General features: G+C 38.3%; 8 protein-coding genes and 3 long non-coding RNA genes across 23 annotated transcripts in view; 4 read left to right on the top strand and 7 right to left on the bottom strand.

Annotated features, from left to right (window-relative positions):
* Positions 1–75,401: 75,401 nt before the first annotated feature.
* On the top strand, positions 75,402–100,049 carry LOC113438517 (uncharacterized). 3 transcript variants are annotated; one of them, XR_015742211.1, is made up of 4 exons: positions 75,402–75,661; positions 88,632–88,778; positions 97,742–97,940; positions 98,539–100,049. It is a non-coding gene; the product is annotated as an uncharacterized LOC113438517 (long non-coding RNA). The 3 variants fall into 3 exon arrangements; XR_015742212.1 differs by lacking the exons at positions 75,402–75,661; positions 88,632–88,778 and adding an exon at positions 96,886–97,055; XR_015742213.1 differs by lacking the exons at positions 75,402–75,661; positions 88,632–88,778 and having other exon boundaries at positions 97,517–97,940; positions 98,542–100,049.
* A 36,658-nt stretch (positions 100,050–136,707) lies between these two features.
* LOC148127321 (uncharacterized) lies at positions 136,708–167,226 on the top strand. The gene is made up of 8 exons (XM_087926861.1): positions 136,708–136,768; positions 156,240–156,399; positions 158,679–158,768; positions 163,021–163,100; positions 163,770–163,878; positions 165,953–166,048; positions 166,410–166,520; positions 166,843–167,226. The coding sequence occupies exons 2-8, from the start codon at positions 156,268–156,270 to the stop codon at positions 166,903–166,905; spliced, it is 681 nt and encodes a 226-aa protein (XP_087782987.1). The 5' UTR covers positions 136,708–136,768; positions 156,240–156,267; the 3' UTR covers positions 166,906–167,226.
* Positions 148,250–150,601, bottom strand: GADD45G (growth arrest and DNA damage inducible gamma). Its single transcript, XM_026703938.2, has 4 exons — positions 150,279–150,601; positions 149,944–150,081; positions 149,536–149,749; positions 148,250–148,989 (listed from the first exon to the last, which is right to left on the bottom strand). Exons 1-4 carry the CDS (start codon positions 150,329–150,331, stop codon positions 148,879–148,881), a joined length of 516 nt encoding a protein of 171 aa, XP_026559723.1. The 5' UTR covers positions 150,332–150,601; the 3' UTR covers positions 148,250–148,878.
* A 19,978-nt stretch (positions 167,227–187,204) lies between the features above and the next one.
* LOC148127320 (uncharacterized) lies at positions 187,205–213,895 on the bottom strand. Its single transcript, XR_015742209.1, has 3 exons — positions 213,797–213,895; positions 189,464–189,562; positions 187,205–187,430 (listed from the first exon to the last, which is right to left on the bottom strand). It is a non-coding gene; the product is annotated as an uncharacterized LOC148127320 (long non-coding RNA).
* Positions 213,773–319,866, top strand: SEMA4D (semaphorin 4D). 10 transcript variants are annotated; one of them, XM_087926854.1, is made up of 17 exons: positions 234,529–234,545; positions 237,138–237,213; positions 255,895–255,927; positions 293,890–294,268; positions 296,862–297,007; positions 297,675–297,737; positions 300,227–300,325; positions 302,784–302,877; positions 303,513–303,626; positions 304,304–304,455; positions 306,996–307,171; positions 307,262–307,418; positions 308,861–309,083; positions 310,553–310,668; positions 313,263–313,435; positions 315,951–315,994; positions 317,532–319,866. In XM_087926854.1, exons 4-17 carry the CDS (start codon positions 294,121–294,123, stop codon positions 318,443–318,445), a joined length of 2,619 nt encoding a protein of 872 aa, XP_087782980.1. In that variant the 5' UTR covers positions 234,529–234,545; positions 237,138–237,213; positions 255,895–255,927; positions 293,890–294,120; the 3' UTR covers positions 318,446–319,866. The 10 variants fall into 10 exon arrangements, with proteins under 10 accessions (XP_087782981.1, XP_087782984.1, XP_087782985.1 ...); XM_087926858.1 differs by lacking the exons at positions 234,529–234,545; positions 237,138–237,213 and adding an exon at positions 213,842–213,894; XM_026703935.2 differs by lacking the exons at positions 234,529–234,545; positions 237,138–237,213 and adding an exon at positions 214,458–214,748.
* A 6,753-nt stretch (positions 319,867–326,619) lies between these two features.
* LOC148127319 (uncharacterized) lies at positions 326,620–386,592 on the bottom strand. The gene is made up of 2 exons (XR_015742210.1): positions 386,448–386,592; positions 326,620–328,824 (listed from the first exon to the last, which is right to left on the bottom strand). It is a non-coding gene; the product is annotated as an uncharacterized LOC148127319 (long non-coding RNA).
* On the bottom strand, positions 334,300–361,898 carry SECISBP2 (SECIS binding protein 2). The gene is made up of 18 exons (XM_026703933.2): positions 361,756–361,898; positions 358,606–358,751; positions 357,546–357,789; positions 355,855–356,023; positions 355,161–355,393; positions 353,934–353,997; positions 353,028–353,185; positions 352,392–352,541; positions 350,641–350,742; positions 349,233–349,370; positions 348,946–349,084; positions 346,954–347,123; positions 345,576–345,714; positions 343,953–344,112; positions 340,482–340,702; positions 340,139–340,293; positions 338,267–338,465; positions 334,300–335,107 (listed from the first exon to the last, which is right to left on the bottom strand). Exons 1-18 carry the CDS (start codon positions 361,783–361,785, stop codon positions 334,998–335,000), a joined length of 2,727 nt encoding a protein of 908 aa, XP_026559718.2. The 5' UTR covers positions 361,786–361,898; the 3' UTR covers positions 334,300–334,997.
* CKS2 (CDC28 protein kinase regulatory subunit 2) lies at positions 364,274–366,239 on the bottom strand. Its single transcript, XM_026703972.2, has 3 exons — positions 366,055–366,239; positions 365,192–365,319; positions 364,274–364,692 (listed from the first exon to the last, which is right to left on the bottom strand). The coding sequence occupies exons 1-3, from the start codon at positions 366,111–366,113 to the stop codon at positions 364,640–364,642; spliced, it is 240 nt and encodes a 79-aa protein (XP_026559757.1). The 5' UTR covers positions 366,114–366,239; the 3' UTR covers positions 364,274–364,639.
* A 6,912-nt stretch (positions 386,593–393,504) lies between the features above and the next one.
* On the top strand, positions 393,505–429,691 carry SHC3 (SHC adaptor protein 3). The gene is made up of 12 exons (XM_026703932.2): positions 393,505–394,293; positions 405,914–405,984; positions 410,759–410,822; positions 413,902–414,021; positions 415,022–415,075; positions 415,629–415,680; positions 416,961–417,087; positions 420,390–420,522; positions 421,884–421,980; positions 423,567–423,764; positions 425,933–426,228; positions 428,772–429,691. The coding sequence occupies exons 1-12, from the start codon at positions 393,775–393,777 to the stop codon at positions 428,898–428,900; spliced, it is 1,860 nt and encodes a 619-aa protein (XP_026559717.1). The 5' UTR covers positions 393,505–393,774; the 3' UTR covers positions 428,901–429,691.
* A 5,568-nt stretch (positions 429,692–435,259) lies between these two features.
* Positions 435,260–447,709, bottom strand: S1PR3 (sphingosine-1-phosphate receptor 3). 2 transcript variants are annotated; one of them, XM_087926850.1, is made up of 3 exons: positions 447,083–447,709; positions 442,367–442,578; positions 435,260–437,445 (listed from the first exon to the last, which is right to left on the bottom strand). In XM_087926850.1, exon 3 carries the CDS (start codon positions 437,285–437,287, stop codon positions 436,154–436,156), a length of 1,134 nt encoding a protein of 377 aa, XP_087782976.1. In that variant the 5' UTR covers positions 437,288–437,445; positions 442,367–442,578; positions 447,083–447,709; the 3' UTR covers positions 435,260–436,153. The 2 variants fall into 2 exon arrangements, with proteins under 2 accessions (XP_087782976.1, XP_026559716.1); XM_026703931.2 differs by lacking the exon at positions 442,367–442,578.
* Positions 447,710–572,185: 124,476 nt separating this feature from the next.
* NXNL2 (nucleoredoxin like 2) overlaps positions 572,186–576,716 on the bottom strand; it is a 10,972-nt gene continuing 6,441 nt past the window's right edge. The window contains exon 2 of the mRNA XM_087926848.1: positions 572,186–572,803. Within this exon, the coding sequence (XP_087782974.1) occupies positions 572,635–572,803 (169 nt within the window). The 3' untranslated portion in view covers positions 572,186–572,634. The remainder of the gene's footprint in view (positions 572,804–576,716) is intronic.

Genomic DNA, 576,716 nt, shown 5'->3' with positions numbered 1-576,716 from the left:
CTTTCTGCTTCCATGGCAACTACAGAACCATGCATAGTAGGTCAGCTTTCCACATTTTGGCCCATTTTGAGTTCCAGTATATCTTAAGCTGGAATTCCTAGAATTGGGCACAGAATTCTGGGTGTTGGAGTACCATCAATTTGGACAGAACCAAGTTGGAAAAGCCTGCAGTGGGGTTTTCTTTTAGATCGCACATACCTAGCATCCATCAGTCACTGACGCTCTGATAAGGATCAGGAGACAAGGCCCACATTGGGTCTCTTAATGGCATCTGGGGCCATATTTGAAAAAAGAAGGTTGAGCTAGGACAAGATGTAGGCAGATCTGGCCCAGAAACTTTATTTATTTTAAATTACTGAAGTACTATCATGCTCCTGGTGGAGACTGACTGAGGGAGAGGAGGAACAGCCAACAGGAGTGGAAGTGTGGCTCTGGAAGTTGTGGAGGAGGCTGGAGAAGGGCAGAGGCCGCCTGAGCATTCAGAAGAGGACCCAGGCCCATCCCCTATCCATCTTAGGGCACGCAGGGAGGAGATGATAAGGGAGAGATGTGGTCTCCTCGGGAGGAGAGGGCCTTGATCCTCTTCATGGGCTGCAGGTGTGACAACTGAATAAGAGTTTGGACCTGCATACTGGCAAATGCTGGAAACAAATTGTGTAAATATCTCTAGTTTATAGTTCCTCTCTGAGTTTGGTGTCCTTCCCAGTGTGTGTTATCTGTGGACATCCTTCAGCCCTTATCTTGCCTGGTTTGTGTTGCTTTTTCCCTTCTTCGTGTAACTGTGTGGGAGTTTTTTTCTCTTCCGTCAAAAATATTCAGACTTTGAAAGCAAACTGAAGGAATAAAAGGGTCTTCACCTGTTTTCTGTGACTGTGTTTGTTTTGTATCCCACCCTGGGTCATCACAAGTACAATTAAAATTATTATCCCCTAGTGTATTTAATACTGGGCTTTCCTTTTCTAGCATGTTAAACAACATTAGTATAGGAGCAATTTTAGGAAGGTCTCTAGATACCTGTACACCAATGGATTTGAAGACTGGTAAATAGTTCTTAACCACTAATAGTAGCATATCTAATCCAAAATCAATACAGGGGACCAGTTAGGCATTTCCAAATGCAGCTTTGGAGGTGACAATGTCACCAAAGTTTTACTCAAACCATTTGAACAACTCCCTCATGTAAGTTTTCTCTATTCTGAAGAATCCCATACTGCTTATGCTCCTAAAAACAAATTACAGATCTATAGGAGAGAAAGGAAGATATTTTAAACTGGAAGTCATATCAAGGGTACCAATCTGTCTCTCGATTGCATTCATTCAAGCTATCAAATTTAGATCATCAATTCAATCATTAACAGATATGCTAGCAAATAGCTAGCAAACTCTTCCTAGAAACATATTTTTAGCAGAGTTTTTTTCTATTCCATCTCTGGGGACAGTTGTTATTGAAACACAATGTTTCTAAAAGTGCAGGTAAGAACCTTTTAGTAAGATAAATACACCTCCAGGATTCACTTAACTGTTGATTCTATAAACATATTGATGTAGGGTTTTTTTTTTAGCAATAATACGGACCTGGTTTGCCAGGGCTTCCCTCTGGAATGTTTTCTTGATTTCCCAGTTCAGGCAATACCTTGGCATTTCTAATTCAATATGAATTCGAATCAGAGCCAACCAGCTTACGAGTTTTATTTTGTTAAATCAGCTACAAGAAGCTATCCTGGTAATGGGTGAATTTACAAGATTCAGTTTAGATCGGGTTGGATAGATATACTTTTTTGACATTCACACCCCCCCACACACACACACAGATACCTCTGGAGCAAATTGCACAAAACTAAATCCAAAATCATCAAATACAGCATGAGTTTGTTGTGGCATTCATGCTTTGCCGGCAGAAGGATACCATATTCAGTCCATTTAGTCTTCCAGTGGAGCTGAGAAAATATAAAGTGGGGTGTACAACCCCATCTCAATTTTTCATCTCAATTCCCCCATCCCAATAAATTAGGGGTGTGGCTTTTTAAATACACCTGAAAGCTGTCAAGGGTTACACATTTTAATTTGAGAAATAGGGAAAATATTGTTATGTTATTTATTTTAATAGTTAGTGCTATATCCTGCTTTTCCTCCAGCACCCAAGATTCTTTCTCCTCCCATTTTTCTCAGAATAATTGTGTTTAGGGTAAGTTGGGCCAAAGTAATTCTATAAGTTTTGATGGCAGAGGAAAAGTTGATCTGGGTCCTTCTTGCTCTGGTCTTCAGTATTACATCCTACTGAATACATGGCAAATTGTAAGATTCACTGCATTTAATTTCACTGTTGCTGAAATGAAATAAAGATTAGCTTTTGGCCTGGCCTTGTCTTAGTTCTTCACAAGTTGCACATCTGGGTGTAGTTAGAACTGATTGCAATAGGCTACCTTAATCAAGTCTTGTAAAATGCCTGATTTTTGTTTCCTAGTAAGAAAATATTGGCTTTATCCTTTATTCATTCCTGGGTAGGATATTCAAAAATACATTGACATCCCGGCCAATGCTTTTTGTTATCCATTTAATGTAAGTAAAGGATAAGGATGTCATATAGAGAATATAAACATACATTTCATATCAGCCAGATCATAGTGGATGGAGTAGGGGGAAAAAGTATAAGCAAATCCATGAAATCCACATTACTCTCATTTGGGCCAGAGAAAATCTGATTAATAAATGTCAACCAGAACAGCATTAGTTCATATTAATTCTGTTGATAGCTAAAAAAGAATATAAAACAGTTGGGGGAAATTCTTTCCTAGCAAATAATGAGAATAATCTGCTCATTTCAATATTTTCTGGAAAGTGCACACAAACAGACAGATCCTAAATGAATATTCCTAGAATGAGTGGGGAAATCCTTTTAAATATCTCTCTAGATGACGAATGCTTCTTCAGAGCATAGCAACTGATAGTGCTATAGAGATGCAAAAATTTAGGCAATCCTTCTGTTTCAAAGGTGGCAGAAATCTAAAAAAATTAAAGATAAGGTGACAGTTGCAATTAGAAAGGCATTAATTGGCATTAATTTAAAAAAAAAACTATCTTTAATTGAACTGCTACTGAGAAGATTCTGAAATTCATGGCCTGTATTTCCTTCATGTGTGATACCAAACAGAGGCTGGTAAACTATAACTTACAGAATTATTTACTTACCTACTTACTTACAAGTTCCTTGGCTAGGGACATACATGGAACTCTCTCTGAACTCCAAGGCAAACCTTGGTCATTGGTTTAAGCATTAGTGATCATATTCAAAGATGCAGATATGTCTGGGGTAATAAGGGGATGAACTGAAGCAGTGATAATTTGGGATGGTCTCCTGAAGGTGGGCAGGCACCATTGTGTAATATCAGTACTAGTGGTGTCAGATCTGAAATGTAAGAGTCTGGACAGTTACTAGGTGGGAGCAAAGAATTAAAACATTTGCTATCTGTCTGCAAGTATCAAGTACTTGTGCACTAGACAGCATGCACTAAGATGTCCGCGGCATTTTTGCTTGTCATTCTGAACCCTACTTTAAGACAAATGCATTGATTCTCCCATTGCAGCAAACCACAAGGTTTAGAAATTAAAGGTCTGACTGGAATCTGCTGTGCCTGTTGGCCTGAAGGTAGCTCCCATCCATTTTTATACTTACACCACTATCCTCAAGAAACAACCAAAGGGGCTTGATACAAAAGACTTACTCTTGGAATTAAAGGATTCTGAATTTACAAAAAGGATACAGATCTTCAATTCTAAAGTATAGAGGCGCTTACTTAAGAGCCACAATTTTGCAGTGGGTGAAGGGGATATAGCCATTTGCTTCACATGTACAGGTTTGGGTATTTACATTGCTCTTGTTGCAGAAATGAGGTTGAGTGGTTTAAAGCCATTAAGAATTACCATTTTTGTCTATATTGTGTCTCAAAACTATGGGAAATCAGGACACTGATTTTTAACATCCTCAGGTGCACCTCCAATGGGCAAAGAAAGGTGAGTTGGGGATTGCACACAGTCTTGCAGACATAGTCTCTGTCCATTTGGCCACCTCTGGTTTCATGCAAGAAGCTGGAGGGAAGTTATCTTGTTCTTTTTAAAGAATTTCAGATCTGAAATCTTCTCCAATGTATTACTAATCCTTTGGGGCTCTTCCAGGAGGCGCAGCTGTGTCATCTGCCACCTGTGATGTAGAATGGTAAAACCTCAATCAAATCTTTATGAATTTATTAAACATGGGCAGATTAGTGGGTCTCTGATATTTGTGCCAAATATTAAATGGATGAATGACAGAAGGTATCAATTAGTAAGTAAAAGTCTTAGAATCATGCAGTTAGAAGGGACCATAAAAGTCATTTAGTTCAAATCCTTGCTAGATGCAGAACCCATTATAACATCTCTGGCAGATAGCCATGCAAACTGTTTGAAATCCTCTAGTGAAGGACCTGGTTTATTCATCATTTTGGAAGCCTTCTTCTGAACATTTCCAATTTGTTACTGTTCTTTTTGAACTGTGATGCCCAGGCCAAAATGAGGCCTGACCTCTCTGACTGGATTTTATGTTTCTATTCATATAAGACAGCTATTGCCTGTTTAACAGCTGCATCAGACTATTGGCTCATGTTAACTCAGGTGTCAGCCTTGGAAGCCATATTAGCACCAGAAGCTTCCACGCTGCCACGTTCCAGTGCCTGGGAACTTGGGGGGGTTCATAGAGTATATGTAGTTAGACATAATAGCATTTTTCTTCTCAGTCAAGGTCATGTCATCCTGCACCTGGTTGGGGAGTGGTTAGAGGATTGTCTCCAGTTGGGGCAGATGGTGATTGGGCCATGTGATGGACTGATGGGGGGGGGGGATGGGTCTTTGACTTTGGATTACTGAGGGAAAACCCGGAACTCTCACATTTGGATTTTCCCAGATGTGCCAGTATGACAACTCTAATAAAATGGAACTTTGAGAAAATTCCTGTCTCAATGTTTTGGTGCTGGTGTTTGTTTTTCTAGAATGCTGAACCCATCAATCATTTCAGCAGAAAGCATTGTGCAACCATTTGACTACTTCTGAAAAAAAAAACCCACCTGCTCTTGAATTTCATCTGCTTAAGTCTCAGGCTATGAAGGACCCTGAGATCTCAGGGCATGATTAGAAACATATGGAAAGAAATGGCACATCAGATAATGCCATTTCAAACTGTTGAGGTTTTATAGGTTACCATCTGAACCCCAAACCATCCAGGAGCCATTAAATTGGATTAAAATGAGTATAAGGCATTCCAATCACTAATCCAGCTACCGCTTCAAGGGCTACTTCATGTCAAGTACATTACAAAGATACAGAGGGGAGAAGGTCATGATAGATCACCAATATTGCTTGCTTTCTATCCATTGAGGGATATAATTGGCTCATTAGCCTAAGTTGGTAAAAAGTAGTCTGTGCTACAGAGAAACATCAGAGGAAGATAAGAGAGTCCTTGTTATTTTAGTGATAGAGGAAGTCAAAGGCTACTTCCAACCTCATAGTTGATCCTTCAGGGAGAGAACAGCTCAATGCAGAGGGAGGACACTATTTAATACAGAACAGCTAATCAGACGCACCCATGAATAATACTTGTAACTTCTCTGGATGGATGTTCAGTTAATTGATCGTCATCTAGCTCACTATGTCCAGACATAGATTAAGTATTTCGGTTGCTTAGACTGACTTTAATGCAAATAAGAAGTACTCTTGCATATCATCAGCAGATGACTGCCACAGCCCTTTAAGCATCATTTCTGGGGAAAGTGACAAAACGGGCAAAGAGGGGTCACAATGTTGTGATCTAAGTGCTGCCCCTTCCTGTACAAAAGGATTTCCCAGTAGACAAATTAGTTCACACAGAGGACCTATTAAAAACTGATCCACAAACAGAACAATGGAACACAGCTGTCTGTCACCTCTACAGCCCAAGCCATTCAAATCCATTAGTAAGCTAAAGTTCACCCTGGACAACGTCACTGCACTTTCTTAGGCACTGGCTGACAAGCCCATACTTACATATACACCCAACCTGAAGCAAATTCTTACAAAGGGAATGCTTATGCTGGTATAAGAACCTGAAAGAAAAAATATCCTTCTGGGTTCAGTTCCAAGTAGGGAAAAAGACACTGGAAACATGGAGGCTGTTTGGAAAGATGTTTTAATGGTGGACAGGACCGCATGGCTTAAGTGAAAAGGACAATCACATGCTTTAAAATGTTGTGTTGAAGGGAAAAAAGAAGGGGCAAGATGCTGAGAAACCCTTAGCTGTATACTCTCTGTTGGGCCCCACCTTAGTATCCTGTTCCTGAAAAAGAAATGTATCCCATTGGCTGTCAGACTCCCAGGGGCGGGGTCTTAGCTAACTTTGTAGGCTTTGTCTGGACCACATGGCTTTACCTGAGTGCTGGCTGATGCAATCTTCCCAGGCCAAGTGGTGAGATGAGTGGTGAGACCTTTGTTATGTAGAATATTCTGACCCAGGCCTTAATGGCCCACCCATTAGCAAAGGTGGAGTGGGCTTCTGGCTCTCTGAGTTTCTTCTTCCCTTTTAGGGGAAATATTTTGCCTTTTTAATATTTCCTAGGATATTTCATTTTTCTAGAAGAGGGGTGGGTGCTAACTTCCTACAAACCAGACCTTTTAACAAACCCAAATGTCTACTTTGCCCTCGTAGCAACAGCAAAAATTCCAACAAATGTCAGGCAAACTTCTCACCCAAGCTTAGAAGGATCTTCACATGTTCTTTCTGTATTGTGATATATGCTATTATCTACAGTGCTAGCAATTGTCCCTCTGGATTCTATGTAAGAGAAACAGGCCTTGAACAAAATAGTCAGTGGATGGGCAAGTCCAACATCAGGACTGTGGACAAAGTAATATGACAGCATTTTAACTTCTCAGGATACCCCATTAAGACCTCAAAGCAGTTGTTTTGGAACAAAGAAACTCTAACATCACAAAATGAGATCGCTGAACTCATATCCATTCAGAAGTTTCAATATTTCAGAAGGTCTCAGCAAACACAATGGGTTTTTAATGCATGATAATTGCTAACTAAGTCAGTACTTTAAATCTATCTCACATGTAACCTGAATTTGCCTAGTCACCCTGTCTTCTCCCCACCCTTTTCCCCCTCTGCCTGGCCCCAATTTAAATCCTATATCAGCTTAGTTACTCCATATATCTGATAAAATGAGCATTGGTTTGCAAAAAGATAGGTTGAAAAAATGCTATCAGACTTCTAATTTTTACTAAATATTTTATTTCACTGAGTTAATAAAAAAATATTCTGTTTTGTTTCAAAAGTAGAAAATCCATCTTGAATCATAAATATAAAAGTTTGTTTAACTAAATCTCATGGCTGCATATTTGTTTATTAATAGTAATTATTGTAGCTGTGCAGAACAGAGAATAGAAATCAAATTATACTTTACTGGCAGTGAGTACCACTTATAACATCCATTTCAAACCTTGTTTTTCACACAAGCTTCACGGAGTAACCTAGTGACACACCAGATGCCACTGTCTCCTCTCAGCCCTGCTTTGGTCAAAGCCAAGAAATTATCTCTCTAACCTACCCAAAAGGTAACTGCAAGGTTTCCTGGTTTGAGATGATTTGTGCCTAGATCATATGGAACATATATCACTGTCTTCAAGGGTGAGATTAGCTCCTGGTCCTCCATATTCAATGTCTGAGTGAGATTACTCACTGCCTCATGAAAAATGAGTCCTCACAACTAGTAAAAATATTCTACTTCTCTTAATCTGTATCTTCTGAACAGACATGAGGATTGTTTTTTTCAAATAATTTGCAATGATTTTTTTCCTCTTAGTTTAACAATATATCATTAGCCCAGGGTTTTGACTTCTAATCTCTTTGATTTACTACAATTACTTACTTGTCATATTGCTGTAGAATATAAAGAACTATATCCAAGCATAATTTCCTTCCTGTGAAAATGAGAATCTTCACTCTTTGGGGTCCGTCCGTCCACCCCACCCCACCCCCCAAAAATATAATTAGTAAATCTCACTTTACTTTCCACTGATTGTAATCAACAGTGTCATCACTGCTAGGTTTGCCAAAGGGCAAGGAGATTCTTAATATTCTGTACTAGCAAACTCATCTCTTTCTACAGAATGATGGAGTCTCTAGTAGTATTGTGTGTTCTTGGTTGACTTTTCAAATGTTGCAACAGAAAGAATATCAACTAAACCAGGAATATATTAAACTTTTAGCAGCCGAAGCCCCAAGGGACAGACTGATGACTCAAAGCGAACTATGTCAACATAGTTGTGTCCAAAGTTTCATCTCTCTTTTTTTCCCCTCCAGGTTTTGGGAAAGACTTCTGGAGCCTGTCTTTATATTTAAAACTGTGTTGAGACTGTTTTAATTTGTGTTAAGTCTTTGGTCCTCAATAATTGAAAAACAAATGTGGTTCCTGCTTGGGAAAAAAAACCTATTTAATTTGCATTATATTCTTAAATATAATTCACTTTTCCTGAACTCAAATAAAGTAATAAAATGAAATCATAGCAGCTAAATTCATGGACAATTGCTTGTATCATTTACTATTTAGCTTACATACTAACTTTCATCTCTTTTCCTCATATTAGATTTTATCTCTGAGCTGGCATGTTATTGTTCTTTAGATATATTTACCTGTAGTTTTCATTAACACTCATGTACTTTTGGCCAAACTTAAATCTTGATGCACTCTAACTTCCTTGAACATATATTTGTATCTGGTGGGTTGGGTTTTTTGTTGTTGTTAGTTTGGTGATATTTTTCCCTATTGCCTCTTTGTTCTTGTCCAACTATTCTTTTTAGTTTTTTTTATAGAGTTCCAAATTGCTGCTTTCTTTGGATATACTGTAAATAAAAAAGCCAGAGTGCATATAGTCAATGTATTATTTTAAAAATGTACAGTGTGCCTTGTAACCATGGCTTATAATACTGTATTTCTTAATATCAAACCCCAGGATCTTTTGCTGCTGGCCATACTGACCTGGGTCCTTGATAGTTCACTATTATCTGGGTGGGGGCACAGATTTCCTGTCCTGAAAATTACAATCCAAGAACCAACCTGATTCCACACAATTTCACAAGGCCCATTTCCAAACAGTGCATATATGAAATGATTTCTAATCACAAAGATAAAATGCAGTAGGGTTATTCTCCAACACCAATAATATGCTGGTTTTTAAAAAAATCACATCAAGTCTATCTAGCCCTTCTCTTTTCCTTAGTTTGTCAGTTTCAAACTGCAGAAAGTACTGGTTATATCAGCTAAAGAGGATCACCTTTCAGTAAGAACACCTTAGACTTGCAGAATTATCTTGATTTATTTTACATCATACGGTTGTTGTTTTTTAATAAACAGAATAAAAATAAACTAAGGCATTCAATGGAGTAATCATACTCATTCTCCCGTCTGTTGACTTCCTGCTCTTTCCATTATGTCGCTGCATTAAAAAATTAATGTGTAACTCAAATCAAATATAGAATATTTAAAAGAGATATATTTACAGGGCCATGAACTCCTAAGCTGTACCACAAGGAGATATAAAATATGTCAGGCACTGAAGACAAGAGGAGCACAAGCAATTGCATTTATATGGCACGTGAACAGTTACAAAAACAGAATTGAACGCACCTTGGAACTCAGATATTTGTTCCTTCCTCAAAAAACTGTCTACAAGTTGGAATTATATGGTGACATAAAGAAGAGAGAAGAATGAATCCAAATGTGGCATTTTGCATTTTTTTTTTAAAAAAAGAATGACAAATGTGATGTCATGCCTACTTATAAGCTCAAAATATTTTCAGCAATACAAAAATTATTATTATTAGCGAATGGCATTGTAGCTAGGAAACTACAATGCTACAGTTTTGTAGAGTACTGGTTTGGCTGCCAAAGTCCTAGTTCTGTCATGGTACATGCTCGCACAATTGTGCCACAGGAGGGTGAGCTAGTTTCGCACCAGAAAGAAAAACAATGCAGTGTCATCCAAAGACCCTCCCTCCACCGAAGTCACCTCGCAAATGGGTATTGCAACCAGGAAAATTCAGAGCCGAAAGGAATCTGACTGTCTGAACCGAGCACCAACTCATCTTCCCATCAAAGAGGTACCTATTTATCTATTCACATAGACATGCTTTTGAACCACTAGGTGAACAGAAGCTGAGGAAGTTGACAAGAGCTCACCCTGCCATGCAGTACTACGACTCAAACCACTGAAGCAGAGACCATCTGCAGCATCACTAAGCCCTTGAGCCACCACATCTCTCAGCCATAAAACTAATGAAGATAGTAAAGTTATACAAATCAGCATTGACTGAATTCAGATAGATTTGAAAAAGCAAGCTGATTCAATCTGTACTTGTAATCAGACTGGAAAATTGATTCAAATTGAACTTTTAAATCATTTGCCGAATCAACTGGACCCAAACATTCCAATTAATTTGGAAAAACTGCCAAAACTCTGAATTGGGTATGAATTCATTTGGAGGCATCCAATGTAATGCTTCAAAACTTCAAAGATTCACAGAACCCTAGAAGTTAACTCACATAATTAACCTGGCTACTTAAACCTCAACATAACATAGAAGCCACATTTCCCAGTCAAGGTTTAGTCCCAGCATAAACATATAAAAATACTGTTTTAAATATGACTTGCAAGCCAATAATTCGGCTTTTAGTGTATTTTACAAAGGGTAGGCCTTTGCCTGAGAATTTTAGCTAGGAAAACAATGCTTGCATCCCCCAAGCAATTTTTTAAGGGTTTCAGGAATCTTTCTGACCACAACTGTCAAAAACTGATGGTAAACTTCCCATAATTTTGCAATAGGACCCCCCTCAAAAACTGTGGCCCTATATGGCATATCAAAGTTTAGTAACAAAAAAGCCCCCTATATTTCTACTAGAAACTCACCCTCCCTATATGTACATTGCAGTTCCATCTACTCTAAGACCCCTAATTGTCCCCCAAAATGTGAATGTAATCTCAGCTACCAAAAGACACCTATCCATACATTTGAAGGATGCCTAAGATAGCATCCATAAACTGGTAGCACTGATGCAGACTTTACAGATCAATCTTTCCCCTGATGGGAAACGTAATATATTTTCATTTAAAATCTAAATAACAGTAACTATTTGCAAATTGTATTTATATAATGTGTTGTGCAAATATGTATCTATTTTTACATTGGGGGGGTCATTTAGGTGTTGCTTCTTTTTGGTGATGTATAAATGGCCCCTCCAGTTGAGGTGAAGCTATACTCTGTAACTTATATAATTAAATACAAATATTTTGGTTTTGTCCTCTTTCCCACATTTTCTGTTTTGCACATGCTTTTCCAACAGTATATCACCCATAAAGTTACATAAGGAGGGTCAAGTTCACTTTTTGTAAATTAAAACTTGTAAAAAATTTAGGACAATACAAATGTTGAACCATCCATGGAAGCAAAGAAAACAGGAAAAACAACTAAAGCAATAACAGAACTGATGCCTAGCTAGAAACTGGGAGATTATGAGTTCTAGTCCCACCTTAAACCTGAAAGCTGACTGGGTGACTGGACCAATCACTCTCTCATAGCCTAACTCACTCACAGGGTTATTGTTGTGAGGAAAATAGAAGGAGGAAGGAGATACGTTCACGGCCTTGAATTTTTTATTAAAAAATAATAAAGGTGTGATCATAAATAAATAAATAACATAGCCTTGTTCTTATGACTTTAATGTGCATAAGTCTTTTCTCCTGATTACAATGCTGCAGAATTCAAAAACTCAATTCCAACATCCCAAACTTCTTTTTTGTAGTAAACCTGATTTTATGCAGACTTGAGCCCCATTACAAATTCTCTTGAACAAAGTCATCATGGGTTGTTGTTTTTCTTAAAGCAGATTCATAAAGGATTGGCAGAGCACTGTTAGAAACCAAAGGTAACTATTCTGATATGCTTTGATTAATTTGCTTTCCACATGATTGTCAAGACACACTTGCAGGCAAAGCATTGTTGCTAAATGTGTTTCGTTGCCAATGCTTTAGGTCAGTGTTCCTCAAACCACCAGATGGGGTGGTGCAGCCTCCTCACTTTCACCAGCCAAAGCCTCCTTCTCACTTCAGCCTGCTACATCCTTGAATTCGTTGCCAGTCAGATGACAAGACCAGAGCCACTCCCCACATCAGCCCTGCTTCCCTACAGTCAGGCTTAGTCAGCAGTCAGATGCTTCTGCTGCCAGAGTTTCTGCCTACTTTCATTGCCCCAAAGCTGGTTAGATCCAGACACTTTGGCAGCTCAGCTCATACCTTCCCACATTCCCTGCCAGGCAGTTGGGCAGAGGCTGCTCACTGTCTCGGCTCCTGCCCCCCTCCATTCTCTGGTAGTAGCTGAACTGCCAAGATCAATCAATAGTCAAAATTGGGCATAAAAAAATCTCACACAGAGGGAAACAACTTGAAATCAGATTTGTCTGTTGTCATAACAAGAGATGGATGGAAGCTAAGCCTCTGATTTGAAAGAAAGAACTGTTGGCATAATTGGGAGGGGAGAGATAATAAACATATGAACTTTGATTTTACTCTAAATAGCATTCATTCTTGATACATAGCAATTGCAGGAATTCCTTTGTCGTAACTTCTTAGTTCTACTACAAAAATGTACTGTTCAGAAGTTCCTTGCTTCTTATGTGTCCATTGTTTCAAGCCCAGCCTGCTTGTTGGGGTGGGGAAACTAATTCATTGAGAAGCACAAGGGATAATATGAAGAACAACAGGAGTACTAAAATTCAGAAAATTGACCATAATGAACATGTCTTGAATGCAGTTACTGACTGTGGGTCCAAAAAGGCTCTGCTAAACAGACCTCTGATTTTTCACAAGCTATGTCAACATTAAAGTGCAAAAATGAATTTCAGCAATATATAGCTAAGGATTGCATTTGTTTTATTTAGGCTCAAAAATCACACACACACACACACACACACACACTCATCCTTAGTATTCTGGGTATCTGTTGAACAATTTGTCTTCTGTAATTGTATTAAGAGTAATTGTGATTATGACATGGATTACATAAGATAAACCAAGTGGTAGAAAGAAATTAGTTTTATCATTATTAACTACAAAAGAAAATTTTTAAAGGGCTGTTAAAATGGAGGGAATGCAGAGATGTATGAAAATCCATCTATAACATTGCCCTATTAAAATAGTTTCATTCTTAAGGTGGTAGCATTTATTCACTGCTCACATTTTCCAAAAGTAGTCCACGATTGCAGAAAGCTTGAGGAACACTCCCCATGTAATTCTGATATATAGCAATTGAAATGAGCCAAACTTGCCTTTCTTGAAAGCCAGAACTAATATTTCTAGATGACTTACTAACAGGGGCATTTCTATTTGCATTAACTAAGTGTGCTTAATCATGGCCTCTAAATATCACTGGCTTCCATCTACAATCAACAAAACAGAGGTACACAGTATTCTTTCAGGGAAGTGCCAGCTGGACAATTACATTGCTGATGTCAAGGTGACAAAGAAGTCCAGTTAGGACTTCACATACCAAAATGAGACAAGATGTACATATGTCATGAAGGCATCTTGTTTTTCACCATGTATAGTCACCGTCATTCAAATACTTCATTTTCTTTTCTTCAACCACAACTTTGTTGCTCAACCTGTTCTATATGAAATAGGGCCTCCCATCTACATCTTCTAAGGAATAATGCCTCCAATCTAGAATATAGATCTACACAAACTGGGAATCCTCATTTTTCATTGATAAACTGCCAGTGAGGTGTGCTATCGGTTTTAACTATAGGTTCCTCACCAATGCCCTCATAAATTTAATTGGGGATCGTTCATCATTTCAGTTCCTGCTTGTGTTTCTGAGATAGTTCCAATGCGAACCATTCCAAAAAGGAGGCAAACCACATTTACTTCTACTCCAAAGAGGAGAGAACTAGTCCTGCCATCTTTCTTTGATCTTCTTTGAATCAGCTGCCATCTTTCCATTGGGGTCCTTTAGATATACCATTCTGAGGTCGGAAATGGAACCTCCTTCTGATTTCAGAGAATTTTCTTATTTTTCCAATGTCTTTTCCCATCTTCAGTGTCTTTACAGGTGGCACATAATGCCTCTTTTTCTAATTGCTCTAATTGCTCTCTAATACTCTTTGATAACTTTTTTTCTGAGACTTTTGCCGTTTTTTAAAAATTTGATTTCTCTTCTCTTCTGGGCAATTTTCCACTATTTTTTCCGACATCCAGTTTGCTTTCTTCTCTTTTCACATTCATCATTGATGACTTCTTTATATTCATCCTATCATTCTTTTGATTCTCTATCAGTGAGGTTTAGGACTATGAAGAATTTCCATATACCCTGAAAATAATGGATATAGTTAAAAATCATATTGTGAAAATGGACTGGTTTTCTTTTTCTTCCTTAACTTAAATGGGAGCTTCCACATCAGCACTTTGATCTGTTAAATAGCCAGCACCTGGCAAAAAACAAGTGAGGGAATGATTTTAAAAACTACAGCAAGTAGATGAATTTGTTTATCTTTGTAAAATCTACAGTAAAGATGGAGAAGAGGGTTGAGGTGTGCAAATCCCAGTGGCAAGTTAGTGGGTAATGTGTGGTCTATAGCAGTGGTCGCCAACCAGTGGGCGGCCAGGGACCACTGTTGGTCCATGAGAAAATTTTGGTGGTCCGCAGATAAATGTCACCCCCAAACTACCCCGCAAAGCAATTAATCCAAGCTGTGCAGGAACACAAGGCTGCACTGCTCACATGGCCCATGGGAACACAAGGCTTGTGTTACTTGCATTGCAAACAACATGAGGTAGTGAGGGGAGGGGAGAAAGGGGGGAGGGGGGAACTTGACCCACTTGACCCACATGCCTCGCCTGGCCATTGGGCTGTTTCTTTCTGCTTCTTTCTTCTTATGCTTTTGGCTGCACACAAAGAAAGCAGCAAAAGTCTTTCTTTCTCTCCCCCAAACTCCACCAGAAATGAGTCTTTAGGACCCTGCAAGACAGCCTGCTCCAAGAGGCTGTGCCGGCGCGATAAGTCTCACAAAGACTCATTTCTGATGGAGTTTGGGGAAGAGAAAGAAAGACTTCTGCTGCTTCTGCTGCTTCTGCTGCTTTCCTTACATGAAGCCAAAAGTCTCCCCCGAGAATGGAGCTGGAGACAGTATCCTGCAATCCCAAATAAAGAACGATCGATCGGTAGGAAAACAGGATGGGGAATTTTCCTGCAGACTTTTGGGGGGATTTTCCCAGGATCTCTGGTCCATGGGATTTAAAATTATGAGTTTGGTGACCCCTGATCTATAGGGGGAATGAATATTTAAGCATGAAAATGGCTGTGGAAATCTATGCATTCATGGATATATGGAATGAAAAACATACTCTACTGAATACAATGAGAGTTGATTTTTAAAGAGGATAAGGATAAAAAGATAAGTAAGGGACACGGTGGATCAGTGGCTAAGACACTGAGCTTGTCGATCAGAAAGGTCAGCAATTCGATGGTTCGAATCCCTAGCACCACGTAACAGAGTGAGTGCCCGTTACTTATCCCAGCTTCTGCCAACCTAGCAGTTAGAAAGCATGTAAAAATGCAAGTAGAAAAATAGGGATCACTTTGGTGGAAGGTAACAGAGTTCCATGCACCATTTAGTCATGCCAACCCCATGACCACGGAGATGTCTCTGGACAGCGCTGGCTCTTTGGCTTTGTAACGGAGATGAGCACCGTCCCCTAGAGCTGGAAATGACTAGCACATATGTGAGAGGGGAACCTTTACCGTTAAGGCTAAAAAGAAGAAATTCAGAGAGTAATGAATGAGTTTTGAACTGATTGAATACAAAATTCAAGTACAAACAAAAATACAAACAAAACACTTCAAGTTGATTTGGTTATAGAGAAAGAATGGATGACAAAGAATTACAAAACAAATATATACTCTATGGCCAAAGGGGGTGAGAGGAATTTCCTAGTTGGATGGATTTGATGAGATACTCAAAGAGAGAAGTGAGAAATATAAAGAGCAAAAGGCAATGTCTGAAGCGTTATAAGACTGCAGTATTTATTTATTTTAAAGTTCTATATGATCTGCTATCTGAAGCAATTCTAGGTGGCTTACAATAACCAAAGAAACAATAAATAAACAATCATAAAACAAAAAAACAACAACTTTGCTGTAATTTTCCCCCTTGGAATGCTCCATAGAAGACTCCTTTACCCACCTTCCATGTCTTCCAGTCATAGAGTAGATGCAAGAGATAAAGATATGGAGAAGCAGAGTAAATAGTCTTAGTAATTAGTAAATAGTTGGTAACTTAGATTTTGCTCTTTGTTGCTTTATCCATATCTTTAATGTCTTGGGCTTACCATATCTTACTCTTTTTCTATGCTTTTCATAATGGAGAAACCAATAACATTTGCAACAAGACCCTGAAATTTTTTCTTCTGTATTCAAAATTTGAAATGCAAGGGAAATAGATGATGCAAATATAATTCTTTATTGGCCAAATGTGATTGGACACACAAGGAATTTGTCTTGGTGCAAATGCTCTCAGTGCACATAAAAGAAAAGATACATTTGTCAAGAGTCAAGAATCATCAGGTACAACACTTAATAATAGTCATAGGGTACAATAAGCAATCAAATCATACTAGGAATCAGTCAATATAAATCGTAAGGATATAAGCAACAAAGTTACAGTCATACAGTCCAGTGGTGGTGTTCTACTGGTTTGGCCCAGTTCTGGCGAGCCAGTAGTAGTGATGAGCAGCAGAGACCAAATTGGTTCTCTCCAATGCTCTCCTGTTGGGCTCACCAGCCTGACCTGGCTCCCATACTCAGCTTTACCCACTGAATTTGAAGCGTAGCTGCTTTGCGCAACATAGAATAGTGCCATGCGGCAGCTGCTGTAGTGACCAGGATCGTGTAGGCTTGAAGGAGGTGAGTTAGAATGCCTCTGCACCTGCGCAAATGCCTCTGTGCCTGCGCAAAGTACATGTTTGGCACACGCATGCATGCAAAGTGTGTGCACATGTGCAAAGCGCACTCACCAAACCATGCCCATTGAACCAGTGGCAAAAATATTTGAACCCCACCATTGATACAGTCACAAGTGGGACGGTATGGGTGATAAGGAGTGATGAGAAGATTAATAGTAATAGTAGTGCACACTTTGTAAATACACTGTTCAAAAAAATAAAGGGAACACTTAAACAACACAATGTAACTCCAAGTCAATCACACTTCTCTGAAATCAAACTGTCCATTTAGGTAGCAACACTGATTGACAATCAATTTCACATGCTGTTGTGCAAATGGAATAGACAACAGGAGGAAAGCATAGGCAGTTAGGAAGACATCCCCAATAAAGGAGTGGTTCTACAGATGGTGACCACAGACCACTTCTCAGTTCCTATGCTTTCTGGCTGATGGTTTGGTCACTTTTGAATGCTGACAGTGCTTTCACTCTAGTAGTAGCATGAGACGGAGTCTACAACCCACACAAGTGGCTCAGGTCGTGCAGCTCATCCAGGATGGCACATCAGTGCGAGATGTGGCAAGAAGATTTGCTGTGTCTGCCAGCGTAGTGTCCACAACATGGAGGCGCTACCAGGAGACAGGCCAGTACATCAGGAGATGTGGGGGAGGCCATAGGAGGGCAACAACCCAGCACCAGGACCACTACCTCCGCCTTTGTGCAAGGAGGGACAGGAGGAGCACTGCCAGAGCCCTGCAAAATGACCTCCAGTGGGCCACAAATGTGCATGTGGCTGCTCAAACGGTCAGTAACAGACCCCATGAGGGTGGTATGAAGGCCCAACGTCCATAGGTGGGGGTTGTGCTTATAGCCCAACACTGTACAGGACGTTTGGTATTTGCCAGAGAACACCAAGATTGGCATATTCGCCACTGGTGCCCTTTGCTCTTCACAGATGAAAACAGGTTCACACTGAGCACATGTGACAGACATGACAAGGTCTGGAGATGCCGTGGAGAACGTTCTGTTGCCTGCAACATCTTCCAGCATGACCAGTTTGGCAGTGGGTCAGTAATGGTGTGGGGTGGCATTTCTTTAGGGGGCTGCACAGCCCTCCATGTGCTCGCCAGAGATAGCCTGACTGCCATTAGGTACCGAGATGAGATCCTCAGACCCCTTGTGAGACCATATGCTGGTGCAGTTGGCCCTGGGTTCCTCCTAATGCAAGACAATACTTGACCTCATGTGGCTGGAGTGTGTCAGTAGTTCCTGCAAGACGAAGGCATTGATGCTATAGACTGGCCCACCCGTTCCCCAGACCTGAATCCAATTGAGCACATCTGGGACATCATATCTCGCTCCATCCGCCAATGCCACGTTGCACCACAGACTGTACAGGAGTTGGGGGATGCTTTAGTCCAGGTGTGGGAGATCCCTCAGGAGACCATCTGCCACCTCATCAGGAGCATGCCCAGGCATTGTAGGGAGGTCATACAGGCATGTGGAGGTCACACACACTACTGAGCCTCATTTTGACTTGTTTTAAGGACATTACATCAAAGTTAGATCAGCCTGTAGTGTTTTTTTCCACTTTAATTTTGAGTGTAACTCCAAATCCAGACCTCCATGAGTTGCTAAATTTGATTTCTATTGATAACTTTTGTGTGATTTTGTTGTCAGCACATTCAACTATGTAATGAACAAAGTATTTAAGAAGAATATTTCATTCATTCAGATCTAGGATGTCTTATTTTTGTGTTCCCTTTATTTTTTTGAGCAGTGTAGTTGAACAGTGTTGAGGGAATTATTTGTGTAGCAGAGTGATGGCTTTCGGGTACAAACTGTTCTTGTGTCTAGTTGTTCTGGTGTGCAGTGCTCTATAGCGTCGTTTTGAGGGAAGGAGTTGAAACTGTTTATGTCTGGGATGTGAGGGGTCTGTAAATATTTTCACAGCACTCTTTTTGACTCGTGCAGCATACAGGTCTTGTGCAGTATACAGTATAAATAAAAAGTGATGTGCATTTTATGAGAAGCGCATATACAAATAATAATAATAATAATAAGCTTTGCATATGATGTTGCTTTTCTTGTGCTAAGTTTTACTAGCCATAGCATCCCATTCTCTGAACATATCTTCTGCCTGGATATTATTCTTGATTAAGTCTGGCATTAGAATGATAAATTAGTTTCCAGAAATTAAAAACAGTATTTTCCCTGAGCATTCAAGCCTTAATTAGCTAATTGGTTCTGTTTTAGATAATGAGCTGTCTTATAAAGAATAAATAGGTAAAGGTCTGGCTACACATACAGCCCCTTTGCTCCTTCTTTTGCTATGAATGGTGCTTACATTTCAGCATGTAATAACTAATTGCTTCTTATTATGTCTAAATCAGGAATATATGACTAATGACTGAAGTGTTTACAATCAAAACAAAAAAAATAACTAGAGTAAGACGGATCCATGTAACTGTTCACTCTGGCAATTCACATACCTATCTTTTACTAAATATTTGAAATAAAATTCACCAGATCAGAAAAGCACTGGGTGATGGTTGCATACACTTTATAAAAAAATATACGGAGCAATTGGGGAATTGAGCAGTGGGTGACTTCTTTCTTTCTGTGACTTTAAAAAATCTGATAACTAATAATGCCAGTCTTTGCCTCTCTCTCCCATGTAGCCATCTCATAAATCTAAACAAGAAAGCAAGTGCAATTCCTTCCCTCTTTTTCAAAGAAGGATGAATGACTACTACTCTCAGGAAAAATACCCATAATTGCTTCAAGCAGCATTTGTGCAGATTTTTTTTTAAAAAAAGAATGATAATTGATCTAGACATGATTAGAAGCTGCCAGTTGAACTATGGCTCATGAAAGGGAAATAACATTCCCCACCACCACCAGCAAAGCATGAGAAAAAAGGATGATGGAAATGCATTATCGTGACAATGAATGCCTTATTCTCATGAGATGCAACTAGTGAGGTATTAGGCTGCTCAGAGAATAAGCGTAATGCAGTTTTGTCATTTCAGCATGCCCTGGAACCACACCTCCTACACCATCTGTCAACAGGAATCTCGTTAGAGAATTCAGTATCTACAATGCTTAGCATTGTGTCATATTGCCCAACAGGTTCTTATTTTTTTTCCCTGTTCTGCCCACACTCTCTGAACACGATGTGATCTACTTTTTATGTAACAAGAAAATGGCTCAGACCAACACTTAGCTAAGGTAGCCTCCCCTTCCTCTTATGTTCAAAAGAGATGCCTGATAGAAGCTCATAAAGATGCTATGAGGGTATTCATAGCTAATCTACTTTCTGCATTCCTGGAAGCATGAATGCTGCTGTCATGATTTATCATCAGAGAGGGGCAGGGGTTTTTGCAGGTGTGCGTGTATATATGTCAAAAATTCAAGATGGCAGCCACAATCATGTGATCAAGGCCCAACTGTGTCACTGGTCTCAAAACACATTCTCACGGTCACATGATTAAAATTGGGATGACATGCATTTATGACGGTTGCAGTGTCCCAGATCATGTGATCCTGCAACCTTCTGACAAACAAAGTCAATGGGGAAGCCAGATTCACTTAACAACTGTGGCAAGAAAAGTCATAAAATGGGGCAAAGCAGCTATCTTGCTTAGCAATGGAATGTTTGGGCTCAATTGTGCTTGTAAATGGAGGACTACTTACGGTATATTCCTGTTGCAGTGTAACCCCCTTGGCTTACCACCATTCATTTAACAACTGTTTCAAATTACAACAGCACTGAATAAAATGATTTATAACCAGTCCTCATGTGTACAGCCCTCACAGCATCTGCACAGTCATGTGATCAAAATTCTGGAGCTTGGCCTGGCATATTTTTACAATGATTAGAGTGTCCTGGAGTCGTGTGATCACCTTTTGCAACCTTCTCAGTCAGCTTCTGACAAGCAAAGGCAATGGGGAAATCTGGAGTCACTTAATGACTTTGTGATTCACTTAACAACTACAATGACAGGCTTAATAACCGTGGCAAAAAATGATTGTAAAATCAGGTGTGACTCATTTAGCAACTGCCTTGCTTAGCAGTGGAAATTCTGGATCAATTGTGGTCATATTTCAAGGACTTCCTTTATTTGAAACATTGTCATTCAATGTGCCATATCAAAGAATCCTGTTCCATAGAGGAAGAGGGAGGGAGGGAGGAAGTATGGGGTGGGAAGACAAAGAGTTAGATGAGAGATGGAGAATCAGAGAACTTTTCCCACAAGTGATACTAAAAGGTGAAGACAATAGCAGCAATAACAAAAGTCATTAAAATTTTGAAACATCAGGAGAAGCACGTAGTGAGGAGCAACAGAAGTTGGACATAGGATTTATGAGGGGGGAGTAAGAGGTAATCCAGTACCAGCCATAACCAATTACCCCAGTACAGCCTAAGAGACATCGAATCATGTAAAATTAACTATATTTAGCCTATTACGATTTAAATTCAGGAAATTAAATCATGTGACCATCTTTCCCATCAAAGGAAAAACCAGATTAAGAGACATGAAATTATCATCTGGCCAGCACTTGCCCAACAATGTTAAATTTTGTCTTCTACTACTAAATCAGTTATGTAACTTGGTGCTTGGACATGAAATATTGAATCTGAGAATATGTGCTTGTAAATATGTATGGATGCATGGAATGAACCTGCTTTAAGGAGACCTAAAAACAGAATATGGACAGACGCAATTCTAGTAAACCAACCATTTTGCAAGGTGAGATCTCTTCAGATTTTAAAACAATTGTGTTTATTTATTCAGCCATCTCAGTCACTTCCTGACGTCACATCTTTATTTAAGCTTTCTTCTTCTTCTGATATGGAACAGGAAAAGGAACACGCCTGAACCAATCCTGTACTCTCATTTTTTTCATTGGCTTTAATTTTGTTATTAATAGAATGATTTCACAAGCTATTTATATAAAAGCAAAATCGTAACACTGAACAGCTTGGTTTGTTTTAGCTCTGAAAAAAAACCAATTAAAGTACTTTCTCTGCTAATTTTGGATCCTCTTTAAACTACACATTTTTTTAGAAAAAGTAACTCTCTCCAATAACTTTTCCTTCCATTTTATATGAAGCAAATGCTCTATATTCAGCCTACATTGTATACATTTTAAAACAAATCTCTGAATGTAAGCTATTATTCTATAAATAATTTTACTATCAGTATAAATACTACTTCAGATTATTTTTTTAATGAGACATAGCAAAGCAAACAAACACTAACACAATGAGCTTCTAAGAGAATTATTTTTAGGAACTATTCTAATTGATACATATATGCATGTGTGTATGCAAACTTTCTATCACTCACTTCAAGTCATTAGAAGGAAACTCTTTCCAGCAAGTTTTTAAGGTGAGGAAATATAGATAGCAAACAAGGATAAAGAATAACGAAAAGGCTGGGTTATAGAAAACAATCTCTTCTTTCACCTTTCAATAATAACACCATCATGGGGGGAGAGGGAGTGAAAGTAACATATGGGTGACTTAGCCAGTCATGATGATAGCAAAATGTTTTTCACTTAACTTCACTCCCATCCTCACGAATACATGATATATCTCTAAACAAAATTTCTGAGCTGGCTTGAAATCAGTCCCAGGTGTATATGATATTGCCTGATTTTGTTCTTAATTGGCTCTGCTGCCACTACTGTTTATCCAAAATTGGAACAAAGTTAGTGTTTATAATGCTGACTTTCTGAATAACTTTTGGACAGTCTATTTTTTTCCCATTCCAACTCCTGCAGCAAAGGCAACCTATCCCCATCTTCCAGAGATTTAGCATCCTGCTGTTTAGAAGGTGTCTCACCCTTCTTCCTTACCTTCTTCAGCAACATGCAATCATGGTTAGCATTGTTAAGAAAAAACGTCTGGTGCAAAGATGCCAACTTGTGATGTCTTTTCTGCATCATAGCTCACCATGGCTGATAAACTGAATGGAAGAACTGAAGTTCTGAAGTTTTGTATATCTCCATGTCAGCAAACAACCAGTTTGTTTGTTTATTTTTAGTGTATGGCCAAATGCATAGAACAAATGCATAGAACGTGAACTAAAAACATAGATGTGGTTGGGTGTGTGTGCGTGTATTGTATGGTAAGCATGTATTTTCTTTCCATTTTGAATAGGGTGAAGATCAGGATCAGATTTTTGATTTTGGTTCCTATGGTGTGGTATGTAATTCAGTAACAATTAAACCATACCCTTTGTATTCCACTCTTTACATAAACTTTGGGAACTGGGGAATGAAAATGATGACAGTATGAAAATGTGAGAAGATGGGAGGAAAAACAAATATCTCATAGGACAAATTTGGATGGAAACATTTGTCCTGACAAACTTGCTGCATTCTATGACCTATTCAATTCTTATTCATCTTGATATTAGATCTTCCCATTCCTGTTTGTACTTTTTTTGAGACATTATTTATCCATGCTTTCATTAAAGACTCTCTAGATCAGGGGTATCAAAAAATGTACTACCAGTTCTGTGGGTGTGGCTTGGTGGGCGTGGCAGGGAAAGGATACTATAAAATCTCCAGTCAGAGGTGGTATTTGCTGGTTCTCTAAACTACTCAAAATTTCTACTACCGGTTCTCCAGAACTGGTCAGAACCTGCTGAATACCACCTCAAACTGAAGGCCCATGGGCCAGATTCAGCCCACTGGTTGCTTAGATCTGGCCTGCAGGACCGCCCTGGAAATAGTGAAGGACCAGCCCACGGTGCCTCTGCCAACAAAAATGGAGCTCAGGAAGACCATGTGCAGCCCTCCCAGGCTCCATTTTCAGCCACAACCGTTCCCAGAGCTCGGAGTACTGCGCACGTGCCCACTGCCCAAGCTGTTTTTGCTGCAGGCTGAAAACGGAGCTCAGGAGCCTGTAGAGCTTGGGGGCACCACAGGCATCCACAACATGAGTGATGTCAAGCTGGCCATGCCCACCTTGGCCACGCTCCCAAAATTGGGGCCAAAAGTATGTCATGGGGGGGTGGGTTCAAAAATCAAGCTGGCAGCCATAATCATGTGATCACATGCAAAAAAGGGTGGTCCTTCAATCACATGATTGTGACATCATATTGATCTTTTTTCACCACATACCTGTGGATTCTCTGGGTTTGAACACTGCTAGTTTTCTATTGCGCTTGTTCTTTTCCTTACTGCATGACGAGTACAGAAACCAAGTCTTGTTAATGCTTTCTGGCTGTAAAGTGCCACTGGCAAATCATTTTTGGAAAATAAGTAGAATAATCCTGTGCTGCTGGATCTGCCAGCAGGGAGATTTGGCTATGTTAGTGGCTGACTAGATCCAGCCTGTCAAACTGGCAGCCCACAGGCCAGATGCGTCACACGTAGGCCATGCTTACCCCAACTCCCCAAAGCAAAAAACATCACGATATGTCATGATAAGTCATGTGATGTGATCGAGTTTGATACCCATGGACTTGATTAAGTAAAATCTGAGAACAGAGCCACAAAGGTTTTTTTTTTTTTTGGGGGGGGGGGGAATCCCTCAGCATCATTTAATATATGGAATGCATCCTGAATCAAGAACATTTGGGCTGACATCTTTTTATTCTAAATATGGAATCAACCCAATATTTGCTAACTTTCCAATTCTCTTGAAAATAGGCAACTGTATCCACTGTCCATATGCCAGACATCAGTTTACAGCAGCTGCTAGGAAAGGGTTTAATCTCCTACAAAAGCTTTACACTTCAGAGCATCAGAATATATGAAGGCGTAGGCCTGAAAGATGTCACAAAATATTATAAAAGATGTCAGGCCAAGTGGGATATTGGATGTCTCAGAAAAGGAGTCGGGTTTCCCAGCAGCCTTAAAGAAAGATTACACTTTGCCTGATGCTCCTCCGAGCCCAGAGGTTTATTGGCAACAAAGGTGATATTTGAAATATGAGCCATTTCCAGTGTTTTTCTTTCAAGTAGCAGCAAAACCACTCTCCTTCCAGAGATGATCTGTGTGCAATAAATCATGCCTTATATTTAAAACAAATCAATTATGTCTGTGGGAATAGAGCTCTTAACCGAAAGAACACACACTTAGCAATGGCCCATTTGGTCTGACTAACTTATCACATTTCTCCACCTGTTTCAATGCTACGAACACCATGAAAAGCATTTTGTTGTTGGATCTCTGGTGTTGAAATTAAAAGAGAAAGGATTCCCCACATCTAAGCTTATATTCTAGTCATCTGTTTTGCCCCCCATTGGAGCCTGAATCTGTGGAGGAGGATGAGTAGGAGCTGGGGCCGACAGAGGTCGAGGGGGCGGCCTCATTGGCTTTGGAGGAATATGGGGAGGAGCAGGATGAGGCAGCCCTGGACTCCTCTGGCTTGGGACGGCTTGCCAGCAGGCAGGAACAGGGACAGGATGACCGAGAGAGGGCAGGCAGCAGAAATGAGGAGCGACGGAGCTCAGGCGATGAGCAAGGACCGTTCCCTCCTGATCCCCAAACATGGAGTGGAGGCGGGAACAGAGCAGGCCAACTCGATGACTCGAGAAGTGAGTGTCCCGCCCCTCTTCACAAGGCACACCTGGGGACTGAGACTTAAGGAGACACTATGGGGAGGTGGGGTGTTTGTAGGGAATAAATGCTGAATTTGTGGGATTTTGTGTGCCGTTGCTGATGTCTGGTGTTTGTAGGACTGCTTGCTTCTTCATTGCTTTGTGGACTCATTTCCTTGTTCCCTTGCCCCGCTGGACTTCTTGCCTTGAAGTTGTTGGACTAACAGCATCTTGCTGGACTACTTGCAGCCAGGGACTGTCTCTGTGCGTGTGAGAGAGAGTGTTTTGCTCTGGAACTTGCATATCCTGGGACCATTTGGGGGAAAGTTGGAGCATTAAAGAGGAGTTTGAACTCTCAGCTGGCTGTATGGCCTTCATACCTTGTCCCGTGCCATCACAGGTCATCCTTGACTTGCAACCACAATTGGGACCACAATTTCCAATGCTAAGCAAGACAGTTGTTAAATAAGATGTGTCCACTTTCATGACTTATTTTACCATGATTGTTAAGTAAATCACTAGAGTTACGTGAATCAGGTGGTTATTCAGTGAATCCAGCTTTCTCCATTGACCTTACTTGTCAGATGTCAGCTGGGATTGCAATGACCCTGGGATGCTAAAACCATTATAAATATATGCCATTTGCCAAGCGCCTAAATTCTGATCACAAGAGATGGTGCAATGGTCATATGTTCAAGGTCTGCTCATAAATCGTTTTTAGCACTGGTATAACTTTGAAACATTGTTAAACAATTGGTTGTAAGTTGAGGACTGCCTTTATTTCTTTTAACACAGTGAGGTTATAAAGAAATGCATTTCCTAATACCACAAATCTCTCTGCAGATTTCCTCTTAATGTTCAATAAAATATACCAATATGTATTCCTCTCTTCAGACTCTTCTCCAACCTTTACCCAAGAGTCCTTGATTATGTTTCTCCTTTGTTGTTGCTTCATGTTATCAACTTTTCTGAGTGATAGGATAATCTGGACTAATTCTATAGGGAATTAATTCCTTTAGGGAATAGAGAAGTGGACATAACTGATGATCTGTAATGTTCCTTTCCAAAAAGAAGAAGAAGAAGAGGAGGAGCCAGTGAAACTCCCCTCCTCCCACAAAAAAGAATGAAGTTCCCAGTGGAAAAAAATATTCCTTTGAATGTTGGCAACCCAAGCAGAAATACAAGTGCTGTATGATTTTAGTTATTTAAATTACCGTATTTCCCCATGTATAAGCCACCCCTTTTTTCCAAAATTTTCAAGCCCAAAAAGTAGGGGGGTGGCATATACAAAGCAGGTACACTTTTTATACGTGAAAAATGCATAAAATAATAAAGTAGGAATAAACTGGTTTTCCAGCAGTATGCTATACTTTTTTGTAAAAATTGTACGTGATGATACGATTACGAGTGCGAGTACGCGATAGAAATGCATACGCTAGGCATCGGCCTGAATGCTTCGTTCCTACTCTCGTTCCGATGCGTAGATTGCTAGCATCGCCCGCACCGCTTTCGGCGTCATGACCGAAGTTGTAGATCTAGACGTCGAATTTTGTTTCTTTGTAAATTTTCTTTCTTCATAACTTGTTTCTCTAATAAAATATTTTTTTCAAAACTTCACAGTCCAAAAATTGGGGGGGTGGCTTATACAAAGGGGGTGCTTATACATGGGGAAATACGGTATTCATGTCAGATTTACATTGCTACCTGCCAAAAATAGAAAGTCCATGTTCACACATGCTGATGGGATCAAGTTAGTAAGCTTATTTAGATATACAGTGTTACAGAACATTGCATAAGTGAAATTTCTATCACATTCTAAAAATCCTTTTTAAACAGCTTTAAGTAAGCATTTCGAGTGAATTTTCTCTCTCATTCACTCGATACCAGGGCTGTCAAACTCCCGGCCCACAGGCCAGATGCATCACATGCTGGCCACGCTCACACCTGGTTTAGCAAAGGGGGAAAAAGTCCCGATACGTTACGTGATGCTGCTATGACAACATGAGTTTAACACCCCTGCTCTATACATTAAAAAAAAAAAAACAAGATTGTTCACTTTCTGTTGAAAAGAGACAAATAAAGACCTTAAGTCCAAAAAAAAAGCCATGCCCTAAATTATTATAGACTTCATTTTAACTTTTAACTTTCTCCTTGAACGAAAACATGGGAGAAATGAAGAAAATATAATATACAAATGATATTGAGTATAATAAACGGGTGGGCTTCAAATTGTTTAGCAAGGGGCTCTCTGCCCTAATGACTGCCTGGGTGGGCGTGGCTGGGTGGGTGTGGCTAGGTGGTCATGTGATTGGGTGGAATTCCCTTTTCTCTCTCTCATTTCTCTCCTCCCGCCTTGTGCAGCGGGAGGCGAGGGCTGCCCTGAGTGCAAATGTGGCATGAAGGCAAGTACAGGGCCGTTTCGCTCCTGCACTAAGGCTCCAGTGACTGGGGCAGGGCCAGCCAGGAGTGGGATTTGGGGGCTCACTGAGCCCTGCAGTGTCTTAGCTAGGGATCACCCAAGCCCCTGCAAGCCCCGAGCATCCAACCCCTGATAATAAACTACTGACATTTTAAGTGCTAAGGTTTTTATTTTAAATCTGTTTAACTCAGATTCTTCATTTCCTACCCACTTAATCAAAAAAATATGAGCTAAAGATGTGAACATAACATAACTGAGCCATGGTGGTGCAGTGGTTGGAATGCAGTATTGCAGGCTGGCTCTGCCCACAGCCAGGAGTTCAATTCTGACTAGCTCAAAGTTGACTCAGTCTTCCAGTCTTCTGTGGACCCAGATTGTTGGGGACAATATATTGACATTTGAAAACCTCTCAGAAAGTGCTGTAAAGCACTATGAAGGGGTGTATAGATGTAATTAATATGTCTTTTGATCCCCTTAAGGAAGTGAAACACACTATTTGTGCGGTTAACAGTCAGTTTGATACTGCCTAACTTCTTTCATAAATTAAAATAGAAATGATCTGAATTATAGTGAAACATTATCAACTGTTACAGCCTTTTTCACTGCAATCGAGATTTATTTGGCTTGAAAGTGCTCACTTCTCACATGTCTCTGCTACAACTACAATCCAATTTATATACATTATATATAGTTTTTGCCAAAATAATATTGGATAGAGGTGTGAAAATTTTTCCTATTCCTATTTTCATTTCTGTTAGTTTTACAACTATCACTCCTGAATTCCCATGAAAATCCAATATATTGCTAATCATTTAAATCAAAATAATTAGAAAACACAATCTACAGTATGTATATTATATATGTGTGTATCTTATCTGTGTACATACATCCACACACAATGAAATACACAAATAAAAGGGGAAAGCTTTGTATAAAATTTGAATATGATTGTTAATTTAGATATAATTACAACATCAACAATTATAACAGTAATGACTTTCTTGCCTCAAGCTCAACTTATAAGGATTATTTAGATATGTCATTTCCTTGTCAATAATATGGAAATAGCTTGCTGTTGCCTTCTTCAGGAATGCTTTTCTGAATGTGGTCCAGCCTCAAAACCTTGGTATCTTGCAATGGTTCCCTACCCAACACCTAAACAATTGGACTGTCTTATGGTTGTGGTTGTTGTTTTGTTTGTTTAATTTCTAGCATCCACCAAGATCAATAATGTATACAATATATCTCAACACAGTAGAGAAAATTGACAATGTGAACTTATACATTTGCTTATGCTCATGTCCAGGTGGGAAGTCTTGAAGGTGAGCAATTTATTACATGCGAATTAATTATGACTGCTCTTCAGATGGTTCACATCTTGTAACAGAGGGCAACATCTTCCCTGGACCTTCAATAGCGGACTCTACTCAATAAAAGGAGAACTCGTGGTGCTAGGTCTCCTTGAACTGCCAAAGGCATTTATTACTGAAAAATGACATACAGGTACAGCTGTCTTAACCTTTGTCCCAAATAGAGAAGATCAGTGATAAGCAGAGTTCCTCCTACTTGCATGACTACCTGAGGTTCAAATGAGTTCTTGGAGAAGATTAAACTTTGATAGTTTCCCAGAGGAAATCTCTTACTGTGTTAATTAGTTATTTCTCAAACTGCCACAGATTTAATTAGAACAAAGAGAGGAATAATAAACCTCAGAGATAATAAGCATCAGATAGATGAGGCTGCAGAAGACATTATTGCAGGTGACTTTTCATGATCAAAAACCATTAGCAAAGAAGGTGGCAAGACAAGCAAAGGAATAATTTAGAGTCTTTTTTTAGATCCATTCAATGCATCTTGTGTTGAAAATATACCATATTTCATCCCTTGCCATGTTTACCTTGCAGAAGTCTTCCTTTTCTGATAATTTTTATCAGAGCATTCCTAGGCAAACAAATATTCCTCAATGTACCAGCAGGTGATCCACAATCTATTTGCTTTTCTCATGTGATTAGCACAAGAAAAATACAAATACACATGGCCACACACCTGATTAACATGAAGAAATATGCTCCCAAAATCTTCCCAAATAAGCAATTATATCTCTGCATCTTTTCAAACTAAATATTTGCACTGCTGCCTGAGTCAAACACCAAAGTCTATACAATTACATAACAGCCACTAATTGAATTACATGTTCAAGTTATAATACAAAATTTTGAACATAACGAACCAAGGAGGAATATAATTTGCTCTCCTATACAGACAGTGCTGATATAACAATGTCATGTGCCACTGGGGAGTTCTATGATGTCATATATGATGTAACTAGAATTATATCAGTATCATGAGATTAACATCTGACTGTACTCTTAACCTCAGGGTTAACCTAGAGAGAGGGAATATTAACAGCTCAAAAAGACTGAGAGTTAATTCAGTGCCTATATTCAACATACTGTATATAAAATATATAAATCTATATCTAATAAATAAATAAGGTCACGGCTGGAAACTTCTTTTCTGTAATCCAGTGCAAATGTTTCCTTATGGCTCATGCAATTTCTTAATTTTGAAGTAACAAAATCTGGGTATTTAGGATTGCTATTGAGACAGTACCATATTGGGAGATAATGTGCTAAATCTCCAATGCCAGGTGTCACTTTAATGCTTGCTTGTGCTTCGCTGCTATATGGGGACAGTGTGCCATGAACTCTGGGGAGGGTGCATAGGAGGGGGATGCTTGGGGGAAAGTGAAACTGCTCTTTCTCCCTGAGACACTGCTTCAAGATCACCCAGCTAGGAGAAGAATGCAGCTGCATATCAACCTATGCTTGAAGTAACCATTCTGAAAACATCTTGCCTGAGCCTGATTGGTCATGGGGGAGTCAGCGATGGGAGGCAATTAAGGGAATGAAGGGAACTTAGGGATTTGGGCACACAATTCTCAGTTCTGGCTATGCATTACTGCAATACACTTGACTTCTAATAAAATTATACCTTTCTCAATAAATGGAGCCAAGGATCATTTCTATTTAGAGGTTTAAGATCTGACATCTGAATGCACATAGTCATGATTGACTTTAAGGGAAAAGGTTTCCTCTGCTAACCAGTACTTTTTTTAAAATAATAGATGCATAGGGAAAATAGTTTTTTCAGCAAAACAAGGCTATGAAGGCTTAACACTTCCCTCCCAATGTTCAACAATCTTGATGAAAATTACTCCCCATGCCTGTTTATGGCTTCTGATGTCCTCTATCATGTCATGTGTCATTTTGACCTTTCCAATCCATTTCCCATGTGTTTACCAATATAAACCACTGCATTCATTCGTCTATCTCCTTTTCATTCCCAGTAAACAAATAATTCAAGATACAAACAAGTATCACCAGCAAAACTGTCAGAGAAAGAGAGGAAAAAAAATAGACAGCAACAATGAAGGGATTAAGTCATATCCTGTTTTCCATTAAGTACCTGCCTACCAAAATAACAAGCTTCATTCAGCCACTCATAAATCACAACTGGAATAGTAGGTTCCAGTGCCTGATTTACTAAAGCTTTGTAATGCCATACTGCTTGTGAATTAGATGGTGTCAATAACATTGCTTATAGTGCAGGCCTCAAAGTGCATGAGGCAATTTCAAGATGGCTTTCATTTTCCATGATGCAAAATGCTGATCCAGAATTGAACCACTACAAAGCAATTCCAGTTGCTGTCAATTTCAGATTCTTCCTCAAAGGTTTTCAGCATTCACTGGAGTCTTCCTCTTGCCAATCTGTTGAAATGGCAAGAAAGGAACCATGCCTGCCAATTGCCTTAAAATTATCCTAGAAGCATAATCATTTAGCCAACTTCACTACTCAGCCAGGTTTGTGGATTTCCCCAAGGTGGAAAGTTCTGATTGAACAGTGATATTAACCCACAGTGTGTTCAGGACATTCAGATCAGATCACTCCGTTTTGGTCTAATCATCTAGTCCAGCATCTTCAGTAGAATTTTGAAAATTCCATATTTTATAATATGAGGTAATCAAGTTTCAGAGATATAACTAAGGGATATTATCCAGGGGTGGGATTCAGCAGGTTCTGACCAGTTCTCCTAAACCGGTAGTGGAATTTTGAGTAGTTTGTAGAACTGGCTGGCCCCACCCCCATCTATTCGCTGCCTCCCAAATCCCAACTGATGGCTGGGTCTTCTTTTGTTGCACTACACAGGAGAACAGAGCTGGAAAGCAGGTTAGTGGGATAGGGAGAGAATGAGGATTTTGCAGTATCCTTCCCCAGGAGTGCCATGGGGATGAAGATTTTGCAGTATCTTTTCTCTGGAGTAGGTTGGGAATGGGGATTTTGCAGTATCCTTCCCCTAGGAGTGCCATGGGAATGGAGATTTTGCCTAGGAGTGGGGAGGGAATGGGGATTTTGCAGTATCTTTCCCCTGCCATGCCCACCAAGCCATACCCTTGAAGTCACGCTCACAAAACCGGTAGTAAAAAAAATTTAAATCCCACCACTGATATTATCACCAGGAATGGTGGTATTTTCGAAAGAACATGGCCCTTTCTCTCTGGTTAATAAAACTACAACGTTTTCAGCAGATAGTCTACAAGGCCCCAAGCAATTTAAGATCAGATAGTTTAAGAAACCAGTTCCTTTTACACACTTCCTTCTATCTTACCTTTACTTTCAAGAGGGAAGTCCTGCTGAATATACCAAATCTGGCTGAGATTTACTCAGCTGTGATGAGGAGAAAACAGATATTCTCTCCCCTGAGAACCACTTTGTAGAATAAGCTTCCAGGGGAGTGCTTGAAACAGCCTTACCCTCATTTTATCAGCTGCCCTAAATATTATTCATATACAGTATTCCTTGAGTTATGTCCACAATGGAGCCCACATTTTCTGTTGCTAAGCAAGACATTTAATTGAATTTTGCCCCATTTTACAACTTTTCTGGCCACAGTTGTTAAGTGAACCACTGCAGTTGTTAAGTTAGTAACAAGATTGTTAAATGAATCTGGCTTCCCCATTGACTTCTCTTGTCTAAAGGTCGCAAAAGTTGATCACATGATCCTGGGACACTGCAGCTGTCATGAGTCAATTTCCAAGCATCTGAATTGGATCACCTGACCATAGGGACACTGCACCACTCAGAAACAAAAACAATCATACACCACTTTTTTCAGTGCCATTGTAACTTTGCATGGTCTCTAAATGAATTGTTTGTAAATCAAAGATTACCTGTTTTATTGAAATGGTGGGTTTTATTGTTTTTACCATTTTATTGTATTTATTACAATGATTAGAGAGCCACTTTAGCATAGTGGTTAAGTTATCAAGCTGGGAAGCTGGAGAATGAAAGTTCTAGTCCCGCCTTGGTACAAGGCCAACTGGGTGACCTTGATCCAATCATTCTCTCTTGGTGCAAGGAGACAGGCAAAGATAAAACAGTTAGAAAAAGCATTGCCAAGTAAATTGCAGGGAGTTAACAGGTGGCTGACTAGAAGACACTGACTAGAAGACACAAAAAAGATTTTTAATTGTGGGCTTCACCATTTTACTGTTTTTATCACAACTGTACTGCACAGCACTTTGACATATTTAATGAACAGTGATTTAATAGCTTAGAAATATATTGTTAGTAATGCAAAGCCTCAGATGATAAAAAGAATTTTAAAAATACCGTTTCTCTGAAAATAAGACCTATCCTGAAAATAAGCCCTAGAATGTTTTACATGTACACCTAATATAAGCCCTACTCCCCAAAATAAGCCCTGCTTAAGAAACTGTGCCACCACCTGCCTGCCCATTCCATCTAGTTGCTCATGATGCCACAGCCACAAGGTGACCCGGGAGGCTGGAGCTGCCCCATGCTCCCCACATCGGCTTACCTCAGGGCCCCTGTAGCCAGGTCATCCATACACTGACACTGGCTTCATGATCATGTTCAGCAGGAGCCCGTGTGGCTGTTGGCCCACTTCTCCTGCTTGCTCACAACCAAAATGGAGCAGGAGGCCGAGTGGTGTGTTGGTGCCACGGCCATGAGGCACTCCCCCATCTTGCCTCAAGGCCATGGCACTGGCATGTCACTCAGCCTCCTGCTCCATTGAGACCGTGAGCAAGCAAAAAAATGGACCTGCAGTCACGTAGGATCCTGCTGGATGGGGTTGTTGGAGTCACTGCCATGAGGCAAAGCAAATGTGCAAGCATGAGTGGCCTGACTGCGGGGGCCCTGATGCAGGGGCAGAGGTCAGTTTCACACACCCCTGCTTCATGGCGGCAGCACTGGCACACCACATGACCTCCTGCCCCACTGTGAATAAGCAGAAGAAGTGGGCCTCCCTTACCTGGAAAAAATAAGACACCCCTAAAAATTAAGCCCTAGTGCTTATTTTGGGGCCCAAAAGAAAATAAGACCCAGTCTTATTTTCAAGAAAAACATGGGTATTTTGATGAAACCAGAACTTTTCTTATTGGGACTTATGGATAGCCAATTAGAAAAGACTCAGGTTGGCTTTGTACCCATTAATTGGAATGAATTTATTATATACCCAAAGATGGAAAAAATACTGAAACACCCACTATCTAGGTAAAGGTAAAAATGATGGAATATGCAGAAATGGCAAAATTGACCAATTTGGGTACAGATAAAATAATAAGTACTTTTATAAAAGACTAACCCTTTATGGCCTTTTTGTGGAAATTTTTAAAAAAATGAGTTGTTGGTTTTTGAGTTCGCTGATTAAAAAGAGTTGGATACAAAAAGAAAGGAATTGTGTAATATAAACGTAAAAGGGGAGTGGGAGGAAAGACAATTAGTTTATTTGTAGCTGCCACAAAGAAGATCGGAAGTGGTTTCTTTAAATATCGCTTACTTTCAGCTTTTTTTCCTCTGCACTTTTTCTTTTCTCTTTTTAAAATTTCTTTTTTAATTTATTTATTTCATGTTTATCTTTATTTATGCAACACACACACACAACCACACAGAGCACTGATCCCAGAACTGGCACTGTACCTCTATGTTTCCACCATGATACTGGTTTTTACTGCTGGTTCAGCTGGTGCTACAGACTCCATAACAATTTATGTGGTATTTCCTCTGGAATTATGAAGAAGACAATTTCCAATTGATTAGAACCTCATCCATCCAATCGATCCTCTGTGTTACCAGGCTGAATGTCCTCCCTGCTGTCAAGGTATGACAGCTTCTTCTCCCAGGTCTCCTTTGCCACTTCCTTCATTCAATCATCTCACTGAGAAAGTAAATGGAGCAAGGACATAGCGGGAAGGGAGGCAAGGCCTTGGTGAAAATGCATCCTCCAGCCAACTGGTCTTTCCATGTGACATCTTCTTCATCCTTCTTAGCCCCAGAAGCATCGATGAGGCAAAATTAAATTGCCACAGAAGGTATTAGATAAAAAGCTAGTACCTGAATAGAAGTTTCCTAAAGCCTTGTTCGAAATTAAACAGTTTAATGTATCCCATTTGCCTTTCCAGATTATATCCTGCAACAAGATGTCAAAAATATCAAATATCTGCTGTAGATCAGGGGTCTCCAACTCCCTGTCGCGCTCCATATTCAACTACACCCACCAGTGATATTAATCGTGGATGGGTCCCACCAGCGATGAAGTGGATGCAGAATGGGGATTCCCTATGACACTGCCTCGCACTATTACCTGGGAGTGGGAGGCTGAATGGGAATTCCCACATGACGTGGCTGCGGCGCTCTGCTGTATAAGGCTTCAGTGAGGGGAGGGGGATGTATACATTGGGTGTTACGGGTATTCAGAAACGTAGAGGGGATCGGTGATAGGGAGGGTGCAGAGCGTTCAAGGCTATGGCATGGGATTACAGCCTAAGTAACTAATTAGCCATATTAGTTATGGCTAATTAAACACTCCCGATCTGTGGACTGGCATGGGTCCACAACATGCCAGAAACTGGGCCGTGCAAACAAGTAAAGTCCCATCTATGGAATGCGGGTAGCACACAAAACTATGCTCCCTCCGATCTGTGGAAAAACCTCTCTCCACAGAAGCGGTCCCTGGGTGCCCAAAAGGTTGGGGGCTGCTGCTTGTTTCTTGTTTTAGACAAGCTACAGCCAAAAACTAAATCTCAGAAACCATATTAATATTGTACGCCTAATCTGGAAACTCTCAAAATAGGTGGGCAGCAATCCTCAGAATTCCCTAACCGACATGCCATTGTTGCAGGAGCCCACAGATTTGGAGGATATTAATAGCAAAAAGGCTTTAGAAAAGGCTGCTGCTTTGCAGTACCTGCTGTTGCCTCTTTCGCCATTATAGCGCGTTTGTTTTTGCTAAGGTGATTTACCGACTTTGCAGCCAACTAGGTGACAATAACCCTGAAGTGTGTCAGTGTGACCCACTCTTTGTTTGTTTGTTTATTAAGTAGTTTAGGGATGGTGTCCATCAATTTCAAATTAATTCGGTGCGATTAGTTAATCTCCCGCTCTGCTTAGATTGTTTCCAGCACTCCAGAGTTATGAATTAGAAATAATATTTGCAGTCTCTGTGTGTGTGTGTGCCTGTGTTTGTGTGTGTGTTTCACACCTCCCTCTCCTGTTGAGCTTTTTTAGTTCTTTGGCACCAGATGGGAAACTGAAACAGGGGCTCAGAAGCATTTTTTGAGGCCTGTACCTAGACATATTGCAGGTATCATCTTGCCTGCTGTTTCAAGCCTTCTTTCTCACTTCCTCTTTTCTCAGCACCTCAAAGGGGCCTGTTTTATGTTTCACAAGTTCACTCTGACAGAGCAGGTTAAAGTTCCCCGAAGCTTTCCTTCATCATATTTTCATTTCTCAGATTTCTTCTCAATCAATGACTTGCTCTCTTCCTTTCCTCCTTCCTACACCACCCTGAAGAGTGAGTTTCCTAGTTAAGCCTTTTCACTTTCTGTCTTACTAAACACACTGTACCCTTAAAACAGCAACCTGATGCCACATACCATATTGGCTAATTACTGGCCACATCAAGACAGCAACAGGAGTTCCTGGACTCATGCTGAGACTTTTACAGCATGGAAGCAGGGAAGGTTTTAATTTGCCTCCTATCTAACATGACCTTCTTCCTCAGTAGAATCAATATTAGAAGGAAGTCACTGTTCACACTGTGGAAAAATGCATCATTCATCCTCGGAGTAAAAGCAAGGTCTAAAGCCCATTCTGTACATTTCAGTTGGACACAAAATAAATGACCTGTTTAGTTTTCCAATTTTTGGGGTAAGCAGAAACAAACTATTCTTCTTTGTGTAGAAAATAATATGGGCAATAGTCTGTGTTTCTGGCTTCAGTTTCATAGGTTCATTAAATATCTGTTGACAGGATAATCAAGATCACAAATTTAGAATGCCAAACAGTTATTCTAATTATTATTATTATTCAGCTTACCCAAAAATAAAATTTTACACCACCCAAGATTACAGGAGGCTGCCAAAGAATGTCAATCCATTTATCTATCTAGCCTGGTGTTATTGACTCTTCCTAAAAAGGACTGAATACAACTTCAAAAAGAAATTGATTATCTTTCCACATGCAGACCAGATGTTCTGTCAATGAGCCATGAACCACTATGCAGTCAACTTTCAAAAATTTGTTTTACGTATTTTACTTGTACAATCTTTGTATCTTTAGTACTCCCAAGCACCCTTATTGTGGGTTACAACCTTCTAGAACAAAATATTGTTTTACTCTATAATATCTGTTTGAATAGCAGCTACTACTCCAACTGCATTTTTAACATATGTTCATTCTCATTTAATTCTAGAAAAATAGCACCTAATCCAATTTGGACACCACAAAGGAAGGAGGAGGAAGGGACTCACAGATGATTGGCCAGTTATAGATAAGTGTATATTTCTAAACTTAAAAATAAATTAATCGTAATTAAGATAAATTTAAATTGTATACATTCTTAAACATTCAACATCCATTTCATAACTCTCCAGGTATTAAGGAGAGATGGATAGCATTATAATATCTTTTAAAAGTGCTCCCTAAATTGTATCAGCATGTTAAGTGTGCTACTAGAGGAGCAAACATATTGGACAAAGTACAGTATATACCAACATTGAACATGGCTATAAGGTTATACAATTACCACATTTGGGACAATCAGACCATATGTCACTGCTTTTAGCACCAGCTTACATCCCTCTTAGGAGACGGGCTCTGCCTATAATAAAGACAGTGAAATCTTGGCCAGAAGATGCTTCCCAACAACTTCAGGATTGTTTTGAGAACACAAATTGGGACATCTTTTACCACCCAGACCTAGAGGTGCACACTGCAACTGTTCTGTGCTATATCAAACACTGCACAGATACCATCACTGTGGATAAACATATTAGGATCTATCCCAATCAGAAACCCCAGATGACCAAGGAAGTCCAGTGCCTCTTGCATGACAGAACCAAGGCCTTTAGGTCCGGTGATGGGGCAAGATACAGTGTTGCCAGAGCTAATCTGAAGAAAGGTATTCGGAAGGCCAAGACTGATTATAAGAGGAAGATTGAGGATAATTTTTATAGCAATAACATGAGGCAGGTGTGGCAAGGGGTTCAACAAATTACAAACCATCAACCGACCAATGTCATCCCTGCTGAGGGGGATGCTTCATTGGCAGAGGAACGGAATCATTTCTTTGCTTGCTTTGAAGTGGAGACATCACAGACAGATAAAACACAACTACCAGCCAATTGTAGCCCCCACCTCATTGTGGAGGAACAGGGGGTGAGGAGCATTCTGAGGGCTGTGAACCCTAGAAAGGTTCCCGGTCTGACAGTATCTCTGGCCATGTGCTTAAAGACTGTGCTGATCAGTTGGCTGGAGTCTTTACCAGGATCTTGAATCGGTCTTTATCCCAGTCCACTATTCCATCTTGTTTGAAGGCTTCCACCATTGTTCCGCTGCCAAAGAAGTTCCCTATCAATAACGTCAAGGATTACAGACCAGGGGCACTCACTCCTATCATCATAAAGTGCTTTGAGAAATTGGTCTGCTGGCACATCATTTCTGGTCTTCTGAATACATTTGATAAACACCAGTTTGCATACAGAAAAAAATAGATCTACAGAGGATGCTATAAGCCATCACTCTTCACACTGCTCTGACTCATCTAGAACAGCGGGAGGGCTATGTGAGGATGCGTTTTGTGGATTTGAGTTCTGCATTTAACACAATTCTTCCACATAGACTAGTGTCTAAACTTCTGGACCTTGGGCTTTTTAATTCAATCTGCCTTTGGATTATGGATTTCCTGTTTGGCCGCTTACAGAGGGTCAGATTAGGTAATCATACCTCTTCAGCCCTTATTCTTAACACTGGTACACCACAGGGTTGTGTGTTGAGTCCCTTACTCTATACTCTTTATGTGCATGACTGCATTCCCACTCATGTTAGTAATACTATTGCTAAATTTGCAGATGATAGAACAGTGGTGGGACTTATCTCCAGGGAGGATGAGTCTGCCTACCGAGATGAGGTGGACCGGTGTGGAGACAACAACTTGGTCCTCAACACCAATAAGACCAAGGAGCTTATAGTGGATTATAGAAGGACAGATCGGACATCCAGCCCTTGCTTATCAATGGAGACTGAGTGGAGCAAGTGGCCAGTTTTAAGTTTCTAGGTGTTACCCTAAAAGAGGACCTGACCTGGGGTGCCCACATTGCAGCCCTGGTCAAAAGGGCCCAGCAGAGATAATACTACCTGAGGCTTCTCAGAAAACAACAACTGAATGAGAAACTGCTGGTGACCTTCTACCACTGCACCATAGAGAGCATTTTAACATATTGCCCCTCTGTATGGTTTGCCAATTTCACAGTGGCAGATAGGAAAGCACTCCAGAGAGTTAATGTCATTGCCCAGAAGATCATTGGTTGCCCTCACCCCTCTTTGGAAGAGCTTTATAGCTCCTGCTGCCTTAAGAAAGTTCAAAACATTCTCAAAGATCCATCTCATCCTGGGAACTCTTTTTTTGAACTATTACCATCTGGCAGATGGTACAGAATAATAAAAACAAGGACAAATAGGCTGAAAAACAGCTTCTATCCCAGGGCAGTAGCTCTTTTGAATTCTGCTGTATAGTGCAGTGTTGGTGGTGTCGGGGGTTTCCGGTTCAATGTGTCAAGGGTGAAGGATGTGTATTTGTGTTTATTTTATTTCCCCCCCCCCCAAATTTTATTGGTTTTTAAAAACAAACATAAACAAACAAAACATAAAAACATCAAGCTATCTTCCATAGGTGTACATACAGCGTGCCGGTTGGTTTACAAATTGTTTTGTGCTTCCATTTCATAGTCTTCAATTACATTACATATAATCTCATATTGTCAATCAAAAATTAAATACCTTAGTATCATTATTAATCAATCATTTGACTATACTTTTATTCATTCATGTTTTACACAATAACCATAATTTACTTAGATCTTATAACAGTTCATATTACCATCCCAAATCTATCCTAAAATCATTTTGTAGATATAATAAGAAAGAAGTACATCTTTGTATATTTATTATTTTCTAAAAGTCTACGCATTTCATTACTGTATTTTATTGTCTAACCATTAATAGAAAAAAATTCCAAATTTTATAAAATTGTTTATCCTCTTGTTCTCTAATTTCAAATGTCAATCTACTCATTTCAGCACATTCCAATATTTTCTTAATGATTTCCACCTGTGATGGTATTTTCTCATTTTTCCAGTTTTTAGCAAATACAATCCTAGCCGCTGTTAATACATTTACAATCAGGTATTTCAAGTCTTTACTATATATTTCAGGTAAAATTCCCAATAAAAATATATCTGGTTTCAAGTCTATATGGTTTTTTGTCATTTTTTCCAACCACATGTGGATTTTAGTCCAGTATTTTTTAGCATCCACACAAGTCCACCACATATGGTAATATGAGCCAGGTGTCTGATGACATTTCCAACATTTTTCAGATTTATTCTTGAAAATTCTTGCTATTCTTGTCGGGGATAAGTGCCACCTGTAAAACATCTTATACAAGTTTTCTTTATATGCTGTTGACATTGTCATTTTATAATTTTGAGACCACAATTTTTGCCATTTCTCTAAATCAATCCTATATCCAAAATTCTTCCCCCAAGCAATCATAGTTTCTTTAACTTGTTCTTCTTCTAGTTTAATTTCTAATAAATATCCATACAATTTTTAATCACCTTTTCATCAGTACCTGTCAAAATCTTATCTAAGTCAGTCAGTTTATCATAGAAACCTTCTGTTTTAGAATCTTTATCATACCTTGAATGTATTTGCGCATATGAAAACCAATTCATCTTTATACCTTGTTCCTCTAGTTTTTGCATAGATTTAAGTTCACCCTTTTCATTCAATATTTCACCATATCTAACTGTTTGTTCCTTTTTGTATATTATAGGATACAAAAATGCTTCAATAGTCGATAACCAGACTGGAATTTTCAAATAACATTGTCTTTTAATCTTCTCCCAGTTTAACCACAGAGACTCCCATATATAATGTCTTCTAAAATACCCCTGTGTTTTAGTTCCCTTGTACCATAAAAGAGCATGCCACCCCAACAACAAATCATGTCCTTCTAATGTCAACAATCTAGTATTTCTTAGTGTTATCCATTCCTTAACCCACATCAGATTTGTAGCTTGGTAGTACAACTCCCAATTAGGCAAACCAAATCCTCCTCTAATTCTAGCATCTTGCAAAAGTTTTAACTTTATTCTCGCTTTCTTACCTTGCCATATATATTTTAACACAATTTTATTTAAATCTTCAAAGTAGTCTTTTCCAAGCCTAATTGGAATTGTTTGAAACAAATATAAAATTCTGGGTAATATATTCATCTTGATTGTTGAAATTCTCCCTATTAGTGACAGTTGTAAGTTTTCCCATTTCACCAAATCTAGCGCTATCTGCTGTTTAAGTTTAATATAATTATTCTCTTTTAATGTACTACATCTTGCTGTCAAATATATCCCCAAGTACTTGATCTTATTCGTGACTTGAATTTTCAATAGGTCTGCCAGTTCTTCCTTTTGTCTTAATAGCATATTCTTTGTCAAGATCTTTGTCTTATCTTTATTTATTTTCAAACCAGCCACCTTTCCATATGTCTCTATCTTTTCTATCAATTTTGATGCTGTTTCTAAAGGGTCTTCTAAAATGAAAACCAGATCATCCACAAATGCTTGCAGCTTAAATTCTTCCTTTTTGATTTTCATTCCTTTTATATTGTTTTCATCTCTAATATTTCTGTTTAACACTTCCAAAGTTAACACAAGCAACAAAGGTGATAGTGGGCACCCTTGTCTTGTTCTTTTTCTTATATTAATAGGGTCTGTCAGCTCTCTCTCTATCATTACCTTTGCCGTTTGCTTATAGTATATAGCTTCTATTGCTTGGATAAATTTTCTAGCAAAACCCATCTGTTCCAACAGTAATAACATGAATCGCCAATTCACATGATCAAATGCCTTCTGTGCATCTAGAAATATCAAAGCGATTTGTTTTTCAGGCTGTGCCTCTTAGTATTCCAAGGTGTCCAAAATTACTCTCATATTGTCTTTAATTTGTCTCTTTGGCAGAAATCCATTTTGATCAGGATGGATAAAATTATTTAAATATTTTTAAGTCTTTCTGCCAATATTGAAGCAAAGATTTTATAATCTACATTTAGTAGAGAAATGGGTCTATAGTTCTTAATTTGTAATGGGTCGGCCTCCTCTTTTGGAATAAGTGTAATATAGGCTTCTGACCATGATTTAGGTATCTTCTTCTTTAACATAACTTCATTCATAACTTCTAGCAATGGAAGATTCAACGATTCTTGTAATGTTTTATAAAATTCTGCTGGAAGTCCATCTGGGCCTGGTGCCTTTCCATTATTTTGCTTCTTGAATGCTTCAGTTAACTCCATCATCGTTATATTGCTTTCTAACATTTTTTCAGTCTCTTTAGGTATCTGAGGTAAATTAGCATTCTGTAAGTACTGCTTAACTCTTTCCTCATCAATATTCTCTTGCATATATAATTTCCCATAAAAGTCTCGAATGATTTCCTTCTTCTCTTTGCTACCATGGCAAACTTGGCCTTGGTCATCTATTAATTGCAATATTTTCCTTGATTCTTTCTCCTTTCTCAATTTGTATGCTAACCATCTACCTGATTTGTTTGCGTCTTCAAAGTAGTTCTGTTTAGCACCTCTAATTTTCTGTGCTAATTCTTCTTTTTCTATTTGACCCATTTCTGTTTAATTATATCAATTTTTAGCTTGATGTCATTTTTCTGTGGCATTTTCTGTAGCTCTTTTTCAAGTCTTTTATGCTCATCCTCTAGGGCCTTAGAGGCTAGCCTTTTCATAGTAATCCTTTTCCTTGTATAGTCTATTATCAAGCCTCTAACATATGCCTTCATTGTATCCCATACATTCTGAACTGATGTATCTTCTTTTTTGTTCTCTCTAAAGAAAAAAGCCAATTCTTTCTCCATCCACTGTGTGCAGTCTTTTTCCTTTAAAATAGTATTATTTAACTTCCATCTAGATCTTCTTTTTTGTCCTTTCCATTTAATTGTCATTGGATTGTGGTCTGCCCAAGTACTTGTTTCAATATTTATTTCTTGAATGTTAGATATTAATTCTGTTGACATCCATATCATATCTATTCTGGACCATGATAAGTGTCTATTTGAATAGAAGGTGTATTGTTTAGTTTTAGCATTTCTTTCTCTCCATGTATCTTTTAAGTTTATTTCATCTACCATTTAAAAAAAAGATTTAGGGAGAGTCTTTCTGTTTTGCTTTATTGTTTTTTGTGCTGTATAGTCCAATTTATTGTCTACAATTCCATTAAAATCTCCCATCATAACTATATTAGCATAGTCCAGTTCAATTATTTTCATATGTAATTTTTTGTAGAATTCTTCTTGTTTGTCATTCAGAGCATAAATTGCAATCAGGAATGTTTTCATATTATTGTCCATTATTTCCACCATTAGTATTCTTCCGTCATCAATGATATAGATCAATTTTGCTGGGGTGGTCTCTTTAATATATAAAACCACTCCTCTTTTCTTACATTGGGTCAAGGAAGTAAATATTTTCCCTAATTTTGGCTGTACCAAAAATTGATCATATTGTTTTTTAATATGTACTTCTTGTAGACAAATTATGTCAAATTTTAATTTCTCTAATTTATGAAAGGTTTTCCTTCTTTTAACGGCTGAGTTAAGTCCACTTATATTAATTGTAATCATTTTTTTCTCTTCCATGGTTATATTTTATATTTAGGTTTAACAGCTCTCGTAGATCTTAGTTCACATTGTTCTTTGGCACTTTTCCACCGACTGCGCCTTCTTCTTTTGCAGTCGCCATTTGACAGTCCTCTTGGAATTCAATTAGTGAGATCTCTTTTCCTTCCTCTTCCTCTTTCCTTCCAAAAAATTCTGTATAAAATAATTCCGCTTTCTCAATTGAGTCAATTCTATGTCTCTGTTCTTGCCATGTGAACATTAAACTTTCTGGAATCAGCCATCTATAATTCACCTCTTTTTAAAGTAGCATTTTAGTCAGGAATCGGTATTCTCCTCTCATGTCTCTCACTCTTCTGGGTATTTGTTTCAAGACCACAATCTCCTTGTCTTTGTATTTCAATGTTTTCTCTTTTGCCACTTGCAATATTTGCATTTTAATGGCTTTCTTTGTAAATCTAATGTGAACTTCTCTTGGTAAGCTATTTCTCATCGCATATCTTGTGAAAACTCGATAAACCTCATCTATTCCATCCATCATCTTCTCTTGAGTTATTTCCAAAGCTTCAGCCAGTATTTCTATCATTATCTCAGCTAAGTTTTGTCCTTTTTCTTCCTCTACATTTTGGAATCTAAGATAGAATTCTGATCTATCCATCTCCCATCTCAACATACCACTTTTATCTTGTTCAACCACCATTAATCTATTATCAATATCTCCAATCTTCTTGTCTCTTTGTTTATCTTCTTCTTCAATCTTTTGGAATCTCTCATCATACTTCAACATCATTTGTTGGATGTTCTCCACTTTTTCATCGGTTTTCCCTGTTCTTTGTTCAATATTCTCTATTCTTTGTTCAATGTTCTCTCTTCTTTGTTCGATGTTCTCTATTCTCTTTTCAATATTCTCTGATCTTGCTTGAATATTTTGAATTCCTTGCATAATCATCTGAAGAGTCACTTTTTCTTGTTCTTTTTCTTGCTTTAACATTGTCTGTATTGAACGTTGTCCTCCAGATGGTGGAGATGAAGAAGTAGAAGTTGAAGAACCAGGAGCTGTAAATTTCCTACTCATTTTAAGCAATTCATTATCTTCAGGTTCTTCTAAACCTTAATCCAATTGTGAAGTAACCAATTATAGTTCAAAATAAAAATAGTAGAAAAAAGAAGCCCAATAATAATAATAATAATAAAGGGAGGACATTTCTTCAGGTTCTTGTATACCTTAATCCAATCAATAGTTAGATAAAGAAAAAGACTTAAGAAAAAAAGAAAAAAGAAAAAAAAGGAAAAGGAAAAATTCTTGAGGTTCTTCAACACCTTAATCCAATTGAAAGGTCTCAAATAGAAAAAAGTGCGTAAGAATAAACCAGAAAGGTAGATGAAAAAATAAAAATACCAGGAAAGAAAAAAAAAGGCTTTTAAGGCTTTCCCTTTAAAATAAAAAGCAAACATAGAGATTGGACTTCCAAAAAAACAAAAAACAAAGACAAGCTCCAATGAAGCCAAAAACCCAAATAGTTATTACAAAAAAAAAGATTAAAAAATACAATAAAGCTGGTGAGGAGGGATAGCACAACTTAGGAAAAGTAAAAAGGGCACACTGCACTTTGTTTAATTATCCAAGGCTCTTATTATAACTCTCTTCTCCAAAAACTTATCACCTTTTTTCCCCCTATGTTTCAACACCAGACTCCAGCTGTTGATAGAAACCCAGAAGAGCACCTGCAATAATACTCTCCCATGCTCTTCCCTCTATCTTATCAAATAGCAATGTCCTTGAAAAAGAGTCTCAGTTCTTTCTTTCTCAGCTTTGTCTGGTCACAGGGAAATAGAATATTTCAAGCCTCTAGTTGGCAGTGTTACAAAGTTTCTTTGCTCTCACTTTCCCCCTTCTTTTCCAAGCAGGATATAATAAGAATTAATAAAAAAAGAAAAAGATATTTTTTAAAAAATGAAATAACTAAAGGGAGCATCTAGCCTAAAATATTACAAAATCAAAAAGAAGAAAAAAATAGATATAAACGAAAAAACCAGTCCAGTTTCAAAATACAAGATCATATATAGAAGATCCAGCAATGAGAAAAACAAAAACAAAACATTGCTTTGACATTCCTGTTTAAAATCACTGCTTAATCACTTCTGTCAAAACTTTTACAGATTCTTTCTTTTCCTTAGGGTGTCCTTTCAGATCTTAGAATAAAAAAAAAAGTTCTCACCAAACCGGCACACTCTTTCTTTCTGCTCTCTTCCATTTCAGAGTTGTCCCAACTTCAGCAGCTTTAATGGCTGCCTCTTTGCCGCTGGCAAGAAGAGCTTCTCCTCGATCTACCAGGGACTTTGCGGTATCCCTGGGATCGACAGGATGCGCTCTTCACTTTCACCGTCTCTTCGGGACGGCTTAGATCCGATAGAACCGTCCAGGAGCAAAGATATTGGCAGCGATCTCAGACCTCCAAGATCGCATGCCGTATCGTCGTGATGCCAGCTCCGCCCTCCCGTGTTTGCGTTTATTTTCATGGTCATGGTCAAGATATGCACTGAAGATGGTGTTTGATTTCGTTGTACGAGGTGCAACGACAATAAAGTAAACTAAAAAGGTTGATTTGTACTGAATGACTTAGCAAAAGTTATCATCCAGTTTGAACAGTAGCCAGTGATACTATACTGGGTTCTATAGCAGTCTCAACTCTGATGGGGGTTTATGGGTAGATGGATGTTTTAAGCAGAAAGAGGTTTATCTTATGGGATCGTAACATGGACAGTTGCCTTTAGTCTTAGAAATAATTATAAGAAAAAGCGTTTATGTTCCTGCTGCCATATTATGGTTTGGGAAGAAAGAGCAGAAAAGGGCATAATTTCAGTAACAATGATATATAACTAGAGGGTCTTTTGCACAATAGAGGTTTATGGTCTTATCTAGCCATTAATGTAGGGTATAAATCTGTATTCAATAGTGACATATTGACACAGACATATTGCAAGGACAGTGCTCTAAATTAATTCTGTGAGGAGAAATATCCACAGGCAGGTTAAAAGGGCGAAGATTGTACACCAAGACTGCACTATCAAAGGCTTCTCCTGATGTACAGGTGCTTCAGTTGCACAATCAAGGCATTATCTTAACTTTTTTGACATCTATTCCTCTCCCATCCATGGATGTCTGATTATGGAAATGGCAAAAATGTTGTGGAATTCTGCGACTTAATAGAATTGTCTGGCTTCAGGCGGACTTGAAACATACACAAGATGAACCACCATGACCAAACTTGAAATCAGTCCTAGTGAAGTGAAGAATGGTCTGCTTTAGCGGGTAGATAAGACAAAAACGCGGGTGGGGGGGAGAGGTATCTTTCTTATGGGGACAGATATGCATAAGAAATTGGAATGATAATATCTCATATAATATTAATAACAAATATAAGTAAAGATTACAATTATTGTTGATATGTATGAATAGATGATAGAAAATATAAGATATTGTATGTCTATGTAAAAGTTGAAAATCTAATTATGATTTGTACTGGTGGAAAACAATAAAAATCATATATTAAAAAAAAGAAAGAAATTGGAATGATATTTGAGAAGTAGAAGGAGAAATGAAAAACTGAATGCATTTTTAGTGTAGAGTAAAAGTAGGCTGCTAAGCTCCATATCAGACAGATCATAAAATCTCAAGCCTCCATGAATTTTACCCCATATACATGACTGTGTATAGATAGTCCTCGACTTACAACACTTTGTTTAGTGACCATTTGAAGTTACAATGACACTGAAAAAAGTGAGTAATGACCATTTTTCACACTTACAATCATTGTAGCATCCTCATGATCACATGACCAAAATTCAGCTGCTTGGCAACTCACTCATGCTTATGATGGGTCGCAATGTCCCCGGGCCATGTGCCCCCCTTTTGTGACCTTCTGACAAGCAAAGTCAATGGGGAAGCCAGATTTCCTTAACCACCATGTCACTAACTTGATGACTGCAGTGATGACTGAACAACTGTGGCAAGAAAGGTTGTAAAATGGGGCAAAATTCACTCAACCCATGTCTCACTTAACAACAGAAATTTTGGGCTCAATTGTGATTGTTAGTCAAGGACCTCCTGTATAGAGCAAAACTTTGCAGGCACATTACATGGCTATGTTAGTTGCTTTCCTACAGTCAAGAATGAAGCCATAGACCGGGGTCCCCAAACTTGGCAATGGGAGAAGCATTCCAGAAACTGTAAATCACAGAAGAAAAAGTTTGTCTTGGGTGACTGTCTGGCAGCAGTGGGTTACTCAAAACAGCCTCTTCTAATTATCTAAATCAGAGGTCTCCAACTTTAGCAACTTAAAGACTTGTGGATTTCAACTCCCAGAATTCTGAAAGTTGAAGTCCGCAAGTCTTAAAGTTGCCAAGTTTGGAGACCTCTGCCATAGACTCTGAGAAGATCTGCCTAGTATAGTTCACAGCAGTCAAACCCTATGGGTCTGTCCTCTAGCACTTAATACTAAGCCTTTTCCTCCTGACATTGTAAGTCAACAAATGTCTAGCCATCATGGTCTTGAGGTTTGAAGGCACCTGCTCAGTGATAATAGATTTGTTCTGCCACCCTGCCTTACCTGCCAATAAAGGAGAATATTTGTAGCTCAGGGTTGAAATGAGAAGTCCTTGGTATCCTCCAAACTTGTTTTCTTGCAAGAAAACAACCAAGTTCAGAGAGCACCAAGGACCCTTTATTCCTCACCTGCTTCATTTTTCCCCCCACTGGGCTTACAATTTGCTCCTTAGACAAATTGCAACCACTTTCACCCTGATCCCACTCATTTTAAAGTATGTCCCCCAGCATGCCTTAACAATGCAGTGTGCTCCTTGAGTCCTTGCCAATTACTGACCACTGATTTTCAGTTCAGTGTTTGATCCCTGTTCAGCTAAGTAATTTAATATTCTGGTTTTATTAGTCATAATACCAAAGGTTGTTCTATATAAAAGGTGGGAATTTAGATGCCTGGAGAGACATGCACTCAAGAGTTTAAAATCTTTGCCAATTCTCATGGATTTTATTCACAAGTCCTTTAAAAAGAAAAACTACGGCATATTCCTCAATGTGGATTTTTTTTTTATTGTAGATGCAAAGGCAAAACAACTGGTTCAGTAGGTGTCCCCAAAGTGTGTTTAAAAGCTTAATCCCCTATTGCTGAAGTCTTAAAGCAGGGGTGTCCAACCTTGGCAACTTTAAGACTTGTGGACTTCAACTCCCAGAATTCCTCAGCCAGCTGGCTGAGGAATTCTGGGAGTTGAAGTCCACAAGTCTTAAAGTTGTCAAGGTTGGACACCCCTGTCTTAAAGCCTTAATTTCTCTACTTCACATGGTATGAGCAATGGCATCAGCCAAAAGGGAGGAAGAAAAAAAAAAGCAGGGGATTTCCTGCTTTTTTTTCATGTAAATAACTATTTCCTGATTCAGAGCTTCTGTGAATGAACTGGGGTAAGCTGTAGCAAAAGGAAAAAAAAACCCACTAACAGCTGTTTGACAGTTTACTGCCTATTCAGAGCAAATGAAATCAATGGCACCTGGGAAGCTGCCAATTGCTTATTAAAACAGAGCCAAAAAAATTTCAGCCTATTACAAAATCAAAGAACTGGGTAAAGGTAGGGAGGTGGAGAAAGACATGTAATACCATTAAATGTGATGTATCCATTTCTTTAGTGAAATAAGGTTCAGAAATGTCCATCAAAATCAAGACAGATATTCTCTAATTGTCTTAATTTAGTTAATGATAAGTAACAATAATATATTATCATTTATAAGAACCATGGTGGTTAGAATGCAGTACTACAGGCTACTTCTGCTGATCACCAGCTGCCAGCAGCTTGGTAGTTCAGGTCTCACCAGCTCAAGGTTGACTCAGCCTTCCATTCTTCTGAGGTTGGTAAAATGAGGGCACAGATTGTTGGGGGCAATAGGCTGACTCTATAAACCACTTAAAGAGGGCTGTAAAGCACTGTGAAGTGATATATACTGTAAGTCTAAGTGCTAAGTGCTATTTATTTGTATAAGACTTTGAGAATTGCAGAAATTGTCTTTCTGATCTACCTTTTTAAAACAGATCCTCCTTGGGTGACTTTGCAATCAACTAATGGAATAGCTTGTCTTCAAAGTTGTACGTGCTCTATCATTTAGGTTTTCAAGAAGAGACTGGACAACCATTTGTCTGAAATGGTATAATAGGGTCTTCTGCTAGAACAGGGGGTTGGCTAGAAGACCTCCAGGGTCCCTTCCAATTTTATTATTCTGTGACTTCTGTGATTTCTACTTCCAAACATAGCTGTGGAAATGAAGGAAGATTCTCACGTAAGCCATCATGAACTCATGAGAAAAGGTATGATAAAAATGACAAATTATAGCCCGTCAGATTATGTTAGAATTCTCTCTGTCCTAATAAGCACAACTGAATATAGTAAATGTTTAATATAGGTATAAATTCTGTATCTCTCTTCAGTCAATCTGTGGTAAGCAAATGGAATGGTCTTGAGGGAATGTGAGGAAAATCTGTTACCAAAAGAATAGTCAGATAAGAGAAACTTGACACTGAGGCAGAACTATAATTTGAGAAAATGTTTTTAGGTAAGATCGCACAAAGTAATTCTCATAAAGATAAAGAGAAATGGGGGAAAGCAGATTCAGACTTGCAAGATCCTGTTACTATATCTCTATAATAAAGGTAATATTGGCATTCATGATTTTAATTTCCTACTTTGAAGGGCTGACACAGTCCCTGTTTAGGAGGAAGAAGAGGAGGAGAAAGAAAAGGTGCTGTTGGTAAAGAGATTGAAACTTTAAAAGATAAAGCAAAGTTTGAATTTTATCAAAATGCCTTTAAGATGCAATTCTGACCATGTGTTCTCTTTGGTAGGTGTGTGCCTCATCTCTGCCAATTTTATGGCAGTATTTCACCATTTTTTTTAATATTCCCACATATTTTTCCAAGCATCCATTTTCTGTTCCACTAAATTTCTGAATTTGATTTCTGCCATCTTGATTTCTGGTACAAGCTCTATGCAAAACCCTAACAGATGTACTTTTGTCATAAATTAATCTTCAATTCAATATGAATGAAAATATTTATAATGTTTAGTAGAAAACAAATGAAATTAAACCTTTAAAGTTGTTGATTGATAGATTGATGATTGATTGATTATAACCTATCCTTCCAACACAAAATGATTGCCATTTTCTCCTTTCACAGCAGACACTTTTTCAATGGAAATACTTATAAACAAAATTCATTCGGAGACTGAAATCTGTTTTCTGGATTTGATTAAATTGAATCAATGATGTGTTTTGTCACATCCAAAAGAACCGACTCAGAAGCATGGTATGATATCTGGAAACAAACAAGAAAAGAAAACTTCAAATGAAAATAAAAACTAAACATACTGAAGAAGGAAATGGAAATGCAAGTATTATTTAGTACTGATTCACTTGGAATTGCATTTTTAAAAACATGCTTGATTTTTTAAAAAAAACTAACTTAAAGTTGAGTATAGAGCCTCCCGGTTTCATTGACACATGAATATGGTTTCCTTGGCAGCAGTAAAGAAGTGGTTGGCCACTGCTTTTATGTTTCAATTATAGATTTATTTTTATCTATGCATCCTATTGTTGATTATTTTGATCAGTATGTTTGGCAGAGAGCAAGGACACAGTTAAATAACTAAATAGGCAGAGAAGATCTTAGCAGTTGTTCATGACAGCATCTTACATGCTGTAAATATTCTAATATAAAGCTATAGGTAATCATTTTTTTCTTGACCATAATAAAGAATAACCTCTTCCTTAACAAAAAAATGATGATGATAGATCATTCATAGTTTTTTTTAGTTTACTTGCTCCAGTCAAGTCTTCTTCAGTTACTTTCAAGAGATCTCCATATCAATCTCAGTTCCTCTTCACAATCATATGGATATTTGATAACAATAAAGTCATTTACTACTGACCTCTTCCAGATATTTTTAATCTTCAGGTATTAGCTTGACCTTGTGTTTCTGTTGCAGCATAATTTCTGCAAAAGTCTTTCGCTTGTCCATTTAAAATCCTGCAAGAAGATTTGGGGGTGCTTGAAAAGTAACAAGAATACCAATGAATCTGTTTTTTTAATAGTATTTATCCCCTAAAATGTTAGTGCTGCCAAATCATTTGTATATTTTGTCTTCTGCAGACTGTTTATGCTGTTTTTCCAAAGTCAAATTTCACATTTTCTCTCCTTTAAAAAAAAGTCTCTCTACTTATCTCTGTATTAAAAAAAACAAACCCAGGTTGTTTTGTTACATTCATTCTTTAAATGAGAAAAAGCAAAACAGTTTCTCCTATTTAAACATTCCTTCCTTATTCCCAGTGATTTAAAATTAATTGCATTTATTTTCCACAAAGGATGTATAATACTTGGAAACTATCAGGACTTCAGCCCTGTATTTTAGTTTTAATTGTGACCAATTTTCAGTAATATGCTATTTGCCCTCACTACTGAGTTTCACAGAATTCTAAACTACCTCATTAAATGTGGTACAAAGAAACTGTTTTCTCTGAAATGCCTAGTTGATAAATGTATTGGAGGTTAAAAGGACAGTGTCACTGATTGCTTATATGCTGTATAATTAGAATAGGCAAAATAGTGCCATTTTCTGTAGCATTGTTACTCTGTCATCTAGACTTTCCACAACAACAAGCACTTCCAGTTGATAGTCTCCTAGTGACAGTAATCAAAAAGATGTGCCACTATTTTGGCTTTTCCTCTTTCTGATATTTTTCCTGTAATAAAAATGGATGGAGGAAATGAAAGGAAGAAACCGAGAGGTTCACACAGAGGGCAATATCACATGGACCATTTATAAAATTAGACAAAGGGTGATTGCGCAATAAAAAGCTTCTTCTGAAATTCTAGACCTTCCACTTGGGTACTATTTGTTATAATGATGGAAATAAAACATTCACTGTATTGTCAGCCAAACTTTATTTAGGCTTACTCAAACATTAACCTCAATGACTTCCTTATAGTACATGCAAGCACTATAACTTGGATTTAATTGGACAGTGATTAAAAATATAAATAAACAAAAATAAAATCAACGCAGTGTGTCATAGTGGTTAGAATATTGAAATAAGATTAGAGATCCAATTTCAGATCCGAACCTGTCTCAAAGGCTTTGATCTCACACAGAGATCAAAGCCTTTAAAATCTCTCCAACCATCTCCTTCATACAAAAAATCAGGACTCAAATCTTTGAGCCTACCCATCCATATCTAAGGGGACATACAAGAGGTTGCATGTGGCATGCACATTTTTCACTTCAAACATGTGACAGTAGGTTTTCCAAAACAGGACAGGAAATGTTGAGTTGCTTTTTTTATACAGAAGCAGAAAGGACTGCATGTCTATCTATCCTTTTTATTTTGGTGCAAATTACCCGGTGTTCCCCCCGTCGTGCAAAGCAAAATGACGTGGGTCTTGTGCTCTCAGGTATGCATGAAACACACTCACACCTTTCCGAATGTTGATAGGATTAATCAAACTGATCAGCAGCCAACTACAGTCTCTTATGAAAGGCAATATGTAAGATGTTCTAGTAAAAACCCTTCTATGAGTCATCATTTCAATTAGGCTAACAATATTTTTTTTAAAGAAAGGAAGAAGAGAAAAGACAAGTCCCTGTGTGGCAGATTTAGAATAAACCCTAGACAATGGCTTCATTACAGTAGAACTAATGATGTTGACAATGTTGCTAATTAGTGAAGAGAACTGAAAATGCTTCTGATAAGCTTGTATAATAACAAGGCTACATCACTCTATCCAACACAGCACAGGACACTAGACTCAGCTTTATGTAACATTCTTAAGCCTGTCTATCACATGTCCAGTCACTATCTCCAAGCCTAGTGTTTCCTTCAAGCTGTTAGAAAATATTGTGCGTGCATTTTTCCCTCCGTCTTTCATAGCCTAACACTGAGCAGCAATTGATTAAAATTCAGTGCTAATTTAGCTCTCCGAGGTGGTTGTAACATTAATCTTAACAACAATATCTTTTTATTTTCTAATAGTGTTTGTTGATTCCTGAATGCTATTCCTTTTGTGTCTCCTGCACTGACAATTTCCAGGAATCTGTCACTAAAGCCTTAATTGAATTCTGTTTGTGGGATGGTGGTTTTTTTTTTACAAAATGTCTCCAACTGAGTCATTTGAACTTCTTGTGATAACCTACTTATTAAAATCTATTGTGAAGATGTGTTGAAGGACGGAAAAAGGATCAGGAAGCATTCAAAGCTATTATTTATAAAGCAGGCTTAATAACATGAGGAAATGTAATATATAGTAAAGAAGCATAGAGCAGGTCATGTTTACATGCAAAATGAGTTTTAAATAGCTATACCAAGGGTGCCTACTACACTAGCTATTAATATCTGAATCAGTTTTATCCCTTTTGCCTGAGCAGTGGATAAGGTTCTTGGATCTATTCACATGATTATTTACAGGGGTGGGATTCACATTTTTAACAACCGGTTCTGTGGGCATGGCTTAGGTGGTGCGCATGGCTTGGCGGTCATGTGCCTGGGTGGACATGGCTTGGTGGTCATGTTACTGGCTGGGTGTGGCCAACTCAATATCACTCACATTGAGGCACCATCTCCTCGCCTGGCCTCTCATGACTGTGGGGATGCTGCAACAGTCGTAAGTGTGAAAATGGTCATAAGTCACTTTTTTCAGTGCCATTGTAACTTTGAATGGTCACTCCACACGAGCAAAATACCAGCAAAGAAAGGAAAAAAAACTCCAGAGACGTTCCTGACACAGGAAGTCTAGTCCTGCCAAGAATGTAATAAGGGTTAACAGAGAGGCAGTTTCTATAAGCAACACCAGAATGTTTCCTTCCTGCCTTCCTTACAGGATTAGGCCAGTAATTTCTTCTAACAACCAGTTCTCCGAACTGCTTAGAATGTTAACAACTGGTTCAAGAGAATAAGTGCAAACTGGTAGAATCCCACCCCTGATTATTTACCTATCAGATTGCTTTCCAGTGTGGGCATGGAAAATATCATGCAGCGTAGCAAACCACTGACAGAATTGCCTACACCTGTGTAGTTCACCCTGTACTCTTGGGTCATCAACAAGGCATTATTTGCTGCTTGTGTCAGACACATTGATTACATCAATGACCAATTCAGCTTTCTCCGTGGCAGGATCTACATTATAGAATAAACTGGCACTGGAGCTGAAGCAAGCCATCCTTTACTATAGTTAAGGAGGAGGCTCAAAATTTTATGTTTACTGACTTGCCGATACACCATTTCCTCCTCCTCCATCCTTAGAATTTTCCAAATAAAATAAAATATTGTTTTATTTACAGAATTAATAAGACACATTCCTTAAAATACTTTTTAAAACTTGTGTTTTGTTTGTTGAATATTTGTTGAATAGGTCATAGAATGTTTCTCACAGAATCCAAAGATTATAGAATTAAGTCTAAGTATACAAGAAATTTGAGTTTAAATTTAATACCTAATTACCCTTTTAAAAAATCTAAAATGCAATTGGATTTTAGTAGTTGGCTGCATTTCCTTTTGAGACTTTTCACAAAAAGTAAAATATTTAGACTTGAATATATTATGAGCCAATTAATTGCTTAAATTATCAGGATAGTAAAACACAGTGACATGATAGATGAGACCCGAGCCTGCAAATAAGAAAATAAATAAAATCTTTATTCTGAATGACACAATTGTAGATACTTGAAAAATCATTAGTCTGTAACAGAATGAACTTGCCATGGTTTTAAATATACTTAAAAATAATAATATTTCTGTTTGTTATATAAACATCAAATAAGAAGTATTAAGAAGATGAAGGATTTTTTTTTTTTTGAATGCCCCTACTAAGTTTCGGAAGAGAACTGCAAATGAATTAACTATAAACTGCTTAGATAAGGCTGTAAAAGCACTGTGACGCAGTTTATAAGTCGATGTGCTTTGGCTATTGCTAACTGCTAGGGGTATTAAAGGATATTTTATTGTGTGCAAACTAAACTTTGCTTCACTTAGAAAAGGGGCAGACAGTACTTTCCCTAGAAGGTGGGATTTTTTTTTTAAAGGAAAAACTCAGGGCTGTAATGTCACAGTGGTATCATAGAGCTGCCAGGTCTAAAATTATGGAATGATTTTACATGAAATTGGGAATCAGGTTTAAAAGGCAGGAGTTTGTCAAAGTATTACCAACAACAAAACATGGCAAAAATAGCACTTAATATGAATGGTTTTGTTGTTAAACAAATTTATTCATTATATATTCCACGTATCAGTTTCCAAAAGCAGTCAAGTGGCTTATAGCAATAAAAAAAATGCAAAACCAAGACAGTAAGTTCATATTATAATCATGATGGAATCATGATAATTAAATTTGATTAACATTTAAAGTTTGGTGAGTTAAATATTTTCCTAAGTACTGGGAGAAAAGAAGGGGTGAAGGGCAATGGGAAAAGCATTTCAGAAACTGTAAATCACAGAAGAAAAAGTTTATCTTGGGTGGCAGATGACTGAATGGCAGCAGGGGGGATACTCAAAATAGCCTCTTCTAATTATCTAAATCAGAGGTCTCCAACCTTCGCAACTTTAAGACTTGTGGAGTTGAAGTCCACAAATCTTAAAGTTGCCAAGGTTGGACAGTCCTGATCTAAATTACTTGCAAATTCATAATGAGAGATTTAGTTTTGTAAGCTTTAAAGGCAAGTACCAATTGTGGGTGATAATAGTCAGATAATCATATAGTTAGCTCTTTCATCCAGGAAAGAGTTTTGACTAATACAGATATTTTATCAGCAACAGACTGGCATTAAAAAGCAGGACTTTCCAGGTTGGAAGACCTCTTTCAGTGTCCCTGTCACTTTCAGTTTTCTGCCATATGATCTAGAGATGTTCTAACACCTAAAAAGCTTCATCAAAGTCTTAATAATAAATGTTAATAGCTTTGTAATAAACAACTGTATTAGAAAGTTAGTGATTCATACAGCTCTACCTGAAGTTCATAGATTTTAATCCTGATACACATAAATCAATATATTGAGATTATCTGTCATTGTCACAGTAATCAAAATTCCAAAATGATACACAGGATATACTTTTCCATTACTAGGGTAATTTATGCCCCTTTTACTCATGTTGATATTACAGGGACAGTTTTTATGACTGTCAGAGTCAAAAGAACGTGCTCATTTTCCAGAGGGTGTCCACACTCATTTCCAAGAACTACACTTTTTAAATTCCACCAGTAATTATAACAAGAGCATTGTCACTGTCATTTTCATTTATAAAACTTCCAGCATAACAGAAATTGCTCAAAATTGTCTATCAAATATAGTCTTTTGCTTACCTTATTGTGTCAGTATTGCCCAAATGATTTTTAAAAGTCCATTCTTGTGCAGATTTAATTGAACATGAATGTCACTGAATTCTGAGCAAGGGTGCAGAGAATTGTAAATTTTCAGTAGCAATAATAATCACCTGAGTAGCTCTAACACCTAACATCTTTCTATGCCATCGAAAGTCCAGGTCTTCTTCAGGAATTTGCCATGTTTTTGACATTATTCAGGTGCATGGACATTTCACAATGTTTCAAAGTTCCCAGAGAGATCTTCTGCTGCACACAAACATACACACAACACAGAAATATATGTACATTAGGACTGTTAGCAAGTTTTTTTCTCCTGGGTTACATGTGTTGCCTCTGCTCACAGAATGCCCCACATCTTCAAGTTATGCTACATATAAATATACACACATTTGTAATTTTCAAAGGGCCCTGAAAAATAAGAAAAAACTTGTCCTATTAGAGCAGGGGTGTCAAACGCACATTGTCACATCATCATGACTTGACGTATCCAGGGATGCGATTCAACTGGTGTAATAACCGGTTCAGTGAGCAGGCACCCAGAACATTTGCTACTGACCTTCTCCAGCAATCTCTCTGTGTTAAACAACTGACGCGCGGCAATCTACTGTATCGCACGAATCAGCTGAGCTTGAAAACCAGGATATAAATCACAGACTAGACCCGGGGTGGGTGGGTGAGCCCAACAGCTGATCCTCGAAGCTACCGGTTCACCCAAACTGGGCCAAACCAGTAGAATTCCACACCTGGACATACCGCAATTTTTTTTCCCTTCGCTAAACCAGGGGTAGGAGTCGCCAGCATGTGATGCAATCAGCCCACAGGCCACGAGTTTCATAGCCCTATTTTAGAGTATGCAGGACTCTATTATTCTCAGTCTAATTTATCTTTTTGATATCAGGGTTGTATGATAATCTCATTTTGATAGAAAAACAATGCTTTGGAGCATTTCCTATTGTAAGCATTTTCTTAAATCAAAAATTTCCTAGGTATCCTGCAGCAGCTGTGTGAGCTCAGATGCAGCTTCAGTTGCTCACAAGTGACAAATCATTATTTCTTCTTTAACTCTGAACAGAGTTCAGATATATTTAATATTAACACAAAGCCAATATTGATTAGCTGCATGTCATCACAAGGAAACATATTCAGAATACAGGCAATCCTTCAATTTTTTTCATCTTACAATTTGGGTTTGTGATACCATGTAATATTCAGTTCTGGATTTGGAGACTGAAAATGTCAACACATTATCTAAATTATCAAATGTCCACTGCCACTATCACATGAAACCTATTTAAATATTGAGCATTAAAGCTGCAGGTCAGGAAAATGATTTGCAAATGTTTGGATCTCACCTTATCCTCCCTTTCTCTCTAAAAATATTAGAGTGAAAATGTTTTTTAAATTATACTTTTATTATTTACACAACAATGTGAAGTCATGTCTGCCAGTTTTTTAGCAGATGTTGGCCTTCACACATATCAAGTTCTTCCCAAGAAACTAGGATGTCAAGATGAAATGATACTTTTTGACCTTAATACTTTATGAACTTCTCCAACTGTTTGTTTGCTGTTCTATAATCTCCTGGTATTATCACATCATTTATCCACGTTTTCATCTTTTCAACCACACTTAAATATGGTGTGTAATCAGTGGTGGGATTTAAAAAATTTTCTACCAGTTCTGTGGGCGTGGCTTGATTGGCTGGCAGGGGAAGGATACTGTAAAATCTCCAGTCAGAAGTGGTATTGGTCCGTTCTCCAAACTACTCAAAATTTCTGCTATCAGCTCTTCAGAACTGGTCAGAACCTCCTGAATACCACCTCTGTGTATAATGGCCCAAACCTTTATCAGTTTGTATTAAGAACTACACAATATCTTAACCTGCTCATTTTCAACTACTTTTTCAGCTATATGTTCTCACCATTTTTTACATACTGGCACATGAAAAAATTTAAGGAAGTTCCAGTGAATCATTTTGGTGGTTATGTTATGTTGTTTATAATTAGTTTGTGCAATCTTCTTGCACGAGTTGAGTATATGATTTATTTCTTCTTTTGCCTCTTTGCACAATGTGCACTTTGAATCATTTGACCATTTTTAACTCTGGCCTTGATTGCATTCTTCAAATAGCTTCTCTTGAGCAACCAAAATCAAGCCTTCAGTTTCTTTTTTAAATGTTCCAGTTGTACGCTAATGCCAGGTTTTAGCTTCATCCCCTTTCTTCAATCTTTTGTAGAAATTCACCATCATTTTCCTTGCCAGCATTCTGTTTTTATTTTTATTACATTGTTTTGATAGTCATGTTTTGTTTCCTGTACACTAATTTACAATTTTTAACTTGCATAATGCTTGTTCTTGGCTGTCTTGCACATATCAGTAATGCTATAGGAATGTAATATATAGTGAATAATCATGAGCTTTCTTACTTTTGATCCAAACTGTCCAGTTCAGCTTGTGTCCAGTTAATCATTCTAGCAATTATTTTATCACAGATACAGCCTGAGTATTGATGGTTTTAATGCTATTTCCACCATTCGGTTTTGTTTTATTTATTTATTTTTTCAGAATTGCCATTTATACTTCGATAGAATCACACTCTGCCTGGATGGAAATAGTTGATTTTGCTTAAATTGGATGGTGTATGTCTCATAGCATTGATTTTTTTTGCAATTGCTGTTATTTATTGCTTTATGATTTCCAAAACTTCTTCAGCTTTTCCAGTGCTAAGCCAATTTTTTTTTTAAATTAGGCTTCTCTTGATCCTTACATTCTTCAAGTTTTGCCGCTTCATTTTCTTTAAATTACTCACCTGTGGTTTTAATTTCTTTATCTTGGCTTCCAGTCTGATCTTCCACTTTGGGATTAAAAATGATCTTGCTTTTGACTTTCTAATTTCAATATCCAGCTCTTTTGTAATCACCATTACTGTACTGTAGGCAAGTTAATTTAAAAAAAAAATGTCCAGCAGTGTACCATTTGTTTTTCCAATCATTGAAGCATTTTGTTTCATACACACATGTATGTTAGAACACTCTGATTTGCATGTAATTTATACAAATTGCTCCACATGCAGTTTTTGTTTCTCTTGAAAATATATTCCAAGGCTGTATAAACAGACTACATAAGCAGGGGGATAGAATCAAGATCATGTAAAGTGTTAAGATAACTTTATAATGCCTTCATAAGGCCACACTTGGAATGTTGCATGCAGTTTTGGCCACCACGATGTAAAAAACAACAACGCTGTGACTCTAGAAAGAGTGCAGAGAAGAGCAACAGAGATGATTAGGAGGCTAAAACATATAAAGAACTGTTGCTGGAATTGGGTATGTTTAGTTTAATGAAAAGGACTAATGGGTGACATGGTAGCAGTGCTCCAATATCTCAGTGGTTGCCACAAAGAAGGAGTGAAGCTATTCTCCAAAGCACCTGAAAGCAGGACAAGAAGCAATGGATAGAAACTAATCAAGAATAGAAGCAACTTAGAACTATGGGGAAATTTCCTGACAGAACAATTAATCAGTGGAATGGCTTGCCTCCAGAAGTTGTGTGTGCTCTATTACTGGAAATTTTTAAGAAGAGATTGGACAACCATTTGTCTGAAATGGTATAGTTTCCTGACTAAGCACGGGGTTGGACTAGAAAACCTCCAAGGTCCTTTCCAAGTCTTGTTATTCTATATTCTATTTTCATAAATACCCCCCCCCCCATTGCCATGTGTTCATACCATGTGCCTACACCAGAAGTATCTCTCCCACTTATTTTGAAGCAATAAAACTGCATGTGTGTGCTTTGTTTACAATGGACAATATGAGAAAACAAAAGAAGCAAAACATCCCCGAAAACCAATAGATGTGTATAAGATGTTTTTAAATATAAACAAGGCTAGATTAAATTTGCCCACAGGATTTTCAGTCAAGGACATCAACATGTTTCATCATGTTGTTGTTACCAGGCCAAACATACATTTTAATCAGAGGTTTCACCCACTGTTGTACTTGAAGTAAAGTGTGATTCACTGTGAGTAAGAGTGATACAATCAGGCCATTTTGTAAGGGCAATAAACATTTAACCTATGTATTTCAGTCTTCTTCCTTACATTTTGATGATAAGGAACCAGGTCTGTTTTTGTAAACATTCGAACGTAAGGCTCAGCAGCACAGATTTCATACCAGATATTCATAAAGGACCAAAGAGAGAGAGAGAGAGAATGTTAACCCAGACCATCTGAACTGAGTTTATGGTTGCATCTGCAAGTACATATTGCCCTTAGGCAGCTGCATTTCAGTCATGCTTCATTTCTTTTTTCAGTGCAGTGAAATTATTTTTAAAAAAATCTGGTTACAGACCAAGCTATTTCTAGTGGTGTGTAAAAGCCCCAAATTCCACCATATTTCCCCCTTGAAGAGTGAATCCAAGTAGCCGACTTGATTTGGTTGTCTCTGGGTGGGTGCCAGAATGCCATTTAAGGCTGCCAGATTATGCAGCTAAAGGCTGCTGGACAGGAATGTTGAAAAAATGCCTTTTCCACAAATTAGTTGGAAAAAGCAAGTGTTCTCAATCTCACTGGCATTCTTCTAATATTTGAACACTTTCCAGCATCTATTTTGCCTAGCAGCTGCTTTCCATTCTGGGCATTGTTCGTGTGTCTCCCAGCAGCTCCCTGACCAAACTCAACATCCAGGAAAGCCCTGGCCTATTTTTCCCTTATAAGTAAGCATGATGCCAAGCTTCCTGTTTGAGATCTGCATTTAGAGATCACAGAATAGTATCGCTCTGGATGTGAAGGAGACACGCCTGTTTTTGCAATTCAACTGCTTGTAATAAAACTGCTTAGGGGAAGGGAAAAAAAAAAAGCACAGTTGCTAAATATAGCAACTTAAAAGTGTATAAAGCAGAGCCAAAGCAGTGTCAGCAGGCAATGATGCAATCTGCATGATGCAACTTCGTGTAGTCACATTCCAGGCTTTAAATAACCTTATTGTATAGCCCTGCAGTGTGCGATTCTGTTTGGCAAGCATACCCCCCCACGGCAGCTTTCCGTGAATGATGAATGCAAATCAATATTACTACTTCATCTATTCCTTTGAAATACTGTGCATGTTTTCAGTTTAGCTTTGTCTCTGCAGGAGACAATACAATTTAAGGGTCCCCAACCCCCAGGCCACACAAATAAGCCAAGCTCCATTCACGGGATGCAGGCAGCATGCAAAACCATACCCACTCTGAGCCGCGGAAAAACCTTTCTCCATGGAACCAATCCCTGGTGCCCAAAAGGTTGGGGGCCACTAATATATTCTATTCTTCTATAGTACAAGAAGCAATGGGTGGAGACTAATCAAGGAGAGAACCAATCTAAAATTAAGGAGAATTTTCCTGACAATTATGACAATTAATCAGTGGAGCAACTTATCTCCAGAGGTTCTGGGTGCTCCAGCACTAGAAGTTTTTAAGAAGAGATTGGACAACATTTGGTCTGAAATGGTATGGAGTTCCTGCTTGAACAGGGGGTTGGACTAGAAGACCTTCAAGGTCCCTTCTATTATTCTGTTATTACTGATAGTCCTCAACTTACAACAGTTTATTTAGCGATCATTCAAAGTTACAATGACACTGAAAAATGTGACTTATGATCATTTTTCACAGTTAACACCAAAATCCCCAGAAGAGCAAGCTCTGAAAAGCTGGAAGAATGCTACAGAGGGAGATGGGGCGGCCTGCAACCCGAGATTAGATCAGTCTTCCTTTTCCTGCAATGCATTGAGCCAGACGTTTCCTTTCTGCAAATACACCTGTCTCTAATGAAGCAGCGTGTTAGCAGTGCCACCCTTCATACTTGGGAGATATAGATAGATGGAGAGAGAGATAGAGATAAATAGATAAGAGATATAGATATAGACAGACAGACAGAGATAAATAGATAAGAGATATAGATATAGACAGATAGAGAGAGACAGAGGTAGAGAGATAGAGATAAATAGATAGATAAGAGATATAGATAGATTCTATCTATCTATCTATCTATCTATCTATCTATCTATCTATCTATCTATCTATCTATGGTATTCAGCTTTGTTCGGGTATTTTCCCACGTCAATATAGCTGTGCTTTTAAAGTTGTAGCAACGTTTCGGCAGAATTTCATCTGCCATCATCAGGCTTCTATATTGTGTTCGTCTGTCACAGCACAACTATAATGACGTGGGAAAATACCTGAACAAAGCTGAATACTATACATGTAAGTACCCACAAAAACTTAAGAATATGTGTGTGTGTGTGTGTGTGTGTGTGTGTGTGTGTGTGTGTATAGATCTTTGGTTGTTCGGGTTTTCTCCCGCGTAAGATTCAAAGTATCTAGGCAACGTTTCGATGAAGTCTCATTCATCATCTTCAGGCTTCTGTCTTCGGCTCTGTGCTTCTCAGAGTGATGTGAGCTTGCAGCTGCTTCTTCCTTTTAACTGCTAGTGGGGGTGTGACTTGATTGGGTGGGGGCTTGGCTGTGTTCTGATTGGGTGTGTGTGTGTGTTCTCATTGGTAGGGGGTTTGGCTGTGTTGTGATTGGTTGGGGGGTTGGCCGTGTTCTGATTGCCTGGAGGCGTGTTCTGTTCAGGTGGGGGCTTGGTTGTGCTCAAGTTAGTCTTAGTTGCTGGGGGATTTGAGCTGGTGAGCTGTGATCCTGCTGTTTGGCTTCGAGTTCGTGGTCGTGCTGCTCAGAAAACATATATATATATATTCTTAAGTTTTCGCGGGTACTTACATGTATGGCATTCAGCTTTGTTCGGGTATTTTCCCACGTCATTGTAGTTGTGCTTTTAAAGTTGTAGCAACGTTTCGGCAGAATCTCATCTGCTTCAGAAGCCTGATGATGGCAGATGAGATTCTGCTGAAACGTTGCTACAACTTTAAAAGCACAACTACAATGACATGGGGAGAAAACCCGAATAACAAAGATCCATATATATATATATATATATGTATATATATGTATATATATATATATATATATATATATATATATATATATATATATATATATATATATATTCTACATACATACATATATTCTATCTATTTATCTCTATCTCCCTATCTATATATATCTTTCTCTTGCCTCACCCAGCCCCACTCCACCCCACCCCTTCTCTCCAAAACCAGGCTTTAATCCAAGCAAGGATTAAAGGACCTATCAAAATTAAGAAGCACATTTCTTCTGTGGGCCAGTTCATCAAATGAGATTTTTACTGCCTGATGACAGCAGCAGTGACACTGCATGGAAAGAGGTCAGAGGGCCAAAGGGAAAGGAAAGCAGATGCTTCCTTCCAGTGCACAAAGGTTTTCAGGGAACCCCCAGGGACATCCCCCACATCTGGCATTACTTCCAGTGACCAATCTTTCAAAAAACAGTTAATCTCCCCTCAGGTTCTGGCTTCATACCTTAAGAGGGAATCAGAGAAACTGGAACAAGGCCACACATGCAAAGTTGGGAAACTATCCAAGCTCAGTCTCACTTTGCTTCCTCTTTTGCCCAGACTTGTTTTAAACCTTAAATCTGTGGCAAAGTGGGGAACAAATTTTAGGCTGACTTTTGACAGCAGAGAAAGGGAAACAAAATTCAAAGAAACTTTTGATAGCACACACACACACACACACTCACACACACGCACCCTTTGTGTGGAAAAAGTAGAGAGCAAAGCACCAGCAAGTTTTAACAGATGGCTAAATATATATACCTAGCCATCTGTCAAAAACTATCAGCCGACCACAAATGTTATTGATTATCAGTTATGCATGTAGGAGATGTCACACTGACCTTATTTTATCACTAGCGAATTGTGATATCAGAAAATCTGGACAAGCCCTGGATAACATTCTTAGCCAGATATCCAGGAATCTATGCAAACATTTCTAGATCACAAAATTATGGCTCTAACCTAAAATTAGGTAGTGTCCCCCAAATGCTAAGAATCTACTTTGTTAATTAAAAAATAAATAAATTATGGCCCACTATTTCAGGGGTCTCCAACCTTGGCCACTTTAAGATTTGTGGACTTCAACTCCCAGAGTTCCAGCTGAGGAAAGCTGGCTGAGGAACTCTGGGAGTTGAAGTCCTGCTCTATTCTACAGAAGCAAATCAGAATGTGACTGAAATAATTAGCATATAAAACAGGTATAATCACTCTGGTTCCTTTTTTAATGATTTTCTTATTACATACAGACATACACATACACACACTTCCACTGTGTTAATTCATTTAATATATCTTTTTAAAGAAAAAAACAAAGCAATATAAATGAAAAGAAGTCACATTGCCTGCGTTTTTGACAGATTTACATTAAATTAGATTAGATTAGATTAGATTATACTAGATTAGAATTCTTTATGAGCCAGGTGAGATTGGACACACAAGGAATTTGTCTTGGTGCAAATGCTCTCAGTATAAGATGGCTAAGATTCTGTGCAGTTCAGAGAACGCCCGAATCCCACTCTTGGTTGGCTCCACCCCCTACCCCTCCCCTCCCAGGAGTCCCCACGTGGACTATTTTGGATGCAGGTAAGTGCAGGGCGCACGTGGAGGCTAGGAGAGGGTGAAAAACAGGCCTCCCAGAAGTTTGGGAAGGCTCAAACTGGGCACGTTTCCAGCTTCCAGAGAGCCTACAGAGCCTGGAGAGGGCAAAAATGCCCCCACCCCACCGCTGTGGTGCAGGAGGCCGACTAGACCACAGCCATCATGGCCACCCAGCAACCAGGCAGAGAATTCTTTGCTAAAAATTTTGAAGCTCACCCCTGCATATGCCCCTACAACCTTATCAAAAAGTGCAAAAGTGAAATGCTCATGTTGGTTTTAATGTAGAAATGAATGTTTAGAAATTAGTATAATTTAAACTGAAATGGGACAATGTTCAACATAACAAGGAAAACCCTAAGCAGGGATTTTAGTACACATTTACTCATTTGCTACCAATGAGTAATTTCAACTGGAATGTAGATAGACTGTGCCTCCTGCATTTGGAGAGGTTCCTGAAAAATTGCTGCATGCTTTACAAGAACATAACATCTTCCTTCCACTCATTAAAACAGTCTTTCTTTTGTCCTGCTATCACACAAGCCTAGAAAAACATGTGATTGTTTAGGGAGTCAGTTCAAAGTTAATATAGCTTTTTAATTTTATTTATTTATTCAGTATATATGGCCACCTATATACATACATAACTCTGACTGGCTAACAATAATTAGATACAAGATTTAAAACCTTCTAAACAAACCAATAAATGACATAAACAGCAGCTGAAACAAAAGACCAATTAATACAATCAGATCTTCAAAAATCCAATGAAAGGCCAGAAGGATCAGAACAAGTCTAATATACAAGGTGATGTTTCAGAGAGTGAGTGCCACAACAGACAATGTTTTCTATCTGGCTCCTGCCACATGATACTCCATAAGTATCTGAAATATGTCCTTCGTATTGGATATGACAGGAAAGATACTACAACTGGGTAAAGACATTCCTGCAAGTAACTGAGCCCCACGTTACTTTGAATGGAACCTGGAAGCAAACTTCCAGAGCTGAGATATCACATGCACCAAATAAGCACAAATAACAGCCCAAACGGCAGCATTTTGCATTGGCTGAAGCTTCTGAATGCTCTTCAAAAGTAGCCCCATTTAGAGTGCATTGCACTAGTCCAATCTGTAGCTACCTGGTCCAGAAAAGGGCATAACTGACACACAACACATAGGCATGCCTACGTATTTTTTATGCAGGAGCCGTGAGTCAAGAAAGATCTCAAAATTGCACATAGATTTCACCTGGGATAATACAAACTCATCCAGAACTAAAGATGGAAAAACCCCAGAACTAGAAGGTCTTAAAATTCAGAGCTACTCAGTCTTGCTAGTCAGTCTCTGTTGTTCCCCATTATAATGGTATATGGGAATTTCCTTGTATGTCGAAGAGTAACAGTCACGAAGTAGATAACAGTCAAATGGCTGAGTCTGCAACAGGAATGTGGGTATGGCAAACCTCTCAGATAGGGGGAAAGATGTACCGTATATTTTGCTCCATAAGACACACTTTTTTGTCTCCCAAAAGTGGGTGGAAATGCCTGTGCATCTTATGGAGCGAATACTTTCAAAGCCCCACCCACCTGCCGGCCCCCACCCATCGGTCATTTTTAGCCTCTGCATGCCCTCTGTTTGGCCTCCATGGAGGATGCCTGTCGCTGCTGCTGTCTATTGCCACCATTCGCCACTGTCTTTCGCTGCCGCCATTCGCCACCACCGCCTATCAGCAGTTGGATTGGCCTCCTGGAATACCACCAATCAGCTGTTCCAAGTGGCTCAACCCTGTGACTGCTGATGCCCATTGTTGCCAAACGGCAGCAGCGGCAATAGGCGGCAGCGGCAACAGGAGGTGGCAATCCCCACCGCTTGAAATAGAAGAGGAAGGAGCACAACACTGAAAAGGAAAGATAATAATTTTATTATGCCAACTATCATTGGATTCCAAATTACAGAGGAAAGTGGAACATTGTTGCAGTAAAAGATTTGTCTAGATCAGGGCTATCAAACTCATGGTCCGTGGGCCAGACGCGTCACTGGCTGGCCACACCCATGCCCGGTTTAGCAAAGGGGGAAAAAGTTGTGATATGTCACGTGACAACACGAGTTTGACACCCCTGATCTAGATCAATGCTACTCAACTTGGCAACTTTAAGATAAGTGAACTTCAAGAAGTATGGCTGGTTGGGGAATTCTGGGAATTGAAGTCCACTTATCTTACAGTTGCCAAGATTGAGACACATTGATGTAAAAAATTAGATTCCCAATATAAACAGGATAATTACTTGTTAATTGGATAGGCTATATGTTGATTGGCTTGTCACTTCCTAAAAAGCCCTATCTTTTCTAGGAGTTGGCCATGCAGAGTGATAAAAAGTGGATTCCCAATTAAGTAATTAACTTGGAAGAGCTTACAGCAATTGTTAGCTTATCATGGAGAGGTTTTTAGCTAACAGCACTGGAAAGAATATATTACTAAGCCTTGCATCAAATCAGTTCAAAGACAGAGAAGAAATTCTGCCTTGAGTTGATTACAAATGGAAAAAGATGTTCGTGGGAGAATCTTTGCCTTGATTCAGTCAAGGACAGAAAAATACCAGTGGAAATTTTTTCCTTTGGGACCAGTCTTTTTAGTCTGGTTAGGCAAGGAATGAAATGGGAAAAAGAATGGTTTGTGGAAATTTTTATTACCCTTTGCAACCAAAATCTCTAAATAATTTGTACTTGGATTAATATGTGGATCTGAACACCCTCATGGCTCAATAGGTGACTTTCTCAAAAGTTTGTATTGACAATTTTCAGGTTGAACAACTGTGAATAAATCTTTCTTAAGAAAAAAGGTACACAATATGTATAGTTCAGAATGCATAGGAATGTGTGTGCATTTTAAAAGGGCAGAGAGAGGAGGACAACTCCTGAAAAGAAATACCATTTGCCCTCACCGAAACCAAGAAAAGATTAACTCTACTTGCTTATAAGCACTGTCATGATTCAACTTATGCTGCCTGAGTCAGGCCACATAACAATTATGGGTGTGTGTGTGTAAGATATTCCCATTATCTACAAGCTTTCCATTATGGGAGAATCTCTTTTCTGTGCCCTTCGGGAGAAACTCCAACTAGCCTCTGACATCTCCGGTGGGGAAAAAAAACAGAAACCTGGGAGAGGGGTGTTATCTCATGACACTGCTTTACCCTGACCTCTAGGTCACCGTGAAATGTAGCTTGTAAATATGACCCAAGAGAAATATTATTTTCAGAAGAAAGCAAGCACCGGCTTGGAATTTCCAAAGGGAAGACAAATGACTAGATATGAAAGTAGCCTTTAATTATGTTTTTCCAACCAAACCAGGTTCCCTTTTCTTGAAGTTTTCTTTCTTTTTCTAAAAACAGCTTATTGAAAAAGATCCTAGTTTTCTTTTTATCATGGATGGTGGGGGGGGGGGGGAGTTAAAAGTGAAGCCCTACATTTTTGAAACCACCTGTGAGTTCACAAAAAAAACCTCAAACTTTGAAGAAACGCACACAGTGGTACTTAACCAAAAGAGTCAGACTATTTCCTGAATTACTTCAAGAATAAGTTCCCTTCAGTTTTGGGGAGATTACTCAACAGAATTGGCAGCTATGCAAATAAACCTTCACAAAGTTTGATGATTTAAAGAAAACTTAAAGAGGGTGTTTGCTTTCAAGAGAAAAAAGTTCAATGTGACGCTAAAGCGTAAAATTGCAGGATGTTTTTTATTTATAAAGCTTACTTCTGCATCTACTGCTTGGTCAAAGTAAAGATTTGAATTTGGATCTATTACAATTTTGTGGCAGGGCAAGGATGGGTATTTTGTTGCATCTTAACCTCTAAACATATTCAAAGCTGAAGGGTTGCAGAAATTGAGCAGTCTGGTCAATCTCTCTCTTTATCATTCCACAATTCATTTGCATTTATTTGGTAAATGCAAGTCTATGATTTAAGGACATTAATTGTTCCATTTAAAAGTTAAACGCTGGTATCTACTTGCCTGCTGACCTGAGTGTTTGTCTTGGCATAATGTAAGCATTTTAAACCAAAATCTTGCAGTTTCTAGATGGAAGCTGGACTTTTTTTTATTTTGAGCCCATTGCAATTGGTAGGTGGTCTTCAAAACTATGTAGACCATTACAGTAGTCCAACCTAAAAAAGATAAGACATTAGCAATTGTTCCTAGGTCCTCCTGCTCCAGGTAGGATTACAAACTGGAACACCAGCCAAAGCTGGTGAGGGCTACCAAGTCACAGCCTCCACTGCCTTTCTAGCAGTAGCTATGAACATAGAATGACCTGAGTCACAGACTTGTTCCTTTATGGGAAGTCTTACCAATTCAGAATAAAAACTGGAGCCAAACGAGAGCCAGAAAGTCTCTCTCCAAATAATACTTCCTATTTTCAGCTTTTTCTTTCCAATCCTTCACAGCAACCAAGCCCAATGTCAGGACTTCCATAGTATCTCCAGCCCAACCCAGGGTGGCTGTGTATAGCTAAGTATGATTAACTTGTCGATACCTAACCCAAACCAGGTCTCTTCAGGTTTTTTAAAATTGATATTAAAAAGCAGGAGAGGGAGAAACGAGCTATGTAGAATGACACAAAAATGCAAAACACTCCTTCTCCTCTACCTTTCAACTGGAACTATCCACTTACCAGTAGGAAGGAATAGAATGGGCCAGGCACAATGCCTCCAATTTCCAGCCCTTACAATAGTACAGAAGGATATCACAGATGATTCAGATGGTACTGGACTTAGCTTAAAGATCTAACAGGATTAGGAAAGTCAAATTACCCTCATCTAGGTCCTGTAAAGGCCTTCAACCAATGGAACTAGCGCTGTTCTATGTCCATGAACACTCACTAGAAGGAATTCAGATAATTCAGTTCATCTAAAGCCCTTTGCAGGTAAAGTCCCATCACTTCTCAACCATCTTCCTTAAAAAAGGGAAGATTGGATACTAGACAATAGTACAGGTAGACCTTGATTTACAACAGTTCATGTAGTGACTGTTTACAGTTACAACGGCACTGAAAAAAACAATTTATGCTTGTTTTTCACACTTGCCACCATTGCATCATCCCCATGGTCACATGATTGTTTGCCAAGTGGGGGTTCATATTTATAACCGTTGCAGGATCCCCAGGTCATGTGATCACCTTCTGCAGCCTTCTGACAAGCAAAGTCAATGGGGAATCCATATTCACTTCACAACCATGTCACTAACTTTAAAAAATGCAAGGACTCACTGAACAACTGTGGCAAGAAAAGTCATAAAATGGGGCAAACTCACTTAGCAACATAAAATTTGGGCTCCATTGTGGTTGTAATTCAAGGACTACCTGTAATCTACACTGGCAGTATCCAAAGAAGCCTTCTTTAAGAGGGAATACAAAATTGTGTCTTTCAAGGAAGCTGACATCACTACCTCTCCCAATGAGAAACGGACAACCTCCCTCATCACTGGCTTCCTACAGCCAGCCAAGAGGTTGCACATACATCTACTGTACCTCCAGCAACCCAGACACAGAAATCAAACCCAGACAGATCTCCAAGGTATGGCTGACTCTTCATCTACAAAGAGCCATGGTTGTTGCTTTGTGTCACTGTCTGCTGTGGGAACTCCCAAAACCGTCCTCTTCTCTGGAACTGCTGTGACAGGTTGCTTTTCTCTCCCACTTTGCTTGCCTGGAAAAATCTGTGCAAAATATCAAAATCAAATAAAAAATGAGGGGGGAAAATAAAAATATTCCTCCTGCCATGGTTTCACATCTCAGAGAACCAGGAATTCAAACCTTCAGGTTGACCCATTAAGTAGTTCTACAGCCAGCTGGTTTAGCTACTTGGTTGTTTTCAAGATGAGCAGCCCTTTTTCTCTGCCCTTCTCATTTTCCATTGTGCAACCACACAGCTATCCCACAATGCATTCATTGCAGACTATGCCTATTTAATTTGCCCCATGAGCTTATGATAACAATTAGATGGCACATAAAGTTTCAGATCAAAACAACTGGCTATAACCAGCAAGTAACCCCCACCAAATGAAACCCACCATTAAATCAGAAAGTGGAGAGGGAAGTTTGAACTATATAGTGCAAATGTTTATGTTATGATTTGTTATTTTTGAATAATAATTATCATTGCAGGTGGCCAAGGACTATAAGTTCAATATGCATGATGTAATGGAATATTCTTAAATAGTCTACTTTCTACAGAATGATGATATAAGAAAATGATATAGCTTACAATCTGAAATATACTAATTTACCAGAGCTAAGATTTAAAAAGAATCTGTCCAACAGCATCCTTTTCAATAAAATTGATTTTAAATTGTGGAGCTTCTTTGTACTTTGCATATAATTTCTTTCATCACATTTTTAATATATCAGCAAGCATAAGGACTAGAATGATTTCTTTCTCTGGAAAAAAAAATGATGAAAATCACAGAATGCCTTGGGAGCCACATAAACTTTAAAGTCTGTGCATAATCAGTCCTTAAAATAAAATGCCAGTGCTTAAACAAAACTGCTTAGCAATGTGTTAAAAATCTAAAATTAAATTTTCAGTTTACAAAGCATTTGTTCATGTATCACTTATTTCTGCTGGATATCAGCAAGCTACAGTTTGTCTTGTACATTGTTACTCATTCTGGCATACCTTGGTACTAGATCCTGAGAGTCAATATGGACAGACATTTCTAGGATTTGATGTGTGACATGTGATGAGATTTGAAATATTAAAATGTCTAGTGCTATTTCCTTTTCTTCTACACCAGGAGTGTCAAACTTGATTTCATTGAGGGCTACATCAGGGTTGTGTTTGACCTTGGGGGAGGGGAAGGTGGGCGGTGCCAGAGTGGCCATGGCCAGCTCAACATCACTAGTGTTGGGGGGCACCTGGGGTGGCCCAAGCACTATGCCAGCAAAAACGGGCTCCCAAGCTCCGTTTTTGGCTGCGCTGGCCTCCTGCAACCCTCTGCCCCAAAAACAGAACTCAGGAAGGCTGTTGCAGCCCACTTGAGCTCCATTTTCACTGGCAGAGGCACCGCGGGCCAGTCCTTTGCTGTTTCCAGGGTGGCCCTACAGGCCAGATCTAAGCACCCCACAGGCCGGATCTTGCCTGCAGGCCTTGAGTTTGACAACCCCTGTTCTATACCAATATTTCCCAACCTTGGCAACTTTAAGACCTGTGGACTTCAACTCCCAGAGCATCTAAAGAAGGTGATGGAGATTCTGCCAGTCTTCCATATATATCTGGAAGATGTATTAATATATGTATTGAAATTTTTAGTTACTGCTGCTAAAAATCAAAAAGATTCAAAAAAATTCAAAAAGAAAAGGAAGAAGGCCACCACCGCTCCTGAGAAGAAATGAATGGAGGAGGCATGTCACTTCTAAGCCATCCTAGGAATCTCACTCTGAAGTCTAAAACTAAATTAAAAGCATCTGTATCTACATTTTTATGTACATGTACACACAAGGTAATATTATTCCACCACATTAGTAAATAAAGAAGTTAGATCCATTCACACTTTCATGTATTCCTACAGTATAGGATTTCATACTCTCTGACAAAATGCCGCTACTTTTTGTTACATGCATTATTTTTTTGTATTAGAAATGTACACAAAATGTACAAGGATGTGCTTATTAGGTTCCTGAAATGCAAAATATTAATTTGGTATTCATTAAAATACTACCAAAATGCACTACATCTAGGGAAATAGTTTGAAAAGATATGGACATTAGGCAAAACTCCAAACAAAATGCAGACCTTATGAAAAGTGCATTAAAAATCATTTAAATTTTAGCACCAACTTTACAAAAAAATACAACAGACACTTTCTTAACAAATCAATACATTTGGACAAAATAAATTCTGGACTGGAAAAACAAGAAATTAAGGTCACAGACAGGACTTTCCAGATTAGATCATGCCTACATGGGCTCCAGATCACTTCTATTTCCAATTCAAGGGGGTGGCTTCAACCCATAGAACCCTTCTTGGTTTGGAACTTTAATATCTATATAAAAGTTCTTTCCTATGCATTCCTACTTATCTTAAGTTCATACCTGGAAGACCTGTCCTGAATGCCTTCTCAAGCTAAAATGAGGTGAGTGGCTACCCAGGAGCAGGTGAATGCCAAATATCCATCTCTATTATCCTTTTCCACATCTTTAGTCTTTTAGACTTCTTAATTACAGCGATCTTTGTTCAGCAACCACAATTGGGACTAGCAATTTAGTTTTTAAGTGAAGCAGTCACTAAGTGAAACTGTGACTGTACTTATAATCTTACTTCAGCTTTCCTTTGCTTTACAGACCTGTGAAGGTCATAAAATTACTTTTTTATCACCACCTTAACTGTGAATGATCACTAAACAAAGCAATCACTATTCAAGGATGTCTTCCCTTGCTGGGAGACTTTTATGATGTTCATGCCTTTTTATTCTATTTTGTTTTGTATGTTTCATTGTTTGCATTGTTTTGTCCATTTTAGGTTGAATTCATGCTTCTGAATCCTTTAGTGAATTTCTTTCATTCTTACTGTTACACTCCTGTACTCTTATGATTTAAATTTTTAAAGTTCTGTATAGTTTAATTCCCCAGCAGTTATCTCCAATAACTTTAAATGCTTTGTCTGCAATTACTTTTAATAGAAAATGGACTTCAAAACTGATAGGAATAAATGTATTTCTCTTTATCCCTTTCTTGTTCAACTAATTTATGCCGAAACAGAAGGTATGTGCTGAAATAGAGCAACTGCTAAAAATAAAATCATAAAGGACTCAATATTAACCAATGGTAAGGTCATCAGGAAATGTTTCCTCTTAATTAAAAAATGGCCAACTGCCATGCTGAATCTTGGAAAAAGCCACAGGAACCTCAGGGCTACTTAAAAGAAGAGAAACTGCTGAAGAAAAAAGAAAAAAAAAGGGAGAGGATGTGGTTTGTAATTTTGGTGGGGGGATGGAGACAAGAAAGCAGGCAGCTCATTTGTGGGGTGGGGGCAAGGCATGTTCTTCAAAGACTTTTGGCATCTATAATATATATTTAAAGTGGGTTGCAAGCACAGCAGTTTGTTATTACTGGAAGTTACTGCTTATCCTGAAGTTACTTTTGCAATGTTTTATTTTCTTCCCAATTTTTTTTTTTTTTTTGCAACCCACTTAAACTACCTCCTTTCATCTTCTTTGCCTGCCTTCCAAAATTCTGCTTCTTAAAGGACATTTTCTGTCTCTCTTTGCTGTTCTTCGTTTCAGGTACTCCACTTGAAAAGCACATCCTGCACGGAAAGTGGCATGAAGGCTAAGTATCGGAAGTGCACCTGGAAATGTAGGTCACCCAGTGGGAAAAAGTAAGTTGTCCTTCACTTTAATCAAGAATTTTATCAGTTGTCCCTCTCACCAGATACTCAGTGACAGATGCAGTTTTAAGTAGGGAAATGGGGCCGCATGTTAAAAATAACATGTTGAAATACAATGGCAGTACGCAGCTGCTTAAATATTTAGCTAGTGAGAGATAGCACGAGCATGTTCCAAATGTTTGGAAGTCTTCAGAAGGAGGGTGGCATTTGCAGCAGCAGCAGCAGCAAGGCTGGATATCTTTAATGCTTTCTTGGGAAGCATTGCTGTTCTCTGATTAAGAAGAAAACCACCAGACCATTTTTCAAAGCCCAGAGTTGCTCTTGAATCAGCTGCATTGCAAGCACTGTCATCATAGCTGTATTCCAGGAAATCTGAGGGTTTTTTTTTTTCTGAAACCAGATTGACAAGGCCTTGGAAGCCTGTAATTATGCTGCAATCCTGTGCTAAGAAGCAAACAAGAGCATAGCTGCAGGTTTCTAGGAAGGGTTGGAGTTTTCTGGCAATTTATGACAAAGTTAGTTTCATCAGGTTGGAGGCTCCTCACTTTGCCTTCAGTGTCCATGCACTGCACTAGTCAAAGTAAAAGGGAAGCTGTGATGATGATGTCCTCCAGGTAACTGATGAATAAACAGAAGTGGCTCCTTCTTGCTGTCTGCCAAAATTCAGACACCCAGAATGCACTGCACTGCCCAGGCATGGCTTTTTGGAAGAGGTAACTGCTACCCTTCAGCAATCTCAATACACGGGAACTGTAGAGGGCTAAATGGAAAAGCTGTAAACAAGTTTTCCTTTTCTTTTTTTTTTACACTAGTAAAAAACTTGTCCGTGTTTCTTTTGGGACAACCTTTACAATGTTATTACTGTTCCACCACAAGGCAGAAGGTACAATTAAAATAAGCAAGATGTCCACTACTATAGAAAGCTAGACCCCATTCCGATGTCTTCTTGGGTTCCAATCAACACAGTATCATTTAAGGTTAAAATAAGAGTGTCCAGACTTGGCAACTTTAAGTCCTGTGGACTTCAACTCCCAGAATTCCCCAGCCAGCCATGCTCAGTAGAAACTTGAGAATATGCTGACAGCAAATTGAAATGCCTGCTGTAAAAGGGAGGGCTTGCTCATAAAGCCATGGGAGCAGGGATGGGATTCTACCAGTTCTATCCGGTTCTATAGAACCACTTGTTAACTTTCTAAGCAGTTTGGAGAACTGGTAGTTAGAAGCAAGCTCAGTTTGTTTTTTTTCACCTTTATTACATTCTTGGCAGTATGCCTAGACTTACTGTCTTCAGAGCTTTTTGGGCTTGGCTTTCTTAAAGGGGAAGGGTTTTTTTAAGATTTTTACACTGCTGTTGGGAGGAAATACTTCCCTGGACAATCAGCACCTTGAAGAAATACTTGAATAAGGAAGCAAAGCTTTTAGTGACAGGGAACCAAGATGAGTGACATTCAGCAAGGCTTCTTGGCTAGCTAGGAAGATTGACATTCAAGAGTTGGCTGACTGATAGTTATCACTGCATTTTAACTATTTTCATTCCTCCAGGTACTCTGGCTTGCAAGTATTTTTAATCTAATGACTGGTATTTAGGGCAGCTTTTTGCAAGCAAAGTAGCTTTTCGTATTTTTGTACAGGTAATTCTTGACTTACAACAGTTCATTTAGTGACCATTCAAAGTTACAATGGCACTGAAAAAAGTGACTTATGACCACTTTTCACACTTATGACCGTTGCAGCATCCCCACTGTCATGAGAGGCCAGGCGAGGAGAAGCTGCCCTTGACATGAGTGATGTTGAGTTGGCCATGCCCACCGAGTCACATGACCACCAAGCCACACCCACCAACTAAGCCACACCCACAGAATTGGTTGTTAAAAAAACTAAATCCACCCCTGCATAGGAGATCTATGTAAGTACAAAATATTGAAACCTATACACATGTTTCCTATTATCATTGTTTATCTTTCTTCTTGTTAGGTGAGCATATTCCCAAACAAGGCACTAGTCTATAGCCACTTGTCATCTTTATTTTTAAGAAAGCTTTTAGAATCCAGGGTCAATCCTGAAAATGTAGAAGAGGCCACAGGCTGGAAATTAGTTCTATGACATGCTAGTTTCTCTGCTTTTTAAAATAAATTGTTTCTTAATGCAGAACATCATAATGAACAGTTTGATGAAAAGAGTCCAGGAACGCAGTATTATTCCTAGACAGCCCCTTTGGAGCTCTTGAATGGTTTGCTTTCTATGTAAGATATTCTGCTATGTGCACTTTCTGCAAAGCTGCCTAAGTTTCCTTGACTTGATGTTGCACCAAATGCAGCATGCATGGCACATACCCAAAATGAACTGAGCTTTTGGGTTGGGAAAACAAATTTCAGAATTTTTAAGGGAGTAAAACAGATGGCTGATACTTTTTGAAGACATAAGGTAGCCATCTTGTTCCTTAATTGCCATCCCCAAATGCAAAAAGAGGCTCAAATATATGACCTCATCCATTTTAGACAACCTCTGGAGGCCACAGAAAGGATAACAGGATGCTTTTCTTGCACCCATAAGTTTAAAGGGTACAAAGCAACATGGGTATGGAAATGGATGATTGTCCCAATTGACAGCTGAAGATTCTTGATGAATCTAGTATCTACTTGAGCTTTTATGGTGATAGGATTGTACATTTGCTTTAAGAGTGCACTGATTCAGCATCAGCTGAACATTTGGGGAAAAGGAATGGCCCAGAAATGTTTTCAGAACATACCAAAGTAGAAAATATTGTGCTTCTTTTCAGTACTGAAGAAATCCTGCTGGAAAAAGGCCTTGGCTGGAACATTCCATTCTTGAAAACTGTACCATGTAGGGACTGCATGCCTGGGTAGCTGATCAACAAAACATCTCCTCTCTGTATCTAACAGCTTCCTGTGCAACGTCATATGCCTTCTGTCACATAGCAGGTTACCGTGACAATGAGTGAATATGAAATAGGCACTGACAGGGCAAGAAAACTCAGTTGTTAATCGCTCCTGCACATAATAGGTTTCCAAATGCGCTGAGAAATTTAATTCCCCTAATTGCCAGTTAATGAGGAGAGATCACACACAGGAGGTGCACACACAGATACACTCACATAAGAAAAACACATTCAAAATGAGACCTGAATAAAATCTGTACATCTCTTTTTTCCTAAATGTTGTAATTCTGCATTTCCTCTTTTTTCTTTTTTCTTTCATGAACTCGGCTCTGGGACTGCCATTGCTGTCCAAAAGAGATGACATAATCCACGTTACAAATATATGTAAAAGGTAAAGGTTTCCCTTGCACATACGTGCTAGTCATTTCCGGCTCTAGGGGGCGGTGCTCATCTCCATTACAAAGCCAAAGAACCAGCGCTGTCCGAAGATATCTCTGTGGTCATGTGGCCGGCATGACTAAATGCCGAAGGTGCACGGAACGCTGTTACCTTCCCACCAAAGTGGTCCCTATTTTTCTACTTGCATTTTTTTTTACATGCTTTCGAACTGCTCAGTTGGCAGAAGCTGGGACAAGAAACGGGAGCTCACTCGGTTACGCGGTGCTAGGGATTTGAACTGCCGACCTTTGTGATCGACAAGCTCAGCATCTTAGTCACTGAGCCACCATGTCCCTCTACAAATATATTAGAATTCAGTGGAAGCATTAATTGATCGTCCCTTAGAATTCAGCAAAGGCATTAATTGATCGTCCCTTTGTCGTATAACCAAGAATTAAACCTCCTGCTCCAAGCTGGAATTCTCCCAACCAAAAGAAACCAGTCAAGGGGCATTCTTTGCCCCCACTCATGACAGATCTGATGTGGGGGGCTGGAAGCAAATTTCTCCTGCACCCTCGCACCTTTGGAACAGATTACCCTTGAAAACAAAAATGGCCTGTCCCTACCCCACTTCTAGAAAATGATTTAAAATGGCATCTTCTGCAGGGACTGAACAGTAACAGCGAGTGCTGGCTGATGAAGGTTGACCCCAGGTATGGAATGTAGGACACCAGGTGAGTGTTATTATAATTGGAATTTTGTTTGTGGTGTTTTCATTTAATTACAGTATGGGAAATCTTGGGAACTGCTTAGAGTTGGGAAGTCGAAGCAGTATCTAAGACCAGGCAATAAACCAAGCAACAAACAAGGGACATGAAAGGAAATCTGATAGTGACTCACAATTTATGAAAACAGGGACTGTTGGGTGTGATGATCATCCAAAGCACCATCCAGGTGAACTCTTATTTCCAGTAGCAATGAATCATTGCTCCACTTCTCCTGGAATGTTTGGAAGTTAGACAACACCCTAAACCTCGGTCATGTCCTCAACTTCACATAATGAACTACCTGAAGCTGTTAATTTATGGTTATTTTTCTCCCGTCAAAAACCATTAAATACAGTATATGGAAACACCAATCTGTTGTCCACAGCCTGATATAATTGACAGTTCTCACATGCTGTAATTGATAAATACTCAAGCTAAATTGTCCATGCTTACATCTCTGTAGTGTAGATTAAGATTTTAAGAAAACTTCCTCCCGCTGTTGTGGCATGGAGCCTATGGTGGCCCAGTGGTTAGAATGCACTGGTCACTGCCAGTTTGATCCCAGCTCAAGGTTGATTCAGCCTTCCATCCTTCTAAGCAGCAGTGGGATCCTACCTGTTCCACTACCAGTTTGATGATCGCATGCACATGCAAATGCACCAAATGCACTCGTGCAACTTTCCCCACACCAGCTGAGGCCTACAGCGCCAGTCAGCTGAGAGGATAAAGAAGAGATAAGCACAGGGGCGGATGGAAGGGCCAATCCTGTGCTTTTCTCTTCTTTCTTCTCTCAGCTAATGGTTGAAGGCTTTTTTCCTCCTCTCAGCTGATTGTGAGAGGCTTTTTTTAACTACTGGTTCGACTGAACCAGTCCAAACCAGTAGCATACCACCACTGCTTCTGAGGTTGGTAAAATAAGGACCCAGATTGTTGGGGGCAATATAGCAATAACAATAGCATTTAGACTTATATACTGCTTTATAGTGCTTTACAGCCCTCTAAAAGCGGTTTACAGAGTCAGCATATTGCCCCCAACAATTTGGGTCCTCATTTTACCCACCTCAAAAGGATGGAAGGTTGAGTCAACCTGGAGCCTGGTGGGATTTGATCTGCCAAATTGCAGTAGGAGTAGCTTGCAGTACTGTACTCTAACCACTGCACCACCAAGGTTCCCTCAATATGCTGACTCTCTAAATGGCTTAGAGAGGGCTGTAAACCACTATAAGTGCTAGTGCTGTATTTAACAAGCTGATCAGTAGAGCAACTCTTTCTACTGACATTCCAATTTTTGGTAATGACATCATTAAAATATGGAGGTGAGATGAGTGAACAGGAAATAAACACAGATTTGGACATCAAAAGTCACCAAGGAATACAGAGTTTGAATTTCAACAAAAAAGAAACACAGAGGAATGCTTTAGTTAGAATTGGCTGAAGTGAAGCACTTTTACGACATTAAACATGCTTTGGGGGAAATCAGTTTCCGGATTCTACTTTAGGATTCTACTTCCAAAATATTTAATTGACAGGTAACAGATGTTAGAAAGAAACAATACATCATCTCCCAGGAAACTGAATAATATCAAGGTAAAGATGCTTCTAAATTCCTCAGTGCTCATAAAAGTGGCAAAAAGATATTATAAATATAATCTGATCTCATCTAATAGTTCTTGGAAATATTCTCCCTTTGAGCCACTGAAGAGAGGCACACAGGAATAGGCTGGACGGCAAATACCTTCTTTTACTTAATACAGACCAAGGAGAATATTAAGTTGTTGGTTGCTCCATGTGGAAACTCCACCCTGGAGTTACTGTTGCTGTGTTTTTTCCTGTAGAGGACTTCCTGTAGCTATTGTGTATGAATTTCAAACCACCTGCTGAAGGACAGGGGCCAATGCTAGAATAAAAAGTGAACAACACTCTGCGGTTTTCAAAGCCATACAACATTAAAATTAAGATTCTTCCAAATGTTCCTCAATGAAAGAACAATTTTGATTGATTGATTGATTGATTTTGTGCCAACTACTTGGTGTCAACACTTAGCATCCACATAGATAGTAATCTGCCCCTAATCTTCAGGTGAAAGGATGATACATTCCTTTCACCTGAAGGTTTTCTTTGAATCAATATTCTTTATGAGGTTAGCCTAATATTATTTTGAATACATCAGATTTTTGATCAGGGGTGTCAAACTCATGGCCCATGGGCTGGATGTGTCATGTGCTACCCTCGCCCCCGCCCAGTTTAGTGAAGAGAAAGTCCCAATGCATCATGTGATGCCACCATGATGCCACGAGTTTGACACCCTTGTTTTAGATCACGATTGTTTGAGGAATAACAGACTTGGAAGAGATCTTGAAGGTCTTCTAGTCCAACCCCCTGCTGAGGCAGGAAGACCTTTACCATTTCAGACAGATGGTTGTCCAATCTCTTTTTAAAAACTTCCAGTTTTGGAGCACGCACAATATATGAAGGCACTGGCTAATTATTCAAACTGTCAGGAAATTTCTCCTTAGTTCTAGGTTGCTTCTCTCCTTGATTAATTTCCATTCAGAGGTCAACGCCACTTTAAGACTGAAAAATTGAAATATTATTACAGTTATTATTGCTATTATGTATAATCCAGACATGGGTAAATAAATAGGAAAAGGGTTTTCTCCTGCAAAGGACTTATAATATGTTCACCGTAGGTTTTTTTTAAAAAGGAGAGAAAATCTATAACTGACCAGGAAGCTACAAATAGATAAGCAAATTTTGCTCATCTGTAAGACTGAACTGGCTTTTTTCTGGCTCATTTACTAAACCATGTTGTTCAATCCATGATTTGGTAAAAAGCATGGCTGCAGCCACTGCAGAAATGTTTTCAATAGCAAACTCTTAAAAAAAAACTGTAATTGAATTAATTTTTCCTGGTCCTGTCAAAATGTAAATTTCCTTTTTTTTTCCTGCATAAATCTGAATGTCAAAACTCGTATCTCCAGTGAAAAAGTCAGAGCTCAAATAATCTCATCTTGGCTTGGTTCTTAAATGCTTGGGCACAATTTCTAGTATTTACCTACTTGTACAGCTTTAATTTCTCCTGTACCCTTTTTCTCCTTGTACTTAAATAAATGCCAAGAAGTTGAAGGAAGTCCAAAGTACAGTTGTTGGACTTCAAGACCAAGAAATATAGTATCTGCACATTCCAGTCACTGGCATTGCTATAATTAGATGACATGACAGAAACCTATGGCAGAGTTGCCTAAAAAAAAAACTGAATAAGGCAATTTCATATTTAAATGTAAGATTATATTTGTAGCTCAAGATTGAACTTTGGATCCTTGGTGCTCTCTGAACTTGGTGACTTTCTTGCAGACATTTCATTACCAAACTAGGTAACATTATTAGTGCTAGAAGGGAATAGGATTTGCTCTGATTTTTATATATTAAGGGCTTGCCCTGTCAATGCTGGGGGCGTGATCTTGGTGATTCACTAGGGGAGCCACCAAGATATTCCCATAATATTGACAGGGTTTAGTATATAAAAATAAAAGCAAAGCCTTTGCCTTCTTTCTCTGAGGCCCACACTCAAGCTTTTCAAGGGCCACGTGCTTCATTACTTGGTATGCAATAAGAGAAGGGTAATCTGTGATTTATTTTTTCTGTTATTCATGGAAAAAGGTTTGGCTTCCACCCTGAGTCCATGTGTTGTCTTTAGACAAAGCATTCTAAGAGCAACACATTTAGGCTTAGAATGTTTTCCTCATTTATGATAAGATTAAATTATGTGCTCAACTATTCATTTGAACTTCTATCTGCACCACATTGACTGAAATAATAATTTCATAAAGAAAGAGCTCTGACTAAGCCTGCAATAGATTCACCTCTTGTGTTTGAATCCAGCATGGCAAAATGTGGAGCTGTTTGTTTTTCCTCAGACACAGAGGAAGCGTTTGCTATAAATCCCAAGATTTATCAATCCTATGCCAACACTTTATTTAGTTCAGAATACTTCAATAGGTTGTGGTAATGTACTATTTGTGGAAAATGTGATGAAGCCTTTGGCATTAATTTGCTCAGCAGTATGTTTGTTAGAGTGTCTGGCCAGCCACTGGAGTCTTTAAATGCAATTAGCTGAGGTGCCAGTCCTAAGTAAACTATTGGCTAAAGAGAAGTTTATAACCCATGGAGTCCAGACTGTGTGTCCCCGCCCCTCCCTAACCTTGGATGCAACCCCCAGAATGCCTTCAAACATTGCTATGAATATGAAAGCTGCAGTTATGTGCTGCAGCAGACAATAAATAACAGTTTCTTCTTGGTGGCTGTCTGACTGAGGTTTCTTCTTGGTGGCTGTCTGAATTCTTTCCCTCTGTTCTGGCTAGACCACTCCATTCTTCCATTTGTGCAATGACAGCACTGAAATTGCCGCATTCCAGTAGCAGCTGGCTTGAGCAGCAGAAAGAAGCATGAAGTGGAGCAGCTATGTTGCCTCCCTGCCCTACCCTCCCAATGCAGTGAGTGGGGTTGGGTAGACAGTCCAATGCAACAGCCAGGACTGTATCAACGCAGCACTTTGTTTTCAAACTGAAAAATACTGTAGAAACCAACTATATAGAGATGCACAACAGTTAATGGAGACAAACTATTTTGCCCTGTTTTCTAAGTAACTAATTATATTTTTACGTACTTCCCACTCTTGTATACACACAGCCACAACACACTAAGCCATGGTGTTTTAATCCTGGTTTATTGTACAAGCCAACATCAAACCGAGTATTTCTTAAAGATGAGCAAAGTAACCACAAAAATCTGGGAGAAGACAGCAAACTGGGACAGAGGCCTGGATTGGACTGTAGAAATGGAGATCAATTTGCGTTGCAAAGTTGAAATGAATGCTTAAATTCAGTTGGAATAATTGCTCATACCTTAGACTGTTGGCTTTTGATCATCATACACAATGGTGGGATTCAAATTTTTTCACCACTGTTTCTGTGGGCGTGGCTTGGTGGGTGTGGCCAGGGAAGGATACTGTAAAATCTCCAGTCAGAGGTGGTATTTGCCGGTTCTCCGAAGTACTCAAAATTTCCACTACCGATTCTCCAGAACTGGTCAGAACCTGCTGAATACCACCTCTGATCATACATCATATTTTTAATACAATAGTCTGTTGATTGTGGATTTTGTGTGATGATTTTATTTAATAAGATCTTCACCTCCTAATTTCAGACTAGCCGAGTTGAAATCATATTGTGATATTCATTTCATTCAGCAAATATGTAGTCTTTTAAGAGCTTGACAGCCAGTTTTTCCAGTACTCAAATTCTGCATGTTGATGGGACGTTGTGTAACAGTTTCTGCTTGTTTCTTTGCTATTTGGAAAGCTAGTGCTATTCTTTGTATGTTTGTTTCCCTTTTTGATTTTGTTAGATTGTGGCAGCTAAAGAACGTTATGACTTAGATGTACAATACTTTTATGACTTGGAGTTCTCTTCTATGCACAAAAAGTTCTTGGGTCAATTGATTAGCAGGATGACATCTTTTTCAACTTTTTTTTTAAAGCTTTTCAAAACTGACATAAAAGTGGACCATAATTTTGCATTTCACTCTGGCAGTATGTAAAGTATTGCTAGCCTGTTAAGATTTTAATTAGATATTAACATTATCTTTTCTATAAATATTTGCTGGGGCACATAAATCACCAGCTAATCTAGAAGAACTGTTATTTCGTAAAAAAAATACTTTTGATTCCAATAAAATTGTTAATGTCCTGGTAAGACAGTCTTATTGTTTAGAATTACAAACAATGAAACTGTTCCCTTTGACCTGGCAATGGCAACAACCTAGAAAATCAAAACAAAGGAACTATGAGCCAAAACTAAAATAAATAAATAAATCAGGAAATAAGAAGAAACCAGGACTGGAAAACAAACTAGGATTCAGGATCAAACACACTGTTTCAAGGTATACTGGCTCTTAGATACAACTTAACAAGACTTATTGGGGGCGGGAAATCCAATGTGGGTCAGCAAAACAAAACAGATATATAAAGCTGGATCACCACATTGGCCAACAGTGATCAATAAGTATGTATGGAAGGTCTCAGGCAAGATGACTGGTGTGTGTGTGTGTGTGTGTGTGTGTGTGTGTGTGTGTGTGTGAGAGAGAGAGAGAGAGAGAGAGAATTAATATCCGTTGAATCATGTAGTTTGAAAGAACTGTAGAATTGCTTGGAGTTTCATCAGCAGTCTTTTCTAACTATTTCATAGAAGTTAATTGTGTTTGGCCCATTATTCATTTCATCTACTGCAACAGATATACAACAGTAGCATGTCCAACTACTTCTTTCTCACTGGTATGTTACAGCAAGAACAGAATATGTGTGTGATTGTGCACAAAGGACACTGTGCTTGCGCAAGTCAGGATCTTCTAATTTAACCTTTTGATGTACAAAATGTATAAAAGAAAAGAAATTATAATTATATAAGCAAGAATAGTACAATACTGCACATTTATTACCTTGTTTTTTCTAAAACAGCCTTCGCCAAGTTTTCAGATGTGGTGGACTCTTCAAATCACCCCAATTAATGAAGATATCGAACCCTTCCTTAAAACAATATTTGTTATAATCATGGACTGCTCAAAACTGCTCTTCAATAAATTTCATCCATCTTAAAAAAATAGTTGTAGCAAGGAATTGAAGACTTTTGTTACTGAGGACAATGGGTCATTTCCATTTAACAAGCTCAGATCGCTATTAATAATGTGGCTAAGAGGGCAAGTTTACTTTCACATTCCTCACATTAATGTAATTGCTGAAAGTGTGAAATCAGTGGGTTTAAGCTGACATGGTGAGTGCATGAATGCTTTGCTTTTATGTCTACTATGGCTGAAGAACCTCATTAAGTTCCGCGTGAAAGTTCTAAAAAGATGTGAAAGTGACATTATGCCTATTATAGGGACTCCTTGACTCATGACTGCAGTTGAGCCAAAATTTCTATTGCTTAGCGAAAAACTTAAGTGAATTTCCCCCCATTTTCCAACCTTTCTTGCCACAGATGTTAAGTGAATCACTGCAGTTGTTAAGTTAGTTATACCATTAAGTGAATCTGGCTTCCCTATTGAATTTGCTTGTCAGAAGGTTGCAAAAGATGACCCCAGGATATTGCAACCATCATAAATATAAGTCAATTGCCAACCGGCTGAATTTGGATCACATGATGATGGGGATGCTATAACAGTTGTTAAGTGCGAAAAAACAATCACAAGTCACCTTTTTCAGTGCTGTAACTTTGAAAGGTCACTATACAGACTGTTGTAAGTCAAGGTCTACCTGTACTAGCAACATTAAGGTAAAGATAAAGGTTCCCTGCACGCATACATGCTAGTTGTTTCCAGCTCTAGGGGGCGGTGCTCATCTCCATTACAAAGCCGAAGAGCAAGCGCTGTCCAAAGATGTCTCCGTGGTCATGTGGCCAGCATGACTAAATGTGGAAGGTGCACAGAACGCTGTTACCTTCCCACCAAAGTGGTCCCTATTTTTCTATTTGCATTTTTACATGCTTTCAAACTGCTAGGTTGGCAGAAGCTGGGACAAGTAATGGGAGCTCACCCCATTACGTGGTGCTAGGGATTTGAACCACCGAACTGCCAACCTTTCTGATTGACAAGCTCAGTGCCTTAGCCACTGAGCCATGGAGTCCCCTTACTAGCAACATTATACAATAGGAAAGCCATTATCTTTATGTATCTGCTTTAAAAGGTGAGAAAGATAAGAAAATCATAGGGAGATTTTTGGCTCAGGTGGTGTGTTTTGTTTTGTTTTTGGGAAAAAAAAAGGTTCTTGCTGTGAAAATTAGCAACACAGCTCATCTGAAGAACCAGTAGATCTTGTTTAGACTTGATGTTGAAAGCATTCTTCATTACAGTATATCCCTTGCTATAACAAGTAATGCCAGTGTTACTATTTTGAGCAGACTTTCCCAAGGTATATTTTAGTACTGTAATTTCCAAAGCGCTTCATCAGTATGGTCTTTAGTTAGACCCTGGTCTGAAAGCTTGATTTTAAAATTTGCATTTGAAATCTTATTCTTTGGTCAACCAGTGGGAATGGTTGATATGGACAAGTACAAAGCAGCCTTTTCAGCTGTTGCTTAGTGTTTGAAATAAGCAAATCCACCTATTTGCCTACGTGGCCCAGGCGTGGGAGCTGGCAAAAAAAAGTATTAACACAGGAAGCTATATTTGATTTGCAGCAATCAATTTGTTACATATGTTGTTAGTCAACTAATTTGTGTGGGGATTTTCCTAATGACAAAAGTGCAAGGGAAGCAGTGTGTGACAGCTTGGTATTATTTATGACATAATTTTCCAGGGCCATTTTCTTTGCTGTTATTAGTTTTGAGTGATGTTGTTTCATTAGTAATGTTTTATGTATTGTATTTTCTTTTGTTAATTAATTTAGCACAATAACATTCGTTTTAGAAAGAAGCAATTTCAGAAGGAAATTCCCATTTGCACGTTAATTTTAGAATATTGTTAAATACATTCTGCAGCTAACATTATTTCAGCAAGGATGCATTGAATTTTAAGGACTGTCGTTGTGGTTTTCTTGTGCAATTGCTTTTAAAAGCCTGGTTTGTACTTACCCATATCACTACTGAAATATATTTAAGGGTTCGTAATAAACATTTTAGCCTATGAACAGTAGTACTGTATTTAACATTTATTCAACAACTAAGCATGGCACAGAAGTTATACATGGCTTTATAAATCTAATTAGGAACTTCAAAGAATGAATGTTATTTTCCTTTAAGAAATTACTTGAGGTACTAAGGTAATCAGATGGGTCAGAATATTCTATAGTACTTGAAGAGCGAAGCAGAGACTGCAGGTTTTCTCATGCCTTTCGTAAGCAGAATGTGAGTTTTGATCCTAACAGGTTGTGAAGGGCTACAGGAAGAAGAGAAAAAGCTGAATCTGCATCGTTTTCTACAGCCTTTGGAATATTTTGGGACATGTACATCTTGCATCTCCAGCTGGTATTCAACGTGAGAACAAAACCCTTCTGCATGTTGGACCAAGGAAAGTAAGTCTATGAGTTGCTTCTGAGAAAATGTGACTTAGAAAAACAACCATATGTGCTATGCATTCAAAGCACTGTACTCCCACAGAATGGTTTCTCTGTAGCATGGTTTCATTATTCTCAGGCAACGAATGTTATTCTACAAGGCATTAATACATTAATAGCTACCTGTTATGCAGTAGTTTAAATATCTGATGTATAACAAAGATACAGTCCTTAGATACAGTCTTCCTGTATTTAAAGAACATGCAAACTGTTGCCCCATGCACAAACCAGAGATAACAGAATGCTGGCTGATTCTTCGAGGAGGTTCAAGTTGCACTGATAGATAAACCCTTCATTATAGGAACCATAAGGACATATTGTAAGGGAAGTGGAAAAGAGTATGTGTGTCCTGTTCTCTACATCAGGGGTTGCCAACCTTTTGGACCTGAGGGACCACCAAACTCATAATTTTAAATCCCGCAGACCAGAGACCCTGGGTAAATCCCCAAAAAAGTCTGGAGGAAAATTCCCCACCTCGTTTTCTTACCAACCGATCTTTCTTTATTTGAGATTGCAGGATACCATCTCCAGCTGCATTCTCGGGGTGGGGGGGAGAGACTTTTGGCTTCATGCAAGGAAAGCAGCAGAAATCTTTCTTCCTCTCCCCCAAACTCCGCCAGAATGGCGCAGCGTCTTGGAGCAGACTGCCTTGCAGGGTCCCAAAGGCTCATTTCTGGCAGAGTTTGGGGGAGAGAAAGAAAGACTTTTGCTGCTTTGCTTGCATGCAGCCAAAAGCAGCAGAAGAAAGCAGCAGCCTGGTGGCCAGGCAAGGCATGTAGTATGAGTGGGGCAAGTCCCCCCCCCCGCCCTTCCCCCCTCCCCTACCTCGTGTTGTTCACAATGCAAGCGACACAAGCCTTGTGTTCCCCCGGGCCATGTGGGCAGCGCAGCCTTGTGTTCCTGCACAGCCTGAATTAATTGCTTTGGGGGGTGCTTTGGGGGTAACATTTCTCTGTGGACCACCAAAATTTTCTCACAGACCACCTGTGGTCCCCGGCCCACTGGTTGGCAACCATTGCTGTACACAAATGCCGTATGGTAGGCTTGTCGTGTTTGTTCTGGCAGTCATTGGCAAGAGGTCAGTGGAACTCATTTGTTCTAAATCGAAACTATCCAACTAGTGCTATGTAGGGTTTTGACTCTGCCCTCACTGTGGACAGTGCCTTATAGAAAGCCTCTTCCTAAATGCAAAGGCATTAGGAGGGAAGATTAATATATGGCATGGGAGAAGCTGAGGGTCAAGATACCTGCTTGATTCTATGCCCCACTCTATTTATCAGAAATACCCGAATAAAGTCTTTCCTGGCTTATCATTGATCACTTCAATGGAATATGCAATGAGGGGTTTCCACACCTCCCGATCCCTGGAGCCAACTCAATCTAGGGTGCGATGCTCTCCATCATGTCCACCAAAGTTGCAGCTGCCATTTGCGTCATGAAAAATGGTAAAGCGACTAGATGAGATGACATCCCAGCTGAAATCTAGAAGATGGAACTTTAGGCTCAACCTGTTGTGAGTCAACAAAAGCTTGTGTTCATGCAATTGCTTGTCATATCAAAGATGATACAGGCTACATTTACTATACAATTTCCTGTCTGTGAATTTAGCATTTTATTGGGGGGGGAGGCATTCCAGACAATGATGAAATCTATCTGTAAGTCTCCTTCCTTTTATTTCTGTATGCTTTTTTTCAGTTTAGGAGAGGATGACAGATAACCTGCCTAATATCTAATAATTGGAAGCTCTAAAAGCTATCTGTCTGGAAGAAAGCATGCTACAAAGAAATGAATCAAAATAATGTTGTGGATTACAGCCACTGAAGGGAGGAGGGAGGGAGAGAATTACATTCAGCAAGTCCTATTTCCAAATACAGAAGAACTGAGGGTGCTTATGGACTTGTTTGTGAAGGCACTTTGCACATGGTCAGAGGGATTTACTTTTTCAGTATAATACCATCCAAGATTAACATCGGGAAGAGGATTCTGGATTCAGGCAGAGCAAGTCTAGCGAACTCCCAGCCATCCTCTTTTGTGGCCTAGCAAGAAGGATTCGTGTAGCTTTTGTTACCAGCTGCTGTTCTTTGAAGAAGCACCTGCTGAATCCTTCTCCAAGAATACAGAGGCATTCTGTGGTACCCCAAAGCCCCATTGAAGCCTTTGGCTTCTGGGTTGTCTTTGGGGTGGCAAGGCCTGCATTGTTTGGTTCTCTGAGTTGTGCCTCTCAAGGGACTAGGCACAGGGGGTCAAGTGGATTCAGACAGCTGGCAGTCACCTGCTCCCCCAGCAAGGAAGGTGGCGAGAGCAAGAACTCCACACACCACACACACCCCCAATGTTAGCATCAGACAGCTGTGAATTTTGTGCACGGCAGAGATAACATCACAGCTTTAACCAACTGTCAATCAGTTATGGTTGCAACTAGGTTTCTGTCAATTGCTCAGCCCCCTGATAGAAGATTGTTGGCAGGGTAAAGATAAAGCTCCTTTAAATCAAACTTCATTTCTGCTAACTTCAAAGAAGTGCATGCTCAATTTTCTTGGCACAGTAAGGATGTGGTTAGCCATTGTCTTTGGGGATGTTCTTTCAACTTTCCAGTCTAAGATTCCCAGCTACCCTTTGCTCCCTCCCTCCCCTCTCCTCCTCCCTCTCCCAATCTTCTAGCCAAGCAACAATCGGGCTGGTTAACTTCTGAGGGTTCCTTGCACAAACGCCCAGGCAATCATGAAAACACGGGCTCTCACCTACATTCCACAGGCTGTGATTTTTTTTCTACGTTCACTTATAGTCTTTTTCTGTGGGGGAGTGAAGACAACAGAAGATCTCCACATGATGAAGTGGGAGAAATGGGGGTGAGGAAGCTGATTCAGTTCACTCCTTCAGATTTAGGGACACGAATCTGTTCTAGAACATGTGGGCGACTGAGAATTCCGTTTCTCGAATTGTGCAGTTTAATTATCCTTATTTGGCAAAGAATGTTTTAGCTGAAGGATAAGCTATGACACAGCAAATTAGAATTACAAACAAGATGCATTTTCTTTCTTTGTTTGGTTTAGCATCATATGTAAAAGAGAATGACAAACATGGAGGGCAGCTGAAGATAAACTGTCCGAGGTTTATGCAATGGCTTGTTCTGGGACCGTGCATAATACAGACTCACAGGCATGACGGAGGGGAGGAGGCGAAGGAGGCACAATGGCCATTGTAACACAAACTCCACCCCTTACATATTTGTGTGAATTGTTGTCACGCAAGTAGAAAAGGGCAGAGCTTCCACTGTGATGTCACAATGCATGTTTCATCATTTTTGGCACACACTTTTTAGAACAGAGGCCCTTGTGAAGAAAATGTCTGTGCAACCAATGTTGCAAGTGTGAATTAGTTGATTAGAGCTCCACTTTCATGTATTAGCCAAAAGAAATCCATCATTCATTTAACAATATATATTTTCTCAGCAGGCACTTTGTGAACATCATAGCCTTTCTTCAAAGTGGTCTATATGCCCAGAGGCTTCCAAAGTGCAGTTTTAAGGCTAGACCAGCAATTTTTACCTTAGCAGATTTAAGGTAGCTGGGGAATTCTGGGAATTGAAGTCCACACATCTTAAAGCTGCTAAGGTTGAGAAATTTTGGACTAGACACTTAATACCAATGCGCTGCTGACTATAATCCTTATTTATAAATGGTTGAACATTGTGTTGAAGTGTATATTACAGACTTTATTAAGTCAGAAGCCTAGTTGTAGCCTTTTTTTAAAAAATATGAGGAAAATTACACAGGTGCTCAGGGTCACTCACCCAGGCACGCCCACACAGACAGCTGTTTCAGCTTAAGTATTTAGTATATATTTTTGTGGTACAGATAGTCCTCAACTTACAACTATTTTGTTTAGAAGCAGTTTGAGGTTATGACAGCATTAAAGAAAGGGATTTACAACCTGTCTTCACATTTAGAATGGGTGCAGCATTCCCAGGTCACATGATCAAAATTTGGCTGGGTGTATTTATGACAGCTGCAATATCCCAGGGTCACATGATCTCCATGTGTAGTCCAAATTATGATCACAAGTTGAAGATTACCTGTAAGCATGTGATGACTAAAGCAATAATACAATAATACTCTCTCTGTAGCACCTACCATTGTGAATTATCTGTTTTATTTACACTCAATTTTTTTTGTTCAGGAGCCCAAGATACATACAAATGCTCCTTCTATTTTTCCCTGGCTGAAAGTTACCTGGTGAGTGCCAGTGAGTGAGGATGGTCTAGATTAAAACTTGGGTCTTCCTACTCCTTGTTCCACCATAACACCATATGCTATATTTATTTATGTCTATATATTTTATGCTGCTTTGGTCAAAATGACTGGATAACTGAGTCTTTTAACACAGCTAAACATCCACAAAACAACAATAAAGGATAAAAGTTCATAATTAGTAATATTTCAACAAAATCCGCTTGTGTGGAATCGCTAGGTCTTCCTTGAAAGTTTTGAGGGAAGGAGCTGATCTCAACCTCAGGAAGGGGAAACGTCCCTGAGGAAGGCAACCCCACAGGATATGCTCATTCCCACAAGGTCTCCTGTTGTACTACATGCAGCTGGGGATGCTTAACATGCATTCTCTGTATTGGGTGAGCAGATCTTAGCAGGAAAAGGATGCTTCTAGTTTTAAACCATCTATGTTTGATTGCAACCAGGTCAATCGTGGGCTCTTTTTGGCATCACGGTGCCCAAGGGATCAGCCATTTAGGTCAGGCAGGACCAGTTTGCTGACAATCACCTGCTCTCTCAGCAAGAGAACCAAGAGGCAGACTGAAACAATGAGATCTTCACACGCAGGAGTTGATGCTGTTGGTAGGCTATTGGTATTGCTATTGCCTTTGGACTGCAAGAGGAGAATTGCACAATTTGAATATGTTTGGGATGGGATACTTGTGTCTTCCTCCCCTGTTGTCAGGGTCCCTCTGCCCTTAATTACCAGTGTAGATTTTGGTGTATTTAAAGCAGTAGTACAGAAATGGTAGCTACCACCAAATATTTATATGGAAAGATAATCTAGAATTATACTTGTGCACAGCAATGGCCTGTTAACTTCTTGTCTATTATTACTGGCAATGGTAGAACCAATAACACAATTTCGCCATTATGATTTCCAAACTCACATTCTAGCCTTCTCTTCACTGCCCATATGAAATATAAATACAGTTGTTTGAGCAGTGTTTCTCAATCTTAGAAATTTTAAAATGAGCAGATGTCAAATCCCAGAATTCCCCAAGCAGCCATGCTGGCTGGGGAATTCCAAGAATTGCTCCACCCATCTTAAAGTTGCTAAGATTGGGAAACACCGCTTTAGAGCATTGGCCAAGGATTTCATGTGACATTACACGAGATTACCTGCTGCATCACAGAATCACATCTGGGAGGGAAAGCAAAGCCCTTCCGGTCCTGTCTTTTTAGGGTAACCAAATTGTTCTTAAGCTCAGTACATATCAACTCTATCTGTACTATCTGTGCTCTACATAGACTGCAGAAAAGTCTGTGCAGACTTAATGGCTGCAAATTACTGAAGCTGAGTAAGGCAAGCTGATAGACTTCAAGTGAAGAGCTCTTCTGTCTCTGAACAATTTCCCTTGACCCAAAAGTGCTTTTTTCAAGAGGCAACCGGGCTTTCTGGTTTTTCTTTGAAGGTGTTTCGCTTCTCATCCAAGAAGCTTCTTCAGCTCTGAAAAAGCATCTTTGGGACAATCATGACCTGAATGACTGAAAATCTCCATAGACAATTTGCCTTGTACTTGATAGTGGGAGTAATAATGCTCTACCCTGGTACAAACCATTTATGTTAGCTCATTGTTTTAGTGTTATAGATGGGAGGAGGATGGGAGAAATGGTTAGCATTGTTCCCCTACTTTGTACAGGTAGTCTTCGATTTACAAGGGTTTGTCTAATGACTATTCAAAGTTACGACACTTTAAAAAAGTGACATGATTGTTTTTCACACTTAAAACCAACATCCCCATGGTCACATGATCAAAATTCAGATGCTTGGCAACTGACTGATACTTATGATGGTTGCAGTGTCCCAGTCAATGGGGAAGCCGGATTTGCATATCATCTATGTTGCTAACTGAACAACTGAAGAGATTCACTTAAGCAAGAAAGATTGTAGACTCACTTCACAACTGTTTTGCTTAGCAACAGAAATTGCGGGCTCAATTGTGATCAGAAATCGAGGGCTACCTGCATCTTGCTTAATCTTTCAAGGCAACTGCAGAGGTCATGTAGGGTTACTGGTTTGTTGATGAATCTCAAATCAAGTCTCAGGCATATATTAAAGAATTGTACTCCACACCTTTTTAATTAAAAAAAAGAAAAAGACTGGACTTCTCAGACTGTATCTCTCCATCCCCACAAATAACGACCCAAGAAATAATACCTTGTTCTTGGACTTTTCTTTTTCCACATTTTTTTTCTCTCACAGCTGAAGTTTGAACTATCCTGGTGGCAAATGTGAAGTACCATTTAATAGCATAACAGCTTGGGGCCATAAAATTTATGTTCTACAAACAGGAGGAAAGGAAGTTGCTTTATTAACTTTTTCATATCCACATTAAGGAACCTACACAATTGTGTTTTTGTTCATTTGGAACAACTGTTTCAAATGCTTGCCATCCTTTGAGCTTTTCCAATAAACCTTCTCATATTTGGCTATAGTTTTCAGAACCATTTGATCTGCTGAACAAATTATCTCAGGGTTGTTCTGTACTTAATCATTTATGATTTTGCAGTTAGAAGACAAGCAGGAATATATAGGAATTAGTCTAGCACACCAGATGCTACCTAAATCAACATTTCTTGAATTGGTATATTTCAGAAGGTCTTACACTACAACTCCCATCTTTTCCTAGCCAGCACAGCCATGCTTCCTGAAAGGGATGCTAGCTATAGTTCAACATATCGAAACAATAGCAGATCTGGGACAAGCTCATGTATATTACATATTGTTTTTTTCTGCACTCAGTATCTCCATTTCTTCAGATGGCTCTGACCATAGGCAAAATTTATGCCAAGGTTAAAATAACCTGACATTTTCATCCTGCCTTCTAGAAGTCAGAGGCAGTGTGTTTTGAAAGATCTTGAAAACATGTTTGTACTGTAGTCTAATATCTTATCACAAGTCAAAACACACATTATCCCAGCTGCAGTACTCAATTATTTCTTTGCCATTAACTTATTATTGCAACCAGAACTCATATATAATTTCACAAGTCCTGAATGGATTTTAACTGAACTTGTCTACCTCATGCAATAATAATAAGAGCAACTGTGTTCTTTAGTTATTTCTGTAAATCGGTGTTTCCTTACCTCAGCAATTTTAAGATGTGGAGACTTCAACTCCCAGAGTTCCCCTGCCAAAGGGTTGAAGGTATTTGGAATTCACGTTACCATCAACATCTAAAAGTTGCTAAGGTTGAAAAACACAGTTTTAAATGATTATCTGCCTAAACGATTAGGCACTTTTATAAAGGACATACAAATAAAATGGCCTGACAGTTTTGATTTAAAAAATAAATAAAGGATAATGGATTCAAATAAGGGATTCATTGTGGAAAAAAGTGGTTGGACAGAGGACAGATGGAGCCAGTTACAAGTGGAAACTGTGTTGCCCTCCCCCACCAAGGTCTATAAAACAGGTTACATAAATGTTTCACCTAGAAGGACTCCAAGAATAAAGAAATAAACAAGATAGGCCCAGATACACCTTTTCTGATTCCAATATTTATTGATGTCAAGTTTAAGCTTTCAAGATTCAGAAATCTACCAATAATAAATGTTATTGCCATGTGTGTATACTATATCCCTTGATGTCCAAGTACCCGTGGACACATTTCAATTTAGAAAGGAGGCTCACTCCCCCTTGTGTGGTCTGCTGTGGCACACACTTTTCTGCTTCTTTGGGCTTTGCACTTAGCCATTCCTCCTCCTCTTCCTCCTCCTCCTCCCTCCCCCTCTTGTCTCTGCCTAGAAGGTGCAATCTGGAAAGACTGCTGGAAGCTCTCTTCGCTTCAGCTGCCAACAATGGCACCATTGCAAAGCGTGGCCTCTCTGCCTCTTTGCTCCGACGGGCCTCTTGTGTTCCTGAAAGGAGACTCAAATTTCTGGTGCAGGAGCAGCTGTTGCGGGAGCTGAAGCGCTCTTTTCAAAGACCTTCCCTCCTCCCCCTGCCTGTCTTTTGTCTTTGGTAAAGCGTGCTCCCCACTTTGACCTCATGGCGAGTGCAAAATCCAGCTCCTTTGTCAGCCGCTGCAGACAAGTTCCACCCTAAATCAAGCCTTGTCTTGGCCCCCAGAAGCAAGCACGTGCCCAGAGCCCCCTAATCTTTTAATTTCACCCCAGGAAAAAAAAAAGCAGCTGTTCCTGAGCCACCCGGGGCACAGCTGTCAGCTGCAGGCTTGTGGCCTCCTTAAGCGGTGAACAAGCGGGGAGGGGGAGAGGGGGCAAATAGAAAGATATACACGGCTGTAAATTTTCAACAGTTGGCAGCACGAGCTCCCAAAGGCCAGTTTTTGGCCAGCCACAGTCAACATTTTCAGGCACTTTCAAGCTTCAGCTTTGTTTGGTAGGGAACAAAAAGTTCATCTTGAAAGGGCAGGGCACCCTGTCTGGCTGTATTATAACTTTGCCACACCGAAATGATCAACTGTGAAATTACAGGGTATAGAGGAAAACAAGAAGCTAGTTCTTAAGGTGTGCTCCCTTAGGCCTACTGCCCAATCTTTAGATAACGCAAGCGGGAGTAGCAGAGTATGCAGTCAATATGTAAAGAGGAGAAGAGCAATATCAGTGATCTGCACTCTTTGCTTGTCTGAGTAACAAAAACAAAAGCCCAGTTCTGCATATTAAGTAGTTTGTCTTTCTTATTTGCAGACGTCGGGATCCTTGAGCATGATTCATTTCCTGCACAGAAAGCATTTCTGCAGCTGAAAAAAGGTCAGTGCTCCTGTATAAGTTGTCAAACCTGAAAACTGCATAGATTAAAAAAAATAATACCTGTGCAGCTATTCCATGTGACTTTCCACTCTTACGATTTCCACACCTTTTCCACAGCAGAATGACTACAACAAACGTAAGTAGACAAAGGCCAAAAGTGATAAAGCAAATTCAGGAACTCACTTTTTGAGAATCTTTCATTCACATGATTATCAGGCACCTATAAGAGTACAATATGAGAAGCACCCTCTACATGCTCTTAAAAATTGTTCACATATGTTATGAAACTGCATATAAAATTTCTGCTTTTGCAAAACTGAAAGCTGCAGGGGGTGGGGGCTGCGCTGTTTTACAGCAGTACACGATATGCATGCAAGTGAAACCTAAACAATTTAAGTAACTGAAAATTACCGTCAACAAGAATGAAAATCCTAAAGATTCAGATTAGGTTTCAACTGTACTTTGCTTAGATATAAGAAGAATAAAATTCAGCAGCGGCAGCCTTGCAGGTAGGAAAATAGAGCAGGTCAACTTAAATGTGCAGTTTTGCCCTCTTTTTTTGTATGCTGTCTTTTTTTTCCTGAAGCCTGTCTCGTCTGAATTCTGGGTTGGCAGCAACAAGACAGCAGCTGCATAAAGATCAAAGGAGGCTCCCCTGAGCATTTGAGACAATTCGGGTTTTGGGGTGGAGAAAGCATGTAAAAACCAACTGCATTTGCTTTTTTGTTTTTCAGCAGAGTTGAAATGTGTGCCGAAAAATCTATGGAGAAAACATCCACTACCGATTAAGCAAAATCTTGAGTAATACGAAGCCTGAGGAAATTGAGAATGACAATGCCATCTGATAACATGTCTCCTGGATAAACTAAACAGCCAAAGAAGAATCCTTTTCATGAATACTTCTGGGGAATCATGTTTATTTCAAGATAAGCACCGAAGAACCGGTATTAAATCACTGCTTATAATGATCGGCCTTTATTAGCATATTGAACATGCAGTCTAGCTCTGCTTTTTTAGGCACATGCCTGTTTTTGCTCAGCTCCTCTCACCTGGCTTGCAATTTACAGAACTTTAAGGAAACACTATACTAAGTGCAACATATGGCCAATGGTACACCTGCCCTCTACTTAGCACCTGCTGAATAGCTCTGCGGGAGTCGGGCTTCTGCCTACAGCTTTGAGGGCCAAGGGGCAAAAGCATTCCAGCTCATTTGCATGCCGGACTGAAGCCACGTGCCTGGACTTTGGACACGGCTAACTCAGCAGCCTGGCAGGGCTTTCTGTACTATTAGCAAATCTGAGGAGAATGACAGCCTTTTCTGTAAAAACCATCCACATACAGACAACTATATAGAGATCAAAGACATACAGTACACAGCAATTCTATTGAAATGGGAGTCAGGAACCAAAAATGCCATTTAAATTAGCTGGTTTGAGCGTTGTTATCTCATTAAAAGCATTTGTGTATCGGTCATACAGCTGACCATACAAAGAAAGCAGACATTGTCATGAGATTCAACAATGCAGAAAATAATGCAGAGAATAAGAAGATCTTCTTCACAGCCATAGCAAGTTGTGATCAAAGTAAGCACAATTAATTCAAGTAAAACTTGGTTAAAACAGTAATTCTAGTCATCTTTAGAAATAAGTCTGACTTAATTATATAGGTTATATAAGTCAATTCTTGAAATAAAAAAAAATCTTTTCCATTCAAAGAAGCCCCCAAATTTGAAGCTAATGAAAAACTCTGAAATCTTCAGTTATGACAAATTCTGCCTTTTTTTCCTCTTCACATGGTAACACAAACTCTACACACAAGCAACAAAACAAAGATCTAAGGAATCTTAAAGAGTCCATCTATTCAGTGGGATATTGAAATAACACTTAATATCTACAAAGATCTGGATATCCATTAGCAAATAATTCTAAATCATTTAACTTCATTAAAATAGATATATTGGAAGATAAAATAGACCACCAGCTCTGATCAATCATACTTATATTCTGTCACTACTGTGCCCATTTACTCATATGTACCTGGAAGTAAACCCCAATGAAATCAATGGACTATTTTTGGATAAACTTGATACAAAGGTCAAAATTTGCCTCAATAAAAATCATCTCAAAGCTAAAACAATAAACTACTTAAGCTAACAAATAGTAATAAAATATGTATATTTCTCATCTGAAAATTTACATTTAATGAATTTAGAAATTAAGCAATAAAGTCATTCTATCCATGGTAATTGAAACCTATGCATTATTTCGGCAAATTGCTTGCTTTTAATCTATCTAGTGTAGCTTTACACAAAAAATTGTCTGTATTTACTTTTATGCATATTTGATCCAGTGGCAGCACATAGATGAAGATAATTGGATGCAGAATTAAAATAATCAACACCTCTTGCTGTTTTAATATACAACATAGAGTAAATATGTCCTATAATATATGATCTAAGTCAGCATTTTTCAAACTTGGCAACTTTAAGTATGCTGGTTGGAGAATTCTGGGAGCTGAAACCCAAACATCTTAAATTGCCAGGTATGAAAACCATTGCCTAAATGGTATTTTTCCTTTTGCAAACAAACAAAAAATCAGTACGTCCAAACAGTGTATCAGGAATAAGACATAGAGATAATGGGCTTGACACTTTGGCAAGTACCGGAACACATATGTATGATGAAACTGAGATCATATAACTAGAGCTAGGTGAATAACAAGTGTTTGCAAGACTCAAAAACTTGTTTCAAGGGGGAGCTACTAAGGAAAATATACTTGTTAATGTAACAAGTAATGAATTCACCCAGAAGAGCAGCTGCATCCACAGGCTTTTGTTGCCTTTTCAGATTGGCAAATGCAATGTTTCAGCCATGCTCCTCAAGTTCTTTACCTATCAGGTAACATGTACAACAACACAACAGAGAGAGAGAAAAGGAATGAAGCTTATATAATAATATTACAGCACTGCCAGCAATATCCATCCCCAGATATTGCGTGTGTGTACACACACACACACACAATGTATATGTATTTATATATATGTTCTAATACTGCACAGAAATTTTCAAAAGGTTCTCTACCTTAATTCTTTATTTGACTCAACATTTTTGTATTAGTATTGACCCAAGGGGGAAACATTCACCAATGTTTCTTCTTCTAAAGCCTCACCATTAGGCAGAGTGGGAGATTTACTTCAGATGTCACGTGATGGGTAAAATGGAGGCTGTTGTTTATCCAAGGCACCTATCTTGTATTTGGGCTACTATTTTCAGGGTGCAAAAATCCAAATGACTGATGGATTGGTTGCTATCTATTGGATGTCGAAATGTGGTATCCTATCACGTGGCCTCTCACCTCCTTTTGCTGCCCTATCACCCATAGGCCCAAGTAAGATTTAATTAGCAGACCAGCTGTCTTCTACCCATCTTGCTTTGGACAATAAAATCACTTGTATTGATTCTGACCACTAAAGCAAAGTAAGCATATTTCCTTGTTCTTGTAACTTTGCTTCTCCCACTTCCTCCAAACTGACTGTACATATACCAGTTTGGGGCTTACTTGCAACTTATGGTCAGAGAGCATTTCTCTTTTTGTGTATTTTGAGTGACTCTGGAGGCAGAAGAAAGGAACCACAAACTCAGGTGGTTTCTCTGATGCACAACTGGTCAGGTTGAAACAGAACTCCCTTAAGCGTGACTTCTCACTCCCCGCTGTCATAGTTCCCCCCACCCTTTCTCTTGTTCATTGGTCTGGAATTGAGCTATCAGCACACGCTCTCAGGCTTCAGTCTAGCCTTAAACTGCTGTAACCTAGCCCCATCTGTCACCCTATCTGGGCCATCTTTGCACAAGGCTTGGAAAAAAAAAAAGCTATGCCAGATAGGCCTTGTGGCAACTTGGGCCTACAGATGGCAGGTGGTGGGGGGGTGTGAGTGGGTGGGGAGAAGAGCTTTGGATGGAATGTTGGGACAGGAGGAGGCCCACCTGGGACTTGAAGGCCCAACTCACTGCAGCAGCTGATGGCTAGAGAATGCTGCTGTGCTGCTGAACATCATCTTCCTGCAGGCAGCAGACATTTCTGGCAGCCTCTTCCCATTTGCATCATTCATTTAGAGAAGCCCCTTTAAATTCAAAGGGGGATTAGGCTCTTTTTCTCCCCACCCCCAACGTGGCCTCCAGATAACTCCAAAGACAACTGGGAGACCCGCTGTAAGGCCATTAGCAAAGAACAATGAGAAACTGAAAGGGTAAATCTGAGTGAATAGAAGAATGAAAGTTGGCTTGTGCCAGAGACCTTGTCTTATCACATTATGTGCGGCAGCAGATGGGAGTGTGGCCTGGTTGCCAAGCAGAATTCTAGAGTCGTAGAGCATTCATGTCTAATATTCTGAAAAAAGTACTCTAATAATAAACGACCCAAGTCTTGTACGTTTTTAACTCAGTGAGAGCTGCCATAAAAACACTGTGTTTGATACAATTGATTGATACATATTTCTATAAGGCAAAACAAAATGTGGATTTTATTGTTTATTTTGTGTGTCCTTTTTCCTAGAGAGTTCAGTCAAGCAAAAACAGAGGGTTGTTTCATTTTAACCTACTGTTTGCAATGTAATGCATTGTGCACGCACACACACAAATACATCTTAACATATTTCTTGAAACACAAAAGGAAAGCAATGGTACAGGCCCTGCATTCTGAAATAACCTTTGTTTCAGAAATTCTCATTTTGAAATAAATGTCTATTCAGATAACTTCTTTAAAGAAAAATGCAACAACGATTTTTCAACGTACATTGGACATCTGCTATCTTTATCCAGTGCTATGCCATAGTCCATAAGGCTAAACTCTAAAGGGCTTTCAATTAATTTTTTTTCAAGACTCATTATATAGACAGCCAGAATAGCGAACACAGCAAGCCAGTATGCTCACATTACATCAGGAGTGATGAATAAGAGACAGAGGTGGCCTCACCATGCAGCTGAACTGGACTGCTATGGACTGCTATGCCCCATATTTCTCAACCTAAGGAAAAAATCCACAACCAGAACATCTCCCAAATCATTAAAAGACCAGATGTCCACAGCATGCCTTGAAACTCTGTTCTACATCCACCAAACAACTTAAGATGTGTCAGGAAAAATATCACCACCCACAATGAAGGGAAACAATGAACTCACCATGATAGGAACATATTCCCATTAGAACCTTCCACCAATGTTATACCAAACAACAATACCAAAGCATTTTCTATCAATCTTGTGGCAAGCAGGACTCTTGCAGTTGCCAATCTTCAGGCATTCCACTGTTTCAGGCCCAACACCTAAAGACAGAGGAGCATTCAGGGGAAGTCAAACCATTAGTTTGAAAAATGTTATAGGCTTCTGTACAAATAAAAATGTTATATGCAGCCCTTTAGGACAGGCTAGATATGAAAAGCATATACCTCTATTAGATCGAAGTTCAAAAACTACCAAGGTGGAGGGGAAACATATTTTGCAGAGCAGCAAAGAGGATAGGACTATTGCAGGATGAAGAATAGAAGAGTATCAACAAGGAGAGCTGCAGGAGTTTCTTTGCTCAAAGACTTTGCATATTTTATTTTTGCTTGTAATCGAGGTGGGATTGAAACAGTGTTACTATCGGTTTGGCGACTACATTTTGCTGCACGCGCATGTAAAAAAAAATAAACCAGCTGTGTCGTCCAAACAGCTGAAAAGCGCTGCGCCTGGGTGCACAGCGTTTGAAAAGCCTATTTTTTCCTACTTTTTCAACCTCAGCTGTGCCGCACACAGCTGTTGTAGTTGAAAAAGCAGGAAATAAAGGACAGGTAAGAGCCCAGGCGGGCAGGTGGGCCAAACAGCAGCAAACACAGAACCGGTTCGGTATCTGCTGCTTTTCCGAGCAACCAGTTCTTTAGAACCAGGTGGAACCAGTAGCATCCCACCCTTGCTTTTAATGTTTAGATTTAGGCTCCATCTTTCCTCTAGGAGTTCAAACAAGCTTACGTGGAGATCCTATACCTTCACAACAACCCTTTGAGGCAAGATGACTTAGAGAGATTAAGCCAAAGTTTCTGACAGACAGCTTTATCAAGGTGTTTTTCATGCGTTCATTGTTTATGAACTATTTATATCCTTTCTTAGGTAAGCCTTACCTTCTCAAAAGTAAACATACTTTTTAAAAATGAACAAGGCTTATCACAAAGGATGAATACCTCTAGCAGTGCAGTCGATTTGCAAAGAAAGCTGAAGGAGTAATTTAGGGAGCTGAAGTTGTTGTCATCTGAACAGCACCTTACACTCTTTTCCTTGGCAAATTAGCAGTAATAGCTAGCCAGTTGGATTGGCAGGCATCCAGTGCCATTCAATCCAAGCTCTTTTCGAGAATCCAGGAAGTGTGCTCCCAGTTATGATAATCCCCAGCTACACTCAGCAAGAGAAGCCTATTCAAAATAAAAACAAAAAAACAGGCCACCTGTTAAAACTACCATCCTCCCTTCTTTTTCCCCCTCCTCCTATCAAGTAAATTCAGATTTCCTGGAAAGGCTTGACTTGCCAATGAATTAGCAACAGCCAGGGCGTAAATAAACTCTCCAAATGGGCTTTTTTTTTTTAAAAAAAAAAAAACAACTTCCTGCCCTTGAGTTTCTGAATCAGTGACATGAAAGTGTTACTCTGAAACCTAATTTTGGGAAATTGATATAGAACATACCAAACTGCAACTGCATTTCAAATATTGGAGTAAGTATTCCAATAATGGAATGAAGATGTCAAGTTGTAAACACATGGGTGGTTGTTTTCTTTGTCACGTGTCAGTTGGAAGGCTTTGGAAAAGTGGCTGGAGAGATAGCTGGAGAGATAGAGATGTGCTTGTCTGAGTTCACATTTTAATCCACTGGAGGAGCACTTTTATGGTATTTCTTTGCAGCTAGATTTATATAAGATATTATATTGGCAACGCCATGATAGGATCATTCAGTCTCCAATCCCTGTGCACAGAGTCGCAGAATGTAAGGATTGGAAAGGATCTTGGATATCAGATAGTACAATCCCAGGCATAGTACAGGAATCCATTCTAACAAAGATCCAGCAAAAAGAGGACACCTCTTTCTTTTAGTCCTCATTTCCTCCTCCTAGCAGGTTTAAAAAGCAAATATGCAGCTTTTTGAGTATCTCTTCCTGAGCAGCTTTTCCCTATGGCCCAGCGCTTCCCTAATAAGCGCTAATCACAAGTTAACAAGCTCAACTCTGTGAACATAATTAGTTGATTAGTACCCTTCAGCCAGCTTGCCTGCTGCCTGAAATTGACCAGACCGTAATCAGTTACATCCTGAACGCTTCTGTCTCTTTAACAGGTTCTAGCACATTCCTGAAATTGAAAAACCAGTCTTTCCGATGCTGGAAAAAGTAATTTCATACGCATGTAAACTTAAGTACAGGGTTTTTGTTTTGTTTTGCAGTTTTCACTGTAATTTTTGGTCATGAATGCCAAGAAAGGTAAATGGTTAGTGTGTCCTCCTTTCCCCGTTTGTCCTCCTTTCCCCGTTTGTCCTCCTTTCCAATTGCACAAGTCCTCCTCTGCCTTTTCAGATGTCTAGTAACCTTATTCCTACAACATAATGCCAGCAGAGCAGTTTTCTGGCACATGCACTGCGGAAAGTTTTGAAGCATGTTTGCTGGGTTTTCCACTGAATCCCCGTTTGAAAGCAGATTTTAGAAGGGAGGCTGAAACCCTTCAGTGGGGTCAAATTGAACCAGTTGACTGCAAAGCAATTTGCAACTTTGTTAAGCACGTTGTGATATTTGCTGGCTTTTACTGCTGTTTCTGGGGTTGTAACAGAGACTATATAAGGTTGCTTCGCAACTGCATTTCAACTATGGAAAATGTTGTAGAGATGGTTTCTCTAACACTGATATGGATCAACAGCAATAGCACTTAAGACTTATATGCCTCTTCACAGTGCTCTCCCTAAGCGGTTTACAGTCAGCATATACACCCCCCCCCCAACAATCTGGGTCTTCATTTTCCAACCTGGGTGGGAAGGATGGAAGGCCGAATCAACCTTGAGCCGGTGAGGAGTGAGGCCAATGAGTCCTATTGCTTTCATCTCTTTTTAGAAATAGCCTTGGTCAGGATACACACTTGTCTATTTTATCTATTTATTTAGAAAATTTATATAGCTGCCTACTCGCTCACAGCAACTCTAGGCAGCTTACAAACAAAACACAGTATGGGGGGGGGAATAACCCTCTCACCCCCACCCATACCAACAATCCAGCCAATATACGTTTATAAGACAAATCCAATTAGTCCGGAATGAGGACACAAAAACCAGTAGAAAGGCTGCTCTAGGGACACTGATGCCTCTTGACCAGCACCCAACAAAAAAGCACCTTGCATGTAAGTTGAGCTTCCACTGCCTCTACTCCTCCCAATGTGCACAAATTCCAAGTTTCTCTCTACACTACTGTTTCTCACACACTTGGCAATTTTAAGATGTGTGAATTTCAACTCCCAGAATTCCCCAGCCACACTGGTCTACCTAGACTGCTGGTGCGTCTGCCGCAGACTTCCTGGAAGGGGGCCAAGGAGGTCCTGGATTGTAGGTTGGCAACGGAGCCCCCAGAGACCCTGGCAGCTTCACTAGTGCTGGCCACTCTCCTTCCGAGCCTTTCCTGAGGCTCTGGCCTACTAGAGCAGCAGCAGCAGCAAGGAGGAACAGGCCATATGCCCCTGCTTTGTGTGTCCTCAATTGTCACAACCTAGGGAGTGGGTAGACTTGGCACCTGAGCTCTCTTACCATTGGGGAGGCCCATTTTGCTTTGCAGCTGGAGAGCTCAGTTTTATGCTCTGAATCAACCCAGTCGGATTAGTCTGAATGTAGTCAACGAGCACGTGTTGTTCTATAAAAAGAGGGCCCTGCAACTGATGTGACAGCTGCAGAACTTCACAGGCAACTTTTATCTTACATAGTGAAAGTGGGGGAAATCACAGATTTGACTCCTCCCAAAGTTCAACTTTTTTTCCCCATTTGATTCTGAGCCAGAATTTTATTCTCCATTGGAATAAAAGCACCTTCCCTCACGCTAATGGAAAGAAATTGCTTTATTTGTTTTTCCAAATGACAGGTTATGTTCTGTAAAATTCTGGTGGCTGGGACCGGAATTCTTTACACTTACTTTAGTTATCAAATAACAGGCCAAAAGGATAGGAGTAAATATCTTGCCTTTCACTATAATATTATCTCTCTGCCAGAGTGCAACTTCCTACGCAGCAATGAAATTCTAAGTAAAGAAATCAGATGACTGTTAAATATCATGGGAAAACCAATGAAATTTATTTAGTTCAGAACACTTGGGCCTCTAGGGAAAGAACAAAGCAAAGGATTCATATACTACAGAAAACATCAATTACGTTTCTTTGCTACTCACAACAATGGAATACTTTCAGAAACAACCACCTAAATAAATTCTAAAATGCTTCAATGATGTAAAAAAACAAGTTCTCATATCAGATGTAGCTTGGAACTTTGGACTAAATTAAATGGATTTGAGGTGGGTTTTGTAGGCAGTATAAATACATGGATGTTAAACAATCATGCTCACTGTTTTGTATTTAGGCAGAGCAGGAGCAGATTAGTATTTGGAAGTTCATAAACACTGTATTCATTTCCTAGAAGTTAGCAACTAACTTCCTAGAGAGAAGCACCATGTGCAATCAGAAAGACTGCCCAAATCCGATACGGTTTCAAGAAGACACCCATCTGGTATGTTCCCAAACAAGATCACATGAGCATTCATGCACTCACTTTTGCCTTCTTTTAATAAGACACATGTTTTTCTAATAAGTAGCATGGAAAACATATTAAAAATGCAATTTCAAGGCTAAATAATTACATTTCAAAGCAAAATAATTACATTTTCAAAAATGTATGCAAAACAAAAACATTCTACCAAAGCCAGGGATGTCAAACTCGCATCATGTCACATGACATACAGTGACTTTTTTTCCTTTGCTAAACCAGGGTGGGTGTGGCCAGCACGTGACACATATGGCCCCATGGGCTGTGAGTTTGACAACCCCGACCTATGACCTGGGTAATTTAACTGATGTCAGCAGTGTACCCTGACGCTGACTTGAACACATGAAGAGGAAATAAGCATCATACACTACTTCCTAGGTAATATGTTATATGTATAATGTATTGCTTGGCCAAGGTGATCTCTGGAAGGTGATCATTGGCTGCATTCTTAAGAACAACCTGTATATTAGACGGCAACCCCAGAGGGCCTAAAAGTTGGGAAAGCCTGCTCCAGAGTAATTGCTTTTCTTTACCCATCTGACAAATAAGCCCCACTCAGCAGGAAAATGTTCACTTAAGAAAACAGGTATGGGAGTGCATATGTATTAGGATGGCTGGTATTAAGGTGAGAGAGCTCCTGCAGTAACTTGCATTTGCTGCAAGTCCCACTTCAATACACCTAGGTATGGAAAAGAAAATGCTGTGTGCTTGGCTAAACAGGTGCCAAAGAATCCTTCTCTGCATGCCATGTGTCCTTACCTTGCAGTAGAATTTAGTGTAGAAATGAGAGCTGAACAACACAGGAGTTTTCTCCACGTGCCAGAGCCTGATAACTGTTGTGAAGCAGCGAAGTGTAGCAAGCATTTGGGGGATTAGGTGCAAAGTTCCTATTTACAAATAACTCTAAGACACGAGGTAATCATACCCCTTACATAATGTCAACATCAGGTAAACAACCCCGGAGCACTAGCCCGGCAAATCGTTACCGAAAGAAAAACACGATTTCAGTTACTTAAGTCCCAGCCAGCCTCACATCCTTGCAAGCTTCTGGGTCTGTTGTTTGAACAGCGTGTATATGATTATTGAGCGGCATTCAGTGTAACAATCGCCGCTGCCGTCCAAACTATGGGAGTTGCACGCAAGCAAGAGAGAGCCAGTCCTGTTAGCAATTACGGAAGGCCGTTTGAAAGCCCGGTTGTTGCAAAACAGGCCTTAGCTTCAAAGACGCCGATGAAAGCTGAGAGCGTCGCAAACCTTGTTGCTCGCGCTGTTCTCTCGAAACCAGGGCTGTTTTCCCAGGAATTCACATAGCAAGGATGGGCATAGTGGAAGTTTTAAAATGTTCCGGCTGCAGCTTATTTTTACTCTGGCTGTTTTTTTACCTTTTCATTCTCTGCGTGGTCTGTTGAGACAAGAGAGGAAAGTTCGGAGGAACAAAAATAAACGAGAGAGATCCCCTTTCTCTCTTTCTTCTAAGATACATTTTTGTTTACTTCTCCGTTTGTACCGAGGGAGAAAAAAACACAGCTGAAGCAACCTTCGGTGTCATGACATTTCTCTGGAGAGTTCCCTGACTTAGATTTCTCTACAATACCGCCTACCGCATTCTGCAAAATTTGGATGCAAGTTTGTTGGAGGAGTGAGGGGATTGGCAAAGGTGCAAAGAAGAGATCTCTTGAAGATTTGCCAAAAAAAAAAAAAGTAGCATTACTTGTTGAAATGCAAGAGCTTTGCTTTGCTTGGAAGTCCTTTCCAAATTAGTTGGGATCTTTAATAAGGGTAAAAATGATTTCCAGAACTTATCCCTGGGTAACAAACAGCGAATGCCATGTGATCAAATTATTGTAATGACAGTAGCCAACGACTTGCATTTGATCAAATGTCATAACAGGATGTTCTGCCAAAAGGCAACAGCAACTGTCATGTGTGTGTTGTGTTCTGACAGAGGAAAAAGTTGGGAAGGAAATAAATAACATAATACCAGGTTTAAGGTTAAATAAAAGGAGGTGAGAAGAATGAAAGATATCGAGGATTGTTAAAATATTTTTAGATCCAAGAGGGAAGCAAAACTGCTGGAAACTGAAGGACATCTGTAAGTGAACATGCACAAATTATATTCTGAAATTTAGTGAATAAAACAGTTTGAGTCTGCAACATTGCCAATCCATTCTGCTTGGATTCCCAATTTTATCTTTTTTTTCCCTCTAGTCTTTCGATTTCTTTGACTTCCTGCAAATACTAAAAAAGAGGTGGGCTCTTATCATCCAACAATATTACTTGTTTATTACTTTGGGATAGTCTGTTAAAAACCATAATGAGATTTTTGCACTGGCTCTGAGAATTCCCCTTCCCCTTTTATTTGAGACCAACTCTTAGAACACCAAGCAAACGTCACTGGGATCAGCACTGATAGAATTGACTAATCTTGACATAAATTGTGAGCTCTGCAAGAAATCAAGCATTCTTCCCCAAAGTTAATGTTTTATAAGTTTTACAATGGAACAGCTGCTCTGCTAATACTACAGCCAGGAAAGAATTAGCATTTAAATCTACACAGTCATACTTTTACTGCATGAGTCAGCTGAAATTATTATTGCTAGCTTTTGCTTATGTTACAAACTAGGACTAGGCTTATTTAAAGGCAGAAGACATTATTACAAAGCTGTATATCCAAGTTATTTTGGGAGTTTTTGAATTGTAAGGGTTGTAAAGAACAGGCAAATATTTTCTTTACCATAAATCTAGATGCTTTTATTTGTTTTATCTCATGACCATAAGCAAGGAAATATGTTAGACACTTATATTTCATAAGTGGAAAACAGGAATAAGTTGTAACTCCTCTTCCATCAGAAGCCACCTGTTGCATATTTAATCTCAATGGGCTAGAGTACTGATATTACTGAACAATGAGGACCAGTTCATATCGAATAAGTGAAAATACTTAAGTGGTCTGGAGGAGCTCTGATGGTGCATGGTTAGAATGAAGTAATGCAGGCTAACTGCCCACAACCAAGGCTGACTGGCACAAGGTTGACTCAGCCTTCCATTCTTCTGAGATGGGTAAAATGAAGGCCCAGATTGTTGGGGGCACTATGCTGATTCTGCAAACTGTTCAGAGAGTGTTGTAAAGCACTATGGAGCAGTATATAAGTAAACCAGGGGTGTCAAATTTGTGTTGCGTGACGTATTGAGACTTTTTTCCCCTTCGCTAAACCGGGTGGGGTCAGCATATGATGCATCCGGCCTGTGGCCCATGAATTGGGGATCCCTGGTCTAAATGCTATAAGGAACATGCCACTGGTTCATAGATTCCTTCAGCCACATGATCACTTCTCCCTTTAAATACTCTAAATATTTTCCTTTCTGCTCTTTTGAGCAAATACTAATATGCTACTATTTTCCACTCTACTAAAACCACAGATTGCATCAAGATGAGAACAGGAACCTACAGCAGAAATTTTCTCAAGCAGCTGCTTTGCATTGCCTGCCTATTTCAATAATCCTTACTTACCAGATTGCCCTTGTAGGAATTGCTTCATCTCTTGCCTGTGATCCCTGTAGTGTATTTACATAAAAAATAATGGGTAAATTTGCTCATTGAAAATTAAGTGTCTAGCCCTTCAGATTTGAATTATTGTTCTGTGTTGCATTCATTTGATTTTTCCTGTTGCTGAATGTCCTTCAGAGGAAAAAGTTCCTCAGCCCTAACTGAAACCATAATATGCCTTCAAACAAGAAACAGAGATTTACTGTGAAATACTAATTTCAGTCAAGGCAATAGATATATGCTGGAGGGTTCCAAATAGACCAGGGGTTCCCAAAGTAGATGGCACTGCCCCCTGGAGGGCGGTGGGATGCCTTAGGGGGCAGTAAGAGGCAAGGGGGCCGGCAGGGGGGGTGCTAAGACATGGCAGGGGGGCGTTTGAGGTGCTGGCCCCGCAGGCTCACTGACTGCCGGCCACGCAGCCCATTGACTGTTTCATCGCTTCGTAGCCGGCGCCTCGAATGCGGAACCTGCACGCGGTGAGCCTTGCCAAGCCTGGTGGGGAGAGGTGGGAGGTGGTGGAAAGAGGATGCCTTAGCTTGCAGGCTGCCCTTTCCAGTGGAAGTGGCAGAGGCACGCCAGAAGGCCCGAAAGCAAAACCCTCCCAAGGCGCGCAGTGGAAGGGGTGGGTGGTCCAGCATTAGGGCCCCCTTCCCCGGAGAACAAGGGAGTGCACAGCGCCCACCCAGCCTCCGCCTCTCCAGCCAGCCGGGCTTGTGCGCAGGATGCGGGTGGGTGCAGCTGCGGCTCTCCAAGGCGCGTGGCTCAGTTCGGTTCCGCTCTACGTGGCCATCCCGGACCTAGAACCTAGCCTCTCTCTGCAGCCCAGTTCTTCCGACTGAGCCCTGCGTGCCCTTCCTTCCTTCCATCCTTCCTTCCTTCCTTTCCAAGAGATCGTTCCCTCCGCCTCCGCTGGTCTGGGCTGCTTCCTCACACCTTCCTCCTCCTGGGCAGAACATAAAGATGGCCGGAATGCTTCACTGAAGTTGGGAGTCTCTGAGCATGTACAGAGTACCTCCCCTTGCTTGGCCCAATGGAAGTGGACCTTGGGCTGAAGCAAAGAGGATGAGGTCGGCTGCATCGCTGCCCAGGGAGGTTGCCATTGCAAAATTGGATGCCAAAGAAGGGGCAGAGGGGCAGCTGCATTAAGGAGCAGGAAGATCTTAGCCATGGTTTATTCATTGACTAAGCCGGAATCAAACAGCATGCTAAACTCAAAACCAGAATGGCTGAGTTGATATATTCAGCCCGTGTTTCTCAACTTTGGCAACTTGTGTGGACTTCAATTCCCACTCTGGCTTTGCTCTACTTTCTCAAAGTGCCACCGCTGTCACATTCTTTCTGTCTGTCCGTCCGTCCGTCCATCCATCCATCCAAAAGTTCTGCCTGTCTGTCTGTCTGCCTTTCTGTCTACCTACCTACCTACCTACCTACCTACCTACCTATCTATATACCAATATAGATCTATCTATCCATCTATCCATTCATCCATCCAAAATGTCTGTCTGTCTGCCTGCCTTCCTGTCTTTCTGTCTACCTACCTACCTACCAATATAGATCTACCTACCTACCTATCTACCAATCTACTTACTTACCTACCTGCCTATCCATACATTCATCCAAAAGGTCTGTCTGCCTGCCTATCTACCTATCTATCTAGCAATCTACCTACCTACCTACCTACCTGTCTCTCTGTGTCTGTCTGTCTCTCTCTCCATCCATCCATCTATCCATGTTCGAAGTGCCAGCCCCACAGGCACATTGGGAAAGTAGAGCAAAGCCAGTCTGGGACGGAGGGAGGGAGAGAGAGAGACCTGATGTATCTGATTGAAATGAGGCCTAGTTTAGACTGAGGCCCTTTTCCACATTGAAACATCTTTGGTTTCTATTAAAGGTTTTGTGGACAAAACATGATCAAGACTATCAGGAAGCTCTCACATTTTGTTGAGGCTTTAAACAGGATCCATCGGACCAGATCTCCACCCTAAAAATTACTTTTCCCCAATGTACTACAGTGCCAATTCTGAAGAAGGCAAAACCAAAATGTACTGGTAAATTACAAGGAGAACACAAACACACACACACTCCTTTCTAACCCTGCTGGAGCAGGTGATTGGTCTAGAATAGATATCTCATCTTTCTCCTCCCTCCCTCCCTCCTTTATTTCTATTTCTTTCTGTCCCTTCCTTCCATCCCCCCTCTTTTTTGTCCCTTTTTCTTTCTTTCCCTTTTCTCTTTCTTTTCTTCCTTCTCTCTCTGTCTCTCTCTCTTCTTTCTCTCTCTTTCCCTCTCTCAGGCTCACCCCATTGACTTGACTTGCTTGGGCAGGTCCCTCCAATGCAGTGGGCTCAATGGGGTGGACCTGTGGGGCTGGCACCGAGAACGCAGCAGTGTCGGCATGTTTGAAAAGTAGAGCAAAGCCAGAGGTCGGTAATTTTTGCTGCAAAGAATCACAAAAGCTTCTGGGTTGTGCACAAGAAGGGACACACATGTCGATGCAATTCAGCAACATAAAATAATGAGATACAAATAAAACAAATCAAGAATCGGCAAAGCATCTCTGATTAGATTTTATTCACTGCTAGAATCTGATCAGAGATGCTTTGCCGATTCTAGTGCAATGACCTGCTCCAGCAGGCTTAGAAGGGAATGTGTGTGTATGTGTGTGCATGGCTGTCAAAACTCCAAAAATGGGTCAAGTATCTCTGGGGAGGCCAGTCATACATTAGAACACTTGCTAAACAACTGGCCATTAAGTGAGGACCACTTGTATTTGGTTTGCCAGTCACCTGGCCGTGCCCACCCAGTCACATGACCACCAAATCACACCTACCCCATCATGTGACCAGCAAGCCATGCCCAGCCAGCAAGCCATGCCAGCCAGCCACATGACCAGCAAGCCACACCCTCAAATTAGGCCACACTCACAAAAATTTGAATCCCACCCCTGGGTGGGGGGCACCGAGGATGAGTTTGTAGCACCAAGGGGGCAGTGGACTGAAAAAGTTTGGGAACCACTGAAATAGACCATATATTTGGAACCATGACTATCCATAACATTCACTGAGTCATGCAGAGCAATTCCAGAATAAGAATCTTGTATGGAAACACCTAGAATTACATTTGATTTCAAAGGAAGAAATTTCTCAAGAAGAAGAGGTAAGGAGTAAGGAAACTGACAGATAAAGAGAATAAAAGAGCCCTGGAAGACTTGTCATTATTCAAAACTACTCAGTAATAGGAGCTTAGAATGTATAATGTACCACAGATAATGCAAAATAAAATCAAGATATAAGGAAAATGATGAAAACAAAATGATTTTAAGACTTAATGGCTTTGGTGATTAGAAAGAATAGGTTATAAAAAGAAGGGAATTATGTAATTTTATAAAGAGAGCTTTGATTAGAATTGAATGTATAGCTGCCAAGAGCGAGATCAGAAGCCGTTTCTTTAGACAGCATTTCGCCTTGTGTTTTTGGCTCTTTTGTTTTCTTTCTTTCTTCTATCTCCTTTTTTCCGTGCTATTGTTTGCATCTTTTGTTTTTTTTCTTATTTACTATATCCTTTTTCTTCAAATGTACTTATATATGTAAAATCTTTTTAATGAAAAACTATTTTAAGAATGAAAAGTATTGAGATTCTGAATGTTCAAATTCTTTTTGGCAACAGTTTGTTCAAATGTGGAACTGTGGGCCTCCATGAGGGAGACAATACAGAGCAAATTATCTTGCATTACAACATCATTGCCTAAATGAAGGGAATGTGTAATTCTATAAAGGCTTCTAGACATGATGGTTTGCTCTGGGATAGCAATTGCTGGGATAACCCACTAGAAAGAGATACTCTTGTATTTTTATAGCAACCTCTTGTTCACCACTGGGGCAAGTAAGATGCTCCACTAGATAACCATTTGGACTTAGCTATAATAGCTATTCTTATGTTCATTTGTGTTTCTCCCTCACTACATAATCCATTATCTATTCAGTTTAGAAATGCAGTGTTCCAGTTCTCATTGGTTTTTTTCTCCCAATTTTATTATGAAATGCATATTTCTGACCAATAAAGGTAGTGTGAAGATACCTTTAATTCAGTGTTGAATTCCAAATACCAAACCTCCTTCGAACTCTTCTTTAGTTCCATTTCCTACCAGCGTTTTGCAACCAGCAATAAATACTGTTTCAGTCATTCATTATTTTCTTGGGCAAATACAGGTGATGATTGCATGTTGCCTTCTGTGCTGCTGTTACACTGCAATATGAATGAATGTGTTTCGCCACTACAATGTGCCACTACAACTGTTCCAGGCTACACCCTTCCTCATGGAGCCGCTATAGGCAGAGCAGATCCCCTCTGCAGGAGCATGTATATTTACGCAATGGGACATAATACCGTCCTTGGATATAAGTAACATTTTGTCAGCAACATTTTCATTCTGTTACCAGTAATACATCCAGCTGGCATTCTGCTAGGTATCCACGGCCGTTTATTCGGCAAAACTAGTATCATGGTTAACCATGATACCAAATTCCACCATCCACAGTCTGATAAATGTGTCTGGCAGCTTGAAGCCTATTTTAAAAGCACTTGGCTCGTTTCTTTTCAGGCCTTGAAATTTTTATATTTTTATAATAAATAATAAACAATCTTCTCCCAGTTGCGTTAATCATAGACTCCTTCAGCAGTTTTATCAAAATAAAAGGGAATGTTTCAATGGATTTTATGAAAAAAAAATCTGACATCGATAAAGCCCCTATTCTGCTTCAAACTGATCCTCTGGAACAAGTCCAAGTACATGCAGTTGTGAGGCTGCTGGCAGGACAAGCCCATGTGTGCAGAATATCTTTTTCAAAGTCACTGTACTAACTACTTGTAGATTTCTGAGCCTGATTCAAAATGCTGGCCATTACCTTTCAAGATTTGCATGGAACAGCGCCAGGATACCTAAAGTAGTACTTTGGATCAGAATATTCATTCTGAACAATTAAGGGAAGGCCTTGCAAAGTAGATTGGGTCTGAAAATCACACCAGGCTTTCTTGCCAGTAGTTCCCACTTTGCAGAATTTTCTCCCCACAAAGCTATAAGCAGCTCTAACCCTCCTTGCATTGCAAAACCAAATGAAAAGAGTCCTATTTCATTGTGCATTTGCCCCAAAGTGAATGCAAACATCATAATAGAATATTAAGCTTTATCAGAATATTGTTACTTTTGTAAATGTTCATCTATGCTGTTTGCATATTTGGGAAGAATATCCCAAAAAAGAAATTAATACATGTTGAATAAAAAACAGTTCCATGCTCAGCGAGATTATTAATCAGGTGAAATACTCCAGGACTAATGCAATGTCACATTATGTTGATGTAGGTTTGTGTAAAAAGCAAAACATGTGTTTGCTCCGAAATGTAATTTCGTGGGAATTTTCTCAATGTTAAAATGAGTACAACCACTAAGTCTCATTAGAAAAAAAAACAGCTCCCTCCCCCCCGACACACAATTTTTTTTTTGAAGAAGGCAATAAGGATACCTATTTAAACTATTTTATTTATTTTATTTATTTATTTTTATTTGTCAATTGCTGAGAAGATAATAGGTATAAGTAAAAACATAGTTCTGAATACATGGATACATATAAGAAAAATAAAGAAAAAATATAAAAGAAACAATAAGACAGGAGCGGTAGGCACGTTGGTGCGCTTATCCATGCCCCCTCTTAGGAAAGGGGTGAGGTCAATAGTAGACTGTCTAAGGTTAAACTTTTTGGGGTTTGGGGAAAAAACCACAGAGTCAGGTAGAGTATTCCAGACATTGACCACTCTGTTGCTGAAGTTGTATTTCCTGCAATCAAGTTTGGTGTGATTAACCTTGAGTTTGTATCTATTGTTTACTCTTGTGTTGTTATGGTTAAAGCTGAAGTATTCATTGACTGGTAGGACATTGCAATGCATGATTTTATATACTATACTTCGATCGGACCAAAGGCGGCGTAGTTCTAGGTTTTCTAGGCCTAGAATTTCTGGTGGCATAAGGTATTCTGCAATGAGTAGAGAACTCTTCTTGTGAAATATTTCTGGACTTTCTCAACTGTGCTAATATCAGATACGTAATGTGGGTTCCAGACTGATGAGCTTTATCTGAATATTGGTCTAGCAAATGTTTTTGATGCTCTAGTTATTAGTGTTATATTACCAGAGAAAAAGCTACGTAAGATTAGGTTAACAACCCTTAATGCCTTTTTGGCTATGTAGTTACAGTGGGCTCTAGCACTTAGGTCATTTGAGATGAGTACTCCAAGATCCTTGACAGAGTTTGGATCATCAACAAGGTCTTGACTATTCAGCCTGTATTTTATTTTCGGGGGGGCGGGTGTTGCCAATATGTAGGACAGAGCATTTATTTGTTGAGATTTGAAGTTGCCATTTGCTTGACCATTCTGATACATAGTCAAGGTCTTTTTGAAGGGTAGCAGTATTGTCTGTGGTGTTGAATAGCTTTACATCATCATTTGATGGGGGTGCAGGGAGAGTTTTGTAGCATGTAAGCCCTGAGCTCCAATTTACTTTCTTTGCCTTGGAAGAATTAGCTGTTGACTCTTCCTGTAACTTATCAGACTCTTTTATGAAGTCAGCAAGTCCAGTACAGAATGTATACCTTCCTTTGCCTCATCAGCATGCCACTCCTGCTCAGCAGGCTTGTATCAAATATTACGTTGGGGGGGTGTGTGTGTGGAGAAAAAGCTGCATGCCAAGTGCTTGCCTTGTTTGGAGCCTGTCTTCCCAGCAGAATTGGAGGCAGTCACTCAGGAGCAAAGAGCATATCTTGCATTAAGTTGCACAATTCAGTGGAAAGTCAACAAAATTCACTAAAGAACTGCCTGTACTTTGGCTAGCCACAATTCCATGGTGCTATCAGTCATAGGGTCTCTTGTCCCAAGGTCCCTGGCAAACAGAATCTGCGGGATGAAGCGATAAAAGCATTCATGATGCTGTTCTAACTCAATACGTTGCTTCCCATAACTATATTTCTCCAAACGAGTGGACGGGGCAATGCAAATGCTCTGTGCAGGGGGAGAGTTAGCTGCCTTTGCCTTGATCACAGCTGCTGCTGATAAACGAACACAGAACTCATTTTCCAATTCTGGATCTTTAAGAAGGCCAACTGGCACCATCCCAGCAATAGTCTGCGCAAGCAGTGGGGGAAAACAGAGTTAGCAGAAGTTTTTTTAAAAAAGTATTTAGGGGAAAAAAATAATAGGAAGAATAGCTGAAGGAGACTCAGAGTTCTAATTGGGAGTGATTTAAACTTACTGAAACAAAGAATTGCATTGGCATATCCCTTGCTTTCACCGCAGTCTTAAAACTGTCACTAACTTTTACCATACTAATAATCGTATTTATTATATACACATATACACACAAAGTATGCAACCTTTCCTCAAATAGTTCCAAGCTTTGACAGGGGTCTTTCTTTTTATGCAATTTGTGGATAACTAGGCTATAATTTTGACAACTGATTTGAGATAAATTTATACAGGGAAGCAGATTTCTAGTGTTGGAATAGATTAATTCTGTGCACATACAAATCTTGATATTACTTACAGTAAGTTGCCTATTCAGATGCCTATCCTTTTCCATATCTAATCAGAATTCTATAACAACCACTTTGGTATACAGCTGGATCTGTTGCACACTGTTGGTTTCGCACTAATATTTGCTAGAGTATTAAAATCCAGCTGAATACACCAGAGAATGCTAGTGACTGCATAACATATAACATTGTTCCTGAAGTAATTTTCCCACACTATTTGAAAATTACATGAGTTACTTGTTTATATTTTCAAACAAAATAATGGAGCTTATTAGAATTCCAAAACCCAATGTCTCAGAATCAAACTGTTAAGTTTTATGTTTTTACACAATCTACAAAAGGAGCAGTTATATTTGATGTCAAATATATTTTATTGTTTAACTCAGGGGTCTTCAAACTTGACGCTTTAAGACTTGTGGACTTCAACTCCCAGAATTTCTTCTCCAGTCATGTTAGCTCAGGAATTCTGGGAGTTGAAGTCCACAAGTCTTAAACTTGCCAAGTTTGAAGACCCTTGGTTTAACTGCTATGAGAAGGTAAAATCTCATCTCAGCACCCAAGTACAAAGGAGATAATGGGAATTATAAGACAATTAATTTCACTATGTTCTAATATGAACTCCTTTGACCCAGAGGATTGGGTAACTTTATAATTGACATTAACATCTAAAAGCTAATCGCCAATTGCTATGCCTCTGTAATAATTTGAGAAATGGATCATTATATTTCCAAGGTTTGCAATACCTTTTCCATGAAACTCTGAGTGTCCCTTGGTGCTGAAGACATGTGTTAACTGTCCTATTTGCAAAACTGTTCATGAGGTCCCAATAATTTCTCAACTAGTCATGAAATATTTGAAGAGTTCATAAGCAGGGAAGCTTCTGATCAATCTAAATGCTTCATGCAGTTCATGATTTTGGTTTGCTTACTACTGGCAAGGTGGCCTGATCAAATGGATCTGGGTAGATTTGCAGGACTCACCAAGCCAACTGCATTGGCTCAAGATATTTGCTGTCCATGCCACCTACATAGACTAGACCCTGGAGTGGTAATTGAATCCGGTAATTAAATGCTGCAGTACCAGGTTGAGCAAGGGTTCATCTCAGCAGTAAAAGACAGAATGTGTAGCACCCAGAGTTCTGACCCAACCAACATTTGACACAGCATTTGGTTGTCCCTAATTTTACTTAATGTTAGGGAAGGTTGTCATTCATATCTGGTACACAGTGTTCATCAGCACTATAGACCAGGCATGTCTGACCCACAGGGTGCATGTGACCCTGGACAACTAGTAATGAGGCCTCTCAAGATTGCAAATTGTTAAGATTATTATGTGATTTTATATACATAAACTACTGTATATATTTTATCAGTGACCCAAGACAATTCCTCTTCACTCAGTGTGGCCCTGGCAAGCCAAAAGGTTGGACATCCATGATTTTGACAGTAGGTCTAAATTAGATAATTTGAAAACTTGGGCATGTAGGAGAAGGAGCTACCACAAAATATTGTAGCGTAGAATCCTTCTGTTCAATCATCCATGTCCTGCTTCAGGATGTGCTATTCTATCTGCCTCCTCCCTTTTTTCTTTCTTTCTTAAGAATGATTCTGCATTCTAGAGCACTAAACAAACCTAGATTGAATTGTGTTATTTGCAGAGTTTTCTTAAGGTTTTTTTTCCCCTCGGATTTGTTTGCTGTATTTCTTTGCATGATGGTTAATTACGCTTGCCTGTGTGCCAGCAGTGTGTTTTGACTACAGAAAGCTGCTTGCGTGCACACAACACCTCTGAATATTTGCTATGGGAGGAATTATGCTTACCAAATATCCCAGTTCTAATAATATATTTGTGCACATCAGACCATGTAGCTGGAGCAATATGATTCATGCAATTTCCGTGAAGCTACAGTAGATATAATCTGTTCTTTATTTACATAAAAAAGTTGTAGACAGGTGCAGTAGCAATTACAATGCCACAACTGGTGTATTAGAACCAAAACCCAAATGCATCCAGTTCTGTCTTGAAACCAAGAGAACTTATTTTCTCCTGCATCAAGAAAGACAACCTGATGCTATAGTATTGTAATGCCGCAAACAAGCAGTATTACAGACGACCCTGGCACTATTTGAAATCATCCCTGAGAACAGTTGCAAACATACAAATAGAAAACTTGTTTTACACATCCTTCAGAATCATTTTTCTTCTCAGTCTAAAATCAGGTTACATTGGCTACTCTGTTATGGTTTGGAAGTACAGTACTACCTATTCATATGAAACCACAGAATGATTTTGCTGCTGGTTCCTAGGTAATTGGAAAAACAAAACAGAAATAGTGTGAGCTGCTTCTCCTCCACAATGGGGAATCTGAATCTCATAAAAGAGGGGGGGGGGGAGGAAAGAAATCCCATGCCTACATTTTTAATGAAGTCTCCAAGTTAACTATGACAAATATTGACCCACAGCTATATCCCAAAGCGCACATTTATAGCTGCGGGACAACGTACATTGTATTGGGTAAGCATACAAAAGAGTAAATATGGGCTGACATGACTGTTGGCTTCCCTCTGAGGGAAGTTTCCTGCTTAGGGAAGGCAGCCTGAGCTAAAATAACAAGTATGAGGAGAAGAGATTGGCCAATGTCCACAAGACCAGTTTTATTTCGCCTTTTGTTCCAAGAACTCTACCTGATGGCTAACTGATGATGAGAATAGCAAAACACTAGAAAAGGTGTTTTGCATCCTGTACACAACTGCCCAGTCCCTTATAATAGAGAGAAGGGAAGAAAACAAATCTGAGAGAAAGAACTGTTATTTTTTCCTCAGGAACAGCACATTTCCATCCTTGCCTTTGCTGCCATTATAAGATGATGGTGACTTTCTGTCTTTCTCTTGGACTAATTATATCAAATAAGACTTTACTCCTGCTGTTTTAAAACCAAAACAAGACTTGGCTTATTTTTGTTACAGTAAGCACAGCCTTAGGGAATGTGCATTTGACAAGGATCTCTTTTCTCTCAACTTCAAGCACATTCTTGCATAGACCAGACTTAACAGTGTTTTGGTCAGTCAAGTTTTTCCATCAATACAAGAATAAAGTAATCAACTAGCTACATCTGACACACAAACCTATTGTATGTAATGATTAAAAATTCCCGAGAGCAGGCCACAGAAACCCAGCAGTAAACCATCATCTCCCAAAGTCATGACTTCCTGTTTCTTTTACATACATAAAATAGTTTTAAAGCCCAATATACAAATCTTATTTGTCTTCATGATCATGTTCTGGCATCCTTCTCCTTCTTTTAAAAAATTAATTCCTCAGCCACCACAAACTTTCCACCTCTTAAACTGATGGATGTGTTTATTTGGTAGCTTGTATGTAAAGTTGTTTCAGTATGGAAAATGCAGGAATACAAAAAGTCCAAGGAAAAATACAGAACATATTTACCAGTTTAAGAAAGAGTAGCTACAGAAAGCCATAAGATACTCCAAAGGCAGTTTGTGTAGGGATTATATAGGCCAGCTCTACTAATCGGCTTTTACTTCAGGTAGTTGTTTTTAGGTGCAATGAAAATATTTTAGGTCCAATCACTGTATTTTACTATCAGGAAAACATTGTATTTGTGAAATTTTCTGCTGGAAAATAATTTGACCTGCATATCTGAAATAACTTTACTCTGGAGATCCCATTTAGCAGTGAGGGTTCTCCAAGGATAACATCAAGTCCAGAAAGGTTTGTTAAAGGTTTGTTTGTTGTGCACAAAATTGATAAAGCAAATTCTCTGTGCCGCAGAGATCAGGGGGACTTGGAAATTGGACAAAAAATATGTGTGTAACTGTATTACATTACAGACTGCAACATCTCCAGGTTATGGGTTTTATTATAATAGATATCTATCTATTGAATAGTGGTTGTGAAATATTAAGGAAGTGATAAAGTTCCCATCTCATGCTTGTTTACTACTCAGTTCTCTGACTCATTGTGGGTGTTGTTCTTATAGACTACAATATAAGAATGAATACTCATTTTTAAGGCAACTGCCTCAAATTAAGTCTCCTTTAGAACAGATTACTACTTTTCTATACTCTGTGTAATGAAATGAAGCAGTAAAGCCTTCCCCGATATTTTGTCATACTTTATTTGTACATGCCAAAGGATGGCTAAACTTCTATGTATAATAAAAAGTTGACAATCCAAATATTCATCTTCCTCTTTGTTGATTTGCCGTTTCATGATTTCTGCAGAAATCTAGCAAGATAAAAGTTTTTCCAAAGAGTTTGTTTGGCTGAATTGCTGCTATTTCCCAAACTCCAAGCCAACTTTCATACTTTAACACTCTTCTTTAGAACTAACTCTGTTCTTGTTAAATATTATGTCATTTTCTTAAGTATGTACATTTTCATTCATTTTTCCCTCTTTTTACTTCCCTTCTCCAACTCTCCTCATATCAGATTTTAGGGCAAGGCCATATCCTTTTATACTTTATAATATGCTATATTCATACTAAGGAAATTATATTAAGCATCTGCACTCACATTGTCAAAATTAGCATGCTTCAAAAGAAAGCCAGATTTAAATATCTAAGGTCATATTTGACATGATGGAGACTTAAATCAGGGCTACCTTTAAATCCACTCCTCTTCTGTAGGGTATAAAGAGTCAAGTGAAATTAAGCCCAGCCGTGTTGACTTTATGCTAGAAAAGTCAGGACTTTCTAATCCAAGACCCCAAATGTGCATGCCTAAAGAAGATACTACATCTCCATGGCCATCTGTGACCTCTAGTGTTCCAGGAAACTTCAACCCTATAACCAATGTCTCATGGCCACCCTACCTTCCTACCTTTTTGCCTTTGAATTCATTACATTGATAGGTGATGGGAAAAGTCAGCAAGAATGTGTCTGAAGGAAGGCTTTCCCAGGGATCTAGCCACAGCTGGGGAGGTTCATAAAAGAAAATGGTAAAACTTCACTCTTTAGTCATAGGGTTCTTGTGGTCATTAAATGGGGTTATGAAAACATAAAAAGAGGCAAATGCACCAAGTCTTATGGAGAGGAAAACAATGATTGCTCCTATGAAGCTGCTGTCTTCTGATTAAAGGAAGCCAATGGTTTGTTTTAAATAACATATGTTGCAAATTTGGCTCTTTATCTTGTTCATGAATTGAACTTGCTGTCTACAAAGAGCTTTTACCTTTGTAGCAAAGCATTATTTTGTTCAATAGACTCATGAATGAACAAAACATGAGCTTAAAGATGGGGCTGGGATGTATTCACTCCAGCTGCTTGTTATTTTCTGCTGTAATTGTTGACACAGGCCATAAGCTCTGACAGTCATTTTAGCTCTTCCATTGCTTATTAGCTTTTAAACAAGAGAATTCAAAATAAATGCCAAAAATAATGGCAGTGTGTCAGGTGTGAACAACCAGATGGTCATTAAAGAGCCCACAGAAGTAAGATTTTTTTGGAAGGCTTTAAAAACTTTTTAGGGAAACACAAAAGTGTCCAAATACTGTCTATATTTTCATTACATTGCAGCACTGATTTCACTGAAGGGCCTCAATAACATAACACATATTTAGCTAATGTAAGAGTAAGTCCCCAAAAACTCTATGAGATTTTCCTTAAGAGCCATAGGATCCTGTTCTTCTCTGAAACAGAAATAAACAAGGTAAATGTTCTGTTCGTGACCTTACATGGTTGTACATCTCAATGACACTATGATCTATGCTGTTTAGAATTTATACTCTCATAAGAGACCCACAATGGTTTGGTTGTAGATAAGAGATTAGACTAGATACAATCATTGAAAAAAGAAATGATAATCCTCCAAGTCTTCGCCAAGAATTCTAAATGACATTTGAAACTAAGAGATGACATTATATTAAAAGATGATCTTCCCAGGTTTCCAATAAGTTATTGGAGAAGAGCAGAGAATCAGTATACATAACACTACTGTGTGTGATATGGCAAGATTATAGAAAGACAGACATCCGGTGCTGGTATGCCAAGAAACAAAAAGAGAACTTAGTACTGCAAAGATAGGTATACAACTAATACACAGAATGCCAGACTAGTGAACCAAGGAAAATATGAAATTTTATCAGAATAAAAATGTCAAAACTGAATATTGATATTTTGGGAATCAGTAAACTGGAATAGGTTATTTTATACCAGAAGAACATGGGGAAAGGTAAAGAAAATATATTAAAAAATAAAGAAATCATCATTATTAACAAATGAGTGTTAAAAGCTATGTTCCAGTACAAGACAAAAATTATTCATCTGAATCCAAAATGAGCCAATCAGAATTATAGTTCTACAAGTGTGTTGTCCATAACAGATGAAGAAGTTGGACATTAGAACAACTAGCAATATTTTGTCATCAGAACTTCAAAACTGGACATCATACTAATTATAGGAATTTTAAAGTTGGAAATCAAATAATAGCTGGTATAGCTGGAAATGATACCTAATAGCCGTGGTGTACAAAATAGAACAGGAGCCAGACTAATCAAGTTCTGTCAAGATGATTTAGTGTTTATAGTAAATATTTTCTTCCAACAGCCAAAAGAACAACTATGGACAACACCAAAATCTCTACAGGCAAAGATGGATAAGATGCATTCAATCAATAAAAACAAGAACTAGTGTTCTGTTTGCTTTAGACCACTTTTTTTTTCTTTTTGCAGAGCTGCAACCCAAACTAAAAGAAATAAAATAAAATCACCAGGCCACCATGATCTGACCTCACATTCCAAAAGTTTATGCAGTAAAAGTAAAGAATAACTTTAATGGATCAGATGTGACAAATAGAATGCCTGAAGAACTCTGGACGGAAATTCATGACATCATTAGGAGGAAGAACAAAAATATTCTGAAATGTAAAAGAGCATTATTATTTAAGAAAATTGCATAAATTGATCTTTTATATAAAGATGAGCATGAGGAAAGGTAAAAAAATCAAAAATTTTCAGCAATAGGAAGATTTAGAGAAAAACTGGTATAAGCTCCCAAATGTATACAATTTGGTCACTAAATTAGAGCCAGAGAGCCTGAAAATATTAAAAGTCACAAATGCCTGGGAAAACAACATATCAACTATTAAACCATCTATACTGTAACGAAAGAGGATTTCACAATTACCCTATCCTAGGTCCGGGAGAAGAATAGAGTTTTAACAGTGCATCTCTAAATGTCTATGCAGATTCTCTATCATCCAAGTCATGGTTGTCCCAAATATGTTTTTTCCAAGAGAGAAATAGACTATCTTGGGGTTTTTTTTTCTTTGTAGACATTTTATATTTCATCTAAGAAGCTTCTTCAGTTTTCAGAACTAAACAAAATTGAAGAAGCTTCTAAGATGAGATGAAAAATGTTTTCAAAGGAAAAAATAAAGTCCAGTTTTCTTCTGGAGAAAGCACCTTTGAGACAAGTTTTTAACAGTTTCAAAATTTTATAAGGATAGGCGTTATCTAAATTTCTGGGGAAACAGGGAAGGTGCTGCAATTGCTAGCAGATCTGTTTATAACCTTACAAGAGGAACAGTGAAATCACTGCCTTCAATTTGTTAGCAGTATAGAAAATGCAGCAGTGGCCAAGGGGCTGGAAAAGGTCAGTTTATACTCCACTACCAAAAAAGGATAGTCTAAAGAATGCTTAAAATACTGGACACTTACCCTTATCTGACATGCTAGTAAGATAACACTCAAAATTTTGCAATCCAGACTTCAGCAATGCATGGAATGAGAACTGCCAGATGTACAAACTGGATTCAGAAGTAGCAGGGACAACAGAGATCACACTGCTAGTATCTGAGGAGTAATGGAGTAGGCCAGGAGCTCCAAAATATACCCTTTTTGCCGTATTAGTTATGCAAATATTTGTGACTAGGTATCACATGGAGAGCCCTCCAAAACGATGAGTACACTAGGCCAGCACATCTGCCTATTAAAATATTTGCAGGATGGCTGAAAAGTAACAGACTGGAATAAGGAGCAATTAACTTGCACTAAATTGGAAGAGTATTTCTTTCTTTGGAAAATTTATATGGCTGCCCACTCCCTCTCAGTGACTCTGGACAGTTTACAAAAAAAATTTAAAACCCAACATAGAACAATAAAAATAACTTTGGACCCGTCCCTAGGAATAGCAATCAAACAAGCCACTGGATAGTTTCCATCAAAATTGGGCCATGGTTATATGCTATCACCTTAGTTATTTGTTTTGAGTATATAATGAGAACTTTATTTTATAGATTTATATCCCACTTTTGTTGAACAGCTCATGGTAGTATGTGTAAAGTTTCTCCCTCCCATTTTTCTCCACAATAACAGCTCTCTAAGGTGGGTTGGACTGAGTGAGTGTGACCATAATACCTTAACATTATACCAAACTGACAGAAGATAAGATAGCTAGATGTTATCATTAAAGAAAGAAGCATGAGCTGATAAGAACTCCAAGAAGGAGTTAGTGGCAGAGAATCCTGGCAAAATGATGTCTATCAGATCATGAACTCTCCAAAGCAACTGGCTGACTAAAAAACAAAAGCCCCATCTAGATCAAATCAAAGATATATTTAGGCTCTTCACATTTTTTTCTGAGCTTCTGTACCATATTTTAACATACACCTCTCTCCTCTGCTCCAATAAAGCCACGATGATGGAATCAGTTCAGTTCAGATGCTTGGGACCCTAGCACTTGAATGTAATGTTTTGTTTTAAGGCAAGTATTCAAGAAAAGGGAAGAGATATAACAAGGGAGCCAATGGAAGAGAATATTTGTTGCTCAGGGTTGGAAGGGAGGAAGTTAGAAATTGTCTCAAGGACACACGTGTTATACAATCAGCATGTCATATGTAAGTTATACATTAAGAAGCACTATTATAATTCAAAATAATGTAACATCATTCCCCCCTCCCCACCTGAAATTGTTTGAAGTTCCATTTGTTTCCCTCACTCCTCATTTTGGCCACTGTTTTTAAATTTCACTGTTCAAGCCTGCATATTAAAATGAACAGTGGTTCAAATATCATCCACTCTTTGCCAACTCCTTGTCTTTAACAAAAGCAATGTTAAGGTCATCTTGTTCCATTAGGCAGCAGCTAGAGAGTTTGTGTTTGCAGGAACTTCATATGCTGCCAACTTAAACAACCTTTGTGTCTCTACAAGAAACCCAAGAAAGTCTATAATTTTATACAAATACTAGGAAATGTTATGTTCAAGAACTCCACTGTCATATAACCCCTACAGAGAAAAGACAGTTAAAGAGATTGAAGTCTTGACCATGATGATGGCCAGTAAGAGTGTGCATATTTTGAAATATATTTTGAAGAGGTGTTTCAGATCTCATTCCTGCATGTGCATAGCACATTACTATTTATTAATATAGTCTACTTTTGTCAGGGATCCACATGAATGTGAAAAAGGTGCAGCTGCTTCAAAGTATTCTATTAGCTTGAATGATTAAACTTCTTAAAGCACAGGTACCTTTCAGGTACAGAGATGCATGCAAAAAATAGTGGAAAGTTTTGTGGAAAGCAAAGAAGCATAATTTAGCACTTCACTTCAAGAACTTCTCAAAGTCTGTGGAGATTCTCAGTCATCCAGATCATGGTTGTTCCAAAGGTGCTTTTTTTTCATGAAGCATTTGGACTTTCTTGGACTTTCAAATCCTTCCATTCCCTACCATCCAGTCAGAACTGAAGAAGCTTTTTGGATGAGAAGCGAAACGTCTTCAAAAGAAAAAACAAAGTCCAGTTGCCTCCTAAAGAAGAAGAAAAAAAAGTGCCCTTGGGACTTCAAGAACTTTTTCCAAATTATTTCTGAAGTAAATACAGCCCTAGTATAAGGGTCTTCAAACTTGGCAAGTTTAAGACTTGTGGACTTCAACTCCCAGAATCCCTGAGCTAACATGACTGGAGGAGGAATTCTGGGAGTTGAAGTCCACAAGTCTTAAAGCGGTCAAGTTTGAAGACCCCTGCCCTAGTGAATAGGATAGTTTCATGCGATGAATGATTAATTCTCCCACAGAAGAATTGAAAGAATATACTCAAGTGTTGGCAGTTTCTAATGAGGACTTAAAAGACTACTATCAAAAGTATTTAGACTACTGATCCAGTGAAACCACACAGAAACCAAGATATCAGATGAGTGTATAGGAGCAACCTATAATCTACAACTCAGTTGGAAACTGGTTGATTTCAGCATCAGATAATGGTGATTGTGAGTGATGAGACAATGCTGTTACATGGGGAATTAAGGCTGCTTTTCCAATTTCTAAAAAGGGCATCAGATGTTTAAGGCCTGGAGCTCCTCAGTAAAGCCTGTCATTCAGAGCAGTGCAATGCCAATCTATCTGAGGATTCCAGTTTGGAAAAAAGCCACCTGAAAAGATGAGTCCTACTGTAGTCAAATATTATGGGCTATGATCTCTGTATGAGTGCAACATTTCTGTATTGAATTTCAGAGAATATCATTGTCCAAATCATTGAATGAACCAATCCACTACAGCGATGGTGAAAGACTGGAGAGGAAAAAATGTGATGTAAATTTAAAATCAGGCTAGTTTGATTTCAAACTCCAAAAAATCCAACTGAGCCATTATAATCAAAAGCAGTTCCCTATTCATGTCCATTTCAATGCTTATCACATGCATAGTAGCCTGAGCACAGAATACATACTTGTGAATATTATCAAAATGATGTTTGTAAGATGGGACATATATACACAGTATTTTAAAATCATCTTGTGCTATATGATTTTGGAGATGTTAGTCACAGAAAAGGCAGAACCATATCTGTCCTTGTAGCAGCTGAAAATACAGAAATGGGAAGCTTTGGGGAATTAATTGAAATTCATATTATCTGGATCTAGGCTGTGAAAACTCAGGTAATACCAGATGGCCACAACAGGAGTATTTTGCATCTATTTGCTGCCAAAAAGTGGTTTTCTAGGTCTTTCTATTCCAGATGTTGTAGCTCAACAATATCTTCTTTCACTGAATAGCTATTAAATAGTGCCTTCTTTACAACGCAGTTATTGAATCTTTCTAGTGATATATGTTGCCCTTCAGTAATGAGGAAAGAAAAAAATAAAGCAGTTATGCTTCGGTGGCCTGGCCTAAACCCAGAAAATAAACCCTAGTGAAATAGCACTAGGCCCATAGTTTTAACCCAAATGCCTCATGTCATGGAAGGACCACAGAAATGACACCTTTCCTATTTGCCCTTATAAGCCATTAACTAAGTGATTTCATTTTCCTAAAGAATTCCCCACAGTAGATTCACTTGAGAATAATTTAAAAATATCAGTTATATGGGTTTGACTAGCAAATCTTTTTGAGGATGTGGTAGAATCTGAAGTGTGAGCAATGCAAAGTTTTTCAGAGTTTAAATTGGGTTCATGTTTTCAATATTCCAGAGGAATTATATTGCATGTGACTCTGTGACAGTTTTAACATCAACGTTATTTATGTTGTGTGATAGAGCAATAGCACTTAGATTTATATACTGTTTCACAATGCTTTACAGCCCTCTCTAAGCAGTTTACAGAGTCAACATATTGCCCCCCAAAATCTGGGTCCTCATTTTACAGACCTTGGAAGGATGGAAGGCTGAGTCAAGCTTGAGCTGGTGAGACCTGAACTGCCAAACTGCTGGCAGACGGTGATCAGCAGAAGTAGCCTGCAGTACTGCATTCTAACCACTGTGCCACCAATATAGATCAGATATAGAGTATGTTTTGTAATATAATTCATTTATATGTGCAGGGCTCAAGAACAAGCCCTAAAATGGATGTTACAATTGATGGTTTTAATCACGGAAATGAAGAAGGGATCCCTCAGCAGTCAAGCAATACAGATCATCCTCTGTGTGTATAAATGGGCCTTGGTAAACTAGAAGCCATGTTTTATTTCCCAGCACACCATTGAAAGTACCCTATAATTGATCTAGAAAACCAAAGCCATATCAGTCATTTCTCGTTTGCTTTTTGTTTGAAAGGGCTGAGGAAATCAGAAAAGTGTCTCTTGTTTGTTTCTGTCACTTATAGCCCCCTCCCCAATCTTTCACAATCTATCAATAAATTGTGTGCTGCAATTCTATGACTTACAGTAAATGGGAATTTAGGTAATCAAACAAAATTGGACTTGGAAAAGGTATGAATAGGACTAGGTGTCATGGTACAATCATGAACATATTTACCAGGTCTGGATGAATTCAGTAAATTTTGCTACAAAAAATATTCAAAAGAAAAGCAATGAAAATTTGGACTAAGTAATAGAGTTTGTAGCAGAAACATTCTTCTGCAAGCACATTTTGCAACAATTTAAATACATTAATATTTTCAGCTCTTAATTGCTTTCAAAGAACTTTATTCACTATAGTAATAGTATCTATCCTATAGGGAATACTAAGTAGATACATCATTAATGTATTGTATACTATATATCAAAATTCCTTTAAATTTAATACAGCTCCGACATAGAAATTTTGAATATAGACTTTCACAAAATATAAATCTCTGATAGATAGATAGATAGATAGATAGATAGATAGATAGATGAGCAAGATATCATGAAATAACTTAAGATAACCCCTGATTTCCTGAAGTAAAGAAAGCCTCTCATAAAAACTCATTTTAGCCAGCTTCTCTGCCTCGCCTGGCAATTTATGATAAGGTAGCAGCAATATTTTTAAACCAGCCTTTCAAAACAATTCTGAATAGTCAGCTTTTCCGTGGGAATCCAGATTCGTCCTTCCACATTGCTGAAGCTCCCACACAAGCCAAGTCCTAACGTTAGAGCCTCTGCTCACTTGTTGCACATTGGAATGAGAAAGGCATTGGGGCTATGAAGATGGAAATGAATATGGCTTGCTTTCATACTTCACAGCATACCAACTTCAGGCCTCCCTTTCTGAACGCTGCCAACTGGTTAGAGGTGTCCATGAAAGGCTCTGGGAATAGAAATAACTGAGATTTATTATGGTTTGAATTTATGAACTAGGTGCTGATCAGCTAAAGTAACTTCCCAATGTTGACAAGGAAGCTTTCACAAAACCTTGAGTCAGCCTAATCACTCTTTTCAATATGGAAGAAAAAAGAAAAAGAATATTTAAACAGATATGATAACTATCACAAGGGGGGAGTGAATGTATAAAAAAAGAAAAACAAGGAGGTCTTGAGGATGTCATCATTTCCCTCCTCTCTTGTCCCCCCCCTTTTTTTTTGCAGGGATCAACACAACACCTTTAAAACCGATTCAGTTTTGATCACATTTTGAATATATGCATGTATTTGACTGCATATAGCACATACCTGCCCAGTTTACAGTGACAGTGATAAACAATATTCCCAAATTCATTTGTTTTCAAAGTTGCCTCTTCTATATCTGTGTGTACACATGCCATTTCTAGGAATTGATGTACACATAATTGTTGTAGCATGCAAACTTCTGTGAAGATTATTTGTATCAAAGATTAAGTACATCATTATTTATTGCTTAAGGAGGAGCAGGATCAAAGTATCCTATCCTGTGAAGAAGTCATTCCTCCCACTTATTCATTCATGCTCTAACACAGCTCTGACCAAAGAGTATATTCAGACACCTGCAAGGCCAACTCTCTCTTATGACTCAATGTTATGTTTCAAAGGGAGTGAACCACATGGAGAATACATGAGCAGGTCATTCCACGTGTTGATTAGTCTGTGTCCTTTGCAATTTCTGACCTACCTTTAATGCTGCCTGGCAAACTGCTTTTGAAATCCATTTCTTAGTGACTTGGTTAGATAACTGTATGTTCTGTTTCATTTCAAAGTAAGTTATCATGTTTGAATTTCTTTGTATTTCATTCATTTAATAATCTTCCATAAATATAGTAGGATGGACTAGAACACTCTAGGTAGCAGCAAAAAGATCCAGGCAATTCTACTTCTGCATCCATCTAGCGGCCATCCTGATTTTTGCAACCCTTGCTCTAGAGTTGAGATAGTTGGATTGTTGATGACACACATTTACCTGACCTTTGGATAATTAAAGAAAATTCAAAATAAAGGATCTATTATATAGAAGGCATAAGCTTCCTGATATAAAAGATAAAGGTAAAGTTTTGCCCTGTCCAGTCATGTCTGACTCTAGAGCAGGGGTCTGCAACCTTAAACACTCAAAGAGCCATTTGGACCTGTTTTCCACAGAAAAGAAAACACCAGGAGCCAATAATTTAACAATCTGTGTGACTGACTGGGCATGGCCAACTTGACGTCACTCACTTCCATTCAGTCACCTCCTGCTCTGGAATATGGAGCGACTCTCCATCCCCTGCCATCAGCCTTACCTTCTCAGGCCAGGCAAGGAGTGACAAGGAGGGGAGGGGAGGGGAGGGGTGGGGCCAGCCAGTGGTGGGATCAGCCAACAGGGAGCTGCAGCAAGGAGCCAACCTGAGGCTCTGGAGCTCATGTGGCTCCAGAGCCTCAGGTTGCAGACCCCTGCTCTTGAGGATGGTGCTCATCTCCATTTCTTAGCCAAGGGAGCCAACATAGTCCAAGGACATTTCTGTGGTCATCTGGCCAGCATAACTATATGCCATGATGCATGGAACACTGTTATCTTCACACCAAAGTACCTATCTATCTACTCACATTTGCATGCTTTTGAACTGCTAGGTTGGCAGAATACATATAAACAATCAAGGTTGATGGGCTTCATAAGGTTGATAACAACACTTCTTCCAAATAAGCAGATGCCTATCCTATCTTTTCAAGCTAAGGTACAGGTCTCATCTATAATGTCCACTTATAACAATTTGATAAACAATTGAAACAACCTTTGACTGATCTTGTTCAATGTGGAATCCATCCAACAAGTGAGGCTTTTCTAAGGGATTTAGATCCTACAGTGTGTTGTTTAGAGCAGACCTGGAGAAGATCATTTTCAGGCACTTCCCCCTCACCAAGAGCTATTATCCCCCCACAAAAGAATAGCTTCATCCCTATTACTTTTTGAAGGACTGTAAATCTCTGCCCCTTCTGTTTGGCTCTGGGGAATGAATAGGGCATGTGATTTAGTCATTCCCAAAGCTGAGAAGAGGAATCCAAGTGCATTGATGGCTGGTGTTTGTTTTTATGAAGGATGTTGCTGCTGATGGTTATTATGATGTTTCTTTTTTTATATTTTAATTTTAATTACTGGAAGCTGGAATTGTGATCAGGCTTATGAATTAAAGCTGCTTAAAACTGAAGAAAGGGGAGGAAACTCAAACATCCATAGTGTGAAGCACTGAAAACAATTCCCTTCCCACAGACCTGCCATGGATACTTAATATTACATAGGTGACAATATGTAATTTAATCAACTGTTCTCTGTTTCTAAGAAAGAAGGGTGAAATATACATTGAGAAATGGAAACTGATAGATCAAACAGCTCTCTTGTCATGAAATTAATCTGTTCAGTGCTAGACTTATCTAGAACAAATCAGGTGTGAACTCATTGACCTTTCTAGGTATAGCACAATGTATTTCTTTTATTTCTCAATATCAAACTTGCACTTTAGTCAAGGATTAGCAAAACCTCCATTCAGACTCCTTCCCCTTTGCCCTAAATATCTCACTGTATAAATAAAGCCAGAGTAACATTTCCAAGCAAGACCTTAAAATTCCTTCATTTCCTGCAAATTGGAAAGTTTACACTGTGACTGTCTAAGTGGATGAACCACAAAATGACCCAAAAAGAAATCAAATAGTTTTTGCAATGAAAATGTTGTACATTATTACCAGCTTCCAAAATAAAGATTCATACAGTAAAAAATGAATACTGTAGTGTGCAAAATTAGTTTCAGAAAGAATGAAAAATCCTTTTACCAGACCTATACCTTACTATATAGGACATAAGTCACAATACCCCTAGAGTCTACCCTCTGAAGTTGTGTTTGTTATTCCAGAAGAAACATGTGATGATGACAAATGTTACAAGTGTTCATACTATCCGGTAAAGTGATAGGACCTTGAATAACCTTCAATGCTATCATGGGAAGGAAACTTGACATTGTGGTTGGCTACCAGCTGCTCTCTATTGAAATACCTAGTAGAGGGCTTCTTCAAAAGATTTGTTTACAAACACTAAATTGAAGAGTATCTAGCAAAATTCTTCCTGGTACAATTTCCATTTCACAGCAAAATCAAATGATGAAGATCATTTTCCCACCTAGTATTTCCATACAAAAGGTTCAGATGTTGGTGAGCCAACTTCCATTTTTCATTTTCAAACCATAGAACTACTACAAACTACTACAAAATCTCCAATGGTTACTGGGTTAGAGCAATAGCAGTAGCACTTAGACTTATATACCGCTTCACAGTGCTTTTAGAGCCCTCTCTAAGCAGTTTATAGAGTCAGCATATTTCCCCCAACAATCTGTGTCCTCGTTTTACCGACCTTGGAAGGATGCAAGACTGAGTCAACCTTGAGCCAGTGAGAATCAAACCACCAGCATGCAGCAGAATTAGCCTATGGTACTGCATTCTAACCACTGCACCAATTGTCTTAAGTATGTATGATGGTACCAATAAAGGAGAATATTTGTAGCTCCAGGTTGAAATTAGGGGTCCTTGGTGCTCTTTGAGCTTGGTTATGTTCTTGCAGACATTTCATTATCCAATTTAGGTAACATTATCACAGCTGGAATGAATGGGATGTGTTCTTAGATTATATTCTAGTGACTTGCTAGCTCAGTGTTGGTGAGAGTGATCTGGAAGTTCTTTGATTGGACTGTTTACTGTTGGTTTCTTTGGCAGTTCCCTGATCAGTGTATTGTTTACTTCCTGATTGGTAGTCTGATGTTAATATTGGAGTTAATCTATGCTCATCTGGGTGTTGATTGCTGGTGGGGCGATCTTTTGTTTCCTTTTTGGCTTTTTGATTGTCTCTTTTGCATAGTATGTAAATATTGTTTATGTCTATGTGTCTATTAATGGCTCATTTGCATGGTGGTAACTGTCCTCAGGTTGGGCTTACAAAGAGAATCCAAAAAAATTAATTTATTAACCTATTTCTCCAATTGTTCGTTATATTTCATGTTATTGTTATGTCTTTCTGTTGTGCTATTCATTGTAAAACATGCTTTCTATTAAATTTCTACAAAGAAGAGTGCTGTAATAATGGTGTAGGCTGGGTGCAAATTAATGAATGATGAGTTGTAAACAACTATGTCAATGAAAGTACTGTACAGCATATGTACATAATAATGGTTGTGTCTTTGTTAAACTTAAATGAAAGCTTTGAACATTTTATATGGAGAGTTCTAGCAAAGGAAATTGAAAACATCTTCCTCAAAACATTATGTCTAATATGTGCAGACCTGTGCAGCTGCTATTATACCAACAGTTTATCCTTAGTATTCTAATCCTGGTGTCCTCTTAGTATGTTGGAATAACAGGTCTTTTTTTTTTTTCCAAATCACATATTTGAAATAAACAAAACTTTTTCTAAATGCTCACAAGTAAACATTCACTTTTATTCTTGGGTCCAATGACCCAACTTCTTTATCTGTCTGGTCTCATTCTCAGTTATTCATGGAGCTCAACAGAATATCTTTTTTCCCCACATCGCATCTTTCAGAATGTTGCACAATTTATCCCAAACTCAAATCTAGTTATTCTATTATCAGCATTCATACAACAACATCGTGCAGTCATCACCTGCCTATGGATTTCTATTTTCATAACACTGTAAATTCATATATTTGGACATATAGGCTTTAGGCTTTTTGTTTATAATCAAATCTAAAACATTACTTTCCTGAATATTTTCATGACATCCAGAGCAGGCCGTTTTCATTTTAATGAATTATATTCTTCTCCTTGCTCTTAGTTTCACAAATATGCAATATGTTTTATTTTCATTTCGCTTCCTAATTCATCTGTTTATCACATGTACCTCATACACTTCATGTTCCTCTTCCATATAATCCTTCCTTTTAGGCAGAGGTTGTCCTTACAATCACAATTGGGACCAAAATTTCCATTTGTAAGCAAGGCTGTTGTGAAGTAAGTTGTGCCCAATTTTATTTATTTTTTTGCTATGATTGTTAAGTGAATCACTACAGATGTTAAGCAAACCATGCAGTCATTAAGTGACTCTGGCTTCTACTGATTTTACTGGAAAGGTCACAGATGGGGAATCACATAATCCTGGGACATTGCAATACCTGCCAGTTGCCCAAGCACTGAATTTTATTCATGTGATTGTGAGGATGCTACAACAGTTGTAGTGTAAGGACTGGTAATAAATCACTGTTTTCAGAGCCATTGTAACTTCAAATGGTCATCACTAAATGAATGGTTGTTAAGTCAAGGACTACCTTTACAGAATCGGTCTTTTTCTGATATATAATAGGATTTATACTCCAATAGGAACGCAGGATCAGGCCAAAAAGCCTTAAAGTATATGTACTGAATATTTTTCTTAGGCCATATTAAAAGATAATAATTCAGCAGAAGTATTCACAGAGGCCTTGGAGGCTCCAACAAAGATTTGGGAAGGGGGGAAACATGGTGGAGGCCCCAGAATATCATATTATAATCCCTTAGTTTAAGATCACAGTGAAATGTGAATTGTCCTTTTGTAGTTTTGCAATCCAAGATCTTATGGAACAATTTCCGATAAAAATCAGATGATTGTAATCAATGTATCTTTATAGCTGAAGATGTGGAGTTTGGGTGATTATCATAATGCTGGTATAATTGAGAGTTGTCACAAAAATCATATTTCCTAGTCAGGGAGAAGCTTTGTAGAGGAGCCACGTGACTGAAAGTAGCCATAGATTACATATGTTCTTTGGATATTCCTGAAAAGGTATTTGTTCCGCTGTATGCAAGAGAAAAGAGGTAAGTGTTGTCCTCCCAGATACAAGAATAGTGTAGCAAAATGGTTAAAAGATAGGGGATTTTTTTCAATGCCAACAGTTTCATGGTCAACAGAAACTCAATTATAGCTAGCATCTCTCTTTCATTATATGAAGTGCGTGTCCTTATCCATCAATAAGACAAGTCTGATGATGATAATCAGTGGTGGGATTCAAATTCTTTTACTACTGGTTCTGTGGGCATGGCTTGGTGGGTGTGGCAGGAGAAGGATACTGTAAAATCTCCAGTCAGAGGTAGTATCTGCCAATTCTCTGAACTACTCAAAATTTCTGCTACCGGTTCTCCAGAACTGGTCAGAACCTGCTAAATACCACCTCTGCTCCCCACCCCACTAACCTGCTTTCCAACTCCGTTCTCCTGTGCAGGACAACAAAAGAAGACCCACCCAATCAGCTGGGACTCAGGAGGCAGAGAATAAATGGGGCGGGGCCAATAAGAGCTGGTATTTGCTGGTTTTCCAAACTACTCAAAATTTCTGCTACTGGTTCTCCAGAACTGGTCAGAACCTGCTGAATACCACCTTTGATGATAATGTTATAGATCCAATTGTGTCCAACTCTTGGTGATTCTATGGACAAAGTCTCTCCATATTTTCTAATCTTGCACTATTTCTTTGTGTTTTTCTATGCTCTGGCTGGTGTCAGCTTTTATGGTGTCCAGCCACCATGTGGTTTGAGGGCCTGGTTTCCTTTTACTGTTAACTTTTCCAAATATAATTTGTTTCTCCAGTGAATTCCCCTGCATGACATGGTCAAAATAAGTGAGATGCAATTTTGTGATTTTAAGACAAGTCCTACATAGTTAATATAAGGCAGGAATGTGAAGAGCCATGTTTAAACCTACTGGGCAATTTTGACCAATGACTTATTTCCTGCCTGTATATATTTATAATTGGAATATACAGTAGGATAGTAGGAAAAATAATGCCTGCTGCTTTGAGTTTTTAATAGCAAAGATAAGATATAAATTTAATAGAAACTCCTGCCCCAAAGCCTGGAGAACTGTGGCTGGTCAGTGTAAAAATACTCTGCTACTTGAATCAGTGACTTGATCTTCTCCCTAAGGCAATTAAGGCAATTGCCCATGGTTTGAACTGTCTGCATCCTCTCTAGGCTTCCTGGCCTTTCTATAACAACACAGTGAGCCAAATCTAATCATGCAGCGGCTTTTCATTCTCCGGAGCAGGGAAAGGTTCACTTGTAGAATTTCAGCCAGATAACCACGGTTAAAGGCACAGGACTTTGATTAGAAGAAAGTTGCAACTGTATGACTCAGCAAGAGGTTTTTGGTCTTTGGAATGAGGAGGGATAACCCCGGTGATTGCTAATGCTGAATTCCACGACTTTCAGAAACCAAGTTGCAATAATTATAGTAGTAAGAGTAGATAGGTATCAAATATTCTTGGAGTTGTTTGCATTTTTCTCTATGAGGTTTGATATATTTGTACACTTGGAAAAATCAAAGTTGGGTATCAAATGCTCCCTGAACAAACAGATCCGTTGGCAGCTCTTGCTTGGAAGGAAGTTGCTTCTGACAGGCAAAATAGGCCACATAACTGCTCAGAGAAAGAGAAACTAAGAAATGTTAGAGAAGAAGAAATGTTAGTTTCTCTATTACTTGCTCCAGGAGTTGCCGAGAAGGGCAGGGAAAGCTTTCTCGGTGATTTATGTAAGTGTGCTTGGTAATCTGAATCTGTGGCTGCAGCCTGTTTATTTCTTTGAAAACAAGGTGGCTATGGTGGGTAAAATGTTAGGGGAATCAAGGGACTTTTTCTCAGCTAAAATAAGAGGCTGGGTTTTTTTCTGCTTTCTCTGCTATCATTTTCTCCTGGGCTCATGAAGATTTCAAAGAACTGATTTCTAAAGTATATATTCATCACTAAGAAAACACACATATCACTTGAGCTAAATTAAAATACTCATTTTTAAGGGTTAAAATTATACAGAGATGGAATTGAGGTGACCACTGGATGCAGCAAAACAATCTGTGTTATGAGTAATTCAGAAGTAAAGTACAATATTGGGGAGAAATAACCAGGTTTATTGCCATTTGTTGAGCACCTGTTGATTTACAAGAAAGAAGAACCCGAAGGATGGAAAAACAAAAGTCTTACAGAGGACCACAAGGTGGGAAATTCTAGAGATCTATTTGCTAGTCAGTTTGGAGACAGGTAGTGAACTGGGGGTAAAATACTACTGTATTGTTAGGCAAAGCAGCCCTTTTGGGAGGGGCAGCAGAGCTGGGAAAGTCTCTTGTTAAGGAGAATGGAATGTTGAGATCATCAGGTGACTGAGAATGGAACGTTCGCGCTTCTCACCTGATTACTATGCAATTCTTTTATTAGGGCTGCCCTTGGCCTCTCTGTTGGAGTTAATGAGCAAGGCTTTTGGGTTTTTTTTTCCCTCCCATATAGATCAGATTGCACACAGCTTTGTCTGAAGGCAGATAGGATCAATTAGGGTCTGGTAGGATTAGTCAAAGAAGAACTGTGTTTGGTTCTGATTATTTCCCCAAAAACATGGAGGAAAAAGAATATAGGCTCCACTTTGTTAGATTTATTTTCTCTACCACGTCTAGAGATTCTTTGCTGCATTTGGAGGCCATCTGGATCTTTGGATGTCAAATCCAGGACCCCTAAGCTATTTGTTTTCATCACAAGCTACTTGGGTTAATGTAATCAAAGTGAAAAGCTATTGCTTTTGCAAACAGTGGTTTCTACACGGGAACAGAAATCATAATTGTCCAAAGCTACAGCATCATGTGAATTTAAATAACATACATAGCATATTTGGCAATTATTTTTCCTATGCGATTTGATGGTTTTAAAGAGATCTAGCAGAGATGAAGCTAGAAGAAGAAAGGATTTATGGTATTTATATGGCTGCATATGGTCCGTAATAAGTTTAAAGTTTTATGGGACTCTTGAAAAACATCCTTAGGATGGAATGTTTGCAGTCAGCAGGTAGAGAATCCAGTGCTGGGTTTCTGATGTGAAATGTTAATCAGAGATGCAGTATTTACATAACACACTAAATATTTTCAGTAATGAATCATCAATGAGTGAGATCATGATGGAAGAGGTAATGTGATGTCTCCAGATGTTTTGAATTTCAGTCCTGATAAGTTAGAGTTGCTATATCTGAACTACAAAAATCTGCATGACCATCAAACGGCCGAGACAAAAATTACAAAATTCTAACACTTTTCTGCCATATAGTGATTGTCCAGATTTTGGTGGCCCAGATGTGGTAGGTCTACATTATCCTCATCAAAAAAACTAACGGAAAGGAATGGGTGTACTTTGTACACCAAACCAGAGAAGACAAGTGCACACCTTGTACAGCCATACATTTCAGTTTGGCTGATTGTGTTGGGCCTCCATCGTATCCATCTGAATAGACATAAAAGGGGGATGGAGAGAGAATCATGCCCACTGCCCTGAGTTTCTTGGAGAAATCAATGATATGCGGGGGCGGGGAAGCAGAGATGAGTCCTTAGAGTGTATACCTCTCAATGACATGTATATATTTATGAATTAGCCTTAAGGGTACAGCTATGTTTGGTGGTGCAGTGGTTAGAGTACAGTACTTCAGGCTACTTCTTGCTAACTGTCAGCTGCCTGCAATTTGGTAGTTCAAATCCCACCAGGCTCAAGGCTAACTCAGCCTTCCATCCTTCCAAGGTGGGTAAAATGAGGACCCAAAATTGTTGGGGACAATATGCTGATTCTGTAAATTGCTTAGAGAGGGCTGTAAAGCACTATGAAGCGGTATATAAGTCTAATTGCTATTTCTATTATCCATACCTTGCTTAAAACATTGCATGGTTTAATCCTTTGACTTTAGCATGAAGAATGGTGATTAGTTATTCTGAAAAGTATCATCTGTATTTTGGCTGAAAAAAATAACTGGCCAACCAGTTTTCTATCATGGTTTTCTTCTAGTGGATTTCCAGATTTTTGCAGCCCAACTATGGTATGTTTACTTTACTTTCTAACATGCTTCCGTAGTATAATAACTTAATGTAAACCATGCACTTGTAGATACTTGATTTGAGCTTGCTATTAATTATCTGAATTAACACATCCATTCACTGCGATTCAAAGCCAGGAAAAGAAAACAAGGCAATCTTCTCATCTGGAGTTTCCTGTTTTATTCCTTATCAGTTAAAGGCAGCCTCTGCTATGTCAGTGTTTCTCGGATGTCATAGTCCACAGTTCCAAGTTTTAGTGGCATTTACTAGGGAGGATGGGAGCTTTAGTCCAACACTTCTGGAGGGCAGCAACTGGTTTAAGGAAAGCTGATTTAGGGACTAGTTACAAAATATAATATCCATTGTGCAGATTTATGCTATTCTAATAGGGGGTGAATAAGGAGTGATGACCAGTTTCTGATCATTTGTATTGTCCTTATGAATTTATTTCATTTTTAAAAAATCTGTATGCTGAATTTCAAAGCTAATTATTATAGGGCATAATCACTTGATAAAATTTATAGTAAGATGCTTCAAATATATAAGAAACTGAAATAATTGAAGTACAAAAGATTAAAGTGATGAAACAAGAAAAGCAGTACCCAAGTAATTTAAAGATTTATAAATAATGCAGTGAACATCTTTATTAATTGATTAAAATATCTGGAGATGGGATGAAACTTGACTTTGGATACCACATTAGATAGCCCCTTAAAAAAATCTAATGGAACCAATTAAAGTTAAATAACAAAACACTCTCTTGCATGACGTGTTTGTTCCCTTTTGGGGTAGAATAAGGAATCAGATGCTTCATTGGACTTATGAAAAAATAAAAAAAATCATGACACATAGAAGATGACCGTATTAGATAGGTAGTGAATTATTTAAAGTCAGTAGAGCTCCCTCCCTTCCCTCTACCAACTTCTCCTCCCTATCTCTTTTCAGGAGGCAAAATCGTCATCTCTTCTGCGGTCAGATTTGATACAACTGACCAAGAGAAGCTTCACATTTGATTCTTAAGGACAGTGGTATGCACAGAGCTAAATAAATGAACCAATTCACTAGTATGGAATGCCTCTAAAGCCTTTGTCCAAGAGACAAAGTCTGCATGCCATTGTGATCAGCGGATTTAGAGTTGGACTTTGCTTACTGGCTGGGGAACTCTGGAAGTTGAAGTCCACACATCTTAATTAAAGTTGCCAAGGTTGAAAACATTGGTCTGCTGCTTCTAACATTACTCTCTGCCTTAGCTTTGGTTTCAGGGAGATAAATAACAGAAAATAATATATCCAGAAGGTAGGGATAAGTTGCTATTGCACAATCCTTTTGTGTTTTTCTCAGTATGTCGTTGGCTTTATTTATTTCATGGTAATGTACTGTATATCCACATATGCGTAAACGCACACAGAGCCCAAACATCACTGTTTTCCTTCAGTTAATGTTCCATCTGTAAAATCAGATTTCCTGACATACTTGATTACACTTTGAAGGATAAAATAAAATATTGTGCAAGCATACCAGAGATCCGTTCTTACTGGTTGTTACCTGCCCTACAATATGCAGGGGTTCCATGAGCTTAGTTTATGTAAGTCTTTGTATTAATGGATGTTTGCAATGGGTCCATGTAATAAGCTGAGAAGGTAGATGCTATCCTTCCCATCTCATTTCTGATCATACAGGTCAAAAGACACACTTCTATTCAGTGATATGAATCAAGACACCGTGTAATTTGATAGCACTTCTGCTGCTGACATTTATTGAGGATGATATTGATACTGGTGGTATTGAGAACCCTGATCACTCTTGCCTACTCCTTTTATTGGATTAGGCACAGGCTTGAGAGCACATGTGGGGAAAAACATTATCCTGATAATCAAATCACAGCTGCTCTACAACACACACTTTGGAATCAATCATGGAAGTCATGGGCATGCAGCATTTCACGTATGCATCCCCACATGCCAACATGTCATTGGATAAAATGCATTTATAGGCATGTACTACATGTTCTATTGGTGCAATTTGCTTACATAAAGAGGCAAGTAGATTGTGTAAATACATCCACACAGTTTCTAATATGATATTCTACATGTCAAGGTGTCAGCCAGAGATCTGATTCCATATCCCACCATGTGTAGATCTAGAAGCCTACAACATAATAGCATTATCAGCAGGACTGGAAAAGTTATATCTGAAAGCTAAATATAATTTCACCAGCCCACCTAGTTATGTTGCCATTACACACACTTTGTTTCCATATAATAGCAATAGCTATAGCACTTGGATTTATATACCGCTTCACAGACCTTTACAGCACTCTCTAAGTGGTTTTACAGAGTCAGCATATTGCCTCCAATGATCTGGTTCCTCATTTTACTGACCTTGGAAAGATGGAAGCTTGAATCAACCTTGAGCCTGGTGAGACTCGAACTACCAAACTGATGGCAGCCAGCAGGCAGAAGTTGTCTGCAGTACTGCATTTTAACCACTGCCCCACCACGGCTCTTAATAATAGCATCTCCCAATCTGCTGCCACATGTGGGTAACTGGAAGAATGTTACTGAAAATATGAGAGTATAGTATATAGTATTCTGCAAGACACATTGTTGCTGCCATTATTTCTATATAGCCTCTTCCCAGTCTCTAATACACCATAGAGCAAATAGTGAAGCATACAATGCTCATCCATTCTAATGGGGTGCCCCACACACTGCACCTGGTCTCTGATAATCAGAGACTCAATGCTGCTGGATTTTGCATAATCCAAGATTTCTATGTTGAAGAGACAGTCTTGCCAACAAATGCCAAGGATGGAGCACGGGACACACATGAAATTTCTCCAGTGTAATGTGTCATTGATACAGAATCCAAGACTTGTGTCTATATAGAAGGGAAGAGATCATCATAACATTGTAGACTTTCAGCTTTGTGGCGATACAAATGTTGTGTTAATTGAGTCCTCTAATATGCAGTTGTCCCAGAGCCTGACTGACCTTGCTGATCTTGGAGTCCATTTATTTGTCCAAAGACCAATTGTTCAAGAATTTGAAGTAATGCATATGACAGCTGGATGTCATCAGCAATTATTTTTGCTTCTATGAGGTTGATATTTGGCATGTGCTGGTAAAGTAGTTCAGTCTTGTTCAGGTTGTTAGACTGAAGAGCATAACAGCATCTTAGAATTTGTTCAGTATCAATTGTACAACACTGTCTTGTACAGCAGGAGTGCACAGTCATCAACAAAGGAAGTTTTTTTGAATGACCTTATGAAGGTACTTCGTGCATTAAAGCAGCTCAGATTAAAGAAACAGCCACCAACAGAAACCTGACATATAGTTCCTTCTTCAGCCCTTGGACAGCATGTCACAACCTGCAAGGAAGAACAGATTGAACAGGACTGGGGCTAGCACACAAGCCTGCTTCATCGCATTAGAAATGGCAGATGCAGCTAATATATTTGTGAAAATTGATTCAGCTATTCAAATTTGTGAAAATTGATTCAGCTATTCAGTGGTGGAATAACAGAACAGGTCCTGTTATTCCATCACTGAATAGCTGAATCAATTTTCACAATTTTCCTTGGGCATCCATAGTCTCAGGATGGCCCAGAGTGTTTCCTTGTCTAGTGTCAAAAGCTTTCATTGGGCCAGTAAAGACAAAGTAAAGAGATTTGTTCTGCTCAATGCACTTTCCCTGGACTTCCACCTTTTTGTTGCATTTTTTGTTACTGTTATATTTATAGTAAAAACAGGAACGAAGGACCAAACCATTGTAGTCATTGTTGAAGTCCAGTTATGTGTTAATTTCAGCCAGTACAGCCAAGTGTTAGGGATGATGGGTTTCAGCAATAACTAAGGAAATGGGTTGTTGAGTTCACATGTAGATAAGAAAGCCTGTATATTTACTACTTTTGCTTTAAGGGTTTGGGGACACCTCCAATGCAAAATGTGTATGAGGTCCAATGAAGCTTATCAAACTGCCTGGGTTTTCTGTTGAATAGATAGATGTGTTCTAGGATTAGTGTGCTAGTACATTTTGGAGTGACTTATCAAGAAAAACAACCACAGCTTTGATCTTCCATTCACCAACCTATTCTATAGTACATCTTGTCACGTGGTTGAAACAGTGTCACCTGAGGGCAGCATGTTCATTGAATGTTGTTTTGCTTTCCTGCATAGTAAAATGAAGAATAACTTTGCTCTTGACAAGTATAACTAGTGTACACAACAAATTGTCTCTCCAGTTGTAACACAATATGCCTGCTTTGTTCTAAGGTCTTCTTTCCATCTTATCAGCTCAACAGTTTATTAAGTTATTTAAGGCCACTGCTTTTGACTGATGCTCTACATTAAGTTATTCCAGGATAGTGTTTTGTTTTTCCCTAGTTTTTGGGTACAGACCACATGAAGACAAATGTACAAACTAGCAGAATCCTGTAAAGTCCCTGAAAAAACATATTTATCAACCTAAAAGTAACTGAGGTCTCCTATGCAATCTTCTGCCTAAGGCATGGTCAAAGAGTTACTTCAGCAAATTCATCCAGTTGAATATTTAGTTGTAGCCATTTGTGAAAAGGCTTTAGAATAGTTTTGAACTTCACCACAACTGGTAGTACAAGAAAGAAATGATTCAGAATCTCTGTATTTAAATTTATTGGTTCCTATATAGGAAATATGATTCACTAATTGTAGCACAGATTCAGCTTGACTATCAAGAACTAATGGAATTTCACTTCACTAAGTCTTTTACTGATATAAATTATCCATTTGATCTTGCATGCTGCAGAATTCAGGTGACCAAAGTTTACATTATAATAGGGAACCAGTCTGGCAAGAGAGTTGAGACACCAGGCTAGGAACTGGGAGACCATGAGTTTCTAATTCCACCTTAACCACAAAGCCACAAAGTGACCTTGGGCCAGTCACTCTCTCTCAGCCCTAGGAAAGCAGCAGTGGCAAACTGCTTCTGAAAGAAGCGAAAAAGTTTTTTGCCCCAAAAAACTGCGGGGATTAGTCCAGATAGTCACTATGAGTCAAGTCACTTGATGGCACCAGGTGACACTCACACACAGAATCATAACTACATATGAAGGGGATAACAGTAAACTATTGGTGTGTATATTGTTTACATGGTGCAGTGCCCTTTCCTTATGTCAGCTGCAACACCAATTAAAAGGTTTTTCATAGTTAGTGAAAGCATATACCAAATGGCACCATAGGGAATGTGATATATACAAGCATGCCAGAAATAGTTTTAAATGCCAGGGCTGCAAATGATTTTTCTCCCCAAGATGCAAACAGCTATTCAGGTCCAAATGTAAGGATAAATAATACCAGGCACTGGTGAGATAGCTTCACAGTGCTCATTTCCTGAAGTGAAATGAAGAAATGAAAAAGAAAATGACATTCATTCTCAAAAGGCACCTAACGATGCTGTTCTCTTTTGAGTTCTACTACACAATATTTAAGATGTGGCTGATCTTCTATTGATTAAAAAACAGTGAAAAGGTGTGTTTATTGCTTCATTAAAATTGGCATATAGTAGTATCGAATCCAAACCACAATGCTAAGGCAAATAAACCATCTTTGAAGAATCAAACGTCCAGTTGATTATCAATTTTGTCTTTTAAAAATGTTCTTCCAGCAACTGAGAAACTGAAGTGATTCTCTTGTTGCAGCAAATGGCAGATGGACAAATGAGCAAAGGCAGCTTTAAAACAGTTGCAAGTTTTTGGCACTCCATCTGCATATTTCCAGTGCAATTCTATCCAATGCTTCAAGCCTAAGTCTGCTTGTATCTATCGAAAATCAACTGTGCAGGATAAAATGTGTTTGAAGAGAAAGATGGGTATGAAACATTTCTCCAATGCTTTTATCTTTGAATGAACAGTGCTCATGTCAATGTCAGGCATCTGATACTACAAAACCATTTTTGTAATGTTTTATTCCTTCAGTGTTTTGAATGTTCAGCTGGCTAGTAACATGTGCTGTGCCCTCAAGTGCACAACAAAGGCGACCTACATAAGCAGGACTCATTAAACATGTAGCTCTTTCGTCTTGCAAGCTGTTGTGAGAAGCAGCTGTTGCAATGTGTGGTGGGTGAAAGGTCAAGTCACTTCAGTGGAAGGCATTTCCTTTGTTCAGCCACTCACTGCCTAAATCTTTCCAGCCAATGAAACAAAACTGTGCTGCTCCAAACCTTAAAATTTTAACTGGTATACAAGGTATTGTGTTCACTTACAGAAATCCCATTCATTTTTAATCATAACTAAATTTATTTCAGGGATTTATTTATGGTTATTTCCATAGTATATACTAAGGGATACATTTGAACCAGTGTTCTGGAGCTACACACTGTAGGTAAAAAATGCACTCTTATTTTAAAAAGTAACAAGTTTACAGCTCAAGACTGTATCAGACAATTGTGCCTCGATCCCAAATACTGGAGTACCTCCTGTTACACCTTTTGAAGATTTCCTATATATATTATATAGGAATTTCCTATATATATATAGGAATATGTCAATGTACATATGTCAATAAATAACATCCCCATCTGCTTCATTTAAACTTTGATTGCAACTCCACTTCCCCACCATCCCTCATAAGCAAGACCATCACTACATAGAGGTTAATCTTCAAAATTTATTACAAAATATATAACATCTTCGACAGCAATATCAATTTAAATTAAAAATTATTGCAAAATTGATCTTCAATGCAGAATATATAGTCCAAAAGCCTCCTGACAGATCAGTCTTCATTGAACTTTTTATATCAATACAATGGTGCCAGTGTGTACTATGCTTATCAGAGTCTTTTGGGGACTTTTAAGTACCCCATCAATCATTCTGGATTTAGTGTCCATATATTGTTCACATGCCACCTGTATCCAGTTTTCCAACTTTCTCCCCTATTTTGCTACCACAAACATTTTATCTCACTTGGAAATCAGCAAGTTTTTCTTTTCTTCTGCTCCTTAAGAACATGAGATACTTTTTCAGCTCCAGACGTGCCAGCTTCCTTACCACTGCAGTTTAGTGGGGACTTCCTGTTGGCATAATAAGCCATCCCGTCCCTCTTTTCGCTTCTCCACAAGATCCCACCGTGTGCTGACTGAGCGACTTAATCCAAGCTGTTGACTAGGCTGATCCTCAGAATCAGCCACTTTGTTGGGTTGCCCAGATGTGTTTAACTCCAGGATGAGGGAATGCAACAAAAGGTGTGAACCTCTTCTATGCATTGGATGGTCAGCCTCTATCACTCAGGAAGGGCAATATTGGGCACCCAGTCGTTCACATTTCGACTCTCCTCACAAAACAAGTTCAACTTGTCCAAGGCTGGATCTTTCCAAGCATCCTCATTGGGATTCTACAATAAAAAAATAAATACAGAAGTTATTAGTGAAAGCTGTCAAACTGGAAACTATTTAGTATTTTTATATAAAAATGTTTTCCTTACTTGTAATAATAAAAGAAACTACAATATCCCAAATATCAGTTGTAATGCTTTTGTATGGAAACCAATGTACTTTTAAAATCACTCAGTATTTGCATGCTATTTCAGGGCTGTCAATTTACAAAATTGGTTCCCTTGACAATAATCTACCTGCTAGAAACCCTTCAGTTATGGCTCTGGAGATATATATATCCAAAAGGCTCAAAAAGTTGCTCCGGCAGTCACTATTCTGCCTGAGAAGTATGACTAGCTAATGCCTCAGAAGCAACTCCCAGGGTAGAGGGAGGAAGAGAGAAGTAGGGGAAATCCCACACACTACCTAATCTCTGCATAAAGGTCAAGTATTAAAAAGTCACAAACATACGGGGAAATTTTGCAAGCTAGACTAGAGACCAGCCCCCTCTCTAAGCAGATACCATTAAAAAGCAAAACAAAAAACAAAAAAAATAACCCACTTACCGTAATGAGAATGCAATGCAGATCTCGGGGCTCCCCAGCTTCCTCTCCGGCACCCACGATGGCAGCCAGTTTCTGGGTGTCGTTTATTCTCACAATGTCAATGTCGTTTTCACAGCAGAAAGCCTGGATGAGGGTGAAGTGGATCTGGAGGGCAATGTCTCCCTCGTCTTCCTCATCTGCAGCCAGCACGCAGAAAGCCACTGTATCTGGATCACTGCAGAAAAATGAGGGGAAAAGCAGATTAGCAGGGGATATTTTCCAACCACGGAGGGGGGGGGGAGTTGTGGTAGTGGAAGGAGGTTACAAGCCCAAAGACCAAGCTGGCCAGTTTAAAGGCCGGCTCGTTGTTGGGGCTGTCAACGACGGGCGCCCAGCCAACACACCGCGCAGATCGAGCAGGATACTCACACATTCATCAGCTTGGCCGATTCATAGACGCCGGCGGTAAGGCAGCCGCGGCGCTGGGAAGCGACGAGCAGCTCCTGGAGAGCTTTGCCGGCGCTCTGCATCCTGGTTCCGCTTGCGCTAGCGCTGCTAGTGGTGCTACTGCAAAGAGAAGCGGGGAGAACGACCGGTCAGTGTCGGGAAAGAAGGAGCCGGAGCTACAACGGCTCAGCCTCGCCACTCTAAGGCGGCTTCGCGCGTGATTCCTCCCCGCCTCCCGCGATCCAAGAGTGCCTCGTTCTCGTCTTTTCCCCGGGAGCTCAGAAGCTTCATCAGAAGTAATTCCGACGGATAGTTACCTGTCGCTCGTTTCAGGCATCGCTTCCTGGCTGTGAATTTCCTCCAGAGTCATAATGGTCCAAAAGACAAGGGGAAAAATAAAATAAAATATCCACACAAGGGCTGGCTCCGCAGTTCGAAGGGAAATTAAAATAATAATAATCTTCCGGAAAGCCGTTCGACAAGAGAAGAAAAAAAAACCACCCCCAAAGCCGAAACCGTATCAGGTAATCCTTCTCCTCTCAAGTCCCAATCGCGTCTGACTGCCGAGGAGCCGCGCTCGCCCTTTATATAAGGGCTGCGGAGCTACCGTGCCGGCAGCTGCCGGAATCTCGCCTCTTCTGATTGGCTGAGCTTAGCGTGTATTGTTATGTTAAGCCGACAGTCGGGTAAACCCGGCTCGTGCCGGGAGGCCACGTGGGAGAAGGGGGGGCCTTGTGGCGGGAGGTGGGGGTGGGCAGAGAGCGGGTAAGTGGCATGGAAGGGGCCCGGGGGATTTCAATACCTCGAATCCGCCACAGCTGCTTTTGTTATGATGTTACTGGGCAGACTGCGGCCGACATAGTTTCATCTTTGAAGCGGGCGGAGGGACGAGCGGATGACTCAAAGAAAGGAGCTGGTCTTAGATGGGCAACTTGGGGCATAAGTTCCGCCAGCCGCGCTAACAACGCGCTGCGAGTTTTCCTTCAGGGTATTTCTTTCTTGTTAAGGAACAAGTTCCCTTTGCAAAGGGCCTCTTCCACCCTGTACCCAAATCAAGTAATTTTGCTCTGTTGTCAAACCCAAGCTAAATGAACGAGGCGTGGGCACTCCGTCGGGGGAGGGTCCCCACCTCTGCATCTGTCCCAGGGCTCAGGTTTCTAATGGCTAGGATCTTAAAACGCCGCGGGGCTTTTCTGTGTGTGTGTGTGTGCAGAAGCAATCCGACATAGGTTTTTTGCTACAAGTGGAGACTGAACGCAGCCGGGGGTGGGGAGTAGGGGCAACAAAGGGGAAGTTCCTGCAAAGTTCACCAGAATGAGAGTGGATCCAGTCCGGCATGCCTAATGAGCTGCTGCTGTGAGCAGATTGTGGAAGGCACACGCTGCTCGTTTGCATTTCTATGGAGACCTCACACAATAGCGGAGGTCTGGCGTGTGGCAGTTTGCAGGGCAGACAATTGAGGCTTTCTCCTCATAGCTGCACTGTCCACCTGCCACTGGCTGAAGATTTGCTTTGGGCTGAAGGGAGAGAAGGCCGAGGGAGGGAGGGAACAATTGCATTACTCTCTTGGGTCGGCCAATCTGCTCCTGATGAATGTCTCCACTTGCGTGCACACACACACACATTTCCAAAGTGCAATTGAATTTGGAGGCCTTTGGAGCACGCGATCTGTCTCCTTCTCAAAATGCTCGGTTATTTGGCCTTTGTCTTTGCCCCAGCCATGCTTTCATCAGCCTTTGTCTTTGCCCCTAGGCCACGCATTCAGCAGACATTGCAGGACATCGTTTAAGCACACTTGGCCTGTAGCCCTCTCCGCTTGACTGGGCCAGTCTGATAAAGTGGATAGCAAAAAGGGCTACACCTGTTCTCAAAAAGGTGGACTCCCAAGTTCGTCTTTGGAAGTGTTGGGGACCATGATTTATTTACAGAATTCATTGTAATAAGGTATATCAGCTAGGAAGATGGGAGGCATATCTTGGACGAAGAAAATGTTGACTCAGGAATTCTGGGAGTTGAAGTCCACAGGTTGCCCACCCCTGTCTTGAACAGTGAGGTTATCAGTGGATAGTATACTATGCAGGATGGCTAAATATTCCAATATTAGTGAATGGATGACTGGGGAACAAAGGTGCAAGTTTTATACTGTCCTGGCCGGCTTGTATAATTTCCTCTGAAGTAATGGATTGATTGCTGGTCAGGCTGGAAGAGCAGTCTTTGCAATTAATAAGAGAGAGAGGGACCATCCAATTGTTTCTTTATTCAGCAATTTTAGGTTAACAGCGCTACCTGCTGGATGATTGATGCACATCTTTCAGATGGTAATAATTGACTAAAACTCACATTTCTAAGAAAAAAAATGCAGGCTTTTTTTCCTGCTTACAGCAGATTAAAAAGCCCGTGTTAACTCTTTTTGCAAATTCTCCCTACACTCTGGGTTTTTCTTTGTTCTGGCACATGAAAGCAGCTGTTTCTATGTATCCGCTCCTTTGAAAGGAGAACCCTTTCTATGTCAAATAGAATTGTGCCACCTTGTGGTTATAACAAGTCATGGCTTCCAGAAAAAAAATCTGGATGCAATTTAGCTTACAAAATCATAACCAAGTTCTGTTGAAAATAGGCTCCCAAGAGTATAGCAATTACATAGTTACAGTAAGGTAAGTAATGTCACAAGTTAATATAGTCAATTTATGTAGTTGTCTGGTCCTAGCCAGCACTCTTTCCAAAAGGAGAGTCAGGTGGAAACTCCCAATCAGAGCAATTATACTAAAGACCACACAGACATTTAGCAGCAAAAGATGGGGGAGAGAGAGAGAGAGAGAGAGAAGCATGCTGGTCTCCCACCTCCACAGATAAAGTGTCAAAGTGAATTTAATAACCATGTGAGAAACCTAGAGATCCAAATGTTCCAGAATGATAACATGGCTTTTAGAGCATAAATATTTAAAGAAGCAATCCAAATTGCCAGTAATAATCAGCATGCCTTTATCAATACTAATTAGTATGGGGGAGAAAACCCTGACAACAGGGTGATTTTCAATTAATTGACATGCGGATTAAGTCATGGATTTGTGCTTGTTTCAGAGAAAGGATCTTTGGATGATTAACTCATTCTCTCATATCAAGGATACTCTTCTAGAAATGGACAACTTTTGGTTGTGGGTAATTTAGTCATTACAAATTATCTTTTTGAGTCAAGATGAGAATTTTGAGTATTTAGTTGTAAAAGAGAGCATAGATACTTTCTATAACAGAAGCTTGAGAAAAATTGAAATAGTAAAATACAGTGAATACTAGACACAGATTTTAAAGAAAGAAAAAGATTTAGAATGCTATTATATTTATATCAAAGAAGGTATACAATTTATTATAGTAGCAAACATTGCAAGATAGAATCACAGTAGATTGCAGTAACTAGCTACACATGTACCTTGGGTCTAGAAATATACCTGATCACATGCAAATTTAAGAAAAAGAAGCCAGAAAGGCTCACAAAAAGGAAATTATTGAAATATTGATTTTTACACATATCCTCATGGCTTCAGAATGTTTATGCTCAGACTGCAGGCTCTTCTGAAATACAGTTCCTCATCAAGCCTCTCTTAATAATCATGGAAAAAGAGGACCTGTCCTTTAATGCAATTTGAGGAATTCTGGGAATTACAAGCTTAGGTTTGGCTTAACCTTTGGATTGATTGACATAATCAATCTGAAATTGTTAGATCGATTTGTTTGTTTTGTTAAAATAACATAGTTACTCATGTTAAACAAATACAGGCAATACACAATACCATTCTGTCATAATGAAATTGCATAGCATATCCAGTGGCCACAAATTAAAACAACAAATCCAGATCACCTCTAAGTATCTTGTAAACTGGGTTCAGATTGGAAGATGGAAAAGTTGGTTTTCTGGAAAAGCAATTAAAGTACGTAACTAAGATTAATAGCACAACATGTGATATTACACAAAGCTCAGCCATTTGTCCAGCTGGAGAGAATTTTATGTTTGGCTCATTCATCTAAGAAAGAAGTGCTGCATCTGATTTCTTCCACCCACAACAGTCAAACAGTAAGGATAGCACTTTAAAAGGAGTTAGAGGTAGGTTGAACAGCTGGGAGGTTGTTCAGAGACCGTATGCTTTGCTTGACCTAAAACAAATGACATAAAAGGAGGGTTTCAAAGGTCACCAAATGACTTTTTCCTCAGTCGGCATTTTTCTGGCTATAAAAGGGCCATTAGCAAACAGTTTTAGAGCACTGAAAAGGAAATAATACATTCAACATGGACATATATCTTCCCTTTCTGTTGAATATAATACACCTACCAGCATCTGGGTTAAAAACAAAGGGAATGCTGGTTTTCTTTAATAGAACCTCAACTGGAAAAAAAATGAAGCATTCAGTTCACATTTCTTTCTGAGTTCATTAATCAGTGGATATGCCTTTTTCATAGAATCAGAAAACAGAAGACCGCCTTTAGGCCATCAGATCCAATTTCTTACTCAGTGCACCTTTCCAACCTAAAACATATACAATAGATGCATGCTTGAATGTATCCAAAGAGGGGGTGCTTAATAAATAAATAAATGTAATTATTAATAAGTAATATAATTATTCAGAGAAAATCATCCTGATATTAGAATTACAGCAAAGCCTAATTTCTAATTCTGTTCAAACTTAAATTTTCAAATTGTAATAAAATATCTTAAAACAGACAACCACACTGGACACTTGATTCCAATGTTGAATTTGGTTACTGTTAATGTTCCAATTGAACTGGAGTCTGCCTTTCTGTAATTTAAACCAATTATTCCAAGAAATGTTGACCTTCTACATAACAAACTTTCAGATACTTTATAAGAACTTGATGAGCCTCCTCTCAGTCTTGTCTTCTCAAGGCGAAACTGCCTTAATTTCTTCATAGGACATAGTTTTCGGGCATCTGATCATCTTCTGGGCCCTTCTTTGAACATGTTTTAGTTTACCCAACTCATTATAAAAGTGTGATGTACAGTTTTTGCCACCCTACTTGAAGTCAGTTCTGCCCAATGCAAAAAAAAATGGAGTATCATAATATGGATTAGACACTAGTCATTAGAGCATAGAAAAGAGGGAGACATAACAAAAAGTGATCATACCAGAGGTGGTATTCAGCAGGTTCTGGAGAACCGGTAGTGGAAATTTTGAGTAGTTCAGAGAACTGGCAAATACAACCTCTGACTGGCCCCACCCATATCTATTCTCTGCCTGATCGGCTGAGTCTTATTTTGTTGTCCTGCATAGGAGAACAGAGCTGGAAAACAAGTTGGTGGGGTGGGGTGGGAATGGAGATTTTATGGTATCCTTCCTCTGCCACGGCCATCAAGCCATGCTCCCCAAACCATGCAATGTCCACCAAGCCATGCCTACAGCATCAGTAGTAAAAAAAAAAATTGAATCCCACCACTCATACACACCCTGAACATGTTTTTTTTTAAAAAAGAAAAGCTTGGGGCTAAACAGGATAAATGATTAAAGTTGTATCATCTTGGTAAGGCTATTGTGACCTGTTTTCTGCTGTGTCACCATTATGAGAAGGTCTCCATTGTGAAATCATCTTCTGGCATATCCAAGGCCAGAGTGGCCCTTTGATAGTCTTCTGGGCCAGTTGGATCTGTGAGCTTTTGAATGACTTCTTTTTAATATGTTGTTACATATTCATCATTGCTGATTAGCTAGGATGCTTGAATTTATGTATGTATGTATGCATTTTTTATTTATTAATTTTCTTCATAACGGCAGTTATTTATTTCCTTGATTTATCACATTACCTTTTTACAGCTATTTGTTCATCATGTTATAAGTATTATTATTAGGTCTGTTTGTTGATTGGTTGGTTTGGAAAGACAAGACAGTGAAAGATACATAAAATGTGAGTACAATTTTTTTTTTATGGCTTCTATATTCCAGAGCAGTGTGGAAAAGGAGATAATAGCAATAACAGTCATAGAGAGCCTGAAATGTCTGTTCAAATACATTTTTCCCCAGTAGCTGCTTCCTTTGACAGCCCCCAGTTAATAAGGAGTTTTTCTCTCTGTGGAGATACACCCCAATACAATTAGAGATAGTGACATACCCACAATCTCAAATCCTGAGGAAGCATTTGCAAAAAAGCCACTGGGATCTTCCCATTGTACTTGAGGTATTGAATTACAAATGAATTGCTGTCATGTACAGTAGATGAAAGTGCATTAACAGAAGTTAATCAAGTTGCTCATCCCCTTCCCTTGTTTTTCTAGGATAGAAGTGTGGTCCTTCTTTCGTAAAATGACATCAAAGGTTTCCCCACTTCGGAAAGAAGGAAAAAATAATCAAGAAAAACTCATCAGCCAACAGGACAATGGGGGAGAAATTCCACCAGCATATTCCCCTGATATCCAGATAAATAATGGAGAAAAGGTATATTTTAAAAAAACTCTGACAATGGGTGGCTGTTCTGGGGAATGGAAAAGTTAACAGCACACATGTCATGAAATTATTGCACAAGGGATGCAAGTTATATAATATGCATCCCTTCTAGACTGACATAATTTACATAATTCACAACAGGTGTCTGATATGGCTCAGGTAGCATCACTTCTGTACATTTGTATCTCTACCCATAGTATAGTAGAAGTAACAATAGGGCTGGGGGGGGGGGGGAATATTAGCTACTTGGCTACTAGCCAAGTGTCAACCTATGCCTACCTACAGCTGCAGCAGGTCAGATTTTGGGCAGCTATTCTCCTTAGCCAAGTAGAGGGATCAACTGCCTCTTGCGAAGCAGATTTCTGATTTTCTGGTAATAACAGCAGCAGAAAGGGAAAAGTCTGCATTGGTTCTGCAACAGGAAGTGGGAAAGCTTGCTTCCTTCTTCCTTCCGGTAAACTGGTTAATTCAGGTTGGGTGAGATTTTTGCAGTTATTTGCTGCTAAACTGTCGACACTAATACAACAAAGGGAATGTCGTGTGGTCAGTGAAATTTGGCATTAGTCATTTGAGGTGATTGAGTTCTTGCCAAACAGCAGCATTGAAATGTGGATTCCCCATTTGGCATTTTTCAATTGATTTTAGATGATGATTAGTGGCTGAATTAGCTAGATTTTATATTCTGTTGACTATCAGGTCAGAGTTCTACATCAGTGGGGATTGCCATCTTGGGTTTTGAATTGTCTGCACTGTCTGTGTATTTACCAGTTGTAACTCTTGTGCTCTCTTTGATGTATAATTATATAAGAGATAAAATTTTGAAGTTTGGGGGAAAATGATTTGAGCCATGCTAGCCATTCTTCCATTCCTCTTGCCGTATTCCAGGGTGTCTTCATTTTTTCCCACTAGGTCAAGAGTGTCAAACTGGCGGCCTGTGGGCTGGTTGCACCACACACAGGTCATACCCACCCCAGCTCCGCAAAGGGGAAAACATCATGTGACACCGCAAGTTTGACACCTGTGCACTAGATCATGTATATTCCCAATATCATTCTTAATATTGAATTTAAAGTATTTTGTAATACCATGTTTCTCCAACAACATGCTCCCCCACCAATAGGAAGGCTCAGCATTGTTTTATAGGCATGATGTGAAATTAAGCCCCGCCCTCAAAATTTGGGCCTATTTAAAGCATGCGAAATGGGAGGGAAGGGTGGTGGGAACTTGCTGTTATAAGTGTCCTGCAGGCAGCCATGCCTTGCCACCAGCGGCTTCTATCGGCCGTTAGGAGCGGCCTGCGGGCAGACTCACCTCGCCACCAGCCGCTCCTAACAGCCGATAATGGCAGACCATGGACAGCTCCCTATCTCCACCAAGTGCCTTTATTGCAGACCCAGGTATGGTGCTGTCTGCAGGCCAGGTCAGTGGGTGGGCGGTGGCAGCATGAATGTCGGCCTCAGTGACAGCGGGGCACTTTGCATTGCAGGACCTTTGTCAGCCGCCATTGCTTCCTCTGCTGCCGTCGCTTTGCCTTCTGCCCTAGGCGAGGGTGCGCGTGGGGGGAAAATTAAGTCACCCCCCAAAAAAGGGCTAGGCCGTTTTTTCAGGGGTCAAAAAAAAAATAAGGCTCAGCCTTATTTTATGAGAAACATGGTAGGTAATTAAATACACCTGTGAAGTTATATGTGGCAAAATGTCAAAAGCACATGGTGGACTTATTCATTAATTTTGCTCAATTCTCTACCACCCAAACAAGGAATTCTGTGTTTCAAATCTTAAATCAGATAGCTCCAACAGAATAAGACTTATATACCGCTTCACGGTGCTTTTCAGCCCCCTCTAAACGGTTTACAGAGTCAGCATATGGACCCCAACAATCCTCATTTTACCAACCTCAAAAGAATGGAAGTCTGAGTCAACCTTGAGCCGGTGAGAATTGAACTGCCGAACTGCTGGCAGCTGGCAGTCATCAGAATTAGCGAGCAATACTGTATTCTAACCATTGCACCACCACAGTTCAGGAAGGAAGTACTTAAAACATTGTCTTGGAGTATTTTTAGACCAAAATGCAAACTCATGTTGTTCTCCACTTTCCAAAGCAATGCGTATAAGCAATTTCTCTGTGACTTGGATTGTGCTGAAAGAGATTTTACCATAGCAGAAAGCAAAAATTTGCATCAACTTCAACCCAATATAGTCAATAATTATAGAAAGCATACTTTGGTCTTTTTAAACTTTCTGACTAACATTCTAACTTTTGTAACTTTCAGGGCATTGATATATTTATCAACTTTTTGAATGCCATGAATACTGTCTATGGCCCATTGGCAGAAAAAGGAAAAATAGTAGAAACAATTGTGGTGAGTCTATACTTCTGTATCATTTGAAAACCAATAGTATCAGAGCAATGATTGTATCAGTCATATAATGGTAGCCCTCAGGGTACAGTACAACTTGGGATCAGTAGCCAAGTGCTGTGGTCATAAAGCACAATGTCAGATAACTTCCAGTTGCCATTGTTAAGCAAATCACTGCAGGTTGGTAAGCAAGGACATCATGTTGTTGCCATTTGCAACTTCCTACCAGCTTCCCCACTGGCTTTGCTTATAGAAAGTCAGTAAAGAATGTCACAAATGGTGATCTTGTGGTCATGGGATGTGACCGACATACTGCTACCCTTCAAAAAGACCTTGACTATGTATCAGAATGGTCAAACAAATGGCAACTTCAAATCTCAACAAATAAATGCTTTGTCTTACATATTGGCAAAAAAAATCAGAAAATAACATACAGGCGGAATAGTCAAGACTGTGTTGGTGATCCAAACTCTGTCAAGGACCTTGGAATACTGATCTCTAATGATCTAAGTGCTAGAGCCCACTGTAATTACATAGCCAAAAAGGCATTAAGAGTTGTTAACCTAATCCTTCATAGCTTTTTCTCTGGTAATATCACACTACCAACTAGAGCATACAAAACATTTGCAAGACCAATACTTGAATACAGCTCATCAGCCTGGAACCCGCATTACGTATCTGATATTAACACAGTTGAGAAAGTCCAGAAATATTTCACAAGAAGAGTTCTCCACTCCTCTACTCATTGCAGAGTACCTTATGCCACCAGACTTGAAATTCTAGACCTAGAATACCTAGAACTACGCTGTCTTCGGTCTGATCTAAGTATAGTATATAAAATTATACATTGCAATTTCCTACCTGTCAATGAATACTTCAGCTTCAACCATAACAATACAAGAGCACACAATAGATACAAACTCAAGATAAACCACACCAAACTTGATTGCAGGAAATATGACTTCAGCAACAGAGCAGTCAGTGTCTAGAATACTCTACCTGACTCTGTGGTTTCTTCCCCAAACCCCAAAAACTTTAACCTTAGACTGTCTACTATTGACTTCACCCCTTTCCTAAAAGGTCTGTAGGGGGCGTGCATAAGTGCACTAACATGCCTATTGTCCCTGTCCTATTGCTTCTTTTTATTTTTCTTATATGTATCCATTTCATTCATTTCATTCATGTATTCATAACTATGTTTATACTTATACCTGTTACCTTATAATCGCTTTGACAAAATAAATAAAAATAAATAAATAAATAAATAAACGGCACAAAGAAATGCTGTGCAGCTGAGTTGGGGCAACAGCGCACATGCCTACAGAGAGGGCTCTGCGTGCCACCTCTGGCACATGTGCCACAGGTTCTCCAACACTGAAATAGAGCTTAATTGGTCAAATAGACATATAGTTGAAGTAGACATGTTTTTAAACAGGTAATATTTTCTGGACTTTTTCTGACTAGGAGTGAATGACAAAGTTCTAAGATTGTCTTTATAGTTTTTTTCTTCTTTTATAAAAAAATTATTTGGGTTTTCACAAAGCATAATAGAAGTAAAATTTCTTTTTTTGAGAATAGCATGGTCCTGGGTTATCACTTCTCCATACTGTCACAAATTCAATTTCATGTTCATCTTTGTGTTCTATTCCATATCTTATTTTAACATTTTCCCAATAATTTTTCCCTTCCCTTAGTTTTCTCAATCTTACTTTTAGTTATCTCATTCCTTTCTAAACTCAATTATATATCTTTTTCTAAGTTTCAATACCTTTTTAGCCATCATATTTATACTTTAGTCTGTCCTGTTTCAATTTCATATTTTATTTTCTCATTAAAAAAAAAATTCCCCTATAATTACTAATTGGAGTATGACACCTTTGTATCTTTTAATTTTTATCCATTCAACTCTTATTTAAACTTCACTTTATGCCTTTACAATTATAACATTCAATATAACACATAACTTCCAGTCGAATTCTGCTTGGTACATTCTTAAAATATGCACTAAGTTCTTAAAGAGAATATATATATATAACAATAATAAATAAAATATTTATTCTATTCCAATTCAGCTCTATCATTAACGTTAGATAATCTTTGACGTCTTTAACATTCCTTTTCAATAGGATATCATACTTCTAGGAACACTTATAATATTTCCATAATTTTTTCATGTTTCTTTCATATTCCTCTTCACTTAAGTTTTTATAACACATTTATAATAATTAAAATGTTCCCTTCCTTTCCTAATTTCATTCTCTCATTCTCTTTATTTCATTTATTTATTAAACATTCCATTACATTACAATGAGTATTTTATCTATCATTTAATCACACTTGTTTCATATTTTCAAAGTTCATTTCTATTTCTCATATAACAATACTATCTTATGTACCCTTGCAGAATCCCCCTTTCAATTAAGTTTTCACCCATTATCTCTGTGTCTTGTACGTTTTCCCTGTTTCTCTATGTCCTGGTTCTGTCCTTTATAATTTCTTTTCCTTTCCCTCTTCTCCCTCTTCTTCTCCCTTCCCTTTTTGACGTCTTCTCTCTCTAATTCTGATTCTCTCTTCTGTAATCCTCTCTTCTGTTTCTTCCTAATGTTATAATTATAATGTTATAATCAAATGATTCTTTTGGGGGGCTGTTTTTTCAGATCTTAAATTTTTCACTCTCTTTCCCCCATTTCCTTTCTTTTCCCCACATAGAAATACTTGGTCATTGAAGATGGCTTCTTCTTTGTCCCGCCCTTCTTGTTCTACAGGCATTTCTTGTTGCTTTTCATAGTTCAGGATCTCCATTTCTAAAAATTGAAATACAAAGCCAAAAGAACCTATTCCTTCTTGTGCATCTTCTTTCTGTTTTTTAAGTTCCATTCTCAATTCTTCCAAGGGTGATACCATTTTAAAAACTTTTAAACAACCACCTGATTAATTTTAGGCCTTTAGATCCAATAGCCAAAAATTCAAAAATCACCAAGTAATCCAAATAATCCAAAGCTGTTTCTTCTTGCTTCTTTTTTCCACTTTCTCTTCCTGGGGTTCTCTTATCTTGTTACAAAGTTTCAGTTAAAATGCATCTTTTAGGAATCTTGTTAAAATTTCACTGTTAATTCCTTTCACTTCCAGGTGGTCTCCTCCCTTTTTCCAGATCCCACCCTTCTGCTTTTTTCCTTCTTTTAAAAGTTTTTGAGAATCCAGAAATCTTTATTATCCCTTTGACATTTTATTTTCAGCTTAAATATCTGTTACTGTCAAAGTGGATTTTTGCCAATTTCTTGCTTAAATCTCTTAGTTGTCAATATAGAAGAAAAGAAAAGAAAAAAACCCAAATCCTTTCCCTTCCCTCTCTCATTTGTAGCTTCAAAGTCTTCTTTGGGAACAATGTTGTTCTTTATAATTCAAATTCCGGGGTATCTTGTATTGTTGTTTTTCCAATTCAACCCGGTCAGCCAAAAACTTTCTCTTCTTATCTTCCTCCTGCACATTCTTTTCCGGTTGAGTTCTTCTTTGAGGTGGCCGTTTTTTGACCACCTCTGCAACTGCCTTTGGGAAAGGGTGTAATGGCCAGCTGGGGAGGAGAGATGCGGCTCTCTTCGACCCTGCTGGCAGTCTCCCCCCTCTTCACCACCTCTACGGGGTGGCTTAGCCCCAAAACCAGCTGGCTTGGGGCGCTCCAGTGGCAAGCACAGATTGAAACTGCGCACAATCGCAGATTTCAGTCTGTTGCCAAAGAAGCTCAAACCGGATCTTCAGATTGTCTTTATAGTTAAGAAATGAGTTATGGAGGGAAACAGAGCATCTCGATTTTTAAGGTACAGTAATGTTACCAAATTTGTTTGTATTTATAGTGATAAGAGGGGAGTAACTTTATTTTTTCTTTTTCTATGCTTTTCTATTTTTTCTCTCTTTTTTTCTTTTCTATTTTTTCATTCTATTTTTAAGTTTGTATTACTTTGTATTCTTTATTTGTAATCATTAATAAAATGGTGTTTTTTTTAAAGGGAAAGAGGATTGGGCCATTAATTTTTGCTTCTACTGGTATGAAAACAGATTTTGGTGCAGATGATTTTTTACGAGGGGAAAAAAATCTGAAAATCTTTTCCCAAAGAAAAGAGCATCTAGAGTAGACTCTTTAGCTGTAGTATTTTCTGTTTTGGAAATGCTGGACTATCCTCAAGAAGTTGTAGGAACATGGGCCAATGCCTTTAATAGGCACAGAATTAATTTTCTGTTTTCTATTATTTTGTTCTAGAAAACCTTGGAGGAACACTATAACCACCCTCTTGCTCTTTTTCTTCTGATAAATTGTATGAATGCAGTTGCTAACTTGAGGTGGGTTTTATCTTCAACAGTCCTGTAAAGAATATTGAAGTGGTGTAGTTTAAGATTAGAAATAGTTCTCTGGATGACTGAGGTAAAGCTTTGCTTTTCAGGAAAACAAACAGAAGGGAAAAAGGAAAAAAACCTAAATCAATTAGGTTGTCGTACCACATTATCCATAAATCCTGGCAATTCAACAATTATTGCAATAAATTGAATATTGTTGGTTCTTCCAAAGGATTTAAAGATAAATTCTGGATCCTCAAACTTACTGTTTTACAAAAATCTATTTTTTAAAAAAACATGCCTCAAGCAACTTTACCTCCGCCTCACAACAAAATGAACCAAGTCTGTTCATTTGTTCATATAAATATTTCTATTCCGTTTTCTATGATGTACACACAGAAAATTGCATATATTGCAAAAATGTAATAAAGAAAATATTAGAATATGATACTGCATATCTACATGTAAACAGAATAATGTTGATTTCAACAGAGCTGCTCCCTCACAAGAAGGAATGTGAACTGTCTAGGACCATAGCGGATTCATGAGCAGATAATTAGGCTTTTGGCAGCATCAGGAGTACAGAGTCTCTCCTAATAGCAGACTTTCTATATGTGTATAGTTACAAGCTCTGGTCAGCATCTTGTTAACTCAGAATCTCACACCTCCTGCCAGCAAAATCCAGCCACCCATAACCCCAGACCTGGAAACACGGTTGCTGAATATTGTTTTGAGACGTCTCATTGGAAATGGACCTGAACGGCAACTAGAAATCTGTGATAAGGTAAATTTCTATTAAAATTGAATATATTAGAATGTGTATCTATCAGATATATATACATATACATACATACATGCATACAATTGATTGATTGATTGATATTGCCGCCTATTCATCCATGGTGACTCAGGGTGGCTTACACAATGTAAAACCATATTTAAAACAAAAAATAAAAAACAATAAAAACTATAAAAACAACAAAAAACAATAAAAAGAATCAAATAAATTAATAAACTACAATAAAACAAAATCTGGAAAAAATAAAAAAGTAAAAAAATCACTCCCCAACTCCCACCCTCAGCCCTGACAACAGCAGATCACACTAGCCATTTGATGGGCTCCATCCCACTCTGGATTCCCCAAGCCCGCTGGCAAAACCATGTCTTCAGTACCTTCTGAAAGAGTGCTGGAGTGGGGGCTATTCTAATCTCTGGGGGAATGATATTTCAGAGAGAGGGAGCCACCCCAGAGAAGGCCCTTCTTCTGGGTCCCACCAGGTGAATCTCCCTCAGGGATGGGACCCACAACTGCCTCCCCACTCTAATGGGTCGGGTAGATGTGACCAGCAAGAGACGTTCCCTCAGATAACCCGGTCCCAAGCCATGAAGGGCTTTAAATGTGACAACCAGCACCTTGAATTGCACCCGGAAGCAAACTGGCAACCAATGCAACTCCTGCAGGAGAGGTGACACATGTGCATACTGGGGTTTGCACAAAACCATGTGGGCCGCTGTCTTTTGCACCAACTGGAGCTTCCGGATGCTCTTCAAGGGCAGCCCCATGTAGAACGTGTTGCAATAAACAAGACAGGAGGTGACTAGGGCATGAGTAGGGACCATTGGTCCAGGAAAGGGCGTAGCTGGTACACAACCTGTAGTTGCGCAAAGTCCCTCCTGGCCATGATCACCACCTGCTAGGGAAAACCCCTAGATTACGCACAGGGTCTGTTTGGGGTAGTGCTACCCTATCCAAGATCAAAGGTGGCAATTCTCTCTGAGCCAACAAACCCCAGGCCCAGAGCTACTCAATCTTGCAAGGGTTTAATTTCAACCTGTTGTTCCCCACCCAGCCCCTAACAGCCTCCAGGCACTGCAAGAGGGAGGACACAGCAACACTTAACTCACCACAGGCCGAGACATAAAGCTGAGTATCATCAGCATATTGGTGATACCTCAGTCCATGGTGACAGATGATCTCACCCAGTGGCTTCATATAAATGTTGAACAGGAGTGGAAAGAATACAAAGCCCTGAGGAACCCCGTAAAGCATTGGGTGAGGGCTCCTCCTATCAACACTGACTGAGAGCAGCCACAGAGGAAAGAAGTGAACCAAGACAGCACAAGGCCTCCCAATCCCATCCCCTGAAGCCACCCCAGGAGAATCCCATAGGCAATGGTATCAAAAGCCGCCAAGAGGTCAAGTAGAGCAAGGATGGATGCACTACCCCCATCCCACTCCCACCAGAGATCATCCAAACGTGCGACCAATGCCGTTTCTGTCCCAAATCCAGGCCTGAATCCTGACTGGTAGGGGTTGAGATAATCCGTTCCATCCAGAAACCTCTGGAGCTGCTGCACGACCACCTTCTCAACAACCTTCCCCCAAAGGGAAGATATGATACATCTGATTAAAAATGCAAATTTTTTATTTAATAATCTTGAACTAGGAGGGAATTTTGCATCTTTCAGGTAAAGGGAAGAAGCCAACATACATATTCCATTATTGTTACCACATGATTCTTACTGTATAAATCTTTTTCCAAAATAGGATTTCATTTCATGAGGCAAAACAATATAGTTTTTTATAGGATATTCCTGAGAACCTGTTTAGCACAGTGCTTTAAGATAGTATTCTGGGAGACCATGAGTTCTAATCCTGCTTTAGGCATAAAGCCACCTGGATAACTTTGGGCCAGTCACTCTCATTTCAATCCCAGAAAAAAAGGCAACTTGTCTAAGCAATCACCAGAAGTCATGACTAACTCAAAGGAACAACCACCACCCACATAATTCAGATGTACTATTTCTGGAGAGCAAGACTATAATTCAGCAATGATTTGCTCTCTGTTTTCTTGCAGACTTTATATAGACAAGCTTCCATGGCTTTTGCAGCAATGCTTAAGGGCTTGTTAGCCGAGGCACCAACAATAGAGCATCTCCATAACATCCTGGGGGTAAGTGTTTAAAAAAAAGATGAGGGTGAATAATAGTGTGTAAATTGATAGGGGAAAGGTAGAACCAACCAGATTCCTAGCCTCACTTCAGCTTTTTGTGCTGTAGGAACAGAACAGAACAGAACAGAACAGAAGAACAAAGTTGAAAGGGACCTTGGAGGTCTTTTAATCTAACCCCCTGCTGAGGCAGGAAACCTATGAGAGACCAGGCTTGGCATGTGTAATTAAAACTTGGCTGGGCAATGATGGAGGGGTGCCTCTTTCAGAAATTTGCCTGACAGGATTTCATGTGGCAGCTACCCCTGGAAAGACATTTATGTGATTAAATTATTCTGAAATATTTTTTTTCCTCCTTCCACAGCATTTCACAAAGTACATAACATCTAGCAATCGTCTAGAAAAAGTCCAGGCTATTAAGGCCACCAATTATCTATTCATGGAAGCTTATCACAACCTTGGTCTTCATTATGATGTAAGTACTTCATCTTTGTACATGAACGTGAAGATCTAGGATGGGAAACAATTATAGAGATGAGTTCAAAACATCATTGCTTCCACTTTAATCTATGAAATCTACAGCAATGGAGAGCACTCCTAGAGATAGCTTTACAGGCTTTGATGTTTGCCACTTGGAGAAGGCAAATGAAATTAGTATTTCTCCAGTCAAACCTTACAGTAATTAGCAGACCAAAAAAGGAATAGGAAAATGAATTATTATTGGATAGAAAGTAAGAAGTGTTCAAAGGATAGTTGAACATTTCTAATTCTTCAATATTTTCTCTTCATTCTTCCAGGCTTATGAAATGAGACAATATTTGGGAAAAATCTGGCACTGTCCGAACAAACAAAAACAATGAGAAATTTTTTTTCTCTTTATCTATCTGTGCTCCCTCCCTCCCTCTCTCTCTCTCTCTCTTTCATGTGTGCACATTCTTTTTGTTTTCTCTTTCTTAATTTCTTTGTTCCTACCTCCCATCTTTCTCTTGGTTTTCATATCACAGAGGACTCACCTCTAATCCATTTTTCTTAGCTGAAATGAGATAATTATATACTTTAATATCAAATTACAGTTTGGTGTCTTATAGAGGGTTCCTCTGCTACCCACCAGGCTTTCTGTCTTAAGAACTTTTTTTTTAAAAAAAGTTGATTGATTCTAAGTAAATTGTATTTGTACATGCATGAATTTAGGATTATTTTTTTTATTTTTACTTTCTGTGATCACCATAGCGGGAATGCCTACAATATACTTTCCAAATGCCACATATCCCCACAGTCCTAAAAGGAGTTAGGAACCATTGCTACAAAGTTCTACTGCCTGGTCTACATTAGGGATCAGGGATGTCCATAGGAAGTGATGGAAAAAGTCAAGATGATGGCTGTGCACATAAAAACCTGATAAAGCTTTGATTGCATTGTCACAGCTGCTATGTTGACTTTTTTGACCACATCTTGCAGACACCTTGCAAAGTCTTCTTTGGTATATCTGAGTTCAATATAAAGCAGTATTTTTTCAAGTGCAATTGCAACTTAATGGGTAGATAACAATAAAAAGAAACGAATAACAATACCTTTTTTTCATGGCTGGTTTGGATTTGGATTTGATACACACAGTTCTGATCATTTCTTCATATGGGGAGAGGTGGAAGAGAAAACTATAATCATCAATTTTTATACTATACATTATACAGGTAGTTCTTGACTTAGCACATTTCATTTAGTGACCGTTCATATTTACAACTGAAAAAAGTGACATGACCATTTTTCCCCAGGTCACATGTTCAAAATCCAATGCTTGGCAAATAGTTCATATTTTTGATGGTTGCAGTGTCCTGGGTCATGTGATCACCTGTTGTGACCTTCTCACAAGCAAAATCAATGGGCATTCCAGAGTCCTTTAACAACCAGGTTACTAACTTATAATAATAATATTTTATTTGCAGTCACAGACCAAAACACAAGTACAACAAAAGAAGAACATGGGAAAATTAATCATGAAGAATTGGTCACCAAAAACTTGACTAAGGGGAATTTCAGTGTTCTCCTCTGATGGTTACAGCTCTTAAAAAAAAATTGGAAACCAAAGAAGTGATATATGAAGAGTCATCCCGTAGACAATATAAGAACAAATTACTAACATTGGGTCTAGAAGGGTCTGTTTCAAGGAGAGACAGTAACTTAGATCTGCCTGCATTATACATAGGGCAATATAAAAGGACATGCTCCACAGTTTCAACCTCAGCTCTGTAACAGGGGCATAGCCGCTCGTTGATCGGGAACCTCTTAAATCGCCCATCCAGTAGTGCTGTGGGCAGAACATTAAAGCGAGCTAGGGAGAAAGCTCTTGGTTAGAGTGTAAAAATAGGAAGCCATCCTCAGTCCGTAATTATTAAATTGGCTGAAGATCAGAGGGGAGCACATTTTGTTAGCTCTGGCTCGTAGATTTTGCAAGTCAATGTCCACAAGCCATTGGACTACCCTAAATTGGGCATCCTTAAGGCCATAATATCCCAGGGCATCCCCCGTAAAGCCTAGCAGGTATAATTTCTTCATCAGCACCCTCTCCCAACGAGAAATATGAGAGTCAGCAAATGCCAGGGAGAGGTAGCTACCAGGAACTGCCAGAAAGAGCACCCAAAACCACCATTTAAAGTTGTTAACCCATGCCATACATTTGACTGATCGAGTGCCCAGTTCCAGGTACATTGGAGAAAAACCAACACAAGGAGGAAGACCCAAAAGTTCTCTAAAAAAGACAGCCTGGGTTCTTTCAATACAATCCTTGAAGTCCTGTATCCATATGGGAATTCCGTAAAGAGTTTGAGCCAAAGTTTCGGCTTTGTAAATATGCAGAGCAGAAGGAATAAACTGGCCTCCTTGGGTATAAAAAAATCTTAAAATCTGCTGGTGACTACAGGAGGCCGAGTTCAGCACCTGGGTTCGATGTCTAGTCCAAGCACCGGTGTTCTGAAATTGAATACCTAAATACTTAAAAATGGAAAACCTGCTTAACAGCATTACCGTTGATAGCCCAGTTATACAATTTCCGGACTCTAGAGAACATCAATACTTTGGATTTGTCGTAATTAATAGACAAGTGGTTCTCAGCACAGTAGGACCCAAATGCAGAAAGTAATCTTTTCAGACCTGGCCTTGACAATGAAAGGAGGGCCGCATTGTCATCATAAAGGAGAAGCGGGATCTTCGTAGATGACAACTTTGGGGCATGGGACTCAATACGTCCAATGTGAAAGGCCAAGTCAGATAAGAATAAATTAAACAAAGGAGGAGCCAGAACACACCCCTGCCTTACTCTGTTCTTAATCGGGATAGGATTTGAAAGTTCTCTCTGCAGACCGCACCTGACCTGACTAGAGGTCTGGTTGTACAAGGATCTAATTAGGAACAGAAGATGTCTATCGATAGAGCTTTTGAGCAGTTTTGACCACAGCAGTCCCCTAGGGACTGAGTCAAACGCTGACTTTAGGTCGATAAAAGCAGTAAAAAGTTTCCTACCTGGTATGCTAGTATATTTATCGACCAGGTGCACTAAGACAAAGCAGTGGTCCAGTGTGGCACATCCCGCTTTAAACCCAGTCTGTTCAGCACTAATAATATTGGACTCCTCAACCCAGGTAAGGAACGTTGCTGAACGTTGGAGATATTTAGCATAAAATTTCCCAATGATGGAGAGCAGGCTTATGGGGTGATAGTCAGCTGGATTGTTCCTATTTCCTCATTTAAAAACTGGAACAATAATTGCTAAGCTCCAGGAGGTAGGGATCCTTGCCAGAGGTATTGATATGTGTGAAGAGTCTTGCTAAGAGAGGAATCCACCACTCACGATTGGATTTTAGCAGATCAGGGGGTATAGCATCAGGGCCAGGGGCTTTGCCTGACTTGAGTTCAGAGATAAGCTCTGTAATCTCAGCATGAGTCATGGGTTGCCAGTCAGGAACTGCAGGAGGCAGCTGTGGCCCAAGCACGGTTGAACTTGTTGACACCTGGAAAATTGCCAAGAAATGGTTTTCCCAATCTCTGTTGGAAATACAGCAGAGAGGGAGTTCTTGATGACCCGGCAAGGAGCTAGCAACAATTTGCCAAAATAATCGAGTGTTTTTCTGCTGGATGGAGAGGAGAAGTAGATTCCACTTCTCTCTCTCTTTAGCTTTCTTTTTCTTAGCAATTAGTCCTTCATACTCCCGCTTCAAGCGATAGTAGTCCTCTGGTGGGCATTTATCCCCTTGATTACGATAGAGCAGGTAAACCCGATTAATCTGGTTCCTGAGCATCAGACACACTTTGTCAAAGCAAGAATTACTTCTTGAATGATATGGACCTCTCGGCCTACAGACGGCTTCTAGCTCCCTTTGAACACTATTAATTAGTGATTCAAGGGCCGAGATTGTCCCTGGGCCACTACTTGGTAGGGCCTGATTGTATAGGCTGAGACACTCCGGAGATGATAAAAAGGAGTGGAACTTTCTTTCAGTATTAGAAGACCATTTGATCCTCCTTGTATACGAGTCCACATAGGGATCTAATATCTGGGGCCCCCTAGGAAGATGTATTTGAGGAAACCCCAATGATTGTAACCAGGGGGTAGTGGTCGCTCTCATAAGGCAATCCACATAAAAAGCACGGACTGCCTTTCTAAGAAGCTGGGATACCAGCACAAAATCAATAACACTACTTCCACATGAAGAACTAAAAGTAAACTCATCAGCCAAATCACCTAGGGTACTCCCATTAAGAATTATCTTATTGTGTTGGGCTGCTAAAAGGGCTAACTGAATGCCAGAAAAATTTGTTAATTCATCCTTAGAATATCTGGCTGAAATCAGGTGTCCTATGGCCTGGAGGGTTTCTTGGGAGTAGAGTGCCTCAATCGATGGGGGAACTTGGACTCCCAATCGGGTATTAAAGTCGCCCCTATAAGGATGTACAGTGCTGGGAATTTAGTTTCCATACAAGTAATATAATTCTCCAGCACTCCCCATTGAACCTTAGTATCAGCTTGCCTCATCGTCGGGGGAAGATAAACTTTGAACACTAACAGTTTGCTGCGTCCTCTCTTAATTAGGAGCGCTATAGCTAAAAAGCCACAGGGGGGCAGCTCCACTGTCTCCACTTTCAAAGCAGTAGAGACCAAGCAAGCTAGACCACCCTTAGACCTTCCTGTCATAGATTGTCTGGTGGCGGCCAAGGAAATGACCGTAAACCCTGTAAGGGATACCTTATCGCATGCCCAGGTCTCCTGAAGCAGGACCACATCAAATGAGTGAATATAGTTGGTGAATTCTGTGGTACCACACTTTCTTCCCCAACCTACTGTGTTCCACGAAAGGCACTTAAGTGTGCAGGGTTTTTTTTTTGCCAGATTTAATAGTTATTCTGTGTGATTAATTTTTCCCAGAGAGCCCTTTAGATCCAAAAACATATACCTGTTTTTAAGTGGCAGGGTCATCCTCTTAGGAGGCAAAGGCAGGGAAGGAGGGAGCGGAGGGTAGCCTTGTTCATGGGGCTGTAGGGCTCTAAGTGCACTCCAGTTTGTACTTGTGGCATTAATTGGTTGCTTAGCTGGCAAGTATTCAGCAGCATCAACAGACAGAGTTTGAAGTAGCCCTGGATCTTCACATTTACGAAGTAGACATTCTGGAGAGATCACCAAGGGAGCTTCCGTTGGTAAATCAGTATAGACTCCCTGGAGTCCAAGGGAATCCTTATCAGGTAGTGAAAGATTCCAGAGCTTGGATTTAACTGCATCCAGACACTTTATGATTTGGGCCCTTTCTGGTTGTGGAAGTGCACAAAAGGACTCGAAGAGCTGTGTCTCCTCCTGGTTCCAGAAATTGTCTTGACATAAGTCAGTCTCATAAATAGATGGAATCCCAGAGGCACTGACCTGGGGCTTATTTACTAAGGAACCATGAGTGCCCTGGGCTGGTGTCGCTTCCTTTGGGGCCATTTCTTCCCAGCTGATCAAGGCAAGGCAAGCTTCCTGGGAAGATGTTACTCACTGCAGGGGGTTGATTTGACCAGTTGTAGGAGGAACAGTCAAGCTACCATCTGAGAGAATGCCAACTGGAGGTTTTGCGGGAATAGGTGTATAATTAGTACGTGATGTAATATCCGAGATGGCATTCAAGGTTGGCACATTAATATGTGCTGCTGAGGATCTTTTGGGGGCAATAAATCTCCTGCCAATCACCAATTGTCGATTACTCAAGAATGGCTTAATTGACATATCTTTGAAGACTCTTCTTGGCAGAATTCCGAGGGATCTTAACAGGGATCGTCTTCTGAAAAATAGTTTTGGGGTGTTAAGAGTTGTCAAAACTGAGTAGCACCCTAGTACAGTGTTCAGGAGAAGGTAAAAGTTCAACCTTCTTCAAATCATCAGCTTTTAGCCCCAATAACTGTAATATATGGCCCCTTGCCAGCTGTGTTGAACCCCAGTGAGGTAAGTTTCCATTAATGGGATTAATGATGAGGGCCACCTGTTTTGACTGTAAGACCAGGTGACTGAGTCAAAAGATGTAAAGTTTGAACTATTGGTAGGATTACTTTGGCCAGTGCTTTTGCCGAGGCTTGGCAGAGAGAACCCTGCCGCCGCATCAGGCTGCCGAGCAGTCAGCCCAGGGCACCCATTGATAGTCCAGGAAACTAAGTAGTTTAAAGTACTTATTATTTTATCAAGCTGGAGCTGAATGCTCCCTGTAGTTTCTGCAACCAAGAAACATTACTGAGCCAAAAGTTCTGTAAGGGTGGGCTCATTTAAGGATTGGTTAGGGGCCATAGTTTTAGATAAGCTTTTGTTCTCAACTCGGGAGGCAACGCCCTCAACCGTCGGAAGATCACGACAACCGGCAGCAGCCAGACAAAAGGGATCAGGAACTTTCAAACTGAGAGGCTGAGTTAAAACAAAGTCCTCAATCTTGGATTGCTTCAGAGAAGGTCGAGGAACCAGGTCAGTGAGAGATCTGCTCCTTTTCTTTGTCTTCATTATATTAAGTAGCACAATAAAGGAGGAGCTGTGTAATATAGCATAGAGTCTAGTCACTGAAACAAGTCCTTAATCCAGAGGAAAAGAAGAAACGAGTCCTAATGCAAACAGTGGCAGAGCTCCTCACAAGTATTCCAGGGATCCTGCCCTCCCGACAGAGCAGGGGACATGAGTAAATAAAAATGATAAAACAATAAAAATAGTGGATAGAAATAGAATAAATTAGATAAGAGAAATCACATCAAAGCTAGGCATTGCTAGACTTTCAGCTGAAGGAGTAAGATGTGTAGAACAACAACAACAAAGAAGAAGCAGCAAGGCCCTTCTATAGCTGAGGCCCAGCTCGGCCTTTTTTTTATAAATTCAGCTAAACCATAGCTGAACTATAACTAAAAGTGGATTAGTAATCACATTGCAAAAATTTCAAAAATATAAAGGGTTTACAATAAATAAAAATTTGAAGACTAAGATATGATAGAAAAATAGCCTTAAAAGCAGGTAATAATTAGAATAGGCTAATTTAATCTTAGTTAAGCAGAGAGCCTACTTGCCTGTTGCTCTCCAGGGAAACTTCCTTCCAGGTGGTGCCTCTTGAATTGTGCATGTAAGAATCTCTTTCCTTTTCTCTCCTGAAAATTTTTTAAATGTGGTCGAAGAAGGTTCTTCGCAGTTTGTTTGCAGTGGCCACTTGATATCTGTGTTGGTTGGTTTGAAGAAACGGTTGCTTGAACTACAGCCAGGGATGAATCAGCAAAGGAAGATACTTTATCATAAAAGTCCCCCATTCCCTCTTAAATAACATTCTTCAATTTCCTCTTCGTTTAGCCGTGTTAGATTTTAATTCCCATTATTGTCCATTCCAAAGATCACGCTGGTTGGGAATTCCAGAAAATGAAGTCCAAAACATCTAAAGTACCAACTGAGGATGGTTGCCCTAGAGCAGGGGTCTCCATCCTTGACAACTTTAAGACTTGTGGATTTCAATGCGCAGAATTTTTCAGCCAGCAAAACTGGATGGGAGTTGAAGTCCACAACTCTTAAAGTTGCCAAGGTTGAAGACCTCTGCCCTAGAGCATGTAAGAGAACTAGTCTGTTCCAGTTTTCCCTGTGTCCTACAGAAATCAGCTCTGTAACTCAAATATGTCAAGATCTGACCTGGCTATATAAGCTATTATCGATTCCCTAATCTATTGAACCTTAATTTAATTACATATAGAGTATGCTTCTGCAAAAAAAAAAAAAAAAGTTTCCAGTTGCTAGGAGACATGCTAGGGAGAAAGAAAAATGAATTTTCTCAGGTTGAAAATATAAATACTATATTTTGCCATTAGATGGCAGAAGAGGCATATTCTTTCTTAATCCCAAAGCCTCAGGAATACAAGGACAATGGGTCTTAACAGCCTGAAAGGAAGCCCTTTTAAATAAACCTTTAATATCTTTTTCCTCTTTCCTAAAATGTTAAACAAACACCCAACGTTTAAATGTAGAACAGCCAGATTCACTTTGGCCACATTCTTAGAAATGCTTTGGTTTTATTTTTATGTTTATTCAGTCTATAAAGCTATAAGTGAAACATTCTGTCTTATTCTAACATAGAAATCACCACATTTGCACTAAGTATTTCACTGATATCTAGCACAATCTTATCCAATTTTGTGTACTGATATATTATTGCGTATGTATCTCACTTTTCATGTAGGAGCTCAAGACGATAAACTTGACAATTTCATCCCATGTTAGTCTAATAATAAGAACCCTATTGTCATGCCTCTGTCAGAGTCTGAATCTGAGGAGGAAGACGAACAGCTGACAGGGAGCAGGAGAGAGGCTCAGTTGGCTGTGGAAGAAACTGGGAAAGGGCAAAGTCAGGCTGGGCATAACAGGGAAGAGGTAGAACAAGGGAGAGGGTATTCAGAGGAAGACCAAGGCCCATCCCCTTTTCATCCTAGGGTACACAGGGAAGAACGGAAAAGAGAGTAACGTGGGTTGTGTTGCTTACGAGGGAGGAAAGGGCCCTGATTCCCTTCACAAGGCACACCTAGGAAGGGAGTTTAAAGGAGAGGTAGTTTCAGAGGGGTATTTGTCGGAAACAAACATTAAGTTTATCTCATGTTGGCTGCTGTTATGTGAGCTCCTGGCATCCTCCGTACTGGTTTGATTTACTGCAATGTTACTTCAATTCTGGAATTCGTTATCTTGCCCTGACAGATTTATTACCTTATCTTGTTTTGCTGAATTCATAGTTTAAGGCTCTCTGTTTATAACATTTTGGACTGGAATATCTGTAGTCAAAGGCTGTTGCAGGTTCTTGGGAGAGTTTTTCTCCAGACTGGAAGGTAACCAGAACATTGTGGGCAAAGTTGGGGCTAATAAAGAGACCCCGACTTATTATTCTGGCTGTGTTGCCTTTGTGCCACGCCCCAGGTCATCACACCTATGAAGTGGTTGGGTTGTAAGATAAGTCTGTAAACTCCTTAGTTAAATTGAACCTGAAGCTGGGTTTCCTAATCTTCTTGATGTGTGGTGTAAACATGACTATGTAAACATTGGAAATAGAATAAGTAGTTGGAAATGGCTAACCTCAGTACCTTAAACATGGCGCCAAGAGCTTAAATTGGCTCTTACTCTTAACAAAACACTTCAGTGAGAGAAAAAATGAAGATCCAGAATAAAGTGTAATATAAATTTCTGTTCTAAGGTCACCATTGGAGCTCCTGATCTGACAGAAGTAAGCTAACCAAAAAGTCAGTTCACAGTGCTGACTGAGTTGCACACAAGGAAAACCTTTTTTTAAAAATTGTGGTTCTACAAATGCTTCATAGAGCACAGTTTCTTACAAATAAACATATACAAGGTTGTACCCATATGCCTTAAAACATTGTTGTATTAAATGAATCAAGTATTTAAACTTTCCCCTGCCTATTAAAGCTTTATTATCCAAATTCATTATCCAAATGTTGAAGTCACAGATCTGTTCCAAACTTCTGAATGTAGGGACAATTAAATGGTTATGGCTCCCATCTGGAGACTGCCAAAGATGCAACACAGCATTTGCAATCTGCTTACTATGTAGATCAAACACACTGGTGATAAGGTTCCTGAAGTCTACTGAACCTTGTGTGACATCTTGTCAACTAAATAAAAAGTTATGAGTAAAATCACTGTTAAGAGACTTCCATTTTAAAGGCTTAATGATGGATGGATTTTGAGTCAACAGCTGCAATAACAGCTGTAAGTACTGGTAGGAGGCTGTCTTGGCATAAATATGTAAGTTATCTGTCTAAAACTAAAAAACAAAGAAAACACTTTAATATATTGATTCCATAGAAAGATGGGACATACATTTTGTGCTTTCATTTAGAACACTGCATTCATCAAAACATTATTCAAGAATATTAAATTTCTCTACACCGCATGTAAACTAAGACTTTGATGTCATAGAGATAGGCCAAAAAATGAAATTTTATGCATTGTAAATAATTATTTAGCTATCCAAATGATGTTAATCTGATAAACTCCTTCTAGTGAAAAATGGTTTCTTTTCTTTTTTCTTTGTATCATTTGGAATTTTTCTGGCACATTTCCAACAAGGCTAATTAGATTCAGAGTAGATTTAGACTGCATTAAAGGCTCTTCTCAAATTTGCTGGGAAGAAAAAAACATGCAAATGTGTGCCTCATTTTTGAAATTATATATTCCATCTGTTCCATAAATTCCATTTTTATATTACTTATCCATAGTATTACCTTAATCTATATCATTTTTCTATGCCCATTGGCCTCTGGATTGGTAGAGTACATTTCTCATGAAATATAATAATGTATGGAAGATTCTAAGTTGGGAAAACCTGCTTTAAAGACTAGATCTGAAAATTTCTTGTTTGTGAAATTTAATAAAAGCTTTTATAAAATCAAGCTTGATTCTTGGTGACTATGCACAAGTTCAATTATATACTTGCCAACAATATGGAACAATTTTTCTGCTGCCTATTTCCATTTTTCTTTAAAAAAAAATCTCCATAAATCATATAGGAGAAATAAAAATAGAAATCATCTCATATTCTACACTAGATATTTGTCCAGATCAGTTGCCCTATATTTACTTTAAAATAATATTTCTCAATTTTGGCAAGTTTAAGAAATATGAACTTCAACACCAGGAATTCCCTATCTGCACATCTTAAAGTTACCAAGATTAGGAAACATTACTTTAAAGTAAGACAAGATACAATATACAATTAACTGTGTCTTGACAATAACATGTTAAGGCAGAGCTTCTTGTATCCCTTTAGTGGTTGGTTGGATTTCTTCAGCCCACATCTGGTAGCCCTAACCATGGTGAAGATGGCATTTTGCACAAACTGCTACCACTCAGGAATTATTTCCTTGCTATTGGCCTGCTCTCAGATATTGGTGCAAACAAATCGTGGGAATCTTAACACAGAGTCCCTCCACTTGAAGGCTGCAATAATAAAATACTCAACACAGTCATTTTTATCTTGCAGCCTTTCTGAGTCCCTCTTTGAGGGAGATGCGTGGTTCAGAAATGTGATTGATAGAAAACAAACAAACAAACCTGAAACTGATGGAGGTTTCATATCTACTGCATATATCTAATTGGCTAGGTCTGAACAATGGAGAATGAAAGCTGGAATACAACAGGGCTTCCCAAGTGGAAGTATGGAGTTTCCCGTTACTTTTATCCTCTCTACCCTGATGCGGAGTCATGCATGCAAATGTAAACACACACACAATGCTTGCTCCTTCCTTCCTTCCTTCCTTCCTTCCTTCCTTCCTTCCTTCTCCCCACCCTCAAATTATGTAATTTTCAGATAGTTTTATGAATATTGCCCAGGACATTTGAATACTATTAGACCAGATTTAAAATATGGGCATCTTTCAAGGGCTTTGGAGTGGGGGAGGGCAAGACAGAATAGTGTATAAAAGAGGTGTCGTTTCAACTACAAACTCCATATGCCATTAGGCAGATTTTGTTGATTTTCCCCATAGATGGCCCTGGAACCTTCACCCCCTTCCAAGCTGTTGCCTTAAAATGAGATTGCCTCTTTCAAGGAAACAAAATATAAATTATTTGTAATGAATAGCTCAGTTCAGACCAAATTGTTGTCTAATAAGCATCAATAAACAAGGGCGCCAGATGAAATCAGTAACAGAGCTTGGCTACACTTGCTCTAATGTATGCTAAACAAATATAACCATAGCATATGTGCACTCTCAATAATCAGATGACTAGCAGATAGGAATGGCTGCTCTAAGAGATCATTGACTTCTGAGACTGTATGCAGATAATTTGTGTAGGCTACAACTTCAAATCGTGTGACAGCTGAACAAGTACATTGAAGAAACTGGAGCAAGAATGAACTTGCTTGAAGTAGACACACAATTTATTTGATGCAGCAAACTATTATCATTCCAAGTCAGCTGCATATGAAGTTATATCATTAAAATCATTTCCTACCTCACCCTTGGGCCATTCAACCCTTCACAGCTAGATGATATACAATTAAAGAATGTATTGCCTGCAGCGCAGCCACACCTTGGTTCAGTCAACTAAAGATTAGTATGTCAACTTGGGGCCCCTGTGCGTATTTTGAAATTTGCTACCCCTGTAAAATTGTACACACACACCCAAATTTATATTTGGATAGACGTTTACTCAGGGATAAATCACCAACCAGCTAGGCTTTTAAATAAAACGAACAAATACATAGAAAATGGCACTTCTTGGTTGACAGCAGGAAAAGTATTGGATAGGTTAGCTCACCTGATGTACTCAGTATGCCCATAATATGAAAAGTTTGATTAACTTTCAATTAACCAGTGGCTATGGCTTATCTCTGGAAGTTATGAGTGCTCCAACACTGGAGGTTTTTAAGAAGAGGTTGGACAACCATTTGTCTCAAATTGTATAAAGTTTCCTGCTCTATGTGAAACAGAATCTTTGCATAACATGAGGATACAATTCTATCAGTGCAGTAGCTATGAGTGGGTCATTATTCTGCATCCTACTTTTCTCTATATCTACTCTAGTTGTTTATATCAACCTATAAGTATGAGCCACGCCTCAGAAAAACCAGAAAGGCTAGGTAACTATTTCATGGAGGCATCCCTGCATATATTTTTTCTTCACACCCACATTTATTTTTTCCCCTTATTGCACTATTCTTGTGTGTGAAGTAAGATGATGGTGTTGCTGAACATCATCAGCTGATGTCTTCTGTCAAACACCCCATTGGTGTGATTGGAGTATGATTTTGACATCTGACTACACCTGCTGAGGTGTAGTTGCTATCTGCTATCTCACTTGCTATCTGTTATTTGATTACCTCCTCAAGCCCAATGGATAGCTGATTGCTGGGTTAAGGAATGCTGCCTAGTAAGGCTTTCCCATTTTACTCTACAGTTTCCCTAGCCTGACAGCTAGTTGTGTAGAGAGCTTGTTTTGAGGACGCACTTAGCACTTTTTTGGGATAGACCGCCAAACCTATAGTCAAAACAACTCCATCCAGGTCATCGGAACTGCCAGGTAAAGCAGGATAACATCCTTTCTTTGCCCTCCACATCTTTCAAATCAGCTACTCGGTGACCTTGTTTTGAGTGTGGATTTAGCCCTCCCAAAACACATTGTTGATTTGGAGTACTGAGACATGGATAGCAGGAGAGCCCAATTTGAAAAAGCAATTTCCTCTAGCTCCCCAAATTTTAACTTCCCCAAATTGGGCAATTACACACCTGTAATGCTGCCTCCAGTTTTCGTCACCACATTACAAAAAAGATGTTGAAACTTTGGAAAAAGTGAAAACAAGAGCAACTAAGATGATTAAAGGCCTGGAGACTAAAACATATAAAGAACGATTGCAGGGTTTGGCTAGTCTAGAGAAAAGAAGGATTGGGGGGACATGATAACAATATTCCAGTGTTTGAGAGGCTGCCACAAAGAGGCGGGGTTCAACTTGTTTTCCAAAGCACCAGAGGGCAGGGCATGAGAGGAACAACCTGGAATTAAGGAGAAACTTCCTAAAAGTGAGGACAATTAACCAGAGGAGCAGCTTGCCATCAGAAGTTGTGAGTGCTCCATCGCTGGAGGTTTTTCAGAAGAGACTGTACAGTCACTTGTCTGAAATGGTATAGAATCTCCTGCCTTGAGCAAGGGGTTGGACTAGAAGATCTCCAAGGTCCCTTCCAGCTCTATTCTGATTGATTGATTGAAATCAGAAGAGTCCTGGAGGGTATTGCTAAGGGCTGAAAGGAGGAGGACTACGCATGCACCAGTTAAACATAGCTGGTAAGTGATAACTACAATGCTGATCCTGCCCTCGAAGAAATCCAGTTTGACACCGCTATGTAGTAGTTCAAGGCATCAGACTAGAAACTGGGAGACCATAAATTCTAGTCCTGCCTTAAGCATAAAACCAGCTGGGTGAGCTTGGGTCAGTCACGCTCTTTCAGCCCTAGGAGAGGCATTGATAAACCACTCATGGTATGATTTTTTTCATACCAAGAAAACTCCAGGGGTTTGTCTAGGCATCCACCAGATGTCAAAAACTAACTAAAAGGCAATACTAATAGCAACTTTTTTTCACTCTTATGATGTTTTCACTAATCTTCTTAAGCATACTGAAGTCAAGAAGGTTAGAAGTGAAAGATGTTCAAGTCCAAGCTCAGCAGAGGAAACACCATCAAGGCAATTAATACCTGGGTAAGTGTAACACCTATTCTATACACAGTTGGAATAGTGAACTGGACTCAAGCAGAACTAAAAGCCCTGGTAGGAAGACCAGAATAAATAATGACAATGAATCATACCTTTCATCCATCCAGTGTTGTTGACAGACTTCATTTACCAAAGAGCATAGGTGAGTGTGGAATGCTGCAAGTAGAGCAGATAATTGAAGAAGGGGCATTTGAAGAATATCCAAAGGATAGTGAAGAAGATGCACTGAAGCTAGGATACCAATGGTGGTATTCTACCGGTTCGGCCCGGTTCTGCAGAGCCGGTAGCAGCGATAAGCAGCGGAGACTGAACCAGTTCTCTCCCACTGCTCTGCTGTTGGGCCCACCCTCCTGCCCGGGCTCCCATACTCAACTTTATCCTCTAAATTTGAAGCGCAGCTGCTTTGTGTGGCACAGAAGAGTGCTGCGTGGCAGCTGCTAAAGCAGCCAGGATCATGCAGGCTTTCAGGAGGTGAGTTAGAACATCTCTGACCCTGCACAAACGCCTCTGCGCCTGCGCAAAGTGCACATTTGTCACATGCGCATACACAAAGTGTGTGCATGCACGCAAAGCACGCCCACCAAGCCACACCCACTGAACCAGTAGTAAAAACATTTGAATCCCACCACTATAGTATACTATGAAGTTTAGTGAATATTAGCAAACCAAACTGGTCTACAAGAAAGACCATATGAAGACTAGAAAAGAGACATGACAAGGCAAAGTATCACATGGCCGGTACACAGACACACAGAGACCTTTTTTGCACTAGTGCTGAAGAAGAGATCACTAGAAATTGAGCTCTACTTGAAGGAAATTTTACCTTTTAAGAAGTGTTTTCATTGCCATTTTTATTTAGGCTAACAATGTTACTTTCTGGACTTAACTGTAAGCCTCTACAAACTTAAAGAAAAACACAATTAAATTCCTTCTCTACATCTATGATCAGCGTGGATAAACCTAGAAGCTTTTTGAGCTCCTGTCAAGAAAAAGTATAGCTTGTACAGCCATAGGGAGCCTTGCCCGTTTTTTCTATAGGTTAGCTAGCTGATCAACCTGACAAGCAGGAAATATTTTTCAAATGTTATCCTGCCATTAATAGGAGCAAACTGATCAATCCAGTCTCCGCCAAACAGTTGATCAAACTTTCACTTAATTGGTGAGGACCATAGCACTGGTTTTCCACAGCTGGAAGGAAGAGAACCCTGTGGGAGAGGAATAAAGTGGGTATACAGGAATATAAAAAAAAAGTGTGCATGGACAATGAGTAACCTCATCCTTGTAATTTGCAATTTGTTCAAAAGATTACGATCCATGCTACAAGGTGATATACTGCACATTAAATCCTAATTCACTCAATGCAGACACTATCAACCCTTATACTATACATTACTGTGTGAGTTCTCTTTTTTACTTAAAGGCTCATCCATAAAGCAGATGGGAGACATACTGATGCAGTCACCAAATAATCCAATTCCTCTGCAGCTTTTAACCTCTAGGTCTTCTCATTTCAAATGCCTATCCTTAGAATCCATTTCCCCCCCCTTCATTTTTGTTTTTCTTCCCACAAAGTTAAAGACTGTGTTTTGGGCAGCATAATACCTATAGAGGTTTTCCTTGAAACTAAGAACAACTTTTTATATTACAGAGTACGGGATGCTTTAGTTATTTTAGCAAAACCGCATGGTTAAGGACGGCGTGGAGAATTGCTTGTTTGTTTTTCTAACAATTCTTGTTTTGTTTTCCATTTTAATGCTGGATGAAAGAAAATTTTCATTTTACATCACATTAAGCTGTAACTAAAAGATCGGGTCTTGGATAGTAGAAGGACAGTTTAAATTGACTCGCAGAGATTTCCATTAGAAAAAGATGGGTCTTGTTGCAATTAAGCTAATCGAATCAGAGAAACACAAGTAGACTCTTAGGTCATCTTGTCTACCCTGAGGGGTTTGTGCATCAAGGTTTTTTTTTTGCTTCCACCAACCTAATTTCAAGCATTCTGATCTGCTAATACTTACTGTTCTTTGATTAATGTCCACTGGAGTGAATAATTTATGCTCCGTTGTATATATATTTTTTCAAACAACGAGGCCTAAAAACCTCTTCCCTTCACCGAATTGCAAACCAAGCAAAATTATCAGCAACCCATGTAACCTCCCCGATTCTCTCCCTCCCCGATATTGTTCTGCTAGGAACCTGAAGGCAGCTCCCTCTCAGGGGAATAGCAAAGTGGTTATTGGAGACCAAACGACAGCCTTGAATTGACTTGTGTTACAGCATCAGTTGTTTAATATTGCAGGGTATCTTCTAGCATATATTTTTGCCCTTGCACAGGTTATAATCATGTTAGCAAAGGCAACTACTCGCTGCTGAGACACTCCCTTTCCTGCCTCTAATCTGTACCCAATGACATCTGGTGAAATCCACAGAGGCCGAGCTAACAATCTCATTTCCGTGCATACCATGGCAAGGAGAAGGGATTATGTTGGCATTCCCTTGGAGGTGTGGACCTGCTGCATTAATTGTTAACACACACACACACACAGACAGACTCTGTATCAGTTAAGGAAGAGAGGAAATCAGTTATTTGGGCACTGGTGCATCGGATAAGATTGTCAACTGTCCAAAGCAGCTTCTCTGCCTTTACAGTACTGAAAGAATCTGAAGAAAAAAATCAGAAGGAGTCTGGTATCATCTCTTCTGACTAATACATTTTATTACAAGGCATAATCTTTTGTAAATAAACGTTCACTGTAGATGATATTATCATAGCAGTAGAGGAAAAATAAAAATTATCTTCCGCTAGTGGCTGAATCGAGGCAACGTGTCTGGCTGATATGTGGTTGGCTTGTTTGCGATCCAGAGTGTGATGTGATATGAGCCAAGCCAAATAGTTATTTCAATAAACCACAGTTAACATGTCATGTAAACACAGCTATTAGAAGGAGTTTTTGTTTAAAAATGATAATTTTAGGCAGTTTTTTTCTAGCCAGGGGATCTCTGAATATGTTGGTCTACAATTCCCATTATATACATATTCCAATTGTGTATGTATATAAATATGCTATATTAAACAACTCCCTTTTTATGACCCTGTAATCCCTAAATTCAGAGTAGGGTCGGGACAACTGGATGGAACTGAGCATTTACTGACTGGATGTCCTTCCTGATGCCACATGGAGTTCACAGCAGATATTTTTTCTTTGTGCCTTAGGATAAAAAAATCAGCCTCTACCTAGGATTGAACTCTCACCCTTCCAAGTGGAAAGCGAATATCTTCACCATTAGGCCACCACACTGCTATAAATATGCATCTATATCTATATAACATATGTGTATGTGTATATACACACAAATACACAGGCACACATACTTGATTGCACATATCTACTTGGAGATATGAATGAATTTGATCTAAAAGTATGTAGTAGATACTCAATAGTTATTTTTATATTAATGACCAAGGCTTAAAATTATGGACCAAGTATTACATATTTCAATTGATACAATTCCAAATGAATAGAGAGAGAGATCCATGAGATCATGTCTTACCTATAGCAAAATAAATAAATTGTAAAGAATCTTTGTGAAATTGCTCAAATTAAATGAACAAACATCAGAAGCAAGCACTGACTTCTATATTGCTTTTGAGTGAGAAGAGGCTTCCTGCCATTTTCTTTGAAGATAAAACACTTCTGAAACTTAGCCTGCTGAGGAAATCAACAGCTATATGTCAACTACTTTTTTTAAACTTCTCTTTAAGATTCCATATTGTGTATACCCCATCCCAATTAAGGGGAAAATATTTTAAAAGATAGGGCAGGCTTCATGTTCCTCATTTGAATGCAAGTTTTGAAGTTCCACCACAACTCTTTAGAGGTTTCAAAAACCAGAATCTGAAAGCAAAAAGAAGGCCATTCTCTGGTAAGTTTTACTGCAGTCATATCCTTTATGCCTGAATACATGATACCTTCTACTAGCAAATTCATCAACTTAAAAAATGCCATCTCAGGGTGATTTTGAACTGCAGAAAGGGGAGTGCAACTAATCTTAGTTAATCTCAAAATGTAAACTGGGTTGGAAGTTATTAGTATTTTATGAGGCACCATCAGGAAATGCCAAGCTAGACTGGAAAGGTTTTTTTTTAAATCCTGACAACAATGGCAAATTACTTTTATATTTTTTTGCCATGAATGTGACCGGTTGCTAAAATATTAAACAGAACAAATACATCTTCCTCTTTTTGTGGATTTTCTGTTTGCTCTGTTTGTGTGTGTGTGTGTGTATGTGCACACGTGTGCACATGCTATAAATGGTGATCAAATGAATTCTTTCCTGCTCTTGCACCATCTGCTTACATATTTTTTTCAAAGTTGCTTCCATCAAAATGAAAAAAAAAACCCTATTCCCTGCCCCAGGAGTTGTACCTCGGGAAAGAACTGTAACCATGTCATCAGGCAAAACCAAAGAAGCCTTCTTCTAGTTTAGAATGGACTTGGGGGTTCAGACCATTGCCTTTTGATAAAGAAGCAGTCCAAACTGTTGATTAGCTAGGGATATGGAAGAGTAAGAAATCTCTTTGGCCTGACAAGTAAACAATCAGTTGAACTAACATGCAGGTGCCCAGTCTTGTTCACATAGCGGTGACATGAATAGAATAGAATAGAATAGAATAGAATAGAATAGAATAGAAATTTTATTGGCCAAGTGTGATTGGACACACAAGGAATTTGTCTTGGTATAAATACTCTCAGTATACATAAAGAAAAGGTACGTTCATTAAGAATCAAGAATCATAATGTACAAACTTATAGTCATAGGGTACAATCAACAATCAAATCATACTAAGAAACAGTCAAGTGGGAGGGGATGGGTGATAAGGAGTGATGAGAAGATTAACAGTAATAGTAGTGTACACTTTGTAAATAGTGTTGAGGGAATTATTGAACAGTGTTGAGGGAATTATTTCTTTAGCAGAGTGATGGCTTTCGGGGAAAAACTGTTCTTGTGTCTAGTTGTTCTGGTGTGTAGTGCTCTACAGCATCGTTTTGAGGGAAGGAGTTGAAACAGTTCATGTCCGGGATGTGAGGGGTCTGTAAATATTTTCACAGCCCTCTTTTTGACTCGTGCAGTATACAGGTCCTCAATTGAAGGCAGGTGGGTAGTAATTGTTTTTTCTGCAGTCCTAATTATCCTCTGAAGTCTGTGTCTGTCCTGTTGGGTTGAAGAACCAAACTAGACAGTTATAGAGATGCAGATGGTACTTAATAATTCCTCTGTAGAACTGTATCAGCAGCTCCTTGGACAGTTTGAGCTTTCTGAGTTGGTGCAGAAAGAACATTCTTTGTTGTGCTTTTTGATGAGGAACAAAACAGTGAGGTATGAGATAGCATAAGAAATCATGTGCCCCCCCTAGAAATGTTCTAACTAAACCAAAGCAAGGTAAACCTATTCAGGGTTCTTGATATTTATTTTCTTGTCCAGTGACTTCAATACAAGATACAAGCCAGGAACATCAGGACTAGGCAAGAAAAAAACAATCACTAAGGGTTTCTGGCTAGGTTCTGTGCTGTTCAAAGGGATGACTTTAATTGACAGATGTCTATTTCCTTAGGCAATAAAGTAATTATTGTCGACTTTTTTTCCTTAGGTAGGTGTGAATGAGCCAGGAAGTGGCAACTTTCTGCCAGTCAACTTTGTGTATTTGTTGCAAAGAAATGTTGGCAGAAATGAATTGAGAGAGCAGGCAATAGAATAGCTTCTCCGGGCAATTCAAAAGAGGTTTTAAACATAGCTGGCCAGCTAGGGTTCAGTTTCCTCACAGCAAGATTAAATTAAAACAAAATGTATTAGAGAACACCCACCAAGGGACTGATGGATAGAACCTGGCTCTTCACTCCTGCTGTAAATAACCTCATATTCAGAAAGATCTACAGAAGGTTTTTTTTAAAAAAATCAATAATACCTGTGTATGTGAGCATGATTATGCCTGCCAAATTATATGGAAGCTAGGGAAGTTAATACTGTGGGAATGGGATACAAAAGATATTTGTTGAATAAAATAAAGCCGACAGATATATCAAGAATAAATGGGTAATGAATGAATGTGTATTGAATAGAAAAGTGACCAGTAAAAAATAAGTACCCTAGGGTAGTTAGTCATATAGAGGGAATGAATGAGGAAAACAAGTATATGGAAAAAAAAAATAAGAAAGGAAAATCTGGGAATATTGTGGTTAGAGGGAGATGTGATCCTCCGAAAAGAAAGCTGAGGAGTTAATGAAAGAGAATGAAAAGTCAAGGATGACTTGCAAAGATAGAAAAATATGGAGAGGTATACAGAATGGTTGGGGTAAACCAGCTTTAGCTGTATTTCTTACCCTTTTATATCTCATGCTATAATTAATTTGGCTGCCAGGTTGGGATTTCCTCTTTGTCCCACTTTTGTTTTTACAGAAGCCCAATAGGGTTGTGATTATTCTTTACAATGCTCCATGCCAAACCTATGAGTAGTGTCTAAACTTAGGAGAAATTAGACTACATGAATGGTACACAAACCTCTTTCCTGAAATCCAAGGCACAAGGTGGTTCTTTCCAGCAAGGGCAGGGTTGCAATCTATCTATCATTTGTTTTTAAAGTTGCAGCTAGAAGAAAGTAACACACCAGTCTTAAATCAAATCACATTTGCATTCACAATACCCAACATTAAGAAGCACAAAATATGTTTATGGATAAATTATATTTTCCTTCCATCATTTCATGCACATAAGCCCAGTATGTAATTCTGCCCCTTCACTTCTAGTCTCCGCAGCTGCTTCATTTTGCATGAATAGCACTGGATTTACTTTTAGTTTCATTTCCTCAACTGTACTATAGTATTATAATAGATATAAATGTGCTGATATATTTCTTATTATATGTAAGCTGTTTATGAGGCATATCTTGGTATTTGAGAATAGCATTATACACTCAATTCTAAAAATATGTTCTCGGGTGCAAACCTAGCACCTATCTCCAACTCTTTAAAGCTTCTATGTCATTTCCAAGGCTGACACAGGAGCTGCAGGGGCAACTGCACAATGGTAAGAAAATGTGGCATCTTTAAAGATTTGCAGACAGGTATTATATATATACTCTAAAGTTTTCTTTGGCCTTAATTATCCATCTGTACATCTATCCATCTATCTACCCATAGTAATTCATATCTTCCAATCCAGAACATGGTTAACATTAAAACCAGTGATGGGATTCAAATTTTTTTACTACGGGTTCTGTGGGTGTGGCTTGGTGGATGTGGCAGGAGAAGTATAGTGTAAAATCTCCAGTCAGAGGTAGTATTTGCCAGTTCTCTGAACTACTGAAAATTTCTGCTACCGGTTCTCCAGAACTGGTCAGAACCTGCTAAATACCGCCTCTGATTAAAACCAAAAAACCCAAAAAATGTTGGATCATACTGAAGCTTTATATAGATTAGCAAGCAATTTGTCACAAAGGCCAGCACCATGCTCTATAGGCAGGTTATTTTCTCCAGGAACCATTTTCAGAGCTGAATTACCTTTGTGCACTTAGCTATGAAAACCCATGGTTCTTGTTATACAATTTCCATTAAATCATCTAATCCTGTTAAAACTAGCTAAGCTTGTGGACACGTTCATGACACGTCGTAATGAATCCTACAAATTGCCAGTGAACTTAATTGGGTAATTCCAATCTTCTAGTATTGCACTCTGATGATTTTACATAAGATCTTATGCAAGAAAGACTTCCTATTTGTTAACTGAGAAACCTATACAGAGAAATTTTTTTATTAGCATGAGCAGATCTGTCTGGTTGCTATTGAAATGAATAGCAACCATTAGTGTATGCATTAGAGTGCCTGAATCTATATAGATATTCTAGATTGTAGAACAAGAAATATGATAAATTATTCTACAGAAACACATAGCTGCATAAACTAATAAATTGGGATTATCATTTTTCATTATGAAGCTAACGGAGCTACACTCCAAAATGCAAATTAAAAACCACAGGGGAAAAAATGTACTTCCTGTTTTTAAACATGATATATGTTGGAAGCAACATACCCAAAACATTCTCCCTTCTTCCTCCATCAGAATCATTAAAACCGATTAAAATAACTTTGTTATCACATAATTTTAAAGCAATACATGGAAAAAAAGAGTGCATTTCCAAAACATTGTTTCTCAAGCTTTCTGCCTACATATACGTTTAGAAAATGTAAACACCGCTGAAGCCTACCCTACCTCTGCACATCTTTGACTAAAGAACATAGAAATACTTTTTTGGGGGGCAAATAAGATAGTGATAATGGTTGAATGTGTATATCCTTTCCCAACCCACTGATTTTTAAAGGTCTGTTTAAATCAAATCATGTTTGAAATATTCACTCCAAATTTACTTAAATTATTTTATCTACCTCATACTATAGAAACTACTATAAGCGCCAACTTGCTGGAATTTTTTAGTGAAAAGGAGCTACACAGGCAAGTGGATGTCCAGTCCAATAAACTTCCATTTTAATATATTCATTATATTTGAACTGCTTATACAAGGTCGTAGTTCCACTTAGGAAATTATATATGGATTCACGGTTAATAACTGCAATTGAAACCTGTTAGCTATTATCAGTTTTCTGAATTTTAATACTTAGTCTTACTTGTAATGTATTTCAGAGATCAGCTGACACTGGTAGTGATTGCTAGGAGGCTGGGTTGGGTTGCCAGGTGACCAATCTTCTCAATATCATTCTTGGAGCCTGTCATTTTTAAATCCATTTTCAAATCAGTTTCAATCATGTCAGATAATACTTGTTCCCCTTCCATAATGTTTTTAAATACATTCTTTCTACAGATGCAGACATTCTTAACATTAACTTCTGGGTCTGATGTTCAAAAATACCTTTCAATGTGTCCAGTGTTAACACATTTTGCTTCATTCTGTATTAGTAAGTTGAATTGGAATGTCCTCCTTTCATTGTAATTTTTAGTTCCTCTCGTTTCTTTTAGCGTCCAGTTTTAAAATCGTATTTTTTTAAATAATTCAAATAAAAGCATTTTCTTACCTGCAGGATTGTTTTATAATGAATTCCAAAATCCTATTTCGAATTTATCTGGATCCTTAATCTATGTGTAATATTCAAAAATCAAAGTTTTAATTACCCTTTTGCTGTTTATCACAGGGAAAAAAGGTGAGTCTTGTATTTAAAACTGGAAACTTGCTGATCCAAAGGTTTCTAATAGCTGAAAACCAGTTAACAAGCAATTCCCAGAAGTGATTAGTAAAAAAGATATGCTAACCAGCATCCTTTCAAAGGGACCGACCACAGTTTGAGCAAGATGGCTGTCTTATCCTCTGCCAGAGCAGAGGTGGAATTCAACCACTGTACATTTTTGAGAGGGGGGTGGGAAAACCCCAAGAAGTACTGGTCTACTCAGAAAAAGGCCATTGTACCAGTCAATCCAGAAAGGAATAGCTGGGCTTAGATAAAATCAGAACATTCTGGGATCAAACCCTTTGCTGGGGTCTGTTCATTTGCTGAAACAATATCTGAGGTAACGTGAAGTCAGATGCTGTTCAGTTAAATGGATAACTGAAAGTTCCAGCAGAAGTCAATTTATTGACTTAACTGTCTCATCCTCTGACTCTTCCTTTAGACATAGAACACTTTTATCTTGTGGCTGGAGCCATTTATTTGTTTGTTTCCTAGCTATTTCCATCATCATCATCATCATCATCATCATCATCATCATCATCATCATCATCATCATCACCTCCCCTTCTTTGAAGTAAACAGCAGATCTGGCTCTTCAAACTGTGTGGATATCAACACCATTGTTTTAAAATGAAAACTTGGAGATATGTACAGAAGATAAAATCTGTACTCACTCCTTGCTTATCTAGATCAGCTCTGGAGCAACAGACCTTCAAGTGGCCCCAGCTGCCAACTGAGGCAGGTACCAGCAGATCTATCTGTTAAGTAATCAGCCTCTCTGCAACACAGTCTTGCTAATGAAAAGACAAGAACTGTTTGTAGAGATCATTTACTGTGGAAACACATACAAACCAAGTAGTTTCACATATCAGTTTGATAGCCAGCCAACCACCTGCTTATAAATCTCCCACTCTGTACCCAGAAATGGTGATATCTCCTGACAATGTAAAAAGAAACACACCCTTTTCAAAACCAGCAGTGTTTGTTTGCAGTAATTCATAAAGTTTAACTGTGTTAAACTCTGTTTGCTGTTATGTATCTTTCATTTCCACTTTGGTCTTTCTGCATACAGTGGTCAGAATTTCAATGGATAGAAAAAGATCCACAGATTAAAATTAGAATGTGGAGGGGGACTTTTTTTGGAAATGAAAAGAATCTTGCAATAATGAAGACAAGGAAACCAGAAGATCAAGTTGATTTTTGCTTCATTTAATTTAAAGGAGTTGAATCTGAATGTTGGTATCTGGGCCCAGTCCAGAGTAATATACATAGATTACTGGAGTTCTAATATAATTCCCCTCCTCACTTCTAATCATTGTCATCATTTTAAGCATTGTCTATCCACTGCAAGAAGGCCTCTTCTGCATATTCATATATGGAGGACATAGAAAGCTATATGAAACAGGCATAATGTTATATGGTGATCCTGTCAAAATCCTGTAATAATAATTTTCTATCAAGTCTGTCCAAACACAGGAGAATGGGAGAATTTATTAACTTATTGTTTGCTTTTATCATACCACTGATTTTTTGACTTCCCTTGATTTTTCTCGAGCATCCATTTCTTTTCCAGTGAATGTTGTCTTTATATCACGTGTCACAAATATTCTAGCTTCATTATTATTGCTTCTAATGAATAGTCCGGTTTGACTTCATCCAGTATTGAATGATTTGTTGTTCTTTTGATATAACGTATTTTCATTCATTTTCTCCAGCACCACAAAATAAAAATAATAATCACATTTTCTTCATTCAGCTTTTTGATCATGTAATTTCCAAAGCCAAATGTCACAATTTGAAAACCATGGCCTTGATATTACCGTGTAATATTTTTGCACTTTGATATTTTGTCTAGTTTTGTCACAGCTTTTTCCTAAGCGGCAAAAGTCTTTATGTCGGTTGACTTTTGAATCTAGGAAGACAATAACTGTTATTCTCTGCATATTTGCATTGGGTTGCCTGCCTGTTGACATAATCTTAGTTGAAACTATAATTTTGGAACAGGAAATTCATGATCTGTGCTGCACTGCAGACATCATCATTTCTTGCTTTTATTGAGTGAATACAGTTTTCTCCATTTTGTACTGGGGGGAAATGAAGTCAGTGAGATTCCAGTGTTGTTTATTAGACTAGACTAGCACTGATGGCGTTACCTAGTTTGAGTGCTGAAACATCTGCAACAAAACAACCAAGCTCAGAGAGGACCAAGGACCCCTCTTGTCCCAAGTAAAGTTGTCTTTTGCAGTTGACTGATTTTGTTAATGTGGATGGTATTCAAGTGGTGCCCCAGATGTTTTAGAGGGGTCTATTATTATTGGTACTATCTTTGCTAGGTGTTCTATTTCTATTTACAAGTCTTTGTATTTTGTTATTTTTCTCCAGTTCTTTCTCTTCCATACTGCTGTTTCAAGATGCTGCCACTTCCACTATCCCACTTTGTTTTCTTTCTTATTCATAAATTGTTAAGTCCAGGGTGTTATATGGCAGGTGTTGTCTGTTTGAATTCTAAAGTCCCAGAGCACTTTAGCTTCTCTATTTTTATTATTTTGTCTATTTAGTGGTCCCACCAGTTCTTCTTGCTAGCAGGCAAATGGTGTTTCTTGAAGATATTTCAGTGAACTATTGTTGTTACTTTGTCATGCTGTTGTTTATAGTCAGTCTTTATGATCTTCTCACAGCAACTAACTAAATAATCCACCATTTCCTGAGCTTCTTTGCAGAGATGGCATTTGCTGCCTATTGCCGTTTTCTCAATTCTGGCTTTCTATGCATTCCTTCTTATAGCTTGATCTTGGGCAGCCAAAATTAGGCCCTTTCTCTCTTTAGTTTTCCTGCTGTTAGCCATTGCCAGATCTTATGGTTATATGCTTGGCCTGCTAGCTTTTTTTAAAATGTCCTGGCCCTATAATACTTTGCCTTGCTATGTCTATTTTCTAGTCTTCATTTAGTTTTTCTTGTAAGCCAGTTTTGGCCTGCCAGTACTCATGATATATTAGCTTCAGTACATCTTCTTCACTGTCCTTTAGGTATTCTCCCAGTATCCTTTTTTCTTCTTCAACAGTATACTTAGTATACTTGCAATATTCCATGATCACTTATTTTCCTTAATAAGTGGAGTCTGTCAACACAGCTGTGTGGATGAAGGGCATGATTCATTGTCTTTATTTTTCTGATCTTCCTATCCAGGCTTTTTAGTTCTCGAGTCCAGCCCACTATTCCAGCTGTGTATCTAATGACTGGGATTTCCTAGATGTTAATTGCCTGGACAGTATTTCCTCCACTGTGTTTGGCCTTTAAGATCTTCATTCTCATTATATATTCACTTTTAACCTTCTTGATTTCAGTGTGTTTGATGTTGTCAGCTTGAAGGATGCCAGGATATTCATAGTGATCTTCTTCATCCAGGCCTTGATGTTATTTTCATAGGGCATCTTGATTCCACCAGTTTTCACTATTTCCCTCCTTTTGATGATGAGGGTGGCACTTTTATTCAGTCTAAACTCCACTGTAATATCTTGGCTGTATATAGGGCAGTGTTGAGTAGCAATTCTTTTTCAGGTGGTATTTTTCCATATAATTTCAGGTCATCCTGATTAAGAGGTGGGATAGCTTGGCAGATGTTTTGATGTTTGATAGCCATAATTATTCAATATTGTTGACAAAGGAATGACAAACAATAATTGTGCAATGATAAACAATAATGGCGATAAGTTAGTCTCCTTGAAAGACTTCTCATGATATTGACCTCTTTCAGTCTATCACCATTGACTGGCAACTTTGTCTTCCATTATGCCACTGATCTTTGAATTCTTTTTTTGAAGTTTCTACCGACTTCTGTTATTTCTAGATAATAGATTATTCAATCATGTGGCAGTGAATAAAATGCTTTTTTTAATCAATTCAGGGTACATTCAGGATGGTCTTGCTTCTCTTGTAGTTTTCCAAAATCATCTTATCAAATTAGGAGATGATCTTCTATTCCTCTGCTGTTTGGCATCCTTTGTTCTCAGGTGGAAAGAGCTGTTTTTTAACTAGATGCTATTGAATTCCATCAGCTACTCTGCCAGTTAGTAATTTGAAAGTCATAGGTAAGATGGAAATAGGTCTCTAATTGGTTGCTATTGCCATGTTTATTGTATCTTTCATTTCATTACCAATCATCAATGTATACCTCCTTGCAGAATGTTGTTAAACTGCTTGGAAATAAGTGAGTGCAGACCAGTCATATACTGTATTTCAACCAAACGCTATGCAGTTCATCTTCATTTGGTGCTGACCAATCCTGGATCTTCCTTGCCCTTTTCTCCACCATTTCGTTTGTTATTATAAGTTTTTCAGTGTCTTTATTCTTACCCACCTCATTTATTCAAGCTGCATTGTAGTTGTATTGTATTCCTTTGAGTTGTCCCAATTGCAACAAGAAACTGTGTGTTTCTTTTGTGATAGGTGTTGATTTATTAACACTGCAGTTTCTTCATTGATGGATTGATAGAAATTTTTCTTGAAGATTCTACCTAGTGTGTAATTCAAGTTTTATATTTTGGCTATAGCTATTATTTGCTGCTTTATTATTTGCAGTGCTTCCTTAATCTTCCTTGTTTCTAGTTTGATATTTATCAGGTATTATTTGGTTGTCTTGTTCTTTAGCTTATTTTCTTTCATGTGTTCTAGCTTGCTTGCATCTGATCTTCACATACTGATCTTATTTTCCAGCCTGATCTTCCATTTTGGTTGTATACTGTTTGTCTGATTTTTTTCTTATTTAGTATAATAACTTTTCATAGTTACCTAGATTTTAAAACATCTATCAAAGTTGCTTCTGCTCCTTGCAGGTTTGTACCATAGTACGCAAGAGAATGTAAAATTGTTCTCAACATCATTTATTTTTCAACTGCTATCTTTTAAGACATGTTGTTTGCAATTTTTACATGCTAAGCAACTCTTCCAGTCAAATAGGAAAGCCCAATTTTTAAACAAAAGCAGAATATACATTCTTCTTTGTGCAAGTTTATAAGATAACAGCCCAATAAAAGATGTTATCATTTTCCCATTTCAACACTGAATGTTTATAACAGAATGTTGAAACAGTTTAATCCTACCACAAACCTCACCCTCCTCCCTCACTACTATTTCAACATTTGGCATTTGGATCTTGCAACTTCAGTAGGATCTCCTCCACATGTATGTGCAGATTCTGCATAACAGAGACTGTGGTTTCTCCTTTATCTTTCATAAGAATTCCAAAAGCCACTAATCAAAATCAAAATAGATGTGGGGTGAGGCAGATTGTCTCTTCAAAAATTAATCAATCTTCCAAGAGATTCCCAGTCCCCCCGCCCCCCAGCCCCAATAGTAGCAATTCCATTGACCTCTCTTCCTCTAGCACTCCTAATAATTCTCAGGAACTTATCCATTGCTTTTTTGTTTGCTGGTCTTCTTGTTCCTGTCAAGAGTGTTTCAATCTCTTCAAAATCCAACATTCATAAGTAGCAGATCACTATTTTCAGAATCAATATAATCAAAAAAGTTGGGCAAATCAAGTGTTGCTTCTTTCTCACATTCCAAGCTAAATTGGCAATAAAAGGCAGTATTTAACATTTGAATTAGGGAAGGTATATCTTAGGGGGCCAGTAGAAGATGAGGAAGTCACTGACCTTACAGTGCCACTGTCATCCTCATCAATTATATTGTTTATTATAGTAAGGTTTATTCCAGAAGAGGAAAAATTATATTAAAATGCAAAAATTAAAGGCACTTTAGGCTTACTGAGGTAATGTCATGAGGGATGTCCCTTAAAAGCACTTTAGTCAGGTGCTTTTATTCTGTGGGACATGAGGATAAACCCTAAATGGCTGCATACGAGGGTGCTTGTTTGACAGTGCTGAAAAGATTTTTTTGTGTTTGAACATCATTTATTTTCAGAGGGTAGCAAAATATGGGAGGAAGTCCTTTCAAATTTGTATTTTAGATGTGAAGAACCCTAAGTTTATGAGAAAAGCAATTCACATATGGATAGTCTTATCAAATACATAAGTTGTCTGTGCATGTGTTTCTTAAGAGACCTGCAACTTTTAATTTCTGTATTTTGTTAAATCACTAGGAATTAGCAATACTTCACTGATTCTAATACAAATGAATATTAGAAAACAAATGTCACCTGTTAGGCTTTAGCTGGGATCTGTCTTCATGTTGAGTAAGACCATTAATCTGTGTCCTAAAGTCTAGAACGTTAGCAAACCAGGTCCTGGCATTCTGCTACATAAAATAGGTGGATATGTTTCCTGGCTCAATTTTAAGTGCTGGTAACAAAGTCCCATATAGTATAGTTTCAGACTATGTTAGGCCCCCACCTTGACACAATTGAATCTCCCTATCTGGGAACAACATTTCAAGAAAGCCTGGTAACAGTTCCTACTCTATCTAAAGCAGAGGTGGGGAATTATGGCCCTTTATGACTTGTTTGCTTCAATTCTCACGATTCCTGAGCCAGCCCTGCTGGCTTAGGAATTCTGGGAGTTGAAGTCCACAAGTCATAAAAGAGCCCCTGATCTAAGGTTTCAAGGATATATATGAGACAACAGGACTTGTACGTGGTGGCCCTTATACTGTCACATTTCTTCCTGCTGAGATTTATAAAGTCCCTTCCTTCTTGATGTTTAGAAGATAATTGAATACAGTTTATTTCATCTAGTTAAAAGTTATTTGTGTCGATCTGAAAGGTGATTTATTATTATTCATATATAATTTTATATTAAGGATTTATTAGATATTTTAATTATAATAACAATTAATACAAGCTAAATTCTTTATTCTTTATAAAAAATACTTATTTATAAATTGATTTATTATTATTGATTTATTTAACATGTTTTAAAATGTTCACAAGTTGCAACCTACTCTTTTGATTTTTGAGGCTATAAAACAAATAAATATTTCTTTTCTTGATTGTCTTTTCTCAAGGCAAAGCATATCCTGATGACCCAGTTTCTCCTATATACCTTATGTTTCAGAGTATTGCAGCCTAAATTAAGTGCCAGAAAAGTAAACACAGATGGCTGAGGCTTCATTTAACTTCTTTATAAACATATAAAGTAAATTTTACAATACCAGTTGTAGATTTCTCCAACATGAAGCAAACTCAAACAGAAGCAGACATGTTACAGGTTCAGATCAGAACAGCAACTCAGGAGCTCAGAAACAGACATCAGTTTCATTTTAGTTCAGCAGGCAAGCAAGCAAGTTAGTTTCATTTTCAATAGACAGACTCAGAGCTTAACATAGCTGCAGAGCTTAGCCTAGACTACTTCTAGTTTCAGTTTCCAAACAGTCCTCATTGACTGACTTAGTTGTTTTGCCTATTCATTGGCTGACCTTGTTACCATGCTTTATTCCAGTTCATGAATATACTGTGATACCTTAGCTGTCTTTTTTGCTTTTTATCTTCTTTATCTTTCTTTGACCTGTTCCAGTTTGTATGAATCCTCATTAACATGGCCAGACTAGACACATCCCCAGTGATAGTTTCTAAGCAGTCTAAAGCACTGAGCATTGCCAATGTTCTGATGCATATCTGATGTGTGGTATGAGACTGTATCTAATATATCTGACTCATGCTAAATACAATTACAACTTTCAAAATAAATTTTGGCAAATTTTAGCACCTAATAAATGTTAAATACTATACTAAAGACCTTAAGATGAGCTCATTAACATATTAATTCTCTTATTTATTGGACACCTCTGTGAATGCTTGAGAAGAATTGGATGTCAAGCTTTTTATGATACAGATATGTTTTGAGGGAAGTTTATCACTTAGGACTTGGTCCTTTTTTACCGCTGTTCTGTTTTGTTCTGATATTCAAACTATTGCTAATATAATTTTGTCAATCAAAAACAAGACTTTAAAAGGTTAATGTGTTATTAAACTATCAGGATGTTGGGATGTTAGATTTGGAATTTATTAGTCTGACCTTCGATCCAAGAAGATAGTTTTGTTTTGTTAAAAAGTGACTATTACTGTACTTCAGACTTAAAATTTTGGATTGAGGATATGTGTTTATTTTCACTCTTTGAAACTGGCTTTTTGCTAATGAAAAAGGTCACTGTGATTCCATGTGGCAAGATTTAATTTGTTGTTAAAACTGAGTTGCACTGTAAATCTATTGCGGTAAATGTAGGTTGGCTCTATTTTTCTTCTTATTTGTTTGTATTTGTTTTTTTCCATTTTAGTAGTATGCGTATTATAGTTACATAATGTAAGAATTTTAAAAAATCTCTCTCACTTCCTCTTGCTTCCCAGCTATCCTGTTCTTCAGTTTATTAGTTTTATTTATTGCTTAAATATCAGGCATGATTAGCTCCCCAAATGGCTTAAAATTAGCAAATGTACATTACATGTAGACAGGTAAATTGTGAAAAGAGTTATTTCTAGAGCAAATCTTGGGGTGACAAGAGTCCAAAAGCAGGAAATACAGGTAAACTGGGTGACGATGGTCAGAATAATTAAACCTCCCTCCACATCTTACTTAACTCAGTGTATGCAAATAAAATGTTTTATATTAAGCAATGAAATGCAAAATGTTTGTTAAATAAAATACTTATATACCCTGTTTAACATTGCCAATCTTTTATCCAAGAGGCCTCCTATGAATTTGATGTTTGGATGCAGCCCCACTTTCTCAGCTATAACTTTGCTTTTTGCTGCAAGGAATCAAACATACATTGAGCATTTAGCAATGTTAACCATGTTCCTGCAGAAATACACGTAGAACAAAATAGAATTCTTTATTGGCCAAGTGTGATTGGACATACAAGGAATTTATCTCCAGTGCATAAGCTCTCAGTGTACATGCAAGCAACAAGTGATAAATCATGATCATGAACATAAAATACAAACATAAATCATAAGATACACTACTCAGTGATAGTCAGAGGATACGAAATAAAGCAATCAGCACAAATCATAGGATACAAACAACAAGTTATAGTCATAAGATGCTACAGGAATAGGTAATAGGAAAGATGAGGAGGATAATAGTAATACAGCTATATTGTGTGATTTGACATCTGGGGCAGGGGTGTCAAACTTGATTTTATTGAGGGCCGCATTAGGGTTGTGTTTGACCTTGAAGGTCCAGGGTGGGCATGGCCAGCTCAACACCACTCATGTTGGGGGTGCCTGTGGAGACCCGTACACTCTGCCAGCAAAAATGGGCTCCCAAGCTCCCTTTTCATGGGCAATGCCCTCCTGCAACCCTCTGCCAGTGAAAACAGAGCTCAAGAGGGCCACTCGCAGTCCTCACAACCTCTATTTTCGCTGGTAGAGGCACTACAGACCAGTCCTTTGCTGTTTCCAGGACACCCCCTTGGGCTAGATCTAAGTATCCCACAGGCTGAATCTGGCTCCCAGGCCTTCAGTTTGACAATCCTGTCCTAGGGCAGGATTGGTGTGGGAATACATTGTTTAGTTAGTGACTTTGTAATGCAGGTTGGGACAAAAACTGATGAGGCTTCATAAAAAAGGAAGCAGTATTGTTTCCATTATACAACATATAGCCAGTCCCAGTAAGCTACATACTTATTTTTTTTAAAAAAGGAGCAAACTAGTTGGCCTCTTTCTGTGATGCCGAACCTATGGCACACATGCCACAGGTGGCACGCAAAGCCATTTGTGCGGGCACGCAAGCCCCAGCCAAACTTACCTGCACTGCACATGTGTGTACCTCCCAGCTGATTTTTTGTAGCCTTGGGAGGCTGAAAAATGAGCCTTCTGGAAATACCAGAAGTGCTGAAACGGGCCCATTTTCAGCCTCCCAAGGCTCCAGAGGCTTCCCTCAAGCCTCCGGGAGGGTGGAAACAGCCTCCCCTGGGCTCCAGAGGCCCACGGGAGGCTGAAAATGGGCACTTCCGGTATTTCTGGAAGCCCCATTTTTCGGTCTCCCAAGGCTGCAGAGACTTCCCTCGAGTCCCTAGGAGGGCAAAAATGGCCTCAAACGGCCCAAAAATCAGCTGGGAGGCAAACACGTGTAGTGCAGGGATGTGGATGGGGCGGGGATGTTGCGTGTGCATGCGCAGGGGGGCACATTGCATTGTGGGTGCCGGCACGTACGCATGCTTTCAGCACACCACAACCAAAAGGTTTGCCATCACTGGCCTATTTAATATCTTTTATGTGGAGTAAGTATGATGAAGTGGGGCAGCATTCACCCATCACCTTTGCTTTAGACATAAAATTAATCTTTTCTGGGCAAGTTTACTGTAGCAGACTAACAGTAAGGAAATGCTTTCATATAAACTATCCACTGAACGTCAGTATCCAGGCAATATACTATATATACATAAGTTGTAATTCTTGAGATATAGGTTAAGGGCTAAGAAAAAAAAATAGAAGATGTAAAAGATCACGAACAGGTTTTATATCTGCTTTTTTATGATACTGGCACTGCCATTGTGAAAATTAATTTGTACCATTTGAAAACAGAAAGAAAACAACAAATAATAGAGATAGAAATGGGGGTTGTCTTTGTAGTTGGGTTTTCTTCAACAAGTGCTTACCAAATGAAAAGACTTACTGGCAACTAGCACATTGGCTGCGTGTTACTTGCTACATACTATACTACTGGGTTAAGTATAACGCATTTACAGTATTATTCATAAAGCTGTCCCCCAAATGGATCAACTATACAATTATTTTAAAATTCTTGATTAAATTGTGATTGCTATTAGATATTCAATTGTATTCTTGTTGTTTTTATTCAATTCTATTTATTTTGTTGGGTTCCCCTCCCCCTTCCACCCAGCTTTCCCTGCCCTTTAACACAGCACAAGAATGCCTGAGGGATAGGTTGGCTCTGTCACTGAATGCAAACAACCCAGTTATCTTTTCTGGAGTCTTTCTTTGTTTCATACAGATACCCTGTTCAGCTATGGAATTCTGGCAAAAGAAAAAGAAAACTACTAAAAATAAAATAAAATAAAATAAAAAACCCAAGTGGAGCCCACATGGCTTGAGTTGGATAGACCATAAATTACCTCCTACAATATACGTAAGAACCTTCACGTTTCTGCCAGTCCAATTTTGCTAAAACTGCACTTGTACAGCTATGGATTGCAGATAAATAAAAGCATGCTTATGTAGGTAACAATATATTGCCAGTTTAGCTAATTACAAAATGCTAACCAGGGTCAGACCTGGTTAGTAGTAAGATGAAAAACAACCAAGAAATCCTAAAGCTATAGGCTAGTTTAGAACAGTGGGGTAGGAGAACCACCAAGAAAAGGTCAAAGCACCCATACAACACATACACAAACAAAAAACATTATTTGTTGTCAAGAAATCTTATATAGATAAGTCCCTGGAGTTAGAAGCTGCTGAGCTTCATTTAAACAAATAAACAAACGAAGGTTGTTTTGTATAATACTCAAAAACAAATATTGATTGGTTGGTTATATGTACATGATTCAGCAAGTTTCAGTCAAAATCCTCTCCAGGGGATAGTTCTTGGTATGTCATGGTTCAGTAAAGCTGCTGGAGTAGTTTACACAGATATGTTTATTTCCCAGGAAGCATTCATTTGCTTCAGGTTTAGCTTAATGCTTATGCAAAGAGGAAAAAAATATTTAGCTATTTCCACTGTACAAAGAAAAGAATGCAGATTTTAAGTGCAGTTCTCCAGTTTTACTCTTTAATCTCCTGAGAAAAAAAATCCTAATAAAATTTTCCTTACTTTATTTAGTTAAGCAGGGGAATCTATCTTTCAAACAACATTCATATTTTGCTAAATACAAATCTACCAGGAAAAAATGTCTGAAATAGTTTCAAAACAATATGCACTTTCCTTATTGACTAATGAAAAGTGCCCATCGTCAATTACTTCACTCATTAGTAGTCAATAATTATTTAAAAGCTTCATTTGCATAATTTCTACTTTAAATTATTAAAATTGTAAGCACTTCTTAGAAATTGTAGCATATAAATTTTATCAATGGTTGAAAGCGAAAATAAAAGTAAATAGAACACTATAGAGAGAAGTAAAAGCTTGAATAAATTTTCTTCGAAATCCACAGAATTGAGATCTAGATAATCCAACTCCTATAGCTCCAGTTATAGGTTAAGCCTAGTTGTGACCACTGATGGTTCCTTAAAAGGCACTGAAGGAAGTAAATGTTGTTTGTGCAATTGAATGAGTAAAATTTAAATGGCTACCCGTAAGTTCTGAAGAGTTTTTCCAGTCTTTTCCAGTTTATTTTTTATGCATGGGAGATTCACTCTACATTTTATGCCACAATAAAATGTTCTTTTATGTTTTGTAATAGCTCTTCATCAAAGGACTGATCTCTATCTTTCTGAGTCTATTTTATGAGTCTGTGGCAGTCAGAATTCTGTTCCCAGAAGATTTGTTTGTTCAAGACAAGTCCCCCAGAAATAAATAAATAAATAAGACCTCAGCAAACTATCATGTAGCATTTCATTTAATTGATGCTGGAGAGGTAATGAGATAGTGCACTACTGTTTGTTCTTTCAAATAAGAAACTCAGTAAACGCCAGTGGGTGGAAAGTAAAGTCTTTTTGCCTGACAATAATAATAACAAACCTCTTCCCATCTCCAGAAAAACTTCTGTAACTCCATACTGAATGGAACAATGACCTGGTTTTGCTTGGGCAAAAGGGATTCAATTAATAGGGCAGCATGTTATATCAGGTCCTTGCATGCCTCTCAACGGAGGACAAAGATCACAGGGACTGAAATCCTGCCAGCATAACAAAGGCAGGTTAAAGGAGAGGGAACAGATGAAAAGGAAGGCTTCATTTCCTTTTTATTCACTGGGCTATTCGTTTTATATATATTAGCAGTTTGTTTGTTATAGGAGTGTAATATTACATTTATCAGTTTTATTCAATTTCCTCATCACCTTTATACAAACCTGCATTACTGTACTCAATTTTAATATTTTGAGCAGATTATGCTTCACTGAAAGTATGATTTCAGTTATTATTTATTTGTATTTGGCTGAACCCAAATAGACTCACAGATTTTTGAGACAACTGACAAAAACACCCATATTTAAAAAGTTCATAGTCAACATACTTTTCTTTTATAGATAATATTTGTATGTATTTTAATATGTTAATTTTCAATAAAGGTTTCTTTTTCCAAAAAATAAAAAAATAAAAAGTTGAAAAAGTAGCTAACTAATATAATTATGACTGACAACTAATGAAAATTAACAACAGTACAATGGAAAGTTATGACAATGATAAATAAAACAGATAATCACAGATTCCAATAAAATATCAATAATTAAATCAATGTAATTCAAAGGGAAATAAAATAAATAAATTGAATCATTAATTATGGCAATTAATTGGAGACAAATTGCAACGCTTATTCAAGTTTGGAATAATGGGATTTGTGGCTCAATGCATTTGAAAACAGTAAGTCAGGGAGGGTTGCTTAATATCACTGGGTAAAAGAGGCAATCTTGTTTTTCTATTCACTGGGATATGAATAAATCAAGCTCGCAAGTGTCACTTAGAACTTCATTTACTGGTTTTCTTGATAGGGAATGACAAGTGTGGAAATTTGCACTTGTTAGAAATTCACATACTAAACTTTTTCATCTGATGTGATTCCACAGATATTTTGTTGCTCGTTTTAAACAGCAGATTGCTTTTTTTGCTAGGAAAGTCCTATTGTCTGTGTATCAAAATCCCAGCCAATGGAGCATCTGTTTTTCCTTGTTGTAAGCAGTTAAATATGTTGCAAATGAGATCCTTGCAATGAATTGTCCTTCCTCCACTACCATTTTCGGCATTTGCACAGCTAAAATGTTTGTCATTTTGGCAAGTCTTTTTTATTTGAAAGTCTACCATTACTAAAGCCTATGGGAATAATAGCTTCTACTCAGTGTGGGAGGACTTTTTATATATGTACATTCAGACTTTGTAAATTACTTTAATTCAGGTTTTCATTATTAATATCTGTTGCATCTAATGTGCAGAAACGAAGTATTTAATTAAAGTATTTTGATTTGCCTTGGGATATAAGGCTCCTCTGAAGCTTTAAGAATAGGAGATATGTTCCAACTGAACCAAACTTTGAGACACTTATTCATACCTATTTATTATAATGCATATAGCTTATAATGGCATTTAATTATATTTTTTAGATTTTAGATGTTAGTTGGTTAGTTAACCAAACTAACATTAAAACCCTAGCTTTGCAAGATTCAGCAGAAAAACGATGATTATGGCCTCTACCTGACTTGTCTGGTCAGTCATGAATCTTTTGAAATGTCTGTGGTTACTTTAAAGTATTAGTTAGGAGTCAGCTCCATGTCACACATCATATTATTAATGATCTTATCGCTACTCATTCTGCAGAGGATGGCTGAATCATAGAGCTAAAGGACCAGAGATGCATCTTTGGATTAGACAAGCTAGAACTTAGCTCCCTTTCTTTTATGACACATCTCTTAGTATTATGAAGAGACAAAATACTAAATTTTGTCAGCTTTTTCAACAGCTTTCAGCTATTTTGCTGAACTGGGTACTTAATGGTGATATTGTTTTGCAGTTCAAATACCTTTTGTAAATTTTTATTCTTGCTCTAAAAATGCAATATACATAGGGCAAGTGACATTAAATTTTGCAGCTGAAGCAAATTAACACATTTTTTATTGCAAGATGATTACAAGAGGCATCTAGGAATTCCGCTGGAACTTAATAAATCTATTTCTGTTTCCTTATTAGGAAAAATAGAGATTGTCACAGTAAATGGCTATTAGCCTCCATTCAATTTGGTCGGGAAATGTAGGTCTGTTTTTGCGCCTCTCAAATTCAATCATTAGAATGTTTCCTCTACTTGGGGTAGGGAGATGAATAGTCAAAATGGCAGACATTACTTATATGACTGAACCTCACCTGCTTTATCCATCATATGCACAGTGTAAAAAGATAGAGATTTGGTGAAAATTATAGATTCTTCAATCTAGTTTAAAAGGCATACATCTGATTGGTTTTGGCTATCTGAGCTCTTTCAAACAACAAAACATAATTACCATGTCTGCATGTTCATGAGAACAAGCATTCTACATACAGTAGATCTGTCCTTGAAAACTACTCAGAATTTATAGCTGATCGGGAATGTGGCACTCCAGGGCAATTTGCTTCTGGACGTAATTCAAGGTGCTAGATATTATTTTTAAAGCCCTTCACAATGTAGAGCCTAACTACTCAAAGAACCACATTTCGTAACAAATTTTGCCTGCCTGGTTAAGTTCCAACAGAATGGATGTGCACTGGGTGCCATCTATGAAACAAATATTATCTAGTAGAATTTTGTAAGTGTGCTTTTTCTAACACAGCATGCTTGAATGGTATCTCCAGAGATCTGTATGGGTCCCTGTTTGAAGATGTTCTGGAAGGCTTGAAAACCTGGTTATTTTCGTAAGCCTTGTGGTAGGGTAATGGAGAGCCCCTGTAACGTTTTGTATGGTTCTGTTTTTTTATGGCTCTTCTTTTGGGAGGAAAGCACACATCTCTCCGTTCTTGCTTCTTTATAGTATAAAGTAACCAAAGATAATGGGAGTTGGGTGTTTTTAAATCTATATGAATGAATGAATAAATGAAGAACTTCTTGGTAAACTGTTACATACCCTTTCAGTTCAACAAAACAGCGTGGAAAATTTGTCAACAAGCTAGTACTCACTTGATATATTCTTTTGAGCTGGTCAGTGAACTGAGTTCTAGTTCCATGCCTTCAACTTACGTAGGGCCCATGCCAGAAAATTTAGGGGAAAGTTGCATAGCATGGCTTCTAGAATTCTTTTAAGTCCTTTGCAGAGAGGTCTGTATATCCTTGATATGCCTCTATGGGTGTGTTTATTTTTGCTTCATGTTACAATTGCGTGGGGTTTGATTACATGTGCTCTGAGAAATAGGCTGCAAACAGTTTAGTCTGGGTGATGTGATTACAGGAAATAGGAGAAATGAGGCTTAGAATGGAGCATTAGACAACATTCAGAATTGTTACCCAATTGTCTTTTCCAAAAGATGCATTGATGATTTTTTTTTTTTAGTTTTTCAATAAATATTCAGAAGATGACAAAAGAAAAATTAGAATTCAAATATACAGATTCAAGCAATATCTACCCCATGTTGGAACCCAGTTCTGTCAGCTTCTTCCAACATAACCAATCTTGTCTGGCTCCATTCTGGTTTGAAAAATTATTTTGATGAGTCTCTGAAGGCTCTCAGAATCTGGATGGAACAAAACATGCTCAACCCTTTCAAGACTGTGTTGTCTTTTGTCAATAAACATTGAGACAATCCATTAACAATGATCCTGGATGGAGTTGTGCTTTACTTGAAGTAGGTCTGTTCTACAACTTGGTAGCTCTTTGGGACTAAAGCTGTTGCTTAATCCATAGGTAGAAATGATTGGCCAGGAGAGTTTCATTTGGTGCACCAGTTGACCAGGATGCCTTGCCAACTGTAATTCATGCCTTGGTCATCAGGTGATTGGAGTATTCTGTTGCACACAGGTGGGTGAGACAGTCTTTGAAGACCCTTTGGTAGCTTCAATTAAAGCAGAATGCAGTGGCCAGACTGCTGGTGGAACAGTCTTGTCGTTGCAAGATTTCTGTTCTGCCTTCCTAAAGTATTAGCTTCTGGGCCCAATTCAAAATCCTAGTTATTATTTATAAAGCTTTTTTAAGCATAGCACCAGATTATATAAGGCCCTGTCTTGCCAAAGTTTAGAGGATCAATGTAGTATGGTCATCTCATGAATCGTGCTTGGAGTGCCTCCTTTTTAGAGATTCATGGGACCTGGGTGAGGTAGGCCTTCTTGGTGGTGGCCCCATGGGAGATGCTTCTCTCAGAAGCTCAAGCATTATCCTTTCTTTTTATATTTAGGAAGACTTTCTAATCTTTGAACTCCAGTTGATTGGCTATGGACATGCATCTGAAATTTGTCCGCAATGTGTAGTATGTCACATTAATGTATATAATTATATGCTGCCCACAGCAATATGATTGCATGAGTTAAGAAAATAGGCAAATAATCACATTAAATTCATTAAAGTAATTTAAATAGAGGGGTGGCATGGGATAGAGAGTTTCAAACCTATTTACATAATTTCCTTCTGATGTTCACTTGACCTGGAAACAATATTTTTAATATCCACCATGTTCTTCACAAACTAAGAGGAAAGGCCACTAGTGTCCTCCGTCTTTTATGTTGCATGAAAATAAGTGTTTCTGAATGTTTTTCATTGCTTGGGGGAAAATGTCATATAGTTTGCTTGAAAGCAGTTCAAGGAAAAGAAATCATTAAGAAGTATAATGATAAGGACTAAGGATCCTTAGAAGCTGCCCACTCACTGTGCTGGCAAATCTCCATTGCCTTTCAGACCTGTGGCTCATAATGTCAGCATTTCCTTACAAGAAGCCCAGAGTGGGAACTGGGATGAGGCAAGAATGCCTCACACTTACCTTCTCACCCCTGAAAGCACAAACTGCCCCTTGAAGGCCAGGAAACAAGCTTTACCATTTCTATAGTAACACTTGCCAGGCTGTCAAGATACTTCTCCATTCAACTATAAAACAGCTTGACACAAGAATACCACACAATTGCAAAGGCCAGTGAGGATGCTATGCAAATGGCTAAAACTGCCTTGTCATCTGGAAAGCCCTTTCTTTGAAATGAAAAGTATTTCAAGACTATACTTAATTGCATTGTCATTGCATTTACTTAGTTCCATAATGTGGACTTTCATCAAAGATAATTTAAAATGCTCAACCTTGAGAAATTGATGGCAGAACTGTAGCTGACTCTGCACAATCGCATTCACATCAAACCATCCCTGAATTTGCCTTTAGCTTCTTCGTATTGTTTTATCCGCTCCCTGTAATTCTGAGGTCCGGTTTGTTTGTTTAAATGGAACAAGTTACTAGACATCATTATTGTTTGCCTTACTCAGGAAATGAGATGCTCTGGGAAAGTTTCCAGCTATTGACTGAGGCGTTCCACTCTTTCCAATACTGTATTCCTTCCCTTTGTCTCCATTCCCTAACCTTGCTTCTTCTTCACACTATTTGGCAATTAATATTGATAAAACAAACACTACTTTGGATGGAATTTCTGTCACCAAAGTTGTTTTCACAACTGCTAATGCTGACACCATTAGCACCACATGGCCAATCTAGTACTACAGTAAGAATTCCTGGAAAAGTATCAGGATATGAAGAATATTGTTATCACCCTTATAGAAATTCAAGCGCCTTTGGAATACACATGTGACATGAAAGGGATTATACAGAGAAAACAAGAAAACTCAAAATTATCCAAGATACATAGAAAAGGGGCAGAAAATGTTCTCCTTTTCCTTCATAATTCTGTTTCCAAGCAAGACTTTTAATATCAAATTGCCTTACTTTGTTCAAACCATTTTACAGGGAATCCAGATAATATCTCCCACATACAAGTCTCTTATGTTTTCCTACTTCTTTTTCCATCCTTTTTGCTTACCACAGAGGGAGTGGGGGGGAGGGGAAGGCATTGCTACACAATGTTGTTTGATTGGTAGCATTAGGAATGCTGCTCTTGAAAGGGTCAATAAAATTGACTGGCAGATTCAGGATAGATAAAAGAAAGCCATTATTTGGACAGTGCTTCAGCCAAAAGACACAGTGATTGCAACTCATTTAGATGCCTTTAGGAGAGGATTAGTATAGCTTTGGAGGATAGCTCTATTAAGGGAAATTTATGTCACATGAAACCTCCTAATTTGAAAAAAAATCATTTGCTGAAGAAAAGCAAAGAACTTTCTGTTTTCATGCCACGTTTGTGACTTTCACAGAGGTATCTAATTGGCCACTCTGGGAAGCTGGGTATTGGTTTGATCCAGTAAGGCTATCATCTTTTTTTTTAATCAACCTAGTGGTTATCTAATTAGAATATTTTCCCCTTCCTGTGGTGAATTGTGGCCTTCAGGCACAGAAGAAAAAGGTGGGGGCAGGTCTAAAACATGTATAATTTGCTTCTACTTTAATTGGAAATTCACTTTATTAGATTGGTCTACTTGTTTGAATTTAATGGAAGTGGAGCTTGGTCGGTTTTCCAATTTTTCACCTGGACACATTGGTAGATATGAGTTTAACCTCAAGTGTGCATCAGATTCTATACATAAACTGCTAATAGTCTCTGCCAAAAAAATCAGTGTAATACAAAGTATTGGCCTGTAATGCAAACTTTCTCTAAGCAGAGGCACCTGTAAGATCAAAAACTCATCAAAACAATGAAAACAGTATTGCACCATCATGATGAAACACATACAAGAGGGCTGGAACTCACATCACAAAAGTGTACCAGTACTCTTCGACTTATGACCATTTATTTAATGAACATTTGAAGTTACGAGTATTGAAAAAAATGTACATTGTTAAATACACTACTAACTTTTATTGGCATGTATTTACAATAGTTGCAGTGATCCAAGCTCATGTAACCTCAATTTCCAAATTTCCCAACCAGCTTCTGATAAGCAAAGTCAATGGAAGTGGATTTGCTTAATGATTGTGTGATTTCCTTCACAATTGCAATAAAAAAGCTTGTAAAATTGGCCACAATTCACTAAACAACCACATTGCTTAGTGACAGAAATTCTAATCTCAAATGTGGTTTTGAAAGCCAAGGACTATATGTAATGATCATTTGCCCCCCCTTGTCTACTCCTGCCCCTGAAAACACGTCTGCCTATCAGTGACCAAATAGAAAGGAGAGAAAAGGAAAATATGGCATCTTGATCATTCTTACACTTATATCTATGCTTTAGTCATCTCTGAGGATTAGCTAACTTTATTCTGTGGAAGCTAGTAAATGGTCAGTGATGAAAGTCAAATAATCATTCAGTAACTAATATGCAAAATTTCCAACAAGCAGCAGGATGGTATCATAATTTAATTATTTTGTGAAGACAAAAAAGCAGACCTAACAAACACAGGCATTTCCCCATGTCTGTGGGAAAAGGGAAGTAAAAAAGAGATTGAAAGCCAGAATTAGTAGTATGAGAAAACCCATGAGCAAATTGACAAGAGATACTAAATATGACTCAATGGTACTACGATAAAAGTATTGCCCAGTGAAATAAAGCAAAACTTGATAATTCACAATTTGCTTGTTTAGTACTTATCAGGGTTGACTGGTCTACAGAGCGGTCACCAACCAGTGGGCCATGGCCCACTGGTGGTCTGCCAGATAATTTTGGTGGTCTGCAGAGAAATGTCACCCCAGAGCAATCCCCAAAGCAATTAATCCAGGCTGTGCAGGAACACAAGGGCCTACTTACTCCTTACCTGGCAAACTTGCCTGCTAAGTTGCTATTTTTTTTTTCCTGACCATCAGCTGTTCTGCTGTACCGGGAGATTTAGATTAGCTAGAAAGCAGGAAATTGTTGGATTTCTTGAGCAGAGCTGAACCTTTCTTAGGATTGAAGCAGTGCAGACTCAGCTAGCCGATGGCAGAAACACAGATCTCTAAGTGAATCTGTAATTCGGTGAGCAACTCAATCTGCCTGCCTGCTTTGCATGATTGTGGGTAAAAGTTGCTCTTTTTTAATAAAAAAATCAATATTTACATACCTGATGTGTTGTGAGTTAATTTTATGAGTTTGCTTGCAAGCAAATTTTATATGGTAGGCTCAGGTAGCCGATCTCACAGATCTCTCAATGAATCTGTGATTCTGTGAGCAACTCAATCTGCCTGCCTGCTTTGCCTGCTTTGGGGTAAAAGTTGCTCTTTTTTTATAAAAATTTCAATATTTACATACATAGTGTGTTGTGAGTTAATTTTGTGAGTTTGCCTGCAAGCAAATTTTATTTGACAGACTCAGTTAGCCAACTGCAGAAAGATCAATCTCTGAATGAATCAATATTTAATATTTAATTGTATTTAATAAATTCAATATTTATATTTACATACAAGCCATGCCCAGCCAGTCACATGACCACCAAGCCACACCCACAAATTACACCATGCCCACAGAACTGGTTAAGAAATTTGAATCCCACTTCTGTCTCTGTGTATGCGTGTGCGTGTATGTGTAAGAAAGAGAGAGGGAGAGAGGCTAGATCAGATCTCTCTCTCTCTCTCTCTCTCCCACCAACGTCAGCAAGCCACTGTCAGTCAAAATTCATATTAGTGGTCCCTGGGATTTAAAATTATGAGTTTGGTGTCCCTGAGGTTCAAAAAGTTGGCAACCCCTGGTCTACAGCATGTTCTGTTTTATTTTTGTTTGCAAATGGCCATGTTGGAAGTTATAACAGCCACAAAAAGCCTTTGGTGATCCAATCAGATAAGTTGGGGCATAAAGACCCCGAAGGCTAAAGATTTTTCCTCCCCATTTTTAAAATAAAGTCTCTGCGAATCAGATGGAATAAGAAATAAAAGTAGAACAGCAAAGAGTAGCTCTACTTTGCAGCAAATGCAAAGTGACACTGTGGTTAGAACTTCCACCTAACCTCAAAATGACCGTGCTTCTATGTTGGGATGATACAGTAAGCAAAACCACAAAATAGCATGATGTGCCTTATGAATATGATCTGTGTCTGGGTCAAGCTGTAGTTAACCATCAAGCTCATTAGATAATTGGGCAACTCATCTTCTTGTCCTAATCTTGCTCAAAGAGAGCGTTTAGGAATAAAACATCTTAACTATTTTGAAAGGAAAACACAATATACAAATGATAACTCTTAACATTTAAAAGGCCAGCACTATACTGTATGTTGTTTTTAAGAACTGAATTATGTTGAATACTATGAGTCATCCACACCATATATTGTTATCTTTTTTCCAGCTCTATTTCTTTTAAGAGTTGTATATTGAGCTGCTGTGATTTTAAGAAAAAAAATCAAAGAGTGGATTTAGTTAGTACTTAAATAAAAAGTAACATTAGACTTGAAAAAAGTGACAATGATGAAACACTTCTATATTGTTGCCAAGGTGATGCATACATTTGGATAAACTTGACTTTTTCTGCAGTTTTAACAATGGGAATCTTCTATGTTCATCAAGGCAGATGATTTTTCTACCAAATCAGACTACTGGCACATCTGTTCCATTATTGGAGAACCCCTGGTCCTCCAAAATTTGCTGAACTGTAATATCTTATATCCTCCACTGCTAATTTACTCCACTGAAGAGTCTACTAGGCATTTGGTGACATCCTGGAAGGCAAAAATTCCCTCTTCAGAATAGTTCTGAATCTTTCCTGCCTATGTTTGACTGTCATTGGCTCTTCTGGGTTTAAGACAAACCTCTTTCATAAGGTAAGGAGATCAGAATAGGAAATGCAAAACATGTGCTCTACCATTTAGCTTACCAATTCACAGCAAGGATGTAAAGATATAGCAATTGTATTTTCTGGCCATCATGCAGTTTAAAGGCACAGAAATGTGATTGGGGGGGGGAAGCATAATTGACATCCTTAACATATCACAACTACTATGTCAGATTCAGTGGAACTTTGTGTTGGTTTCAAAAGCAAACTTATACTTTAAAAGTATTCTTCAGAAAAAGTTTAAGATACAGAAAAGTCTGCTTCACAAACATCTGAAAAAATATAAGGTTGCATCATATTATGTTAATAAAACAACTGGAATTCTGTAATACCAGATTTGATGTTGATACCTGTTATGTAAAAGTATGTTTTTCACCATAAAACAAAACTTTACTTGCCTGCGTAGGGCTTTTTTAGGCAGCTTTGCAACTAATACAGCAACTGTTAATTTTTATAAAAATTGCTAGTCAGCAGGTCACCAAAATTGGTTTTTATTTTCTCTGTTTTTCCAGCTATAGGGCAAAGGTCTGTTCTGAAGGAACAACCTCCTGAACCCACCAGGTATTACAGATATTCCTCAACTTACCATAATTGAGCCTAACGTTTCTGTTGCTAAGTGAGACATTTGTTAAACTGAGTTTTGCTCCATTTTATGGGTTTTCTTGCCATGGTTGTTAAAGCGAATCACTACAGTTAGTAAGTTAGTAAGACAGTTGTTAAATTAATCTGATTTCCCCATTGACTTTACTTGTCAGGCGGTTGCAAAAGATGATTTCATTCCAGGACACTGCAACCAAGCATCCGAATTTTGATCACATGACCACAGGGACCAAACCACTGCAATGGTTGTTAAATGTGAAAAACGGTCATTCACTTTTTTCAGTGCTGCTGTAACTTTCAAAATTTTGTAAGCCGAGGAGTACCTGTATTGTGGTTTATATTATTAGCAAGGATAAGCCGAGATTCTCCCACATCTCAGTGGGATAGGTGTGTAACTAGCAACTAAAAGTACTGGAATAAAAGATTGTGTGAGCAGTCTTAATAGACGGCCAGTTGAGTCTAGCTTGCCAAGAAACCGGCAGTTTAAGGAGCAGGTGTTTCTTTTTTAATATTTTTCTCTGGTTTCTGGGAAATGAACTCCCTGAACTTTCTTTTGGGGAGGGGAGAGAAGATGGCCACATTATGGGCAAACGGTAATTCAAAATGAGCACCTCCTAGGCAAAGTGTAAATATATAACGGCAGGAACAATTCGGATGATTATGGTTGCTTGGCTTAGCATATAAACGCTCTAAAAAAAACAAGGGCGCTTTCCCCGCCTTTTTAATAAACTTTTAAGCCCTGTGTACTAATAGGAAGAGAATAGGAAATGATATTCCCCCGCCCCCACGAGGAACGGATCATTCGGGAGTGATTCTTGATCCTTGTTTGCAACATACCTACGTTGTGCAATACCTTCGCCTGTCTGCACTCAGTTCCCAGAAAAACCACCAGCGAGACGGTAACAATAGCACGTGAATCGAAGCCTCGGTGTCTTGTAAGCTGTGGAGGCTGTTGCAATCTCGTTGGGGCGGGAGGGAGGGCTGCTTCGTCCGTGGACCTCTCCTATGGTCTTCCCGGTACGACCCCACCCCCCCAATCGACTTTCGCTCATGTGATCTCGAAGATCGGTTGTTGGTTTGTTAATTGTTCTTTGATTATTATGATTATGATCCTGATCGAAACTGAATGAACGGAATGGGAAAGGAAGGGGGAAAAAAATCCCAGCCTAAATAAATCCAGTCTTATTCCCCCGGTGATTCTCCTCGCCTCAACCCCTGCTTTTTATATCTCCGCCCCCCACCGCTACTCAAGGCATATTCCCCCCCTCCCCTCCCTGGGCTTCTCTCCCCGAAGCGGATCGCTGGAGGGCAGAGAAGCTTCTGTGGGCCGCCCGCTGTTGCATTGGCTCGCTCGGCCTTCTCCTCCTCCCTCGCTGGAGCCGCCACCGCCACCGCCGCCATATCTGCGGGGCAACCCAAACTTGTTACACACTGGCACCAACTCCTCCTTTCTCGGTGCGGCCGGGCTCTTTTTTTTATTCCCCATCAATTGACGTGCTGGCGGCCAGGCCCGGTTGAACGGTTCCTGCAACCGGGATAGGGTGGGGGGGAAGCGTTCTTCACAAAAGCCGCGACTAAGTAAGTTGGAGGGCAGTGTAGCAGGTAAGCTCCTCTCCGACATATCCCGTGCGTACCGCTGACCGCAGTCGTCGTCTTTCAAGCCTGCTGCAGCGGGGCGCGGGGGCGGGAAAGGGAGGAGGAGAAAAGAGGCGGCGAGGAGCAGCGCTCCGGCTTTGCAAGCCCCTTCAGCCGCTGGAGGATCTCGTGAGCGGCGAGGGTTTTTGCTCAGGTTCGTATTTGCACAAGGCTGTAGCTCAGGGATCTTGGAGGGGTGGGGAGACGATATTTTTGAAAGACCGGAGCGACGTAGGCATTTGAAGCGAGCTGGTGGAGAGTAATCGGTGTGCGGTCGCTTGTAGCTACGGGAGAGGCGGGGTGTCTGCATTGGAAATGTATCCCCCGCCAGGCGTGGAATAAACAGTAGATCCTTGGCTTAGAAAAAAGCGGGACGATTCGGACCCGAGAACGCGGAAGATGGCAGGTTTTACATGGTCGGGGGGAAAAGGTCTTTGGAAAATGGTAGTGGATTCCCCCAAATCTAGTTTGCAGGGAGTGGCGGTCGTTTGGCAGTGGCGGGCGAGTATAAAGGAAATGTGGAGTTGCAGTGGCTGGCCGCCCTAGTTTTCTGCTATGGAGAATGGTTCGTAGACTGTGATATTTGAAACACATCCCTTACCTTCCACATGCGGCTCGCCTTACAATGAATACCAAAACCTTTCCATTGCTTAATGGATTAGGTTTGGAGGAAGAAAAAACAACAACCAAGAGTGCAGTGCTGCATTCGTGCGTGAGGGTGGGGGAGTTCCCACTCCGGGAGGTGGTGGCTTTAATTGCTTGGGGGGGAGTCAGCATTTTGTATTCAGTTTACTTCACTCTTTTTCCATTGGATGCTTGTCTGCCCAGAAATATTAGATGACGAGACCTTTGGCTACAAGGGCACGTTTTCTTTCTTAGCAATCGGTGTTCATAACATTCACCTGCCTACTATAACCTCCACCCCCCTCTACTCCCCCCGCTCTTTTTAATAGTCTGAATGTGCAATCCCCTTTGTGTCTAAGGTTCAGTAGAAGAGGTGGATTTCCACTGTTGCTCTGTCATGATTTACTGAGGCGGCTCAACCTTACACTGTTCCTGAACATTTCAAAGACCTTTTCTGCTGCCCCAGTGACGCTTTCATAAGTAGAAGGCTGAAAGGAAAGGGCCCTTTGTAAAGATGGAGATAACATTGGTTTTGGGGTGGGATAGAGACATATACAGAAGAAAACAATGTGAAATCATGTTATGCTAGCTTTATGTTTTAATTTGAGTTACACCAGACTGTTAACCTTACATTTCTTGTGCTGTTATTTCTTACCTTTTGGTTTATGGGCTCAAGAGCAAAATGCTGATTCTAAACAGGGGTGGGGGAAACATCTGGTCCTCCAGATGTTTGCTGAACTAGAAGCTCCAGCAGCTGTGGCTGGCATGACCAATGTGAAGGATGCTGAAAGGTGCAGTTCAGCAATTTCTGGAGAACCCAATTCCCACTGCTGGGTTAAAAGAGTGATAGCTTCAAACTTCACTAGATTTATTGGTTTTCTTAGTGGTAGTAATAATTATATATTTTGACTAGTCTGTGGATAGATTTTTTTAAAAAAGAGTGCCTAGCTATTATTTCAAAATGCTGCTTTATTAAAGAGAGTAAAAAGAACCTTCCCTGACCTGGGACTTTGGTACATTTTGTCCAGTGGGAGTAGGTATTATTTGGAGTTGTAATAATATCCTCAGGAAGCTGGGATGGATAAAGCAAAGAGCGCCTTCTCAGCCTGTGTTTCTTCAGGTCATGAATAGAATGTTTTGGAATTTGCTATTTCAAACGGAGGAGGAGATGTGGAGTGGGGCTGAGCTGCACCTGTTGTCCACATGCATCTATCCTCCAGTGAGTTCTTGCTTTATTGACAGAAAAACCCTGTAATGCGTGAGCCTATTTTTACCCATTCCTCATAGCCTGAAAGAACTTTGTTAATCCTCATGCCAAACTGCATTCTACCAGTATGTTATTTTTTATTAGCATTAATTTAAGTTAAGTTTAATTTTACTATTATTTTAAAAATATGATCTCTTGGTGTGGTTGGATTTTGAACCAAACTCTCTGCAGTGATCCTGACATCAAGGCGTGGAAGACATGATATCAGATGCCATGATTGTTCTAAATGTACTTTGTTTACTGATTTTTATACATTAAGCTTGAGTGAGTTTCTATGGCTATGGCTCTCCCTGAACCTCAGCCTCCCTGATTCTAAGTAACACCTTAGACATTGTACCACCTTGTTGGGTTCTGATGGACTCCAAAGTGGATGTTAAAGGCTTTGTGTATAGCTGTCCCTTACGTGGGTATGATTTGACAATGCTGTGTAACTCCCATATGGAGGTTTTGCATCTTGGCAATAAGTATGTATAACTTTTATACCACAAGGAGTGAATACTGTTCAGGATTAAAAGACTTTGTCAAGTGGGTGGTGCTATAGTGTAAATCAGTGGCCCCCAACCTTTTTTGTGCCACGGCCCGGTACCGGCATCACAAAATGATCCGCGGCCTGGTACCGGCATCAGCACACATGACAAGGCAAGGCGAGCCGAGCGACCGGCCAGCCAGCCGTCCCCCGCTTCTCCCCGCCACCTTCAACTCCTCCTTTGTACCTTTGTCAATGGGCTTCGCTTCGGGATGGCTTCGGGGCAGTCACTCGGCTTGCCTTGGGTGCTGAAAGAATCCTCGCGCCTTAGTTTTGTTTGAAGCTGCCCCCCTCCTTCAGTGAAACTAAGACACGAGGATTCCTTCAGGACCCAAACGCCGCTTTCCAACTGGAAAAGCTCACCCAGAAGCACTTTCTCGTCAAACAAGATGGCGGCGCCCAGCAAACCGGCGGCCCGGTAGGAAATGTTCCATGGACCGGTACCGGTCCACGGCCCGGTGGTTGGGGACCCCTGGTGTAAATAATCTTGTGGCCTTGTGGAAGAGATCTTTTTTTAGCATTGTGCATAAAATTTGGTCTTAAGTATGCACATTGGTCAGAAAATGAATTTCTTTAAAAATTACCATCATATTTTTGAACAGTTGCTAAACGAGGTAGCTGCCAAACGAATTGCTGGTCATTGTAAAGCTGGAAGCAAAGATTACTATTTTCATGTCTTAATTTTTCCCCAGATAAAATATGAACATATCACTGCCTATCCATTAGATAGTATGCTATGTGGGATTATGATGGTTCAAAAATTTATTACATGACAAGAATAAATCAGGCTTGGAGTTAATGTAACAAACTGTGAAGGGGGCTACAAATGGAGCAAATACGATATTTAAGGTTGAATAAAAGGGAATAAGATATAAAAGGAATTCCTTGCTTTGAATGGCCTTAAGCTTACCCCCGCTCTGTTTCAGTGAAATTATAGTCTAGTGGCCTTCAACATTTCCAAATGTAACAGTAATGTCTTATTCTAATTAGTCCCATAATGATCTCCAGGTTTTGCCTTTTTTGCTTTTTCTCTTTCAAAGGTTTGAGAAACCTCTGCATGTTGCATGGAGGTTTGGAAAACCTTTGAGATATTGAGTAGGGGCTACATGCACATGTTTACATAAATTCATGTCCACTAAAATTTATAGTAATAAGATATTAAAAAAGACAAGGAATCTGTCCTTGTATTAAAAAAAATAAATGTTTCTGGTACATCACTTTTGTTGAAAAAAAATTTTAAACAAAAATTTTGTGGTTCCCCCTTTCACATCATTGAGGAGGGGATCTAACTTGCTAGACAGTGGTATTAAAATAGGAACACAGAAGTTACTAGACTGAAAGTTTTATTTTAGCTCTTGGAGCTGGCAAAACCGATAGGAAGAGCTTTGTGCAACCCCTACTACTAACTGCATGCATTCATTTTTGAATGAAATGTTTTTTCTCTCTCTCAGTGATGTCCCTTGCTGCTTATGGAACAATGAACCAGTTTATAGACAAGGCTAGTAGACTTCAGTCTATTGGTTGAAGACAAATGTAGAATTATTTTTTAAAAAATCCTGCCTTTTGTTAATTTTATAAATAACTCAAGGCAGCAAACATAGCTATAATAATCCTTCTTCTTATTTTCCCCATAACACCCTGTGAGGCTGACAGAGACTGACTGGACCAAAGTCACCGAGTTGGCTTTCATGCCTAAAATAGGATTCAGACTCAGAATCTCCTATTTTTTAGTATGATGCCTTAACCACTAGATCAAATAGATAAATGTATGAAGTAGCTTTCCCTATCCTAGAGTCTTCAGTATATATTACTCTGTAATATCTATCTCCTCCATCTGGTAGAAAGTAATTTGTGCAGAACATTTTTTTCAAAGATGTTTTCTTGAGCTTTCACACAAAGCAAGTTATATTGACTTGGCTTTATTCCTTTCTTTAACTACAGAAAACATACCAGAAATTATTTTCTAGATTAAAGCATAAAATGGCTTGGGATCTCCAAGCCTGGAAGGCAGATCACTTCAGGATGTTCAATGAAATAATTTGCTCTTAGCAGTTTGCTTACTCATATTTACTGGAGAATCTAGTTCAATTCAGTACTTCGGATCCTTCCACCAGTCTTCAGCTACATGGTACATGCTAGACATACAGACTTAAAATGTCCTGAGGGCACCTGGTTGGGAGAGACTTCTGTAATGTCTTGACTCCTGTTGTTCTATAAGGCAACTCAGCTTGATAGATCTTGTAGATCTTTCTGGTTAGGTAATTCAGTTTCAGGCCACTGAAGAAATTATAAATAGGTACATGCAGTTCTACAGTGTAGCTTCCTCAATGTTTTCATACCTCAGTTTCCCAGTTTGTTCTGATACCTTTTTGTATGTGGTTTTTTTTTGGGGGGGGTGGGAGTTTTTTCTTTCTTTAACAGACTGAAAGACCCAACACATAATTCAAAATTATATCTAATAATGCTTAATTTTAGTGGAACCAAATTTGTCATGAGCTGCTCTTACAAAGACACAGTCTGTTATCTCTCTTAGTTATCTTGAGTTTTAGTTAAGCTATTCTAAATTGGTCATGTGGGAATATTTTATTTACATTTTCATCACATTTCATCTCCAGTTTTATTGTTATGTTTTTAATTATTGTTTTTAGTTTTAATAATGTGATGTGAGACATCCATTGCCTTTTGAATAGGATAGAGTAAAAATGGCATAAGATATAAAGTGCAGAATAAGTATGTTGGAGTAAAGCTGTGTTCTTACTAAAAAGGAAATTTTCCTATTTTGATTAAAATTCTGCCTCTGCTCTAAATTTTTTCTCTGCTGCTATCTTGTTTTTCCAATCATTGAGTGTGGGAGCTTAATCATGTGAGAATGGCTAGCATACTATACAATTAATTTGGATGCTGCAGAGGTGATCCATATAAGTGTCTTCACATATTTTTCTAGATAAGAATAACTTTCCACAGTAGGAAACACAAACATTATACTATATTCCATGACATTTAACAAGTGAAAATTTCTTTCTGATCAAGAAATAACAATTAGTTGGATTCTAAAAGGGACAATTCGTCCATTATTAAATCAGAAAGAATGTCTCATGCCCTGATAACACTTCATGAAAAACAAAAGATGTTGCAATAGTGTACCAAAATTTCTGTCGCTGTTTTCCCAGAACATTGTATTCCACTTTATCAGTTCTCTGTGCTTTTGAGAAATAAACTTTGACACAGCAGTTTAAGAGAAAGACTATTCCACCCACCACCATGTTTAAAATAGTACCATATTCATAGGTAAATAATAAAACATTAAATCATGTTATCTAATTTTGCTGAGAAGAAATATATAAATGCAGTAAGTACAATGTTCCCTTTTTAAGTATGGTCCCATTTCTAAAGTGTTATATTTATTCTCTGTCTTCATTGTGTATCTTAGTTGAATATAGGCATTTTGCACAATTTACCTGTTACACGTCAGTAATTAATAGCTTGTAACTTTTAAAAGTTGAATAGTTAAAAGATTTTTATATGCAACTTTATTCCCGCTGACTATGTAGGTGATTCATGCAAAAATATTTCTTAGCTAATAAATTAAAAATAAGATTATTTCATTAAATCCAACAACACATTAACATTTAAACCAATGCTAAGCAATGAGTCATAAAACGTGAATGAATGCATAATTTAGTGACAGCAATCCTTGCCATTGTTACCTGAATCCCACAGTTGTTATGTAAGGCAGCTTCCTGAGGGCTTCCTACATCCATGTCAGTGGGGAAGCTTGCAGGAAGTTGCAAGTCCCAAATCGCTCACAGACAGGATGACAGGCAAGTAAGTCCCAGGTGAGTGTGAGGGAGGTGAAGGTGCAGCAGACGGTACATATTGCTGTTGAAACTTGAGTGTAGAAGGACTGGGAGAGAGCGAGCAAGTGTTGGGACTTACCCTAGTGACTCGCAACATTTCCTGCTGATTTTCTCATTAATTATCTGGGGAAATGATAGGGAAGGTCACAATTAATGATCACAAGATCCTGTAACTATCATAAGTACAAACTGATTGGTAAGCTCCCAGATCGCAATCATGTGACTGCAGGGATGCTGAGACAGCCATAACTAGTCTGAGGACTAGTTGTAACCACTATTTGTTCAACACTGTCACAATTTCAAATAGTCACTGAACAAATGGTCATAAGTCAAGGACTACCTGTAAAGACTTTATAGTCAAAACCAGTGCTTTGAAATCTTGGAAACCATACAACCTCCACAGTTTAGATGTTATAATGTTGAAACAGTTGTTGCCTATCATCATGTGGGTTGCTGTTTTCTGCAGCAATTGAAATATCCAAGTAGTCCTTAAAGGTAGCTGCAAGGAAAATAAATTGCAGTAAATCAGTCTCAGGGTGGTAAGGGCATGAGTGGTTGTCCCCAAAGGTTCCCATTCTATACCTGTACATTTGATTTTTCTTGTCTAAATGTAAAACATTAGTTCCTTCACCATTGAATTTCATTTTGTTAAATAGGACCCAGGGTTCAAGACTGTTGAGATCCTTCTAGATTTTGAGCCTATCTTGTGGAGTGTTGGCTATTCCTGCCAGCTTAGGTCATCTGAAAGTTTGATGAGTTCCCCTAGTATTCCATCATCTAAATCACTCTGTCTTACTAAATTCAATTGCAGTCAATTTTTCTCATCTAGTCATTAACTACCTCCAGGCACCGTGTAAAATTGTTCACTGAATTTTCTGTCTGGCTTAGGATGGAAACATAAAACTGGTAATATGTAAGTAGTCCTCATTTAGAGGCTACAATTACAACCAACAACCCATTCAGCAAAGCGGTCACTAAGTGAAACTAACTAACTTTCCTTTGTTTTGCAGACCTGTGAAAACTATTAATATAAGTATTGGCTATACACTTTTTTATTATTGTGGTAACTGTGAATAAGTAACTAAAAAGGTAATCACTACATTAGGACTACCTGTATACTGATCATACTTCAAGGAAATAAACTCCCCAAGCAGTTTCTTGCAGACATTCAAGAACAGGAGAAGAAAACTGAAGCTTGTGGTAGCCCATACAGGAGGGGGCAAGGATTCTATAGCTCTCTTCTCATTATCATTACCTGAAACCAACCAGTCAGTGGTGTTAGGACCAGTAGGTAGACAAGATCAGAAAAGGTAAAATTACTTTATTGATCTTGGCTACCATAACATAATCTTGAAAACCTGATTGTGCAATATCTTTGACCCTTTCTTACCCTCTAGTGCAGGGGTTGCCAACCTTTTGGATCTCAGGGACCACCAAACTCATAATTTTAAATCTCACGAACCACTAATATGAATTTTGATTGACGAAGGCTTGCTGACGTTGATGGGAAAGTCGGTCCCATATTCCAGAGCTGCAAGAGTCACAGGACTGGCCCTTTGGTCATCCCAGAGCAGCTGCTCCACCCAGGTGCACCGGCCTGCCATGGACTGGAGGAGCTGCTCCGGGATGACCAAAGGGCCAGTCCTGTGACTACTGCAGTTCTGGAATATGGGAGCGACTTTCCTACCAACGTCAGCAAGCCACCGCGGGGCAGATTTCCCTCCCCCGCTGTTGATTTTACCTTCCAGTTCCAGCTCTCATTGCTCTACTCAAGGTAAGGTTTGCACTCGGCTGAAATGTGGGAGCCAGCGGGTAGGCGGGCCATGTGGGCGGTGCAGTTTTTTCCCAGTAGTCTGAGTTAATTGCTTTGGGGGGGTGTTTGGGGGGGAACATTACTCTGCGGACCACCAAAATTTTCTCACAGACCACCAGTGGTCCCCGGCCTACTGGTTGGCGACCACTGCTCTAGTTCAGTGGTCCTCAGCACCTGGGCAATGACTTACTACCAGGCTACAGCCTATTCCAAACCAGGATTTGAAAATGGTGGGTGAGCGTGTGCAGCTCCATTTGTGTGAGCGGTGGGTGCATGTGTTTGCTGCTTGTGCAAATTATTGGTTAAGCAACTTTTGAATGTTGTCATTTTTCTGGACTTTAAAAATAGTGTTTCAGCCCTAATTGTTACCTAATTAACAATTCTTGCATATTTTCATCAAGGCCATCTTCTTTATATTCCACAGCTAGGAGTAAAACCATTGAATGATGGTGCCTCCAACACTGTTCTCAGATAATCTAGGATTCCATAATAGACAATCTTGAGAAATCCAAGAAGCATGGTCTCCCGGTATCCAGGTCTTGGTAGAGATCATCTATATACCAGAATCTAAAACTATATTAAAAGCTAATCTATATAACTTCTTTCATACAGGGTTCTTTCCATTTTCATCTCTGCTATCTTCTCCAAAACAAAGAAAACTAGAATTTGATCTTCAGAGTTACACCACTTCCTCTTTCAAGGCAAGAAGCACAACCCCCTCTGTCTATAAACTATTTACCACTTCTCTATTCCAATTGCACCCTCTTAATCAGCAGAACAAGGTCAGATAACAGATCTAATTTGCAGGTGGCTTTTGAGTACCAAAACCTGTCTACTTCCTGATTTCAGAAGATCAGAAGAAGTCCAGCTTCCTGGCAAAATTTGATCTAATTACCTCAGTTCCTGTTCATATTGGTAGTCACTGAAGCCTGCATTTTTAGGCTGTACAGCTTAGCACTTTTATGAACAAACATCTAATATACAAACTTTGAAAATTGTCTAATTAAAAAGTGAAAATTTCCCTCACACTGAGAGCCTCTGGCAATTTCATGCACATGTTTATGCAGTTTTCTGGAGGTAACAATATGCAATGCTTTGTTTGGCTGCCTTGTAAGATGTTTTTTGACTTCTCCGCTTAGCCTAAATTCTGGTAGTCAGTCTCCTATCAGAATCCTAAATGGGCCTCATCCTGCTTATATTTTGAACCCAGATGTCTACCCATTTTGCGAGGCCAGAATTCATTGTGTAGTAGCAGAAAATGTTATTTGATATGCCTGCAGTTATCAAGCAACTGATTTCAACTACATGTATAATTGCACAGGTTGTCCTGCCCCCCCAGTATATTGTTCCCTTCTTCCCCCTCAGTATTTATACTTTTAGTTGCTAAATTGTCAGGATTTCTCTTTCTTATTGTCCAGAGTTTATATTGTAAAATAAACAATTGGTAATGTGTAAATATGCTGTTTGCACATCACATCTCAATTTTGCAGACCTGTTAATATATGACTTGTTAATAACAGAGACCCTTAATTTTGGCTGGTTATAGCATGAAACACATTTGTAAGAAATTATCCTCTGGAACATAGTTGAATTTATTTGTGGTAAATATGCTTGAATGTATACTTAAAAGCATTGAATATCAAGAATTGTGACTTGAATGCAGTATTGCAGGCCAGTTCTGACTGCCGACTGCTAGCATTTCGAGTCTCACTGGCTCAAGATTACTCAGCCTTCCATCCTTCTGAGGTCGGTAAAATGAGGACCCAGATTGTTGGGGGCAATATGCTGACTTTGTAAACAGCTTAGAGAGGGCTGTAAAGCACTGTGAAGCAGTATATAAGTCTAAATGCTATTGCTATTTTGTTGAAGACTGATACAGAGTAAGAATGATTAGCATAAGCATGTGTTATGTTCTAAAGAGATAGCTATAGTTTCTGCATTTTGCAATATGTTTACTGATTTAATGAAACTGGCACCCCACCTATTTTCTAAGTCAGGGTTTTCAAGTCTTAGAGGCCCCAAAACATTTTCATAAAAATATGTCGCCTTAACTCCTCTGACCAACAGATTTTGGAGATTTTGAATGTCAGTTGTCAACCCCTTCTGTTGTACTTTAGGAAAAAAAAAACCCATGGGCATCCCTGGAGCAGTCTCCATGTGGAAGTGGATGGCTGATGGAGTGTGGGTCCCTGCCCCCCACTTATTGCCTTGTGAAGACTTTAACATTTGTGACTAAAGAGTAAAAAATTTCAAACATACTCATCTCTTCTTGTCTCAACACTGCTTTTCAGTGGCATCCATAGCAATTGTTCTAAGAGGCTAAAGGGAAAAACCCTGCCCTCTCTACAAGAGGCTAAAAAAAGAGGGTCCTCCCCTTTACTTCTGTGGAACTAATTCTAGAGGATGTAGTTTGAGAAATAAAAATTCTAGGACATTATTTGATGGTATATATGCTTGTTACAGTTAAGTGCATCTAGCTCAATGGAGAAAAGTGCGGAAAATCCAATCCAAATTTGGTTTGAGGAAAATGTAAAGTTGAAACGTTCTTACTCTTAAATTTGAGCACTTTTGCTTTTATCCAATAATAATAAACAATATAAACTGTATGTTTCTAAAGTACATACAGGAGATAAACACTAATGTTATGTAATCTTGTATGTAATTTAGAAATTATTTTCCTTGGGTGTGGAACAAATGAGTGTTTCAGTTTGATTAATTGTATAGGCCACATAGATGATAAATATATTTTGAAAAGCTATGGGAACTTTATTTCCTGATGAAATACTGGGAGTGTTTTATTGTGTCTGGTGAGTATATGAGCTTATGTGAAAGAGTTATGGATAGTCCTCATTTAGTAACTGCAATTGGGACTGGCAACTCTGTTGATAAATGACTTACTTGTAAAGTGAAATATCACATGACTGCACTTGACATACAACATCAGTTTGACTGAAGCAAATAACTTGTAATTTCGGAGTTCCTGCCAGCTTTCCTCCCCTAACCCCCCGCTTGTCAAAAGCTGGGTGTGAAGGATGCAAGTGGCAATCATTTGACTATAGAGTACTGTACTGCCATAAATGCATTCTGGTGGTCAAGTGCCCAAATCATAATCACATGACCACTGGGAAACTGACAGCTGCATTTTTGATTCCAGTTTCAAGGCTCCTTTTTCACAGCATAACTTTCATCACTAAACAAGGACTATGTACTGGAATAATGCACATGAATATGCTAGGAATTGAAAGATCTCTGACTGATTTCTGCTTGTACTCTTTTGTATCTAGGTGTCTGCAATATATCCTGAACTAGTTTGGACTAACTGAATTTTTAGGAATATTTAATACTAGCTCAATACCCCTGCGTTCGCTACGAATCTATGTGGTTGGGCTTAGTTTTGGGGCAGGAAAATAAGGGGAAAAAAATTCTGCCTCTGCCCTACCAGCATCCATCTGTATTCATCTGGCTAACATCCTGTCAGTGTGTGAGAGAGTTGAGGGCTGTTTGGAAAGTGAAACAGTACTGTGTGAGCAAGAAGGAAACAGCAAGGAGCCTGAGCGTGGCTTAGCTCAACTGTTCTGTACTAAAGTTGTTTGCTGCTGTGAAACTAAAACTCCTCTCCTGCTTGTGTTTTGCATTTGGAACAGATTTCTTTTCAGGTGGGACGGGGAGTAGAACTCCTTAGCATCAGAGTGTGTTAATAATAATATACGAAATACTGATGCTCTGATGGTCATTTTGAAAAATTCTTTCTTAGTGAGCACTTAGAAGCCAAGAGGAACATATTTGCCAAATTTCAAGCTTGTAGGCTTTACGGTTCTGGAGATTTTGTGATGATATGTGAGTGGTATTTCGCTTTTATACATATAGATTTGTGCAAAAAGATGGACAGAAAAAAATTTGAATGACAAAAATTAAAACACTTTTTTATTTATTTTAAATAATTAAATTTGCATTGTTGAATTTTCCTGCGGTGAGTTGCCTGCAGCCAGTTGGCCATGGTGAGTTGACTGCGGCAAGTTGTTCTATTCATCTTGTCGTGGTGATGGTTAAGTTTTATTTATCAGACAGTTATATAATAGATAACAATACAAGGCAGCGATAGCATCTTAATATATAATAACCCTTTCATCTTTTTTTTTACCCTGTTTCCCTTTTTCCTTAGTGCTGTTCACCTGCAGCTGATCTGGTTTCATGGGTGTGATGTCTGCCATTACCAAATCCATATCTTAATTGATGTCATTTAGTTGGGACTTAGGAAAGGTTCTATGATAAGATTAGAGAAAGCTGTTGGGAACAAAAGAATGATCAGATACAGTACTGTATTATGTAGCAATGACGGTTTGATTGAAAATAGGAAATGGAGTGCCAAATCAATAAAGAAAAAATATTTGAATCCCAAGAAAGTAAAAAGCTTCAGAAAGAAGATAAAAACAATTCCCTTTTTATTGGATTATGCTAAATTTGAAGTAGTTACAAGCATGTAACAGCTTACATCCTGTTTATTTTTTCTATTATTTTTATTTTCTATTTGAATTCTAAAATCCTGAACACTTTTGCTTTTTCTTTTGCTGTCACTTTGTCTATTTTGTGGTCCCCCCATGTCTTTCTTTCAGGCAGTTTGGTATTTCTTGCAGATGTTCCAGTGCATTGTTGTTGCTGCTTCATCATGCTGTTGTCTGTAGTCAGCCTGTGCGATCTTGCAGCAGATAACTAGGTGGTCCACTATCCCTTCAGTTTCTTATTATTATCATCCATTAAACTTACTTTTAAATCACCTAATGATTCTTACCTGTCTCAGAGGCTGACATCCTGCTTCTCTCTCTTACTGTTTTGTTTTTTATTTTTGTATTTAGTGTTTTTGCTGCAGGGAGGGGAATATGCATGGAGTGTGCTTTTGGATGTGAGTGATTTGCATGATAGAATGCTCGATATATGCAGGTGGGGGCCCATTCATCTTGTAAATGTGGTACCTTATTTTCCAGGCAATTAATTTTAATTAGTAGTTATTAAAATGATTATTCAGTTAGTATAATTTTTCATCCTTACCCTGGCTTCTGGCAGAGGTGTATGCATAGGTATATAAATACACATGCATAAACATTACCCCACATAAATACATGTAAATATTGAGTGGAGAGCAGAGGGAATCTTTGATATTCATTTCAACTAGGAATGGCAACTTGAGGGGAAAACTGGCCATTGCACATGTCTTACATCTGTATTCATATTTCTTCTTTCTGTTGTTTCTGAGGTCTTAATTCAGGATCAAACAGTGCTTCATCAAGGCAAATGTGTTACCTAGAGTGGGGGGGCGGGGTGTTTACAAGGAATTTATTTTTATTTGCATAGAAATCTTTCTAAGAAAAGCTGACACATCCCTAAATCTTTCATAGAAAATATAGGGGTAAAAAGAATGGAAAACTTCAAAAATGTAGTTCTGGGGATAAGGAATTATCTGGAGCGCAGTTTGAATTTCAGTTTACATTGGAAAATATTCTGACAAATTCTCACACATAGGTTTAACTCAAGCACCTGAAAATATTCATTTAAAATTGTCAAATTTGTCCAATGCAAAATTAGCAGTTCATATCCATTCCTTATTATCAATGAATGAGCATGTTTAGTGGTTCTTGATTTGGTTTTTGTTTGATTTTTTGGAGAAAGGAATTATTGGATTTTTTTTTCCTGAAAAAAATTCATACTGAATAACTTTTCCATTGATTTTTTTTAACTCCACAGTGTAAAATTGAAGTAGGGAGAGGCCTTATCCAATTTGTTCCATAATACAGCAATTCAGGAATAACAACAGGTGTCCATTTTTCATGTACTGATTCTGCAAGTGGAATTTATGTTTTAGCTACATGGGAGTGCTTTTCATAAAGAAAGTTCATTTTGATGTTTGAAGTATTGAAGCATGCAATCATCTTCAGGGCCTTTTCCAATTTCTTTTTAAATCATTGTCTGATATTTCAAGTCCAACTGGTAAAAAGCTTATGCAGTTACAGAGCTTTAGTGTTATTTGGATAAGTATATTTAATGCTTTGGTACCATGTGAGACTATTTTTTAAAAGCTTTAAAAGTAAGTGGGCTTAAGGGGGAGCACCTTGTGTAGGTAGATGTGTGCAATCAAATCTCTTGGATTTGACAGCAACACAGTTATTTGGGGGAAGGTTTTCTGATAGCTGTTACTCTACCACTTCCTGTGGGACTGAAAATGACAGGTGAGGACAGGAATTAACGGGTTTTGGTGTCCTCTGTTGGAAAGATTGTATTTCTTTCTGTCAGAAAGAGTATGGGTATGAGTAGCTTCAGTAATTTGCTAGATTATGTTCAAGCGTATGCTCAAGTTTGTGTGCATATATTTTCAGGGCAGATAATGTGTTTTGAAATCACTTCCACAGAAACTTTGGTTTGGGACCCAGTTGTGCCACAAAGACAGGGGCACTTCCCATTTGGTGATGTGGGTTATTGATGTACAGTAATGGTTAGAATTATTATTGTAATAATTGGAATGAACCTTTCTGGTGTTCAGGTTCTCTCACAGCTCTTTTTGTCCTGGCAAAAAGAGTGATTTATGGTTCTTCAGGAATTACAAGGAATATCCAGAACTTCTGTTCAAAATGTTTGTAAATATCACAAAGACTAAAGTGATTAAGACAGTTGAAAAATTTGGCATCTTAATTATTGTAACAGCTTTTTAAGATTTATTTGCTCTATGTTATAAAAATGAACGTTCTTCTGAATTATGGGACTGGAAGAGATCTCAGAAGTCTTCTAGTACAACCCCTTCCTCAAGGCAGAAGCCAGTCAAGTGGTTGTCCATTCTATTCTTGAAAACCTTCAGTTATGTAGATATAGTTAGTTTTAGAGGCCTCACTATTGTTAGCTAATATAACCTGGGAAGGTTTACATGCTGGCCATGACGTTGAGAACACATGAGAAAACCGAAGACTGGTGATTTCTGAGCTGTGATTTGCAAACAATTTCTAACTGGCTCAGTTCTCAGAATACTCTATACCAGGGGTTGGTGACCTCAGGGACCACCAAAGTCATAACTTTAAATCCCGGGGACCACTAATATGAATTTTGCCTGACAGTGGCTTGCTGATGTTGGTGGGAGAGAGAGATATCTGATCTAACCCCCCCCCTCTCTCTCTCTCACACACACACACACAAATACACAAAGGCGGGGTGGGAGCAACTTTTACCCAAAATCAGGGAAAGCAGGCAGGCAGATTGAGGTGCTCACAGAATCACAGATTCACTTAGAGATCTGTGTTTCTGCCATTGGCTATCTGAGTCTGCAACTGAATAATAGAACCTTCAGTCCTAAGGGAGGTTCGGCTCTTTTTAAAATCTAAAGATTAGCTAGAAAGCAAGAAATCCAACAATTTCCTGCTTTCTAGCTAATCTAATCTCCTGGCATAGCACAACTGATAGTCCGGGGTGGTGGGGTGGTGGTGGAAGGAATAGCAATTTAGCAGGAAAGTTTGCCAGGTAAGGAATAAGTGGGTGGGGATGGTTCCCGTGGGCCATGTGAGCAGCACAGCCTTGTGTTCCCGCACAGCCTGGATTAATTGCTTTGGGGGGTGCTCTGGGAGTGACATTTCTCTGCAGCCCATCAAAATTTTCTCGCAGACCACCAGTGGGCTGCAGCCCACCAGGTGGCGACCACTGCTCTAAACCAGTATTTCTCCATTTTTCCCCACAATATTTCTCAACAGTACTGGTTGGAGAATTCTGAGAGTTGAAGTCCACATCTCTTAATTGTTAAGAGTGAGAAATGAGTCTAAACCATAAACTATAGAAATTTATAGTATGATTTAGGAAGGAACAGTGACTAATTTGCTGCAGAAATTCAAATAGAGAAACTAAAAAAAAAAAACAATTAGGAGACACAGATGCTTTTTAAAGTAATAGCCATAGTTTGAACTTAGCAAGTTTGTATACAGTACAATACCTTCAGAATTATAGAATCAGACATAGCAGACTGCCTTTGAAACTGCAAGGTCAAATGTTGGAAGACAAAGCTTTAGGTGATGAGAATTTTGTAACATTTATTGACCTCAAAGCTTACTTGTATGTGTCATCAGATAATACATGTTGTGTTAAGTACTCCTTTGAGACTTTGTCACCCTTAGCTTATGCCAAAACTTTTTACAGGATTTGTGGGGAGGAGGTAGCTTTCAAATCGCAGTGCTTTCTATTCTTTTAAACATTAACTTTTATTTCCATCACTTTGTCTGCATGGTTTTGCCTACTTCCTTTCTGGCAAGCAGTTTGCAGTAGAATGCTGATTGTATCAGTGCTTGCTGAAAAATATTAGAATATGAGACAAATTATTAATATAGATCTTTATTTTGTACAAAATACTTTTGTTGAATATAATATTTATTTATTTTATTTATTTATTCTGTTAAGCATGCATTTGATAATATTTATAAGTATAAATATGATTATTAATACATGAAATAGATACAAATAAAAGTGAACATTAAGACAGAGATGGTAGGCACGTTGGTGCGCTTATGCATGCCCCTTACAGACCTCTTAGGAATGGGGTGAGGTCAACAGTAGATAGTCTGAGGTAAAGGGTTTGGGGTTAGTGGAAGAAACCACAGAGTCAGGTAGAGTATTCCAGGCATTGACCACTCTGTTGCTGACGTCATATTTCCTGCAATTGAGTTTTGTGCAGTTTACCCTGAGTTTGTATTTATTGTGTGCTTGTGTATTGTTGAGGTTGAAGCTGAAGTAGTCATTGACAGGTAAGACATTGTAATGGATAATTTTATGTTCTACGCTTAGGTCAGATCAAAGGCGATGTAGTTCTAAGTTATCTAATCCTAAAATTTCAAGTCTGTGGAGGCATAGGGTAGTCTGTTGTGAGTAGAAGAGTGGAGGACTCTTCTTGTGAAATATTTCACAAGAAAAATGGGGTTGGCCTTAGTACATCTGAGTTAATAAATGATCCAGGTGTCCCAAAGATGCTTTTTCAAGAGGCAACTGGACTTTCTTGTTTTTCTTTGAAGATGTTTCGCTTCTCATCCAAAAAGCTTCAGCTGAAGAATGTTCTTGGATGAGAAGCGAAATGTCTTCAAGGAAAAATAAGAAAGTCCAGTTGCCTCTTGAAAAAGCACATTTGGGACAACTATGACCTGGATGACTGAGAATCACCAAAGACAGATGATTCAGATATTTCATTGGGAACTTTATGTATAAGTTCATATGTATTTTTACATCACTTTATCAAGACAAACATGTCACATCAAGAATCCAGTGGTGTTTACAAAGACATCTCAATTTTTTTTCTTTTTTCTTTTTCTTGCCTATTCTTTTCTTTCCCTATATTGCTATACATAAATCACAGACTTGTCTGCTGTTGATTCATGTGTTCCACATTGTAATTTGCTGATTTGAGGTTATTGTGTTGAATTCCATTGCTATCATTGTAGTATTACTGTTAGTTCGTAATAACCCATCATGAAATTGAAGCAATTGTTCTGGGGTCAAAACCAGTACATCTGTAAATTTTAAACCTCCCAGATCCTATTTCAGTGATGGCTTGCTTTACTGTTTTGAGAAGAGGAGAAAACTAGCTGGGTTAGATCTAGATTTTCTGTTTTAGTCTTAAGATTTTAAAACATTAGTAAGTTGACGAAAACAAAGAAAACCTCACTTTTTACAACTCTGTAGTCCCTAAAACATTTAAATTAATGTTGATTTTTCAGGGCAAATGAATTATCATTTTTATTAGTTTAAATCCTTAAAGGAGCTTGGGTGATTGATAGATAGTTCCAACTTTTCCTTCTAATTACTCCATTAGTTAGACTAAGCTAAAAATGTGTCTCAGTTCCAGCATTGTCTATTCAATGAGAGCTGAAACTTTATCTTCCTGTGCTCTTCTCTCATGTACCCATGTTAATAATCTGTGTCAAGCAGAGATGAGTGATACCTTCTTCCTCGCATTGCATTGGCTTAGAAGGGAAACCTTAATTGCAAAAATATGAGATGATCACAAGTTCAATCCCTGAGATTTCCTGTCACAAAGATCTACATCAGAGTGGGCTTGATGGACAGATTTAAGGCATTTTTTGAAATAGCATCATAAGCAGTCAGAATTTATGGGTTTGTTATTATATACGTATTTCTTAGTTCTATATCTACTTTAGAACTAAAGTAGATATTTCTTACTTTATTTGTGTTTGAAAGGAAACTCATTTTTAAAACAGGATGACAGCTTTTTCTGTTTGGTTGCCAAATTAATGATTAATTGCTCTTGGTCACTTTTTTTTGGTGTATTTTTGCCTTGATTGAAACTTAATTTATACAAAATTCCTACGAATTCATCTTCACTTTTGGAGTAAAAAGTATGCTTTATATTTTAATAATCACTGTTCTGATGGTGTTTATACTTGTACAGCTAACTATTCAAGGAATACTTAGAAGTAGAATGTTTATTGTATCAAATCATTATCACAAATTTATTCTATTTATTTAATTTACATTTAAGAATCATTCATGCCCTTTCCAAAGAGACTGGGCAGAGTACAATAAAACATTAAAAACATAAAAACAGTATATAGTTTGAAAGATCCAAGGAATGTTAAAAATTAATCAAAAGGCAGGGGAAGGTCTTTCAGGGCACTGACCAGCCCCATGGCTGCATGCTACATTGCACACTTCAAGAAAGTCCGCAGAGCCATCTTTTTACACCTTTAAATAAGACGAAGAGAATGGGGGCCCACTTCATTAATAGTTGAACAAAAACCATTGAAGACATCTTGGAGGATTAGATAGGACTGATATCTTCCTGCTCATGTCAATCTCTTAACAATTCCTGGCTGTATTTCCTTGTAAATTTTCCGGTGAGGTAGGTTCATGTGTCCTCGGTGATAGTGTCTATTTCTGTGGTGGTATTCTACTGGTTTGGCCTGGTTCTGCTGTACTGGTAGCGCCGAAGATTGGTGGAGACCAAACCGGTTCCCTCTGAGGAGCTGCTGGAGCTGCTGTTGGGCCCACTGACTCGCCTAGGCTTCCATATTGACCTTTATTCCCTGCTTTGAAGCACAGCTGCTTTGTGCGGCATAGCAGATTCCCACGCGTCAGCTGCTGAAGCGACGGGAGAGTGCAGGATTGCAGGAGGTGAGTTGGAAAGCCTGTGCCTGTGCAAAGTGTGTGTTTGGCACACGTGTGTGCATAGTGTGCGCACACACCAAGCACACCCACCAAGCCACAACCACCAAACTGGTGGTAAACTATTTTTTCTAATGTTGCTTTAAACTCTCAATTTAAACTCAACAATAAAAAAATATCAGTTTTAATTAAAAAATATTGATAGAATGAATGGATACACAATGCATTACAGTAACTGCCTTGTTTAGCAGCTATTTCAGTTATGATAGTGATGACAAAGTAACTTTATGACCAATCTTTGCATTTATCACCTTTTCTGGTCGTAAACCCAAGGAAAACTGAAGTAAGATCTTAAGGACATTCGCTTAGCAATTACATTGTTTAATCACTGAATTGCTGGTCCCAATTGTGGTCACTAAGTAGGACTCCACAGGCTGGGTTCATGTATTTACGACATGTTTTGTAGGAAGTTTCATCATGATGAGTGAAAACAAATGTCTCATGTGAAAATGTGAAATCTTGTTTATCAAGAAGACTTGATTGCCTAATATTTGACACCGGTCCTACTACTTTGAAATGATTCCACTGGAAGATTGACACAAGAGTTTAAGATGTTGAATTGTTTTCCATAAAGCTGTGCAACCTTACTAATAGAATTGATTTATTTATTTGATTTCTATAGCTGCCCATCTCAACAAGTGACACCGCATTATAAAATGTAAAAACAAAAGGTAAGGCAAATGTATGTTTAATAATAGTGAGCACATCCACTATTTTTTTTTTGTAAAATAAATGTACATACAGTATATTAGGGTTACCAGTTCTAGACTACAAATATTTATAAATGACCTCTAGATTGTGTCATAGAGTTTGAAAGTCCATATCTTTCCTGCCATTTTGCCATCAACCAGGCTGATTTTTGGAGTCTGGGAATATGATAATCGACATTTATTCAATTTCTAGATGGAAAATGAAATATTTTGGAGCCAGTATGCTTGTGAAGAGAAAAAAAAATGATTCTAATTGCTCCTTTTCTGGCAAGCGATTAGAGCGACACTGACTACTTCCAGTGGGAATCTTAAAGAATTCATTTGGAGCCAGAGAGATAATTATGATATACAGTTTAAGACAGGAGACAGTAAGATCCAATTACATTTTTGTTTCCATTCTTACCCAAGTACACAAAAAGTGAGCTGCTTAATGGGTAATTCCCTATGCAAGATTTAGATAACAATCCAACATATGCTTATTATGTATATTAAATTTATGTAAATTTATGTATATTAAATTTAAAGAGACTTAACAGACTCTTATTTAATAGGCTTGAGCTCAGCCAGTTAAGTCAATGATTTCAATGATAGATCGTTAGAACAAATGTCATTAGAATTCAGTGAGGCTTTTAAAAATAATAAATGTACTTTGGAATATTAGCAAAATTCGATAACGCGCAGGGATTGCTTTGTTAACTTTAACTTACTAATGTAATATAAAATGTGATAACGTGATATCCGCCCATTATAATTTGAACAGTGTTGCCAAGGCTGGTACAGTCACAATGAATGTTTGACCTTTCCTTTCAATATTGGATTTGTTTTGCTTTAAAGTAAAGAAAGTAGTATTGATGTCAAGTGCTGTTGGACTGCAATGGATTTAAAATTTAAAATAGTCTTTAGAATCTTGTCATTCTCAGGAGTTTTCTCAGGATCTTTCCACTCGATAGCAAATCTCAATTGCCTGGACTCAAGTAAAGTCTTTATCTTCAAATAGTCCAAACAAAAACATGAAACTGTACAGTTTCTTGTGTATGAGATTTTGAAAGCATTGGTATTTGCATAATTCCGCTTGAGTAGAAAGATTACAAGGAACCAGGCTAAGAAGCATGCTAATAAAGGTTATTATTAAATTGCATTCGGGTTCATAGTTGTCCCAGTGTGAATTCTTTTCAAACATTTGATTTGCATTCATGAATTAAATATTTTTGTGCATTTAAGCTGCCTGCGAAACAGCTTTTAAAAAATAAAATTATAATTAAGTTACCAAGAAATGCATTTCATTTAATACAGTGGCTTTACTGAAGATTGCATTTGGGTGGGGGTGGGGGGAGATGAGGGAGAATGTTATATACCAAAAATATTACTACAAAACCGGGTAGGATGAGCCTATTGATATTTGTCTTTTCAGAGTGAATTAAAATCTGTTCTTTATACACAGATTTTTCAGTAAGGCAAAGCATGTTAATATGATTTAGGCTTAGTATTAAGCTTGGGATCAGAGAAGACTTAAATTTTTTTAATTCCTTTCTATATTGACCACCATTTAGAATGAAAAAGTAACATTAACTATACTAATTTGATTCAGAAAGTATAGTTAAGATTAGATGAATGTCTACATTGTCCTAAGTCAGGGGTATCAAACTCCCGCGGTCATGGCAATGTCACATGAAGTATCGGGACTTCCCCACTTCACTAAACTGGGTATGGGCGTGGCCAGCGCGTAATGCATCCTGCCCGTGGGCTGGGAGTTTGAGAGCCCTGTCCTAAACTATCGTTTGTTTTACTCAAGTCTTGTAAATCATGATACTTCAGTAGCCTGGTTTATACATTGTACAAAGCCATTCATTGGACAGATAATGGCTTTACACGTGTAATACAATGCTTAGCATCTGGATTAAGCCAAATCCAGACTATGTTAGCATGGCCTTCATTAATTTTTTTTTTCCCCAACCCCACCAAAACCGGTCCTCACCCCTTTTGGGGGGGAAATTGTAATTGTATGTAAGAAAGCAGAGCAGTTGTTTATGGCCATTTCTCTTAAGAAGCCACAAACTGCTGACTAGAAGATTGTAGATTGTATATAGATTGTTTATGCCATCTAGAGAATTCACCACCATGATGGTTTTGATCACATAAAGATAGTTGCAGATACTTTTTCATAAGATCAGGATTTTACAAATGAAAATTTAAACATTTAAAAAGTTTTCAGGGTTCAATTCAGATAAATAGGATGGAGAGAAAGGTTGATAGTTCTCTCCCTTTTTTCCTCATTAAAGCAAAATTGCTTGTGTTGCCATTTTGGCTTTAAAGGCCAAAATGTCTTGATAAAGTACGTCTGCCTGAAGTATTTCTGTAAATTAATATTTCTTCATGCAGAAACTGTGGTAATACTTAGTAACAAAAATAATTCTTGTCTATTTTTAAAAGTGTTAAATTTAGGATATCTTGGTTTAAATGCGTGCCACACAGGTATGTCTCTAGTAATAGGGCTTAGCATACTTAACTACCCAGGTTGGAACTGTTATATTCATTCTCTCCTTTTCTCCTTAGGAAAAAAGAAAATCTTCAATATGCTTAAAAAACTATTCAGACATTTGCATAATTACATTTCTGGAAACGCTTGAAGGTACATATACAGGATATAAAATTGAGAATAAATAAATATTAAACTATATAAATAGTTTTAATATTTACTGTTTATTACAAAGTTCTTAAAAGTTGGCATCCAGCACATCATAAAGTTGCTGATTCCTCTTCTATTTCTCTTTTTTAACTTTCTTTTTTATTGATTAATACTGTAGCGTATGCCAGGCAGAACTTTCCTTGAATATGTGTATGTAGTGATATATTCCTTTTTGTCGATTTCTGAAACATGGATTTTGAAAAGAAGGTAAAATCAGTCAAATCCTTTGTTCCTTGGTCTAGTACAGGAGATAAAGAGACTTTAAAATATCCAAAATATCTTGCAAGTATTTAAAATTGTTTTGGAGTAAACTTTCTCCTGAAGTTCATGGTACCTGCATTATGGAACATTCCCTCCCCTCTGAGTTTAGCTCCATTGCCTTGATCTGGCTTTGTCACCAGCCCTGGGGATCCCATGAGTTCTGTGAAATCTTAGAGTAGTTTTATCACTGTGGCTGATAACTACTCTCTCCTGTGCCATAGGGTTTTTTTTTTAATGTTAAATTTTACAGTGACTGTTTTTGTGTATTTATTATTTTAGTATATTGTTGTACACTATCTAGAGCAGAGGTATTAAATTCAAGGGCCAGGGCCAGATGTGGCCCGCAGGGTGCTTAGATCTGGCCCAAGGGGCTACCCTGGAAGCAGTGAAGGACTGGCCCACAGTGCCTCTGCCAGTGAAAATGGAGCTCAGGAACTCATTTTTGCTGGCAGAGCTCTCAGGCCACCACAGGCGCCCCTGACACGAGTGATGTCAAGCTGGCCATGCCCACCTTGGCCCCCCAGAGGTCAAACACAACCCTGATGTGGCCCTTAATGAAATCAAGTTTGACACCCCTGATCTAGAGTCATTTTGTAAAATGGGTGGCTATATAAATCAGATGTATGGAGAGATAATTTTATCTTGCAGCAACAGAATTCTGCTTTCAATATTGTTAGTAACCAGGTGAGAAATCTGAAATATTGTGAGTTTTCAAGTTGTGTATCTCCTTCCCCCCCCCTCCCTCTCTCTCCCCCCCCTCTCTCCCTCCCTCCCCCCTCTGTGTAATGTGATTAATTTGTTGGAAGGAGATAAAGGAAATAACTTAATGACATTCTGATATTAACAGCCTCACGCTTGTTGTTTTCCTTAGCTGGAGGAGTGATAACTTCAAATTGCCATGGAAATCAATTGGAGCCATCCTTTAAATAACTCAGGGCTAGTGAATCATCAGCACACGTCCATTGTCACATACAGCATTATTAAAAAGGCATTTCATCAATAAATAAACTCAAGATTTATTTAAAAACTGAGTAATGATATACCATATATACTCGAGTATAAGCTGAGTTTTTCAGCACATTTTTTGTGCTGAACCCCCCCGGCTTATACTCGAGTCAGATTCCCTCTGAAAAAAAAATGGTGTGGAGCTCCGGAGCTGGGCAGCCGCTTCCGTGTTTCCTTTGCAACTTGTAAGCATGGGGGTAATCGGAAGCAGAAAAGTTCTTGCATGAGGAGGTATTGTTTTTTCTTTATTTAACTGTTTTTTTTGGGGGGGGAGGCCCACCATCATGTGAGAATGCTCATACATGAAATCTATCCGCCTGAAAATAAGTGTGTGTGTGATTTTAACAGAGGGAAGACATAGGGAGAAGGCAAAAGCGATGGAAGATCCTTCAGGGGAAACTGAGGGGGAGATTCACCCTTGGTCCAGATGAGCCCCCTTCCCCGCCCTTAAGGAAGCAGAGGCAGCCAGCAAGGGCAGGCAAGCCCAGCTTCGCGGACTCCGTCCATCCTCGCTCCCACCCACCCACCCAAAGCCACAAAGTCCCCCAATCGCGCAGCCCAGAATCGCCCTCCCCTCAGCGGGCAGCAACGACGCCCGGTGTTTCCTGAAACAAGAAGCTCTGCCGTGCAATGAAAGCGCCCTGCTCTAGGCTCAGAAAACAACACGAGCTGAGGTAACTTCGTTTCCTCAGCCCTAGCTGCTTTCAGTCTGCTCAGGGGGAGGAGGTGGTGGTGGCAGCAGTTCGTGATCTCAGAAAACAACGCGAGCCGAGGTGGCTTCGTTTCCTCAGCCCTAGCTGCTTTCAGTCCGCTCGGGAGGAGGGGAGGAGGTGGTGGCAGCGGCTCGCGTTGTTTTCTGAGATCGCGAGCCTAGAGCCAGAAAACAACCAGCGAGCCGTTTCTTGTTTCAGGAAACACTGGGCGTCGTTGCTGCCCCCTGAGGGGAGGGCGATTCTGGGCTGCGCGATTGGGGGGCTTTGGGTGGGTGGGTGGGAGCGAGGACAGAGTCCGCGCGGCGGGCTTGCCTGCCCTTGCTGGTTGCCTCTGCTTCCGTAGGGGTGGGGAAGGGGCTCATCTGGACCAGGGTGAGTCTCCCCTCAGTTTCCTCTGAAGGATCTTCCATCGCTCTTGCCTTCTCCCTATGTCTTCCCTCTGTTAAAATCCCCCCACACACACACACTTATTTTCAGGCGGATAGATTTCGTGTCTGAGCATTCTCACATGACGGTGGGTCTTCCCCACCCCAAAACAGTTAAATAAAGAAAAAACAATATATCCTCATGGGAGAACTTTTCTGCTTCCGATTACCCCCATGCTTACAAGTTGCAAAGGAAACACGGAAGCAGGGAAGCGGCTGCCCAGCTCCGGAGCTCCACACCATTTTTTTTTTCAGAAGGGAATCTCACTTGAGTATAAGCCGAGGGGGTTTTTTTCAGCACAAAAAATGTGCTGAAAAACTCGTTTTTTTGTGGCAAAATTAGGTGCCTCGGCTTATATTCGGGTCGACTTATACTCGAGTACATACGGTATTAATTTAAATTTAATTAATTAATTTAAAATAAAGAGATTTTTTTAAAAAACTCGGTATATTACATAATTACTTCTTCACAGTAAAATGTTAAATATCATTACTATAGTCTGTAATCCTGTCAATCCCACAGAATAAAAATGTGTGAAAAAGGAATCAAGGGAGAAATAGTGACTGGTTTTCTGAAGTTGGACATTATAAGCCAGGGCTGTCAAACTCCTGACCCGTGGGCTCAATGCGTCACATGCTGGCCATCACCATGCGTGGTTTAGGAAAGGAAAAAAGTTCCAATACATCACATGACGCTGCAAGTTTGACACCCTTGCTATAAGCAATTTTATAAGAGTTTGTTCATTTGAAAAATGATAAATATTTTATCCTGAAAGTGCCTATGTACTTGTTGATTTTATGTTTTTATTATTTTAATTTATATATCATGGAGTAGTAATAAGATGCTTATCTTTACTAAATCTATACTGCGTTGCTTAACTACCGTGTTTCTCATATAATAAGGCCAGGTCTTTTTTTTTTTTTTTTTTGAGCCCCGAAAAAATGGCTAGGCCATCTTTTCAGGGGTGACTTAATTCCCCCCCCTTGCATCTTTGGGTGGGCGGGCGGTGACGGCTTGGATATTGACCTCTGCGTTGGTGGGGCACTTTGTATCGGGGTCAATGCAGGCAGCACCATATCCGGGTGTGCAACAAAAGTACTTCCTAACGCCTAAGGCCCCCCACCATTCCCCCCCATTTCGCATGTTTTAATATAGGCCTTAATTTGGGGGGAGGGGCTTAATTTCATTTCATGCCTATAAAACATGCTGGGACTTCCTATTGGGGGAGGGCGTATTGTTGGAGAAACAGGGTATTTCCATAGTAAAGTGGTTTCAGATAGTTCATGGACCAAATACTATTTTAACAAACCGTAATAATAATAATGGATATTGGATAACCCTGTCCTAGAGGAAGAGCTGACTAGGTTTCAATATGTCAGATGTATATTTCCGTATATTCATATTGCTATTCCTATATTGCTATTCCATGCTTTGCTTTTAAGAGCCTTATTGTTACTAAAGTATTGAATTCAAAAATGTGGTAAGGTGAAGAGTTCTCCTGTCTTCAAAGTGTTAATGATGCTACTTCTTTTTTGAGGGCTTCAGAGTCAGTCCTTGGTTATTTGTTGATACACATTCATCTTATTTTTTTCATCAAAAACATTTAAAAAAACATTGACCAGGCCAGACTGAATATTTTTCATCATCTAATTTTCACCCCCATGTTTTCAGTAGTGAGGTAAGCAATCTAATGCCCTGTTAATTTTGCTGATTGCATTTCTTCCAGGATATCTTTCTGCCTGCCATTTAGACAGGCTGGGGTTGAGACCCATTGAAACTGGAGGCAGTTAACTAATCTGAATTACAATATAGCAAAATCTAGGGTTGAGAGGATCAGCATCAGACAAAACAGTATTATTCAAATAAGAATCTTCTGTGCTGAAATTTAGCAAAATGCACCATTGGAGGAAAGAAAAAAAATGCCTTAAGTTCAAAAGGGCTGCTGGCTTTTGTTTTGGCTTTTGTTCAAAAGCTTTACAATTTAACATTACAAGAGGGCATGAGTAGCAGGAAATGCCATTATCCCTAGAAGTTAAGTAGCTGTCTGTCCTTTGTCATGTTGCTTAGTCATACAATATTACCTGGCAAGAAGGTGAAGACATAAATTTACCCCAGAGGACTGTTGCAACAAAATATTTCATGTGGTAACTTGAAAGCTTACAAATTGCAAACTACAGTTTATACAGTAATGAATTAGTCAGTCTTTGACTCTTTCTTCTTTTTGATTGAAAAAGTTGATAGCCTGAGGTGTGGTAATGCTTGTAGGCATGCAGATATCATGACTCAGCCATAAAAAGTCTTAATATCCTACCGTGCAAATAATTTAAATATTCTGTCTTTTCTGTTGACCATTTATCTTTCTGCCTAAAAGGAATGGGTATGGTTGGAAAACAATGCAGGCTTCAGTGTGTACTAAAAATGTTTATAAACCATTTAAACTGAATTGCAGATTTGTGCTATAGTGTTGTTTATAGGTATGAGAAATATGTCTTGTTACCGTTATGATTACGTTAAAGGAATAGATAGGTATCAGGGCTAAGAGGTTGGATTAATCTGCCTACAAGCAATGTATGCATCCACATTCACCCATCCTTGTACAAAGAAATTTATACATCATAATTTGAGACAAATATTAAATTGATATCAATATTTTAAATGTATATACTGCCTGACTCCCAGTGATTGTGGGTAGTTTATAAATTGTTAAAAACATTTTAAAACAAGTAACAATACAAACACGCACACACTCCAACTCCATAAAGCAAATGCTAATACATAAGTGCATTTCTATCTTGTTCATTTGCAACAGAATAGTGCCATGCTTTTCAAATAGAGTGCTTTCTAGAATTAAAAAAACAAAACAAATTATGTTTGAGATGGTAATTACAATAGAGGTAGAATTCCAGATTCCAACTATATTTGGAGTGATCTGCATTTGTTTTAGGTGTTGTGACATGTGAGAATAAGGTAACAACCATTCTTGGGTAGTCTAGTCCAATTTCCTATTTGACAGGTTGTCTGAGCAAGAAAAGTCCATGTGAACCTGCCCATAGCTCACATATGCGTGTTTACAATTTCCCAGTTTAAATAATAAACAGCAATTTAAAGGTATTAGAAACTAAGAAAAAGAAGTTAAACACCAAATCAAATTAAGTTAACCATCATTCACTTAACTGGAGTTAGGGATGGTACATCAGAACAGGCAATTTTAAATCAGTAAAATTATACAAAAGAAATATATTAGCTACAGAAGCATCCCTATTATATACCTGATAGGAGCTGGAGAGAAGTGCAGGACTCTGGAATCACATTTTCATGCAGAAACCAGCTGCTGTTTGTTTTTCCCCAATAGCAACTGTCATTCCAATCTGCTCTGCTTCTGTCCTGTTGGGTATGGTAAGACATTTAAAACTGATAATTGACCTTGTTTTACTATTCCTCCCTTCCCATTTTGGGTTATGCCTTTTAGACTCTTTAACGATAAGGTAGGAACTGTCTTACTAATTATGGGCTACATTTATACATTAGGGAGTACAAGACATCTTCTGCTTGAAACCTTAAAGAGACAAGGATGACCTGTGGTTAGGAGAACTGCTTTGGAAGCTGCTCAAGAAGTGAGCGCAACTGCAGACACCAACACACAGAATCCCATTGTAGCAGCCTGCTTTACCTCAAAATGTAGAAAATCCTTCTGTGGAAATTATTGGTTTGTTTCAACTCTCCTTTTTCACAGGTGTATTGAAGGTATTTTCTAGCTTATTGGGTTAAATGGCAGCGTTGTGATTATTTTTCAATTTCCTCATTAGAATTGTGCTTGTATATATGTATAAATGAAAACCAGTTTGCTGCTTAAGACATTAGTCTGGAAACTGGGAGACCGTATGTTTTAGTCCCTCCTTGGAAACAAAACTAGCTGGGGTGACCTTGGGCCACACAGGCTCATGCACACTCTCAGCCCCAAAAAGCAGCTAATGGCAAATCGGTTCGTAAAAACTTTTCTAAGAAAACTACGGGGGAAATCTCCAGGAGTCAACAGTGGCTCAAAGGCACACCCCCGTTCAAATAGTATGAAAAAAGAAAGTTCACCAAGGAGGACAATTACTATTTTCAACATGCAAATGATTTAGACAGTTTGTCCATTGGGTATTTTAGACAAAGTACTCTTTATTCTTTCCACTGTGTTTATGTTGCTTCAGCCTACATTGAGTAATGTTCACATAGAGGATTGAGAAAATATACCCATTCCTTTTAATAAATGTCATACATTGCTAAAATTGTGCCATTCTGGAGGCCAACTCAACAGAATGACAATACAAGTAGTATTTCATAGAACATTTAATGCCTTGGATCTTGTTCTGGCATGCTGTGCTTTACAACTCCATCTGCTCCTGTTGAAACCATATGATAGCTTAACAATTCTTGCTATGGGAGAATCATTTTGCTTAGCTTTCTAGGTTTGGAAAGTGCCATTTGCCAAAATAGATTGTCTGTCTTAGCATTGAGGCCTGCAATTGAAGCCATCTTTTCAGTCTTCGTGTGGGGCAACTTAAGGGAAGTGATTGATGAATATTCCTGGCTTTGTTTCCCTTCCCACTAGGTATTGCCTGTCAGTTAATATATTTATTTACAAGTAAATGATTTTAATGTAAAATCTAGACATATTTATGATCACACTTATGCAGTTAATGAGAGTTGCTTTGGTATACTTGTTAGATGTCAGATTGGATACACTGTGTCAAGACATCTGCCATAGAAATGCACTGATTTTTTTTAACTTTCTCCCAGTCAACCAATTTTGCAACAAGTATCATAATAGGGGTAAAATGAAAGGTAAACTGCCTTGACATTTCAAAGAAACAATGAGAGATTGATATAACAAATTAATTAAATAAGCTCAAGCCTAATTAGGAGATTCTATAATTTGCTATTCGGTTTGTGATTTGGGGTAACTTAGCATTGACTTATTTCATGTTTTAACATGAAAGCACTTTGCTTTGGGGATCAGTAATAGTATCTGGAGATCTATCTATTTTCATTGACTGATTTGGTTTTAAAGCGCAACCATCTCAATCTTGCTAGGGATAAAATAAAACTACAAAAAAAAAAGACTTGAGTTCTCCCAGTGTCCCTGTGGTGGAAACGTTTGGAAATTTGCTTTGAGTTGTTATTTTTAATACTAAGCATGACTTGCTCTGCAGTAACACCTTAAATACAGTTAACAGAAATAAGCCAGTTTCAAACAATGGGTTATTTCAATTAATAGATAGAATGTTGAACATATAGTATGACACTATTGTGCAAGTAATGTCATGACATCTAATGCAAGTATATCAATTGCATCATCTGATGATATCATTACACATTTGCTTATGCCCATAGATGACCAGGAATCAGGCAGTCTATTTTTGCAAGACCAAGGATTACCTTTTGGTAGGGTTTACAAACAGAAGGGAATTAGTTAATTGTTAGGCCTATAATATTTAACTGGGTTTGTGATGTAAATGGGATATGCTAAATAGCAAATCCTGACCCTGTCCTGCTGTGCCTAGATTTTTGTTTTTTAATGTAATGACTGCTCTATAGGTCAAATAATTAAAACTCTTAGACGATACATAGCCTTTGTTTTGAATAATACTGCATGTAAGAAAGCAGACCCCCTAGTTCCATTGCCAGCCATTTCCTCACTGGCTTTAAAATATTTAAGCATTGAGATATGAGTTTCATTTCAGTAAATTTGTTCTGGATTGTAATCCTGTGATCCTTGTGTTATAAAGAAAACTTGACTTTTGGAAATATTCTTTTCCAAATAAAAAACTGAGCCTCCTATTATTTTTCATTAACAAATATAGACTAATGAATAATATGACTACTAATTAGTACATTATTATGGACACTTTTTCAGGGGTAAGATAAATAGACACGCCTCTGTTCGCAAACTATTAATAAGCTGCAGAACTAAAACATTTACTTTCTCATTTATTGTTAAAAAATAAATGTGTCCTAATGAAAAAAAGTATCAGGTACTCAGCACAATGAATCTTAAGTGATGAACCTCAAGAAACATTTCCATTCTAAAGCATTTCCTTTCATAGGGACTTCATTAAATACTTTGGATATTTCAATTAAGTAAAAAGCATTGAAAGGGAAATTTTATCCATTTTCATTCTAAGTTTCACAAAGAAATTCAGTTGCTCAGTTCAAATTGTATGTGGATAGATAGACAGACAGACAGACAGGACATGCTACTGTTATCAGAGAGTAGCAGGGAAGAATACATTTCTCTTAGCATTGGCCTTCTCTTCTTGGAAATAATACTGAAATAAATCATTTCCCCACATTACTTCTCAATTGTAGTCCGGAACAGCTGCTTCCAACCTTTTGAGCAATAGGGACTCGTTCCATGGAGAGAGGTTTTTCCGTGAACTGGAGGGGTCATGGGCTTGCATGCCGCCTGTATCCCATGTATGGGGCTTCACTTGTTTGTGTGGCCTGGTTTCTGGCATGCGGATTGGTGCCGCTTCACATACTGGAGGTTGGGGACCCCTGGTCCAGAAGATTAAGACCTATCTTGAAAAAGTATATAACCCTGAGCAAATGGGTTGCAGGAACCCTGGGCAAGCAAATATCAAATTTTAAAAGCAGACAGACAGGATGTTTTAAAACTAAGTGTTCCCTTAGTTAGCATTGTGGATTGTTTCTACTTATTTTCAAATATAGTCTTTTTTTTTTTAAAAAAAGTTGTTTTAGCTTGAGCAATCTTGAGTTTTTCTCATTTGTACATACCTAAGTTACTCAGCAGTATAAATTTTTTCACAGATTATATCTTTGTAAACATCTGTATTAGTTTGAGTAGTAAATTCTTTTCCTGCATGACTCATACTTAGTTTTTCTAACAACTAGTCTAAGCTATCACCTGGAATTGATGCAGACTTCCTGACACAGATGAGAAATTGTTATTTGGAGAAGATTCCAACTAACACATTGGATCAGTAGAGGCATGCAACTTTGTTGAATAAGAAGTGAAGGTTGCAGTTCCAACCATTCATGGTTTCTCTAGCTGCCATGACTAACTAGTAAATTTGCCACTTACAGAGAAGGGAAGGGTGAGGAAAATGCCTTGGGAACTGGTGGTAAAAAGATGTCCCAGAAAATAAAAGAGAAGCAAGAAAAAGTTTGACATGGGGTGGTCCCAAAAGCTCTTCTATTGTAGAACATTGCTTAAGGCATTGTTCAAGTCAACTTCCAAGTTGTGTGGGGTGTCTCAAAGCTTGCTCTATCTGCCATTTGGAATTTTGAAAATTCCCATTAGCCTGGGAAAGATTGGTTTCCGTTACTTTTCCATTCTGATGCTTTTGTGAAGATATCAAAAGTCACATTGAGTAGAACAAAACTCATTTCTTTTTGTCTTCTTTCTTACTAGGATATTTCTATTGAAATGAGAGTCTGTTTGTGAATTGTAAGCCTCCCTTGGGCATGAATATTGTATTGTAGAATAAGAACTGTGTTATTGATGTGCGGTGGAAATTTTTGGTTATGATGCATGGCAGTTAGGGTTTTTCTCCCCTCTTGGTACAAATAGCTCAGGAAGAAAAATATTGCTAGTTGTTTATAGGAGGGGTTCTTGAACTTTTTGCCATCTTTCGTGTAATCTTAATGTTCACATCTCTCCTAAAAATCTAAAAAACAAAAATAAATAATGAAAATAATAGAATGAATTTTTGGGAAATGTGGACTTACAACAAAGTACAATTAAAAAGGTTCTTCACACATCCCATAGACTCTATATACATCTTCCCAAGGAAATATACCTGTTTGTATCTGGCCTTTATTATTTTTAGAAATAATTCAAGGCAGCAAATCTGTCCAACACATCTTCCTCCTCCTATTTTCCCCACAACAACAACCCTGTGAGTTGGGTTTGGTTGAATTAACTGGGTCCAAAATCACTCAGCTTGCTTTAATGGCTAAAGCAGGAGTTGACGTCAATATCTTCAGTGCCTTAACCACTACACGTTTGGGAAAGCCTGGTAATGAGTTGCCTAATGGGCCTAATTTAATATATCAACAATCCTTACAAAGCTTAATAGTATTTCAAAATTTCCTGAGAAGAAAATATCATTTAGATTTAAAGAATTTTGGGACATGTACATAAATGTTTTGCTATTTGGGTAATTTAAAAAATAAATGGGTGGTTTCAGAATAAAATGGATTTCTGAATACATGATATCGGATAAATATCTGAGGGTTAAACGTATTGCATTGCAGTACAAATGGCCCTGTGCAACAGCAGGTTTTCCTTATTTTGTGGTGAGAGGCTGTTGTGGACATGATGAGGCTTGACTCTGCTAAGAAACACTTAAGTGGAAAAAAAAAAGAATGCATTTGGGCTAAACTATGTGACGATGCAACATTTTCAGCTTTTGAAGTGTTCTGACCTGTGAACAAAAGAAGGTCTAAAAGATGAATGGTGTTTCAACTTGCAGAAAACAGACTGTCAGTTTAAAGTGTTCAAACTTGCAGTTGTGTGACAGCTGATCAGAGACTGATAATTTCCATTTGATTCAGTTCCAAATGGATTGGAAGGGCAAAGCTACTCTGAATCTTTTCTACTAACATTTGGAAAGTCGGAAAAAGTGTATTGCTTATTAAATCAATTAAGCTTTCCAGCTTCAGCAGGAACATTTCTAAAGCAATCACAAATAGCAACAAAGCCAAGAAATTAAATAGGCTTGCTTTTTTATTTTTTGTTCTAGGAATGCTGTAACTTAAAAAGTTTATTTTTTAACAGTGTAAAGATAAGATCTGAATCACTGGCTTCATTATTTTGTTACTAGTTTAATTTTATAAATGATTTATTTTGGATATTAAGTCATCTTTCTCTAACCTGTTGCCCTTCAGATGCATTGGGTATTGTAATTCTGGAATTTCTACTTAGCATGGGAAATTCTTGTAAATGAGTCCCAGTAACTCTGCCAGGTTTACAGATACTAGCAGGAAGAGCTGGTATTCCCGCTTTTTCTTAATAATGGTACCTTCTAGTACTGTTAGTAGAATGAATACTAGCACTCACGTATGGCGTGAGAAGCTGTTGTTAGTATTACCTGAAATTAATTTAAAACCAGGGGTATATGTGGAATGGAAAGTACATTCTCCCCCATGCTGCTGCGAGAGCCCAGGATGGGTATGACTCCTCCTGATGACATCATCAAACTGGGTCCGTCTAGTATAAAAGTAGCAGCCTGTGGGAGAAACCCCCCAGCTTTGACTCAGCTTCTTTCGATAACTATAAGCTGGATAACTATAAACTATCAACTATAAGCTGATAGCAGCAAAAGCTATCTTCATCATTGGCATAGCTCCCGGGAACTGGTGCAGCTATGCTTTCAGGAGAGTTGGGCTCCACTCTCCTGCAGCACTGAGGATGCGACATTTTCTTCAACTGAGGCAGACTGTAAGTAGGGAGTAACCCTTGATCCTCCCCCACAGTCTTCCCTCAGCTATTTCGGCCACCACGATCGTAAAGATTGCATCGGGGATAACAGTGCCACTCAGCTGATCGTAAATGTTCACTTTATTGCCGATTTCGCCGTTCGGGGGTGTTTATAGCTTAAGGAGTGATTTAACCCCTGCGTAGCCTGTAGCTCTTGTGAGCAGCCAATTTGGAGACTTCTTCAACCGCACGTGGCAAGTGGCCATTTTGAAAGCTTCTTCTAAAGAAAGTAGCGAGCGGCCCATTTTAGGTGGCATCATCCCCCAAAGGCCAGTTACTACTATTCATAAGTTCCTATTCAGGCTACTGCATAGCCAACACATAGTGAGGATTGCTTCCAGCACCTTTGTGTCTGTTTATGCATATTATGGATCAAGACAAGGCCTACACAGAGCCTTCAGGCCTGATCTCTCAAGGCCCCCAAGCTGGCAAAAGAAAGAGAAGGAGACAACGCTCCCAGTCTGTTCAAAGGGAGGTGGCGGCCAAGATTAGGGCCAAAGCTTTGGGCCCTAAGAAAACATCCCAGGCCGAATTAAACACAGAGAAACGAAGGCAAGCAGCCTTAGAAAGGCAGTTCAACAAAACTATTGAGCAAATGAGGGGTCAACTACAACAGACTTCCCAACCAGCCAATCCTCTAGTTGTTCAGCCAGCTACTTCTAGGGAGAGGGAAGATACCTCAGCTCCTCTTAGCCACCTCCAATCCTGGTCCCCAGAGCGACCTGAAATCCAACTAGGACCTCAAGACTTGAGCAGGTCAGGTCCCAACTTTGCCCAGACTCGTTGGAATCTTTCTTTTTCATCTATCCCATCTGTGGCCCAAAGCAGCTCTCGATCAAGACCAGAGCCACTTTTACTCCAACAGCAGCAGGCCTTTGGCCCCTGGATCCTCCATTGAGTGGCAGATCTTCTGACATCAATGAAGTAGTCTCCTTAGCCATCAGACAGGGTCTGGCAGAAGGGCTTCAACATATCTTCAGGCCTTCAGACAGACCTCAGTCTTCCTTCCCGGCTTTTCCTCTAGCGCAGATTCCCCAAAGGGGACTACCTTGCTGTGGAGAACAAAGGACCCATCTTACCTATGTGAAAGGAGTGGACCTCACTCAGGGAGAGTATGAGGAATTATCTGAGCGCAGCCCCTTCCCTGATTCTGATCTGGAAGAAGGAGAAATCTGGGACCCCAACCTCTCGGAGGAAGATCTGAAGCCTGATCAGCCTCCTTCGGCTTCTGTATTCAAATCCGCTTTATGCAAACCTCTCCTATACAAGGCACTGGTAACAGTCCAGTTGTCAGCAGAGGAAATTGTCCCCAAGTCTCGTGGTACAATTGGGGCATGGGGATTCCCTCTTCTCCAAACCCATTGTTCATTCGGAGGTCCTTCCTTCCCCCATCATCTTTCTTGACTTAGTCAAGGAACAATTTGCCTTCCCCACTGCAGGCTCCCGCGCATCGTCCCAAGATAGGTGGTTCTACAATGTGGGTCGTTCCTTAGCTACGGCTCTGGCAGTTCCCCTAGTAGACGCCCCATTTGTGGCCGCCTCCTCAAGCACTCCAACTGAGCCTGAGGACATACTAAAGGCAGAGGACAAACACTCCAAACAAACACTGAAGCTTAACAATCAAGCCTCAGCTTGGACCATCCGGGCCTCGACTGCTGCATCATTTTTTACAAGGTCTTCCATCTGCTGGCTACGCCACTTCAAGGCCTTATACCAGACTGTAGGTCGCATCAAGACCTCAATAAGATCATAGCAGCAGCAGAGTTCTCGGTGAACGCCACCCTCAATGTTTCCAAGTTCTCTTCCAGGGCCATGGCGTCATCAGTGGCAGCTAGGAGACTGCTATGGCTACGAAATTGGCAAGTGGAGCCTCGACGAAAGTGGAAACTAGCTTCTGCCCCATGTTCCAGTGAGAAGCTGTTTGGAGATGCCCTTGACCCATTTGTTGTTGAAACAAAAGACAAAAGGAAAGTCCTTTCATCAACAGGAAAGAGGGCAGACTTCCGCCCTACCCCATACTGGCCTCCCCCATTCAGCCCCGAAAACGCTTCTTGCTCTAAAGTAGCGCTCTAAGATGTTAGAAGGGCTCTTAGAAGTTATATCAAACACACTTCAACGTTTAGGAAGACAGAGGCTATGTTTGTATCCTTTTCTCCTTCCCACTGGGGGAACAAGGCCTCTCCTGCTTAAGCAGGTGGATCAGGGTTTGCATTGCACAGGCCTACAAAGCCAAAGCTCTGCCAGTACCACACAGCTTGACAGCACACTCCACTAGAAGTGCTGCAACTTCGGCTGCCTGGGCCACCCAGGCACCCTTAGAGGAGATTTGCAGAGCGGCTACATGGACATCCCCATCTCCATTCATCAGACAATACCATCTGGATTCCCACACCTCCATAAGCGCGGCTTTTGGCAGACGGGCTCTTCAGCGAGTGGTGCCTACTTCGGAGTGAGAGACTGGACAAGGACCCCCCAAGGACATGAAGGCTTTGGTATGTCCCATCCTGGGCTCTTGCAGCAGCATGGAGGAGAATGGGCGTTGGTAAATTTCCTGAGAATGCCCTTTCTATCTATGCTGCTAGAGAGCCCAGCCCCTCCCTTGTTGCGTCCAGATTGTGGTGAGGTATGTTGTGGTTCACGATTCTGTTTTGGCTTTCAGAGACACTAAAGTCTGTCAAGTATCTTCGCCAAAGCTGGGGGGTTTCTGCCACAGGTTGCTACTTTTATACTAGATGGACCCAGCTTGATGATGTTATCAGGAGGAGTCATACCCATCCTGGGCTCTTTGGCAGCATAGATAGAAAGGGCGTTCTCAGGTAAATTTACCAATGCCCATTTTGTTTCCAATGTGGAACAAACTACAGGTAGTCCTCAGCTTATAACAGTTCATTTAGTGACTGTTCAAAGTTACAACAACACTGAAAAAGTGACTTATGACCATTTTTCACATTTATGACTGTTGCAGCATCCCCATAGTTATGCAATCAAAATTTGGATGCTTGGCAACTGGTTCATATTTATTTGTGATGGGTTTCAATGTCCCCGGGTCATGTGACCCCCTTCTGTGACCTTCTGAGAAGCAAAGTCAATGGGGAAGCCAAATTCACTTTACAGGCAGGTTATTAACTTAACAACTGCAATGATTCACTTAACTATGGCAAGAAAGGACATAAAATGGGGCAAAACGCACTTAACAAACGTCTCACTTAGCGGCATAAATTTTGGGCTTGATTGTGGTTGTAAGTTGAGGACTACCTGTATTATGTTTGAGAAATTCTGCCAAACACAGTAGCCACCATGTTCAGCAGAATTGTATCATAGAATGCTTTGTTCTGGGTTCCAGATGAAGCAATAGTTCACCAGAGAAACAGACTAAAGCAGGTGTGTAGGACACTGTCTCTCTAACCATCTCTCCTCGGCAGCTCCTCTCCTCAGCAGCTCCCCGTAAGCCAATGTTTTCAGTGCCTTCCTTAGCTCCCTCCCTTCAGCTACTTACAGTGTGATAAAAAGGTTACCCGGGAAGCCTCTGGTTGCAGCTCCTTCAAATAACTGGATCTCTTTCTCCAACCACTTGTCCACCCTTTGTGGCTTCAGTGTGATTCCAGGAGAACATACATTTGCACAGGAGTTGCACTCACCAAAGCACCTTTGCCCTCAGATGCAAAGCACAGTGTTGCTTATAGTGCCATAACAATCTCTCCCTTGGCAAGCTTTCTATTGAAGCATTCACGAAATTCTTTTAACGTTATAGTGAACCAGAAGGCCAAACAATTGCCTACTTTTCATGTAACAAATATTATTTACCCTGTTACTGAGGGTCATTGAGATATACTTCTTTTTGGCTGTCAGAGAAAATATAATCCTAACTCACACAACATTTTCACTTACTGTACAGTTGATAAGAATTAATCAACATTCCTCCTTGGAGTTGTTTTTAACAGGGTGTCTTTGTGCATGAGTGCTGCCAAACTGTCAAAGGGGAATGGGGAAAATTGCCTGAACTATATGAAAGTAAGTGGACCAATCCTCTACCATTTCTAGCCTCCAAAGAAAGAACAGTTCATTGTCCTTTTTTTTTGAACCCTGTACAACCAGAGACAGTCTAAATAATAGCATTTCTGAACATCATTCTTCTATAAATGCTGTGTGCTTCATTTATACATACAGAGAATTAGCCCCTTAATCAATGCATCACATGTCCAGTTTGAGATGTTTCTTAGGGCTCATATTGATTTGCACTGTAAAATGGCAAAGAAGGCAATTGTTGAAAGGATTAATAGTTCTTTATTATAGAAGAACAGAGAAGGATTATTTGTTGAGCAGTTTATCAGCCAAGAAGCAGTGACAGGATTTTCTAGTTTTTCCTACAAACTATAAGTGAAAGGGCTAGTTTTTAGATGAATTACTATATAGAATATTATCTTAGACATTTTTTAAAAATTCCTTATAATGTGAAACAATTTATATGCCTTTAAACATAAATGACAAAGTTTTTCAAAGCTGGCAAAATTCTGAAACTTCAGAAAAATTACTCTGCTTTGGTTTTAGGTTAATTATAAGTTGCCATCATTTCAGATAAACCATAATAAACAGAAAAGCAGAGTGCTGTCGAAGTCGGTGTACAGATGGTAAGGGAGGTGATATTTTTGTTCTTTCTTTAGTTCAGATGTCAACAGAACATTTAAAGGTTTTCCTTTGCTTGAAGGTCAGCACTCCCACCATAGGTTACTTTTTTTAAAAAAATTGAATGGGTCAAATTATATTACTTTGTTCTTACGTAAATAACCTTACATTACTGAATTTAATTTTGATGAACTATGGTATTTTTTTGGAAGGATCATGAAACATGCTTTTTATGAGAGCTACAGTATGAAGGGAATCTGAAAAAGGCTTATCTTTGGATAGGACATATATTTAATTTCTCACAATAAGTTTATCTGTAGAATTCAAGTATCTTAGCATCTTCAGGTAAAGCAATGTAGTTTTGACCTTGTGCTGTATTTGTGGAAGGGAAGAGATAAATCTTTCGTTCTGATGCAGTGCCCAGTGTGTGCTTGACCAAGGAGGGAAGAGAAAAACAAAGAAGTATAAATACTATACAGTACTACACATTACAGCACTAACACAAATGTATGGAAGATCAGTGGTTTTTGTGTAACGGCCTACATTGTGAATTGGGACATCAAAAGTGCCAAATTGACAGGCTGAACTGGAAGGGATCTGTCACACTGTCTTCAGATTTCAGACACAAAAAACTGAGCAGCAACTACCACAGGCAAGGGTATTGTGTCTCAGCCTGTCAAGATAGTAGCAAACACTCCAGAGACCTTTGACTTAAATTTATTTCAGAAGACGTTATATTTTACTGCCATACTTCGCAGTGGGTAGAAGACATAAAACCAAGAATCAACAGATAAGGATGTTTGTGGTATAAACTGCAATGGTTGAAAGTTCCTGTGTCTTGTAAGATTTATTAGTTCACATAGTGGGAAACTGATTCAGCTTCTGATTACCATCGGCTATATGAAATCATAATTCTGAAATGGGAGGTTTAATAAATCCAACTCTTTTCATACATTGCTTCCTAGACAGTTCCTTCTCTTTCTTTTTTTAAAAAAGCAGTTCTTTGCAACAAGGATAGGCAATTAATTATCCCAAGGGGCCACATGAGAAAATGGGACTGTTGTGGAGGGCCGAACCAATAGACTGAATTGAATTTAACTCAGTATTAATTTTATCGCCTTACAAAGAACAGTAAATTATACGGTTTTGATTAGTTGCTATTGGTTAGAATATATGTCACATCTTATTTATATTTGATTTCTGATTTCCAGTTGACCTCATGAGGGCCAGACAGGGACAGCAAAAGAGCTGGATGTGGCCTGGGAGACCGTAAAGGTCTGCTTTAGAGAAATCTATCTATATAAAAAAGACTGGCTGTATGTACCTATGTACGTATGTACATATGTATGTATGTATGTTCCAGCATAACTGGAACGTCCCCAGCAATGTCAGCCAAACTTGGTATACAGATGACTTTCTCTCTGGAAAAAAAATAATGTGGAGGTTAAGTCGCCCCAACACCCCTCAGGTGTATGTGTGTGTGTGTTCCAGAGTAACTCTGAAATGGAAAGGAATGAAGTATATCTATAGTGTCAAATCACAGTACTTTTCACAGTGATAGTGTGCATTTTGGATTCAAGTTCTGTTAAGTAACAGCCTGTTGTGCCTTAAAATGGCTTCCAGTGTACAAAAAAGTGGAATTGCCATGGTAATGGCTTCACAGTACTCCGGGGGGGGGGGCTCAGGTAAGGGGGGAGTGGTTGTTTAAAAAAAGTTTATAATTTGTATATTCTACTATTACTTTGATTTAACACCACAGATCTAATTCATTCCCTTTTCTGTCTAATATTGGGATATAAATAAATATCCCGGCAATGCCAGGTTATCAGCTAGTAGAGGAACAAATCTATTGTACAGTATAGATGTAGATGAAAGTCATAAGTGATATATTATTAGAGGTCTTTGTTGCGTGATTGCAGTTTTTAGTAATGCTATAAGAACAAGATCCTTAATAATGCTATAAGAAAAATGTACTTAGCATTCCAAATTTTTCCTGGGCATAAAGATATCTTGAGACCAATCTATTTGAAAAGGCGTTTTCACTGGAATAGCATTTACTAACAAGACATTCTTTCTCTTTCTTTTCCTCTGAACCTATGTGGGAAGATTTCTTCAGCAGCTACAAGGCTTTTGTTGTCAGTAAGTTGCATTTTTTGTCTGTCTATGTCTGTGACTCCCTCCTTCCCTCTTTCAGAACCTATAGGAATAAAGTATATTGCTTATGTCCTCTTCCTTCCATGGAGAGGGAAGGGCAATTATGATTCCGAAACACAAATGTGATGAGAGAGCAGAAAATGTCAAAAGAAACTAATGTAACAGAAGATGGTTGGATAAATTCAATTTCTATTCTTTATTTGATATGTTTGAGAACAAAGGAAAATACCAGTTTATAAAAAGGCTGTTTTCAGTTAAATTGGAGAAACATAAAGCTTTTAAAATGGCAATAAATTTTATTGAGGCTTGTTACCACATATAGTTAAATAGCTTTAATTAACAAAATGAATATCCTTAGGCTGTTCAAACAACCTGATCTTTAGAATTTTTGTTACCTTTGTCCTTCAATGTTCTATATCTCTTCTTTCTGTTTTTGAAAAAGAAAAAAAAACTATTTTAATACCCTTCTTCAACCAATAAACACTACCATTGCTGTTTTTCCCCCAGGATAAAAATCTGAGACTGCAATATATTTAGATGGAATGTAATTATAGATTATAAATTTAAATTATTTTCGCACATAAAGCTTTAAATTCAATTTTCCAGACCATTCTCCAACCAGTGTGACTTCACAACAACCAAAAAGTCTTGCGTGTTGTTAGTCATGTGGTGTTCTGCATAGGCTGTAACCTAAGTGTATGAATTTAGTACTAAGAGCAAGATAAATATCTGTTTTTCCTCAATTCTATTACATGGATTCCCTGTAAATTGTTGTTATTTATCTCACATCTTACTCAACCATAATGCAGTTAGTTTTATTTTTAGTTTGGCATGATGGGTAAATAAGCAATGGTTTGAACTAGAGGAATAAGCACAATTTTGTTGTCTTTGTGATTGCAGCTTTGGTTTAGTGTGATGTGTGAATGGGGAACATAATTTGTAATTTGCTTGATATTCCTATTTGTTTCATGTCATATTCAAATATGATATCATTCTTAAGATACAAATGTTAAAAAAAATACCAAAAGTGGCCAGCAAACCGCACATAAATTGCAAACTATATAAATGTTTTGTTTTTGCAGTGTTTATATACCTTCAACATTCTATGGTTAATTACTTTTGATTGTAATTCTATGTTTATTGTTTTCAGAAATGTTTATGTTTTACCATTTTATACTTTGTAATGTTGAAGGCACCCAAGGTTGCCATAAGCAGGATGGGCAGCAAATAAATTAGATGGATAGATGGAAGGAAGGAAGAAAGGCTGGGTGGATGGAGTGGGGGAGGGGAGGAGAGAGTGTGTGTTATACTTTAGATCCTTTTTAAGCAATTTTCCTTGTTTAAGCAAACTTTTAGTAGCAAATAATCCTTTGATCATTCCACCCTTTCTGAGAAGAAAGATTAATCAAATTGCTAAAATATAGCTTGGAAAAAAACTTACGCTGTGGAAAAATATCTTTTATCCCAGCCACCTTCCAATTTGGAGGATGCTGGCTGAGAATCTTGGGAGATGGTTCTGACATACCTGGATCGGCCTCAAGTTGGAAAAGAACCTCTATAAATTCTTGAATCAGCCAATGAGATGATTTGCCAGTGACAGCTTCATAGAACTAGAATGAGATGAGAAATGTGAGCCTTTTATTTTTGGCAACACTAGTGGCTTTAGATTTTGGGGGGCAAACAGTCCACATAGTTTTGCATTAACACAATACTGGCTGTACATTTTCTTACTATAACTACCTATAACATGTTAAATGCAATACAATATGATACTAAAATGTAATGAATTAGTTTTTAGTGATAAACTTAGTTAATAAACATGCACTTTGTGAAATCTTTCAGAAAGTGTGTGTGCTATAAAGTGATATTTGGGGATAAAGTTTAAAAAGCAAAGATCTGCTTTTTAAAATGATGAATTTGCAGTTTGTGCCTGCTTTCTAGATACCATTTGACCCAGGCATTGCATTAAAGTCTGTTACTGTGGGAGTCTGTACTTAATTAGAATCAATAAAATGGCCGATATGAGCTGAAAAAAATGTCCTTGTATTTGAAGGGTATACTATGATCAGTTTATTACAAAATGACCCTTCATCATCTAAGTTGGCTGGCCAGACTTTAATAGCTGTCATCCTTTTATAGTGCTGAGAATTGAACAGATTTAAAATACTTCAAAAAGTATTCACTTTTTAATCCCTGATGTTGCTCATTTGGTGTTTGACACACAGCTCCTTTCCCAAATTGATTTAATCTACACTGCTCAAAAAAAATAAAGGGAACACTTAAACAACACAATCTAACTCCAAGTCAATCACACTTCTGTGAAATCAAACTGTCCACTTAGGTAGCAACACTGATTGGCAATCAATTTCACATGCTGTTGTGCAAATGGAATAGACAACAGGTGGAAAGCATAGGCAGTTAGCAAGACATCCCCAATAAAGGAGTGGTTCTGCAGGTGGTGACCACAGACCAGTTCTCAGTTCCTATGCTTTCTGGCTGATGGTTTGGTCACTTTTGAATGCTGGCGGTGCTTTCACTCTAGTGGTAGCATGAGACGGAGTCTACAACCTACACAAGTGGCTCAGGTAGTGCAGCTCATCCAGGATGGCACATCAGTGTGAGCTGTGGCAAGAAGGTTTGCTGTGTCTTTCAGCGTAGTGTCCAGAGCACGGAGGTGCTACCAGGAGACAGGCCAGTACATCAGGAGACGTGGAGGAGGCCGTAGGAGGGCAACAACCCAGCATCAGGACCGCTACCTTCGCCTTTGTGCAAGGAGGGACAGGAGGAGCACTGCCAGAACCCTGCAAAAGGACCTCCAGTGGGCCACAAATGTGCATGTGGCTGCTCAAATGGTCAGAAACAGACTCCATGAGGGTGGTATGAGGGCCCGACGTCCACAGGTGGGGGTTGTGCTTACAGCCCAACATCGTGCAGGACGTTTGGCATTTGCCAGAGAACACCAAGATTGGCAAATTCACCACTGGTGCCCTGTGCTCTTCACAGATGAAAGCAGCTCCACACTGAGCACGTGACAGATGTGACAGGGTCTGGAGACACCGTGGAGAACGTTCCGCTGCCTGCAACGTCCTCCAGCATAACCGGTTTGGCAGAGGGTCAGTAATGGTGTGGGTTGGCCTTTTCTTAGGGGGCCGCACAGCACTCCATGTGCTCACCAGAGGTAGCCTGACTGCCATTAGGTACTGAGATGAGATCCTCAGACCTCTTGTGGGACCATATGCTGGTGTGGTTGGCCCTGGGTTCCTCCTAATGCAAGACAATGCTAGACCTCATGTGGCTGGAGTGTGTCAGCAGTTCCTGCAAGATGAAGGCATTGATGCTATGGACTGGCCCGCCCATTCCCCAGACCTGAATCCAATTGAGCACATTTGGGACATCATGTCTCGCTCCATCCACCAACGTCACATTGCACCATAGACTGTCCAGGAGTTGGGGAATGCTTTAGTCCAGGTGTAGGAGGAGATCCCTCAGGAGACCATCCGCCACCTCATCACAAGCATGGCCAGGCATTGTAGGGAGGTCATACAGGCACGTGGAGGCCACACACACTACTGAGCCTCATTTTGACTTGTTTTAAGGACATTACATCAAAATTGGAATCAGCCTGCAGTGCTTTTTTCCACTTTAATTTTGAGTGTAACTACAAATCCAGACCTCCATGAGTTGCTAAATTTGATTTCCATTGATAATTTTTATGTGATTTTGTTGTCAGCACATTCAGCTATGTAATAAACGAAGTCTTAATAACTAAGATGTCTTATTTTTGTGTTCCCTTTATTTTTTTGAGCAGTGTATAATTGTTGAATTCTTGAATAAATACATTATCTAGAGCAGGGGTATCAAACTTGCAGCTGGTGGGCTGATGCATCACGCGCTGGCCATGCCCATGCCCAATTTAGCGAAGGGGGGGAAAGTTGCGATATGTCACGTGACGACAACATGATGACACGAGTTTGACACCCCTGAGGTAAGAGCAATTCCATGATGTCAGGATTGTTGCAGTAATTTAATGAACTTACTTTTACTTGGAGACAGCCTATATGGCAGCATAATTTTAATGGCAGGTTATTACGTTTTAAGTATTTTTCTTTGTAATTTGGAGATGCAACTGCTGCTTATAATTGGACTTTATTGTACTATGTGGAGAAATACATAATATACAAATTGCTTTGTAGAAAATAAATTTGCACGGTAAAATTTCCTGTATTTATCCAGACCTTGGACAACCTCCTTGCAGGTACAGGTAATCCTTATTTAGTGACTCAGTTGGAACCAGCAACTCATTTGTGAAATAAAGTGGTTATTAAGTGAAAAATCATTGGAGAGGAAGGGACTACAAGAGAGTAAGCAGATACACTCTAATATACAGTTTTAGCAAAATGCTAGTACTGGCTTTTTTTTTAAAAAAAATAAGCTATTTGGGAGGCAAAGAAGCTTTAGTTAAAAACTGACTAGGGTTTCATCAATTACAGGCAGCTGCTGCAAGCTGGCTAATTAAAATCACAGCTGAGTCTGTTACCTTGCCATTAGCATTTTTTAAGGTAAGACCATGCTGTAGGAGAAGAGTAGCTCAGGAAATGATAGCTTGATTATACATCTCTGCTCTGCTAGGAGGGAAGGAAAAATGGGTCAGGAACAAAATGTGTACTAACTTACTGCATTGGTGAAGAAAGATGAATGAGAGATGCATTGCAAAGATCAGAAGTGCAGATGTCAATCACAAAGTTACTTTTTCCATCACTGTCATAACTGTAAACAGTTGCAGCCCAAGGCAGTCTCTAAACAAGGACTATCTGTATAGTCAATATTTTATAATTAGAATTAAGTCGCCCCTGGTTTTATTTCACATTTTACCATTAACAAACAGGTAAAAATGCCAGTTTTTTCAGACCACTTTCTCAAAATTGAGTATTGCCCCTACTTTCTGGAATAACTGCGGAAAGGGGCAATCTTTCAAAACTCATTTGAAAGCCTAAGAAGCAAATTCTTTCCTTTCCCCCCAAATGAATGTTAAAGGTGGTTGTAGAGTAGAGCTGAAGAAAGGGACAGTTTGCCACCACCGTCCATTGATTTTCCAGGGGCATTAGAAGATCCAACAGCCTCATGTCATCTTTTAGAAGGAACAATGTGGCTTCCAGAAGAATTTGGGCTGGATGATTTATTGAACTGAGCTACAGTTTATTCACACATGTCTTAATTTCTCACTCTTGCATCTGTAAGTCTTACTGGCATTAACTCAGGGGTGTCAAACTCATAACATCAAGTTTTCGTCACATGACATATTACAACTATTTCCCCTTTGCTAAAATGGGGTGGACGTGATGCATCTGGCCCACAGGCTGTGAGACTGACACCCTTGCATTAGCTGAAAAGTAAAAATAAAGTTGTTTTCAGCCTGGTCATTTAATCTAACACCTCCTTCTAAATTTAACGATCTCCTATAGCTTCTAATGTTGGAAATAGTCAGGAAACAAAATATAGAATTGAATGCAAAGGCCATTTCTCAACACAAAAGAGATCTGGAACTGCGTCAAGTAATATTCCAGCCCTTCTGGTTTCATAATGCTTAATCTTCTTCTGCTTCTTTTCAATTATCAGGTGTGTTGATTTCATTTTTAAAGAAAAGTCCTCATTAATAAATGAATAAATCTTTTCGTTTATATGTTGTATTAAAACAGTTATTGTTGAATAAGTTACAGTAGATTGGATTCAAATACTGTATTTATTAGCATGTAAATTGTGGTTGACATACAATAGTTAGATTCTAAACCAAAGCTAAACAACTAAATGGCTTAGCATAATGCGAATCCCATCTGTGTGTATTAATATGAAGATTCACTTTCTTAGAAAAAATAAGCAATGTTTTAACTCATGTAAAATTCCATGTTGTTTCTGGCATCCTTCTAAAGAATCTAGCACAAGTTTAGGCAAAAGAGATTCAGAGATAGGGAAGGTAGTAATATTCATACTCTAAATATCTGAAAGAAGATGCCTTCTTTTCTTTGTAACAACTCTGGTTAATTAGGATTCCCATGATCAAGTGATTATGAGTCTTGCTGGTTCAACGCTAACTTTCAAGTTGTTTCAGAGTTCTAGGTTCTATATAAGTAGTCCTTGACTTCTGACCACAATTGAGCTAACATTTCTCTTGTTCAGCAAGACATTTAAGGGAGTTTTGCTCCATTTTATGACTTTGTTTGCCATAGTTGTTAAGTGGAGCACCATAGTTGTTAAATTAGTAACATTGGTTGCTAAGTGAATCTAGCTCGATCTTACTTGTCAGAAGGTCACAAAAGGTGATCACAGGACCCCAGGACGTTGCAACTGTCAATACATTCCAGTTGCCATGCACCTGAATTTTAATTATGTGACAATGGGACGCTGCATCGTAAGTATGAAAAGTCATGTCATTTTTTTCAGTGTTGTTATAACTTGGAATGATCACTAAATCGAATGGTTGTTAGTTGAGGAATATCTAAATGGAAACATGTTTTGTGCATATGCTATCACCTTTCTACTTTGAATCCCCATTATGAATCAGAGAAATAGTATATGACAAAGGAACTGGAAATATTTCAGTGCAAAGTTTAGACAACAGTATCTGTCTGGTATGCAGTTTAAACATAGAGCTTTGCCAGTGTATGCAGATGATTTTGTTCAGTAAGCTTAGCAGGGTCTGTACTTTTCATTTTTAAAATCAGCGTCAAGTCCTAGTAACAAATGTCCTTCCCATCTTACAAAAGACATACCAGAAATCATGAAAATCAGATAATCTTCAGTGTAGGTGCATAATAATTTATAATCTATTTATCCTAATGCTCGGAGTGAGATGCTGAGGTTTGAAGTGATGCAGCCCAAAATTAAAAATTCTCCCTCTGTAGTAAAGACTAAAGCATTAGCAAAGCCCATTCCTGCAAAGAATGAATGTTAATTATAAGAAATATTACACTGTATACAAAGTATGCAATGCCCGATAGCCTTCTGGAAGGAATGTTTTCATCACTCCAGAAACAATAACGCAAACATTTCTTAGCATGCCCCAAAGGTGAACTTGTAATTTAATGGTTAAAAAAAAGGTCCAAGTGAGTGTATGTATGTGTGTGCCCACTCACTTGGTGCAGGAAACTAAATGAAGCTTGTCTTTTAAAATGATTTAAACATGTGCCTAATAAATGATAATCAACAAAATGACCCTGAGGATGAAAGGTTTCCTAGCAACAAGTGTTAGGATAAATTGAAGTCTGAATTTAGCTGGTTTTTGTTTTGCTTGGTTGGATTAGTGTCATAGCCCAGTTTGTGTGGGAAGCAGACTTGCTCACAGTTAGAGAGAAATATTGCTTCTTAAGCACCCACCTTACCCCTTTTTAAATGGCATCTTATTGATTGCCAATTAGGTTGGTGAATTCCAATAAATTTGTACAGTATAGAAGAGAAAATTTGTATATGATAATTTATTTATGGTAGTGTACAAATTCTGTCCTGGGGCTCCCTTAAGTAATTATTTGATATTGAGGAAAACAGCATTTTCAATCTGCTTGGAAAACATGTTTTGGCAAGGAAATACGTTTTTGAAAGATGGATTCCTAAATTTTAAATTGTTGGGATTCGTGTAGCAATCTGAAGTTAGTGAGATTAGTCAAACTATTTTGAGGGCATTGTTTTTGTCTTTCCAAACATGAAATGGTTAAATGTAATTTGTAAACAAAAAACAAGCAAATCCACCAGTTTTTCGTTCTGATTTTGAAGAGGATCTTGTCCTTGTAGGATAGGTTTGCTTTTCCCGTTTTCATTCCCAGATGCAGTAATCTCTGTAACGAGATTTCCAGAAGTGTGTCTGGGGGTGTTCTTGATAGCCTGCCTCAATATTATTTATGTATTATATTATACTGTACTGTAATAATATTTGTTCGCGGTTATAACCTGCCTGTGTTTTACATCCCTTCTTCTGTCTTTCCTGCAAAAAAACTGGGCAACGATTTGTATTAGAATCTCTCTAATGTCATTAATAAATTTAATTACATGCATTTCATCTGATGCCCAAGGCTAATTAGTTATACAGTTCCCAACACAATTTCCATTGCCAGTGCTTGCCTTTAAAGCTATTTGTTCAACTTGAGGCCAGTTACTCAACGGAAAGTCTGCTTTCGTATCAACCTTTTTGAGTGTTGGATCGTCACCAGAACCCCTCCTCAGGAGTGTAGTAGGTCTCTTCCAGTGGTGCCCTCGCTTCCTATTTTTTAGATTTCTTGCTCCAGCTCATTTGATGCTTGCTTTGCTGTTTTTCAGTGCCAGGCCAAGACCTTATTTTCCTTGATGTTCAAAGCTTAAAGGCCAAGATAAAATAATGAAGTTTCCAATCTATGCCAAAAATATGTAGCATGCCCTTTAGATTTGACTCTGTGCCAAAGTTTATAGAGGAAAGAGGAATCTGAATCATTTCCTATGAAAAAGATTGTAATATTTGGGAATTTTTTACTTGAAGGTGAATGGTAAGACAATGACGATGGGGAGAAGATAACCAGGGGTGGAATCTATCTCATAAACTAGAAGCCAGGGGGAATCCAGTCAAGGTAAATTATGGGGTATTCATTGCAAATGAAAGACAGCATTTTTTCACACCTTATATAGTTAAGCAATGTAATAAAGAAATGAATGACACACATTCATAGAAGATAAAGCTGTCTGGTTACTCATCATGATGACGATATGCTATTTCTCATATCAGAAGCAATCTGTCTTTCTTTCTCTGATAGTTGTTGGGATTCCCCAAAAAGTGTGTGAATGTGTTCCTGTGCACTTCTGGTAAACATCTGATTGATCATGAGGGAAATAGTGTAAGAATGAGCAATATTGAACAAATCCATTGTCTCTTCTATATATCAACACACGCACACCCAGAAGATTGCTATCATGTTTTGCGTCAAACATATTCTGATCCTTTAACTGTTCTTCATAGGGCTTCATTTCCAGACCTTAACTAGCCAATCTCTTTAACTTGTTCTAGTTTGTCACTTCCTTTTTTAAATTATCATACGGAGAACTGGACACAATATTCAAAATGGAGTCTGAACAGAGTAGTTTAGAAAGTAGCAGTTTGATCTCATGATTTAACTTTATGCTCCTGTTAGTGCTGCCCAACATAGCCCTTGATTTTAGAGCAACTGCAGTGTATCACTGATCAACATGGATATTCAGATGCTTTCCCCATATATAAGTGCCAAGTCAAGTTTTCCCCTTTCCTATCCTTGTACTGTATATTTTTCTTACTTGAGTGCAAAACTTTACATTTCTTGTTAAATTACATCTTGCTTATTTCACTCTACTGCTCAAGCTTCACTACATCTTTCTGAATATTCTGTTTCATATAATGTTAGCCACTGCTCGCAATTTTGTATTCTCTGCAAACTTCATAGGTACACCAATCTCAACAATTTTACTGACCTCAGAAGGATGGAAGGCTAAATCAACCTTGAGCTGGTCAGGATCGAACTCCTGGAGTGAGCAGTGAGTTAGCATACAGTATTGCATTCTAACCACTGCGCCATCATGGCTCATATACTGCTATTATCTCATCCATATCCACATTTTAACGGTAGTATCACATGGTATTAAATGAAAAAGGCTTTGTTGCAGACCAATATACAGTAGTCTGTATTGTACGCTGAACTGTTAAGCTAACCCAGTCAAAGGTGAAGATAGGGTTAGCCTGGCCTTTATGGCCGACTTATTCTAGTTCCTGTTAATTATTGCAGGCCAATCCAAGTTCATCCACAGAAATGATACTTGATAATCTATACAAAAAATGTGCTTGGTTGAGAGATCAAGCTAATGGACTTATTCCCTGGATCCATTTTTTTGAAAATCAGTTCAAGAAGAAGCAATATCTAGTTTTGTATGGGTGGATTTTGTACTAATATTAGATGAAGGAGGGGGAGTAAATTGGCAGATGTTAGCTAATATTGTAATATATTCATCATTTACATACCATCAAACTCTAGATTGTGTATAAATCAGATATATGAAGAAGAGGGGTGGAGAAAAATAAAGTGATGTGTGCATCTGTACGCAGCACAAGAATTCTATGCTTTAAATATTTCAAATTCCATAACTTAAATGGCCCGATAACAAACTACACTTAAAGGGTAATATTTTTCAGTTTCTAAATCCTTTCCATGATTACGTAATCCAGAATGGTGGTTTAGTAAGTTGGAATCTTTCCAAAGATTTTACAAGCTTTCTGGGTTTGCTGCTAGACTGAAATTTGCAAAAGCATGGGAACTGCCAAGGACTTTCCAGGTGTGAGAACATCTGTGGCAGGCACTTTTTAGTACAATGGGTAACAAGATGTACAACACTATTTTAACTGAAACAAAATAGAGAACTCAATTAATGGTATAAAATGGCAAAATGTTATTAAGTGGGAAGGTTGGAGTGATTGATATGCTTGAACAAGAATAATCAAGTTATTATGGTACATTCTTTCCAGGGCTTGTTCTCAGGAAAAATTAACACAATGCAATAGACTATACACCTTGAAATGTGAGGCCATAGTAGTAAATTAATCTGTGAATTGTTTGCTTTTGTACATTCACGTGGAATACAAAAATATATATGGTACAGAAGAATAGACTTGGTATTTGCCCCTACTGGTAGATCCTTCAATCCAGACTATCAATATTCTTCTGTGGTAATCCCTAATTTTATTTTACATTTTGTTTGACACGTTGGCTTACACGTGAAACTCTAATTTACGACATGATGGTCACTGTTCTAACTGAGACCATGAATCCCTTTTTAAGATGTGCTCCTTTTTCATAGTTAATCATCAGCTTGCAATAATGCCGCCTCACTGTTATTCACTATTGCTGAGCAGTGGTGGAGGAGAGGTCATTTTGTGCTTGGCAGAACTTGAACGTAATGCCACTGAGAAAGTTCAGCAGACAGAGGTTCTATTACTATAATTGTCACATAGTCATGTTCTCCCATAACTTGATACCAAATCCAAAGTGCATATTATGAAAGATCTGCACCTGGATTTCTGAATGGGAAATGGGATGGAATGGCATAAAAATGCAGTACGTTTCTTATACACCTTTATTAACATAAAGTTCAAAATGACCTGTATTTAATCCTTGTAAAATGGATTTTAAAAGCCAATAGTTCTTTCTGAAGTATTATGATTAATATCACTGCTTACTTTGAATAGGTAACATTAATTCATGAAGGAATATTGATCCTATGAATAGGTAGCTTGTACAGCTATAAAATATTCTAGATTGTTGTATAGGCTGTCCTGTGCTCAACTACCTCCTTTTTATATTCTGGAGAATAACTTGTTATTTTTATACTACACGATTCTTCATCTGAAACTTCTCATAACTAAACCCCAGTATTTTCTAAGGATGGAACAACATCAGAAAAAATTAAGCTAGTGTATCCTGACTGCTTACTTGGTCTTTCAATACCAATAAATTGTTCCTAAATGCATTTTTTTTTTTTTGCAACTCAGTGGTGAGAAAGACCAAGATTGTGTTTGATATGCTTGCATGTAGGCATCCAAAGGCCTGAAATATTAGATGAACAGTCAAAAAGGACAAAAGTTTCTCACTTACAGTTCAAGGCTGTCTCAGAGAACAACAACACTTTGCTTCTTGGGTTAAGAGAGCAATAATCCAAATGGGTGAAGTAAAAGAGTTTCACATCAACAAAATGTTTTATTATTTCTTCCTTGACAATAAATACCAGCAAAAGCCACACTTGCACATTTATACACTTGCACTATTATTGTTTAATAAGCTGAGTACTATATGGCAAATATGGAATAAAAATTGGACGGATGGGAAGGAATAGATAATTCAGGAGTTATTGTATCTCAGTCTACTAGTAAAGGTGTATTAGGATGATAGTAAATGAAAATGTGGAGGTTTGTTCTCTTCCATCTGATCTTTTTTTACACGTTCGCTCTTAGAGACGTGTTTAAAAGTTTGTGAACTCTTGACCATTGAGAATTCAATCCTAGGTTGTGGCAGATGTTTCTTTCCTAGGGTGCAAAAAAATATCTTTGAATTCCATGTACGCACCAGGAAGGGTATCCAGCCAGTAACTGCTTAGCTCCACCCAGTCACCGTGACTTTACCTCATATCAAGGGACTACAGGATTGTAAAAAGAAATACTTAAATATGATCTAAAACATGATCTCTTCTCCATATATCTCTTTTCCATTTATTTATTGATGAAAATAATCCAAAGCTGCCTATTTGTTGTGGCAAAAGTATGTGAACCTATAGATTATTAGTTCCTTTGAAGGGGAAGTTAGGTCAGATGTTATAATCAGTGGCGTGATAAGTGTAAGTGTGAGAAGTCCTAAAGAGGATTTATTGTTGATGCTCACCAAATTGGAAAAGGCTACAAAACTACTTCCAAAGTGTTTCGATGCCACCAATTCACTGTCAGGCAGATCATGTACAAATGAAACAATTCAACACTGTTGTTACACTACCTAGAAGTAGTCAACCAACCAAAGAGCAAGGGATATAATATTCTGGGAAGTCTCAACCCCAGGGTAACATCTGCAGAATTTAAAGCCTCTCTTGCAATGCCAGCCTTTATGAGATCACCATTAGAAGAACACTGAACAACAATGATGTACATGGCAGGATTGCAAAGAGAATGCTACCACTCTCCAAAAAGAACATTGCTGCCTGTCTATAGTTTATGAAAGACCATGTTGATAAGGCAGAAGGCTATTGGAAGAAAGTTTTATGGATGGATGAGACCAAAATAAAACATTCGGGTTTGAATGAAAATCATTGTTTAGTTTAGTGAAAAGCAAAGAACTGCATTCCAGCATAAGAACTTTATCCCATCTATAACATGGTGGCAATATCATTATTTGGGCCTGCTTTGCTGCCTCTGTACAGCTTGCTATCATTGTTGGAACTATGAATTCTGAATTGTACCAGCAGTTCTACAGGGAAATAGGGTAAAATCAGGGTATCTTATCTGTGAACTGAAGCTTAAGAGACAGTGGGTTATACAGTGAGTGAACACTCCAAAACAGAAGTTATGTGACCAAAGAAGGGTTAAAGAAGAAGAAAATTAACGCTTTGGAAAATCAAAGTCCTGACCTTCATCCTAGAGCAGCAGTCCCTAACCTTTCTGGCTTTGCAGACCAATAAGGGGAGAGGAGATGGTTCCATGTGAGTGGTCGGCAGGCACACAAGCGCACACAACTCCATTTACACAAATGATGAGTGCACATGCCCGCCTCTTGTGGAAATGGAGCTTCAAACACAAGTGCCCACTGCTCATGCAAATGAAGCTTCACACACAAATGCCTGCCACTTGTGCAAGTAGAGCGGTGCTTACACGCTCGCTCACCAGGCCTGGTAGTCGGCCGTTGCCTGGGGTTTGGGGACCCCTGTCCTAGATAATGTTGTGGAAGGGCCTGAAACAAGCAATTCGTGCAAAGTAGCTCACCAGCATCTTCAGACTGAAGTAGAATTCTAAGACAGAATGGGATAAAATTTCCTTAAGCTGATATGGAAAACTAATCAAAAGTGTTATCAGAAGCATTGAATTGCAGTTATTACTACTCAAAGGGGGCACACCAGTTAACAAAAAGCAAAGGTTCACATACTGGTTGCTACACAGAAATGAGTAGCCTTGGCTAATTATTCTCAATAAATCAGTGAACAAGTACAATGTTTTTGGCACTTTGGTTACATTGGATCCTCTTTATCCAGTTTTAGGACTTGTGTGAAGAACATAATATTTTAGGTCATATTTATGTAAAAATATTGAAAATTCAAAAAGAATTTACAGACTTTTAAGTATCACTATGTAAATTTTCTTGCTTGGCTGCTCTCTCAGATACTGAACTTTTTCCAGAACTTTTAATTTGGCAGTGATTTCAAATTCAAAAGCAGTGCAGTGAGTAGGATTTAGCTCTTGGGTGTATGCCTGTGCTGTTCCAGTGAAGAGGCATCAACAGGAAGCGAAGTATGCGAGAGAGAGAGAGCTATAAATGCTTTAATTGTCACTTGGAATTGAATTTACTTGGATGTTTTTAGACTTGCTGAACATTGCATAGTAAAGGTGTAATAATTCCTGCCTTTATAATAAACCTTTTTGTTTTAATTCTTATAATGGAGCTTGAGAAAATAAAGTTTCTTTTGAAGACCGTAATTATGCTATTCCATTTAAGTCGTTCCAGGCTTTCAGTCATTCATATTCAAATGGATTTTCCTTTGAATCCTTGTGGGTATGTAGTTGCCAAAATAATTAGCAGTTTATTTTTCTTCATGAGTAATAATATGCACAGCTCTTACAGTATGTGTCTGTGTATGTGTGCAAGAAATTACCAGTAACAGCAATTACTATTTGATAATTTGGTCTTCAACATTCATTGCTCCTGATCAACAGTATCAAAAGATATTGTGATGTTAGTTTCATGTATTGCGTAGCTGTATAGTAGCCATGTCCATCATAGGGATTGACCACCATTATGAGGCCACCCTTAAATTCCCAGAGAGTATGCCTCATTTGCTTGAAAATTGTGGGAATTGCAGTCCAGATTTATGTACAGCAGCAAGTTAAAAACAAATTCATTGTTTTTTGTAAACAGTGCAGAATAGGACAAGAGAGCATAAAAAAATTCCTACAACTTTTGTTTAGTTATTACATATACTTACAGATAAGCCCATTTGTGGATAATCTGACAGCCAATTCTTTAATAAGAATACTATGTAAACATGCCGCAAATAAGTCAACCTTCTAGATTTTTGTACGTTTTAATTTTCACATTTGGTTTATCCAAACCCACGAATTATACATTTTTCATATATGGGTATTTTTAAACAGTACAGGTAGTCCTTGGCTTACAACAGTCAAAGTTCATTTAATGTCTGTTCGAAGTTACAATGGCATTGAAAAAAGTGACTCATGACCATTTTTCCACTTACGATTATTGCAGCATCTCCATGGTCACATTATCAAAATTCAGATGCTTGGCAACTATTACATAGTAGTGTCCCAGGGTCATGCAATCTCCTTTTGTGACCTTCTTTTTTGTACGTTTTATAAACCATTCCTAATTACTTAAATATATACAGGGCTGTGCAAATGATTTGAAAGAGGTGCTTCACAAAGGATGTTCATGCAAACAAAGTACCTTTCTTGGAAGTGTTAAAGCAGTCAGATCCTTTGATCAGAATGGGACAGCTCTCTGCAGCAAACTTGCCACAGTCAACTCACTGTGGGATGATTCAACAATTCAATTATTTAAAATGATTTTTAAAATATTTTAATTTTTGTCATTTACATTTTATTTTGTCCCTCTTTTGGCATCCTTTCTTTAATTATTCTGTTTGACTATTTTGTCAATATTTGTTTGACTATTTTGTAACTCTTGTCCTTCAGTGAGTTGTCCCATGACCATGGTAAATTGTCCTGCGGCAAGTTGGCCACGGCAAGTTGACTGCAGCAAGTTCCCTATAGACCAAGGCTGTCAAATTCACGGCCTGCGGGCTGGATGCGTCACACGCTGGCCACACCCATACCATTTAGCGAAGGGAGAAAAATCATGATATGACACCACAAGTTTGACACCTCTGCTGTAGAACCTCCTTTAGGAGGCTTAGCTGTCTGCTTTGAATGGAAAGCTCATTGTGCTGAGGTCTGGTAAATTGGGATTTCATTGTATAACAGTGTCAGTAAAATTTAATTTAGATATGATTTTATTTTCTAAACTGATGCCTTTTTGATATATTAGGTTAACCAGCAGAATTTCCTATCCCACCCTATATGGTTGCTATTCAAAAAGCACTTCTTTGTTTTGTGCAGGATTCATGTTGTGTAGGACTACATACCCTTGAAGGAACAGACATGTGCAAACACAAAATAGCATAAGCATAGTGTAATCTGCCACTGCGGTTAATTATGACAAAAATAACTGGTTTTTCTATCTTAAGTTTTTTCCCCTTGAAGCCTCTTAAAAATCAATTGTATTCAATGCATTTAAATAGCTTTCTCCTTCCATCTAGTATAAACTCCCCTGAAAGGCTTACTTGACATATCTTTATTGTCTTTTTGGCAGTAGGCAGACATTTTTACCCTCTTAAGCCTCTTAATTATGATCATAATCATAAATGGACATACCATTAATTTTATTTCTATTATCAACTGCTTTAGAGCTTTAATTGCTTTAAATTAGTCTTTTTCATGAAGATAGTGCATTTTACAGTTCACATTTTTAGTTAATGTATCCATAGCTTCTTAAGATAATTTCATATTTTGAGTGGATAAACGTAATTAAAAATAATGATGAACAAGATAAAAATACATAGCCTGTTCATGCAAAAAATGAGTTACCTCTGCAGTTTTCTTAATTAATAAGTACTTAAAACAGAACTTGAAAATTTGTGCAGTTCCCAACTAAATATTCATGCAAGTATACACAACTTCTGGGCAAGTACCTCTTGATTTAAGAGCATATCTGTTGCATTTGGAAAGTTTGCAGGCCTGAGGATGAGCAGCATTTAATATCTAATGCTATGTCAAGAGTATACATTTGTGTGCAATATATTTTTAGAAATTTCCATCTGTAAAGCTGTGTTCCATGAGTGGAGTCATTTTGCTGTTTAGGATGCTTTATCCTGTACAGATAGTCCTCAATTTAATGACAATTTGAAGTTATGATGGCACTGAAAAAGATAACTTACGACTGGTCCTCACATTTATAACCATCACAGCATACTTGTGGTCAAGTAATCAAAAGTCAGGCAATCAGTATATATTTACGATGGTTGTAGCAGCCCACGACTATTTGTAACCTTCCCAGCTTCTGACATTTTTTGTTTGTTTGTATAACTCAAGGCAGCAAACATATCCAGCATACTTTTATCCTCCTATTTTCCCCACAACAACAATTCTGTGAGAGGAGTTGGGCTGAGAGAAAGTGATTGGCCCAACGTCACCCAACTGGCATTTATGGTTAAGGCAAGGCTTGAACTCATGATCTCTTGCTTTCTAGCCTGATAGTGCGTTAACCACTAGGCCAAACTGGCTTTCTTTGACCTGTGAAGTTAATGAGGGGGATCTAAATTTGCTTAAACGATTACACAATTTGCTTAATGGCCATGGTGATTCGCTTGATGATTATAAAATTGGATGTGATTCATTTATCAACCACATCACGTAGTGATGGAAGTTCTGATCTCAATTACAGTCATAGTTATAGACTATTTGTATTAGGAAATTATCAGGAAATAAAGTCTCAGTAATTCTGCATTGCCAAATAATAAGGTAGCTTTGAAGCTTTCTCTGTATTTTACATTCTGGATGCAATAAATTTGTATCCATTTGTCCTAAATACAGAAATGAATGAAAATAAACAATTTTTATTTTAATTTGCTTCAATTTGCCCATTTTGCTTTCTTTGCTTATTGAGGATATAATGATACCTAAAGTGTTACCTTTATCATTATCTCTCCTATGAAGAATAGCAGTGGCAATGCAAGTCAGTAATCATATTTAATTATTCATTTGAAGCTAAGTTTTCAAATGTTAAAGCTATACCAAAGAGCAATAGAAGAGATGCAAATTAGTTGTACTTCTGTTTTCAGGAAAAAAAAAAGTAAGGTTGTATGGCTGAATAATCACAAATCATACCAGGGAAGAAATAAGTTTGTGAATGATTTCTACATTGAATATATAGTAAGAAATGCTTGTTTCATGTTATATAACAGGGTTGTCAAACTCACGGCTCGTGGGCCAGATGCACCATGTGCTGGTCAAGCCCACGCCCGGTTTAGCAAAGGGGAAAAAAGTTCTGATACGTCATGTGACCATGACGACGTGAGTTTGACACCCCTGTTATATAACGTGTATATTAGCTATAGAGAAGAATACTGTAAGGCTTTTCATCCCTTCAGTGCAAACATACAGGTATTTCAAATCTATGATAATAGGAACTAACAAATGATAATTATCTTATTACTATAGAGGGCTAGAATGTGATTTTGTGCAAGGTATTTATTTCATTTCACAATGAAAGAATTTCCACATTTAGTTCATGTTAATTAACTCTTGCCTTTTTTCTTTGTTCACATTTTGTTAATGCAGCAATTTGGTCAATATAGAAAGAAAAAAGAAAAAAAATATCATGATCTGGAAAAATAAAGACATATGCAAACACACCCAAAGACATCTCCAAATTGTGTTCATTAATTGAAAGTGAAACATCTTCTCTTACTTTTGAACTTAACAACTATATCCAAAATTATAGATTGTAAGATGAATTAGAACAAAATCTCGTAGAAAGTACATTGATCTGAAACACAATAGCTTTCTTGAATTTAATCATTTCCTATAGAGTCATACTAAAATTCAGTTCTACAGCAGCTGTTTCATGCCATTTATGATCAATCTTTTCACAAATTACTGCAATCTGATATTGTTGTAGATATTCAAGAGACCTTAAAATACTTAAAGGTGCAATTATTTAAAAAGGTCTATTACCTTTGTAATAGCCATAAAAATGCTTTGATTAAAAAAAAAAAAAAGAACCACCCTTGGATGTGGAACATTAACTGCAGACAGAATTGCAAATTAAACAGCTACTAACTTGAAAGTGGTGAACAATGACTGCTTTTACTTCACTCTTAAAATGGGCTTTGCTAGTTAGCTCATCATAGTGGCTACTGATGTTTTAGCTTTGCTTGGCTTCTAGAATTAAAGGCATAGCAGAATATGCACAGAGTTAACTGGGAAATTGTCCTGTGCAATCAAAATTGATATTAAAATGAACTTTATTCTCGGTGCATTTCATTTATGAAAAAATTTCTTCCTTTGTCTGTTCAATAAATATATATGTATATATGCTGCACACTAAACTTGTGGGCAAGAATCTGTTCCGGGGTGTTAAACTGGCAGCCCGCAGCACAGATGCATCATGTGCTGGTGACATCCATGGCTGGTTTAGCGAAGGGGGGGAAAGTTGCAATACGTCACATGATGATGCCATGACGATGCACATTTGACACCCCTGATCTATTGAGTCCTGCGAACTATAATTAGAGATTAAAGGTAATCTCTTTGCAATAAGACTATTAAAGCTTCATGGATGTGTGTACAAAGAAAGAAGATATGAAATAACAAAATTTATGTGATTTTGTAAGTGCCATCCAAGATTTTTTGATATGGCACCCAGTGTGCTGATAATGATTGAGACCGTGGCTGGTTTGTAGCACACCATCTCTTCTATAAATGTAGAAGGAAAGGTTCTGGCCCATTAGGTTGTTGGTCCACACTTTACAGCAGTTTCTCAAACTAGACCCATAGTCATAGTATTCTTGGGCTGATATGTTGATGAGTTTGATTACATTTTCCTTCCAATCTCCATTTTTTTTGGAAATAATTTTTATTAAAGATTTTAATTGAAATAGTAAAAACCTAATACAAACTAAACTTAAAGAAAAAAGAACAGTAAGAAAGAATAAAAAGTTCATCAGAAAAACATAGAAGAAAAAGAATTATGTAAAATAAAAATATATAAAGCGGTATCTTCCAATCTCCATTACGTATAGACAAATTTAGTAACTTTTGCTGATAAATTTACAGATATCTCTTCATACTATATTCTATGTCTTAACTTATCTATAAACAAATCTATAAAACATCAACTTTTCAATCTAAAATTTCATCTAAAAGTCCGTAGAGTTGCCAGAACTTTGCAAATATGCCTTATTTTAACTTAGATTAAATAACTCACTTATTTTTCTTTGTATTACTAGCAGTGTAATCTTTAATTTATTGTAGGAATTTGTTTCTCTTTGATTTTTTTTTAATCTCATCACACAGACTTCTTCAAGGGTTTATAACAATCCTCTTTTGTGTAGGTCCAATCAGAAAACATTTTCAAGATTATTCTCTTTGTCATTTGCAATTCCGCTTTAGTTTTTAAAATTTCAGCCGTTTTCTTTTATAAACCCTATAATACATCATTTTCCAAATTATTCTCTTGGCCTGTCATTTGTAATTCCACTTTCAGAACTTTCTCAGCCTTGTCAGATATTTTTGGTCTAATCTGTCATTTACTCGTTGACATCTTTTTGAGATAATATATTCATTAAATATATTCATTGAATCAAACATTATTGCTGACACTGTTGATATTGTAGCTACTAATTTATTGCTCCATTGCTCAAAGATCTCATTTAATATTTCCACTGTTACCATGTGTTATAATGTATCAATTTGTAAATCCAAACTGACACCAAAACTTGTATAAGCTTGTATTTTTTTCCTTATAATCTTTATTCCCCCTATTATGTCCAGTTTCTAAAATCATAAAATTGCTTATCTTTGTTAACAACCAAGATAGCCAAAAATAATTTTGACTCCCACAAGAAGCTATTTACTTTTTATAGTTAGTTCCAAAATATTATAATAAAAGTAGGTATTCTAAATTTAACTAAGAATTTCATACATGTAAGCCAATGACAGTTGAGACAGATGGTTAGATAGGAACTAGTGTAATAAGGATATTTTTGCCAACTGATCATTTTGGCATGCAGAGACAACGCTGAAGAAGCAAACTGACTTTGGCCAGTGAAAGTGGGGAAATTTTAGCAGACCATCTGGTAGACTTCCGAGCTCAGTTTCAGAATCCCTCTAGGAATCACTGTCCTAGAGGGATTGTTCAAGTCAGTGTTGAAAAATGCCCTTGAGGAAGGTCATTAGACACTGGATAATTTTAATCTGTGGATTTCAGTTACTCGTTTTTCTGGAAAGAAACCCACTCTCTGTATCTTTGTGCAGTTTGTTCAGATGTAAACGTTTCAGGTTATGTAGCAAATGTACAGAAGGTAGGACACTAAGGAATAGTTTCCCTTCCTAGTCTAAACAGCATTTTAGTTTTTCCTTATCGTTTTCTTGTGGGTTCTTTCATTAACACTGGATTAAAGTAAGTAAGTGTGGGTTCCCCAAGAATTTCAATTCATTGGGACAGAAAGATGGCTAATTAGTGGAAACTAATTGGCTATGGCTGTGCTGACAAATTCCAGAGACAGACCATTTCCAGTACCAGAGAATAGAAATTCACCAAAAATCTTGTTTTGCTTCCCAGTGTGATGCTTATGGCAGAAATGCTCTGCATGTTTTGTCAGGGAGAAAACAACTGACATAATTTTGACAAATAAGGAACACTTCGTTTCACTGAATCTGGCCTCTTCCAAAACTGGACTTTTACATGATATATATTAAATGGGATTATCATATGCAAGTTTCATGGCAGAGTAGGTAGGCCTCCATATATTGGGAACTAACTCATGTTAGCTTCTGACATGAGTTAGAAGGAGGATATAATGGAGGTAATTCTGCTTGATGAATTTTCCTTTATTACTGAGGATTCATTTTCAAGATAGCTTCTCAAATTTAGAAAGCAAGAAGTTTTGCAACCCTAGAGTACTCAACTTTTCAAATAGATAGTGGCAAACCAGTTTTTCTTTCATTGCATATCCTTTCATCTCTAATTTATCCATCTATCTCTATAATTTATCGTGTAGCATTTGGGATTTGAAAGCAAGGCCTTTGTGTCAGGAGGATAGAGCTTCCAGGGTTGTTCGAACTTTGGAATTTCTCACTTCATTGTTAAAGCACTGCAATAAAAGACACCTTCGCCCCCCCAAACCAAAACACACAATGAATAGTAAAACAATGCCTGCTTTCTATCAAGGAAAGTGACTAGGAGATTTGTTTAGTTCTGAACTGAAATGCTAACACTTTTTTCTCATAGTTTACTAAGAGCAAAATAATAATTTTATTAAGAAAAATAAAATGTAAAACAATGCACTCTTATTTTTATTTTAATAATAGCACCAAAGATTTCTGGGCTATAATGTTATAGTTCATTTAGTATGCTATACAGAAAATATATCCTGCCCACCTAGCAGTTCGAAACATGCAAATGCAAGTAGATTAATAGGTACCACTTTGGTGGGAAGGTGACAGCGTTCCAAGTGCCTTTGGCATATTTGTCAGGTAGCTGTGCTGGCCACCTGACCATGGAAATTGTCTTTGGACAATGCTGGCTCCCTTGGCCTAAAAAATGGAAATAACTGTCATGCTCTAAAGTCAGGCACAACTAACAGGGAATCCTTCACCTTTTACATAAAACATACTTAAAAGTAATTGATTCATGAGGGAGAAACTGACAGGTTTCTCCAAATGGTAACTAACTTTCTTTCTTTCTTTCTTTCTTTCTTTCTTTCTTTCTTTCTTTCTTTCTTTCTTTCTTTCTTTCTTTCTTTCATTCATTCTTTCCCCTCCCTCCCTTCTGCATTTTAGTCTGTAAATGCATTTTGTCACTTTTAATGTCCAAGTGGTACAATATCTGAAGTAATAAGTGTTTTTGATGGGATATTAGAATATCTAACTAATTTTAGATATTTTAATATAAAATCCCTTGCATCCTTCAATAGTAGTGCATTAAACCTGGATAAAATAATCATAACATTATGTTTTTATATAATAATCTTTGCCCAATAAAAATAAACTAACTCAGCTTCATTCAGAATTGAAAAATTTGCGAGGGTGATTTGCTACTAGCTCACTAATACATAGAATAGTTTCTAACAAGTTTCTTTATCCATAATTTTTTGCTCGTTAATTTTCTTTCTTTACCTTCCTGATGTTATTTCTGCCTTTTCTTTATCTATTATAAAATAATTTTTAAAAGGCAATTACATATGGCTGCATGTTGATGTTAATGTACAATATTAAAAGATAGACAAACAATTCTTAACAACTTAGCTGTTTTAGACTACTGCTGCTGTAAGCATTTTCCTGGCATCTGGGCATTCTACAAAGATCAATCCACATAAATTATCAAGTAGCTTTCTGATAACCCCTTCCCTGTTTTTAAAAATAGCTTTATGTGCTACTCCAATTTAGCATGGAAAACTATAAAAACAACTGTAGTTTTGTCCTTAATCATTTTTAAATAGGAAATCTTGGGGGAAAATTAGGGTGAGGAAAAGGAATGATGTCGTTTTTCAAAATGAACATGGATTTTTGGTTATTTAAACTATAATAATGCAATATAATACAATATTTTTCAGGCATCTCTGAAAGCAGACATAGTATCCTTTCTATTTCTTTATGTTTGGCTTTATTTTGGCTTTTACTTATTTTCTTCCTATGGCACCACTGATTAAAGTAAAGCCTGGCTTTGAAGAGATTGCTCTAACAATAAAAGTGGAAATTGTGCAACTTTGCTAAAATCAGACCATTTGTGAGTTTTAAACAAACCCATTAGTTACAATTTGTCTGGATCTTCCAAGGAGCCAGAGGTCTCATCATATATTTGTATATGCATACATCCAGTCTCCAGGCTGTTTTGCCTTTTATTTATTATGTGGCCAAGGTTTGGGAACCCTGATTGACAGATTTGCATGCACCTTGGCCCGCAAGCTGAGAATATCAGAAATAAGGCAGAAAAAAGGGACAAGTTTCCCAAACAAATCAGCAGTAATTTCTTCTGACTGTTGAAAAATACAGCTTCTCTTTCTGCCATTAGAAATCATTCCACTGAAAATAACATGAAAACTTGTCTGCCTGTATGTATTGAACTTATGGTTTTGACAACCATATAATTAAACAATTACCATTCTGGAATTGTATTTGGGGAAATGGCTTTTGGTATTCACTTGTCTGAAAAGACTGTCATTCGTGCATGGGAATGAAGGATGACAAGTATTTCATGGCAACTAATGTCTGGCAGATAGCTAACTTTAAGCCCTTTAGCTGATTTTGACAGGCAAAAACACTGAAGGCCTTGTGGCCAAACATTCAACAGTGTAAAAGCCATTGCATTTTCTTTTCTACACAACCTCTACTCTTCTAGCAGCATGTAAGAATCCTGCTGCCTGAGGAATCCTTGTTAAAACATTCTGTTAACTCTTAGGAAGGCAAAAGATTTAAGGCTTTGTTTTCATGAATGTCTACTTTTGAATTCAAACTGCCACTCTCCTACCATCCCCATTCCCCCAGCCTGCCTCTCAATCTCTGCTGGATGATCCCACAGTATTTGATGGAGTATAGATTTCAGAGTCTACCCCTTTAAAGCCCAGCAATAAAATGCATCCTTTTAAAAGTATTCAGATAGTCTAGAGTATTGGGATAGAGTATCCCTTTTTCTATTGGAGGCATGCACTACAGGGTAGGCAGATTTTTCTAAAAGAAAATGGCAAGTGTTGGGAATGGGGAACAAGGGTTTTTTCTCAATCACCCCAACTGAAATCAGTTCTGTTTTCTAAATTATAAATAAATACAAATCAAAGTGGGGTAAGCTTCCATGCATTGCAAATGGTGACTAAGTGTCCCTGAGAGGCAGGAATAATATATTTTGCATAGGAATGCTTTCTTCTTACATAAAAAAATCTGTGTCTGAGCTGAAGCAGTTCGGCCTGTAGATGAAAGATTTTTTTTTAATGTATTTGTAGGATTTATATAGGTTTATATGAGAGGGTGTGCCTCCATATACACAGTACTTGCTTATAGAGAAGCTTCAGCCATTCAATATGTCAGTCAGCTAGCTGAAGCGGTCCAGTCCATATATGAGAACTAAGCATATATAAATTTAATAAGTAAACAAATGCATATATATATATATATATATATATATATATATATATATATATATATGAAGAAAAATAATGTTACTTTTGAAACATGCATTCTTGATCTAGTCTGTCCATTTTAGAATTGTACTGTATTATAATAGGAAACCTGTCAACATTTCAAAAATGATATTCTACTATCAACCATTTATGAAGGGAAGAATAGATTTATATGGAATTAAGTCAAGCACCAGAGAAATCAGGAGATTCAGGCAGTTCAAATGAGTATAAAGAATAATTGCAAGCTTAAACTCTCTACAAGAATCTAAATTACTGATTGTCAAGGGAAATTAGTGGGAGTTAAGAAAGGAGCTAGTTTTAGATATTTGTGGGTATGTAAGGACTCATTATTGACCACACCTTTAACCCCCTCCCTCAGGCCCAGCCTGGTCATCCAACAAATTCAACATCTGATATCCTTCAGAATGACCAGCAATTGTATTAAAGTAAGAAAAAAAAAATCAAAATTTTACATTTTAAACATTTACACCTGATGTATTTTATAAGCTTTGTTTAGGTAGTATGCATAGCTAGATTTTTTTTTTAAAAAATCGTATACGTAGAAAGTTCTTTACTTGCAACTACAACTGGGACTGGAATCTCAGTCATTGTGCAAAGCAGTCATTAAGATGTTAATGACCATTTTGCTTAATGACTACATTTCTGATTGTCAGTAAGCAATCTCATGAATCATTAAGTGGATAGAATCAGAGATATGGAGTGCGGGGGTGCCTCAGGGAGTGTGGCTATAGAGCCCACCGGCATGCAGAAATCTGCTATGGCCCAGAAGGCTTTGGGCAGTTATAGGACCCTCTAACAAGCACAGGTTGCACCACTTCTGCATGTTTTCTGTAGCTGCTGACAGGCACGCCCTACCTATTGCAAGGTGCAGTCTTACCAAGGCTGTCTCGTACCATTCTACATGTGGGCACCATTCATGTGATCATTCAGAGGGATCCTTCTTCAAATTGGGCAATTTGGTGAAGGAGCCTTCTGAACAATTGCAAGGATGATGCCTACTTGCAGAATGGCATTAAGCAGCCTCAGGAAAGCCACACCTCGCAATAGCTGCCAACAGCTGCAAAAAAAAAAAAAACCTTCAGAGGTTGTGAGGTAATTTGTGCATACAGGTAGGTCCTGTAACTGGCCAAGGCCTTTCAGGCCTGAAGGGGCTGGCAGCAGGTCTGAGCTTCCCAGGTGTGGTGAACTGGGTGGGCGGCTAAGATTGTGGAGAGAGGAGTAAATGAGATAATTTCAGTGCCCATACAGCTATATTATCAGCAGACTGCCAAACACTTGAATTTTTATCACATAACCACTGGAGCACTTCAACAGCCATAACATTGGGCACAAATAAATCCCTTCATTCATCTTGTTGTAGTTTTGAACGGTCACTGAACAAATAATTGTAAGTCAAGGACTACTTGTATTTACTTAGCACTTTTTAAACAGTAGCTTTTAATAGTATGATGTATTGTCTCCTACAATATTTCACACAAAGCAAGTATGTTTTGTTTTGCACTTAAAACATAAAACATTCAGTATGCTGCTACTTAACTGGAAACACTGCAAAATACTCCCATTTTCACAAAAGATCCTTTCAACAAAATTACTACCATGTGTTTAAGCTATGAAGGAAGCATTCCAAAGTTTTAACTGTTGCAGTCTTAAACTTTTTCTTTCATAGTCAAGTTTAGAGGTGCAAAGCCCATTATTTTGGCTTTCTGTCCTAGATCACTTTAGCAGCACTTGATATGCATACTTGAAAAAAGGTACTCCACACCCAAGGGCCACATTAAACAAGCTCTTGGCTGGGAGAAAATCTATCAAACAGATTTTACTAAGCATCATCAGTTGGCAGATTGCTCACCAATTATAGTGTATGGCTATGTTGCAGATATGCAGCTGCTTTGCAAACAAAGGATATGCTTGCTATAGTGAACTGTTGTTCGCTGGTTGACAACCTACAAATCTTATATATTTGCAGCAGTTCAAATAAGAGGTTTGTTTCTTAACGCTACTTGTGTCCAATATTGGCTGTACATGTGGAGAAGACAACAAGAAGATCTCCTTCCTTTAAGTTTGCCTGGATCAAGAGTGCTTATGAGGAGTGTGTCCCTTGCAAGCCCTTAGGGAGACTGCAATATAGGACATGGTCTCTATTGGCAAGCTTACTGTTTCCATCAAGGAAATGTGTTATCTGTTACCTCTGCTTGTTGGAGGCCCATTGTTTGAGACTGTACTTTTTAAGATACTTTTAAAGACACTTTTATCCATAAGAAATTAGAACTTCGTTACAAAGATACTCTTACAAGTTGATGCATAATGGGTGAATATTCTTTTATGCCCATGTTATTGTTCCCTTCATCTTTCCAGTTATTAACTCTGATAGGCATTTGAACTCAGAGATATCAAAAACCATTGCTGATAGCCTTATTTGTTCCCAAACTTTCCAGAACCATTTCTTCTGTGCTAAAGAGGTAGTAATCTAATAGAGCTAGACATTTCCATTTTCAATTATATGTTTGTCTGCACACTTGGTTTGTGCTAGCCTGGAGTAGATGCAAACACTTCCAATTTATGGTTATTTTGATCACTCCAATATATTTGAAATATTTTGTGATTTCATTCAAGTTTTATGTTCCTATATGTATACCTGTGGATATAGGATGGTAATCCAGATGTGTAATAAAATATAACCAACATCTTAAAAAATAATTTTGTTTTGGAGGGATTTATGGAGACTTCAAAAAGGGTAGATCTTTTGCAGTAGATAACACTGCTTAACTATAGCAGCTGTTTCCTTGGGTGACACATACTAATTTATCCCAAAACACAAAGATTATTAGTTCTGCCATTAAACTACTCCACAATAAAAATAAATAAATAGAGAGTAAACAGATTCTATATCCATCTGCCTGCCTTCCAATTATAGGCAGCACAAAATTATATAGCAACACAGATCTGTCATACAATTGAGAAGAGAGTTGGATTTCATTCTAAGTGTTTCTCTGTTATTTTAATGTCTTTGCTTGTTGCATGCAAAACTTTGGGTAATACTTATTCTTTGTTCTGGCCTCATTTCTCTCTCTTTTTTTAAATTTTATTTTCCAGCATCGGCAGGCTTAATCGCACGTATGATTTCTTTTAAGTTTCTCAAACTTCTGAATATGTGGAACTTTAGAGGACAGAGGGGTCTAGCAGGTGTTTACCACAGTCCCCCACATAATTAGTCTGACTTGGTTTATCCACCTCAACCCAAGGTTTCAGTGCTATTGAATTAGCTAGTCTTTCTCACATGAAAGTTTTAGTGTTCAGGGATTTCTACTGAATATTCTTTTTGAGCAGAGAAGACTCGTAGAGCTTTTTATAAAGTTCGGTATACACAAACTAAGACAGAGTTTACATTGAAGAGGTAAAAAACACTTAATTTTGGAATGATTTTGGGGTCAAAATTATCTTCAAAATGGGACAGGAAATGGAAACTCACACAGTAATCATTATTTTATTCACCAGAAATTATGAATTTCTCTGGTGTTAAAAAAGCAGAAACCAAGAGAGGGATAGTATCCACATTTTCTGAACATTTATTTAGTGATCACTATCTTAGAAAGTTTGATGTTCCCTGCTTTATATATTATGTTATGCATTTATTTAATGCCAGCAGTATTTTTTAAAAGTAATATAAATCTATGAAAAGTTACCAAAAACAGTTTCAAGATATATTCTTTTAAATCTTTATCCAGAAATTTGTGTTACCACATGAGGAAACATTTGTCATGTGAAATCAGATGAATTTAATTTTAATTTCTCAAAATTTGTGTCAAATTAATTTGGCTTTTTGACTGCCATCTGCAATTACATCAGTTTATAGCCAGTGACCCCATTTCTGGAAAAATGTTCACTTTACATAACTATTTAGAAGGCCTAATAAAAATCCATGTGTAGAATAATACATATCTGAAATAAATGTTGATGGCACAGATAGTTTTTCTTGTGAATGTCAGGCTGGAGCCTCTTAAGTGCAACCTTCTTCTGCTTGATTTTGTTAACCTCATCCTCATGAATGTTTACAGATAACAGATAATCAGAGTTGGAAGGGACCTTGTAGGTCATCTAGTCCAACCCCCCACTGCCCAAGCGGGAGACCCTACACCATTTCTGACAAATGGCTGTCCAATCTCTTCTTGAAAGTCTCAAGTGATGGCGCTCCCACAACTTCGGAGGGCAACGTGTTCCATTGGTTGATTGTTCTCACTGTCAGAAAGTTTCTCCTTGTTTCCAGGTTAAATCTTTCCTTGTTCAGTTTCCATCCATTATTCCTTGTCTGGCCTATAGATGCTTTAAAAAATAGCTTGACCCCTTCCGCCCTGTGGCAGCCCCTCAAATATTGGAAGACTACTATCATGTCTCCCCTGGTCCTTCTCTTTACCAGTTCCTGCAACCGTTCATTGTATGTTTTAGCCTCCAGTTCCCTAATCATCCTGGTTGCTCTTCTCTTTACTTTTTCTAGAGTCTCAACATCTTTTTTATAACGTGCTGTCTAAAACTGGATGCAGTACTCTAGGTGTGGTCTTACTAAGGCTTTATAGAGTGGTATTAGTACTTCCCTTGATCTTGATTATATCCCTCTGTTAATACAACTTAGGATTGCATTAGCTTTTTTGGCTGCTGCTGCACATTGCTGGCTCATATTTAGCTGGTTGTCCACTAAGACTCCAAGATCCCTCTCACAGCTACTGCTATTGAGAAAACTCCCATTTCTGAGGAGGGTATTGCAGCTGAATAATGTAGTCCTAAATTTCTTTATTAATTTCCCCCAGCTTAGTAGGGCTTACTTGTTATAGGAATGCACAGGATGCCACTCAGATGGTTAAGTAAACCTTTTGGAGGCACACATGTGCATGCGCACAACTACTGTCCTCAAAATGGAAAATGAAGAGGGGGCCAGATTCATCACACTCTGTGCTGCTAAGCAAGTTAGAACTGTTTGAAGGCAGAAAGATAGTCTGGTTTTGTATATTGCATGTGGCAAAAGAAAGAAACCAGCTGCCTTATGTGTGGACCACAGCTGTGGTTGATGACAAGAACGCATGATATACAGCCTATGAGAAGGGAAGTAGTGTTGAGAAAAGGAGGTGGATGCCGAATGTGCATCTGAGATCAGTGTAATTGTGGTTTGCATCTCCACAGAATTAAATTTAAATATATAATACAAATTCCACTATGGTTTCTCAGTTTTATTAATTTTTACTTTTTATTCATGCATTGCGGATTATTCTTTCATTATATTTACTTTTTAACTATTTAAAATTGTAAATAATATTGAAATGGCAATGTGTCTGGCTTCTTCCTTTCTTTTATTCTTATCAGCAGTACCAAATGGGCTGCTGAAAACCAAGATACAGGCAGTTACATAGATGATCCTGCACAAAAGGTGCTGGGTTTTTGACCTTCCTCGCCAGCTTTAGTCAACTCTGAACAGGATCCATACCCAACATGGTGTCTGCCAGGACTCATTGTTTAAGTTGGGTCTTGTCTCTTGTTCCTCAGTGTGACAGTGGTGCTCATCGACAAAATATCTATCACATTGTTTCTGAATGTTCATCAACAGCTTGCACTGGCCCAATGTTTGATTTTTTTTTTTCAACACAGACCATCCTGTCCTTAATATTTGAACCACTATAAGTTCATGTATTTGCCATATGCTAAATAAATAAACCTCCCATAAAATGGGCGTTGGTCTTACCTGACACGCCATTTCTAGTCGAGCTGCGAGGATCATCCAGAGAGTGGGAGGTGCTCCAGTCTGCGTCTGTGTAGGCTGAGCTTAATTACTGAGGAACGCTCCACCCTCAGTCACGTGGTCCCTTGTAGCGTTCCCCAGTTTATGCGAAGTCGAGAGAGGAGGAAAGTCGTCTAACTTTCATCTAACTAGACTTAAGGCATTGGCTGAAACAAGGTTCCCCCAGATGGAAAAAAATAAAAAAGGGTGGGGCTGGATGATCCTCGCAGCTCGACTAGAAATGGCGTGTCAGGTAAGACCAACGCCCATTCTCCCTCAAGCTGCTTGGATCATCCAGAGAGTGGGACATACCAAAGCTTGGCTGTCCTACGGGAGGGAATCCGTCTGGGGTGGAAGCTCCCCTGGGTCCTCGATGACCTGCTGGAGGACTCGTCTACCAAACGAGGCCTCCGCTGACGCAAAGATGTCAATCTTATAGTGCCTAATGAAAGGGGAGGGGGAAGCCCAGGTGGCGGCCCGACAAATGTCTGAGATTGGAGCCTGGGTAGCCCAGGCCGCAGAGATGGCCGCACTTCTGGTGGAATGCGCCGTAACCCCGCTGGGAACTGGCAAAGCCTGAGACGAATAAGCCTTGGCGATGGTGGCTCTGATCCATCGCCTGATGGTAGAAGGGGACACCTTGTGGCCTAAGGACTTGGGCTGGAAGGAGAGAAATAAGGACTCGGACCTTCTAAAGGGTTGCGTGCGGTTAATGTATATGCGGAGGGCCCGCCTCACATCTAGGGTGTGCCATCGTTTCTCCCTTTCCCGCGAAGGATTGGCACAAAAGTTCGGGAGTGTAAGCTCCTGAGCCCTGTGGAAGGCTGAATTGACCTTGGGCAAGAAGGTCGGGTCGGGGCGTAGGACCACCCGATCGGAATGGAAGATACAAAGGTCCTTTCTCACCGAAAGGGCAGCAATCTCCGAAATTCGGCGAGCCGAGGTAATTGCCACCAGGAATACTACCTTAAAGGTCAAAGTTTGGAGAGAGGATTCTCTAATAGGCTCGAAAGGAGGTTTACTTAGGGCCACCAGGACCTTGTTAAGGTCCCAAGTGGGGTACTGGTGCACGACAGGGGGACGGAGGTTAGTAGCTCCCCTTAGGAAGGCCCTGATACGGGGATGGTGAGAGAGGGGACCCAGATTGTCGCCGGAGACGACGGTCGAGAGGGCCGCTACCTGGCGTCTCAGGGTATTAGGTGAGAGACCTTTTTTGAGCCCATCCTGGAGAAAATTCAAAATCTGGGCCACCGAAGGCGAGAGCGGGTTGACCATGGAGGCATGGCACCACCTGCAGAAGCTGACCCAGGTAGCATTGTATATCCGATTGGTTGAAGGCTGTCTGGCGGCCAGGATCGTGTTAATGACCTGGTCAGATAAATTCTCCTTCCTCAACTTTTCCCGCTCAACCTCCACACGGTTAGTTGGAGCCATTGGGGGTCCGGATGTTGAATGGGCCCCTGAGACAGGGAGATCCTGTCCGGAGGGATTCTCCACGGGGGAGACACCGAAAGGTTGCGGAGATCCGCAAACCATGGCCACCTGGGCCAATAGGGAGCCACTAAAATCAGATCTGCCTTCTCCTGGATCAGTTTCTGAATGACTCTGGGAAGTAAAGCTAACGGGGGGAAGGCGTACAGGAGTCCCGGGGGCCACAGACAGCGAAGTGCGTCGTGATTCTCGGCCCCGGGGGAAGGGAATCTGGAGAAGAACCAAGGGAGCTGGGTGTTGAGGGGGGATGCAAAGAGATCCACTGATGGGAGACCGAAGATCATGGTCGCCTCCCTGAAAAGGGATGGGTGGATGCGCCACTCGGACTGGTCCACGGTGGCCCTGCTTAACCAGTCCGCTCGGGTGTTTGAGGTCCCCGAAATGTGTTCTGCTTTGATCGAGAGGAGGTGATGCTCTGCCCAACGGCAGAGTCTTTCGGCCTCTCTCATCAACTGGATAGACTGGGTCCCGCCCTGCCTGTTGACATGGGCCTTGGCGGTAACATTGTCCGTGAGAATAAGGATGTGCCGCCCGCGTACCTGAGGCAGGAAATGGCGCAGGGCCAGGTGGATGGCGTGGAGCTCCAGCCAGTTTATGCTGCAGGCCCGCTCTGCTTGGGACCATTTGCCCTGCGTTGTAAGGGACTGGATGTGAGCGCCCCAGCCGCTCAGGCTGGCGTCTGTGGTGATGACAAGACGCTGGGGATCTTTGAAGAGATGACCCCTGTTGATGGCAGGGTTGGTCCACCAGAGGAGAGATGAGAGGACCTTTGGAGGTACCTTGATGGAGGATTTTGAGTTGCTTCTGCCGGACCTTTGAAATGGGAGCAGGAGCCACTACAGGAACCTAGTATGAAGACGGGCCCAAGGAATAATAGAGATGCATGAAACCATTTTTCCCAGTAATTTAGACAATTCTAATAGAGAAGCCCTCTTTGATCATCAAATAACCTGAATTGAATTTTGAATACTCTGAAGCCTTTCTGGGGAAAGGAACACTTTTTCCTGCACTGTGTCAATGATGGCCCCCAAGTGGGCAATTCGGGTAGAAGGGACCAGTTGGCTCTTTTTTTGGTTGACCAGAAAACCATGGGCTTGGAGAGCGGAGAGGGTAGTCTTGGTGTCCAGCTCTTCTTGGGATTGGGAATGGGACAGGATGAGGATATCATCCAGATAGCAGTGGAGCCGGACCGGGTAGTCCCTTAAGCGAGCCGCCAGGGCCGCGAGGATCTTAGTGAAAACTCTGGGAGCGGAAGCTAACCCAAAGGGAAGGGCCACATACTGGAAATGATGGTGATTGTAACAGAATCTAAGGAATTTGGAGTGGGAAGGCCGAATTGGGATGTGGAGGTATGCCTCAGAGAGGTCTATAGAAGAGAGCCAATCTCCTTGCCTGGTGCCCTGCAAAATGGATTGAAGGGTGTGCATTTTGAATTTGCGGAGGGTTAGGAAGCGGTTGAGTCGTTTGAGGTCCAGGATAGCCCTCCATCCCCCCGAGGACTTGGGGACCACGAAGAGGTGGGAATAGAAACCCTGGCCTCGCTGAGAGGGAGGAACTGGCTGGATGGCCTGGATGGAGAGTAAGTGTTGGATGGCAGAATCCATCAATATACGTTTGGAGGGATCCCTAGAGGGAGGAGATGACATGAAGAACTCGGGAGGTTGAGAGTTGAACTCCAGAGCAAGCCCAAACCTAATGGAGTCCCTGACCCATTTGTTGGAAGTGGTAGAATCCCACAGGTCGGCGAAATGTCTCAGTCGACCACCAATGGGGGGAAAGAGACAGGATCTATTTGGAGCGCCGGAAGGGTCTCCCCCCGGAACCCCTGAAGGGACGCTTAAATCCTCCGCCCCTCCTATTTCGATCGCTCGAGTCAGAACGATCCTGGGGATATGATGCTCTATACGAGGGAGGCCTCGGGTATCTGGGGGGGAAGGGGGACTGGTAGAAGGACCGGGAGGACCCTCTTCGAAAGGGCTGAGGGGTTCGGGAGTCAGGCCTCCGAAAAAGAGGAGGAAGGAATTTCTTCTTTCCCCTAGTTTCGGCCAAGAGGGGGTCCAGGGCCGGCCCTAAAAGCTTCTCCCCCTTAATGGGGGCGGAGGCCAGCTTGACCTTGTTCTTCACGTCCGCCTGCCATGGTTTGAGCCAGAGCAGGCGGCGGGCAGTGACCTGAGACGCTAACGCCCGGGAGGAGAATTTAACCGAATGGTACGTGGCGTTAGCTGAGAACTCTGCAGCCGCTGTGATTTTGGCTATGTCCTGAAGCGCCCGTATGTTGGATGGAGGGATGTGTGACTTCAGTTGACGGAGCCACCGGATAGAGGATCTGGTAAAGAAGGAGGCTGCGGTGGCCGATCTAATTGCCCAGGCGTTGGCTAGATGAGCCCGACGCAAGGCCAACTCAGACCTCCTATCCTCGGGTTTGAGGGCCTCCAGGGGGTCACTCAGGAGGAGGAAGAGGCAAGACCAACAATGGGCTCGTCCACCTCCGGGGTATTGAGGAGGGAGCAGAAACTCGGTTCGAGGTTAAACAACCTCTTATCCTGTGTGGATGGGGCCGGAGGAGCCCCCAGTTGGTTAGAAACCAGATCGTGGAAAATGGGAGGGGCGGGAATCACATCCTCTGCCACCACGGGCTGCTTGAACATTGCGTCCTCCGGTTCCTCCCCAGAGGAGAGGGGGGCAGGGGGGAGTTGAGTGGCCAGGCCCGAGGTGTTCTTGGCCTTGAACAAGATGGACTTGAACATGTGGGGCTTGAATAACCCCACAAAGGAAGGCTGATCGGGGGTAAGGCCCTCGTCCTCCGACAGCTCTGCTTCCATCAGGTCTAAATCCGAAAAAGTTTCCCCATGGAAGGTGGATCCCCATTCAAGGTCCTCCTCCTCCTCCCTGTATTGGTCTAAAATTTCCATTCCCTCCTCCGGTTCCCTTTCTGGAAGAGGGCTGGCCCCCCGGGAGGGTACCTGACCAGGAGCCGGGTCCAGGGTGGGCATGGACCTAGTTGGCACCGGCTCTTGTGCGGGAGCCGTCTGAGGAAGGCTTGGTCCGGCCATCTGCTGCATGCCTTGAGCTATCCCCTGTCGAATAGCCTGCTCCATCCAAGTTCTCATGTACTCAGGCATCTCGATCGTGGGTAGGTCCTCCTGTCTTAGGCCAGCGGCCGTGGGAGTGAAGGTTGCTTCAGGCATCCGGCTGGTTGCTGGTCCAGGGGCGTGAGACTCCTGGGATGAGCTGTGCCTGGAGAGAGGGGAACAAACTGGAGGGGGGGGGTGCCTGGAAGTAGAAGGGGCGGCTGGGGGTGTTGGTTGAGTCACCCTAGAGCGCCTATCGAACTCCCTCTCTAGTGCCTTATGACCCCTTTGAGAGGCCTTAGAAGCCTCCTGGGAGGTTTCTTTAGCCTGTCTGCACACATGATGGGACTTAGATTTTGCCTTCAAAGAATGGCGGGAGTTAGGGTTATCATCTGCCATGGTGAAACAACAGAAGTATCAATATGAATATATATAGAAATATATATATGTGTACAGGCGGTTGGCACGCCTAGGATACGACCTGGGTAAGGCCGGGTATCCAGAAACTGGTCCGCGCCCCCTTTTGGAATTTGCAATGAATAATCTGAAAAATATGACCAAAAGAGGAAAAAAAAATTTAAACTGCCACAGATATAGACTTTTAATGAAGAAAATATATCCACTGGGATAAGGATCCAGGAAAAACACACTGCAGGGGCAGTGATGGGAGGCTAAGTCTCTCTAAGCAAATCTGAGAGAGAATAAATGTCAATTGGATGAGATTGGATCACCAATGTAAAGAAATATGAAGATATTCTGTATTAGGGTGACTGAATAACAACCTGGCAGTTGGTAGAAAGAAGAAGCCAATTAGCCAAATCAATGCCAGCAATACAAGGCCTCAGGCAGCTTGCCCCCCCTCAGGGAGGGAGTGGCTGCACTACTTCCCCGCCCTGAGTTCTGCTGCGGAAGCCAACACTTTTACACCAACAAATAATAAAATAAAGTACTGTTTTTTTCCCTTTTGAGGGGAGAGGGAGATAGAGAGAGCGGCCCTACTAGGCCTGGGAGCCTAAGGCTAGGGCCAGCAGATCGTCGCAGCAATAGGAGGCCTGCAAAATGGCGCCCGGCCACGAGGCGGCGCCCAAAATGGCGGCCGCCTGGAAATCGAAAGCAAAAACGAAGCGGGCGGCTCAGGGCGGATGAGGGAAAACCAGTAATAAAAGGCTCCGGACCTCTAGAAAGGTACAAGGACGGCAAGGCAGGAACGGAAAGAAAATAAACGGCAGAGAGGGGGGGGTTAGCGCTGAGCGCTGCTAAGCCGCCCGCTCAGCCCCCTGGGGGTGAAAACACACACCCCTGAGTCTCAAGACACCCACAGATGCGCAGAGGCTAAGGAAATAATAAACTGAAATCAAACCTGTAATTGAAATATCCTGCTTGAATCAGCCAAAGAGTGGGAAGCACAATCAAAACACACAGCCTAACTCTGCGAAGGCTGAGCATAAAACTGGGGAACGCTACAAGGGACCACGTGACACAGGGTGGAGCGTTCCTCAGTCATTAAGCTCAGCCTACACAGACGCAGACTGGAGCACCTCCCACTCTCTGGATGATCCGAGCAGCTCGAGGGAGAAACAGTCATTGTTTTTACCTCACCTAATCCCAGACTTCCCAGTAATATGATGAAGTTGGAATCTTAATATTACAGGCCTTTGACTCACAGTAGTCACAAAAGTAGCCCTTAATGTGCATGTAGCACACTCAGATTTAATTTTAACTTGTATCCCCAACATGAAGCCCAGTGATGATAATTTGTCCACCAGTATGTTTCCTGGTGCTCACCACATTTTCTAATCTTGCATACAGGTCATCCTCAATTTACAACAACCATTGGGACCAATAATGTTGCTAAACAAGCTGGTTGTCAAGTGATTCGACCCAATTTTACAATATTTTTTTTGGCATGGCTGTTAAAACAAATGGCTGCAGTTGTCAATTGAATCATGAGGTCATTGAATGAATCTGGCTTCCCCCTTTGACTTTGCTTATCAGAAGCTGACTGGGAAGGTCATAAATGTTGATCACCTAACTCCAGGATGCTGCAACTTTCATAAATACATACAGGTTGCCAAGTGCCAGAATTTTGAGCACGCGACCATGGGATGCTACAACAGGTGCAGGTGCAAGGACCAGTTGTAAGTCACTTTTTTCAGTGCCATTGTAATTTCAAACAGTCGCTAAACAAATAGTTGTTAGTTGAGGACTTCTTGTACTATTTTTTTTAGGAATGGAAACTTTCATGTTGTGACACCAATTACCTGCTTCAGGAATAATGTGTATTTCCCACAATATCCTGGATCAGAGAAGTGACATTACATTAAATATTGGGGTCCTTGAAAACCTGTACATTTTTAATGGATATTGTGTAACTGGTTACAGTCATAAACCTCTGTGGTGGTCATTTTGTGAGAATGTCTATAATGTGACCATGTTGTGGGCAGATTTTGAAACTTTTAGTAGTTTAGAAACCATTACATGATACAATCGTTTTGTGAGAATGTCTATAATGTGACCATGTTGTGGACAGATTTTGAAACTTTTAGTAGTTTAGAAACCATTACATGATACATTTGTGCATCATGTATCATTCAGAGAAATACCTCAAGCTTCCTGTATCTCAAACATCTGTGAGTTCACTGTATATGATTTATTCTATTTTAGTATTTTGAAAAAAAGATTAAACCACATCTTTTTCCTCTGTGCAAATGTGTCGCTAAATATATTGAACTTCTATCCATAAATAAATTACAAGACCACATGGAAAATATTACTGTCAATTTCCTCCTATTTTTAAAAATAAACTAGTCTTCTGCTATACTACAAAGAACGGAGTAGTTTGGAAATCATTTGTGAAAACCTTTGCACACTTCATTCCTTCCTTTTCTTTTCTTTCTGCAGTTTTATATTCCAGTCCAACTAATCAGAAGCATGTGCTTAAGAAGCAGAAGAGTTGCTGAGACTCTCTTTGGAAGCTTCTTCTGTTCACCATTGTGGCAAATATATGTTTGTTGGAAGAAGTGATCCAATAATAGACATTTGCAAACACCTGGCAAGAAATCAACAGCATATTTAATTGGATTTCTATATTTGCACAAGCTGTTTAAGTTAAAAGGCATTTTTTCCTGCCAAATGAACATTTTGCTGCTGCACTTACCCATCTACAATTATAAAACAAAAATCTTTGTCATGGCTCTTGCTCTATATGGGATTATGAGTTTGTATCTTGGAATGTCAGTGGCATTAGGTCCAATGCCCCGAATCTCCTGGGAACATAAAGGTAAGAAATAGTTTCAGGTTATGATAATGATACATGCATTTAATGTATTCTAATTACGTTGCTTGTCTGCCTTTACAATTTATGGAAATAAAAATGCTAGGTAAATCTTACTTGCAAGTACTGTGTAATACATTGAATGGGTGATATTAAACTGTTGTAATATGACAGTTACATAAATAAGTGGGAATTTAATTTAGATCATTTGTGTACCTTATTTAATCCTCTTTTCTTTGTAATAAGACACAGTACTGGAAATAATGTTCATTTAGGAAAGAATAAAAACTTGGCTGGGCAAGTAGCTTAGTGACTAGCGTTTTACTCCTAAACTCACTACATGGAGCTTATTTTCATATAACTGTTTTTGCAAAAGAGAGAAGTGGTGTATTGTAGAAGCAAGCAGATATAAAGCATAGATGAGTTCCCATAATGTAACAGCAAGAGTTAAATGCAAATAATTTCCATGTAATAATACCTGGAATTTTATTCTTTTTCCCTTGCCAGAAATACAGTATGGATATGACTAATCTATTGGTTAAGGAGAAATTGTCAAGTGATAAGTTATTTTAACTGATAAACATAACCCAATTGATAGATATCCATTTGAGGGATGATGATAGTCCAATCCATTATCTGGTTCATAAGGAAATGGTTCATTATTAAGTTTTCCACCTCAAGGGTTGGCTTCATAAGCCATTCTAAAGGAAAAGAAAAACCAGAACTTGTAGATTATTCAACACACTGCAGTTTTCGAGGGAATTAAATAGACTACAAACCCAAAGAGTGACACATTTTGTACATTAAGTCCATTGGCAAACAGTTGTTCTTAAATAGCTGCTATTCAAAAGATCTTGTAAGCTAAAGGGTTCTGTAACCTAGTCCTCAGCTGATGTTCTTACTAATTTAATTGCTTATTCAGTGTTTCTTCAAGGAAAGGTGCCCCCAAAATTTGTAGTCCCTCAGAGACTACACTTTGCTCTTTCTTTAAATACACTGTACTGGATGGCCTCATTAAGCTCCATAGCTGTCAGCACCGTGTTTGTGATGCCCATTTGTACTTATCTGCCCCTCTCAGTATGTCTATATCTTGAAATCCTTATGCAGGTTTTATTTCTTTGACATTAATTACATCCAAGATAGCATTTCTTACACTGTCTGCAACTATCCCTTATGGTTTGGACTAACATATCCTTAAATCTATATGTTGGGTCAGTTTTTTGTATAGCTCTTTCAAATTGCTTATCCTTGCTTTCAAATCAAATTGATAAATACCTTTCTTTTTTAAAAATGCAGCTAGTTTGAACAAACCAAGGTTTCTTTAGTTATTTTCAACCATACTTTCATTCATTGTGGAAAGGAGGAATTAAAAGTGCTGAAACAAGGCAGTATTGTATTTATATATCCATAGAACTTGGCACAAAACCAAAATAAAATCAATGGGAATGCAAGTTCCATTCAGAAGTTTCTAACAAGACTTGGAACTGTGACAGTGTATAGAAAGCAACATTATATGCTGCCATTTTATCTTTGCCTTTGGTTATTCCTCAGCGTTTTCTGAGGCAACCTTGAAAGGCAATTCATTGTTACTTAAGACTTATCATTTCCCCTATTCTTTCAGAATACAATTCATATTGCTATTCAGGAACATAATGAAACAACAAAATATAGAGTTTCAACAATAGGACAGATAATTAAAGTTCTTCATTCTTCAAACTATTTGTAAAGTTTTAATAAAAGGGTAAGAAAATTGGTTAAAACAAACTAAGCCGGAATAAATATTTGTATCCATCTCCCCAACAAAAACCAGACTCCTTTAAAAGAATAGCTGTACCATCTAAAATAAATTAGACTTTATTTGTTTAGGTTAATTTTCCAAATAATTTAGGTGGCCCTTTTTACTCCATTGGGATTTTATTCCAGCATTTAAAATGCTTATCATAAACCTGTGAATAACAAGTCCTTGAAAAAAAAAAGGTTAAGTGAAGGGTTGTTCTCTACTTATTGTAAAGTGACAAAAACTAATCTAAAAAAATGAATATATGAAATCTTTTATTGCAGGTCACAAGATTTGGTCTCTTTTAAATGAGGACCATTCAATGAAATCTAATTCTCTTTATATTTTCTCTTTGACTTGTGAAGAATAAGTATGGTCAGAGAACCAAATATTTATAATTGTTATATGTTACACTTTAAAGAAACAATTACTGCTTTGTCCTAGTAGCATTCTAAAGTCCATCTCAAATGACTTTGACCTTTAAATTAATCGTAATATACATGCTAATATTTGTACTCTGGTATTTCTGGTTAATTCTTTAGTATCGGATCCTCATTTTCCTCATGCTTGCTTTTCAGTAAGAGCCTCAATCTCAAACATCAGGTTTCTTTATAAAACTTTGAGCTACAAATTTATTTTTACAAAGTTATTTTTGCCTGTTAGCTTTCCCTAAATCCTAGTTAGTAGATTGTGCTGTTTTAATGTTAACATTGAGTGACTCAAAATGAACAATCTTAACAAATCCTTGTTTTGATTAATGTTTGCCTTAAGATTGCTACATTTTGAATTAACATTTGCTCTGAAATCATTGTTTATTAACAGAAGTTCATCTGGTACATTTTCAAGAGCCAGAAATATCTAACTACTCAACCTTGTTACTAGATGAAGACAGAGATATTTTATATGTGGGGGCTAGAGAAGTTATATTTGCCTTGAATTCATTCAACATTGTAGAAAAAAAGGAAGAGGTAGGTATGCAGTTTTATGGTTCTCAGATTTTTCTGCCCATGACCAATGATGCAGTCATATGTATGCTTACTCAGAAATAAGACTCATTGAATTTAGTAGCATTTGCTTCCTAGTATCGTTTTAGAGCGATATTAAGTTTTCTGTGGTTATAAAGATGTTCTCAGTGGAAACACACTGCTGGTGAAATTCTGGTAGCATAATAATTCTGGCATAGATGTATGAAAAGCTTAAAAACTCAAGCTAGATGCTTTTATTGGGTGGAATTTGTCAGCTATTTTCCAGCTGCTAAGTCTTTGATTCACAGTAGCCTTTTATATTATTACTTTCCTGCTGCTTATATTGCCCATTCACTGGAGGAAATGTCTCCAAGCATGGAGAAGAACGTTTTAGGTTTCAGGGCATAATGAGTCACTGCAGAAATTCATTCAGTATAGATTAGAATATATAATGTGTAATAATTTTGCCTTTTGTTGGTGTTGCTTAAGCTCAGTTGGTATTGATGTAGCTCCAGAATAGCAAGTATAGGTGTCAGGAGTGTACCTTTTTAGTCTTGAATTTTCATTTATGTTTGACTTGGAATGCTGTCTATTTTCTGGCTTCAGTGTTAATTGCTGTGAGCAGTAGCACCGGGAAAGCCTTTTGATTGGTTCTTCTGTTTTCCTCTAGGTGTTTTGGAAGGTAACAGAAGACAAGAAAACAAAATGTGCAGAAAAGGGCAAATCAAAACAAGTGAGTAAATGTTGTTGTTTGTCACATATCCATTTGACTTTGAAGAAAGCTAAGAAATCATTTGATTTTAGGTGGCCCTTTAATCAAAATTGCAATAGAGTGAGTTTTCCATGGTAAGTCATATTGCTAAAGGTGCCATATTTGTGTATATACAAATATGTGTATATACATATGACAGTAGTTGGTTTTTTTAAACCACAAAGCACTGCTAAGAATGCATACTCCTGTGCGTTTTTTAAATGTGGTAGAAGCAGTATCCAACTAGGACAGCCACTCTCTAAACCAGCTACTGCTTCTGTTTGTTGTCTTTACCTTCCAGTATGTTTACAGGCTTGGCTTTGTGTTGCAACACTTTGGAAACACTAGTGTTGAAGGATTGGGTAACCTATTGGAAAAAAACCAGGTATTTGCATCAGTTAACATCAGTTTTGGATTAACAGCACAAATGTGGAATCCATCATTTGATATCTCTCCTTTCTTCCTTCACTTGAAATGCTCCCAGCTCCATGCTGTGAGGCTGTGGTTCTTTTTGAGAGTATCTGGAAAAGTTGTTGAATATCAATGTTAATTTATTAAATTTTCATTATCATTCAAAAGATTTTTAAAGATGGAAAGTAGCCAACTGAATTATGAATTTTTGAAGCATCCTGTCATAGTTGGAAATGATACTTAGATCACTAAATGATACTTGGCAGCTCACTAAAAAAAATACAATGAAACTGTATAAATAAAACAATAGGTTTCTTCCTATACTTAAACATGTGGTGAAATCAGTAGTGCATACTTACACATCAACAGGTATGCAATATATAGACATGCAATATACTCAGGTATGCAATATATAGACATGCAATGTACTCAAGCTATGAGAATTATTAAAGAGTTTTAGCTATAGACAGCAAACAGAGATTAGCTGTGTTTCATCCCACTTTAGAGCTCATACAGCATACCCCAGATGGGAATTTGTCAAATATGTAGTTTTTTCTGCGCAATGAAGAACCTTATTTAGGAGTAAACGTGATGTCTTACCTTTCACAGTCCTCAGTGGGAGATCTACTAAATGTTTAAAAAAATTGCTTTCAATTGAGACTGCAGCATCTACTACATCTACTTGTTTTAAACCTACTCATACAACAACTATTTGAAGTTATGATGGCACTTAACAAGGAATGCTTACAACAGATCCTCATAGCTGTGGTTGTCACAGTGTCCCTGCAGTTAGGTGGTCATGATTTAAGCGATTTGCAGATACACTGTTGTAGCAGCTTGCAGTCATGTGATCTCCATTTGTGATCTTCACTGCTAGCTTATAAAGTCAATGGGGGAAGCCAGCAGGAAGCCACAAATGGCAATCATATAACCACAGCATGCTGCAGCCTCACAGGATTTACCTAATGATGGCAACTGGAGCTGCCAGAACTATCATTATAAGTTGTGATATCATATCTTAGGACTGCATTGCTTAGTGCCCAAGTTCCTGACCCCAGTTATCATTGCCAAGCAAGGGCTACCTGAATTCTAATGCCCCTACTACAAGGGCAATCAACATATTGTCAGTTCCCTGATGAAATGAAAATTTCTCACCACCTCCCTTTTGTAAGTTAAAAGCTGTATATTACTAGATCCTCCCATGGTAGATAGCATATCGGCTAGAATAATTGACAGGATAAGTGCCAAGAAATCAAAAATCATGTATATGAGTTCCACTGCACAGATACGAAAAATTACACTCGAATCACAGTGACTTGAGGAGGTAGAAATGTTTACTGATTTGAGTAGTGTATAGTACATTTCCTAATTTTATATGGTAGCAAACAAGATAGGCAGATTGATAACTAATAGGAATGGACATCGACTAATATATTGAAGGATGTTTTAAAACTACTATATTCTATTGGCTATTATTTTAACCCATGGTTAACCCTTTAAAATTTATATTTAATATTGGCTGTTGCCCCAGTTATTAATGAAACAAATTTTCTACCTTTTTATTGTATTTTTACAGTCTTTATGAAATCCTAATACTATATTTAAAAAAAAAATAGGAGGACATTGTTTATTGGTTACAGGCTCAGTGTTCTAGCATCTTAATAACTAAACTTCCTATCAGCAATTTGTTACTAATGCAGTATTTTAGCTCTTTTATTTTTCATATAGCATAATCTGTATTCTCTTTCATCCCAAATAGCTCTCAGAGCCACAGAATAATAGCAAAAAAAGCATTTGTGCATTTAGACTTTACAGTCTAAAAAGTCAGTGCACAGAAGAAAAGGTGAATAGCAAGGGGGGGAAAAGGGGCAACAGAGTTACTAATCCTTTTAGTAACCAGCTGTAATAGCATCAGGATGGTTGAGATGAAATTTACCTGTGCACAAGTTAAAGCCATTTGTGTTACCAATTTGAAAGTTTTTTTTTTCAAAAAGTAGTGAGATTTTGATTGATTGTTTTTGTTTTCTCTCCTGTCAATTTTTTTTTATTTTGTTTTACAGACAGAGTGCCTTAACTATGTTCGTGTCTTACAATATTTGAATGATACTTTGCTCTATGTGTGTGGAACAAATGCATTTCAGCCTATCTGTGATCATCTGGTAAGCGTGAGAATAAAGTTTATTTAGGGACAACTGGAAAATTATGTTCAGTAATGTAAAGAACAAAACTCCATGTTGCATGATTGGAGTTCAGTTAAAATTTCTTAGAGAATATGATATAAAGAGAGTATGATATAAAGACTTGTCCTAATTTTTGAATGTTGTTTTTATAGTAGACCATATAGAAACATCCTGCATGTCTGATACTCCTTTTGTTTCTTTATCTAAACACTTCTTGACTCTCCATTTCTCTGGTCCTTGTCAACTCCTGACTCGATCATTATTTTTCAATTGTGAATCCTTCAGAATGACATCCTTCCTTTTAACAAAAACACACATTTCTGCCTCCCATACATCTTATTCTATATTCTCCTTTATTTGGATCTTGTTTTGTCCTCAAGGACAAAATTCTTGTGAACTTACTTCCTTTAATATCACTTCAAAAACTATAGCAAAATTGTAAAGCCGTGTAGTTCCCATTTCTAAATTACACTGCTGCAGTTTTGTTGCTTTAATGGGTTTTTATATTATTAGAAGCACTCTTTAAGAGTCCGAATCATGTATTAACATTCTGTCTTTTTTTAGTTCCACTCTTTTGTCTCTTAATTTTTATCATAATTTAATCCATCAATCTCCAAGAGTTAGAATACTAATTTTTTAGTATATTAAAAATTGAATTTGCATATCTCTTTTTCTACCATACATGTAGTCAAACTCAGTATGCTTCACATTTAATCCAGGTCTCTAAACATTTTCTTACTTTATCTAAATTGAGAAAATGATATTACCTTCAGAACAAACCAGGATGTCAAAATAGTTATAAATGGTATTGATTTCAAACTGCTAACCAGCTTTCTGATTTGGATGGCAACAAAGTTACAGTAATAAAAGTCTTCCTACATATTTAGGCAAAAAAGTTTTGCATATTTCTACCTGAGACGTGAATGAATATAATCAATAATTTCCATGGCACATCAACTTTATTTCTGTTGCATACCCCAGAATGCCCCATCACTCTTTCCTGAATCTTTGCTCACATACTCTCTTGTCACAATTTTGTTCTAACTGCAACCTTTCTCTTTCCTTCATTTGGCTTCTAAATGGGGACGCAACCCTTCTTTGTTTATTGCAGACAATCATAGTCTAACACATTGTGAAAACAGGGCAGACACAAGCATTCTCAAATAGAGGTGATCCTCTGTTTGATCACCATCCCCAAATAGAGGGAAACTGTTTACAGCAAATACTGTCCAGAACCAGTGGAATTTATCTATAGTCTTATGGATCCAGAATTCCAGAAAACCTTTAACAGAGAATAGGCAGTTTGCAGCAGCAGTCCCTTTCTATGACAACTTGCTGCAGACAACTTGCCATGGCCAACTCGCTATGGAACAACTCACTGCAGGACAAGAATTGCACTAATATCAAAGAAATAGTGAAATAGAATCATTTAAAAAAAGGGTGCCAAAGGAGTGACAAATGAAATGTGAATGACAAAAATTAAAATAATTTAAAAATTATTTTAAATAATTAAATTGAATTGTTGAATTGTCCCACAGCGAGTTGTCCGGTGGTGAGTTGGCCATGGCAAGTTGTCCCATGGCAAATTGGCTGTGGTGAGTTGGCCATGGCTAGCTGTTTCATTAAAATAATTATAGGTAATCTGAAATTTTAAAAATGGCATATTTAAGATATCAAAAGCTGATTTTCTTAATACATTTAAGTTCATTTCTTTTATGTTGAGATGCTGGCATGGAGAAAGACCCATATTATTTTAGCATCTAAGGTATCTCATTTGTTATTTAAATTAGGCCTTGGGATATTTACCAGGTGATAATGGACTGAAGTCTGGAATGAGTTGAAACTGTTATGAATATTTCAACAGATGATTTCAAAAGTGATTGTATGAGTTTGGTTTATATATTATTTCCAATTCCATTGACGTTTTATTTATTTTGTTTTTGCTATTTGCCAAATTGAGTTGCCTTTATCAGGAATAAAAACATCTGAATAAATTGAATAATCATGACAGCATCCTTTTGCCAGTATCTGATCCAAAAATGAAACATTATAGCTCTGTATGTGTCTATGTGCATTCCATTTGCAAATTCCAACCTTCCCCTCCCTTTCCCCACTATATCTTTTTTTCTTATCATGGAAATGGAATAGAAACACGGTCCAGTGTGGTATAGAAGCTCAGGTATTGGATTAGGATCGTACTCTCGAGCATGGAAACTCATCAGTAATTCTGAACCAATCATCTTCTCTCAACCAAATCTTCTCTCACAAGATTGTTAGAGAGAAAAGTAGAAGGAGGAAGTACTAATTATACTATTTCAAAAGAATGCTCTTTTAATTGGTAGAACTGAGAAATATTCCATATGTTCACAACTGTAAGGTAGAATGTAGCTACTTAAATTTCAAATAGAAAATTAAAAAAGATTAAATTGTTTTGTAGAATCTGGCAACATTCAAGCTTATGGGGAGAAATGAAGATGGTAAAGGAAGATGCCCATTTGATCCTGCACAAAGTTATACATCAGTCATGGTTGGTAAGTATATAATTTCAACAATGTTATTCTTTAAACAAAATCAAGAAAATACACACGTTTGTTTATCAATAGTAAAGTTTCTTTTGAGCTATTTTTTAGAACATAATTTTTTTTATTTAAAAAAGGTAATTTGGCTTAAGTAGTTCTTACTAAATTTTGTTTTCCTCATAATTTTTTAAAATCTCTCTCTCTTCTGCTTTTACACCAAATAATTCAACCAATCAATGCAAAGTTTATATAGGAATAGAAAAGAGATACGTTAGAAATAAATATGTAATTGAATAATAATTGCATTAAACAACTATACAGAATTGTAACTACTTACATTTAAAAGATTGCAGTTTTATTTTCCCTTTTGTTATTTTTTCCCACTTTAAAAAAAAACACTTTTCTTTAACAATACATGTATTCTTTATCTTTTGTGTGTTTCTCCCATTTCTCTGTCATTATTTTAAAAGCAATACAGAGTAATTTTTTAAAAAATAGAGAAATTGTATATAGAGATTTGACAGGTAGGAAGAAAGCAGTTTAAGCTTTGTACAATTTTAGTTGGGATGGGAAAGCAAAATTGCATGTGATGTAATGTTTCATGGGAAATAAATTTATTTTTATTCTGTTTTGTTATTGTTCTACAGATGGGGATCTTTACTCTGCAACATCTTACAATTTCTTAGGAAGTGAACCTATTATTTCTAGGAACTCACTGCAAAATCCACTAAGGACGGAATATGCAATTCCTTGGCTTAATGGTAAGGAAATTTAGGCGGGGTTTGATCCTAGATAAATTTTAAAAATGACCCTGAATTAATAAAAAAAACTACACTAAAATGTTCTTCAACAAACTCAAGTTTTATCTGATGTAGATTTTTTTCCTATTTTTTTCTAAACAAAACACACACACACACACCAGTGTTTCTTTCAAACCCACAGCTGCATAAAATAACCTTTTTTCCCCTGAATTTTCCATCTATGTTTGAAAGAGATGCCAAAATTCCAAGTACTGATTTCAGTATTTAGATGCTGGTTTTGATTTAGCCAATTTGGTTTTGATTCTGAATGACCTGGATCCTTTTCAACCAGCAAGCAGCAAGGAAAGTAATCTACTCAACTTGTTATTTACAAACTGTTTCTGCCCCATAGAATATTTCATTGCTATTTTATCAAAACATGTTTTGAGAGCTGTGTATATGTCTGACACTTATTTTGAGAAACAAGGAATTTAGATTGGAATCACTCATTCAATCGTGCATGTAAATCTTGATCTCTGAGTTTAATCCATGAAAAAGAATTTGAGGTGTCTCAAAGCTTTCCTGTTAGGTTTGTGAAACATGGAAATAAAAAGTATCCAATGAACCATTACAGAAAAGGGGGCCACAGGAGAATAATTAAAATGGTAGTCAATTTTGTTTATATTTTCTTTATATAGAACCAAATTTTATTTTTGCTGATGTGATAAGAGCTGATCCAGAAAGCCCTGATGAAGATGATGACAAAGTGTACTTCTTTTTCACTGAAGTGTCAGTGGAATATGAATTCCTTAACAAACTGATGATTCCAAGGATAGCTAGAGTTTGTAAGGTGGGTCATAGTGAAAACATTTTCTATTTCTTTCTGGGATGGAGGAAGGAATCAGTGGAAACAAGAATTTGTTTTGTCACTCCAGACATGCCTTTTCTTTGCAGCCTATCCCCAAGGGCAACAGCGTTAGTCTGTTTGTCCTTTTTGCTTAAGAGCCAAGCTTGCCATTCTTTAAATTAGACCTGCTGTGTTTCTTACAGAGCACTATAACATTAAACTGGACTGTTTGTAGACAGCCATAATTTCCATGGCTTGCCAAATGTTGCTAACTCCTGGCAGTCCTAGCCAGCATAGCCTATAGTGAAGTATTTCAAAAGCTGTGTTTGTCAGCATCTTGAAGGCCATAACATACATCCAATAAAGTTTCCATGGGAAGAAAACATTAAAAGAATTCCAAATTACTTTCAGCAATTAATAATTGGTACATTTTTTTGCTGAAAGAATAGGATTGCTCACTAGAATTGCTAAATATCTGTGAAAATTGAGGGGCAGAGAAGATCTAAGGCTTGGTATGGTATCCTGAAAAACCAAGGGCTTTTATGATACTATCACACATTTCTCTCCTCACATATATTGTATGCTTATCAGTCACTGTCAGCCTGAAGGAATTGGGAAATAGTGAATACTTGGCCATCAAGGTATCAAACTTGTTTGACTGGAATGTGTCCTTCTGTGCCAAGAGAAAACTACTGATAACCAATATGCTTCTGCCATTCTTTATGTGAGTGCAGTAAAAAAAAGTTCCTTTTATTGGGGACCTATTCACCATGAAACAATGTGATTCCACCCCCCAAGAACATTTAATGCTCTTGTCACCTTGTACTTTTATTGTGTGTGGAAGGGTGCAGAAGTTTGTAAAATATTAGGCTCTGCATTTAATTTGCAACATGTAATTAAGCAATTCAAGCTGATTGAAGCCTGCAAGATTTGTGAAATCCCAGCAATTTTACCAAATACGCTTTTGGTGTGGCAATAATGGTTCTCTGCCCACTGACAGCTTGTCATTACTTTGAAGTGGCAGCACAACTAATATATGATCTGGATCCCCATTATTTTACATGGAATTCTATGGGAGGGGGTAGGGAAATATGAAGCTAGAAACTGGGAGACTGTGAATTCTAGCTCTGCCTTAGGCATGAAAGCTGGCTGGGTGATCTTTTGCCAGTTGTTCTTTCTCAGCCCTAGGAAGCAGGTAATAGCAAAATACTTTCGAAATCTTGGCAAGAAAACTTCAGGGACTAGTTGAGGCAGTCAGCAGGAGTCAACAATAAATTGAAGGCACACACATACATGCACAAAATATGCATATCCTTTTGTATTGCTGATGATGGTACTTAGGGAAATATGTCTACTTTTTTTTTTTTTTTTAAAGTATGGTCGTAGCAAAGGCTGGAGACCAGGGATATTTTAAAGTATAGTGCTTTCAGTGTTCCACATTTCTCCTTTGGAACCTCTAGCTTAAAATTCATTATTTGGAGGTTTCCTGTTACTTCACAGCAGTGGTGGTATTCAAATATTTTTGCCACCGGTTTGGTGGGTGTGGCTTGGTGGGCACGCTTTGCACGCGTGCACGCACTGTGTGCATGTGCATGTGTGTGTGCACATGCACGCCAAACGGACACTTTGCGCAGGCACAGAGGCATTCTAACTTGCCTCCTGCAAGCCTGCACGATCCCAGTCGCTTCAGCAGCTGCTGCATAGCACTATTCTGTGCCGGGCAAAATTCAGCAGATAAAAGTGAGTATGGGAGCCCAGGCAGGTGGGCCCAACAGCAGAGCAGTGGAGAGAACCAATTCGATCTCCGCTGCTCATCGCTCCTACTGGCTCTCCAGAACCAGGCCGAAGCAGTCAAATACCACCACTGCTTCACAGTGCAGGAGCACAATTCTTCCTGTGTCACAAAGATAGAGGGAAACAAACATTTTCAACTGCTCCCCAGTTTGATATCAGTTTAGTTGCACAGGGAGAAGACACAATTCTTCCTAATGCCAAAGTTGTTTGAGGTGTGAGAAAAGGCTGCATTTATCACAGCAGCTCTCGAGCCATTAACATTATAGAGACCCTGAGTGGCCTTTATTAATATATAACGATGTGAAAGTAGAGACTGCGTACAGGGCCTTATTCATTTATTTGAAAAGTTTTGTTGTGATGGTGGTGTGTGTATACAATATGTTCTGAAGTCAAAACATTTCAATTCTGAAATCTCCCTTTCTGACTATTAATATCATATAGAAACTTTGGCGAAGACATGCTCTAGAATTATTTCAACCTCCAGACAAGATCTTTAGACTTCCATATTGTAGCTAAAGTGTCCATGTTGTGATCAGAACATTTCTAGTTAAGTTTGGATGTGGATATTTAAAGGTTGGAACTTTTCCTCAGTGTTTGGCACTTTTTAAATAAGTGCTTAAAATGTGAAAGTGGTTTGGAGAATTTCAAATTTTTATATGTACTAATGCTTTAACAGTATAAAACTGTTCTTTTTTTAAAAAAAATATTGATCTTGGACAATGAAAATGCATTTTTTTTTCCCTTTCAAGGGGGACCAAGGAGGACATCGAACTTTACAAAAAAAATGGACTACCTACCTCAAGGCTCGGTTGTTTTGTTCAGTCCCAGAGAAAAATTTATTTTTCAACATTGTCAACGATATTTTTATCCTAAAGACTTCAAATTTAAAAGAACCAGTGATTTATGGAGTTTTTACTCCTCAGTTGTAAGTAATAGCTTTTTGTTTTAGAGGCCCATTTGTTACCACAGGAGTGTAAAAAGTTGAATAAATTTCCTTCCTTTTTTTTTTTTTAAGGAATAATGTGGGCCTCTCAGCAGTGTGTGCCTACAATATTTCTACAGTGGAAGATGTTTTTGCCAAAGGAAAGTACATGCAAAGCACCACAGTTGAACAGTCCCATACAAAATGGTTGCGATACAATGGAGAGATTCCTAAGCCACGGCCTGGAGCAGTAAGTTCTGGATAACCTATAAACTGGTTTCTGGTCCCTTACCTTGATTTCTAAAAAGCAATTGTAAAGACAGTTTTATTCAATATTAGATGCACTTATGATGGCGATAGTGATAATCCCAAACACTAGTAGCACCAGTCTGAGTAAGTGAGTTGTTTCTTACACCTTTTGACAAGGTAGATAAAATCAATTGGACTGCTGCAAGTTTCATCTTTATTTAAACAGCAAGAATAGCATCATTGTTAAATGCTAAATTGAAGACCACAGGGGAGGATTTTAAGAGAACCACAGTCTTGGTCTTAACACTGGAATCTTATTGACAGTTCTAAACATCTATTAGGTTAGTTTTAAGTGATAAGGATACCATTTGCCCCTTTGGGGAAAATTAAGGAGTACTGATAAAGAAGAATATTTGTAGCTCAAGGTTGAAATGAAAGTTCCTTTGGTGCTCCTTGAGCTTGGTTGTTTTCAAACTATTACTAATGATGTAACCTATTTGGGTAATGAATTCTCTATAAGAAAACAGCCAAGCTCAAGAGAGCACCAAGAACACCTCAATTTAGCTAGTTTAAGATGATTATAATGTATATTTTAGGTTTGTTTATTTAATGTTAATAATACCTATATATGGAAAATAATTTTGATGAGAAAACTGAGGAAGAAAAATGCTTATCTATTTGATTTGCTTAGAACACATATATAACAGCCCAGTTCAGATGCTGTAACTCCAATGTGGCATATATTACAAAAGAAAACAGTGGTCATTAAAAGCATGATAGATTCCATTTTTATTGTTGATCATAACTTATAAGAGCCCTGGTGGCACAGTGGTTAGGATGCAGTATTGTAAGCAAAGCCTGTCCACAGTCTGGAGTTTGATCCTGCTGGGCTTAAGGTTGCCTCAGCCTTTTATCCTTCTGAGGTCGGTAAAATGACTTTTCCAGTTTGGAAAAGACTTTAGTTTTACCTCTTGAAAAAACACAGAAATTACTTAATACAGCTAGATAATGTATGTAATAGAGATCCTATTTTAAAGCCTACACAGATAGTCCTTGAAGTACCACCACAGTGGAGTCCAAAATTTATGTTGTTAAGTGAATTTTTCCCATTTTAGGACTTTTTATTTGCCACAGTTGTTAAGTGAAACTGGTTTCCCCGTTGACTTTGCTTGTCAGAAGGTCGCAAAAGGGGATCACAAGAACTTGGGACACAGCAATGGTCATAAATACGAACCAGTTGCCAAGCATCTGAATTTTGATCTTGGAGATGCTGCAAAGGTTGTAACTGTGAAAAATAGTCATAGGTTAATTTTTTTCAATGTCATTGTAAGTTTGAACGGTCACTAAAGGAACTATTGTAAATCAAGAACTACCGGAATCATTCCTTTTTAAGTGTTCATTAATCATATTATGTGTCTATTTTGTTTATTTTTCATGGAACAGTGTATAAACAAGGAGGCCAAAGCAGAAAATTTCAAGAGTACTCTCAACTTACCTGACAAAACCTTACAGTTTGTCAAAGACCATCCTTTGATGGATGATTCTGTGACCCCGATAGGAGACAGACCCAGATTAATCAAGCGTGATGTGAAGTATACCCAGATTGTGGTGGATCAAGTCCGTGCATTGAATGGCACGTTATATGATGTCATGTTTATCGGGACAGGTAAGTTTTCCATGAGTTTCAAAAAGTGGTTTTTCAGTGAAGTTGAATAGGCCAATCCAGTGTTGTGAATTTCAGTGTACTGAAAGTGGGAGAAAAGTGGGCTCAGGATTAATTAAAAGTGCTTCCTTGCATAGTCCTCTTATGACTTATGACTAGTTGTTTCATGACCATTAAAAGTCTCTATGGATTTTTAAAAAACCTACTTAAAACTCAGTCCTTGAAATTACAATTGCGCTCTTGGTCATGTGGCCACATTTCCGGTGCCTGGCAATCAGCTTAATTTTTTGACTGATTTCAGTATTCCATATCAGTGTGACCACAATCACTTTTTTGTGTATCACTTTTTTTTGCCATTTTTCAGTAGAAAATAGCAAAAGCTGCCCATTGGATGTGTTGGATTCAATTAATAAACATACGGTTCTCTTAATGACCATGTCACTCACTTAATGACCATGATTACTCCTTGTAAAAATGGTTGTAAAATCAAATTCTCTCAGGTGGTGCCTTGACTTTTATGACCACAACATAGAAGACTTAAATTCCAAAGTCAATGACTACCTGTGTGCATCTTCAGAAATTGTCCTTCGTGTCTTTAAGACCTTAACTGAAATTCAGCAATTAAGTTAGAAGAGAGATCTTTTCAGTCTGGAAATTATTACTAAATGTCCTGGTTATGTCAATGTCAACTTTCTATCACTGGATAAAGTTTCATCTTTGTCTGAATGTTTCTGGGAAATGCATTAGCTGCTGATACTACAGGTAGTCCTTAACTTACAACAATTTGTTTAATGACCAAAGTTACAACAGTACAAAATAAATATAAAGTATAAAAAGTGATGACTGTTTTTCATTTATTACCACTGTATCATCCCCATGGTCACGTGATCAAAATGTAGATGGTTGGCAACTCATATTTATGATGGTTGCAGTGTCCCACAGGGTCACTTTTGCAATCTTCTGACAAAGTCAATGTTGAACCCAGATTTATTTAACAACCATGTTACTAACTTAACAACTGCAGTGATTTATTTAGCAGTTATGGTAAGAAAAGTCGTAAAATGGGACAAAAGTCACTTAAGAAATGTATCACTTAGCAACAGAAATTTTGGACTCAATTATGGTCATAAGTCAAGGACTACCTGCATATTGTTGCATGTTTATTTTGTAGAGGTGGGGTATATATAATTTATTCTACTTTTCAAGAGATACATATATAAATCACTGAAGTTAATATAAAATTAAAATCAACAGAATGGAGATAAAAGATGAAGCAAAAATGGGATCAGAGGTAAAACTGCTGAAGTAGGCAGTTATATAGCAAAAAGCAATGTATAAAATACTGAAAAAGCAGAGAAAACTGAAAGGTTTCGAAATATCTTGTGAAGAAGAATCCCTTAGACTCCCAGGTATGGTCAATGTGTGTTTATTTTTACATGGCCGCCGAAAAGATTTGCCTTCTGTCATTTCAGATCAAGGTGCTCTTCACAAAGCAATCAGCTATGAAAATGGAATGCACATTATGGAGGAAATTCAGCTCTTCCCAAATTTTGATTCTATTCAGACTCTTTTGCTTTCTTCCAAAAAGGTAGGGCTGAGTGAGGTCACGGAAAAAAGAGGCCTGGGGGAACCAAAGCTTGCAATATGTAAAGAGGCAGGGGAGGGCGGAGAATCAGCTGCTGAATTCAGAGATGATGGCTGTGAACTCGATTGTCTGTTAGGCTGCAAAACAGATGCAGCTCCCTAGGTGGTGGGTAGATCTGAGTCTGTCCCAAGACTCAAAAACTCATATAGACTTTCTTGGTATGCTCACTTTCAGTCTGGAAGCATCTAGTTGTAATCTAGTTTTACTCATGCAGCCTTTGGAGACTCGTTTAGTGACCAAAGTTGCGTGTTGTGGTTTCAACCGGTTTTGATGTTCCATTCCATCCCAGCACACTCAGGATTATGTAGTACTTGGCAACTGGCTCCCGCTATGATGCTTGCAGCATCGTATAATTATGTGATCACAATATGTGATCTTCCCTGCCATCTTCCCACCAGAAAAGTCAATGGGGAAGCTGACAGGGAAGGTCACAAACTGCTTGGGTTAATCTTCCTCACACCTTCCTCAGCCCCTCTATGTGCTGGTGCTGCGCATCACCAGCCACCCGCACACCTTTATGTACCTTCCTTGAGCATTGCTGCACCCATACCACACCTCCCCAGCCACTCTTGCACTTTCTCCCACCCAATAGCACCTGCTACCCTTGTGCCTCACCTACTCCTATCACTCACACATCCTCTCTCATGTGGCAGTAGCTGTGCTGGCACCACGCCTCCTCTACTACTTCCTCACCTTTTTCCACCCAGCAACAGCCACATAATCTACCTGCCAACCTATTTGTAATCCACCTGGGACTTGCAGTGCAGTTACATGTGTCATGTTTTACAACTGCATCCCTTCCCAATTGCAGTCCTAAGTTAAGGACTACTATATAGCTTTCTGATTTGAGACTATAGGCAGGAAGGAATGTGATCATTTAGAGAGAAGTCTATATTTGCACGAAGAATGAAAAGTCTTAAGACAGTGTTGGCTGACCTTTTTTGGCTCCTGTGCCAAAAATTTTGTGCGTGCTTGCACATTTGCGCTCACATGCCAGCACCCAGAAGGCAATGCGTGCCCCGCCACGCCTCCTACACATGCACACGCAATCCCCACCCACACACCTCCGCCGCCCCCTTACCTGCACTGTGCCTCACAGCTGTTTTCCAGCCAGTTTGAGGCCTTTTTTGGCCCCCCAGTGACTTGAGGAAGGCTTCTGCAGGCTTTTCAGGCTGAAAACTAGCCCTGTTTTTCATCACTTCCGGTATTTTCGGAAAAACAGGAAGTGATGAAACGGGCATTGTTTTCGGCCTGTAGAAGTCTGCAGAAGCCTGCCTTAAGCCTTTGGGAGGCCGAAAAAGGCCTCAAACCAACCGAAAATCGTCTGTGAGGCATACACATGCTCAGTGAGGTAAGTTTGCCTGCAGATCATGTGCCGGCACAATTGGCTCTACGTGCCACCTGCCATAGGTTTGCCATCACGGATCTAAGATATCTTAATTTATTCTCTTGGCTAATAGCCTGGAGAACTAGTGTCGAGAGTACAGATATACTGGGCTAGATGGACAAATACCAAAAAATCTGGCATCATTCAGCTTTCTGTGACCGAGTTCACACTCAGTACTGAGCCACAATTTATTTATCATACTTGGTCGAATAAACCATTGTTAGCATCTTGAAATTCAGTGGCAAATTTCAACAACATGAATGTTACCTATTTTGTTTCTCAAAATTACTGCTAGAAATGAGAACAGACAGACCCTCCCATTTCTCTGCTCACCCACAAATCTTCCCAAAACATTTTGAAATCAAACCACCTTAACATGTCAATTTTGCTACTGAATTTAAACTGTACATTGATTGAGAGATGGGCTTAAGAGTGAGATTGTGTTGGCTACCTGGCACCTAAAAATAATTGGCTTCCATCTGTGACCACCATGTCACCAAAGGCATCGTACGTGCATTCAGAGCAAAAGATTATCCATCCCTGTCATAATTTTTGACTTACAAACCACTATGATTGACGTTACACAACAATCCAAGCCATAAATAAGCAAACCACATTGATGCCATTGTTTATCTACCTCCTGCTTTTTAAACCAAGCTGTGCATATCTTAAAATAATGATAAGCTACTTTAGTTATCTCTTTTAAAAAGATAAGGGCTGGGAGATTATATTAACATCGCAATCATCTCTTTAATGGAGAAAAGAACATTGCAACATCAACAGCTGTAAGAATATATAGTTGTCTTAATACTCTGTCCATAAGACACCATAGATGTTCGATGTTTCTGTTACTTCTCCCTTGCACAGTAAACCACCCCCTCACACACACAAAATTTATTAAGTGAAAGTCCTTGGAATTGATACAAATTGAAAATCTGAAGTTGTGTTAGGCAATTTAGTCCCCTAGCAGCCCAATATTGTTAGTTTTGACAATGGTTGCATAACTTGGTTTACACAGGCTGATAGTTGACAACAGTGCAATTTTCTTTTAAGAAATACTGTAGCTCAATCTTTTACGAAGCTTCCTCCTTCCTTGAGGTGGGAAAGGAAATACGCCCTCTTCTACCAATTGCCTTTGTATTTTCTGCAGGGAAAGCAATACCTCTATGCAGGATCCAATACAGGAGTAGTCCAGTCACCTGTTGCATTTTGTGAGAAGTATAGTACTTGTGTGGACTGTGTCCTGGCAAGAGATCCATACTGTGGATGGAATCCCCATAAATCCCTGTGCAGTGATATCTTCAAAGAAAGTGAGAATAACAGGTAAAAGTACCGAGATCTATCTACATTATATATTACAGATCAAATGTGTTTATGTGGATCAACTAATCAAATGTCATTCAGTGAGCAATTCTAAGCATGCATATTGCACAAAATACAACATCTTGAAAGTCCTGTACTATTTTTATTCTTTTGAAACTATTTCTTTTTTTTTTAATAAGGTTTTATTTGGGTTTTCACACATACAAAATACAAGTAAAACATCTTTTTTGAAAATAGCATGGTCCCGGGTTGAACCTCTTCATACAGACACAAAACTCAATTTCATGCTCTTTTTTGTATTCTATTCCATATCTTATACTATTTTACATTTTCTATATAGTTTTTCCCCTCTTTTAATTTTCTCAATTTTATTTTGATTATCTCATCTCAATTCAAATCATTATATTTATACTTTTGTCTGTTCTGTTTCAATTTCATATTATCTTTTCTCATTAAACAAAGTTTTCTCCTGTAGTTACTAATTGGAGTATGACATCTTTATATCTTTTAATTACATCCATTCTACTCTTATTTAAACTTCAGTATATACCTTAAGTTTATGATCTTCAATATAATACATAATACATAACTTCCAATCGAACTCTGCTTGGTACATTCTTATAATACGCACTATATTCTTTAAAAAAAAAGATTGTAAATATATGTAATTATAAACCCTCATTCCATTCCAATTCAGTTCTATCATTAATAATCATTAAAGTCTTAACATCTTTAACACTTCTTTTCAATTAAATATCATACTTCCTTAAAAATACATATAATCTCCATAATTAATTTTTCCCTTATTTCTCTTCACATATGTTTGAAACTATTTCTTGTTCTAATTCCTTCTGCCTCCTCTGGAAAAAGAACGTTAAGCATGTAGATAGTGAAATCTGAAAAATAGTTAAGATGGGATGAAAGAGAAAAGATCTCTGAAAAACTTTGTTTATAACACTTTAGAAAAGAAAAAACTCACAACTTTCCAGTGAACAATGGGATCAGAACATTAATAAATAGTTCTGTGTATGTTTGCTTAGAACTAGGCCCAGCTGACTTCAATGAATCTTACTCATAATTTTTATTTTAAACATAAACTTGTTTGTAGAAGTAGAGAAAATAACATGAATTGAAGATTCATAGGGATGTTGTAATTTTCATAAAATATATGCAACTTAACCGAATTTAATTTTAAGCCAAACTCTTTAAAATATAATGCAGAATATATAAGATGCAAAGTAAAAATTATCTTGAATATTTTGCTTTGTGAAACCAGGTCATGATTAGTTTAGCTTGGGTATGTCTATCCCACAGCCCACAGGTCGCAGGCAGTTCTGGAAAGGACCCACAAAATAACTAAAAATAATAAAGTTATTTATAGAAACTTATATAAAGTTATACATTAACTATATTACATATGTTGTATGTGGCCCAAGACAATGTTTTAGAATTGTATCTAAATTCTAATATACGATTAAATTAAGCTGTATTTCATGGAACTAAGCCAGCTTCGTGACCATGCTTTTGAATAAGATTAATCAGATTTTGCCAGAGTTGGATGATATGGCAAACTGTCATAATTGAAAAATACATCCTTTAATTGTATCAGAGAGGAAGGGGAAAAGTGAGAAAAAAGAAATTAGGGTTGTTTCTATCTAAATACTGTAATTAATTATTTTGTCATCCCAGTTTTGGCTGTTGTGTTCTGGACCTTTCACATATTTATTTTCATGCATAAGCAAGTTAGGCTATAAGAGAACAAGTTGCATGAATCAGAACACACCTCTTAGATCAATCTCCAACTTTTCAACTATAGACCACACTAACCTGCCTTACTATTCTTTCCAAACCAGCTGGAACTTTAATCTTTATTTGCATTTCATAGAAGTACTGCAAGGCATATTATCTACATAATTATTATTTATGATATTTTTAGGAGTTAAAAACAGTTTCTTTAAATTGAGATCACCCATTTGTGCCTAGTATAAATGGAGAATAAGGAAGTTAAGAAAATGGCAAGTATCAGCCATTTTGTCTACCTTGGACACTCAGTTCATGTTTTGCCTTAGCCACTTGTTCCTTTCTCCTCCCCAAAATGGGATTTGTTTTTGTTTACAATGGATTGTTCTGATTTGCAGAGAATTATCATTTCAAACCCTTCAGATTGACATATCAAAGGATTGGACACAGAAACATACTCACTTTGGCTTCAAATGTTATAACTTTTCCTGTTTGCTTTTCTGTACTTAATGTCACACTCTGGTACATAAAGACTCTCTCATGTTTTGGAAGTTCTCGCCTTTCTGTGAAGGTGTACTAGGACAGCTGTTCATCAAAAATCAGCATAACCTTCTGCAAACATGCTTCTCCCCTACACCAATATTTATTTGAATATTATTAGCTATAATTAGTGGTGAATTCGTGTAACTTTAAAAAGTTCTCATGATTTTGCAGGTAGAGTTATATATACAGGACATGACAATTTATTGTATCTCACACCATATATTGTTTCTAGGGATTGGATTCAGAATATAAGTGGAGATGCCTCTTCTTGTTCAGGTAAGCTTTGGTTTTCATAAATGATTGAACAGTAACACAGAATAAATGTTTGGCTTGTTTGTTTGTTTATTTCTACAGGCAGTATTTCCTGTTTGCATACAATATATAGTTATCACATTGCTTATATTTTTAACATGCTCTATATTTTATTCTGTAACTACCCTTAAAAATCTTGAAGAAATGGGACTGTGATCATCTCTGGATTCATAACCAAGTCCATCATGGAACTGCTCAATCGCATAAAACCAGGAATAGCCCACACATGAAATCATGGGGTCTTATAAAAGGAAACTCTGAGAAACACCAAACAATAGCCTCACACAAAGGCTTTGTATGAGTCTGCCTGCTACATATGGATCACTTAGTAGACTATTTTTAATCTAGCATGACTTTGGTGTTCTTATTTAGTTACCCTAAATTATAAGCTCTTTGTAGGTTTTTTTTAATAGATTCTTGTTCCTCATCCACCGAAAAAGAGTTTCCAAACAAAACAAAAAAATTACTGGAAAGATCTTGCCTTCCAAAACAAATTTTATATGTCCAGGGATGATTATTACTGTTATATGGTACTGTTCTAGCTCTAATCTATTTTCAAATTCTGGTCAAACCTCCAAATAGTTTTTTTGCAATGCAGCCTTTTTCCAACTCCGGTGCATGCATACGTCTGTTTTGTGGTCAAAGTTGATAAAAGTAACATATCTGACGTTTAAAACAACGGACATTCCTTAATTAGGCTGTGCTCTGAACATTGAAACTGTCTATCCAGTGATGCTGTGCTGGTTAGATTGCAAATTAACTAACCTATCAAAGGTACCAAGAATCGTAAGAGTTGTTTTAAAAGCATTTACTGCTTTAAATTAAACTACAGGTTGTTCTATACAAGAGAATTTAAACACAAGGTTCCTTTTCAAAGATTATAATTCTTTTATATAGTTTATTTTTCCAAGTTTGTGTTGCATTTGTTGTTGTATTTGTTCTTTGTTTTTAGGTTACGCCTGTGTGTGCCATATTTGTTACTGTGAAATGATCATTATACAACTTAAGTTTGTTAGACATTATTCCTCTGATCTGTTATGATCATCATACATTTTTCCCTGTGCCTCCTACAAATATAAGAGCAGAGAAGTTCTACACGTATTTGTTTAGCTGAACCTGGGTATAATTTATAGTATAAGTTGTATCTTGTCTCACACTAATAACGGCCATATCCATTGTGAAGTCTTCTGACAGAGGCATTCATCAACAGAATAAACAGTGATTTTTTTCAGTGATACCATATCACCCTGCAGGCCTTGTGCCATTTTCCAAACTAGTCCATGAATGCCTAGCATTTGAAGGGCCCTATTCCATTGTAATAACCTGATTGATGCTTCCTGTCAACAGAAGGATTCCAGTTGGATACTGCCATAGGTATGGTGCGATAAGCTACCTGCACTGACATTATGAGCATTTGATGTTCCAACATGGCTGAATTGGTCTCCCCTTCTCTTCAAAAAGTAATTTCTGACGTGGTTTCACATTTATTTTGCTATTTCAGATAAAGTCAGAGAGCATTCTCTGCAGCACACTTTGGGGCATGGGAGCACTGCAGAGTTAAAATGTTCAAAGAAATCCAACCTGGCCCAGGTGGTTTGGAAATTCAAGGATGATGTGCTAAAGGTGGAAAGCCCTAAGTATCGTCTTCTGGAGAAAGCATTGCTCATCTTCAATTTGTCTGAGGGAGACAGTGGTGTTTATCAGTGCCTGTCAGAGGAAAAAGTGAAGAATCAAAAGTTTTCACAAGTGTTGGCTAAGCATGTTTTGGAACTGAAAAAAATCCAGCATACTACTCTGAGCCCAAAGCAGCCTATTCCACAAACAGAAGGTAACAGAGAGGCATCCAAAATGGCTTCTTTTCCTACTGAAGGGTTACCTGTTCACATTCCAACAGTTGTACCAGTCACAACAACCAGGATAGAAACAAATCCTCTTGTCCCAATGCTGATGAGCACTGCCTCCAGTCTTGAACGCTCCAAGTCGCTCCCTGAGGTCCCTGAAAAGACCATGTTTCTAAAATCAAATGATAGTTCCCTTTTGATGTTTCTCTTTTTGTTCTTTTTTGTGCTGTTCTCGAGCCTGTTTGTCTACAATTGTTACAAAGGATATTTACCAGACCAATGTCTGAAGTTCCGCTCTGCTATGCTACTTGGGAAGAAGAAGCCCAAGGCGGATTTTTCTGATTGTGAGCAAAGTGTGAAAGAGACCTTGGTGGAGCCAGGCAGTCTTATGACCCAAAGTGGAGAACATCCAAAGCCAGCACATGACACAGGCTATGAAACCGAAGCAGACTATGGAAATGGCCACATTCAGCATGATGAGGACCATTCGCAATCTTTCAAAGATGTCAAGGACAAACCTTTTGATGTTAAGTGTGAACTGAAATTTGCTGACTCAGATGCTGAGGCTGATTAAAAGCAACAGGCCCCAGTTTTTCTGATGAAAGTTTGATTATTCTAATTCTTTAATACATTGCATTTTAAATGTGATAACTAGGCCACAGAGGGCTATCTATATGTCATCAGTTCTGTATGTGATACTTTGTCATTTCACAACTGGATTGAACAAAGAACCATCTGCTGTGTTCTAAAAACCATTTTGTTCCACATTTATTTTTCTAATGTGATGGTTGAATTTTTATTTTAAATGGCCAGTTGTAAATTTCAAACTTATTTTCCCCTTGAGGTTGATTTAACATTTGCACATACTACTTTATTTCCTGTTTTCATAGAAAGTAAAATTAACTCTTTTTGCAGATCCATGCCAAAAAGGATTTCAGTAGCTACAGCTTGCATATATTTAACTGCTGTTAAAAATCTAATTTCAGTTTAATTCCAAATTGGAAATAATATTTAGTTTATCAGATTGGTAAATTATAGGCTTTTTGTCCAGTTTTGGACATTTCTTTGCATCTAGTGATTTATAATGCTTAATGTACTGCCGTCATCATATTTTGTCTGTTAACTATAGCTGATGAAAGAAACATTTAAGTTTTCCCAAACAATTTATGTACCTTTTGTAGAATATGCTGTATATCGGGACAGGTCTGGATAGATTCGCATAAGGTTCTCAGGGATACGTTTTGGTTAAATGATTTTGTTTTATTATTTTTAGAGATGCTATGGTAATCACTATAAGTGCTCAATTTTGGATTATGGGGAAATGTAGCTTAGAAAAGAGATTTTAAAAAGTGTTAGACACTGCCACATTAACTACATTCTGGGATTTTTTTAAGTGGACGATGTCAACTACACACATTCTTGAGAGCCTTGTGTGTTTACAGTGAAGAATTTAACAAACATTTGATGGATGTCTCTGAAGAGGTGATAGAGAATACTTATTTTTCAACCTTTTTTACAGTTGGAAAGTAATCAGATTACACCACCCATAGCCAACTTTGCCAAAAGTTTTCACACTTTTGTCACATCATCCATCAGCATTTGAAAAAGCAAGTGAAGAAACAAAACAGACAAACCAAAACTGCCCAAAAACTGTTTTATCTCTTCATGGATTAAAATACATTAAATGTGGTTCACAGTGGCACTATTTGTACGTAAAATTATTTTGTGATGTACAGTTTTACTACTTGTCTTTTGCTGTCTCTGTGTGTCTCCCTTATGTTACAAGAAACAGGGAGGTTAGGAATAGCAAGAAATCTCCTTGCTCAATAGGCAAATTTGCCCCCAAACTTTTGTTTTTGTTAACTCCCCAAGCTCTCTTAGATGGTATTGCTGTGAATAGTTTTATATTTTGTATGATTCATTTTGCTTTTATTTTTCTATCTTAACTATTGTATATGTGAAAAGGTTATGGAATAAATATTGAAATTAATGGCATTCCATCTTTATTATTGAGCCTTAGATTGATTTTATGACAATAACATCTACAAAGGTTTGGTTTCTTGTTGGGTGGACACAGAATGGAGCGAAGACAGGAAACTCATGACTTTCCTTTGCATTTCTGCTTTCTGTTTTTTCCTCTTTTTCTTTCCTATGCACATTATTTCCTTGGCATGTGAAGTGTTTCTTGCAGACTTTTTTCCTTAGTGCCCTTTTCTTCTTCTTTTTCCTTTTCTGTCCTCTTCTGCCACAGCTTCTGCTTCTGTAGCTTTTCCTTCTCCTGGTACTTCTTTGTCCTGTGTTGGAAGTGATTTCCCTTCACCCATCTGCCCCCAGCCTGAAGTTTGGTCTATCACAGATCATGCTCCAGTTACACTGCTACCACCAATTCTTAACTGACCAGATCCTGCACGTTAATGCTCATAGCACCTTCCTCCTCTTTTGTCAAGCCATAGGTAAGTCAGAAGATCCTTCCAGTGCCACTTCCTGGTTTTCAATTTAATCACCAAAGTTTATACTTTTGTAGGGTGCCATCTTAAGCCTCCAGTGAGTGAGGAAGAAGTTGGGGCATTAATTATTTCAAACTATGCCAGTGGTTCTTAAGATGTGGTTCGTGGATCCCTGGGGGTGGGGTGGGGGGCACAGTGTCACAGGAGGTCCACAAAGGCTTGAATAAATGTTATGATTTAAATCTTGAGTTAAATCTTAACAATCCATGGCCACAAAGGGTATTTAAAGGGGGTCCCTCGGCAAGAAAAGATTGAGAACCATTGAGCTATCCGATTTATGTCCAACAGGTGAGTGAATATACTCAGCACTTGATTTTAAGCTTCCCTAAACAGATATATGTAACTAGAGATATTATAAAAACATTTCCCTAACCAGAATGTGTTCTATAGTCTTGAGTTCTTGGTTATGTTTTGTTCTTGTCTCTTCCGTACATTTACACACATGCACACATACTTGGAGGTACAGAAGTGATTCTTAGCACTATTTTAATAACACGCTCATACTATATCTGAATTAAAAATACTTATTATATTTGATAGCTTTTGGTGAGGTGTTAATCCTACATTTTATAATGAGATAAATCACACATCTTCAGAATAGGAATAGAGCTTTTATTAGTGGGTTTAGGATTTCATAGAAGTATAAAATCTAAGGGTGGACCCTGGTTATCATTGCTTTCCAATATAGGCAGCTTCCAGATATATGTAGAGTTCAACTCTCAAGAATTCTCAAAAATAGCCATACCAGTTGGGGAAATCGGATCTAGGGAAGCTCAACCCTCCACTCTGCAAGAATCCACTACTATGGTATCCCCAACATAAACTATTCACTATTCTCTTATGCAAAGGCAGGATCTACTAAGGATCTCCCACATACTCCATTGTGAAGGGAATTAACAACTGCAGTGTTTTCACTTAATAATTATGGCAAGAAAGGTAATAAAATGGGGCAAAACTTAACAGCTATCTCACTTAGGTCTGAGATTTGGACTCGGTTGTTTGCTTTTTCTTCAAATGCTTCATACAATCGGATATTTTTTTAATTTGTGCTCCAAGACACCCAGATCTCTTTCATATGTGCATCAACTGGCCTGTATAATCTCCTAGAATCCTATTCTTATGCCTTTGATTGTTCCTGTAGTAATGAAGGGCTTTTCACTTAACATTTTAATGTTTTCTGCTCATTGTTGCAGCTTGACAAAGTTCTGAATTTTTATGCTGAGGTAGGAGTTGTCAAACAGCAAGAGGCCCCAAATCCCCAGGAGATCTCCAGCAACTTTAGATGGAAGCTCACATAATTTCTTAAAGCTGATGAGACTTGCACAGCAAAACTCCAAATGAAGGATAGGAGATAATTAAATCTGTGGGCAAAGCCACCTGTCTAAAGCATCCATAATTACAGCATTTATTTACTTTTATTCATGATTCAGATTGCACAAATTCACTTATCACATCAGGAAATTCAAGGTGTTTATCATAGCTTCTTTTTTTTCCAGAAGTGATGATTATTATCAGGTAGCAATACTATCTTTGAAACTTTTTCTATATTTAAATTTTTCTTTGCTAAACATTAAATTATTCCTTACACACCACCTATTCTCTCTCCTCTCTGATCATTTACCTTTGTTAATACTTTATTGACTCATTGTTTTGTAAATTAGCATTTAGTCTTACTTTTCTTATCTTTCAACCTCCCCCTCTCTTTTCTCAGAGTAATTTGTTCTGCTTTTTCCACCTAGCTTAAACCATTTGTGTTGCCAGTCATCCTAATGTCTAGAAGATCATTATCTATATTTTCTACCTTGACAATCTCTAGCACCTAGCTCCAAAAATAACTTGGTTGTTTTCCCCTGCAATTACCAAGATGCTTTCAGAACCAATTCCTGTTTACTTGCCTTACCCATAATGCTGCTTCTTTCCTTAGTCTGTTCTGCCCCTTTTTGAATAAGTCACACCCTACTATTCTTGTGTCCTATTCCTGATTTTCATTTCACCAGGTTTACATAATACCTACTAAATCATGTTCATCTTCCTCATTGGGAGTTCTAGTTCTTCATGTTCCACACATTCACATTAATTTATGGCAGGTGTATCCTAACCACTACTTAATATCATCTGTTTGGTTAATTCTGAACACAGCCACAACCTTACTTACCAGAGGGTGTAAACACTTGGAACCACATTAGGGTAAGTTCTCCCCCTGCCCCCCATTTTTTTTTTTTCAATTCTCAATTTGTACAGCTTATATGTTATATTAAAGGTGGGGAAAATTCTGAAGTGATTCATCATCTTCATCTGATTTTTTTTTTACATCTCAAAAACCTGGCATCTTAATAGGAATGCATAAACTTTTAAACCCACTGTAGTCCTGCATTTTTTGCTTCCACTTCCAGAAAGTGTTTCTCAATCTTCTGCTTATCACTTCAACCCTTACTTGGCTTTGCATATTTTGCAGAAAGATTTTATCTACATTTTTTATAATCATTAGGTATCCCAAATCAGAACATTTTGACATGCTTCTACTGGATGTGTGCTGGTTTGCATGAAGTGATTATTCTTAAGTGTCATCATGAATTGTTTTGAGTGCCATCATGGATGTGTGATTTATTTCACAAAGAATTATTACACATAAGTCAAAATAGCAGAATCTTGGTTCTTGGAAGCTCTCTCGAATGCATAGTATTAAATAGCATAGATTGGCACATCAATACTTCTGTAGGACTTTAGAATGAATAACTGTCATGTAAACTAAATACATTTTTAAAAAGTATTTAATTTCTCATATTGTGCACAAAAAGAGCAATTAGTTTTCAGAGCTTTATTTTAGACCTAGAACTGAAGCTAGGAGTTAAACTAGTCTGTAATTTCCAGCATCTTCCACTGCAAAGAGGCCTCAAATTGATCTGCCTTGAATTTTTAAAGTGAAGCACTGAATTCTTACTTTCCTTCCATCCCTATTTCTACAAATGCTTCTAGATTCTTGGGACCCAAAACACTTCATTCTGCAGTTTTATTACTAACCCTTTAAGTAAGGAACGGATCTCAGTACTGCTTTTGCATGAGATATTGAGGCTAGAGGAACTAGTGGATAGTGAAGAGCGACATGTCTAATGCTTAGGAGTAAGGATAGGAGGAGGTTCAAACATGAAAGGATGAAGCACAGATGGATAAAAGGGATTAGAAAAGGTTTGAGGAGAGCCCAGGGGGGAGGAGGAGGTGCTGTGTATCCGTGTGTGTGTGTGTGTTTGAGAGAAAGACTGACTGACAGAAAAGAAGCACCAGTGCTTGAGTGCAAGAAAAAAGGGTATTCCAGGGACATTGAGGAATGGAACTGTGGTTCAAAAATATCTCTGTTTTTAAGCTTAATTTCCACTTTTTTCTTGTATTTAAGTTCTTGTTCTTTTAACTTCACCAATTTGGTATTTGAGGATAAAAGCGAGCCTTGCATTGTTCTGGGAATGAGCATTTCCACTTCTTAATTTGCGACCGAGCCAATGGTAGTTTTTCAATATTTCAAACATATCAATTGGCTCAAAATGGGTACAGTCCCATTCAAAATCATGGTGTCAAATTAACGACTGCAAATTGGGAATCATAGGTAGATTTGATTCCCCAAAAATAAAATGATTGTAGCTCATTAAAAAAAATCTGGGATGGTGGAATTGTAAGGATTGCTAAATACTTCTTGGTTATCTCTCAGGTTAATGCTGGGTGTAAAGCCTCCTGCTATGATTAATTTTCAGATGATGTTTTATTGTATGACATGACATACCATAGTCATGAGATGTGCTGAATCAGAGATTGCTGTGTTTTTTTTTTCCTATCTGCTGTCTATTTTTTAGGGAGTTTCTAAGGCTGAGATACTTTCCTATACTGTTCTCTAGAGATTTTTTTTTCTATTTCTTTGAAATAAATACTTGAAACTAATTTGCTACCAGATCTCTTGTGTAATAGGCAGATTGAAGGTAATACAAAATACGGTAAGTTAATTTTCTTTCCGCTATGTTTTATCTACTGAAAACTGAAGCATGTTGGGGAAACCCAAAATAGTGAAATAATTACTGGAATGTTAGTTTAATTGAAGTAGTGTCTTGAAGGAAATAGCTAAATCTATTTGACTATTTTAATATTCAACCATATTCTGGGTGAGGCCCGTTCCATATGTGAGGCCCAGGGCAGTTTTTTTTAATCACAATTTTTCCTAAAGAGGACCCAACTTGTCTCGCTCCTCCTTTTTCTTCTACTCCTGGGCATAATTTTTAAGTACTGTCTTCTGAACCAATTAAGCAGTTACAATTCCTGAATCATGCAGTTTGTATCTTGGGGAGTAATAGGAAGAGAACCCTCAGTTGGGGTTCAAGAATTGCTGGGCAGAGTCAAAAATGCCAAGATGGTGGCCATAATGGCATAATCAAAGCTCCGCTTGTTGTTCTTTTTTTAATGTGTATCGTATCACACATAAAAACAGTTGGAACCATCATAGCCACCATCTTACCTTTTTCTATAATCCCTGCGGACATCCCTGAAGAATTGCTGGCCCGCTTCCCATGTGCCCAGAGTAGAAATTAGAAGAAGACACAGTAAATGGTCCTTTTGTTGAAAAGAGCTTTCAAATTTCAAAGGGTTACAGCTTTTTTGTTTCTCTCAGTGGTTCAGCTCACAGCATCCTGAGAGTCCCACTCTTGAGGGAAATGTACAGTTCAAAAATATGAAAAATAAATAAATGAAAATGTTAGTGGATTCCTTCAGATGCAATTTTCATTTCTCACTTTAAATGTTATGGTGAAGCATATCTTTTAGATTCCCTTTTTCATGGTGTCTCTCTTGGAGCCGTTTTAGTCTGAGAATGCTGATTTTAAAAAAATCCTTTTGGTTTTCTTACAATCTACTTGGGGATATGGTGCTCCTAAGCATATTTTCTAGAAAGTGCTGTTTGCTATATCTGCATTGCTAATGTGTGATATATATAATAATGAGAAATTAAGGCTCAAATATTGTCCCAATGAAAAATCCTTGGCTAGTCTTCATTAAATTTTTACTCATGCTACATTTCCATGTTGGAATGAGGATTCTTCCATCAGGTCATTGAATTTATACACAAATAGTGACTAAGCAGCCAGGCATAATCATTTAATCTCTTTTTTTTGACATTTTACCTTATGGTTCTGCCTTGATTCTACTCCTCTCATGTTGATTTCCATCCTCAATAATCTTGTTTTTGTCACCCTCAGCGAGACCTTATCCAATTGAAACTAGGTTAATTCCAGCTATATCTTCTGTTGTAAATTGAATTAACAGCCCCGCATCTCAATAATTTTAGTTTTGAGAATATTCACTATCATAACACTTTTTCCTGAGCAAGTTTTGAACTTTATAATAATTAGTACACCATCCTTTCAAATTATGTTCTTAGGTGAATGGTACTTTAAAGTGTGCTTCTAAACCTGTAATTTAATTACAAGTTCTTTCATCATTTCAGACCAATACAGAAATTTAGTGTTCAGTTTGTAATGGAAAGTACATTATTTTCTCCATAAGCAGCTTTGCAAAGTGTCACTTATATTAATAGCTCATCATCAGTAATGGGAACAAGAACTAGAAGAACGTAACCTTTGAACTGAAACTTTTGTGTTGAAACCTATGAAGAAAATGGCAGATCACATTTTGGTTTATTCAACAATAACCCTTATTCTCGTGCAAATATAGACCTGCAGCCTAAATGTGAGGTGCTAGCTAGCTCTGCATTATGATATGGAGTGCTACTTAAATCATATCCACTGGAATTCCTCTGGTGTGAAAAGCTGTAGTTGGCTCAGACGTGCAATGCTGAGCCCTAGTAGACTTTTATATACAATCAGCTTTGTATTTAAATTCAGCACTGATTTAATGCATAAATGTGTCTGTTTTATATTGAAACTGTATGCCTCCATATTCTGCAAATTTATTACCTTCAGATCGAGAGCCTTTTCCCCCTTCTGTTTTCTATTTCATGCAGCATATGTACCTGCAAAGGAAATGTGGGATACATATGCCAGTAAACATTAGAAGAAATATGCTGATAAGCTTTCCTTTTGCTGGGAGTTATTGAGCAGTATCTGGATAGTTTGTACGCATTCCAGGCATATAATTCCAGATCTCACTTTAATATTTTAAATTGACATGTGATTCCTGCATTTGATAACCATTAATATTTTTTTAATTCTACAAGCATAGCTGAAACGTGAAGAAAAATGAAAGTAAGTACATTGATTTTCCTTTAATGAAACATATAAGTATTCAAGGCCCTTCAAATGGTTTCAGTTTAATGGTTCATTGCAAATCATTTCTACTAATGCCATTCAGCCAAGGTTGAATTATATCTTACAAACACAAATTCAAACACTGTACCAACTTCTATATCAACTGCTTGGGAGCCCAGTTAATTTGCCAAAACATTTACTGTAGATAGAAAAGTAAATGCAAAACATTTTAGGAATTTAAAATCTAGCCAGTATGGCTTGGCAATCCAGTTATACTCAAATATTGTGCACTAATATTTCTTCTGCATTTTGTCAAATTTTACAATTAAAAAATTCATGTTGCTCTTTTCTTTTTTTAACATACTATTTGCCATTGGTGTTTTAGGAACATGGGAAGTTGCAGTCTAATATATCTGGAATACATTAAATTGCAGTAGGGATAATTAATGGTTGCAAGTGTCAGTACAAAATATTTTTTAGGTATGAATCGTGCTCACACTCTTTTTAATCATTGTTGTGAGGGATGTATTTATGCAATCAAAAATTAGGTATTTATAGGCCCTTTATCTACAGTAAAAAGAAAATTCCACTCCTCTGTGACCTGAAATGAAGGACTATTGCTGCCACTGAGAAAATAGAAGTTGGTTTGTGCTGAAACAAGGGAAAATCCTGTTTTGGTGACCCTGAAACCTTCATGGGAAAATGAGGAAAGCTGCCTGATTAGCATGGCTTCAGTCACACCCCCAGGTGCTGCTTGGGAGGCTACCAGAAGAGTGTCAGCTGCAGAAGTTATCTGCAGACCTGACCAGAAGACATTTGTTTCTTTGGGGTAGCCTGTTTGAGAAAGCAGTTGTAGGAATGAAATGTTTTTAAATGGCTCCCAAGGGCACTGATTGATAATTTGCAAAAATAACTTGAGATTGTGATGTTTGGAATCACAATGCAATTTTTGCATCCCACATGAATTCCTTTCATCATTTCTCAAAAGCTTAGATGAAAACCTCTCCCAAAATGCTGGAAAATAGGAAATGATTTCAACCTGATGCCACAATTATAATGTTTGTATTTTACCTATACATATTCAAACCTCTGCTTAAAGCATTATTTCAGTGCCTTTGATCACAAATTTTGAGATCAATTTAATATGATATAAATTGGAAGGGACTCATTATCCAATATAAGTATGTTTTGGAGCAAGCATTTGTAATTTTCCTATGAACAAGGGTCAAACTGATTTTTTTAAAATAGTATATCAGGGATCATATTTATTATCAAAACAGGTCTGGTCTCAAAACAAAAAAAAAACCTAACTCAAAGACAAAATTAAATATAGTAAAAGGATGACTTGCTAGCACTTTTTGGAGAAGTTGTGAGGATCCAATCTGTCATTTCTAGCTTCGGGCTTTGCGTTCATTCTACTACATCTTTGGTATATCTTTCTCCTTGTACATTTGGAGAAAAACTAGATTGAAAGTGTGTTTGCTTGTACATCCAGGCTTGTACACCCATGCAGGATATACATATACATACATTATCTCAATGGAGGTGTTGATTGTCAGGGGAAGCACCATCGCATGATGGCTTTTGGATGGTGGCTTCTGTCAATTTATGGAGCAATTGGTTTCTAGGGGGAAAATATTTTCCAGTTCAGCTAGTAAAATAGGTTTGGGCCTAACCTAACCTTTCAAACCTGTTTTGAAGAAATTTAGGCATTTAGGCAAGAAAAACAAAATGTACAGGTATAGTATACGTGGTACCTTGCTCAATAGTGGTGACTGTGAGAGGGATCTTGGAATCACTTAAATATGAGCCAGCAATGTGCTGCAGCTGCAAAAAAAGCCAACACAGTTCTAGGCTGCATAAACAGAGGGATAGAATCAAGTTCACATGAATTGTTAATACCACTTTATAACGCTTTGGTAAGGCCACACTTGGAAAACTGCATCCAGTTTTGGTCACCACAAGGTAAAAAAGGATGTTGAGATTCTAGAAAGAGTGCAGAGAAGAGCAACAAAAATGATTAGAGGCCTGGAAGCTAAAACATAAAAATAATGGCAGGGGTGGGATTCAATTTAACAACCGGTTCTGTGGGCGTGGTGGGTGTGGCTTGCTGGTCATGTGACTGGGTAGACGTGGCTTGGTGGTCATGTTATGGGCTGGGTGTGGCCAACTCAATATCACTCACATCGAGGCACGCATCTCCTCACCTGGCCTCTCATGACTGTGGGTATGCTGCAACAGTCGTAAGTGTGAAAAATGGTCCTAAGTCACTTTTTTTCAGTGCCACTGTAACTTTGAATGTTCACTCCACACAAGCAAAGTACCAGCAAAGGAGGGGAATAAAACTCCAGAGAAGTTTCTGAGACAGGAAGTCTAGTCCTGCCAAGAATGTATTAAGGGTTAATGAAAAAGCAGTTTCTGTAAGCAACACCAGAATGTTTCCTTCCTGCCTTCCTTATAGGATTAGGCCAGTACTTTCTTTTAACCGGTTCTCCAAATTGCTTAGAATGTTAACCGGTTCTAGCGAAAAGGTGTGAACTGGTAGAATGCCACCCCTGACTAATGGTTGCTGGAACGGGATATGTCTAGTTTTACAAAAAGGACTAGGGGAATATGATAGCAGTGTTCCGATATCTCAGAGACTGCCACAAAGAAGAGGCAGTCAAGCTATTCTCCAAAGCACCTGAGGGTAGAACAAGCAGCAATGGGTGGAAACTAATCAAAGAGAGAAGCAACTTAGAACTAAAGAGAAATTTTCTGACAGAACAATTAATCAGTGGAGCAACTTGCCTCCAGAAGTTGTAAATGCTCCAACACTGGAAGTTTTTAAGAGGAGACTGGACAACCATTTATTCTGAAATGGTATAGGGTTTCCTGCCTGAGCAGGGGGTTGGACTAGAAGTCCTCCAAGGTCCCTTCCAACTCTGTTATTCTATTCTAAATCTAGAAGATAATGAATGCAGAAGGGTGAAGGTGGGCAAGGGCATTTCCATTAGACATTCAGTTAATCATCAAAATATATGGGAAATATTGTTTCTTTTACCCATTTTTCTCTAGACTTTGATGGGAAGATCTCAGGATTTCTAGAAGATGCAAAAATATATTATTAGATTTGTAATGTCTTTTGAGTTTGCACTTGTCCTATTTGTATGACTGACCACTTTTCCACAGGATCCAGAGGTGCACATTTTGTATGGAAAAAAATGGGCAAAAAATGGTGAACTGTGTGAATGAGCAAACCCACGTGCTGTCCAATGGGTGAGTGCATCTCTTAAGCTGGGTGAAAGATGCCATAGCACAGGATTCAAAATACACACTCACCTGCTGATCTCAGAATCTGGGAGCAAAGCTTCTACCTCTTCCATCACTGTAGAAGGTAACAGGTCTCTGATGGGCAGTGACTTTTTTCAGATTTCAAGATGTCACAAAGAGCTCTAAAACCAAAGAGCCCTGAAGCAGAAAGTTTGTTAGCTGGAGACGTGTTATTGGTGAGCATGAGAAACTTGGAAAATTGGAAAAACACATTGGTAGGTGTTACATTCGGGGCAGGTGGATTTTCATTTTGCTTAGATGAAGGGCATTGTTTTTCCAGGGTGCCTAGAAGAAATTGGTAGAATTGTCTTTGTGCAGAACTGTTGTTAGCATTTTGGCCACAAAACAGAAACTCTTCAAGTCACAAAGTACTTTACAATATTATTTGGGAAGTCTTGGGTTAGTCAGTTACCATTTCTAAATTAATATTAGTTGATTTGAAACCCGGCAAATCAACCTGTAACTTTTCTCAGTTGCCACATTGGCAATTGCTACAAATATTTTTCCACATCCAGATGATCTTTCTTGTACTTTCATGATTCACCCTTAGGCACTCCACTATATTCACATTGCCAAAAGCTGCAAATGCACTGAAGAAACCCGGTATTGTTAGCTCACTTTCACCATAAAATCCTTATTCCAGAATGGTCCCAGAGCCAATTCAAAGACCAGCAGTCTAATATGACTGTAGTAGTTCAAAGTGCACTTTTATGAATTGCAGACTTGCCAGTTTATTGAGAAGTTGCTGGGTTGGTCCGTGACTGTAATAAAGACTGAATTGAAATTGAGAAGTTGAGGTGAGCGTGCAAACTCTTAAATCCTTGCAGAAAGTAAGATTTAGGATTAGCAAGCTCAGGGACAAGGTATTATATTTATTACTGCACACTGACTTACTAGAATTAAAAGGATTTTTCTGGTTCAAAGTGGCACAATGTGAAAGTATAAAAGTTGTTGAAAAAGAAAGGATACTCTAACATCGAACTAGCTCAGGTGTGACCTGTGCGCCAATCATTCTAGAGCAGAAGACAGCAGTGAAACTAGCCTGTTGCTTTACCAGCTGATGTGAACAGCGCATATTGAAGTGCTGCCATCGGGTACTCTGTAAATATCCCCATGCCAAGAAAAAGAAAAAGGATGTTACAAGATGTGCATGGCTGCATTACCTGATATTTAACGAATCCCATGACTGATGACTTGGGTCCCTGCCTATTCAAAAGAACAATTCCAGCTGGACTAACTATAAAGTACATGGAATCTCACTGCACTATATATTTATTAAGTCAGTATAATTCAGGCAAGGTAGATTCTTTCTCTTTAGTTTGGTTACTCGGCTGCGGGACCCTTTGAGGAAAATGGATTATGGCCGCAAATAACTTCTGAAAAATTCAACTATTTCTTCAAATGGATTCTTGTTGTCACAATGTTATCATTCTAAAGCACAGGTGTCAAACTCGCGTCGTCACATGACATATCAGGACTTTTTTTTCCCCCTTCACTAAACCCTGCCAGGGCCAGCATGTGATGCGTCCGCCCCACAGGCCAGGAGTTTGACACCCCTGTTCTAAAGCCTAAAAATGGATGATCTGCTGAATCAGGTAATTTTTTTAAAAAAACAGTTTTTTTTAAAACAGTTAAATATATATTTTGAGAAAGTAAATGAAAGCTCTAAACTGCTACAACTACACTATACCTAAAGGTGAAAAAGAAGTATTAGCTAAAACTGCACACTGTCTCGCTCAGAGCTAAGTTATGCTGATTTGCCTGCAAAACACTTTGCTTCAGTTTACAAACTTTACTTGGAAACCTGGTAGAAGAGTTGCTGAAACATATTGTGCGATCAGTCTTCTATGGATGTGTGAATACAACCATGTATTAAATCAAGTCATCCACTCAAGTCAAACAAGATGGAATCTGCTTCCCTGGGTTTTAAATTTCTGTTAGCAGAATTCACAGAATTTTTGCAGAATATTCAGAAATTCATAGTTTTGCTGCAACGTAAATTACATTTCCCATTATCAGTAATCTTATCAAATCATTGAGGCACACTTGCTAGTCACATGCTGGACCCTTAGATGAAAGGTTTTCCTGTTCTCCCATTCCATTTTTAAAACTACATATTTCAATATATAGAGAATCCAATGAAAGGTCACAACTTGTTCGTATAGAATAGAAAACCACCTTAAATAATTCTGGGCCAGAAATAACTTTCATTTGCTAGGAAATGTAGAAAGTGTTGCTGATTAGAAAGATATTACAAATAATCAGAGTCTGAGTTATCTTATGCTATCTCCAGCGTTATAACACACAGCAGTGATTTTTAAGATATTTTATTATAGATTGAAGTAGCTTAAGACTACCTCCAATTCTCTTTTTCTTCATCCACCAGAACATCTTCCAACCACAATTGTTCAAAATTAGTGATACAATTTCAAGCACATTAAAACATAAAACTGTTACTAAAATCCTAACTTTTTAAGAAAGATTGTTTTCAAAATTTAATGAACAATGAAAAAAAATCCCACTGTTCTTAAAAAAAATTAAGTTTGTTCCTTGGCAAAAGGCAACTTGCCCCAATACCCTAGCATTGAGAATAAAGAAGTAAGATTCTTATTGTATCAGTTTTTGTTGAACCAAGCACTTACATATCTGCATTTTATGAGGGTAAAGGCACAGGAAGACATAAAAACTTTGACAAAATTCCCTTAACAGTACTCATTGAATGAAATCACTAATAAAGGAGCAAATAGCATTTGGAAATCATAACACTAGGAAATACACCTAAGTTAGTAAATTGCAAGTGTGATTGGAATGTTATGAAAATTACAATGAAAATTTCCATGCTTTTTAAAAGGCACACAAAGAAGTACATAAGAAAAGCAGCATTTTCTCTGTGAAACTGCCTAGTAATAGCATCAATAAAATACCTGATGTTATTTTAGTGCAAACGTTTTTGCAATATAGGAGACATACTGCTCTCTCTCTCTCCTCTCTCTCTGTATATATATACATATACATATACATATACCTGCACACACACACACACACACACACACATATATATATATATATATATGTATATATATATATATATATATATATATATATATATATATATATATATATATATATATATATATATATATATATATATATAAAATACACACACACACACACACACAGAGAGTAGTTGTACAATTATTCAGTTGTCTTGAGACACAGAAATGTTGGAAAGCTTATCATAAAATGGTCCAAAATGGAATAATCATCCATATCACTCCGGTAAAAATAAGAATGGCTAAGCGTTCTGAGCAGAGGTGTCAAACTCCCACACAACAGTTGGTTCTTTTGGCTGAAACAAGATCTCCGGATCCATTGGAGAGAAAAAAGTTGTGCTGATAGATCAGGCTAACCTCTCTCCAGCTTCTACGTTTATTTGGGTTCTGGAAAGTTAATACAAAGGACTGGATTTTTTTTTGTTTTACATCCTAGGACAGGAGTTTCCAACTCCCAGGCTGCAGCCCACTGCCGGGCCCTGGCCTGTTTGGAACCGGGCCTTGCAAGTGGTGAGTGAGCATGTATATGTGTGCAAACCTCCCCTTGTGCTCGCACATATGACGCTGAGTGCGCTTGCACCTGGTCACCTACCAGTCACAGGGAACTCCCCTCTCTCCCTCCCATTGCCAAATCGCCAAGCCAGAAAGTTTGGGGACTGCTGTCCTAGGACACAAAGACCCTTCACAATTTTACTCTGCTGGGCTAAACTGCACCATTAGCATAGGTATATGAGCAAAACCGCAGAAAAGAATGCTTAGTAAACTCAGCCATTTCACATTGCCTGCTTCTTGTTTTGTGCAGCTGCCACTTTCTGCACCATAGAATCCTGCTAGCTTTCTAAAGATAGCAATTAACAGAGAAATTACTTTGTATGCAAAATGCAAGCTATTTTATGGTGAACATTTTCTGTTATTTATGATTATAATCTACCACCAAACTTCCTTTTACGTCTCTGTAATCCCTTAATTTGGGATAGAGTTGGGCCAATGGAGCCGAGCATTTTACTGGTTGGATCCCCTTCCTAACACCACTTAAAAGTTTACAGCAGGTTTTCTTTGCGCCTAGGAAATATCTGACGCTACCTATGATTGGGAGGTGAGCATCTTTACCACTAGGCCACCATGCCATACATGACTATAATCTGCCCCCAATATTTAGTAAACTGCTGGAGATTTTAGTTGACAGCTGAGAGGATCCCATTCAGGTTATTTGCAACAAATATATCTGTCAGTTCCAGGGCTGTACAGAGCCCCTCTAAAGTTAATATCAAGCTGTAGAATGGGACAGAATAGGAAAATACAGTACCAATAAATTAATGATTATTTTCTATGTATTTAATAATTCCACTTTGTTTCTACCATCTTTTAATTACACACCCATGACCTACACCAAATGGCTCCATCACAAAATAAACCAGCTGACAGTATTGCATTTTTGTTTTTCTAATTTGCCTATGTCTAATCATTATATATTAGTATATTTTATAGATATATATTTACAATAATGTCCCAGAGAAAATCAATGGTGTTCCCTTTTCTTTTTTCCCATTTCATATTATTATTTATGCACAGTTGGGTATTCTATCATAAAGAGAAAAAGAAACCACTTACAAGCGTAATTCATTTCATTCAGTTCATTTGTATCAATCCAGTGACATAATTATAGGAAATCATGAGAACAGTGATTGGAGACTCTGTGCTTATACGGAGCAGAGACTAAAGGTCTTTCTCTACAGTATTGCTATATGAAAAGACAGACAAACCCGATTCAATTCCTGTCTCAATCCGTATTCCATTTGGATGAGCCAAGCGCTTTCACTGAATCCGCCCTCGGAGGGAAGTTATTGAACAGCTCTGAATTCTTTGGCATTAAATTATCTCAGAAATTCAACTGTGGGTTTTCTATCCTATATTACAGATAATTAAATTTAGGTAATTCACTATTTACACGTCTATATACACTCAGACACACACATAAAGTAAAAGTCAATAATGCCAAAGAAGGTAGTCTTGATTTACTGAGGCTCCTCAACACCCAAGGGCAACATGTCAGTGGTTGACAGTTTTTCCAGCTCCAGGATATAGGGATTATACTCCTCTTCAAGCTTTTGCTTCCAGATCTTAACTAGAGGTACAAACAAACAAACAAAACACAAAAAGATTTTCCTCTGGGCAAAGACATTTTCACAAGTTATAGACTATAGTGCTTACAAATGCTATAACATAAACGGTATATGAATGCAATGTAGTTTTACTATAATTTTGAGAATACTTAAATTGGAAAAATGGTCCCCCAAAGTAGCTAACTTGTAACTATTTCCTACTCAAATCTTGTAGTTTTGTATTCAGCTCCAGTTTCACAAAAATATGCACAATCATTCATAAATAAAATGATAACTTTTTTATGAAGGAAACCATAAGATTTTTTTTTTTTAGGAAATGGAAAGTTTTCATTTATTAAGAACATAGACCGAACATATGCTAAATAACAGTTTGCCTAAAATAATTAATATTTTTAATTATCATTTTAAAAGCTATGTAAGAAAGCATGGAGGTCATCTATGTTCTCAATAAAAATCCAATTAACTCATCATTTGAGACAATTTATCAGATAAACTGCCCAAACAGATGTCAGCACTGGGCCAACCTTGGATGATCTCAGAAAACAGGGTTGGAAAGGTTTATCTGAAAAGGGTCACTTGGGTTAGAATGGGGGGGGGGGGGGATCACAAGCCACTTCTATATTGTTTGCATGAAATCTAGATTAATGCTTCCATAAAATCATCAGAAGTTGAACTTGACACAAGGGACACTTGACTTAATTAGCAAAAGTAGAAGGGAGTACTATACAAATACGATCAAAAACTGCTGATGGCACCAACAACTCTACCGGTAGAATATAGAGGAGAATAAAAACTAGAAAACACAGAATTCACATATTAGTTGAATGGATCAGTACTTCAGGCATGAAGAATTCTTGAAGGAAGTAAAAAAGCAACACATAACCCATCCTATAAAAAATAGTTGCTCATCTGTCCTATCTAATGTATTAATGTATGCTGCAGTCCCAACCTTTCTGGCACCAGTTTCACAAAGTGAATTTTTCTATGGGGGTGGAGGTGGGGGGTGGGGATGGTTTTGCATGCAACCTAGGTCCCGTACATGCACTCACTTTGCTTGCTTTCCCACTGCTTGCGTGGCCTGGTTCCTAACAGGCCATGGACTAATACTGCAGACCAGGGTTGGAGACCCCTGAATTAATGTATTTCTTGGTCAGTACTCCACAATATGGCTTACATTCAGAAGAATTACCACTATCAGAAATGAAGAAATAATATAAGTACACGGTGGCGGAAGAAACCAGAGCACTGATTCAAACTTGTCTTATAATTGATACCAAATATAACACGGGAGCTCTACCGCTCTGAGAAGGGTATTCAACTTTAAATACAAGTTCTATCACAAATGAGATCAACAAGGTAATAGTGACTTTGCTTGGCTTCTCCTACAGAGGCAGTATCCATTCTGGATATCTGTAGTGCAGGTGGTCCTCGACTTAGGACAGTAATGGAGCCTGCTCATTCAGGCTCCATTACTGTGTTCAATGAAGTGCTTAATTAAAGGCCTCCCCTGTCCCTGCTTTCCCTATGCATTTGTTAAAGAATGTGCAGGTTGTTAGGTAGACCATGGGGTGAGTCAGGGATGGGAGAAACCCAGGGAGGCCTAAGTGTAGGAACAGGCACTGCCAGGAGGCCTCCCCGCACCATCTAAGATATCCTATGCTCTGTCTCCTGCCCCTTGGTCTCCCCAAACCCTATGGGTCTCCTCCAAACCCCACTCGGTCGCCATTTGCTTACTTACCCTTTAACAAGCTCAGGAAGTCAGGGTTGCTTCTGTTGTAATTCTTGTCTCTCCAGCCAGCATAGACCACTACAGTTTCTTCTTAGCTCTGCCAGTGTAGCTTTATATTAGTGGTGCGAAGAAGAAATCATGCCTATTTTGGTTCCTTGCAACCTTTCCACCCCACCAGCCTAAATCAGTAGTGATTAACCCTGGCTGGGGAAGGAAAGGATTGCCATAGAAGCAAATGAGATGGGATTTCTTCTTTGCTCTACCAGTGTAAGAGTAGCGTAAAGCCAAGAAGAAATTGTGCCTATTTTTGATTCCTTGCAAGCCTTTCCTCTCCAGCCAGTGTAAATCACTACAATTTCTTCTGAATGTCGCCAGCGTTAAGGCTAGCATAACACTAGAGCTGGCAGTGCTAAGAAGAAATCTCACTGATTAAAATGCTGGCTGGGGAGGAAAGACTTGCCAGGAACCAAAATAGGCGCAATTTCTTTTAACGCCACTAGTGTAAAACTAGCGCTGGTAGAACTAAGAAGAAATCGCAGCGGTGTATGCTGGCTGGAAAGGATTGCAACAGAATGTGATTGCATTTCTTCTTCTTGATTGTGCCACTTGGCCCAATGAGGGAGGGGCCTTCTCTACCCTGACTTCCTGAGCTCGTTAAAAGGTAAGTGAATGGTGACAGGGAAATAGGGGTGGGGAGGAGTGCATGGAATCCAGTATGTTGGTAAAGTAGGCCCAGTGCCTCTGAGGATCTCGATGGGCAGGATGGGAGGGAAATAGGTGGGTGGGTGGGTGGGTATGCTGCAGCATCTCTGCAGTCAGTGATAAGGGCAAATGACCATGAGGGAGATGCAGAATTTATAACTTTGTAACCAATTTGTATTTAACTTTTGGGATGTTGTAACTTTGAATGTTCATGAAATGGCCTGTTGCACCTCAAGGATTATCTGTATTTATTTTTTGATATTACACTACTTTAGTTATTCTGCTGTAGAAGTCTCAAGGCAAGGCTGGTTTAAAGGCAGTCACTGATTCCACTCTAAAGACTGAAGCACAAACTGCAGGAAGGATTAACAAACCTAGATTAACATAATCAAGATTTGACAAATTAAATGACATATTCAGCTATAACAAAGTAATGGGCAAATCTGCAACTGAAGAATATTCCTGAATGTTCTGTTCCCCTGGAACTCAATGTCTGAAACTCCTAAAACTGCTTCTGGTTTAAAAAATTTACTTTTGAAAATTATGAATTACTCCAAGAATGGCATAGTTGTAGTGGGGGAACAGAACATTCTTGAGTCATCTAGAATATTCTGTAATCACTGAATTGTGGTATCTTTGCTATTATAAAAACTGTTTACCTTAAAGATGAAAATATACAGATGAACCAAAAAGAATTAATGTATTTTAAACAAAGACCCTGAAAACTCACTGTAATTTGGGGCGTTGTCTTCAGATTCTTGAAGGGGCACTGTACCATTATCAAGTGCATAATTCTCTTTCTGATGGGTTTGGAGTGCACAGTCACCTTGTTTTACTTCTTCACTTGACTCCTTCTCTAAAGCTGAAATCATCTCCTTGTACGCCAGCCTTGCTTCCATTGTCAATTCCACCATTTTGTGAAAGTGGTCCTAATTTATAAGAATGGGGAATTTTGAACTATTACCATCTGGCAGACAATACAGGACAATAAAAACAAAGACAAATAGGCTGAAAAACAGTTTCTATTCCACAGCAGTAACTATACTGAACTCTACTGTATAGTGTAATACTGATGTAGTATCAGGGGTTTTCAATTCAATTGTATAGAATGTGAAGGATTTTTGTTTTATTTTAATAGTTTTCTTATGTATGATGTACACTGAAGATGACATTTAATTTAGTTGTACAAGGTGCAATGACAACAAAATAAACCCATCTAACTATAGAGAATACCTAGTAACTATATAAAATTTGCTAGCAATCAGAATCAACAAGTGCAGCACATTGAAACAAAAAACCTGTTGAATAAAAACTACAGTGATACCTATGTAAAAATTCATTTCATATTATAGTGCCTCCGTACATCTCTGTGGCCAAGATCCTAATTATATGTGAAAACTAACTCTATTTACATGAACTGGGCATGATACAAATAAGTAAGAGAACTACAGATAAGTAAGTCCAGTTTGCTTATTTTTGTTTTAGGGAAAGTCCGTTTTAGGAATTCAGAAGCCATGAAGCTTCTTGATTCATCAGTAACTTGCACTGTATTTACAAATGGGGTCTTATTTATAAGAATGCAACTCATCATACCAATGGTTTTAATAAGTCAATCATTTAGGAATCTAAAATTAAACTAGGCAGCAAAAGATGTTATCATCTTGACCAACAGCCCTAGATGCCGCACCAATCTAAGGGAATGGACTGATGTTAATAAACCAACAACTGCAATTACTGTTGGATACTGAAATACTGGGAAGGTGATTAAATGGAAAATTAGTCCCCCCCCACTAATTTTGTGACGTGGGGTAGTTGGGAAATATGTATATCTTCTCTGATAAAGGACCTTGGATTAATCACTTATTAATAAGTTTCTACACAGTACATCTTGTTTACAGTTGTAATATACTTTGTTCAGAATTATATGGAGTAACTGGGGCATGGTGAAAGTGCAGCGATTTCTTTCTTCAAACAAGTTAGAAATAATATTATGCTACAGCCAAAACGGCATTTCTGTAGGAGTGTGCAGGAAAGCAATGAAAAAGTAATTTGCTCAAGTTTCAAACATAAGTATATTTTTCTTCATGTTACTCAGTAATTATTACAAAGGAGAATCTGACATATACACATTTGAGACAAAACCATCTTCTCACTGCAATGAGTCCAGCTTGCTAAGCAATCCATGTATTCAGTGCAGAGCTCTGACTCAATGAAAATCAATTTTTATGTGAAAAAAGTTGCTTCTGAGAGTGAGATGATCTAAATCTAATAAAAGTTACCTGTAGCCATGCACACAAAAACATGTCTTTTTGCAGACATCTGTACTGAACATATAGGTAGCTACATAAAATTGACATAGTTGCTGGGTGGCAACATGGTTACTATTGTAGAAGTAATCATGAACAAACCATTCTGCATTGCTCTAAAACTTGGAATAGCACCAAGTTACTTAAGGACATAGAAAAATACCCTGGAGCATTGATTGGCATCTTTTTAAATGCTGGCAGTAACTGTTATAATACTACTAATTAAGACTTTTAAAAGCTGATATTCAAATCTATACTAACCGAAGAGGGCAAACAGTGGCTATAGCACAACTCACCTGAGCACCATCGTAGCTGAATATTCCCACCACACTAACAGGCACTAATTTATTCACGCAGTGCCCTAGAGCTTTGCGATTGAGAGCAAAAACAAATGGAATATTCTGTTCACATGCAGTATCAATTATGAGATGCAGAGTCTCATCCAACCCACCTGTGATTAAAAAACAAAAAATTAAAAATTAAAAAAATATATGAACCGTTAAAAGAATTTTGCTGACAGAGTAAACTAATTTCTCTTCATTTATGTGTTGAGGGATTTTCCCAATGTCCCACTAAACTCCATCACAAAAGTCATCTGTTTGTTTTAAGTAAATATGTTTTTAAGGTAAAAAAAAATACCTTTTGACTGAATTTTTTCACAATTTGGAGAAATGATGACACATTTCAACTTCTTCAGCTTCAGGTGTTTCAATACTTCTCTGAGTCCCATAACGAGTCTGCGTTTCGTCTTGGCCTTCACAGGGTCTTTCTGATACAGGCGGTCTTGGAAATGAACCAACTCTTTTAGGAGATCTGTAACGCAGCTATCAACCTCTTTACTAAGCACTTGGGTACAGTAGCTAAAGAAAGAATAAATTGTTTTAGTATTTTAGCAAATGCCTGACTCTACCTTCTTTCTTATGCATTCTAATCAAATATGCATACATACAAATAAGTTAGATTTTTGACATTCAATATTTGGAATAGTAAACCAAAATATGCTATGGAATATTCATGTGGCACCATAAGCAAAATGGAAATCACTGAATGTACAACCTCAGAATAAGATCTCCTTTATAACAGGAAACAAGATGATCAAAAAAGTATAACTTGTTCAGCCAGGTGAAGATTCACTTCACTTCCACGTGAAGATTGTGGAACAGATCATGAATTATTGATGTCAAATATAAAAGTTAAACTTTAAAAGTTAAACAAATGCTAAGAAAGTTCTACTGGGAGAAATACATACAGAAATTAAGCTCAGTCGAGGGAATAGATACCCTTATGTGAAAGAGAACCTGAAGAGAGATCAGAAGAGATAAGAGACCCTGTAAAATTCAAACATTTCAAAGAAATTATTCAAATGACATGCAGATCAAGCATCATGATAGCTGGGAAAAGACAAAGGATGAAAGCTAAAGCCTCTGGCAATAAGAAAGATTTATTATAAATCAACACAGGCTTTCAACATCAAGCAGGAAAGGATTAGATAGTTCAATAATGTAAAAAAGAAAAAAATTCTTTAAAAACCCGACAAATGAAAAAGTAGAGATAGCCTTAGAAAGATCACAAAAATCATGGGAGGTTTCAGCCAAGTTAGGGCTTCTTAGGAAGAAACATGGAAGAAATTGGATAGAAGCAAATGAAGTTAATAGAAGTTGAAAAGATAATACTCAAATCTTTGTTACAAACAGGATTGCAGAATAATAGAAACATTTCTTGCAGAGGAATATATTCAGGAACTGACTTTCCTAGAAGTGAAGGACAAGAGACATTAAACCAGCTGTCAAAAGGAATAGCACCAAGCATAGATGAAATTCCTATTGAATTGTTTAAAGCTACAGAAGAAACAGATAAGATACAAAGAGTTTTACTTCATACACAGAACAACACTCTGAAGCCCAGAGACTGGAAAATATAATTGCATAGAAATAACGGAATCACTTCCTTAATTTCTCACATAAGCAAAATTTTGCTTAAGATCTTACAAAGAGGATCTGGAGATTTGTGGAGAGAAAAATGCCATATCAAAAGACAGATTTCAGAAAAGAGAAGAGGACATTAGTTCAGATAGCTAAAACGGGGCAGTAGTAAAGTTAGATAATTTAAGATATTTTGCTTCATCACAGTACAGCTATGCCTAGTCTTGCCAGAATGTGAAATATATAATTGTTATGCCAGAACATCCAATTATTCCTTAGATGAACCTTTAAAATGACCAAGAAGCTACTGTAAGAACTACATGTGGGGAAAAAAGGTTGTTCAGAATTGGAAAGCAATATGAAAAGGATGCATATTGTTCATTTTAAACCAGACAGGCAATCTATATAAGAATAGAAAGCTAGACAGTTGGAATCAAACTGGGAAGTTTGAAAATTTGATATGTGCATAAAATGCTGACTTCATTCACCAAAAGTAAGGAGACTTTATGAGAATACCTTACTTAATAGAGAGGCACACAACAATAGATGGTTTTGAATCAGATTAATAGTTACATACATATTTCAGCTATTTGGGTGCATAAATAGGCACCGATTGAAAGTTACTGTTCCAGGTTGAAGTAGTTCTACAGAAATGGGAGAATGGGGGGGAAGAACCCTAACAACGCTAGTAGCTGAAAAAAGAATGAAAGAAGGCCGCCCTGGGGTGACCATGTGGTAGGCATGCTGAGGGAATATGCTAATGGGAGAGAGATAACAGCCTTGTCTTACTCACGCCATCCATATTTTATTTTGCTTGAAGCTTGGAATAACTAAAGTATTTCTCATTTCAGTTCTATCAAATTGTACCTGGCTTAAAACTATTTGGCAGAACATCCAGAATGTGATGGCTTGTTCTGGACTCAAAACAACATTGAAATAAAAATTAGAAGCGAAAAAATTATGGGTTAATGTTAAAACAATAAGAAAACAAAGGACATATCAATCCATATACATTGTGAACATTCAACTAAAAGCTGAAAGAACTGAAGATGGTAGATAATTTTGGAGTTTGGGGGTCAAAAATAAAGATGGACAGAATACTACAGAAATAAAGAGCAGATTAACTTTAGCAGGATGGCAATGGCAAACTGACATCATGGGGAATAAAGATATAAACATGGGATTTTTTTTTAACAGAAATGTAGAGCAATTAATCACGGACATTAAGGTAGAGTGAAATAATGAGGGTTACAGATTTGGAGACAATTTTAAAAATGCTGTGGACTACAAAAAGAACCAAGCAGTTTTGGACTAAATAAAGTCTAATGTCTCCCTTGAAACAATGATCAGCATAGAATACTTTGGACATGTGATATGATGGACTATTGGGGGAGGAAAAAATCCCTACATTTGGCAACAGTGAACGAAGTAGAAAAAGGAGCAAATACTAATTAGATGGAAGGATAGTGTTAAGGAAGTTGCTGAAATGTCTTTGGAAAAGCTATGGATTGTTATCAGGCACAAGTTAAGATGGAATATATTTTGTTACTACTTATACCAGGGGCTGAACCCAATTGACACCTAATTAACATCACCTGAACCAAACAGTACATAAGAGAGTTCAAAAATGTCAATTTCTTCTTTGATGAACCAAAACTTTCCAGTGGTCAAGCTTATTCAAAAGTGTGAATCCACCATTCCACCCTAAAATGTAATTTGGTCACAATTAAGGTCATTCCAGAATTTTACTAATCCAGCATGTAACTGAATAAATGGAGGAAGTTAAATTGGATCCAGAAGAGGGCCACAGAGGTAGCTCCATCCCTTTCTGATCTTCAGAGGTTTGGTTGGAAATCTCAAGTCAAAATTACTTATTTGAACATGAGTGAAAAAAACATAATTTTGCACTGCATGGGAATCTGTACTAACAATTCAGATCAGTATGAGTAGAGCTTCCCTTCAAACATTCATGTTACCCAAGTTGGGGAGAATAAGAAATGATATCTTCATACTCTATCCAGTTTGACAATTTTTCACATTCAGCTGAACATCTGAACTTGTAAGCCTTGTAAGGATTCTATTCAGATTGTAGCTTTGGGCCAAAACTATCATCAGGCATCTCACTTTCACAGACCTCCCAGGCCCATAACAGAAGCAACGTTTGAATGACTGATACCAATGTACTTACTCTCTAAATCTTCGGCTGTGGATTTTGGGAAAGCTGGGTTTCAACTGCAATGAAGCAGTGGAGTTTTGCACGGAGCCACTGGATTCTGTACATTTCAAGTCCACTTCTGAACTACTTTGCGTCAGAAGTACTGGCTCCTCTGCAACTTCTTTTACAACTTCTAAGTAAAAGGAAGTTGTATACACAAATGGTTATTATTACTACTTTAATAGATCAGAAGCCTTAGAAGTACTATTGACTAATTTAGGCCAGTTAAATCTATTAAGGAATGATTAAAGTGAAAATGTCATGAAAAGAGACAGGCCACATAAGGAGATTACAGAAAGGAAAACCATGGAACAGGACATCTTATATATTTCCATTTAAAGTTTAAGCAATCTTTGTACGTAAAGCAAATAGTTAACATTTAAAATGATCACATCACCATCCTTCAAAGGCAATATGTTTCATATTTATAACTACAGGTAGTCCTTGACTTATGACCATAATGGAACAAAAATTTTATGTTGTTAAGTGAGACATTTGTATGAGTTTTCCCGTTTTTACAAGCTTTCTTGCCCCAGTTGTTAAGTGAATCACTGCAGTTGATAGGGTCAGTAATCCAATTGTTAAGTGAATCCGGCTTTCCCACTGGCTTTATTTGTCAGAAGGTCCCAAAAGGGGATCACAGGACCTTGGGACACAGCAATGGTCATAAATAAGAACCAGTTGCCAAGCATCTGAATTTTGATCACATAATCATGGAGATGCTGCAAAGATCGTAACTATGAAAAACAGTCATGTCACTTTTTTCAATGCTGTTGTAACTTTGGACTGTCACTAAACAAACTATTGTAAGTCGAGGACTATCTGTGAGATAAAATCAATACCAAGTAGGAGAGGGCTCAACCATTTGTCTAAAGCCAAAGTGAACAATCACCATGCAATATTCAAAACACCATTACTCAAATTTTCTTATTTTACTTTATTCTATGTTTTCATTGCATGTTATATTTAATTTATTGTTAAACTTTATATATTGCTTGAGAATGGACTGAATAAGTGATACATACATATATACTAAATTTATACAATGATAAATATATATGTGTGGGGGTACAGTTATAGATTTTAAATATATAACTAATTTTAAATGTAACTATAACTAAGTTATAGCTATTATTACATTTACACTTGAAGTTATAGTTACATTTAAACTTTGATTAGAGCATAAAATAGAAAGAATATCTCTTCTTCGCATTTTCAAGCCCTTTAGGTTATAAGAGAAACTAATTCTGTCCTTTTCTTGTTTTACATTGAACGGTGCCTTTTGCATGTAGAAAACCCTGCAATCCTAGATGCCAATTTAAGGTATAAGCCTGGTGCAATGAAGACCAACCTTGTCCACTGCAGTTTTTAACTATCTACAAAAGGCTCAAAGGTGGCAATTATATCTGCAAAAGGAAGATGAGAATTTTTAAACAAGATTCTTTGTGCACGCTGTAGGAAAAAGCAATGTCTAAGCTTATGTGCGGTAGCAGCTGTATTACAAACAAGCCACACCAATTATTAACATTTTTTTAAAAAAAAAAACCATTTCCTACAAGCACCTGGACCTGAACCGGTTGCCGATGAACCCTGTACCTTCTCTGGGGGCTTTACAAAATTGTTCGTCATCAGGAACAGATTCTGCATTCTGCTCAACAACGTCAGCTTTCTTCGGTATAGCCATCTGTTCTAAAATGTGTTGCTGTTTTCGCTGTTCTCTCTCCTTCAAAATAATCTTAAAAAGAAAATACTTGCATTAGGCTCCTTCCAAATAAGGTTAACTGGTTCCTGAAATGTTGGCAGGCAAAATTTAACTACTTTAGGATCCTTTTTGTCTGACTTTCCATGAAAGGTAGTAGGGAAAGTGAATAGATTTTAAATATGTGGAAATACTGAATTCCTGTTCCATGTACTCAATGGGATGGGTTAAAATGAATGCCTTTAGTAAAGTAGGCTTCCAGAGATTCTCATTAGATCAAATTTTATTCATGTTGACCCACCACTGGCCAAAAATCTAGAGGGACACATGTCCAAAATCCCTGAGGAAGAACACCACCTCTTTCCTGGCAGCTAAAAAGCATGGGAGAAATTAGCTAGATGTTTTTTCCCTTCTTCTGTGAAATTGTCTTGGGAGCCATGACTAACTGGGAAGAAAGAAACAGAGGAATCTAAGTTGTGAATGAAACCTTCCAGAATGCAGAAAAGAATCTGACATGCAGCCTTTTAGGTGCATGAATATTCAGAAAGAATACTATTTGGATTGGATTTTGAACAGGCACTAAGCAAGCCTCATTCAATTTCTTTCAAGGCTAGTCTTGCTTCTAGTACCTGTTTACCATTTGGTATTAGTCTTCCCATCATGTCTTCCTATCAAGTGTTCCCATCATGTCTTTGTTCATACTTTTTTTTTGAGGCTCATTTAAAAAAAAACCTAACACCCCTCTGTGCTTTCTTTACTATTGTGTGTTCTTAATAAAGTTTCAGTACTATTTTACTAACATGAAGAAGCATCTTTTTAATGTTAATTTAAAAGGTAGGTCACAGGAGGATCCTAATGTTATGCTGGTGTGTCAAAATAGGTTAGCTATGCATTTGATATTCCTGATCATTTCAGCAGCCTGTCCCCAAAAAACTCTTCTCAGCAATTCTACCTTAACAGTGAATTGACTCAAATTCTATCTTACCCACATTCCTAAGGATTAATGTATTAGTCCTTAATATGTTTCTTATAGCAACAGTCTGAAGAATTTCATATGTATTAAACATTAAAGAAGGCCAATGCATCTATAGCAGTGTTTTGCAACTAAGGCAGTTTTAAGACATTAACTTCAATTGCCAGAATTGTCCAGCCAGCCTGGAGAATTCTGGGAGTTGAAGCTCACACATCTTCAAGTTGTCACAGTTGAGAAATGTTGGTAGGGCAAAGGAGCAACAGTTATACAATACTGTACTTGGGGTGGTTAGATCAATGTACCTTTTTTAGTGATGTTGGCTTCTTTGGCTTCGGGACTTCTTTCTGCTTCCCCTTTTTGACCAATGGAGAACTAGAGTCCAAGGGGTTGTGTGGAGTATTTTTCTGAACTGACTGCAAAGTTTTTGTCACTCTGGGAGATTCCTTTAAGGGCAATGTTACTCCACCACCAACTGAAACAAATATAAATATGCAAATATAATCTGATGGAGGCTTTAAATCTGAAGCCATTACTTACATTTGAGTGTAATTAAGGTTCAGCAGTAAATTCATCACATGAACTCAAGAATGTATAACAGAACATCTTCCTTTTTTGGGGTAGCAATATATTACACAAGCCTTCTCTTGGGAACATGGTAGTTTTTGAAAAGTAAACTGTTATCAATTTTTCTGCCCCATTCCTACCAATTTTAACTAAAAGTAATTAGTTTTTTATATCACTATTGTTGGGTATATGGATACACCAACTAGGTTTGGGTGACTAAATATATAAACCTAGGTTTAAGTGTTTGTAACTTTAAGCACCAAACTGCAATGTAATTAGATAATTAAGGGTGCGGTTGCAAGCAGCAATAAGAGGCAGTGAGAGAAACGTAACACTTCCTGCCCCTGGTTACTGCTCCTGGTTCCTGGTCTGGTCCCTGGTTTCTCTGATCTCTGCTGCCTGCTGTTTACTCCTGTATGAGACGTCTGCTTGTTGGCTACTGTGCTGGATACTGTTTCTACTGAACAAAAGGACTCTTTACTTGGTGAGCTGATATCCTGTGCATACTCAGCGTTGTCTTCGAGAGAAAGGTATCGGAAGGAGAAGATTTACAAGCAGATAAAGACATTGTACTGACTAGTTAATGAACTAAGTTACTGGATGGATATATTGGATAATGACATATGGACTGATTGACACTGCTTAAACTCTGTGTGAATTAAATAACTATTTAAAACTACAAACAGTGTTTTTGTCTCCAGTGTGTGTATACTCTTGGGCCCAGCCTCTCTCTCATTTGGCTGCCTGGCTTGACTGCTGCTGTGCACTCTGCTTGGGGGTTTGTCCCCAATCACTAACAACTATTTTTTTAAATGATAACATACTCTGATTTGCTCTCTCTCGCACCTTCTTCCACTCAACTGCAGATTGCTCCAGCAAGTGTTCATGGGCAGTCTTACCTTATTACTGCAAATAAAACCAGCTTGGTGTTTAACACTAAATGTTTAAATGACATTTAAGAAGTCATGAAACTCTTCACTGAAATTCAGTGAAGTCATTACCACCTTGCATTTCAGATCTGTGAACAAAGTCTGACCACATTTATTGTAAATATTCAGACTGCTCTCACAAACTTTTGTGGATTAAGAGCAGCTTTATCTTTTATATCCACTCAGTGTTTAACCCTGTCAATCTAATGGTGGATTACCACAAATCATGATCATCATAATTTATTATTATTTATTTGAATGGTGGAAATACTTGGGCCTTGCCTATGATATAAAAGTGGACCATTTAGACTGAAAAACATTAAAGCTAATGAACTATGCATTAAATCCACATAGTGGTTTTGATAGATTTTACCTGCCCCACAGAATGGAAGCAGGTTTACTTCAAATCAAACAAGTTATTGAAGAACAGCATGCATTGGCTGGTTACATAAAAGACAGCTAAGAACAAGCATTGATGCACATTAAAAATGGAAACTTAGGTACAGGAAAACAAAACAAATATTAAAATAATGTAATAAAATAAGGACAAAATACTGGCAAGAAAAAGAATTACATGGAAAAAATTGATGCATATGACAGTCAACATCAGCTAAAGAACTGGTAGCTTTGACTTCACATGGCTGTGAACAGGTAATAAAATAATATCCTTTCTCTGAATTATTTCTATTCCTTCTATTGAAATCTTTCAATAATTATCTCACCTTAGAAGATATGAAGTACAAAATAGAAAAAGAACGATAGATTTGAATGTCATCTAGAGAAACAATATCAAAAGTATACCTGAAAGTACCACAGGTTTAAATGATTGCTTTAATTTTTCTGCATGCTGTTTTTCTTCCAAAACTGCCAGCATATCCCCCAAATCAAGCTGCACAGGAATCTGACTCTTTTTTCTATTTTTCTTAGAGGGCAGAGTATCCTGTAGGAAGTACCAAAAAAATAAATAAAATCCCACATATTTTCTTCCATTCCAAATTTTATCTAAGAAATAAATGTGAGCATACCTATCCAGCAATATTCATATAGCTCACAAGCAAGTTAATGTAACACAGAAAGAACAAACTCACCAGCATTTTCTTTTTTTGTATTGGAGCTGGTGAATCCTGTTTGCTTGTTTTTCTTGTTGATAATACATCTGGCATAGGTATTATTAATTCCTTTGGAGAACAGTCATGAGACTCAAATGTAGAGAGCTTTGTGATTACCTTGGAAAACAAATACAATGAAAAAGGTATGAAGGGTGAAAAAGTATAGCTTAGTTCAGTAATCTAAACAAAAGTAGTCCTTGTTTAGCAGTTGACTTGTTTAGTAACCGTCTGTATTTATAATGGTGATGAAAAAGAAACTTTGCAACCAGTTGTTTTATTTACAACTTTTGCAGGTCTGTAAAGCAAAGGAAAGCTGAAGTAAGAACATACACATTGTTGCAATTTCATTTCATAACCACGCTGCTGGTTACAAAACAAGGACTACTTGTAGATTTTAATTTACTGATCTAAGCTCATGAGTTAACAGGATTCTAGTTACTAACTCCAAAATTATGATGACAGGTTTGGATTCAAGTGATATTCCATGAATGCTTTCACATGTGCATCTATTCCTGCTTCCGTTCTTCAGTTTCACATATCTCTCTGTGCCATATGTGATAAGATTGTCCATCCCAACTTGCATGCATGGAGATGTTATCATCAACAACTTTGAGTACAAGTAATTACCAAAGCTTTTCTAATGTGTGTAGGGCAGCCTTTCCTAATAAATTGGGAGCCAGGAAGCAGTTTTGAGACCATAAAGTGCATGTTTCATAAAATACCTTCCATGGGTACTTGCCTATTCACAAAATTACCAACCATAAAATCTAGCAAGACATCCTTTTATGAAAATGCAAACCGACAAGGATGTTTTTCCAAGGTTATTTTCTAACACTGCAGCTCTCTATTATTTTTATATTCTAAGAAACCATATGAAGTTTATTTACAGCCTTCAAGAATTTTGGTTAAGAAAGATGATACTGATACTTTGTATCATATCACCTTCCTGTTCACTGGATTGCAGTGGAGACAAAGGAAACTTCTGTCAGTATGTGTCTTCCTCTTATTTTTATTCCCAATTCCTCTATTATGACTGATATTATTTATCAGTGGACTGATAAATGAAGTTCACTGCATTTATATTTCATGATATTTAATACACTTGAGCAAAGTGCTCAGACCAATTTGAAATGAAAGAGGAATAAACCCCAGCCATTAAAAAAAATAAAAATGATGTTCAATTTACTTGGTATTGGATCATAGTTTTTTTGTATGCCATTTTTTCTTTTTTATTATTAGCAGTACTGGATATATACTTTTGTTTTGCTTTGTTTATTTTTCTATGTTATATTTTACCTTTTATAATAAAACAAATAAATATACTTTAAAAATAAAAATAATGAATACCCATTTAAAAGTGAAAATAGAGACAAATAATAATTCTTACTTTAGTCTTCTCAATAATAGGTGTTAAACAAGGAATACTTTCAGTTGCCTGTTTATGTTTTCTGTCAAAAGCAGCTGCTAAATCTGGGAATTCTTCAATATCCTATGTAAATCAAAGCAGATTGAATAGATCAGAGTAGGAAACTATTTATTTATTTATTTACAGATATAATTCAGAGACTAACTCCTGAGATTTTTAAATCACTTAAAATTAAAACAAGAACAATATCACCACCACCACCCAAAAAACCCCAAAAGAAAATCACAGGTGGTTCAAAGACAAACATATAAACAAAAGACCCATTTAAAGAAGCCCAACCATTGTTCTGCCCCAAGTTTTGGGTAGACAGCTAAGCCTAATAACTCCCTGAATATCACCAGGATAGAAGCCACTTCGATCTTCTTTCTCAAAGCTACACAGTCTTTTCTAACCATGCTGCAAATATTGATTATATGTTTTCTTACAATTTTTAAGTGGGAAACACAAAAGAAAAGGTGTAAGACACATAAGACAGAAAAACTCCATAATACCACCACCAAAGCTCAAACTGAAGTTCAAAGGACCGGACTATTCATGTGAACGATACAGTTCTATCCTACAGTGGCCTTGGACTCCAAAGATTATTTATCTCTGGTTTAAGCTATATCACACTATTCCCTAGAAGCAAGCCTTCCTTTTCCCTCTCTCTCATTATAGTATTATGCCAGGTTCTAGGTTCTGAGTATGTTTCCTGCTTTTTATATGAAGTGATTAAAAAGAGAAGTGACATAATATTTCTAATTTTAAAGATATATCGGTAATCAAGTAACTAAGTTGGCATAATAACTAAGACTCTCCGAATTCTCAGGATTGTATCTCACATCTTTCATATATCCACTAGGCATATTGGTTTAGTAACTAAAGGAATATGGAAAACATATTTTCAATAGTCTTGTGTGATAAACTATGAAGGATAATGTACTTGAAAGTTTTTGAATTATAAAGCAGAATATAAATACAAAGCAAAAGTACATGAGCTAGCCACTAAGCCATTTTCAAAAGCTATTATTTATTTATTAAACTTATATGTCACCCCTCTCAGAGGAAATCCCAATAGAGATTTAAGAATGTGCAGCTGAAATCAGTTGAAGTAAGCGATAAAACAATCTATTTCTAATTTATTATTATAGTTCCTCTCTAAGATGAATTTCCAGTAGGTTTTACTAAGCCAAGGGCATTAAGCAAAGCCATTCTCTTTTGTCTTCTCCTTTTAGTGTATGTATGTATGTCTGTATTTCTTTGTTTATTTCACACTCGAGGAAAACAAATCCCTAATGTTGGTAAAGATATTATAAAACAGTACTAATCCAAAAGTTAGAAACTTAAAGAAAAAGTATTATTATACACTACAGGAGTTTAACACTATTTTCTACTCAGTGGTAGAATGTATAACTTTTATAAGAAGGTTGTGATTTTCTCCACTTATGTACTATCATTATTACACATGGCATTAAAAAGTACAATAAAAAGAGCAATCCTTTATTTTTAAATAGGACCTAACATTTTAAATAATTAAGGAAAGAACTTTATACTAAAACCTGGAATTTAGGCTTAATTTTTATTTTACATAAAATAAAATTTATATTATTTTTTATTGTTATGTGAAACTTAAACCATAATTACTTTTTATTTCTTCAAATTATACTGTGATATAATTCCTTCACAAACACATAAATGAATAATTAATTGAGTCAGATAATTAGCTTTAGCACCTCGATTCTTGGAGGGTCTTGAACTAAAATCCTCTGGATAGGAAGTTTCTCAACTTCACTGCATGATTTGGGTTTCTTTTTCTTCTTTTTCTTCTTCTTTTTATTTGCTGTTTCTTCAAGGTTACTTGCATTTTCTCTTCTTTCTGGTTGCTGTATAAGTAGAAGTAAATAATTTCTTAGGAGAGGTATAAAAAAAGCCAAGACTTTATTGCAGAATATGATCATTTTATTTATTGGTTTATTGTTATCGTGAGTTTGCCCAGAGACGCTTAAGATGGGCGGCCATATAAATCTTTTACATAAATAAATGCTCAATAATAAATATAAATAGAAGAAAAGCTATGTAGTGAAAATCAATGAAAGTTGATCAGGAGAGTCATTATGCACAGAAAAAGAAAGAAAAATGTGGGTTACTTAATCTCATATATTCATTTTTATACCACTTCTATTAAAAATATTCTAGAGAAATAGATTTTATTAATTCAGAGCAAGAATACTATACATGTGTTTGATTTTTACCACAATTATCATTCTTCCACTTACAAATCCATGCATTTAAATATTTTATACTGCAGGTGCACTAAAGTTCTGGTTGATTATAAAACAGGAAAAGAGCTTGGAAACTGATCTTCATACCTTGTAATCCTCAGGAACATTATCTGTTTTTTTACTTCCAGAATGATTGCTTGCCAGAATTGAAGTTGGAACTGAAAGAACTTTTTTGGGAGTTTGTGAAAGCACAGTGGCCCAAGATACGGGTGACTCAGTGAAAAGGCCTGAATGTGCCTGAGGAACTGAGAAAGACAATATTTTATTCAAACTACCAGATTAAACTAAGAGTTGAAATGAGGGTCTTTGGTGCTCTCTGAGCTTCGTTTTTTTCTTGCAAATGTTTCATTACCCAAACTAGGTAACATCATCAATGCTGGTAAGGAGTGGGTTTGCTCTCAGTTTATATTCTAGTGCAGGGTTGTCAAACTCAATTTCATTGAGGGCCACCTCAGGGGGGGCAAGGCCAGGATGGCTGTGACCATCTTGACATCACTTATGTTGGAGGCACCAATGGGAGCACTTGGCCAGCAGAAACAGGCTCACAAGCTTCGGCTGGGATGGCTTCCTACAACCCTTTGCCAGCGAAAACAGAGCTTGCAGGCCGGTCCTTCACTGTTTTCAGGGTGGCCCCATGGGCCAGATCTAAGCAACACCAATAGGGCAAATCAACTCCTTATGAGCGCTGATTATATTAAATAGTTTAGGTAATGAATGTCTGCAAGAAAACAAGGCTCAGAGAGCACCAAGGACCGACCACTCATATGAAATCATGATTTGTATTTTATGTATAAAATGAAAACAGATCGATGATTACTGTATATAATGAAACAGACTAATTACATGTATGGATATTTTATCTACAGAATGAATGGATTTTAAGCACATATTTATAAAGTAAGACCTGGAATGTGAATTAATGCTTTAAATTCTAAAGTAGCAGGATACAGCATCAACATGAAGCCAAGTTATATTATGCTGGATAGTGCTTACCTCCAGGATCTGATGAAGAACTTAAGGGTCTTGTTTGGAAATGCTTTTTTCGACATACTTCAACCTAGAGTAAATATTAACACTTTTAGTTGAAAATATGTACAACTTACATTTAATTTAAAAATAATTTGTCACATGCATCTCTACTCAGTCAATCAGAAAGTAAAGCTCATCATAATAAATTAAATAATAGTTCATAATAAAATAAAAAACTGGTCCAGAATAGTTTCAGTTGTTGCAGAAAACATCTTGCTTCATGAAAGGAATTCTTCGGGATCCAGTATGTAATTTATGTACAATGGAAAATCCATATTTAGTTATGCTCATTTACAAATTTACAAGAACCACTGAAAATAAAACACAAATACATACATACAGGGTTTTTTTTTGCCAGACAGGCATAAAAATCTTATCTTTTTAAATCTTCATTTTTAAAATCTTTAAGGCTCTTATATAGAATTTGTTGGGAATAGGTGGTTTATATTTTGCTAATTGGTCATTACTACTCATAACTCTGAATTTCATATCTATTTGTATGAAATAAATGAAGCTAAGCTCATAGAAGAGTGGGGGGGGGAGTAAAAAGGACTAGAGAAATTAAATCCTTTAACTGAGCAAAACTTTTTGGAAAAAAAAGTCTATGGATGAAATTTAATTTATTAGGCCCATTTAACACAACCAGCATACACCAAAACTCACATTTGGCCAATAAAATGGTTGTCTTAATTTTTTTACTTAGCAAGCATGATTTGGTGTATTTATTACCTGCTAGACAATACAAAACTTAAGCTATATTAATGCATTCAACGCACTGTTCTCACTGAGGCAACATTATTACAGAACAGAATAAACCAACCCATATAAAAATTATTACATACACAAGTGAAATAAGAAAAGTTTAATCATTTTCAGTTGCCAACCCAACTCTTTCTCTTTATAAATATAAATCAAACTAGGTTTTCTGCACCACCACCACCCGAAAAGGATATTTTAAACCTAATATATAAAATAATCAGAATGTCATTTTAAGAAGACATAGAAGAACATTCTTGGGAACTAAGAATTCAGTTCCAAATTTTCTCTAACATGCAATGGAATTGACATTATTGATTGAAATATATTTCTATTCATTTTTCCTTAATAGAGATTGGCAGTTGTACTGATCAGCAAATAGTTTCGTATCAACACCTCTATTTTCAACATCTCAAACACTATCCAGTGGCTAACCTCTTTGGTTATGTTTGAAATTGCAAGTTTTCCTGGAGGTGTCAGAGGCAGCTTATCTCCTTCTGCTGAGCCCACTGGCCCCCATGCATGCTTTTGAAGATCCAGGAGATTGTTACTTTCTAGGTCTTGGAGTTTTGGGAAATCTGACAAGGTCATTTCAAAGGCAGGTTCTGGTAGATGCTCAGCGTTTGGAATTTGGTTGAACTTCCCATTCATAACTTTAATAGGCCTATCTAATTTAAAACAAAATGTAAACACTAATGGTTACCTTTTTCAATAGCTATAATCAGTTTACTATTTTTAAGTTATTATATATAGGCCAAATCTTGAAACAAATTATTCTGTTAAAAGACTCAAGCTGCTGCATTCTACCACCCTGTATACTATCTTGATTTTCATCGCTTTCCCCAGCCAAGCCAGACAATAATTATATCCACACTAAGCATGCTCAATTCTAATTAGATTGTTTCCCTTCATTTCCCCTCCCATTTAATTTAGGTCAAATTTGTAGATGCACACAACTGTGCCCTGTTCTAGCTATATCCAAAGTCTGTTTTTTTTCCCCCTCAGACTTCTATAGGAACTTCTTTGTTTCAAAAGAGAGAACATTTCAGAATAATTTCTCTGTATGGATGGGAAAATTTTAACAATCTTTAAATATATTATTTAATAATATATGTAAAAATGATCTCACTGTGTATTCTGGCCTCTTTTTTTTCAATCATGTAAGTCAGTGTGTCAGATTTAATAGGATTCCTGTTATGCTGAGCAATATAAAGTGAATTTTCTGTTGATCTGCCGGTAAAATCACTTCCATTAGGCCTTTGATCCTCCAATCTAGTTTCGTTATTTTTCAGTTGTCTCTGTACAAAACAACAAAGAAAAACAATACATATTCCAAGTTGATTTTTCTATATTATTTCCTTGTTTATTTCACTTATATTATTTACATTTATTCAAATAGTCAACAGTTATTAAAACATGCAAAACAAAATGAACATTAAAGAAAAAACACAAATTACGCCGAAAGAAAAGTCACTGACAAGAGAGTATATTTCTTCCTGGGATTAATGCAGAAGAAGGCCCTTTTGCATACATCTAACAATTGGTTCTCAGATAGAGAAGGCACACAGATGAGCCTCTTCTTCAGATCTTAATATTCAGACATGTTCATACGGGAAAGATGATTTCTCAGATAACAATTAAACATTAAAAACTGTTAATATTAACTACTTCATTTCTGTTAGGAAAACAAATTGCAATAATACAGATCCAGCTATATGATTCAAATATTGGTTTTCAGCTCAGCTCCTGCACTTTGTATTAACTGAGGCTTTGGGGCTTTTTTCAAGGATAACCCTATGTGCAGGTAGTCCTTGACTTACAACCATTCATTTAAGCAACCGCGGTACTAAAAAAAGTGACTTCCAATTGATGCTCACACTTATAACCATCACAGCATCCCCAAAGTTATGTGGTCAAAATTTGGGTCCTTGGCAACTACATCGGGGTGTCAAACTGAAGGCCTGGAGTGCTTAGATCTGGCCCACAGAGCTGCCCTGGAAACAGCGAAGGAGCGGCTAGCCGTGCCTCTGCTAGTGAAAATGGAGCTCGGGAGGGCCGCGTGCATCTCTTCTGTCCTCTGTTTCCGCTGGCAGAGGATTGCAGGAGGCCGTTGCAGCTGAAAATGGAACTTGAGAGCCTGTTTTGCTGGCAGAGTACTCAGGTCACCACAGGCACCCGACACGAGCGATGTTGAGCTGGCCACACCCACCCTGGCCCCCGAGGAGAAACACAACCCTGATGCGGCCTTCAATGAAATCAAGCTTGACACCGCAGAACTATATGTATTTATGATAGCTGCAGTGTCCTAGGGTCACGTGATTTCCATTTGCAACCTTCCCAGGGAACTTCAAACAAGCAAAGTCCAGTGGGGGATATAAATTAACAACTGGGGTGATTTACTTAATAGCTGGGGCAAAAAAAAAGTTGTAAAATTGAGTGCCAGTTACTTAACAATTTCCCTGCTTGGCAATGAAAGTTCCGATCCCAAAAGTTTGGCTGTAAGTCGAGGACTATCTATAGTGCTCTTTGTAATAGATGCATTGAAATACAAAGCACGAACAAGGGCTACCACATCTGATTTTTCTCAGGAAAGGTCACAGCTAAAACAGTGGATCTATTTGTGCAATCTTGCTCTTTATCGCAGTCATTACTTGTGAATCCAATGCCAGCTAATGATCAAAAAGCATGCTGGAATGGGGACCACAGGTTCTCATGTTGGCAATATTCAACAGTATTAGCTCCTTCTTTGGAAATGAAGAGCAAGAAGCGAGAAGGATAGAGAAAGAACAGAAAACAGCTGTCTAAGCGGTTATCACTTACCCTGGATAAAGTAGCACATTCTTTTCTAATCAAAGAAGTCTGTTTGGTGAACTCTCTACCCTGTTTAGTAAAAATGTTCTGACTCTGGAAGCTGGAAACTGCATGTGTTCTTGGTGCGGCAGTAAGTGAATAAGGAGGACTGCTGTACTCCGCAAGAGAAGTACATCCTGTAAGATTTTGAGATCCATGCTGAGAAAGACAGGTGGAGGTATCCCACGGTACTTCTTCAATATATACCTGTTGTCTTAAACAGAATAAACATATTGATTTTTAGCAGAATAGGTTACTCAAACACATCAGCATTTTATATCCCACTGTACAAGTATGCTTTTATTTTATATCTTAGTATGTTTGGTATTCAAATGAAACAATTTGTGAAACAATTGTTATAATGCAGAAACATGGCTTTCTAAAGCTGTAACAAATCAGTTGGTTTTATTTTGCTAAGAATTTTTTGACAAATTAATCTCATGGAATGAAAGCTGATTTATAAAAAGAATCGTTGGAAAATATTTTAGTTCTAAATGCTAGCATTAATATTTAGATTTCTGATCAACATGCAACAGAACATTATAATGAACATCACAAGTTGTGAAAGTATCAACATTTATCTGTATGTTTTTAGAAATGAATTATTTTATATAAATAAGATTGTTCCTTTAATAATTAAATGATAAGTTATAATTTTGTTCCAACAGCAAAATAATTTAACAAAAAAGGAACTGGTATCTCAAACTTTTTTTTCTTTATCCTTAATTCTCTTCTCTTCTTTCCATTTAAACTCTGTTCTTATTATTCCATAGATAATAAAAGTAAGGCATTTAGGGATGAGAAAAAGCCCTAAGTCACTCATCAACTTTGAAGTGTTTCATTACTGTAACCTAAAATACTGAAGGACCATTTCAATGACATCACTCAGAATAATTGTTGAAATGGGGAGCCATATACATTGCTTAAATCAATAACCAATAAATATAATTACCAAATTACTTGGAAAATCAAATTCAAGATATTGGGAAGTTAATAGTTTCCTCAAAAATGTGACATAAAGGATACATACTTATTTACTGATGGCTCCTGAACATATGGGTAGCATGTTGTATAATATCCAGGAAAGACAGATGCTTCTGAGGGTTCTGACCATGCCACTGTTACTGCTGCAAATTTGGGGACAAATGGTTTAACCTCTGCTGATAACTTGATGCCCTGATATACAAAATAAGTTTTGATTACATATACTTTCAGATTATCCACAATCAGTTAAAAACATTGTGCATGTACATGAGAGAAAATGATTCTTCTACTCAAGCAAGAATGAAGATTTTAAAATGCCATCTGCATATTCAAAACAGCACCAGTAATTTGATGGCTTAAGCAAATACTTGCTTTAAAAATACGCACATACACACACATACATATTATAAGCATGGAATAATTGTATGTTGCATGGAATACAAAAGATGCTTTTCTATCGATTTCAATTATCTCTGAATAATTACAAGCAGCAGCAAAGATATTACAGGCAGTAGAGACACAGAATTTTTCTATCTTTGCTATTAAATTAAGTTAAAAGACTTTCTATAGGCTTTAGGGAGTTTCTTCCTTCCTGCAATCTCTCTTCTTTTGCAGGAATTTCCCTACTATCCTTTTACCCCAGTTACCATCTTACATTACAAATTTAAATGTCAGCTGTAATTTAAAGAAGTTTGTGAAAGAGGAAACGTGATCTTATTACACACTCCTAGTGTATATATCTACGTCTATGTATGCATATTTATATATGTAGAGAGAAAGAAAATATCAGCATGGTGTAGCAGTTAAGCTGCTGGACAGGAAGTAGGGAGAAGATTTAATCCTCCTTTAAGCACAGAAGCTGCCAGGTAACTTTGGGCCAGTCACTCTTTTTCACTCCTAGTTGGGGCAGTTAAAAAAAAAAAATCTATCAATTCATACTAGACCATCACAGTAGATTATAATCTGTAACAATCAGTGAAAAAAACTTTAACCTGCAGTAGGTTAATTTGAGCGGAAAATAATAATATGCATATACACTTCTGTGTGTTTGCATTGGCTCTATGTTAACTTTCATTTATAAAGCAGCAACCAAACTGAAGCAAGTTATTCAGCTAACAGTTAAATGCCCATTCACTGTGCACCCTCTAGTGGTTATTTCTAAAGACACCGCAGGAAACTCAAGGGTTTCAGTCAAGAATATGAATTATTTATTTTTGCAATTAGTGTAGCCATAATCTGGCAAATTTATACTGATTACTTGTAAGTGCATATTTAATCAAAATTTGAAATATACACAAATATTAAGCTAAAGTATGCCTATTGAATATCTTTTTACATTTCTGAGAATTTGAATACATTAAAATTTGCAACTTTACATCACATATTTTTTTCAGCCAGTAGCTAATCATAATTATCTTTTTGATGAAATTTATAAATTTATAAATTAAAATCTGAAAAAACATATACTATACAACTTAACCAAAATGTGTGTGTACACACACAAGCCCAGCTCCATTCTGAAATATTACATATCTGTACTTGTAATTCCCATGAGCCATGACATTAGACTCAGTTACCTTAAGCTTCTACAACATTCCCAATCATATTGTTGAATTAAGTTGGTTTATTCTGTTAGGAATCACATTATATATAGTTAATGTGCTTGTATATGTTCTAATAAGCCATATGGAACCATACACTTTCTCCAAGTGGAATAACTGTGTTTGGCTTGTTTTGTACCATGTTATTCACAGATTATTAGCACTTCTAACCATAGAGGATGTGAATAAATTTAAATAATAAGAACTCTCTTTGACTAGGAGTGTCAGGCAATATGGCAAAATTAATGCAGAGAATACTTTTTTCTTGGATGCACTTTGCTCTCAGGAGAAAAGCTAGTAAATGCAGATAAGCTTATTCACTAAGAAGCAATACTAATGACCTATTGCATCATCTAGTTTTAATTTGGCTACCAATATATTATTTTAAATAATCTTCTATATATATATTATTGTCAGACACACAATTTGGTCATAAGTGGACAAAAAAAATGTAACTGTTATATTTGTAATCATTAAAAGAAGTACCTGCTACATAAGGAATGTTTTTTACAGATTAAATAGTAATCAGAAAAGTCCAATGTCAGGTTTCACACTTTCTAAAGTAACTGCTATCATTCTCTCTCCCTGCCCCTTTAAATAGTTGTGTCAATATTTTCATTTAGATTCCTTTTAACCAGCGGCAGAGCCTAGGTTGAAGACAATGGCAAACCATTTACCATCTATATTAATATCAAGAAAATGATATTGTTGCACATGATGTAATTCCTGGGTGTTGAGCTCAATTTCAGGAGGCTGTTTTGCTTGTTTTAATTCATCTTATTTAAAATAATTTACATTTACAAATAAAATTACAATACTGTTCTATATTGCAAGGTACCTTACTTATCTCTGAGACAAGTCTTGAAAGTCAGATAATATATTCAATGAATAAAAAAAATAGGTTGCTTTTAGTGGAAAAAGGACTGGCTCCTGAACTTTAGCTTTTTGTGGGAAGTTTTGTCATTAAAATATGACCGTCCTTGAAAAATGAACAAATGGAGAGAAATGACAACCCTATCATTGCTTTAGTGAAAAGGCATTACGTGCAAAGCCATACACTACTGAAAAAAGATTCCATAGGCAAGATTCGTTTTAATTTTAGCCACCTTGGAAGTGGAATGGCACAGTATATTGGCTACGTTCACAGAATATTTTAACAGTAAGGCATGGTTAATAAGCACCCCTGTTTGTGTTCAAATAAGTTGTTGATATGAAAGGAAAATAACATTATGGTTTAATGTTTGGCTTCGGACTTTCCGCTGCCAAAACACACTCCAGATGTGCCTTTCGCTTGTATTTGCTGTGTATTTGCTCTTTTCCTTCTGCAGAAAAGGAAGGACTCCCCACCGGAATGGAAAAGACTGTCATCTATTCTACACCTTCATTTCGAGGCTCCCGTCGTAAATCAAGCGACGTGATTTACCGAGAAGAAATCTCACAGAGGTTTTCCTTTCTTTCTCTTTACGGAGATCGCGGGGTTGGGGTGGTACTTCTCGCTGCCGGTTACATAACAACGGCCAGGGCGACCTAAAGAAAAGCCGGTCTTTATTTTTAGTTCTCCGCAGACCCAGTCTGACCGCCGTTTCCCCGCTTACCTCATTGCCCGCTCCCCGTTCTGAAGTCATGGCGGGGGAGAAAAAGAAAGGGGCAAGCAAAGGTCAATGCCTCCCTAACGGCAACTTCTACCCTCCCTTCCACCACAAACCCAGCTGGCGCGCACAAAAGCCGTCGTGGAAGCGACGCCAGAGCCTCTCGGGCTCACGGCCAATCAGCAGCGGCGTATTCATCACATGACGGTCGTCATGACGCTAGCGGCAAAGAGAAGCTTGCAGGCGGAAGTATTCCAAGGGTCTCCCGAGGAAGTCGTGCCGGGAGGGAAGCTGCATCCAGGGAGGGGAACTGGTAGAGCAGGCCATTGTGAGAGCTTTTGTTATGCAATCTCCGACAGGAAGTGACAGAAACCTTGGCTACAATACAACGCTATTATCCATTTTTTTTCTGGAAGTTTATTTCAGTAGACGCTTTTTCCCTTCAAAATTAAGTCACACACAGCCCTATACATCTGAATAGCCCTGGGAAGCTGCTCTTTCATTTGAGGCTTGATTTTTCGCAAGCCTATACTACTATGTACGAGTAAGATCTCATCTATAGTTATGTTGAATTTTTTAAGCAGAAGACATTTTGGGAACCTGGTTGCCTTATTAAAGGCACTGCACGTATTTTAAGTGTATAGTCAAAGTTTTATTTGGAAGGCTTAAATTGGCATGCAGTTTACATGCAGTCACATTGATTTGTGAAGTATTGAATCAGTTCTAGAGAAATAGGAACTTGAGCCATAATAAAAATTCATTATACTGTCAATACAGGCACACTACATAAAGATTAGGGGTTGGTTTAGAAAAGGGAATCAGTATTCCAAATGCTGGGAGAAAACAACGCTTAACACAAAAAAGTGGCAGTTCTCACAAGTTTATTTTAGAAAAGGATGTTCTATCAGTATGCTCTGAAGATTTAGGACTGTATCATGGAATGTAAAGTTGGAAGATCATAAAGATCAATTAAACCCAGCCCTGTGTGATATGCAGAAAAACTATAAACATCCATGAGAAATAGCCGCCCAGTTATTACAAATCTCCATAGGTAGAGAACTCACAATCTCCATAAAGGAGCCTGTTCCACTATTGTAAAGCTGTATTTAAATATATAGGTATCTGCAACTTATACCTATTTCTGGTCAGTTTCTGTGGTCATGAAAGTTTTCAAACATCTCAGTGACTTTTCTTTTTGTTCTAAACTATCATGCCTCCCTTGGTTCTCCCCATCCCAGATAACTTAAGTTCCTTCTGCCTATTTTCATAATTGCATTCACATCTCAATGCAATTTTCATTATCTCCTCTGAATCCTTTATAGCAGATGTGTCAAACATGCAGCCCGTGAGCCAAATTCGGCATGTGATAGGCAGCATAGTTCCCAGTGAGACCATCCCAGAGATGGTGAGGGACCAGCCCCTGCCGGCCACACCCACTCAGCTGTGATGACCAGGCCCCCCTGCTCACCCCAAGGGGAAAAACCCCCTGATGAGGCCCACAACAAGGTGGAGTTTGACACCCTTGCTTTCCAGCATGGCTGGCCAACCTTTTGGCCTGTCTCAGGCTGCATATAAAATGTGACACAGTTTATATAAATATCACAAAAAAAAATCACACATTATAAAACTTTAAAAACTTGTACCTATCCAGGACCATATGCAACCTGTGGGCTGGACACACCTACCGTACAATAACCTATCAGTATCATTCAGGAAATGTAGACATCTAAATCATACAGGAAATTCCAGATGTGACTGCAACCAGTACCAAATGGAAGGACTTCATGCACCCTTAACACAATTCTTATAATGCAAGCCAAATCTCTTACCTATCTTCTAATGGGTGTATCATACTGCTGACTCATCTTGCCAATGACCACACCCAAGTCCTGCTGAAATGCAGTGTTTCCAAACTATTATTTCCCTGTTATATATGTAGGTCCTAGGTTTTTCCATCTCTAAATATAATACTTACATTATAATACACTTAGCTGTATTAAAGGATATCTTGTTACTCTCAGATCAGTCTTCCAGCCTGTTGAAGTATGAGGTTGATAAATAAGGTGATTGTGCATTTAAATCTGCAGGGTCAGAGGAATTGTAGTCTGGCCAAATATTTATCCTTGAGAAAATGCCAGATTACTGAAACAGACCACCCCAATTAGAAAGGAAAGGAAAAATACTTCAAAAAGGAAAGACATTTCCAGGAACGGTAAGGTTTACTCTAACATCAATATTGGGGACGATTCTAGAGATAACAGAGCAATTGATCCATAAGCAATTTGAAAACAAGCTATTAACACAAATCAGTATGAATTTGTCAACAGGTTTTGCCTGACTCTTTTGAAAGATGGATAATTTTCTTTGTTTCACAGCAGGTGGTTATGACTAGCTGATCTATTAGAAAATCTCAGATCTATAGGCAGAGAAATAAGCTGGCAGTTATTAAAAATTTTGGATAGCTTTTCTTATACTGTATGGAAATTAGATTCAGAAATTACAATCCATGAAATGCATACCAGAATTTAATTTTAAAAACAGGTTTATTTCATCACTTATTTTAGGAGTTGAAAAGCCACAGGATGAATTGCTCTAACAGTTACACATTGCTAATATAAACCAAAGATCATTGAAGATTTTATAATCAACATATTACAGGTAAGTTGTAAACTTTATTGAACAAAATTGACAAGAGCAAATAGGCACTTGTTAACAATGAGAGTCCAAGATCATAGCAGCCAACTTAACTTTGCATTTTACTGAGCTCTGTTGCTGTGAATAATACAGCTCATGCACAGGTAATGACTTATTTGTACATTTTTCTCAAGTATTCACTGAATACTACCAACATATATACATTTGTACATAAAATTTCAGAAATTTAGAGAAGTTATTTTTGTTGGCCTTTTGGAAGTGGTCTTCTAAAAAGGAGGATATGTGGTTCTGCAAGAGAAAAATAGAAATTTATGATTGTTGTGAAAGCTTAAACTTCTGATTCATGCTGATTAAACCCATCTCTTTATCACTGCCACTGTAACTGATCTGGGAAGGATAATCCCCTTTCAAATATGTAAGGTAAGGCTATACTCCAACATGTTCAAAATAAATTGTGAAGTCATATCACAACTAAATATTTCACATTAAAAGACATCAGTAAGCACTCTAAACAAAATGTATTAAAATATTTTGTTCCACAATGTTACAACTAAGTTTATTTCTCCAAAGCAAGAATTATACAATTGAGCTCAATTGACACAGGACTCTATACATTTGCATTTTTCCCTTTAATTCCCAGATGACAGAAGGGGGGGAGATGTTGACCACAAATGAAATCTGCAAACATTTTAATAAGTTATGCACTAACACTCCCCATTCACATCACTGCACCATGAAATCTACAGGGAAATATTTTCTAAAAATGTAACATCTGCATTTGTTTTACCTGGTTCATGAATCATATAGTGGACCCAGCCAAGACTCTGCTGAACACCAAGCCTTCTCCATTCTTCTTCAGTCATTAGATGTGTTTTTGGTACTTGCTTTGAGAGCTCTCTTGGCAGCATCACATGCCTATCACGGTTAAAATGTATACATCAAACTCACACACAAAATGGTTAGTTTTGATTCCATATGCATGAACCCAGTCACAAGCAAAATAAAGTCTCCTATAAAAATCCACTGCTTTTGGGAAGTGATCGAAATTCTTGAGAATCCTACTTCAGCTGAAGTTACCTAATCAACAATGGCAGCATTCAGATACTTTCAAAGGAGTATCAAATATTAGGTTAAGTTTCCAGTGCCACAGACAAGTCTTCAATATTCATACCATATACAATCATGCAATTTCTCCAAATCTATAAGATGAGCAAGAAAGAACCATTCGTGCAGCCAACGCCCACTTAGCGACTAGGTTTCCCCGAGAGTTAACCCTGGATCAGCCAATTCTTTTCTTTTTTTTCCAGAGCTGCGGTCAGGATAAAGAGTTCAGGGTGGAAAGGGAGAAAAGTTACTCCCTCAGAAGTCGAGTGTATGAAAACAACAGGCGGTTACTGAATTTTAGCAGTGCCTCAGCTCTTTTGCTGGCGGCTTCTACGCATAAAGATGATTTTGGTGGGCATTGATGCCACCTTTCACCGGCATAAGTAACCCCTGAAGCCCTCTCCCAGCTCTCCTTTTTGTTACAACCTGACGCGGCCAAGCGCTCGTTGTTTCGCTTATCTATATTCAAGCAAAGGCAAATTGATCCAAAGCCGACTCCAGCCATTTCCCTCCCCCCGGCACAAAGGAACCTCCCCATTCTCGTACCGGTATTCGTAGTTCTCGTCGAAGTATTTATCCGAATAATAGATCTGCTTATGAGCCATTATGAGAGGAATGGCGGCGGCGGCGGCGACCACAACGAAATTCCCCCCTCCGGCCCCAGAGGTCGTCACTAACCGACTGCCGTGAGGGAAACACTGCACCCGACCCAATTTGAATCCGACCTCTCAGCGCTGATTGGAAGGGAGCCCCGGCCTAATGGGAGCGCGCGCCGTCACGTGGCCTGGGTCTGTTGCTATTTGACTCTCTCCTAGGTTTTGTCTCCGTTTCCACCAATCAGAGAGCGCAGGTGCCGAGACGCAATGTGGGCGGCGGTAAAGATACTCGCTTGCAATGTTCAGACGTTGGTTATTGGGACCTGGAGAGTTTTGTCTCTCTCTCTGACGAGGACAGGAGGAAAGATATACGAGTCCAATATCTCCGGCGGGGTGGTGGCCGAGATTATTATTATTATTATTAACTATTGTTATTGTAATGGTTGCACTTCGCGGATACCTACTCATCTTTTGCATATTATTTTCAGGACAGTTTTCTGCTCGTGTCGTTCAATTCTTTGGCGTGTTTCATTCCAGAATTTAGTCAAACGAATTCGGAGTCTAGAACTATCAAAAGTGGGGTATTTAAAAATAAAACTCCATAACAGTCATATTCTAGTATGGGTAATATATGGTGTGTGTGTGTGCATTCCATCTGTTTCCTAAATTGCATGTAGCAAGATCTTTTTTAAAAAATATTCTCTCCCATTCTCTCTACTGAGTGCCCACAAAGAGGGAAGTGATCCAAGTCTTCTCTTGGGTGTAGCTGCAAGGGTCCAGGTTTCACCCCCACATCGGCTCCAGCATCTCTGACCAGAAGTCCTTCAACTCAGCACCACTGAGAGCTGATTTAAATCTTCCTCCCACCGACGGACTTTCCAACATTGGGAAACGGTGACTCAGTCAGCCTTTCACAATTTAGTGAGCGCTATACAGGTAGTCCTTGATTTATAACAGTTCATTTAATGATCGTTCAAAGTTACAATGGCACTCAAAAAATGGTCACATGACCATTGCAGCATTTCTCCATTGTCACATGATCAAAATTTGGACACTTCACATCTGATAAATATTTATGGGGGTTGCAGTGTTCTGGGGTCATGTGATCAGTTTTTGTGAACCTCTGACAGTCAATGGGGCATCCAGATTCACTTAACCATGTAGTTACCTTAACTACAATGATTCACTTAACTGTTGGAAGAAAAGTAAAATGGGGAAAAACTCAAATGTTTCGCTTAGCAACATAACTTTTGGGATCAATTGTGGTCATAAGTTGAAGACTACCTATGCACATTTTCACTCCCTGTTTTCAGTAGGCCCAACTTTTTAAAGTTTTCTGTATAATTTTTCTAAGCACTTTGCTTCCCCGCATAACATTTGAAAATGTGGGTTTTCTCCTGTCTCCTTTTCTTCCTACATTCTACTTGTCTTAACTTCAAAGGTTTCTAGGTCTGTATTTTCCTGTGTTAAGAGTTTACCTCTCTGCTCAGACATGAACTTTCCCTCAGCAGTTCAAAGGGATTCTCCTCACAAATGATTATTTTTTCTAACAGATAACATTTGCATAGCATACATGTTTCTTTTTAAGTTGTACTTTATTCTTGGAGTTTATCTGCATAGCTTTAAAGCTTTCATGAAATCTTTAGTACAATTCCTAAACAATAGAACTTGGAAGTTAAGTACCAGTGAATTCAATAGAGCATAGTCCTTGATAAGTATAAGTTTTTAGCCTTGTAGCACTTCCAAATCATTACTGTTTTCACTTTCAAACACTCAGAAACATTTTGAACCTTTTTGTCCTCATCAGGGCTGATGTTGAAACACAGAATAATCCATGAGCTGTTCCTGATAACCAGCAGAGAAGAAGAAAAAAAATCTAATCAGACTTTTGTCTCTGTATCTGTGCCTGTGGATTAACAAATTTAATTATGTCATTTGTTACTTTTTAAGAGTTTAGCATTTGCTGTAAGAAAGAGCTGTTAAGATACTTTTTCTCTGCTCAATTTAAGAACAAGTGTAAAGTTATGTAAAGAGAAAGTTTGGAGGCAAGAGTTTCCATCAGTATAAAAAAGATTAGCTCCAACTCCAACATTTCTATTCATAAATTTTTATTCACAATGGTTTTTAAATCCCATCTGAGCAGTTAGAAATTAGTTTGCTATCTAGGAATCGCAGGTATGATGCTTATTGGACTAACCAGAAATACTTTGTGGAGTTGCTAATCTTTATCTCCTGCCATATCTTAAATGTAACCTTATATCTAAATTCTCTTTCAACTTCATATCTAAATATCTCAATCAGAGCAATAATCTGAGATTTTAAGAATTCTAATACATAATGTAGTATGGATTAATGTACTATTAAACATGATAAATTTTTCCCCCCAAATAGTGTACTCATATTATGCTTCACTTTTTAAATATAACGATTTTTATATTTTATTCCTTTAAATATACTGCAAATGATGCCCAATACAGGAATCCATTCAATTTATAATAGAAATCTAGTTAAATACTTCATATCAAAGTAAGAATTCTGAACTCTGGATCTCATAGACTCTGAATAAAACAGGATAGTTAAATCTTCTCTAAATAGGTTAGAAAATTGATTTAAGGTAGCTGGTGTAGGAAATGCTTTTTTCTATCTAATCCATGTCTCTGAATATCTGGCAAAGGGCAGTTGATAGCCCTAACTCTACAGCATTCTAATAATGGCTGTAAAGAAACTTAAATAACTTAGTCACGTTTTTCCTAAAGCTTGTCAAGAATAGGGTCTGAATAGGCTGCTTCTTTTTTTGCAAGACTACAGTAATAATAGATAATTAACATAGTTTGGTGGACTGGAGAAAAGCTGATGTAACCTCTGGTGATTGCAAGAAATTATATGACACTATAGATTCCTAGACACCAGACTGGGAACAAGAATCTGCTGGCATATTAATATATTAAACACTGTAGTTTACATTAGGGCTGCATATCACACAACTTAATTTCCCTGTATAAATGCTGGCAGCCCTGAAAGTTCTTGCTGCTCAGAAATCCCATGTACCAGGATATATGCTTCCAAGGCAATCTTATCCCAATAAGCATCCAGTCAAGTTGTTTACCTCCTGTCCTTGCCTGGTACTTGTTTACATTAGTTTGCTTTAAATACTTTCCAAGTTAATGGGTAAATATCTAATCACTGTGTATTGCAACAGATTTACAAGATGTTTGGCAAGATTTTAAGAAACACATTTAAATACTTAAAAAAAAAACCTATAGCTTGAACAATATAGTAAATTACATTTTATCGCAAACTGGAATTAAAACAGAAACACTAGATCTACTTTTTAACAAAAATTAAATGTATATAATATGAATAATTTACACATCCCTAAAGGTTATGAATTCATGTCATCTGGAATTCTGAAGATCCAGGTTTATAAATTGGTCAGTGATACTGTTTTGTTTCTTAGTTTGATATGGAGTTGTGTCAATTTGGCCAATAGCAGTTTTTTTCAAGAAACTAGGACATATAATGTAACATATAATCCTAATCAATACTATTATAGTTCAGTTTGAATGTTCAGTTTTGGATGAATGGATTATAATTATTGTATGTATTTAGGATAGAATGATCATGGCACTGTGTCCAATTTTTCAATCCTTTTCAGAGAAATGTACCTTGATTTGTCTACACAATATTCAAACTGGAAATAACAATAGCTTTAGGGTTATTGAACTTACTGGTATAGTAGATTGCAGTCAGAAAAAATACAACACTCTTTGAGTATTTAAGTAGAATAAGTCTCAAGTACTCTTCTTGTTTTTAAGGTTCATTTTTTTGTGTAGAAAAAAATATTCTAATAAATATGGGATGTTAGCTTTATTGCTTGTATCCACTCAGTAAACGTTACTTAACAAACCACAGTGATTCACTTAATCACCACAAAGAAAGTTTAAAATCAGACCAGTCATATGACTTATAACCATCACAGGCAGGATTCATTACAAGGATTACCTGTACATCATTTTTTATATTCATATAGTACTATACAAGTGTCACAGCTCACTCCATTTTTTAAAAGTGATTTCATTTTGCCTCAGAAATTTATAAAACCAAAAAGTCCATTTTTTTCATTAATCCATTTCTACCATTAGTACTGCTATCGGAAGTGATAAGAGTTCATATATACAACTTCAGTGTGCATACTGACTCCATTGGTGTTCATTTGCTAATATATTTAATAGAATATGATTTTGTTAATACATCTAGTAATGGATGATTTTGTTAACACAGTAATTGATGGGACGTGGTCAGGAATTTATCAACAGCAGACTGATATCAAAGTCACTGGCAATAGTGGGAACCAAAAGCAACTGCAGGATGCTCTTCCCTTTAATAGTAAGCCCAGCATTTCCACCATAATCCTGTCATGTACACAATCTGCTTTCCTACCTTCTCCCCATCAGGCTTGTATTCTGCTATCAGGAAGACCGATAGATCCTAATGAATCACCATTACCCCAAGGCTAATCCCCTTCAAGCCTCACATGCAATCTGGTACAGTAGCAACTTGGCATACATAAGTCACTCTAGCTTCCTGATTTCCTCACACCAAAACTTTTGTCATCTCTATTGATTTGCATCAACTTCCTTATCAACTCAACCTCATTCACATCTCCCTCTTACAAGAGTTGGATCAAGAAGAGGAGGCCTTTCAACTGCCCTCTCTTATTGCCAGTTATCCACTGAAGCTTCTGATCAGCCTAGTATAAACTGGTCAACATGCCAGGGGATCTCATGAACATATCCAAGGCCTGAAAATGGTTGTTTCGCTTCCCTAGAAGGATATATCGCAATCACAGTGCAGTCCACAATTCATGACTGCAATGCCAAGACCCCAGCCCAACAACCCAGATTCTGGTCCTGAATGTTTTCCCCAACTCTGGGCAATTCCTTCAAATATGCCTCCCAGGTCTAGCAGTCTTTACCCTCCCATACATCCTCTCAGTAAATAACTGATTTTTTAATTAATTTATTTGTTTGTAAAACATGTACAACATAACAAGTATAAGTATGAACAAGAACAAAGTGAGTAAATGCAGATAAATGGGGTGTCAGGATTCTGGCAGTTACCATAGAAATATGAGTTGACATGAGGACAGTAAGACAGGGACGGTAGGCACACTGGTGCGCTTATGCACACCCCCTTTAAGGACCTCTTAGGAATGGGGTTTGGTCCACGGTAGACAGTTTGAGGTTGAAGCTGTGAGGGGTTGAGGCTGTAACAATGGAGTCAGGTAGGGCGTTCCAGGTGTTGACCACTCTGTTGCTGAAGTCGTATTTTCTGCAATCGAGTTTGGAACGGTTTACCTGGCTCACTCTTCTCATTTAGTGCATTCCTCATTTCTGACACAATCTTCTCCACTATTCAGTCCTCTCTGTTTCAGGTCTTTGTTTTCCTCACTTTCTCTGCAGTTCATTTTCTAGCTTTCCACAAGGTTCAACTTCATCCAATCTATTCCTCTTTCTCTTTTTCCCCTAAACAACTTCTTTCCACATTTCCTCCATCTCCCTAGACTTTTGTTTTTTTCCACCAGCAATTCTTTCTCCAGTGAATGCTACTTCAGTCCAGTGCTAGAGTTTTTGGCCTCTCCACTGGTGAATTTGCATCAGTGATATAGCGTTCAAAATATCATTCTGGATTCCTAGTAGTGGCGTACTTGTAAGATCTCAGCAGCTGTCAGCACAAATATCAAATACAAATACACTTCAGTGGGTATAAATTACGCATAGAAATTGATCAGTTTCATTTACAGTATTTGTGATAAGCAAAAGCACATTCTTTTTTATTGGTCTTCTACACAAGCTGCTAACTATGATTGACTATGCTTTGGCAAACAAGATTCTCTAAAAAATATAGACAACATCATATTCAGTTCCCTTGAAGAATCTTTTTCTGCTTTAGTTTTAAGATCATGTTTTCCAACTTCTTCCAGACATAAACTGTGCCATTTGGTTCATCTAAGCTGAAGTGCATTTTCACACTTGTCCAACTTCTATTAGTATCTCAGGCTTCTGTCAATACACCCTCCCTTCTAGTTTTTAGCTACTGATTGACAGCAGCAGAGTCCCATGGTGTCTTTATTTTACTTCTGCCTGTACCAGTGGGAAGAGAAGAATGGGATATAGATCTTTGGGAGGTCAGTTCTGCCAGCACTAAGAAGATTCAGTTCCCCATATGAAAGGGAGACAATAGACAAAAGGTTCTATTCAGCAGGTTCTAACCAGTTCTGGAGAACTGGTAGCGGAAATTTTGAATAGTTCAGAGAACCGGCAAATCCCACCTCTGACTGGAGATTTCACAGTATCCTTCCCCTGCCACGCCCACCAAGCCACGCCCACAGAACCGGTAGTAAAACAATTTGAATCCCATTCTTGGAAGCAGTTTCTGCAACTGACGGTCCTGCAATGAAGTGGCTCTAGCATCACTGTGGGGATGCTGGTTTTGCAGCTGACAGTCACACAGTGAAATTGCCGATTCCTTTACTACAATGCTGTGGGCTGCAAAGCTCCAAAACTCTTCCCCTGTGGGTAGGAAAATAGAATCTTCATCTACCCACTGCACAGGGGAAGTGGGTCTTTTGGCTATTGAGAGAACTGGCACCAAAACCTGAGTTGCCTGCTTCCCTCCCCCCATTTCTGCCACATTGGCTAGTATCAGGAGTGAGGGCTCTGTTGTTGCATTTCTCTGATCCCATGGAGTGACCACTCCATTACGGGGTACAAAGGAGGCATTCCTTCCCCTGCCCTCTCCCTCTTCTTCTGCAAACAAAACCTTGTTCTGCTGAGACACAATAGGGATGGAAGCACAGCCGGAGCTCTTTGAAAGTGGCATACTTTTCTGCTGGCTCCACCATTGGATAATACTGAATAATCACTGCTGCTGGGTAGAATAGCCCAGGCTGGTACAGCTATTGCTATGAAGGCAGGACATAAGCTGCAGAGCTAAAGCAGCATGTTTCCTGATGACTCATGCCTGCATTCTCTATGGATTGCAGTGTTTGCATGAACGTGCCAAGTTGGTGATATTCTGAGACCACCTGGGGCAGTCAAATGGATCGTCAAATCCAGGGGAGTGCCCTTTTCTTGCTTTTCTTGGCATTAAATGGGGATGGCTGCCAATGGCAATATCAATCAATCAATCAGAACCAATTGATCAGAGTAGAGTTTCAAGAGACTTTGGAGGTCTTCTAATCCAGACCCCTGCTCAAGCAGGAGCCCCTATACCATTTCAGACAAATGACTGTCCAGCCTCTTCTTAAAAGCCTCCAGTGATGAAGCACCCACAACTTCTAAAGGCAAGCTGTTCCATTGGTGGTTTTTATTGTTTGGAAGTTTCCAGGTTGCTTCTCTCCTTGATTAATTTCCACCCATTGTTTCTTGCCTTGCCCTCTGGTGCTTTGAAAATAAAATATCAAAATAGTTAATGTACTCATCATGGGCAAATTTGGATAGCTGCAGCTCTCCTGAAGGCTGCTAAACCAAGGAAGCAAACCAGGTGTTTATGAAGAGAGTACATCTCACCCTTAGCTGTTTCAGAGCAAAAGGCATAGAGTCATACTGACAGCTGACAGAGTTGGAATTTATCTCCAACTGTGTCTCCTCTAATAAAATCATATTTGAACAATTCTTATAATGTACTGTATCTGAAGGAGAAACGATGGGGAACACCTACTTTGTTGGCTGACATCTCCCACCCACAGGTTTGCATTGCTATGGCAACATTCCAACCCACTCAAATTACGTCAGTCTCACCTTGGACAAGACAGAATGTTAAAGGGGCAGGCCATAGTTATTCAGGATTGCAGCATACCATACTGGATAAGTCAGGAAAGTCTTGTATGTTCCTCATCTGAAATCTCCATTGCAAATTATATAGTGAGCAAGAATAAAAGAAGCAATAAAGCATATTGGATAGCTGATTCAATCCAGAAAAAATGAGTATCACCTATCATCTTATCATTGTCCTGACAGAAATGAGATCCCTAGATATGACCCCACATTTTCACTGCAGATAATCGCAATTTACCCACCCATGAAATGCTTCTGTTTCTATAGAAGGAAATTGTAATGAGCAAGTTGATAGATACAGCTTACTCTGTTACATATCATGCAGGCCTTACATTTCCTGCTTTACAATTATTTAAGATCTTGACCTCTATTGTTGCTTTAAAAAAGTGAATGGTAAATTCATTTACAGCATCAATATGTTGTGAAGGGGAAATGGAAAGCAGAGCTAGATTAAAGAATAATCATATAAGTGTCATAAAAACAAATAACAAAATACTGATGTATAAACAACATTGACAGTGTGGCTGAGGACAAACTGTTAAGGCAGCATGTGTGCATGGTCGGTTACCTAAAAACTCAACATTTTTCAGTACCGCTAATGTCAAATTCACTGTTAAGCCAATGAAGAAATTGCTTTCAAAGAAGAGAAATAATATATATGCTTGTCACCAAAAAGTATCTAGTTAAACCAGAAGGTAAACTCAGTAGTGATGTCCCCCAGTATTGTAAGTCCACTCTGTCATACAAAAATGACATGTTCTCCAACCTTTCTCTTGAAGGTCTTCCTCTATGTTCCATCCCCTCTCAAACTTCCTTATGCTATCCAATCTTTTGGATTCCAGTCTGATTGCTCAGAGTTGGTGGGACCCAAGTGACATATAAATTTAAATAGAGTCTAGAGCACCATATGTGGGAGATTTTCTTAGGTTTAATTTCATAGCAACAACTCTGTTAAGAAAGAATAATATGTCATCTAAGGAGCTCTGTATCTTGGTCTACCCAATTTACAACTAATATTTTGACTTCATCTCTCCATTGCTTTCCTATTTTGGCAAATCATCTTTTCTTCTACCACATTCATATTGTTTCATATTTTGGTTTGATTTTATCATGCCTTGACCCAAGCTGAATGGGGTACTATTATCTGTTTTTATTTCTTTCAGTAGGAATTTTATTGAATTGGTTTTAATTGTGTTGCTGTATGGTTTGCCTTCCAAAGTCCACTGGAAATAGAACAATCCCCTACATACATACATAAATTGCCTTTTGTTATTTGTTATTTTGTTGTCACCTGTCTGTTTCTTCATCCCACAAATTCTGCCTCGTTACAACTTTTTAGCCTTCCCTTTCCTCTCAACCTTTTTTTTTACTCTTTCTTCATATATATTGGTTTTGCGGTTTATTATTCATTCTCCATGACAAACTGTCTCAATATACTTCCTTTTGCACTGAATTCTCATTTTTGTACTCAATTTACATTCTTTTAGCACCAATTCATTTTCTATCAATATTTGCACATCTTAACATTTCTTCATCCATTTTCTCATCTTTATAAACATTCTAGTAAAATACACAACTTCACCCCGCTCTAGGTTTTTTTTTGCCATTTTTTTGGTATATGATCCAGTTTCTTCTTGATCTCTGACATCTACAGCATTTTTCTTAAGCTTTAACCTTTTTTATTCAATACTTGTTATATTTTGATAATTTTCTGATGACTTATTATGTAGGTCAGTATCATCCTCCTTTAGTTTTCTCTTTTAAAAAGTCAAGAGCTTATTATTTAAATCAAAATTTAAATTCTGATGCTTAGTTATATTCTTTTTAACTAAAAATTGCCTTTTCCAATTTTAAAATGCATGAAATAATACATTATAATGTAGAAAGTTGATGTTTGGGAAAGAGAAGAAGATGACCAGCAGCAAGATCGATAAACTCAGTTACAGTGGCAATGGGGACACTATTGGAAGAGCAGAAGATCAGACTAGGGAGAGATCATCTTGGTGAAAATCTGTCTACATGGTCACTAAGAGTTGACAATGACTTGATGGCACGCAATCAATCATCAGTGTCTGCAGGAGGGATGCTGCAGTCTGCAAGAGGCATAGTTGACATCACTCCCATAAATAGGGACTGCTTTTCTCACAATGCCACACCCATCATATTTCAGATTTGACATCCCCATAGTTGTCTGTGATAAGGTGAAGGTGTCTTCAAGGAATAAAGTTGAACCAGCAGGTACAAAGAAAATGTTTATTGTAAAGCTACTAGGGAGAAAAGGTTCAAATTAAAAGCAATCACACTTGAAAGTAATTCAACTGATTCTTGTCTGTCACAAAGCACCATGGTTGTTTATTGTTACTTTCTCCCAGACTGGTGTCAGATTACAGTGAAAGGATTATTTTTTTAAAAAAAACCCTTTAAAATGTTTTTAAAAAGAGGATTACAGATTTACAATTAAATGAATAAATAATGTAAGACAAAGGTAAAGATGAAGACAGAAAATAAGATTCCTTTGTATGGAAGGCTTAATCCTTAACTTGGTATTTTTTAGTGTTTGCTTGAGCATAATATAAGCCCTTGACTCAGAGCACATCCTGAATACACCATTTTGTTATGTTTGAGGCACCATGCTGTTTACACATAGAATCCTTTTCTCTGTATGCAGCTCAGGTCAGCACTAGATCCTGCAACTTCCCATTGTGGTTCAGGTCATGTAGCACTGAATGAGCCCAGTCAAATGAATAATATGCTTTTTATTTAGCTACATGGCTGAATAAGCTAGATATAGCTAGATTTCCTGACTTTTTCTTATATCATATTTCTTTGGTCTACTATTTCTACACTCTTTCTGTGCTTTGCGGTAATGCTACCTATCCAAAAGAGAATAGAGTGATGGATAAATATATATGCTTTTGCTCTTTATTCAGTGATTGGATGAAAACAAACGCTTTCCACACGTACGTATATGCATACTCCATTGCTTCCTGCATGTGTGTTCTTCCTGAAGCTTTAATTATTTATCATCAGAGAGAAGTTGACAGTTACAAATAGTCACGATTTCACCAGATTAACTCTCCAAGCACATCATTTTCATCCCAAGCAAGCTCAAATATGTTTCACAGAATCCAAATCCTCATAGCCGAAAGGCAGGATAGCTTATTAAAAATAAAACAGAGCCTACCTAAATGATTGCCTATGATCTAACACTGCTTGCCTTTGATTGTATCTAAATTAATTTAAACTCTGCTCATTTTAATTGGTAGATATGGATGTTTGTAATTCATAAGCATTTTGAAAGTTTGACGTTTTTGTGAAAGCCTGTATTGGTTCAGGGGAAGATTCCCTTGTTCTTCTTTTAGTAAAAAAGCAATGAATATAATAGGAAGGAGGACCCAAGAACAAGTTGTTAGGCAGAAATGGCAGACCTCAAATATAACAATCACAAAAAAGGCGGACAGTGTTTAAAATTGGGTATGTATGTATGTATGTATGTATGTATAAAACCTCAAATATTGCTTCCTTTTGTTGGCTTTTCTGATCATGTTAGATAAGCATGATCATCTAATTTGGTAACAGTTTTCCTAAAAGGTTTCAATCAAATTCTACTGGAGTACCTTCAGTCAGTGTATGATGATGCCAACAGTTCCCAAATGGCATTCAATAGAAAATTGCCTTTGAAGTCCCAAATAGATGTCACGACTAGTATTCATTGTAAGATTTATTGATCCTGAACTTAAAATTCCAAACTGAACTGAGTATCTTGGCCAAAATTCATCATATAAATATCTGATGCAAATATAATAGATCATTTTGCATTCTTAACCTTTTAATAAATATACTATTGCCAATAATGAAAAAAGGATCTATGGTTTGGGGGAATTTCAGAAAAGTTTCTGAAAAAAATATGGAAGTGATCCAGTGACCTTAAAAGCCAATACATTTGCCTGATACGTTAGTGATTGCATATGCTAAGAGATTGAATTAATTCAATGCATTCTGTGCTGACTTCAGATGTGATTAATGTCTATGGTCAGAATTCAAGTGAGCATGTGCAGATTTATGGTAACTCCCTCTCTACAATTATTTTAAATTGTAAACTTGAGGCAGTACATCACATATGTTTATTAGATGGTCCTTTACTGCCATAAATATAATAAAATATTCTGATGCAATGATGTAATTTCTGTCTCTTGTGTGACATGATATTTGTGACATCACTTTCTCCTTCTCTTTGGAATATTGATGTTGCCTTTCAAATGTATTAAACTTTGAAGAATATTTTTAACACCCTGTTTCCTTGAAAATAAGACCTACTCTGAAAGTAAGTCCTAGCTTGATTTTTATTTCTGTGCCCAATATAAGCCCTACCCCCAAAATAAGTCCTAATTAAGATCCCAACCGTTCTAGAGAGGATGGGGGAGTGGAGCTGCCCTACTACTTACCTTTGGACTATAGCCAGGCCTCACCTCGACACCTGTCTTGCTGGCCCATTTCTTCTGCAGCTTCTATAGCTGATAACAAAACTCCAGATTGATCTGGAGCTTTGTTATCGACTGCAGAGAGGCTTTCAGGAAAGCCTTGTTGGCCACAACAGAAGAAGTTCCTGAAGGTCTCTGACAGCAAAAAAGAGGCCGGGGGCGATGCATGCAAATGAGGTTAGTCAGTGGATCCTCCAACAATAAGACCTGGTGCCTTTTTTTGGTAGCAAAATAAAATAAAATAAGATAGGGTCTTATTTTCGGGGAAACACTGTTAGAAATTTGATGGTTCTATAAGGCACAGCAGATGCTTTGTAGACTGAAATCAGATAGATAGCTCTCTTGGGAAGAAAACTATACAATGTGCTAATATTCTCAAAATAACACTGTATGGAGGAGAAGGGTAAATGCCCCATGCCAGTTATATTATAGCAGCCATCTTTTATATATACATAAAACATTTGTATGAAATATGGATTTTTAGTTCTTTTCTCAAATCATTTCTGCCTCATACAAAATTGTTTAGCAAATTTTCAGATCAAGCTGTTAAGTTATAGTCTGCATAATGCAGATCTTTTTTCTATCACCTAAATTCTTTGGACATAAAGCTTTGTCTAAATTTTCTGGCCTTCATGTCAGCATTTTGTATTCTTCAGTGGTCAATCACACCTAACTTGCCCCAGCATCTTCTACCTGGAAAATATATGGAAGATAGTCCTCAACTTCTATTAATTCATTTAGTGATCGTTCAATGTTATAATGGCACTGAAAAGACTTATGACCATTTTTCACACCTATGATTGTTGCTGCATCCCCATGGTCACATGATCAAAATTCAGACAGTTGGTAACTGACTCATATTTATGATGATTGGAGTGTCTAGCGCCATGTGATCACTTTTTGTGACCTTCTGACAAGCAAAGTCAATGGGGAAGCCAGATTCACTTAACCATATTACAAACTTAACGGTGACAAGAAAGGTCATAAAATGGGTCAAAACTCACTTAACAACTGTCTTGCTTATCAACTGTTCTGATCCAAACCTTGTTCCAAGGAAACAAACACGAAACAGAGGTAACAGCAAAATCTTGTAATGATTCTTTACAAATTCTGTTCCTTCACGGTTAAAAGGCTGTTTCAAACTAATTGTCTCTGATAAGAATGAGCCTTGCCAAAGTGATGCAAGGCTGCCAAGAATACTAGATAAAGTTACTAAAGAAATATTTCAAACACAAAGAGTCTCCAAACACCAACCAAGATACTCCGAACGTCCACAAGGCTTGAGTACAAAAACTTATTTGCTTCCTGTAAAGAACTCTGGTTTCTCAGCTGGCTTTTCTCTTAAGGGAGGGGCCATTACCTTGCAGCCTTACACCTGAGTCACCCGTGCTGCTACAGCTGCTCTTTCCTTCAAGCAGCCCTGTGCGTGCGTGCACTGGATGCCTCTTCATCACTGCTGCCAGCCTCCACAAGGCAGCATTCCACTTCCTGATGGTCCTGGCCCCATCCCTTCATCACATCACCCCTCATCTGAGTCCTCACTCTCCAAGACCTCAGCCATCTGCACCTGCTGCCAGCAAACCACGACATCAACAGAAATGTTGGGCTCAATTGTGGTTATAAGACGAGGACTACCTGTAGTCTATTGGGTGAGCTTTTATCCATGGTGAACTAATGACAAGAAATAGAATGGAGAAACATAATTCACTTGTGCATTTTGTTTGTTTGTTCCTGCCTCTCTGGCAATAATGACAATGTGAGTTCATTATTAGTGATTAACTTAATACCCTGAAATATTAACTTGATACTGAATAACACACACACACACACACACACACACAGTACACCCTGGTTACACAATGTATTCATGACAGCAACTCATAAGATTCGAAAATCTTGCAGTACTTTTTGTTGCTTTGATATAATTGCTCTGGTGTCCTGTTTGTTCAAGAACAATTTCCACATGAAGATTAAACTATGATGTGTTTATTGGGTCCACCCTTAGCAACCAGACTGCCATGGAAACAGTGAATATAAATGGAGAAGGAGTGAGAATTTTAAACTGAAAGGCTGAAGTCTGAAGTTGCAAATCAAGGCAAACCAAAAAAATCTATTTCTGTTGTATGGTTATTCTTCTTCACGTGGATCGACAACAGCAGTTTTATATCTTTTTATGCAACAAGGAGAGATGTAAATGCCTGTTGTAGGGAAATTGGAGGGCTTGTTTTTAGATTTGTATTAATCAGAAATATTTTTTTATTAAAATGCTCAGAGCAGAAGCTCTTCTGAGGAAGATAGAGACTCTAATTTGGAAATTTACAGGACTGGGCATGAGTTTTAGACAAAGCATATGAGTTAGTAGCAATAGTAATTTTAATATTATTGAAGGCTTAAATTTGCTTGATTTTTTAAAAGCAATAAATTGGTTTAGTAGGAGTTGCCTTTTACCTTCACTGCCCCAAGGTGGTCTCCCCAGCTGACAAAAAATTCAGTGGTGAGAAAATGTCTGGGAAATCCTAACAGTGCAGGGAACAGGAGAGATTCATAGAAGGCATTTAAGAGTGGATCTTGCTTTTCCAGATGACTCTCAGAGACACCTTTTCTTCTCTAATCACATTGATCCACTCCTCTGTGTAAGGTTTTTGCTGGGCTGGAAGAACCTGTTATATATTTGCATACTTATGATTGGTTGGCCTGTGGCGGCGGGAGATTTGAAGAGCCGTCATTGGCCATGAGCCGCAAGCAGCTGGCTATAAGAAAGGCTGCCACAGTTTCTCCGCTGCTCAATCCTAGAAGAAAATAAAGAATAGAAAAAGTCAACTGGGTCCCCAAGTCTCTTTTCTGCAATGCAACACTGGCAACAAGGATGGGATACTGAGACAAAGGAATCCAGTTGAGCACGTGGCAATGAAGACTGAGCGAGACGAAATGCTCAGAAACAACTCGCCACCTGCACCATTCAACCCAACAACTGAAGACTGGGAATCATACGTCGACCGATTCCTCATGTTCCTAGAAGGAGCGACCTCCTCGAAATATCCAAAAATAGAAAGAGAGCCGTTTTCCTCACCCATTGCGGTCCCGCAGTATTCAAAATGGCAAAGGCATTAGCGGCACCCACCAATGTAAAGACAATGGTGTGGACAGACCTAGAGAAATTACTGCGAGCTCACTACACACTAACCGTTTCATGCCTCATCAAAAGACACAAATTTTATCAGCGTGATTAAAAAGAAGACAAGAGTATCGGAGAATTTATTGCAGCACTAAGGGACATTGGCAGAGCATGCAAATTTCTAAACATGGATGAAGCCATGAGGGACCAAGTGGTTTTGGGATTAAAGGACCTTACACTACAGGGCCGGTTACTAACAAGACCTAAGATAACAATAAAGGAGGCAATAGAAGAAGCCACCTCAGCTGAAGCCACACAGAAATCAGCAGCTACCATGCGATAAATCAATAAAATACTAACGTAAACCCCAAAAGCCACCAATCAAAAGCACAATAAGACACCAACAGAAACTCAAAAAGCCACCACCACAACACACCACGAATACGCATCAGAAGACGAAGAGGAAGAAGAAGAGATAAATCAACTCCAGTCAGAAAAGGGTAGACGGGAGCGGAATGAAAAAAGGTCAGAATTTTGTTGTGCCGGGTGTGGAGGAAACCATCCAAGTTCCGAATGCCATTTCTTTGATGCTATTTGCAGATATTGTGAATGGAAGGGACATATAGCTAGGGCATGCCAAACAAGAAATAACTATGGCCCTAGACAAAGATGGAACACCCCCCCAGAGAGAGGGAAAACAAACAGGGAGTCATTTGAGTCAAGAGAACAGAAACAGGCGAGGAAAAGAAATAAACAACAGAAAAGAGGAAACACACCAAACAGTGACTATTGGGCACACAAATACAACCAATGCAAAAAAGGTACATGTACAAGTCACCATAGAAGGCCAGCCATGCAAGATGGAAGTTGACTCAGGCTTGTATTTATCAATGGTATCGTGGAATACCATAAAAGGACTAACACCTGATATAAACAAGGGAGAACTCGAAATACAAAAGCTCACACTAAAGGAATACCAGGGAAACAGAATTCCTGTAGTAGGTACTGGACATTTCAAAGTTAAATTCAAAAAACACACTAAAGTCCTTCCACTAACAATAGTCGACCCAATAGCCTATTGGGACTCGAATGGTTCACACCATTAGGAATCGAAGTAACCAGAATAAACAACATTACCGAGACAGACTGGGAAGAGGACCTGATGAAAGAATTCCAGGACGTCTTCAACGGAGAACTGGGCAAGTACCGGGGGCCCCCTATCTCCTTTAATCTAAATCCAAATATAGCCCCTATAAGACTAAAGGCGAGGCAAGTTCCTTTCGCGTTAAAACCAAAAATTGATGAACAATTAGATAAGATTATCGCACAGGGGTTTTTAGAACCAACAGACCATGCAAGGTGGGAAACCCCAATTGTTACCCCTATTAAACCAGATGGGTCAGTACATATTGGGACTACAAAGCAACCCTTAACCACGCACTACAACAAAGCGCATATCTGATCCCGGTGGTACAGCACCTATTACATTCTATAGGGGGAGGTAAAATCTTTGCGAAACTGGACTTTGCTCAAGCCTACCAACAGTTATCAGTTGACCCAGAAACAGTGGAAGCACAAACAATTGTGACACACGGGGGCATTCAAATGCAACAGACTGCAATTCAGAGTCCCCAGGGGTATTCCAGAGCTTAATGGAATGCCTACTGCAAGGAATAAAGTGGGTGGTACCATACTTTGACGATGTATTAGTATCAGCCAAGGACAAAGGACAACTGAAAGACCGCCTAAGGGAGGTCTTAAAAAAATTTAAAGATGGGGGACTTAAAGTGAAAAAGAAGTACCAATTAGCCACCAACAAAGTCGAATTCCTGGGATGCCTTATAGACAAAGAAGGGATCCACCCCACTGAAAACAAAATCAGAGCAATAAAGGAAGCACCCAAACCCAATAATAAAACAGACTTGCAAGCTTTTTTGGGACTTATTAACTTTTACAATGTATTCTTGCCACAGAAAGCAACGATAGCAGAACCACTGCACAGGTTGCTTGACAAGAAAGCTATCTGGGCCTGGGGCAATGAGAAGAAATAGCATTCCAGGAAATAAAAAACTTACTTACATCAGACTATGTACTAATACAATACAGTGAGACCCTTCCAATAGCACTAACATGCGATGCATCACCATTCGGTGTTGGTGCCATACTCAGCCACGTATTACCCGATGGAAGAGAAGCACCTATCGCATTCTACTCAAAAACTCTATCTAAACCGGAGCGGAATTACAGCCAACTAGACAAAGAAGCATTGGCCGCAATAACAGGAATAAAACACTTCCACAAGTATATCTATGGCAGAACTTTTTCACTTGTCACAGACCATAAACCTCTCCTAGGAATCCTCGCAGGAAACAAAGCTACACCTAACATACTGTCACCGCGAATGACGAGGTGGTCCAAATTCCTAGCTGCCTATAACTACAACTTAATCTACTGACCAGGAAAGAACATACACATGCTGTTGCCCTGAACTGTTGCCCCCTACCCTACATAGACGATGATCCTGCATCAACCACATCAACCCTTCAAAGCGAGACATTGGCAAATCTACCCATAACAGCAATAGACATTGTTATGGAAACCGCGACAGACAGAAACCTGGTGTGAATTTTAAATTGGGTAGGTAAAGGTTGGCCAGAGACTGCAAGCAACGAGACTGTCAAACCATTTCGAAATGGGCAAACAGAACTATCAATTTTAAAGGGTTGTATACTATGGGGGGATAGGGTAGTCATACCGAACAAATTAAGGAAACGAATACTTGAATTATTACATGAGGATCACCCGGGTATTGTCAGAATGAAATCCCTGGCTAGGAGTTATGTATGGTGGCCAGGGATGGATAAAGACATAGGGGACTGGGTAGCATCATGCAAACACTGCCAGGAATCTAGACCTACACCCCACTTTGCACCTATACATGAATGGGAAACACCTAGGGGACCATGGTCTAGAATACACATTGATTTTGCAGGACCAACTAAAGGACACACATTCTTAATAGTCATAGATGCTTACTCAAATTGGCTAGAGGTAAGCATCATGCACTCAACCACAACAGAAGCTGTAATTAGACAACTAAGGAAACTTTTTGCAACACATGGATTGCCGAATTTAATTGTATCTGACAATGGACCACAATTCATGGCAACAACATTCAAGGGGTTCCTAGAAGAACAAGGGATAAGGCATGCACTAACAGCACCGGGACATCCGGCCACGAATGGATGGGTGGAACACATGGTCCATTACACAAAGGAAACACTACACAAATTGGGACCTGGGGATATACAAGAAAAGATAGACAAACTAATAAGTATATAACACATGACACCGAACACCACAAGAAACAAAAGCCCAGCAGAATTATTAATGGGAAGGAAACTAAGATCAAACCTAGACAGACTACACCCCACATATAGCCCAGAAAAGCCAGCAGACTCCTCCAGTAAGTTCCGCACATTCAAAACGGGACCTACTCTATGCTAAGAACCTCACGGGGGAACCATTGTGGATACCGGCAAAAATAACCCAAATAACTGGGCCCCGGTCATACAGGGTAGACATCGAGGATGGGAGGAACTGGAGGAGACACATAGACCAACTCAGATCGAGAACCACACTGAGAAACACAAACAATCATGAAGAAGGGGGAGACCCTTCAAACACAAGCAGAACGGGAGGAGGGACCCTCCACAAACTTCAAGCAAAAACAACCCAACCAGAGGAGAGGGGAGGAGACCCCTCAAACACAAACAGAAGGGGAAGGGGAGACCCTCTGCAAATAAAAGAATTTACAAAACAAAACCTAACAACTACACAACAACTAATGCTAACATTAGCCCCGATCAGAATTCGCAAACATGTACCTGAGACTGTAGAAAAAAACAACTCGGGGAGACTGGAGCAGGCTTCGAAGAACCATTCAGAAGCCACTCCTGGCGGGAGCGGCCAAGCCGACTCACTAGCCATGAAAGGCCTGGCAGGAGTGGCATGGCCAACTCTACCTTCCAGGAGGTTCCACAGAAAAGGACGGGAGAAATAGCAACCCCATCTGAACAGGCCAGAGGTGAACTCATGACTGAGTTGCACAAGTCCAGTAGAAACCATAAGGGCCCCGCCTACTTACGTGACTATGTAACATAGGCGGGGCATGGATTGGTTCGATGGGACCACATGGGGAGGGGTGTTATATATTTGCATACTTAGTTATGATTGGTTGGTCCGTGGCAGTGGGAGATTTGAAGAGCTGTCATTGGCCACGAGCAGCCGGCTATAAGAAAGGTTGCCATGTTTTCTCCACTGCTCAAGAAGAAAATAAAGAATAGAAAAAGTCAACTGGGTCCCCGAATCTCTTTCCCACAATGCAACACCTGTTTTTCTCAATCCATTTCAAGGTGAAGGAATTCACTGCTTAGAACTTAGAAATCATTGATGGGAACTAATGAAGGAGAGAAGCAACCTAGAATTAAGGATAAATGTCCTAACAGTGGAACAGCTTGTCTTCAGGGGTTGTGAGTGCTTCATCACTGGAGGCTTTAAGAAGAGACTGGATACTTGTCTGAAATGGTATAGGCCAGGGTGTCCTGGTTGGACTAAAAGACCCCCAAAATACCTTCACTTCCAGCTCTGTTCTGATTGATAACAATTTAGCATCTGGCAGAATTTACTGGAGATATGTCTGGTAAACTTTATATATATATATATATATATATATATATATATACACTCTTAGGGGTGGGATTCAAATTTTTTAACAACCGGTTCTGTGGGCGTGGCTTGGTGGTCATGTAACTAGGTGGATGTGGCTTGGTTATGTTATTGGCTGGGCGTAGCCAACTCAATATCACCCACATTGATGCATGCATCTCCTCGCCTGGCCTTTCATGACTGTGGGGATGCTGCAACAGTCATAAGTGTGAAAAATGGTCATAAGTCACTTTTTTCAGTGCCATTGTAACTTTGAATGGTCACTCCACACAAGCAAAATACCAGCAAAGGAGGGAAAGAAAACTCCAGAGAGATTCCTGAGACAGGAAGTCTAGTCCTGCCAAGAATGTAATAAGGGTTAACAGAGAGGTAGTTTCTGTAAGCAACACCAGAATGTTTCCTTCCTGCCTTCCTTACAGGATTAGGCCAGTAATTTCTTCTAACAACCGGTTCTCTGAACTGCTTAGAATGTTAATGGTTCTAGCGAATAGATGCAAACTGGTAGAATCCCACCCCTGTATACTCTCTGTCTCATCTATCTATCTATCTATCTATCTATCTATCTATCTATCTATCTATCTATCTATCTATCTATCTATCTATCTATATCTACACACACACCACACACCACACAGACACACACACACTGTATGTGTACTAAATACAAGTAAACATTCCAGCTCTCCTTAAAGTATTCAGAAAAAGAAATCAATTTTTGAAATGTTCAATAGTTGCCTTTAGTGCGGAGTTATATTTACACATTATATTTACATATTATGATTAATATGTCTTGCTTTAAAAAGAAAGCTCTGAAATCGATACATCACATCTTTTTTAAAAGAACAAACTATTTTAAACTTTAAGTTGCTTTTTAAGTTGTGTTGTGCCCACAACAATCCCATGAGGTGGGCCAGTGTTTAGAAGTGGAGCTTACCAATATTTTTTTATGGTGGGGGCCTGGGCTTACTTTAAATAAAAATAAATAATTCTCCAACATCCTTGATTTTACAGGAACGTTATGCTTAGGAAACATGTCACTAACTAAATTTCTGCCTGTTGATGAAGTGTTAAAATAGGATCACCAGATTTTTTTAAAAAAGGGCTGAACTGTTGGCAAAACTAGTCATTTCTTTCACAGGGCCTATAAAGGATGCTCTTTCAAACCATCCTTTCTGTCAAATGTTTCCATTCCCTGTTCTACTCCCTCCCCTTTGATTAAAATAAGTGAAGGTCTGTTCATTATTATGCTACAGAGGCACAGTGTACCCCCCAAATATAATGCCCAATTGGTGAAGAAAGAACCATTATTAGGGATAGTAGATGTGATTTGCTCACCTCCATGGCATTTCCAAATACCCTAATTTATATCCCCATATGTGAGTGAATGTTAGCCTGTCCTTTTCTGTAAGAGAAAGTAAATTGAATGAAATTATTGCCTTGTTGACTTAAGTATCAACTCATTTCTCCTCTCCTAGTTCTGCTGATCTCTACACACTCTGTACTATAGAATTCAATAGGTACCACTTGAACAAAGTCAGTTGCGGTCTGATCCACCAAGTTACCGAGAAGTCTTCTCAAGACTATTGCAAAACTGACTGATGTCAGTGATGGAAAAACATCCAATGTGCTACCACCCTTAACGACAACAGAGATCAAGACAGAGCCTGTGCACATGTAATGTGACCAGCCACATTTTTGGGACTCTGCTTCTGTTTTGATAGAGAATGCTGTTCTATGAATGGTGAACTGCCATCGCAGAGATGGCACTGAGGATCTTTTCCTATCTTTTCCTGTTTTGCCACACCAATGTTCAGTTTATTCTTTTTCTCTGTGGCTCACTTTGAAATTTTGAAGTACTTAAAATTTCTAGCTGTAAGTTTTTCTTTGTGATGCACAGAATATTTTTTTAGATTTAAATGATATTTTTCACTAATAGTAAGTTTGCTATTCGGAACATATGTTTAATTTTCAAAAAGTGCCTGGGGGACAGAGCTAGAGGACTGTAATTGTATTTGTGTTAATGGACAATGCACTGGAAGTTGCCTTATTCCATTCCTTGGTAATGATGGTTCTCTAGTCAATTTTAGAATCTACTTCATAATAATTTCTAGGCAGCTTCAAAATACCATAAAAACAGCACCTTGCTGATATTAATAACAGCACATCTTTCTCTATTTTTATGTCACATTCTACTAGGAGCTACAGGTAGTCCTCGAGTTATGACCACAACTGAGCCTAAAATTTGTGTTGCTAAGTGAAACATTTGTAAAGTGAATTTGTCCCATTTTATGACTTTTCTTGCCACATTTGTTAAGTGAATCACCGCAGTTGTTAAATTAGTAACACTGTTGTTAAGTGAATCTGATTTCCCCATGGACTTTGCTTGTCAGAAGGTCACAAAAGATGATCACATGACCCCAGGACATTGCAACCATCATAAATGTGAATCAGTTGTCAAACATCCAAGTGATCATGAGGATGCTACAATGGTTATAAGTGTGAAAAATGGTCATAAGTCACTTTTTTCAGTGCCGTTGAATTTCAAACGGTCACTAAGTGAACTGTTGCAAGTCGAGGACTACCTGTCTATGAAGTCTCAATTATAATAAGCCCTATTCACCATATAAGCATTGGGAAAGTATTACTTCAGGAATTCTCTCACTGATACTTTCCGTCAAACTAATTTGGGGAGCAGGGTGGGGAGGAGTAATTATTTGTTAGTCTCTTTTTTTCTTTTAAATCACCTATGGAGTAGAAGGGAGTGTCTGTTGACTCTACTCTGTTTATAAAGAAAGCCGCAACTGCCCCCTTGCCAACAATCTCAGAGTACAAAACAGGAAGAACAAAACAAAATTATTCGCTGATACTTTTGCTCTATTAGCTAAAGGGCAGGGGTGGGCTTCAAAAAATTCAGCAACTGGTTCTTTGCCCGGTTGCTGGATGGGTGTGGCCATGATGGATAGGGCCTAGTTGGCCTCCTGCACCAAGATGGGGGGGTTGGCCTCCCCAGAGGCCAGAAATGGGCCCGTTTTCGGCCTTCTGGAAATTCCGGGAGGCCCGCTTTTCACTCTCTCCAGCTCTGGAGGCTTTTATCAAGCCTCCGGGAGGGGGAAAACTGCCTTCCCTGGTCTCCGGAGGGCCTCCAAAGGCCAGAAATGGGCCCGTTTCTGGCCTCTGGAGCCTCCGGGAAGCATGTTATTCATCCTCCCTGAGCCTCCACGCAAGCCCTGTAGTTACCTGGCATCCAAAATAGACCGCATGGAGACTCCTGGGAGGGGCAGAGCAGGGTGGGTGGGTGGGGTCAGCCAGGGGTGGGATTTACTGGTTTACTGAACCACTAATTAAAAATGATAAAATTAGATACCAGTTCTGCCAAACTGGAATGAACCGGTAGCAGCCCACCCCTGCTAAGGGGTATATGTATCAGCAAAGCGGAGGAAGGGAAAAAATGGCACAAGAAATCTCCTGCAAAGACAGCTCCTCCTGCCATGTTCCAACCATGCATTTTCCCCCTTTTTCTACATTTCCAAGTTTATTCCTTCTCTAATAAGGAAAACAACGATGAAAGTGGTATAAATGAAGACATTAGAAGATTGTAATTATAAAATAGTATTAAGTGGGCCACATAATCCCTAAATTAAAATTAATGAAAGCCTTTTTAAAGGGATAAACAACTGTTCTGGGCCCTCACTGAAAAGGGCATTCATCATGTAATACAGGATTTAAAATGATTGTATGGATCAATATTTTTGGTCAAAGCAGCAAAATAGTCGCTTAACATGCATCATTTAAGTTCCCCCAAACACTCCCAGTCCATAGGTTTTGGGTTAGAAAAAAAAACAGTAGAAAAAAACTAATCAGTGGAGAAAGCAATGAGAAGATAACAGGAGGGAAGCCTTAGGCCCTTCATCATTTTTAAAAAGCCTTATGAATAAGGCTTTGGCTATGTTAAAGTAGAACATCATTTGAAATGCTGAGGGACATTGGCTAAACAGATTTGGAGAAAAAGAGAAAATATGGACAGACTGAACATATGAAAATGCGAGAAGGTAGGAGTTAGATTCAGTGAAGAAAGAACCATCTATTGTGAAGAAAAGGGATTGCAAAAATGGATCCGTGGGAATTTCTTTTCCCTGAATGTATGTATGCATACATACCTACAAATCTTTCAGCTTTATCCTTTCCCTTTCCCTGATAAGAAAAACAGAGAAAAGGAATAGGGAATGTTAAACCAAAGAAATTTAAGCATGAGATCAGAAAATGCAAAGGAACCTCAGCTAAATCTTATTTATACCCAACATTTTATTGTACCTCTCCAGAGCTTTTTATTCTTGCAAAAACATATGTGATTCCTCCATATCCATATAATGCTTCATACATCACCTTTGGCTCTTTAAACTTTACATCTCTTGCTTTTTAAGGAATTCATCATCTTACTAAGACTTGCTTGTCTTCTTCCTCTCAACCCATTTACTTTTCTTTAACACATTTGTTTTGTGATTCAGTTCTCACTGATTCCCTTTATATGAATAAACCACCCAAATATGCTCCTTTTGTACTGCTCACTGTATGTAATCCATATTCATTCAGTACCCTTTAATCTGCTCCTTCTGATTCATCATCTACGACATGCCTAATTCTCACTTCTACATAACAAAATGAGAAATACATTCTTATATGTAGCCCTTTTCTGAAGTATCCATTCCTCATGGCAGACCCCATTCCACCTACCACTTTTCTATTAGTATTTGTATATTTGAAAAGTTCTGCATCCATTTCCCTATTTTTAGTAAGCATTCTACTGACGTATATTCTGCTTTTATCTCTTTATGTACAAGCTGCACTTGTTCATTCCGTTTCCCTATCAAGTACTTGGTTTTTGATATATTAGTTTTCAGATCCATACTCTTACTGCAGCATTCACTAACAGGCACTGAAAATCATTCAGGTTCTTACCCAGCAACAATAATTCTCTACATACAAAGTCACACACAGATCCATGTCCCTAACAAATGACCTCAGTAACATTATCACAAACCTTCAGTTGCTCCATACGCAAATATTCATGTTAGCATTTCTCCTGCTATACCATCCATTCATGTAGCCTTAGCCATTTTTAATATTCTCACATTATGTATGATTTCCTTGTCATCAATTTTTCCTTGACCACTAACAGTTGTAGCATTCATTTTTATACAAATCTCTAATACTGTGTCCCCTCATTTCATCCAGGTAATCCCATCATTGCTATGTTATATTTCTTCCTCTCTTTTAATTTTGACTGTTTCTCAACCCCCTCAACAATGTTCTTTGAAATTTCCCCCCATATATGCATTATATAATTGTAGTATTAGTATTGTAGTATTGTAGTATTAAGAGAAAAGCCATGTACTTCTTCACTGCATGTGTATGCATTTCCACATCCCCTTCTTACTCACCTTTATTATAACTCCATAGTCCAAAAAATCCTTTGAACAAGGTAAGGGACTCCATGCAAGGGTTGGATCATGCCAAACATCTAGTACACTTGCAGTAAGAATTCATATGCATCAAGGTATGTATGAATTTATTTCATTGTCTAATAAACATAAACCAGCTAAATGAATTTTGAGGAACACACACAAACACAAACCATATTCTGGAGAAAAATATTGCAGTAATGCATTCATTATTTATTTGGAGACATATATTGATTCCTAGTTGTGGATTGTATATGTATAAAAATATCTTACCTGTGTGCAAAATGGAATCTTCCACTATTTAGCAAGCCTTTGTTGAATGAGTCATCCTGGCTGCATCTTATTGGTTCACATAGTTAGCATCCAAGGAATTATTGCCTGGTAGAGCTTGCCAGGCCTTGCTTCATTCACAGAAATGCTGGTATGCTACCCAGCTCTTTCATTCACATATACAGAAATCCATTCATATTTTCCAGGTTTTTTTAATCTACTTTTCATGAAGGGAATAATTTCTGAATGACAGAGGTTGCGGCTTATTGCAGAACACAAGATCAGAAACGATCCATACCATGTATATTTGCTGTTGCTAGGGTAGCAGGAGAAAAGGAAAAAAAAAATGAATGCAGTGTGGAAGCTGTAGCAGGTTTGCAGTGTGATGAAAGGCTATTCTGCAGATCACTAGAAATTTGCTTTTTACAATGAATGGGACATTTTCATTCATCACTGCTGGGATCAGAGGTGCTACCTTCATTTATGTATCATCAGTTTGTCTCATTAAATACCTGCATTGAAAGATGCTATTGTGTGACTGCTTTTTCTATCATTCAGCCTTTACTGTGAGAAAATTGTCATATGTTCTCTGGATAATATATTAAGTTGTGTGCTGCCATTCTCTTTTCTGTTTTTTGTTTAAGTTGGAGTAGGATTATTTTGAAATTTGCCTTTTTCAGTATAATTATTTGAAATAATAGTTTCAAATATAAGTACATTAATTTAATGAAAAATTAACAAGATTAGTTTCCATAATAATGTTACATTTTGAATGATTACAATAAATATATTACACACATTTTAAAGGTTGGTGTGTTGCTTATCTCTTCATATTAATAATTTATACTCCTTTTATTATTATTGATGAAAATCAAAGTGCTTATTAATTGATTAATTTTCAGTTTGGAAAGGAGGCATTACTTTTTTGTCTTAAATATTTTTCAGTTGTCCTGAAATATTAGATTAAAGTAAATGTGCATGTGTGTGTGTTTATACAAATTACTTAAGCCATATGTTTTTCATATTGTACAGCACAACATTTAATATAAAACTGCTGGCATTAAAAGAATCAGAACATTGGGGTTTTGAAAGAAAGACTGCACTTTTGCAGATTATGGTGACAAACATATGCCTATTATAATAGATAGTGAGCTTTTCTGGAAGAGAGAAAGAGAGATTCTGTACTGTATAGAATTTGTAGCATTGCTTTCTGTTCTGGATAGTTGCACACTGGGCATATTTTATAAAGTCATTGGAATAGGCTAGTACTTTACATAGGGAAGAAAGTTAATGCAATTGCTTTGAGCCATTGTAGACATCCACCTAGAAGGAAGGAAGGAAGGAAGGAAGGAAGGAAGGAAGGAAGGCAGGCTAAATATCTGTTCCAAATAGGGAAAGGAAATGTGAGAATTGATTGGAGGTAGTGTGCTGTAAGTGGGTGGATTTTTTTTCCTTACAGGAAGTGCTTTGCAGCATTCACTGAGCCTTTTGTTGAAAAGGGTCCTTCTCATTTGTGTGAGTCATGCTTTTGCTGTGAGAGACTTGGCAGCTCTGAGCTGGACTGGGATCTTTCTGTTGCACAGAAAATTACCGCTTTGCCTAGCCTTACCATGGAACCTTAAGCAAAATTCCTTTCATTTTTTCTTTAAAAAAAAATCCACAAGCTCCTCCCCATGGCCACATTTTCACTGACCATCTTTGATATTCTGAATCATCTGCTATGTTAGTAGAGGAGTTTCCTGTTTGCCGGAACGTACACAAGATTCCAGATAGAAGGGCATGCTTCAGCGTTCCAAGTATAACCGCTTCAGGAATGATTCAGTGACATCAGTGGATGATACTGTCCATAACTGGTCCATCAACAGCAAGTTCTCAACAGATACCATTTCAGCATCTTCACCATATCTGGCCTCACCTGAGAACCTCCAGAAGGAGCATGGTGGACACATCACCCTTTCCACTCTTGTGCCTAAAGCGTCCCACTTAAAACTCTCCTCCACAGGCAGCCTTTGGGGCATCAAGAACCTCTCCTCTGCAGTGAAAGAGCTGGCTGTCTCCAAGTTTCAGGGTAGCTCAGCAGCAGAGACTTCAGACAACACATGTAGCCTTGCTATTGCCACCCTGTCTTCTCAGCAGGACAAGAACAAGATGAGTACCAGGAAAAAAACATGGTCAGAGGAAATGTACCTGGGAGGTGAGGACTGGAATCAATGTGGCAGCACTGCCAACAAAGTACCCCAAGGATGGCTGCATTCAAATGAGAAGATCCTAGGACCTGGAGTGATGTACATTGTGAAGGTTGGTCTTCTTTCTTTCCATGATCTATTTTCTTTGTATCTGTTTAATAAATTGGGGTGGGGATGGGGAATCTAGACACCAGCCAAATAGGCTGGAGGATTTTTAATACTCACATTTCGTTTCTGGAAGTCTGATGAAGACTGTTAAGTGCAAAAGACTTTATTGTGAAAAACCGATGTTAATTTGCTTTAATTAAATGAGCATTCAAGCTGACTCGTTGGCAGTTTAAATGATTTAAAGCAGTGGGAAAGAGCACTTCTAAAATTAAAAGGATTATATATCCAGTTCTTCAGAGCACTGCATGTATTTGTATACATTCATTAGTATTGTCTCTAGAGAATCTGTAATAGGTGAGGTAAGAGTAACATCTTTCCATATGATAATTCTGAGTTCAAACATCAAACATCTCAATTGGAATGTGTGTGTGTGTGTGTGTACAAATATACACGAAACTCTTTTATTTGCATGTCAAGACTAGAAGAGCAACAGCTTGTAGAATCTGTCTTATTTGCAAACAGAAATACTCTTTCTTGAAGTGGTGCATTCAAAATGCAGTCTTGTTTTACATAACAGTCTTTAACAGGACATTTTTTCCCCTTTCTGTTCCCTTATACTTGAAGAGTAGGACAAAAAATCCTTATGCATTTCTAGGTCAGTTTTTCTATTCAATGTACAGTAATTAAGGTCTCATCGGACCAAGTGAAGTCTAAGACTCAAAGGCAAAATTAATGAATTATTTTGTGACTGTATGCCGATAGTTACTTGGTTCTAAAATGGCACTGCTGAGAATGAACATTTATTGTAACAGAGCAAATTTTCACAAAAATAATTTGATGTTTTGTAAGATTAAGCAAAAGCATTGCATTTATATTTTATTTATTGAAAATAGGAATGATTATTTAAAGGGAAAAATTATGATGTACCGTATAGTGCAACAGAGTGCAGACATTCAATTTCTCATTGCTTAAGATTCCACAGTGACTATAATTTTATTTCAGTTATATTCTTAATTATCTGTTTTAAAACTTTGCTTTTACAAAAATAGGAAAATGTTAGTGCTTATAATTCGTAATTGTAATTATAGCTAGATTACTTAAGAACCATATTTAATGACCAATTGATCATGGCATGTAAAGCAAAATATGCTTCTCATTGCTATTTTTCAGATTATAGTACTCATTACTGGATAATGAAAAAAATATATTACAAAATCAGATTTTAGAATAGCTATTCTGTATCATTTGCTTACATATTCTGATAAAGAAGCATCAGTTGCAAATTTCAACTGACTTTAAAAACTTGACAGATGAGGAATTATTGTTAGTGGATAATATGCTTGATAGAAATATTTTCATTTTAATTATTTATTATTAAAAGCTTCTCTTAAGCATCCATGCTGATTTTGGTGGATAGGTAAATAGAAAACAAAGTGTATTCATGATCTCAGTATATAATTCTAGTTTGGCAAAAAGATTATCACTCCATTGGACATTGTTTTTCGCTACCTGCTTATGAATTGACTTGGAATAAATTGGAAGGTAGACCAGTATTATTCCGTGTTGTCAATGTTTAATGTTGTATTTAAAAGTGAACTGATATTTCTATTTTATTGAGTTTTGTTTGTCTTGTATTTTTTTTCTTTTTTAGATTCCTTTCCCCTCATTTATTCTTTTTAATTATTAAAGCATTTAAAAAAAGAAGTTATTGATATTGAGAATAATGAATTGTAATTCCATATATTTCAGATAGTTGGCTACGTAGTGTTTTTTTCACTTGCTTCCAGACTTCACTGATAATTGTTTTAATAATATTTTATTGTTTGGAATTTTTAATGTTTCGGTTAGTCCCCCTGGTATATGTAAGACATTACATGAATACACAGAATTAAAAAATAATACCACAAAGATATTAGTTTTCGTCCAAAAAGAAAGTGAGGAAAAAAGAAACAGAAATTTATCTTATGTGTGAAAAATTTCACTAACAGCTGAAAAATCCTCTTTCTTATCCCCTTATTGTTGATGATGATAATGGTAAACACATTTCAATAGTCTTATGCTGTAACTCAGGAATAGATTTCACCTTCTGATGATAATATAATATGTTTATAACAATAACATTAGGAACAAAAAAAATTGTTCCTAAAAAAATTTAACCAAAATATCAACATCTTTCTCTAAAGATGGTTAACTGGAACATTTGGTGGAATTATCCAATGATCCGACAGTTCTGAACATTTGTTGTTAGGGAATCTGATCTGTTCATCCTCTATCCCTGTAAAACACGAACAATATTTTTTAATATTGCTTGAGGGAGAAAAATAAGGTTTTTATCAACTTATGTTGGTGATAGGATGGATGGCAGTAGTTCATAAATGGAAGAAAATGAGTATTCCAAATTTAGACTTTTAGTACACCAAACTATTATAAACAGTCATAATGGAAAAACTCCAGGATACAAGACATTAATCCAGAACATTCAGAACCCATTAGGAGATATTTATCTTCAGCAATGTTGAAGATACAGTGGGACAAACATGAATGATAATTTGAGGGGGGGAAAGATTTAATGAGAAAATCATGAATCAGTAATACATTCAGCAAAGATATATTGCCCAAGTAATACTGTAGTTAATTATCTAAACTTTTTGTGTATTTTTATTCTAACTAATAGAATAAAATAATTGCTAACTATTAGTGAAGTAGTTTAAAATTTGCATAATCTATACTATTATACACAATAAATATATAAATGCAACTCATTTTTTAGCATTTTGATATCTTAGAAGTTCAGTATTTTAGTAACCTTCATTTTAATAACTCACATTATTAATTCTCTAACAACAAATTTAACTTTTAACTACTTATGATTTTGTCTTGTATTTTAATAACAACTTGCTTTCATACTCTGTATTCTAATTTAGTTTGATCTGTCTTAATTTAAAGGATCTAATTAGAAATTTCCTTTTGCAATTTTCTTTCTCTCTGTATCTTGTATAAAACTAGGTTTATATTGTATACATGAAGCCAAGCAGAGCTATATATAATTTTAGAAGTGATTATTTTTGGTCATATTAGCAATCTTGTGAATTTCAGCAAAAATGTGGCAATAGGGCAAGTTCAGATTATGAGAACTGAAATAACATTCAAATATTCAGAAATTGGAAAATTAATTTTCACATCGATGGCATGATTTCAATCAAGGTGACACACCATTGACAATCACATAAGATTAGAAGTTCAATAAAACACTAATCCAAAATGTAAAATTTGGGGGAAATTCAATGTGAGTTAATATCTGTGTCAGAAACTTTGAGAAAATTACATCAAAAACTTTCTTTGCATCTAAAGAAATAAGTGCAGGATTTTGCATTAATTAACTATTTAACATAATCAGAACCTTTTATGACAGGAAAGAAATCCAACCTAAGTGGTTGTGCAATATTAGGAAGAAAACAGGCAGAAATCTGTGAGACAAGGTAGATGATAAAACCTTAATATCTACGCTTAAAGAAACAGCAGCTTAACTGGAACTAAGACTTGAGAATCTATATGTGTGTGTATGTGTGCATATACATAGTTAAAACTGAGAAATAGGAGGATGTTTGCAAAACTTTTGATTTACATCACCTATTAAATGGGGGGGTTGGGGTGCGGTTGTCATAAAATTAGCTGGGAAATCACCAAGATACCAGATTTCTACAAAATAATATATTTATAGTTATATTCACAATTTTTTTTAGTCCTGCAATACTCTCATTATCTATTGATGAAAAATTGTAACTGTTCAGTTTGAAGTAAAATTTTAAAAACTGTTGAATAATTGGTTTAGAACCTATATACATTTCCCAAGTATACAATGGTACAGATGCAATTACTGAATTTGTTTAAGTCTAAAGCCAGCAGCTTCCTAGATTTTTCTTTCCTTCCCCAGCATTTATGCCTGCTGCAATGTAATAAAAAATCTGATTTGGCAATATACCACTTGTTAAATTTATATTGAATAGAAGCCAGTGGTCTATATAAATTCTAATAAATGCTTCTGTTGCATCCCACCGTAAAGCAATTAAATTAAAAGGGAAAATGTGTAGCCATCTTTCTTTTTTTATTTGATTAATACTTCTTTATCATTCAACAAATACATGTACGAAGACTAGTTCAAAAATGTATATAATTTATTGCCAGATGTGTCTTTTAATTCCACAGGAAAATTTAGCATCTGTATGAGTTGCCAACTTAAATTAGCTAAAGAAAAACATTTTCTTTGTGCAGAAGAAAAGTACATTCATGTTGGTAAGGATTATCACCTGTCAGATATGCACCAGGTTAATTTGTATGTATTATAAATCCTGAAATATAATTTGTGTTTTGGCAGTTGTGATCTAATTAGGGTTCTAGAACATGTTAGGCTCCTTTCTATTAAATGCCACTAAAAGAAGGTGAGGATAATAAATAAATTTAATAAATACATGGACATTGCTTTAAAATATATAGTACAATAACTCCCAGGATGTATTGGAGACTCAAAATGCTAGCATTCAGACATTCAGAATTCTTAGTGCAATATGGGGCATCAGTTCACATGATGGATGGAAACAATGCCTTCAAGGTAATCCCTTTTCAATTCTGTAATACCTAACCATTTGGAACTACGAGCATAATCTAACCTCATGGATCTGTGGCTGAAGACAGCTAAGATCTCTATTGTTGTTTAAACTGTTGTGAGTTTGCATTGATTTATTGGTTTAAATTAAAAAATAAAATAAAAATGCAGGTGGTGCATCTTCTACCCATTGTCCACAACCCATGTCTGTTGTAAAATAATACGTTGGCATCGGAAGCAGCTTCAAACAGCCTAAAGTTAACTATATTGCTCTTAGATCAAGCTGAACTGAAGTGAAATATCTCTCAATGGTTTTCTCTGATAAAGATAAATATATTTTGAAAACTGATATATTAATTTCCATTGCTAGAAATACTTACATGAATATCATATAGTTTAGGAAATTGCACCAGCTCTTAGCATATTTATTGGAAAGGATGACTATGCCTCTCCAATTAATAAATATTTAAAAGGGGATGGTGAAAGTACATTTTGTTTTGTTTTGTTTCCATTTTTGCACCAGAAAAATCTATTCTACTTATGGCAAGTTCTAATTTCAATTAGCTGCTTATTATTATTCAGAAATACCATGAAATTATGTTGGCCAAGATATTTTGTTGTCTGAAATAAAAAAGGAAATGAAAGATTCCAACTTTCTTACACTAACACCAACGAATCCAGGTGAGTAATATCTAAGGCTATATAGTTTGTTTGCAACTCCAATTAGCACATCTTCCGATTTATAAAAATATAACTAGATCACATTAAAAATAACCATACTTTCAAAGCCAGCCATCTGATTCTTTCAGCAATTTTTGCTGGATATCGGTGACTATGGGGAGAGGAACCTTTCTTGCTGTTAGCTTCCTTATTACTAAATTACACAAGACAAACCAACCTTTTGTTAACATATATACAGCTAACATACTTTTGCGTTATCTCGGAGCTTTTAGATTTAGATTCTATTGTTCAAGATGACCCATAAATTAAAAAAAGCAAATATTAGTCTTTGTTCAAAAGCGCTTTTTATTTTTGATTTATTTGCTGTGAAATTGCAAGAACTTTGTAAAGTGCAAAGCTCCATTTTACAGCCACAGACACTGATCAGGAAATTAGCCACAAACAATTTAAAACAATTTAAAAATGTTCATAAAATAATATGTTCTGATTCATTTATACAGTGGAATTCTAAAAAGCATTATGGCTTCTATGCACAGCATATAAAATAAACATGTTTCTCGGTGTTTTGGCATGGAAAGTTGATGTTTATGTTTGAGACAAGTGAAAAAAAGTATTTTTGTGGAGATTTTGAAGTTATCTTTTAAGAAATATCCTTCATGGAGGAGAAGGAAAGAGATAGATTGTCAATGCAAAATTGAAAATATGGGGAGATGAGAGGGAAGTAGAGAGTGGAGAGGAGAAGGAGAGAGGGAAGGAGAGGGAAGCGGAGGGGAGAAGGGAAGGCAGAGAAGGAGAAGGAAAGAGATTGTTGATATATAATTGAAAACATAATGTATTATAAAGGAAAATGCATAATAAAAATATTTTTTTAAAAAAGAAATATCCTTCATGGATGAAATGAATTCTGGATTAATCATTTTATCCCTGGTAAACTAATTCAAAGCTTCAAAAGTTTTTTCTTTTCTAGAAAGGCTTTGAGGCATAGGCATCAGGTCTTAAACATTGCGATACTAAAATGGTGAAACATATTGTGACATTGCAGTAAAAATTCCACCTGTTTCTACTTTTGTTATGATATCACATGCAAGTAATAAGGTCTGGAGTGCATGTCACAACCTTACAGAAGCTTTTTAATAGTTCTCTTTTGCTCAGACCTTCTTAGTTATTTTGTGCAAAGCTACCTAGTGAATCTATGACTCAGTGGAAATTTGAAGTGTTATCTTCTGGACCTTAAATTAGAGTTACAATTAGCAGTGATCTGAAAGTGATCCAATTAGCTAAAAGCAATGTTTGAAAGGAACAAAATTCTGACACAAGCTGGCTTTCTTTCTTAGTTTAAAATGGCTTCCTATTCAGCAAAGGAATAGCATTCTCTCAGTAAAGGACTAGCACTCAATATTTAAGGTTCACTCCAGGAGAAGCTCGATCATGTCTTAGAAACACCAATGGAAGACTGTGGCCTGTTTTAACCAGAAGGATTTACACCCATTGTGGCTTAAATTGTCAAATAATAATAATAGGGCAAACCCAAGTTCTTGACTTCACCAACAACGGAAGGCATGTCAATGATTGACATTATGCTATATGCAGAGGGAAAATGCGACTTGAAAACTGGAACAGCTGAAGATGATTTTAACATACCTAAGCTTTGGGCTGAGGTGAGGTAAAGTCAGCTTCACAAAGACAATTACTGGTATATGTTTATGCTGCAGATAACGGAATGTGAATATGGGCCCCAGGTTCATATCGCTTTCTGATACTTGGCTGATTCTGAGTGGCATTTGAGTCCGTGGATACAAAGTAGTTAGGGCTTGCCAATAACTTGCCTCTTCCTTACCATGGTGGAGTTTGCCTGATGTTGGTTATCTTAGAATGCCAAGAAGTACATCAAGAAGAAGGATAAACAATCCAGCTGCTACAGAAACATTTGGGAGTTTTGATATTGCATCACCACGGAAACTACTGTGACTGATCCCTGTATTCATTAATGACAGAACCATGATCTGACAATCTAATGTAATAAAAAGGGCTATAGGAAATTATTAAAAATATTATGATAACAATTACTTTATACAAAAATATTTTAATTATGGCCAAAAACATAAATAACAGCATGCAATATAATTAGAAAAAATATTGGCATAGGGCAAAGTACTTTAATTTGAAAGCTGCTCTAAAATTAGTTTTCAACCAACTTCATAAATAAAGCATAGTATGACTCTTTCTTGGTCTATGAGGAATCTCTGAGCAATAAATTAAAAATTTGATTAGTTCAAGGAGGATTTATGGAATCATCTTCTTCCTGGACTGTACTCGGTATCATTTCTTACTAAAGTATATTTGCTTTCCATAGTTTTTATCTGGAAATAAAAGCATATTCACTACATACAGTAATGAGAAGCATGTATTAGAAATATTATTGTGAGTTCACATTTAGTAAAATTCTGTGTCTATGCAAATGGTATTAAGGATCAAGAAATCCTAGCAGCTTTGTCTTTATTTTCAGAATACACTGGCTAGAGATAGGGACATTCCCACTTCTGTGACACTAAAAGTTGATCAGGGCAGTATTTTTATTGCTACTTGGCTATTTACAAAAATCTTGCCAGACCAGCTGCACTCATTACAAAACAACTAGATAAACATTCCAAGGTTTGGAAAGGGCGTCTATTTTCTATCGCTTCCTCCCCTTCCTTGATTCCAGACTAGCCAGTCTCATAACTCTTCCCTCCAACTTCAACGGCAGATTTCACAACAGATTTGCAACAATAATGAAGACAACTGAGATAGCGATAGTGTCAAATGATTGTTATTTTCTAATGAGGAAAATAGCCCCAAATACCAGTGACACTGTACAACATATCAGTAGTCCTCAACGTATGACTATTCATTTTACGACTATTTGAAGTTATGACGGTGTTGAAAAAGGTGACTTGTAAGTGGTCCTTGCACTTATGAGCACCAGAGTCCTTGTAGTCACATGATTGTGGTTCATGCATTTGGCAACCAGCATGTACTTACAATAGTTGCAATGTCCCAGGCTCACATGATCACCATACACCTCTTTCCCTGAGGGTTTCTGACAAACAAAGTCAATATGAGAATGCCAGATTAATGAGTACAGCAAAAAAAAAAGATAATAAAGTAGATTCAGTGATCAAAAGGCTTAACAAAGGAAGTTCCAGTCATAATTGTGGCTACAATTCAAGGACCACCTGTAATATAAAATTAATAATGATAAGAACATGCTGATCTAAGATCAAGTAACTTAAAGACTTAGGAGGAAAAGAGATCAACTTTAATTGGTCTTATGTTGCTACTCATCCAAATGTTATCATATTATCCAAATTATTATATTTTATGCTACTCTTCCCATAGGATCTTGGGTTAGTATAGATTATTCTCAGCTCTTTTAATAACTCTGTAAAAGCTTGTGTGCACATTTTAGTAAATAAAGTTTTTTTTAATATAGTCTGGTAACCAAAGGCCAAAGCATCTGGGTTGGGTAAGAGTTAAAAAAGTCAAAACGACAATTGTGCCTACACAGGCAAAGTGCATGGTGAGACTTTTTTTTTTACTTCTTCCTGTGAATACCCCTTGAAAAGGCAGAGGAGGTATAATATCACATCAGAGGAAGTAGCCTTCTCCCCCACGTTGTCATTTTTAGCTTAATTTTATTCTGGGTTTTAGAAAATCCAGCTGTGAACCTGATTTGCATAACTACTACTGTATTTGCCTCAGTTTTCTATTATTACAGTACTTTCCCAGATGGGTAAGAGCTATTGTATATTTTCAATAATGTAATTAGTTCCTTCTGCTTATTTTATCTATTTTTTAATATATTAAAATTTAAAATTTCTATGTAATTCCTTTGTTTAAGTAATTTAATTTTGAGGCTTCCCCGAGCTTGTGGGTTGGTTTCCAAAAGTTTCATTATGAGACTAGGTAACATCTTCAGCAGAGTTTAGGGGATGTCAGTGTCAGTGTTCTTCAGTTTATGAGGGCTTCATGTGAACAATAGAGCTTCTGATGGGTCAGTTATGGATGTGTCAAGTGAGGGCCTTGTAATGGATCTTGTGATGGGCCAAGTGTGATTAGAATTTTTATCTATTTATATTGTAGTTTTGAATTGAAAATCTAAGAATAGTAAAATACAATCATGCAGAGTTCTGTTATCTTAAAAATAAATTTCAATCAAATATGACAGACTATCTATAGAGACAGTGCATTGATGCTTCACACATAAAAATACCTGAAACAAAACATATCCTTAACCCTTATTCATATACAATTAATAGCCTGAATTTTTTTTATGAAGCCAATTGTGTTTTATGACATTACAATACACATAATCAGTTCAACATGAATAACTGTTGGCAAATTTTCAAAGACGAGGTTATTTTTCCTGGCTAAAAATATTATGTGGAAGTAGTGAGACAGATTGCATTCAGACAGGCATGAATTCAAATGTGCCTATATAAGAATTGTCTAATTTTGCAAGCTTATTTTTAGACTATTGGCTGACTGGCAAACTACCAAACTTAGGGGAGGGGTTCAGTGCTAGCATTAGAGAGCAGCTATAAAAATGCTATTTTCATGATTAAAAAATGCAACAATAGTGTCTATATATCGTATTTTGTTCAGGCTCCTATCTCATATTTGGGGATATGGCGAATATCTTATACAATTTAGTACCTGCTCTTTAAAGTTTTCTCCCCATCCCAGTCATCATTTTTGCAGAATTCTGCATAAACATTTTCATTTCTTCAGCAAGACAATTTTAATTATTTTATACATATATACACTTTCTTATGGCATTTATTAATAGCCAAGTTCATAAGTATCAACATTCATTTGAGTTTGCTTCCTTAAAATTTCAGGATTCCACCAATAATCCAAAATTTCAGATTATTTGTGAATGTTACAGAGAAATGTCTATATTTCTAATTGATTTACATAATATGCTGAACATCTCAGGTAAATTTATTTACCACCTAGGCAAGTTGAAATCATAAATGCCATAAAAAGTGTGTTTGTGTAGATGTGTGACTCTATACACCTTTGTCTGTATCAGTTTAAAGCCTCAGTCAAGTTGAAAGTAAATGAGAAGGACTGGGTTTTGGAATAGTCCCTTTTCCTTAGCCCACAGAAGAAAATAATGGCAAACTTAAGCTATACAGGTCTGTCTACAGATAACAGCCTGCGTTGTATGTTCATCTCTACTATGGGGAAAGATTGGTCAGGTTAGCCATTAAATTGCACAGATTCCAGACAGAAAGGAAAGAAGTCTGAACTGAGAGAGGAAGGAAGAGATAAATGCCCCCCAAATTTCAGCGTAATCCACAGAAGTTCCATTAGAAAAAAACATACAAAGCAAGCTTTTTTGATAAAGAAAGAAGACAAAAGTCCTGAGTCCCTCTGCCAATTATGTCTGCATCTATTGCCCGCAATAGTCAATAGATTTATTGGTGCAGAAAACTGGTGCCTGCAAAGTTGAATTCCACCCATTATCCTTCTACATTCAGCATCCCAGCAACTGGTCCAAAGTTGTTTACTGACTGAAATACCTGGACCAGGGAAAAGATTTTGTGGCCAGGAAATTTACAGCTGCCTTCTATTTCTTTTCTAGCAGACACAGGAGAGATTGGCTAGACCTTATTATGATCAAGTTAGTCTAATTTAAATATATCTACACAGCTGCAGAATTGTCAATAGCCAGTTAGCCTTTTTTTTTCCCCCTGTCAAACTTAAATTCTCGTGCAGATGTGTTGGTGTGCAAACACTTATGAAAAGAACCTGAAACAGTCTGCATGGCCTCTGATGCCTTTCACAATTTGAGGGTCATGCATGCAGCACAGGATATATTTTCCCACAGCAAACACAAATGATATTGTGTATGCAAATTTTCTAACTCATTCTATTCTTGCACAATTCGTATGTGTAGCATCAAATTAAATTAGAAGCATAAGGGACTTTCTGCAGCATTTACTAATTATGCAACCTAGACTAATAATAGTATGCTTAAAAATGTGCACGCATGCTAGTGAAAGGGCCTTCTGTGTGGCTTCTAACCTAATAGAAGAAAAGAAAAGGGAGGGCTCCAATTTTTAAAAAAAGGATTATTGCTGCTGTATATGTAAGTGAAAAAAAGGATAAGAATAAGAAAGGGAATGTTGGGATTTATTTTACTATACATGCTTAGCAAGCCATTTTGATGGACTATTTGTTGGAGAAGAGATAAATAAAATAACAACCTCCATCTATCAAAATATGAGTATGGATTATGCTATACAAAGTTTATTTTAGTTATATTTATATGCACTTTTTCCCCTCTTTGTAGTATTTGGGCTGTATAGAGGTCTTGCGGTCCATGAAATCTCTGGATTTTAATACAAGAACACAAATAACAAGGTAAGATAATATATTCTACGTAGATTCCCATCACCGTATTTTGAATAAGGAAATAAGGAACAATTAATAAATAAGGAACAATTAATTTACTTGAAGGAGACAAATACAAGCAGTAGTGCAGAGTGCCTGTTACTGATGATGATAATTATATATAAGACTGTACCAGTGGTGGGATTCAAAAACCAGTTTGGTGGGCGTGGCTTGGTGGGCGCGCTTTGCTTGCATGCACACACTTTGCATGCACGTGCACACCAAACACACACTTTGCCCAGGCGCAGAGGCATTCCAACTCACCTCCTGCAAGCCTGCACTTGTCCAATCGCTTCAGCAGCTGCCCTGCAGCACTCTTCTGTGTCGCGCAAAGCAACTGCTCTTCAAATGCAGAAGGTAAAGGTAAGTGTGGGAACCCAGGTGGGCGGGTGGGCCCAACAGCAGAGCGGCAGAGAGAACTAGTTCTGTCTCCGATGCTCATCGCCGCTACCAGCTTGGCAGAACCGGGCTGAACCGGTAGCATACCACCATTGGTTTGTACACATAACAAATGTTTTTTGAGTTCTGCTCTGCCTTAAAATACTGAAAATATAAAATTATTTATGGACTATTATAAAATAATAAAATTATTTATATCTATACTTATGCTTAGGTAATATATGCTATTCATATTTATAAATATATTTATATTATATATTTAATATATTTATATTAATATTTATAAATAGCATATAAATGATTAACATATTCTTGGACAGTGTCTTTGGGGACAATTTTTACTTTGGCTAGCAGGCAGTCCAGGTCTTTCTGATCAAGCACTTGCTCCCTCTATACACCACCTCTATGATCTCCAATTCAGTGACTTAGCAGCGGAACATCAGTGGTTGTGGGGTTTGTGGGAAGAAGATGGAGGATGAAGCAAGCCAGTTCATAGCACAAACCCATGCCCACTATATCTACCTCTTGTTTGGGATTATTTTGAACATGGGTTTTGCCCCAAGTGCCCTAAACTCATTTTTAAGAGTTACACAACGAAGCAACAGAGAAAGACAAAAAGGGAGAGGGAGATAATTTGTGTGTTCCCTTTATTGGGCCCGTCCACTGTCATTCTGACAGATGACTAAACCTTCAGATCTGAGTACACATAGTCCTCAGCTTACAACAACACATTTAGTGACCGTTCAAAGTTACAACGGCACTGAAAAGTGACATATGACCGTTCTTCACAGTTACAACCTTTGCAGCATCCCCATGATCATGTGATCAAAATTCAGATCCACAGCATCTGGTTCATATTTATGACCATTGCAGCATCCCAGGGTCATGTGATCCACTTTTGCAACCTTCCGACAAGCAATGTCAATGGGGAAGTTAGATTCACTTAACAACCAGATTACTAACTTATCAACTGCAAAGATTCACTTAACTGTGGTAGGAAAGGTCGTAAGGTCGAGAGCTGTTTTAGTCTATGTGGCAAAAAAACCAGGAGCCTGGTGACACCCCCTTTTCTGAGTAACAAATTTATTAACAGCAATAAGCTTTTGTGAAATGCAGCTTGGTTTTATTTGAGCTCCTAAGTTGGAAACGTCTGCTTTATGTATGAAATTTCAAATAAGTAACATAATATGTCAAGTTAAGATTCTAAGCTTGTTTTATTTGTCTCGGTTTTGTTGTGTGAAATGTTTCTTAAGGCAGGAAATATTGTTACTGCTATATTGCTTGAGTCTAATCTTTAAAACTTGCTGCTGTAAAATTTGGATCAATGTTTTCAATGTAAATACATTTATACTGTTTCTCAGAACACTTTTTCAATATAGCTTCTGTATAGTTTCAAAGGTGTGATTGATTCTATAAATCCACAAGAGTATATATATTTCAAAGTGAGGATATGCTGTTATAAATCTGGAGGATATAATCATTTCTGTGGAAAAGCCTTGTCTCTGTCTCCTGGGGAAACAATAGGTTTCCTAAATAGTAAGGTGAAACTATGGTAATATTGAATAACAGATTGGGTTCATTGTGAATGTATATATTGAAAAGAACATAATGCTGCCCAAATAAATCAGTTTTAAGTATTATTTATTATGGTAGCTTATTAATAATGTCTGATTTAATATTTTGAGGGCAGTGTTAGGTTTGAGCCTGTATTAAAAATCATCACTATATCTGTATAAATAGCTAGACGCATGCCATGATATATAAGGGATGGATAAAGAAGGAGAGGAAGGAGGAGATATCTTACTTATGCATTGTTCTACCTTCTTTGCCCAATAGCCCTACTATTAATTGGTTGGAAATCTTTTTGTCCTGTCCTGTTGGAATCTGATTTGGAGGCGAGGCCGAGCAGCTGACAGGGAGTGGGAGTGTGGCTCCATTGGCTGTGGAAGAAACTGGGGGAGGGCAAAGGCCAGCTGGGCAGAGCAGTGAAGAGGTAGAGCAAGTGAGAGGGAATTTGGAGGAAGACCCAGGCCCACCCCCTCTTCATCCTAGGGAACGCAGGGAGGAACGGAGAAGGAAGCAACGTGAGTTGCGTGGCTTATGGGGGACGAAAGGGCCCTGATTCATTAGCTGCAGCTGGGAACACAGTGTTTTAAAAGGGAAGCTGCGCACAGCAAGTTGTTGGGAGAAAATTGTGAATTATCTGGTGTCATCGAGGCTTATCTGTGTCCCTGGCGTCTTCCCAACTGCGTGTGTTTTGCTGTGCTTTCAAGTCTGCAATTCCTTCTCCTGCCCTGTCAAGTTAATTACTGCAGCGTGGTTTGTTGGATTTTTAGTTACAGTTTGTATATACTTCATTTTCGGACTGAATTTCCTCCACTTAAAGACTATTCCTGGGAGAGTTTTTCTCCAGCCGAAGGTAACCTGGACGTTGGAGATAATAAAGGGACTGATTCTTCCTGCTTATTTGACGGTGTTGCCTTTGTGCCACGCCCCGGGTCATCACACCTTTTCTGGCCCAATAGTCAGTCTGATCAAGAAAGCAAGATATATCATAAACACCCATCCATGAAAAAATTGGATACTTCTTTTTGCCAACAGATGCTCTTCTGGGAATGCTTGTCAGCTGTGGAAATCAGGAAATAGAGGTTGATGCTTCTGGTCTTCCAATGAAGACAACACCAAGTTGGAGGAAGCTTGTCCATTGCTTCAAAGGGGTTAACAAATGCAAACCAGTATTTAACCCTATTTTTGCCATACTTTTTTAAAGCACATGATAATTTTGGTGTTTCCAGATAAGGATTTTATTGGGCAGTCATCCTGTTGCATTCAGGGAATGAATAAGATGCCATTTTCTTTCATTTATAACCCCCATCAGTTTTTCCCACTTTTTCTTTTGCAATTTTTTTAACAATAGTTTACTTCTGTTAGGCTAATCTGGATTTTTATCATCTAATTTCTTGCCATAGGCAGAAAGGACAAGAGATGCCAATCATTCATCTTGATTATCTGCTATTTTTCTATGCTAGGTATCAAGAAGTCATTCTGTTTCAGCTTTTCCTTTTCTTTCTTTCTTTCTTTCTTTCTTTCTTTCTTTCTTTCTTTCTTTCTTTCTTTCTTTCTTTCTTTCTTTCTTTCTTTCTTTCTTTCTTTCTTTCTTTCTTTCTTTCTTTCTTTCTCCTTGCAGTTCCAGTCCCAGCATAGGGAACAACTATCAGAGGAAAGAATGCTAGCAACTATTTTGCCGTGTCCTATGAAACAATAATTCTGCAGCTGCTGAAATGACCTATGACATCCCCATGGTCATGTGATTTACATTTGGATGCTTGACAACTGGTTCATATTTATGACGTTGCAGTGTCCTGGGGTCATGTAACCATCTTTTCCAGCCCTCTGACCAGCTAAATCAATGGGGAAGCCAGATTCACTTAACAACCATGTTACTAATTTAGCAACTGCAGTGGTTCACAGTTGTGACAAGAAAGGTCATAAAATCGGACAAATGTCTCACTTAGCAAAATAAATCCTGGACTCAATTGTGGTCGTAAATCGAGGATTACCAGTATCTGTAGAACATTACTGCCAATCCTTTATGGCTATGGAACTATGAAGGTTATTCAACGCAAAATTTTTATTTTACATTTCATTTTATATCAGTCATAGATCAGCATACAACTAATAAAATTAACAGTCCATCTATAATAGAAGTAAATATTAAGATTGAGGAATCTTTTTCTGTAACAAAGCACTCAGATCATCCTGATATCATATTCAATAAGAGTTTATTTGACTTGATTTGACTGTGAAGCATTGTGCTCTGTGTTGGTGTATGTTCATGTGCTTGTGTGCATTTAAACCAAAAACTGCAAGAAAATGAAAATTAAGAGTTGACAGAATTTGCCATATATTTATTCAGACTGTTTGCATTGATTCAAAATAAATGTTCATATACTCTCTTTGGTATGGAAGTGCCTGTTACATCTAATCTAAAATCAATCTCATTGACTCCAGAAATCCAAAGTATATCTTTCAGGTAGAAGGAAAATCCATGCATTAAAAATATATTCTGCTATTAACTCACATTCCTTTAGGAGAATTTGCTGTTTCAGTCATCCAGCTGTTCCTATTAGCACAATTAATGCAAGTTATGAAATTGTCAAAATATACAATATTTCAACTGCCTAATATCATACAATGCTAATTATAACTTCAGATTTTTCTGCAGATTCTTATATACATTAATGTCATAAGGGACCAATTTAGGTTTTCAAGCACTGTTTGTAAAAAATAAATGAAGAAAAATAGCATAAGCATTTGCTTTTGACATCCTATTCCATCTTTTTAGAGAAGCAATTGGCCTTGTTTGTGAAGCTGTGCCAGGAACCAAAGGAGCTTTTAAAAGAAGAAAGGTAGTAATCTTAATTATTTATTTATTGACTTACCATTATATTGTTGCCCAACTATCATGTTCTTCTCCAATTTTATCTCCAAAAAATATCCCAAAATTAACCTATTCAGCTTCTGTGCATCAAAGGAGACATGAGAATTTGAGCAGAATAAGGTCCTGGTAAGAAGAATTATCTTTTTATTCACATTTATATTTTGACTACTGGTGACTACATGGATAAATTCATTCAGTTTTCTCAGCCACATTTTTGGAAGTGGTTTGCTACTGTCTTCTTCCTAAGCCCAAAGTATACAGTTGGTTTCTATGCCAAAGGCAGGACTGGAACTCAGGTTTTCTTTTTTCTTGCTCGCTGTATTAACCAGAGTTAACCAGGGTTAAGGATTAGCCATTAGACCAAACTGGTTTTCAGTCCAGATGACTACTAGATGACTGTGAAAAGACACAGACAATTTTAAGTCTTAGTGCCATTTAACAACCTAGCAGTTCTCTAAAGACACCCCATATCTGGTAGCCCTAACCAGAATATAATAAAAGTATCTATCCTGAAGCTTCAGATTTCTGAATAGGGCACTGCATTGTTTATGATCCTAATTGCTACAGGGTAGGTCAATGATCATATAAATATATGCACATACAATGAACATTAAATGCATATAAATATACATAAATATAAATATGGCCTAGTTGTTTCAGGGGCCATCTATCTCCTGAAGTTTGTGCCCATCCTTTAAAATGGGCAGAGTATTTAGTTAGTATTCACTTTTTAAACTCACCTTCTAACCAAACCTAACCCATTTCCTTTCATTGTTCTTTCATTCACATTGAGGTATTTGTGAGTTTCTGAGCTAGATTCAAAGCAACTACAGTGTAGAATAGAACATTACTTCAATTTAGTGATAAGTAGAGGTGGGTTACAAATGACTATGGTAGTTTCTACAGTTTTGAACACGTGATAGCTGCTATGTTGTCCTTAACTAGTAAAAGACATTTTTTATAACTTCTACCACCCAGGCTATTGACTATAGTAGTGAGCTCAAGAGAATTGTCAACCTCACACTTAATTCTTCAAGAGGAAAGCAATCCCACCATTCCTAACCGTTGATTTCCCAATCCACAAAATGACTGAATTGAATCCATGCCTATTTTCCCTCAAACATTATTCAGTGACTCCCTCGGGATATCCATAACTGTTGTGGGATTAATTTGTAGACAAGAGATAGGTACACTATGTGTCTTTTATATATTTATAACAATGTAAACAAAACCTCCAGATGATTGGTTTCACATGGATATCACAAAGTGTGCAAGTTAAATTTCATTTGTACGTCATCTCTGAACTCAAATGACATGAAATGAAAGAACCAAAACTAGCCATTCAGCTGAGGTTTAAGACACATGCTATATGCCTACCTTCTAATCATAGTGTATTATTGATGTCAAACTTCAGTGGGACACAGTATGCTTGAAAGGGTCATATTTCTACTATCCAATCACAGACAAGTTTAATTTTAACATACTAAGACTATTTTGTCTCCAAATCTAGCAAGAATCTTAGCAATTGTTAATAAAATTATGTGGAGCTGAATAACCACTGCTCTCAAACTTTATTTTAAAACATTGAGATTGGAGACAGATTTTTTTATTAATTGATTGATTGATTGATTCTTGCTGCACAACTCTAGTATCTCTAGTATACAATATTAAACAATTTGAGACAATATAATACACAACCAAATAAAACCAAATGTTGGGAGGAAAATAGCTCAGTCTCTAGCAATCCAATAATCATACATGGGGTCTGCCACTCTAAGTGTTAGTCCCTGCAGAAGAATTGGGTTTAAAGGGCTAGTTTAAGTAAGGCCAGGGTAGAGGCCATATAACACATAACAGATAATCGGAGTTGGAAGGGATCTTGTAAATCATCTAGTCCAACCCTCTGCCCAAGCAGGAGACCCTACACCATTTCTGACAGATGGGAGTCCAATCTCTTCTTGAAAGTTTCAAGTGATGGCTCACCCACAACTTCCGAGGGCATAGGAATCTGAGGGAATATTCTTACAAAAGGGCAGGCTCAGAAACAAAGAAGGCCCATTTCATGGATCCTGTCAGTCGACACTATTTAATTGATGGAACCAGGAGATGCCAACTCTGCCCAATTTTACAGGATGGGCACAAACTTCAAGAGATAAATGGTCCCTGAAATAACTAGGCCATATTTATATTTATTTATAAGTTCATGCATTTAATGTATATTGTGTGTGCATATTTATATGATCATTGATCCAACCCATAGCTATTAGGATCATTAAAAAATGTGGTGCCTATTCAGAAACCTATTTGTCTTCAGTCAATACAAGTGCCCTTTAAAATAAAGAATAGTCATTTAATCACCATATGAAGTTATAATGGCACTGAAAAAAGTGGCTTAGGACCATTTTTCACACAACTGTTGCCGCATCCCCAGTCACATGATCAAAATTCAGATGCTTGTCCACTGGCTCATATTTATGACAGTTGCAATATCCCAGGGTGTGATTCCCTTTTGCGACCTTCTATCATGGAGTCAATGGGGAAGCCAGATTCATTTAACAACAAACCTAAAACTGCAGTGATTCATTTAACAACTGTGGCAAGAAAGGTTGAAAATGGGGTAAAATTCACTTAACAACTGTCTAGCTTAGCAGCAGAAATTTTGGGCTCAACTGTAGTCGTAAGTGAAGAACTACCTATAAATGCTTTTTGAAAAATAATAATACAAAATCTTAAGCAGGAGTTAAGGTTTGCAATCCTGCAAATTCTCACCAGCAATCGGGGTTACTGATTTCAGTTTCCAGAAAAGGTTGATGATTCCGGTTTTAAAACTATTGCTTCCATCACTCAATTATAGAAAATGAGGTCCATTTTTCTTCTCTATAGTATTTTCTCTTTCTTTTAAATCAGTATTTAAAGCATCTGTACACCATTGATTAAATTGTCACATTCTTGACTTTTAAATTTTAGAGGTGTCAATTTATTCAGTGGGATTCAGAAGCTGTCAAATATGGGTAGAATATTGAAATACACGCATTTTACTTTTTCAGCCACCAAGTAAAGCTCTCTCTAATATTCTGGGGAAGAGCAATCTTCAGTTTGCAGGAATGAACATCAGTCTGAATATATCTACCACCAGTTTAAACCTGATGACTCCTGACTGCAAGCAGGTTGGTATTTTTGTCATTCCAATTCTCTCTCTTTAAAATCTTATGGTTATTGTAAGCAAACTATTTCCATTTTTAATCCTTATAATTTGAAAAAATGAGCATTTGAATATCCAATTTACTTCAGTAAAAATATAGGTAAATAGTATAACTCAAGAGGCCATTTCTTCCATTTGAACTCACCACTAATTGAGATCATTTCCCCATCCCTTCAAGTACCAATGGAATAGCTTGCCTTCAGAAGTTGTGGGAGCTTCATCACTGGAAGCTTTCAAGAAGAGATTGGATTGCCATTTGTCAGGGTCTCCTGCTTGGGTGGAGGGGGGGGGTTGGACTAGATGACCTACAAGGCCCCTTCAAACTCCTTTAATCTATTGATCTATTAATCTACTTCCTGCAGGTGTAAAGTGGGTAATGATTAGGGTATCTTTCCTTGCATAGTTATTGTTCTGCTATTTTCAAACTGTGAATTTGCTTTGTATGTTGTAAGATTAATTGTTTTAGACAACATTGTGATGAGACTCTGGTGGTTTAAAGGGAAAGGACTGGGTCTTTGTCAATATAGAAAACAGTAGGGTAGGGCTATGTAAACCATAGCCAGAGGATAAGACAAAAACAGTGTCATGGGGACAGGCATTAAATGGAGGTTGTTAGCTCTTTGCACTGATTCTGGAAGCAGCTAATAATGAAAGGATCTCTGTATAATAAGAGCCATACTGAAATTAAAAAGAAACAAAGAAAATCAAAGAGGGCGGCAAAGCGAAATATTGACTTTCGTTGCCAAATTCCAGATTCGCATCTGAATGTTTCTTGAAGATCTTACAGACAGAGTTGTCATCTGAATGTACTATAAATGGAGGCATAGAGATACATGATATTTGTCCCTGATACCCTTGTATTTCTAATTTGGACTTCTGATTTTACACACTCAAGAACACAGCTGGAAAAAGAAAGGAAAACCAGCATTCTGTGTATCTTACACATTGTTTTCTTAACTCTACAGATTATAGCAAACCATCATATGCAATCTATTTCTTTTGCATCTGGAGTAGATGTGGTAAGTCTCTTCCTTTTTACCATTTGCTATTGATGCAAGAGGCTATTGTGCCAAATTTATTACTTACCTTTCTTGAGAAAAAATTGCTCGTTGTTACACCCTGGAGCTTAGTGGTAAGGGAGAAAGACAAAGAAAATTTCAATTTATTTGAACATGCTTGTGATACATGAATATATTTTCAGTGGTGTTTAGTCAAATAATTTCATAATTTGTAAGAGCTTCATTTAATGGACCTTGAAAACTATAGCTCAGTTTTTGAAAATAGCATCTTAAGCTTTCAGTTGATTTTCTAACCTAAAGATTTTCTCAGTTAGTACTTTACAAAGTTACCTATGCAAGTATTTGAGAATGCCTGCTTGATTAATGTATCTGTTCTAAAATTTAATTTGATTGATGTTTATAACATTTTTGCCACCATGGGATCCAGGCATAATCTGGTACAGATTGCAAAGATTCAGATGAAAATTCAGCTGACCTCTGATTCAGCACAAAAGGAAACTTTCATATTCATGATAGATGTTTCACCTTTTTATTCTCTATCCTCCTCCAACAGGATACAACAGACTATGTTGCATATGTAGCTAAGGATCCTGTTAATCACAGAGGTAAAAATACCTTATCTTTAGTCTCATTTCCCTTTTGAAAACATATATTGTTCAGATTCTCTTCAATTAGAAAAGATTCTCTTCAATTATTCTATTTCTAATGGCTTCCTGCAGGTATTTGGCTAGCAGTTTGCTTGTATTTATTTGTTCAGATGTTTCATTTAAAGCACATCTTGCCTTCAAAATGATGAGGGTCAAATTAATAAAATAATCAAAGATCTGAGACTGACTCTCCCATCCTTTCATATATTAGAAAAAAGAGCTGCAATAGCAATAGCACTTAGACCACTTCATCGTACTTTACAGCCCACTTTAAACTGTTTACAGAGTCAGCACATTACCCCCAACAGTCTGATCCTCATTTTACTGACCTTGGAAGGATGGAAGGCTGAGTCAACCTTGAGCCGGTGAGAATCAAATTGCTGGCAGTCGGCAGAATTAGCCTGCAATATTACGTTCTAACCACTATGGCACCACAGCTCTTTGAAATGGAAAAATAATGATTGTATTAGCAGCCAGTCGAGCAGAGTGCATTGCATCCGCATGCAAGATTAACTTACTTTATAACTTTGCTCCCTCAAGAGCTTTTCATAAGAACTTGGTTGAGGATAGTTAGATATGTAGCATTTGCTATGCTGCTGGATTGGCTCTCTGTCCTTTCAAACCTATGACTTCTAACAGGAAGGGCAGAATTCTCAACATTTTACAAATGATGTAGCAGAGTTCAGCAAAAGTTGAGGTAGACTAGTTTTCATCTGTATGTCAAATTTGATCATCAGATTTTGCAAGGAAGCAAGGTAGACCACCCAGTTAACTGCTGCAAGTTAACTTTTGATGATGTTTAAGCCACTTTGGGGGCTTTTTAGCTAAGGAGTGGATAGAAAGGCATTATTATAACATGGTATTGAGCTACCTTGAAGACTAATTGACATATCAAACTTTATCAAAGAAATGAAACATATTAATCACTTATACCAGGAGTATACATCCTATAGTTCCAGTCAGATCTTCATTTTTTTGCTTTACTTTCCAGGGATGGCCTAGTGGTCAGATAAAATTTTATTTATTTATTTAAAACATTTATCTAGATGTTCACTTTATATCAAAGTTTGAACTGCTCCTAATCAAGAATTAAAACAATGCCAGTATGATGTCATTAACATTGCTTAGATGGTTTTTTTTCATATTTACACAATTCAGCAAATAAAATTGGAAACTGTAATAGAGATATTTCCTGGATATATATTTGAATAATGGCCTTGTTTTGTCATCACTTCCAGCATGTCATATTCTTGAATGTTATGATGGTCTTGCCCAGGATATAATCAGTACTATAGGGCAAGCATTTGAACTTCGTTTTAAGCAGTATTTGCAGTGCCCCTCTAAGATTCCAGCACTTCAAGACAGGTGTGTATTATCATCAAGATTTTTATACACATAGGTTTCTTTGTTTAGGGGAATAACAAAGAACTATTTTACTCAAGAATTTTAATACCAGCTCTAGCTGGAAATGTTTTAATTAAATCTACCTGTAAATGTTTTAACTAGAGCATGGAGATATGATAACTGAGCAGCATGCCAGAAGAAATCATCTTTTGATACATCATATTATATATTTAGAAATAGCACATAGACTTATATACCGCTTGATAGTGCTTTACAGCCAGTGGTACAATTCAACCGGTGTAACAACCAGTTCAGTAAACATGTGCTTTGCATGTGTGCTCTACATTTTAAAAAGCTCATTTTCAACTTAATTACTTACCTTCTGCTGCATCCCCAGTGAGTAAAACACTGATGCACGGCAAACCTCTCTGCCACACAAATCAGCTGTGTTAAAAAGAAAAAAAACTAGGAAATAAGCACAGGAAAGAGTAGGGGTGTGTGGGCGGGTCCAAATGCTCACCAGAACTACTGTTTCACCCCAACCGGTCTGAACCGGTAGAATCCCACCCCTGTTTACAGCCCTCTCAAAGTGGTTTACAGAGTCAGCATATTTCCTCCAACAATTTGGGTCATCATTTTACCCACCTCAGAAGGATGGAAGGTTGAGTCGATCTCGAGCCGATCAGAATCAAACTGCTGGCAGTCAACAGAGTTAGACTGCAATAAGTTGCATTCTAACTACTGTACTATCACAACTCTCTATATTATATATTTGTTATACAGGTAGTCCTCCACTTAAAATAGTTCATTTAGTGACCATTCAAAGTTCCAATGGCACTGAAAAAATGACTTATGACAGTTTTTCACAGTTATGATCTTTGCAGCATCGCCATGATCATGTGATCAAAATTTAGATTCTTGGCAACTGGTTCATATTTATGTGTGTTGCTATATCCCAAGATCATGTGATCACCTTTGCCAGCTTCTGACAACCAAAGTCAATGGGGAAGCCAGATTCATTTAACAGCTGGGTTACTAACTAATCAACTGTAGTGATTCATTTAACAACAGTTAAAGGTGGTAAAATAGGCCCAAACTCACTTAACAAATGTCTCACTGAACAACAAAAATTTTGAGCTCAATTGTGGTTGTAAGTTGAGGACTACCTGTACATAATATAATATGATATTATTTTGATTATTTTTCTGCATCTAAGAGAGTGAAGGGGCAATAAAATTTATTAGGATGCCTTTTAATGGGGCAAATAAGTTCATAAGATAGGAGACAGAGCAAATGGTTTTATGCTGAAGATCTTAGACAGCTGAATTGCCCTGCTTGTGTATTGAGAATCAGGCAGGGCAAAGTGGTACTTGTATATCATTGAGTTCTGATGCGGTGTTTTCATAAATTGAATAAATTATATTAGTGTTATTATTAACCTTTGAATAACTGTTATAAAACAGACTTCAAAGTAGATCTAGAAGTTGGGCTGAAATGCCTGGGAGCAAGAGCAATTTTCAATAACATTCTGTTTAAAGGAATGAGGGCTCAAACTGTACCATAGTAGAACTTTCAATCCTAATGCATAAAACCCTGATTCCAATAAGGAATATTCCATCTGTAACATGCTATTGAAGATAGAAGGTAGCATCCTTCTCACACTTCATCTTTGGAGGACAACATGAACTCAGAGAAAAATAGGATCCAATCCTGTTCAGTCCCCGGCGCCAGACGTTTTGTCTTCTGAACTTTTGGAACTTCAGGGAGAAGATGGGCTCCATCTTTCAGGGCTTCCAGCATGAGTCCGAAAGCTCGGAAGACAAAACCTCTCATCCCAGTGACTGACCCAGATTGGATCCTACAACTATCCTGAAAACATATTCATCAAAGATAATGACTAAATTAGTAGACCAGCAAAATACTGTGGACATAATATATTTAGATTTTAGCAAGGCATTCGACAAAGTAGACCACAACCTACTTCTTAGTAAGCTAGAAAAAAGTAGAATAGATAACACCACCACTAGATGGACTTGCAACTGGCTGGCAAACCGTACTCAACGAGTAGTCCTTAATGGGTCAAAGTCTACATGGAGGGAAGTAAGCAGTGGGGTGCCACAAGGTTCTGTGTTAGGCCCAGTAATCTTCAATATCTTCATTAACAACTTAGATGAGGGAATAGAAGGGGAACTTACCAAATTTGCAGATGATACTAAGCTGGCAGGAATAGCTAACACACAAGAAGATAGCTCAAGATCCAGATGGATCTTGACAGACTAGAACACTGGGCCATAACTAACAAAATGAAATTCAATGTAGAGAAAAGTAAAGTCCTACACTTAGTGAAGAAAAACCAAAAGTACCCATATAGACTGGGTGAAACCAGGCTCAATAGCAGTAGCTGTGAGAGGGATCTTAGAGTTTTAGTGAACAACTACCTAAATATGAGCCAGTAGTGTACAGCAGCCAAAAAAAGCTAATGCAATCCTAAACTGTATTAACAGAAGGATACAATCAAGATCAAGTGATGTACTAATACCACTCTATAAAGCCTTAGTAAGACCACACCTAAAGTATTGCATTCAGTTTTGTTCACCACATTACAAAAAAGATGTTGAGACTCTAGAAAAAGTACAGAGAAGAGCAACCAGGATGATTAGGGGCCTGGAGACTAAAACATATGAAGAATGGTTACAGGAATTGGGCTTGGCTAGTCTAGTGAAGAAAAGGACCAGGGGAGACATGATAGCAGTCTTCCAATATTTAAGGGGCTGCCACAGAGAGGAAGGGGTCAAGCTATTTTCTAAAATGCCTGTAGGCCAGATAAGGAATAATGGATGGAAACTGAACAAGGAGAGATTTAACCTGGAAATAAGGAGAAACTTTCCGACAGTGAGAACAATCAACCAATGGAACACCTTGCCCTCGGAACTTGTGGGAGCGCCATCACTTGAGACTTTCAAGAAGAGATTGGACTGCCCATTTGTCAGAAATGGGTCTCCCGCTTGGGTGAGGGGTTGGACTAGATGACCTACAAGGTCCCTTCCAACTCTGATTATCTATCTGTTAAAGAAAAATAGTAGCTTCCTTCATCAAAGAAAAATAGTACCCAAATAAAATAGTCCTAATTGCTTAATGACTAAAAGAATGACCTTTACAGTCAACATGTGCCCACATTATTTCATACTTTAGGATCCACAGATACTTTGTGATATTAAAACAAAAAACCTTGTTTACAAACTATTCCCATATTAAATTATTGTTTCATTGTGATAACAAATGAAGATAAATCAAGCAGCAATTAATTGAGCATCTCTTTGCAGGATGCAAAGTTTGGATGAACTGTGGATGGAAGAAGATAGCGAAGTGGCAGAACATCCCTACTACAATAGTTTTCCAAACAAAGTGGACGACAGAGTCAAGATCAAAATTCCCCCTATTTCAGATCCTGCTCAGGTAAGCAAAGCAATCCCTGTGAAAGTCACTTAGAGGATTAAGGTTGAAGACAGATTGAAAATAGCTGCCTAAAAGATACAGAGAAGTAAAGGATGAGGAGAGACTTTGCTGATGCCTCTCCAGCCAATCGATGTAGCTGTTTGACCCAAATATTTGATATCATACAGAGGATGAAATACTTGTCCCTCTTCATTTTATCTATGCCAAGTATGATATCTATCTGTATCAAGTATAATTGTATAAGTCCTTTTCTGCCATGCTTTTATTTGATCCATGAAAGCTGCCCATTGTCCTCATTTCTTGTAACTTTTTTTAAACCCTGCCCAGGTCTGCAACATCTTTTCAAAATGGCAGTATAATTGTATGCAGAAGAACAGCCCTATCATAAATCTTTATTTCTTTATTGCCACTGCTTTTGTTCATGGGAACAAGATTTTCACTAGAGTTCCTGTTTATGTCTTAGACATCTATGGGCTTCCCCCCACTCCCAAATGCCATTAATATTTGGGCAAATATTAATGAATGTAGTATCTTCATTTAAAATGCAATAGGTAGCATGACATCATTTAGGGAGGAGAATGGTACGTTATATTGTTTCTGTAAATGACCCATGGGCCAAAAAGAGATGTTAGTGTAATTGACTCAGGAATAATAACATAACCTGACAAACTCCTTCCTGCTTGGTCATGTTTGAAACTAACTTTGGTCTGGTTCATTTTTTACCAGTATGTAGTAACTGAGTTTATGTTCTGGTATTTTGCATCTAATTATAGAATGAAGGAAATATTTAATATTATTTCATATATATTTAATATTTAATAACTGTTTACTAGATTGTGAAGGAAAGCACTGCTCTGGTAATTTTTGTTCTTTACACTCTCCTAATTTAACTAAAATAGTCATCTCCTTGTCCGTTCCTTCTTTCTTTCCTTCCTTCCTTCCTTCCTTCCTTCCTTCCTTCCTTCCTTCCTTCCTTCCTTCCTTCCTTCCTTCCTTCCTTCCTTCCTTCCTTCCTTCCTTCCTTCCTTCCTTCCTTCCTTCCTTCCTTCCTTCTTTGATTAGGAGAGAGTGATTCAAGTGGAGGAGTTCCTTTTATAGATGTAATATACCAACTTTGTCATTTAGAATTACAGGGGTTAATAAAACAGGAAAGGAATGCAGTTTTCCAGAAGGTCATCATTACTTTCATCCTCCTATGCAAACTCATTCATGATCAAGCATAGTGTGTACATGATGAATGAACGAAGACTGGGTTTGGGTAGAATTACACCTGGACCAATCATAAAAAAAGACCTACTGAAAATGCTTAACAGTTTTTAAAGGTAACGTTTGCATGAAGAATATTTTTACTACTGCCTTAGTCTGCATCAGCATTGGGAAAAGAGCAAACATACTACCAGAGCCAGCACATTAGAGATCTATGTGGTGAAGACCGGCAACAGACACCGAGCAGGCAAGGTAAACCATAATCTTGTATTTTATATGTACACTCAAGGTACAGTACTGCATACTTCCAACACATGTTCTACAGTAGATTCTCACTCAGTTATCTAGTAGGACCCAAGAAGCATGCCTTCTCCATCACTGCACCTATCACATGGAATAGCATTCCCCTGCTCCCACAAAATTCAGATGATACTGTCCTTACTTATCTTTTGGAGAGCATGCAAGATAATAATGTAGGTCTGGCTTTTCTTGAGTTTGGCTTTTGTGTCCATCTTTCATTGTTTTTGATTGGATAGAGTTTGAATTATATATAGAAAAGATAGGGTAAAATAATAATTCCAAAAAGTCTGGCACTCCTCTTAAACTTAAGCAGACTCAAGTTTGACTCAGCCTTCCATTCTTCTGAGGATGATAAAATGAGGACCCAGATTGTTGGGGGCAATATGCTGACTCTGTAAACTGCTTCGAGAGGGCTGTAAAGCACTGTAAAGCAGTATATAAGTCTAAGTGCTATTGCTAAACACTATTGGCATTGACATTGGTGTTACTGAACAACAAAATCAGCATTTTTATCTACTTATTTAGTTTGATGTTTGATGGTGTTAAAGGTATCATTGTAGGATGTAAGATGTTCCAGGTAAAGTTGCTTTGATTAATTGACTAATCATGATTTTGTCATTGCTGATGGTGTTCAAGTGATGCTCCAGATGTTTTGGGATTGTACCCAAGGTGCCTTTTAATATTGGAACAATCTTTAATTTCTTTTGTCACATTCTTCTATTTGCACCTCTTTATATTTTGTGATTATTACTATTATGATTAGTATTCACACAATGTGAAATCACATATGCTAGTTCTTTAGCTGGTATTGGTCACTTTGAGTTTCTTTCAGCACCTCGGAAATGATAAAGTATTTGTGTAGTTATATGTAAGAATCCAAGCAATGTGGGTTTTTGTCATTGACCAATTAGAGAATATTGTGTTAGAAGAGCTTTCTATTTTTATCTTGGTTAAATTTTGTTTTCACACTATGGCTCTTTAGCTATCAAACATATCTAGCAGAGTTCTTCTCAGCTATAAAAATCTGCCTGTATATTTACTTGAAGTCTGTTTTATTTAGCAAAGAAACTTTCCAAAATTAATTAAAAACTTCCTGCTGTCTGCCTCTGTCACTTTTATTGTATTCTTCTAAAAGTAGCAGTGGTATTTCAGATGAATTGCTATTAACTGACTTTAAGTGATTTATAATTATTACATTTAGCTGTATTTATAGGGGACAAGAATTATTAACAGTTTCCCCTATTTTTTAATCTTATCTATTTGTATGGCTTTTGTGTCCAGATGCTATTTTACTATATGAAAATGAGAAAAACAAGGTTATAAAGTTAATATTGAAACAAACATTTTAAAAATTGCACAAGTCTGATTGTTCACAGGACAGGAAAAAATACTGTTGGAACGATGACGTGGTCAACAATGATGCAGAATGAATTCTACATAATGGAGAAAGAGTGAAAAATTGAGTTTCTAGAATTGAAGCAAAATGAACTGTTGAATTTGGGATATATTAGTTTTCATTGGATGTATTGGTTTCACAGGGTCTTTGGACATCTACAGTATGCCAGAAGGAAAATCCAATGTTGATCCATCAAAAGAGATGATGCCCATGTATGTGAATACACGACATATCAATATGGAAACTCTACATGCTCTTCAGACAGAGGCTGAAAATTTGTTTACTGAAAAAGTAGAAAGCACCAAAGACAGCAGGCCAGGAAAAGATCTTTTTGACATGAGTAAGTTCATCTTACCATCTTTTTAAAATCTAATTTGAAATAGATGATCTTTTTTTTTTTTTTGCTTTTTAGAATTTATTAAGTGGTCAACAATTTTATAACCACCATTATACAGTATATTGATTGAAAAGTGCAATCCTGGAAAGAGATTCAGAATGGACACTTATTGGCCAATAAGATTATGACATGATTCAACTTCCTCAACAATTGCTAAAAAAAATTATTTTGAACCAAATGTTCACATTCCTCCTGCTTTTTTTGAACCGTCAACTATTTTTGACTATCTGCTTTTGGAAAAGCAAATGGGAGCTGAGCAGGAAGGCTGCCATTTGTTCTGCAGGGAGGAAATGATGGATTAATTGAACTTCCAGTCATTTGCTGCTTTAAACCTGCTGTGAAGCAGTGATAATCTTCACTTTAGGACTCACAGAAATAATCAGCGAGCAATTTACATTGATGTTCTAATTTAATTTAACATTCCAATTTTAACTGAATTTGGTCACATAGAAAGCAGGAGAACTACTGTGAAACACTCATGTGAAGTACTAATACAACTCTATAAAGCCTTAACAAGACCACACCTAGAATACTGCATCCGTTTTTGGTCACCACACTATAAAAAGGATATGGAGACTCTAGAAAGAGTGTAGAGAAGAGCAACAAAGATGATTAGGAGGCTGGAGGCTAAAACATATGAAGAATGGTTGCAAGAACCGGGCATGACTAGTCTAATGAAGAGAAAGAACTCAGTTGACACGTTAGCAGTGTTCCAATATTTGAGGGGCTGTCATAGAGAGGGTCAATCTATTTTCCAAAGGACCTGAAGGTCAGACAACAAACAGTGGATGGAAACTGATCAAGGACAGATTCAATCTAGCAATAAGGAGAAATTTTTCTGACAGCGAGAACAATCAACCAAGGGAACAGCCTGCCTTCAGAAGTTGTGGGTGCTTTATTGCTAAGGCTTTCAAGAAGAGACTGGACATCCCTAGTCAGAAATGGTATAGGCTCTCCTCCTTGAGCAAGAGGTTGGAGTGGACTAAATGACCTACAAAGTCCCTTCCAACTCTTATTCTGTATATTCTGTACAATGCTTTCACTTTCAAGCCTGAAGCTGATCCAAAAGAATAGCATGTTCAGTACTGCTGAGAGATCAAGGAGCATGTTCCTCCATCCTGACTTTGTCACAAGTCATCAATAGGCATGCTATTTGCATGCTGAACCCCAGCCTGAAACCCGACTCTAACAATCAAGATAAATCTTTTTCTTGAGAGTCTTCTGGAGTTAAAGCTTAACCTTCCACTCTAAAAAAGAATGATTGGAGTCTGGACAGAAATTGTCCAGATGGTTGGGTCCAGCAAGCCCATTTTACCTTCCTTCCTTCCCTCCCTCCTTCCTTCCTTCCTTCCTTCCTTCCTTCCTTCCTTCCTTCCTTCCTTCCTTCTTCCCTTCCTCCCTCCCTTGATAGGAATAGAGTATGTGAAGAGATGGGCTCTCATTTGCTTGGATAATTAAATTGCCTTAGGGAATGACTTGTGCTGGAAAATGGATAGAAATATATGTGACTAGTTCTCTTGAATGTCTTCAAGGCTTTGAATACCCAAAATCATGAGATTCTCCTGGACCACAGATTGAGATTGGACCTCAGTTCTTATCCTTCCTGTTAGGCAGTGTCCAGAAAGTGATGCTTGAAAATATCTAGGAATTTCTTGCTTTTTAAATTTTATTTCCTCTGCTAAGGTAATAGACTTGCTGTTATTCTTTTATTACATATTACTCCATCACCCTGCAGCTTCTCTTTGACCTAACTTTTAATCTGACGAGCCCTTTGATCACCTTATAACTAAATTAATACAGAAACATGCTAATGTTATTCATAAAAATTGTATTGAAATATATTTAGTTTTGGAAAAAAAAGTTAAGTATAATTTCTTTTCTACCCAACTGAATTAACTATAAAAGCCCAGAGGTTTTTGACATGTAGTAGAACAACCAGTGCAAGTTAAGCTGAATTAAAAACCCCTTTGTCTCAGGCGAAGAGAACAGTAGTTGCAATTTATCTAGACCTCTTTACAGTATACAGAAAAATTAAGAAATTTGGATGGCATAAAATGATTGCTGGGCTACTTGTGTTGCTAATTTCTTTCTGTTATTTCTTCTGTTTATAGGCCCTTTTGAAGATGCTCTCAAGAATCAAATGCCTGGGCCTGTTTTAAATAAGGCTACCTCAGTTGAATGTACCAGTCCTCTCCTGTCCAGAGCATGTGGGGCAGCTGTAGCTGAAGAACTGAGCGTTGAGCCCTGGTATCAAGGAGAAATGACAAGGAAAGAAGCAGAACATCTCTTAAAGAAAAGTGGAGACTTTCTGGTTAGGAAAAGTACCTCCAATCCAGGATCCTATGTCCTCACTGGGTTACAGAATGGACAAGCCAAACATCTTCTGTTGGTAGATCCTGAAGGAGTTGTAAGTATGTGATCCTAAGGAGAGGGAAGACCTCTTTTATTTTAGGTTGTAGAGACAGACTTCTACACTATCCATTTTCATCATTAAAACAGGCTGATTCACACTTAGCTTGCGAGGATGCAGCAGGATATCCATAGCAATAGAGAATCTTATCTTAGGGACCAGGGCAATTTTGAAGAGATGCTTCAGCTTGATGAAACCCACTCCTGCTTCTTGAGGGATACCATCCCAGAAGCTTCACAAGGATTTGGTGTGTGCAAATCAGCCCCAATTTAATTCAGATCGAAAACCCGAGATTCAATAGTTGCGTGATTTGATTCATTTTGATTTATTCTGAAATTCATAGGCAGTACAATTCAGTTCATCTAGATATGAGTCAATAAAAGTTTCAACCATAAGCATCAAAATATCTGAAACTTTTTCATGAGGGTAAACAAATGGGATTAAAATGAAACGGGGGAGAGATCTTTAAGGGAGAGTGACACTACAGAGGTTCAGCTTAATAAGCGGAAGGATTTCACCTCAATAATATTTTGAGACATTACCCCTGCAACTTTTTTTCAGGTAAGACAGCAAGAGAAGGACAAGGCAGCCTAATAACCCCAAATTGCCTATCCAAAAGCCAATACAGTTGTGTGAAACCACCACAAAGAATATTATATTCCAATTTAAAAATAAAACCTTTTTTTTAAAAAAACAAACAGTTCTTTACTTGGCTGGCAGGGCTAGTTGGTATGGTTTATTGGCAAGGGGAGCCTTCTATGGGACAGATATGAAATAACCAAGATCTTAAAAATTGCAAGAGTCCACTCTTCATCCAATTATCTCTTTTCTCTTTGTTTCATTTCCAAATCTCTCTCACACACAATCATTCTATCATAATGTGCTTTGGTGAGATGCAGCCTGAAATACTTTGTCCAGTTCTGGTCTACATGTTTTAAGATGGATTGAGGCTTGGAGAAGGGAACAATCGGGGTACTAAAAATTAAGCCCGATGATGATTGCTTGCAGAACAACTAAGGAGGGATATGTTAACACTCTTCAAATACTTGAGAAGATGTTGCAAAGAATAAGGTCATTCTCTGTTGCTCCAGGTTTTGGATGTAAAGTTTGGACTCCTGCCCTGATCTTAGGCTTGAATCTGATGAACCAGATGCCATTTTCTGGCTGCTAAAAGTGTTCCTGTGCAAAGCAACCTACATGGTTCTCCTACATGTCTGAAGGCAAAGTTTGTGAAGAGATTTCCCAGTCAGTATGAGAAAACTCCGCATAAAGTTTAGCCACCTGCTCCACTAACTCTTTCATATATATGGAAGAAGAGTTGCAGTCCAATTTAAGGCCTCATTAAGGCCTGAAAGGTGGTTGAACCTCTCCAAAGCAATCTAGAGACAAATAAACTGATGTAATGTGTTTTGATCAATTTGGCAATTCATGTGTCAGATGACATGATTTTGACATATGTATCAAATTCATTTCAAGTGTTCAGCATCACTAGCTAGATTGTACATGGAATAATTTTCTTCTGACAGGGAAAGAACTCTGCTGGTTCTTTTTGTGGTATCAGTTTTATTTGCAAATAAGTCTCTATTCTGAGAATGCACCAGCAGATCTACTTCTGGTTCCCAGCCAATTTCTTTCAAAACTGAGTAACTTTCCATATGAACCTATTGAACCACATTCCCTGGAAGCCATCTCTGATATGGCTTGGATCATCCTTCATTTAGGAGGGAATTGTTTTCTCACCAGGAAAGAGAAGGGGGAAATTTTTTAGGGGGGTCTTGATATCATTTGAAGTAGAATGGATGATTCTGTATAATCCTTAGTGCCAACAAAACTTCAATAGGATACATCACCTTTTTATGGGCTCTAAATTTCTCTACTTATTTATAGGCTGCTCTCTGCTTCTTGTTGAAGAACCAAGAAATAATAGGTGCAACTTTCATATTTGAACAGCAGAGGACAGTCAAAGATTACTCTCACCACATCAGTGAGGCTATATTAAGCTGAGGTTGCAAAGCTTCATAAAGAGAGGAAACATACCACATTTCAGAAGTACGATTCAGGTTTTTCTGCTCAAAAAGCTTGCCATTCTGTTAAAGACTCCAGTTCCTAAGCTTGGATCTGAGCTCTTAAAGAATACCCCAGTTTCAATTTAACTTTAGTCTCCTCATTCACAATGTGGTCCATGTATTTGCTCATTATGTACATCAGTAAGTTGGACATTAAAAATCTGCATTAAAAATTAAAAAGTAGTCATTTTCACAACTGTAGTACAATATTTTTATATTGGTCTTTAGATTAGTAAAATCAAGCATGGCAGTTAAAGAAATAGGCATAGACCAAAGAAATAGATTCATTTTGAAGTTGATCCCTCACTTTTTTCATTGGTCTTCTCCCAGTCTGACTTTCCAAACCTTATAATTTTCCAGACTGCCATACCTATCAAATTCATATGAATGAATTGTTACACCTTGCTTGGACCTTAAGTTAAGCATAATTAAATCTGGCAAATGATATGATCGCATGTCCTTTCTTATTTTCAGATCCGTACGAAGGATCGTACCTTTGATAGCATTGGCCACCTGATCAAGCATCATCTTGAGTACAATTTACCCATTGTCTCTTCTGGAACTGAACTCTGCCTCCAACAGCCTGCTGAAAAAAACCAGTGACTGGCCCTGTGGCTGGTGAGATGTGCAACAAACCACAATCAGAAATAAAACGTAGCTGTAGGTCTACAGAAAAACAACATCATCCATTGAGGTTTCTATAGGCCGAAGAAATACCAGTTCTGCAGGGGACTAGAATAATGTTTTTAGGACTTTGGAATAGGGAAGCAATTTTTTAAAAAAACATTGCTTGGGAGGATATTCAGAAAAGTGTCTTTATTCAAAGTGTTCTCATTCCTTAACAGGAACACTGTTTGTGTACATACATACATGTCCCATTCTATATAGACATGGTAGATAGTTATATTTTTGAAGTCAATCTGCTGAAGACAACAACCATTTTTCTACTCTTCAGCGCAGTTTTAGCAGAAGAAAAGATCTGAGTAGTGTATGATTGTGAAGTTAGAATGTGTCACAAGCCTTGTTTCCTTTAGAAAATTAAAGCTAAAAAAAGGTAATAGTAGAAATGTAATATAAGCACAATAGTAGAAAGCAAACAGAAAAAAATGCAATGAACAAGCATCAGATAAAGGAAAATGACTCTGTGAGATAGAATTCCAACAGAAAATGTTATCCTGAATCAACTTTTTAACACATTCTTGTTTCTCAAGCAAATGATCATTTCCCCACACTTCAGGTGTCTCATTTTGGTTCGTATATAACACTACTCCAGATTGTTTGCAATTTGTTTTGACTATGACTTGATGTGATCTGTGTATGAAGTACATGCATTGAATTTTCTATTAATATGCTGTATGAAATTACTTTGATTTAATAAAAGAGTGTTCAATATCAAGATTTTATTAGACATGTAATTCTTTTTTTGCAGTCAGGTATAAAATTATGTGACCATTTTTTCTACAAGAATGCTTGGGGTGTGGGGAAGCATATGTAGTTGGGGGAAGGAGAGACTGTAGTAGGGGAGATTGTGGCTTTGGCAACAAAACGCAGAAATTATTTGCCACTATCATCTTCTGGACTTTGAAACTTTCCAGTCTAGTCCACAGCTTAGACTGTAGATTTCTGTCTACAGGCTAGAGCGGTGCTTTCTCAGCCTTGACAACTTGAAGATGTGTAGACTTCAACTCCCAGAATTCCATGGCCAGCCATGCTGGTTGGATAATTCTGGTAGTTAAATTCCAGATATCTTCAACCTGCCACAATCTAATTGAGGGTATACAGTATGGGGTCAAGAGTGACTTTCTATTTTATAGTTGTCAATAGGCTTATCCTTCATTAATTGAACCAACCCAATGCTTTTGTTTAAATCCTCAGAGCAATTAATTTCATAATTTGGGGTGTGGTGGGATTTTTTTAATATTTCTATTACATTTAGAATATATAAATAAATGTAATTATGAAGTAAATTTGTATTAGAATAATCCAAATTCTTACGAGGATAGGATAATAATGTTCTTTATTATTTTCTTTATTAATTTTAATCTTAAAAACTATTATGTCTTCAGCAGGCTTCATATAGTTATTAAATAGATGGCCTCATTACCACATCCCCACCCCCAAATCAGTAAAACGCACTGGCCTAGAGAGTTTTTGGTGGTTTCTCATCCAAGGAGCAACCCATTTAGCTTTTTCCAATGTCTGCAGCCAGCTGCTCTGACATTTAGATCTATAAATTACATTAATTGACAATACTTCCTTTAATGGAAGCAATATTAAATCTCTAATCTTTAGGGACTGGGAGAACCTGGGGACAGATTTAAAAGAGGGATCAGCCTAGAATCCCTATGTAGGCACAAGTGAACTAAGTCCAACCTTCCCTGAATTCTGTTGACCCTTATCTAACTCCAAGGAGATGCTAACCATTGGTTGAAAAGATTCCTGTGCATAGGCATGATTAGCAATAAATCAATTTAACTGGATCTTCATGTGTGGATTTGATCTTTCACGCTTGGCCTGTGGGTCTTCTAGAGGTATTTGTTACTGGAAGTGAGTTCTGACTTAAGTGGACTGAAGCATTTTGAAATTCATCTTTACAAAGCTAAAACTAACATTTCTTTCAGGTATACACAACAAAGAATTTTCTGTCACCTTAAAAGCATGTAGTTCAAGGGTTCTTTTTGGAATAGCTGCATAAAATAATAGCCTAAGAAAAAATATATTAATTTAATTTAGGTGGATTAATCAGATCCCTGAGGCAGGAATATCTATACCATGCATTGGTCTTATGAATGGCTGCCATTAAGAAGATAATTATAAGCGTCTGCTGTGTTTTTGGAATTTCAATTCCCAGACTTTGTACTTTTAAAACAAATGCAATTTTCTCTATATTTATAGCTACTTTTGCATTGTATTTTCTCTATATCTCATCATTCCAGAAACCATGGAAGCAAAAAGAAGGGTTTTACTTTCTATGTCAATATTTACTTCTTTATGCTATGTATTTGTAGCAAGGTCACATTAAATAAATCTTACAAAAAGCCATTTCTAGTTTGGAAAACTAACATCTGGAGAAGATAACTAAACAGTCCTCCTTACTAGCAGTCCAGCTGGCAGAAAGTGGTCTCTTCATGAGCTATATTACCATTTGAACAATGGTATTTTGTCTCCCAACTTCTTTCAGAAAAAAAACATAATTTCTTACAGAGACTTATAAATTGGAGACTGATGAAACATTGCTTATGATTCAAGTCACTTCACAAAGAACAGCTGCTAACCATCCTAGGCAGTTTCTAAAAAAGAAAGAAAAACATAAAACAAGACTCTCGGCTGCTTTTGAACGGGACAGAGTTAAATATAGAAAACATGATTTTCCTGCCCACAATTTCACCAAACTGCAAATCTGAAAGATTCAATTTTTCATTAAAAATAAAAAATCGTATCTGTTTTTATCTATACATTTTCTTGATAATTACTTTGTCCTGATGACATATCAAATGGATACTTAGAATTGTGTGCAAATGCAATGTTACAGTTTTCTCCAAATTTATACTTTCCAGATGTGTAATATTACAGCTCTGTCATCTAAGATTACAAATCATTTGGCTGAACAGGATGGGAAGGTAAGAACTCACAAATTGAACCCATTAGTAAAAATTATGGAGCTCTTCTTCAAAATACCAAATCTTTCAAGTAAGTATAATTCTAAAGAATGTAATGGAGCTGTTCTAATTATTTGATTTAATATTATTTTATTGAAACATCACTTCGAATGCAAGATCATTGTCAACTAGCAACTCTTCCCCCCAACTTCCCAAAATATGTATTTTCCTGTTCAAAATAAACAGTTCCAAACCAGACATTAAAAAGTATCAGAAAGACATTAAAAAGTATCACATCCAATTCTCAAACCAAATCTGGATGGAGTACTGATTTATAATTATTACTTTCTCATTCAGCATTGCCAATCAAATAATGATCTCAAGTTAGACTTAGTACTACAGCTTGCCAGTTGACTATATAATGCATAGACTACAAAATGCATCTATAAAATGCAAAGTACATTTTTTATATTTGGAAGTTTTAATTTGGCCTGGAACCGTTATAGAACAAGCTATGCAACATGATGTCCTCCATATATTTTGATCACAGTATCCTTGACCATTGAATGTGTTTGCTGAGAATGATGAAATTAGTTCCAAGCATCTGGATGATATCAGATTGTTTATGCCAGCTCTACAACTGGCAGAAAACAAATGGTCTAAGTAAGGGGTCTGCAACCTTAAACACTGAAAGAGCCATTTGGACCTGTTTCCCACAGAAAACACCAGGAGCCAATAATTTAACAACCGGTGTGACTAGGTGGCGTGGCCAACTCGACATCACTCACTGTTACTCAAGTCACCTCCTGCTCTGAAATATGGAACGAGTCTCCATTCCCCCACCATCACCTTTACCTTCTCAGTCCAGGCGAGGAGGGATGGGGAGGGAGGGGAGGGGCCAGCCAGGGGTGCGATCAACAAACGGAGCCACAGCAGAGGGCCGAAAGAGCCGCATGTGGCTCCAGAGCTGCAGGTTGCTGATGCCTGGTCTAAACACATTTTAGTCAGTAAGGTGTAGTAATTAAGGTGTTGTACTAAGATCAGAGATCCAGGGTCAAGTCTATCCTTAACCATGGAAGTTTATTTAGTAATTTGTTAACAGCTGTCGTATCTCAGACCACCTAAAGAAATTGTGGAGAAACAACATGGGAAAAGGGGGCCCTATGTATAATGCCTTGGATTTGCAGAGGAAAGCTGTGATGTAAGCCTAATTAAAAAGAAATGAGGAATAAATAAAGCAAGAGCTTCTTATAAAAGAAGTTTGCTTGGACACTGTACTGCAGCAGAGAAGTTCAGGAAGGCTTCATGAAATGATAAAAATTATCCAATCTGTTGCTCAGGAACAAGAAGAACCAGTGAGAAACATTCCTTTGGTAAGTGTATCCTGAGCAACGATGACATCCAACCAATGCAGGATTTTGACATCTTGGTATCTGCTAGATCAGGGATCTCCAACCTTGGCAAGTTCAAGACTTGTGGACTTCAACTCCCAGAATTCCTCAGCCAGCTGAAGAATTCTGGGAGTTGAAATCCACAAGTCTTGAACTTGCCAAGGTTGGAGACCCCTGATCTAAGGGATTTCTCCTCCTCACTAGAAAATCAGCTATGAGTTTTATTTTGCTTCTCATCTATCACTGCAGGCTTGGCTTGACTGCAGAAAGCCAGAACCATTTTCCCGCCACCCTTTTCCTGCAGGATAGCTGTTGCTCATGACATTTTGTGGGCTGTGCAGATGGATGGGTGGACACACTTGGCTTTAGGAAAAGGACTGACTCAAACAGTCTCCTGTTCCTTGCTAGCATTTCAAGATGTATTTGACAGTGTTATCTGCTCTCACCTTTCCTGCCCCATTTTTCTGTCGTTTGGAAAGAGAAAGGCTTGTTTCTTGCTCTTCCATTTTGATTTGTGTTGTATAACTGTTAATTTTATTTCCCCAAAGAACCCATCTAAAGAAGAGATATGTTCAGAAGGAATAGCACACAGATCTCCCTCTTGGCAAGCAAGCAATATGAAATGCTTGCATAGCGGAAGCAATTTGTATGATCTGTAGTGGTCACCAGGCATGGCCAGGACTTGGTTCATTGTTCAGTGTATGATTTGATAGGCATTGCTGTAGTTCAGGTCCCAGAATGGGATGGATCTACTCCTATGGAAGAATTCAGACATCACACTTTCTTTCCCCTGACAAATTTTTTGAAACGGGCTCCATGAAATCGGCCGATTCTATCAATTCACGGCATTTCTCTGAGAAAGATTATATTTGCCAGATGGATTGTTTGAACAGCAATTCATTATGGCATATTTAAGGAATAAAAGGCAAGGATGTTCAGTGAGTTACACCTGATTTTATACAACCTTTTTTTTTTTGCCATGGTTCTTAAGCAATCTCTGCAGTTAAGTGAATCATGCAGTCATTAAGGAAATTCGTCTTCCCTCCTTGACTTTGTTGTCAGAAGCTGGCTGGGAAAATTGGGAATAAATAACCCTCACAATGCTACAACCATCATAAAGACATTGTGGCTGCCAAAGTGCCCAAATTTTTATCACAGTACATAGAGATGCTGTCATGGTCATAAATGCCAGGATCAGTTGTAATTCACTTTCTTCAATTCTGTTGTAACTTTGAACAGTCATTAAATGAAACATTGTAAGGCGAGGACTACTTGTATCAAGGGCTTAGGCAGAAAAGCCTAAGAATAGATTAATGTATAGAAAGACCCCAACAAGGAGGATTTCAATGTAATGAAGATATTTCAATTTGAGTCTAGATATAACTGCCAATGAAGGTCAACAGTGAAATATGATTTGTGATTTGTATATCTTTGCCTAAGTAATCACAACTGTCCTAATATGGACCAATTTCTCAATCTGTAACATTCTTCCCAAATAGTAAAAAAGTCAAAACGTGTGTGTGTGTGTGTGTGTGTGTGTGTGTGTGTGATATACATGAAATTCCAAGTCACAGGTTTTAATTTTATCACTGAACTACATTAAATAATAATAAAAAATATTTTAGTGAAAAACAATGATTATGATTTTTTTTTTACAGAATAACACAGAAATGGCTTCCGTTCACAACTGCTGCATTTGCACTGGAAGTTTGCTGATTACTGGATTAATCGAGCATCTATTTTCTGTCTCACAAAACTTACATAAAGATGTTTTCTTCATTTACTTAAAAAATATTTGAAGATTACATGTTCACAGTACTCGTTACATTGAAGAGTTATATTATACAGACTAGCATATTATAATGCCATATAATGTAAACCTAGGCCACACAGCAGGCATAATAAAAGAAAAACAAATACAAAGAAAAACAAAAATTGGTGCCTCGATTTAAAATCCCTCCCCCCCTTTCCCCCCCTAGGACTCCTTACTTGGTGTACTTCAACATAGGAAATGCTGGGCCTGTGACTGTTTATCAGGCCTGGCAAAATAAACCACCACATTCTAACTTAAGCCCTGATTTTTTGACATAACAAATCTCAAAATCTGTGAATAAATATTTGTGAAAATGTTAACAGAACTCAACAACAGTACAGCCTGGATGAAATATTCCTATATTATTCACCCTACACTGCAGGATAGAGAGGGACAGTCTTGTCTCCTACAGCCAATGAACAGTAACAGTGGAGAAGGGCATTTTCTACACATATGCAGCTGACTGACCAGCCATCACCATGAAATTCTTTTGCCCTTTCCTCAGACTGCTTGCTGAATTACTGGAACATCACAGAATGCTTGTAAGTGTTTCTATTACTGAAGACAAAGCCAGTCATATAATGCTCAATTGTCCAGACCCACTCTTAAATCCTAAATGTTGATTCTAGATGGATGTGGGCTGAGGAAGACTCTGCTGGGGTCCTGTCAGGGCTTCCACAGTTGCATTTTGGAACATAAGAAGTGAATTTCATGTAGTGCTTTAGAGTAATCAGTGGCCATTTCTACATTGTTTCTCTAGTAAGTACACTTTTTCAGTTGAATTGCATCAAGAAGGCAGTGTCAGGGGTAGCATATTTTTTCTTTACACAACCCTCAAAGGAACTTTCAGAGGCACCCAAACTTTTCCTGAATCAGTTGGTTGATGATCTAAAACTCAGTGCTCAAAATAGGCACTTCGAATTAAGCAGCTGTCTCAAGTTTGCCCCTCCTATGAGTTAAATGCAGGAAACTCCACTAAAAAAACCACCCCTTTCTCTTTGGCTCTGTAAAAGCCACAGGACAAGAATCCTTGAAGTGCCCAGTCAGCAAACTTCACTTGCAGACGTTTCCATTATAAAATGGAGGTTTATTCTTTTCAGTGATGTATGACAAACTTTTTGTTTTCAGAAAGTCATCATTCAGTTTTGGAGTGTTGCTGCTGCTGCTGGATTTGCTTCGACTCTGATCCGGGGTGGGCTGGATAGGCAAAGACATGGCAACATTGTTCTTCACCAGACAACCACACACCAGGCGAAAGAAGGCCCGGCGCATGTCTTTGCTTGCCAGCGTATAAATGACCGGATTCATGGCTGAATTGAGGACCGCTAAAGCTATGAAGCCATCTTCTTGATACAAAATCGAGCACTCTTTCACTCTGCAGGCCACGTCAATCAGCAACAGAATGAACAGGGGAGACCAGCAGGCAATGAAAACCCCAACTACGATCACAACAGTCCTCAGCAATGCCATGGATCTCTCCGAGTTGTTGTGATTGGTGACATTCTGGCTGCTTGATTTCACCAAGATGTAAATGCGGGCATAGAGGATTACAATGGCCACTAGGATGGCTATGAAGATAATGGTGCAAAACGCCACGTATTTCTTGGAGTACAGTGGTAAAATAGTGGAGCAGTCTCTTAAATTGCCAATACAGTTCCAGCCAAGGATGGGCAAAGCTCCCAAAGAGAGAGAGATAAGCCAGCACGTTCCAATAAGCAGGAAAACCCTGTACTTTTTATTTGCATCATACGGCCTCATTTTAATCATGGTCAAATGCCGTTCTATGGCAATAGCTAGCAAGCTGAATGTAGAAGCACCCAGCGCCACAAACATGCTGCCTTCCCGAACAAACCAGATCCTGGAAGATAAACTCAGGGTCTTGTTTCCTGACATCAGAATGTTCACTTTGTAAACTATTCCCGCCAACAGGTCACAAAGGGCCAGGTTGCCAATAAAAAAATACATGCGGTTGTGAAATCTATTGTTCTTCCAGATGGCAATCAGCACCATTAGGTTCTCCAGGATGATAAAGCCACAGATAATGAGAAGTGCAATGATGGTCAATTGTTTTTCTTTTCCACGGCTAAGCTTTCCAGTATAATTGTAATGAAGTACTATCACTGGGTCCACGGCTTCATTTTCTGGAAAGAAAAAGAAACTAGGGGGCGCTGTGCTGACAATAGCCATGACTTAATTTGAGAGCGATGCACTTTGAACATCAAGAACCTTTTGTTCTAATAGGTTTCCACCAGGGGGAGCTCACGCCACACTCTTTATAGTGCAGTTCTTTAAAGATTTCTCCAAGCTGGTTGTATCTCAGCATCTTCAGGCTCCGGTGTCAGGACCTTTAAAAACAAGTAAAAGGCAATGTTAGTCAATAGGCTTAACTTCCCAAATCTCATGTTGTAACAAAACAGGAACAGGAAACTCTCCTTTAAATAAAGAGCAGTCAGATCCTCAAGGCAAAGGAGATGATTATCAAACTGGTAAGGCTACTACCAGTATTATAAAGGATATTCCCTATCAAATACATTGCCACTGTGCCAAAAAAAAGCTAAGATCATATTGTATCATCATACAGGTTGGAAAAACTAGACAAGTTATTACATATTAAGGAAAGGACAAAATTAGTGTAAGAATGAATTTTCAAGCAATGGTTTTCACACACACACACACACACACACACACACACACACACACACAAAATAATGCTACAAGATAAAATATAGATACAATTGTAGACACAGGGCAGCACTGATTTGATATTTATTGCCTAAAATGCAGTATTAGATGATATTATCCTCTTCTCCCCTGCCACAATCCAGAGTCATCTGACTAGAATTCAAGGTATGTTAAATTAGTTGAGCACAAGAGAGAAGCAATGCCACAAGGGCATATCATTTCTGGCAGTAATAATGCATTATTAGTACATTCATAACTCCTCCAGTTTTGCCCTTTCAAAAACACCCAAAATGTGTTGTCTGAACTTGTCAGCCTATGCCTAATTATAGAACTGGTCCTGACTGCAACTGTCTGAAATGGCATTTTAAATACGCAACAGACTGCAAATCCAATGCAAACCTTGCCTGGGAAAATGTTCCATAGAACTTGAAATAGAATTCCTTCACTTCATAGGAAAAATATTTCCTGGTGAACCATACAATTTCGCTCCCTTCTACTTCTTGTTTCTTACCTCCCACTCTTCTGCACATTCCTGATCTGATCTCTTCCTCTCCCTTTTATTAGACAAAAACACTTTCAATTATATTTAAAGGGGGGGGGCAGCACCACTGGTAGCATCCTCTAGACCAGGGGTATCAAACTCATGGTCTGCGGGCCGGATCTGACACACAGGATACTTAGATCTGGCCCATGGGGCCACCCTGAAGCAATGAAGGACCAGCCCATGGTTTCTCTGCCAGCGAAAATGGAGCTCAGGAGGGCTGTGTGTGGCTCTCCTGAGCTCCGTTTTTAGCTGCAACCGCCTCCTGCAGCCACCCACCAGCGAAAACAGAACTCGGGAGGGCCGTGTGCAACCTTCCTGAGCTCCATTTTCACTGGCATATCATTCAGGCCACCACAGGTGCCCCCAACATGAGTGATATTGATATTCCCTGGCCATGCCCCCCCGGCCACCCAAGGTCAAACACAACCCTGATGCGGCCCTCAATGAAATCAGGTTTGACACCCCTGCTTTAGACAGCGTGGCAATGAATCACTGTCCAGTGATTAGCTTTGACAGCAACACTAGTTGGAACTAGAAAATCCATCTATTTAAAGGCCATCTTATTAGGGTTTTTGCTGACTATTCAGTATTAAGCACAGATTGAAAAATGCACAGTAGTTAGATTTCACAGGTGTCTTAAGAAAGCAGTTCAGATATTATTGTACATCAGATGTAACATCTGAAGAGGCCCAGTCAGCATACACTCTTCCAAAGCCTACACTGATTCATGCAGTCCAAAAAGATAATCTATTGTTCCGATTGCCCTATCTTTTTCACAGGGCTTTTATAGATGGTCATTGTCATCTCCCATAGTTACTTATGTTTTCAATCTGCCCAACGGCAAAACTCATCTAAGCCAATCATACAAAAGTAAAGAATGAAACACACTAAGCAAATACATTATTGAATGTGTGGCCATGGTTTGCCACAAAGCGATACTCCATGTTATGGAATCACTGCTACTGCTTTTCCTTGGCTCAGCCATAATCATCACCATGTATCCAGAGCTTGAGGGGGACAGGACCCCAGACCTGTAGGAAGCTCTCACTTTGCTCTTTAGAGCAGTGGCCCCCAACTTTTTTTGTGCCACAGCCCGGTACCGGCATCACAAAATGATCCGCGGCCCGGTACCAGCATAAGCACGCATGACAAGGCAAGGCAAGCCGAGCGACCGGCCAGCCAGCTGTCCCCCACTTCTTCTTGCCACCTTCAACTCCTCCTTTGTACCTTTGTCGATGGGCTTCGCTTCGGGACAGCTTCGGGACAGTCGCTCGGCTCACCTTGCCTTGGGTCTGAAAGAATCCTCGCGCCTTAGTTTCGTTTGAAGCCTCCCCTACAATGAAACTAAGGCGCGAGGATTCCTTCAGGACCCAAACACCGCTTTCCAACCCGAAAAGCTCACCCGGAAGCACTTTCTTGTCAAATAAGATGGTGGCACCCAGCAAACCGGTGGGCCGGTAGGAAATGTTTCACAGACCGGTACTGGTCCATGGCCCGGTGGTTGGGGACCCCTGCTTTAGAGCACAGAGAGCGTCATTTTGCTTTGAGAAACAGCTATACCTCTTCAAACTTTGCATAGCCCAGAGAAAATGAAGGAAAGAAATGGACTATTAGGCAAGCCATTATTACAGCACTTGGTGGTCATTTAAAAATGACAACTCCATATTATCAAATTTGATATGATTGGATGAATGGGACAATTTTCATTTAAAAACAACAACATATTATTGCATCACCTGGCTCCCCTCAGGCAGGCTCTACAGTTCTTCCTTCCTCTCGAAGCCACTGAATGCATTTCAGTCAATAAGACTGTCCAAGGATCGTGACTTCTTTAGCCACTGAGGGTTTTTTTTTTTTTTTGACCAGGGAACATTTCTCCCTACTAACAGTGAATCAGGTCAAAAATGCTGAGCCACCAATGACATGCTTGAGAATTGACAAAGTGTGCCAGGAAGACTACTGGCATAAAATTGAGATTTGGCATTGGAGCAGGCTCATTTCCTAACCAGTCTGACAACTTCTATCCTTCTCTTGCGCTGAAAGGCTTGCACTGGGGTTAGAAATGCCCAGTTTGCTTCCAAAAGCTCTTTTCAAGGCATGCATTGGCTTGTTAAATAATTAACATTAAATATGATTATTATCTAGCTATTCTCTACTATTATATTAGAAATTCTAATTTGGTGGCAACTCGCAGAGGAACTCTGAGGTTGACTTTGAAGAAATATGCAGCTCTGGCATGGAAGTTGCCTTTATACAAACATCAGAGCCAAGGTAAAAGGAGAGTGGACATTCATCCAATGCCAGCACACAGATTTATTAATACTATATTGACATTTCTAATATCGTCAATATTAGTTGACATGGTCTCTGTTGCTTACCATTGCATCACATACAAAGCCCATGCACCAGTATCTTCCTGCTGTGATCACATTTCTAGCAGACATCCCTATTCATTTTTAAGCACAGTCCTGCTGCAAAAAAAATGGAGAAGTTTGCAGTGTTTCTGGCATATGGGGAAGGTTTGCATCTATTGGAAAGGATGCTTGGCTCTCTCTCCTTCCCTTCTTGGCCTACTAATATACAGTACTATAGGGAGAAGATAGCCTAATTACACAAAGAGATTGAAAGAAAGAACTCCCCAGCAGGAGAATATGCAATGTATTGAGCAGAAAAAGAGGGTTGCAATTGTCTTTCTTTTATCATTGGCTCAGACACCTTCACTGAAGGTGAAGAGCAAACTGTTGGCACTACTACAGGCATTTAACAGCGTAAACAGGAGGCTCCCGTTGCCTCCTAACAACCTTAAATAATTAGATCTGCCCATTCAAGCCTTTACAGAGTACTCAGAAGGTGGAGGTAATAGCAAGACTGGAAGGATAAATGTTGGTTGCTGAAAGGGAACAAAATAATTGGTTATATATCTCTCTATATATATCTTTTCAGCTACTGGCAGCCCTGGGATGCTATTTGCAAGCTCAGGGTTTGGAGAAGTAGGGAACGAGAACTGCAGAGAAAAATGCAGAAATGGAACAAAGGGACCTGCCAACAAGCTACTTTGGCCTAGAGATGAAAGTTTTGTTTATCAGTTTGCCTCTCTTCTATATAGTTGCTGGTGGCAGTAAAAACTCCCAACAAAGTCTTGGCTAAAAGCTCCAGTTTCCTAGATCCCAACTTTCTATTTTCCCAGTAGTTCTTAAAAGGAGATTCAGCTAAGTTACTAATTACCAAGCACAATACACTTTGCTGCTATTCTAATATTTATGCAAACACAGCAATTTAAAGCCAGAAAATTAGTGGAGAATTTTACTTGCTGCTGTCCTGGAATCATTTCTATCATCTAAACAAAAGACAGATTTAATACATAAAACCAATGTGGGCACTCTGGATACATTTCCAAGAATTTCCAACCAGCAAGGAGGGCTTCAAGTTGAAAAAAGCAAGGCTGATTGCTAGAACCTGACAAAACTATGGGAGAGCCTCTTATTTAAACCCTCTGTTGGATATGAACAGTTAAATGTCAACAAAACAAGTATATACACGATTTCACTATGTAACATAATCTGACTCAGTGGACTAAGGCTAAGAAAGTAACTCAGAGCTAATGTTAGCTTGTGGGTAAAAGGGGTTAGGTTAGATTACGTAGACCTTGGGAAATCCCACCATCCTTCAAAGCTCATTGGCTGATCTTAAGCCAATCGTTATCTCCCTTATTAATTTGTTACATAGGGATATTGTGAAGATAAGATATGGGTTAGGAAACCATGTATGGCATTGTGAATGCTTTGGAGAAACAATAAGACAAGATAATAAGATTATATCCTGATAAAATACTAAGTGTGTATTTCCACCACGGAACAAATCTTCATCAGATAATTGTTAAGTTTTATAGTCCTATTTATACATTGAGTCCCTCCTCCTTTTTTTCTTGATAAACACAACAATGGAAAACTTCCAATCCAACTGCCTTTAAACCACTCCACTGCCCTAGAAGGAATCAGATCAATAAATGATACATTTTACACCAGGAAAAAAGCACGTACTTTCAAGGTCTATGGAGATTCTCAATCATCCGGGTTATAATTGTCTCAGAGGTGCTTTTTTTTTCAAACTGGACTTTCTTGTCTTTTTCTTTCTTTGAAAATGTTTCACTTCTCATCAAGAAACTTCTTCGGTTCATTTTAAGGCAATATTATATGTAAGTATTTACTGTCTTAGTTCTGTGATGCACCCTCTGGATCTGGAAGGGGCAATTCTAGAACACACAAATATGCTAGAATGATAGTTTCAGATCACACACCAAATCATAAATTTAATACATTATATTTGGCACATTGTGGCAGCTTTATCTATTATTTATTGATTTGTTGCCTATTCTATGACAAATAATTTCATACCAATCAAAGGAATGCAGGGCAAAGTAATATAGATAGTCTTTTGTCCGGCACCTTCCATCCTTGTCCTTAAATACATAGATGATCAGCCTGCAGCCCTAGAGTAACATATATGGCCATATATTAATTTCATAACCCTTCTGTAAAAGAGTGAGAGATAACAGAAAGAAGAAAAAGAGGGGTATAAGAGGATAAATATCCTCACCCATTTTGGGTTACAGCCAACATTTGCTGCTTGTTTCAGCCCTGTCTGTAATATGTGCCTCTCCAAGGCGTTATCTATTCCAGACATGTCTTTCTTCACTCAGAAAATTGGAAGGGATGGGCAGAGGCAATGTGGAAAATACTTTCTTACATATACTCATGTCCAAGGGCCCAAAACAATAAAGCATTTCATATAAACTTTATACTTAAAGCGAATAGCAGGTGGATATAAGAGGAACCTTTAAAATCTTTACATACACATACATGCACATACTCATTCACTCACACAAACTCAAATATTCTGTCTTGGCCTACTCTTGGATTGTAGTTCTTGAAGAAATGCTGTTATAAAGCCTGCTAGGCATCTTTAAGCCCCTGGAACTCCATCACCCCTGGCTTTTACTACTACTACTACTAGTAGTAGTAGTAGTAGTTATAGTTGTTGTTGTATGTCACCTGATTGTAATAATTGCTATTTACAAATGGAAATGATTGATCTAAAGGAAAGACTACCAGGAATAGGATATGAACCTATGAGAGATGATATCAGTATCAGATTTGAAGCTCTAATGTATATTATTATGATATATCATGTATGTATATCAGAAGACTTCCAATCTGGTAATGATGCCATCAAGCATCTCCTCTAGAAACTGAAAGGGTTGTGTAGATTTGACTGTTTTGAATGCCGTTCAGAGACTGGTTGATTGATCTAATATCTAACTGATATCAGAACATTCAAAGGTGTCAAGATGTCATCCCTTAGATGTGCACTAAATTCTTCAACCAGTGCATGTTTGTCATAATTTTTTAAAAAGGCTCTTATGCACCCAGAGGTATATGTCTAGAATGCTCCACATTTCTGCTGAAAGACAGAAAGACAGTTATAGATGACAGACAGACAGACAGAGATCAGTTAGGTAGGTAGGTAGGTAGGTAGGTAGATAGATAGACAGACAGACAGACATATTCTGCTTAAGTACCCCTGTTTTTCATGACTTAGAATGGTGAAAATAGACTATGCAGGACTTGTAACATGAATACAAAATTTACAGCAAACTCAATGTTAGGGTTTCCATGTTCAAGAAAACAGTGAAATTACATCATCTGTAAGAGAGGAAATTAAAAGCAGACCAGTCAATTCATGCATTGCAGCTCAGTATTACTGGGATATAGCAGCAAAAATAAGGTGATTTAGTTAAGATTATTGGGGTTTTTAGATTTGTATAAATATTTGTGAAGCCAAGGGTATTTATGGCCTGGCTGTTTGAAGAAAAGTGTTCTCATGTTCCTGAAGTCTAGCTGAAGTAATATTCTTTCCAGATGGTGGATGCACTGAAATTGGATCCTTACAAGAGGGAGATTGTGGGAAAGGGAGTGAATAGGAAAAGCAGTCCTATAAACCTTCTTCCCATAAGTCTGAACCCAGAGAAAGCCATGAAATCATGAGCGGAGGAGGAAGAGGAGGAGCATCCTTGCCAGGCACTCCAGATGCTGTTCTCTGATGCTTCTCTATTTTTTTCCTTGTCCTTCACTTCAGACAGAGAGGAAGAGAAACGACAGGAGAGAATGTGAACATGAAAGTGAACAAGTGGAGAAGTGCTTCAGTTCCTGAACACTCAAAACTTCTTCTACTCATTAAAATCATGATCCCATATCAGCCTGGAAAAAAAAAGGCATGGCTGCTTTATTGTATTTACTATCAGAAAGGTGTTGTGCTTACGTTTATGCGAGATTCAGTCCATAATCATTTTATTTCAGACGACGTCACTTGGATCTAGCTACAATGCCCCATAGCAGTCCACAAATAAAATAGCTCTACATGCCAAATATGATGTAATGTGAATATTCTGACCTTGTATGATCTGTAACTGTCTCCTCAGCATGTTTCTGCTTGTCTGATAAAACAATGACACTGGGATACGACATTACATTTCAAACCGATCGACAAGATGTTCTTGCAGCAACCCACTACAGAACTTCCCAGTTGCAGTTTAGTTTACTTTATAATATGTTGTATTTATTGCAAAATCCACTCATATGGGAAGGAAGGAAAGAAGGAAGGAAGGAAGGAAGGAAGGAAGGAAGGAAGGAAGGAAGGAAGGGAGGGAGGGAGGGAGGGAGGGAGGGAGGGATACTTCCATCCAAAGGCATAATAGTGAGGTGGGTGATCATATAAATTGTTTAAATAAAATAGATATTTGGATTATCTTTCCTTGTAGATCAAGAGTGCATATCAGATTAAATTCTCTTGCACAGAATACCTATATGTGATGTTCACTAGCAGTATGCAGAAGTTTTGAATCTTCATTTTTATTGCTTGAAAAAAAACTGCTTTAATTTGTAGCAAAGAGCTCCAAATAACTTTTGAAAGTTTCTCTATGCAGTTTTATGTCTGAAATGGGAAGAAACTTAAATGTGATCTGTCTGGAATAGGAAAGAAGTTAAGTGTGTTTATTTAATAATTAATTATATAAGAAAGGAGTTGAACTGTTAGCAACCATCATTCAATTTCATTTGAAACTAAAGCAAAAAAGGCTTAAACCTTTAAAAGGCTCCATCTTTTTTTCTGGATTGGACCTGCCCACTTCCGGAATCCAACCTCTAACATACTTTTCAAACGCCTGTCCAATCATTGGCTCAATAGCAGCTGCATGCTTCTTTGCAAGCAAATGGCATTTGTTAGATTATGCATTGGATGGCTGACCATATTTTATTACCATATTTTGCTAAATTTACCATTATTTTAGAATTGCACCTTATATTCAACTTATTTTCTTCCATTATACTTCCAGAGAACACAATGAGTGTGTGTGTGTGTGTGTGTGCGCACGCGCGCGCACACACACACACACACACACACACACACACACACACACACAAGCTATCTTCATAGAGATCTCCTCATTTCAAAGACTAGGCTGTTTCCTAAAAATTGCTTTGCTCTTCCTTGTACTCCAAACTTTTGAATCTCAGCCATTTCTTTCGAGTTATTTAATATGGCCAACTTTAAAATCTTGCTGCAGTTATCCTGAATGCCATCCACTTTTTGTGAACTTTTTCCAAGATTCCATCGCCAGAGGAGATCCATGGGTGTCCTGAAAATGCAGTAACCTGATCATACCAGAAACAATTACAAAGAATGTTGAATTAGGACCAGAAGACTGGGGTTCAAGTCTGCCCTTCTGAGTAGTTTGAAGTCAGTCATACTCTGTCAGTCCAGCCCAAATATCTGAGGAGATCATGCTAGGTACACTACCCTGAGCTGCCCTGGAGGAAAGGCGGGGTATAAATTCAGTACACAAACGTTTTAACCAAATATACGCACAAGCAAACTCCAAAGCAGGGGAGGAGAACAATGCCTCCTGGCTTAAAATCTGATGCTATAAATTAAAATTTTCCCGTCTGGCACCCTCCCACAATTCTCAGGCTTAATTCCAACACTTTGGAAGGTGTCGGGTTGGGAATGGCTGATAAGACGTGCAGTGTTACGATCTCATGCTCATCATCCCTGTTGCTTTCATTGTTCGTTTATTTCCCTCCCCCTCCTCAAATTGGTTACCCCGACTGTGTCGTCTGAATGTCGGGTCATCAGAAACAGGGAAAGGCCAAGCTGACCTGCGCTAACCCAGATACCGATTGGCTCCTCGGTCTCTTCCCCGCACAAACCCGCCGCCGAGGAAGCTGCTCTGGGTTAAAGAGCCGTTGGGCGAGGGTCCCACCGCAACTTTTTAAAAGGGGGGAGGAGTCTTCAACCCACCTACCCCGCCAGCCTCCAGGAACAAAACGAATTTGGGAATCGGTGTTGGTGAGCTTAAAACCAGTGCCCAGCCCCATCGTGAAGGGAGAACACAATGGTGGGTCCACCAAGTTCAGAAAGGGGACGAGGATCGAGGCCAGATGCCTTCTGTCGTTTGTGCGACGCGGGGTCTGTAAACGGTCCCACCTCGTTCCCGTCTTGAGTCGATTCGTCCCCCAGCCCCCAAATAAGCTAGCAAAGTCGCACGGCTATCGCTGTCCGGGCGCATCGCCTTGTCTCTCTCTTGTCTCGCTGTCGGAGCCCTTAAAATCATCCCATCCGATCCCCAAGCGACTCGCGCCAATTTGGATCGCGAGACCCCTTCGCCCTTGAACTCCAAGTGGCGTTGCCTTCCCGCTCACCTGGCGTCCGCTCCTCTCCCTCCTTGCCCGCTCTTTGCCCGGCGCGCCTCATGCCGGTTTGGAGATGGTTGGCGCCAAGCGCTCGAGTCCCACTTTCGTGAGGGGGCCAAAGTTGCCGCTTAGCCAAGAGCGCAGCCGCGCGGGACGATCAGCGCCTCCCGCCCGCGCCGTCCAGCCGAAGGGAACGAAAAAACCCCGCCGGCCGGCTGCGAGCTGATGCTTCTCCCCCCTCCTTCTCCTGCTCCGCCGCCGCCGCCGCCGCCGCCGCCGCCTCTCGGCCTTGCGGGGCTCCTCCCGCCGAACTCTCCTCGGCGACGAGTCCCGGTTCACACGCGCCGCCACATCCTCCCCTGTTCCCCGCTGGGCTGCCTCTACATTCCTTCTCTGGCGAGCCTTGTGTCCTCCAACGCACCTCCCACGGCAGCAGCAGCCCTCAGCTCTGCGCTCTTGCCAAGCGCTCCTCTCCCAGCCAGGCTACTCAAGCCGGATCCTCTGAGTGGGAAAGGAGTCCCGCTCTTCTTCAGCGAGCAGCAGGGCCTGTAAAGGTGGCCCATATCTGGCCGATGGGTGCGCTCTTACGCCCTTGGCGGAGAAGGAGCTCGGCTGAATTCCCTGGGCTTGGCTTCGGAGGCAATGGGCGCGGGGTGGCAAGCGCACGGGAGGAGGAAGGGAGTTCTCCTTTGCTCGCCAAGTCACTCCGTCGTTTTATTTAAGGCCCTTCGAGAACTGGGAAGTTTCCCACAGTGATATGGGGGAGGCTGTGGGGCATCTTTTATAAAATGCTTCCTTTCCTTGCTTTGGGAAAGGAATACTATCAATTAAAAAAAGAAAAGAAAACAAGCTAAATAGGAACCCCAGAAGAGCAAAATGCTGTATCTGCTGTGTATTTTCCGAGAAGTACAGGTCTGTGTATATTCCATTCTGTGTATTTTCCGAGAAGTACAGGTATGCCTCGACTTACGACTACAATGGAGTCCAAAGTTTCAGTTACTAAGCGAGACATTTCTTAAATGAATCCCCACCCCCATTTTACGACCTCTCTTGCCACACTTGTTAAGTGAATCACTGCAGTTGTTAAATTAGTAACGTGTTTGTTAAGTGAATCCGGCTTTCCTCGTTTGACTTTGCTTGTCCAAAGGTCACAAAAGGGATCACATGGCCCCAGGACACTGCAACCGTCATAAATAGGAGTCGGTTGCTAAGCAGGAGTCAGTTGAATTTTGATCACTTGACCAAAGAGAGGCTGCAACAGTCGTAAGTGTGAAAAATGGTCATAAGCCACTTTTTTGCAGTGCTGTTATGACTTCAAACAGTCACTAAACGGATTGCTGTAAGTCAAGGACTCTCTTTGGTCTTCCTTCGCTGGCTTTCTCTGGACTTGTCCTCACTTTCTCCAATGGCGTGTGAATTTCTTTGTCCCCATGTTGCCCTGTTGCCCTGGCCTTTCTCTGCAGCTAAGGCTGTTTCAAGTCTCCTTTAACAGTGTTGGTTTTAAAGCAACGTCTTTCCTCTTTTGACACAGTTTCCTCCCTGGAGACTTCATTGATGCTGGCGTTGCTGATGTGGTTAAGGTGTGAGATCGGTTGCATCCACCACAAACAGGGATGAAGCCCAAATTGTGACATGCACACAATGAGGTCATGCATGTGTCATTGTTTGCCTCCAGCAGTGCCCATGGAATAAATCCATGATGAAAGCATTATCACGATCCCAAACCTTTTTAGGTGATTTATGACATCACACTCATGCCTTAGAGCAGTGATGGCGAAACTTTTCGGCACCGAGTGCACAAACTAACATGGGTGCATGTGCGTATGCTGGAACACTAGAAAACCAAAGACCAGCTGGCCAGTGTGCACATGCCTGGTTTTTGTTTTGTTTTGTTTTTTTGCTGTTTTGGGGGGCGTTTTTGGCCATTTTCAAGCCATTTCCAGGTGGTTTTAAGGCCATTTTTGGACCAAAAATAACCTGAAAATGTCCCAGAAATTGTCCGAGAAACAGCCTGAAAATAGCCTGGTTTTGGTTGGTTTTGTTGGCCATCTTTGGGTTGTTTTCCAGGTGGTTTTAAGGCCGTTTTGTGGCCCAAAAATGGCTTGAAAAAGCCCCCCAAACAGCCTGTTTGGGGCTGATTTGGGGGCAGTTTTCCAGCGCTTTGGTGCCTGTGAAGACCAGCTGGCCAGCATGCCAGAAACCAGAAGAGCAGCTGGCGATGGCACATGTGCCCACTGAGATGGCTCTGCGTGCCATAGGTTTGCCATCACGGCCTTAGAGGATTGAAGATTGAGGTGTGACATTGCAATGCCATTCAGTCAAAAATCTGTGATAGGTTGCACGTGTCCGTTGCTTGCTGCCCCCTGTGCCCTGTAGATAACCATAGTTAGGATGTACCCAGCTCCCTTTGCCCTATCTGCACACACTTTCGTGACCATTTTGCCATGAAAGAGTGTTGCAGATTAGAGCGTGAGTTACTTAAAGAATTTGGGTTACAGGAGAGATTGGGCACCGACTTCCATAGAGGCAGCTACTACCTGCATTAGGTCTACCTAAAGCTCTTGTTTGGGTTTCACACTGTTTTCCACAAGCAGTAGGTCTGTTTTTTAAAACATGTGCTGCACAGAAAGGAGATGCTCTCAATCACCTCTTCAGAAACGGCCGAAGTCAAAACAAAACAAAACTCTGCATGAGTTTTCTTACTCTCTCAGATCTTGGCCTCTTCTCCAATTCTGGGTTTCCTCTGTGATGAAAAGAGACAGTATGTGGGGTGTGGGAAAGGAAAAGTTTTGAATCATGCACAATCATTTTGTGTACACTACGATGGCGGGCATGCATGGATTCCTTCCTTCGTTCATTCATTCATTTCTTTATTTTACTTTTGGTTCTGTGGTTTAGGAGTGGGAGGGGACTCATTCCAGACAGGCAGCTGATGAGTTGCAGGGATCAGAGTAAAATCTGAACTCCGGAAGTGGAGAAAGGAAAGATGCCAGAGAAGACTTTAGGGAAAGAGAAGGCTGGGCATCCTTGGGGAAAATCCTAGGATGGGCTTCTGTCCTGCTCTTCATCTCATATAAGATCTCTTGGGTTGAGGGAGACCTCGCCTCACTGTCTGAGCAACAAAGAACAAGAGGCTGCATGAGCACAAGGGAGAGGATGTGGGCAAGATACAGTATCTCGAAGAAGGAAAGTCCCTCATTTATATCAACTGAACTGTTCCGGGGATGACTGGAGAACCTGGAGACATCTGCTCTGTGGCCAGAAGTACACTTTCGGGTCAGATTCCACCTGGGGCTTTGGAGCATCTGCTAGTTTTCCAGCTTCCTCCAACCGTCCTTTCACTTCTCTTCACTTCTGAAATAATTTGCGTTACTCTGGTGATCCCCCACTGAGTGTGTATGGGTGAGGAGAAAGAGAGTCAAGAACTCTGGTATGAAATGGAAAGGAATGCTCTAAGCCAGGGGTCACCAACCTTTTGGACCTCAGGGACCACCAAACTCATAATTTTAAATCCTGCAGGCCGGAGATCCTGGGAAAATCCCCCCAAAAGTCTGTAGGAAAATTCCACACCCCGCTTTTCCTACCGATAGATCATTCTTTATTTGGGATCTCAGGATACCGTCTCCAGGTCCGTTCTCAGGGGGAGAGAGAGACTTTTGGCTTCATGCAAGGAAAGCAGCAGAAGCGGCAAAAATCTTTCTTTCTCTCTCCCAAACTCCACCAGAAATGAGTCTTTGTGAGTCTTATCACTAGGAATGGGATCCAACTGGTATAACTACAGGTTCTGTTGCTCTGTGTTGCGCGTGCATACGTGAGTCACGCGAGTCGGGTGAGTGCAATTTACGACCTGCTGAGCTCCCTGGACAGCTGAGCAGTGCTGTGTGCAAGTGCACAGTGGTTGGAAAAGCCCCTTTTCCCCTGCTTTTTCAACTACAGCTGTGCTGTGCAAAGCATCTGCGGTTGAAAAAGCAGGAAATAAAGGACAGGTAAGACCCTGAGTGGGCAGGTGGGCCAAAACAGCAGCAGACACAGAACAGGTTCTGTGTCTGCTGCTCTTCAGAGCTACTGGTTCTGTAGAGCTGGACAGAACCAGTAGAATCCCACTCCTGCTTATCACTCTGGCACAGCCTCTTGGAGCAGGATGCCTTGCAGGGTCCCAAGGACTCATTTTTGGCAGAGTTTGGGTGAGAGAAAGAAAAGCTTTTGCTGCTTTCCTTGTGTGTAGCTAAAAGCAGAAGAAAGAAGCAGAAAGAAGCAGCCTGGTGGCCAGGCAAGGCGTGTAGGGTGAGTCCTCCCCTTCTGTCCTTTCCCTTCTCCCATCACTACCTCGTGTTGTTCACAATGCAAGCGACACAAGCCTTGTGTTCCCGCGGGCCATGTGCGTGGCGCAGCCTTGTGTTCCTGCACAGCCTGGATTAATTGCTTTGGGGATACTTTGTGGGTGACATTTCTCTGCGGACCACCAGTGCCACAGGTTGGCAACCACTGCTCTCGGCAATAAAGAGGACTGGGAAAATCCCTCCTGCTTCAACCTATAAGCCTCTTCCCTACCTGTGATCTGCCAGCTGGGCTATTTTGCACATGGCTTTATGATGCACATTCAGAACTGTGAAAGTCCGGCAACTTGAAAGGTGGCTAAGCCCACAATTCAAAGCATCTGCCTACATTTACCCAACCAGCCCCACCACATATTAAAAGAGCACAATTGGCGGTTGTTTTTCCAGCTGGCAAATAATGCTGGGTGGGAGGCGAAATAAAGCTACAGGAATCCACCAGTCTCTGTCCTGCATAAAGACAGCAACAATCATCATCAGCAACAGAATGGGTGGGTTGGCAGTGGAGCCAGTGGAATTTGTGCTGGAACCCTTTTTTGCCAGCTCAATGGATTGTACTTTAATGTGGCAGTCTTCTTCCCCCTCCCCCCCGCTTTGAATCCACCCCTCCTTTGTGAATTCCCATGAACTAATTCCTATGAGCTCAGGCTGGGCTTCGAACTTAAACTTGGTCATTATGGGAGGAAAGCCATAAGGAGGTTCCAGCATTGTAGATTTGAGAAATTGATAAGGCATCCAGGTAGTATCCATGGAACCCACTGGTGTCAATTCCACTGTGGAATGTGGTTACATTTTTATTGTCATAAAAGTGTAACTCAAGAACACCTGCAAAAACAGCCAGCAAATTTTACTGTAATTTCTCATATATCAAAGAGGAGAAATGATCTAATGATTGGATTTAAGCCAGAGGTGGTATTCAGCAGGTTCTGAACAGTTCTGGAGAACCGGTAGAAGAAGTTTTAAGTAGCTGGGTCTTCTTTTGTTGCCCTGCACAGGAGAACAGATCTGGAAAGCAGGTTAGTGGGGTGGGGAGGGAATGGGGGTTTTGCAGTAACCTTCCACTGCCATGTCTGCCAAGCCACACCCACAGAACCAGTAGTTAAAAAATTTGAATCCCACCACTGATTTATGCATTTGATTTGTTTGCTTTAAATCAGATTTGACATTTTCCCTGGGTTTGCCCACTTTTTCATCGCTATTTTCTCATATTTTGGACGGCTTTCCCCATCATGCAATCCTTAGGCAGGAACAGCCAAACCACCCACATGTCTCCAGGTCCAGCAGCTGTAATAAGACACATGTGGATCTGATTTGGTGGTTGTTAGGTACATTGTTTTAAATGAGAGTTGGAAAAACATGAGATAATATTTCATGTTGAACATTATTACAGAAACACACACACACAGAGGGAAGCATAATGTCTTAAAACTCTGCGTTGAGGTAGAACTATTTTAAAACAGCCCCTATCATTTTGTGTGCTTATGTGTTTTCAAGATTTTGGCATTCCTTTACTTCTTGTCATCATGGCTTATATTTAGTGAAATGTCTCCAGAGCCCAATAGGGGCAGTGCAGACGCAATGTGTGAAACTTATTTTGATGTTTGCAACCGATGCATCAGAGAAAAACAAAGACACTCTTCGTTTCTGACCTTTTCTCCACAGTGCAGTCTTGGGAGAGGTCAAGCTGACCAGAGCAGAGATGCTGAACAAGAACACAGAATTCTGGGGAAGTGAATGAATTCCAGATACGCTGACAATAATATCAGAATAGGCAGTTGGGAAAAGATGCACAGTTTGAAAACTTGGCAAATGCTTTGTGGCATCAGACGCTTTAACATGCCTGAATATATCAAATGAAGTTGCTTTGGAAGTAATGGTAGCAATGCATGGACCTGCTAGGTTATTTACGCAGCAAGTGTAATTATATCCTACCAGTCAGTGGTGGGATTCAATTTTTTTTTACTACCAGCTCTGTGGGCATGGTTTGGTGGGCGTGGTGTGGCTTGGTGGGCGTGGCAGAGGAAGGATGCTGTAAACCCCCCATTCTCTCCCCACTCCACTAACCTGCTTCCCAGCTCCATTCTCCTGAGCAGGGCAACAAAAGAAGACCCAGCCAATCAGCTGGGACTCTGGAGGCAGTGAATAGATGGGGGCGGGGTCAATCAGAGCTGGTATTCCGAACAACTCAAAATTTCTGCTACTGGTTCTCTGAACTAGTCAACAATTCTCCAGAACTGGTCAGAACCTTCTGAATACCACTTCTGCTACCAGTTTTCTGGTAGATATGAGCATGTACCTTGTTTGTCAATTTTTATCACTTGAGGTTCTCTATTTCTTTTATCCGTTGGCTGTGTGGTGGGGCTGAGGAAGAAGGGAATTGTGGCCTTGAAGCTATACTCTGAATTAATACAGATTAGCTTTCATAATTTTCCAAACAAATATACCAAAAAGAGCCTCACTCCTGGCCTGCCCAACACACACTGAAGCTTTAACTTAGTGATGGGCAATTTATTCATGTCCAGAAGATGCGTTTAATATATCCTGGTGTGTAAGGAGGCAAGGGCTGAAATTAGCAAGGGTAAGATTCAAAGGTTTTGTTACGAGTTTACAGTTTTTTTTAATGGTGTTGAAGTCTCAGCATGAGCCACATTTGGCCTTGGGGTGAATGGGGTTTTAGGGCTGATGGTGGCAGTAATGATAATGCATGGAGAGAAAAATTAATGAATCGGTCAATGAAAGAAAGAATGCAGCACACCATGACACAAGCTCTAGTGGGTCATAAGGAAAGTAACCACCCCTCTCTAAAATTTCTCTGGAGGAGAATGGCTCATTGCAAAGCTGAGCCAAGTCAAACCGAAAGCAGGAAACTTGTTCCAATTCTAATTAATTTTGGACTGATGCATTTCGCAACATTTCCCCAAAGGTAGCTTTTGAGGGGAGGATTAGTACATTTTCTTTTTATGCTCCAAGTAGCACAGAACTAATTTCTACTCTGAAGCAGGGTTGAGGAACCTATGGATACCAGATGTTGCTTCAGGGTACATGCCATAATAACAATAAGTTCCCAATGCACACATCAGAGTCTGAAACACAAACCCAGCCTAGTAGTAATTTTCTGAATGTTTACAAACAACAATGCTTCCAAGTTTAGGATATACAGTAGGTAACAGTATGTTAGCATGACTGGTAAACACTGGATGAGAGGTTTTTGCCTAGAATAACATGAGTATGTTTGAGATAACGCTGGGCTTACATTGTGCTTGTGGTATAATGGACAAAACATGCCAAAATTGACTGGTACTCTCCATGCTGTTAGGAGATAATGTGCACATGTAGTGGTATGAATTAGATTGATAATTGACATATTCTGTCATGATACATAGTGGAGGCCTATATCTATGGACCCATCTGGTAGTAAGCATGATATATGGAAAATTATGCTTGGAATGTAGGAAAAGTAAACCATGAATTAATTATGAAATAAAAGAAATCTCAATCTCTCTCCCTCACTCCCTCCCCCTCTCTCTCCCTCTCCCTCTTTCTCATAATGATATAGAGAGGTGGTATAATTATGAATGAAAGAACTAAGAGGTTATAGGTGCAAAAGAAGGATATCAGGTGAAGTAGGGAGCAGAGGTGGGGGTGGGGGATAATGTGGCCCACAACCACCCCTTCCTATCTATAATATACCAGTAGGCCTATTTCTGAACACAGGATACTTGAAAACTTTTTAAGCCCGAGTTCAAAGATAGCTTGGCTGTCAAGTTACAGGCATTAAGGTAGGATAGAGGTGAAGAAACAGGATGAGGTTGTCCGTGGGCATTACTACTTTGTTTCTGCGAAGCTGACTAATCCATTGTTCCTTGCTGCAAAGTTTCCATTGACTCCAAAAGAACTTAGGAACAAAAGAATAACTTGTTCCTTATTGCAATTTCAGAGCAATTCTATGGAAGTCTAAGGGAAAAAAGAAATAAAAATAGGTTTATGTTAGTGTCGAGGAGATAGTGTGAGAAATGGATGAATGGAGCATCATGCTTTCCCAGTTCCCAAGAAATTGAATGTGTAGGAACAGCATGGGCCTAATTAGGAGGGAAGAATCCCTAAAAGGAAAAGGCTGGTGTTTAGTAGGCCAGTCCATACTGGAACCAGCTAGCTATTCCTGGCTTTCCTAAATGGAAGGGCAAGAACAGGGGAATGACCAATGAGGTCTTACAGAGTCTACAGTCTGATCTGAACACCAGCTCAGACTTCTTGTCAAACTACTACAGTCAAACTGCAAATGAATTTTTTGAAGTTGGCTTAAGAACAGTTGGGAGCACATGAGAGCGCAGCTGAGGCTGAAGGGCAGAATTACCCTAAATTAAATTGGACCTGCAGGAAGGTTTACTTGTGAACTAGTAGCGTTCATCACATTTCCAGATTAACAAAAGTTCACATTAAAGTGTCTCCTGCTCCCCATTTGCTCCCCCTCCTCTTCCTCCTAAAACTACAGGTTTCATTGGGAAAATATCCCTTAAAGGGGAAAAGAAATACCAAAACTGTTGGAAGCACCAACTATGGGCCTTGCTTATGGAATGCAATACTGGGGCTTACAATTTCTTTGCATTTTTTAGCTATCAGGACAGTGTTACTGGCAGAGCATGGGTTATTGATGTTTGATCCACCAGTTTTAAACCCACTCTTGACTTCTCCCAACTCAGCTTCCCATAATATATACATATTGAATAAATAAGGGGAGAACATGTGCCTTGTTGCATTCCTTTGCCAACTTGGCACAAAGTTTGTTTCACCATGTTCTGCCCATACTGTGATTTCCTGGCCTGTATAAATATTTCACAAAGACAATGAGATGTTCCGGGAGTCCCATTTTTTTTAGCATTTTCCAGAACTTGATGTGATCAATTTAATCAAAGATTTTTCATAATTGATGAACTACACTCTGATTTCATTTTGGTATGCTTCGGCTTTCTCAATTATCCAATGTGCATCTGCAATAATATCTCATGTTTCTTGGCCTTTTCTAAAGCCAGTTTGAACATCTGCCATATCTTTTCCCATTTGGACTCTAATCTGTATTGGATGATCATTAGCACTATTTCGATCATAAACATTATTTTGTTAGCATATGAAATTAAGAAATACACACACACACACACACACACACACACACACACACACACATATATATATATATATATATGGATCTTTGTTTGGTTTCCGCGTACAAAGTATCAGCACGTTTGATGAAGTCTCATTCATCATCATCAGGCCTCTGTCTTTGGCTCTTGCTTTTCAGTTCACTCTGAAAGCAGAGTCAAACAGAGGCTGATGATGATGAATGACTCAGCGTCTAGATACTGAATCTTGGGCCGAACAACAAATCCACATCAAACCAAGAACCTCAGAAAACAAATATATATATGTTTTCTTAAGATTTCGTTGGTATTTATATGTATGGTATTCAGCTTTGTTCGGGTATTTTCCCACATCATTATAGTTGTGCTTTTACTGGCTTGATCCACAAAAACACACTGAGACATAATGGAGACCTAGAAGATGAACAGACCTATGGAACAGCTGTCCTGCCCTACATAAGAGGTACTACAGACATAATCAGTAAGATACTACACAGGCATCTCATCAAGACTGCCTTCAAAACAGACAGAAAAATAGCAGCCATCCTAAGAAACCCCAAAGATAAAATTGACCTGGAAAACCAAGGCATATATGAAGTCCCCTGTGCATCATGCCCTGCCACATACATTGGACAGACCAATAGAAGAATAAGTACCCTCCTGGATGAACACAAAAATGCAGTAAAAAAGCTGGAACACACTTCCTCACTAGTCCAGCACATGAAAGCAACAGGTCATAGCATTGACTTCAATGGCACCAAAACCCTAGCCACTATAGAAAACCCCAGCTACAGAATTATCAGAGAAGCCATAGAGATTGAAAAAAGACCTGAAAGCATGAATAGAAGAGATGACTCCACCAGACTATCAATTATTTTGAAGCCTGCACTCTCAAACAAAAAAATCTCCACACCACAAGCCAGCCAAACACCTGGGCACAAACAGACTCTCCCTGATACCTCCAGCTCAAACACACCCCAACCAGGCACCCAGATGAAACCTAGCTTCCAAATAAATGATAGCCATCCATTTACTTGGAGCCAAGCTGCACTAAAAGCCTCCAATACAGGAAATACAATGTTGCCAGCCAATCAAGACAAAAAAAGCTACAAAACAGACAGAAGATATTAGAAACACCAATAAAGCAGAACACAGCAAACTCCAAGACCAATAAACACAGATCAAGACTCCCAACCAATCAGGATGAAGAAAAAACCATTCTGGCACAGCATAGGCTAGCACCAAATTTAAAACAGAAACGGCTGTGAAAGTCTGACTCACAGATGAACACAGAAGCCTGATGATGGCGGATGAGATTCTGCCGAAATGTTGCTACAACTTTAAAAGCACAACTATAATGACAGGGAAAATACCCGAAGAAAGCCTTTCTATTTGATAATGAATGGAGTACTGATCTAATTTCATCTCCTGGTACCAAGAGGTTTTTGTAAGTAAGAAATATTTTCTAAGGTATTTTGGATGTTGACTTCTCTACTTTATAATGTTTCAGTATACTCCTTCCATCATCCTTCTATCTCATTTGAATTGGCTAAAAACTGTCCATTGGGGTCCTTTAGCATACCAATTTGAGGTTGAAATTCAGAGCTCCTTTGAAAGACTTTCCTTGTTCTTCCATGTCTGTCTCCATCCTCAGTGTCTTTACAGATGTTGTAATACTGCCTGATGTCTCTGCTAACAGCTGTCTGAACTCTTTGCTAAATTCATTTCTGAGATTTTTGTCTTTCTTAGCTATGCCTTGCCTTCTCTCTTCTTCTTGGCAATTTCCATGATTTGTGCTGACACCCAGTTTGCTTTCTTCTATTTTCTTTTTGTTTTTGGAAAACTTTTTTTTCCATTTATCTTTAATGACTTCTTAAAATTCATTCCATAATTCCTTGATTCTCTATCAGTGAAGTTTAAGACTTCAGAGTGATTCCTAATGTTCTCCTTGTAAATGGTGGTATATAATCAAGATCATATTGTGGAAAATTAACTAGTTTTTTCTTCTTCCTTAGCTTAATTTGGCACTTGAACACGAGCAATTCATGAACAGTTCCAAAGTTGGCATCTGGCCATGTCTTTGATGCTATAATTGAGCTCCCCCACTTTCTTTTTACAATAATGTAGTCAATTTAATTTCTTCATACTCCATCTGATGATGACCATGTACAGAGGCATCCTTTTGATTTTCTGAAAACAGTGTTAGCTATGAGGAAATAATTGGAATGGTAGAAGTTGATAAGTTGCTCTCCTGCTTGATTTTAATTTCCTAAGCAGTACAATCAAGTATCTTTTTTATTTCATGTTTCCAACTATTCTAGTCTTTAATCACAAACAGAAAATCTTACTTGCTTGTTCTGTCAATTTCATTTTGAATTTGATTACAGAAGTAATAAACCTTCTTCCTTTTCTGCATCAGAAGCGTAAACTTGAGTGAGCGGTATATTAAAGTGTTCTTCACCAAGTCAAATTGATATTATTTGGACATTGATTCTATTGTAAGCAAGCACTTTTCTTTCCATAGTGTTCCTAATTATAAAAGCATCACAAGTTCCCTCTTTTTTCCCCCATGTCTTGGGTAATAAATAGTGTGTAATCTTCTAACTGAAAGTATCCAAAACCAGTCTACCTCAATTTCCTGATACCTAAGATGTCAATTTAAAGTTGTTTCATTTCATCTTTCATTGACTTTTCCTGTGTTCATACCTCTTACATTCCCTGTTCCTATTGTAACTCTATCATTGCATTGTGTTCAAATATTTTAAAAAATTCAAAGAAGCTATATCAGCCACTCCCAGCTGGTTTACTTTGGGTGTCTTGGGAATATAAGCCCCAGTATTTCCAGACAACGTAATCAACCTGGCTATGAATTCTGGAATTATAGCGCTTAAATAACTGGAGGCGATTAGTTGAGGAAACACCATTCTGCTTCATGAAGTATCAATCACTGAATCTTGAAAGGGCCATATAGTATGCAAATGGTATGTTTTGCTTCTAAGTCCAGTTGATTTGCCATTAGAAGGGCTTTTGGTTTTGTATCTGTTTCATATTTTTATTGGCACACAGGGAACCCCAAGGATTGGAAAATAAACAATAATGATAACAGCCTCTTATTTCTCTGACCTTATCTGATAGCAACAGTTTATTTTCCTTAACAAAAGAAAGTGATATCTCCATGCATACTTGATATGGAGGAAAAAAAATTATATATTTTTATTTCAATGACTTGGGGTAAGAAAAAAAATAGAAGTGGCTATCCCTTCTGGAGAACAGTATTAATGGCTATTGCTGTTTCAAATAATTACTAGTAAATCAAGTGAAGGTGTTACAAAGCTGCTTAGACATTCTGGTTCTTTATTTATATGCAATTGAGCCTTGCATGTTTTGTTGACATTACCCTGACACTTTAGCTCAAAAATCTGTTTTGTTTCAGGAAAAACAGCAAAGCTGAAGCTTTGCCAACTGCTAACAACCAGACAAATGTCCTAAAGGACACAAAAGGTCAGAGCCTAATAGTTTGTGCATTTCCTCCACCATTTAAATTAAAGAAAAATGTTCCCAGAGGATTGGCATTTCATTCAGATGCATCCATAAATTGGCCAATCCAGAATTCTGATAGGAACAAGAAAAGGAAAAAAAAAACCCTAATCCTGGACCATTTCCATCCCCCAAATGGATGATGAATTAGTCAGAAAATGCGGTTGCTATATTTACTCTCTCTGTTTGTAGTTTGTATATTGTATTTGTTAAAATAACCATTGAATTTTAATAATTGTTGCCCATATTTTTATAATGATTGTTTTAATGATTGTTTTATTTGGTGGTCGTACACCATTCAGAGTTGCTTCTGGTGAGATGAGACAGCTATATAAATTTGATAAATAAGTAAATAACAAATAAATAAAAATCATCTGAAGAATTAATATGTTCTCTATCAATACTTCGTAGTGTACCTTTGGTCAATCACATCAACTGTAAGTTAGTTAAGGCTATATTAGACCATAGTGATATTTTATTTAATTATCAGATCATCTAACTAATACTGTATATGACCAGTCCTAACTTGAACACACCTGCAGTATCTGCATATTTTAACAAAGCACAAACTTTTAAGGCAATAGACACAGAATAACAGAGTTAGAAGGGACCTTGAAGATTTTCTAGTCCAACCCTCTGCTTAAGCGGAAACCCTGTATCACTTCAGACAAATGGCTGTCCAGTCTCTTCTTAAAAGTCTTCATGATGGAGCACCTACAACAAGGGTATCAAACTCGCATTGTCACGTCATCATCACATGACATATCAGGACTTCCCTCCTTCACTAAACTAGCTGGTGGTGGGGCCAGCACATGACACATACGGCCCACAGGCCACAAGTTTGACACCCCTGACCTACAACCTTTGAAAACAAGCCATTCCATTGGTTAATTGTTCTCAGTGTTAGGAAAGTTCTCCTTAGTTCTTCAGTAATTTGTTTCTCTCCTTGTTTAGTTTCCTTCCATTGTTTCTCATCCTGTCTTCCAGAGCTTTGTAAAATAGTTTGACATCCCCTCTGCTTGAGGTGGAGTATTGGAACATTTTTAAATTATATTTTAATAGTATGTTATCTTGTTTTCTGAAAATCTCTTCTAGATATTTTAAAAGGTACACATGTATTTATCTACTCTTAACCTGCAGCCACCTGTTCATGATTTCCTATGTGTGTCCTGATCATAACTTTCACTTTGTTCTGATAACCGTCTCCTTCATTTTTAAATCAAACAGTTCTATACTGACCAGGGAGTGCATTTGTATCCATTGACTCAAGAAGATTTTATACAGATAGTCCTCGACTTATGATCACAATTGAGCCCAAATTTGCTGTTGTTAAGTGAGACATTTGTTGAGTAATTTTTCCCTATTTTACATCCTTTCTTTCCACCATTGTTAAGTGAATGACTGCAGTTGTTACATTGGTAACATGGTTGTTAAGTGAATCTGGCTTCCCATTGACTTTGCTTGTCAGAATGTCGCAAAAGGGGATTGCATAACCCTGGGACACCAAGTGGCTGAATTTTGATCAAGTGATCATGGAGATGCCACAACGGTCGTAAGTTTCAAAAACGGTCATAAGTCACATTTTTCAATGCCATTGTAACTTTGAACGGTCCCTAAACACACTGTCATAAGTCGAGGACTACCTGTACAAACACCAGGAATGCTATTCAGCCATTATCAAAAGAAAAGAAAAGAAAAGCCGTACAGTTATAGAAAATTTCTACCCTAATTTACACGCATAGATTTAAATTCAGAATTAAATATTATAATGGAAATTGAAATGTTATATATCTCACCATGGAGCAGAACAACTATAACCAGGGGAAATCAGTGTTTTTGCTGATTCTGTTCTGCAAAAGTTATTGAAAGGCAAATTGAAGTTTCCCCATTTTCATTTTTATCATTGTTTATCTCTACACCAGGTTGAATTAAACATTTCTTCAAATAAAGGACATCCTCAAAAGAAGAAGCAGAACATGCAAATAAGAGAACACTTGCAAATAAGAGAACAATCTACCCAGAAAGAGAACACTTGTAGTTAACTTCCCATGAGTCTACCAAGGAGTACAGCTTATTTTTCCCTAGATGTGCAAATGTATTCTACAGGAATATTTAGACCCAATTCTCACTGCATCTAAACAAACTGCCTCTGGGGAAAAATTTGCAACTCATCTTTTTAATCCGCCTGTTTATGATGGGACAGCTGACAAACATCAAGAAAAATCATTTATCCCATGGTAAAACATAACACGCTCCCAAGGCCTTATTCAGGGGATCTTTAATGTCTACATAGCAATGCAAACAAAGTCAGTTTCTTTCATGAATGTTGAACTGAACTTTTGAACTTGCCAAATCAGTTGGGATCTACATTGTCAATGCAATACTTGTTTGGTGTGTCTTAAAATAGGTGTGTTTAAATCAAATTCTCCACAACAGCCAAATAAAAATTCTTCACAACAGCCAAATAAAAACTGGTGAGTATGGAAAGAGATTTGTTCTGAAAAAAAATGAAATTATGCTGTATCCTAAGCCTAAGTTTGGTGTCGTAGTTAAGATGATGGCCCAGAAACTAGGAGACTGGGTGACTTTGGGCCAGTCACTCTCTCTTAGCCCAACTCGCCTCACAGGATTGTTACTATGGAGAAAATAGGAGGAGGAAGGAGTATTAGGTATGTTTGACACTTTGAATTACTTGTAAAGAAATAAATGTGGAATAAAAAATAAAATAAATAAGTAAACTAGCTGTTTAATGTGGTAGCCTTCAAGGTAAAGTCATTTAGCAATTGTTCTGAGACAAAATAATGTTGGACTATAGGAATTCATTCAATCATTTCATATTTCCATGGGAGGAAATGGCATGAAAGCCAGTTGGATGATGTTGGGCCAGACATTCTCTCTCAGCCCATGATGTCAGGCTGGGGTCAGTAGGTCAGAAAACTCTTGTTACAGCACTTGGTTGATCCTGCATTTGGTGGAAAATGCTAGGAAGAAAAAAAATGTGGGGAAACAAGTAAGAAAAATGTGCTTTAGCCAGTCAATGCCGTTTATCTAGTGGCTTTAGTATATTTTTAATGGGAGCTTTTTTACCATGCACTTTTCTATCACAAAGAATCTATCACAGTAAAATTTGTTTGGCTAGCTTTTTGATGCCACTTTAGTCCTGCTCCTTTCTCTTCCTCAGCTGGACCTGGATAGTAATGACTTTTGGTATAGTTTAAGTGGAGTTTCAACCTCTGGATTACTGCAATAGGCAGATACAATTATTAGAAAGCATAATATTGAAACTACAGATTCAAGAAGAGAACCTTACCAACAGGAAGTACCAGCAGACTGTCAAAAATCTTGAAAAATAGCCCTGACTTCCGGTTTGCTGGGCTTCGGCGACAGGCAGGAATCCGTGATCATGCGCGGTTTCTGCCTGGGCTCGCCGCTGGAGCTGGCTGGTTTCGCGGCTAAGCCACTCCGTAAAGGTGGTGAAGAGGGGGAAGATCACCAGCAGGGTCGAGGAGAGCTGCATCTCTCCTCCTCAGCTGGCCAAACTCCCTTTCCTGAAGGAGGTGGAGTGGTGGTCAGAAATGGCCACCTCAAAGAAGAACTCAACCGGAAAAGAAAGTACAGGAGGAAGATAAGAAGTGAAAGTTTTTGGCTGACCGGGTTAAGTTGAAAAAGCAACAACTAAGGTACCCTAGAATTTAAATTCTACAAAAGATAACATCGCTCTCAAAGAAGAGTAGGAAGCAGCGAAAGAAAGTGAAAAGGGAAAGGTTTTTTTCTTCTCTCTCCTTCCTTACATTGACAACTAAGAGATCTGAATAAGAAATCGGAAAAATCCGCTTTGGCGGATTCAATTAAGCTGAAAATATAACTAAATGCCAAAGGGACAATAAAGATTTCTGGACATTAAAATCTTTTTCTTCTATAAGCAGGAAGGGAGAGGAAAAGAATAAGGGCAGGATCTGGAGGGAGGAGACTGCCTGGACTTCAAAAGAATCTAAAGTAAAATTTTAACAAGACTTCTAAAAGATACATTTTAACTGAAACTTTGCAACTAAATAGTAACCCCAGGAAGAGAAAGTGAAAAAAAAGAAAGTGTAAAAAGAAACAGCTTGTGTGTATTTGGATTGCTTGGTGACTTTTGGATTTTTGGTTATTATATTTGAATGACTAAAACTAATTGGGTGGTTGTTTAAAAACTTTTACAATGGCATCACTTCTGGATGAATTAAAAATGGAACTTAAAAGATACAAAGATGCACAAGAAGGGAAGGGCTCTTCTGGGGAAAATAATTCAAAAAGTGGATATAATGTTGGAAAGCAACAGAAAAGGGGAATACAGAAGAGGGAAATGGAAGTGGAGAGACAGGGAGGTAAAAAGGGCAGAGAGAAGAAGAGAGGGAAGAAGGAGGAAGAGAAGTTACAAAGGTTTGGAGCAAGATGTAAAAAAACAGGACCTATTTAGAGATAATGGGTGAAAATCTAACTGAAAAAGGGATTCTGTGAAGGTACATAAGATTGTATTGTTATATTTGTAATAGAAATAATTTTAGAAAATTGGAAACAACATATGATTAAAAAGAGGGATAAAGTAGTTGGTGTGGTTTGGTGAAATATTTTTGAACAAAATAAATGAAATAAAATAAATGAGAAAATTTAATTAGGAAGGAATGGGAACATTTTAATTAGTCAATGTTTTATAAAATATAAGTGAAGGGGGGGAATTAACTCTTGAAAGTTTATAATTGTTCCCATAGAAGTGTAGTTTTAGAATGTACCAAGCAGAATCCGAACGGAAGTTATGTATTATACTAAGTATTATAATTTTAGGGGAAAGATATAAAGGCGTCATACTCCAATTAGTGATTACAGGAGAAATTTTGTTTAATGAGAAAAGATAGTAGACAGTTGAAACAGGTCAGACAAAGAATATAAGTACAACTATTTGAATTGAGACGAAATAAATAAAATAAAATAAAGAAAGTTAAAAGAGGTGAGAATCTATGTAGAAAATGTAGCATAGTAATAAGATATGGAATGGAATATAAAAATGAGCATGAACCTGAATTTGTGTCTGTACAAAGAGATGTAACCCGGGATTATGCTGCTTTCAAAAAAGATGTTTTACTTGTATTTCTTTTCTTTTTGTGAAAACTCAAATAAAACTTACACAAAAAAATCTTGAAAAATAAATGCAATTCCCCACCCCAATAAATATTTGTAGAAGTAACGATCTTTGGGATGTTGAACCAACTTTCCTGTAATTCATCTTGTCTGACTGTAGGGCAAACTGACTGGGCACAATGAGAGTGTTTTAGCATGAGCTGTTGCCTTTGCCAGTCATATTTTATATTTCCCTACATGTCATCATGACTGAAACAAAAGTTTTTTAAAGGAAGTTTTATTAATGAGCATTTGCCTTGAGGAAGTCATTAGAAACATAGTGGGTGTTTATTCTCTTTTTGCATTTCCTTTCTTTTGTAATCCTAGTCTAACCTTTTAAAACCACTATTATCACTATTATCATAGATATTTCTCATCTCTAACTCTCTGTGACAATATTAAGATAGAAAAGAAAAGAAAAAAATCCACAGCATGTATCTTCCCTTGGAAATTCAGGTTGTCATGATCTCTAATGGTTAAAGAAGATGTGAATATAATACTCTTGCTTTTTCCAGATTTCTCAATAAAGCAAACAAGGAGTAAGTACTTTGCATAAATGGTGTAACTCGAACAACTTGCAAAATATTTATGGATATTTATACTAAAAGTTAATTAATGTATGCAAGCAAAGAAATCAATTTTGGTCTTTTTCCATTCAAGTTTTCATTTTTCACTGCTTGTTTCTGCAGTTTCCTATGTCATCTCTATTCATCAAACAGGACACCTGTTTGAAATAAAGGCTTTAAGAGCTGGAGGAAAAAGCAGTAACTGTTGCACAGAAAATACTTCTTTCTGACACAGAACTCTGGAGCATTGGGCTAAAAATGGAAAGAACAGAGACCATTCCCTTTGATTTTCCCAAAAAGTAATTTGACTCCAGTTGTGTTCTAAGACAAGAATACCTGGCCCTTTCTGAGAGTGCTTCCATTTCTATTTAAAGTGTAGCTGAAACTATATACCAACAATGCTTATTTATAACATGCTTGAAACAATTACTTTCATTAGATTACAAGAAATGGATAAAATGGACAAGGAAATGAATGGTTATAGGAGAGTTGGTAGTTTCTGGCAGCCACAATACAAAGAGGTTGTTCACATTGAGGAATGAAAAACAAGACAGAAAAGAACCACAAAGATGCTAAGTGGCTCAGAGGTTAAATCTTATGAAGAAAAGTGAATTGAACTGAGGATGTTTAGGCTATGGGAAGATATAATGGTAATCTTTAAATACTTCAAATATTGTTATAGTGAAAAGCGTGGATTTATCCACCAGAGCTTTCAAGGGTAGGAAAGGAAAGGTGGAAGCATTATCAAGGGAGCTCTAAATTCAGAATAAGACGACCTTTCTTGATCATGAGAACTTTTAAGCAGTAGGACAGCCTCCCTTTTGAAGCTGAGAGGGCTCCATATCTGGAGGTTTTCAAGCAAAGGTTGGGTACCCCTTTGTTTGGGATGGAAACTCTTGCTCAGAGCAAAGGGTTTACAAAAACATATGCCTTTCAATCACATTTGCTAGTCTGAAAAGGTGCTACCAGGCTCCTTCTGACAGGTAGCAGCAAATAATTATTACACTAGATTTTTTTTCTAGAGAAGCTCACATCGCATTTCTCACTAGTAGAAACTTATGGTTTCCTGTCTAGACTAATCATAAAGCCACCAATTGTTTTCCATTTGACTCTTCGTGGCTTTTGCACTGTAGACTCAGAACAGCTAAAAACTCCAAACCATTCCATAATGCTAGGGTTGAGCCAGAGGCAATTCCTTCCCATCCAGACCCTTGCAACCTTCAGCAATGAATTAACACTGAAATGATATCACCTGCCAGGTCTTGAGTGCCATTCTGTGCTATTATACATGACTTCACCCAGCAGCTTCATGTAGATGTTAAAAAGGAACAATTTAGTACAGGTATAAATGTATTAATGAGATATTATATACTTATATGAACCCCATTATGATTGAACCCTAAGACACCCCTCATTTTAGGGGTCTACAAGTGGACCTGTCCCCATTTGGTACCAGCTGTGGAAGAAGGAGGATAACCCTCAAAGACAGTCTTACTCCCAATCCACACAGAGATCAGAAGGGTGCTATAGCTGGTGGCATTGATTGAAAGCTGCTAAAACATCCAGGAGAAAAGAGTTGGGAGACATGAGAAATTAAAAAACAATTGGCCAACCTTCAAGGTTAGAGAGGTGGTTAGGAAGAGGTGGGAGGAATAGTGGAGAGTTGGCATAAATATCTCTACCTTATCAGGTGGTGCAAGGAGGTAATATGACTCATCCCAAATAATAATATGATGATTACCCTGTATTTCGCCATAGCTCCTAGGAGGTTGCAAGCAGCTGTCATTGTTTCATGTTTTGCTGCTTTGGTAGATCTAAAGGTAAAGAATATTCAGCTCTCTAGGTTTGAATCTAGCAATTCAAAGAGTAAAAGAGAGAAACTGAGCTGCAAGGGATGCTTAAATATCTTTGCTATCTAGAGCACTATACAGTTCTCCAAGGGAGGGCAGGCCTCTGGCAAGAAGGTGTAAATGTTTACAAGCGGTTGCATGAGATTGTCCCTGACTCCTTGCAACACAAATCTCCCTTGAGATGGACTTGCTCTGAATAGAAAGGAAATGTGGCAGTCCCTACTGCCCACACATGAGATTCTAGCTATTTCCTGTCTAAGGCAGTAGACCACAATTCAGTCCATAGCTCCAAGCAAATGGAAGCACCATTAAAATGAAGGAGGCTCCAGTCCTTTATTCCCCTGGGTGATTTAGCATGAGAAACAACCCCTATTCTAAAATAAAGCCTAGTGCTAAATCTTGGAAGTCTTTAATGCTTGGGATAAAATTCTAATACTGCAGTAACTGCATTAACTATTTAACAGCATTCAGAGATCAGCATTCAAAGATTCAATTCTGCAGTGCACTATGTCCTCTTAAATTAAATTGTGTCTGTTTCTGACTCACTTTAACCTGAAAGCACACAATCAAAGATATAAGGTTTGATCTTGAGTTTTGAGGACTGTCTTGTAAGATGGGAAGATAATTTGTTCATTGCAAGATCTAACTTGAAACTTATCCTGTGGCAGCAAATGCCACTTGTCATACCTGATCCTTAGAAATGGCCTTGCTCTAGATTTCTTGCTTTGCAACTTAAGGTGATTTTGCTAGTGTGAAATCTACCTACCTATCTACCTACCTCACCTACCTAACAAATGTATCTTTAAGTCTTTTAAGGGTCTGTACAAAAGGGAAAGGACTTCAACAAACTGTCAGTATATTCATGAATTGGAATAGAACTGGGTAGCAAGGTCAGCCAATGAATAGGCATAGCAACTAAGTCAGCCAATGAGGGCTGTTTTGGAAACTGAAACTAGAAGTAGGCTAGGCATGGCTCTATATTAAGCTCTACAACTCTGCAGCTATGTTGAGCTTTGAATCTGTCTATTGAAGATGACACTAACTTGCTTGCGGAAGACTGGAGCTCTGCTCTGAACTTGCAACAAGTTTCTGTTTGAGTTTGCTCCATGTTGGAAAAATCTACAACTGGTTTGTAAAATCTTATTATGTTTATAAAGATGTTAAATGAAGCATCAGCCATCTGTATTTATTTTTCTGGTGCTGAATTATCGCTGCTAAACTCTCAATACAAACATCAGTTGGCAAAATCACCAAGACTGCAGATTACTAATGAACAGGGAAAGGGAAATGTTAGCTGTGATCTCCTAAATAATTTTTTTCTTTAGATATTTCTGAGCCCATATAGGAACAATTGACTTTTAAGATAAATGAACATCAATTCAAACTTATTAATTCTGATTACACAAGATTGAATAGGAATGAAATTCTAAATTCTATTGTGACATGATTAGTCATGATGGTTAAGAAGCACAGCTCCTGTGTGGCTATTCAAAACAAAATGGTGTCTGTACTACATTTTCCCCTCAGCTGTTTATAAAAAAAATAAATCAAAAGTTATCTTTTTCTGTTTTACAATTCTTCTGTCCTGTTCTGCTAGTGAAGACATTTTTGTTTTGGTAATGAAAAAATTCTTTGCCCAGCCAAGAATCTTATTGTTCTTTCCAACTTAGAATTGTCAACTTAATTGGTTTTGAGCTGAAAATGTTACTTGGCCTTTGAATACCAACTGGGGGCTATATTCTAGATCTCTCTCTAACCAATTTATTGATCTCAAAGTGCATTGAGTATAGGTATGAAGGTATTAATGTGGGGCTACATGCTTATATAAACCCCATTATGTGTTTCATTAATGTTTTCATTTAAAAAAATTAGAAGAAGAAAAGAGGTTGTGTAATTATCTATCTTGCAACTCAGATACAATGATGTCATTTCCTAACAGTCAAATGGGGCAGGGGCAGGGGTGGGATTCTACTGGTTTGGACCAGTTTGGGTCAACCGGTAGTTCCGGTGAGCATTTGGCCCTGGCTACCTGCCCCTACTCTTTCTTGTGCTTTATTTCCTGTTTTTTTAGTACAACTAATTGGTTTGTCGTGCCTCAGCTGTTTTAGTCCCAGGGGCTGCAGTAGAAGGTAAGTAATTGAGTTGACAATGGGCTTTTTAAAATGTAGAGCATGTGTGCAAAACATGCGCTCCCCGAACTGGTTGTTACACCAGTTGAATCTCACCACTGGGGAGAGGACATGCTTTCAGATGTAAGTGGCCAATGGGAGCTGGGGAGATCATTATTCCATGATCATTATTCCATTATTCCATTATTCCATTACCAGAGTTATTCCTGAGGTGCCTTTAATGGTTCTTTTGGCAAATATTGTGTGAGAAGAATTTCAAAAATATAATTCCTCCACCACAGCAGCTATATATATGACTCTAGGTATATATGACTCTAGCTATATATGACTCTAGGTAGTTTCTGTAGTGTAGAAGAGACAGAGGCAATCACATTAGGAGCAGATAATTACTAAGAGATAAGAACTGTACTAAATAGAATGGGACCATCAGGTTTGTCCCACCATCAACCAGAAGTCTATGAATGGATTGTGGAAAACAAAATCTAATCAAAGTCACACATTTTAGTAATAGGTTGTTCAGTAAAGAGACATCAGCTTTTTGATTTTCCTTGCCATTTATGAAATGGGCACGAACTTCCATGCTTATATGTTTTAATTCTAGAAAAATACACAAATCAAAGACCACTGTGTGATTATTTGAAAGAATTATATAGGAAAGTCCTGATTTTGTTACACAGAAACCTCCAGATACAGTACACAGACTTTCCAGTTAAATTAAGAACTTCAGGGAGTTCGAAAGATTTTTTTGCTAGAGATCTCTTTATTATGAAATCCCTGAAGCTTTTATTATGAAAGCACTTAACACTGGATCTGGACTCTTCTGAAAATCTAGATGCCCATTATTTCCATTAGTAACACTGGTATATTTTCCCCCTTGCATCTTGTGTTTTTTTTTCTTAACCAAAAATCCATTAAGGAAGAAAGATAAAATGCCTTATAGCTTTGAAACCTTGCATCTAGGGGAACCCGTTATATTATATCACAAACATATTCAGAATTTCCATCTTTAGAAAAGCCTTCTCAGATCAGTTCATGTAAGAATAACTATTGAGGTCTACCACAGAAATCCAAGGACAAGAATGATGGTGGCTTTAGATGAACAGCTGGATGAGATCACCATTCAATTTAGAATTGGCAATACCAGCTGGTATCTCCAAATGGTGTTATTTTAATTTTGAAGTATAAGAATGGGCAAACAAAAGGAACAATATCTCAGCAAGAAAATTTATTTGAGAAAATTTGAATAAGGAGAAACATTGAAAGAGATTCAGAAGATTGTTTCTCAGCCCTGTCAACTTTAAGACACGAGACTTTAAGTCCTAGAGTCATAGCTGGCTGGGGAGTTCTGGGAGTTGAAGTCCATATGTCTTAAAGTTGAAAGAGTTGAGAAATACTGTGCTAAGTACAGAAAAAATGGATACAGAAAAGTTGTTTCTCCTTTCTTGTAGTACTAGTTGAAGGCATTCAATGAAGCTCTGTGGTTCCTATATACAAAGGAAATCAGCTACACAAGCTATAATCATGACCTCCAAACTAGATATCATAAAAGGGACTGGACAAATTTGTGGAATTGAATCTTCTCCATGCTTTCTAATCACAATGATCATGTGCTCCTTCCAGAAACAGTGCCAATGTGGCGCTGAAGAACAGCAGGAAAGGACAATTGCCCTATGGTTTTCCCATAGGCAGTTTGTTAGCTGCTATGCAGCAGAGGATGCAGAATTAAATATATACTTCTGGTTTTCTATTTTAATGGTAGGTTTGTATTCCATGATTACAAATGTTAAAGGAAAACAGTACAGTACAGTATAGATAAGCAGTGTTTCAAGAAAACCAATGTACCTAATTCCTTTCCATTCTGAGAAGGACCTGAGAGACATCTTGAGAACTCTTTTTGTTGTTCCTGAATCCTTGATTCTAGATTACACCGAGGACAATTACAATATTTAGTGCTATGGAAAGGCTATCCTTTGTCAGAAGCTACTTGGGTGAAAAGTTGGGATATACATACAGATAGATTGGTTAAACAATTTCTTGAACAATTCCCTGACAAGCCAAAGGGTCACCTTGGAGGGGGGAGAGGGGGTTAAGGGGGAAATGCATTAACTCCTGGTTGTGTTTTGTTTATTGTATTTTTCAGGACGTGATTTTTTCAAGGAGGGACGTCTGTCAGCTTTGAAAGTCATATTGAGACCAGATGCCCCCATGCTGACACATTTTGAGCCTGGGAAAGTGGGAGGGGGGAATTTCTTGGAGTATATGTAGTTAGACATAATAACATTCTTTTTCTAATTCAAGGTGATGTTATTTTGTGCATAAGTGAGGGAAGTCTTAAGGTGGGACGGATGGTGATTGGGGCATGTGATGTGAAAATGGGCGCAGGGGATGGATTTGTAGTTTTTAACTTATTGCAAGAAAGCCTGGAATTTTCAGATTCGGGATTCCCCAGTTGTGCCAGATAGCATCCAAAATAAAAGGAAATTTTGAGAAGATGTCTGTCTTGGAGTTATTGGTTGGAGTGGAGATTTGCTGGCACGCTGACACCTATATTGTTTCAGCACTGTTTAAGGTGGTAAAATTAATAAGATTAAATGCTTAACTGAAATATTAAAAACAATTTTCTCTCAAAAATTTTCCCATGTCTATTGGAATGAGAATTTGGTTATATAATGTGGTTTTTCAAAATGAGATAATTTCATGTATAGGTTTTACTACACCCAATGTAAGGCAGGGTATGCTTTTAATAACCACTGAATTATGCAATAAAATGAAATCAGACATACATCAAAACAACCCATGTATTAAACTTTTAACTATCATTGGCCAATATAAATAAATAAAAATATCATAGTCATTGATGTATATAGGCTATATAGACTTCGACTATTGAGAGGTGGTTTCATATGTGCAGTTGGTTGCCAATGAAGAACACTTTACTAGACAACCTTTTAATCTGAATCTCGTACACAATACTGGATGTAGATCAAGACATGCTGATTAGTGGTATAGAGGCAAATTTTAAGATGCAGTATGAAGGCCTAGGAACACACTTAATATTTGTAATGGGGAAAGCTCTTCTGGAAGATAATACAACCAGTGTTAAAAAAAATTAAATCCCATCCCTTTATCTTGGCCAGAGAGGGGGAGAAAAATCAGATGAGTACATTTCATGGAATAGTGAATGTGCCTGTATATCTCAGAGATCAATTCTCAGTTCATGAATATTTTATAGACCACTAAGTAGGGTTCTGTTAAGAAATTAATGCAGCCTTCTAGCTCTTCCCTTCCATATCCAGCCAATTGGGTGACACACAGAGGAATTACAAAGTGCCAGAGATTGCAAGTGGTGGAAATATCAGAAGCATAGTGAAATGTTAATTGTTATCCTCTGTAAATTGGTAATTGTTCTTTTACAGAAAGCTAGTATTAAAGGAAATTCTTGGGAGTGGTCCCGTAAACTTAGTAATAGTGAATATTTTATTAAGAAAGTAGCTCTTGCAATTTAGAAGGGAGGAAAATGACAAACCACGTCCCTTATCATGAGCAGTCACTAAAAGAAGCATGTTCACTCATTTGTGGTTTATCAGTCATATACAGACATAATTATATGCTCCAAAATGGCTAAACTGATTTATAGCAATTATGACTTGGAAAGAACAAATCTAGAGGAAGTAATATTTTATATGGCACCTTGAGCTTCTAAAAAGAAAAGTGAAATATAAAACAAATGAGAAGGTGAAGGAGACAGAGGAGAGAAGGACTATTTTCAAACATGAGGAAAATGGTATTTGAAGGAAAGGCTAGGCAGACTGTGTGCTTTTGGGGGAGGCATTTTATTAGATAAAAAAGACCTTTTGTTACATCAGCTTTCTCCAACTTAGTACCTCCCAGATGTACTGGAACTGCAGCTTCTGGAACGTCCAGCTAGCATGGCCTTTGGCACATCCAAAGGCAACGGATGTGGAAAGAAATGTGCATTTGCAAAAGAAATTGTGTTTTGAACACTGATAAACTGGAAGCAGTATTTGCAGGAATGAAAGCAAGAAAAATAACATTTCAAAAGAAAGTCAGTTGCTATACAGTAGCATGGTTTGGGGTCAGGATAGTAGGTCAGTAAGGCAAAACTCAAATGTTGACTTAGAATTTAACTAGCAGTTGTACCACATAACGGGTTTCAATACCATTGCTAAAAAGGCTAAGTATCTGAGAATGTTCAAAAACAATAAAAACCTATTTAAAAATAACTATTTAGAGATCTGAGGAAAAGAACATAATGGCATTTTTAAAAAGATGGAACAAGCTCAAACTTTTTGATAATGAAGAAATACAGCTGTTAAAAATGAACATTCTGCCAAGGCTTAATTGTCTTTTCCAAATGATTGCAATAAAAAAAATGTAGGTATTAAATGATCAGGCAGAGACAAGTAACCATGATGTAATATGGTGCAATAAAAAAAGCAAATATCAATTTAATGTACTACTGGTTTTGAAAGAAAGTGTTTTGGTATCTTCCAACTTTAAACTGTGTTATCAAGATAACCTGGATTGCAGAATGGATTATATCACTCTAGGATTTGTTGCCTCTAATTGATGGATTAGGAGTTCCAGTTAGACTACATAAATATTTTTGGATTAATAGAAATAAACTGCACATAAGAGAGTAAGTAATAATATGCACCATATTAAGCATCTGGAATTAATATAGGAAAGGAATCCAACCAGTTTTATTATCTTCTGTCTCGTTACTAAATATTTGTTTTCATAAAAGGGAAAACATGAACAATTCAGTCAGTTGAGAGACAACAAATATTCAATCAGTTGAGAGATTCTAATATTTGATTATTAATAAAACGAAGATAAAAGTCTTATGAGACTCTAACCAATTTTAGCATGAGCAGTATAGCTTTATAGGAACTATTAGAACAAGGAAATATCTAGGTGGAAACACAGTTTGAAAACCTTCTAACACAAAACTTTGAGCATTTGGTGCATCTTATTTATAAATTGCTGGTGGAAATAATTTCAAAGTCAAACAAGTGAAATAGAGGCAGAATTTAGATATAAAAATCAATGTGCAACATTACAGATTACAACAGGATAAAAATATTTAATTTACACTGAATAAGATATGGAGAGAAAACTGGTTTTGTTTTACCTTTGCAATATTAATTCAGTATTGGTTGCTAGAATGGATTATTCCTTTTCTAAAAGTACAATGATCAGGATTTGGCGGCAATGTGAAGTTCAATAATTTCAGAAAATAATTTAAAATAGGATGAACCAAATTTAAAAGGTACATTTTCTTTTCAACCTATTTTTTTAAAATTAATCATTAAACTTTACCATCCCACAAGGGTATCACATTAGCTCTGTATATAGTAGCGGTTGCAAGGATACTCAATGGTTCTTTTTGGGGGGCAAAACCCTAAGTTTTTTCTACAGAAAAAAAAGGTTAATTAATCTCTGCCCATACAGCTCAATGTCTAAAATAATTTCCTAAACCTGACACCGAATTCAATTGAATTTGAAAACTATTTTGGATCCAAACTATATATACAGGTTTGTACCACTTTTGGAATTTGGGGTTCTTTTAATAGAAGATATTTAATTCCTCAGATAGAAACTACTATAATTTTTAATCTTATTTTATGATTTATATGTGTTGACTATTGCTGTTGTATTTTACTTGGGCTTTACTTTTGGGAGGGATTAGCAGCTTTTAAAACGCTATAATATATTCATCTTCTATCAAAATGCTAAAAATATTAAGCTATTTTTATGATGTTTATAAATTCCCTGCTTATCTGTTTTGCTTTATTTTTTCTTATTTTCATTTTCACTTAGTTTCTTCTTTGTGTGTCTTTTCTTATTTTCCTGAGTGTTTATTATAAAATATGCAATAAAAAATACAAAACATGTTTCTCTTTGCCAAGGGAAGAATTTTGTCTCTTCTTTGCCAAGGGAAGAAGAATGTTTAAAAACAAAAGTAGTAACTCTTCAGATTTTATAGCCAGTGAATTTCCTCTTTACAGTTTTACTTTTTACTTCAGGTTGTATGGCGTTATCATTTTAACATTTGCTCACTCCGTCTTAATTTCAGTCAGGCCTGTGCATTTCCCAGGGTTTGCATGGTTCCCAAAATTCCCTACACTAGCTATGATTGCACCGTTCCTAATCATGAGCAAGCTTTTCATCTTATTTCACATAGGATTGCAGTTCATGTGAGAATGCTACAAAGGAGGAAACTGCATCACTCACCTGAGCTACAGGATGTTCTTTTACAGGTAGTCCTTGACAGTTCACTTAGTGACCGTTCGAACCAGAGGTGGTATTCAGCAGGTTCTGACCAGTTCTGGAGAACCGGTAGCAAAAATTTTGAGTAGTTCAGAATACTGTCCCTGTCCCCATCTATTCTCTGCCTCCCAAGTCCCAGCTGATCAGCTAGGTTTTCTTTTGTTGCCCTGCACAGGAGAACAGAGCAGGAAAGCAGGTTAGTGGGGGATCTTACAGTATCCTTCCCCTGGAGTGGGATGGGAATGGAAATTTTACAGTATCCTTCCTCTGCCATGCCTACCAAGCCACACCCACAGAACCGGTAGTAAAAAATTTTGAATCCCACCACTGGTTCAAACCATCACATTTATGACGGTTGCAGTGTCCCGGGGCACGTGATCCCCTTTTGTGACCCTCTGACAAGCAAAGTCAATAGGGAAACCAGATTCACTTATCAACTGTGTGACTAATTTAGTTAAGTGATTCACTTAACAACTGTAAGTGTAACCAAGTAGTTAAGGGATTCACTTAACTGGCAAGAAAATGGAGCAAAACTCACTTAACAAATGTCTTGCTTATCAACATAAATTTTGGGCTCAATTGCGGTCATAAGTAGAGGACTAGTACAAATGTGCTTTTCAAAGCAGAATGTGTTTTAGAGCTCTAATACCATCTATTTCAGAAATATTATGATTTACATAATAAAACTAATTATTTTTTAAAAAGGAAAAAAAGTTAAAGAGCTGGGAAACAATCTCAATGGAGAAGCCGCATTTACTTAACAACTCGTCATACTAACTTAACTCCAGTGACATTACTAACTGAGCAACTGTGGCAATAAAGGTCGTAAAATGGGACAAAATTCACTTAACAACTGTCTTGCTTAGCAACTGAAATTTTGGGCTCAGTTGTCATAATTTGAGGACTAGCTGTAGTCAGGAAAGAAAGGTACAGCTCTTTTTACCTTAGGATGCCACTGAGATAAAGCCAAGACTGCAGTTTCTGAAGCCAAATAAGTTCAGCAGACACAGACTAGAACTGATACCTCTGAAAATACGGAATTTTTAAAAAGTAAACATCTCTATTGGCCCGTCTCTGTAAACACAATCTAATTTTTAGACCAGACAAGAGAATATGGATGAGACCATAGATTAAGTTTGTGCTGCAATCCAGAGAAATAATGGTTGGATCTTCACTGGGATTTTATGAACTGCCAGCAGAAATAACTTGAAAGTACTGCTCCATTCCTTCCATTTGTTTGGGCCTCTTGAGTTTTAGTGGGGATGGGGGTGGTTTCGATTTTGTTCCCATTATGAACTTTGAACGTACTCTGTTCAGTGAATAAATTTCCCTCAGGCGTGTTGGCTGTGCTGATTTACTGTAAGCCTTCAAAACAAAACAGTGTATTTTTAAGTGTTCAAATAAAGGCCATTCCATAGGACATTTTTCAAAGTTGTACAGTAGAATCTTTGGTCACGAATGCGGACCACGACCAGATCGGGTTTCGACCAAAAAAAATGACATTTTTTTTTTCCGTCCAATTTCCCCTTTCGTGCCATTTTTTTGTAAGCACCAAATTTCTAAAATTAGTTTCAGGTCATGACCAAATCGGGTTGCGACCAAAGTTATGGAACAAATTATGGTCATAATAACTACAAGTTATATTGTATATCACACACTTTTTTAGAGGAACTTTGCTCTTTGCATATTCCTTCGGGTAATTTCTTTGCTTCCCTTGTTTCTTCTTGTTTAATAAGTTAGGCTGGGGAAAAAAGTTTCATAGATACACACCTGCTTGGTTCTATACCAAGACATTGATGTGAGCGTGATTTTATTTATTAAATTGGCTGGTGTGACGAGGTAATCAAAGTCCAACCCCTTTTTATATTTGGTGATGCATGTGATGCATATTAAACTAATCACATGGTTGCATGGAAGACAGAGGAAAAAACAAAACAAAACCCTCCAATGTTCCTATTTATATATTTCCCCCTTTCTTTTAAGTACCTTTATTTAGCCAAATTGGTTTTTCTTGCTTTATCCCTTAGCAGAGTCCATTTCTCACAGCTTACATGTACGCATCTTCCTCATTCCTGACTGGACGGGCAATTTGTCCGAACCTCAGGCCTCCATCAGCCTCCCTTGGGGAGATTTTGATGGGATCCTAGACTCTGAGCTTCCCATTTCCTGGTCTGCTCTTCCCACCGTCCGCGATGGCTCCTTTCTCTTTTACTTAGAAAATCCGCGGAATACACCACCCCCAACAAGTGAAGGTATCTTAAAACCTTGATCAACCCCTCAGTTTTTCAGGCAAATGGCTTGGGAAAACTGTGTCTGCCGAAATTACCCAGAGTTTGGGTTACCTCCTTTCCAGAATAGGGGTCTGCTCAGTGATGCTCAGCCAGTAGCCCAAGAGTGATCCTCTCACTTGCCTTTCAACTCCTTCCCATGCATTCTCTCCCTTTTTCCCTAACAGAAAGTCCTGTTCTCTGGCCTGGTTTGGATCTTGAGTGAGATCCTATCATTCTACCTAATTCTGCCTTTGTTCAAAATATCCTGTCTTGAATGGATTAACAAATCTGCATTTTTTAAAGCTGGCCTCAGCTTAGTATCTTCTTGGGGCCAGGGAACTGTGGCTCTGCGTTTCTGTTTCCCTTTAAGATTTTTATTTCTCTTTTAGGGGAAATATAATATTCTGCCTTCTTAATATTTCTCAAAATATTTCATTTTTCTAGGAGAGGGGTGGGTGTTAACTTTCTACACTAGACATACTCAATCCCAGCAACTATTCTTCACATGTTTTATCCTTAAGTCCTCTCATCATCTTTGTTGCTTTTCTCTGTACTCTTTCTAGAGTCTCAACAACTTTTTTACATTGTGGCGACCAAAATTGGTATTCCAAGTGTGGCCTTACCAAGGCTTTATAAAGTGGTATTAATACTTCACGTCTTGATTCTTTCCCTCTGTTTATGCAGCCTAGAACTGTGTTGGCTTTTTGGGCAGCTGCAGCACACTGCTGGCTCATATTGAAGTGATTGTCCACTACCATGTTTCTCAGAAAATAAGACCAAGACTTGAAAATAAGCACTTGGGCTTATTTTCGAGGTGGTCTTACTTTTTTTGAGTTGCAGCAGGCCAGACTCAGTGAGCTGGACATGCCGTGGATACACTGTTGCCTCCATTCTGAACCTTCAGGGTTCGGAATAGAGGCTTTTTGGTGAATGGGAGGAAAATGGGGAAGGAGATTTTCCAGCCTGCCATCTTTCCCTCAGTCTGTGCTGAGGTTGAGGAATGGATGACGGGCAGGAAAATCCCCCTCCCCATTTTCCTCCTGTTTACCAAAAAGCCTCCTGTGAACCACCCAAAAAGAGGGAAAAAGCAAAGCAGCTGGCCACAGAGCTGCCGGCTTCGGGGAAATGGCCCAACAACCAGAAGCGCTGTGCCCAGAAAGAGAAGGGAAAAAGCAGTATTTGCGCTGCCCCAAAGGGCCAGCAGGCTGGAGCTGAGCAGTTGCCCCCCCCACACCTGCGCCACCACTCATGCTGGCCATGCCTATCCCCCAGGCTTATTTTTTTGGGTAGAAATAATATTAGGCCCACCCCCTCAAAATTAGGTTGGGCTTATTATTGGGGTGGGTCGTGTTTTTGGAGAAGTACGGTAGGACTCCAAGATTCCTATCAAGTCACCACTATTGAGCAATGTACCACATATTCTGTACCTGTGCACTTTGTTTTTCTTGCCTAAATGTAGAACCGTACTTTTTTCACCATTGAATTTGATTTTGTTAGATAGCGCCCAATCTTCAAGTCTCTCAAGATCCTTCTGTATCTTAAGCCTATACTCCTTTCTTAAGGAAGGCTGATGTTTAGTTTTGTTGAAGTGATTCACTGGACTACTGTTAAAGTTCCAAATATTTTATAATATTTTGTAATATTTTAATTCAAAGGCAGAATTAAATTTAAAATATATGCTGATAGGACAATTTATAACCTAATATTCTCTGAAGGTATACAGAAATATCTATATTAAAAGGCCCATGAAGCTACAGATCTGAAATAGGCTAGAGTAATCATATACAGAGGGTATAAAAAGTCAGGGTCCTTGCTCTAAATGTTTGTCTTGGGTTCTATTTATTTCTAAATATTTCTTTATTCATTTGTCATATGACATTTGAGCATTCCTAAGTAAAAAAATATTGCTAAATAAAACATGGCAATTGGTCTACAGGGTTGACTTTAGTACATTTCTCCCTCCCTCTCCCTCGCACACCCACACACACAATTATATTAATAGTTTTAAAATTTATATATTTTGTGCTGCCTTACAAATTATCAAATTGGTCTATTCCAATCTGCCCAAGAGAGGGAGAAGTGATAATTAGTTGAAAGATAATATAAACAACAATGGATAATTTTTTTTCCCAATTCCCTGAAGAAAGACCTCCATTAGCATTCAAGGCAGATTATTAAAGGAAATGGAAACACAGTGGTGTATCTTCTAACTTCTTTTGTACTTACTTGCTGCTATGAACTTGGCAAACAACAGCAGATGCAATCACTAATTGCTGTTAATTGCTGATCTCCAGACCATGCAAAAGCTTTTATTTACAAGTTTGAAATTATCTAAGTTCACAGAATTTATAGAACTTTGTTTATGAATCCTTCACTTTCAGAAATGTCTTTAAAACAAATCCTATGGTAATTTAAATGGAAAACAAATATAACTGTTCAAGCGAACTTTTAGTTATGATATCTGTAACCTTTAAAAAATTAAGCAAATAAGGCAGAAGTGGTATTCAGCAGGTTCTGACCAGTTCTGGAGAACTGATAGCAGAAATTTTGAGTAGTTCAGAGAACCGGCAAATCCCACCTCTGACTGGAGTTTTTACAGTATCCTTCCCCTGCCATGCCCACCAAGCCATACCCTCAGAACCCTGTAGTAAAAAATTTGAATCCCACCACTGAAATAAAGTAATAACAGAATATATCTGATCAGAAGAGTAACTGCCCAAACCTCCAAGAGTCACTAGTTTTATCCTAGATAGAGGCTTTATGTTTGTAAATGTGTTAATGGTGATTTATTAGGGTAGTAGTTTACAGTTCAGTCTCTTGCACATTTACTTAGAAATAAGGCCTGCTTTTGTCAGTAAAGTTTGCTCTCAAGTAGCTTTAGAAAAATTTGCAAACTTGAATTAGGTTTATTATTAAACAACTCTCAAAGGGCCATAAATACATATGGCATTAAAGCAGGATATGAAATATTAAAGATACAAAACAAACAAGGATGGGGTTAATTTTTTAAAACGTATAATTTTGTAACTTTGGGGGGAAAACTAAAATGTGTTTTCAAACTTTGTCTAAAGACAAAGGATCAAGGCAGGATCAAGGTTTCTATTTGTTTAATAAATGGGAAAGTTCTAATGCTTTTTTCAACTCTCTTACTTTTTTAAAACCACTCATTCACATAAGCATAGCTTCTTTAGAACACTGGAATTTAATGAGGAAATCAGATATAACCCCCCTCTAAAAACAAACTTTAACATTTCTTTTATAAGCACTGTTCACCCTTAGACTTTGTATTATTTGGAACATATACCTCAACCTTCTCTTCTCTGAGATTTCCTTTTCAATGGAAGAGATCATTGAAGTTTGTAAGGTCTATCTTTGATTCCCCCAACCTCAAATTTAATGTGTCTGAGTGGTTATTGAGTATAGGAATTTGTTTTGTTGACCAAGCTCAACAAAAGTTCATTCCCCAACTGTTTGCAGTTTAATTACTGAAAAAGATAATGTTGCTATAAAATAAATAAAAGTTTTAAAATCCTTTTATGCTAATTTACTTCAAAATAATCAGAGATCTATCAATACATCCTTCCTCATCCATATGCTTGCCTATCATTTGTTGAAGTATTGTAAATGTTTATATCTAGATTATCTAATCATGGCGATTCAAACTTCCAAGGTTTTTGTAGCTTAAACTCATTACTTCTGAGAAACACCAATAAGCACAGCACAACAAAAGAACTTAGTTGTTTTAAGATCAGCATCCATATATCTCCCCCAAAATCAAACATTAGATGTATACCTGAAAATAAAACATGTTTTTAAATTGGTGAACAGATGGTGAGCATTTAATATAACACTATAGGAATATTCCCTTTCTCTGTGTATCCTACCAAGTGATTTAAAGTCTCCAGTTACCATACTTGCATATTAAATAATACAAATATTTTTAAAAATATTATTTAATATAACTTTGAAATAAATCCCCATGCTCATTTTTGCTAGTGAAAAAAAAGAGAATTTATCCAAGGTCTTGCAAGGTTAAATTATTTTCTTCTGGGAATAGGATAAAAATGTTCTGAAGGCATAAAATTGTACTATTAATAGACCATATACTATGACAAATTATTTGATGTACAACCTCTGTCTTCTGACATAGTATGATTTACAGCTTCAAGAGTAACACTGAAGCTTGTTGACATGTATATATGTCCTCTTTTCTACTTGCTAAATTTTTAGGAATAGTAACTCGTATATCATGTCTTGAGTGAACAGCATGTGAAAGTACAGCTACTCATATTCTTTCAAAAACAAACAAAAATTTACTGGTTTTGCTATTAATACATCTATTCCCAAACTGGAGACTTTCAACTTCCTTAATCTCCTGTCAACCTAGCCAATAGTTGCATTGGCTTGGGGATCATGGAGGCTGATGTCCAACTGACTTGAAACTCAATTTAGGAAGTTCTCATGGTCATAGTGCATTGCATACTTTCTAAAGAATGATATGAATATATTTTGATGATATTAGTGAGATGGCAGAATTTCTATATAAAAATAGAAGTCAGTTAACAATCAGAGAAGGAGGGATCCAAACATCTCTTTGAAAGCTAAAACACAGTCCTGATATGAATGGCAACAACATGCAAAACATGTGGCAACCTAGTTCCTGTTTTATTATTTTAACACCTTTAAATACAGTGGATTAAATGAATTTTATCTAAATGACTCATTAGAATTGGTATAGCACCCAGTGCTCAATCGTAGCATTTTAGGAAGATTAGATGGTGTCAGTTCTACTTAGTATCCTCTGTGCATTTTTCTTTTTCCATAATTTTTACTCCTGCAGAAAGTTAAGGTGGACAGGTTTAGAAGAGTATGTGAGGAAAAGAAAGAAAAAAAATGCACAATTAAAATACAGTGCAGGAAGTTATAGTCTACTTCATCAGATGCATAGAGCAAGTTAAAATGATGTGGGATTTGACAAGCAATAGGGAAAGAAGATGGGGGAGAAAAAAGGGTGATTATGCAGATACAGGTTACCTGTGAGACAGATGATGAGTATCTAATGTCTAAAAAACTCATTGTGTTCATTAAGACTTGCTAAGATAGCCTAAGGCCCTTCTATGTTTATGAATGTGGCAGTCTATCATTCTCTGACGCTAGTCACATATCTTTGTTCTAAAACAGTGACTTTGAAATCTGTATTCAAATGACCTGAACAATTAAGATGCTGTGATATTACTTTGTCTTTATTTGAGTCCCAATTAAACGAGTGTCCATTAATTATTTTGTAAAAAGTAAAGCCTGTTTGTCTAACTTAGGATTCAAAGGGGCATTGCTGGCAAATAATGGAATATATCGTGCAGGAGCGGAGTGAGCATGTGAAAGTACTTCTAATCTTATGTGAGAAGTTGACTGTGATGTGCTGTTAGGGTAAATGTGGGTTAATTAAAGAATAATTGTTGTTTGTTTTAGTTGCTGGCAAGAATCTGTTTTAGGCTGAATGGTTCTTTGTGCCTTTTAATAAAATTTGTTAATTGGAAAAGATGCTACCCAATTCCCTGTTGATGTTATGGTTTTAGTTAGCAAAAGGGTTGTGGTTCCTAAAACAAAAGTGCTACTACTGACCCAAGGTTGCATTTCTTGCCATGTAAGTGACGTAACCAAAAACCATAGATTAATATAAAAATGAACTAAAGTCGAATCCATAAGTCAGGAGTCAGAAAACTGTTGTTTTAGACCAGGGGTCTCCAAACTTGGCAACTTTAAGTCTGGAGGACTTCAACTTCCAGAATTCCCCAACCAGCTCTGGCTAGACAATAGATCCCATCATATTTAGCCATTGGCCATGCTGGCCAGGGCACATGATAACAAAAATCCAAACTATTTAGAGGGGATCATTTTATACTCCTCTGCCCTGAATCACTGATTATTTTTATTTTGGCAGATGAGTGACAATTATGCAGTTATGATTACAGCTACAATTACCATCTCTCCCTCTCCCCCCATCTCTTCCATTCATTAGGAGGACATCCAATTTCAATTGGATGGCCTTGACTTCAAATTGCAGTGCCAGAAAAGTTCTTATATTTGATCTTGGCAAGAAAGTCAAGCTTATTTTCATGATGTGTCCAAGGAAGAAACAGGATGAATGACCTGACAGTAAATTAAATTAGCTGCATTTAATTCAACATTTACATGCCAATGGGAGGTAGATTTGCATCCAGACCATTAGATGGATCGCTGTGAGAAACAACTCTACAACTAGCCACCCTAGTGAGTTCCTTGGCTCATTTCTAATAGCAAGATTTAGATGTAAGAAGATTTAAATGAAGACACATCCAGAGTAGTAAAATTAAATTGCTGCAGATTCTACAGCATTTATGGCTGTTATAATTAGGGAACCCAGCAGTTCTAAAAATGTCACTGTCATTAGATTACTCTTTTAGAAAATGCAGCATGTTAATAGGTATGCATACAACATCTGGTCTGATAATTTCTCATAGTCATTGCTTCAGTAATGTAACATTGTGCTATAATTTATAGCTTCTATTCCTATTTAATATTGGAAACTTGACATTATTAATTTGATCCTGGAGTTTTATCTGTTTGCTGAGCAGCAGGTGATTCCTTGCAATGTATTCATATTCTGCTTGCCTTCTACCATTATGAGAAAAAAATATTTTTAATACAAAAGCTAATTAAAACACAGGCTGAATCCTGCAACTATAAAATAACAATTAAGATAATATCATGATGATATAAATTGAAACACAAGGTGCAATGTGTTGTTATAGATTGTATATCCATCAAAATGCATATTTCAAAATATATCATGAATGAAAATGGAACTGTCATTCCAAGGAACCAAGTCTAGTTGAAAATATTTATTTATTTATTAAATTTATATGAACCAAGTATTGGCCAACTTCGAAAGAATCAGGGAGACACGTATTTCACAAACATATGATGAAAAGTGAATCTTAGTCTAGTATTAGCCTAGTATTAAAATCCTTCACAATACCATCATGAAAGGACTTTGGGCAGAAGTAAGGGATGTCATTCATCAGAATGAGCAAGCAGCTGAGGTGTCATGACACATTATGGAGTAAGAGACATCATTATTAGCCCAGCCCTTCATAGGACTGTTAAATCCAGACTCTAAAATGATCTTGAATGCAGCAGCATAGATAGTTATGAGTGCATCTACTGATGCCCATATATGTTCACAACAATTGCACTGGTTTGCAATAGGCTTTCAGCTATGATTCAAAGTTCTGGTAATCATCTTTAAAGCCCTACATGGCATAACCAGTATGTCCAGGTTACTTGAGGAACCACCTTCTCCCAAGAACATATTCTCGCTCCATATGCTCCTACAGGAAGGCATACTCCAGGTTCCTTCTGCGAAAATTTGTCTTCTTATAGGACTAGGAAGCCTGCCTGCTCCTATAAGGGGTTGCCTCTGTATCTGGAAAAATTGACCCCGACAGTTGCCAACTGTACTGGCCTTTAGGAAAACCATTGAAACCTGATTCTTCCTCAAGGCACTATGGGCCAATTCAGTGAAAGTTCCTTTTTGCTTCTTTTGTTATGTAGCTTAGTTTCTGTTTTGGTAAAAGAAGAAGTAAAGAAGAAGGTTCATACATTGTATATGTTTAATATATGATATTGGCTCTGTTCTGTATTTTTTTGGTTTATTGTTTATTAGCCATCCAGAATAGCATTGTTTGAATTGGGCCACCTTATAAATCTCATGAATGAATGAATATCAATCTATCTGTCTATAATACAATGAATACCAGTGATATTAGATACTTAATTTGACTGGCCAATTTGACTGTTCTATTTTCAATAAGGTGTCTGTTCCTCAAAACGATAGAGTCATTTTCATTTATCCAATTTTTGGCTGAGTGTCAGTACATAATTTTTGCAGATGGGATTGTCATGCAGTTCCCACCAATCCCTTTAACTATATTTATGAGTTGTGTTGGCTCTAATAAGCCATAAAACTGCTGCACAGAGTTCTTCCAGTTTGTTTCCTATCACAAATGTGGCTTGGGGTTGGAAAGGGGATGTGAGAAGCTGGGGAAAGCCATGGCATTCTGTTCCACTTAAAAACAGAACAGACCCTTTGTGCAATTATTTGCCCTTTTATGTCTTTGTAATCTCTTCATCTAATCTAATGTCGAGTTACTGTATTATTTCCCAATGTAGTTTAGCATAACTCTATATTTTTCAAGATGTTTATAACACAAAAGATGTATGTACAAAAGGTCATGGGTTTTCATTTCTATCTTGGAATAGATGTTTATGGTTATACTTACTCAAACATAAATTAGATCAGGCTATCTGTTACATATATTAGCCAAAAGATACATTTGTGATGTGTTTTCCTTTTGTTGTAACCCCTGAAAAAGCAACACAGAGCTATTGCCCCTTCTACAGATCTACACAAAACGTACAATTACTATGCAATTGACAAAGCATGAACCACAATATCATGATGTAAATTCTTCCCAGTAATCGAGGTAATTTTAACATTTAATTCATATTAATTAATATGAATTAATTCTAATTAATTCTAATTTATATAGCCACCCATGTCATACAAAAAGCAACTCTGGGCATGAGGACTAAACTGTGTAAGAAATTGTGTGTAGTATGTGTCCCACCATTATACCTGCATCCTAGCACAATATTTGTAGAGGTTGGATTGAAAGTGATCACAAATTAGGGAAATAATTCTTTCCAACACGAGGCTTCGTTCTTTTATTCTGTTTAACAAATTCATACATGTGTGGGTACTTTCTCTGCACAATCACATTGTGTTAACAGATCTTGGCTCAAAGAAACCAATTCTTTCATCTAAGAGGAGTAATTTTGAATTTTACTATCTAAATAACCTGCCCTTGGCATTTAACACTGCCTGGTAAAATGTCATCGATGAATATAATCTGAATGGTGACATTCTTCTCACTATTTGAGTGTCATGTTGAACCAATTATTAGGTACTCTTTAGGGACCAAAAGTTAATCCTTGGCCTTAAAAGGTGCCCAGTAAAACTTGAAGCAGTCATATGCTTGTTCTTGTAAAAGTTCAGAACGACATATCATTGACATGAAAGCCATTTCAAGTATGTCTCAAAAAATTCATTTACTCACTTGCACATTATATATTATGTAGGAAGCGGCTTTGTGTTCAGCTCTGTGGCCTATTAAATTCAAGCAGCACTAAATATTGGGGTATGTAGAAAAGATATTATTAATATCTACCCGCCCTCACAACAGCTGATTATTTTGAGCTGCTTTCAGTACAAACATAGTTTGCGTCACCTCTGAAGGAAAACTTTGTGTGTTTTTCTACTGATTATCTTAAGGGAAATGAATACATTTTGTAATGGTAGTTTTTACTTTTTTAAATCAACTTCCTCGGCTTTTATAATATGCTCTTTTTTAGTAGTAGTAGCTGATGTTCTCTGGTCAAATGATACCAGATATTTTACTGTAACCAAAGTTCATGAATGACAACTTTATGGAAGAAAAATATGAGTGGCCACTCAGCCACATTTGCATATTTCCTCATACTATACAGCGTGACAAAAGTCTTTAAAATTTGGGGCACTTTTAGTAGGTCTTTCTCTCTTTCTTTTGTGCAAGACTACACTATTGCATCCAGTTATAGTCACCACAATATAAAAAAGATGTTGAGACTCTGGAAACTATGCAAAGAAGAACAACAAGAATGATTAGGGAGTTGGGGGCTAAAGCATATGAAGAACGGTTACAGGAATTAGGTATGTTGTTGGTTTGAGTCCAAGCTTGAAGATTTGGTTGCAAATGCACTTGTCTCCTCAAATGGGGATGCAACATTTGCAACCAAATCACCAAGCTCAGAGCTCAAACCAACAACATAACTATCAACCCGAGCTGCTAATATTCAAAGACATTTCAAGAAACCGTCTAGTATGTCTAGTCTAATTGAAAAGAAGCACTAGGGGAGACCTGATGGCAATGTTCCAATATTTGAGGGGCTCCTACAAAGATGAGAGGGTCAAACTGTTTTCCAAAGCACCAAAAAGGAAAGAAAAAACAATGGATGGAAAATAACCAAGGATAGAAGCAGCCTAGAACTAAGAAGAAAGTTTCTAAGAGGGAGAGCAATCAACTAATGGAATAGCTTGCCCTCAGAAGTGGTGGATAGACCGTCATTGAAGGCTTTCAAAAAGAGACTGGACAACCATTTGTCTGAAATGGTATAGGGTCTCCTGCTTGAGCAAGGGGTTGGACTAGAAGACCTCCAAGATCCCTCTGTTATTCTATGTTCTATCTTTTTTTTATGGAAATGTATTTGTATATGTACACACACACATTATAATGCCTCTGAAAATGTTTGAAAACATATCAGAAAAGACCTTCATCAGTATCCATCAAGTCAAATGTATTATGTATTTACCTACAGGTAAATGGGTACTTTTAGCTATAGAATGTCATGAATCTCCCAGTAATCAAATGAAGTACAATGATATTTTGATTATAATCTTATTTATTCTGTGGATGCAGAAAAATTATTATTGTTGATAAATTTCCCACTTCAGAAATGGCAAAATATTGTCCTTTGGATTCAGTTTTTTGTTTTCAGAGATGTGCTTCAGTGACATTTTAATTTCTGGCTGACATTTCATCAGTGTCATATTACTGGGTACACTCTCTGGAATTCTGTTTCTTTGCAGTTAATAAATTTGTCTGAAAGCAATTTTTCAAGCATAAAGGTCCCTGTTGGGAACAATATAACAGGAATCGTCAGAATGAATTATTCTGCTTAGAAATCTTTTATGGGTTGAGGACTTCCAGTGGTGTTTCTGTCAAAGACAGACCAGAGACCGCGATCGTGCATGGCTTTGCTTGCCCTGTTGGAGAAGTCCTCTTGGGACCAGATTCATCTGACCCACCTTGGAGGGGTGGAGGAAGAGTGGGAGACCACCAACTGGGTCAAAGGGAGCCGCATCTCCCCATCCTGGCTTGCTTTACTCCCCTGGAAGACAGGGAGAAGCGGCAATTTTAATGGCTGCCCTGAAGATGGGAAGCTGCCAGGACTTAAGTGTGTGCTGGAGCGAGTAGTGAGTGGCGTGTAACCAGATAAAAGAACTTGAATGTTTTTTTGACAACCCCAAAAAGCAGAAAGAAAGAGTCCTCATTTGGAAGTGTGATAGCAGCAAATGAGAAATAAGAGGAAAATACAAGGTAAATAAAAAACCAGAAATAAAAGAACTACATGAAAGCAGAGATTAAATTTGAAATAATATCCAGAATTGGGCACTAATTAGGCATTGAATAAAATGTTGGACTTGCCTGGAATGGATAAAATTTAATGATAATATAACAGAAAAGAGAATAAAAAAGAACTTTGAAAAATGGAAGTGATATAGAGCACCATATAATAGTTAAAGATATTTCCTCTTCTATGTTTTTATGGAAAATTACTGGTTGTATAAATGTGTGAAAGAGAAAAGAAATGAAATAAAACACTATAGCATAACAAGAACACAGGAAGCCTAAAAAAAGGGGGTGGGTTTACAGCAAAGTATAAACAAATGTAATATCTTGGGAATGTTTTGGTGTTGATTGTAACAAGGAAACAGAAGAAAGGGAAATTGAGATAAACGAAGACTTTTAGCAAGGACCATAACAGAAAACTTTGACTTCAAATAAAATAAAGAATAACTCAACAGATTAAAAAAATGGAAGAAATAAGCAAAGAATTTAAGTCGGAACTTGAAACTGAGAGGAATGTTAAAAGAAAGAATGGGACTATTGGATATATTTGTAAGCAAAGTAATGGCAATGTAGTTCATAGAAGAACAAAGAAAACCTAGAGAGGAGGAGTTAAAGGAGAAGGAAAGCAGCCCAGATGAGTATGGAGAACAAGGGCCATTGCCAAAAGACATAAAAGGGCCTAAAACTGAGATATTGACAATAGAGGCAACAAATAAAAGAGTAAACGCTCCCAAGACTAAGCAGAAGAAGAAGGAACCATATAAGAAGAAACTCCAAAAAAGAGAACAGAGAATGGTGGGGGAAAGGACGGCTGATAGGGAGAGGGAAATAAAAATAATATTAGAAGAAAAAAAGAAGAAAGACTGGGAAAACCCAGAAAAGGAAAAGCTGGCTAAAATTAAACGATAAGGCTGAGAGATTTAGAGATAAGGGTTACGGATAGTATAAGGTTTTTTTTCCTTTTTACTAGAAATATAGACTGGGAAGATTCAAAGTTTAAGGTAGTTTCCCTTACTGGGAAATACCCTAAGATTTACACACACACACACACACACACCTTATATACAAGTTCTATTGTTATGAATCCTTTCTTTTCTCTCTCTATATATATTTTGGAAGCAAAAAGGGAAACTTAACTTTCTGTTTTTCTTTTTCTCATTGGTATATACATGAAATAGAAAATGTAATTGATTATATAAAGGATATGAGAAAACAAAAAATATGACAAATTAGAAGGAATTATATTCATAAAGTATTTGTAATGAGAGTATTTTTGATGATGAAAAGCAGGGGAATGAAAATTTATTAAAATACATAGGCAAACTTTGGCTAGGTGGAAATAAAGAAAAAACATGATTACTATATAACTATATATAAGAAAAGTGAAGTTAGAGTGAGAGACATTAAGAAGTTACTATTATCGTGAATCCTTTCTTTTTTACATATATATATTCTAAAATATGTAATTGATTATTTAATTGATAATAGAAATATATAATGAGAGTATTTTATTATGATTAAAAGTAGGGGAAGGAAAAATTATTAAATTACATAGGTAAATCTTGGCTAAGTGGAAATAAAGAAAGTGGGGGGAAAGAAAAATATGAAATGGTTATAGGAACATCTTTGGAATAAATATATGATATAATGTAGATCGGAGGGATATACCATGTGGATCCTAAATATATTAATTTCATTTTATTTTTACTCTTTTTCTATTGTTTATTATATACCGGTCTAGAAAAAGCTAAGGATGATAATGATAATGTAAAACAAAATAGGTGGTAAGCTGAAAATTGAAATAATAGGGGATAAAGAATTGAAAATATATGTGTGGATGAAATGATATTGAACTAATGAATTGAAATATTAAATGGAAATTTATTTAAAGATTAGTGGAATGGAAAATGACTTGAAGAGATGTTAAACAAGATAGATGGAAATGTAATTATGACTATGTATAAATGTAATCTGGAACCATGTTGCTCACATGAAGAGATGTGTAAAAAATAAAAATAAAAAACCTTTATTAAAAAAAAAAAGAAATATTGATTATATTGATTAACCCAATCTCTACTTTATATTCTTCTTCCAGATATTCAGGATTTACGAAACATCTGTCGCATCTGAATCTTTTACATTGCCTAATTCAGTCTTTCTCAACTGGGTTTCCAAAAAAAACCCAGAGGTTTCTGTAAGGGTGCTAAGAGAACGTGATTAAAAATAAAAATAAACATTTTTAAAACTTTGCATGCTATGCAATACTAGCATTTGCAGTGGTGGCATTTTTACACCCCATGACTCAACTGCTGATCTGCTTCTTTGCTGTTATTGTTAACATTGTAAAATGTGGATTGTATAGGTTTGAAATGAATTGTATAGTGAAGTGTTTGCATTTTTTTTTAATTTGTGATTTTTGTGCAAGGATTTCCTGAGACCTTCAAATTATTTCAAGAATTCCTCCAGGATAGAAAGGTTGAAAAGGCTGACCTAATTTATTTGGAACATATTGTTTATTTTAAATTGTGTGATGTTTCAAGGTAAAGGCAGAAATTTACTTATGCTATCAACATTATATATCCTGAGTATAAAATACAAGCTCCATAATTTTTTCAGATATGATCTCCTGATCCCAAGCTACATCACTATATTTCATTCTTTTTAGGTAGAAAAGAATAGGATTTTTATTATGTTGGTTTCATTTTTTATGCCTTAAATCATACGCTTACATAAATTAATGCAAGACTTTTATTTTCTGCTACAGGTTATGAAATAAATTACCCTGCTAATAAAGAAATTACCCAGTAACAGAGGATCTTTGATAAGCTGATTGCTTTTGAAGATATTTCAGAACCAAAGTAGAGGAACTGTGTCCAATGACTCCGGCTGGACTCCTTGGGAAGGTTGGCTTCAATCTGGGCACATTTTGTCTACATTCTGGATAGAGAGGACCATTGGTTTGAAATCGGGTGAAAAAGGCCATCTATGTCATCTAAGTCAAGGACCTTGGAGCTCTCATATCAAATGACCTACGCACCAGAACTCATTATAACAGCATTGCCAAAAAGGCATTAAGAGTTGTAAATCTAATCTTATGAAGCTTCTCCTCTGGAAATATCTAATTGCTAACTAGAGCATACAAAACTTTTGCTAGACCAATACTCGAATACAGCTCTTCAGTCTGAAATCCACACTGTATATCAGACATTAATAAAATTGAGCAAGTCCAGAAGTATTTCACTAGAAGAGTACTAGAATAGAATAGAATAGAATAGAATAGAATAGAATAGAATAGAATAGAATAGAATAGAATAGAATAGAATAGCTTTATTGGCCAAGTGTGATTGGACACACAAGGAATTTGTCTTGGTGTAAATACTCTCAGTATACATAAAAAATACATTCATTAAGAATCAAGAATCATAATGTACAACACTTAATGATAGTTATAGGATACAATCAGCAAATTGATGGCTTTTGGGAAAAAACAGTTCTTGTGTCTAGTTGTTCTGGTATGCAGTGCTCTATAGCGTCATTTTGAGGGAAGGAGCTGAAACAGTTTATGTCTGGGATGTGAGGGGTCTGTAAATATTTTCACAGCCCTCTTTTTGACTCGTACAGTATACAGGTCCTTGATTGAAGGCAGGTGGGTAGTAATTGTTTTTTTCTGCAGTCCTAATTATCCTCTGAAGTCTGTGTCTGTCCTGTTGGGTTGCAGAACCAAACCAGAGATGCAGATAATAGACTCAATCATTCCTCTGTAGAACTGTATCAGCAGTTCCTTGGGCAGTTTGAGCTTTCTGAGTTGGCGCAGAAAGAACACTCTTTGTTGTGTTTTTTTATGACGTTTTTGATGTTAGGTGTCCAATTTAGGTCATGTGATATAGTAGAACCTAGAAATGTGAAGGTCTCTACTGTTGATACTGTGTTGTCTAGTATTGTAAGAGGTGGTAGTATGTGGGGTTTTCTTCTAAAGTCTACCACCATTTTTATGGTTTTGAGTGTGTTCAGTTCCAGATTGTTCCGGTTACACCATGAGGCAAGTTGTATAACTTCCTGTCTGTATGCAGATTCGTCGTTGTCTCGACCAATCACTGTTGTGTCATCAGCAAACTTCAGTATTTTAACAGATGGATTGTTTGAGATGCAGTCATTGGTATATAGGGAGAAGAGAAGTGGAGAAAGCACACAGCCTTGGGGGTGGGGGGCTGTGCTGATTGTACAGGTATCGAATGTGATTCTGCCTAGCTTCACCTGCTGCTTACTGTCTGTTAGGAAACTTATGATGCACTTACAAGTGTGTTCAGGTACTGCTAGTTGGTTTAATTTACTTAGAAGAGTATCTGGAATGATGGTATTGAATGCTGAAGTCTACAAAGAGGACCCTTGCATAGATATCTGGAGATTCAAGGTGTTGTAGGATGTAATGCAGAGCCATGTTTACCGCATCATCTGTCAATCTATTTGCTCGGTATGCAAACTGCATAGGATCTAACAGCAGATCCGTGATGGTTTTCAGGTGGGACAGCACAAGCCTTTCAAAGATTTTCATAACTACAGATGTTAGTGTTAGATCGGTGGATCGGGTCACATAAGAGGCGAGATGCGAAAGTGAACAATCAGCTCTTTATTGTAGCTTCTGAACAAGGACAGTTAAAGTGTGCGAGCCGCTTGGCTTTATACAGCCGGCCGGCGGCTCGGCGGCCAATGGCAGTGCTTTGAATCTCCCGCGATCAGCTCGGCCAATCGCGGTAGATTCTTAACGCTCCAATCACAGTCATTCAGTGGACCAATTGGGTTGCGGTCCTGGTGGACCAATCAGAATGCGAGTCTGCAAGAATGTTAATACCGAACACCTCTCCCCTCATGGTTTCGTCCGACGCAGCGTCGTGACGTAGTCGCGCAGGTAGGTGGGGCTCCGAATCTGTCTAGCTGACCTGCGCAGTTCAGTCTGTGTGTGATCATCGGCCGGTTCGGACGGGCTCCGCGTCACTCTCAACTTCGTTGATGGAACCGCCTGGAAGGGTGAGCCGGGCCTGTCGCCGCAGCTCCCGCCCAGACTACCTGGGTTGGTCGAGTTGCGGTTCCTGTTGCTCTCGCTCAGTCTTTCCGGGCTGGTTGAGCTGGCTTGGCTGTACCTTCCAGGTGAAGATCCCGTCTGCGACAGTTCGAGGTCTGCTGGTGAGTATGGCTGGTTTATTTGAATGTTTCTGTCTTCTGGTGGGGGGTGTTCGGTTTGCGTTGGGGGGTGTGCCATTGATGGTTCCGGCCTTCCGTCGTTTACCGGCTTGGTTGTCGAGGCTTCCCCTCCCTCTCTGCTTTCCTTGGTTGTTGTTGTTGAGGCGTCGGGGGTGTTGGCGGCTAGTCTGGACCGTAGCTGGTCGATGTGCCGCTTCCAGCTCCTTCCGTCATTTGGAGTCTGTATGATCGGGGCCCGGTTACCTGTGTTATTTGTGCAGGTACCCAGAGGGGGTCTCCCGTGAAGTTTTTCGCGTAGACCGTATCCCCAATGTTGAATGCCCGGTACCGGCTGGAGGAGTCCGGAGGTTTCTCTGGGTTGTAGGTGGGGTGTAGGCGGTCCAGTGGAGACCTCAGTTTCCTTCCCATCAGTAACTCCGCTGGGCTCTTGTTCGTTGTCGTGCTCAGTGTGATGTGCTGTATGAAGAGCAGTTTGTTTATTTTTTCCTGGATGTCGCCGGTTTCGATTTTTTGGATGGCTTTTTTTGTGTATTGGACCATCCGTTCCGCCCTACCGTTCGCCACCCGGTGAGCCGTCGAGGTTAAGGCGTGTCGGATGCCTCATTCGGCCAGGTATTTTTCAAATGCCAGTGCCGTGAACTGTGGCCCGTTGTCCGACACTATGACATCCAGTAGCCCGTGCGTTGCAAAGAGTCTATTGAGCTTGTCGATGACTGCCTCTGTTGTTGTTGCCCTCATAGTGCTTACCTCCAGCCAGTTAGAGTAGGCATCTACGGTGATGAGAATGTATGCCCCTTGGTTGGCCCGGCGAAGTCTATGTGTATTCGCGACCATGGTCCTCTCGGGTTTCCCATTCCAAGACCGGGGCGGCGGGGGGGTTGGCTCTTGACTCTTGGCACCTGCTGCAGCCGGCGACCCATGTCTCGATTTGTTTGTCCATCCCTGGCCACCAAGCGTAGCTTCTGGCCAGGGCTTTCATCTTGACGACCCCCGGGTGTCCCTCGTGCAGCATTGCCAACACTATGTTTTGTAGCGCTTCCGGTATTACTACCCGGTCGCCCCAGAGTATGCACCCCCTTTGTGAGAACAGCTCAGTTTGGCAGTTTCGGAAGGCTTTGAATTTCTCGCCGCCGTCATTTTCTGGCCACCCCTGCTCTACCCAGCTCAATACCCACGCCAGCCGTTTGTCTTTATTTGTTTCATGGGCAATGTCTGGCGCGGTTAAGAGTGGGCTGGGTAGGGTCTCGATTTGCAGGGTCGTCGTTGTGGGCGCTGGGTCGTCGTCTAGTTCAGGTAGTGGTGACCGGCTTAGTGCGTCAGCGTGCAGAATGTTCGTGCCGGGCCGGTGTGACAGTTCGTATGAGTATGCGGCAAGGAACTCAGACCACCGCGTCATCCGGGGTGACAGGATGTTCGGGGTGGCCTTGTTCCCTGCGAGTATCCCGAGCAGGGGCTTGTGGTCCGTTATGATCGAAAAGTTCCTACCGTAAAGGTACTCGTGGAACCTTTTCACTCCGGCGACGATGGCGAGGGCTTCTTTGTCCAGTTGACTGTAATTTCTTTCCGGCTTAGCCAGCGTTCGGGAGAAGAAGGCGATGGGTGCTTCCTTCCCGTCGGGTACGGTGTGGCTGAGGACTGCTCCGATGCCAAAAGGTGATGCATCGCACGTTACCGTGAGCGGGAGGGTCTCGCTATACTGGATCAGGACTGCGTCCGATGTCAGCAGGTCTTTTGTTCGTTGGAACGCAGTCTCCTCCCGCTTCCCCCAGCTCCAGATGGCCGCTTTATCGAGTAGCCGGTGTAGGGGTTCCGCCACGGTCGCCTTTTGGGGTAGGAAAACATTGTAAAAATTAAGCAGTCCCAAAAATGCCTGTAGTTCCGCCTTGCTTGTTGGTGTGGGGGCTTCCTTGATGGCTCTGAGTTTCTTCCCAGTTGGGTGTATTCCGTGCTGGTCCAGGAGGTACCCCAGAAACTCGACCCTCTCGGTGTGGAGTTGGCATTTGTTTCTTTTGACTTTAAGGCCGGCGTCTTTGAATTTGTTAAGCACTGCCCTTAAACGGGTCTCCAATTGTTCTCTGTTGGCGGCTGCGATCAGCACGTCATCGAAGTAGGGAACCACCCCTTTTATTCCCTGGAGGAGCCATTCCATGAGACTTTGGAAGACTCCTGGGGCGACGCTGACTCCAAATTGGAGTTGGTTGCACCGAAAAGCCCCCCGGTATGTAACAATCGTTTGCGCTTCGGCTGTCTCCGCATCGACCGGCAATTGCTGATACGCTTGTGCCAAGTCGAGTTTTGCGAAGACCTGGCCTCCCCCCAGTGAGTGCAGAAGGTGCTGTACTACTGGGACTGGGTAGGCGCTCTGCTGCAGCGCGTGATTGAGGGTGGCCTTGTAGTCCCCGCAAATTCTTATGGAGCCATCGGGTTTGATGGGGGTGACTATGGGCGTGTCCCAACGGGCATGGTCGATGGGCTCTAGTACCCCTTGCGCGACGAGCTTGTCTAGTTGCTCGTCGATTTTCGGCTTGAGCGCAAAAGGCACTCGCCGCGGTTTGAGGCGGATTGGGGCGATGTTAGGGTTAAGGTTGAAAGATATAGGGGGCCCTCGGTACTTGTCTAGCGAGTTGTCGAAGACCTCCTGGAATTCTTTTACAAGAGTCGCTTCCCAGTCGGCCTCGTCTGTGTGATGGATGCCCATCACCTCGATGCCCAGGGGGGTGAACCATTGCAGGCCGAGTAAGCTGGGGCGGTCCCTGTCCACGATTGTGAGTGGCAAGATGTCGGTGTGGTTCTTGAACGTGACCTTAAAGTGCCTGATGCCGGCCACAGGGATGCGGTTTCCCTGATAGTCTTTCAGGATTAGCTTCTGGTTGTCTAGTTCGTTGTGGCAGATAGTTGGGACTAGGCGCTTGATTGTGCGCCAAGAAACCATTGAGAGGTAGGACCCGGAGTCCACTTCCATCTCGCAGGGCTGGTCCTCGATGCACAGGGCCATGTGTACCTTTCGGGCGTCCACGGTTGACGAATGGCCGATGACGACCGTCTGGTGGGTTTCCTCACGCCGCTGTGCTTCGCTGAGTCGTCTGCTGTGGCTGTCGCGGCTCCACTGGCTCTCGGTCGGTCGGTCTCGGTGCCTGGGGGGGGGTGCCGTCTCGTCGTCGTGGGCTGTTTCCTCATCGCTGCGGGCTGTAGCTCTTTTTGTTCCAGCACACCTTGGCGATGTGCCCCCGCTTCTCGCAGTGCCTGCAAATGGCGTCGAGAAAACGGCATTCGGAGCGGGGGTGATCGCCGCCACAGCCAGCGCAATGGAAACCCGACTTACGTCCCCTGCGGTCCCGGCAGTCGCGCTCGGTCTGCAGCCGATGGATTTCCTCGTCTTCGTCCTTGGTGTCGGATTGGGGTTCGAAATCGCCATGATGCGTGGTCGTTTCTCGACGGTTGGTCTCCCCGGGCTTCGCGGTGGCTGGGGTCGCTTCGTTGGTCGGTGGCCGTTCAGTCGTGTTGGCTTGCCTCATCCGGGCTGCTGACTGGCGGGTGGCCTCGGCAGCGGTAGCCTCGGCGAGGGTGTCAGCGAGGGAGATGTTGCCTTTGGCCATCAGCCGGCTCTGCAGCATGGGGTCTCGGAGTCCGAGGACGACTCGGTCCCGAAGCGCCTGGTCCAGGTCGGGGAATTTGCAGGGGCCTCCCAGGTTCCGCAGCTGGGCCACGAAGTTGCTGATGGTCTCACCTTCGCGCTGATCTTGGCGGTAGAAGTCGTGCCTACGAATGAGGATGGGCGCGGTAGGGGCGTAATGGCGGCGCAAGATGGGCTCGAGGTCAGCCCAGTCCATCTCCTTGACGTCGGTGGGCTTCGCCAGCGCCTTGGCCATTATGAACACCGCGGGCCCGCAGTGTGTTGGGAATACTGCCCGTTTCCTCTGGCCGTTGGCGTCCTTGAGGTTGCTGCACTCCAGGAACATCTGAAAGCGGTCGATGTAGGACTCCCAATCTTCGGTTGCTGGGTCGAACGGAGCGGGCGGCAGGGTGCTGGCCATCTTGCAGGGCACTGATCACCATTTGCCACGTGCTAGTTGGTCCTCGCCTCATGATCCCACCTTTGTCGCCAGTGTTAAATCGGGGGATCAGGTCACATAAGAGGCGAGACGCGAAAGTGAACAATCAGCTCTTTATTGTAGCTTCTGAACAAGGACAGTTCAAGTGTGCGAGCCGCTTGGCTTTATACAGCCAGCCGGTGGCTCGGCGGCCAATGGCAGCGCTTTGAATCTCTCGCGATCGGCTCGGCCAATCGCGGTAGATTCTTAGCGCTCCAATCACAGTCATTCAGTGGACCAATTGGGTTGCGGTCCTGGTGGACCAATCAGAATGCGAGTCTCCAAGAATGTTAATACAGAACAGTTAGAGCAACTGGTCTGTAGTCATGCAGTTTCTTGATGGAAGGCTTCTTTGGCACTGGGATGATGGTAGAGAGTTTGAAGCAGAAAAGAACATAGCACATCTCTCATGATCTATTTAAGATTCGGGTGAAGAGGGGGACAATTGGTCAGCACAGACTTTTAAGCACGAAGTAGTTATCTTGTCTGGCCCTGGTACTTTTCCTGGCTTTTGTCTGTGAAATAGATCTTGCACTTCTTTTTCTGTGATCCCATTGGATTGGGGCCAGTTGTAGGAGGCTTGGGTGTTGCTGGTGTGTTTGAGATATGAGTTGTGGAGATATGTGGCTGTAGTTTCTTTTCAAATCTCCTTAAATTTGCTTGATTGAAATCTCCTAAAATGATAGGAAGGGAACCTGGGTGTTTGGCTTCAGCCTCCATAATTTGATCAGCAAGAGTTCGTAATGCCTTGTTTACACAGGCTTATGGGAGAAATGAGGAGAACTCACGTGAAGAGTAAAATGGCTTGCAGTTGATGTGTAAAGACTCCTCTGCTCGCAACAGAATACCCTATATCACCAGGGTTGAGATTTTGGGCTTCGACATCCTTGAACTATGCCACCTGCGGTTAGACTTAAGCATAGCACACAAAATTATCTGCTACAATGTCCTACCAGTCAATGACTACTTCAGCTTCAACCACAACAATACAAGAACACACAACAGGTACAAACTCAATGTAAACCGCTTCAAACTTGATTGCAGGAAGTACGACTTCAGGAACAGAGTGGTCAATGCCTGGAATGCACTACCTGACTCTGCTGTGACATCCTCTAACCCCACTCCATTAACCTCAAATTATCCACTATAGATTTCACCCCATTCCTAAGAGGTCTGTAAGGGGTGTGCATAAATGCACAATCATGTCTATTGTCCCTGTCCTATTGTTCCCATTTATACGAATATTTCCTATATTCTTCCTGTATTCTTACTCATGTTTATACTTATACCTATTATCTTGTAAGCGATTGACAAAATAAATAAATAAATAAATATGTTAGAATTGAACAGCCTCAACAGAAGGGGAGGAATATGACACCTTCCTATCTTCTGTCTACAACACAATCCTTTCAGCAGTTCCAAAAAGATTCCACACCCATTTGCACTCTGATTCAGATAACCCTAAGGGCACAGATAAACCCCCCAAGTGGTCTCAACAGCTCTCAGAGTGCTAATGACCTGATGACTGCAAAGAAATATAATCCATCACCACCCCAACATCCTATCAGAACTAATCATTCCACACACCCCACCCCCACCATCCAACCAGAATTGATGAAGTTTCTTTGATGAGAAGCAAAACATCTTCCTCAAGGGAAAAAAAAAACATAGTCCAAATGCCTTTTGAAAAAGCACCTTTGAGATGTTTAAGGGTATATTTAAAGCCACGAAGTCTCTGATAGCTTCAAATGGGAAAGGCTCGGAGTATTTCACTGCTCACAAAATAGTAATTTACAGTCTGATTCGTAGGAAAGCAAAAGAGAGGGGGAAAAGGACTCAGAGACCCTGAATTTGAAAAGACAGCTGAGAGTGCAAAATACTTCCGAGAAAAATAGAAAAAGGGAAAAAAGGTAAGAGGAATTATTTACAGTTCATCGGAGAGACTGCTCAAAGATATATAAAAGAAAACAGGATCTTGCTCAAAGGACAGAGATTGGAAAGATGAAGACGAGGATGAATGCAATAAAAAAAGAATAAGGCAAATATTCGACAAAAGGCTTACAGGAAAGAAATGGGCAAACATGGTGAGTCTCTTTTATCATCTCAACTTTGTGAAGGAGGAAGTGGAAGGAGGAGAGGAATGAGAACCAAAATCAGTGAGACTGTATTTTGCATATCCATTTAAACCGAGTAGACAGCTCACACTTGTGAGACACAGTGCTGGTAAAAGGTTCTTCATCTAAGAGAATTGTGCTGCAGTCAGGGGAGCCATTTCATTTTGGAAACTAGAGCCAGATATATTTTATTAGCTCTTTCATATGGTTGGAACACTCTATGGGAATGCAGGCCGCGTCAATGAAAGGCTCCACGCTTTCTCAAATATTATTAATGGAAATGGCCAGCAAAAGAATTCCCCAAAGATCTGAAAGAATTGTTTTAGTTACTTAACAGCTATTGAAAAATTGCAGACTTTGCAGTGTTAGCAAAGAGGAAATGCTCAGCAGATGTTTCTTCTCTGTCAGAGTACAAAATGCATACTGGCCTTTTTTAATGGAGAGTTTCCTTTTTATATTGATGGGAGTGGACAGAACTCTCATTCAAAGTCCCCATGAGGATGAGTGAGCATCACAGGAAGTGTTCATCAATAAGAATACAACATTGCATGCAACTTATAAAAAGAGCATCGTTTATGCTGATGAACTCGGCTAGTTCTCAGCATGATGGGAATTGCTAACCTTCCTCCCTACAGAAATAATGGTCAACTGAAGGTTGGTTTGCTTTTTGCTTTTTCAAAGCATCTATTGATTCTGACATAAAGTGCCTCTATTCCAGGAATGCACAATGGGGTATCATTTGCAATACTGCCCTTGACATTTCCTGAAAATAATAAACTAGAGCAGAATGTAAACATATAAAGAACATATAAAGAATGGTTGCTGGAATTGGGCATGTCTAGTTTAATGAAAAGAAGGATGGGGTGACATGATAGCAGTGTTCCAATATCTCAGAAGCTGCCACAAAGAAGAGGCAGTCAAGCTATCCTCCAAAGCACCTGAAGGCAGGACAAGAAGTAATAGATGGAAACTAATCAAGGAGAGAAGCAACCTGGAACTAAGGAGAAATTTCCTGACAGTTACCATGAATCAGTGGAACAACTTGCCTCCAGAAGTTGTGAATGCTCCAACTGGAGGTTTTTAAGAAGAGATTAGACAACCATTTGTCTGAAATGGGTTTCCTGCCTAAGCAGGGATTTGGAATGGAAGATCTGCAAGGTCCCTTCCAACTCTATTCTATTCTATTCTATTCTATTCTATTCTATTCTATTCTATTCTATTCTATTCTATTCTATTCTATTCTATTCTATTCTATTCTATTCTATTCTATTCTACGCTACGCTACGCTACGCTACGCTACTCTACGCTACTCTATTCTGTTCCTCAGTATTGTGATGATAAACACAAGTCTTCATAGAGAGGAGTGTTTCTCAATCTTAGCAAATTTAAGACATGCAAACTTCAACTCCCAGAATTCCCCAGCCACTGACAGTTGCCTTAAGGTTGTCAAGGTTGAGTAACACTTTTCTAGATAAATAGATCACTGGAATGGCTGATTATAGAATTCTTTGACAGGAAGCATGTTAATGCCAAGAATCTCACAGAGATTACTGGGACTGAGAGAGGCAATAATTTATCCCTCCTCCAAGGTTAAAAATAATTTCTTACAAAAACCTATAGACTTTCTTCCTCTTAAATCAGAGTCCAAGCTAAATGTTCTCTACATAGAAGAAGCTGTTCTTGAGATTCCAGGCAGCCAACTGGAGAACCTTAAAGATACATTGGCTGGCTGATCATCCCACTGGCCAAATAATGCCCCTCTTTCTGAATGAAATGGACTGGAAGTAGAAAGAGACCACTTCTTAACTTCAACCTATGCAATAGGAGTACTGTTACCAAGTTATAACTTAAGTATTTGGGCCACTTAACTAAGGCAGTTTTACTGATGGAATGTTCAAAGGTTGTGAGAACCCGATCTGGATAAATCTCTGTAAAAGTTGTGGATCCAAATTAATGAATATATAAATTATGGGTAATCTTTCTTTCCATATAATACATATCAGGGCTGAAAACTTCAATGCAATTCAGGATTCATTTCCATTTCACTTTTTTGAGCCACAAGGGACATGATGATGATGCAGTGATATTATCAGTAAAGATAATATTGATATTTTCTGTTGCTCCCATTATTAGAGGCTTTTTGGCTGGGGTGAGCAGAAGTATATACAGTATGCATTCAAAACAGAAACATTATTAGTATTTATTTATAGAAAAGACAGAGATATGCTGCTAAAAACCCACATAATTTTCCAATTTAATTTTCATGGCATGATCTTGGGAGACTCTGGGAGTAGAAAATGGAGGTTAAGAGCCATATGCAATGTGAAGACCCAGATGACTCACTTCTGATAGATTCTAATAGCAGGCTTCATCTTTCCTTTTAAACAAAAATGGCAGCATTCATTAACAGGATAGTAATATCACAGAAATCAGAAGGATTTTAAGGACTGCAAAATTAAAGGGAGGAGGCTAAACTGGCTAAAGTGATTGTGAACAGCCAAATGATTGTTGGAGAAAAAAATAAATTGAAAGAGAGCTGGAAGAGAATGGAGTGTGTTATTCCATTTTGCCAGTGGGGAATTGCTGGGAAGTAGGAATCCTAAACCAAAGAAGTCCATACTCCAGGAGATCGTTGCACATCCCTTTTGAATAATGTGGCAACTGAAGTTTGCACTGATTGCACCTTCAAGACAGAGAACCATTTTATTCCTTCATCTCATAACCAGGTTCTCACTCATTTTTTCCATTTTTTAGGGGAATAACTCTCAAAATTGTAGGAATGCTATTAAGACTTGGAATGAAGAATGGTGACCCATCTTCTCCAGACTGATGCCCTAAGAAGGATTGACATCTAGTAGCAGAATGTTGCCTTCTTCTAGTATGCTTAGTTCAATTAAAGATAACTCCAGATAATAGAAAGGGATATATATTAACATTTTCAGATAATTCAACTACAATGATAGCTGTCTCTCTTATATCCACATTCATATCTGAAAGCATTCTTAGTATGATGTCTAGTCTTGGGAAAAGGTTGGGGATCCTACATTTTAGCTGAAGCTAATTTACATCCTTAAAAGATTCTAGTTTTCAATGGCTTGCATTGAAAAACACTCCAGAACTCACTCAAGATGTATCAGTATATAAAGTTATTGGGATTAAATATTGAATTTTGAAAGGGTTATAATCTTAATCAAAGAAAGACAAAGAATGGAAAACATTAAACAAAATAGCCCTTTTATCTCCTGTATTGCACCAGCTTGGAAAGCCACTGGTAAAACAACACTATAATTCTTATTTTAAGTATAGAGCATGAATTCAGCAGTGTGTCATTTAGTGGAAGGAAAGTGGAAGGGACATACATTATAATCTGCTATACGTTGCTTTTAAGGCTGCTTACAAATCATATACTTCTAAATCGTTAGGTGCTGTTTACTAATGGTTTTGGTGGTCTGGATTAAAGCAACAAGCATACATCTGCATTTTATCAGTTGTTTTTGATTTTCTGCCATATATTTTTTTGTGTGAATTTCTCAAGCTATTAAGGATGAGACATGCCATCTGTACAGGCTTAATTCAGTTTCAGAAGGGAACAATCCTCACACACATTTATTTATTACAGCATTTGTATATTGCCAACTACATATGGACTCCTGACAGTTTACATTGAAAAAGTTTCTTCAGAAAAATAAACAGTAACGTTCTCTATAATATGTATTTAAAATCATAATAAAAATAACACAGTCTTTGATGCTCAATAATGCCTCATTAAAAGCCAGTTGCTATTTTGAAAGAATGTGTCCTTGGTCTTGGAGAAGGAAACCAGCAACTACTGATAGACTGATGTTTCTATTGGGAGTGGGGGGTCCCAGAGTCTATTTTTCTTCCCCTCTCTACTGGGCAGTTTATCCAGGAGTCCAGCAGAGATGACAGAAAACAGACAGGTAGTGGTGAGTGTTTGTGGTGTTGGATTAACTGACCAGTTAATTTAGAATTACTTTGTGGTTGAATATGATCCTGTTACTGACAATTCTTATGGGAAGCAAGAAGTGGAAATGTGTGACTTTTAGACATCTTGGCCAAAACTGGTTAGAATGCATATAGAATGTGGAATCAGTGCACAAGGGCAGGAAAGGCTTCTTATGCCTCTTTGCTATCAACTTATCAAACATTCTGAAGATAGACCACCTCTTTGGAAAGAGGTCTAACATGTGAAGACTCTCATTATCTTTCCATACAGAAAATTCTGCCCAAATCAGACACAAGGTGCAAAAAAAGGAAGCTTTCTCTGAAAAAGAGTCTGAAAAAGAGATATTATTATTGCATTACTGGATATGAAAAAAATGACTTTCTATATTTTGAGTTTCACCAAATAAACTGGTTGAGATTGAACATATTTTTTCAACCTGCAAGATAAACCTGATGATCTTGTTTCCTTCTTCTTTTCAGCTGGAGGACAAAGGTGGTAGAGTTCTTGAAATGTCAAGTTACTTTGCTGCTTGGACACTAATATTGATAACATTATTTGATAGACTTATTATTTACCTTCCTGTTTTTCTTTAAACAAAAGCTTTTTAGGATTACCAAGATCACTTCATAAAATTGATCTGTGTTACCTTGATCTTGAAAACTAAATTAAATTTCTGTCATGAAGGTGTTGTCTCATTCAGAATTTTAATGGTTTCTCATTTTTAAAAGTATTTTGTTTACATGGTACTTTGCAAGAACCCTCATGTTTTCCTATCTGAAGAATGTATAAGACTATCTCTTTAGAGTTGGCAATGAGAAATGCCAACTGCAAATTAACTTTGAAATCATTCTATTCTGATTTCTTTTCTAAAAATTTCAAGGAATGATGCTATCCAAAGTTCAGCAAGTGCACTGTGTACAGAGCTTCGATAAAACATTTGCCACTTTTTGTTTTCCAAATATCATGGAAAAGATGTATTTCTCAGTTAAAAATTGGGAAATCTGGTTTTCCAAGTATTGACTTACAATATTTAGTTAATTAATGGGGCTACTTGGAGTTTAAGAAATAATATATCAGACATGATTAATACAATAATAATTTATTTAAAATTATTGATTTTAAAATTGGGATATATTGGAAAATAACTTGTTGGCCCTTTTTGTCATGCTATATATTAAAATTATAGGCCCTTGACTGTTCTTGGAAGAAATAATTAACATATGAGTTGGATTTTGTGTTAAGACTTAATATTTTCAGACATCCATATTATTTTGAGCTATTTACTTGTTACATACACATCAATGCCTAGACAAGGGAAATGATTCTCTTTTTACTGATATGAAACATTTTCTTTAACATTAGAAAAAGAAATGTATAGTCCCAATTATTCAAAGGGCTGAAAATTAGATATTAACTGGAACTTATAAACAAATTGCTTGCAGATGTTAACTATGGAGAATTAAAACCAAGGGCTTTTTTAAATGAGTGATTAAAGTTCTATATACATATATATATAAAATCACATGGTCAATCCAGGAAATATTTGATCAGATAAGGAGTTTGGCAATGCCTGCATATTTTAGTTCTCTTTGTGGGATAATAAATAGCTGCTAGGCTTCATTTGTGCTAACATTGCACCATCATGACTCTAATGATAGGTGAAACAGAGGTGAAACAAAAAATACAAAGAATTTACATTCTGAATTGATGTTTCTTAAACTACATCCAAATACAAGTGTTCTCCAAATATGTTCTGAGAGTTTGTTCAAGATCCAAGAGAGAAGTAAGAGTGTGGGGTGGGGGATTGGATCAATTCAGTTTTGTTAATTATATTATCCACGAATGAAGAAGAAATGTTGGGAGATGTCTCCTTAGATGTTACATTGAAAGAAGCAAGATGGGGAGAGTGAGAAGTCATCATGAGGAGACTAGGAGTGAAAGCCAATAAAGAAGGTAAGCATTTAAGTGAATACATATATTTTCTTCAGCATATTTTTGAAAAGTAGATGTTCAGCACTCAGTTTGAGCAAGCTCAAATAGCTTGAATCTTATGCTGTTGTAAAATGTAAACAAATATTCTCTCCAGAAAAAGATAAAATAAGCCATAATACAAACTCACATATTTCATTGAGGCTTATTATAATCTATTAAACATACCATTAGTGTTTGTGACCTCTCAATCCACTGAAGAAGATTAGGAATTTGGAGTTTATTGAAGGCCTTTCTTTCCTTTAGGAGCCTGCTAGGGCCCATAGACTTTTTTGAGGCACACCTGGGTTAGGAAAACAATATGCACATCATCTTGAGAGAAAGACTATAGCCAGCTGTCCAATATTAGGTTTAGTAGAGTAGAAATCTACCTTGGTTAAGGCAATGACTTGAATTTGCATAAATATTGAAAAGAAAGGGAAATAGAATGCAATCTTGTTTAACTCTTTTTTTAGACCAAGATGTTTGCAGAGGATTGGCCTTACTACCACTTCTCACTTGTGTTAATGGTGTTTTCATGTAGCATCTTAATTAGGGTAACCTTGTCTAACTAATCAAGGGTTAATTTATTTTAAATCAATAAAGGTACATATAGGAAATGTATATTAAACTGTAGAATGGATCATTGGTTCATCATTGACCTGGCTACTTTATTTTTATTTATTTATTTATTTGTATGCCACCTTTATTATTTTTAAAAATAACTCAAGGCAGGGAACATATCCAGCATACCTTCTATTTCCCCCACAAAAACAGTCCTGTGAGGTAGGTTGGACTGAACAACTAGTCTAGTTGGCTTTCATGGCTAAGCTGGGACTTGTCGATTAGAAATTTTTCCTATTCTAACAATCCACAAGCTTATAAAACAGAAAGCTTGTACATGGTTTTCTGGGAATATTTAGGAGGCTAATTGAAAAATATTTGGAAAGAAAATTGGACAAAAGTTTCAATTTTTCTTGAAAATTGGACAGCAACAGAAAGGTTCTAGTTTTTAAGCACTTGGAATGTGTTGTTAATATGTGCGAATAAAAAAGCCAGTGGAAGAATTTGTCAGCCAATGTTACTTTTAGACAATTTGATCGGTATCCAGTTTCTCTCAGAGGCTTCCCCATTTTTAAATAATTAATTATTTCCAAGCGAAGAACTGGTTGCCAGTGGTGAATACTGTTTAGAAACAAGATCGGGCCAAAAGGATAGTTGGAGAATGCTTGGCTGATGTGCTATAAAACTCTTTCCACCATTTGTGTGAAGAATCTTACTAGGCTGTCCTATTGCATAAAGTATTTGTGAAAAAGAATGGCATTTCTATCCTTTGTAGCTTGAAAAAGCCATTTGCAACTTGCTTGTTTCTTTTCCTTGGCCTTGAAAAAGTATAAGGAAGAAAGGGGAATAGAATTGACAAGAAGCAAAACTGTTTCCTATCACTGTCCCAAAGCAAGCAGTGGAAGGCATAGAATCAATGAAGAATTTTGGGTAATTGAGGAAATCCAGATCTCTGCTCTTAATGGATTCTCTGAAACATAGGAACCAAACTGCTTGAATCCCACTAGGATCACACACTATCTGTATGACCTTTATTGTTGTTGTCCAGAATTTGGGTCTGAGCCTGGTGCTGAAGCCAATGAAGAATACCAGACACGACATGCAGGTTTTGTTTCCTTTTATTGAAGAGCTTCAGCAAAAGAGGTCCCGGCCAGCAAAATGCCAGGACCCAGAGCAAATAAAGCTTTCTACAATTTCACCAGAGCAGAAGGTGGGATATATAAGAAATATCATCTAATAAACATTTTAACAATAACGATCTAACAATTTGTTCTATTGGTCTCTGGCTATTCCTATTCCTAAGCCTTGGCTAATGAATACTCCGGGAGTTATCTCATACATGTTCTATTTGCTCCAGGCCATCCCTATTTCTAACTTCAGGTATGCAGGATGTCTAACTCTTTGTTACTCTTATCAGTTCTTTAACCATCTAGAATGGATACAAGTGTTATAGGTGCATATTCTCTGTGAATAACCACTGTTTGTTCTTGCCAGGTAGACTCCACAAATACAAGCTTCCTAATTTTCTTTCAAGTGTATGCCATAGCTAGGCTTTGTTTTACCAGAAAACCCATCACTGTTGTGCACAAGTGATCTTCCACATGGAGAGCAACAGCAAAACTGTTCATTCATATGAATCTATGTTTTCTTCTGTTATAGCTAGTCAGATTTAGTGGGTCTAGCCACATATTATGCATAGAAGTACTGTATATTCTAAAACACAAAGGAAGCCCATATGGCAAAAAAATTTCAATTAATTCTTGGTAAAAGTCACATGTACTGGATGAAGCGAAGCTACTGTCATTGGAAATAGCTGAGTCCGTTCTTTTTTGTCTTTAACCTTTGAGATTTATAAAATGTGAATCCAAAGTTTAGAAGGTCAACTATAAACTACAGCAAGCCACATAGCTTGGGCCTTACCACAAACTGCTTTCTGAAAGGTTTCATCGGTTTCTCACAAGAACAACGAGAGCATAAAGAAAACCAATTTCCATGCTGTTTTTGATATGCATTTAGAAAGCCAAACTCCTGAGACAGATTTTAGCTTTGCAGTAATTCGGCTACAGAAGAGTATGAAATATTAATTTTGGAAGACTGAATTTTATCAAGAGTGATTTAAGTTGTCACTAGAAGTAAAAAAATGACTTGATGCAATATTATTGATGTATTCATCTATCTCTACCTATTGTTTATCTATAACTGTCTGTCTGTCTGTCCGTCTGTATGTATGTATGTCTGTCTGTCTATCCATCCATCCATCCACCCACCTACCCATCCATATCATCAGTCATCTATACACACACATATGCATAGTTTTCTAATTTTGGTCCCTGTGAAGGCCAATGATCACAAAAAGATTTTCATAATATAATATTTATTCTTAATTCATAATAATTACCAGGATGGAATTGGATTTGAGAAATTGCTTTTTTATATAAACAGGCTCTAATATTATTTACATTTTCTACCTATATAACACAGCAAAGCTGCCAAGATTTTTTACATCCAAAGAAACAAATGTGGAAGATTTGTGAGCTGGGTACATATTGAAATGATAATGTGAGTGAACACTTCAAAGGCTCCATTAGCTAAGAATTCAGTTTGAATGAGTTCCAAGTCATTCCCTGTCATGAAGTTTTATATTAAGTTAGCTGACAAGGCAAAACAAAATTCACCATATTGTTGTCATGCAATACCCTTACATGTAGGTTTATTACACATGAAATTATATGAATTTAGATTCTAGGCTGACAGCGAAATACATAGTGTTTTTATAAATAGTTAAACAGCATCTGGTATTATCTGATATATTAGAGCCATTCAACTAATACTTTATATATCTAAAGAAGGCAATGAAATTTATAATGAAACAAAAAGTAATGAATGAAATATCTGTATGTCAGGGTAAAGAATTTTGTTAGTTCATTAGGAAGGCTATTCTGATAAATGGCTTAAAGACTTGATATATATTATGGGATAATATATTATCCCAGTCTACCACATTATTTTTTCCCCATGGTGTAGAATAGAAGAAGGATCACCTGTTGTCTTATTTTCCATTTCTATCCTATACCATAACTGTTATATATAAAAAAGCCAATGTCACTCCCTTTGTGATCATCCAAACTAATTACTCCCAGTATTGTTTCCAACAACTCTGGAAAGTTTTGATAGACACAAATATAAAGATATTGTAAATTGTTGTCTGTTAATGGGACTGGAACCACAATCTGCCATTTTGAATGGATTGGAAACAATTCATTATAATGTATATTCAATATAGAACCAATGGTAATCAGGATTGTAGATCATTGTATGTGATCGGCATGCTAATTTTCCTATAATGCAATTGGTATGAAAGGAAAAACTCTGATTAACATAAGTCTCATATGTGACATTTTAAAATACAGAAAACAGGAGAGAATAGATTACCGAAACAAGTATGACTGAAGTTATCAGTTGCATTTTTTGCAAAGTTTTTCATTTCACTAATGGTGATTTCTCATTCTTTGTTTATGAATTTGATAGAGAATATACATATGAATATCAAAATCTACTTACTGTAAGGATTTCTGACATATACATTTTGTATATACTTTTCAAAACTATTTCCATTTCTGCCTGTTTCTCCTGTTAATATATTTTTGTTCATATTTTCATAGTGAGCTCATTTTTGTGTCTTTTTATTTCTTGGCATGATATCACAAAATTCTGCTAGACATAGATGTTGTTGGGCAAATGAATTCATGGATCCAAAATTGGTATATTATGCTATATTCATTTTAACACACTCAAGGTATTAATGTGAAGAATCAGGATACTGTCTTTGCCTTTATAATTTTGTTTTACTGAATTCCCTCCAAGAAATTTCCTGAAATATTAGAGTAACAATATTTCCTTAGATTCATTGTTTCTGAACTTGTCTTATTCTGTAAATGCAAACACAATATTGTACTCTCTAATCCTGTGTCTCAGGTCAGTGTTCTCTCATATTTGAAATGTCTGCCTTGCTTCTGACTTCTAGTTCCCCCTGAAAGACTACACACTGCAAAATAGGCTTTGAAAATGTCAAACACTAAATCATGCAGTAGCATTCCAGAAGTTGCTGCCCAGCATTAAACTATTTTAATTTAAAAGTAGATCTAGGCTGTATGTAGGAATTGCAAGCCCTTAATAAATATTCAACTTACATTTCCAATGACATCTATAAGACAATTTGTGTAAACAAAAAATCTTTTTAGATATTTTCTATCAGTCAAAATTGTGAATATTCTGTTCCAAATTGGTTAACTGTTATAACTAATCAGAGAATCAGTTTGGTCTAATGGTTAAGGCACCAGAATAGAAAATGGGACAGTGTGAGTTCTAGGCTTTCCTTAGCCATGAAAGCTGCTTTGGTGACCTTGGGTCAATGATTGTCTCTTAGCCCAACTCATCTCACAGAGTTTTGTGGGAAAAACAGGAAGAGGAAGTTGTGTTCAATATGTTTGCTGCCGTGAGTTACTTATAAAAATAATAAAGGTGGGGTATAAATAAATAAATTCAACCAGTTATAATGTTTATACCCCATCCCTTCTTTATCATTGGATGATAATGTTTTCTATATAATTCCTTGCCAAATGAAATAATTGCCTTTAAATATTGTGGATCTAAAAAAAATATTAGCGGTAATCGGCAAGGATATGAAAATTAATATAACTTTTTTCTGTTCAGTGGAAGGATCCTCTGTGCTTTAGGTTCTTACTCAAATTCCTACTGACAGCATTACTAAACAAGATGTCCTAATTCAAGGTTTCCCGTGAAGAACTTGGAAGAGTAAATCAGTTGATGAAGTCATTGCATTATGAGAAAGCCTTTTCTAGGCAACAGTCAAATAGCATCTGCAGGAAATGCATTCTTGGCCTGAGAGATAATTTGTTTAAAACTTTTAGTTAGAGAATGTTTCATGTCCAAAGCTATAAGCCAGCAATTCTGGTGCCATTTATATGTTTTGAACTTCAATTCTTGTCATTAGCTTGTTTGGTTGAGATTGATGGGAGCTATAGCCCAAGGCCAGCGAAAGGCACCAGATGACTAATCCTGATGTAGTGGAATTTGGCAAGTCATTCAATAAATAAATAATCATTAAAAAAAATTTTCCTGACTTTTGTGAGTCCTGTTATAAAGTATAACATGAATTGTTTTCACACCATTAAAAAAAAATTTCACATAATTTCCTTCCTTTCCTAGTAGCCTATTGCCAAACCATGTTTATTTATGAGACATACAGTATTTTGAAGAAAAACTTGGTCCATACTTCGTCACCAGGACTCCCAACACAAATCCTCATCCATCTGTACAACTACTTTTAAATTAAAATAGTTTGATGCTAGGCAGCAGTTCTGGAAAGACTCTGTGTGATAAATTAATGTTTTATTCCAGCAGTGCATAGGGGCACCAAAGCGGGGCAATTTGCAGAAAGTTGCACCAAATTTGCATTGGAAGTCCATGCTGTGACTTTTTCTTAGCTTATATGGCCATCATCGGGCCATATTAACCAAAATAAATCATGTTTTACTTTTACAGATGGGATCCTATTTGTGAATTATGGAGATGTCTACTGGTCCTGTAAGATTTTCAGGGCCAATGATGGAGGGATCTTGGATATGCTACCTGGTCTCTTGAGCAGCATCCAACCAGAGCTTCAAATACTCCCGGCCATTTCCTCTTTTACAGAAGCCTGAAAGACTTGACTGATTCCGCAGGTGTTGGGCTAAGACAGGGGTCTCCAAACTTGACAACGTTAAGACTTGTAGACTTCAACTCCCAGAATTAATTCTGGGAATTGAAGTACACAAGTCTTAAAATTGCCAAGTTTGGAGACCTCTTCCTTAAACTGTCAAGAGAGGGGGGAGGGCTTCTGAGGATTCACAGAGTGCTTTTCCTTGTATTCTTGATTGGTTTTTGGGGTGGCTGCCCTAAATTCTCTCTCTCCTTTTTTTTCCCAGGGGCCCTGGGCATTCCTTTCTCTCTGGCAACAAGAGTGCCTCTGGTCATGTGCAAAGGGCCTGGAAGAGAAAATTATGAGCGTTGGATATGGGGAACTCTGGCTTTCCCCAACCTGGTGCCTTTTAAATGAATTTGAGCCCCCACCCCAATATTACCATTGCAAAAAAAGGAAAATCAAAAGTATAAGTACAGACTAGGTCAGGGTTCTTCAAACTTGATAGCTTTAAGACTTGTGGACTACAACTCCCAGAAATCCTCCTCCAGTCATGTTAGCTCAGGAATTCTGGGAGTTGAAGTCCACAAGTCTTAAACTTGCCAAGTTTGAAGACCCTTGGGGTAAGGTTACAATACGGCTACATGCAAGATTGCTTTTATTGTGATGGTATTTGTAAGTTTTTATAGTTTGATTATATGTGCCTTGTAATATTTTTAATCTGTATATCACGGTGGAACATTCTGAATGATGTCCTACGCTTGTGATAAATGCATAAACAACTAATGCTCTGTCATAGCAACATTTTTCAAAAGGTGATACAATAATCACATTCATAGAGTTAGTGAATGGAATAACTTACTTATCACACAGAGGGTTTTTTTTTCCTTCCTGAAGATCAAACTTTTTTGTGCTGCAATCTACTTCTAGGCTTTGAGTAGCATGTGAGAAGTTGTATTTAAAATAGTAATGGGGACAACAATCTCCAACTAAATTTTGTTTTACATTGAAACTTAATTAAAATAATTAAATTAAGTATAAATATATTTTAATGAACATTTTCCAACAGTTTAAAACACTCTTTACAATGTATATAAAATATATTTACAAATATATAAAATACATTTTTAAAAACAATAATTAAATTAAGTATATAGCTAGTGTAATCATTATTATGAACACCTTGTATCCAGGTAAATAGTGTTTTGTCATGACATTCTTAAAGCATCATTTCATAATTTTCTACCACAATTATCACTAATAAATATTAGAATTAGTGCTATGTAAATATTTGTCTTTCCATTTTTACACCAGTCTCATTTAGTTACTTTGAAAAAAAACATTTAAATTCAAAGTTATAATAATAATAAAAGGGTTCCATAACACATTCATTCCTACATCTTAGTTTTCAGTTGGCTGAAGAATTGTGGGTGAGATAAATTGCACAAGAAGTTTAAGAGAGGAACCAAAAATAAAACCACAAAGTGATGGAGAATTGTATACCAGGAAAACAGCAGAAACAATCATGTTGCAACAATAAAGAAAGTTCAAAAACATTTGAATGGATCTCAAGAAGACAGTAGAAAAATAGATGTCTCTTTATAGGGGAGGATAGGACTTTGGTTCAATATTTAGACTCAGTGCATACTACAGAAGATAAATATTTTATTTTTTTTACACAACAATTTTTTTGCAGTTATTCATTACTGATCAAGGATTATTTTTTCTGCTCAAATTTTGCTTTTCTGAGAAACTTCTCATTATGATCCACTCCTGATATATTCACCCTGATCAGGTAGAATATTAAAGACTGTTCCATTACATTCTATGAGTTTTTATAGAAATAAATATCAATGAGATGCTAATCTCCATGATGATAACTATACTGTACTGAATTCAACCAGAATATTTGTTGGATTCAGTTTCCACAATATATTTTGGCAGGAGCAAATGTGAGTCACATATGACATGAGTAGCTATATATATTTAATGCATACATTCATAGATACATACATGCACCCAGTTCTGAAGGATTCTGTCTTTTTTATTTATTTAAAAATGCCAGTGGCTGAATTTGGGATGATGTTTTGGATACAAATAGTCACTACCACTGCACTGTGATCTCTTCCAAAATAATACTTTATCATAGTAATACATGTGTTAAGTCATTCATAATTTCTATGAGTCAAAACATCCTGTCTTTCTTTCCCTTTCTATCTTCTGTAGCAATTAAATATTTTCAGTCTCCTTGAATTATACCAGAAAAGTAGAAACACTGCATTAACATTAACTATAGGTAGTCCTTGACTTACGATATTTGCAGTTACAACAGACTACCCAGAAGATACTTACTTTTGATGGTAGGGGCCTCTCAAGTGATATTTGCTGTTTGCAGCATCAAATGATCACATTTAACAATGTTTTTCTGAAAATTGGTATTTACTTCTGGTTTTTTTAGCAAAAATGCTCCATGGTGAATATTGGTTTTCTTAATGACTGCAACAGTCATAAAATCAGGTCGGCCATGTGATGATTCAGTTTATAACTGTTGTGGCTTAGAACTATAATAATAACAGGCAGGCTTCAAGGACTACCTGTCTAGGAGTAAAAAAATATTTTATTAAAATAACTTTGAAAAGTGGAGTTGTGTGGAAATCACCACTGGAAAAGTATTTTCTCCCTCTGGGATGGTATAGTCCAGACAAAAAATTGCCTTTGAACTATACAAGTCATGTCACTCTTTTAAAATGTTCATTTGGCTAAAACCCATACAATTACAGCAATATCTATTCGGACCACTTAAAATCCCAAGAACCATTTTTTAAATATAATCAGTCTTCTGAAATCAAGAGGGCCTTCAGTTTGTCATGAGTAAATCCTATTAGAGAATAATAGGATTTGTAAGCCTGGGTCCTATCCAATATCAGTAAACCCATGATGCTGTCAATGTAAAACAGTCACAACCTCAGAACAACATTAAGTTTACCACATTGACTTCCTGATGTTCCTGTTAACTTAAAAGCATTGAGTATCATCTTCAAAGCATAATTTCTGAAATCCTTCCAGCATCACAATTTGGAACACGCTGTACATAATGTTACCTTCAAGAACACTTAATAAAATGGTCCAAACAAGACATAATAAACTTTCTTGGCAATATTCCATATTTGTATTATGTTTAGCATGCTGAGAAAGCAAAACCTTTTAACACACAGGAAATCAAAGCCACATCAATTATAGCATGGATGTCATGTCCTGCTGTGAATAGAATCTGACTCCCAATGACTGGTCTACATCAGTGTTCAAATAATTTTGCAAAATGAGTTGTAGTAGGTATGAGCCCTAATAGGCATCTGTAGAACAAACTGAATATTTACAGAGGTGATTATACATTTTGTTTCACATGGTTATTTTGCAATATTAAATCCCATTTTGTCTTTAAAAACTAATATGGAATGGTTACAACATAAAATCATTATGAGATTATTATATACATAAAGCTGGAAAGATTTGACACTATCTACCATAGAAGAATGGTTAGGAAATTGACACTTTGCTGAGAGGGATAAATTCTTTGATTATAGAAAAGATAGCACTGTAGCTCCATTTATTGGTGACCAGAAACCTCTTATATGACTTTTGTGTAAAAAAAAAAAAAAGACCTCCTGATTAATGGCTTTGATGATTCTAGAGGATAGATTATAGAAGCTACCTTTTCTGTATTTTTTTTCTTTTCTATTTTTCCTCAACTTTCCCTCATTTCTTGCGTGTTTTGCTTTTTCTTTCACTTCTTTCTTCCTTATTTTAAATTAGTTTGTATTAGTTTTATCTTCCTTTTTAGAAGTTTCAATAAAAATTACATACACACATAGACACATACACATCATCATGCTACAAATATAACAAAAAAAATGCACATCCATATCAACAAGTGTAATGAAGACTGAAAACCAGCCAGTATCAATCAAAGCCAGAATTTTCCACATTTGAAAAAAATAGTAATCAATATTTCTTTAAAAGGCATAGGTCTTAATAGATGGATGCTTAGCAATGTTTTTGTAATGATAGAATAAGGAATAATCAGGGTTAGAATGCAGAATAACCAAGGATTCCTGTAGATCTATATGGATCCTCCCATGATCCATATAGAAAACAGTTCTTAAGATAAGAAGACCAATATTATGACAATTTCCCCAAACTGATTTCCTCCAGACAATTGACGTGTCAATTTCCACAATTTCTACTCACTAGCCCTGTTGGCTTATCTCGCTCATTTGTGGAATACCCAGCTGATGAAGGCTGAAGTAATTTTCTAAATTCAGCTTTTTTGTTTCCAAGTTTCAGCACCTATAAAGTTGCTTTCTGTGCTCAAGATTTTGCAGTAGTTTCTGGAGAACACCAATATCCTAAGCAGGTAATACTGTATTTAAGTGAATTTACAGGTTTTGAGTGAACTGGCATGGTCTGGATAACATCATTTCTTTTGAGCTCATTTTAAAGTGCACCAGACTGACCTGCTGGCAATGTTTAATTTATATGATTGGGTAGATTCTATTTATTTCACACTGATATGAAAATATTTGGGTCAAAGTCTGGGTTCAGTGATCAGGAATGCCATGGAGGTCAACCGGAGGTTTTCATAGTGCTCCATTTTAAAATTCCAGGGGAGATATGCCTGCTGAGATTTCCAATGCCAACAACCACTTAATATTTGGAGAAGGGGAAGAAGATTATTTTCTAATGGCTAAGAAAACAACATCTCAGTAGGGTACAATATCTGCCCAGCCTTGATTAAAGTCCGGACTAAGCAGGTGGCCCCTGTTTATTACTTAAAAGGAGGGCCACCTTGGAATCCCCAATTTAATGGCAAGACCAGAAATTGAACAAAAACATCATGGAACAAGCAGTCTCAAGATGCTTCCAAACTGCTGCCAAGACAACCAGATGGAGGCAGTCACTAGAGATCAACCTCATCTTGTGGATGTCGTTGTCAAAGGTACATGATACATACTATTGCACTTTGAGTTTGACTTCATTCTACTATAAATACATAGTACATAAATTATGTACACAAATACATAATTTGTGGAAAATGATAAACTTAATTGCAACTCCCCTGGATCTCTTGTTAGACAAAAAAACCACACTTAATTTGCAGGAGAGACAACAGATCATTTTGGCTTGAAGTTACAATATCACTGAAAAAAATGATTTATGACTGTTTTTGCACTTACAATCATTGTAGCATCCCCATGATCACATGACCAAAATTAAGTTGCTTGGCAAGGGTCATATTTTCACATATTTATGATGGTTGCAGTATCTTGAGTTCATGTGATTACCTTTTGTGAGCATCTGACAAGTGAACTCAATGGGAAGCCCGCTTCACTTAACCACCATGTGACTAATTTAACAACTGCAGTGATTCATTTAACAACTATGGTAAAAAAGGTCATAAAATGGGGCAAAACTCATTTAGCAACTGTCTTGCTTAGCAACAGAAATTTTGGGCTCAATTGTGGTCGTAAATCAAGGACTACCTGTATGTGTACGTTTTTGTATGTCTTTATTTATTGATGTCAATAGAAAATTTCAAAGTTGTACAAACTTTGTTGATGGGAAGGAAATGAGGACAGAAGAGTTTTTTCTCCTATTCTTATAACAGCCAGTTGTCACCAAATTGATGTCCTTAGGTGTATTAGATGTCATATCCTATAAATTCTACCAAGTATGATGAGGGTGGGAGTTTTAGTGGTAAAACCTTAAGAAAAACAAATGCAATTACTTCACACTTCAATATTAGTTAATCTGTTGAGACGCAAAATGACAAATTTATGGAGGATAAGGCTTTCAATGACTGCTAGTCAGGTAGCTCTTAGGCTTACTCTATATAGCATTTCCTAGTGCTTTACAGTCTTCTCTAAGCAATTTACAGAGTCAGAGTTCTCCCAACAATCTGGGTCTTCATTTTACTGACCTCCAAAGGATAGAAGGCTGAGTCAACCTTGAGCAGGTCAGGATTGAACTCCTGGCAGTGGTCAAGAGTTAGCCTGCAATAGTGCATTCTAACCACTTTGCCACCATGTTGCCTTAGGATATGTGATGTCACTACTAATTCAGAATCAATTTAATGTGAACATAGGTAGTGGAAAACAGCAGCAAGAAGTAGGGAATTGTTTTCATATCCTTTATGGACATCCCATAATTTCTCACTAAAACTCAGGCTATTTCTACTGTCAGGGCTTTTGCTATGTTCTTATTTCCAGGGAATACATTGAAGAAATACTGTGCCTGTTGATCTGGCCAGATTGAATTGAATTGAAAATATTATCCTGTGCTTTTGGACCAACGACAATTCTCTGTGCCTTTTGAAGAATGTAGGTCCAGGAATTTACCACTACAAACCTAAGCATCTGTATTTTTATTTGCAGGCAGGACCTATAAAGACAAATGTCCCTGGGTCTTGCAAAAGTCTTTATTTGTTGTTTCATTAATCAGTTTCATAGCATCCCTGATTGCCTCCTTGCAAATAAGTGACACAGTGATCTCAGAGGGAAATCATTTGACCGCAATGACTAGAAACAGAAGTCACCGAGGCAAGATAAACAGTGAGGCCCACAATTTCATACTAGTATGATTTTCTGCCAACTCAAAGATGGATAGATGGATGGATGACACTTGAACTTAGCAGTGGGGAAAGGCCCATGGAATATCTCCAGACCAACAGCAATTGGTGAAAACTCTTTTTTCATGCATTCCTAGTATCTATATGGACAATTCTGAATCAACCCAGGAATATTTTCCTGCATATTTAGAGCCGATTATATTCAAAGTTCTGTGAGGGTTATATCCTGCAGCACCTTGTAAACAGCTTCACTCTGTCATTTCTCCAAGAATGTCCCCAGATGTAACACACAAATTTGTCAACACCGTTTTGGGTGATAAATATTTCTTTTACAAAGCTTTAAAATTGGTATTAGCCCTTTTTCTGAACCCTGTGCCATGTTCTGTTGGTATGCTAAAAATTTAGCAATAATCTCCCATTACTGTTTTAACTGAAGCAGTTATATGACTTCAAGTCATATAGATATCAGCAGGAATTTTTTAATGGCAATAATTCCAACTTGTAAAGAAACTTTTTATTGTATAGCACTGGATGTAAACTACAGAGACAGGTATTAATTTTTTTTAATGTTCTGTAGTTTAATTTTAAGCTGGTTAAATACTATTGGCTAGCTCACTTTAGCAAATAATTGAGAATGTAAAAGTTGCCAAATTCTGTATACTTTTTAAAAACCATTAACAGACATCTGAGATAAAAATAAATTTTATTGTATGAAAAAAAGCATGCACTCTGCATACAAACTGAAAAATAATTGTTATGACAAATATAAGTTATAAGTAACTTTTTTGCAGAAGTACTTTGTCAAATTAGGAAGTAGTAAATGCTTTTTAAAAATATACATATATTGACAGCATTCGCTGTCATGTAACAAGTTGCAAAATAGTGTTTGCAGAACTCAAAACATAATTGGCTAATTTGTCGCACATCATAACGTTTTTAAACAAATGTTGTTTCATTTATATTTTATTTTATTCTTCCACTGAACGGTTTCAAATGTCTTGTACCACATACCAAGGAATTCTCCCATTCAGATATTCCCATAGAATTACTTAATTTATGCAAGTTGATGGCATCTTGTGCCCTCAAAACTTACTGCGGGATAAAATGCACTGATATTGCTTAGCTAGTGGATTAAAAAAATCTCTGATCTTTATATTCATAAAGGGAACCCATAATACCACTAATATTTTATGAAGAATTTAGAATGTTAAACTATATAGAACATAGAAAAATTATTATTGGAAGTTTATGTCAATGTAAGCACTTTATCACTGCCAGTAATTAACATGTGAAAATATTTGGATTTTCTGCTAGCCATTTTCTTTCTTAGAATTGTCTAAATAGTTTATTCCTGCACCCCCATAGGGGCTGCCAAATACAGGCCAGAACTAATTCCTTGAAATCTCAGTTCTGTGTAATAATAAAGTGTCAACTTTGGAGCTAAAATATTGGATACAATACACTGGTTAGTCAGCAATCAGTTTTCTTGGAAAAAGCTCAGCATCTTTATGATATAACATTGATTTACGTGGGCAGAAAAATGTAGTATAGAGAGTTTGACTGTTAGTAGAGTAACAAATTTTGATATATTTTTTTTACAGATTTATAAAGAGCCTACAATGAATCAGCATTAATTGAAAGAACAAATAACTCTCTCAGCACTCTTTCAGTGCTAACTGATGTCCCCCAAAATTTAACCTTCATCATTTAGGCCAGGGCCGTCCAGCTTTGTCACTTTAAGATTTGTGGACTTCAACTTTCCGAATCCCCAAGTCAAGATAAATAATACAGAAATAGGAAAATGAACAGTTTTTCTTCAGCTGCTCCTATTTAGAATCAAGTCTCCAGAAAGCTTCAGTCCAGATATCCCTAAACATGAACCACTTTGAACCTGAAGAAATGAAAAGTGAAGGACTGGGAAGAGGGGAAGAGACTTATTATATCCTTCCACAATCATGTGGGACTGAAGTCATATCTTTCTGCAGACAAGGGGTTTCAGAAATGAATAAGATGGATTTGCAACCATAGTCTATGATTTTGAATCTCAGGAAAGGTGGGGCTTTTTCTGAGGAGATTTTCCCAAAGCGTCAGAATTCTGATGTGTTTATGTTTCAAGGAGTGCATTTTTACAACCAAGGTATAGCATTCTTGACCTTTTACCCTTAACTCCAGGCCTTCCCTATATACTGTATTAAGTCTAGATCAGTAACAGATGTTTCTTTCTTTCCCACAATCTATTCTAGCAGCAACTGATGTTCTTCATCTCCTGAAGTTTATATGGTATTTCTCTTACAGAGCAAGCATGAGAATTCAAGATATATATTTGCTCCACCCCTACACCCCCAATTTTATCTAAGAAGTTGCCACTGCTAACTTCAAAAATTGCCCACAGGTTACATTTCTGCAGCAATGATTTTACTTGCCTGTTTTGGAGTAGGCAATTGATGCTGTAAAAAAATAAAAAAGTTTCCAAGAGCTTTACAAGGCTCTTCCCCACCTCAATGTTTACTTTTCTTTCTACAGGATCTGTTCTTCCAATATGACTTTTCCCCTTTTATAGCAAAACCCCTAATAAATAAGCAGCAGAACTGCAGAGATTTAATTAATTGTTTTTGAAATAGCGGTGGTTAACTGGGAACTGTAAAGCAGTCCAAAACAATTAACTCCCTAAAGAAGCAGGATCTGGCCATGATCATACATGCTTGTGCTGCATTACATGTTTATGTCAGATTGCCTTAGAAAGTTTAGAAGCTCTGGAATGTAGCAGAAAGGATCTTAACTGGAGCATGGAGAATGAGTATGTCTATGTTTTTTCTTGCTGAACGGTGTTCTTGAATTCCTTAATTGAGTTCAATGTTGCGGTTTTTGTTTTCATAGTCCGAAATAATTGGGGACTAGATTGCTGGCAGAAACATTTCTGTTCTACCAATCCACTCAAATCATTGAAGAAGACAATGTATCACAATGTACCACATCATTATTGAAACATATTTTGATTGGAACACAAGACTTTTCCGACATACCTTTAAACAACACCTTTAAGAACATGGATAACAGGCCTTCTCCCTTATGAATTTTATCTCCAGTCTGAAACACTTTAATTTTGCAGGTTGATGGGACTCTTTAATTTTATAGTTGTCTGCTGTCCATCTTTACTGATGTTGTCAAGTGCTTTTTGCTGGTAGCCTGTTTTAATTGTTCTTCTGCTCATCCAGCCTAAACAGAGAAGGATTTTTTTCTAACTAATTCCTCTATTATTTTCTTTTAATGGACTGCTGAGTAATCTATGAAGGGGATTAGCCCAGGAGGAAGCGTGCTCTGAATATGAAGAAAATGTACTGTCCATTTATGTCCCCTTTTTATACATTACCCTGAAAATATAAAAAGAGGAAGGATAATTTATTTCCTTTTATCTTTTGGTCCTTTGTGGCAACATATGAAACCTTGCTGGGCTCACTGAATTGGTGATACTTCTCTCAGCTTTCAGGACCAGTTTGAAGTTCACGGAGTGGAAACATCTTTATCGTGCATTTCAGTGTACAAAGCTTTCAAAGCAGCTTTGAGTTTGATTGTCACTATCATTGTCATCGTCCATGTTATCTACACACAATTTAAAATTGGGGCAAGTTAATTTGTGGCATCTGAGAACTCTACTTTTTTGTTTACTATTTTTTGTGCTTTTATTTTTGGTTTTAAAAACAAGATCTTAGAAACAGGGGGATCAGGGACTGATAGAATTAGGAATCACTGCAGAAACTGAGGCAAAACTTTCCGTTTCTATACCTATTTTAGTTTCTGAAATAAAGGAAATCTTTTTAGCAAAATAGAAGCAGAGTAAGCTCACTTCACTGCTCTCTTTAAAAGGGGAAAAATCAACCTGATATGTTTATAGAGTTTTGCTGTTGAACACTATAGTTTATTAAATTCATGTTGCTGCTGTACTTCAGTGAGCTGTTTACTCTGTGATTTTGAAGTGGGGATTCAGGAACTGTAAAAAAACTTGTTGGGGATTGCATGCATCTTATGGGTCATGCATGTCTTATGCCTGATCTAAAAAATAAGCTGAAAGAAAAAGATGGAGCTGGGATGAGGAAAAAAAATCTTAATTTTGTACAAATTAATGGCAGATCAAATTATTTATTGACTTTGATTTATAGGCTATCTTTATATTTGGAAGGAACATTGAAACAGGCCCACAGCAAAGTGTGTCTCTGGCTCTGTGTATTGGAAGAAACAAGAATGGTAAGCTCTGCATAATTGCCTCCCACTACATAATGTGTGTTTATGGGTGTGTGCTGCAGTGAGCAATGGAAAGAAGATTCCCCCCCTCCCTTTATGGGTCTGTACAAATTGCTGCCAATGACATGGTCACCGGTTATGATCTGCCCCCTTGCAAAACAGAAAGCAGCATCCCTTTGAGCTTGCAGAGTTCAAGAAGAGTGAGGTCAGATTAAGATCCCTGATGGGATTGCAACCACACATCTGTTAGCATTTCAGCCCAGCACCAGCCACGAGATATTGCTCAGAGGGGAAGCAAGAAAAGACATGGCGAATTCCTCATGAACTCTTGGGGGAATTCTTTTACTTTTATAGGGGTGGAAGCAGACAGATATTTTGCTGGAATCCTGGGAACGGCTATTTCTGAGAGAGTGGTCTGGTATAGAAACATTACTAATGCTACTCCCACAAGGCCAGAACCAGTTCCTACCTTCCCTAACCTCCACCCCATGTACTTGCTTTTCTGAGCAAACTTTGTTTCATTATAACTTCATGCACAAGTTCTCACAGTGATTATGAGTGAAATCATCATAGGGACGACTCGAAAACCAGATGAATCACCCCTTTCCCAGAGGTTTCAGGGATTCTTACTCATGCCCAATTACATGATTGGCAGACCATACCACATTACAAATCCCCCTCCCCTGAATCAGAGTGGAAAACCTATAGAATGGTAGGTTTCAAATCAGGTCTAAATCAGCTCAGTTTTTATTAAGTAAACACTGGTCCACTCCTTCACCTTACACCGAGTAGTTTCTCAGTGAAGGCTGGAAATAAATACAGCCAGAGTCAGCAGGAGGCAGAATAACAATTGTTATATGATTAGTTGACTCTGGGAAAACTTCTTCTTTTTTTTGGGGGGAATCCCTTTCTTATGATTACTGAGAAAAGCAAGCAAGCAATTATTATATACCCCATGGCAGTTTTCCCCTCTCATTTCAAAGTACTGAGCATTTCACTTTATTTGCAAAGGCATGCTAGTAATTTTGTATATTCTTATATTTTTCTATGGAAGCCTGTGAGAATGGCTGCCTGATGAGACTGTTAAAGGCAAATTAGCTGAGCTACCAGAAGAAATGCAACCTGCAGAGAGATTTCCCTCAAGGTGAAGACTGAAGCAAAAAGCAGGTATTCTTGTGCAAGAAATAACTTTCCTGCAGAGAAATTGTACTCTAACCTAAACCCAATGATCTGTATTCTGGAAAGCTGGATATGTGTTCCAGTGTAATTACTCCCAAATGTACCATGCATATAATTACTGTTGTGGCAATATGTGCAATGGGCCAACATATTTGATGGCTTTTTTTTCAAACATACCCAGAAAACACCATAATCATAAGCTGACAGTTGCAAAGCATCTGTTGCCTGAGAAACATGGGCTTAGTTTGGGAAAACTAGGTGTCTTTGCCAAAACTTACAAGAATGTTGCCAGTTTCTGCTTGTCTGAACATTTCAGTTAACTGAAGGCCTGGTCATAAACCTGTACAAATCCAATGGTATACGGGGAAAGACATTTGACTTTTTACAAGTTTTAGAAAGATGCACAGCTGAATTTGTAAAGAAGTACACAATGTGCAACTATCTGACCTTCCAAATTTGGAGGTGAGAATCAAATCTAGATGCGGCATCTGAATATTACATGCAATCTTTTTGTTTCACCTGACATTGGAAGGAGTCCAATTTGTAAAGGAGCGAGACATAGAATCGGATTTTCTTGATCTTCTTCCTATTCATTCTTAATACGGACTGGGTTTTTCATAATTGGATCACAGAGTTGCCAGTTTTGTACAGTATTAGTCAAATGTCTTTCACATACCCACATATCTTTCAGGTAGCTCATTTCTTTATCAGTTAAATGCACAAAAGGTGTTATATCACTGAAGATGCTTGAATATATATAATATGTAAATATCTCCAGCTATAAGAAATAAACTGACATGCTTATTATCATATATTAATATTGAATTGAATCAGAATCTGATTCTTCAAGTTTATACATGGGTAATCTAGCAAACTCCATTCCACAACTGACAAAGTCCTCTCTTTTCTTTGTCTCCTACAATTCACAAGCACTCTGATTCTAAGTCTAAAGGTTGAAGAGAACATTGTAATTTGGAGCCACCAATAACAGCAATGCCCATAGCAAACTTAAATGCTGTTAGCATGATGGCACAGCTGCAAATATCATGACACTGTGCAATTATGCATATTGCAATTTGCAAAATTGCATGTTGACAACTGATGCACATACTTCACAGTGGTTCTATTGCAGGATGAGTGCAAGGAGGAATGAAATGTGGCTTTCATGCCCTTCAAAAGTTTAGTGGGGAACTAATAGGAATTGCCTTTCTTTCTAAAATGATACTAGAGTATCATGAAGTTTTTTCCCACCTTTCTCAAAAGCTCAGCTCACTTTCAGCAGTGGAGCTCTCTTTGCAGAGTAGATGTTTCTTCCTTGGTTCATCCTGAATTGATCATGTGTAGCCCATGGCCACATAATCATTCAGAAAGGGAAATGCCTCTTTGCAAAGAGCCTGGTATCTCTTTAAGTGCAGTTGGCTTTTTAAGGTTTAGACAAAGCTGGAAGAGATCCCTTGGCCACGTTGTACATTTTAAGAAGTAAGTCCAAGCCCTGACTGCTACAATCTGGTCTGGCAGACACATCTGCAGGTTTTTTCCCCCTTCCAATCCTCATAAAAATATTCTGGACTAGAAATCTTTTCCAAAAGCTGACAGATACTTATATTTTCTCCAGAGCATCTCAAAGAAATCCCAAATGGGCAGAGAAAATTAAAATACTCTCTGGGGAAGGGAAGGGAAAAGAAAATTCTGTTTCCTAATAAGTGAGGAACAGTAGAGAAGAATAGAAATGAGATGATGGGGGAGGGAGGAATCCTAAGTACTTAAGTGAGGGAGCTTCTCAAATTTTGCAGCATCACTGGATAAGGTTCGTTGATTGTTCTAATATGGGTTCTTGTTAATTTGTTATGTTTTGCATGAATTTATCCAATTCCATATAAGGGATAAAGCTACACATTTAGAAGGAGTTAATATTTAAGTTCTGTTACTTGCTCATCAGATAATATCTCCTTCAGGTTGGGTCTCCTTCAGGTTGGGCTCAATTCCTAATTATTTAATTGACATACCCATGTAATTTTCTTGGTAGAAGTGGTTTGCTGTTGCCTCCTTCTGGAAATTTTTTAACCATCCAATCTAGCCTACAATTCTGGGGAAATCTGGTAAGGTCTTGTATCCAACTACTAACCTAATTTGACCCTATGAGCTTTTTGAGCTCAGTCAAGGTCAGCTAAGTCCTATCACCTGGTTGGCCAAGACTACCAGTCTTGCACATTTTTAATTAGTTTTGCTCCTGTTAGGACCTTGCTTTCACTTATATATAAAAAACAATCAGTGAAGAACATCTTCTATTATGGTCCTTTAAAATAAATGGGCTTTCATTCCTTGGAAGTGGGTTTGAGAATTTATGAGTATAGTATAATCTTTGGGTGGGGAACTATAACTACAAAATACCTTGTTTATAGCTGTTACTTTGGGGCGGATTGTAAACGGAATAAACCTGTCCAGTTATTTCCATTGCATACCTTGACTTTATCCCAGCTGGATTGAAGTAGTTGTCTTTAGTCTGAGACTCTTTTTTCAAATGAAAAACAGGTGGGGACATCTGGAAATTGAACCACAAAAAGGTATTGCCTTTCAACAATTTTTTTAAAAAAAACCAAATAACTCTTTTGTGTATGCATAGAGGCTACTTGACAAACCTACAGGATATATGTGTGTGTGTGTAGATACATATGTAAGTACATATAAATATAGTAAGCAAGTAAGTAAGTTGTGGGTGAATGTTAAACTTTAGGCCTGTTTGATCTGCCTGAATAAAATCCAGAAGCACTATTTTATGATTTGTGCTGAGGCAGGAATGGACAACGATACCTTCAGACTTGATCCACAAACATGGTACAGTAGATCTCTGAACTATAGAATACCAACTAAGCAATTTTGGAAAGACATCATTCATCCGTTGAAAGTATAAATCTGATCTTTAAATGATGTTTAGATATGTCAGCTAAATGCTGGAAATGTAACCCGATTCCAGGCTCTTACTACCATATGTGGTGGACGTGCCCAAAAGCCAAGACATATTGGACAAAAATACATACTTGGATAGAAAAAATGATAAAGAAACATTTAAAACCAAAAATATTTATGTTGGTTATCATACCAGAAAAATATAATAAAAGGACAATGTATCTAATATTACATGTGTTAACAGCAGCCAGAATTGTATTTGCACAATATTGGAAAGGTGTGACAATCCCTACAGAAGAGAAGATAATTTAAAAACAGTACTAGAATGTGCAGAAATGGATAGATTAACGCTTGAAATTAAAGAGAAGGAAGTTATGAAATATTTTGAAATATGAGATTTGTTTTATCAATGGTTAACTAACAGAAATAGGTTAGAACATTTAAAAATACAGGTCAAACTCAAAAAATTAGAATATCGTGTAAAAGTTCATTTATTTCAGTAATGCAACTTAAAAGGTGAAACTAGTATATGTGATAGACTCATTACATGCAAAGCAAGATAGTTCAAGCTGTGATGTGTCATAATTGAGATGGTTATGGCTTACAGCTCATGAAAACCCCAAATCCACAATCTCAGAAAATTAGAATATTGTGAAAAGGTTCAATATTCTAGGCTCAAAGTGTCCCACTCTAATCAGCTAATTAAGCCATAACATCTACAAAGGGTTCCTAAGCCTTTAAATGGTCTCTCAGTCAGGTTCAGTAGGAATCACAGTTATTGGAAAGACAGCTGACCTGACAGTTGTGCAGAAAACCATCACTGACACCCTCCATAAAGAGGGAAAGCCTCAAAAGATAATTGCAAAAGAAGTTGGATGTTCCCAAAGTGCTGTATCAAAGAACATTAATAGAAAGTTATGTGGAAGGGAAAAATGTAGAAGAAAAAAGTGCACAAGCAGCAGGGATGACCGCAGGGTGGAGAGGATTGTCAGGAAAAGGCCATTCAAAAGTGTGGGGAACTTTCACAAGGAGTGGACTGAGGCTGGAGTCAGTGCATCCAGAGCCACCACACACAGATGGATCCTGGACATGGGCTTCAAATGTCGTATTTCTCTTGTCAAGCCGCTTCTGAACAATAAACAATGTCAGAAGCGTCTTACCTGGGCTAAAGAAAAACAGAACTGGTCTGTTGCTCAGTGGTCCAAAGTCCTCTTTTCTGATGAGAGCAACTTTTGCATCTCATTTGGAAACCAAGGACCCAGCGTCTGGAGGAAGAATGGAGAGGCACACACTGCAAGATGCTTGTCCAGTGTGAAGTTTCCAGTTTGTGTTCATTTGGGCAGCCATGTCATCTACTGGTGTTGGTCCACTGTGCTTCATTAAGTCCAGGGTCAACACAGACATCTACCAGGAGATTTTGGAGTGCTTCATGCTTCCTTCCTCAGACAAGCTTTATGGGGATGCTGACTTCATTTTCCAGCAGGACTTGGCACCTACCCACACTGCCAAAAGCACCAAAACCTGGTTCAATGACCGTGGGATTACTGTGCTTGATTGGCCAGCAAACTTGCCTGACCTGAACCCCATAGAGAATCTATGGGGCATTGCCAAGAAAAAGATGAGAGACATGAGACCGAACAATGCAGAAGAGCTGAAGGCCGCTATTGAAGCATCCTGGTCTTCCATAACACCTCAGCAGTGCCACAGGCTGATAGCTTCCATGCCACACCGCATTGAGGCAGTAATTGCTATAAAAGGGGCGCAAACCAAGTACTGAGTACGCATACTTATACTTTTCAGAGGTCCGATATTGTTCTATGTACAATCCTTGTTTTATTGATTGTATGTAATATTCTAATTTTCTGAGATTGTGGATTTAGGGTTTTCATGAGCTGTAAACCATAATCATCCCAATTATGACAAATCACAGCTCGAACTATCTTGCTTTGCATGTAATGAGTCTATCTCATATATTAGTTTCACCTTTTAAGTTGCATTACTGAAATAAATGAACTTTTGCATGATATTCTAATTTTCTGAGTTTCACTTGCATAAGAAGGATTCATTTTATCACAAGGGTTCATTATATGTTTATTATCAATATGATTTAATAATAAAAATTAAGTATTAATATTAGGTGGACAAAATATTGTTATTACATGATCACTATCAATGAACATTATGATGATGATGACTATTGCTCAAATTAACTATAACCAGACAACACACGATTTATATACACATTGAAACCATTGCTCTTTCTTTATATAGTGAAAATAAAAAAATCTATTTTTTAAAAAAGTATAAATCTGATCAAGTGTTGCATCTTCCATGTTGGTTTCGTTTAATGCCAATGAGATTCTCTCTGAAATAGAAGGTGGGCTTTATGAAATCCCACAGGGTCAAATAATCTAATAGGAGAGGGAAAGTGTTTAAATAGTCATATATTATATGTAGTGAGTTGTACACACTCTTTTACTTGGAAATTAGCCTGATAATGGATAATAAAATGAATAACTGCAGCTATGTCTATGTGTTTGAGTTTAAAATATTGATCCTGCCCTTCCCCATGGCTATAGCTTCATCATTGCTGTTTCTCAATGCAAGGGGAATGAGATGGAGATTTATTAACAAGAGAGGCGTGAGACGAAGCTGACTTCTTAAGTACAGGAAAATTGGGAGTTATATGGTAATGGAGAGTTTCAAGTGGAAGAAGAGATTACAGAAGCATGGAAGGGATCAAATTCAGCTGGAATTCTTCAAAAGTGTAAATATTGAGGTTATCATAAAAAAGGTACAGGAAGGTAGGATTACTTTATCTCCCTTATTATGCAAATCCTGCCTGTTCTCTTTTCCCTACTGACATGTTGAGGCAATAATATGATTTTAATGTGCTTCCAAAAGCAAAGCTTTTCTAGCATTATTATCCATGCAACTTTATGCTAGAAGTTGTTGAACAACTGTAGTTGTCTGTAATGCTGAAAAAGAGTCAGTGGAACAATTCCATACACTTCTATCCACTTATGGATAGTTAGGATAGTCCCTTCAATCCCTTCAATCTATACTTAAATGCTATTTATTTCTTATCTTATCAAATGTAGAACCAATTCAAACCAATTTAGATCAAGGAATTTATTTTTAAATATTTATTTTTAAATTAAAAGTTGTTGAATAAAATTTATTTATTTGCTTTTTTATTGCATTAGTCAGTCTGTCTCCCAATACAGTTCACTTAACATGTTCAATAACAACTTAACAGACGATTCTGAGAGTAACAATCCCAAAGGCACAATGAAACAGGAAGTAGAAAGGAAAAAGAAATCAGAGAAAATGAATCTGATAAGTAATTGTTATGACAACCATAAGAAATGAAATAGAAACAATTCAGGAAAGAATGGAGAGCAATGTACGTAGTATCTTAGAAATTGCTGTTTTCCCCATCACAGAAATTCTTTGAACTTCTAAATGGCTTCCAGAATTTTGATAATGCTCCCAGTTATCCTCAAGCAGAAATTGAAGTTGGCAATCCAAACCCATTTATTATTTTGCAATCTTTTTGCAATATACAGTATCTTGTGATATCTTGTTCTAAACAAAATCAATTGATGTACATAATGGATCATTCTCAAGCAATCTAATCAGAACTGGGGCCAAAAATTCATGTCCGTGTTCATGTGTGTAGACATACTCAAAAGTAAGCATTTCGGTGTTTTCAATATATTTTTTAATTTACAGCTTCTATATGACCAGCAAACATCCCCAGAAGTAATTAGAAGCCAAAATTACAAAAGAAAAAATTCTTGAATGTGATTTTTAATCAAACTGGCATGAGAAATGATTGCACTATGAGACTGAGTTCAGAATCAAAGCTTCAGTTAAATTAATCTCAACAAATAAATGCTCTGTCTTGACCCTTGTAAGGCCGGCTCCCTCTATCAGTGCGGCCCACGCACAGCAAAACTTAGGTTGTTACCTATCAGGCTTTTTCTCTGGTAATACACCTTACAGAGCATCAACTTGCGCCATCGCTCATCAGTCTGGACCCACATTCGACACAATAAGTCGAATTTCAGAAGGCTCCACCCCCCCCCCTGTTGAGACCTGCCCCAGACTTGTTTAGAACTAGAAACCTTGAATTACACTTCTGGGTCTGTTAAGCGGTAAAATCTGCAAGTCCCTGTCAACTTCACTTCACCCCAGACCCACAGCACCAAGGACCACAACGCGCAGGACGCTTACAGGGGGTGCCTACCGCTCTGGCTTCCCAAACCCCAAAAACTTAACCTTAGACTGTCTTAGCCTCACCCTTTCAAGCGAGGGCGCCCCCAGCCCCCGCCCCTGTCCTATTGTTTTTTTTTCTTTTATTTTATACCATCAGCATTATTTACTTCTATTGAGTAAATCCAGGCCTCGCTGTGACAGCAACCCGGATTATATGACGCAAGGAAGTTTTAACTTTTAGGCAGCTTCAAAATTCCTTTATGATTATTTGTACTGTACATAATGTACAACATGCATCCTGAATGGAATATTAGATCAGTAGTTAACAGTGGCATTTTGCTATTATTGCTGATGAAGCAGTTTTCAGTCAATGGCCATCTTCTGCTTCTACCCAGTTGAAATGATTTCTACATGGGAACTCTTATTTCAGATTACAACTAGTCCTTCTTATATGCATTGTTTCATTAATTTGTTTACTTGTATTACTTGCAATTGGACGAAGCTGGGAGGATCTATTAACAAAGACAGGAAGAGGATCTACTGAGTGGGAAAGGAGCCAGCCATAACAGAAGATCTGGAAAAGGCTAAGGCTCATGAATATTTGATATCCAACTCCTCGATGATGATGATGATTTATTTAAATGTATTGGCTGTCCATCATCATAACCACCATATTAATCATCCTACTTTTCATCTTACAGATACAGATGGACTTTAAGGTAGGGGGAACTTCTTACACCAGCAGCTCTCATCTCTGTAGAAAGGCTATGCAAAGTTTAGAAGAAAGATTGCATTCTTGGTCATGCATAATGAAAGGATCATAAGCATCCACATCTACAGATAGGATCAAGAATCCTAAATCACTATTTAATTATTCTTTCTCAGCAAAGCTATACAAACCAAGGACAGGTAGTACCTAATGGGAAATAGACATGTGAGACAAATTGATTTTAGTGTTATTATGGAAGATAAGAAGATATAATGAATGCAATCAGGAAAAAAAATTGTATTTCATAATGAGGACAGTTTACAACAAACCTTAGCCACTGGGAAATACGACTTACTTCTTTTTCTTTTCATGTATCATAATATTCATAGCATTCAAACACACAAAAAAGAGAAATGAAATGCTCTGTCTTTAACAAGGAACAGGTGCCATACAAATTGCATCTAATATATAAATAATCACCTTTCTACTATTATAACAAATAGCTTCATTTAAGTTTCAATCACAGCTTGGATAAGATTTTTTTCAAAGCACAACTTTTGTATTATCTGATTGCAGTTAAATAATAAACTGGAACTGACTGGTAGTTGAAAGGAATGCTGAGCACAAAGCAGACTCACTAACATTGCCTTTCTCTATCCAAACACTTTTTTCTACAGCCACATGCCAGAAATATAAATGTACCAGTCTGTGATTTCTTTTTTAAGTATTCAGTTTTTCAACAGTTTTTCTTTCCTCCCTCAGTTCTGGATGAAAATAGAAAGAAAAATAGGCATTCCAGTTGCACAGATAGAATTCCTTCCATTCTATCCAGGGAAGAAGGGATTTTGGTTTTCTAAAATTATCTCTAATATACACATCCTTCCTTTTTATGTCTCCCAATAGGATAGTCTAACATTGCACTTTCTAATACTAATCCAGATAACCTCCAACTGGTTCCCTTTCCAATAATCATCTCCTTAGTCTAGCTTAGCATTTTCAAACTTGACAACTTTAAGATTTGTGGACTTCAACTCCAAGAATTTCTCAGGCAAAAGTCCATACATCTCAAAGTTAGAAATTTAAAACACACTGGTCTAGACTTAGGTTTGCAATAGAAAACACAAGCAGTACAATAAATTGTTTCACAAAAGAATAGTTCTAGATTATTTAAGTATGTTGAGCCATGTAAAATAGAAGAAATAAATTTTCCATGGCCAGGTCAACATGGTATTGTCTGAGCTTGGTCATTTTTTGTTTTGCAGGCGTTTACCCAAACCAGGTAATATTATCAGTGTTGGTAGGGAGTAGGGTTAGCTTTCATTTTATATTCTAGTGACCTGCCCATGAGATCTAACCCCAGCCCTTACAGCACTGATGATGTTGCCTAGTTTGAGTAATGAAACATCTCCAAAGAACCCAACCAAACTCAGAGAGCACCAAAGACTCTTCAACATCATCTTCCTTTGGTCAGCTTCTTTCTCTATAGTCTGGCTACTTTGATGACATTGTAGTTTACTTGCTTATGCTTCTTCTAAGTTGCTGACACAGAATGTTGTTGTGAAACCACAATCATGACAAGAAAGTTCTACCCAGAAAAGGCCACATTTCATCAGTGTTCTCCACCCTAGCCTTACATTCCAAGGAAGTGAGGAGGTGAAACCTTGCCAACCAATTATTCTACTCCAAAACCTCAGCCATTAAAAAGTCATATCAGTGAGCATGCTAAACCTAGTGCCCCACAACATGAAGAAAAAAAGGGGGGAAGCTTACAATTTGGGGGGGAGGGGGGAGAGTCAGAAAAGACATGTTCTGCTATGGTTAAGCATTGCAGAACATGTTCTGCAATGCTCCACAGTTTGGAGACCGCTGTGTTGTTAGTTTGACCTAATGTAAAGAATGATAATTCTGCCTTAGGCATAGAAGTCAATTAGGGATTGTGTTGCCAGTCACTCTTGCTCAGTCTTATGAAGAAGGTACTGATAAATGTTGCTAAGAAAATTGCAGGGACTTTGTTGACTTGATAGACCATAACTACAACAAAATACTGTCTTTTCCTCATTCCCATTGTCTCTATTTTTTTTTAAGTGCATTGAATTTGCTCTTTGGTCTTCTAAGGCCTAACCAATACTCTAGGAATTACCAGATGTTACAATTATTGATTCAACAATGATCTTTATTACTCCTTTGCTATCTTAGGATATATTTCCAATTTCCCATCCCATTTCATGAGCAACTAGTAAAATCTTGGAAAGACAGTGTGCTTTAAAAGAACTACTATCCCTGTTATTTTTATCCTATCTGGTCAAACAATGAGATAGCTGCATATTAAATAGATCTTTAAAATTTAAAATCCTCTAAACAGATCTTTTTTTCTCAATCATATCTCACAGCTTTCTTGATCAAGTATTTTTCTTTTTGTCCTTTTTGAATCCGTATCTTCAGTTTAAAAAAAAAACAGGACCAATTCATTTAGACCAACTATATATCGAGTAACTAGCCACTGAAAATATTAATGGGTTAATTGAAAAGAGTTGAATTAGTAATGGATAATGGGAAGAATGCTCATTTTTTAATATTTTACTTCTGTCTACTCTCAGAAGATAAAACAAAACCATTATTGTCCCTGTAGTGGAAAAATACAGCTGCAGCTTAGGATAGACAAGGAGAAGACCATAAAAGAACACTAACTTATTTTGAACAAATTCAAGTTTCCAGGGGCAGATGAAATACATCCTAGGATAGCAACGAAGTAGTGAAGATGATTATTGAATCAATAATTGTAAGATCTGATAATTCCTAGAACATTGGTGACCAAAGAACAAATGGGAACAGAGTACAGAGAAGGAAAATATGGAAAATTACACCTTGATGTTCACACTAGGTAAGGATGCTATGATGCTGAGTAGGCAAGTTCTCTGTTGTCCATAAAAAACAGAGCAAGCAACAGTGGGCTGAAATTATAGGAAAGTAGATTAAGAACTTTGCAGAGAATAAGATCTGTTAGCCAGTGTACAGAAGAAGTTGAATGTTCTTCACTGGAAATATTCAAATAAATGTAGATAGCCATCTGCCCAAAATATTTTAAGAGAATCGGGAACTTGATTAAGTGCTCTCTGAAATTCCTTCCAACTCAATGATTCTATGAAAAATGCCATAGCTTTTTATCTTTTGTGGACCATTTGTGTAAAAAGGCACTAAGTTGTGAACATGGGAGCATGGCCATTCAACAAACTAATGTGTAGTCATGTATATTCGAATGGTTCATGTCAGTTATCAAGCACTGAAACCAAACATTTTTTGCTAAAATATTTCATTTGATTTTGCTCTACCTACCAAGATGGTTTGTATTGTGTAGCTGCTTTTTCTGTCCTAGAGCCCCAATTAGACACTTCTTTTTCCTTGAGGTAAATGATTAGAGCAATGTAGATTAAACACATGATACAGAAGGTTGTTTCTAGGCTACCTCATAAATACCATTGAGCATGATTAAGCCTGGATTATGGTTAGAGGATCAATTGCTGATTTGACTAGGTGGGTTGAATGATTAAGGGTGGAGGGGTTTTGGTAAAAAAGAAGAAGCTGCCTTGTATTGAATGAACAGCACAATTTCTCAACCAGAACATACTCCAGCCTCAGTTGTATGGTCCACAGATAATTGCTCCTTTGTCCATAATGAACATTAGGGGGCTGGGGGTGTCATATTTTTTTTCTCTTCTTTTTTGTTCTCTTTAAAAAAAAAGAAAATCAGATCTGATGCCCAGAAATGACAAAGGAAGACAAGATTGCACTAAACTATTTCAGCCCCAGTCTGGAAGAAGAAGAAAAAGTGAAACAAGTAACTTGTCCCAAGGAACACATTCTTGTCATCAAAGGCTGCTGAATGAAACAGCATGCTGTTCATACCTCAGGAATCCTGACACAATGCTTCTCTAATTCTATAGGGCACAACTAGCATTCCTTCTCACAATGAGGAAAGAGTGATTTGTCGAAATTCTATGAGGCCCCTCTATATAAGAACCATATGGAAAAACATACAAAAGGGAGCTGAAAATGGAACCGTCTGAATTATTTGGAAGAAAAGAAGGAGAAGGGAATGTGATGGAAAGATAATGCAGATTTGTTTAAACTGCTTAGGGTTTTTTTTAAAAATGGATATAAAACAACAATGAACCACAGCTTTTTTATTTCAAAACTAGCATTCTAGAAGTTTATATAAACAGATCATCTGTAGAACAGTTGTTTTTTTTGTAGCATTCAAATGGCAATTATTATAAATAAGGAATCTACTATTTGGGTGGAGCTTTTCTTCCTTGTCTCCATCTTAAGAACAGAAAAGGCTGCTGTACTATGTTAACTTTTTTTGGGGGGGCTCTCCCCTCCATTTTGTTTTAAGGTGTGAATTGAAAGCCTAGGAATGAAACAAGGCCAGCACCATATGACAAGAGGGAAACTGAGACCATGCTAGCCACCCTGTAAATGGCTAGCAAAGAAAGGCATACAGTGACCAATTTCACTCCATTACACCTTTATGCCAATCTATATATATAAAAGCAAAATACCACTCATGCATCATCACAAAATCTACAGAACCGTAAAGCCTACAAACTTGAAATTGGGCACGTATGTTCTTCTTGGCTTCTAGGTGCTCACTAAGAAAGGATTTTTAAAAATGACCATCAGAGCATTAGTATTTCATATGTTATTATTAACACGCTCTGATGCTAAGGAGTTCTACTTCCCCCGCTCCTGAACAGAAATCTGTTCCAAATACAAAACACAAGCAGAGGAGAGGAGTTTCACTTTCAGTTTTTAGTTTCACAGGAGCAACCAGCTTTAGTACAGGACAACTGAGCTAAGCCATGCCCAGGCTCCTTGCTGTCTCCTTCTTGCTCACACAGCAAATACTGTTTCAGTTTCCAAACAGCCCTCAATTCTCTCACACACTGACACAATGCTAGCCAGATGAATACCAATGGGCAGAAGCACAATCCCCCCTTATTTTCCTCCCCCAAAACTAAGCCCGATCACATAGTTTCGTAGTGAGGCATGGGTATAGAGCTAGTGTTTAAATAAAATAAGGGTTGAAAATTTTTAAAAAATTGGCTATATTGAACTAGAATTCAGATATTTTGGGGGTGAGGGTTGGTTTAAAAAAACATCAGAAAATTCATAGCATTTTATGTTCTCTTGATGTGCCAGCAGCCTAGCTGATCTAGACAATGCATAAAGCAATGTATAATATTTTTCTACATCCTGTGTTTGTTTCATTGACAGAAAATCATAAATTGAAGTGAATCAAGACTACCAGGATGGAGGGATCCTTTCTTTTCAATCCTACTGCTTACAATAAATTAGCAAATGAACAACTCTTTTTCAACAAGAGGCTCCAGAAATATCCCCTGGTGCCTCATGAGAGGAAGATTTTTTTTATATATAAAGGCTTAATATCCTAAGCAGACATCTCAATTCATTGGCTTGATGTTTAATTTTTTTAAGAATCCATCGTGTCATGACTAATCACTAAGAGCATCATTTTTATGCTGGGAATTTCCAAACAGTTTTTCCTTTGTTATGGAGAAGAAGAAGAAAAAAATCATCCAGTAAGTTTCATGGCTGAATGGAGATACAGTATATAAAGGAAAACCCTAGGGATGGTGGCAAAGAGCTATTTTTTTTTCTCACCACAGAAAGTCAGGCCAGAAATAATGGGTGTAAATTACAGATGCTTAGCTTTCAGGTAAATATAAGGAAAATTTTCTTGTAGCTAAAATTTGGAGAATTTATCTATGCATATTATAGCGTCTCCATTTCTGGGAGGTTTTAGGAAGAGGCTGGGCAGCCACCTCTCATAGAAAATTAACTGGTTTTCTTGCATATTGTTGGACAAACACCATATGTACAAAATTGTACCTATAAGACTGTTGAAAACCACACTGAAAAGATAGGTAAGACAGAACTGAAATATAAGCAAATACCTGCAGTGTTGATATGGATCTAGAATTAAATCCATTTTTTTCCTGGAAAAAAAGCTAGTTAAGTTCAGTGCTCTCCACAACACTACATTACATTCACATGGACACTTTACATAAAGGTAGCCAGTGGTGGGATTCAAATTTTTTTTACTACTGGTTCTGTGGGCGTGGCTTGGTGGGCATGGGAGGGGAAAGATATTGTAAAATCTCCAATCAGAGGTAGTATTTGCTGGTTCTCTGAACTACTCAAAATTTCTGCTACCGATTCTCCAGAACTGGTCAGAGCCTGCGGAATACCACCTCTGCAGGTAGCCCTTGATTTAGAAGGATTTGTTTAGTGACCATTTGAAGTTATTAATGGCACAGAAAAAAGTGACTTATGACTGTTTTTCACATTTACAATCATTGCAGCATCCGCATGGTCATGTGATCAAAATTCAACACTTGGCAACTGGCTCATATTTTTGATGGTTGCAGTGTCCAGCGATCATATGATCATTTTTGCAACTTTCTGACCAGCAAAGTCAATGGGGAATTCAGATTCACTTACCAACCATTTTACTAACTTAACAAAGTGATTCACAACTGTGGCAAGAAAGGTCGTAAAATGGGGCAAAACTTACTTAAGAACTGTCATAGCAACAGAAATTCAATTGTGGTTGTAAGCCGAGGACTACCTGAAAACATATTTTGTTCTTTAATACATATTAATAGGACAGACCGTTCCCCCCATTAAAACAAAAATGCTGGTAGCCTGATTTATCCAATCAGGCTAAAATCTTTGAATTTGTGGGCATTGATTTCTATACTTAAACTTTCACATTGAAATTCTTACCCATACTTCCATAAATAAAGTACACTCCATCTAGTTGTGGCCAAATTATAACTTTGATATCAACATAACTAATTCCTGAAGTAAAATTTAGAGAGCATGATGTACAGTGGTTTCTTTTTTGAAGAAAGTATGGTTTAAATTTATGGTAGCTTGAAGTACAAGCATGTAAGAAGGTTCAGTTCAAGACATCTAGATGCTCCATACGGTCCATAGCTACATAGCTGTTTATTTACAAAAACTCATTTTTGAGCTGTCTTTTTATGGCAATGCAAAATCCAGTATAAATATTATCTTCTGGAAAATGCATGTAAATTATCCCAGTATGTTTAGACAAATCTGAGACTACAGTTTCATTACACACTCGTTAAAATGTCACCATGTCCAGTTCAAGCCTGGATGAGATGGATGTTTGAAATGTCAGCCTGAATAATTTTTTCTTGGTGTCAGGCTTTCTATTTTGGTATTCAGGGAAGCAGAAGGAACTCAGTCTGGTCAGTTTAATGTGCATAAGAAATAATAAATTGAAAAAACTCATGTTTTCCACTGGGATAATGCCTTTTTATTTAAAAAATAAAAATGAATTTACCAAGCACTTTAAATAAAAAATCATGGCTTAGGACAGGGGTGTCAAACTCTCAGAGTCACGTTGTTGTCATGTGACATATCACAAGTTTTTTCCCTGTTGCTAAAATGGGTGGGGTGGGAGTGTCTAGTGTGTAACTCATCCAGCCAGTGCGTGATGCATCTGGCCCACGCCCCACAAGTTTGATACCCCTGGCTTAGGATTTCAGGTAATGATATGATTTGCTCCCCTTTCCTCTGTATTTTCTAAGTTCAAATTGTTCTTTCATTCTTCCCCATTGTGCTGCTGATTATTATTGTTGATTATTAATATGTATTATTATTTATAATTAATGATGATGACTTATTATTAATAATATATTATTAATATGCTTAACTGGGTTAAGCATAGTCTGCATGAGAGTTTCACTTGTGGAAGTATGGTATAATGTGAAATGGGAATGCCAGATTAAGAATGTTTTATTTGAATGCTAATTACAATAATAACAGCAACAGCCAACCAGCACTACCACAAGTGAGCAGATTCCTTTTTGTGTCAGTCAGCCTGTCAGTCTCTCAGTCCATCAGTCAGTCAATTCATATTTCTCCTCACTGACAAAGGCAACACACATATCAGGATTAAAAACCACAACGTATTAATAATAATCAACAGTAGTAATCAGCAGTATAATGGGGAAGAATTAAAGAACAATTTGAGCTTATAAAACGAGAGCAACATCACATTGTAATCTGATATCCTAAACCATTATTTTTGACTTAAAGTTCTTGGTGATTTCACCCTCATAGCCCCACTGAATGAATAATCTTGGCATCTGGACAAATAGGTTGCTATTATACAGAAGTTACTGAAAATATACACTGAGATTTTTTCACTCCCTCTGATTGGATTCTGTTTAGCACAAAAGAAAAAGTTCATTCATTTATGAAAATCTCTGGAGTGGTGGGTAGAGAGAAGAAAATGACATTTCTTTGTCCTAAGCCCCTCCTTCTGCCATTTTATGATAACCAATAGAAATATATTTAGATATTTGCCTTTCTGAAATATAAGATTTGGAGGGCTGAGACTTTTTTTTTGGTCTCATACCAAGAAAATCCCCAGCTGAGGACAGGAAATCCAAATTGCTTTTCAAATTATACCACCAGGAAAAACAATGACCTTTTCTTATCTTGAGAAGAGTTAATAGCAAACAGATGCATTGCCTATATTAAGCTATTTCTCTTGTATATTTGTCCAATATTCACTCATTTATCAGCCTGCTGCTTTCAGTGTGCATCATTCTGTGTTCTGTCACTCATTAGAACTAGCTTTTGAAGAAGCCAGTAATTTCCTCTTTCTAATCAACGGGTATCTCTATTCCTACTTGCTTTGATTTATCTTCATTTGCTAACATAGTTAAGGATTCCAGGCATTGGGGTGCTGTGATAATAGTGATCTCTTGACTCAGATCTTTAATTCTGAATATATTTTGCTTTGTTAGCATTAAATTTTAGCTCTGTATATTGCATTGGATTCCCTTCCAAGGGTGTTTGGAAATGCCTACCTGAACTCTTTAAAGCAGTTGAGTTTGGCAACCAAAAGAGGACGCTGTTTTTCATTTGTTCAATTTCCTTGAATGTTCCTGATTTAAACATCGGGATGGATGGATGGTTGATTCTGTTTTGATCCATGGATGTAGAAATAAAACTTCATGTCCATAATAACAAACAGCTGATAAACAGAATGATAGAAAAAAATCTATATATCATCTGGAGTCCCATTTGCTTCCTAATAAGTGTGGCCTCAGAAATAAATTTCACCACCATTTAAGCGTCTTGATTTAAATGAGACCCAAGGAGAAAGATACAAAACATGTCTGATTGACTAGTTAGTTACTTAAAAGAATTTATTCACAGAGTTATACAATCTAGGAAAATGAATACTTTAATCTAGGGAAATTGACAGAAATAAGTTTAAACTTGCCACTCCTGAGGAAGTCAACAGAGTCCTTAAGACTGACCAATGTTTTATTAGTTCCATGTGCTCCTGGTTGGTGAAAGCTGCCTGGAAAGCGACATATTGTTGGAGCCACACAGTAATGTTAACCTCCTAGAAAATGGGGCTGGCTGAATCTGTCTTGAAAGTGGCAGTGATATGGCTTATTTTCAAAATGCAATTGCTGTACTCAATAGTCATGGACAATTTTCATTCATTCTCTAACCTTCCCTTTTTAGGGAAGATTGTACTGTGGCTTTAAAGGGCCCTGAAGAAAACAGATTATTTAGTAATCTGGATATTTGGGGTCAGAAGTGATATCACTACCGGTATTACAATTGTGGGGTGATGGGAGCTATCACTTCTATGGACACATAATATGGATTCAAAAAACTTAAGATATATGGACTCCAACTTCCAGAATATCAAAAATATATGATCTAGAGAATTCTAGATTTGAAGACTACAATTTGGAGGATGTCCTAAATCAGAAACCTGCTCATGATAGTAGTAAAAAGTCTCCTATTTAGATTTCTTATTCTGTCCTAATGAGAAATTACTGCAGGAGCCACAGACTCTGATTACTTTCTTACAGACACTAATTGTTTATCTGCAGGTTTAAATGTGTAGGTAAATTGTGTTGATAAACTTACATGGGGCTTGAGCTATATTTGATAGGTGCAATTCTGGGATTTTGGTGGAAATTAAATGACAGCCATGCCATTTCTCATCATTTTAGATTAATATTTCTGGCATAAATATAATGATCAACAATTAAATATCAATAACAAGCATTAAACAAAGAAGGCTTTTCCGATTGTTTTGCATGGAAAGCAAGATCTCAGTATTTGCCTGTGGGAATATTCCATTTCCTCTGTTGACTGCTTCTTTCTTGTTCTTTCTCATGTCATATGACTTTAGATTATTGTGAATAAAGTTTGTAAGAAGGAAGAACAAAAGAAACAGAAAGAAAAAAAACATTATGCAATACAGTTTTAAAACAAATTCAAGTTAAAGGTTATTATGCCTTCTGTGCATCATTGCAAAACAAACTTTTAGAATCAAATACATTGGTGGTAGTAGTACTAGGATGAGTCTGTATTATTTGTGATAAAAAGAAAACATATGACAATGTCAATTTGGGGATCAAGTATAGTTTCTCCTTTTACCTTAGGAGCCAGATGTCTTGGGGTGTTATATGATGGGCCTTGGATCTCAAAACATTTGGAAGAAATCAGATTGACTAAGGCAGATTTATACTAATGACAATGCTAATAGGAACTTTGAGTTGCGCTTCAAATGGAAATTATTCCCAAGTTGTTTATTGGAGCTCTTTCTAAGTTTTAGAAATTCTTCTCATTCAAGCACATCATGGATGTTTATTTTGTAACTTTCATTCTTCAAGGTCTGGCTATGAAAGGTATATTATTTAATATCATCATACATGTCTAGGCCTTTGTAAACTTAAACAAAATTTATCATCTGTCAATGACCTAGATGTTTATGGCAATAAGATATAAATCTCAGCCTTAACCATTTTTATACTAGTTGTTCTTTCAGCAAAGAGTATTATCATTAAACCCAAACTAAACATCACTGGTCATTTGACTTTTTGCATAAATCCAGGTGTGAAGAGATCCAGATATTATTAATCCTTAATGGGCACTACAACATATGTAGTTTGTATGCAAGCATTTTACACGTGACTACAAGAATCCCAAGCTTCAAAAGCAATCAGTTGTCAGATTCTTTGTAAAAGATCATAGTTAAATCCAAGCACTTCTGCAGCTCAGTGGGTAAACTAATTAGGTGTTTCTCAACCATGGCAAATTTAAGTTGTATGGGCTTCATTTCCTAGAATTCTCTAGCCAGCCTGCTGGGGAATTCTGGGAACTGAAGTCCAAACATCTTGATTTTGCCATGGTTGAGAAACACCGAACACTTTCTCAATAGTGGTTATGCTATTTTTGTATTTGAAAATGTTTGGTCAGCCATTTCTGCATTTGTGATTTTTATTTGCAGAATGGTCCCTACTAGCAATGACTAGATATTAGAACGAAGCAATCCCTAATTTTTATCCCATTTTTGCTGCGAAAATATGTTAGATTAGACAACTATCAAATGGTATCACAATACTTCTGGAAGTATTGAGCAACAAATCATTTTGAACTTTTGTTTACCTTTGATTTATACATCTAGTCATGCCCAGAATTTCTAAGCCCAGCATTATCTCACATGATTTATTTTTAAAACTTAGGGTAATAGATAAGAGTGACTTCACCTTTAGCAGCAGATAAGCAGAGCTGAAATACAAGCTTATGCCACAAAGACTCCTGCATCCATTTTTTAATTATATCATCAGGAGTTCACCCAAAGAGAGGGATTGTACACAATTAACAAAGCGGAATCATTGTGTCAGATTATACTTTTGTTATTGCCTGCACAATATTGATAAAATGAAGGCGATTTTGTTTAATCATCAGTTCAATTTTGGGTTAACAGTCTATTGAAAACTATGGAAGGAAGTGCTTCCTGATGAAACCATCTGCTGTTGTTCCAGAGCATACATGATCTACATCAGTGGTGGGATTCAATTTTTTTTACTATCGGTTCTGTGGGCGTGGCTTGGTGGGCATGGCAGGGGAAGGATACTAAAAAATCTCCAGTCAGAGGTGGTATTTGCTGGTTCTCCGAACTACTCAAAATTGCCGCTACAGGTTCTCCAGAACTGGTCAGAACCTGCTGAATACCACCTCTGATCAACATGCACTTTGCGCCATAACATTTGGCTATTCAGTAGTTGAGCTGTGATTTTGCAGTATCATTTCAAATGATTACAGCTATTCCTAAGGATGTCGTGCACTGTTTTTGCAGGAAAAAAACTGGCAATGACAGACTGTTTGGGACTGTCTGTGAGCATAGAAAGATAAGCTTATTATTACTGAACAGGGCATGAGAAGATATTGGTACACTGAACATAATCAAGATTGTGATATTACTTCAATTAATGATTACATTCCCTATATTGATTGGTTGGTTGCATAAATTACTATGAGGAAATTGATTCACAAAGCAGAAAGATATAAAATGAAGACTATTTCATTATTCTGACTGCATAAGAATGAGAATTTTGAATATTATTAATCAGACAGCATTGCATTCATCTTATTTGCATGTTCTCTTAATGCCTCAAGTCAGTTTTATCATTTTTAGTTCAGGTCAAAGGGAAGGGCTTTTATTCAATAAATACAATAGAAATATCAGGTTGCTTCATGTGAGATTATAAAATGGTAAGAAATGATACGAAATAATAAAGTGCATGTGTGTGTTTGAGAAGGGGAGGGAGGGAGAGACAGTGTATATTTAGCTGCATCAGTCCTTATTGCCCCTCTGGTGATTGTATCTCAACAAAAAGGAATACCAGAAAATCTATGGTAGTATTTCTCAACCATGCAACTTTAAGGACGTGCAGGACACATGGGAACTCTCTGGCTGCATGCTAGTTTGACTAATCACCAGAGGGTTTTAGCAGTTATGTGAATGCAATCTGATCACAGTCATTATTGTGACGAGGCAATAATAAATTGGGTAGTTTTGCAAATGACATAGAAAATCTCTTTATGGCTGGCATAGGCAAGAGCTCATCTTTGTACAGAAAGCTGGAGGCAAACTTTTTCCCATGGCTGCGTACGTAGTCCTGAAGATTTGGGGCACTGGAGGAGCCCTCAGAGCTGTGGTGCTGAAGAGCCTTGAGCAGGGTGACCCTAAGCCACTCGGTTTCCCTTCTGACAAATGCCTGGCATAGGAAAAGTGCCAATACCCACCGGATTTGGGTGATTCGGACAGCACCTCCATGGATCCAGCCTTGCGGTTCCAAATCAAGGGGAACCGGCGCTGGAGGCAGACCAGTTCCAAAGGCTGCAGGGACCGTACCTCCACTGTTGTAGAGCGGCGGAGGAAACGAGGCTGAGCCAGAGTGAAACGTAAAAGGCTTTATTGCAATGAATAAAGGGTTGCCGCGTCTGCCTCCTAACTAGGCAGGTTAGCTGGCGGCAACAGGGCTGGCACTGCTCGACAGCCGCCTTTTATAGCCGGCTGTCAAACGGTGCCAGCCAATGGGAGCGGCTGGTGCTCCCGCTCAAACAGCGGACCTGGTTGGGGACTCCAACCAGTCCCAAAGGCATAACACTCCTTTCCCCCAGCTGGGAGCATGCGTAGTCCTTCAGGTAAGTTGGTTGTCTGCGCTGGCGGCAAGAACGTCGCAACCCGGGCAAGCTGCTGGCTGGCGTCAAGTCCTTGCCCCCAGGAATCATCTCAGAGGCTGTTGGGGAGTGGGCTCGGTCAGGTGTGGTGCTCTGTGAATTAGGTAAGTCCCCCTGTTCGGGCTGACCTTGGCGAGTCACTTGGTCCGGCCGGCAGACAGGTTCGCTTGGCTGTTGGTTCGGTGTCCCTTGTTGGTAGCTCGGGCCCTCCAGCGAACTCTCTTGGTCGATGGGGTAGATTGGATCCCGCAGGGAGCTTCCGTCTGGGTAGGCTGGTACCGGCAGGGGTTCCTCGGTGCTAGGAGGTTGGGCTGGGTTGGTATCAGTTGTGCTTCTCCATCGCCTTCTGAGCTGGTCCACGTGTCTACGCCACAGGCGTCCATCTTCTAGGAGGACCCTGTAGGATCTAGGACCTGTGACTGACACAACTTGACCTGGTACCCACAGAGGATCCCCTGCATAATTCCTGGCGTACACCAGGTCCTGCAAGGCAAAGTCCCTGACCAAACTGTCAGATCCTAAAGGGGTGTCTGGGCAGTAGTGGGGTGCAACCTGTCCAGGGTGGTCCTAAGGTGTCTCCCCATCAAGAGCTCGGCAGGGGATTTATTTGTAGCGGTGCATGGCGTCATATGTTGGCTCAGGAGGTAACGTGACAGTTTGGAGTGCCAGTTTTCCTGGCCAAACCTGGCAAGTGCCTCTTTTGCTGACCTGACTGCCCTCTCAGCCATCCCGTTGCTAGCGGAGTGAAAGGGGGCTGTAAGGATGTGTCTGATGCCCAAGTTGGCAACGTACATGCTAAACTCACACGACGTGAACTGGGGGCCATTGTCAGACACCAGCGTGTCAGGGAGCCCATGGGTAACGAAGAAACGGGTCAGAGCCTTAACAATTGCTTGAGTGGTTGTCGAGGGTAGTAGGGCCAAGTCTATCCATTTGGAATAAGAGTCTACTACAACCAAGAAGGTCCTGCCATGTACTGGTCCAGCCAGGTCGATGTGCAGGCGAGACCAAGGACCACTAGCACTCTCCCACTTGGTAGGTGTAGCTGCTGGTGGGGCAGCCCTGGTTTCTTGGCAAGGTTGGCATGAGCTTACCCAGCTGGAGATTTGGGCATCCATGCCGGGCCACCAAACGTAGCTGCGGGCCAGAGCCTTCATCCTTACGAGGCCCGGGTGGCCCTCGTGAAGGACCTTTAGAATGGGAACACGGAGAGTGGCTGGGATGACCACCCTTGTCCCCCACAACAGACAACCCTGTAGGTTTGACAATTCTTGCTTGCATATCTTGTAAGGAGTGAAGTCAGGAGTGTATTGTGTTTCCGGCCACCCCCTTCCCACCCAGTCCATAACTTGTGCAATTATTCTGTCTTTTTTTGAGTGTGCAGCAATGTCCTCGGCTGTAACCGGCAATTTAAGTTCATTAACTTCAAAAATGGCATGAACAGGTGCTGGGTCTTCGACTGGGACTGGTAGGGGCAGCGACTAAGGGCATCGGCGCGACTCAAGTTTTTTCCAGGGCGATGCACCAACTTGAATGAATAAGCGGCCAGGAACAAGGTCCACCTGGTCATTCTAGGTGATAGCACCTGCGGGGTTTGCTTATCCCCTGATAACAGCCCCAGGAGTGGTTTATGGTCAGTTATAAGTTCAAAATGGTGCCCAAACAAAAATTCATGAAACTTTTTACTGCAGCTACTGCAGCCAAGGCCTCCTTATCTATTTGGCTGTAGTTCCTTTCTGCAGTAGAGAAGGTCCTAGAGAAGAAAGCGATTGGTGCCTCGGAACCGTTGGGAAGCCTGTGGCTCAGAACAGCCCCAATCCCAAAGGGGGATGCATCAGCAGCTAGGACCAGGGGAAGTCGTTGATCATATTGGATTAAAACTGCATCAGATGTGAGTAAGGATTTGACTGACTTGAAGGCATGGGCTTCTTTGGGTCCCCAATGCCAGGGGGATTCTTTGTCTAACAGTCTGTGTAAGGGTTCAGCAATAGATGCTTTGTGCGGGAGAAATGAGGCGTAAAAGTTTAGTAGCCCTAGAAAGGCTTGGAGCTCCGTCTTGTTAGTTGGTGTAGGTGCCTCATGGATAGCCTTTACTTTGGATTCGACTGGGTGAATGCCAGAGGCATCTATCCTATATCCCAGAAAGTCCACTTGCCTAGTGGCGATGGCGCACTTCTCCCTTTTAAGTTTGAGGCCATGCTGCCTAAACTTCTCTAGGAGTGCTCTGACCCTTTGTATGAGCTGAGGTCTGTCAACTGCTGAGACTAAGATGTCATCGAAATAAGGGACAACCCCTGGGAGACCTTGGAGAATCCGTTCCATGAGTGATTGGAATATACCCGGGCTACACTTACCCCGAATTGAGGCGTTGCACTTGAATGCCCCTCTATGTGACTATGGTTTGTAATTCAGCTGTCTGATCATCAACAGGGAACTGTTGGTATGCCTGGGACATGTCTAATTTGGCAAAGATGGTGCCGGGTTCGAAGGTGTGTAACAGGTGTTGAATAACAGGGACAGGGTAGGCACTGACCTGCAGATAATGGTTGAGGGTGGTTTTATAGTCTGCGCAGATTCTTAAACTGCCATCTTTCTTGAGTGGGGTGACTATGGGGGTCTCCCATTTGGCAAAGTCAGTTGGTTCTAAGACCCCTTTCTTTAGTAACTTATCTAATTCTAAATCTAACTTGGGACGGATGGCGAAAGGCACTCTGCGTGGCTTAAGGCGAAGAGGAATTGCCTGGGGGTCCACAGAGAAGGAGATGGGGGTGCCAGAATAACAGCCCAGCTCACTGCTAAAAACATCAGAGTACTCTGAGAATAGGGCGTCTACGTCAGAAATTGAGACAGCGTGGATCCCAGTTACACTAAGGCCGAGGGAGGGGAACCAATCTAGCCCCAACAGACTGGGGAGGGCACCATTAACAACCACCAAAGGCAAATGGCCTTTAAAGGCTTGGAACTGAACTAAAAACTTGCCTTTCCCGAGGACAGGGATGTTCTTGCCTTGGTAGTCCCGCAGTGTCAGGTGGCATCTCTGCAGCTTCTTCTTCGAAAATCTGGGATGAATCTTCTTTAGGGTTTCCCAGGAGATGATTGAAAGTGCAGATCCCGTGTCTACCTTCATCCTGCAGGGCTTACCTTCTAAAGAAACAGAAATACTGATTTTATTAGGAGTCTGGGAAGTTTGGTTAGCGTGGTAGCAGGTATAGCAGTCCTCCACTTGCCTTTGGAAATTAGTAGGTGGTGGAGGTCTTTGAGGAAAGGTTCGCCCTGCTTGGCAGATTCTAGCGAGGTGGTCTTTCTTTTGACAATTCAGACAGATGGCGTTCTTAAACCTGCAGGATGCCCTAGAGTGGGAGCCCCCGCAAGCTAGGCAAATGGGAGGTTGCTTGGGGCGAAGTTGTTTCTCTGCCCTGCTCCTACCTGTGAAGGCTTTTGCTGCTTAAGGCGGTTAATGTCTGTTGAGTCTATGGGGTCTTCTTCAAGGGAAACTTCCTCTGAATGAATAGTGGAACTGCTGGGTTTTAAAGGAGTTCCCTGAATTTCAGCTGCTGATTGGGCAGAGAGCTCAGCAGCTTGGGCTTCCTCCACGGCTAAAGCTAGGTTTAAGTCCTTTTTTGCTAGCAAACGTCTTTGAAGCCTAAGGTCTCTAACCCCACAGACGATCTGGTCCAATAACATGTCTTCTAGGTAGTCTCTGAAACCACACTGTAAGGCAGCTGTCCTCAGAGCTGTTATATACTCATTAATTGACTCTCCCTCAGCCTGCCTTCTAGTTCTGAAAGCATATCTCCTGGCTATCTGGGATGGTTTAGGTGAGCAGTGGTTGGAGAGGATCTCTTGGAGTTCATCCCAAGGTATGCTCCTGATAGCGCGAGGCGACTAGTGCTGTAGCGGTGTCAAAAACCGCAGCCCCACAGTAGCTGAGGAAGTAGGATTTTTCCTGTGTTCAGCAGCATCTGCTAAACCGATGGCATCGAGGAAGTAGCTGAAACGGCTTTTGTATGAGTCCCATGTTTCCTCGGCTGGCTTGAATGGTGGGAATGTCGGATTGGCATTCATTTTCTTTGAAACGGCAGGGTTCGTCCCCTTCAGTCGTGATTCAAAATTCGCGCTCTTAGAAGAGCGCTTGCGGCTGCGCTTATCAGGCGGTGTCTGTCTCTCCGGCTACGGAGGCTTTTCGAGTTTCGCGCCCTTTGTGAGCGCTGGCGGCTGCGGCTTCAGCACCCTTGGCTTCGCTCTTAGTGACTACAGCTCAAAAGCTACGGAGGCTTTTTTGAATTTCGTGCTCTTTGTGAGCATCGGCGGCTGCGGCTTCAGCGCCCGTGGCTTCGCTCTCAGTGACCACAGCTCCTCTGAATTGCACGTCTGGCAGCCTTCGATCGCATCCCGCCCTCGTCGCCAGTGTTGTAGAACGGCGGAGGAAACGAGGCTGAGCCAGAGTGAAACGTAAAAGGCTTTATTGCAATGAATAAAGGGTTGCCGCATCTGCCTCCTAACTAGGCAGGTTAGCTGGCGGCAACAGGGCTGGCACTGCTCGACAGCCGCCTTTTATAGCCGGCTGTCAAACGGTGCCAGCCAATGGGAGCGGCTGGTGCTCCCGCTCAAACAGCGGACCTGGTTGGGGACTCCAACCAGTCCCAAAGACATAACATCCACCCTGTCTGTCTCATCACTGCCCTTGGACTCAGCCAGGTCCTCCGGACTGCCCTGCTCCAGCTTTTTGGCCTCCCTCTCTGCAGAGGCAGGGCGAAAGCTGCATCCCGCTGGGGCACTGCCTTCCTTCTCACAGCCTTTCACTCTGGGACTGAAATGCAGCTTCACGTGGAACTTCTCCTTGGACTAGTCCTTGTTGTTGTCCTCATACAGCATGATGACAATCTGGGTCGTGCAGTTCAGCTCCTAAATGGCTCCCAGGTAGTCCATGGCCCACTTCTACTGGGCATTTTTGAGGCATCTAGCAGCCTCCATAATGGAAGATACTAAGCAGGGAATGGACGTGGCTCTCACTGGTGAAGTACAAATGTGTCCAGACGTGGCACCCTGGAGACAGCAAATACAAGGGGTGCAGCTTGTTGACAGACTCGTCCTTGTGGGTTTGATGTAGATCCAGCTAGATCTTCTTGATAAGAGGCTGGCAAAAGCCCACTGCAATCTCCAGCTTCTCCTGCTGGCTAATGCCATACTCCTGGGGAATGATGATGTCTGTCAGTGCCTTAAAGAGCCGGAGCAGCTCCTGGGGCCTTCTAGCTGCAGGGCAGCATTGTGCTGGATGTCATACTTGACACACCCCCTATTATTTCCATTTTCAGATTACCACCTATTTTATTTTACATTATACATCATTATCATCCTTAGCTTTCTCTAGACCGGTATATAATAAACAATAGAAAAAGAGTAAAAATAAAAAGAAACTAATATATTTAGGATCCACATGGTATATCCTCCCGATCTACATTATATCATATATTTATTCCAAAGATGTTCCTATAACCATTTCATTTTTTCTCCCCCGCCCCCTTTCTTTATTTCCATTTAGCCAAGGTCTACCTATGTAATTTAATAATTTTTCCTTCCCCTACTTTTAATCATAATAAAATACTCTTATTATATATTTCTATTATCAATTAAATAATCAATTGCATATTTTAGAATATATATATATATGTAAAAAAGAAAGGATTCACAACAATAGTAACTTCTTAATATCTCTCATTCTATCTTCGCTTTTCTTATATATAGTTATATAGTAATCATGTGGTTTTTTTATTTCCACTTAGCCAGCTTGCCTATGTATTTTAATAAATATTAATTCCCCTGCTTTTAATCATGAAAAATACTTTCATTATAAATACTTTATATTCCCATATAATCTCTTCTAATTTCTCATATTTTCTGTTTTCTCATATCCTTTATATAATCAATTACATTTTCTATTTCATATACATACCAACGAGAAAAAGAAAGAATAACAGAAAGTTAAGGTTCCCTTTTTGCTTCCAAAACCTATGATTCACATTTTTACTTTCCCCAAATTTGTCATATTCTGTTTCTCTAATATCATTTGAATAGTCAGATACACACACACACACACTTCTCTGAAATCAAACTGTCCACTTAGGTAGCAACACTGATTGACAATCAATTTCACATGCTGTTGTGCAAATGGAATAGACAACAGGTGGAAAGCATAGGCAGTTAGCAAGACATCCCCAATAAAGGAGTGGTTCTGCCGGTGGTGACTGTTAGGGATACACCCTAGCAAGATCTGCAGGGCAGTCAGGCAGGCAGGCAAAATATGTGAGATATCATTTTTTTTTGTAGCTTACACTCAGTAAACAGAGGCACAGTGCTAATTAAATAGTTTTATTCCAGCAAGAGTTAAAGCATAGTCAAAAACAGTCCATATATCATTCACTTAGTTCAGTCCGTCCAGGGATTATTCAGTTGCAAATTCCAGTGTCGAAAAAGAGAGGTCAGTACACTTACAAATATCAGTCCGGTGATATATCTCCTCGCAGTAGAGAGATATGAAGAACTCAAAAACTCCTCTCTTCCTTCAGCAACTCTTCAGTAGGGGAAGGACGCAGCTAACAAACCACTCTAATACCAGTCTATAATGCCTTACTAAGACCACACCTAGATTACTGCATTCAGTTTTGGTCACCACATTATAAAAAAGATGTCAAGACTCTAGAAAAAGTACAGAGAAGAGCAACCAGGATGATTAGGGGAGTGGAGACTAAAACATATGAAGAATGGTTAAAGGAACTGGGCTTGGCTAGTCTAGTGAAGAGAAGCACCAGGGGAAAGATGATAGCAGTCTTCCAATATTTGAGGGGCTGCCACAGAGAGGATGGGGTCAAGCTATTTTCCAAAGCACCTGTGGGCCAAACAAGGAACAATGGATGGAAACTGAATTAGGAGAGAAATTAACCTGGAAATAAGGAGAAACTTTCTGACAGTGAGAACAATCAGCCAATGGAACACCTTGCCCTTGGAAGTTGTGGGAGCGCCATCACTTGAGACTTTCAAGAAAAGATTGGACTGCCATTTGTCAGAAATGGTGTAGGGTCTCCCTCTTGGGAGTGGGGTTGGACTAGATGACCTATAAGGTCCCTTCCAGCTCTGATTAACTGTTATCTGTTAAAGTTCTATTGCTTCTAGGGAACAAGTTGCTTGAAGTTGTAATTTGAAAACTTCATTTTGTATAGATAACTGCTGCAGCAGAAAAGTAAGGTTAATTATTTATAGCAAGTACATTTTGAAGCTTGATATACATAGATCCAGGCCATATAATATAAGTAGCTTCTACCAATCTGTGGCTCTCATTATTTGTTGAGATGACAATTCCCAGAATTCCGAAAGAGCATCTGATGGATGGGGAAGACTGTAAGTTGGGGACTGTAGTGATTTAAAATAGAAACATGAATTTTGGCAAATGCAAGTTTCATTTGCCATTTTGAGATTCATGGCTATTTCAAAACCACTTTTCAAAGCTACATTTATTTTTCAATGAAGAACAGTCTTTCTTTTTTCTTTTATAAAGTTTCATATGTCTATTATATATAACACTTACTGTTCCTGTGTTTAAAGAATTATGCGTATTCAGGGCACATACATTTCTGAGGGAAAAGAATATTGTGTCAGCTTCATCTGAGGGGAACACCCCCCCACCCCCCCAGGAAAAGATCTCCAGGCTGTTGTAAATGCCAGAAAATAAAATTTTATTATAAATATGGCCACTTCATATAACTAATACAGCAAACCAGATTTTTTAAAAAAGGAGAAAACAGAACTATAGAGGGATGTCCAGGGTGGAGGTTTCTGCATCTACTGCACAACTGAAGCCTCACTTTGTTTACACGCATTGCATGTAAAAAAGCAATGCAACTACAAGCTTGTAGTTGTTCACCCCAGTGAAATTTCTGAATTTGTGCTCAGCACAATGCGACATTTTTTTAAAAAAAATCTCATTAAAAAAGCCTGAACTTTCAAGCATTTAAAAAAGAAGATACATTTTTTTCTTGCACTGATTTACAAAGGAATAGACCAATCAAGTAATAATACACATCCTTCAGAAAGATAAAACAAATATCTCAGAAAAGAATTTGGCATGGTATTAATCACAAATAAAAGGCATTACATTTTGAAACATTCTACTGCTTTGAGGCATTTTTAGCTTTTGCAGATGTCAAATTTAAGAATAACATTGCCCTCTTCTGGATGACTAGTAAAATGAAAGCGTAAGAAAAATTGTTTATTCTCATCCAGCCAACTTCTCTCCAACCTTTTAAAGCTTCTGAGGTTCTAAATCTAAACGAAAGCTTTTTGGTGTCTGCAACTCCGGATATGCTCAGCCTTGGCCTTTTCGGAGATCAATGCTCAGAATGGCTTACCGTAAGGAGGAAGAATAAATATCGGTAATTTTTTATGGTTTTGAGAACAAAAGGTATCCTGACGGAAAAGATATTGCACAGATGACAGAAAAGCAAAAAACCAAATCAAATGCAAAAGAATACTGGAATTAATTGGCAACTTCCATTTTATACTGTTGGAAGAATTATCCTTCTGGGTTCCATTCCAAGTGGGGAAAAAGACACTGGAAACATGGAGGCTATTTGGAAAGATAGTTTAATGGTGGACAGCAGGACCACATGGCTTGAAACTCCAAAGAAGGATGATCACATGCTCCAAGGTAAAGGAAAAGACAAAAAAGGGGCCAGCCAAGATGCTGAGAAACCCTTATATACCCTGTGTTGGGCCCTACCTCAGTGTTTCCTGTTCCTGTGCAAGAAATGTATCCCATTGGCTGTCAGACTCACAGGGGCAGGGGTCTTAGCTAACTTTGTAGGCTTTGCTGAGTTCCAGGCTTGGTTGAGCCTTGCTGGATGATGATGCACTGAAAGGGCTCTTGGGCAATTGCTATACATTTATTTGGAGATCTTTATTATGTAAAGTATTCTGGCCCAGGCCTTAATGGCCCACCCATTAATAAAGGTGGGAGTGAGCTTCTGCTTCTGAGGTGTTTTGCTCTTGAGTTTCTACTCTCTTTAGGGGAAATATTCTGCCTTTTTAATATTTCCTAGGATATTTCAATTTTCTAGGAGAGGGTTGGGTGCTAACTTCCTACAATACTTCCTACAAAGATACAGAAGTGTTTCATTATGCATGAGTTTTTTAGGTTATTGTAGAAGTAGCACATTAACTATGTGCTTAGTAATTCTGTGATTATTAGAACTCCCCCTTCTCTCTTTGTGTTCCTTTTCTTCTATCCTGTTTCTCTTGACTGAAAGACTAAGGTTTGGCACTTCAACCTGCTTCCAAAAGGAAGAAGGAATATTTTATTCTTTCTGACCTTTCTCAATGGCCTCCTAGTCTGGAGTGGGGAAAAGGGCAGACAGTTCCTAGGTGGCAGCATTTTGCAGCCTCTTTCTCTACCATAAGGACAGAAACTTCAGAAATTTAGGCTTTCTATTGCAGAATGTAACTTCCTCAAGAAACATCCTTTTGACCTTCAACATCTGTTTCTGATTATTTTTAATGAGGTTGGCTTTAGTCACACATGCTAAATATAGATCCTAGTGAATGAACAGGAGAAGTCCTAACAGGATTATCTCAGCTTCCCCTCTTATATATTAATTTCGTTGCTAGCTTCTTTACTTATGTCTAAAGTTTGCTATGGATTATTGGTAAAGTAATACTACTATATGAGTAGTATTATTGATGGTCCTATTGTCCAAAGGTTTAATTCATGTCTTTCAGAATATATTTCCTGGCTTCTAACTTCCAGCTATTTATCTTGACTTAAAATTGCACCTGGCATTTGACCTTCAATTCCATAAATAAAAGATGTTCACTGAAGCCCAGGTGTTCAGTACACCTGACATTTAAAGCCAACACACAGCTTTGATGGAGGACATCCATAGTCTTGGGTACTGTGCTGGATACCTCTAAAAACTCTGATCAGAAATTAATAAATGGAGGAAGGGGGGTTGTTGTTTTTTTTAAAAAAGAGCCAGACTATATTACAGCAGGTTGGTTTTTCCTGTTTTGTTAAATGAAACCAAGAGAAGACAAACCCATCCCTGAAGTGAATGAACTTTTAATGCTGTTAATTTTGGGAGAATGATACTGTAGATCTAGTGATTTAGTCAGAATAAACAAGGATGATCTAGGATGAACCAGATTATTTCCAGAACAAGATCTCTGGCCCTCAGCATCAGTCTGATAGTTTCTAAAAAGCCTTACCAAGTATTGGTTGATTATCTTAACTCTCAGGTGATTTTGTTTTTCCAGCCTAAAAATTATACCGTAGCAGTTACAAGACTCTTTTCCAAATACAATCTAAAATAACGTATGATTCTGCCTTGACTGTTGGCATCTTATGTGTAGCTAAATATGTATCAAAAACAGTATAAGAACTGAAGTAGATGCTTTTCAGATTTGAAATATAAGATTAGATTTTTCTTTTTTATAGGTATATAAAGATCTTATCATAGGAATCCTTGGGAAAAAGCAGCCAACTTAGGAGACACAGAAGAGATTTCCTCGTAATGTTTATCTTTTTCTGACAGCTTTATTTTGCCTAATTGTTGGAGCAATAAATATGTGATTCACAAGCGCTCTCTCCCTCTCTCTCTCTCTCTGTGTGTGTGTGTGTATTTATGTATGAATTTATAGATACATACATGCATATATACATACAGAGAGCTGTGATATATTTTATTTTATTTATTTATTGGAATTTGTCAAACAAAAATGACAACAAGAATAAGAGAATAAAAATACAATGACAGGGACAATAGGCATGTTAGTGCACTTATGCACGTTCCCTCTACTGACCACTTAAATATGAAATATCTTAAGATGAAGTATCATCTCATATCTCATCGAGCTATATCACCTTCCATGAAGAGACTTTATCCTTCAGTGGATTGATTCGATCTGGTACTTCTGCTACTACTACTATCAATATGACAGCCGGGGCGATTAATGGGCTAGACCAGAGGTGAGGAGACATAGATCTAATGTTCCCTTAGGAAAAGAAACTGGCTGAGTGATTTTGATTTATTACAATTAGATAATTTGCCTTGTAATGCAAAATAGTTGCTGTCAAATCCTGTGTGTTTTCTACAGATTCTCATTAGAGATAAGGTTCTTACAGATCCATTACTTGATAAACTCTAAAGAATTTATTTAAACTCTCACATAATGCCATTTTGTAGTAATTGCTGTTAATATCCTATCAAAAGCCTAGTTAATACCACACAGAAAACAACATGTCTTTCTATATTTTGTGAATGCAGTCAATGTGATTTGAGTAAACTATTGTTAAGCAAATCACATTCATAATTTATCTCATTATTTGTATTCTATACACTATAAACACACACACACACACACACACACACACACACACACACAATATTTTGTGTGCTTTCGAGTCAGTGTTTACTTCTGATGGACATCTTCATACAGTTTTCTTAACAAAGGCTTGGAAGTAGTTGGCCATTGCGTTCTTCCTGGGGCTGAGAGAGAGTGACTGGGTCAAAGTCAGTCAGCTGGCTTCATGCAAGGCGGAACTAGAACTCATGGTCTCCTAGTTTCTAGTCTGGTGCCTTAACTAACATACTATACCAAACTGGCTCTAGTTTTTTTTCATATGGAACTGACATGACCAGTGGTGGGATTCAATTTTTTTTACTACCGGGTGTGGCTTGGTGGGCATGGCAGGGGAAGGATACTGTAAAATCTCCAGTCAGAGGTAGTATTTGCCAGTTCTCTGAACTACTCAAAATTTCCGCTTCTGGTTCTCCAGAACAGGTCAGAACCTGCTGAATACCACCTCTGCACATAACGCATTAGGCTATTAGGCTATCACTATTTATAACATCTACTTATAACATCTGGAATTGAAATATACTATTCCACTATGAGTATGCCTTATTATGGTCAATTCTTCTCTGGAGCGCTTGTATAATGATGATCTTTTTTATTATTACTGACATTTGCTAACTAAATTGGCTCCCAATTTATTTATTCTTTAACCACTTGACCTTTCCATAATTCAGTACCCTATTCTCTTAAATCTTTATAATTTCTTTTGAGTCCCTTCCAATCAGTTTTACCATATTCAGAAAATGACTTCATAATACTTGAACATTTTCCTCGTTTTTATACAGTTTCACAAATTGGCAGAAATTTTACTCTGCTGTATTTTTTTGAAGTGTTATGGACTTCAAATTCTGACTATTATTTATTAACTAACTTGTTCAGATCATTTTCCATACATATTTTCACTATATTTTAATCCAAAACAGATCAACCTGGCCATGCTAATTCTAAAATAATTCACTTGTTTGGAAATGAGTCTAATTGAACATAACTCATGGTTGCATTTCAGTTTAAATCATAATTGACTGGCAGCATTACTTTTGGTGAATGTATTTACAAATCATGCTAAACCAAAATGTTTAGGCTTCACATGTATGAATCCAGCTGCTGTGGTTTGATAACCATGATTATAACTGTGTTTTGTGAATCTGCTTTATTTAATAAACTGTGGTTATCCATAGTTTAACAGCACATGCAACCCAACCAAAAAAACTATATAGTTTTGGTCAAAGAAATTATTTCAATAAGACAATTGAACTAAATATGCAAAAGTCTTGACAGTAAGGAATTCAAATTTTCTCTGCCTTCTTGCTGTCTGGTAATAGGGTTTTTTGTTTTTGTTTTAGCATTGAAATACTGTAGATCTAAAAGTGCCAATTTAAGAAACTACATCATAGTCCAGCTCTGGAAGCCCCAGATTTCAGCGGCTGTAACCTAAATATGCCTAAATCCAGCTCCAGCCCCAAATATACAACAGACAAAAATACACTCACACTTACACACAGGGAGAGATTAAAAGCAATGAAATGCCAAGGACAGCAAAACATTTGGGCTTATTCATTCAAAATATTACATAGCTATACATCAGGGATATTTTGATAACAGTTGATTTGTCTTCCAGCTTGTTTGTAATTATAGTTTTCTTCTCTTGCAGATACAGATTTACATGCATTAATAACTGATGTTTCTAGGTAATCAATTTATATATGCAATTAGTTTCCAGTTGGAAAATTCTGCATGCTAAAATTAATCCTTGCCTCCACATTTACCTAAGTTAATTATCAGGAAACCTGAAAGAATAATTGGTCACAATTAAAGCATCTAACCTAAAATGAAAAATGAAATAGCACCAACTTGAACTTTGAAGACTACGTAGACTATTTGACTTGTATCTATTGACAAGCACTCTTGGAACTAATAGGTTTATTTTATTTATTTTTATTTTTTATTTGTCAATTGCTTACAAGATAATAGGTATAAGTAAAAACATAGTTATGAATACAGGGATGCATTTAAGAAAAATAAAAAAATATAAAAGAAACAATAGGACAGGGACAGTAGGCACGTTGATGCACTTATGCACGCCATTTGTTTATATGTCATTTGTTTATATTTGTCTATATTTATATTATATATTTATTTATATTTGTTTATATGACAATGTGTGAATGCAGGGTTCATGTAATTTGTTCTTTTTACAGATTCCTGTTTAATTTGCTGTCTGACCAGCTTCAAAGATTTCATGGTTTGAGATGCAAAAAAAATCCAAATATGGATGGATGAAAATGAGAGGCTATGATTGAAGCTATGGCTTCAAGAGATCCTCTGTTAGTCACTCTCAACAGTTATCACTTTCTGCCCGTTTAGAGCTTCAGAAACAGAATTAAGTCGTCTTCTCCTTCCTATCTTTGTTATACATATCACTGCCTGCTTCAACCATTCTCCTTCCCTGCTCTTAATACTTTTCCATCTTCTAACAAAGAATGTTATTTGTCTCCTGCTAACAAAAACAGATGAGCCCACTGCTATGGCTGCTATGGCTCCCATTCCAGGGGTAGGATTCAAATTTTTTAACAACCGGTTCTGTGGGAATGGCTTAATTTGTGGTTGTGGCTAGGTGGTCATGTGACTGGCCAGGCGTGGCTTGCTGGCCGGGCATGGCTTGGTGGTCATGTGACTGGGTGGGCATGGCCAGGTGACCATATGACTGGCAAACCAAATACAAGTGATCCTCGCTTAATGGCCGATTGCTTAGCAAGTGTTCTAGTTTATGACTGACCTCCCCAGAGCTACTTGACTTGTTTTTGGAGTTTTGACAACCAAGCACACACACACACACACACATACTCTCTCTCTCTCTTCTAACCCTGCTATTATATGATTCTGTAAAGATCTCCTGATGGAGCAGGAGGTTGGACTAGAAGATGACCTCTGAGATCACTTCCAGACCAGCCCTAGATTGCTGTGCTGTTTCAAAGAGTCTTCTGAAACCAAGGTTTGTGTCCTTCTTTCCTCTCCTTTTTTTCTTTCTCCCTCCCTCCCTCCTTCCATGTATCTATCTATCCATTCATATATCTCATTCATTTTCTCCTCCTTTTCTTTCTTTCTTTCTTTCTTTCTTTCTTTCTTTCTTTCTTTCTTTCTTTCTTTCTTTCTTTCTTTCTTTCTTTCTTTCTTTCTTTCTTTCTTTCTTTCTTTCTTTCTTTCTTTTTCTTTCTGTCCCTTCCTGCCATCCCCCTCTTTCTTTGTCTATCTCTTTTCTTCCTTTCTCTCTCCCTTTTCCTTTCTTTCCCTTTTCTTTCTTTTCTTTCTTGTCTCTTCCTTCTCCCTCTCTCTCTTTCTCTCTCTCTCTTTCCTTCTCTCTTTCCCTCTCTCTTTCTCTTTTTCTCTCTCTTTTTCTCTCTCTTTCCTCCCTCTCTCCCTCTCTCTCTCTTCCTGTCTCTCTGTTCCTCTATTCCCCCTCCCCTTTCTTGTTTTCTCTCCCCTCCCTCTTTTGGGGAAAGGAAAGGTCTGGGAACTTCAAGTGCCCACCCCACCGCAGCTCTGGGTCTCTGGGTTAGGCAGCGGGTGGCACCCCCCCCCCCCCCCCCCCCCTTTCTTCTGCCAGCGCAGCCTCCCTCCCTCTAGTGGACCTTGGGAAGAACAGACAGGCCGGGCCAGGGGCCCTGGATCAGCCCAGGGGCCCGCCCGCCCCCGGGGGGCGGGGGGCAGGCGGGCGCGGGGGGGGCCCCCCCCCCTGCTCGCAGGTGGCCGGGGCTTCCCCCCCCCCCGCACCCCGGCTCTGACAGACCTCATCCCTGGGGAAGCAGCCAGCGCTGGTGGCGGGTGGGGCAGCGGCCATGGCTGAGACGCCCCCCGGCAAGGAAGGAGAGGGGGCCAGGCCCATACCTGCCATCTACTAACTGGTCCCTCCAAACTCACTGCCCACAGGCTGCTAAAAAAAATAAAACCTCCCAACAAAAAAAAAAAAAAAAAAAAAAAAAAAAAAAAAAAGGTGTTTGCAGGGAGGCTTGCGCTCTGAGCTGGTGTTGTAGGAGCCGGCAGGGATATGGTCGAAGAAACTCAAAAATTGGACCCAGGATCACCACTATCAACCACCCCCCCCCCGCGACCTGCCTTCCGGGCGCCCCCCCCTCTGCGTTTGCAGAGGCCTGCCCTCCCCCTGCACCAGGCGGAAGAATGATTCCCCCTGGGCTGCAGGCTTCCGCCTCTGGCCAAGTGGCCCCCCCAGCGGGGCGCACCAGCAGGGGGCAGGGGGCCCGGGCGGCCTCAACGTGCCCACCTCCATGGGCTGGCAGGCAAGGCCCCCCCCTGGAGACGAAGGTAGCACCTTGCCAAGACCCGTTCGCGGACGCCCTCCAGCCCCGTGGGGTTGACACAAGAGGGCCGGAGTCAAGGACACAACAGGCAGGCCCCCACGCACCAATGAGCAGACCAGCGAGGAAGCACGGTGACCCAAAACCACCCGCACACGGCCAGACAGAGAGAGACCCCCCCCCCCCCCCCGAGGGAAGGCGGCGACAACGCTTGGAAGCAAGTGGAGTCAAACGCGCTGGAGGGCCTTGGGCTCACGCGGCGCCGCCTTTTCACCCCACCTAGCAGGCATGCGCAGCAGCCAAAAACCAATAATCCAACGCAACAGAGGGATCATCAACCAAAAAAATCCACTCTGCTAGCGCCCCCAAAGCACCAGCTGGTCACAAAAGAGAGCAAGAAGCCAACGGCAAACGTGCGCCACCAGAACGGCGGGGGCACAAGATAATGGGAAGATGTGGCCCAAGGCACCAGCGGCCCGGGGGGGACCCCGGCCAGCCCTACAGCCCACACAGGTGGCCAGGCCAAAAAAGCCCTGCAGGGATAGAGATCCAGCAGCCAAAGGGACAGGGCGGAATAAGCCCAAGACTCCATCACTTGGAGCTGATGGTAGCAGAAAGAGAAAATAGTTCAATGAGAAAGTGTGAAAGGCTTCCAAGATCATCTAAAATTTGGAACCAACCACAGCACATCTTTAGTATTTTCTTTCTTTTCTATCCGCAATTTCACTGCTTCATTTTTGAAAGCAAATATCTTGTTTGGTTGTATGTTTTGCTTTAGGTGATGATTCTCCCTTGAGAATGATTGCTCAGTACACTTGGTTTGATGATCACTACTAAGATACATTTGAAATTCTGCAGAGAAAATTGAATTATTTAAATGATATGGGCTTGGGCAAATATTTAGGTAAATCACTAAGGACCCGTCATTTCAGGGATTTTACACAATAGCCACTGCCCAAGATGGCTGGAAATCTCCACCAAAAAAGAGATCTACAATCTCAAAGTGCTATGAAGAACATTGCATTTTGGCATCCTTTTTGTGATACCCACACCTGGTCCTCTCAACTCCACAATCCAAAACAGGTTGTCTCTTAGATCAGCTACATAAAGTGAGTTTTAGTGCTGGTTAGGACAACAATACCACCCCACCCCAGAGAGAAATAGGGGAATAAAAATCCTTAGGAAAAACCACCCCCAGTGAAACAAGAATCCTTTGACGTTGTTTATTGTTTTGACCTGGAGATGTGCTTTTCCTTGGCACAAAGAAGCAATTGCTTTTTAAAGATCCTGCCTAGTGGGATTAAAGTCATTTGTTTGTGTTCCTCAAAGGAAATGTCTCTGGTGAAAACTTTGTAGATAAGTAACTAACAAACAAACTATTATCCACAGGCTCTCAACAGTCAGATTTCTGAACACAATAAGGCAAAATAGTCCACAAAGTTTCTAAGTGCATATAAAGTGCATATAAAGCAAATGGTCCTAATTGGTTCCCTAATAAAACTTCATATTGTCTATATTTACACTAACACAGGATTATTCTATGTAGGTCTGAGAGTATTCAGAGTTTTCAAATATTTGTTTATTGATTGATTGATTTCATTTCATTTCTCAAACGCTTACAATATAATAGAAATAAGAATAAACATAGGTATAAATACATGAAATAATTGGGGGCAATAGGACAGGGACGGTAGGCATGATTGTGCACTTAAGCACACCCCTTACAGATCTCTTAGGAATGGGGTGAGTCAATGGAGATAGTTTGAGGGTAAAGGAGTGGGGCTTTGAGCATGTGACAACAGAGCCAGGTAGTGAGTTCCAGATATTGACCACTCTGTTGCTGAAGTTGTATTTCCTGCAATCAAGTTTGGAGGGGTTTACATTAAGTTTAGATCCGTCGTGTGCTCTTGTGTTGTGGTGAAAGCTGAAATGGTCATTAACTGGTAAGACATTATAACAGGTAATTTTATGTACTATGCTTAAGTCCAATCTTAGCTGGCATTGTTCAAGGTTGTCTAAGCCTAATTCAAGGTTGCCTAAGCCTATCTCAAGTCTGGTGGTGTAGGGTATTCTGTTGCGAACAGAGGAGTGTAGTACTCTTCTTGTAAAATACTTCTGGACTTGCTCAATTGTATTAATGTCTGATATACAGTGCAGATTCCAGACAGCAGAGCTATATTCAAGTATTGGTCTAGCAACGGTTTTGTATGTCCTAGTTTGCAAATCAGTATTACCAAAGGAGAAGCTTCATAAGATTAGATTTACAACTCTTAAAACCTTTTTGGCAATGCTGTTGCATAGGTCATTCGATATAAGTACTCCAAGGTCCTTGACAGAGTGAAGGTTGTCAACGAGGTCATATTGGCCTAGCTTGTATTTGGTGTACTGATTTTTTTTTACTAATGTGTAGGACAGAGCATTTGTTGTTGAGATTTGGAGTTGCCAATTGTTTGACCATTCAGACACATAATCTTGAAGAACAGTAGCATTGTCGGTGATGTTGAATAGTTTTATGTCATCAGCGAAGAGGATGCAGTTGCTTATCAGGTGATCACAAAGGTCATTTATATAGAGTATAAAAAGTATGGGTCCTAGAACGCTCCCTTGGGGGACACCGCTGTTGACTGGTGCAGGGTTTGGTAGGGCGTTTCCTATTTTAACTATTTGTTGCCTGTTTGACAGAAAGGCAGTAATCAACTTATGAAGGGATAAAATGTGTAATACTGCAGGAAGCATAGATAGCAGGCAATAGTAATAAGGTCTGCCTGCCTGCCTAATGCAAACTTTTTCTCAGCTTAGCCAAAACTATCTCTTCTTTGAAGTTTCCATCTTTTTTCTTACCATTAAAAAAATATACTAAGAAGAGAAAGAAAGAACCCCACAATATGTTGGGTTTTTTTTAATGCTAACCCTAGGAACAATCCCTTGAAGGCAGTTTTCATCCTATGGATTAGAGGTGGTATTCAGCAGGTTCTGACCAGTTCTGGAGAACCAGTAGCAGAAATTTTGAGTAGTTTGGAGAACCGGCAAATACCACTGGAGATTTTACAGTATCCTTCCCCTGCCACGCCCACCAAGCCACGCCCACAGAATCGGTAATAAAACAGTTTGAATCCCATTCTTGCTATGGATCTGTCGAATTTGGGCAAAACTGATTCAGGAATATCTCCTGGGCAGTCATGCACAGCTCTGATGGTGGTGTTGTGGTTGCGTATGTTTTTAATCAAGCTTGTGCATACAAAAGTGGAAACAATGTCAAACTAGCTTTGAGCCTTCTTTGTTTGTGAAAGCTAGCTGTGAACTTGGACAAGGTTACACAAATGCATTTGTCATTTTAAGAAGTTGCAAGTCTCCTTAAAATGACACAAGACATAAAGTCTGAAAATTTGTCCCAGTTCTCAGAGAAACTCAGCATTCAGGATAATTCCTTAAATGAGCAGAGTATCATTATAAGGCTCCATAATTTTCTTTTCATAATTTTGTTTCTCTGGGTTTGGTTCCATATGGCTGTATATATGCCATAAACATAATCTTGCCTTCTGCAACTTGATGCTTTCCAGATGTGTTGAATTACAATTGCATCAATTCCCAAAGCCCTAATCTTATGCAACATCTGCTGTACTACCATTCAAAGATTGTTTTTTTTAAAAAAACCTAAATTTTATAAAAATTTAATTTGTGAAGCATTTTTGCAGTTTTATTGAATGCAGCTGTTCTCTTTTAGTGTCTTGTTAGGCCTTTTAGTCTCTTATCTTACAAGTTCTGTGGCTATAGATATGAATACAATGCACAGATTACCCTACAATTTATCTTTTCAGCCTTTTATATGTCTAAGCTTCATGCATAGATTCTCTTTCTACAGTTTGAGAATTTATGTGAATTTCTCTTTTTAAAATGGTGGGAAATAAACTCTGTTATGTTGCAATAAAAACAACAGATTTTCTATGGTCTCACCATGTCCTTTGGGTGCCCCAGAACTTAGCAAAAGATAAAAGCTACCTTTTCAGATTATTTAATATATACATGTTGTTAGAACAGCATAATATGCTTCAATTTATGGAACAGGGTATTTTCCATTGCAACCTCTCCAACCCTCTCCATTTATGTCTGCTCAGAAAAGCATTTGTCATGTTTTTAAAGCCAAAAAAAATAATCAAACATGTTTTATATCCAAGACATTTGTATTATATATATCTTACATAGTAAAACAAAGAGAAAGATGACTGTAATAAATTTTCCCCTCAGTCAGTGGTATATTTGTCTTTAGCTTGACAAGCTGAGGACCTACAGCAGCTCACAAAATCAGGGAAAACCTCAGCTTTAACTCATTTTTCAAAGATCTTGCTAAATTAACCATTTTTAATAACCAAAGCTGGTTAGTTTTTATCCAGGAAGTTAAGATAAACCAGCGAGTCTTACCTAAAAATGGGTGTTGTGTTTGGGTGTATTTATGTGTATATTCATACACATAAATAAAGCCATGGAGTGCTTTAGGTTCCATTCACAGTGCATGATAACACAAAAGGAGCACTTTCTACAACTTTTTAAAATAATGCTGTTTTTTCCCAAAATTTCATAGCTTTTAACTTAAACTTTTTGAAAACTCTTTTCTTATATTTCAATTCAGTTCATATATTTCCTGACTGTTAGCCATTTTGAGTTTTTTATGGATACCAGGGACACCTAGCTAGGATCAAAAAATTAACACATTTAGCAACTTCAATTGTAGTCAAGGCACCATTTTTATTTTTGGACCTCTTTTTGGATATCATATTCCTGATGGATATAAAAGTGCAATTATAAATTGAAGTCATTGTGCATATACAAATATAGTAAGCATAGAGTTTGTGTAATTCCCACACTGAATGCATAATGTGGCAGTGATTTATATATTTTTTGCTGCTCTAATGTAACCATTTTCAGTTTTGTGTTCTCATTTCTTGACTTTGGTTGCTTTTGCCATTGCTTTGGCAGTGTTGGAAGGAAAATTCATCTGGTTCAGTTCCAAGCTGGGAGAAAGACGCTGGAAACAACATGGAGGCTAATTGGAAAGAAAGTTAATTGATGAACAGAACCACACATGAAGATGCAGTTCTGGGTCAGCTGAACAAATGGCTGAATGTGTGGATGGATCTTTATATTTTCTGTAACTTTGAAGTTGGGGATTTGTGCAATATGGGCTTTGTGTTCTGAAAGGGTGTAGGGTTATTCTTATTGTGTCTGATGGCTATGTCCTGTGTTAGATTTTTGAGTGAGGGACTGCTCGCTCTAATCCTATCACTCTGTTTTTGTTAGCTGTTAAAATTGAAAGGGTTTCAAAATATTCTGAATTAACTTCTGCTGGCACTATTTGCTCTGCTTATGAATGAAGCCATCTAGATAGCTGGCTTCCTCTTTCAATAAACTCATTATCTCCTTAAGTGCCAGAATCTGCAGTTAGTTTCTTGTTACAATGTTTTCTTTAGATGGCTGGCTGGAATGTGGAATAGACTTCAGGCAGTTTTTTATTAGCATCTCGGTCTTTTGGCTTTTCTGAAGCTTTTTCTTATGGCTAATACTTCTAAGGCTTTTCCTTATAGTTAACATTTTATTTGGGATACTGGAAGGAGGGTTTGATTTCTTTTTACAGCAGGGATAGGCAACTGTTATGCATTACACATAAAATAAATTTAAGACAGAAGAAATAATTCTGTCACATGAATCTTGCAGGCAGTTCATCCAAGCCATGAGCAAAATTGGACCTAAGAAATCTGTTATTGTCATGGGCAGAACCTGTGGAATGAGTTTCAGGAAACACAAAGCTAAGAATGACTTGAGGTTAATCAAACATGCCACCTGAATAGCTGGAGCAGCCAGAGAATGAAGACAGGCTTCCACTCTTTCCTCACATGGCAAGTAAAGTGAAGCAAAGACATTCTATTAGCATTCTACTACAAGACTGCTTACCAAACAAGGGAGTAAATCTCTTGATTAAAGGCAGTTGCCTGCAGCCTGTTTAACAGGCAGCTCTGACCCATGATCTTTTGATGGAATCCACTGTCTGATCTCCGGTTCTTGTGTGATATTTAAGTGGTTTTTTATATGAAAATCTTATCTTTGGTGTAGATGACAGTCCTGATCTGGCTCTTCGAACTTTGGACTGGATTTTGATTATTCTTCTGTGTATTGCCACTAAAAGCAAAACCACTCAGACAAGCTGCTCTTTTCAGAGACTGTTTTGATTTGCATTCCTAGTCTGCTGTTATCTCCCTGATCTTGAATAAACTGTTAATTTCCATAACAACTGTCTCTCTCTGTGAATTTGAAACCAGAAGCAAGACAGATATACTAGTATCTGTGGTGTAAGCAAGGCTGAAGGGGAAGGGGAAGTAAAGAGACATTCCAGCTTAAGAATCTGTTGGGGAGAGAAAATGTCTAAAATCCTATCCCTAGGTCTGTATCTGCCATTTCCCAAGGAAAGACAGATGATCTGGCTAGATTTTTGTAATAAAGGTGAACAATAATTAAATATCTACTTGAGTCTGTCCACCAGATTTTCTGGTGCTTGCATCTGGCAATACCAGAATCTTAGTTTCATGTTAATTAGGAATATTAAAGATTCTATCAGTCACTTGGAAAATTGTATAATTAAATCACATGTTGAATTTTGCAAATTTTGTAAAACTAAACTACCTTGCATTTTTAGCATTCCAATGTAGTCATGCAAATATTTAGCATTACATTGTTTTTACTGCTCTGGCTTCCTGTTGTACACTCAGTTATTTTTATCATTATTTTGTTTGGTGTACAATTAGTAAAAACAGAAAACCCCTAGTTAACCTTGGCTGATCTCAAAAAACTAAATAGAGCTGGATTTAAATATGAGACCATCAGGATTTTAGCTAGTATAGAAATTAAAACACACAGAGGTAGCTAAATCTCAGAAGAAAGCAATTGCAAACTGCTCCAACAGTGTGGCTAAAGAAAGTACATAGATGTGGGCTTGGCTCAAAGGAAACATTATTATCTCAGATACTGTAAGGTTATCTATAACGATATGTAAGAAAGACCTTAGGAGACGCGGCAGAGATGATGCCAAGGGAATGGTCATATAAGCCTAGCCTGCAGCTGGATAGTGGATGGGGCAAGAGGCTCAGATGAAAGTTTCTCTAGTTTTTTGGGCTGCAAAGGAGGCTGAGGGTGGGTGTGTGGGAGCATTGTCAGATTTGCAAAATTCTTTTAATGTAGCTTTATAATAAATTAGAACTAGTTCATTTGGCTGTGAACTGGTTTATTCTTCAAGGTTGATAGTATCACAGGCAGGTCAAGAAATCTATGGGATCTTTCATGTTATTTTTGTGATAACAAAATTTTTATTTATTTATTTAGTCAATCATGCATTTGGTAATATATATATATAAGTAAAAACATGATTATTAATACATGACATAGGTACGAATAAAAGGGACCATTAAGACAGGGACGGTAGGCATGTTGGTGCACTTATGCATGCACCTTACAGACCTCTTAGGAATGGGATGAAGTCAACAGCAGACAGTTAAAGATTGAGATTAAAGTGTTTGGGGTTAGTGGAAGAAACCACAGTCAAATAGAGTATTCTAGGCATTGACCACACTGTTGCTGAAGTCGTATTTCCCGCCATCAAGTTTAATGCAGTTTACCCTGAGTTTGTATCTATTGTGTGCTCATGTATTGTTGAGGTTGAAGCTGAAATAGTCATTGATGGGTAGGACATTGTAATGGATAATTTTATGTACTATGCTTAAGTCAAACCAAAAGCAGCATAATTCTAAGTTATCTAAGCCTAAAATTTCAAATCTGGAGGCATAGGTTATTCTGTTGCAAGTAGAGGAGTGCAGAACTCTTCTCATAAAATATTTCTGGACTCTCTCAATTGTATTAATGTCCAATATACAGTGCGGGTTCCAGACAGATGAGCTGTATTCAAGAACTGGTCTAGCAAATGTTTTGTATGCTCTAGTTAGTAGTACAATATTACTGGAGAAAAATCTTCACAGGATTAGGTTAACAACTGTTAATGACTTTTTGGCAATGTTGTTACGGTGGGCTCTAGCACTTAGATCATCAGATATGAGAATTCCAAGGTCCTTGACAGAGTGAGGGTTGTCTACAAGGTCTTGTCCATCCCACTTGTATTTTATTTTCTGTTTTTTTCTTGTCAATATGTAAGACAGAGCATTTGTTTGTTGAGATTTGAAATTGCCACTTGTTTGAACATTCTGACACATAGTCAAAGTCTTTTTGAAATGTAGCAGCATTGTCGGTGGTGTTGAATAGTTTTACATCATCCACGAAAAGAATGCAATTGCTTTTAACATGATCACAAAGGTCATTTATGTAAAGTATAAAGAGAGTTTATGCTTTACATAAATGATCAGTTTATTAGACATTGATCAGCTGCACAGAATTTATAAAATTACTTTTAGGAGTCAAATAAAAGCTTTAGATTTTTCTCTTTTCTTTTTGTGTTGTTCAGTAGTCCCTGATGCTGTGTGGCAGTTTTTGAAACCAAGAGGCATTTAAAAGTAGTTGATTGTTTAAAGATTGACAAAAGAAAAAAAAAAGCAAATATTTCACCCTAGTAGGGCATTTTTTTTTGTGAGCCAAAGCAACCCTTACCTAGGGGCTGATAATTACCATCTAACAAGATCCTTCTTCATTAGTTGCATAGTTTTATTGCTTTTAAAGAATGCTTAAACTTATTAGTTTTACTTCAGGTCTATAGCATTTCAAGAAAACTAACAACCCTAAGGCATGCATTTCTATATTTTATTTATTTAAGGATTTTATTCAGTCATCTTGAATGCCTTTAATCTGCAACAACATGAGAGATATGAATTTTACAAGAGAAGTATTACTATCAATGTAACCTCCCAAAATTGCTGTGAGAGTGAGGGACCTGTTATATAGCCATCTTTATGCAAGGTACACAACTTAGTTTGTGAAGGTTAATTGCTTGCTGTTTTTCCAAGCCAATTGAACCTGCACATCTCTAGTCTGAATGGTGTGCTTTCCAGGTGTAGTTTGTAAACAATCGTATAAAGGAGATATGAGCAATATGTGAACTGGGTTTGCATGAACAACCAAGAGCACACAGCACTGTGTGAGTCTCTGAATGTTTCAAAGGTTTCCCATTCCTGCCCATTAAATATACTGGAAACAAACTTCTATATGTTTCTAGCTTTTTTTCTAACTTCTACAGATGAAAAAAAAAGGGCTAAATTTGCACTTTGTCGTGATACCCTTACCTTGTAACCTATCGTTGTCCCAGACCATCCCAACTACAAGTGAAAAGCAAGCAAATCCAACTTTTCCACATTAATCAAGGTTACCTAAAAGCTACCGTTTACTTGAATCTCATCAATAATACATCAGTGCAGCCTTCCTCAATCTGGTCAAAGATCACTCAGCCTTGAAGAGATAAACCAATCCATTAAATATAAAACACTGTTTCTCAGGCAGGCTGAGAAATTCTGGAACCTGATATCCATACATTTTCAAGTGGCCAATGTTGAGAAACGCTGATATAGACAGTTTGGTGAAGAGCCTTCAATCCCAGTTGATAAAAGGAATGAAAATCTTGCAAGTAGAACAATGCAGCTGATTTTATGATCCAGAGCAGTTGTACCCCAAACATTAAGCTTTAGCAAGTAACAACATTAGACAAAAAGTTTTCAATTGTTTGTTGCACAAAAAGCAAAGACAGTTAAATTATAAATTTATTAAAACTATTTTTTTTATTATACCAGTATATATATTTTAAATCTACATGCAAAAAGACTGCATTTTTTGAGAATTATATTTTCTTTATAAACTTTTTGTCTTTGCAAAGATAATGTGCTTGCATAGATTTAAGATAGCACTCTTTTAAAGAGCTAAATATAGACATATTAAATAAATTAGCAATGTAATTAAATTATCAATTTGATAACCAATTATCAATCAAATTTATCAATTCAATAATATTAAGACTACTTTTGTCTCTTCTATGTAATAAAAATATAAATAGCAACAATATAAACTATGAAAACTCATATATGACTAATTATTCCAGCCATGTAGGATTCAAAATTAAGCAAGTCAACATTAAAAAAGGAGAATGTAATTTCTCCTCTAAGTCTAATTGCAGATAGCAAAGATACTATTTTGTTTAAGCCTGAAAATACTATTTTGGTTCAGGCACAAAAATTCTGAAAGATATCAGCCCCCTCAAGCCAGTTTTGGAAACAGTTGAGCCCTCTCTCACGAATCTGCTTTCTCCCTTTATCAGTAATGACTTCTCCAGTTTGTTTAACAATCACAAGTTTGGGAATGGCTGTTATGTTGTATTTCTTCTTCAATTCACTGTAAAAATAAAAGAGAGGGAAAAATTGGCATTGCTATGTGCATATAAATAAATGAACAACCAGGGCTGTCTCCATTTGTAACTGTGACATTTGTCTATAACTGATTTTGAAACCATAATCAAGCCACCTGAGTTCTTAATGATTAGGAAGATGTTAGTTTCTTCAAAAATTCTACCTTTGTTTCTCCAAATACGTCTTGAAAGGTTGTACACAAATGATTCATTTTTTAATTTTATCAGTACAAAGCAGAATGTTTCAGACTTGCCAGGATTTTCCTGTGCATACTTGAGACAATGAATTTTGTATTTAAATTGAAGAAAAAATTATATTGACTCTGCCCAATGCAAATTCGTTACATGAAATACTGTGTGGTAGATCTGTGAATAACTACTCCATTGTTAACTAAAGTTTACAGCTGTTTATTTGCAGTGAACTATTGGTTCTATTCAGCATATCTAACCAGTTTGGAGGCAATTCTAGCATAAAATTATCTTAATTCAATGTCCCACTGTCAGTAAAGAAATTAAATCTGAAAAGATTAAATATTTGCAACTGTACTTTCAAACTTACCATAAATACTTCCCGGAAAAGAAAAAAAGTGAGAATAACCTTCTCAGTCTCCAGCCTGAAATATTACTGAAATTCTGCAAGGAGATTTTAATTAATTAATTTATAAAAGTTACTGGCTGCCCATCTTATCACAGGACACCTCTGGATGGTTTATAATCAAAAATATATTTATACAGTATATTAAAACATAAATGAATTAAAACCATGCATTCAAATCTAATGACACATGGTAGGGTAGGGTGGAAGGAGATTTGATCAGCTGTTAATCAACCCTCTCCATTGTGCTGTTCCACCATTGGGGTCCCAAGCCAACTGGCAAAGCCAGGTCTTGAGGCCCTTAGGAAAAGATAGGAGTGTTGGGACCAAACTCCCATGACGTTCCAGAGGACACGAGCAACAGCAGAGAAGGCCCTCCTTCTGGACCCCGCCACCGGGAATAATGAAGCTGGCTCCACCCACAACATGCCTCTTCTGCTGGCAAAAGTGGGAAGGGCCAATCTGAGTGGGGTGTGACAGTTCCTCAAGTAGCCTTAATCATGTTAATATATGCAAGGAGACAAGAATATTTCTGAGCTATAAGAGAAAACATCTAAAAGCCCATGATTGCCATGAAGACCTGCAAGATAAGTTAGCTTATAAATTACAAAAATAAAAAAGATATTGAAATTACAAAAAGGAAATGTATTAATGGATGATGCGGCTATAAAAAAAGCATTTTTAATCAACCTGATGATCCAATTATTCATACAGAATCAAGGTAAGTGGAATTCTGCTTTATTTAAGTGCAGAAGCAAAGGGGCCCCCTCTGCTGACTGTTTCAGTAAACTTCAGCAAAAAGGAAGAGGAGCCCAAGAGTCAGGTTTATGGTTTAGCTTTTTTTCTTTTCGCACAAAGAAACACAAGGTTATAGTCACACTCATTGGTCATTTATCATTTCCTGGGCGTACTGATCTCACCCGTGCCCAGATTCTGCCTATAGCTATAAGCTAAATGTCAACTATTTCTCAGTAATGGGCCCACTTGCAATATTTCTTAGAACTGTTTACCGACCACATCCCTTCATCAACCTAATGCCCCCTCTATACGGTCTAGGGCTTCTGTAGTTTTTTAGCAATTACCGTGGTTGATTCTTATCTGTGGTTTAGCATCTGCTGGCAAACTTCTGTTTATCTGATCTAGGTTGCTGCTTTCCTGAATCTTTACAAAAAGCTTCTGTTTAACTAGCGCTTAATTTGCTATGCAGTAACTTAACACATAGTTCTGCCTGAGGTTCTTTTATAAGCTAAAATTTAAGTACATGTCCTTTACTGGGCAGAACTTTACTGAACCAACATTAAAGTACCAGCTCTTCATAGAAGCCATGCTATTCCATCGGAGAAAATAGATGAATATCTTTTTAAAAAAGTCAATTGAGGATTACAGAAGAACAAAGACAAATTATGAACGGACCATAACACAACAGTAAGAAAAGCTTAAAAATACATCAAGAAAGGTGCCTGGATCAGATGGATTGTCAAGTTTGTATTACAGTATGTTTTGAGAATAAACCTTTGCAGCTTCTTCAAAACATGATGAACTCTATTTTACAAGGAGGAAAGATGGCAGAGACTGGGAAAGGGGCTAATGACTATTAATATCTAAAGGAGGACAAGATTTGACTTTAGCAAGATACTACAGACCAATATTGTTACTGAATAATGATTATAAATTGTTTATAAAATATTTAGCCAAAAGACTGAACATAATTTTATAAAAAAAAATTTATGAGGATCAAGGAGGTTTTTACCTAAATGACAATTAAAAGATAATGTTAGAAGTGTATTGGATATTTTAGAATATTTAGAACAACATAATGAAAAACAAGCTGCACTGATTTTTTTTAGATACAGTGAAGGCTTTTGACAAACTGAACTTTTTTGTTTAGAGAATTTTGGAGAAAATGTTATAAGGGGAAATAAATTTATATTTCACAAATAGCATAAATAGCCAAGTTTTTTAAAAAGGGAAAAGACAAGGTTACCCATTGTCTCCTCTTCTGTTAATAAAACAAACTTTAAAATTAAGAAAAAAGTAAAATTGTTTGATATTATTATGACAAATGAGAATTGGATGTTATTTTTAGACATGGAATGGAAGTTTAAAAAGGCATATTAACATGGGATAAAGTACAATTGTCATTGTTGGGGAGAATTTCTGTGACTTAAAATGAAAGTTTCACCTAGAAAGTTATTTTTATTTCAGACAATACCTGTTTTAACAACTGATGTACGCTTTAAAAATGCCAGGATATATCTAAATTTGTATGGCAGGGAAACACCATACAAGGTATTTCATTAGGTATAATGTATTTGAAGATGCAAAGGAAAAAGGAGGATTGGGTCTACCGGATTTGAAATTATATTTTGCTGTCTACTCTTTAACTTGGATAAAGAGTGGGTATAAGTAGTATAAAGCTCTTGGAGTTAGGACACAATTTGAGCTTTGGGCGGCATGGATATCTATAGTATGACAAAGCTAAGGTTAATGTCTTAACTTAAAAAAAAAATCCTAATATTATGGTATCCGGTGCCATCACTTCTGGCAAATAGAAAGGGAAGAAATGGAAGCACTGACAGATTTTATTTACTTGCATTCCAAATCACTGGCAACTGTAGCCATGAAATTAAAAGACACTTGCTTCTTGGGAGGAGAGCTATGGCAAACCTAGACAGCAAATTAAAAAGCAGGAAACAGTGTATGACAAGAGATCCTGACATCCCACTTAGTCCATGGGGTCATGAAGAGTAGGACATGACTTAACAACTGAATAACAAACAATAAAGGTTAATGTAACATTTCAAAAATCATTGTGTCAAGTAGACCATTTTTAGAGTGTGTAATAAATATAAATCTAGCTCATGCCCATAAACACTTTGTGAGTCACAACACAAGAAGTACTTTATAGATAAGAAATGATAAGTAAACATAAATGGTTAAATTATTGTCATGTAATAGAATTTTCTCAAGGAGAATATAAAATAAAATCAAGAGAAGTTTTGATAACAGAAGGATATACTTGTCAATGATTTTCCTATGTACAATTACAGTGGAATTGTGAACGCGTCTGTCCGCGACCAAATCGGGTGACGACAGGGGTGGGATTCAAATTTTTTAACAACTGGTTCTGTGGGCATGGCTTAGTTCAGGGGTGGGCAAACTACGGCCCGTGGGCCACATCCGGCCCGCCCCTGAAAAAAAATCGCTGGGCGTGGTGTATTGCCCTGCGTCGCGTGGCCCCAAAACTGCAAAATACTGCGGAGCGCTCTCGGGGTAGGAAAGAAAAGAAGAACTTTGCAAAGGAC

Source organism: Pseudonaja textilis, chromosome 2 (assembly GCF_049901715.1).
Source record: "Pseudonaja textilis isolate UNSWEBS1 chromosome 2, rPseTex1.2, whole genome shotgun sequence".
NCBI classification, from domain to species: Eukaryota; Metazoa; Chordata; class Lepidosauria; order Squamata; family Elapidae; genus Pseudonaja; species Pseudonaja textilis.
Note: the sequence above shows the minus strand (reverse complement) of the source record. Positions and strands in the feature narration are given on the sequence as shown.

Bases quoted from the DNA above. Each gene is read 5' to 3' on its own strand.
- SHC3 (XM_026703932.2), top strand. From the start codon at position 393,775: ATGCTTCAGCGTTCCAAGTATAACCGCTTCAGGAATGATTCAGTGACA. The intron at 405,985-410,758 runs GTAAGATAATAT...CCATCTTTTTAG, and splicing joins ACAAGAACACAAATAACAAG to AGAAGCAATTGGCCTTGTTT. The intron at 420,523-421,883 runs GTAAGCAAAGCA...CTACTGCCTTAG, and splicing joins CTATTTCAGATCCTGCTCAG to TCTGCATCAGCATTGGGAAA.
- S1PR3 (XM_087926850.1), bottom strand. From the start codon at position 437,287: ATGGCTATTGTCAGCACAGCGCCCCCTAGTTTCTTTTTCTTTCCAGAA.
- CKS2 (XM_026703972.2), bottom strand. From the start codon at position 366,113: ATGGCTCATAAGCAGATCTATTATTCGGATAAATACTTCGACGAGAAC. The intron at 365,320-366,054 runs GTACGAGAATGG...TAACCGTGATAG, and splicing joins GACGAGAACTACGAATACCG to GCATGTGATGCTGCCAAGAG. The intron at 364,693-365,191 runs GTAAAACAAATG...TTTCTCTTGCAG, and splicing joins CTATATGATTCATGAACCAG to AACCACATATCCTCCTTTTT.
- SEMA4D (XM_087926855.1), top strand. From the start codon at position 294,121: ATGAACATTTTGCTGCTGCACTTACCCATCTACAATTATAAAACAAAA. The intron at 307,172-307,261 runs GTAAGTAATAGC...TTTTTTTTTAAG, and splicing joins GGAGTTTTTACTCCTCAGTT to GAATAATGTGGGCCTCTCAG. The intron at 310,669-313,262 runs GTAGGGCTGAGT...TATTTTCTGCAG, and splicing joins TTTTGCTTTCTTCCAAAAAG to GGAAAGCAATACCTCTATGC.
- LOC148127321 (XM_087926861.1), top strand. From the start codon at position 156,268: ATGACATCAAAGGTTTCCCCACTTCGGAAAGAAGGAAAAAATAATCAA. The intron at 163,101-163,769 runs GTGGGTTTTATC...ACCTCCTGCCAG, and splicing joins AATGCAGTTGCTAACTTGAG to CAAAATCCAGCCACCCATAA. The intron at 166,521-166,842 runs GTAAGTACTTCA...TCATTCTTCCAG, and splicing joins ACCTTGGTCTTCATTATGAT to GCTTATGAAATGAGACAATA.
- GADD45G (XM_026703938.2), bottom strand. From the start codon at position 150,331: ATGACTCTGGAGGAAATTCACAGCCAGGAAGCGATGCCTGAAACGAGC. The intron at 150,082-150,278 runs GTAACTATCCGT...TTCTCTTTGCAG, and splicing joins ATGCCTGAAACGAGCGACAG to TAGCACCACTAGCAGCGCTA. The intron at 149,750-149,943 runs GTGAGTATCCTG...ATTTTTCTGCAG, and splicing joins TCGGCCAAGCTGATGAATGT to TGATCCAGATACAGTGGCTT.
- SECISBP2 (XM_026703933.2), bottom strand. From the start codon at position 361,785: ATGACTTCAGAACGGGGAGCGGGCAATGAG. The intron at 358,752-361,755 runs GTAAGCGGGGAA...TTTGTATATCAG, and splicing joins AACGGGGAGCGGGCAATGAG to GGCATCAAGTTATCAGCAGA. The intron at 347,124-348,945 runs GTATACTTTTGA...TATTTGTTTCAG, and splicing joins TAAACCTGTGGTACTTTCAG to TTGGTGGTGGAGTAACATTG.